General features: G+C 34.5%; 1 protein-coding gene across 1 annotated transcript; it reads right to left on the reverse strand.

Moving 5' to 3' along the window:
- Positions 1-547,072: 547,072 nt before the first annotated feature.
- Positions 547,073-554,257, reverse strand: LOC143864029 (uncharacterized). Its single transcript, XM_077374845.1, has one exon. The coding sequence runs from the start codon at positions 554,255-554,257 to the stop codon at positions 548,231-548,233; it is 6,027 nt and encodes a 2,008-aa protein (XP_077230960.1). The 3' UTR covers positions 547,073-548,230.
- Between the last annotated feature and the right edge of the window lie 22,459 nt (positions 554,258-576,716).

A 576,716-nucleotide genomic window follows, 5' to 3' on the forward strand; every position in this document is an offset into this window, starting at 1 on the left:
TTTGGGATGAGGAAGAGATAATATTGAATCTAATATTTAGTTGATTAAGGATGTAGATTGAAAATATGGAAAGTTTATTATTTTAGAAACTTTGTAAAACATTCATCTTTTAGACATAGGAAACCCTAGTGATGATGAAGTCAACGAGTTTTAAGCTAAGTTTTTGGATGAGAATAAGAGGTGTTAGCCCAAGGGTTCAACAAGCACTCCCATTGAATTATTTTGATGATTAACAAACTCAATTTGTTATAAAATAAAGGTTTTATACACTAATGATTTCCATTGGCAAAGTTATGGTGTTGATAGCGTAGGATCCTCAAGAGTACATGACAAATGACAAATCATTCAAGCTCAAAGTGATATCAAAGGCATGAAGAAGGCATCACCATCTCAAATGTATTCAAAGACAAGGTTGAACTCTAGCCTAACAAGAATGGTAATCAACTCAAAAGTTCAAACTTGGCTCAAGCATTAATGGAGCTGAGTGAAGACATGTCAAAGCCTCTACAAGGTGCCAACAAGATTGAAGACCAAGTAGAATTAAGATGTAAATGGTCCTTCATGTATAATCTAGGTCTATGGCACAAAGGAGAGTTAAAATCAACCTAGATAGAATTTAATTGGTTAGTGAATGTTCATGGTGGTGTCCCAACATATTTAGACCCACATAACATTCCATTTATCTTGTTTAGATTGAGTTCCAAAAGCCCAAATAAAATCAGCAATAAAAACAGCAAATTCTGCTGATTATAGGCTTCTCAGAGCTCCGAGAATTGTTCCAGGTTCAAAAAAATAAGGACTCGGAGCTCCGAGCCCGGAGTCCGAGAAGACCGTTGGGGAGCTTAAAAATTGTGTATTTTTCTCCCCTTTATATATATGAACCTTGGGACTCTTGGAACAACAACAAAGGAGTTCAAAAAATATTCTAAGAGCACTAAAAAGCTTGATTCTCTTTCTCCTCGAGATTTTCACTCTCCATCTCTCTCTTGTGCCTTTAGCTTAGATTATTCTTGAGAGACTTTTGGGTTTTTCATTTGTTGATCATTTTCTTATGAGAGTGAGTGAGCTTTACTTGTAATTAGCCTATCTAGAGCCAAGCAAGCTAAAACCTTTCATCTTCTTTGTATTTGGCACAAAGGGCGCCGTAGTAGACCCTTGGAGCTTGAAGCTCGATTTGTACAAGGCGGAAGGAACGCCGTATTTAAGTTCCTTTGAGAAGATAGTGGAATCCTCAAGGAGAGTAACTTGAGAAGAGTGGAGTAGGTCTTGAGCTAAGACCGAACCGCTTTAAATACTATTTTTGATTTCCTATTCAATCTAAAACTAGTGAAATCTAAGTTTTCAAAATCCTTAAAATTTAAAAAGAAACCCAATTCACCCCCTCTTGGGTTGCTAAGTGGAATTTCACTTGGTATCAGATTATAGGCTCTTACATAAGATTTCTCTTTGAGAACCTATAAGGGAAAGATCCAAATGGCAACCTTTTCTCATAGCAATGAGGGGCAATCTACTACTAGACCTCCCTTCTTCATTGGCTCAAACTATCCATATTGGGAAGCTAGAATGAAAGTGTTTTTGAAATCTTTAGATTTTGATGTTTGGAGAAGTTTCCAAAATGGATATAAAGAACCTAGTGTTGATATGGAACTATGGGATAAAAATGAAAGAAAAGAATCCACTATCAATGCAAAAGCAATGAATGCCTTGATTTGTGCCTTATCTCCCGAGGAGTTCAATCGAGTTTCTACTCTTGAAACCGCTATGGAGATTTGGGATATGTTAGAGATAGCTCATGAATGGACAAATCAAGTGAAAGAGTCCAAGATGAATCTTCTCTTTAGAGAGTATGAACTATTCATAATGGACCCTAATGAAACCATTGTTGAAATGCATACTAGGTTCACAAACATAACAAATGGGTTGAGATCATTAGGTAAACAATTGTCTAGCAAGGACTTAGTTACCAAAATACTTAGGTCATTACCTAAAGATTGGGATCCCAAGGTCACCGCCATTGAAGAAGCAAAAGAAGTATAAAAAATGGGCTTAGAAGACTTAATAGGTTCCTTAATAACTTTTGAAATGGTTTTAAAAGGAAGAGAAACCTTAAACAAACAAAATAAAGATACAAAAAGGAAAGGAATAGCTTTTAAAGCAAGAGTTGAGAGTAAAGAGGAAGAGAGTGAAGAAGACACACAAGATGATCTTGCTCTCTTCACCAAGAGATTCAAGAAATTTCTCAAGTTCAAGAGAGGAGGCAACTCTAGCCAAGGAAGAAATACGCCTTCAAGCAAAGAGGAGATGGGATGCTATAAGTGCAACAAGGTTGGTCATATAAGGCCAAATTACCCACTCATCAACAACAATGACAAGGATAAGAAGAATAGAAGAAATGGCAAAAAGGCTTTGTGTGCGGCGGCTTGGGATGAAGGGAGTGCTTCATCCGAAAATGAATCCAACGGAAAGGATGAAGATGACCTTTGCTTCATGGGACTCTGAAATCCAAGTAGTGACTTGGTTTGGCAACCTAGAGGGGGGGTGAATAGGATGTTTATAAAACCTTTACCTTTTAAAAACTTTTCCTAAGATTTCACCCAAGACTTATCCCTTGTTTAATTAAGTTTGAAATTCACCCAAGACTTATCCCTTGTTTAATTAAGTTTGAAATTCCACTTAGCAACCCAAGAGGGGGTAAATTGGGTATCTTTTCAAATTTTAAGGATTTTGAAAACTTAGATTGCACTAGTTTTGGGTTGAATAAGAAATCAAAAATAGTATTTAAAGCAATAGTAAAAAGCTTACCACAAGAGAAGAGGTGAAGAGACAAGGAAGCTTTGACACAAAGATTTTTATAGTGGTTCGGTCTTAGCTCAAGACCTACTCCACTCTTCTCAAGTTATTCTCCTTGAGGATTCCACTATCTTCTCCAAGGAACTTAAATACGGCGTTCCTTCCGCCTTGTAAAAATCGAGCTTCACACTCCAAGGGTCTTCTACGGCGCCCTTCATGCCAAATACAAAGAAGATGAAATGAAAAAGCTTGCTTACCTTAGGCTAATTTAAAGTAAAGCTCACTCACTCTCACAAGAACAAGATGAACAAATGAAGGTCCTAAAGTCTCTCAAGAATAATCTAAGGTAAATGGCACAAGAGAGAGATGGAGAGTGAAGATCTTCAAGAGAAGGAAAATAAATGCCTTTTAGTGCTCTTGAAATCTTTGTAAACTCTTTGGGTGATGTTCCAAGAGTCCCATGGTTCCTATTTATAGAGGAGCAAAAAATACACAATTTTTAAACTCCCCAACGGTCTTCTCGGACTCCGGGCTCGGAGCTCCGAGCGCTATTTTTTTTGAACCTGGAACAATTCTCGGAGCTCCGAGAAGCCTACGTTAGCAGATTTTTTCTTATATTTTGGCTGTTTTTGTTTGGGCTTTTGGAACTTTAATTTATCAAGATAATTAGAATGTCATGAGGGTCCAACAATGTTGGGACACCACTATGATCATTCACAAACCTATTAAGTTCTAATTAGATTGATTTTAAATCTCCTTTGTGCCATAGACCTAGATTAAACATGAAGGACCATTTACATTCTAAATTGACTTGGTCTTCAATCTTGTTGGCACCTTGTAGAGGCCTTGACATCTCCTCGCTCAACTCCACTGATGCTTGAGCCAAACTTGAACTTTTGAGATGATTACCATTTTTGTTAGGCTTTAGTTCAACCTTGTCTTTGACTATTTGACTACCTTTGAGATGGTGATGCCTTTGATATGACTTCGAGCTTGAATGAATTGCCATTTGTCATGCACTCTTGAAGATGCTATGCTGTGAACATTATAACTTTCCCAATGGAAATCATTAGTGTATAAAGCCTGTATTTTATAACAAATTGAGTTTGTTAATCATCAAAACATTTCAATGGGAGTACTTGTTGAACCCTTGGGCTAACAATCTCCCCCTTTTTGATGATGACAAACATAATTTGTTTTAGGGTAGGAGCTCCCCCTTTAAGGATGAATAAAACAATTTGGGCTCCCCATAAAACAATTTGGGCTCCCCCTAAGAGTTTGATTTAATTGAACATGTAAGGCATTACTTTTAATGATTGAAATTTGATTGCAAAATTATAAGCATAGAGCTTTGCTCCCCCTTAATATATGCATTGGGAGCTCAAATATTCTCCCTCTTTTGTCATCACCAAAAAGGTGGAACAAAAGGAAAGAGGGTAGGTGAGAGCCAATGAGACAAGTGAAGTGCAATGCAACAGAGAAAGCAGGCATAAGGCAAGGTATGTGAGCAAAAAATAGAACAGAGAAGCACACGGCACAGTAAAGCAAAGAGATATATATATATATATAGATGATGTGAAATGGCATACATAAAAGTGCATACAATCAGTCAAAGGACATAGCATCCACTACACATCATAACAGGACAGAATGTGATAAACTAAATACAGCTAGCTAAAGAGGATCCATACAACCAACTTATAATACAAGGACGAGGCAAATAGAAACATATAGAGAAGCTTAAAACAGAGCAAAATGGGATCCATCATCAGAGAACGAGAGACATCTACTGCTCCGGAGGAGGCGGTGACTGATGAGAAGAACTGCCCGGCGCCTGGCCCCACTGATCACTGGAGATGTAGCGATAGTAGGCGGCCCACTGGTCATCAACGTGGGTAGTCAGGGTCTGGAAGCGAGTCAAAATCGCAGAGTCGACATGGGTAGACAGCTGCGCAAACTGTGTGGCCATGGATCGCTCAATAGCCTCCTGCATGTGAGCCAAATCCTAGCGAGCAGACAAAGCTGGCGGCCCTCTAGGATGCTGTAGATAAGATAGGCCTCTAAGGGTCTGAGGGCTTCACGCATCCCAGCACGAGGGATGAAGATGTGGTACATGAAGTTATGAAGCATGCGCGCAACCGGAATGAGGTCGGCGGATTGGACGGGCATATTAGAGCGGTAGCGCCGCGTAATCCGACCAAAGATAGTGTCATGATCGATATCATTAAGTGAATGTGTCCCATCTTCCGGCCAAAAATAGTGTGAGAGGCCATCAGAGCTAATCCCAAGAAGTGTGGCAAAGGTGTGATAGTTGAGTTTGATGACTGTTTTCTTGATTTTGGATTCAATTTTGAAGAAGGAAGGGGAAATGGTGAGATTGGCATAGAAGAGACACACCAATCGAGGGTATACTGGTTCATTGAGGTGAAGGATGGGTGTCCAGTGAAGGGCATCAAATTTGGCCTGTAAATCAAAATGTTGAAGGATAGGGGGATCAATGTACCTGCCGGTGAGGATGCTCCTAGTGCCGACGTCGGCCCAGAGTTTCTTGGCCTTATCCCCAGTGAAAAATGAGTTGGGCATAACCTCGGCCGCCACAGCCTTCGCCTTCGCCTTCTTTCGAGAAGGCCCTTCTTCCTCGGGAACTTCTTCAGGAACGTATTCGGGGTCTGCAGCTTGGGAGGAGCCTCCAATGTTGAGATTTTTGGTTTTAGGAGGCATTGTGAGAGGAAATGTGAGGGGAGAGAAAATTAAAAAGGAGAAATAGCCCTAAAATGAAGGAAAATAGGAGAAATAGAGAGAAATAGAGAAGGATAATGGTGTAAAACAGAGAGAATAGCCCTAGAATGGAAGAAATTATGAGAAATGGAGAAAGGAAGAAGGAAAGAACGAAAAAGGGGGGAAATCCTAGGGTTTGAAGAAGAAAAAAAAAGTTTTTAGGAAGAAGAGAGGGATTTTGAAGGGAGAAGAGGGGTGTGGAGGGAGGTGTAGGGAGAAAAGGAAGAAAAACAATGAAAATGGAGGTAGGGCTTGAGGAGAAATGGAAGGACGAGGGAAAGAAGAGAGAAAAAAAAGAAAAAAAAGAATCGGGTCCAGGGATTTTAACGCTCCTGGCCCGATTCTCGGAGCTCCGAGAACACACGCATTTTTTTTATTTTCTATTGGACCTAATCTCTGAGCTCCGAGGACCACTTGGACGAACTGTCGGAGTTCCGAGAACCTTTCCAGGTGCCCTCTGTCCCTTTTCTCGGAGTTCCGAGAATTTTTTTTTTTTTTTTGAATGGATGGATGACATGATTACATGATCCAAGGCATGTAAGTTACACATATGACTTATCGATGATTTAGATGATGGCACATGGCCAAGGTGTTAGGTATCTTGATTAAGGGTGATGGTACCGACTCCCCCTTGGCATGAAGTGGGCTATGGGTACCAATTGAGTGAGTTTTATTGTTAAGGTTGGATCATCTAAAACAATGTAGTCACTAAAAATATATATATATATATATATAGATAAATACATGGAGAATTGTGTCTTCTATTCATGCTTCATGTGCAAACTCTTTGACTTGATTCAAGCTCCAATGTTGAGTCCACTCCTAAGGTCACAAAATCGATCCTCATTAAGGGGTTTTGTGAAGATATCCGCTAATTGTTCATTGGTGTGGATGTGCTTAATTTCAATATCCCCTTTTTGAGAATGATATCTTAAGAAATGATGCCTTACCTCTATGTGCTTAGTTCTATAATGTTGAATTGGATTTTTTGTCAAGTTGATGGCACTGGTATTATCACAATGGATTGGAACATTACAAAATGCAAGATTGTAGTCCATGAGAGTGTTCTTCATCCATAGGATTTGTGCACAACAAGCACCGGCCGCAATGTATTCTGCTTCAGTTGTAGACAAGGCTACCGAGTTTTGTTTTTTGCTAAACCAAGACACTAGAGACCTTCTTAGAAATTGACAAGTGCCACTTGTGCTTTTTCTATCAATTCTACAACCGGCAAAGTCGGCATCTGAAAATCCTACTAGTTTGAATTCATTCGATCGTTCATACCATAAACCTAAAGAAGGAGTTCCTTTGAGATATTTGAATATCCTCTTAACGGCACTCAAATGAGACTCTTTAGGAGCCGATTGAAACCTAGCGCAAATACATACGCAAAACATTATATCCGGCCAACTAGCGGTCAAATATAATAGACTACCTATCATTCCTCTAAACTTGTTCTCATCAACCGGTTTGCCAATTTCATCGTTTTCTAATTTGGTGAAAGTACTCATAGGAGTTGGCTTGATTTGTGAGTTATCCATGCCAAATTTCTTAAGGAGTTCCTTAGTATATTTCTCTTGGTTGATGAAAATTCTATTTTTACATTGTTTGATTTGAAGTCCTAGGAAATAGGTAAGCTCTCCCATCATACTCATCTCAAACTCTTTTTGCATGGATTGTGCGAATTCTTCACACATCTTATCATTGGTAGCACCAAATATTGTGTCATCTACTTAGACTTGAACAATAAGCATATCTTTTCCTTTTCTTTTAATGAACAAGGTTTTGTCAACCGTGCTCATTTGAAAGCCACTCTCTAATAGGAAGGAGCTAAGCCTCTCATACCAAGCTCTAAGAGCTTGCTTTCGACCATACAAGGCTTTGTCCAACCTATATACGTGATTAGGGTATTTGAAATCCTCAAAACCGGGAGGTTGTTCAACATAAACTTCCTTCATAATATACCCATTTAGGAATGCACTCTTCACATCAATTTGATACAACTTAAAGTTTTTATGGGATGCAAATGCAAGTAGCATCCTTATGACTTCCAATCTAGCAACCGGAGCTAAGGTCTCATCATAATCAATACCTTCCTCTTGGTTGTAACCTTGGGTGATCACTAGCTTTATTCCTTTAAATATCTCCATGCTCATCGAGTTTGTTTCTAAACACCCATTTAGTCCCAATAACTGGGTGATCACTAGGCCTAGGAACTAACCTCCATACTTGGTTTCTCTCAAATTGGTTTAGTTCCTCATTCATAGCAATCATCCAAAATTCATCCTTTTCAGCTTCTTTTATGGACTTGGGTTCTATTTGGGAGATAAAGGCCATGTTGGCACAAACATTCTTATAGTGAGATCTTGTCTTAACTCATTGTGAGGTTTCACCTATGATTTGAGTAGAAGGGTGACTATACATGATTCTACTATGTTTAGGAAGACCTACTTCAAGTTCTTCTATATGTTGACCTTCTAAATCAAGATTTTCTAAGGGTTGAACAATGGACTCTACTTGGCTATGAGGCTCTAGAAGATTGACACCGTCATCATCTTCATTAATGACTTTAGGAGGTTCAAATGACTCATCAAATTTGACATCCACGGATTCTTCCACAATTTGAATTCTTTTGTTATAGACTCTATAAGCTTTACTATGGGTTGAATAGCCTAAGAAGATACCTTCATCGGATTTTGAATCAAACTTGTGCAAGGTGTCTTTCATTTTTAATATAAAACATTTACAACCAAAATCTTTGAAATAGCTAACTTTGGGGGGTGTTCCACTCCATAGTTCATAAGGTGTTTTGTTAAGGTGAGGTCTAATGAGCACTTTATTTAAAATATAGCAAGCCGTGTAAACGGCTTCCGCCCAAAAGTTTCTTGGAACATTGTGCTCATTTAACATGGTTCTAGCCATTTCAATAAGTGATCTATTTTTCCTTTCAACTACCCCATTTTGTTGGGGAGTTCTTGGAGCCGAGAAATTGTGCTTGATTCCATTTTCATTACAAAAGGTATCAAACTCAATGTTCTCAAACTCGGTTCCATGATCACTTCTAATTTCATTTATGAAAACCCCTTGTTCATTTTGAATTCGCTTGCACAAGTTCAGAAATTTCTTTAAGGTTTCATCTTTACTAGTTAAAAACAACACCCAAGTGAACCTAAAGTAGTCATCAACAATCACATATACATATCTACTGCCTCCTCTACTACTAGTCTTCATGGGACCAAATAGGTCCATGTGAAGGAGTTGCAGTGGACAAGAGGTAGATAATACACTTATGGGTTTAAAAGAGTCGTTAGCATGTTTTCCATGAATGCAAGCATTACAAACTTTATCTCTAATGTATTTGATTTTAGGTAACTCTCTCACAAGATTCTTAGAAGATAATCTTGAAATCAAATCCATATGAGCATGACCAAGTCTCCTATGCCATAACCAAGGGTTATCATCCATGGCGGAGAGACATTGGACGTTTTGATTTTCAAGGTCTTCTAATGCTAATGAATACATATTGCCATCTCTATATGCAACAAATTCAATTTCATTATTCTTAGCATTCAAAATCTTACAACTATCTTTTTCAAAAAGAACTTTGTGACCAAGATCACATAGTTGACTAATGCTTATTAAATTAAATGAAAGACCGTCGACGAGCAAAACATGTTCAACCTTAATGTCCTTAATTTTAATGGTACCTTCACCGATGATTTTGCTTCTTGTATCATCTCCAAAGGTGACATTTCCTTGATGACTCATGGTGACAAAGGCGAACTTGGTTACATCTCCCGTCATGTGCCTTGAGCAACCGCTATCCAAGAACCACTTGTCCTTTGAGGGTTTTCCTTTCAAGCACACCTACAAGAATCAAAGCTCATGTTGAAGTTTTAAGTACCCACTTTTTTTTGGGTCCTTCAAGGTTAGCAACATCATAAAGCTCTTCCTTTTTAACCCACATAAATTTATATGCTTTTGATTTCTTAACATTGCATGCAAACCTTAAGTGTCCTATTCTACCACAATAGTGACAAGTAGGAATAAAGGCACTAGAGTTAGCATGGATGTGGGAGGAATTTATTATAAACTTATTTTTGAATGACGCTTTTCCTTTAGAAAAGGGTTGGTAACCAAGACCATTTTTTTTAAAAGAGACAAGCTTATTTTCAAGAATTTCATCTAGTTTTTTTGTGCCACATGAGAATTTTCTAAATGTTAAATCAAGTTCTTTGCATTTCAAAACAAGTGTCTCATTTTCTCTTTCAAGCTTTTGTTTTCAAGGATTAATTTGTCTATTTCTCCATTCAAAGCTTTGTTTTCCAAAATTAATTTTTCACTTGTATTGGTTTGCAAATCGAATTCCTTTTTCAAGAGCCCAAATTCCCTAGTGATATCTTGTAAGGATTTTTTCATTGTTTTGTTTTTGGCAAGTTGTAAATCCAAATTTTCATGAAGTTTTCCACAAGCAAATATTAGTTCATCATCAGAGAATTCATGAGACATATCATCAACATCATTTACCTTGGATACGGAGATCTCTTGTGTCACATCGGCGAGTCCCATGAAGCAAAGGTCATATCCTTTTCGTTGGATTCATTTCCGGATGAAGCATTCCCTTCATCCCAAGCCGCCGCACACAAAGCATTTTTGCCATTTCTTCTATTCTTCCTATCCTTGTCATTGTTGTTGATGAGTGGGCAATTTGGTCGTATATGACCAACCTTGTTGCATTTATAGCATCTCATCTCCTCTTTGCTTGAAGGCCTATTTCTTCCTTGGCTAGAGTTGCCTCCTTTCTTAAACTTGAGAAATTTCTTGAATCTCTTGGTGAAGAGAGCAAGATCATCTTGTGTGTCTTCTTCACTCTCTTCCTCTTCACATTCAACTCTTGCTTTGAAAGCTATTCCTTTCCTTTTTGTATCTTCCTTTGTTTGTTTAAGGTTTCTCTTCCTTTTAAAACCATTTCAAAAGTTATTAAGGAACCTATTAACTGTTCTAAGCCCATTTTTTATATGTCTTTTGCTTCTTCAATGACGGTGACTTTGGGATCCCAGTCTTTAGGTAATGACCTAAGTATTTTTGTAACTAAGTCCTTGTTAGACAATTGTTTACCTAATGATCTCAACCCATTTGTTATGTTTGTGAACCTAGTATGCATTTCGGCAATGGTTTCATTAGGGTCCATCATGAATAGTTCATACTCTCTAAAGAGAAGATTCATCTTGGACTCTTTCACATGATTTGTCCCTTCATGAGCTATCTCTAACATATCCCAAATCTCCTTAGCGGTTTCAAGAGTAGAAACTCGATTGAACTCCTCGGGAGATAAGGCACAAATCAGGGCATTCATTGCTTTTGCATTGATAGTGGATTCTTTTCTTTCATTTTCATCCCATAGTTCCATATCAATACTAGGTTCATTATATCCATTTTGGATACTTCTCCAAACATCAAAATCTAAGGATTTTAAAAACACTCTCATTCTAGCTTTCCAATATGGATAGTTTAAGCCATTGAAGAAGGGAGGTCTAGTAGTGGATTGCCCCTCATTGCTATGAGAAAAGGTTGCCATTTAGATCTTTCCCTTGTAGGTTTTCAAAGAGAAATCCTTTGTAAGAGCCTATGCTCTGATACCAAGTGAAATTCCACTTAGCAACCCAAGAGGGGGTGAATTGGGTATCTTTTCAAATTTTAAGGATTCTGAAAACTTAGATTGCACTAGTTTTAGATTGAATAGGAAATAAAAAATAGTATTTAAAGCAATAGTAAAAAGCTTACCACAAGAGAAGAGGTGAAGAGACAAGGAAGCTTTGACACAAAGATTTTTACAGTGGTTTGGTCTTAGCTCAAGACCTACTCCACTCTTCTCAAGTTACTCTCCTTGAGGATTCCACTATCTTCTCCAAGAAACTTAAATACGGCGTTCCTTCTGTGGGACCCGATCCCGCGAGAGGGGTGGCGCGCGAGCCGCCACGATCTCCCTTGGTCTCTCGTACCCACACGATTGGCGTGTGCATTTTTATTATTGATTTTAATTCATCTTTTATGTGAACTTGGGATCACTAAGGCAATCTGAATTCCATACAAAAGAGACTGACAGAGTCGCCACCTAGATGTGGGATCTAGGACCCATAATTAACCAGAAATCTAGACTCGCTACCTGGTTACAAGAATGGAAGGTATGGGGATTTATCCACCACATGCACCATTCCTGCCCGATAATCGGTCATCGATTCCAAAAGTTAACTCTTTTAAATTTATTTTAAATGCCTCATTCAACTCTTTGTTAATATGCGAACTATGTGACATGCATCCTATGATCTAATTTCAATGTGAATCCTAAATGTGTATCTTGATTTCTTAATTTGTCTGGATTCAATCTAAGTGAAAGTTCTCCTAAAATTCTAATTTTATGAAAAATCCTAAGGATTTGATTAAGCATTTACAAGAAAATTAATATACAAAACACCACAATTTGTTGTGGTGCCGACTCGCGGTTGGTATGCCATCAGACATCCAAGCTGCCTACGTACCCAAGCCTCACTGGGATCAGAGTCGACGTAGTTCGGTGCACCTAAGCTAAGCTACTTATGCCTAACTTAACTAAGACACCGACCTAGACGGAATTGACTGTTTCAACAGTTTTAAGAGAAGTTATTTAATTCAAGTTGAGGATTTTATTATCCTAGGATTTCATCTAAGATGCTATATGATTCTTATCTAAATGCAAGTTGTTCCTTAGACTAATGCAGATTAGCCTACATCCTAGTTTACTAGGCTTGTCCTAGGGAAAGATTGGGCGACTAGTGTAACTAGACCTAGGGCACGGTTGCTATACATAGCAAGCGTCCGTGATGAGGCTGGACTCCTAACTCTAGGACTCCCTAAAACCTAAGACTCCCTAAAACCTAGGACATGACCTGATACCAGTGTTCCTAAATTGGGCTCTAATGGTTCTTATGACGGAAACCGTGATCCAACGGTTCCGAAAGACACGAGATGAATCGATTTCAGTTCTTGAAGTGAATGAATTTCAGATTTTAAGGATTTTCAGTTTCTGGACATTTAAGGAATACCAATGGCTCTAGGGTTCACCAATTTCGGCCCAGAATAGCATCCAAGGAAGGGAATCGTGCGCTCTTTCCTCGTGCAATTTAATACTTAGGTTATAGCATCTTATTGCCTGACATATCTCAGGATTTCCGTGGACAGTAACCTCGGAGCCAACAACATGCTATAGCTTAAATATTCAAATTGTCAAAGATTGGTTGCAATTGGGATACGATTGTGGATGCGCTGGCCATTTTTCCAGGGAAATCTAAAGATCCTAAAATTTCTGTTTCAATGGATTTAGGAATTGATATGTGACAGATATTCAAGATTCCTTAGAAATTTTAAGATGATTTTCAATTAATTACAACTTTTTAATGGATTTTATCGATTTTAAACCATATGAGTGATTTTACAAGTGAAACTGTTGCAAACAAATTCAAAATGAGTTGAAACTTCTACACCAGCAAGATATGATGAGATGTAGCTTGCTGGAAGATTTCTACAGATTTTCACATTAAGCTCATATTTAATTTTGATTTAACAATTAATTGACCAGATTGCAAAAATAACACAGAAATTACTAGAAATAGAAATCTAAATTTAATGAAATTTCTACAGTAGTAAGATATAAGTAAAAATAGCATGCTGTGAGATTTTCATGAATTGTAGAACCTATTTACTATCAATTTCAGATTTTTCAATTTTTGGACCAGATTATGAATTAACACTACATCCCATATGAAACAAGATCTAAATCACTTGAAAATTTTACAGAAACTGCAAATATGGAATATAAGACTACTGTAAAAAGTTTGGGAATTTTATCTGTGATCTGATGTCTGTAAAAATTCTCCCAAAATCTGATAAGTTTCAAAGAAAGCATAAAATAATATACCAAATGAATTCTAAAAATTGTCAAAAATTCATGGTAGAATTTATCAGTAACATGTTATTTTCCCACAAAATTTCATTAATTTTGGAATCCATTTAGTATATAATTTATTTTTCTTCGTTAGAAAGATATTTTTGAAGAGTTTTCTATTTTTAAAACACGATTTTTGAGAAAATTACGACTCCGGAAAACGTCCTTTAATCTTGTTCTGATGTGATGAACACAAGAAAAATTTAAAATTCCAAAAAATAGATCATCCTGAGATGCCTATTTTTTCGAATTTCGTAATTACTCAGCGTTTTTTTAAAATAAAATCCTATTCTTCACTCAAATTTTTGAAATCCTTTGATCTAATGTCCGATCCGATCCGACAGTTATTTTACTCTATTTAGATATATCATTGTATTAAATTTCGAGATGAAACGGATTTGAAACACTCATGCAGATCATGATTTTAAGCACACACATATAATATTGAATTAAATTCAATTATTAAAAATCATGCAAAATTCATAAAAAATACCGAAAAATCCTGGAAAAATCTAAGAATAGTGTACTAACCTGTATTCGAGATCTCTGCCGAGTCCAAGAGCCGAAAAAATCCGAAAATTCCGCCGACGTGCGATCCGACCTCCTTTCTTTCTCTTTATTTCTTTGCTTTTTCCTTATTTTTCCTTTGCTGCCGAGAGGGAGATTGATGAAGAATGAGAGAGAGGCCGAGAGAGAGAGTGAGGGAGGTGACAGAGAGTGAGGCCGAGAGAGATGTTGACGGAGGGCGCGAGAGTGAGGCAGAGTGAGGCCGAGAGAGATGTTGACGGAGGGCGTGAGAGTGAGGCCGAGAGAGATGTAGTGAGGGAAAGAGTTGCAGATATAGAGTGAGAGAGAGATACAGACACAGAGAGATGAGGAGAGTGGTTGACAGAGAGAGAGAGAGAGAGAGAGAGAGAGAGAGAAGAAAAACAGAGTGTTGCACACTCTGTATTCTCACGTTTTTTTTTTCTTCCCTTTTTTTTTTTGAAACCGAGAAAAACAAAACAGAGAGAGAGCTTGATGGAGGTAGAGAAGGATATAGGGAGAATGAGAGACAGAGAGGAAGAGTATAAGAGAGAGAATGAACTAGCGAGAGAGTGGAGATAAGCAGAGAGGGGGAATGATGAAGAAAGTGAGGTTGAGAAAACAAAAAAACAGAGAGAAAGACTCGGCTGATGAGAGGGAGAAGATGACAAAACGATACTCTGTTTTTACGTTGTTTTTTTTTCTTTTTTTTTTATACAGAATCCTTATTTGGGAAGGTGCAGAGGGGATGGGGGCGATGAGCGAGAAACAGAGAGGGGGAGGATGGAGATAGAGAGAAAGAGAGAGAGAGAGAGTGGGATCGGAGGACAATGCTCTGTTGTTTTTCTTCTTTCGTTTTTTTTTTCTTTATGAAATAAACACTACTGAAAATAACCGATGGAGGGGTGAGAGAGAATCAATTACAGAGTGGTAGAGAGAGGATGGATTGATGAAAAACAGAGGGATCGAGAGAGAGAGCAAGGAGACAGAGGGATAGAGACAGAGTGGGATCGTGAGGGGAGAGGAAGGCTCTGTTGGGATATGGAAACAGAGGGAGGGAGAGTTGGGCGAGAAACAGAGAGGGAGAGGAAGGAGATAGAGAGAGAGAGAGAGAGAGAGAGAGGGGGGGGGGATCGTGAGAGGGAGAAGGAGGCTTTGTTGGGATATGGAAACAGAGGCTGAGATGGGGAGAGGGAAAAAAAGAAAGAAAACCTTGTAGACGAAAAGGCTGAGGATAATGGGGGCTCAAGAGTGCTGTGTGATCAGAGAGGGCACAGACAGAGAAGGTTCAAGGATAGTTGTGAGAAAAAAATTCTTTTTAGAAAGTTGAGAGACCGAGAGTAATATGCCCATCCTCCGTGAAATCATCCTCCACTTTCTCATCCTTCATTCCCTCCCCTCATGCCAATCAAATCCCAAAAAAAGAAAAAAAAATCTCCCTCTATGCTAATCCCTCAATTCCCATTATAACCTCTTTCTATATAGACAACCCAACTGCCGATTCTGCTCTTCTATTCTTAGAAAGAAACTACCAGTTTGGCTTTCCTTACCCCCATGCTTTCGTGAGAAAAAGTAGCAAGTGGCCGAATACCATACCTCCCTCTCGTAGTTCTTTCCACCTTTCATGAGAATTAATATGCCAAAATGAAAAAAAAGAAAATTTCTGCCGTGAGCTTAACTGAAAAATGGAAATTTTCCAAAATAATACAACATCTACACTCTCATTCATTGTAATGTCAATTTCCTCTCTTGGTATAATTGGTGGGCTCCACCTAATTTCTATAAAGGTCAGATTTCTAGAAAAACCCTTGCTGCCACCTTTCCATGCATGTAAATGTGCCTTTCTATCATCTTTTTGCATGGGAAACATTATTATACGTGGCCTTATAAGTTGCATGGGGTTTATCCTTGTAATATCCCATGCATGTATTCATACATATGACTCAACAGATGGTGTCATGCATGGGTATTATTTTCACAATATAGGGCATGAAATGATCCGATCCGTCCACCTGATAAGCTGCAAAATAAATGGGCCGTGCCCCTTAGTTCAATCTGTGAGTCGATCAAAATTGTTTATGTAGCGGGCCACGGCACAAGTTGGGCGTGCCCTCATCTGCACCGTTTCCAAAGTATGATCTTAACCATCCAATTAGATGCTCCCTGTAAAGCGATGGTTACCTCCTGATGATGATCTTATCTATTAGATTGGTGGGTCACAGCATGAGAATCCATGAGCTCAACATTCTCATTTAATAAAAACAATGTGGGGCACACTGACTTGATCCCATTCCAGTTAAAAATGTTCAATGCGGGCCCCCTGTTTGATCCAAATCTAAACAAATGCTTAATGGGGGCCCACCAAACGGGTCCAAATTTTCCCTTGCTCGGATTTTTGTGAATAACCCTCTCAACACTTAGCGAAAAGAAAAATGCAGAACATTGCAGAGAAGATCAGAAAAATTGAGAAAACACAAAAGGCAGACACGGGATTGGGAACCACTTAAAAACGGATAGCAAAACACTGACTTCTTTGCTGATTAAAGCGGAGCAAAATGAGGGTGTCTACACCTTCCGCCTTGTACAAATCGAGCTTCATGCTCCAAGGGTCTTCTACGGCTCCCTTCGTGCCAAATACAAAGAAGATGAAATGGAAAAAGCTTGCTTGCCTCTAGATAGGCTAATTTAAAGTAAAGCTCACTCACTCTCACAAGAACAAGATGAACAAATGAAGGTCCTAAAGTCTCTCAAGAATAATCTAAGGTAAATGGCACAAGAGAGAGATGGAGAGTGAAGATCTTCAAGAGAAGGAGAATAAATGCCTTTTAGTGCTCTTGAAATCTTTATAAACTCCTTAGGTGATGTTCCAAGAGTCCCATGGTTCCTATTTATAGAGGAGCAAAAAATACACAATTTTTAAGCTCTCCAACGGTCTTCTCGGACTCCGGGCTCGGAGCTCCGAGCGCTATTTTTTTTAACCTGGAACAATTCTCGGAGTTCCGAGAAGCCTCCGACATCAGATTTTTTCTTATATTTTGGCTGTTTTCGTTTGGGCTTTTGGAACTTTGATTTATCAAGATAATTAGAATGTCATGAGGGTCCAACAATGTTGAGACACCACTAGGATCATTCACAAACCTATTAAGTTCTAATTAGATTGATTTTAAATATTCTTTGTGCCATAGACCTAGATTAAACATGAAAGACCATTTACATTCTAAATTGACTTGGTCTTCAATCTTATTGGCACCTTGTAGAGGCCTTGACATCTCCTCACTCAACTCCACTGATGCTTGAGCCAAGCTTGAACTTTTGAGATGATTACCATTCTTGTTAGGCTTGAGTTCAACCTTGTCTTTGACTATTTGACTACCTTTGAGATGGTGATGCCTTTGATATCACTTCGAGCTTGAATGAATTGCCATTTGTCATGCACTCTGAAGATGCTATGCTGTGAACATTATAACTTTGCCAATGAAAATCATTAGTGTATAAAGCCTGTATTTTATAACAAATTGAGTTTGTTAATCATCAAAACATTTCAATGAGAGTACTTGTTGAACCCTTGGGCTAACAGTTTCCAATTAAAATCAAAGTATAATCCAAAGTATATTGGCATGATAAGAGCATATCAACATAGGAAACGAATCGACTAAGATAAATCAAGCCTATGTTAGAAAAACAAAGAGACATTCTAATTTTAGTACAAATTCTTATGGTATATCTTAGTATATATATAAATCTAATATAATTCTACCCTATGACCCGTAATATAATAATAGATTAGCAAGTTAAAGCTTATATTTTACTTATCATGAAAGAAAACAAGCAAGTTTAAAGTTTACATGATAAGTCCCCCCCCTTTTTTTTAATCTAATGATATGCAATTTTTAGCATAATTAGTGAGGAAATTTTTGAATGGATAGTGTTAGCATCTTACAATGATCCATATAAACATAAAGTTAGCAAAAATTAGCTCTCCCCCTTAGTATTTATCATTGGCCTTAGATAAACCTAAGATTTAAGGCATGACATGACATAATAGGCCAAAGATATGACAATGGAATACTTGGCCACCAAAACTTATTCTTAGAATAGATGATATCATATTTGATCATCCAAGATAAGTCAAAAAGCCTAGAAGAATATGTCACTAAGACCTAGGCTATGTGCTTCTTGTCTTAAACTCTAAAACACACATAAAAGCACAAGACAAGCCCGAACAACCCATGTGAAGCAATCATGCTCCAAATGAGTGTAGTTATCATATGTGAGATGATAACCACATTAAAAATCATATGATAAGTAACTAAGGACAAATTTACCTTTAAGCTCCTCCTTTGAAAATGAATCATGCAATGCATGAATCCAAAGGGATGTCCTTGCATAGACTCCAAAGGTTTTTGGATATATTTTCCAAAAGATACCAAGTTAAAGTCAACCCTTGGGGTACAATGACACTTACTCTCCAAGTGTTGGTTTATCATGATAAAATGATAGCCATAGTCTAGCTTATCATGATAAACAAGCATAGCACAAAAGATTTTCAATCTTTGGCTCATGCTCCCCTAAATGTGATATAATAATTTTTTAAATTCAAGCTATACTTCCCTAAGTATGTAACATACATAACTGCTAGGGAGATCACATATAAATGTATACCCATTCATGTTTGAGATGTTGGCACAAGGCCAATTTGTTAGATATTTTAATTAAGGTGAATGTACCATCTCCCTCTTAGAATCTAAGAAGGCTAAGGGCACCAATTGAGTGACTTTTAAGATTAAGGTTTAACATCTCATATGTGTAAATATAATCAAACAAGGGGTGATAACTATAGAATATGTACATACCAATTTGAGTTCAATTCTATAGGACTAAGACATAGTGAGAATGGTCAATAAAATACCATGTCTTAGAGAGACATCCATGATTCATGAAGGTGAGAGTATACCTTATGAGAAAGATATGATCATCAAGGTTTCCATGGATAATCTACCATGTTTGGATACAAAGGACATGACGCATAATGTGCATGGTCCAATCATTACATCTACATCCACAACCACATGTAAAATGACAAGGCATTAGGCACAAAGTGCATAAGCCCATTGAAAACCAAAAAAAATGTGTGGGAGGCACATGTTCCCATCACAATCTAATGCATACAACCACCGTAGTGAATTTTAATTTTACTCAAGTGAGTAAATGCCCAAATATGATTCTAGATTTCTATGATATTTTCATTTCAAGTCATACATTGAATCTAGATTCATGATTTAACTTTCCTATATAATATATATCCTTTTTATGAATTTAGGAAAAGATCCAAAGATTTTATAATATATTATATATATATGTATCAAATGATGCAAACTACCTTGGACACATGTATTCCATTTATGAACTTTCATGACTACTTGAACAAAATACATATAACATATCTATACATATTAAGGTTCATCTTAGTCATGAGATTATCCAATTAAAGCTCTTTGGAAATACACTAATTTTTAACCTATCTATGATTCTTATTAGATTTGATGAAAATCATTAAGCATGTAATAGAATGAGTTTTGATAGGACAACTAGGTGCAAAGTAATAAACATGTTTGTTCACCTAAGGCACAAAAAGATGTCTAAGAAGGAATTTGAGTTGTTTTCTTAGACATGACATTTAATACCTTAGTTTTGCTAGAAATGATATATTAGAACAATTCAAGTACATAATTATCTAGCAAGTGCCGTATTTGTCCAAAATAGAGTTTAAATAATGTTACTTTGGTATTTTCTCAAATTTTTGTAAGTATTATTTGATTGCCAAAAATTTTCATTTAAGTTCAAGTCTTTAAACCTATGGGTTTCTTCTCTTTTTGGTTTTGCAAGAAAGATGTGATAGATCGTACAATCTAGCTCCTAGCAACTACCAAAACTATCTTCATCATTTGTCAACTAAATATAAGATTCAATACCAACCCATCATCATCTCAAAACTTAGCTAAAAGCTGCCTCACACGATCTGTAGGATTTCATATGTCTAAAAGATTGATGTCTTATACAGTTTTTAAAATAAGAAATAATTTTTTTTCAATCTCACTCCTTAATCAAATAAATCTAAGATTCAATATCATCACATCCGCATCTCAAAACATACCTAAAACCACCTTCACACCATCTTTAAGGTTTCCTATGTCTAAAAGATTGATGTTTTCTAAAGTTTCTAAAATATGAAACATTCTATTTTTCAATATCCATCCTTCACCAACTAAACCTACGATTTAATATCATCTCATCCTCATCCCAAAACTTGGCTAAAAGCCACTTGATATCATCTCTAGGGTTTCATATGTCTAAAAGATGGATGTTTTATAAAGTTTCTAAAAAAAATCAACTTTCTATTTTTCAATCTCCTTCCTTCACCAAATAAATCAACGATTCAATACCATCTCATCCTCATCCCAAAACTTCGCTAAAAGCACCTTGACCCCATCTCTAGGTTTTTTATGTCTAAAAGATGGATGTTTTATGAAGTTTCTAAAATAAGAAACTTTCTATTTTTACAATCTTCATCGTTTATCAACTAAATCTAAGATTCAATACCATCCCATCCCCATCTCAAAACTGAGCTAAAAGCTCATTGACCGCATTTATAGGGATTCCTATGTCTAAAAGATTGATGTCTTATAAAGTTTCTAAAATAAGAAACTATCTATTTTTTCAATCATCATCCTTTATCACCAAAATCTAAGATTCAATACCATTTCATCCTTATCTCAAAACTTGGATAAAAGCTGCTTGTCACCATCTCTAGGATTTTCGATGTCTAAAAGATAGATTTTTATAAAGTTTCTAAAATAAGAAATTTTTTATTTTTTCAATCTCTATACCTAATCAACTAAATCTATGATTCAGTTCTCTATCATTCTTATTTCAAACCTTGGCTAAAAGCTCGTTGACATCATCTCTAGGGTTTCCTATGTCTAAAAGAATGATGTTTTATAAAGTTTATAAAACAAGAAACTTTCAATTTTTCAATCTCCATCTATCATCAACTAAATCTGAGATTCAATACTCTCTCATTATCATCCCAAAACTTGGCTAAAATCTCCTTGACACCATCTATATTTTTCATAAAAGATGAATGTTTTATAAGCTTCTAAAATAAGATACTGTCTATTTTTTCAATCTCCATCTTTCATCAACTAAATCAAAGATTCAATATCATCTCATCCTCATCTCAGAACTTAGCTAAAAGCACTTTCACACCATCTCTATGGTTTCCTTTGTCTAAAAGATGGATGTTTTATAAAGTTTTTAGGATAAGAAACTTTTTATTTTTCAATCTCCATCATTCACCAACTCAATCTATGATTCAGTATCATCTCATCCTCAACCCAAAACCTGGTTAAGAGCACCTTGACACCATCTCTAGGGTTTCGTATGTCTAAAAGATGAATGTTTTATAAGTTTCTAAAATAAAAAACTTTCTATTACTTCAATCTCCATCCTTCATCAACTTAATCAAAGATTTAATATCATCTCATCCTCATCACAAAACATAGCTAAAAGCTCCTTGACACCATCTCTAAGATTTAGTTGATATGGGATTTCCTATGTCTAAAAGATTGTTGTCTTATAAAGTTTCTAAAATAAAAAACATTCTATTTTCTCAATCGCTATCCTTGATCAACTAAATCTAAGATTCAAAACCATCTAATCCTCATCTCAAAACTTAGCTAAAAGCAACTTGACACCATCTATAGGGTTTTCTAGGTCTATAAGATAGATCTTTTATAAAGTTTCTAAAATAAGAAACTTCATATTTTTCAATCTTTATCCGTCGTCAACTAAATCTAAGATTCAATACCATCTCTTCCTCATCCCAAAACTTAGTTAAAAGCTCCTTCACACCATCTCTAGGATTTCCTATGTCTAAAAGTTGGATTTTTTATAAAATTTCTATAATAAGAAAGTTTCTATTTTTTTTAATCTCCATCATTCATCAACTAAATCTAAGATTCAATATCATATTATCCTCATCCCTAAAGATGGCTAAAAGCTCCTTGACACCATCTCTAGGGTCTCTTATGTCTAAAAGATGGATGTTTTATAAAGTTTTTAAAGTAAGAAACTTTTTTTTTCAATCTTTATCTTTAACCGACTAAATCTAAGCCCTCTCATTATCATCTCAAAACTTGGCTAAAAGCTCATTTACACCATCTCTATGGTTTCATATGTCTAAAATATGGATGTTTTATAAAGTTTATATAATAAGAAACTTTTTATTTTTTCAATCTCCTTCCTTCGTCAACTAAATCTAAGATTCAATATCTTCTTATCCTCTTCCCAAAACATGGTTAAAAGCTCCTTCACACCATATCTAAGGTGCCTTATGCTTAAAAGATGAATGTTTTCTAAAGTTTCTAAAATGAGAAATTTTCTTTTTTTACAATCTCCATCATTCATTAATTAAATCTAAGATTCAATACCATCGCATCCTCATATCAAAACTTGGCTAAAAGCTCATTGACACTATCTCTAGGATTTTATATGTCATAAAGATAGATATTCTATATAATTTCCAAAATAAGAAACTTTTTATTTTTTCAATCTCCATCCCTCATCAACTAAATCTAAGATTCAATACTATCTCATCCTCATCTTAAAACTTGGGTAAAAGCTCTTTCACACCATCTCTAAGGTTTACTAAGTCTAAAAGATTGATGTTTTATAATGTTTCTAAAATAAGAAACTTTATATGTTTTCAATATCCATCCTCCATCAAGTAAATCTATGATTCAATACCATCTCATCCTCTTCTCAAAACTTGGGTAAAAGCTCCTTCACACCATCTCTAGGATTTTTTATGTCTAAAATATGAATGTTTTATAAAGCTTATAAAAACAAAAAATTTCTATATTTTATATCTCTATCATTTATCAACTAAATCTAAGATTCAATACCATCTCCTCTTAGTCTCAAAACTTGGCTAAAAGTTCGTTGACATCATCTCTAGTATATCTTAAGTCTAAAACATTGATGTTTTATAAAGTTTCTAAAATAAGAAACTTTCTATTTTTTCAATCTCCATCCTTCATCAACTAAATCTAAGATTCAAAACCAACTCATCATCATCCAAAAACTTGCCTAAAAGCTCCATGACGACATCTCTAGGGTCTCCTATGTCAAAAAGATGGATGTTTTTATAAACTTTCTAAAATAAGAAACTTTCTATTTTTTCAATCTCCATCCTTCATCAACTAAACCTAAGATTGAAAACCATCTCATCGTCATCCCAAAACTTGGCTAAAAGCTCCTTGACACCATCTCTAGGGTCTTCTGTGTTTAAAAGATGGATATTTTTACAATCTCCATCCTTCATCAACTAAATCTAAGATTCAATATCATTGCATCATTATCTCAAAACTTGGCTAAAAGCTCCTTCGCACATTCTCTAAGGTTTCCTATGTCTAAAAGGTTGATATTTTATAAAGTTTATAAACTAAGAAACTTTATATTTTTTAAATCTCCATCCTTAATCAACTAAATCTAAGATTCAATTTCATCTCATCCTTATCCCAAAATTTGGCTAAAAGCTCCTAGACACCATCAATAGAATTTCTTATGTTTACAAGATGGATGTCTTTTTCTATTTTTTCCAATCTCTATCCTTAATCAACTAAATCTAGGAGTCAATATCATCTCAACGTCATCTCAAAACTTGTCTAAAAGCTCCTTAACATCATCTCTAGGGATTCTTATATCTAAATATGGAGGTTTTATAAAGTTTCTAAAATAAGAAACTTTCTATTTTTTCAATCTACATCCTTTATCATCTAAATCTAGGATTCATTACCCTCTCAATCTCATCTAAAAACTTGGGTAAAAGCGCCTTGACATCATCTCTATGGTTTCTTAAGTCTAAAATATGGGTGTCGTATAAAGAATCAATAGAAAGTTTTGGATGTTTTAGCCAAGTTTTGAGATGAGGATGACAGAGCTTTTCCTATGTCTAAAAGATGGATGCTTTATAAAGTTTCTAAAATAAGAAACTTTCTATTTTTTCAATCTCCGTCCTTTATCAACTAAATCTAAGATTCAATATCATCTCATCCTCATCTCAAAATTTGGTTGAAAGCTCCTTGACACCAGCTCAAGGGTTTCCTATGTCTAAAAGATTATTGTTTTATAAAGTTTCTAAAATAGGAAACTTTCTATTTTTTCAATCTCCATCCATTATCAACTGAATCTAAGATTCAATATCAACTTATCCTCTTCCCAAAAAATGGCTAAACGCACTATGACACATTATCTAGGGTCTCTTATGTCTAAAAGATGGATGTTTTATAAAGTTTCTAAAATCTAAAATAAGAAACTTTCTATTTTTTTAATTTTCATCCTTATTAACAAATTCTAAGATTCAATATCATCTCATCCTCATCTCAAAACATAGCTAAAACATCCTTGATACCATCACTAGGGTTCCCTATGTCTTAAAGATTGATGTTTTATAAAGTTTTTAAAATAAGAAACTTTCTATTTTTTAAATCTCCAAGTTTAATCAACTAAATCTAAGATACAATACCATCTCATCATCATCTCAAAACTTGGCTAAAAGCTCCTTCACACCGTCTCTAGGGTTTACTAAGTCTTAAAGATTGATGTTTTATAAATATTCTAAAATCAGAAACTTTCTATTTTTTCAATCTCTATCCTTAATCAACTAAATCTTAGATTCAATACAATCTAATCCTCATCTCAAAACATGGCTAAAAGCTAGTTGACATCATCTCAAGGTTTTCTATGTTTAAAAGATGGATGTTTTATATAGTTTCTAAATTCAGAAACTTTCTTTTTTTACAATCCCCATCCATCATTAACTAAATCTATGATTTAATACCATCACATCTTCATCTCAAAACTTAGCTAAAAGCTCCTTCACACTGTCTCTACAGTTTTTATTGTCTAAAAGATAGATATTTTAAAAAATTTCTATAAGAAGAAACTTTCTATTTTTTCAATCTCCATCATTCATACACTAAATCTAAGATTTAATACCATCTGATCATCATCTAAAAACTTGGCTAAAAGCTCCTTCACACCATCTCTTGGGTTTACTAAGTCTAAAAGATTGATAATTTATAAAGTTTTTAAATAAGAAACTTTCTATTCTTTCAACCTCCATCTTTCATCAACTAAATCTAAGATTAAATACCATCCCATCCTCATCGCAAAACTTGGCTAAAAGCTCCTTGACACCATCTCTAGGATTTCATGCGTTTAAAGGATGGATGTTTTATAAAGTTTGAAAAATAAGAAACTTTCTATTTTTTCAATCTCCATCCTTCATCAACTAAATCTAAGATTCAAAACCATCTCATCCTCAATTCAGAACCTGGCTAGCAACTTTATACCATATCTTGGGTTTACTAAGTCTAAAAAATTAAAGTTTTATAAAGTTTCTAAAATATCAAACTTTCTATTTTTTCAATCTCTATCCTTTATCAATTAATTCTAAGATTCAATACCCTCTTATTCTCATCCCTAAACTTGGTTAAAAGCTCCATTACACCATCTCTAGGGTTTCTTATGTCTAAAAGATGGATGTTTTAAAAAGTTTCTAAAATAAGAAACTTTCTATTTTTTCAATCTCCATCTTTTATGAACTGAATCTAAGATTCAATACGTTCTCATCCATTCCTCAAAACTTGGCTAAAAGCTCCTTAAAACCATCTCGAGGTTTTTCAATGTCTAAAAGATGGATGTCTTATGAAGTTTTTAACATAAGAAACTTTAAATTTTTTCAATTTTCAATTTTCATCCTCAATCCACTAAATCTAAGATTAAATATCATCTCATCTTCATCTCAAAACTTGGCTAAAAGCTCTTTCACACCATCTCTAAGGTTTCCGTTGTCTAAAATATGAATGTTTTATAAAGTTTCTAAAATAAGAAAGTTTTGATTTTTCAATCTCCACCCTTGATCAACTAAATCCAAGATTCAATACAATCTAATCCTCATTTCAAAACTTTGGTAAAAGATCCTTGACACCATCTATTGGGTTTTGTATGTCTAAAAGATTGATGTCTTATAAATTTTCTATAATAAGAAATTTTGTATTTTTTCAATCTCCATCCTTGATCAACTAAATTAAGCTTCAAAACCATCAAATTCTCATTTCAAAACATGGCTAAAAGCTCCATGATACCATCTATAGGGTTTCATATGTCTAAAAGATGGATGTTTTATAAAGTTTCTAAAATAAGAAACCAATCAACTAATTCTAAGATTCAATACCATTGCAACCTCATCACCAAACTTGGCTAAAAGCTCATTCACACCATCTATAGGGTTTCTTATGCCTAAAAGGTGGATGTTTTATAAAGTTTCTAAAATTCGAAGCTTTCTGTTTTTTCAATTTCTATCCGTGATCAACAAAATCTAAGATTCAATACCATTTAATCCTCATCTCAAAGCTTGGCTAAAATCTCCTTGACACCATCTCTAGGGTTTCTTATATTTAAAAGATAGACGTTTTGTAAAGTTTCTAAAATATGAAACTTTCTATTTTTTCAATATCAATCCTTCACCCACTAAATCTAAGAATAAATACCATCTCATCCTCGTCTCAAAACTTGGCTAAAATTTCCTTCAAAACATCTCTAGGGTTTCCTATGTCTAAAAGATGGATGTTTTACAAAGTTTCTTAAATAAAAAACTTTCTATTTTTTCAATCTCCATCATTTATCAAATAAATCTAATATTCAATACCATATAATCCTCATCTCAAAACTTGGCTAAAAGCTCATTGACACTATCAATGGGGTTTCATTAGTTTAATAGATGGATGTTTTATAAAGTTTTTAATATCAGAAAATTTCTATTTCTTCAATCTCCATCCTTTATCAACTAAATCTAAGACTCAATACCATCTCATCTTCATCTCAAAACTTAGCTAAAAGCTTCTTGACACCATCTCTAGGGTTTCATATGTTTAAAAGATGGTTATTTTATAAAGTTTCTAAAATAAAAAATATTTAATTTTTTCAACCTCTATCATTTATCAATTAAATCTAAAATTCAATACCATCTAATCCTCATCCCGAAACTTAGCTAAAAGCTCAATGACATCATCTCTAGAGTTTCCTACGTCTAAAAGACGGAAGTTTTTTAAAGTTTCTCAAATAAGAAACTTTCTATTTTTCCAATCGTCATGCTTAATTAACTAAATGTAAGATTCAATACCATCTAAACCTCTTATCAAACCTTGGCTAAAAGCTCATTTACACCATCTCTAGGGTTTCCTATGTCTAAAAGATTGATGTTTTATAAAGTTTCTAAAATAAGAAACTTTCTATTTTTTCAATCCTCATCCTTCATTAACTAGATCTAAGATTCAATACCATCTCCTCCTCATCTTAAAACTAGGCTAAAAGCTCATTGACCCCATCTCTAGGGTTTTCTAAGTGTAAAAGTTGTATGTTTTAAAAGTTTTCTACAACAAGAAACTTTCTATTTTTTAAATATTCATCCTTCATCAACTGAATCTAAGATTGAATACTCTCTAATTCTCATCCCAAAACTTGGCCAAAAGCTTGTTGACGTCATCTCTAGGGTTTCCTATATCTAAAAGATGGATGTCTTCTAAAGTTTCTAAAATAAGAAACTTTCTACTTTTTCAATCTCCATCCTTAATAAACTAAATCTAAGATTTTATACCATCTCATCATCATCCCAAAACTTGGCTAAAAGGTCATTGACACCATCTCTAGGGTCTCCTATGTCTAAAAGATGAATGCTTTATAAAGTTACTAATATATGAAACTTTCTATTTTTTCAATCTGCATACTTCGTCAACTAAATCTAAGATTCAATATCATCTTATCTTCATCCCAATACATGGCTAAAATCTCCTTCACACCATCTCTAGGGTCTCGTATGTTTAAAAGATGGATGTTTTATAAAGTTTAAAAATTAAGTAACTTACAATTTTTTCAATCTCCAGCCTTTATCAACTAAATGTAAGATTCAATACCATCACATCCTCATCTCAAAACGTGGTTAAAAGCTCCTTAACACCATCTCTAAGTTTTCCTATGTCTAAAAGATTGATGTCTTATATAGTTTCTAAAATAAAAAACTTTCTTTTTTTTCAATTTCCATCATTCATCAACTAAATCTAAGATTCAATATCATCTTATCCTCACCTCAAAACTTTGCTAAAACCTCCTTCACACTATCTCTAGGGTTTCCTTTGTTTAAAAGATTGATGTTTTATAAAGTTTCGGATCATCATCTCAAAACATGGCTAAGAGCTCCTTGACACCATCTCTAGGGTCTCTGATGCTTAAAAGATGGATGTTTTATTAAGTTTCTAAAGTAAGAAACTGTCTATTTTTTCAATATTCATCCTTTATCAACTGAATGTAAGGTTCAATACCTTCTCATCCTCCTCTCAAAACTTAGTTAAAAGCTCCTTCACACCATCTCTAGGGTCTCTTATGTCTAAAAGTTTATTGTTTTCTAAAGTTTCTACTATACGAAACTTTTAATTTTTTTTAAATCTCCATTCTTCGTCAACTAATTCTAAGATTCAATATCATCTTATCCTCAACCCAAAACATGACTAAAAGGTCCTTGACACCATCTCTAGGGTCACGTATATCTAAAGGATGGATCTTTTTTAAAGTTTTAAAAATAAGCAACTTACAAATTTTTTCAATCTTTACCCTTTATCAACTAAATCGAAGTTTCAGTACCATCTTATCCTCAAGTCAAAACTTTGATAGAAGCTCCTTGACATCATCTCTAGGTTTTCCTATTTCTAAAAGATGGATGCCTTATAAAGTTTCTAAAATAAGAAAGTTTCTATTTTTTCGATTTCCATCCTTCATCACCTAATTCTAAGATTCAATATCATCACATCCTCATCTCAAAACTTGGCTAAAAGCTCCTTCACACCATCTCTACGGTTTTCTCTTTCTACAAGATGAATGTTTTGTAAAGTTTCTCATCATCATCTCAAAACTTGGGTAAAAGCTCGTTGACACCATCTCTAGGGTCTCTTACGTCTAAAAGATTGATGTTTTATAAAGTTTATAAAATAAGAAACTTCCTATTTTTTCATTCTCCATCCTGGATCAACTAAATCTCATATTCAATTCCATCTAATCCTCATCTCAAAACTTGGCTAAAAGCTCCTTGACACCATCTATGAGATTTCCTAAGTCAAAAAGATTAATGTCTTATAAATTTTCTATAATCAGAAATTTTCTATTTTTTCAATTTCCATCCTTAATCAATTAAATCTAAGCTTCAATACCATCAAATCCTCATTTCAAAACACGGCTAAAACCTCCTTGACACCATCTACAAGGTTTCATATGTCTAAAAGATGAAAGTTTTATATAGTTTCTAAAATAAAAAACTTAATCAACTAATTCTAAGATTCAATACAATCGTAACCTCATCACCAAACTTGGCTAAAAGCTCCTTCACACCATCTTTAGAGTTTCTTACGTCTAAAAGATGGATGTTTTATAAAGTTTCTAAAATAAGAAACTTTCTATTTTTTTAATTTTCATATTTCTTCAACTAAATCTAAGATTCAATACCATCTCATCCTCATCTTAAAACTTGGCTAAAAGCTCCTTGACAGTATCTCTAGGATCTCTTATGTTCAAAAGATGGATGTTTTACAAAGTTTCTAAAATAATTAACTTTCTATTTTTTCAATCTCCATCTTTTATCAACTAAATCTAAGATTCAGTACCAACTAATTCTCATCTCAAGACTTGGCTAAAAGCTCCTTGACACCATCTGTAGGGTTTCCTAAGTCTAAAACATTAATGCTTTATAAAGTATCTAAAATAATAAACTTTCTATTTTTTCAATCTCCATCATTCATACTCTAAATCTATGATTAAAAACCATGTCATCCTCGTCTCAAAACTTGGCTAAAAGCTCATTCACACTATTTATAGGGTTTCTTATGTCTAAAAGGTGGATGTTTGATAAAGTTTCAAAAATCCAAAACTTTCTATTTTTTCAATTTCTATCCATGATCAACTAAATCTAAGATTCAATATCATCAAATCCTCATATCAAAACTTAGCTAAAAACTCAATGACACCATCTCTAGGGTTTCCTATGTTTAAAAGATGGATGTTTTAAAAAGTTTCTAAAATAATAAAATTTCTATTGTTTCAATCTCAATCATTCACCAACTAAATCAAAGATTAAATACCATATAATCCTCATCTCGAAACTTGACTAAAAGCTCCTTGACATCATCAATGGCGTTTCATATGTTTAATAGAAGAATGTTTTACAAAGTTTGTAAAATCAGAAAATTTCAATTTCTTCAATCTCTATCCTTTATCAACTAAATCTAATATTCAATGCCATCTCATCATCATCTCAAAACTTGGCTAAAAGCACCTTCACACCATTTCTAGGGTTTCTTATGTTTAAAAGATGATTGTTTTATAAGGTTTCTAAAATAAGAAAACTTTTAATTTTTTCAATCTCTATCCTTTAACAATTAAATCTAAGATTCAATACCATCTCATCATCATCCCAAAACTTAGCTAAAAGCTCATTGACACCATCTCTAGTGTTTCCTACGTCTAAAAGATGGAAATTTTCAAAGTTTCCAAATTAAGAAACTTTCAAGTTTTCCAATCACCATCCTTGATTAGCTAAATCTAAGATTCAATACCATCTAAACCTCTTCTCAAAACCTGGCTAAAAGCTCCTTTACACCATCTCTAGGGTTTCTTATGTCTAAAAGATTGATGTTTTATGAAGTTACTAAAATAAGAAACTTTCTGTTTTTTCAATTTCCATCCTTCATCAACTAAATCTAAGATTCAATACCATCTCCTCCTCATTTTAAAACTTGGCTAAACGCTCCTTTACACTATCTCTAGGGTTTCCTTTGTGTAAAAGATGGATGTTTAATAAGGTTTCTAAAATAAGAAACCTTCTATTTTTTCAATATTCGTCTTTCATCAACTAAATCTAAGATTCAATACCCTCTCATTCTCATCCCAAAACTTGGCTAAAAGCTCGTTGACGTCATCTCTAGGGTTTCTTATGTCTAAAAGATGGATGTTTTCTAAAGTTTCTAAAATAAGAAACTTTCTATTTTTTTAATCTCCATCCTTCATCAACTAAATTTAAGATTTTATAACATCTCATCATCATCCCAAAACTAGGCTAAAGGATGATGATTGACATCATCTCTAGGGTCTTCTATGTGTAAAAGATGAATGTTTTATAAAGTTTCTAATATATGAAACTTTTTATTTTTTCAATCTTCATACTTCGTCAACTAAATCTAAGATTCAATATCATCTTATCTTCATCCATAAACATGGCTAAAATCTCCTTCACACCATCTCTAGGGACTCGTATGTTTAAAAGATGAATGTTTTATAAAGTTTTAAAAATAACCAACTTACAATTTTTTCATTCTCCACCCTTTATCAATTAAATCTAAGATTCAATACCATCTCATCCTCGTCTCAAAACTTCGTTAAAAGCTCCATAACACCATGCATAGGTTTTCCTATGTCTAAAAGATGGATGTCTTATATAGTTTCTAAAATTTGAAACATTTTATTTTTTTCAATTTCCATCCTTCATCAACTAAATCTAAGATTCAATATCATATTATCCTCATCTCAAAACTTTGCTAAAAGCTCCTTCACACCATCTCTGGGTTTCCTATGTCTAAGAGATGGATGTCTTATAAAGTTTCTGATCGCCATCCCAAAACTTGGCTAAGAGCTCCTTGACACCATCTCTAGGGTCTCTTATGTCTAAAAGATGGATGTTTTATAAAGTTTATAAAATAAGAAACTTTCTGTTTTTTCAATATCCATCACTTATCAAGTAAATGTAAGGTTCAATACCAACTCATCATCATCTCAAAACTTGGCTAAAAGCTCCTTCACACCATCTCTATAGTCTCTTATGTCTAAAAGATTAATGTTTTATAAAGTTTCTACCTTAAGAAACATTCTATTTTTTCAATCTATATTCTTCGTCAACTAAATCTAAGATTAATTATCATCTTATCTTCATCCCAAAACATGGCTAATAGGTCCTTGACACCATCTCTATGGTAACGTATATCTAAAAGATGAATCTTTTATAAAGTTTCAAAAATAAGCAACTTACAATTTTTTCATTCTCCACCCTTTATCAACTAAATCCAAGTTTCAATACCATCTCATCCTCATCTCAAAACTTAGTTAAAAGCTCATTGGCACCATCTCTAGGTTTTCCTATGTCTAAAAGATGGATGTTTTATAAAGTTTATAAAATAAGAAGCTTTCTATTTTTTTAATTTCCACCCTTCATCACCTAAATCTAAGATTCAATATCATCTCATCCTCATCTCAAAACTTAGCTAAAAGCTCCTTCACTTCATCTCTAGGGTTTTCTCTTTCTAAAAGAGGGATGTTTTATAAAGTTTCTCATCATCATCCCAAAACTTGGCTAAAAGCTCGTTGACACCATCTCAAGGTTCTCTTATATCTAACAGATGGATGTTTTATAAAGTTTATAAAATAAGAAACTTTCTTTTTTTTCATTCTCCATCCTTGATAAACTAAATCTCAGATTCCATACCATCTAATCCTCATCTCATAACTTGGCTAAAAGCTCCTTGACACCATCTATGGGGTTTCCTATATCTAAATGATTGATGTTTTATAAAGTTTCTAAAATAAGAAACTTTCTATTTTCTCAATCTCCAACCTTTATCAACTAAATCTAAGATTCAATACCATCTCATCATCATCTCAAAACTTGGCTAAAAGCTCATTCACAGCATCTCTAGGGTTTCATATGTCTAAAAGATAGTCGTTTTATAAAGTTTATAATAAAGAAAACTTTTATTTTTTCAATCCCCATCCTTCATCAACTAATTCTCATCCCAAAACTTGCCCAAAAGCTCATTGACACCATCTCTAAGGTTTCCTATGTGTAAAAGATCTATGTTTTATAAAGTTTCTAGAATAAGAAACATTCTATTTCTTCAATCTTCATCCTTCATCAACAAACTCTAAGATTCAATACCCACTCATTCTCATCTCAAAACTTGGCTAAAAGCTATTTGTTATCATCTCTAAGGTTTCCTATATTAAAATATGGATGTTTTAAAAAGTTTTTAATATAAGAAACTTTCTATTTTTTAAATTTCCATCATTAATCAACTAAATCTAACATTCAATATAATCTCATCATCATCCCAAAACCTAGCTTAAAGCTCAATGACACAATCTCTAAGGTCTCTTATGCCTAAAAGATAGATATTTTATAAAGTTTTTAAAATAAGAAACTTTTTACTTTTTCAATCTCGATTCTTCATCAACTAAATCGAAGATTCAATGTCATCTTATCCTTATCCCAAAACATGGCTAAATGAACCTTTACATCATCTCTAGGGTCTTCAATGTCTAAAAGATGGATGTTTTATAAAGTTTCTAAAATAAGAAACTTCCTAATTTTTTAATCTCCATCATTTATTAACTAAATTTAAGACTCAATACCATCTCATCCTCATCTCAAAACTTGGCTAAAAGCTCCATAACACCATCTCTATGGTTTGCTAAGTCTAAAAGATTGATGTTTTATAAAGTTTCTTAAAGTTTCTAAATTAAGAAACTTTCTATTTTTTCAGTCTCTATCCCTGATCAATTAAATCTAAGATTCAATACCATCTAATCCTCATCTCAAAACTTGGCTAAAAGCCTCTTGACACCATTTATGGGGTTTCCTATTTCTAAAAGATTTATGTTTTATAAAGTTTCTAATATAAGAAAATTTATATTTTTTCAATCTCCATCCTTCATCAACTAAATCTAAGATTTAATATCATCTCATCTTCATCTCAAAACTCGGCTAAAAGCCCCTTGATACCATCTCTAGGGTTTCCTATGTCTAAAAGATCATTTTTTTTTATAAAATTTTTAAAATAAAAAACTTTCTATTTTTAAATCTACAACTTTAATCAAATAAATCTAAGATTCAATACCCTTTCATTCTCTTCTCAAAACTTGGCTAAAAGCACCTTGACACCATCTCTAGGGTTCCTATGTCTAAAAGATAGATGTTTTATAAAGTTTATAAAATATGAAACTTTATATTTTTTCAATCACTATCCTTTATCAACTAAATCTAATATCAATACCATCTCATCCTCATCCTAAAACCTCGCTAAATGCTCTTTGACACCATCTCTAGGGTTTACTAAGTCTAAAAAATTGATGTTTTATAAATATTCTAAAATTATAAACTTTTTATTTTCTCAATCTCCATCCTTAATAAACTAATTGATTCAATACCATCTAATCATCATCTCAAAACATGGCTAAGAGCTCGTTGACATCATCTCCAGGGTTTCTTATATTTAAAAGATGCATATTTTATGAAGTTTCTAAAATCAGAAACTTACTTTTTTTTTTAAATCTCCATCCTTCATCGACTAAATCTAAGACTCAATACCATCGCATTCTCATCTCAAAACTTAGGTAAAAGCTCCTTGACACTATCTTTAGGGTTTTATATGTCTAAAAGATAGATATTTTATAAAGTTTCTAAAATAAGAAACTTTCTATTTTTTCAATTCCCATCCTTCATCAACTAAATCTAAGATTCAATACTATCTCATCCCCATCTCAAAACTAGGAAAAAAGCTCATTGACACCATCTCAAGGGTTTACTACGTCTAAAAGGTTGATGTTTTATAAAGTTTCTAAAATAACAAACTTTCTATTTTTTCAATCTCCATCATTCTTCAACTAAATCCAAGATTCAATACCATCTCATCCCCATCTCAAAACTTCGCTAAAAGGCCCTCGACACAATCTCTAGGGTTTCTTATGTCTAAAAGATCGACGTTTATGCAGTTTCTAAAATAAGAAACTTTCTATATTTTGAATCTCCATCCTTTGTTAACTAAATCTAAGATTCAATACCATCTCATCCTTATCTCAAGACTTGGCTAACAGCTCATTAACATCATCTCTAGTGTTTCTTGTGTCTAAAAGATTAATGTTTTATAAAGTTTCTAAAATAAGAAACTTTCTATTTTTTTAATCTCCTTCCTTAATCAACTAAATCTAAGATTCAAAACCATCTCATTATCTTCCCAAAACTTGGCTAAAAGTTCTTTGGCACAATCTCTAGAGTCTCCAATTTCTAATAGATGGATGTTTTACAAAGTTTCTAAATTAAGAAACTTTTTATTTTTTCAATCTCTATCCCTTATCAACTAAATCTCAGATTTAATACCATCTCATCCTCATCTCAAAACTTGGCTAAAAGCTCGTTGACATCATCTATAGGGTTTCTTATGTGTAAAAGATGATGTTTTATAAAGCTTATAAAATAAGAAACTTTCTGTGTTTTCAATCTCCATCCTTCATCAACTAAATCTAAGATTCAATATCATCTCATCCTCATCTCACAAGTTGAGTAAATGCACCTTAACTCCATCTCTAGGGTTTTCTATATCTAAAAGATGTATGTTTTATAAAGTTTCTAAAATAATACAATTTTTATTTTTTCAATCTCCATCCTTAATCAACTAAATCTAAGATTCGATACCTTCTCTTTCTCATCTCAAAAATTGGCTGAAAGCTCGTTGGCATCATCTCTAGGGATTACTATGTCTAAAACAATGTTGTTTTACAAATTTTCAAAAATAAGAAACTTTATATTTTTTCAATCTCCATCATTCATCAACTAAATCTAAGATTCAAAACCATCTCATCCTCATCTCAAAACTTGGCTAAATGCTCATTGAGGATGAGGTGGTATTAAATCTTAGATTTAGTTGATGAAGGATGGGGATTGAAAAATAGAAAGTTTCTTATTTTATAAATTTTATAAAACATCCATCTTTGAGACATAGGAATCCTTAGATATGCTGTCAAGGAGTTTTTAGCTATGTATTGAGAAGATGATGAAATGGAATTGAATCTTAGATTTAGTTGATGAAGTTTGGAGATTGAAAAATAGAAAGTTTCTTATTTTAGAAACTTTATAAAACATCAATCTTTTAGACTTAGTAAACCTTAGAGATGGTGTCAAGGGGCTTTTAGTCAAGTTTTGAGGTTAGCATGAGATGGTATTGAACCTTAGATTCACTTGATTAAGGATGGAGATTGAAAAAATAAAAAGTTTTGTATTTTAGAAACTTTATAAACCATCAATCTTTTTGACATAGTAAACCATAGAGATGGTGTCACAGAGCTTTTAGCCAAGTTTTGAGATGAGGATGGCATTGTATTGAATCTTAGATTTTGTTGATGAAGGATAGAGATTGAAAAAATAAAAAGTTTCTTATTTTAGAAACTTTATAAAACATCAATCTTTTAGACATAGTAAACCTAGAGATGGTGTCAAAGGGCTTTTAGCCAAGTTTTGAGATGAGGATGAGAAGGTATTTAATCTTAGATTTAGTTGAAGAAGGATGGAGATTGAAAAAAGAGAAAGTTTCTTATTTTAGAAACTTTAGAAAACATCAATCTTTTAGACTTAGGAAACTGTAGAAATGGTGTTAATGAGCGTTTAGCTAAGTTTTGGGATGAGGATGAGGGGGTATTGAATCTTAGATTTACTTGATGAAGGATAGAGAATGAAAAAATAAAAAGTTTCCTATTTAAGAAACTTTATAAAACATCCATCTTTTGCACACAGGAGTTCCTAGAGATGGTGTAAATGTGCTTTTAGCAAATTTTTGGGATGAGGATGGAAGTGTATTGAATCTTAGATTTAGACCATCCATCTTTTAGACATAGGGAACCCTATAGATGGTGTCAAGAAGCTTTTAGCCAAGTTTTGAGATAAGGATTAGATGGTATTGAATCCTAGAATTAGTTGATCCAGAATGGAGATTGAAAAAATTGAAAGTTTCTTATTTTAGATACTTTAATAAACATCAATCTTTTAGATATAAGAGACCCTAGAGACGGTGTCAAGGACCTTTTAGCAATGTTTTGGTATGATGATGAGATGGTATTGATTCTTAGATTTAGTTGATGAATGATGAAAATTGAAAAAATAGAAAGTTTCTTATTTTAGGAACTTTATAAAACATCCAGTTTTTAGACATAAGAAACCCTATAGATAGTGTCAATAAGCTTTTTACCAAGTTTTGGGATGAAGATTAGATGGTACTGAAGCTTAGATTTAGTTGATCAAGGATGGACATTGAAAAAATAGAAAAATTCTTATTATAGAAAATTTATAAGACATCAATCTTTTAGACGTAGGAAACCCCATAGATGGTGTCAAAATGCTTTTAGCAAGGTTTTGAGATAAGGATGAGATGATATTGAACCTTAGATTTAGTTGATAAAGGGTGGAGATTGAAAAAATAGAACATTTTTTATTTTAGAAACTTAATAAAATATCCATCTTTTAGACATAGGAAACTCTAAAGATGATGTCACCAAGCTTTTACCCAAGTTTTGGGTTGAGAATAAGAGGGTATTGAATCTTAGATTTAGGTGATGAAGGATGGAGATTTTAAAAATAGAATGTTTCTTACTTTAGATACTTTATAAAACATCCATCTTTTAGACATAAGAAACTCTAGAGATGGTGTCGATGAGCTTTTAGCCAAGTTTTGGAATGACGATAAGATGGTATTTAATCTTAGATTTAGTTGATGAAGGATGGAGATTGAAAAAATAGAAAGTTTCTTATTTTAGAAACCTTGTAATACATCAACCTTTTACACATAGGAAACCGTAGAGATGGTGTTAAGGAGTTTTTAGCCAAGTTTTGAGATAAGGTGAGATGGTATTGAATCTTACATTTAGTTTATAAAGGTTGTGAAATGAAAAAATAGAAAGTTTCTTATTCTAAGAACTTTATAAAACATCAATCTTTTACACATAAGAGACCCTAGAGACGGTGTCAAGGAGCTTTTAGATATGTTTTGGGATAAGGATGAGATGATATTAAATCTTAGATTTAGTTGATGAAAGATGGAGATTGAAAAAATAGAAAGTTTCATATTTTATAAACTTTGTAAAACATCCATCTTCTAGACATTGGAAACCCTAGAGATGATGTCAATAAGCTTTTAGCTAAGTTTTGGGTCGAGAATGAGTGGGTATTGAATCTTAGATTTGGTTGATGAAGGATGGAGATTGAAAAAAAATAAAGTTTCTTATTTTTGAAGGTTTATAAAACATCAATCTTTTAAACTTTGTAAACCCTAGAGATAGTGTACAGTTGGTTTTAACCAAGTTTTGAGATGAGGATCAGATGGTATTTAATCTTAGATTTAGTTGATGAAGGATGGAGATTGAAAATATTGAAAGTTTCACATTTTACAAACTTTATAAAATATTCATCTTTTAGACATAGGAAACCCTATAGATGATGTCAAGGAGCTTTTAACCAAGTTTTGGGATGGTAATGAGAGGGTGTTGAATTTTATATTTAGGTGATTATGTATGGAGATTTGAAAAAATAGAAAGTTTCTTATTTTTGAAAGTTTATAAGACATCAACTTTTTAAACTTAGTAAACCCTAGTAATGGTGTAAAGGAGATTTTAGCCAAGTTTTGAGATGAGGATGAGATGATATTGAAAACTAGATTTCGTTGATAAAGGATGGAGATTGAAAAAATAAAATTTTTCTTATTTTAGGAACTTTATATAACATCCATCTTTTAGACATAGAACACCCTATAAATTGTGTCAAGGGGATTTTAGTCAAGTTTTGAGATGAAGATGAGATAGTATTGAATCTTAGATTTAGTTGATGAAGGATTGAGATTGAAAAAAAAGAAAGTTTCTTATTTTAGAAACTTTATAAAACAACCATATTTTAGACGTAAGAGACGCTAGAGATGGCGTCATGTAGCTTTTAACCTAGTTTTAGGATGATGAGGAGATGGTTTTGAATCTTAGATTTAGTTGATGAAGGATAGGGATTGAAAAAATAGAAAATTTCTAACCTTAGAAACTTTTTAAAACATCCATCTTTTAAACATAGGAAACCCTAGAGATGGTGTCAAGAGGCTTTTAGCCAAGTTTTGAGATGAGGATGAGATGGTATTGAATCGTAGATTTAGTTGGTGAAGGATGGACATTGAAAAATAGAAAATTTCTTATTTTAGAAACTTTATAAAATATACATCTTTTCGACATAGGAAACCCTAGAGATGGCGTTAATGGGCTTTTAGCCATATTTTGAGATGAGGATGAGATGTTATTGAATCTTAGATTTAGTTTATTAAGGATTCAGATTGAGAAAATAGAAAGTTTCTAATTTTAGAAAGTTTATAAAACATCCATCTGTTTGACATAAGAAACCTTAGATATGGTGTGAAAGAGCTTTTAGCTAAGTTTTGAGATGAGGATGAGATGGTATTGAACCTTAGACTTAGTTTATAAAGGATGGAGAATGAAAAAATAGAAAACTTCTTACAATAGAAACTTTATAAAACATCCATCTTTTATACATATGGAACCCTAGAGATGATGTCACCGAGCTTTTAGCCATGTTTTAGGATGAGTATGAGATGGTATTTCATCTGAGATTTCGTTGATAAAGGACGAAAATTAGAAAAATAGAAAGTTTCTTATTTTAAAAACCTTATGAAACATTCATGTTTTAGACATATGAGACCGTAGAGACAGTGTGAAGAGCTTTTAGCCGTGTTTTGGGATTAGGATGAGATGATTTTGAATCTTAGATTTAGTTGATGAAGGATGTAGATAGTAAAAATTGAAAGTTTCTTGTTTTTTAAACTGGTTTAGAGATGGTGTCAAAGAGCTTTAGGCAAGTTTTGAGATGCGGATGGGATGGTATTGAATCCTAGATTTAGTTGATGAAGGATGGAGGTTGATAAAATAGAAGGTTTCTTATTTTAAAAATATTATAAAATATCCATCTTTTAGACATAGGAAACCCTATAGATGATGTTAATGAGCTTTTAGCCGTGTTTTGGGATTAGAATGAGAGGGTATTGAATATTAAATTTAGCAGATGAATGATGGAGATTGAAAAAATAAAAGTTTCTTATTTTAAAAACTTTATACAACACCTATCTTTTAGACTTAGGAAACCATAGAGATGGTATCAAGGGGCTTTGAGCCAAGTTTTGAGACGAGGATGAGATGATATTGAATTGTAGATTTAGTTTATGAAGGATGTAGATTGAAAAAATAGAAAGTTTCATATTTTAGAAACTTTATAAAACATCCATCTTTTAGAGATAGGAGACCCTTGACACGGCGTGAAGGAACTTTTAGCCATGTTTTACGATGAGGATGAGGATGAGGTGATATTGAATCTTAGATTTAGTTGATAAAGGATGTAAATTGAAAAAATACAAAGTTTCTTTCTTTAAAAACTTTATAAAACATCCATCTTTTAGACATAGGAAGCCATAGAGATTATGTCAACGAACTTTTAGCCAAGTTTTGGGGTGGGAATCAGAGGGTTTTGAATCTTAGAATTAGTTGATTAAGGATGGAGATGGAAAAAATAAAAAGTTTCTTTTTTTAAAAACTTTATAAAATATCCATGTTTTAGGCTCAGTAACCCTAGTGATGGTGTAACGGAGCTTTTAGCTAAGTTTTGAGATAAGGATGAGATGCTATCCAATTTTAGATTTAGTTTATGAAGGATGGAGATTGAAAAAATAGAAAGTTCCTTATTTTAGACACTTTATAAAACATCCATCTTTTAGATATAAGATACCCTAAATATGCTGTCATGGGGCTTTTCGCCGAGTTTTGAGATGAGGATGAGATGGTATTGAATCTTAGATTTAGTTTATAAAAGATGGAGACTGAAAAAACAGAAAGTTTTTTATTTTAGACATTTTATAAAACATCCATCTTTCAGACATAGGAAACCCATGAGATGATGTCAACGAGCTTTTAGCCAAGTTTTGGGATGAGAATCAGAGCGTATTAAATATTAAATTTAGTTGATTAAGGATGGAGAATGGAAGAGTTTCTTATTTTAAAAACTTTATAAAACATCAATCTTTTAGACTTAGTAAAATCTAGACATGGTGTCAAAGAGCTTTTAGGCATGTTTTAGAATGAGGATGAGATGATATTAAATCTTATATTTAGTTGATGATGGATGGAGATTGAAAAAATAGAAAATTTCTTATAATAGAAACTTTATAAAACATCAATCTTTTAGACATAGAATTTCCTAGAGATGATGTCAAGGAGCTTTTAGCCAAGTTTTGGGATGAGAATGAGAGGGTATTTAATCTGAGATTTAGTTGATAAAGGATGGAGATTGAAAAAATAGAAAGTTTCTTATTTTATAAACTTTATAAAACAACCATCTTTTAGACAGAAGAGACGCTAGAGATGGCGTCATGTAGCTTTTAACCTAGTTTTAGGACGATGAGGTGATGGTTTTGAATCTTAGATTTAGTTGATAAATGATAGAGATTGAAAAAATAGAAAATTTCTAACCTTAGAAACTTTTTAAAACATCCATCTTTTAAATATAGGAAACCCTAGAGATGGTGTCAATGGGCTTTTGGCCAAGTTTTGAGATGAGGATGAGATGGTATTGAATCGTAGATTTAGTTGGTGAAGGATGGAGATTGAAAAATAAAAAATTTCTTATTTTAGAAACTTTGTAAAATATACATCTTTTCGACATAGGAAACCTTAGAGATGGGTTCAAGGAGCTAGATTTAGTTGATTAAGGATTGACATTGAGAAAATAGAAAGTTTCTAATTTTTGAAAGTTTATAAAACATCAATCTGTTAGACATAAGAAACCCTAGATATGGTGTGAAAGAGCTTTTAGCTAACTTTTGAGATGAGAATGGGATGGAATTGAACCTTAAACTTAGTTTATAAAGGATGGAGAATGAAAAAATAGAAAACTTCTTACAATAGAAACTTTATAAAACATTCATCTTTTATACATATGGAACCTTAGAGATGATGTCAACGAGCTTTTAGCAAAGTTTTGCGATGAGAATGAGAGGGTATTTCATCTGAGATTTAGTTGATAAAGGATGAAAATTGGAAAAATAGACAGTTTCTTACTTTAAAAACTTTATGAAACATTCATCTTTTAGACATATGAGACCCTAGAGACAGTGTGAAGGGGCTTTTAGCCGTATTTTGGGATGAGGATGAGATGATTTTCAATCTTAGATTTAGTTGATGAAGGATGTAGATCGTAAAAATTGAAAGTTTCTTATTTTTGAAACTGGTTTAGAGATGGTGTCAAAGTGCTTTTAGCAGAGTATTGAGATGCGGATGGGATGGTATTGAATCTTAGATTTAGTTGATGAAGGATGGTGGTTGATAAAATAGGAAGTTTCTTATTTTAAAAACATTATAAAACATCCATCTTTTCGACATAGGAAACCCTCCTATAGATGATGTCAAGGAGCTTTTAGCCATGTTTTGGGATCAGAATGAGAGGGTATTGAATATTAAATTTAGCAGATGAAGGATGGAGATTGAAAAAATGAAAGTTTCTTATTTTAAAAACTTTATAGAACACCTATCTTTTAGACTTAGGAAACCCTAAAGATGGTGTCAAGGGGCTTTGAGCCAAGTTTTGAGATGAGGATGAGAGGATATTATATTGTAGATTTAGTTTATGAAGGATGTAGATTGAAAAAATAGAAAGTTTCTTATTTTAGAAACTTTATAAAATATCCGTCTTTCAGAGATAAGAGACCCTTGACACGGCGTGAAGGAACTTTTAGCCATGTTTTGCGATGAAGATGAGGTGATATTGAATCTTAGATTTAGTTGATAAAGGATGTAAATTGAAAAAATACAAAGTTTCATAATTTAAAAACTTTATAAAACATCCATCTTTTAGACATAGGAAGCCATAGTGATTATGTCAACGAACTTTTAGCCAAGTTTTGGGGTGGGAATCAGAGGGTTTTGAATCTTAGAATTAGTTGATTAAGGATGGAGATTGACAAAATAAAAAGTTTCTTATTTTAGAAACTTTATAAAATATCCATCTGTTAGGCTTAGTAAACCCTAGTGATGGTGTAACAGGGCTTTTAGCTAAGTTTTGAGAAGGATGAGATGGTATTCAATTTTAGATTTAGTTTATGAACGATGGAGAGTGAAAAAATAGAAAGTTCCTTATTTTAGACACTTTATAAAACATCCATCTTTTAGACATAAGATACCCTAAATATGATGTCATTGTGCTTTTCGCCGAGTTTTGAGATGAGGATGAGATGGTATTGAATCTTAGATTTAGTTGATAAAAGACGGAGACTGAAGAAACATAAAGTTTTTTCTTTTAAACACTTTATAAAACATTCATCATTTAGTTATAGGAAACCCAAGAGATGATGTCAACGAGCTTTTAGCCAAGTTTTGGGATGAGAATCAGAGTCTATTGAATATTAAATTTAGTTGATTAAGGATGGAGATTGGAAAAAAGAAAGTTTCTTATTTTAAAAACTTTATAAAACATCAATCTTTTAGACTTAGTAAACTCTAGACATTGTGTCAAAGAGCTTTTAGGCATGTTTTGGAATGAGGATTAAATGATATTGAATCTTATATTTAGTTGATGATGGATGCAGATTGAAAAAATAGAAAATTTCTTATAAAAGAAACTTTATAAAACATCCATCTTTTAGACATAGGAAATCCTAGAGATGATGTCAACGAGCTTTTAACCAAGTTTTGGGATGAGAATGAGAGGTTATTTAATCTGAGATTTAGTTGATAAAGGATGGAGATTGAAAAAATAGAAAGTTTCTTAGTTTAGAAACTTTATAAAACATCCATCTTTTAGACACAAGAGACCCTAGAGACAGTGCCAAGGAGCTTTTAGCTGTGTTTTGAAATGAGGAAGAGATGATATTAAATCGTAGATTTAGTTGATCAAGGATGCAGATTGAAAAAATTAAAAGTTTCTTATTTTAGAAACTGGTTTAGAGATGGTGTTAAAGAGCTTTTAGCCAAGTATTGATATGAGAATGAGTTGATTTTGAATCTTAGAGTTAGTTGATGAAGGATTGAGGTTGAAAAAATAGAAAGTTTCTTATTTTAAAAACAATATAAAATATCCATATTTTAGACAAGAAACCCTAGATATAATGTCAACGAGCTTTTAGCAATGTTTTGGGATGCGAATGAGAGGGTATTGAATCTTAAATTTAGTTGATGAATGATGGAGAGTGAAAAAATAGAAAGTTTCCTATTTTAGAAACTTTATCAAATATCTATCTTTTTGACATACGAAACCTTAGAGATGGTATCAATGAACTTTGAGCAAAGTTTTGAGACGAGGATGAGAAGATATTGAACTGTAGATTTAGTATATGAAGGATGGAGATTGAAAAAATAAAAAAGTTTCTTATTTTAGAGACTTTGTAAAATATATTTCTTTTTGACTTAGTAAACTCTAGAGATGATGTGAATGAGCTTTTAGCCAAGTATTGATATGTTATTGAATCTTAGATTTAGTTGATAATAGATGGAGATTGAAAAAATATAAAGTTTCTTATTTTAGAAACTTTATAAAACATACATCTTTTAAAGATAGGAGACCCTAGACACGGCGTCAAGGAAGTTTTACCCATGTTTTGGGATAATGATGAGATGATATTTAATCTTGTATTTAGTTGATGAAGGATGGGGATTGAAAAAATAGAAAGATTCTTAATTTAGATACTTTTTAAAATATCCATCTTTTATACTTATTAACCCTAGAGATGGTGTAAAGGAGCTTTTAGCCAAGTTTTGAGATGAGGATGAGATGATATTCAATGTTAGATTTAGTTGATGAAGGATGTAGATTGAAAAAATAGAAAGTTTCTAATTTTAAAAACTTTATAACACATCCATCTTTTAGACATAGGATACCCTAGATATGTTGTGAAGCTGCTTTTAACCGAGTTTTGAGATTAGGATGAGATGGTATTGAATCTTAGATTTAGTTGATAAAGGATGGATATCGAAAAAAAAGAAAGTTTTTTAATTTAGAAACTTTAAAAAACATTCATCTTATAGACATAGGAAACCCAAGAGATGATGTCAATGAGCTTTTAGCCAAGTTTTGGGATGAGAATGAGAGGATATTGAATATTCAATTTAGTTGATTAAGGATAGAGATTGAAAAAAAGAAAGTTTCTTATTCTAGAAACTTTATCAAACATCAATCTCTTAGTCTCAGTAAACTCTAGACATGGTGTCAAAGAGCTTTTAGCCATGTTTTGGAATGAGAATGAGATGATATTGAATCTTAGTTTTAGTTGATTAAGGATGGAGATTGAAAAAATAGAAAGTTTCTTATTTTAGAATCTTTGCAAGACATCCATCTTTTAAACATAGGTAACCTTAGAGATGGTGTGCAAGAGCTCTTAGCCAAGTTTTCAGATGAGGATGAGGTGGTATTGAATCTTAGATTTAGTTGACAAAGGATGGATATTGAAAAAATAGAATGTTTCTTATTTTAGAAACTTTATAAAATATCAATATTTTAGACTTAGTAAACATTAGAGATGGTGTGAAGGAGCTTTTAGCCAATTTTTGAGATGAGATTGAGATTGTATTAAATCTTAGATTTAGTTGATGAAGGATGGAGATTGAAAAAATATATAGTTTCTTATTTTAGGAACTTTATAAAACATCCATCTTTTAGACATAGGAAACCCTAAAGTTGTTGTCAATGAACTTTTAACTAAGTTTTGCGATGAGGTTGAGATTGTATTGAATCTTAGATTTAGATGATAAAGGATGGAGATTGAAAAAACAGAAAGTTTCTTATCTTAGAAACTTTATAAAACATCCATCTTTTAGACATAAGAAATCGTAGGCATGATGTCAACGAGCTTGTAGCAAAGTTTTGGGATGAGAATGAGAGGGTATTGAATCTTAGATTTAGTCGATTAAGGATGGAGAATGAAAAAAAAGAAAGTTTCTTATTTTAGTAACTTTATAAAACATCAATCTTTTAGACATAGGAAACCCTAGAGATGGTGTTAAAGAGCTTTTAACCTAGTTTTGAAATGAAGATGAGATTGTAATGAATCTTAGATTTAGTTGATGAAAGATGGAGATTGAAAAAATAGAAAGTTTCTTATTTTAGAAACTTTATAAGACATCAATCTTTTAGACTTAGTAAGCTCTAGACATGTTGTCAAGGAGCTTCTAACTATATTTTCGAATGAAGATGAGATGATATTGAATCTTAGATGATATTGAATTTTAGAAAGTTTCTTATTTTAAAAACTTTGTAAGACAACCATCTTTTAGATATAGGAAACCATAGAGATGGTGTGAAGGAGCTTTTAGCCAAGTTTTGAGATTAGGTTGAGATGGTATTGAATCTTAGATTTAGTTGATAAAGGATGGATATTGAAAAAATAGAAAGTTTCTTATTTTAGAAACTTGATAAAATCTTAATCTTTTAGACTTAGTAAACCCTAGAGATGGTATCAGTGAGCTTTTAGCTAAGTTTTGAGATGCGGATGAGATGATATTGAATGTTAGATTTATTTGAGGAAGGACGGAGATCGAAAGATTATAAACTTTCTTATTTTTGAAACTTTATAAAACATCCATCTTTTAGACATAGGAAACTCTAGAGATATTGTCAAGGAGCTTATAACTAAGTTTTGAGATGAGAATGATAGGGTAATGAATCTTAGATTTAGTTGATAAATGATGGAAATTGAAAAAACAGAAAGTTTTTTATTTTAAAAACTTTGTAAGACATACATCTTTTAGACATAGAAAATCGTAGAGATGGTGTAAAGGAGATTTTAGCAAAGTTTTGAAATGAGGATGAGATTGTATTGAATCTTAGATTTGGTTGATGAATGATGGAGATTGAAAAAATATAAAGTTTCGTATTTTAGAAACTTTATAAAACATCAATCTTTTAGACTTAGTAAACCCTAAACATTGTGTCAAGGAACTTTTAGCCATGTTTTGGAATGAGGATGTGATGATATTGAATCCTAGATTTAGTTCATGAATTATGGAGATTGAAAAAATAAAATGTTTGTTATTTTAGAAACTATGTAAGACATCTATCTTTTAGATATAGGAAACCATAGAGATGGTGTAAAGGAGCTTTTAGCCAAATTTTGAGATGAGGATGAGATGCTATTGAATCTTAGATTTAGTTGATAAAGGATGGAGATTTAATAAACAGAAATTTTTTTATTTTAGAAACTTCGTAAGACATCCTTCTTTTTGACGTAGGAAACCCTAGAGATAGTGTCAAGAAGCTTTTAGCGAAGTTTTGAAATGAGGATGAGATTGTTTTGAATCTTAGATTTAGTTGATGTAGGATGGAGATTGAAAAAATAAAAAAGTTTCTTATTTTAGAAACATTATAAAACATAAATCTTTTAGACTTAGTAAACCCTAGACATGGTGTTAAGGAGCTTTTAGCCATGCTTTGGATTGAGGATGAGATGATATTGAATCTTAGATTTAGTTGTTAAAGGATGAAGATTGAAAAAATAGAAAGTTTCTTATTTTAGAGACTTTTTAAGACATCCATCTTTTAGACATATGAAACCCTAGAGACGATGTTAAGGAGCTTTTAGCCAAGTTTTGAAATGAGGATGAGATTCTATTGAATCTGAGATTTAGTTGAGGAATGATGGAGATTGAAAAAATATAAACTTCTTATTTTGCAAACTTTACAAAACATCAATCTTTTAGACATATGAAACCCTAGATATGATATCAACGAGGTTTTAGCCAAGTTTTGGGATGAGAATTAGATGGTATTGAATCTTAGATTTAGTTGATGAACGATGGAGATTTAAAAAATAGAAACTTTTTTATTTCTGAAACTTTATAAGACATCCTTCTTTTTTACGTTGGAAACCCTGGAGATGGTGGGAAGTTGTTATTAGCCAAGTTTTGAGATGAGGGTGAGATGGTATTGAATCTTAGATTTAGTTGATGACTTGGTTTTAAATTTCAACCGAAACCGAAATTTTCGGAAATCCCAATTTTCGCTAAATAAATACTCTTTTTAATTTCTTACCAAATTTTGACCGAAATTACGGTTTTCTTAGGGACCGAAACCGGTATTTTAAACCTTGGTTGATGAAGGATTGAGATTTAGAAAATAAAAAGTTTCTTATTTTATAAACTTTATAAAACTTCCATCTTTTAGACATATGAGACCCTAGAGACGGTGTGAATGAGCTTTTTGCCATGTTTTGGTATGAAGATGAAATGATACTGAATCTTAGATGTAGTTGACGAAGGATGGAGATTGAAAAAATAAAAGTTTCTTATTTTACAAACTTTTTAAAACATCAATCTTTTAGACATATGAAACCCTAGAGATGATGTCAACGAGCTTTTAGCCAAGTTTTATGATGAGAATGAGAAGAAATTTAATCTTAGATTTAGTTGATGAAGGATGGTGATTGAAAGAATAGAAAGTTTCTTATTTGTGAAACTTTGTAAGACATCCATCTTTTAGACATAGGAAACCCTAGAGATGGTGTTAAGGAGCTTTTAGCCAAGTTTTGAGATGACGATGAGATGGTATTAAATCTTAGATTTAGTTGATTAAGGATGGAGATTGAAAAAATAGAATGTGTCTTATCTTAGAAACTTTAAAAAATATCCATCTTTTTGACATAAGAGACCCTAGAGACGGTGTCAAGGAGCATTTAGCCAAGTTCTGGGTTGAGGATGAGATGATATTTAATCTTAGATTTAGTTGATGAAGGATAAAGATTGAAAAATTAGAAAGTTTCTTATTTTAGAAACTTTATAAAACATCAATCTTTTAGATAGGAAACCCTAGAGATGTTTTCAACGAGCTTTTAGCCAAATTTTGGGATGAGAATGAGAGGCTATTGAATTTTAGATTTTGTTGATGAAGGATAGAGATTGAAAAAATAAAGTTTCTTATTTTATAAACTTTATAAAACATAAATCTTTTAGACTTAATAAACTCTAGAGTTAGTGTAAAGGAGCTTTTAGCCAAGTTTTGAGATGAAGATGTGATGGTATTGAATTTTAGAATTAGTTGATGAAGGATGGATATTGAAAATATAGAAGGTTTCTTATTTTAAACTTTATAAAACGTCCATCTTTTACAGATCGGAAACCCTAAAGATCGTGTCAAACAACTTTTAGCCAAGTTTTGAGATGATGAGATGGAATTGAATCTTCGATTTAGTTGATAAAGGATGTATATTGAAAAAATAGAAAGTTTCTTATTTTAGAAACTTTATAAAACATCCATCTTTTAGACATAAGAGACCCTTCAGATGGTGTCAAGGGGCTTTTAGCAATGTTTGGGGTTGATGATGAGATGGTTTTGAATCTTAGATTGAGTCGATGAATGATAGAGATTGAAAATTTTTAAAGTTTCTTTATAAAACATCCATCTTTTAGACATAGAAAACCCTATATATGGTGTAAAGAAGCTTTTAGCCATGTTTTGAGAAGAGGATGAGATGATATTGAATCTTAGATTTAGTTGCTAGAGGATATTGAATAAAAAAATAGAAAGGTTCTTATTTTAGAAACTCTAAAACATTAATCTTTTAGACATACGAGACACTTGAGATGGTGTCAAAGTGCTTTTAGCCAAGTTTTGGGATGATGATGAGATGGTTTTAAATCTTAGATTTAGTTGATAAAAGATGGAGATTGAAAAAATAGAAAGTTTCTTTTTTTAGAAACTTTATAAAATATCCATCTTTTAGACATAGGAAATCGTAGAGATGGTGTTAAGGAGCTTTTAGTCAAGTTTTGAGATGAGTATGTGATGGTATTGGATCTTGGATTTTGTTGATAAAGGATGGGGATTGAAAAAATAGAAAGTTTCTTATTTTAAAAAGTTTATATAGCATACATCGTTTAGACATAGCTAACCCTAGAGATGGTGTCAATGAGCTTTTAGCCAAGTTTTGGATTGATGATGAGATGGTATTGAATCTTTGATTTAGCTGATGAAGGATGGAGATTGAAAAAATAGAAAGTTTCTTATTTTAGAAACTTTATAAAACATCCATCTTTTAGACATTGGAAACTCTAGAGATGGTGTCAATGAGCTTTTAACAAAGTTTTGAGATTAGAATGAGAGGGTACTGAATCTTAGATTTAGTTGCTGAATGATGGAGATTGAAAAAATAAAAAGTTTATTATTTTAGAAACTTTATAAAACATCAAACTTTTATACTTGGTAAACCCTAGAGATGGTGTAAAAGAGCTTTTAGCAAAATTTTGACATGAGGATTAGATGGTATTGAATATTAGATTTAGTTGATGAAGGATGGAGATTGAAGAAATAGAAAGTTTCTTATTTTATAAACTTTAAAAAACATTCATCTTTTAGACGTAGGAAATCCTCGAGATTGTGTTAATAAGCTTTTTGCCAAGTTTTGAGATCAGGACGAGATGGTATTGAATCTTAAATTTAGTTGATCAAGTAAGAAGATTGAAAAATAGAAAGTTTCTTATTTTAGAAACTTTACAAAACATCTATTTTTAGCCATAGGAGACCGTCGAGATGGTGTCAATGAGCTTTTAGCCATGTTTTAAGGTGATGATGAGTTGGTATTGAAACTTAGATTTAGTTGATGAAAGACCACCTTTTATGGTATTGAAACCCTAAAGATGATGTCAACCAACTTTTAGCCATGTTTTGGGTTCAGAATCAGAGGGTATTGAATCTTAGATTTAATTGATGAAGGATGGAGATTAAAAAAATAGAAAGCTTCGTATTTTAGAAACTTTATAAAACATCCATCTTTTGACATAAGAAACCCTAGAGATGGTGTTAAGGAGTTTTTTGCCAAGTTTTGAGATTAGAATGAGAGGGTATTAAATCTTAGATTTAGTTGCTGAATGATAGAGATTGAAGAAATAAAAAAGTTTCTTATTTTATAAAATTTATAAAATATCAATCTTTTACTTTTTATAAACCCTAGATATGGTGTCGAAGTGCTTTTAGCTAAGTTTTGAGATGAGGATTAGAAGGTATTGAATCTTAGATTTAGTTGATGAAGAATAGAGATTGAAAAAATAGAAAGTTTTTTATTTTAGAAAGTTTATAAAACTTCCATCTTTTAGAAATAGGAAATCCTCGAGATGATGTTAAGGAGCTTTTAGCCAAGTTTTGAGAAGATGATTAGATGTATTGAATCTTAGATTTTGTTGTTGAAGGATGGAGATTGAAAAAATAGATAGTTTCTTATTTTAGAAACTTTATAAAACATCAATCTTTTACCCTTAGTATACCCTAAAGTTGTTGTCAAGGAGCTTTTAGCGCAATTTTGAGATGCCGATTAGATGGTATTGTATCTTAGATTTAGTTGATGAAACATGTATATTGAAAAAATAGAAAGTTTCTTATTTTAGATAGTTTATAAAAATCCATCTTTTTGGACATAGGAAATCCTAGAGATGGTGTTAAAGAGCTTTTAGCCAAGTTTTTAGATGAGGATGAGATGGTATCGAATCTTAGATTTAGTTGATAAATGATAGAGATTTAAAAACTAGAAAGTTTCTTATTTTAGAAAGTTTATAAAACATCAATCTTTTAAACATATGAGACCCTAGAGATGGTGTTCTGGAGCTTTTAGCCAAGTTTTGGGATGAGGATTAGATGGTTTTTAATCAGATATTTAGTGTATGAATGACCATCTTTTACGGTATTGAAACCCTAGAGATGATGTCAACGAGCTTTTAACCAAGTTTTGGGATTAGAACGAGAGGGTATTGAATCTTAGATTTAGTTGATGAATGATGTATATTGAAAAAATAGAAAGTTTCGTATTGTAGAAACTTTATAAAACATCCATCTTTTAGACATAGGAAACCCTAGAGATCGTGTCAATGAGGTTTTAGCTAAGTTTTGAGATGAGAATAAGAGGGTAGTGAATCTTAGATTTAGTTGTTGAATGATGGAGATTGAAAAAATAAAAAGTTTCTTCTTTTACAAACTTTATAAAACATCAATCTTTTACACTTAGTAAACCCTATAGATTGTGTCAAAGGGCTTTTAGCTAAGTTTCGAGATTTGGATTAGATGGTATTAAATCTTAGATTTAGTTGATGAACAATGGAGATTGAAAAAATAGAAAGAAATAGAAAGTTTCTTATTTATGAAATTATATAAAACATCAATCTTTTAGCCAAATTTTTTTAGTTGGGGATGAGATGGGATTGAATCTTAGATATAGTTGATAAAAGATGAAGATTGAAAAAATAAAAAGCTTCTTAATTTAGAAACTTTATAAAACATAATTCTTTTAGACATAGGACACCCTAGAGATGAGTGAAGGAGCTTTTAGCCAAGTTTTGAGTTGAGAATGAGAGGGTATTAAAGCTTAGATTTTGTTGCTGAAGGATGGAGATTGAAAAAATAAAAAGTTTCTTATTTTAGAAACATTATAAAACATCAATCTTTTATACTTGGTAAACCCTAGAGATGTTGTCAAAGCGCTTTTTGCCAACTTTTGAGATGAGGATTAGATAGTATTGAATCTTAGATTTAGTTGATAAAGGATGGAGATTGAAAAAATAGAAAGTTTCTTATTTTAGAAACTTTACAAAACATTAATCTTTTAGACATAGGAGACCCTAGAGACAGGTGTCAAGGACATTTTAGTCATGTTTTGGGATGATGAAGAGATGATATTGCATCTTAGATTTAGTTGATGAAGGATGGAGACTGAAATAATATAAAGTTTCTTATTTTATAAACTTTATAAAACATCTATCTTTTAGACATAAGAAACCTCAGAGATGATGTCAACGAGCTTTTAGCCATGCTTTGAGATGAGAATGAGAGAGTATTGAATCATAGATTTAGTTGATGAAGGATGGAGATTGAAAAAACATAAAGTTTCTTATTTTAGGAACTTTATAAAACAAGAATCTTTTAGACTTAGTAAACCCTATAGTTGATGTAAAGGAGCTGTCTGCTATGTTTTGAAATGAGGATGAGATGGTATTTCATCTTAGATTTAGTTGATGAAGGATGGATATTGAAAAAATTGAAAGTTTCTTATTTTAGAAACTTTATAAAAAGTCCATCTTTTGCACATAGGATACCCTAAAGATGGTGTCAAAGGGCTTTTTGCTAAGGTTTAAGATGAGGATGAGATGGTATTGAATAATGGATTTAGTTTATAAAGGATGTAGATTGAAAAAATAGAAAGTTTCATAATTTAGAAATTTTATAAAACATTTATCTTTTATACATAGGAGACCCTTGAGATGGTGTCAAGGGGCTTTTAGCCAAGTTTTGGGTTGATGATGAGATGGTTTTGAATCTTAGATTGAGTTGATGAAGGATGGAGATTAAAAAAATATAAAGTTTCTGAAATAGTTTCTTATGTTAGAAACTTTGTACAACATCCATCTTTTAGACATAGGAAACTTTAGAGATGGTGTGAAGGAGCTTTTAGCCAAGTTTTAAGAAGAGAATGAGATGGTATTGAATCTTAGATTTAGTTGATAGAGGATGCAGAATGAAAAAGTACAATGTCTGTTATTTTAGAAACTTTATAAAATATCCATCTTTTAGACATAGGAGACCCTAGAGATGGTGTCAAGGAGCTTCTACCCAAGTTTTTGGATGCTGATGAGATGATTTAAATCTTAGATTAAGTTGATGAAGGATGGAGATTGAAAAAATAGAAAGTTTCTTATTTTAGAAACTTCATAAAACATCAATCTTTTAGACATAGAAAATCCTAGAGATGGGGTGAAGGGGCTTTTAGCCATGTTTTGAGATGAAGATTAGATGGTATTGGATCTTGATTTTGTTGATAAAAGATGGAGGTTGAAAAAATAAAAAGTTTTTTATTTTAGAAAATTTATAAAACATCAATCTTTTAGACATAAGAGACCCTCGAGATGGTGGTGTCAATGAGCTTTTAGCCATGTTTTGGAATGATGATGAGATGGTATTGAATCTTAGATTTCGTTGACGAAAGATGGAGATTGAAAAAATAGAAAGGTTTTTTTTTAGAAACTTTGTAAAACGTCCATTGTTTAGAAATAGGAAACCCTAGAGATTGTGTCAAGGAGGTTTTAACCAAGTTTTGAGATGAGGATAAGATGATATTGAATCTTAGATTTAGTTGGTGAAAGTTGGAGTTTTTAAAAATAGAAAGTTTCTTATTTTAAAAACTTTATAAAACATTAATCTTTTACCCTTAGTAAACCCTAGAGAAGGTGACAAGGAACTTGGTCATATTTTGGGATGAGGATGAGATGGATAAAAGCTCCTTGACACCATCTCTAGTGTTTTCTCTGTCTAAAAAAATGAATGTTTTATAATGTTTCTAAAATAAGAAACTTTCTGTCTTTTCAATCTCCATCCTTCATCCACTAAATTTAAGATTCCGTACCCTCTCATTCGCATCCCAAAACTTGGCTAAAAGCTCGTTGACTTCATTTCTAGGGTTTTAATACCATAAAAGATGGATGTTTTATAAAGTTTTTAAAATAAGAAACTTTCTATTTTGTGAATCTCCATCCTTCATCAACTAAATCTAAGATTCAATACCATCTCATCATCATCCCAAAACTTTGCTAAAAGCACATCAACTAAATCTAAGATTCAATGCCATCTATTCCTCTTCTCAAAACTTGGCAAAAAGCTCCTTCACACCATCTCTAGGGTTTCCTATGTATAAAAGATGGATGTTTTATAAAGTTTCTAAAATTAGAAGCTTTATATTTTTTCAATCTCCATCATTCATCAATTCAATCTAAGATTCAATAACATCTAAGCCTCATCTCAAAACTTGGCTAAAAGCTCCTTGACACCGTCTAAAGGGTTTCCTACGTAAAAAAGATGGATATTTTATAAAGTTTCTAAGATTAGAAACTTTCTGTTTTTCAATCTCAATCCTTCATCAACTAAATCTAAGATTCAAGACCATATCATCCTCGTTTCAAAACTTGGCGAAAAGCTCCTTGACACCATCTCCTAGGGTTTCAAATGTCTAAAAGTTAGATTTTCTATAAAGTTTCTAAAATAAGAAACTATTTATTTTTTCGCCATCCTTCATCAACTAACTTTAAGATTCAATACCATCGCTAATTCATCCCAAAACATGGCTCAAACCTCCTTGACACCATCTTTAAGGTTTCCTATGTCTAAAAGGTGGATGTTTTTTAAAGTTTCTAAAACTAGAAACTTTCTATTTTCTCAATATCAATTTTTCATCAACTAAATGAAAGAGTCAAAATCATCGTATCTTCATCCCATAACATGGCTAAAAGCTCCTTGACACCATCTATAGGGTCTCATATGTCTAAAAGATGGATGTTTTATAAAGTTTCTAAAATAAGAAATTTTCTATTTTTTCTATCTCCATCTTTTATCAACTAAATCTAAGATTCATTACCCTCTGATTCTCATCTCAAAACTTGGCTAAAAGCTCGTTCACATCATCTGTAGAGTTTCAATAGTATAGAAGATTAGTCTAAAAGCTCCTTGACAGCATCTGTAGGATTTACTAGGTGTAAAAGATTGATGTTTTATAAAGTTTCTAAAATACGAAAGTCTCTATTTTTTCAATCTCTATCTCTAGGGTTTACTAAGTGTACAAGATTGATATTTTATAAAGTTTCTAAAATAAGAAACTTTTTATTTTTTCAATCTCCGTCCTTCAGCAATTAAATCCAAGATTCAGTGCCCTCTCATTCTCCTCTCAAAACTTGGCTCAAAACTCCTTGACACCATCTTTAGGGTTTCCTATGTCTAAAAGATGAATGTTTTGTAAAGTTTTTAAAATAAAAAACTTTCTATTTCTTCAATCTCAATCCTTTATCAACTAATTCTAAAATTCAATACCCTCTCATGCCCATCCCAAAACTTGGCTAAAAGCTCCTTGACACTTGCTCTAAGGTTTCCTATGTCTAAAAGATTGATGTCTTATAAAGTTTCTAAATTAAGAAAGTTTCTACTTTTTCATTCTCCATCATGCGTCAACTAAATCTAAGATTCAATATCATCTCATCCTCATCTCAAAACTTGGCTAAAGGCTCTTTCACAGCTTCTCTATGGTTTTCTATGTCTAAAAGATGGATGTTTTATAAAGTTTCTAAAAGCAGAAACTTTCTGTTTTTTTATTCTCCATCCTTCATCAACTAAATTTAAGATTCATTACCATCGCATCCTCATCTCAAAAATTGGCTAATATTTCCATGACACAATTTCTAGGGTTTCATATGTCAAAAACATAGATGTTTTATACAGTTTCTAACATAAGAAACTTTTTATTTTCTTCCCATCCGTCATCAATTAAATCTAAGATTCAGTACCATCGCTAACTCATCCCAAAAATTGGCTCAAAGCTACTTGACACCATTTCTAGGGTTTACTAAGTGTAAGAGATTGATGTTTTACAAAGTTTCTAAAATAAGAAACTTTTTATTTTTTCAATCTCTATCATTCAACAAATAAATCTAAAATTCAGTACCGTCTCATTCTTATCCCAAAACTTGGCTAAAAGCTCCTTCACTTCATCTCATCCTCATCCCAAAACTTGGCTAAAAGCTCTTTGACACCATCTCTTGGGTTTCCTAAGTGTAAAAGATGGATGTTTTTTAAAGTTTCAAAAATAAGAAACTTTATTTTTTTCCAATCTCCATCCTTCATCATCTCAATCTAAGACTCAGTATCATCTAATCCTCATCTCAAAACTTGTCTAAAAGCTCATTGACACCATCTAGAAGGTTTCCTATGTCTAAAAGATGGATGTTTTATAAAGTTTCTAAGATCAGAAACTTTCTGTTTTTCAATCTTCATCCTTCATCAACTAAATCTAAGATTCAATACCATCACATCCTAATATCGAAACTTGGCTAAAAGCACATTAACACTATCTCCTATGGTTTCATATGTTTTAAAGATAGATGTTTTATAAAAAATCTAAAATAAGAAACTCTTTATTTTTTCGCCATCCTTAATCAACTAAATTTAAGATTCAATACCATCGCTAATTCATCCCAAAACTTGGCTCAAAGCTCCTTCACACCATCTCCAGGGTTTCCTATGTCTAAAAGATGAATGTTTTGTAAAGTTTCTAAAATAGGAAACTTTATATTTCTTCAATCTCTATCCTTCATCAACTAAATCTAAGATTCAACTTCATCTCTTCCTCATCCCAAAACTTGGCTAAAAGCTCCTTAACACTATCTTTAGGGTTTCTTATGTCTAAAAGATGGATTTCTTATAAAGTTTCTAAATTAAGAAACTTTCTATTTTTTCAATCTCCATCATGCGTCAACTAAATCTAATATTCAACATCATCTCATCCTAATCTCAAAACTTGGCTAAAAGAACCTTGATAGCATCTGTAGGGTTTTCTGTCTAAAAGATGTATGTTTTATTAAATTTCTAAAATCAGAAACTTTCTATTTTTTCAATTCTCGTCCTCAACCTAAAACTTAGCTAAAAGCTCATTGACACCATCAATAAGCTTTCATATATCTAAAAGATGAATGTTTTGTAAAGTTTCTAAAATAAGAAACTATATATTTCTTCAATCTCAATCATTCATCAACTAATTCTAAGATTCAATACCATCTCATCCCCATCCTAAAACTTGGCTAAAAGCTCATTGACATTTTCTTTAGGATTTCCTCTGTTTAAAAGATGGATGTCTTATAAAGTTTCTAAATTAAGAAACTTTCTATTTTTTCAATCTCCATCATGCGTCAACTAAATCTAAGATTCAATATCATCTCATCCTCATCTCAAAACTTCGCTAAAAGGTCATTGACAACATCTCTATGATTTTCTATGTCTAAAAGATGGAGGTTTTATAAAGTTTCTAAAACCAGAAACTTTCTATTTTTTTCATTCTTCATCCTTCATCAACTAAATTTAAGATTCATTACCATCGCATCCTCAGCAACTAAACCGGTAGACCGCGAGATGCTTACTGGAATGTCAACACATGACGAAATTTATCGGCCCGGTCGACCGCTAACCCCTCGGTCGACCGTGAAAAGTTTTTAGGAAAAATGGATTTTAGAAACAGTAAGTCCATGGCGGGCGACCGCGAAGGTCCGGTTGACCGCGTAACCTTTTTAAGCCAAAATATTTCTAAAACAGTAAGCTATCGGCGGGCGAGCGCGACCACCTCGGTCGACCGCAGCGATAAAGATTTTGAAAATTAAAAAGGGCGCCCGCTAAGGGCGGGCGACCGCGGTGGCTCGGTCGACCGCAGCGGACTCGCAAAAGAGTCGTTGCGGTGTATAGTGGGTAGGTGCAACCACCCAGTTTTATTACAGTTTTGCCCTTGTTCTCTCTCAAATGAACTAGGGCTATTTAAACCCCATCAAAGACCTTCTCTAAACACCCTTTTGAATATTTTTTGAATATCAAACTTAGAGCTTTCTCTTAAAAATCAAAAGGATTCTTCTTCAAATCTCTTGAGCATTTAAACTTGCATTTATTTCTTGTCAAGAGGTTCTGCCTAAGCTTTCAGTGTTAATCATTGGGAGTCTTGTGAGCTTTGAGAGTTGTATACGCATCTAAGAGGCTTGAGTATTCTTCATTTTCCTTTCTTCTTCCCTTTATGTGTATGTGAGATTGCAAAGAGGAGTTTCTTGCTTCAAGGTTGGAGTGCAACGAAGAAGAATATCTTTAGAGGTGGATTTGTAATACAAGGGTGTGTCCCCTTGTGGAGGTGGTGAATGTGTATACGCTTTGTGAGACGGCGGCAAGGAGTCTTACCATAGTGGAGAAAATCCCAAGGAAAGGCGAAGTACTTGGGTAGTGGAGTAGGTCAAGTTGTGAACGAACCACTATAAATCATTGTGTGGTCTCCTCACTCTTTCTCCTCTCTTTTGTGGTGTTGGTAATCTCTTTCCCTTTTATTTTTAATATAACTTAAACAAGGGTTAGAACTAATTAGGCCAAACTCACTTGCCCAAGCTTTTCAAATAGGAAATTTTGAAAACACCAATTCACCCCCTCTTGGTTGTTGCCCTTCAGGATTTCACTTGGCATCAAAGCTAAAGGTTCTTAATAGAGATTTTATATTCTAAAATCTACAAGAGAAAGATCCATGGCAACTGATTGTGTTAAAGAGCTTTTAGCCAAATTTTGAGATGGGGATAAGATGGTAGTAAATCATAGATTTAGTTGATAAATGATGAAGATTGAAGAAATAAAAAGTTTTCTATTTTAAAAACTTTATAAAACATCAATCTTTTAGACATAAGAGACCCGTAGAGAGGGTATGAAGGAGCTTTTAGCCAAGTTTTGAGATTAGAATGAGATGGTAATGAAATGTTGATTTAGTTGATGAAAGACTATCTTTTATGGTATTGAAACCCTAGAGATGATGTGAACCAGCTTTTTGCCAAGTTTTGAAATGAGAATGAGAGAGTATTGAATCTTAGATTTAGTTGAAGAATGATGGAAAATGAAAAAAATAGAAAGTGTCTTATTTTAGAAACTTTATAAAACATTTATCTTTTAGACATAGGAAACCCTATATATGGTATAAAGAAGCATTTAGCCAAGTTTTGAGTTGAAAATGAGAGGGTATTAAATCTTAGATTTAGTTGCTGAACGAAGGAGATTGAAAAAATAAAAAGTTTTTTATTTTAGAAACTTTATAAAATATCAATCTTTTACACTTAGTAAACCCTAGAGATGTTGTCAAAGAGCTTTTAGCCAAGTTTTGAGATGAGTATTAGATGGTAATGAATCTTAGGTTTTGTTGATTAAGGATGGAGATTGAAAAAATAGAAATTTCTAATTTTATAAACTTTATAAAACATCAATCTTTTCGACATAGGAAACTCTCGAGATGATGTTAAGGAGCTTTTAGCCAAGTTTTCAAGTAAAGATGAGATGGTATTGAATCTTACATTTAGTTGATAAAGGATGGAGATTAAAAAAATAGAAAATTTCTTATTTGAGAAACTTTATAAAACATCCATCTTTTAGACATAGGAAACCCTAGAGAAGGTGTCAATGAGCTTTTAACCATGTTTTGAGATGAGAATCAGATGGTATTGAATCTTAGATTTAGTTGATGAAGTATGGAGATTGAAAATATAGAAAGTTTCGTATTTTAGAAACTTTATAAAACATCCATCTTTTAGACATAGGAAACCCTAGAGATGGTGTCAATGAACTTCTAGCCAAGTTTTGAGATGAGAAAGAGAGAGTACTGAATCTTAGATTTAGTTGCTGAAGGATGGAGATTGAAAAAATAAAAAGTTTTTTATTTTAGTTACTTTATAAAACATTAATCTTTTACACTTAGTAAACCTTAAAGATGGTGTCAATGAGCTTTTAGCCAAGTTTTTAGATGAGGGTTAGATGGTATTGAATCTTAGATTTAGTTGATGAAGGATGGAGATTGAAAAAATAGAAAGTTTCTTATTTTTGAACTTTATAAAATATCTATCTATTAGATATAGGAAACGCTAGAGATTGTGTTAAGGAGCTTTTAGCCAAGTTTAGAGATGACGATGAAATGGTATTGAATCTTAGATTTAGTTGATGAAGGATCGAGATTGAAAAAATTGAAAGTTTCTTATTTTAGAACGTTCATAAATATCCATCTTTTAGAAATAAGAGACCCTTGAGATGGTGTCAATGAGCGTTTAGGCAAGTTTTGGGATGAGGATGAGATGGTATTTAATCATAGATTTAGTTGATGATGGACCATCTTTTATGGTTTTGAAACCTTAGAGATCATGTAATGGAGCTTTTAGCCAAGTTTTGGGATGAGAATGAGAGAGTATTGAATCTTAGATTTAGTTGATGAAGGATGGTGATTGAAAAAATAGAAAGTTTATTATTTTAGAAACTTTATAAAATATCAATGTTTTAGACAAAGGAAACCCTAGAGATGTTATCAATGAGCTTTTAGCCAAGTTTTGCGATGAGAATGAGAGGGTACTGAATCTTAGATGTAATTGCTGAAGGATAGAGATTGAAAAAATAAAAAGTTTCTTGTTTTAGAAACTTTATAAAACATAAATCTTGTACACTTACTAAACCCTATAAATGGTGTCAAAGACCTTTTAGCGAAGTTTTGAGATGAGGATTAGATGGTATTGAATCTTAGATTTAGTTGATAAAGAAAGGAGAATGAAAAAATATAAAGTTTCTTATTTTAGAAACTTTTTAAAACATCATTCTCTTAGACTTAGTAAACATAGAGATGGTGTCAATGAGCTTTTAGCCAAGTTTTGGATAAAAATGAGACAGTATTGAATCTTAGATTTACTTGTTCAATGATGAAGATTGGAAAAAGCAAGATAGTTTCTTATTTTAGAAACTTTGTAAAACATCAATCTATTACACTTTTGTAAACCCTAGAAATGGTGTCAAGGAGCTCTGAGCCATGTTTTGGGATGAGTTAGCGATGGTATTGAATCTTAGATTTAGTTGATGAAGGATGGGAAAAAATAAAAAGTTTCTTTATTTTAGAAACTGTATAGAACATCTATCTTTTTGACATATGAAACCCTAGAGAATGCGTCATGGAGCTATTAGCCAAGTTTTGAAATGAGGATGCGATGGTAATGAATCTTAAATTTAGTTGATGAAGGATGGAGAATGAAAAAAATAGAAAGTTTCTGATTTTAGAAACTTTATAAAACCACCATCTTTTAGACATAGAAAATCATGGAGATGTTGCCAAGGAGCTTTTAGCCAAATTTTGAGATGGGGATGTATTAAATTTTAGATTTAGTTGATAAAAGATGAAGATTGACGAAATAAAGAGTTTTCTATTTTTAAAACTATATAAAACATCAATCTTTTAGACATAAGTGACCCGTATAGAGGGTATGAAGGAGCTTTTAGCCAAGTTTTGAGATTAGAATGAGATGGTATTGAATTTTTGATTTAGTTGATGAAAGACCATCTTTTATGGTATTGAAACCCTAGAGACAATGTGAACATGCTTTTTGCCAAGTTATGAGATGAGAATGAGAGGGTATTGAATCTTAGATTTAGTTGAAGAAGCATGAAAAATGAAAAAATAGAAAGTTTCTTATTTTAGAAACTTTATAAAACATTCATCTTTTAGACATAGAAAACCCTAGATATGGTATAAAGAAGCATTTAACCAAGTTTTAAGTTGAAAATGAGAGGGTATTAAATCTTAGATTTAGATGCTGAACGAAGGAGATTGAAAAAATAAAAAGTTTTTTATTTTAGAAACTTTATAAAATATCAATCTTTTACACTTAGTAAACCCTAGAGATGTTGTCAAAGAGCTTTTTGCCAAGTGTTGAGATGAGTATTAGATGGTATTGAATCTTAAGTTTTGTTGATTAAGGATGGAGATTGAAAAAATAGAAATTTCTTATTTTAGAAACTTTATAAAACATCAATCTTTTATACATAGGAAACCATCGAGATGGTGTTAAGGAGCTTTTAGCCAAGTTTGAAATCAGGATGAGATGGTATTGAATCTTACATTTAGTTGATAAATGATGGAGATTAAAAAAATAGAAAGTTTCTTATTTTAGAAACTTTATAGAACATCCGACTTTTACACATAGGAAACTCTAGAGATGGTGTCAAGGAGCTTTTAGCGAAGTTTTGAGATGAGAATGAGATGGTATTGAATCTTACATTTAGTAGAAGAAGGATGGAGATTGAAAAATAGAAAGTTTCGTATTTTAGAAACTTTATAAAACATCCATCTTTTAGACATAGGAAACCTTAGAGATGGTGTCAATGAGCTTCTAGCCAAGCTTTGAGATGATAAAGAGAGAGTATTGAATCTTAGATTTAGTTGCTGTAGGATGGAGATTGAAAAAATAAAAAGTTTTTTATTTTAGTAACTTTATAAAACATCAATCTTTTACACTTAGTAAACCTTAGAGATGGTGTCAATGAGCTTTTAGCCAAGTTTTTAAATGAGGATTAGATGGTATTGAATCTTAGATTTAGTTGATGAAGGATGGAGATTGAAAAAAAACAGAAAGTGTCTGGTTTTAGAAACTTTAAAAAACCTCCATCTTTTAGACATAGAAAAGCATAGAAATGTTGTCAAGGAGCTTTTAGCGAAGTTTTGAGATGAGGATGAGATGATATTGAATCTTAGATTTAGTTGACGCATGATGGAGATTGAAAAAATAGAAAGTTTCTTATTTTTGAAACTTTATAAAACATCTATCTATTAGATATAGGAAATGCTAGAGAAAATGTCAATGAGCTTTTAGCCAAGTTTTAGGATAGGGATGAGATGGTATTGAAGCTTCGAATTAGTTAATGAATGATTGAGATTTAAGAAATAGATATTTTCTTATTTTATAAACTTTACAAAATATTTATCTTTTAGACATAGGAAAGCTTATAGATGGTGTCAATGACCTTTTAGCCAAGTTTTAGGTTGACGATGAGAATTAAAAAAATAGAAAGTTTCTGATTTTTGAAATTTTATAAAACGTATATCTTTTAGGCATAGAAAACCCTACAGATGTTGTTAAGGTGCTTTTAGCCAAGTTTTGAGATTATGATGAGATGATATTGAATATTAGATTTAGTTGACGCATGATGGAGATTGAAAAAATAGAAATTTTTTTAATTTAGAAACTTTATAAGACATCAATCTTTTAGACTTAAGAAACCCTTAAGATAGTGTTAATGAGCTTTTAGCCAAGTTTTGGGATGAGGAAGAGATGAAGTTGAATCTTAGATTTAGTTGATGAATGATGGAGATTGAAGAAATAGAAAGTTTCTTATTTTTGAAACTTTAGAAAACATTCATCTTTTAAACATAGGAAACCCTAGGGATGGTGTGAAGCAGCTTTGAGCCAAGTTTTGGGATGAGTTAGCGATGGTATTGAATCTTAAATTTAGTTGATTAGTGATGGCAAAAATATAAAGAGTTTCTTATTTTAGAATTTTTATAAAACATCTATCATTTAAACATATGAAACCATAGGAGATGCTGTCAATGTGCTTTTAGCCAAGTTTCGATATTAGGATGAGATAGTATTGAATCTTACATTTAGTTGATTAAGGATGAAGATTGAAAAATAGAAAATTTTTGATCTTAGAAACTTTATAAAATATCAATCCTTTAGACATAGGAAACCCTCTAGATGGTGTCAAGGAGCTTTGAGACAACTTTTGAGATGAGGATTGGATGATACTGAATCTTAGATTGAGATGATGAAGGATGGAGATTGGAAAAAAATAAAGTTTCTTATTTTTGAAACTTTAAAAAACATCCATCTTTTAGACATAGGAAACCCACGAGGTGGTGTCAAAGAGCTTTTAGCCAAGTTTTGGGATGAGGATGAGATGGAGTTAAGGAGCTTTTAGCCAAGTTTTGGAATAAGAATGAGAGAGTATTGAATCTTAGATTTATTTGTTGAATGATAGAGATTAAAAAAATAAAATGTTTCTTACTTTAGAAACTTTATAAAACACCAATTATTTATACTTAGTAAACCCTAGAAATGGTGTCAAGTAGCTCTGAGCCAAGTTTTGGGATGAGTTAGCGATGGTATTTATTCTTAGATTTTGTAGATGATGGGTGGGGAAAAAATAAAAAAGTTTCTTTTTTTAGAAACTCTATACAACTTCTATCTTTTAGACTTATAAAACCCTAGAGATTTTGTCAATGAGCTTTTAGCCAAGTTTTGAGATGAGGATGCAATGGTGATGAATCTTAAATTTAGTTGATGAAGGATGGAGAATGAAAAAACAAAAAGTTTCTGATTTTAGAAACTTTATAAAACGTCCATCTTTTAGACATAGAAAACCCTAGAGAAGCTGTGAATGAGCTTTTAGCCAAGTTTTGAGATGAGGAAGAGATGATATTGAATCTTAGATTTAGTTGACGCATGATAGAGATTGAAAAAGTAGAAAGTTTCTTAATTTAGAAACATTATAAGACATCATTCTTTTTGACATAGGAAACCTTTGAGAAAGTGTCAATGAGCTTTTAGCCAAGTTTTGGGATGGGGATGTGAGGGTATTGAATCTTAGAATTAGTTGATGAATGATTGAGATTGAAGAAATAGAAAGTTTCTTATTTTAAAAACTTTACAAAACATTCATCTTTTAGACATAGGAAACCCTAGAGATGGTGTCAAGGAGCTTTGAGCCAAGTTTTGAGAGGAGAATGAGAGGGCACTGAATCTTGGATTTAATTGCTGAAGGACGGAGATTGAAAAAATAAAAAGTTTCTTATTTTAGAAACTTTATAAAATATCAATCTTGTACACTTAGTAAACCCTAGAGATGGAGATTGAAAAAATAGAGAGTTTCGTATTTTAGAAACTTTATAAAACATCAATCTTTTACACCTAGTAAATCCTAGAGATGCTGTCAATGAGCTTTTAGACTGATCTTCTATACTAATGAAACTCTACAGATGATGTCAACGAGCTTTTAGCCAAATTTTGAGATGAGAATCAGTGGGTAATGAATCTTAAATTTAGTTGATAAAAGATGGAGATTGAAAAAATAGAAAATTTCTTATTTTAGAAACTTTATAAAACATCAATCTTTTAGACATATGAGACCCTATAGATGGTGTCAAGGAGCTTTTAGCCATGTTATGGGATGAAGATAAGATGATTTTGAATCTTTGATTTAGTTGATGAAAAATGGAGATTGAAAAAATAGAAAGTTTCTGATTTTAGAAACTTTAAAAAACATCCACCTTTTAGATATAGGAAACCCTAGAGATGGTGTCAAGGTGGTTTGAGCCATGTTTTCGGATGAATTAGCGATGGTATTGAATCGTTAAAGTTAGTTGATGAAGGATGGCAAAAAAATAAATAGTTTCTTATTTTAGAAACTTTATAGAAAATCTATCTTTTAAACATACGAATCCCTAGGAGATGTGGTCAAGGAGCTTTTCGCCAAGTTTTGATACGAGAATGATATGTTATTGAATCTTAGATTTAGTTGATGAATGATGGAGATTGAAAAACAGAAAGTTTCTAATCTTAGAAACTTTATAAAATGTCCATCTTTTTTACATAGGAAACCCTCTAGACGGTGTCCAGGAGCTTTTAGCCAGGTTTTGAGATGAGGATTAGATGTTATTGAATCTTAGATTGAGTTGATGAATGATGGAGATTGAAAAAATATAAAGTTTCTAATTTTAGAAACTTTATAAAACATCTATCTTTTATACATAGGAAACCCTAGAGATGGTGTGAAAGAGCTTTTGGCCAAGTTTTGAGAAAAGGATGAGATGGTATTGAATCTTAAATTTGCTTGATGTGCTTTTAGCAAAGTTTTGGGATGATGATGAGATGGTATTGAATCTTACATTTAGTTGATGAAGGACGGAGATTCACAAAATAGAAAATTTCTTATTTTAGAAACTTTATAAAACATCAATCTTTTATGGTATTGAAACCCTAGAGATGATGTCAACGAGCTTTTAGCCAAGTTTTGGGATGAGAATGAGAGGATACTGAATCTTAGATTTAGTGGATGAAGGATGGAGATTGAAAAGACAGAAAGTTTCTTGTCATAGGAAACACTAGAGATGGTGTTAAGGAGCTTTTATCCATCTCATCCTCATCCCAAAACATGGCCAAGTTCCTTGTCACCTTCTCGAGGGTTTACTAAGGGTAAAACATTGATGTTTTATAAAGTTTCTAAAATAAGAAACTTTTTATTTTTAAGATCTCAAACTTTCACCAACTAAATCTAAGATTCAATATCATCTTATCCTCATCTCAAAACTTGGCTTAAAGCTCCTTGACACAATCTCTAGGGTTTCCTATGTCTAAACAATGGACGTTTTACAAAGTTTTTAAAAAAATATCTTTCTATTTTTTCAATCTCCATCTTTCATCAACTAAATCTAAGATTCAATACCATCTCATTATCATCCCAAAACATTGCTAAAAGCTCATTGACACCATATCTAGAGTCTCGTATGTCTAAAAGATGGATGTTTTATAAACTTTCTAAAATAAGAATCTTTTTATTTTTTCAACCTCCTTCCTTTATCAACAAAATCTAAGATTCAATACCATCTCATCTTCATCTAAAAATATGGCTAAAAGCCCCTTCACACCATCTCTAGGATTTTCTATGTCTAAAAGATTGATGTTTTATGAAGTTTCAAAAATAAGAAACTTTCTATTTTTTCAATCTCCATCCGTCATCAACTTAATCTAAGATTTAAATCATCTCATCATCATCTCAAAACCTAGGTAGAAGCTCTTTGACACCATCTCTAGGGTCTCCTATGTCTAAAAGAAGGATGTTTTATAAAGTTTGTAAAATAAGAAACTTTCTACTTCTTCATTCTCCATCTTCTATCAACTAAATCTAAGATTCAATACCATCGCATTCTCTTCTTAAAACCTGGCTAAAAGCTCCTTCACACCATCTCTAGAGTTTCCTATGTCTAAAAGATGGATGTTTCACAAACTTTCTAAAATAAGAAACTTTATATTTTTTTAATCTCCATCCTTCATCAACTCAATCTAAAATTCAAAACTATCTCATCATCAACCCAAAACTTGGCTAAAAGCCCCTTGACACCATCTCAAGGGTCTCATATGTATAAAAGATGAACGTTTTATAAAATTATTAAAATAAGAAACTTTATATTTTTTCAATCAAATCTTTTAAAAACTAAATCTATTATTCAATACCATCTCATCCTCATCTCAAACTTTGGCAAAAAGCCCTTTGACACCATTTTTAGGGTATCATATGTGTAAAAGATGGACTTTTTATAAAGTTTATAAAATAAGAAACTTTCAATTTTTTCAATATCCATCCTTCATCAACTAAATCTAAGATTAAATACCATCTCATCCTCATTTAATAACATGGCTTAAAGCTCCTTTACACCAACTCTAGGGTTTACTAAGTCTAAAAGATTCTTGTTTTATAAAGTTTCTAAAATAATAACCTTTCTATTTTTTCAATCTCCATCCTTCATCAACTAAATCCATGACTCAATATCCTCTCATTCTCATCTCAAAACATGGTTAAAAGCTCGTTGACATCATCTCTAGGGTTTCTTATGTCTTAAAGATAGATGTTTTCTAAAGTTTATAAAATAAGAAACTTTCTATTTTTTCAGTCTCCATCCTTCATCAACTAAATCTAAGATGCAATATCATCTCATCCTCATCCCAAAACGAGACTAAAAGCTCATTGACACCTGTCTCTAGGGTCTCCTATGTCTAAAAGATTGATGTTTTGTAAAGTTTATAAACTAAGAAACTTTCTATTTTTTCAATCTCCATCCTTCATCAACTAAATTGAAGATTAAATACCATCTCATCCTCATCTCAAAACTTAGCTAAAAGCTCATTGACATCACCTTTAGGGTTTCATATGTCTAAAAGACGGATGTCTTATAAAGTTTCAGAAACAAGAAAGTTTCTATTTTTTCAATCTCTATCCTTCATCAACTAATCTAAGATTCAATTCCCTCTCATTCTCTTCACAAAACTTGGCTAAAAGTTCGTTGACATCAGCTCTAAGGCTTCCGACGTCTCAAAGAAGGATGTCTTTTAAAGTTTCTAAAATAAAAAATTTCTATTTTTTCAAACTCCATCCTTCATCAACGAAATCTAAGATTGAACATCGTCTCATCCTCATCCCAAAACGTCGCTAAAAGTTCCTCGACACCCTCTCTAGGGTCTCTTATGTCTAAAAGATGGATGTTTTATAAAGTTTCTAAAATAAGAAATTTTTTATTTTTTCAATCTCCATCCTTTATGAAGTGAATCTAAGATTCATTACCATCTTATCCTCATCTCCAAACTTGGCTAAAAGCCCCTTCACACCATCTCTAGGGTTTCTTACATCTAAAAGATGGATGTCTTACAAAGTTTCTAAAATAAGAAACTTTCTATTTTTTCAATCTCCATCCTTCATCAACTAAATCAAAGATTTAATATCATCTCATCCTCATTCCCAAACATGGCTAAAAGCTATTTGACACCATGAGTAGGGTTTACTAAGTCTAAAAAATTGATGTTTTGTAAAGTTTCTAAAATAAGAAACTTTCTTCTTTTCAATCTCCATCCTTCTTCAACTAATTCTAAGATTCAATACCCTCTCATTCTCAACCCAAAACTTAGCTAGAAGCACGTTGACATGATCTCTAGGGTTTCAATACCGTAAAACATGGTCCTTCATCAACCAAATCTAAGATTCATCACCATCTCAGGCTCATCTCAAAACTTTGTTAAAAGGTCCTTCACACCATCTATAGGATATCCTATGTCTAAAAGATGGATGTTTTATAAAGTTTCTTATTTTTCTAAAATAAGAAACTTTCTATTTTTTCAATCTCCATCGTTCATCAACTAAATCTATTACTCAATACCCTCTCATTCTCATCTCAAAGCATGGTTAAAAGCTCGTTGACATCAATCTAGGGTTTCTTATTATAAAAGATAGATGTTTTCTAAAGTTTATAAAATAAGAAACTTTCTATTATTTCAGTCTCCATCCTTCATCAACTAAATCTTAGATGCAATATCATCTCATCCTCATCCCAAAACATGACTAAAAGCTCCTTGACACCTGTCTCTAGGGTCTCCTATGTCTAAAAGATTGATGTTTTGCAAAGTTTCTACACTAAGAAACTTTCTATTTCTTCAATCTCCATCCTTCATCAACTAAATTGAAGATTAAATACCATCTCATCCTCATCTCAAAACTTGGCTAAAAGCTCATTGACATCACCTTTAGGGTTTCATATGTCTAAAAGACGGAGGTCTTATAAAGTTTCAGAAACAAGAAACTTTTTATTTTTTCAATCTCTATCCTTCATCAACTAAATCTAAGATTCAATTCCCTCTCATTCTCATCCCAAAACTTGGCTAAAAGTTCGTTGACATCATCTCTAAGGCTTCCGACGTCTCAAAGAATGATGTTTTTAAAAGTTTTGAAAATAAAAAATTTCTATTTTTTCAAACTCCATCCTTCATCAATGAAATCAAAGATTGAACATCGTCTCATCCTCATCCCGAAACATCGCTAAAAGTTCCTCGACACCGTCTCTAGGGTCTCTTACGTCTAAAAGATGAATGTTTTATAAAGTTTCTAAAATAAGAAACTTTTTATTTTTTCCATCTCCATCCTTTATCAACTAAATCTAAGATTCATTACCATCTCATCCTCATCTCAAAACTTGGCCAAAAGCCCCTTCACACCATCTCTAGGGTTTCTTACATCTAAAAGATGGATGTCTTACAAAGTTTCTAAAATAAGAAACTTTCTATTTTTTCAATCTCCATCCTTCATCAACTAAATCAAAGATTTAATATCATCTCATCCTCATTCCCAAACATGGCTAAAAGCTCTTTGACACCATGAGTAGGGTTTACTAAGTCTAAAAAATTGATGTTTTGTAAAGTTTCTAAAATAAGAAACTTTCTTCTTTTCAATCTCCATCCTTCTTCAACTAATTCTAAGATTCAATACCCTCTCATTCTCAACCCAAAACTTAGCTAGAAGCACGTTGACATGATCTCTAGGGTTTCAATAACGTAAAACATGGTCCTTCATCAACCAAATCTAAGATTCGTCACCATCTCATGCTCATCTCAAAACTTTGTTAAAAGGTCCTTCACACCATCTATAGGATCTCCTATGTCTAAAAGATGGATGTTTTATAAAGTTTCTTATTTTTCTAAAATAAGAAACTTTCTATTTTTTCAATCTCCATCGTTTATCAACTAAATCTATTACTCAATACCCTCTCATTCTCATCTCAAAGCATGGTTAAAAGCTCGTTGACATCAATCTAGGGTTTCTTATTATAAAAGATAGATGTTTTCTAAAGTTTATAAAATAAGAAACTTTCTATTATTTCAGTCTACATCCTTCATCAACTAAATCTAAGATGCAATATCATCTCATCCTCATCCCAAAACATAACTAAAAGCTCCTTGACACCTGTCTCTAGGGTCTCCTATGTCTAAAAGATTGATGTTTTGCAAAGTTTCTACACTAAGAAACTTTCTATTTCTTCAATCTCCATCCTTCATCAACTAAATTGAAGATTAAATACCATCTCATCCTCATCTCAAAACTTGGCTAAAAGCTCATTGACATCACCTTTAGGGTTTCATATGTCTAAAAGACGGAGGTCTTATAAAGTTTCAGAAACAAGAAACTTTTTATTTTTTCAATCTCTATCCTTCATCAACTAAATCTAAGATTCAATTCCCTCTCATTCTCATCCCAAAACTTGGCTAAAAGTTCGTTGACATCATCTCTAAGGCTTCCGACGTCTCAAAGAATGATGTTTTTAAAAGTTTTGAAAATAAAAAATTTCTATTTTTTCAAACTCCATCCTTCATCAATGAAATCTAAGATTGAACATCGTCTCATCCTCATCCCAAAACATCGCTAAAAGTTCCTCGACACCGTCTCTAGGGTCTCTTACGTCTAAAAGATGGATGTTTTATAAAGTTTCTAAAATAAGAAACTTTTTATTTTTTCCATCTCCATCCTTTATCAACTAAATCTAAGATTCATTACCATCTCATCCTCATCTCAAAACTTGGCTAAAAGCCCCTTCACACCATCTCTAGGGTTTCTTACATCTAAAAGATGGATGTCTTACAAAGTTTCTAAAATAAGAAACTTTCTATTTTTTCAATCTCCATCCTTCATCAACTAAATCAAAGATTTAATATCATCTCATCCTCATTCCCAAACATGGCTAAAAGCTCTTTGACACCATGAGTAGGGTTTACTAAGTCTAAAAAATTGATGTTTTGTAAAGTTTCTAAAATAAGAAACTTTCTTCTTTTCAATCTCCATCCTTCTTCAACTAATTCTAAGATTCAATACCCTCTCATTCTCAACCCAAAACTTAGCTAGAAGCACGTTGACATGATCTCTAGGGTTTCAATAACGTAAAACATGGTCCTTCATCAACCAAATCTAAGATTCGTCACCATCTCATGCTCATCTCAAAACTTTGTTGAAAGGTCCTTCACACCATCTATAGGATCTCCTATGTCTAAAAGATGGATGTTTTATAAAGTTTCTTATTTTTCTAAAATAAGAAACTTTCTATTTTTTCAATCTCCATCGTTTATCAACTAAATCTATTACTCAATACCCTCTCATTCTCATCTCAAAGCATGGTTAAAAGCTCGTTGACATCAATCTAGGGTTTCTTATGTATAAAAGATAGATGTTTTCTAACGTTTATAAAATAAGAAACTTTCTATTTTTTCAGTCTCCATCCTTCATCAACTAAATCTAAGATGCATTATCATCTCATCCTCATCCCAAAACATGACTAAAAGCTCATTGACACCTGTCTCTAGGGTCTCCTACGTCTAAAAATTTGATGTTTTGTAAAGTTTTTAAACTAAGAAACCTTCTATTTTTTCAATCTCCATCCTTCATCAACTAAATTGAAGATTAAATACCATCTCATCCTCATCTCAAAACTTGGCTAAAAGCTCATTGACATCACCTTTAGGGTTTCATATGTCTAAAAGACGGATGTCTTATAAAGTTTCAGAAACAAGAAAGTTTCTATTTTTTCAATCTCTATCCTTCATCGACTAATCTAAGATTCAATTCCCTCTCATTCTCTTCCCAAAACTTGACTAAAAGTTCGTCGACATCATCTCTAAGGCTTCCGACGTCTCAATGAAGGATGTCTTTTAAGGTTTCTAAAATAAAAAATTTCTATTTTTTCAAACTCCATCCTTCATTAACGAAATCTAAGATTGAACATCGTCTCATCCTCATCCCAAAACATCGGTAAAAGTTCCTCGACACCATCTCTAGGGTCTCTTATGTCTAAAAGATGGATGTTTTTTAAAGTTTCTAAAATAAGAAACTTTTTAATTTTTCAATCTCCATCCTTTATCAACTAAATCTAAGATTCATTACCATCTCATCCTCATCTCAAAACTTGGCTAAAAGCCCCTTCACACCATCTCTAGGGTTTCTTACATCTAAAAGATGGATGTCTTACAAAGTTTCTAAAATAAGAAACTTTCTATTTTTCAATCTCCATCCTTCTTCAACTAAATCAAAGAATTAATATCATCTCATCCTCATTCCCAAACATGGCTAAAAGCTCTTTGACACCATCTGTAGGGTTTACTAAGTCTAAAAAATTGTTGTTTTGTAAAGTTTCTAAAATAAGAAACTTTCTTCTTTTCAATCTCCATCCTTATTCGACTAATTCTAAGATTCAATACCCTCTCATTCTCAACCCAAAACTTAGCTAAAAGCACGTTGACATCATCTCTAGGGTTTCAATACCGTAAAACATGGTCCTTGATCAACCAAATCTAAGATTCATCACCATCTCATGCTCATCTCAAAACTTTGTTAAAAGCTCTTTTACACCATCTATAGGATCTCCAATGTCTAAAAGATGGATGTTTTATAAAGTTTCTTATTTTTCTAAAATAAGAAACTTTCTATTTTTTCTATCTCCATCGTTCATCAACTAAATCTATTACTCAATACTCTCTCATTCTCATCTCAAAGCATGGCTAAAAGCTCGTTGACATCATCTTTAGGGTTTCTTATGTCTAAAAGATAGATGTTTTCTAAAGTTTATAAAATAAGAAACTTTCTATTTTTTCAGTCTCCATCTTTCATCAACTAAATCTAAGATGCATTATCATCTCATCCTCATCCCAAAATGTAAGCCCAATGGTTTCCACCTTGGCATTCCCATCTTATTTTGATGATTCCAATACACAAGTGATTTATGATCACTAATGTGTTTGATTGTCTAAGTTGTTGATCACATTGGTGCTAAGACAACATTGCTTGGATTGAGGGAAAGAAGATCTCATTGGACCACATCATGAAGGCCAAAGACATCGAAGTCCAAGACAAATGAAGACTTGAAGAATCCATTAAAGACCAAGTCATATTTAGATTGTAAAAGATCCAATCTTAGTTTTAGATTTTTGAGGCATAATTAACCAAATAAACAAACAACCTAAATATATAAGTGATTGTCTTTGTGGTGTTCCAACTATGTGGAACCCTCATAACAATCCCAAGTTGGTGTAAAATTGGAAGCCCAAAAATAGAAGTGAAAATTTGCATGAAATAGGCTTCTCGGAACTCCGAGAACACTACAACGGTCGGATTTTTAGCCGTTGCGATTTTTCCTGAAATTACAACAATGCCATTGAACGGTCATATTTTGGTTTTCCTATATATATGGGCATTCCAAACATTCAAATGATCAATCCTAACACTCTAAAACTTCATTTGAACATCTAAAGAGTGAACCAAACTTGATTATGCCTCTCATCCTCTAAAGATTAGGATTCGGATCATAGGCTCAATTTGTACATCTTCTGCAATTCTTGTAAACCCTTGTGAGGGATTTTTTTGTTCTTTCTTTCTTAGTCAAGAACTTTGTATCAGGCGAGTGTTCGGAGAAGCGTAGCCCACTCTCCGTGGTGAAGTTTGCCACTAAGGTTAAAGGTAATCGGAATTTGTAATCGGCACCGATCTTCCCCGAAGCTAAGAAGATCACATAGTGAAGCCATCAACGGGTTTGGTTGGTGGAGTGGAGTAGGCCTCGCGTTTGGAGGATCGAACCACTTTAAATCTCGGGTGCAATCTCTCTTACTCTTCCTCTTTATTTGCATTTGCACTTTAGATTTAACTTGCGTGCTTGAATTTCTTTTTTATCAATTAATTTTCAAAATTGGGTTTGAGTTTTCAAAAGAGTTAAAACTTGTTAGAAACCTAATTCCTCCCTCCTCATAAGTTGCCGTACTCGGGACCACCCTTGGAATTTCACTACATGACTAAAAGCTGCTTGACACCTGTCTCTAGGGTCTCCTACGTCTATAAGATTGATGTTTTGCAAAGTTTCTAAACTAAGAAACCTTCTATTTTTTCAATCTCCATCCTTCATCAACTAAATTGAAGATTAAATACCATCTCATCCTCATCTCAAAACTTGGCTAAAAGCTCATTGACATCACCTTTAGGGTTTCATATGTCTAAAAGACGGATGTCTTATAAAGTTTGAGAAACAAGAAAGTTTCTATTTTTTCAATCTCTATCCTTCATCAACTAAATTTAAGATTCAATTCCCTCTCATTCTCTTCCCAAAAGTTGGATAAAAGTTCGTTGACATCATCTCTAAGGCTTCCGACGTCTCAAAGAACGATGTCTTTTAAAGTTTCTAAAATAAAAAATTTCTATTTTTTGAAACTCCATCTTTCATCAACGAAATCTAAGATTGAACATCGTCTCATCCTCATCCCAAAACATCGCTAAAAGTTCCTCGACACCGTCTCTAGGGTCTCTTATGTCTAAAAGATGGATGTTTTATAAAGTTTCTAAAATAAGAAACTTTTTATTTTTTCAATCTCCATCCTTTATCAACTAAATCTAAGATTCATTACCATCTCATCCTCATCTCAAAACTTGGCTAAAAGCCCCTTCACACCATCTCTATGGTTTCTTACATCTAAAAGATGGATGTCTTACAAAGTTTCTAAAATAAGAAACTTTTAATTTTTTCAATCTCCATCCTTCATCAACTAAATCTAAGATTTAATATAATCTCATCCTCATTCCCAAACATTGCTAAAAGCTTTTTGCCACCATGACTAGGGTTTACTAAGTCTAAAAAATTGATGCTTTGTAAAGTTTCTAAAATAAGAAACGTTCTTCTTTTCAATCTTCATCCTTAATCAACTAATTCTAAGATTCAATACCCTCTCATTCTAAACCCAAACCTTGGCTAAAAGCTCGTTGACATCATCTCTAGGGTTTCAATACCGTAAAACATGGTTCTTCATCAACCAAATCTAAGATTCATCACCATCTCATGATCATCTCAAAACTTTTTTAAAAGCTCCTTCACACCATCTATAGGATCTCCTACGTCTAAAAGATGGATGTTTTATAAAGTTTCTTATTTTTCTAAAATAATAAACTTTCTATTTTTTCAATCTCGATCCTTCATCAACTAAATCTATCACTCAATACCCTCTCATTCTCATCTCAAAGCATGGGTAAAAGCTCGTTCACATCATCTCTAGGGTTTCTTATGTCTAAAAGATAGATGTTTTCTAAAGTTTGTAAAATAAAAAAATTTATATTTTTTCACTCTCCATCATTCATCAACAAAATCTAAGATGCATTATCATATCATCCTCATCCCAAAACATGACTAAAAGCTCATTGACACCTGTCTCTAGGGTCTCCTACATCAAAAAGATTGATGTTTTGTAAAGTTTCTAAACTAAGAAACCTTCTATTTTTTCAATCTCCATCCTTCATCAACTAAATTGAAGATTAAATACCATCTCATCCTCATCTCAAAACTTGGCTAAAAGCTCATTGACATCACCTTTAGGGTTTCATATGTCTAAAAGACGGATGTCTTATAAAGTTTAAGAAACAAGAAAGTTTCTATTTTTTCAATCTCTATCCTTCATTAACTAAATCTAAGATTCAATTCCCTCTCATTCTCTTCCCAAAACTTGGCTAAAAGTTCGTTGACATCATTTCTAAGGCTTCCGACGTCTCAAAGAAGGATGTCTTTTAAAGTTTCTAAAATAAAAAATTTCTATTTTTTCAAACTCCATCCTTCATCAACGAAATCTAAGATTGAACATCGTCTCATCCTCATCCCAAAACATCGCTAAAAGTTCCTCGACACCGTCTCTAGGGTCTCTTATGTCTAAGAGATGGATGTTTTATAAAGTTTCTAAAATAAGAAACTTTTTATTTTTTCAATCTCCATCCCTTATCAACCAAATCTAAGATTCATTACCATCTCATCCTCATCTCAAAACTTGGCTAAAAGCCCCTTCACACCATCTCTAGGGTTTTTTACATCTAAAAGATGGATGTCTTACAAAGTTTCTAAAATAAGAAACTTTCTATTTTTTCAATCTCCATCATTCATCAACTAAATCTAAGATTTAATATAATCTCATCCTCATTCCCAAACATGGCTAAAAGCTTTATGACACCATGACTAGGGTTTACTAAGTCTAAAATTGATGTTTTGTAAAGTTTCTAAAATAAGAAACGTTCTTCTTTTCAATCTTCATCCTTAATCAACTAATTCTAAGATTCAATACCCTCTCATTCTAAACCCAAACCTTGGCTAAAAGCTCGTTGACATCATCTCTAGGGTTTCAATACCGTAAAACATGGTTCTTCATCAACCAAATCTAAGATTCATCACCATCTCATGCTCATCTCAAAAAAATTTTAAAAGCTCCTTCACACCATCTATAGGATCTCCTACGTCTAAAAGATGGATGTTTTATAAAGTTTTTTATTTTTCTAAAATAAGAAACTTTCTATTTTTTCAATCTCCATCCTTCATCAACTAAATCTATCACTCAGTACCCTCTCATTCTCATCTCAAAGCATGGCTAAAAGCTCGTTGACATCATCTCTAGGGTTTCTTATGTCTAAAAGATAGATGTTTTCTAAAGTTTGTAAAATAAGAAAATTTATATTTTTTCAGTCTCCATCATTCATGAACTAAATCTAAGATGCATTATCATCTCATCCTCATCACAAAACATGACTAAAAGCTCCTTGACACCTGTCTCTAGGGTCTCCTACATAAAAAAGATTGATGTTTTGTAAAGTTTCTAAACTAAGAAACCTTCTATTTTTTCAATCTCCATCCTTCATCAACTAAATTGAAGATTAAATACCATCTCATCCTCATCTCAAAACTTGGCTAAAAGCTCATTGACATCACCTTTAGGGTAACATATGTCTAAAAGACGGATGTCTTATAAAGTTTGAGAAACAAGAATGTTTCTATTTTTTCAATCTCTATCCTTCATCAACGAAATCTAAGATTCAATTCCCTCTCATTCTCTTCCCAAAACTTGGCTAAAAGTTCGTTGACATCATCACTAAGGCTTCCGACGTCTCAAAGAAGGATGTCTTTTAAAGTTTTTAAAATAAAAAATTTCTATTTTTTCAACCTCCATCCTTCATCAACGAAATCTAAGATTGAACATCGTCTCATCCTCATCCCAAAACATCGCTAAAAGTTCCTCGACACCGTCTCTAGGGTCTCTTATGTCTAAGAGATTGATGTTTTATAAAGTTTCTAAAATAAGAAACTTTTTATTTTTTCAATCTCCATCCTTTATCAACTAAATCTAAGATTCATTACCATCTCATCCTCATCTCAAAACTTGGCTAAAAGCCCCTTCACACCATCTCTAGGGTTTTTTACATCTAAAAGATGGATGTCTTACAAAGTTTCTAAAATAAGAAACTTTCTATTTTTTCAATCTCCATCATTCATCAACTAAATCTAAGATTTAATATAATCTCATCCTCATTCCCAAACATGGCTAAAAGCTTTTTGACACCATGACTAGGGTTTACTAAGTCTAAAATTGATGTTTTGTAAAGTTTCTAAAATAAGAAACGTTCTTCTTTTCAATCTTCATCCTTAATTAACTAATTCTAAGATTCAATACCCTCTCATTCTAAACCCAAACCTTGGCTAAAAGCTCGTTGACATCATCTCTAGGGTTTCAATACCGTAAAACATGGTTCTTCATCAACCAAATCTAAGATTCATCACCATCTCATGCTCATCTCAAAAAAATTTTAAAAGCTCCTTCACACCATCTATAGGATCGCCTACGTCTAAAAGATGGATGTTTTATAAAGTTTCTTATTTTTCTAAAATAAGAAACTTTCTATTTTTTCAATCTCCATCCTTCATCAACTAAATCTATCACTCAGTACCCTCTCATTCTCATCTCAAAGCATGGCTAAAAGCTCGTTGACATCATCTCTAGGGTTTCTTATGTCTAAAAGATAGATGTTTTCTAAAGTTTGTAAAATAAGAAAATTTATATTTTTTCAGTCTCCATCATTCATCAACTAAATCTAAGATGCATTATCATCTCATCCTCATCCCAAAACATGACTAAAAGCTCCTTGACACCTGTCTCTAGGGTCTCATACATCAAAAAGATTGATGTTTTGTAAAGTTTCTAAACTAAGAAACTTTCTATTTTTTCAATCTCCATCCTTCATCAACTAAATTGATGATTAAATACCATCTCATCCTCATCTCAAAACTTGGCTAAAAGCTCATTGACATCACCTTTAGGGTAACATATGTCTAAAAGACGGATGTCTTATAAAGTTTGAGAAACAAGAATGTTTCTATTTTTTCAATCTCTATCCTTAATCAACGAAATCTAAGATTCAATTCCCTGTCATTCTCTTCCCAAAACTTGGCTAAAAGTTCGTTGACATCATCACTAAGGCTTCCGACGTCTCAAAGAAGTATGTCTTTTAAAGTTTTTAAAATAAAAAATTTCTATTTTTTCAACCTCCATCCTTCATCAACGAAATCTAAGATTGAACATCGTCTCATCCTCATCCCAAAACATCGCTAAAAGTTCCTCGACACCGTCTCTAGGGTCTCTTATGTCTAAGAGATGGATGTTTTATAAAGTTTCTAAAATAAGAAACTTTTTATTTTTTCAATCTCCATCCTTTATCAACTAAATCTAAGATTCATTACCATCTCATCCTCATATCAAAACTTGGCTAAAAGCCCCTTCACACCATCTCTAGGGTTTCTTACATCTAAAAGATGGATGTCTTACAAAGTTTTTAAAATAAGAAACTTTCTATTTTTTCAATCTCCATCATTCATCAACTAAATCTAAGATTTCATATAATCTCATCCTCATTCCCAAACATGGCTAAAAGCTGTTTGACACCATGACCAGGGTTTACTAAGTCTAAAAAATTGATGTTTTGTAAAGTTTCTAAAATAAGAAACGTTCTTCTTTTCAATCTTCATCCTTAATCAACTAATTCTAAGATTCAATACCCTCTCATTCTAAACCCAAACCTTGGCTAAAAGCTCGTTGACATCATCTCTAGGGTTTCAATACCGTAAAACATGGTTCTTCATCAACCAAATCTAAGATTCATCACCATCTCATGCTCATCTCAAAAAAATTTTAAAAGCTCCTTCACACCATCTATAGGATCTCCTACGTCTAAAAGATGGATGTTTTATAAAGTTTTTTATTTTTCTAAAATAAGAAACTTTCTATTTTTTCAATCTCCATCCTTCATCAACTAAATCTATCACTCAGTACCCTCTCATTCTCATCTCAAAGCATGGCTAAAAGCTCGTTGACATCATCTCTAGGGTTTCTTATGTCTAAAAGATAGATGTTTTCTAAAGTTTGTAAAATAAGAAAATTTATATTTTTTCAGTCTCCATCATTCATGAACTAAATCTAAGATGCATTATCATCTCATCCTCATCCCAAAACATGACTAAAAGCTCCTTGACACCTGTCTCTAGGGTCTCCTACGTCTATAAGATTGATGTTTTGTAAAGTTTCTAAACTAAGAAACCTTCTATTTTTTCCATCTCCATCCTTCATCAACTAAATTGAAGATTAAATACCATCTCATCCTCATCTCAAAACTTGGCTAAAAGCTCATTGACATCACCTTTAGGGTTTCATATGTCTAAAAGACGGATGTCTTTTAAAGTTTGAGAAACAAGAAAGTTTCTATTTTTTCAATCTCTATCCTTTATCAACTAAATCTAAGATTCAATTCCCTCTCATTCTCTTCCCAAAAGTTGGATAAAAGTTCGTTGACATCATCTATAAGGCTTCCGACGTCTCAAAGAACGATGTCTTTTAAAGTTTCTAAAATAAAAAATTTCTATTTTTTCAAACTCCATCTTTCATCAACGAAATCTAAGATTGAACATCGTCTCATTCTCATCCCAAAACATCGCTAAAAGTTCCTCGACACCGTCTCTAGGGTCTCTTATGTCTAAGACATGGATGTTTTATAAAGTTTCTAAAATAAGAAACTTTTTATTTTTTCAATCTCCATCCTTTATCAACTAAATCTAAGATTCATTACCATCTCATCCTCATCTCAAAACTTGGCTAAAAGCCCCTTCACACCATCTCTAGGGTTTCTTACATCTAAAAGATGGATGTCTTACAAAGTTTCTAAAATAAGAAACTTTTAATTTTTTCAATCTCCATCCTTCATCAACTAAATCTAAGATTTAATATAATCTCATCCTCATTCCTAAACATTGCTAAAAGCTTTTTGCCACCATGACTAGGATTTACTAAGTCTAAAAAATTGATGTTTTGTAAAGTTTCTAAAATAAGAAACGTTCTTCTTTTCAATCTTCATCCTTAATCAACTAATTCTAAGATTCAATACCCTCTCATTCTAAACCCAAACCTTGGCTAAAAGCTCGTTGACATCATCTCTAGGGTTTCAATACCGTAAAACATGGTTCTTCATCAACCAAATCTAAGATTCATCACCATCTCATGCTCATCTCAAAACTTTTTTAAAAGCTCCTTCACACCATCTATAGGATCTCCTACGTCTAAAAGATGGATGTTTTATAAAGTTTCTTATTTTTCTAAAATAAGAAACTTTCTATTTTTTCAATCTCGATCCTTTATCAACTAAATCTATCACTCAATACCCTCTCATTCTCATCTCAAAGCATGGCTAAAAGCTCGTTCACATCATCTCTTGGGTTTCTTATGTCTAAAAGATAGATGTTTTCTAAAGTTTGTAAAATAAGAAAATTTATATTTTTTCAGCCTCCATCATTCATCAACAAAATCTAAGATGCATTATCATCTCATCCTCATCCCAAAACATGACTAAAAGCTCATTGACACCTGTCTCTAGGGTCTCCTACATCAAAAAGATTGATGTTTTGTAAAGTTTCTAAACTAAGAAACCTTCTATTTTTTCAATCTCCATCCTTCATCAACTAAATTGAAGATTAAATACTATCTCATCCTCATCTCAAAACTTGGGTAAAAGCTCATTGACATCACCTTTACGGTTTCATATGTCTAAAAGACGGATGTCTTATAAAGTTTGAGAAACAAGAAAGTTTCTATTTTTTCAATCTCTATCCTTCATCAACTAAATCTAAGATTCAATTCCCTCTCATTCTCTTCCCAAAACTTGGCTAAAAGTTCGTTGACATCATTTCTAAGGCTTCCGACGTCTCAAAGAAGGATGTCTTTTAAAGTTTCTAAAATAAAAAATTTCTATTTTTTCAACCTCCATCCTTCATCAACGAAATCTAAGATTGAACATCGTCTCATCCTCATCCCAAAACATCGCTAAAAGTTCCTCGACACCGTCTCTAGGGTCTCTTATGTCTAAGAGATGGATGTTTTATAAAGTTTCTAAAATAAGAAACTTTTTATTTTTTCAATCTCCATCCCTTATCAACAAAATCTAAGATTCATTACCATCTCATCCTCATCTCAAAACTTGGCTAAAAGCCCCTTCACTCCATCTCTAGGGTTTCTTACATCTAAAAGATGGATGTCTTACAAAGTTTCTAAAATAAGAAACTTTCTATTTTTTCAATCTCCATCCTTCATCAACTAAATCTAAGATTTAATATAATCTCATCCTCATTCCCAAATATGTCTAAAAGCTTTTTGACACCATGACTAGGGTTTACTAAGTCTAAAAAATTGATGTTTTGTAAAGTTTCTAAAATAAGAAACGTTCTTCTTTTCAATCTTCATCCTTAATCAACTAATTATAAGATTCAATACCCTCTCATTCTAAACCCAAACCTTGGCTAAAAGCTCGTTGACATCATCTCTAGGGTTTCAATACCGTAAAACATGGTTCTTCATCAACCAATTATAAGATTCATCACCATCTCATGCTCATCTCTAAACTTTTTTAAAAGCTCCTTCACACCATCTATAGGATCTCCTACGTCTAAAAGATGGATGTTTTATAAAGTTTCTTATTTTTCTAAAATAAGAAACTTTCTATATTTTCAATCTCCATCCTTCATCAACTAAATCTATCACTCAGTACCCTCTCATTCTCATCTCAAAGCATGGCTAAAAGCTCGTTGACATCATCTTTAGGGTTTCTTATGTCTAAAAGATAGATGTTTTCTAAAGTTTGTAAAATAAGAAAATTTATATTTTTTCAGTCTCCAACATTCATCAACTAAATCTAAGATGCATTATCATCTCATCCTCATCCCAAACCATGACTAAAAGCTCCTTGACATTTGTCTCTAGGGTTTCCTACATCAAAAAGATTGATGTTTTGTAAAGTTTCTAAACTAAGAAACCTTCTATTTTTTCAATCTCCATCCTTCATCAACTAAATTGAAGAATAAATACCATCTCATCCTCATATCAAAACTTGGCTAAAAGCTCATTGACATCACTTTTATGGTTTCATATGTCTAAAAGACGGATGTCTTATAAAGTTTGAAAAACAAGAAAGTGTCTATTTTTTCAATCTCTATCCTTCATCAACTAAATCTAAGATTCAATTCCCTCTCATTCTCTTCCCAAAACTTGGGTAAAAGTTCGGTGACATCATCTCTAAGGCTTCCGACGTCTCAAAGAAGGATGTCTTTTAAAGTTTCTAAAATAAAAAATTTCTATTTTTTCAACCTTCATCCTTCATCAACGAAATCTAAGATTGAACATCGTCTCATCCTCATCCCAAAACATCGCTAAAAGTTCTTCAACACCGTCTCTAGGGTGTCTTATGTCTAAGAGATGGATGTTTTATAAAGTTTATAAAATAAGAAACTTTTTATTTTTTCAATCTCCATCCTTTATCAACTAAATCTAAGATTCATTACCATCTCATCCTAATCTCAAAACTTGGCTAAAAGCCCCTTTACACCATCTCTAGGTTTTCTTACATCTAAAAGATGGATGTCTTACAAAGTTTCTAAAATAAGAAACTTTCTATTTTTTCAATCTCCATCATTCATCAACTAAATCAAAGATTTAATATAATCTCATCCTCATTCCCAAACATGGCTAAAAGCTTTTTGACACCATGACTAGGGTTTACTAAGTCTAAAAAATTGATGTTTTGTAAAGTTTCTAAAATAAGAAACGTTCTTCTTTTCAATCTTCATCCTTAATCAACTAATTCTAAGATTCAATACCCTCTCATTCTAAACCCAAACCTTGGCTAAAAACTCGTTGACATCATCTCTAGGGTTTCAATACCGTAAAACATGGTTCTTCATCAACCAAATCTAAGATTCATCACCATCTCATGCTCATCTCAAAAAAATTTTAAAAGCTCCTTCACACCATCTATAGGAACTCCTACGTCTAAAAGATGGATGTTTTATAAAGTTTCTTATTTTTCTAAAATAAGAAACTTTCTATTTTTTCAATCTCCATCCTTCATCAACTAAATCTATCACTCAGTACCCTCTCATTCTCATCTCAAAGCATGGCTAAAAGCTCGTTGACATCATCTCTAGGGTTTCTTATGTCTAAAAGAAAGATGTTTTCTAAAGTTTGTAAAATAAGAAAATTTATATTTTTTCAGTCTCCATCATTCATCAACTAAATCTAAGATGCATTATCATCTCATCCTCATCCCAAAACATGACTAAAAGCTCCTTGACACCTGTCTCTAGGGTCTCCTACATCTAAAAGATTGATGTTTTGTAAAGTTTCTAAACTAAGAAACCTTCTATTTTTTCAATCTCCATCCTTCATCAACTAAATTGAAGATTAAATACCATCTCATCCTCATCTCAAAACTTGGCTAAAAGCTCATTGACATCACCTTTAGGATTTCATATGTCTAAAAGACGGATGTCTTATAAAGTTTGAGAAACAAGAAAGTTTCTATTTTTTCAATCTCTATCCTTCTTCAAATAAATCTAAGATTCAATTCCCTCTCATTCTCTTCCCAAAACTTGGCTAAAAGTTCTTTGACATCATCTCTAAGGCTTCCGACGTCTCAAAGAAGGATGCCTTTTAAATTTTCTAAATTAAAAATTTTCTATTTTGTCAAACTCCATCCTTCATCAACGAAATCTAAGATTGAACATCGTCTCATCCTCATCACAAAACATCGCTAAAAGTTCCTCGACACCGTCTCTAGGGTCTCTTATGTCTAAGAGATGGATGTTTTATAAAGTTTATAAAATAAGAAACTTTTTATTTTTTCAATCTCCATCCTTTATCAACTAAATCTAAGATTCATTACCATCTCATCCTCATCTCAAAACTTGGCTAAAAGCCCCTTCACACCATCTCGAGGGTTTCTTACCTCTAAAAGATGGATGTCTTACAAAGTTTCTAAAATAAGAAACTTTCTATTTTTTCATTCTCCATCCTTCATCAACTAAATCTAAGATTTAATATAATCTCATCCTCATTCCCAAACATGGCTAAAAGCTTTTTGATACCATGACTAGGGTTTACTAAGTCTAAAAAATTGATGTTTTGTAAAGTTTCTAAAATAAGAAACGTTCTTCTTTTCAATCCTCATCCTTAATCAACTAATTCTAAGATTCAATTACCTCTCATTCTAAACCCAAACCTTGGCTAAAAGCTCGTTGACATCATCTCTAGGGTTTCAACACCGTAAAACATGGTTCTTCATCAACCAAATCTAAGATTCATCACCATCTCTTGCTCATCTCAAAACTTTTTTAAAAGCTCCTTCACACCATCTATAGAATCTCCTACCTCTAAAAGATGGATGTTTTATAAAGTTTCTTATTTTTCTAAAATAAGAAACTTTCTATTTTTTCAATCTCCGTCCTTAATCAACTAAATCTATCACTCAGTACCCTCTCATTCTCATCTCAAAGCATGGCTAAAAGCTCGTTGACATCATCTCTAGGGTTTCTTATGTCTAAAAGATAGATGTTTTCTAAAGTTTGTCAAATAAGAAAATTTATATTTTTTCAGTCTCCATCATTCATGAACTAAATCTAAGATGCATTATCATCTCATCCTCATCCCAAAACATGACTAAAAGCTCCTTGACACCTGTCTCTAGGGTCTCCTACATCAAAAAGATTGATGTTTTGTAAAGTTTCTAAACTAAGAAACCTTCTATTTTTTCAATCTCCAATCCTTCATCAACTAAATTGAAGATTAAATAACATCTCATCCTCTTCTCAAAACTTGGCTAAAAGCTCATTGACATCACCTTTAGGGTTTCATATGTCTAAAAGACGGATGTCTTATAAAGTTTGAGAAACAAGAAAGTTTCTATTTTTTCAATCTCTATCCTTCATCAACTAAATCTAAGATTCAATTCCCTCTCATTCTCTTCCCAAAACTTGGCTAAAAGTTCGTTGACATCATCTCTAAGGCTTCCGACGTCTCAAAGAAGGATGTCTTTTAAAGTTTTTAAAATAAAAAATTTCTATTTTTTCAATCCCCATCCTTCATCAACGAAATCTAAGATTGAACATCGTCTCATCCTCATCCCAAAACATCGCTAAAAGTTCCTCGACACCGTCTCTAGGGTCTCTTATGTCTAAGAGATGGATGTTTTATAAAGTTTCTAAAATAAGAAACTTTTTATTTTTTCAATCTCCATCCTTTATCAACTAAATCTAAGATTCATTACCATCTCATCCTCATCTCAAAACTTGGCTAAAAGCCCCTTCACTCCATCTCTAGGGTTTCTTACATCTAAAAGATGGATGTCTTACAAAGTTTCTAAAATAAGAAACTTTCTATTTTTTCAATCTCCATCCTTCATCAACTAAATCTAAGATTTAATATAATCTCATCCTCATTCCCAAATATGTCTAAAAGCTTTTTGACACCATGACTAGGGTTTACTAAGTCTAAAAAATTGATGTTTTGTAAAGTTTCTAAAATAAGAAACGTTCTTCTTTTCAATCTTCATCCTTAATCAACTAATTATAAGATTCAATACCCTCTCATTCTAAACCCAAACCTTGGCTAAAAGCTCGTTGACATCATCTCTAGGGTTTCAATACCGTAAAACATGGTTCTTCATCAACCAATTATAAGATTCATCACCATCTCATGCTCATCTCTAAACTTTTTTAAAAGCTCCTTCACACCATCTATAGGATCTCCTACGTCTAAAAGATGGATGTTTTATAAAGTTTCTTATTTTTCTAAAATAAGAAACTTTCTATATTTTCAATCTCCATCCTTCATCAACTAAATCTATCACTCAGTACCCTCTCATTCTCATCTCAAAGCATGGCTAAAAGCTCGTTGACATCATCTTTAGGGTTTCTTATGTCTAAAAGATAGATGTTTTCTAAAGTTTGTAAAATAAGAAAATTTATATTTTTTCAGTCTCCAACATTCATCAACTAAATCTAAGATGCATTATCATCTCATCCTCATCCCAAACCATGACTAAAAGCTCCTTGACATTTGTCTCTAGGGTTTCCTACATCAAAAAGATTGATGTTTTGTAAAGTTTCTAAACTAAGAAACCTTCAATTTTTTCAATCTCCATCCTTCATCAACTAAATTGAAGAATAAATACCATCTCATCCTCATATCAAAACTTGGCTAAAAGCTCATTGACATCACTTTTATGGTTTCATATGTCTAAAAGACGGATGTCTTATAAAGTTTGAAAAACAAGAAAGTGTCTATTTTTTCAATCTCTATCCTTCATCAACTAAATCTAAGATTCAATTCCCTCTCATTCTCTTCCCAAAACTTGGGTAAAAGTTCGGTGACATCATCTCTAAGGCTTCCGACGTCTCAAAGAAGGATGTCTTTTAAAGTTTCTAAAATAAAAAATTTCTATTTTTTCAACCTTCATCCTTCATCAACGAAATCTAAGATTGAACATCGTCTCATCCTCATCCCAAAACATCGCTAAAAGTTCTTCAACACCGTCTCTAGGGTGTCTTATGTCTAAGAGATGGATGTTTTATAAAGTTTATAAAATAAGAAACTTTTTATTTTTTCAATCTCCATCCTTTATCAACTAAATCTAAGATTCATTACCATCTCATCCTAATCTCAAAACTTGGCTAAAAGCCCCTTTACACCATCTCTAGGTTTTCTTACATCTAAAAGATGGATGTCTTACAAAGTTTCTAAAATAAGAAACTTTCTATTTTTTCAATCTCCATCATTCATCAACTAAATCAAAGATTTAATATAATCTCATCCTCATTCCCAAACATGGCTAAAAGCTTTTTGACACCATGACTAGGGTTTACTAAGTCTAAAAAATTGATGTTTTGTAAAGTTTCTAAAATAAGAAACGTTCTTCTTTTCAATCTTCATCCTTAATCAACTAATTCTAAGATTCAATACCCTCTCATTCTAAACCCAAACCTTGGCTAAAAACTCGTTGACATCATCTCTAGGGTTTCAATACCGTAAAACATGGTTCTTCATCAACCAAATCTAAGATTCATCACCATCTCATGCTCATCTCAAAAAAATTTTAAAAGCTCCTTCACACCATCTATAGGAACTCCTACGTCTAAAAGATGGATGTTTTATAAAGTTTCTTATTTTTCTAAAATAAGAAACTTTCTATTTTTTCAATCTCCATCCTTCATCAACTAAATCTATCACTCAGTACCCTCTCATTCTCATCTCAAAGCATGGCTAAAAGCTCGTTGACATCATCTCTAGGGTTTCTTATGTCTAAAAGAAAGATGTTTTCTAAAGTTTGTAAAATAAGAAAATTTATATTTTTTCAGTCTCCATCATTCATCAACTAAATCTAAGATGCATTATCATCTCATCCTCATCCCAAAACATGACTAAAAGCTCCTTGACACCTGTCTCTAGGGTCTCCTACATCTAAAAGATTGATGTTTTGTAAAGTTTCTAAACTAAGAAACCTTCTATTTTTTCAATCTCCATCCTTCATCAACTAAATTGAAGATTAAATACCATCTCATCCTCATCTCAAAACTTGGCTAAAAGCTCATTGACATCACCTTTAGGATTTCATATGTCTAAAAGACGGATGTCTTATAAAGTTTGAGAAACAAGAAAGTTTCTATTTTTTCAATCTCTATCCTTCTTCAAATAAATCTAAGATTCAATTCCCTCTCATTCTCTTCCCAAAACTTGGCTAAAAGTTCTTTGACATCATCTCTAAGGCTTCCGACGTCTCAAAGAAGGATGCCTTTTAAATTTTCTAAATTAAAAATTTTCTATTTTGTCAAACTCCATCCTTCATCAACGAAATCTAAGATTGAACATCGTCTCATCCTCATCCCAAAACATCGCTAAAAGTTCCTCGACACCGTCTCTAGGGTCTCTTATGTCTAAGAGATGGATGTTTTATAAAGTTTATAAAATAAGAAACTTTTTATTTTTTCAATCTCCATCCTTTATCAACTAAATCTAAGATTCATTACCATCTCATCCTCATCTCAAAACTTGGCTAAAAGCCCCTTCACACCATCTCGAGGGTTTCTTACCTCTAAAAGATGGATGTCTTACAAAGTTTCTAAAATAAGAAACTTTCTATTTTTTCATTCTCCATCCTTCATCAACTAAATCTAAGATTTAATATAATCTCATCCTCATTCCCAAACATGGCTAAAAGCTTTTTGATACCATGACTAGGGTTTACTAAGTCTAAAAAATTGATGTTTTGTAAAGTTTCTAAAATAAGAAACGTTCTTCTTTTCAATCCTCATCCTTAATCAACTAATTCTAAGATTCAATACCCTCTCATTCTAAACCCAAACCTTGGCTAAAAGCTCGTTGACATCATCTCTAGGGTTTCAACACCGTAAAACATGGTTCTTCATCAACCAAATCTAAGATTCATCACCATCTCTTGCTCATCTCAAAACTTTTTTAAAAGCTCCTTCACACCATCTATAGAATCTCCTACCTCTAAAAGATGGATGTTTTATAAAGTTTCTTATTTTTCTAAAATAAGAAACTTTCTATTTTTTCAATCTCCGTCCTTAATCAACTAAATCTATCACTCAGTACCCTCTCATTCTCATCTCAAAGCATGGCTAAAAGCTCGTTGACATCATCTCTAGGGTTTCTTATGTCTAAAAGATAGATGTTTTCTAAAGTTTGTCAAATAAGAAAATTTATATTTTTTCAGTCTCCATCATTCATGAACTAAATCTAAGATGCATTATCATCTCATCCTCATCCCAAAACATGACTAAAAGCTCCTTGACACCTGTCTCTAGGGTCTCCTACATCAAAAAGATTGATGTTTTGTAAAGTTTCTAAACTAAGAAACCTTCTATTTTTTCAATCTCCAATCCTTCATCAACTAAATTGAAGATTAAATAACATCTCATCCTCTTCTCAAAACTTGGCTAAAAGCTCATTGACATCACCTTTAGGGTTTCATATGTCTAAAAGACGGATGTCTTATAAAGTTTGAGAAACAAGAAAGTTTCTATTTTTTCAATCTCTATCCTTCATCAACTAAATCTAAGATTCAATTCCCTCTCATTCTCTTCCCAAAACTTGGCTAAAAGTTCGTTGACATCATCTCTAAGGCTTCCGACGTCTCAAAGAAGGATGTCTTTTAAAGTTTTTAAAATAAAAAATTTCTATTTTTTCAATCTCCATCCTTCATCAACGAAATCTAAGATTGAACATCGTCTCATCCTCATCCCAAAACATCGCTAAAAGTTCCTCGACACCGTCTCTAGGGTCTCTTATGTCTAAGAGATGGATGTTTTATAAAGTTTCTAAAATAAGAAACTTTTTATTTTTTCAATCTCCATCCTTTATCAACTAAATCTAATATTCATTACCATCTCATCCTCATCTCAAAACTTTGCTAAAAGCCCCTTCACACCATCTCTAGGGTTTCTTACATCTAAAAGATGGATGTCTTACAAAGTTTCTAAAATAAGAAACTTTCTATTTTTTCAATCTCCATCATTCATCAACTAAATCTAAGATTTAATATAATCTCATCCTCATTCCCAAACATGGCTAAAAGCTTTTTGACACTATGACTAGGGTTTACTAAGTCTAAAAAATTGATGTTTTGTAAAGTTTCTAAAATAAGAAACGTTATTCTTTTCAATCCTCATCCTTAATCAACTAATTCTAAGATTCAATACCCTCTCATTCTAAACCCAAACCTTGGCTAAAAGCTCGTTGACATCATCTCTAGGGTTTCAACACCGTAAAACATGGTTCTTCATCAACCAAATCTAAGATTCATCACCATCTCTTGCTCATCTCAAAACTTTTTTAAAAGCTCCTTCACACCATCTATAGAATCTCCTACCTCTAAAAGATGGATGTTTTATAAAGTTTCTTATTTTTCTAAAATAAGAAACTTTCTATTTTTTCAATCTCCGTCCTTAATCAACTAAATCTATCACTCAGTACCCTCTCATTCTCATCTCAAAGCATGGCTAAAAGCTCGTTGACATCATCTCTAGGGTTTCTTATGTCTAAAAGATAGATGTTTTCTAAAGTTTGTAAAATAAGAAAATTTATATTTTTTCTGTCTCCATCATTCATGAACTAAATCTAAGATGCATTATCATCTCATTCTCATCCCAAAACTTGACTAAAAGCTCCTTGACACCTGTCTCTAGGGTCTCCTACATCAAAAAGATTGATGTTTTGTAAAGTTTCTAAACTAAGAAACCTTCTATTTTTTCAATCTCCATCCTTCATCAACTAAATTGAAGATTAAATACCATCTCATTCTTATCTCAAAACTTGGCTAAAAGCTCATTGACATCACCTTTAGGGTTTCATATGTCTAAAAGACGGATGTCTTATAAAGTTTGAGAAACTAGAAAGTTTCTATTTTTTCAATCCCTATCCTTCATCAACTAAATCTAAGATTCAATTCCCTCTCATTCTCTTCCCAAAACTTGGCTAAAAGTTTGTTGACATCATCTCTAAGGCTTCCGACGTCTCAAAGAAGGATGTCTTTTAAAGTTTCTAAAATAAAAAATTTCTATTTTTTCAACCTCCATCCTTCATCAACGAAATTTAAGATTGAACATCGTCTCATCCTCATCCCAAAACATCGCTAAAAGTTCCTCGACACCGTCTCTAGGGTCTCTTATGTCTAAGAGATGGATGTTTTATAAAGTTTCTAAAATAAGAAACTTTTTATTTTTTGAATCTCCATCCTTTATCAACTAAATCTAAGATTCATTACCATCTCATCCTCATCTCAAAACTTGGCTAAAAGCCCCTTTACACCATCTCTAGGGTTTCTTACATCTAAAAGATGGATGTCTTACAAAGTTTCTAAAATAAGAAACTTTCTATTTTTTCAATCTCCATCATTCATCAACTAAATCTAAGATTTAATATAATCTCATCCTCATTCCCAAACATGGCTAAAAGCTTTTTGACACCATGACTAGGGTTTACTAAGTCTAAAAAATTGATGTTTTGTAAAGTTTCTAAAATAAGAAACGTTCTTCTTTTCAATCTTCATCCTTAATCAACTAATTCTAAGATTCAATACCCTCTCATTATAAACCCAAACCTTGGCTAAAAGCTCGTTGACATCATCTCTAGGGTTTCAATACCGTAAAACATGGTTCTTCATCAACCAAATCTAAGATTCATCACCATCTCATGCTCATCTCAAAAAAATTTTAAAAGCTCCTTCACACCATCTATAGGATCTCCTACGTCTAAAAGATGGATGTTTTATAAAGTTTTTTATTTTTGTAAAATAAGAAACTTTCTATTTTTTCAATCTCCATCCTTCATCAACTAAATCTATCACTCATTACCCTCTCATTCTCATCTCAAAGCATGGCTAAAAGCTCGTTGACATCATCTCTAGGGTTTCTTATGTCTAAAAGATAGATGTTTTCTAAAGTTTGTAAAATAAGAAAATTTATATTTTTTCAGTCTCCATCATTCATCAACTAAATCTAAGATGCATTATCATCTCATCCTCATCCCAAAACATGACTAAAAGCTCCTTGACACCTGTCTCTAGGGTCTCCTACATCAAAAAGATTGATGTTTTGTAAAGTTTCTAAACTAAGAAACCTTCTATTTTTTCAATCTCCATCCTTCATCAACTAAATTGAAGATTAAATAACATCTCATCATCATCTCAAAACTTGGCTAAAAGCTCATTGACATCACCTTTAGGGTTTCATATGTCTAAAAGACGGATGTCTTATAAAGTTTGAGAAACAAGAAAGTTTCTATTTTTTCAATCTCTATCCTTCATCAACTAAATCTAAGATTCAATTCCCTCTCATTCTCTTCCCAAAACTTGGCTAAAAGTTCGTTGACATCATCTCTAAGGCTTCCGACGTCTCAAAGAAGGATGTCTTTTAAAGTTTTTAAAATAAAAAATTTCTATTTTTTCAATCTCCATCCTTCATCAACGAAATCTAAGATTGAACATCGTCTCATCCTCATCCCAAAACATCGCTAAAAGTTCCTCGACACCGTCTCTAGGGTCTCTTATGTCTAAGAGATGGATGTTTTATAAAGTTTCTAAAATAAGAAACTTTTTATTTTTTCAATCTCCATCCTTTATCAACTAAATCTAAGATTCATTACCATCTCATCCTAATCTCAAAACTTGGCTAAAAGCCCCTTTACACCATCTCTAGGGTTTCTTACATCTAAAAGATGGATGTCTTACAAAGTTTCTAAAATAAGAAACTTTCTATTTTTCAATCTCCATCATTCATCAACTAAATCAAAGATTTAATATAATGTCATCCTCATTCCCAAACATGGCTAAAAGCTTTTTGACACCATGACTAGGGTTTACTAAGTCTAAAAAATTGATGTTTTGTAAAGTTTCTAAAATAAGAAACGTTCTTCTTTTCAATCTTCATCCTTAATCAACTAATTCTAAGATTCAATACCCTCTCATTCTAAACCCAAACCTTGGCTAAAAACTCGTTGACATCATCTCTAGGGTTTCAATACCGTAAAACATGGTTCTTCATCAACCAAATCTAAGATTCATCACCATCTCATGCTCATCTCAAAAAAATTTTAAAAGCTCCTTCACACCATCTATAGGAACTCCTACGTCTAAAAGATGGATGTTTTATAAAGTTTCTTATTTTTCTAAAATAAGAAACTTTCTATTTTTTCAATCTCCATCCTTCATCAACTAAATCTATCACTCAGTACCCTCTCATTCTCATCTCAAAGCATGGCTAAAAGCTCGTTGACATCATCTCTAGGGTTTCTTATGTCTAAAAGATAGATGTTTTCTTAAGTTTGTAAAATAAGAAAATTTATATTTTTTCTGTCTCCATCATTCATTAACTAAATCTAAGATGCATTATCATCTCATCCTCATCCCAAAACATGACTAAAAGCTCCTTGACACCTGTCTCTAGGGTCTCCTACATCTAAAAGATTGATGTTTTGTAAAGTTTCTAAACTAAGAAACCTTCTATTTTTTCAATCTCCATCCTTCATCAACTAAATTGAAGATTAAATATCATCTCATCCTAATCTCAAAACTTGGCTAAAAGCTCATTGACATCACCTTTACGATTTCATATGTCTAAAAGACGGATGTCTTATAAAGTTTGAGAAACAAGAAAGTTTCCATTTTTTCAATCTCTATCCTTCATCAACTAAATCTAAGATTCAATTCCCTCTCATTCTCTTCCCAAAACATGGCTAAAAGTTCGTTGACATCATCTCTAAGGCTTCCGACGTCTCAAAGAAATATGCCTTTTAAAGTTTCTAAAATAAAAAATTTCTATTTTTTCAAACTCCATCCTTCATCAACGAAATCTAAGATTGAAAATCGTCTCATCCTCATCCCAAAACATCGCTAAAAGTTCCTCGACACCGTCTCTAGGGTCTCTTATGTCTAAGAGATGGATGTTTTATAAAGTTTCTAAAATAAGAAACTTTTTATTTTTTCAATCTCCATCCGTTATCAACTAAATCTAAGATTCATTACCATCTCATCCTCATCTCAAAACTTGGCTAAAAGCCCCTTCACACCATCTCTCGGGTTTCTTACATCTAAAAGATGGATGTCTTACAAAGTTTCTAAAATAAGAAACTTTCTATTTTTTCAATCTCCATCCTTCATCAACTAAATCTAAGATTTAATATAATCTCATCCTCATTCCCAAACAATGCTAAAAGCTTTTTGACACCATGACTAGGGTTTACTAAGTCTAAAAAATTGATGTTTTGTAAAGTTTCTAAAATAAGAAACGTTCTTCTTTTCAATCTTCATCCTTAATCAACTAATTCTAAGATTCAATACCCTCTCATTCTAAACCCAAACTTTGGCTAAAAGCTCGTTGACATCATCTCTAGGGTTTCAATACCGTAAAACATTGTTCTTCATTAACCAAATCTAAGATTCATCACCATCTCATGCTCATCTCAAAAAAATTTTAAAAGCTCCTTCACACCATCTATAGGATCTCCTACGTCTAAAAGATGGATGTTTTATAAAGTTTCTTATTTTTCTAAAATAAGAAACTTTCTATTTTTTCAATCTCCATCCTTCATCAACTAAATCTATCACTCAGTACCCTCTCATTCTCATCTCAAAGCATGGCTAAAAGCTCGTTGACATCATCTCTAGGGTTTCTTATGTCTAAAAGATAGATGTTTTCTAAAGTTTGTAAAATAAGAAAATTTATATTTTTTCAGTCTCCATCATTCATCAACTAAATCTAAGATGCATTATCATCTCATCCTCATCCCAAAACATGACTAAAAGCTCCTTGACACCTGTCTCTAGGGTCTCCTACATCTAAAAGATTGATGTTTTGTAAAGTTTCTAAACTAAGAAACCTTCTATTTTTTCAATCTCCATCCTTCATCAACTAAATTGAAGATTAAATACCATCTCATCCTCATCTCAAAACTTGGCTAAAAGCTCATTGACATCACCTTTAGGATTTCATATGTCTAAAAGACGGATGTCTTATAAAGTTTGAGAAACAAGAAAGTTTCTATTTTTTCAATCTCTATCCTTCTTCAACTAAATCTAAGATTCAATTCCCTCTCATTCTCTTCCCAAAACTTGGCTAAAAGTTCTTTGACATCATCTCTAAGGCTTCCGACGTCTCAAAGAAGGATGCCTTTTAAAGTTTCTAAATTAAAAAATTTCTATTTTGTCAAACTCCATCCTTCATCAACGAAATCTAAGATTCAACATCGTCTCATCCTCATCCCAAAACATCGCTAAAAGTTCCTCGACACCGTCTCTAGGGTTTCTTATGTCTAAGAGATGGATGTTTTATAAAGTTTATAAAATAAGAAACTTTTTATTTTTTCAATCTCCATCCTTTATCAACTAAATCTAAGATTCATTACCATCTCATCCTCATCTCAAAACTTGGCTAAAAGCCCCTTCACACCATCTCGAGGGTTTCTTACCTCTAAAAGATGGATGTCTTACAAAGTTTCTAAAATAAGAAACTTTCTATTTTTTCAATCTCCATCCTTCATCAACTAAATCTAAGATTTAATATAATCTCATCCTCATTCCCAAACATGGCTAAAAGCTTTTTGACACCATGACTAGGGTTTACTAAGTCTAAAAAATTGATGTTTTGTAAAGTTTCTAAAATAAGAAACGTTCTTCTTTTCAATCTTCATCCTTAATCAACTAATTCTAAGATTCAATACCCTCTCATTCTAAACCCAAACCTTGGCTAAAAGCTCGTTGACATCATCTCTGGGGTCTCAATACCGTAAAACATGGTTCTTCATCAACCAAATCTAAGATTCATCACCATCTCATGCTCATCTCAAAACTTTTTTAAAAGCATCCCTCACACCATCTATATGATTTCCTACGTCTAAAAGATGGATGTTTTATAAAGTTTCTTATTTTTCTAAAATAAGAAACTTTCTATTTTTTCAATCTCCATCCTTCATCAACTAAATCTATCACTCAGTACCCTCTCATTCTCATCTCAAAGCATGGCTAAAAGCTCGTTGACATCATCTCTAGGGTTTCTTATGTCTAAAAGAAAGATGTTTTCTAAAGTTTGTAAAATAAGAAAATTTATATTTTTTCAGTCTCCATCATTCATCAACTAAATCTAAGATGCATTATCATCTCATCCTCATCCCAAAACATGACTAAAAGCTCCTTGACACCTGTCTCTAGGGTCTCCTACATCTAAAAGATTGATGTTTTGTAAAGTTTCTAAACTAAGAAACCTTCTATTTTTTCAATCTCCATCCTTCATCAACTAAATTGAAGATTAAATACCATCTCATCCTCATCTCAAAACTTGGCTAAAAGCTCATTGACATCACCTTTAGGATTTCATATGTCTAAAAGACGGATGTCTTATAAAGTTTGAGAAACAAGAAAGTTTCTATTTTTTCAATCTCTATCCTTCTTCAAATAAATCTAAGATTCAATTCCCTCTCATTCTCTTCCCAAAACTTGGCTAAAAGTTCTTTGACATCATCTCTAAGGCTTCCGACGTCTCAAAGAAGGATGCCTTTTAAATTTTCTAAATTAAAAATTTTCTATTTTGTCAAACTCCATCCTTCATCAACGAAATCTAAGATTGAACATCGTCTCATCCTCATCCCAAAACATCGCTAAAAGTTCCTCGACACCGTCTCTAGGGTCTCTTATGTCTAAGAGATGGATGTTTTATAAAGTTTATAAAATAAGAAACTTTTTATTTTTTCAATCTCCATCCTTTATCAACTAAATCTAAGATTCATTACCATCTCATCCTCATCTCAAAACTTGGCTAAAAGCCCCTTCACACCATCTCGAGGGTTTCTTACCTCTAAAAGATGGATGTCTTACAAAGTTTCTAAAATAAGAAACTTTCTATTTTTTCATTCTCCATCCTTCATCAACTAAATCTAAGATTTAATATAATCTCATCCTCATTCCCAAACATGGCTAAAAGCTTTTTGATACCATGACTAGGGTTTACTAAGTCTAAAAAATTGATGTTTTGTAAAGTTTCTAAAATAAGAAACGTTCTTCTTTTCAATCTTTATCCTTAATCAACTAATTCTAAGATTCAATACCCTCTCATTCTAAACCCAAACCTTGGCTAAAAGCTCGTTGACATCATCTCTGGGGTTTCAATACCGTAAAACATGGTTCTTCATCAACCAAATCTAAGATTCATCACCATCTCATGCTCATCTCAAAACTTTTTTAAAAGCATCCCTCACACCATCTATATGATTTCCTACGTCTAAAAGATGGATGTTTTATAAAGTTTCTTATTTTTCTAAAATAAGAAACTTTCTTTTTTTTCAATCTCCGTCCTTCATCAACTAAATCTATCACTCAGTACCCTCTCATTCTCATCTCAAAGCATGGCTAAAAGCTCGTTGACATCATCTCTAGGGTTTCTTATGTCTAAAAGATAGATGTTTTCTTAAGTTTGTAAAATAAGAAAATTTATATTTTTTCTGTCTCCATCATTCATTAACTAAATCTAAGATGCATTATCATCTCATCCTCATCCCAAAACATGACTAAAAGCTCCTTGACACCTGTCTCTAGGGTCTCCTACATCTAAAAGATTGATGTTTTGTAAAGTTTCTAAACTAAGAAACCTTCTATTTTTTCAATCTCCATCCTTCATCAACTAAATTGAAGATTAAATACCATCTCATCCTCATCTCAAAACTTGGCTAAAAGCTCATTGACATCACCTTTAGGATTTCATGTCTAAAAGACGGATGTCTTATAAAGTTTGAGAAACAAGAAAGTTTCTATTTTTTCAATCTCTATCCTTCATCAACTAAATCTAAGATTCAATTCCCTCTCATTCTCTTTCCAAAACTTGGCTAAAAGTTCGTTGACATCATCTCTAAGGCTTCCGACGTCTCAAAGAAAGATGCCTTTTAAAGTTTCTAAAATAAAAAATTTCTATTTTTTCAAACTCCATCCTTCATCAACGAAATCTAAGATTGAACATCGTCTCATCCTCATCCCAAAACATCGCTAAAAGTTCCTCGACACCGTCTCTAGGGTCTCTTATGTCTAAGAGATGGATGTTTTATAAAGTTTCTAAAATAAGAAACTTTTTATTTTTTCAATCTCCATCCGTTATCAACTAAATCTAAGATTCATTACCATCTCATCCTCATCTCAAAACTTGGCTAAAAGCCCCTTTCACACCATCTCTCGGGTTTCTTACATCTAAAAGATGGATGTCTTACAAAGTTTCTAAAATAAGAAACTTTCTATTTTTTCAATCTCCATCCTTCATCAACTAAATCTAAGATTTAATATAATCTCATCCTCATTCCCAAACAATGCTAAAAGCTTTTTGACACCATGACTAGGGTTTACTAAGTCTAAAAAATTGATGTTTTGTAAAGTTTCTAAAATAAGAAACGTTCTTCTTTTCAATCTTCATCCTTAATCAACTAATTCTAAGATTCAATACCCTCTCATTCTAAACCCAAACCTTGGCTAAAAGCTCGTTGACATCATCTCTAGGGTTTCAATACCGTAAAACATTGTTCTTCATCAACCAAATCTAAGATTCATCACCATCTCATGCTCATCTCAAAAAAATTTTAAAAGCTCCTTCACACCATCTATAGGATCTCCTACGTCTAAAAGATGGATGTTTTATAAAGTTTCTTATTTTTCTAAAATAAGAAACTTTCTATTTTTTCAATCTCCATCCTTCATCAACTAAATCTATCACTCAGTACCCTCTCATTCTCATCTAAAAGCATGGCTAAAAGCTCGTTGACATCATCTCTAGGGTTTCTTATGTCTAAAAGAAAGATGTTTTCTAAAGTTTGTAAAATAAGAAAATTTATATTTTTTCAGTCTCAATCATTCATCAACTAAATCTAAGATGCATTATCATCTCATCCTCATCCCAAAACATGACTAAAAGCTCCTTGACACCTGTCTCTAGGGTCTCCTACATCTAAAAGATTGATGTTTTGTAAAGTTTCTAAACTAAGAAACCTTCTATTTTTTCAATCTCCATCCTTCATCAACTAAATTGAAGATTAAATACCATCTCATCCTCATCTCAAAACTTGGCTAAAAGCTCATTGACATCACCTTTAGGATTTCATATGTCTAAAAGACGGATGTCTTATAAAGTTTGAGAAACAAGAAAGTTTCTATTTTTTCAATCTCTATCCTTCTTCAACTAAATCTAAGATTCAATTCCCTCTCATTCTCTTCCCAAAACTTGGCTAAAAGTTCTTTGACATCATCTCTAAGGCTTCCGACGTCTCAAAGAAGGATGCCTTTTAAACTTTCTAAATTAAAAATTTTCTATTTTGTCAAACTCCATCCTTCATCAACGAAATCTAAGATTGAACATCGTCTCATCCTCATCCCAAAACATCGCTAAAAGTTCCTCGACACCGTCTCTAGGTTCTCTTATGTCTAAGAGATGGATGTTTTATAAAGTTTATAAAATAAGAAACTTTTTATTTTTTCAATCTCCATCCTTTATCAACTAAATCTAAGATTCATTACCATCTCATCCTCATCTCAAAACTTGCCTAAAAGCCCCTTCACACCATCTCGAGGGTTTCTTACCTCTAAAAGATGGATGTCTTACAAAGTTTCTAAAATAAGAAACTTTCTATTTTTTCAATCTCCATCCTTCATCAACTAAATCTAAGATTTAATATAATCTCATCCTCATTCCCAAACATGGCTAAAAGCTTTTTGACACCATGACTAGGGTTTAGTAAGTCTAAAAAATTGATGTTTTGTAAAGTTTCTAAAATAAGAAACGTTCTTCTTTTCAATCTTCATCCTTAATCAACTAATTCTAAGATTCAATACCCTCTCATTCTAAACCCAAACCTTGGCTAAAAGCTCGTTGACATCATCTCTAGGGTTTCAATACCGTAAAACATGGTTCTTCATCAACCAAATCTAAGATTCATCACCATCTCATGCTCATCTCAAAAGTTTTTTAAAAGCTCCTTCACACCATCTATATGATTTCCTACGTCTAAAAGATGGATGTTTTATAAAGTTTCTAATTTTTCTAAAATAAGAAACTTTCTATTTTTTCAATCTCCGTCCTTCATCAACTAAATCAATTACTCAGTACCCTCTCATTCTCATCTCAAAGCATTGCTAAAAGCTCGTTGACATCATCTACAGGGTTTCTTATGTCTAAAAGATAGATGTTTTCTAAAGTTTATAAAATAAAAAACTTTCTATTTTTTCAGTCTCCATCCTTCATCAACTAAATCTAAGATGCATTATCATCTCATGCTCATCCCAAAACATGACTAAAAGCGCCTTGACACCTGTCTCTAGGGTCTCCTACGTCTTAAAGATTGATGTTTTGTAAAGTTTCTAAAGTAAGAAACCTTCTATTTTTTCAATCTCCATCCTTCATCAACTAAATTGAAGATTAAATACCATCTCATCCTCATCTCAAAACTTGGCTAAAAGCTCATTGACATCATCTTTAGGGTTTCATTTGTCTAAAAGACGGATGTCTTATAAAGTTTGAGAAACAAGAAAGTTTCTATTTTTTCAATCTCTATCCCTAATCAACTAAATCTAAGATTCAATTCCCTCTCATTCTCTTACCAAAACTTGGGTCAAAGTTCGTTGACATCATCTCTAAGGTTTCCGACGTCTCAAAGAAGGATATTTTTTATAGTTTCTAAAGTAAAAAATTTCTATTTTTTCAAACTCCATCCTTCATCAACGAAATCTAAGATTGAACATCGTCTCATCCTCATCCCAAAACATCCCTAAAAGTTCCTCGACACCGTCTCTAGGGTCTCTTATGTCTAAGAGATGGATGTTTTATAAAGTTTATAAAATAAGAAACTTTTTATTTCTTGAATCTCCGTCCTTTATCAACTAAATCTAAGATTCATTACCATCTCATCCTCATCTCAAAACTTGGCTAAAAGCCCCTTCACACCATCTCTAGGGTTTCTTACATCTAAAAGATGGATGTCTTACAAAGTTTCTAAAATAAAAAACTTTCTAGTTTTTCAATCTCCATCCTTCATCAACTAAATCTAAGATTTAATATAATCTCATCCTCATTCCCAAACATGGCTAAAAGCTTTTTGACACCATGACTAGGGTTTACTAAGTCTAAAAAATCGATGTTTTGTAAAGTTTCTAAAATAAGAAACGTTCTTCTTTTCAATCTTCATCCTTAATCAACTAATTCTAAGATTCAATACCCTCTCATTCTCAACCCAAAACTTGGCTAAAAGCTCGTTGACATCATCTCTACGGTTTCAATACCGTAAAACATGGTTCTTCATCAACCAAATCTAAGATTCATCACCATCGCAAGCTCATCTCAAAACTTTGTTAAAAGCTCCTTCACACCATTTATAGGATCTCCTACGTCTAAAAGATGGATGTTTCATAAAGTTTCTTATTTTTCTAAAATAAGAAAGTCTCTATTTTTTCAATCTCCATCCTTCATCAACTAAATCTATTACTCAATACCCTCTCATTCTCATCTCAAAGCATGGCTAAAACCTCGTTGACATCATCTATAGGGTTTCTTATGTGTAAAAGATAGATGTTTTCTAAAGTTTATAAAATAAGAAACTTTCTATTTTTTCAGTCTCCATCCTTCATCAACTAAATCTAAGATGCAATATCATCTTATCCTCATCCCAAAACATGATTAAAAGCTCCTTGACACCTGTCTCTAGGGTCTCCTATGTGTAAGAGATTGATGTTTTGTATAGTTTCTAAACTAAGAAACCTTCTATTTTTTCAATCTCCATCCTTCATCAACTAAATTGAAGATTAAATACCATCTCATCCTCATCTCAAAACTTGGCTAAAAGCTCATTGACATCACCTTTAGGGTTTCATATGTCTAAAAGACGGATGTCTTATAAAGTTTCAGAAACAAAAACTTTTCATTTTTTCAATCTCTATTCTTCATCAACTAAATCTAAGATTCAATTCGCTCTCATTCTCATCCCAAAACTTGGCTAAAAGTTCGTTGACATCATCTCTAAGGCTTCCGACGTCTCAAAGAAGGATGTTTTTTAAAGTTTCTAAAATAAAAAATTTCTATTTTTCAAACACAATCCTTCATCAACGAAATCTAAGATTGAACATTGTCTCATCCTCATCCCAAAACATCGCTAAAAGTTCCTCGACACCGTCTCTAGGGTCTCTTATGTCTAAAAGAATATTGTTTTATAAAGTTTCTAAAATAAGAAACTTTCTATTTTTCAATCTCCATCTTTCATCAACTAAATATATGATTTAATATCATCTCATCCTCATTCCAAAACATGGCTAAAAGCTCCTCGACATCATGACTAGGGTTTACTAAGTCTAAAAAATTGATGTTTTGTAAAGTTTCTAAAATAAGAAACTTTCTTCTTTTCAATCTCCATCCTTAATTAACAAATTCTAAGATTCAATACCCTCTCATTCTCAACCCAAAACTTGGCTAAAAGCTCGTTGACATCATCTCTAGGGTTTCAATACCGTAAAACATAGTCCTTCATCAACCAAATCTAAGATTCATCACCATCTCATGCTCATCTCAAAACTTTGTTAAAAGCTCCTTCACACCATCTATAGGATCTCCTATGTCTACAAGATGGATGTTGTATAAAGTTTCTTATTTTTCTAAAATAAGAAACTTTCTATATTTTCAATCTCCATCATTTACAACTAAATCTAAGATTCAATACTATCTAATCCTCATCTCAAAACTTGGCAAAAGCTCTTTGACAACATCTCTAGGGTTTACCAAGTGTAAAAGATTGATGTTTTATAATGTTTCTAAAATAAGAAACTTTTTATTTTTTCAATCTCCATCCTTCAGGAACAAAATCTAAGCTTTATTACCCTCTCATTCTCAACTCAAAACTTGGCTAAAAGTTCCTTTACACTATCTCTAGGGTTTCGTATGTCTTAAAGATGGATGTTTTATAAAGTTTCTAAAATAAGAAACTTTAAATTTTTTCAATCTCCATCCTTCATCAACTAAATTTAAGATTCAATACCCTCTCAATCTCTAGGGTTTCAATACCAAAAAAGATGGTCTTTCATCAACTAAATCTAAGATTCAATACAATCTCATCCCCAACTAAAAATTTGGCTAAAAGCTCCTTAACACAATGTCGAGGGTTTCCTTTGTCTAAAAGATTGAAGTTTTATATAGTTTCATAAATCAGAAACTTTCTATTTCTTTCTATTTCTTCAATCTCCATTGTTCTTCAACTAAATCTAAGATTCAATACCATCTAATCCAAATCTCAAAGCTTGGCTAAAAGCCCTTCGACACAATCTCTAGGTTTTACTAAGTGTAAAAGATTGATGTTTTATAAAGTTTCTAAAAGAAGAAACTTTTTATTTTTTCAGTCTCCATCCTTCAACAACTAAATCTAAGATTCAATACCCTCTCATTCTCATTTTAAAACTTAGCTAAAAGCTCATTGACACGATCTCTAGGGTTTCCTATATCTAAAGGATGGATGTTTTATAAAGTTTCTAAAATAAGAAACTTTATATTTTTTCAATCTCCATCCTTTATCAACTAAATTTAAGATTCATTACCATCTCATCCTAATCTCAAAACTTGGCTAAAAGCCCCTTTACACCATCTCTAGGGTTTCTTACATCTAAAAGATGGATGTCTTACAAAGTTTCTAAAATAAGAAACTTTCTATTTTTTCAATCTCCATCATTCATCAACTAAATCTAAGATTTAATATAATCTCATCCTCATTCCCAAACATGGCTAAAAGCTTTTTGACACCATGACTAGGGTTTACTAAGTCTAAAAAATTGATGTTTTGTAAAGTTTCTAAAATAAGAAACGTTCTTCTTTTCAATCTTCATCCTTAATCAACTAATTCTAAGATTCAATACCCTCTCATTATAAACCCAAACCTTGGCTAAAAGCTCGTTGACATCATCTCTAGGGTTTCAATACCGTAAAACATGGTTCTTCATCAACCAAATCTAAGATTCATCACCATCTCATGCTCATCTCAAAAAAATTTTAAAAGCTCCTTCACACCATCTATAGGATCTCCTACGTCTAAAAGATGGATGTTTTATAAAGTTTTTTATTTTTGTAAAATAAGAAACTTTCTATTTTTTCAATCTCCATCCTTCATCAACTAAATCTATCACTCATTACCCTCTCATTCTCATCTCAAAGCATGGCTAAAAGCTCGTTGACATCATCTCTAGGGTTTCTTATGTCTAAAAGATAGATGTTTTCTAAAGTTTGTAAAATAAGAAAATTTATATTTTTTCAGTCTCCATCATTCATCAACTAAATCTAAGATGCATTATCATCTCATCCTCATCCCAAAACATGACTAAAAGCTCCTTGACACCTGTCTCTAGGGTCTCCTACATCAAAAAGATTGATGTTTTGTAAAGTTTCTAAACTAAGAAACCTTCTATTTTTTCAATCTCCATCCTTCATCAACTAAATTGAAGATTAAATAACATCTCATCATCATCTCAAAACTTGGCTAAAAGCTCATTGACATCACCTTTAGGGTTTCATATGTCTAAAAGACGGATGTCTTATAAAGTTTGAGAAACAAGAAAGTTTCTATTTTTTCAATCTCTATCCTTCATCAACTAAATCTAAGATTCAATTCCCTCTCATTCTCTTCCCAAAACTTGGCTAAAAGTTCGTTGACATCATCTCTAAGGCTTCCGACGTCTCAAAGAAGGATGTCTTTTAAAGTTTTTAAAATAAAAAATTTCTATTTTTTCAATCTCCATCCTTCATCAACGAAATCTAAGATTGAACATCGTCTCATCCTCATCCCAAAACATCGCTAAAAGTTCCTCGACACCGTCTCTAGGGTCTCTTATGTCTAAGAGATGGATGTTTTATAAAGTTTCTAAAATAAGAAACTTTTTATTTTTTCAATCTCCATCCTTTATCAACTAAATCTAAGATTCATTACCATCTCATCCTAATCTCAAAACTTGGCTAAAAGCCCCTTTACACCATCTCTAGGGTTTCTTACATCTAAAAGATGGATGTCTTACAAAGTTTCTAAAATAAGAAACTTTCTATTTTTCAATCTCCATCATTCATCAACTAAATCAAAGATTTAATATAATGTCATCCTCATTCCCAAACATGGCTAAAAGCTTTTTGACACCATGACTAGGGTTTACTAAGTCTAAAAAATTGATGTTTTGTAAAGTTTCTAAAATAAGAAACGTTCTTCTTTTCAATCTTCATCCTTAATCAACTAATTCTAAGATTCAATACCCTCTCATTCTAAACCCAAACCTTGGCTAAAAACTCGTTGACATCATCTCTAGGGTTTCAATACCGTAAAACATGGTTCTTCATCAACCAAATCTAAGATTCATCACCATCTCATGCTCATCTCAAAAAAATTTTAAAAGCTCCTTCACACCATCTATAGGAACTCCTACGTCTAAAAGATGGATGTTTTATAAAGTTTCTTATTTTTCTAAAATAAGAAACTTTCTATTTTTTCAATCTCCATCCTTCATCAACTAAATCTATCACTCAGTACCCTCTCATTCTCATCTCAAAGCATGGCTAAAAGCTCGTTGACATCATCTCTAGGGTTTCTTATGTCTAAAAGATAGATGTTTTCTTAAGTTTGTAAAATAAGAAAATTTATATTTTTTCTGTCTCCATCATTCATTAACTAAATCTAAGATGCATTATCATCTCATCCTCATCCCCAAACATGACTAAAAGCTCCTTGACACCTGTCTCTAGGGTCTCCTACATCTAAAAGATTGATGTTTTGTAAAGTTTCTAAACTAAGAAACCTTCTATTTTTTCAATCTCCATCCTTCATCAACTAAATTGAAGATTAAATATCATCTCATCCTAATCTCAAAACTTGGCTAAAAGCTCATTGACATCACCTTTACGATTTCATATGTCTAAAAGACGGATGTCTTATAAAGTTTGAGAAACAAGAAAGTTTCCATTTTTTCAATCTCTATCCTTCATCAACTAAATCTAAGATTCAATTCCCTCTCATTCTCTTCCCAAAACATGGCTAAAAGTTCGTTGACATCATCTCTAAGGCTTCCGACGTCTCAAAGAAATATGCCTTTTAAAGTTTCTAAAATAAAAAATTTCTATTTTTTCAAACTCCATCCTTCATCAACGAAATCTAAGATTGAAAATCGTCTCATCCTCATCCCAAAACATCGCTAAAAGTTCCTCGACACCGTCTCTAGGGTCTCTTATGTCTAAGAGATGGATGTTTTATAAAGTTTCTAAAATAAGAAACTTTTTATTTTTTCAATCTCCATCCGTTATCAACTAAATCTAAGATTCATTACCATCTCATCCTCATCTCAAAACTTGGCTAAAAGCCCCTTCACACCATCTCTCGGGTTTCTTACATCTAAAAGATGGATGTCTTACAAAGTTTCTAAAATAAGAAACTTTCTATTTTTTCAATCTCCATCCTTCATCAACTAAATCTAAGATTTAATATAATCTCATCCTCATTCCCAAACAATGCTAAAAGCTTTTTGACACCATGACTAGGGTTTACTAAGTCTAAAAAATTGATGTTTTGTAAAGTTTCTAAAATAAGAAACGTTCTTCTTTTCAATCTTCATCCTTAATCAACTAATTCTAAGATTCAATACCCTCTCATTCTAAACCCAAACTTTGGCTAAAAGCTCGTTGACATCATCTCTAGGGTTTCAATACCGTAAAACATTGTTCTTCATCAACCAAATCTAAGATTCATCACCATCTCATGCTCATCTCAAAAAAATTTTAAAAGCTCCTTCACACCATCTATAGGATCTCCTACGTCTAAAAGATGGATGTTTTATAAAGTTTCTTATTTTTCTAAAATAAGAAACTTTCTATTTTTTCAATCTCCATCCTTCATCAACTAAATCTATCACTCAGTACCCTCTCATTCTCATCTCAAAGCATGGCTAAAAGCTCGTTGACATCATCTCTAGGGTTTCTTATGTCTAAAAGATAGATGTTTTCTAAAGTTTGTAAAATAAGAAAATTTATATTTTTTCAGTCTCCATCATTCATCAACTAAATCTAAGATGCATTATCATCTCATCCTCATCCCAAAACATGACTAAAAGCTCCTTGACACCTGTCTCTAGGGTCTCCTACATCTAAAAGATTGATGTTTTGTAAAGTTTCTAAACTAAGAAACCTTCTATTTTTTCAATCTCCATCCTTCATCAACTAAATTGAAGATTAAATACCATCTCATCCTCATCTCAAAACTTGGCTAAAAGCTCATTGACATCACCTTTAGGATTTCATATGTCTAAAAGACGGATGTCTTATAAAGTTTGAGAAACAAGAAAGTTTCTATTTTTTCAATCTCTATCCTTCTTCAACTAAATCTAAGATTCAATTCCCTCTCATTCTCTTCCCAAAACTTGGCTAAAAGTTCTTTGACATCATCTCTAAGGCTTCCGACGTCTCAAAGAAGGATGCCTTTTAAAGTTTCTAAAGTAAAAAATTTCTATTTTGTCAAACTCCATCCTTCATCAACGAAATCTAAGATTCAACATCGTCTCATCCTCATCCCAAAACATCGCTAAAAGTTCCTCGACACCGTCTCTAGGGTTTCTTATGTCTAAGAGATGGATGTTTTATAAAGTTTATAAAATAAGAAACTTTTTATTTTTTCAATCTCCATCCTTTATCAACTAAATCTAAGATTCATTACCATCTCATCCTCATCTCAAAACTTGGCTAAAAGCCCCTTCACACCATCTCGAGGGTTTCTTACCTCTAAAAGATGGATGTCTTACAAAGTTTCTAAAATAAGAAACTTTCTATTTTTTCAATCTCCATCCTTCATCAACTAAATCTAAGATTTAATATAATCTCATCCTCATTCCCAAACATGGCTAAAAGCTTTTTGACACCATGACTAGGGTTTACTAAGTCTAAAAAATTGATGTTTTGTAAAGTTTCTAAAATAAGAAACGTTCTTCTTTTCAATCTTCATCCTTAATCAACTAATTCTAAGATTCAATACCCTCTCATTCTAAACCCAAACCTTGGCTAAAAGCTCGTTGACATCATCTCTGGGGTCTCAATACCGTAAAACATGGTTCTTCATCAACCAAATCTAAGATTCATCACCATCTCATGCTCATCTCAAAACTTTTTTAAAAGCATCCCTCACACCATCTATATGATTTCCTACGTCTAAAAGATGGATGTTTTATAAAGTTTCTTATTTTTCTAAAATAAGAAACTTTCTATTTTTTCAATCTCCATCCTTCATCAACTAAATCTATCACTCAGTACCCTCTCATTCTCATCTCAAAGCATGGCTAAAAGCTCGTTGACATCATCTCTAGGGTTTCTTATGTCTAAAAGAAAGATGTTTTCTAAAGTTTGTAAAATAAGAAAATTTATATTTTTTCAGTCTCCATCATTCATCAACTAAATCTAAGATGCATTATCATCTCATCCTCATCCCAAAACATGACTAAAAGCTCCTTGACACCTGTCTCTAGGGTCTCCTACATCTAAAAGATTGATGTTTTGTAAAGTTTCTAAACTAAGAAACCTTCTATTTTTTCAATCTCCATCCTTCATCAACTAAATTGAAGATTAAATACCATCTCATCCTCATCTCAAAACTTGGCTAAAAGCTCATTGACATCACCTTTAGGATTTCATATGTCTAAAAGACGGATGTCTTATAAAGTTTGAGAAACAAGAAAGTTTCTATTTTTTCAATCTCTATCCTTCTTCAAATAAATCTAAGATTCAATTCCCTCTCATTCTCTTCCCAAAACTTGGCTAAAAGTTCTTTGACATCATCTCTAAGGCTTCCGACGTCTCAAAGAAGGATGCCTTTTAAATTTTCTAAATTAAAAATTTTCTATTTTGTCAAACTCCATCCTTCATCAACGAAATCTAAGATTGAACATCGTCTCATCCTCATCCCAAAACATCGCTAAAAGTTCCTCGACACCGTCTCTAGGGTCTCTTATGTCTAAGAGATGGATGTTTTATAAAGTTTATAAAATAAGAAACTTTTTATTTTTTCAATCTCCATCCTTTATCAACTAAATCTAAGATTCATTACCATCTCATCCTCATCTCAAAACTTGGCTAAAAGCCCCTTCACACCATCTCGAGGGTTTCTTACCTCTAAAAGATGGATGTCTTACAAAGTTTCTAAAATAAGAAACTTTCTATTTTTTCATTCTCCATCCTTCATCAACTAAATCTAAGATTTAATATAATCTCATCCTCATTCCCAAACATGGCTAAAAGCTTTTTGATACCATGACTAGGGTTTACTAAGTCTAAAAAATTGATGTTTTGTAAAGTTTCTAAAATAAGAAACGTTCTTCTTTTCAATCTTTATCCTTAATCAACTAATTCTAAGATTCAATACCCTCTCATTCTAAACCCAAACCTTGGCTAAAAGCTCGTTGACATCATCTCTGGGGTTTCAATACCGTAAAACATGGTTCTTCATCAACCAAATCTAAGATTCATCACCATCTCATGCTCATCTCAAAACTTTTTTAAAAGCATCCCTCACACCATCTATATGATTTCCTACGTCTAAAAGATGGATGTTTTATAAAGTTTCTTATTTTTCTAAAATAAGAAACTTTCTTTTTTTTCAATCTCCGTCCTTCATCAACTAAATCTATCACTCAGTACCCTCTCATTCTCATCTCAAAGCATGGCTAAAAGCTCGTTGACATCATCTCTAGGGTTTCTTATGTCTAAAAGATAGATGTTTTCTTAAGTTTGTAAAATAAGAAAATTTATATTTTTTCTGTCTCCATCATTCATTAACTAAATCTAAGATGCATTATCATCTCATCCTCATCCCAAAACATGACTAAAAGCTCCTTGACACCTGTCTCTAGGGTCTCCTACATCTAAAAGATTGATGTTTTGTAAAGTTTCTAAACTAAGAAACCTTCTATTTTTTCAATCTCCATCCTTCATCAACTAAATTGAAGATTAAATACCATCTCATCCTCATCTCAAAACTTGGCTAAAAGCTCATTGACATCACCTTTAGGATTTCATGTCTAAAAGACGGATGTCTTATAAAGTTTGAGAAACAAGAAAGTTTCTATTTTTTCAATCTCTATCCTTCATCAACTAAATCTAAGATTCAATTCCCTCTCATTCTCTTTCCAAAACTTGGCTAAAAGTTCGTTGACATCATCTCTAAGGCTTCCGACGTCTCAAAGAAAGATGCCTTTTAAAGTTTCTAAAATAAAAAATTTCTATTTTTTCAAACTCCATCCTTCATCAACGAAATCTAAGATTGAACATCGTCTCATCCTCATCCCAAAACATCGCTAAAAGTTCCTCGACACCGTCTCTAGGGTCTCTTATGTCTAAGAGATGGATGTTTTATAAAGTTTCTAAAATAAGAAACTTTTTATTTTTTCAATCTCCATCCGTTATCAACTAAATCTAAGATTCATTACCATCTCATCCTCATCTCAAAACTTGGCTAAAAGCCCCTTTCACACCATCTCTCGGGTTTCTTACATCTAAAAGATGGATGTCTTACAAAGTTTCTAAAATAAGAAACTTTCTATTTTTTCAATCTCCATCCTTCATCAACTAAATCTAAGATTTAATATAATCTCATCCTCATTCCCAAACAATGCTAAAAGCTTTTTGACACCATGACTAGGGTTTACTAAGTCTAAAAAATTGATGTTTTGTAAAGTTTCTAAAATAAGAAACGTTCTTCTTTTCAATCTTCATCCTTAATCAACTAATTCTAAGATTCAATACCCTCTCATTCTAAACCCAAACCTTGGCTAAAAGCTCGTTGACATCATCTCTAGGGTTTCAATACCGTAAAACATTGTTCTTCATCAACCAAATCTAAGATTCATCACCATCTCATGCTCATCTCAAAAAAATTTTAAAAGCTCCTTCACACCATCTATAGGATCTCCTACGTCTAAAAGATGGATGTTTTATAAAGTTTCTTATTTTTCTAAAATAAGAAACTTTCTATTTTTTCAATCTCCATCCTTCATCAACTAAATCTATCACTCAGTACCCTCTCATTCTCATCTAAAAGCATGGCTAAAAGCTCGTTGACATCATCTCTAGGGTTTCTTATGTCTAAAAGAAAGATGTTTTCTAAAGTTTGTAAAATAAGAAAATTTATATTTTTTCAGTCTCAATCATTCATCAACTAAATCTAAGATGCATTATCATCTCATCCTCATCCCAAAACATGACTAAAAGCTCCTTGACACCTGTCTCTAGGGTCTCTTACATCTAAAAGATTGATGTTTTGTAAAGTTTCTAAACTAAGAAACCTTCTATTTTTTCAATCTCCATCCTTCATCAACTAAATTGAAGATTAAATACCATCTCATCCTCATCTCAAAACTTGGCTAAAAGCTCATTGACATCACCTTTAGGATTTCATATGTCTAAAAGACGGATGTCTTATAAAGTTTGAGAAACAAGAAAGTTTCTATTTTTTCAATCTCTATCCTTCTTCAACTAAATCTAAGATTCAATTCCCTCTCATTCTCTTCCCAAAACTTGGCTAAAAGTTCTTTGACATCATCTCTAAGGCTTCCGACGTCTCAAAGAAGGATGCCTTTTAAACTTTCTAAATTAAAAATTTTCTATTTTGTCAAACTCCATCCTTCATCAACGAAATCTAAGATTGAACATCGTCTCATCCTCATCCCAAAACATCGCTAAAAGTTCCTCGACACCGTCTCTAGGTTCTCTTATGTCTAAGAGATGGATGTTTTATAAAGTTTATAAAATAAGAAACTTTTTATTTTTTCAATCTCCATCCTTTATCAACTAAATCTAAGATTCATTACCATCTCATCCTCATCTCAAAACTTGCCTAAAAGCCCCTTCACACCATCTCGAGGGTTTCTTACCTCTAAAAGATGGATGTCTTACAAAGTTTCTAAAATAAGAAACTTTCTATTTTTTCAATCTCCATACTTCATCAACTAAATCTAAGATTTAATATAATCTCATCCTCATTCCCAAACATGGCTAAAAGCTTTTTGACACCATGACTAGGGTTTAGTAAGTCTAAAAAATTGATGTTTTGTAAAGTTTCTAAAATAAGAAACGTTCTTCTTTTCAATCTTCATCCTTAATCAACTAATTCTAAGATTCAATACCCTCTCATTCTAAACCCAAACCTTGGCTAAAAGCTCGTTGACATCATCTCTAGGGTTTCAATACCGTAAAACATGGTTCTTCATCAACCAAATCTAAGATTCATCACCATCTCATGCTCATCTCAAAAGTTTTTTAAAAGCTCCTTCACACCATCTATATGATTTCCTACGTCTAAAAGATGGATGTTTTATAAAGTTTCTAATTTTTCTAAAATAAGAAACTTTCTATTTTTTCAATCTCCGTCCTTCATCAACTAAATCAATTACTCAGTACCCTCTCATTCTCATCTCAAAGCATTGCTAAAAGCTCGTTGACATCATCTACAGGGTTTCTTATGTCTAAAAGATAGATGTTTTCTAAAGTTTATAAAATAAAAAACTTTCTATTTTTTCAGTCTCCATCCTTCATCAACTAAATCTAAGATGCATTATCATCTCATGCTCATCCCAAAACATGACTAAAAGCGCCTTGACACCTGTCTCTAGGGTCTCCTACGTCTTAAAGATTGATGTTTTGTAAAGTTTCTAAAGTAAGAAACCTTCTATTTTTTCAATCTCCATCCTTCATCAACTAAATTGAAGATTAAATACCATCTCATCCTCATCTCAAAACTTGGCTAAAAGCTCATTGACATCATCTTTAGGGTTTCATTTGTCTAAAAGACGGATGTCTTATAAAGTTTGAGAAACAAGAAAGTTTCTATTTTTTCAATCTCTATCCCTAATCAACTAAATCTAAGATTCAATTCCCTCTCATTCTCTTACCAAAACTTGAGTCAAAGTTCGTTGACATCATCTCTAAGGTTTCCGACGTCTCAAAGAAGGATATTTTTTATAGTTTCTAAAGTAAAAAATTTCTATTTTTTCAAACTCCATCCTTCATCAACGAAATCTAAGATTGAACATCGTCTCATCCTCATCCCAAAACATCCCTAAAAGTTCCTCGACACCGTCTCTAGGGTCTCTTATGTCTAAGAGATGGATGTTTTATAAAGTTTATAAAATAAGAAACTTTTTATTTCTTGAATCTCCGTCCTTTATCAACTAAATCTAAGATTCATTACCATCTCATCCTCATCTCAAAACTTGGCTAAAAGCCCCTTCACACCATCTCTAGGGTTTCTTACATCTAAAAGATGGATGTCTTACAAAGTTTCTAAAATAAAAAACTTTCTAGTTTTTCAATCTCCATCCTTCATCAACTAAATCTAAGATTTAATATAATCTCATCCTCATTCCCAAACATGGCTAAAAGCTTTTTGACACCATGACTAGGGTTTACTAAGTCTAAAAAATCGATGTTTTGTAAAGTTTCTAAAATAAGAAACGTTCTTCTTTTCAATCTTCATCCTTAATCAACTAATTCTAAGATTCAATACCCTCTCATTCTCAACCCAAAACTTGGCTAAAAGCTCGTTGACATCATCTCTACGGTTTCAATACCGTAAAACATGGTTCTTCATCAACCAAATCTAAGATTCATCACCATCGCAAGCTCATCTCAAAACTTTGTTAAAAGCTCCTTCACACCATTTATAGGATCTCCTACGTCTAAAAGATGGATGTTTCATAAAGTTTCTTATTTTTCTAAAATAAGAAAGTTTCTATTTTTTCAATCTCCATCCTTCATCAACTAAATCTATTACTCAATACCCTCTCATTCTCATCTCAAAGCATGGCTAAAACCTCGTTGACATCATCTATAGGGTTTCTTATGTGTAAAAGATAGATGTTTTCTAAAGTTTATAAAATAAGAAACTTTCTATTTTTTCAGTCTCCATCCTTCATCAACTAAATCTAAGATGCAATATCATCTTATCCTCATCCCAAAACATGATTAAAAGCTCCTTGACACCTGTCTCTAGGGTCTCCTATGTGTAAGAGATTGATGTTTTGTATAGTTTCTAAACTAAGAAACCTTCTATTTTTTCAATCTCCATCCTTCATCAACTAAATTGAAGATTAAATACCATCTCATCCTCATCTCAAAACTTGGCTAAAAGCTCATTGACATCACCTTTAGGGTTTCATATGTCTAAAAGACGGATGTCTTATAAAGTTTCAGAAACAAAAACTTTTCATTTTTTCAATCTCTATTCTTCATCAACTAAATCTAAGATTCAATTCGCTCTCATTCTCATCCCAAAACTTGGCTAAAAGTTCGTTGACATCATCTCTAAGGCTTCCGACGTCTCAAAGAAGGATGTTTTTTAAAGTTTCTAAAATAAAAAATTTCTATTTTTCAAACACAATCCTTCATCAACGAAATCTAAGATTGAACATTGTCTCATCCTCATCCCAAAACATCGCTAAAAGTTCCTCGACACCGTCTCTAGGGTCTCTTATGTCTAAAAGAATATTGTTTTATAAAGTTTCTAAAATAAGAAACTTTCTATTTTTCAATCTCCATCTTTCATCAACTAAATATATGATTTAATATCATCTCATCCTCATTCCAAAACATGGCTAAAAGCTCCTCGACATCATGACTAGGGTTTACTAAGTCTAAAAAATTGATGTTTTGTAAAGTTTCTAAAATAAGAAACTTTCTTCTTTTCAATCTCCATCCTTAATTAACAAATTCTAAGATTCAATACCCTCTCATTCTCAACCCAAAACTTGGCTAAAAGCTCGTTGACATCATCTCTAGGGTTTCAATACCGTAAAACATAGTCCTTCATCAACCAAATCTAAGATTCATCACCATCTCATGCTCATCTCAAAACTTTGTTAAAAGCTCCTTCACACCATCTATAGGATCTCCTATGTCTACAAGATGGATGTTGTATAAAGTTTCTTATTTTTCTAAAATAAGAAACTTTCTATATTTTCAATCTCCATCATTTACAACTAAATCTAAGATTCAATACTATCTAATCCTCATCTCAAAACTTGGCAAAAGCTCTTTGACAACATCTCTAGGGTTTACCAAGTGTAAAAGATTGATGTTTTATAATGTTTCTAAAATAAGAAACTTTTTATTTTTTCAATCTCCATCCTTCAGGAACAAAATCTAAGCTTTATTACCCTCTCATTCTCAACTCAAAACTTGGCTAAAAGTTCCTTTACACTATCTCTAGGGTTTCGTATGTCTTAAAGATGGATGTTTTATAAAGTTTCTAAAATAAGAAACTTTAAATTTTTTCAATCTCCATCCTTCATCAACTAAATTTAAGATTCAATACCCTCTCAATCTCTAGGGTTTCAATACCAAAAAAGATGGTCTTTCATCAACTAAATCTAAGATTCAATACAATCTCATCCCCAACTAAAAATTTGGCTAAAAGCTCCTTAACACAATGTCGAGGGTTTCCTTTGTCTAAAAGATTGAAGTTTTATATAGTTTCATAAATCAGAAACTTTCTATTTCTTTCTATTTCTTCAATCTCCATTGTTCTTCAACTAAATCTAAGATTCAATACCATCTAATCCAAATCTCAAAGCTTGGCTAAAAGCCCTTCGACACAATCTCTAGGTTTTACTAAGTGTAAAAGATTGATGTTTTATAAAGTTTCTAAAAGAAGAAACTTTTTATTTTTTCAGTCTCCATCCTTCAACAACTAAATCTAAGATTCAATACCCTCTCATTCTCATTTTAAAACTTAGCTAAAAGCTCATTGACACGATCTCTAGGGTTTCCTATATCTAAAGGATGGATGTTTTATAAAGTTTCTAAAATAAGAAACTTTATATTTTTTCAATCTCCATCATTCATCAACTAAATCTAAGATTCAATACCCTCTCGTTCTAATCCCAAAACTTGGTTAAAAGCTCTTTGACATCATCTCTAGGGTTTCAATACCGTAAAAGATGGTCATTCATCCACTAAATATCTGATTAAATACCATATGATCCTCATCTCAAAACTTGGCTAAAACTTCCAGGACACCATCTCTAGGGTCTCTTATGTCTAAAAGATTAATATTTTATAAAGTTTCTAAAATAAGAAACTTTCTGATATTTAAATCACTATCATTTATCAACTAAATCTAAGATTCGATACCATCTCATCCTCATCTAAAAATATTGCTAAAAGCTCTTTAACACCATCTCTAGGGTTTCCTATGTCCAAAAAGATGGATTTTTATAAACTTTCTAAAATAAGAAACTTTTTATTTTTTCAATATACATGTTTCATCAACTAAAACTAAGATCCAATACTATCTAATCCGCATCTCGAAATTTGACCAAAAGCTCATTGACAACAACTTTAGGGTATACTAAAGGTAAAAGATTGATGTTTTATAAAGTTTCTAAAATAAGAAATTTTCTATTTTTTCAATCTCTATCCTTAATCAACTAAATCTAAGATTCAATATCATCTAATCCTCTTCTCAAAACTTGGCTAAAAGCTCCTTAACACCATATCGAGGATTACCTATTTCTAAAAGATGGAAGTTTTACAAAGTTTCTAAAATAAGAAACTTTCTATTTCTTCAATCTCCATCCTTCATCAATTAAATCTAAAATTCAATACCATCTAATCCTAATCTCAGAATTTTGTTAAACCCTCTTTGACACCATCTCTAGTGTTTACTAAGTATAAAAGTTTGATGTTTTATAAAGTTTCTAAAATAAGAAATTTTTTATTTTTTCAATTTCTATCAATCAGCAACTAAGTCTAAGATTCAGTACCCTCTCATTCTCATCTCAAAACTTTGCTAAAAGCTCATTGACACCATTTCTAGAGTTTTCAATGTCTAAAAGATGGATGTTTTATAAAGTTTCTAAAATAAAAAACTTTCTATTTTTTCAATCTCCATCCTTCATCAGCTAAAATCTAAGATTCGATACCATCTCTTCATCAATCCAAAACTTGGCTAAAAGCTCATTGATACCATCTCTAGGGTCAGCTATGTCTAAACGATGGATGTTATATAAACTTTCTAAAATAAGAAACTTTCTATTTTTTCAATCTCCATCCTTTATCAACAAAATCCAAGATTCAATACCATCACATCCTCATCTCAAAACTTGACTAAAAGCTCCTTAACACCATCTCTAGGATTTCCTATGTCTAAAAGATGGATATTTTATAAAGTTTCTAAAACAAGAAACTTTCTATTTTTCCAATCTCCATCTTTCATCAACTAAATCTAAGATTTAAAACCACCTCATCATCATCCCAAAACTTTACTAAAAGCTCTTTGACACCATCTCCAAGGTCTCCTATGTCTAAAAGATGGATGGTTTAGAGTTTCTAAAATAAGAAACTTTCTATTTTTTCATTCAATATCCTCTATCAACTAAATCTAAGATTCAATACCATCTCATCCTCTTCTCAAAACTTGCCTAAAAGCTTCTTTACACCATATCTAGGGTTTTCTATGTCTAAAAGATGGATGTTTTATAAAGTTTCTAAAATAAGAAACTTTGTAATTTTTCAATCTCCATCCTTCATCAACTCAATCTAAGATTCAAAACCATCTCATCATCAACCCCAAACATGGCTAAAAGCCCCTTGACACCATCCCAAGGGTCTCTTATGTCTAAAAGACGGATGTTTTATAAAGATTCTAAAATAAGAAACTTTCTATTTTTTCAATCAACATCCTTTATCAACTAAATCGAAGATTCAATTCCATCTCATCATCTCAAAACTTGGCTAAAAGCTGTTTGACACGATCTTTAGGGTTTCCGATGTGTAAAAGATGGACGTTTTATAAAGTTTATAAAATAATAAACCTTCTATATTTTCAATATCCATCCTTCATCAGCTAAATCTAAAATTCAATACCATCTAATGCTCATCTCAAAACGTGGCTAAAAGCTCCTTTACACCAACTCTAGGGTTTATTAAGTCTAAAGATTTATGTTTTATAAAGTTTCTAAAATAAGAAACTTTCTATTTTTCAATCTCTATCCTTTATCAACAAAATCTAAAATTCAATACCCTCTCATTCTCATCCCAAAACTTGGCTAAAAGCTTGTTGACATCATGTCTAGGGTTACTTATGTGTAAAAGATTGATATTTTATAAAGTTTCAAAAATCAGAAACTTTCTATTTTTTCAATCTTTACCCCTCATGAACTAAATCTAAGATTAAATATCGTCTCATCCTCAACCCAAAACTTGGCTAAATGCTCATTGACACCGTCTCTAGGGTCTCTTATGTCAAAAAGATTGATGTTTTTTAAAGTTTCTAAGATAAGAAACATTCTATTTTTTCAATATCCATCGTTAATCAACTAAATCTAAGATTCAATACCATCTCATCTTCATCTCAAAACTTGGCTAAAAGCTCCTTGACACCATCTCTAGAGTTTCCTATGTCTAAAAGATGGATCTCTTACAAAGTTTCACAAATAAGAAACTTTCTATTCTTTCAATCACCATCATTCATCAACTATATCTAAGATTAAATTTCCTCTCATTCTCATCATAAAACTTGGCTAAAAGCTCGTTGACATCATCTCTAGGGTTTCATATGTCTAAAAGATTGATGTTTTATAAAGTTTCTAAAATAAGAAACTTTTATTTTTTCAATCTCCATCATTCGTCAACTAAATCTAAGATTCAGTATCATCTCATCCTCATACCAAAACATGGCAAAAAGCTCATTCACACCGTCTCTAGGGTCTCCTATGTCTAAAATATGGAAGTTTTATAAAGTTTCTAAAATAAGAAACTTTTTATTTTCTCAATCTCAATCCCTCATCAACCATGGTTTAAAATACCGGTTTCGGTCCCTGAGAAAACTGTAATTTCGGTCAAAATTTCGTAAGAACATAAAATGAGTATTTATTTAATTTTCAAATTTCGGATAGAAATCCTGAAATTTCGGCCGAATTTTGTAACCAATATTTTTTTTAAAAGTCCCAAAAATAAAATTTCGAACCGAAATTCGAATATTCAGATTTCGGTCGAAATTTAAAACCATGTCATCAACTAAATCTAACTATCTCATCCTCATCTCAAAACTTGGGTAATTGCAACTTCACACCATCTCTAAGGTTTCAAATGTAAAAAAGAAGGATGTCTTATAAATTTTCAGAAATAAAAAACTTTCTATATTTTCATTCTTCATCGTTCATCAACTAAATCTGAGATTCAATTCCCTCTAATTCTCATCCCAAAACTTGGCTAAAACCTCGCTGACATCATCTCTAGGGTTTCATATCTCAAAAAGATTGATGTTTTATAAAGTTTGCAAAATAAAAAGTTTTCATTTTTTCAATCTCCATCATTCCTCAACTAAATCTCAGATTCAATACAATCTCATCCTCATTTCAAAACTTGGCTAAAAGCTCCATGACATCATCTCTAGGGTATTCTATGTCTAAAAGATGGATGTCTTAAAAACTCTCGAAAATAAGAAACTTTCTATTTTTTCAATCTCCATCCTTCAAGAACAAAATCTAAGATTCAATATCATCTCATCCTCATTCCAAAACATGGCTAAAATCTCCTTAACACCACGTCTAAGGTTTACTAAGTCTAAAAGATTTGTGTTTTATATAGTTTCTAAAATAATAAACTTTCTATTTTTTCAATCTCCCTCCTACATCAACTAAATCTATGATTCAAAACAATCTCATCCTCATTTCAAAACTTAGTTAAAAGCTTCTTGGCACTATCTCTAGGGTTTCCTACGTCTAAAAGATGGATGTCTTACAAAGTTTCTGAAATAATAAACTTTCTGTTTATTCAATCTCCATCTTTTATCAACTAAATCTAAGATTCAATACCATCTCATCCTCATCTCAAAATTTGGCTAAATGCTCCTTTACACCATCTCTAGGGTTTCCTATGTCTAAAAGACGGATGTCTTACATAGTTTCTAAAATAACAAACATTTTATTTTTTCAATCTCCATCATTAATCAACTAAATCTAAGATTCAATATCATCACATCTTCATTCCAAAACATGGCTAAAAGCTCCTTGACACCATGTCTATGGTTTACTAAGTCAAAAAGATTGATATTTTATAAAGTTTTTAAAATACGAAACTTTATATTTTTTCAATCTCCATCCTTCATCAACCAAATCTAAGATTCAATACAATCTCATCCTCATTTCAAATCTTGGCCAAAATCTCCTTCACACCATCTCTACGGTTTTCTATGTCTAAAAGATGTTTGTCTTACAAAGTTTCTAAAATAAAATACTTTCTGTTTTTTCAATTTCCATCCTTTATCAACTAAATCTAAGATTCATTACCCTATCATTCTCATCTCAAAACTTGGTTAAAAGCTCCTTGCTACATCTCTAGAGTTTCCTATGTCTAAAAGATAGATGTTTTATAGAGTTTCAAAAATAAGAAAGTTTATAATTTTTCAATCTCCGTCCTTCATCAAATAAATCTAAGATTCAATACCATCTCACCCTCATCTCAAAACTTAGCTAAAAGCTCATTGACACCATCTCTAGGGTTTACTAAATCTAAAAGATTAATATTTTATAAAGTTTCTAAAATAAGAAACTTTCTATTTTTTCAATCTCCATCCTTTATCAACTAAATCTAAGATTCAATACCATCTTATCCTAATCTCAAAACTTGGCTAAAAGCTCCTTCACACTATCTCTACGGTTTCTTATGTATAAAAGATGGATGTTTTATAAAGTTTCTGAAATTCCAAGGGTGGTCCCTAGTACGGCAACTTATGAGCAGGTAAAATTAGGTTGCTAACGAGTTTTAATCTTTTAAAAACTTCTAACCCAATTTTGAAGATTAAGAGATCAACAATGACAATAAAGCATACAAGTTAAATCCTAAGTGCAAATGCAAATTAAGAGCATGAGATAAGAGAGAGTGCACCCGAGATTTAAAGTGGTTCGGTCCTCAAACACACAAGGCCTACTCCACTCCACCAACCAAACTCGTTGATGGCTTAACTATTCGATCTTCTTAACTTCGGCGAAGATCAATGCCGATTACAATTCCGAATGCCTTTAACCTTGGTAGCAATCTTCACCCCGGAGAGTGGGCTCCGCTTCTCCGAACACTCGCCCGAATACAATCTTGATAAAGAAAGAAAGAACAAAAAATAATACCTCACAAGGGTTTACAAATTGTAGAAGATGTACAAATTTGAGCCTAATGATCCAAATCCTAAATTTAGAGGATGAAAGGCATAAACAAGCTTTGCTCACTCTTTGGATGTTCAAATGAAGTTTGTGAGTGTTAGGATTGATAATTGGGAGGATTAGAATACCCATATATATAGGAAAACCCAATATGACCGCTTGAGGGGCATTGTTGTAAATCTGGCAAAGTTCCCAACGGTCAAAAATCTTCCCGTTATAGTGGTCTTGGAGTTCCGAGAGAAATTCTCGAAGTTCCGAAAAATTCCTCGGAGTTCCGAGAATTTATTTCGGAGTTCCGGGAATGCAAACATAAGTTGGAAAAATTCTACTGGACCAAATCTCGGAGCTCCGAGGATTTCTCGGAGTTCCAAGCTCGGAGCTCCGAGAAGCCTAACAGCAGCAGATTTTCAATTCTGTTTCTTGGGCTTCCAACTTTACACCAAGTTGGGATTGTTATGAGGGTTCCAAAGTGTTGGAACACCACAAAGACAATCACATAAACATTTAGGGTGTGTGAGATTAACTTAATTTATGCCTTTCAAAAACCTAAACTAAGATTGGATCTTATACAATCTAATATGACTTTGATCTTCAATTGAGATTCAAGTCTTCATTCCAAGCCTTGGATCTCCGATGTCTTTGGCCTTCATAATGTGGTCCAATGACAGCTTCTTGGCCTCAATCCAAGCAATCTTGGCTTTAAGCAATTATGACCTGCAACTTAGACAATCAAACACATTAGTGATCTTAAATCACTTGTGTACTGGAATCATCAAAATAAGATGGGAATTACCAAGGTGGGAACCATTAGGCTTACAGTTTCTTAGATAAAAAACTTTCTGTTTTTCCAATCTCCATCCTTTATCAACTAAATCTAAGATTCAATACTATCTCAACCTCAACTCAAAACTTGGTTAAAAGTTCCTTGATAACATCTCTAGGGTTTCCTATGTCTAAGATATGGAAGCTTTATAAAGTTTCTAAAATAAGAAACTTTATATTTTTTCAATCTCCATCCTTCATCAACTAAATGTAAGATTCAATATCATCTTATCCTCATCTCAAAAATTGGCTAAAGGCTCCTTTACACCATCACTGGGGTTTACTAAGTCTAAAAGATTGATATTTTATAAAGTTTCTAAAATACGAAACTTGCTATTTTTTCTATATCCATCCTTTATCAACTAAATCTAATATTCAATACCATCCCATCCTCATCTCAAAACTTGGCTAAAAGCTCCTTCACACCATCTCTAGGGTTTCCTATGTTTAAAAGATGGATGTCTTACAAAAATTCTAAAATAAGAAACTTTCTATTTTTTCAATCTCCATCCTTAATGATCTAAAACTAAGATTCAATATCATCTCATCCTCATTCCAAAACATGGCTAAAAGCTCTTTGACACCATGTCTAGAGTTTACTAAGTCTAAGAGATTGATGTTTTATAAAATTTCTAAGATAAGAAACTTTCTTTTTTTCAATCTCTATCCTTAATCAACTAAATTTAATGTTCAATACCCCCTCATTCTCGTCCCAAAACGTGGCTAAAAGCTCGTTGCCATCATCTCTTGGGTTTCCTATGTCTAAAAGATGGATGTTTTTTAAAGTTTGTAAATTAAAAAACTTTTTTTTATATCTATCCTTTATCAACTAAATCTAAGATTCAATACCATCTCATCCAAATCTGAAAACCCGGATAAAAGCAGCTTTACAACATATCTAGGGTATCCTATGTCTAAAAGATGGATGTGTTATAAAGTTTCTAAAATTAGAAACTTTCTCTTTTTTCAATCTCCATCCTTCATCAACTAAATCTAACATTAAATACCATCTCATCGTCATCTCAAAACTTGGCTAAAATCCCCTTTACACCATCTCTAGGGTTTACTAAGTCTAAAAGATGGGTATTTTATAAAGTTTCTAAATTAAGAATCTTTCTATTTTTTCAATCCCCGTGTTTCATCAACTAAATCTAAGATTAAATATCATCTCATCATCATCCCAAAACATGGTTAAAAGTTCCTTGACGCCGTGTCTAGGGTCTCCTATCTTTGAAAGATGTATCTTTTATAAAGTTTCTAAAATATGAATCTTTCTAATTTTTCAATCTCCATCTATTATCAACTAAATCTAAGATTCAATAACATCTCATCCTCATCTCAATACTTGGCTAAAAGCTCCTTGACATCATCTCTAGGGTTACTAAGTCAAAAAGAAATATATTTTACAAAGTTTCTAAAATAAGAAACTTTCTATTTTTTGAATCTCCATCTTTCATAAACTAAATCTACAGTTCAATATCTTCTCATTCTCATCTCAAAACATGGGTCAAAGCTAATTGATATCATCTCTATGGTTTCGTATGTCAAAAAGATAGATGTTTGATAAATTTTCTACAATAAGAAACTATCTATTTTTTCACTCTCCATCATTCATCAACTAAATTTAAGATTCAATACCCTTTCATTCGCATCACAAAACATGGCTAAAAGCTCGTTGGCATCATATCTAGGGTTTCATATGTCTAAAATATGGATATTTTATATTTTTTTTTAAATAAGAAACTTTCTATTTTTTAAACCTCCATCCTTCATCAACTAAGTCTAAGATTCAAAATCAACACATTCTTATCTCAAAACTTGGCTAAAAGCTCTTTAACACGATCTCTAAACTAGTTTCTAAAATAAGAAACTTTCAATTTTTTCAATCTACATCCTTCATCAACTAAATCTAAGATTCAATATCATCTCTTCCTCATTTCAAAACACAGCTAAAAGCTCCTTAATATTGTCTATAGGGTCTCATATGGCTAAAAGATAGATGTTTTATAAAGTTTCTAAAATAAGAAACTTTCTATTTTTTCAATCGACATTCTTTACCAACTAAATCGAAGATTCAATTCCATCTCATCATCTCAAAACTTGGCTAAAAGCTGTTTGACATGATCTTTAGGGTTTCCGATGTGTAAAAGATGGACGTTTTATAAAGTTTATAAAATAAGAAACCTTCTATATTTTCAATATCCATCCTTCATCAGCTAATTCTAAAATTGAATACCATCTGATGCTCATCTCAAAACTTGGCTAAAAGCTCATTTACACCAACTCTAGGGTTTATTAAGTCTAAAGATTTATGTTTTATCAAGTTTCTAAAATAAGCAACTTTCTATTTTTTCAATCTCTATCATTTATCAATAAAATCTAAAATTCAATACCCTCTCATTCTCATCCCAAAACTTGGCTAAAAGCTCGTTGACATCATCTCTAGGGTTTCTTATGTGTAAAAGATTGATGTTTTATAAAGTTTCTAAAATCAGAAACTTTCTATTTTTTCAATCTTTAACCCTCATGAACTAAATCTAAGATTAAATATCGTCTCATCCTCAACCCAAAACTTGGCTAAATGCTCCTTGACACCGTCTCTAGGGTCTCTTATGTCAAAAAGATTGATGTTTTATAAAGTTTCTAAGATAAGAAACATTCTATTTTTTCAATCTCCATCGTTAATCAACTAAATCTAAGATTCAATACCATCTCATCTTCATCTCAAAACTTGGCTAAAAGCTCCTTGACACCATCTCTAGGGTTTCCTAGGTCTAAAAGATGGATCTCTTACAAAGTTTCACAAATAAGAAACTTTCTATTCTTTCAATCACCATCCTTCATCAACTATATCTAAGTTTAAATTTCCTCTCATTCTCATCATAAAACTTGGCTAAAAGCTTGTTGACATCATCTCTACGGTTTCATATGTCTAAAAGATTGATGTTTTATAAAGTTTCTAAAATAAGAAACTTTTATCTTTTCAATCTTCATCCTTCGTCAACTAAATCTAAGATTCAGTATCATCTTATCCTCATACCGAACCATGGCAAAAAGCTCATTCACATCGTCTCTAGGGTCTCCTATGTCTAAAAGATGGAAGTTTTATAAAGTTTCTAAAATAAGAAACTTTTTATTTTCTCAATCTCAATCCTTCATCAAACATGGTTTAACATACCGATTTCGGTCCCTGAGAAAACTGTAATTTCGGTCAAAATTTGGTAAGAACTTAAAAAGAGTATTTATTTAATTTCCAAATTTCGGATAGAAATCCTGAAATTTCGGCTGAATTTTGTAACAATTTTTTCTTAAAAAAAAGTCCCAAAAATAAAATTTCGAATTGAAATTTCAAAATTTGGTATTTATCGAAAAATGGGATTTTGGGAAATTTCGGTTTCGGTAGAAATTTAAAACCATGTCATCAACTAAATCTAACCATCTCATCCTCATCTCAAAACTTGGCTAATTGTAACTTCACACCATCTCTAAGGTTTCAAATGTAAAAAAGAAGGATGTCTTATAAATTTTCAGAAATAAAAAACTTTTTATCTTTTCATTCTTCATCGTTCATCAACTAAATCTAAGATTCAATTCCCTCTAATTCTCATCCCAAAGCTTGGCTAAAACCTCGTTGACATCATCTCTAGGGTTTCATATGTCAAAATGATTGATGTTTTATAAAGTTTGCAAAATAAGAAGTTTATGTTTTTTCTATCTCCATCATTCCCCAACTAAATCTTGAATCCTCATTTCAAAACTTGGCTAAAAGCTCGATGACATCATCTGTAGGGTTTCCTATGTCTAAAAGATGGATGTCTTAAAAAGTCTCGAAAATATGAAACTTTCTATTTTTTAAATCTCCATCCTTCAAGAACTAAATCTAAGATTCAATATCATCTCATCCTCATTCCAAAACATGACTAAAATCTCCTTAACACCATGTCTAAGGTTTACTAAGTCTAAGAGATTTATGTTTTATATAGTTTCTAAAATAAGAAACTTTCTATTTTTTCAATCTTCATCCTACATCAACTAAATCTATGATTCAAAACAATCTCATACTCATTTCAAAACTTAGTTAAAAGCTTCTTGACACTATCTCTAGGGTTTCCTACGTCTAAAAGATGGATGTCTTTGTGGACCCCGATCCGAAGAGGTAGTGAGGTGAGGGAAATTAGTCCCTACACCATCCTCTGGATCATCCACGTGAATGGAGAGCTCTACCAAGGAACTCTCGAAACGGATGCCACCCTCATAGCATAGCACGAGTGGCGATATAAAAAGAAAGAGATATGTCTCGATCCGGAGCCAAGACTCGAAACCAAGACATACCTGAAATAAACTCAGAGTCGCCATCCATGGATATACCATGGAACCCTAAAATCAAATCCTCTGTGCAATGGATAACCAAAAATATATATGGGTTCGTGCCTGGTTACGAATGGGGAAGGTCTGAGAGCACCCCCGATTCGTCCGAGTGCAAGCACTTGGTCTCTTATGCCATTTATTATTAACTCCAAAGAAGTTTGGGTAAAAATCATCTGAAATGGGAACAATCCTCAAGAATCGTCTACCTAAGCATGCATTTCCTGAGGATAAAGATAATAAACACATAAAATAAAATGAAAAATGTGCCACCTAAGCACAGCTAGGTTATGAGTGACAAACCTAAAGGGTGTCTAAGTTCTGATGTGCAAACACATGCAAGCCACAGCAAAAGGTATAGGATCAGTACGAGAAAGTAAGAAAACACATCAAAACATATAATAACGACATGATAAATCCTAAGACTCTAAATTATTAGCCCGAGTCCTCGGATGGTCTGGTATTCATCCAAAGAAGCCTACGTATCCCCGCCTCCATGAGAATCAAGGCAACGTAGTTCTTCGCGCCTATTCTAAACTATGATGCCTAAGACACCTAGCCCTCTATCCTAGACTCGATCTAAAAGACCGGACTAGTTATTAAAGTTTCTTGTACGATTATTTAAATTCCAGTGAATTGTGGATTTTTAGGACACCCTATATGCCCTAACTAAATGCATGTTAGCCCTAGGCTAGTGCAAGTGGTTCCTACAACCTATGTGTAACTAGGCTGTATTTCCTAAGGAAAACCAAGGGTGGACTAACGTATCCTACTCTAGTCATCAGTCGGCGATGTGAATCGCCAACTGACCAGACGGAGGCGCTCCTATAACTCTAGGACAAACCCCTAACTCTAAAACAAGCACACAACAAACAAACAATCAAGCAACCTAGCAAAAGAAAAACCTAACTCTAAAACTCTCTATCTAGGAGAAACACCTAACTCTAGAGGAAGATCTTTTGAAAACAAAATTAGAAAGGTTGCTTATTCAAAGAAAAAGATTTTAAAATGTTATTTACAAAAAGTTTGGCTGGACTTGGGATATAAATCCCGAGCTGCGCTACGTACCTCGTGGGAGAGGATCAAGCCAACGTAGTTCGAAACGAACTCTCAAAATAACAAATACTTACAGCAAATCAACTATTTTTTATGTTTTAAATTTCTAATGTTTTTTTGAATTTTTAAAATATTCAATGTTTTTGGATTTTAAAACTTTTTCCAATGCTTTTGAAGTTTTAAAGTGTTTTTTCACCCTTTTGGTCAAAGACCTAAGGGAAAATACAAAGAAAAACCCTAGGGCCAAACCCTAAAGCCAACAGGGGAAACCCCTAAACCAAGCAAACTAACGCCAAAGGCGAAGGAATGATCTAAGATCACAAGCGAGCACAACTCTCCGAAGAAGACAAATGAGTTAAAGACTCCCTAACCAGAACAAATGAGTCAAAGACTCCTTAACAAGAACAAACGAGTCAAAGACTCTCTAATAACACCAACTAAGAGATGAAAGCGTCAAAGACGAATGAGTCAAAGACTAGCCTGAAAGAGAATGAAACACGAGTCAAAGACTCCACTAATAACAACACAAAGGAAGCAACCGAGTCAAAGACTCTCTAATAAAAGCAACTAGAGGATAAAAGAGTCAAAAACTCTCTAAAGATACTGCAAAAGGAAAGGCGAGTCAAAGACTCTCTAATAAATCCAACTGAAAGAACAAATGAGTCGAAGACTCTCTAGAAAAACTGCGAAAGAGATAAATGAGTCAAAGACTCTCTAATAATAACACCAAAGGAATAAATGAACCAAAGATTCTCTAAAAGAAATGGAAACACGATTCAAAGACTCTCTAAGAGAGACGAAAACACGAGTCAAGGACTCCACTGACAACAACTAAAGGATATACGAGTCAAAGACTCTCCTAATAACACCATCTAAAAGGCGAATGAGTCAAAGACTCTCTAATCAAGGGCTGATTCCTATGCGAAAGGACTACCGAATAAGGAGAGACTCACAAGCAAAAGGAATAAGAGACCTTGTGCATATTTGGCAAAGGTAAAAACATCCAGCCGGGCCGGACAGCTACCTAGCCCTCAGGGTGCAACAAATGTGCAACCCAATACCCATAAGGGTAGGGGTATGAAGCCAAGCCGAGTAGGGTGTTCTTCCAAAGCCAAACGGCGCACTAAGAGGAGGTTTAGCAAGGGAATGAGACCGGGCGAGTCTAAAAGGAAATAAGAGACTTTGTGCATATTTGGCAAAGGTAAAACACTCAACCGGGCCGGACAGCTACCTAGCCCTCAGGGTGCAACAAATGTGCAACCCAATACCCATAAAGGTAGGGGTATGAAGCCAAGCCGAGTAGGGTGTTCTTCCAAAACCAAAAAAAACGCACAAAGAGGATTAACGAGAGAATGAGACCGGACGGGTCTCCTAAACACACAAAGATGGGCTCTAAGCAACCTTATCATTGCCCTTGCAAAGGGGGAAGCAAGGCTAAGACAACTAATTGACCAGATTGGTCTCTAATTAACAAAGGAACAAACTGAAGTACAACCTCAGAGAGGATTCTACAAATGAGGCTTGCCTCCAAAGGAGGATTGCCTAACGAGACAGAGTATGTCTCCTAGTACAGGTTATAGTATCTAAAGAAATCTAAGAGACTGTGCTAGTCTAATCAAAGAGAGAGGAAAATGCTACCAGATAATTGCAAATTTCAATCAATTATTATAAAAAACAAATCAAATATTAGCAAAATATGATCTACAACTAAATAGTGCACAATCTGTAATAATAGCAATCATACAATGATAAACAATATTAATTAGTCCAGACCAGCCGCTGGATAGCCTAATAAAGCAAGAAACAACATTAAACACTTCTATGCCCAACCACAAGTACCACTGCCCCGATATAGGGGTGAAATCAGATGATGCTAAAGTAATCATCTGATATCACAAATACACAGGATAATATTCCTACAAACCGCCTTGAAATCAGACAGTACTCATGTCGATAATATCGAATAGAGTAGTCATCTGATTTCCTCCTTCAATTAAACAATTTATTGAAATAAAATTAATTAGCCCAGACCAGCCGCTGGGTAGCCTAAGTAAAATAAGCTTTCAAAATAGTCTCACCTGGACAGTCCATTCATCTTCAGAACCTAACTCAAAGTTTAGTACAAGAGAAGAATATTAAAAAATTTAATAGATTATACAAATGCATGCAATGATATTTCTGATTTTTATAAATTTTGATGCATAACAGGGGGCATATCTGAAAGGTTGAGTACGCCTACTAAACAAAAGAGGGGAGCGCTACTTAGATTGAGCGAGTCCCCTAAAGATGGGCTTGGGCTATCGCCTTCATCGCCCTTATGATGATAAGAGAAAGGAAAAAAAAAAAAAAAAAAAATATTTTCAAAGAAATACAATTGTAAACAAACTAAGAGAAATAGAAGAGTAATTCAAGTATCTCACTCTAATGCTAAACATGATCTGCAAATGACTAACATCTAAAGAAGAACTGGCATTAACACGGGCACTACTACATCTTGATTACATTGAACCAATATTGCCATTTTTTTTTTTAGCATTTATCTCTGATTACAATGATTCCCCAAAAAGAACTTCACAGAACAAACAAGGGAAAAGGACCAGTTACCATAGTAGATGTAAATATCAAAGCTAGTGATGCCAATATCATTTAACGAACAATCCAAAGATATGACAGTAAATTTCGATTGCAGTAATATTAATAAGACCAGATTTTCTTTATCCTTTCTAGTACCTTGTCAATAATGAAGTAGTTATTAAAAAAAATGCGGCCACCAATACAAAGTAATAAGGATATGAGTTCCCAGATTTGGTTTAAGAAAGTGACATCATCACATTCATATCTTTATAAATGCATAGCCTCATTTTGTCTCTTTAGGTAATAGCTATCAAAGACTATTAAGACTCCCTAAAAGGGGCAACAAGAACCAAGAGACTTAGTATCAAGAAACACAAAATGCTTAAGTGAAATTATTAAACATGAATGTGCTGACATCACATTTATTTTTATTTTTATTTTTTATTTTTTTATTTTATTTTTACCGAACTCACAAGCTTCTCCTAAACAAAATGAAATCAGCCCCCCACCATATTTTTGAGAGTTATAGTACCTCTTGACAGAAATCAATTTTTTTCTTTTTTTAGGTAGTAAAAAAAAAACAAAGTAATTAGATGTAAAACTAAATCCATCAACTATTATATTCAGCATTAGTAAACCCATTCCCATTCAAACTTGCAGATTAGTCTTGGAATTGCCAAAATTCTATTATATATATTCACAGGAAACAAGGTTGACTGAGTGAACGAAAACAGATTGTGAACGATTTCAAAGGCTGAATGATACTTAAAAGAGAATAAAGAAAGAATGCTAATATGAAGACCAACACTCTCAACAATGCCCAAGAAATTTAAAAGGGTTCACACTGGAGTTTAAGAAAATTATGTTGGAAATTATGTTCGTGACTCTCACAGTCCTAAGAAGGAAGTTATAACAACATAATAACAAAACAGGATATGTTTGTTCAATTCTTGGAACCGGATAGTAACAAAATCAATGATTAGTAACACAACCTTAGCATTATTACATTTAATAACAGCACTACTGGCTTTGTCATACATTTAATCAAAAAATGACTATGCCCATAGCAATCTATGCATGTAATGCAACTGTTACATGCGAGGGACAAGAGAAACAGTAGTGTCATTATAAGGGTCAATTACTACAAACAGTTAACACAAATACCCTGTTTCTATTCTCAAAACTAGTATTTCACAACTTCATTCTAAAAATTGTACCAGTTCCTCCTAACTCCTTACTACCACAGCAACAGACAACATAATTATAGCTTTTCTCACAAGCTAAGAAAAATTAATACAATGGAAAACCAATAGAGCTTGTGAAGCTATCAAATATTGCTGTGCTGGTATCATTTTCAAGGGAAAAGAATTATTAATTAAATTTAGAATTAAACCTACAGCCAGCATCATTTCCAAGCACAAAGACACCACAAACTACTCAAACATCCGGACCATGAATATGAATTATAGTCTATACTTCAAGCATCAATTGAAATTGAAACGAAAATTTACCTCTAATTAGCTGCCTCTTCTATTTGAAAATAGAGGATGCACTTGATCTCCCACTCTCTTCAATTTCCAGCTTAAATCACCACGAAAATTCCAGATCCAAAGCTTACAAGGTAAGAGAAAAGCAGATCTTGGGTTTCAATTTGGGGGAAAAGAAGGATCTAAAGCAATAGTGGAGAGTAACGATGAAGAAAATCAAAACAAAAATTTCAGAGATGCCGGCCGGAAAAATTGACCGGAGATCTGCTCAGAGAAAAATCGAAAACGAAGAAATAATGGTTGGGGACGATAGAATTTGCCGGAGAAAGCTATGGTGGATGAAGAGTAGCAAAAGCAAAGAAAAAGAGAAGTTGAGGATTGAAATGAAGGAAAGCAATACAGATGGATGATTTCTCAGAATTTTGGTGGTCGGAGCTCCGGGAATTTGCCGGAGAAGAAAATCCACAAATAAAAACCTCTCTCTCTGCCTCTCTTTTCCTCTGCAATTTCTTTCTCCTCAGATCTGGGATTTCAGATCTTGGATCTGAGATTTCAGATCTTAGATCTGAGATTTCTAGATCTGAGATTTCAGATCTCAGATTCGAAAAGAGAGATGGCGGTGAAGGGATCGGATTCCGGCAAGTGATGAGAGACGGTAACGATGCTCCGGCAAGGAGATCGGAGAGGAAGAGTGTGGAGATGGAGGAGGTTGCCGGTGGGATTTGCAGAGGTTGCCAGAGGTGGAAGAAGAAGAGTTGATGGAGATCCGATCGGAAAATCCGATCGGAGAAGACGCTTGGCCGGAGGAGGAAGTTGCCGGTGGGATTTGCAGAGATTGCCGGAGGTGGAAGAAGAAGGAGAAGAAAAAAGGAGGATGAAATCGGAGTTTGACCGGAGGGTTGCCGGAGGAGGAAGTGGATCGGAGAGGAGGAAGACTACCTGAGGTGGAAGAAGGCCGGAGAAGAATCGGAGATCCGATCGGAAAACCAAATTTCCCTCTTTCCCTTTTCTCTACTCTCTCAGATTTTTTTCACGAGAAGAAAAATGAACAGTGCCCTCTTTCGTTTTGAATTTTTATTTTTATATTAAAACAACTGCGTTGATAATGGCACTCCAAAGATGGATAAAGCGCGCGGTTCGCTAAGCGCACTCACGCCGCTTTGTCTTATTATCAACAGACAAACCTCGGCCAATTTTTCAAAAACACACCCCCCTGTGCGGATAATTTGCCCCCCTTCCAGACTTGCACTACGCTCACTACTTCGATCCGTTCACTGATCAAACGTGCTCGGATCTCGATGAAATTTTACGGAGACCTGAGGGGGACCCTAACCTGGCTTAGGGTGCAATTTGGGACCCTAACTCACTGGTTTGATGAGATTGCGCACAACTAATTACGAACCTGGGTCTGGTCAAAATGGGGTGTCTACAGATGCCCCTCTTTGGCAGAGCGTGTGTAACACGCGAATGGCAAAGCTGAACAGACGATACATTTTGACTGACCCGAAAGCAAAGCAAATTTTTGGGTTTTCAGTTTTAAAACGATATTCACAAAGGTAAGACTCAACTAACAATAGGGAGATAGCCTCTCACTGACTCTTAACTCGGCAACTATGACATCTCAAAGAGATAGCTTCTCCCTAATACTCACGACTCAACTATCTAAACTAGTTAGCAAAGATGAATGAACAATTGTAAAACACAAACACACTATTTTTTTATTTTCTTTTTTTTTATCAGGTGAAACCAAAGTAAACATAACAATTGCTCACAGAGCACCAATCCAAACTAACAAACCAATCACTTCAAACACTCAAAGAGTTTTTATTTTTTCAATTTTTAGAAACCAACTTTGCGATTTGTCTAAGACAAATATAACTCCAAACACTCAAAGAGTTTCCATCTTTTTTTTTTTTATCAGGCTAAGCCAAAGTAAACATAACAATTGCTCAAAGAGCATCAACCAAACAAGCAAATGAATTATTTCAATCACTCAAAGAGTTTTCATTTTTTTTAATTTTTTATTCACACGGATCAGTCTAAACCTTGATCAATTAATAAGGTACCCGAATATTTGAGCTAAACTCAAATTTCTAATACCGAGGCGAGACTAAGTCTCAAGCCAGGCGATGGATATACAGATCATTGTTGAAAATAAATCTGTTTAACTATCCAAGTAACTCTGACTCCTCTCTTTCAAGGTAGCGAATCACTCCGGATTACGCGGTTCTGCTAAACAGTTCCACATAAACCCAAATTCGTATGTCCTGCTAAACAGTCTCATACAAACCTCTTCGCAGATACACATGACTCCTAACACGTTAGGAAGCTGCACATTGCGGAACGATGATCAGGCAAGTCGCTACGTGACATTGCAATACTAATCATCGGGGTACTAAATACCCGGGAGAAAGAAGAAAAGACCAATCCGTGCAACACAGGATCGGAAATATTTCCTTATTAAAATTTTTCAAAAAGACCAAACCGTGTAACACAGGTTCAGTGATTTCAAACTCTGTTAAAATCTTTCAAAAAGACCAAACCGCGTAACGCAAGTTCGGTAATTTCCATTTCTGTTAAAAATCTCTTTCAAAAAGACCAAACCGTGTAACACAGGTTCAATAACCTCCATTATCTAAAACCTCTCAAAAATGACCAAACCGTGTAACACAAGTTCGGTAATTTTTTTCTTTGTAAAATTTTTTTTTTTTTTAAAAACAGATGGAAGGAACAATCAGATAGTGCAACACTAAATCTGATAATTTCTTATTCTATTAAAACACTCTTCAAAACACTTGAAGAAAAGACCAGATCGTGTAACACATATTCTGGTAATTTCTATCTTTATAAAGAAAAACTTCAAGACAGCAAGAAGTTGAGAAACCCACAATGACTGAAAGAAAAGATCAACTCTTAATGATTTCATTGATAAACCAGGCATCTCTTCGCAAAGAGTAACTAAGATGCATGATTTTTATCAAAGACCGGACTCAAGTAACTTGACACAATTTTTGGAGGTCAAACCTTTTTCAAAGACGCAAAGCATTCTATTGAAGTTTAAAAATCGCTGGAGTAAATTCTAAACTCCTCTGAGACAAAGATTTTTCCAGGAATTTTAACTCCAAAGGAGAATAACTTGACTAAAAAGCTCAATACAAAGAGTGTTCGAACTTCTCTAGTCTCTATTTTATAAAGAAATTTATCTCAAGTATCAATGATTATTCGATATCTTTTATGACATAAGTCATAAAAGATGCCCCTAGTATGATTACTTCCACGACAAAATTCATTAGAGAGCAACAAAAAGGGAATGGGCCAAAGGCTTTTATTACTGAATATTTGAGATTACAACAAATTTTTCTGATAAACACCTGGGTTTACAAGGTTTTTCAATAGGTACAAGAAACTTGTTGCGCTCAAAATTTTCTCATCTCTGCCATCTGCTGATATCGAAACTGAGCTGAAAGCTTGTTGACATCTGAACACTGCTCAACTCTACATTATCCACAGGAACCACAAATTCTCTGCCTCTCTGAGCCTCTGAGTCTTTATCACCCCGGCTTTGGGAAGAATACTGACTAAACAGGACTCTGGAAATTGACTTTGACTTGACAACAGACTAACTTTGACAGATAATGACCAAAGACTCTGACGAGTTTTAAACAAGACTCCAAAAGAGACTGAATCTGCTTCTTAAACTGATAAACATTTTTAAAAGAGTCAAAGGTCCATCACTATTAGAGTCTTTTGAATACCATGTTTTAAGATGTTTCAACCTCTTTTCAAGATCTTAGTCATGGTTATATCCCTTCAGATTGTTTAGTTTCAATTTCCTAACTCAAAGAGTAGCAAAAGAAGCTCTGATGGTACTTACTCAGACATTAAAGAAGATCCAAAGAGAAAAATAGAAGCTCAACTGGCTTCCAAAAAGCTCTATCCTTCGTGAAGTCTTGCCATGACCAAATCGCCCTTTTGGGTTTTCGATTTAGCGGACCGCGTGCCTTAATTGTTGCCTGGACTGTCTGCCCTTGCAGATTTTCCATCCAGCAGGCCCAATGCCCTGATTTTTGCCTAAACTGCCCTTTCGGGTTTTCAGCTTAGCGGGTCTAAGACTCCATCAATTTTTTTTTTTATTTTTCTATTTCTCTACAAACCTGGGCCTAAATACACTAGAAGGACTTTCAGGTAGGCTTAGGTTCAAAAAGGCTAAACCCTAATGTATTTGCATGTTACTGGACCGAATCTGGACCCTCCAGACTTCCTACGTATCCCTGAAGAAATGGGAATCAGATCCGCGTAGTTCGCCCCATTTGGCTTTGTGAAAGACGCGACCGAACCCGAATTAATCAGGCTACCTACGTACCCTTAAAAAGGGATCAGGTCATAACGTAGTTCAAACTACTTTCTTTTCTTTCTTTTTTTTTTTATATATAAAAAAAAATGCCCCTAGTTTGGGTTCATCAAAGAAACAAATTGTTTTATAGGCCCAAAGGGTTTGCAAAACGGTTTAAAACATTTAGGCTGCTGACTCAAAGCTCAGGTCGATCAAAGACGGCCTCCTGGTGTATTTAAGCATAATACTTTTTTAACTGATCCAGGTTTGTAGGTTCATTTAATTTTTCTCCATTTTCATTGAGGAGTCTTACGGCTTTTCCAGGCAAGACTTCATCAACGATGTAAGGACCAGACCAGTTTGGCCTGAATTTACCTCTCGGGTCAAACACCGGTGCCCTGTAGGATTTTAAAACAAGATCTCCAGGCTTCAGATCTCGAACACGAACTTTCTTGTTGAAAGCTTTCTCGATTCGCCTCTGATATCCCTGGATATGGTACAAAGCTCTCAACCTCTTCTCGTCTATCATATGCAGCTCATCATGTCTGGCTCTAGCCCAATCAGACTCTGGTAAGTCAGCTTCCATCATCACTCTCAAAGAGGGAATCCTTACTTCAACGGGGAGGACTGCCTCCATTCCGTACACCAAAGAATATGGGGTTACACCGGTTGAAGATCTGATCGATGTCCGATAAGCCCACAAGGCATATGAAAGCTTATTCGACCAGTCTTTATAAGTCTCAGTCATCTTGCTAATAATGACTTTAACATTCTTATTTGCCGCCTCTACAGCTCCGTTTGTTTGAGGTCTGTAAGGAGATGACTTGTGATGTCTTATTTTAAATTCTTCACACAGGTGTAACACCTCTTTTTTGAAATGCGACCCATTATCTGAAATCAGCTCATGAGGCACTCCATATCTACAAATAATATTGGCACGGATGAACTTCGCAACTGTATTCGAAGTAATGGAAGCATACGAAGCGGCTTCAATCCATTTCGTAAAATAATCAATGGCGACCAGAATATACTCATGCCCGCTCGAAGATTTCGGATAAACCTTCCCAATTATATCAATTCCCCATACTGAAAACGGCCATGGAGAAGTCATAGAGTGTAACTCCGAAGGAGGAACATGAATAAGATTTGCATAGACTTGACATTTATGACATTTCTTCACAAATGCGAAGCAGTCTGCTTCCATTGTGGGCCAATAAAATCCAAGTCTCAAAATCTTTCTTGACAACATTTTTCCATTCATATGAGGACCACAAACTCCCTCATGGGTCTGCTCAATAAGCTCTGCGGCTTTGTCTTCATCAACACAGAGAAGCTGTATGCCATCAAATGACCTTCTGTACAGCTCTTCACCACAAATAACGAAGTTGGCAGCTAACTTCTGAAGAGTCTTCCTCTCTTTACTTGAAGCTTCTGGAGGATGCCCTTTACGAGCAATAAAATTCTTGATATCTATATACCATGGCTTCCCATCTGGACACCTGGCTAAAATCTCTATTGCATTCACATGCGAAGGGGCCCACTGAAGTCTGACAACTAGCGGCTGAACCTCCATTGATATAGAAATGTCTAACATCGAGGCCAAAGTAGCCAAAGCGTCAGCAAAATGATTTCTGGTCCTTGACAAGTGAGTGAACGTAATGTTCTTGAACTTTCTGACCAAAGATTCCAAATAAGTGTTATAAGGGATCAATTTATCTTCTCGAGTTTTCCATTGCCCATTAATCTGGCAAATGATCAAGATAGAATCCCCAAACACATCAATATCTTGAATTTCCAAAGCTAAGGCTGCCTCTAACCCGGCGATGCAAGCTTCATACTCGGCCATATTGTTCGTACATTCAAACTGTAGCTTGATAGAAACAGGAATATACTCTTTCCGAGGGGATATAAGCACAGCTCCTACTCCTTGTCCTCGACTGTTGACAGCTCCATCAAAATACATAAGCCACTTAGTACTTGAAGCTTCTTCTTCAATATCCATGATCTCTTCGTCCGGAAATTCTGCCTTCAGAAAAGCATTCTCTTCAACGGGTGCATCGGCCAACTGTTCAGCAACGACACGCCCTTTAATTGATTTCTGAGTGACATAGGTGATGTCAAACTCAGACAGTAATAACAACCACCTAGCGGTTCTTCCTGTAAGGGCCGGCTTCTCAAACAAATATTTTAACGGATCCATCCGCGAAAGCAAAAAGATCTTGCTCGAAAGCAAATAATGTCTAAGCCTCTGGGTAGCCCAAACTAATGCTAGACATGTCTTTTCCAACACCGTGTACTTTAACTCGTACTCCAGCATCTTCTTACTGATATAGTAAATGGGCTTCTCCCTTTTAGACTCTGAATCTTGCTGAGCAAGCATGCAACCCATGGCTGTATCTGTGATAGACAAGTATAACAATAACGGCTGACCCGGAATGACAGGTGATAGAACAGGGGGCAAGGATAGGCACTGCTTAACCTTTTCAAAAGCCTCCTGACACTCTTCATTCCATTTCTTCGACGAATTCTTCTTCAAAAGCTTGAAAATGGGTTCACACGTCATCGTCAAATGAGATATGAACCGTCTCAGATACTGAACTTTACCAAGGAAACCTCGGATCTGCCTTTCTGTCTTCGGTGGCTGCATTTCTTGAATTGCCTTAATCTTTTGCGGGTCTACTTCGATCCCTCTTTCGCTGACCATAAACCCTAAGAGCTTTCCTGATGTAACACCAAAGACGCACTTATTCGGATTTAGGCGGAGCTGATATTTCCTGATTCGCTCAAAGAACTTTCTCAGGGCGACAGTATGCTCAGGTCGAGTCTTGCCTTTCACAATCATGTCATCGACATATACTTCGACCTCTTTATGGATCATATCATGTAAAAGAGTTGTAGCAGCCCTCTGATATGTAGCACCCGCATTTTTCAGACCAAACGGCATCACCCTGTAGCAATAAGTACCCCACTGAGTAATGAACGCTGTCTTCATCATGTCCTCTGGCGCCATCTTAATCTGATTGTAGCCTGAGAATCCATCCATAAAGGATAGAAGAGCATGACCAGCTGTATTATCAACCAGGAGATCAATGTTTGGAAGAGGGAAGTCATCTTTAGGACTTGCCTTGTTCAAGTCTCGAAAATCGACACACATTCGAACTTTCCCGTCCTTTTTGGGCACCGGTACGATGTTCGCAAGCCATTCTGGGTATTCAACCACTTGAATGAATTTTACTTCTAACAGTTTCTTTACTTCTTCATAAACCTTCAACTCCCATTCAGTTTTGAGTTTTCGGAGTTTTTGCTTCTTTGGCTTAATACCAGGGATTAAGGGTAAGCGATGCTGAACAATTTCTTCACTTAATCCTGGCATGTCATCATATGACCAAGCAAAAACTTCCTTGAACTCTTTGAGCAAGGTGATTAATTCTTCACGTTCTTCAGGAGATAAAATTTTGCCAATTCGAATCTCCCGAATCAAGGTTTCATCACCTATATTCACAGTTTCAATTTCCTCTTCGAGTGGTTTTGCTCGGCGACTCTCATCCTGTTGAATCATGTATTTGATTTCAGGGGGAGTGTCGTCGGCATCCTCATCAGAGGGGGAGTCTTGATTATTATTATTAAGATTATCAGATTCTGAAGCAGAAACATTAGAAATAAAAGTAGAGACAGGAATGTACACAGAAGAATCTTTTATTTCATTGAATGTTGAATCAAGTACATCAAATGATGAATTACCCACATCGGGCTTTACAATAGATTCTTGAAACAAATTTACAGACTCAACGTATAGATCGACATTCGTGTCAATTGACTCTGAACTATGTACTGACAGAATATCTGATTCAGCATCTGACTCAATTCCATTGGAAGAAGGAGAATCACCATCGACCTCGGAAGACTCAACCTTTATAGTACCTGCATCAAAAGAATTGTTAGAATAAACAGACTCTGAATCAGACTCAAAGACTGACATGGACTTACGAACAACAGACTCTTTTGAAGGGACACGACTGTTTAGGTAAGTAACCTGAGGTATGACCTGAAAGGTCCAGTTAGTCAATGGTTCCTCTCCCGGGGTGATTAAGTGAGTAGGGTTCAGAATTGAGGTCCTCTGATCAATCACAGCGATAGTCTGTGAATCTTCAAGAAACAATGAACTCAGAAGGCTCGGCTCTACATGCTCTGCCCAATCAGCTTCTGACTCAGCTTCTGTCTGCACACCGATCTGCTGGTCCTCTAACTCCAGATTGAAGAAAATTTCAAAACCTGGCAACCTCTGTCCTGAATTCTCATCCAACCAAGTTTCGGCAAAACCACAGAAAGGGACATCAGCACCCTCTTGTCTAAACCGGCCATTCATTGTCAAATTAATTGGCGCCATTGGTAATTCTAACCCTCTTCGGCGACATTCAGCCCATTTTCGCATCAACTGCTTCATCTCTTTAACCTCTTTCTTTGAGGGCTTGTATCCCAGCCCAAATAGACCGTTGAAGGATTCAAACTCAGGGAGCTCAGTCAAACCCTGATGATATTTACCCAGCCCCGCACCTGGCATGTATCCCTGTCGGCGAATTATCCTGACGACATTCGAATTTGTACTGGTCAGAAAACAAATTTCCTCCTTTATAGCTTCCTTGAAGGTGATAGCAGTTACTTCTAGCGAGAACCCAGTTAAACTAATATCTTCAGCCTTCTCCACAGTCAGGTCCTGAGTAATCAGCCCTACTTCAAGATCTGGGTCTCCCTTTATAGTTACCACTCCGTTTTTGCGAAGAAACTTCAGCTTTTGATGAAGAGAAGATGGAACAACCCCAAACTTGTGCAGCCAAGGGCGGCCCAGCAATAACAGAAATGAAGCTTTGATGTCCAGAACTTGAAACTCTATTTCAAAGTCTTCTCCTCCGATCTGTATTTCGGTGACCAGAGTTCCGATCACATCTCGGCGAGTACCATCGTACGCCAGAATACCCTGTTCAGATGGGATGAAGTCTGCGGGACCAAATCCAAGAGCTGTAGCAGTACTCAGTGGGCAGACATTCAAAGCAGAGCCGTTGTCAACCAACACCTCTGGTACCCTCTTTTTATTGCAAACCACTGTGATTTTCAAAGATTTTGTGTGGTCTCGGCCTTCAGCAGGCAAATCATCATCAGTGAAAGACAAAGTCTTAGACACTCTTGTCATGGCAACCAAGCTCACCAATTCATCAGGAGTAGTGTCAACTGAAATCTGTGCTGAATTAAGCTCTTGAAGGACTAATTTTCTGTGCTTAGATGAGGCCATGAGTAAACCTCACACGGAAATATTGGCCTGAGTTTTTTTTAGCTGTTTCAGCAAGCTCTCCTCTTCTTCATCTACACTGATCTTGTTCTGCCTCGGATTCTCTGCATTCCTTGCAAATTCTGCAGGATTTTCAACACACAATTCCTGAGGCTTGAATACACGCCCACCGCGGGTCATATGACGCATCTCATCACAATGGTCATTTAACAATAATATCCCATCTTCTTCCATTTGGACAAAATACGACTCTCTACTGTCATTCCTCTCTTCAAAGTCCTCAGCTCTTAGTACATACGGAACTGTCCTTGTATTTCCAGCACTGTCAGTCTGAAATACACAAGACTGAGAAGAAGAAGACTCAGCAAATTCATCATCATTGAAGGAAATCACGTAACGCTCTTTCCTTTCTGCTGCTTCCAGCTCCCTTTCGTCAAACTTCATGACATAGGTTTTTTCTGTGGTAATGGCACAAATGAGGTTTGATGGATCAAGCAGAGGCTTACTAGCAAAAATTGCATTGATAGTAGGAGGAGGCATGGCATGATGGTTAGGAAGTGGGTTCTGAGTGACGTTTGGTCTCTCCACTGCCAATTCATTTTTGTCAATCATATTTTGAATGGCATGCTTCAAGGCCAAACAAGTCTCAGTCAAATGCCCTGGACCTCTATGATATTCACAATATTGGTCCATCTTCCAGAATGTAGGTAAGGGATTGGGTGGAGGTTTGATATCCGGGAGCCGGATCTTCCTGTCTTTCATAAGCCTTTTGAATATCATTATTATAGGATATGGAAGAGGATCAAACTTTCTGTCAAAGGTACCTCTCCTTGGCGCTCTGGCAGCTTCTGCAGCAACTCTGGCCACAGGCCTGGTGTAACTGACAGTGTGAACTTCCTTGGGTGGGACCATAGGTCTTTTCCCTTCTCGGATCTCTGTAGAAACTTTTGCTCTCAGGCCCTTTGCTATAGCATCTTCAGTCTGAGTACCAGTCTTGATTAGATGATCAAAACTTGGATAATGCTGAGGTGCCAGAAAATGGAAATACTGAGGAGACAAACTCTTCAGAACTAGCTTTATCTGCTCTGATTCAGTCATTCTCTGGCTTAGCTGAGCGGATTTGCGTCTCCAACGCCTGATAAAGAAAGTAAAGGTCTCCTGAGGACCTTGCTTCAACTGCTTTAGGTCTCTCTTCGTGACCTCAATACCTTCCTCCATCGAGAACTGCTCTATCAATTTCTCAGAAATGTCCTCCAGGGTTCTCACCTCTTCCGGTTTCAGCCTTAGGAACCATTTCTTTGCAATCCCAGTTAAAGAGATCGAAAACAACTGCGCCATCTGTTCACGGCTCAGACCGTACTGTTGGGACAAAATGATAAACCACCTCATGTGGTTACGCGGACACCCGGTTCCGTCATATTTGTCATAATCAGGAGCTTTGAAGTTGGGCGGCAGAGATACTGTCGAAGACAGTATCAGTTCAGAGACATCAAACTTCTTAGGCCCCTGGACTTTCATCTGCTCCATATCATGAGCCATCTTGCTAAATTTTTCAGACATTTCTTTTTCAAATTTTTCAAACTTTTCTTTTTCTCCCTCAACTTTTGGAGCGCAATACTCTGCAGCGTATTGGGCGTCATCTATATCAACCTCAAAGGGCGAGATATCAGGTCTACGCGCTTCCGGAGACGCAGCACGAGTATGCTGAAGTACAGGTCTAGAGGTGGAAGTCTTATCACTTATCTGAGTCTTCATGTTGGCCATTTCTTCTTTCATCCCGGCCATGTCCCGAGTGAGATTCTTCATCATCTCTTGCATACTGAGCAGAAGGTCAGTTGAGTCAGCCATTTGGTTCACTTCAAAGGAACCGGAAGACTCTGGTGAAGGAGGTAAATGTACTGCGGATGACACAGGAGAATCAAAGTGACGAACAAGTCTAGACACTGAAGTAGGTCTAGACCAGGCAGGTTTAGCTTGGGAGTCCTTTTTGGGAGCGATGGTTGCTATCTTTCAGAATCCTGATTGGAAGTTAACAAACTAGATTAAATGATTGACAAATGAAATAAGATAGTTTGCACCAATAGAGAGAAAAGAAAAACAAACATCCTTTGTATTGATTATATGGACAGGTTACAACGCCAACAATTGGTTACATGAAAAATGATGAAACCCTGAATTACCGACTGTCTATAACATGTATCAAGTAAAATTTCTTTCTTTAAATTTTCATCTATAATGAAATCAGATTTACAATTTTTGACTCTGATTATATTCAAGTAAAACAAATGAAAACAATAAAAGAAATGACAATCTCGATCCAAAGATCCTTATGGTTCACCAATTCGAGCTCTTCGGAATGCAGGCTCTCCAAATACTCCTCCCTTTCGGAGCTTAAACATGAAAGCGGATCTCCTCTCCGCGATTTTGTTTCTCCAAGCAGCTACTATGGATGCAATGAGGTCAGGAGTAAGGTCTTCACAACAAGGTGGTGTAATGACCTTAGGAGGACACAAAATTCCAATAATCTGGGAAGGAAAACACAAAGGTGCATAGAAAGATGATTTTTCTAAACCCATAAGATGGACAAATGAGTACGGGCAAGTACTGGTAATAATTTGTGGACATGATTGACTCACCCAACGAATTTGATTTTCTCCTATGGTCTGCAACCAATGGTGCCATTCATTAAGCTGAGGTTGCTTAATCTTTACCTTCCAGGAATGGAAACTCTTAAGGGTGTACTCAATGCGGTTTGATGGTTGAAGGATAGTGAGTTTTTCACATAACCACACGTATAACAGTTTGGCACATCCAAAAAAGTTATCCTGCACCTTTCTACTAGCGATAAAATCTAACCCATAAAAGGTTTCAGCCAGCATAGTAGGGACAGGATTTCTCCCCTCATTTATCTGATCTATTATTGTCAACAAAGTGAAAGGAGCGGCACTAGAGTCTCTGCGAAGGACATGACGTGCAAAGACAGCAAATACTAAGGCGCTACGTCGACACTGCTGAAAACGGGAGTCAGTAGGATCGACGTTTTTAGAAAACAGTTCGATGAGGGCTTGAAATTGCACATTTTTCTCAGTTAAGCATGGCAAAGTTTTCACGATCTTATTTTCAAAAAGTTTGCAAAAAAGATCATGAGGGGAGTCTGTGCTTGAAGGTCGGATCCAGAGTCCCTCGGGAGGAAGCTCTAACAAGGCACACCAATCCTCAAATATAGGACAGAGTTGAAAGGACCCGAATCGGAAGACATGGAAAACAGGATCCCAACATCTAGCAGCTGCTTGAAGAAACTTCCAATTTATACCGCGACTATTCAAATGAGCAAATGAACCGATGAAACGCTCAGCCACACTCCATTCTTCACACCTCAGCGGAAAAGATTTAATGGTCTCGGCTATCCACTTGTCTAACAGATTATTCGCCATGATCAGACCTGACACTCAGATAGAACAAGATGATAAGGGAGAGAAGATAACCTTTAAGTAAACAATAAGAATGAATTTGACAATCAAATATACGGGAAGGATACAATCTGGGACATGGAATTTTTCATCAAAGATGAGAGATCATCAAGAGATCAGACAATAGACCACGGCCATAAAATGACAAAAGTAGGTCGCAAACCGGATCTAAATCTGGCGATGAATATCATCAACTATGCGATCAAAAGGATCAGAATGATAGATCATGGTCATAGGGACAACGGACAAGCCATCAACCAGATCTAAGACATAACAGGTTGACAAATAAGGATTTAATCCTACTGAATGATGTATACATGGGAATCCAGATAAGGTAGACCGACTCCAAAGGATAGCAATCATGCTTAACATGTTTTTGGATAAAATCCAGCAGCATAACGGCTATATGAGGAGGTCAAGGTCCAAACTAAGTAAACTGACTCTAAAGAGTAGCAGTCATGCTCGAAATGTTCTGCGAAAAAATCGACAGCATAACGGCTAAACAAGAAAGTCAAGAGAAGGCAAACTCACGGTTTTCCTAACTCTAAGAAATAGCGATTATGCTCAAAATATTCTGCGAAAAATTCGGCAGCATAACGACGCTAGACAAGGAAGTCAAGAAAAGGCAAACTCACGGTTTTCCTAACTCTAAGAAATAGCGGTTATGCTCAAAATATTCTGCGAAAAATTCGGCAGCATAACGACGCTAGACAAGGGATCCCTATAACTCAATCAAAGGTATATGAATAAGGATTACCAGAGAAAGGTGATCAACTAATGGACTAACCAAAAGTGAGAATATACAACAACGGGTCAAACCCTATAATCTACAGATCAAGGACTAAACCTGGCCAAGGTAATGGCAAGCAAAAGGCCACTAACTAGATCTAGATCTGAATAAGGAAAAGATATAACCAACTAAAAGGAATAAGGAATCTCTGACTAAGAGGAGAACCCTAATATATATAATCAATATATATAGGTATATACACATATACACAAATCCTGACCAGGGGCACCAGCCCTAATTTTAATCTAGCTAAGTCAAGAAAATCTCGACTCAAGACAGACTGATAAGTGTACAAGGACTGACGTAGTCATATAAAATGAACTACCCTAGTCTACAAATGGGGCAAAGCTCCTAACTCTAGGCTCCACATGTGTAAGCAACACACGTTCAACCCTATATGAATGCAATACAGATGTATATAAACACATGTACTTCCTAGTTGGATTTCACTAGGCCAGTAAGTATATACATAATATATAAAACAAAGTAGGGCTCCGGACTCAATCTAATGGGTACTATGCGTATGAAACATACTTAACATGTATAACACAAGTACGCCCCGTGTCATACATAGTATGCTTCATTGCTCATCGGCTGCTGTAGACAAAAGTACGCCCAATGTCTACGACTGCAGCTCTAGCGCATAGCTTGGAAATAGATTCAACAGTACCGTCAGGGTGAAGACATCCCAGTCGGGTACGCATCGAATCTATCCCGTGGAGCCAAGAAGGAAAAACAATGAAATAAATAACAAAAATGATAATTCATGATGTGCAGTGTGTGAATCCCTCGTTTTAATTACGCACCTGTCTGGTGCCCCTGGATTCTAACGATAGAATTCCCATTTAAAATGATTTTAACTCAAATTTCTCCAAAGTTAGTAAAAATGGCATTTTTATAGAGTTAGGCAATGTTTCAAAAAAATCCCCAGCAGAGTCGCCAGCCTGTGGACTCCTATCCGAAGAGGTAGTGAGGTGAGGGAAATTAGTCCCTACACCATCCTCTGGATCATCCACGTGAATGGAGAGCTCTACCAAGGAACTCTCGAAACGGATGCCACCCTCATAGCATAGCACGAGTGGCGATATAAAAAGAAAGAGATATGTCTCGATCCGGAGCCAAGACTCGAAACCAAGACATACCTGAAATAAACTCAGAGTCGCCATCCATGGATATACCATGGAACCCTAAAATCAAATCCTCTGTGCAATGGATAACCAGAAATATATATGGGTTCGTGCCTGGTTACGAATGGGGAAGGTCTGAGAGCACCCCCGATTCGTCCGAGTGCAAGCACTTGGTCTCTTATGCCATTTATTATTAACTCCAAAGAAGTTTGGGTAAAAATCATCTGAAATGGGAACAATCCTCAAGAATCGTCTACCTAAGCATGCATTTCCTGAGGATAAAGATAATAAACACATAAAATAAAATGAAAAATGTGCCACCTAAGCACAGCTAGGTTATGAGTGACAAACCTAAAGGGTGTCTAAGTTCTGATGTGCAAACACATGCAAGCCACAGCAAAAGGTATAGGATCAGTACGAGAAAGTAAGAAAACACATCAAAACATATAATAACGACATGATAAATCCTAAGACTCTAAATTATTAGCCCGAGTCCTCGGATGGTCTGGTATTCATCCAAAGAAGCCTACGTATCCCCGCCTCCACGAGAATCAAGGCAACGTAGTTCTTCGAGCCTATTCTAAACTATGATGCCTAAGACACCTAGCCCTCTATCCTACACTCGATCTAAAAGACCGGACTAGTTATTAAAGTTTCTTGTACGATTATTTAAATTCCAGTGAATTGTGGATTTTTAGGACACCCTATATGCCCTAACTAAATGCATGTTAGCCCTAGGCTAGTGCAAGTGGTTCCTACAACCTATGTGTAACTAGGCTGTATTTCCTAAGGAAAACCAAGGGTGGACTAACGTATCCTACTCTAGTCATCAGTCGGCGATGTGAATCGCCAACTGACCAGACGGAGGCGCTCCTATAACTCTAGGACAAACCCCTAACTCTAAAACAAGCACACAACAAACAAACAATCAAGCAACCTAGCAAAAGAAAAACCTAACTCTAAAACTCTCTATCTAGGAGAAACACCTAACTCTAGAGGAAGATCTTTTGAAAACAAAATTAGAAAGGTTGCTTATTCAAAGAAAAAGATTTTAAAATGTTATTTACAAAAAGTTTGGCTGGACTTGGGATATAAATCCCGAGCTGCGCTACGTACCTCGTGGGAGAGGATCAAGCCAACGTAGTTCGAAACGAACTCTCAAAATAACAAATACTTACAGCAAATCAACTATTTTTTATGTTTTAAATTTCTAATGTTTTTTTGAATTTTTAAAATATTCAATGTTTTTGGATTTTAAAACTTTTTCCAATGCTTTTGAAGTTTTAAAGTGTTTTTTCACCCTTTTGGTCAAAGACCTAAGGGAAAATACAAAGAAAAACCCTAGGGCCAAACCCTAAAGCCAACAGGGGAAACCCCTAAACCAAGCAAACTAACGCCAAAGGCGAAGGAATGATCTAAGATCACAAGTGAGCACAGCTCTCCGAAGAAGACAAATGAGTTAAAGACTCCCTAACCAGAACAAATGAGTCAAAGACTCCTTAACAAGAACAAACGAGTCAAAGACTCTCTAATAACACCAACTAAGAGATGAAAGCGTCAAAGACGAATGAGTCAAAGACTAGCCTGAAAGAGAATAAAACACGAGTCAAAGACTCCACTAATAACAACACAAAGGAAGCAACCGAGTCAAAGACTCTCTAATAAAAGCAACTAGAGGATAAAAGAGTCAAAAACTCTCTAAAGATACTGCAAAAGGAAAGGCGAGTCAAAGACTCTCTAATAAATCCAACTGAAAGAACAAATGAGTCGAAGACTCTCTAGAAAAACTGCGAAAGAGATAAATGAGTCAAAGACTCTCTAATAATAACACCAAAGGAATAAATGAACCAAAGATTCTCTAAAAGAAATGGAAACACGATTCAAAGACTCTCTAAGAGAGACGAAAACACGAGTCAAGGACTCCACTGACAACAACTAAAGGATATACGAGTCAAAGACTCTCCTAATAACACCATCTAAAAGGCGAATGAGTCAAAGACTCTCTAATCAAGGGCTGATTCCTATGCGAAAGGACTACCGAATAAGGAGAGACTCACAAGCAAAAGGAATAAGAGACCTTGTGCATATTTGGCAAAGGTAAAAACATCCAGCCGGGCCGGACAGCTACCTAGCCCTCAGGGTGCAACAAATGTGCAACCCAATACCCATAAGGGTAGGGGTATGAAGCCAAGCCGAGTAGGGTGTTCTTCCAAAGCCAAACGGCGCACTAAGAGGAGGTTTAGCAAGGGAATGAGACCGGGCGAGTCTAAAAGGAAATAAGAGACTTTGTGCATATTTGGCAAAGGTAAAACACTCAACCGGGCCGGACAGCTACCTAGCCCTCAGGGTGCAACAAATGTGCAACCCAATACCCATAAAGGTAGGGGTATGAAGCCAAGCCGAGTAGGGTGTTCTTCCAAAACCAAAAAAAACGCACAAAGAGGATTAACGAGAGAATGAGACCGGACGGGTCTCCTAAACACACAAAGATGGGCTCTAAGCAACCTTATCATTGCCCTTGCAAAGGGGGAAGCAAGGCTAAGACAACTAATTGACCAGATTGGTCTCTAATTAACAAAGGAACAAACTGAAGTACAACCTCAGAGAGGATTCTACAAATGAGGCTTGCCTCCAAAGGAGGATTGCCTAACGAGACAGAGTATGTCTCCTAGTACAGGTTATAGTATCTAAAGAAATCTAAGAGACTGTGCTAGTCTAATCAAAGAGAGAGGAAAATGCTACCAGATAATTGCAAATTTCAATCAATTATTATAAAAAACAAATCAAATATTAGCAAAATATGATCTACAACTAAATAGTGCACAATCTGTAATAATAGCAATCATACAATGATAAACAATATTAATTAGTCCAGACCAGCCGCTGGATAGCCTAATAAAGCAAGAAACAACATTAAACACTTCTATGCCCAACCACAAGTACCACTGCCCCGATATAGGGGTGAAATCAGATGATGCTAAAGTAATCATCTGATATCACAAATACACAGGATAATATTCCTACAAACCGCCTTGAAATCAGACAGTACTCATGTCGATAATATCGAATAGAGTAGTCATCTGATTTCCTCCTTCAATTAAACAATTTATTGAAATAAAATTAATTAGCCCAGACCAGCCGCTGGGTAGCCTAAGTAAAATAAGCTTTCAAAATAGTCTCACCTGGACAGTCCATTCATCTTCAGAACCTAACTCAAAGTTTAGTACAAGAGAAGAATATTAAAAAATTTAATAGATTATACAAATGCATGCAATGATATTTCTGATTTTTATAAATTTTGATGCATAACAGGGGGCATATCTGAAAGGTTGAGTACGCCTACTAAACAAAAGAGGGGAGCGCTACTTAGATTGAGCGAGTCCCCTAAAGATGGGCTTGGGCTATCGCCTTCATCGCCCTTATGATGAAAAAAAAAAAAAAAAAAAAAAAAAAAAAAAAAAAATCAAAGAAATACAATTGTAAACAAACTAAGAGAAATAGAAGAGTAATTCAAGTATCTCACTCTAATGCTAAACATGATCTGCAAATGACTAACATCCAAAGAAGAACTGGCATTAACACGGGCACTACTACATCTTGATTACATTGAACCAATATTGCCATTTTTTTTTTTAGCATTTATCTCTGATTACAATGATTCCCCAAAAAGAACTTCACAGAACAAACAAGGGAAAAGGACCAGTTACCATAGTAGATGTAAATATCAAAGCTAGTGATGCCAATATCATTTAACGAACAATCCAAAGATATGACAGTAAATTTCGATTGCAGTAATATTAATAAGACCAGATTTTCTTTATCCTTTCTAGTACCTTGTCAATAATGAAGTAGTTATTAAAAAAAATGCGGCCACCAATACAAAGTAATAAGGATATGAGTTCCCAGATTTGGTTTAAGAAAGTGACATCATCACATTCATATCTTTATAAATGCATAGCCTCATTTTGTCTCTTTAGGTAATAGCTATCAAAGACTATTAAGACTCCCTAAAAGGGGCAACAAGAACCAAGAGACTTAGTATCAAGAAACACAAAATGCTTAAGTGAAATTATTAAACATGAATGTGCTGACATCACATTTATTTTTATTTTTATTTTTTATTTTTTTATTTTATTTTTACCGAACTCACAAGCTTCTCCTAAACAAAATGAAATCAGCCCCCCACCATATTTTTGAGAGTTATAGTACCTCTTGACAGAAATCAATTTTTTTCTTTTTTTAGGTAGTAAAAAAAAAACAAAGTAATTAGATGTAAAACTAAATCCATCAACTATTATATTCAGCATTAGTAAACCCATTCCCATTCAAACTTGCAGATTAGTCTTGGAATTGCCAAAATTCTATTATATATATTCACAGGAAACAAGGTTGACTGAGTGAACGAAAACAGATTGTGAACGATTTCAAAGGCTGAATGATACCTAAAAGAGAATAAAGAAAGAATGCTAATATGAAGACCAACACTCTCAACAATGCCCAAGAAATTTAAAAGGGTTCACACTGGAGTTTAAGAAAATTATGTTGGAAATTATGTTCGTGACTCTCACAGTCCTAAGAAGGAAGTTATAACAACATAATAACAAAACAGGATATGTTTGTTCAATTCTTGGAACCGGATAGTAACAAAATCAATGATTAGTAACACAACCTTAGCATTATTACATTTAATAACAGCACTACTGGCTTTGTCATACATTTAATCAAAAAATGACTATGCCCATAGCAATCTATGCATGTAATGCAACTGTTACATGCGAGGGACAAGAGAAACAGTAGTGTCATTATAAGGGTCAATTACTACAAACAGTTAACACAAATACCCTGTTTCTATTCTCAAAACTAGTATTTCACAACTTCATTCTAAAAATTGTACCAGTTCCTCCTAACTCCTTACTACCACAGCAACAGACAACATAATTATAGCTTTTCTCACAAGCTAAGAAAAATTAATACAATGGAAAACCAATAGAGCTTGTGAAGCTATCAAATATTGCTGTGCTGGTATCATTTTCAAGGGAAAAGAATTATTAATTAAATTTAGAATTAAACCTACAGCCAGCATCATTTCCAAGCACAAAGACACCACAAACTACTCAAACATCCGGACCATGAATATGAATTATAGTCTATACTTCAAGCATCAATTGAAATTGAAACGAAAATTTACCTCTAATTAGCTGCCTCTTCTATTTGAAAATAGAGGATGCACTTGATCTCCCACTCTCTTCAATTTCCAGCTTAAATCACCACGAAAATTCCAGATCCAAAGCTTACAAGGTAAGAGAAAAGCAGATCTTGGGTTTCAATTTGGGGGAAAAGAAGGATCTAAAGCAATAGTGGAGAGTAACGATGAAGAAAATCAAAACAAAAATTTCAGAGATGCCGGCCGGAAAAATTGATCGGAGATCTGCTCAGAGAAAAATCGAAAACGAAGAAATAATGGTTGGGGACGATAGGATTTGCCGGAGAAAGCTATGGTGGATGAAGAGTAGCAAAAGCAAAGAAAAAGAGAAGTTGAGGATTGAAATGAAGGAAAGCAATACAGATGGATGATTTCTCAGAATTTTGGTGGTCGGAGCTCCGGGAATTTGCCGGAGAAGAAAATCCACAAATAAAAACCTCTCTCTCTGCCTCTCTTTTCCTCTGCAATTTCTTTCTCCTCAGATCTGGGATTTCAGATCTTGGATCTGAGATTTCAGATCTTAGATCTGAGATTTCTAGATCTGAGATTTCAGATCTCAGATTCGAAAAGAGAGATGGCGGTGAAGGGATCGGATTCCGGCAAGTGATGAGAGACGGTGACGATGCTCCGGCAAGGAGATCGGAGAGGAAGAGTGTGGAGATGGAGGAGGTTGCCGGTGGGATTTGCAGAGGTTGCCAGAGGTGGAAGAAGAAGAGTTGATGGAGATCCGATCGGAAAATCCGATCGGAGAAGACGCTTGGCCGGAGGAGGAAGTTGCCGGTGGGATTTGCAGAGATTGCCGGAGGTGGAAGAAGAAGGAGAAGAAAAAAGGAGGATGAAATCGGAGTTTGACCGGAGGGTTGCCGGAGGAGGAAGTGGATCGGAGAGGAGGAAGACTACCTGAGGTGGAAGAAGGCCGGAGAAGAATCGGAGATCCGATCGGAAAACCAAATTTCCCTCTTTCCCTTTTCTCTACTCTCTCAGATTTTTTTCACGAGAAGAAAAATGAACAGTGCCCTCTTTCGTTTTGATTTTTTTTTTATATTAAAACAACTGCGTTGATAATGGCACTCCAAAGATGGATAAAGCGCGCGGTTCGCTAAGCGCACTCACGCCGCTTTGTCTTATTATCAACAGACAAACCTCGGCCAATTTTTCAAAAACACACCCCCCTGTGCGGATAATTTGCCCCCCTTCCAGACTTGCACTACGCTCACTACTTCGATCCGTTCACTGATCAAACGTGCTCGGATCTCGATGAAATTTTACGGAGACCTGAGGGGGACCCTAACCTGGCTTAGGGTGCAATTTGGGACCCTAACTCACTGGTTTGATGAGATTGCGCACAACTAATTGCGAACCTGGGTCTGGTCAAAATGGGGTGTCTACAGTCTTACAAAATTTCTAAAATAATAAACTTTCTGTTTATTCAATCTCCATCCTTTATCAACTAAATCTAAGATTCAATACCATCTTATCCTAATCTCAAAATTTGGCTAAAAGCTCCTTTAGACCATCTCTTGGGTTTCCTATGTTTTAAAGACGTATGTCTTACATAGTTTCTAAAACAACAAACATTTTATTTTTCAATCTCCATCATTCATCAACTAAATCTAAGATTCAATATCATCACATCTTCATTCCAAAACATGGCTAAAAGCTCCTTGACACCATGTCTACGGTTTACTAAGTCTAAAAGAATGATGTTTTATAAAGTTTCTAAAATACGAAACTTTATATTTTTTCAATCTTCATTTTTCATCAACCAAATCTAAGATTCAATACAATCTCATCATCATTTCAAATCTTGGCCAAAATCTCCTTCACACCATCTCTACGGTTTTCTATGTCGAAAAGATGTATGTCTTACAAAGTTTCTAAAATAAAATACTTTCTGTTTTTTCAATTTTCATCCTTTATCAACTAAATCTAAGATTCATTACCCTATCATTCTCATCTCAAAACTTGGTTAAAAGCTCCTTGACAACATCTCTAGAGTTTCCTATGTCTAAAAGATAGATGTTTTATAAAGTTTCAAAAATAAGGAAGTTTATAATTTTTCAATCTCCGTCCTTCATCAAATAAATCTAAGATTCAATACCATCTCATCCTCATCTCAAAACTTAGCTAAAAGCTCATTGACACCATCTCAAGGGTTTACTAAGTCTAAAAGATTAATATTTTATAAAGTTTCTAAAATAAGAAACTTTCTATTTTTTCAATCTCCATCTTTTATCATCTAAATCTAAGATTTAATACCATCTCATCCTGATCTGAAAACTTGGCTAAAAGCCCCTTCACACCATCTCTACGGTTTCCTATGTCTAAAAGGTGGATGTCTTACAAAGTTTCTAAAGTACCAAACTTTCTATTTTTCAATCTCAATCCTTCATCAACAAAATCTAAGATTCAATATCATCGCATCTTCATTCGAAAATATGGCTAGAAGCTCCTTGACAACAAGTCTAGAGCTTACTAAGTCTAAAAGATTAATGTCTTATAAAGTTTCTAAAAAGAGAAACTTTCTATTTTTTCAATCTCCATCCTTCATCAACTAAATCTAAGATTCAATACAATCTCATCCTCATTCAAAACTTGGCTAAAAGCTCATTGACACCATCTGTAGGGTTTTCTATGTATAAAAGATGGATGTCTTACAAAGTTTCTAAAATAAGAAACTTTCTATTTTTTTAATCTCTATCCTTTATTAACTAAGTCTAAGATTCAATATCATCTCATCTTCGTTCCAAAACATGGCTAAAAGCTCATTGACACCATGTCTAAGGTTTACTAAGTCTAAAAGATTGATGTTTTGTAAAGTTACTAAAATAAGAAACTTTCTTTTTTTCATTCTCCATCCTTAATCAACTAAATCTAAGATTCAATACCCTCTCATTCTCATCCCAAAACTTTGCCAAAAGCTTGTTGACAACATGTCTAGGATTTCCTATGTCTAAAAGATGGATGTTTTATTAAGTTTCTAAGATAAAAAAACATTCTGTTTTTTGAATCCCCATCCTTTATCAACTAAATCTAAGATTCAATACCATCTCAACCTCATCTCAAAACTTGGTTAAAAGTTCCTTGACAACATCTCTAGGGTTTCCTATGTCTAAAATATGGAAGTTTTATAAAGTTTCTAAAATAAGAAACATTATATTTTTTCAATCTCCATCCTTCATCAACTAAATGTAAGATTCAATACCATCTTATCCTCATCTCAAAAATTGGCTAAAAACTCCTTGACACCATCACTGGGGTTTACTAAGTCTAAAAGATTGATATTTTATAAAGTTTCTAAAATAAGAAACTTTCTATTTTTCTATATCCATCCTTTATGAACTAAATCTAAGATTCAATACCATCCCATCCTCACCTCAAAACTTGGCTAAAAGCTCATTTACACCATCTCTAGGGTTTCCTATGTTTAAAAAATGGATGTCTTACAAAAATTCTAAAATAAGAAACTTTCTATTTTTTCAATCTACATCCCTAATGAACTTTACTAAGATTCAATATCATCTCATCCTCATTCCAAAACATGGCTAAAAGCTCTTTGACACCATGTCTAGAGTTTACTAAGTCTAAGAGATTGATGTTTTATAAAGTTTCTAAAATAAGAAACTTTCTTTTTTTTAATTTCTATCCTTAACCAACTAAATTTAATATTCAATACCATCTCATTCTCAAACCAAAACTTGGCTAAAAGCTCGTTGACATCATCTCTTGGGTTTCCTATGTCTAAAAGATGGATGTTTTTTAAAGTTTGCAAATTAAAAAACTTTCTTTTTTTTCGATATCGATCCTTTATCAACTAAATCTAAGATTCAATACCATCTTATCCTAATCTCAAAATCCGGATAAAAGCAGCTTTACAACATATCTAGGGTATCCTATGTCTAAAAGATTGATGTGTTATAAAGTTTCTAAAATTAGAAACTTTCTCTTTTTTCAATCCCCATCCTTCATCAACTAAATCTAACATTGAATACCATCTCATCCTCATCTCAAAACTTGGCTAAAAGCCCATTTACACCATCTCTAGGGTTTACTAAGTCTAAAAGATGGATATTTTATAAAGTTTCTAAATTAAGAATCTTTCTATTTTTTCAATCCCCGTCTTTCATCAACTAAATCTAAGATTAAATATCATCTCATCATCATCCTAAAATATTGTTAAAAGTTCCTTGACGCCGTGTCTAGGGTCTCCTATCTTTGAAAGATGTATCTTTTATAAAGTTTCTAAAATAAGAAATTTTCTATTTTTTCAATCTCCATCTATTATCAACTAAATCTAAGATTCAATAACATCTCATCCTCATCTCAATACTTGGCTAAAAGCTCCTTGACATCATCTGTAGGGTTTACTAAGTCAAAAAGAATTATATTTTACAAAGTTTCTAAAATAAGAAACTTTCTATTTTTTGAATCTCCATCTTTCATAAACTAAATCTACAGTTCAATATCTTCTCATCCTCATCTCAAAACATGGCTCAAAGCTGATTGATATCCTCTCTAGGGTTTCGTATGTCAAAAAGATAGATGCTTGATAAAGTTCCTAAAGTAAGAAACTTTCTATTTTTTTACTCTCCATCATTCATCAACTAAATTTAAGATTCAATACCCTCTCATTCGCATCCCAAAACATGGCTAAAAGCTCGTTGACATCATATCTAGGGTTTCATGTGTCTAAGTCTAAGATTCAAAATCATCTCTTCCTTGACAACTAAGTCTAAGATTCAAAATCATCTCTTATTTTAAACCTCCATCCTTCATGAACTAAGTCTAAGATTCAAAATTAACACATTCTTATCTCAAAACTTGGCTAAAAGCTTTTTTAACACGATCTCTAAACCAATTTCGAAAATAAGAAACTTTCAATTCTTTCAATCTACATCCTTCATCAACTAAATCTAAGATTCAATATCATCTCTTCCTCATTTCAAAACATAGCTAAAAGCTCCTTGACATTGTCTCTAGGGTCTCATATGTCTAAAAGATAGATATTTTATAAAGTTTCTAAAAAAAGAAACTTTCTATTTTTTCAATCTCCATCATTTATCAACTAAATCTCAGATTAAATACCCTCTCATTCTCATTCCAAAACTTGGCAAAAAGCTCGTTGACATCATCTCTTGGGATTCCTATGTCTAAAAGATGTATGTTTTATTAAGTGTCTAAAATGAAAAACTTTCTATTTTTTCAATCTCCATCTTTTATCAACTAAATCTAAGATTCAATACCTTCTCATCCTCATTTCAAAACTCGGCAAAAAATACCATGACATCAGATTTAGGGTATCTTATGTCCAAAAGATGGATGTTTTATAAAGTGTCTAAAATAAGGAACTTTCTATTTGTTCAATCTCCATCCTTCATAAACTAAATCTAAAATTGAATACCATCTCATCCTCATCTCAAAACTTGGCTAAAAGCTCCGTCACACCATCACTAGGGTTTCCTAAGTCTAAAAGATGGCTATTTTATAAAGTTTCTAAAATAAGAAACTTTTTATTTTTTCAATCTCCATCCTTAATCAACTAATTGTAAGATTCAAAACCCTCTCATTCACATATCAAAACTTGGCTAAAAGTTCGTTAACATAATCTCTATGGCTTCCTATGTCTAAAATATGGATGTTTTATACAGTTTTTAAAGTAAGAAACTTTGTATTTTTTCAATCTACATCCTTTATCAACTAAATCTAAGATTCAATATCACTTCATCTTCATCGCAGAACATGGCTAAAAGTTCATTCACGCCGTGTCAAGGGTCTCCTATCTCTAAAAGATGGATGTTTTATAAAGTTTCTAAAATAAGAAACTTTCTATTTTTTCAATCTCCATCCTTCATAAACTAAATCTACAATTCAATATCATCTTATCCTCATTCCAAAACAAGCCTAAAAGCTCTTTGACACCATGTCTAGAGTTTACTAAGTCTAAAAGATTAATGTTTTATAAAGTTTCAAAATAAGAAACTTTCTTTTTTCCAATCTCCATCCATAATCAACTAAATTTAATATTCAATACCCTCTCATTCTCATCCCAAAACTTGGCTAAAAGCTCATTGACATCATCTACAGGGTTTCCTATGTCAAAAAGATGGATGTTTTATAATATTTTTAAATTAAGAAACTTTCTATTTTGTCAACCTCCATCCTTCATCAACTTAATCTAAGATTCAATACCATCCCATCCACATCTTAAAACTTGGCTAAAAGCACTTTGACACCATCTCTAAACCAGTTTCAAAAATAAGGAACTTTTAATTTTTACGATCTACATCCTTCATCAACTAAATCTAAGATTCAAAACCATCTCATCCTCATCCCAAAACACAGCTAAAAGCTCCTTGACACTGTCTCTAGGGTCTCATATGTCTAAAAGATGAATGTTTCATAAAGTTTCTAAAATAAGAAACTTTCCATTTTTCCAATTTTCATACTTTATCAACTAAATCTTAGATAAAATACCCTCCCATTCTCATCCCAAAACTTGGCTAAAAGCACGTTGACATCATCTCTAGGGTTCCATATGTATAAAAGATGGATGTTTTATAAAGTTTCTATAGTAAGAAGTTTTCTATTTTTTCATTGTACATCCTTTATAAACTAAGTCTAAGGTTCAATACCATCTCATCCTTATCTCAAAACTTGGCTAAAAGCTCTTTCACACCATATCTAAGGTTTCTTATGTCTAACATATGGATGTTTTATAAACTTTCTATTTTTTTCAATCTCAATCTTTAATCAACTAAATCTAAGATTCAATACCATTACATCCCCATCTCAAAATATGGCTAAAAGCCCCTTGACGCCATCTCTTCGGTTTCCTATGTCGAAAAGATGTATATTTTATAAAGTTTCTAAACTATGAAATTTTCTATTTTTCAATCTTCATCCTTCACCACCTAAAATCTACGATTCAATACCCTCTCATCCTCATCTCAAAACTTGGCTAAAAGCCCCTTGACACAATCTCTAAGGTTTCCTATGTTTAAAAGCTGGATGTTTTAAAAAGTTTATAAGGTCAGAAATTTTCTATTTTTTCAATCTGTATCCTTCATCAACTAAATCTAGGATTCAAAACCATCTCCTCATCATCCTAAAACTAGGTTAAAAGCTCATTGACACCATCTCCAGCGTCTCTTATGTCTAAAAGATGGTTGTTTTATCAAGTTTCTAAAATAAGAAACTTTTATTTTCTCAATCTCCATCCTTCATCTACTAAATTTAATATTCAATACCCTCTCATTCTGATCCCAAAACTTGGCTAAAACCTCGTTGACATCATCTATAGGGTTTCCTATGTCTAAAAGATGGATGTTTTATAATGTTTTTAAAATAAGAAATTTTCTATTTTATCAAGCTCCATCCTTCATCAACTAAATCTAAGATTCAATACCATCCCATCCGCATCTCAAAACTTGGCTAAAAGCTCTTTGACACCATCTCTAAACCAGTTTCAAAAATAAGAAACTTTCAATTTTTACGATCTACATCATTCATCAACTAAATCTAAGATTCAAAATCATCTCATCCTCATCCCAAAACACGGGTAAACGCTCCTTGACACTGTCTCTAGGGTCTCATATGTCTAAAAGATTAAATACCCTCTCATCCTTTATCAACTAAATCTCAGATGAAATACCCTCTCATTCTCATCCCAAAACTTGATTAAAAGCTCGTTAACATCATCTCTAGGGTTCCATATGTATAACAGATGAATGTTTTATAAAGTTTCTATCGTAAGAAGTTTTCTGTTTTTTCATTCTCCATCCTTTATAAACTAAGATGAATGTTCTACAGTTTCCTATGTCTAAAAGATGGATGTTTTCTAAAGTTTCTAAAATAAAAAACTTTCTCTTTTTTCAATCGCCATCCTTCTTCAACTAAATCTAAGATTAAATACCATTTCATCCTCATTTCAAAACTTGGCTAAAAGCTCTTTGACACCATCTCTAGGGTTTAGTAAGTCTAAAAGATTGATGTTTAATCTCCATCCTTCATCAACAAAATCTAAGATTCAATACAATGTCATCCTCATCTCAAAACTTGGCTAAAAGCTCTTTTACACCATCTCCAGGGTTTACTAAGTCAAAAAGATTGATGGTTTATAAAGTTTCTAAAATTCGAAACTTTTTATTTTTTCAATCTCCATCCTTAATCAAGTGAATCTAAGGTTTAATACCATCTCATGCTAACCTCAAAACTTGGCTAAAAGCCCCTTGAGACCATCTCTAAGGTTTACTAAGTATAAAAGATTGATGTTTTATAAAGTTTCTAAAATAAGAAACTTTCTATTTTTTTCAATCTCCAAACTTCATCAACTAAATCTAAGATTCAATACCATTTCATCCTCTTCTCAATACATAGCTAAAAACTCATTGACAGCATCTCTAAGGTTTCCTATGTCTCAAAGATGGATGTTTTATAAAATTTATAAAATAAGAAACTTTCTATTTTTTCAATCCCCATCTTTCATCAACAAATCTAAGATTTAATACCATCTCATCCTCAATGAGCATTTAGCCAAGTTTTGAGATGACGATGAGATGGTTTTGAATCTTAGATTAAGTTGATGAATGATGGAGATTGAAAAAATATAAAGTTTCTTATTTTTAAAAATTCGTAAAGCAACATTGTTTTAGACATAGTAAACCCTAGAGATGAGGTCAACGAGCTTCAGCCAATTTTTTAGATGAGAAAGAGAGGGTATCGAATCTTAGATTTAGTTGATGAAGGATGGAGATTTAAAAAATAAAAAGTATCTTATTTTAGAAACTTTATAAAACATCAATATTTTAGACTTAGTAAGCCCTAGATATGGGGTCAAGGAGCTATTAGCCATATTTTGAGAAGAATATGAGATGGTATTGAATCTTAAATTTAGTTGATGAAGGTTTGAAATTGAAAAAACAGAAAGTTTCTTATTTTAGAAACTTTATAAAATATCAATCTTTTAGACTTAGTAAACCCTAGAGTTACTGTCAAGGAGCTTTTAGCCAAGTTTTGATATGAGGATGAAATGGTATTAAATCTTAGATTTAGTTTATCAAGGATGGAGATTGAAAAAATAAAAACTTTTTTATTTTCGAAACTTTATAAAACATCCATCTTTTACATATAGAAAACCCTAGAGATGGAGTTAAGGTGCTTTTACCCAACTTTTGAGATGACGATGAGATGATATTGAATCTTAGATTTAGTTGATGAAGGATGGAGATTGAAAAAATAGAAAGTTTCTTATTTTATAAACTTTATAAAACATCCATCTTTTACACATATGAAACCCTATAGATGATGTCAACGAGCTCTTAGCCAAGTTTTGAGATGAGGATGAGATGGTATTAAATCTGAGATTTAGTTGATAAGGGATGGAGATTGAAAAAATAAAAAGTTTCTTAGTTTAGAAACTTTGTAAAACATCAATCTTTTAGAAATTGGCGACCCTAGAGATTGTGCCAAAGAGCTTTTAGCCAAGTTTTGGGAGGATGATGAGATGATTTTGAATCTTAGATTTAGTTGATGAAGGAAGGAGATTGAAAAAATAGAAAGTTTCTTATTTTAGAAACTTTATAAAACATTAATCTTTTGGACACAGGAAGCACTAGAGATGATGTTAACGAGTTTTAGCCAAGTTTTGAGATAAGGATGAGATGGTATTGAATCTTCGATTAAGTTGATAAAGGATGGAGATTGAAAAAATAAAAAGTTTCTTCTTTTAGAAACTGCATAAAATGTCTATCTTTTAGACATAAGAAACCGTAGAGATTGTGTGAAGGACCTTTTAGCCAAGTTTGGAGATGTGGATGAGATGGTATTGAATCATAGATTTAGTTGAAGAGGGATGGAGATTGAAAAAATAGAAAGTTTCTTATTTTATAAACTTTATAAAACATCAATCTTTTAGACGTAGTAAATCCTAGAGATGGTGTCAATGACCTTTTGGCCTAGTTTTGAGAAGGGGATGAGACATTGTTGAATCTTAGATTTAGTTGATGAAGGATGGGAATTGAAAAAATAGAAAGTTTCTTATTTTTGACACTTTATAAAATATCTATCTTTTAGACATATAAAACCCTAAAGATAGTGTCAAAAAGCTTTTACCTAAGTTTTGAGATGAGGATGCGATGGTATTGAGTCTTAGATTTAGTTTATGAATGATGGAGATTTAAAAAAAAAGTTCATGATTTGAGAAACTTCATAAAATATCCATCTTTTAAATATAAGAAACCCTAGAGATGATCTCAACCAGCTCTTAGCCATGTTTTGAGATGAGGATTAAATGGTATTGAATCTTAGATTTAGTTTATTAAGGATAGAGATTGAAAAAAAAGAAAGTTCATAATTTAAGAATATTTATAAAATATCAATCTTTTAGACTTAGTAAACCCTAGAGATGGTGTCAATGAGCATTTAGCGAGGTTTTAGGAAACGCTAGAGATGGTGTAAAGGTGCTTTCAGCCAAGTTTTGATATGAGGATTTGATGATATTGAATCTTAGATTTAGTTGATCATGGATAGAAGAAATTGAAAAAATAGAAACTTTTGGATTTTAGAAACTTTATCAAACATCCACCTTTTAGAGTTAAGAAACCCTATAAATAGTGTGAAGGAGGTTTTAGCTAAGTTTTGAGACGAGGATGACATGGTATTTAATCATAGATTTAGAGTATGAATAATGGAGATTGAAAAAATAGAAAGTTTATTATTTTAGATACTTTATAAAACATTAATCTTTTAGACTTAGGAAACCCTACAGATGGTGTCAAAGAGCTTTTAGCCAAGTCTAGAGATGATGATTAGTTGGTATTGAATCTTAGATTTAGTTGATAAAAGATGGAATTGAAAAAGTAGAAAGTTTATTATTTTAGAAACTTTTTAAAACATCCATCTTTTGGACATAGGAGATCCTAGAGATAGTGTCACTGAGCTTTTAGCCAAGTTTTAAGATGAGGATGAGACGGTATTGAATCTTAGATTTAGTTGAAGAAAGATGGAGATTGAAAAAATAGAAAGTTTCTTATTTTAGAAACTTTATAAAACATCCATCTTTTAGATGTAAGAAACCCTAGAGATGGTGGGAAGGAGCTTTTAGCCAAGTTTGGTGATGAGGTTGCGATGGTATTGAATCTTAGAATTAGTTGATTAAGTTTTTTATTTTAGAAACTTTATAAAATATTCATCTTTTAGACATATGAAACCTTATAGATGGTGTCAAGGAGGTTTTAGCCGTGTTTTGAAATGACGATTTGATGGTATTGTAGCTTCGATTTAGTTGATCAAGGATGGGATTGAAAAAATAGAAAATTTCTAATTATAAAAAATTTGTAAGACATCAATCTTTTTGACATAAGAAACCCCATAGATGGTGTTAAGGAGCTTTTAGCCAAGTTTTGAGATGAGGATTAGATGGTATTGAATCTGAGATTTAGTTGATCAAGGATGGAGAATGAAAAAATAGAAAGTTTCTTATTTTATAAACTTTATATGACATCCATCTTTCATACATAAGAGACCCTCGAGATGGTGTCAACGAGCTTTTAGCCAAGTTTTGAGATGATGTTGAGAAACTTTACAAAACATTCATCTTTTAGAAAGAGAAAACCCTAGAGATGGTGTGATGGAGCTTTTAGCCAAGTTTTGAGATAAGGATGAGATGATATTAAATCTTAGATTTAGGTGATGAAGGATGCAAATTGAAAAAATAGAAAGTTTCTTATTTTACAAACTTTATAAGACATCAATCTTTTAGACATAGAAAAATCTAGAGATGGTGTCAAGGAGGTTCTATCAAAGTTTTGACTTGGGAATGAGATGATACTGAAGCTTGGATTTATTTGATAAAGGGTGGAGATTGAAAAAAATTGTAAGTTGCTAATTTTTTAAGCTTTAAAAAAGATCCATCATTTAGGCATGTGTGACCCTAGAGATGGTATCAAGAACCTTTTAGCCATGTTTTGGGGTGAGGATAAGATGATATTGAATCTTAGAATTAGTTTACGAAGAATGGAGATTGAAAAAAATTGAAAGTTTCGTGTAGTAGAAACTTTGGAAAACATTAATCGTTTAGATATAAGAGACCCTAGAGATGGTGTGAATGAGCTTTTAGCTAAGTTTTGAGATGAGGATGAAAAGCTATTGAACCTTACATTCAGTTGATAAAGGATGGAGATTGAAAAAATAGAAAGTTTCTTATTTTAGAAACTTAATAAAACATCCATCTTTTAAGCATAAGAGATCCTAGAGATTGTGTCAAGGAGCTCTTAGCCAAGTTTTGAAATTATGATCCGAAACTTTATAAAACATCCATATTTTAGACAAAGGAAACCCTAGAGATGATGTGAAAGAGCTTTTAGCAAAGTTTTGAGGTGAGGATAAAACGATATTGAATCTTAGATTTAGTTGATGAATGATGGAAATTGAAAAAAAAAATTCTAATTTTAGAAACTATATAAAACATCCATCTTTTAGACATAGGAAAACCTAGAGATGGTGTTAAAGAGCTTTTAACCAAGTTTTGAGATGAGGATGAGATGGTATTGAATCTTAGATTTAGTTGATAAAGGGTGGATATTGAAAAAATTGTAAGTTGCTTATTTTTTAAACTTTATAAAATATCCATCTTTTAAACATACGAGAGCCTAGAGATGGTTTGAAGGAGATTTTAGCCATGTTTTGGGATGAAGATAAGATGATATTGAATCTTAGATTTAGTTGACGAAGTATGGAGATTGAAAAAATTTGAAGTTTCATTTATTAGAAACTTTATAAACATTCATCTTTTAGACATAAGAGACCCTAGAGATAGTGTCATTGACCTTTTAGCCAAGTTTTGGGATGATGATGAGATGGTATAACATTTTAGATTTAGTTTATTAAGGATTGAGATTTAAAAAGTAGAAAGTTTCGTATTTTAGAAACTTTAGAAAACATTCATCGTTTAGATATAGGAAACCCTAGAAATGACGTCAACGAGCTTTTGGCCAAGTTTTGGGATGAGAATGAGATGATATTGAATCTTAGATTTAGTTGATGAAGGATGAATATTGAAAAAATAAAAAGTTTCTTCTTTTAGAAAACTTATAAAACATCCAGATTTTACACATAAGAAGCCCTAGAGATGGTGTCAATGAGCTTTTAGCCAAGTTTTAAGATGAGGAGGAGATGGTATTGAATTTTAGATTTAGTTAATAAAGGATGATGATTGGAAAAATAGAAAGTTTCTTATTTGAGAAACTTTAAAAAACTTCTGTCTTTTAGACGTAGGAAACCCTAGGGATGATGTCAATGAGCTTTGGGATGAGGATGAGATGGTATTGAATCTTAGATTTAATTGATAAAGGATAGAGGTTGAGAAAATTAAATGTTTCTTATTTTAGAAACTTTATAGGAAACCCTAGAGATGGTGTCAAGGAGCTTTTAGCTAAGTTTTGAGATTAAGATGAGATGGTATTGAATCTTAGATTTAGTTGATAAAGGATGGAGATTGAAGAAATAGAAATTTTCTGATATTAAAAACTTTATAAAACATCCATTTATTAAACATATGAAACCCCATTATTGGTTTGAAGGAGCTTTTAGCTAAGCTTTGAGATGAGGATTATATTCTATTGAATATTAGATTTATTTGATAAAGGATGAAGATTGAAAAAATAGAAAGTTTTTTATTTAAGAAACTTTGTAAAACATTCGTCTTTTAGGCATAGGAAACCCTAGAGATGTTTTGAAGGAGATTTTAGCCAAGTTTTGAGACGAGGATGAGATGGTATTTAATCTTAGATTTAGTTGGTGAATGATTGAAATTGAAAAAATAGAAAGTTTCATATTTTAGAAACTTTAGGAAACAACTATCTTTTAAACATAAGAAAACCTAGAGATGGGGTTAATGGGCTTTTAGCCAACTTTTGATATGAGGATTAAATGATATTAAATCTTAGATTTTGTTGATCACAGATAGAAATTGAAAAAATAGAAAGCTTCGAATTTTAGAAACTTTATAAAACATCCACTTTTTAGACATAAGAAACCCTATAGATGGTGTGAAGGAGCTTTTGGCCATATTTTGGGATCAGGATGACATGGTATTGAATCATAGATTTAGAATATGAAGGCTGGAGATTGAAAAAATAGAAAATTTATTATTTTAGAAACATTAGAAAACATTAATCTTTTAGACTTAGAAAACCCTACAGATGGTGTCAAGGAGCTATTACCCAAGTTTTGAGATGAGGATTTGTTGGTATTGAATCTTAGATTTACTTGATAAAAGATGGAGAATGAAAAAATAGAAAATTTATTATTTTAGAAACTTTGTAAAACATCCATCTTTTGGACATAGGAGATCCTAGAGATAGTGTCAATGAGCTTTTAGCTAAGTTTTGAGATGACGATAAGATGGTATTGAATCTTAGATTTAGTTGAAAAATGATGGAGATTGGAAAAGTAGAAAGTTTCTTATTTTAGAAACTTTATAAAACATCCATCTTTTAGACGTAAGAAACCCTAGAGATGGTGTGAAGGAGCTTTTAGCCAAGTTTGGTGGTGAGGTTGCAATGGTATTGAATTTTAGAATTAGTTGATTGAGTTTCTTATTTTAGAAACTTTATAAAACATCCATCTTTTAGACATACGAAACCCTATAGATGGTGTGAAGGTGCTTTTAGCCATGTTTTGAAATGAGGATTTGATGGTATTGAAGCTTAGATTTAGTTGATCAAGGATGGAGATTGAAATAATAGAAAATTTCTTATTATAGAAAATTTATAAGACATCAATCTTTTAGACATAAGAAACCCAATAGATGGTGTCAATGAGCTTTTATCAAAGTTTTGAGATGAGGATTAGTTGGTATTGAATCTTGGATTTAGTGGATCAAGGGTGGCGATTGAAAAATTGAAACTTTCATATTTTAGAAACTTTATAAAACATACATATTTTAGACAACGGAAACCTTAGAGATGGTGTGAAAGAGCTTTTTGCCAAGTTTTGAGAAGAACATGAGATGATATTTAATCTTAGATTTAATTGATTGAGGATGGAAATTGAAAAAATTTAAAGTGTCTTATGTTAAAAACTTCATAAGACATCCATCTTTTAGACATAGGAAAACCTCGAGATGGTGTTAAGGAGCTTTTAGCCAAGTTTTGAGATAAGGATGAGAACATATTGAGTCTTAGATTTAGTTGATATAGGAAAACCTCGAGATGGTGGAGATTGAAAAATAAAAAATTTCTTATTTTAGAAACTTTTTAAAACATTCATCTTTTAGACAAAGGAAACCATAGAGATGGTATCATGGAGCTTTTAACCAAGTTTAGGGATGAGAATCAGAGGGTATTGAATATTAGAATTAATTGATGAAGGATAGAGATTGAAAAAAATAGAAAGTTTGTTATTTTAGAAACTTTATAAAACATCAATTTTTTAAACTTAGCCAGGTTATGAATTGAGGATGAAATGGATTTGAATCTTAGATTTAGTTGATGAAGGATGGAGATTGAAAAAATAGAAAGTTTCTTATTTTTCAAACTTTATAAGACATCCATCCTTTAGACGTATGAAACCCTAGAGATGGTGTCAAGGAGCCTTTAGCCAAGTTTTGAGATGAGGATGAAATGGTATTTAATCTTAGATTTAGTTGATGAAAGATGGAGGTTGAAACAATAGAAAGTTTTTTATTTTAAAAACTTTATAAATTATCAATCTTTTAGACTCAGTAAACCTAAGAGATGGTGTGAAGGAGCTTTTAGCCAAGGTTTAAGATGATGATGAGAGGGTATTGAAAGTTTCTTCTTGTAGTGTATGAAGGATGGAGATTGAAAAAATAGAAAGTTTCTTCTTGTAGAAATTTTTTAAAATATCTATCTTTTAGACAATAAAAACTGTAGAGATAGTGTGAAGGAGCTTTTAGCTAAGTTTTGGGATGAGGATGCGAAGGTATTAAATCATAGATTTAGTTGATGAAGGATGGGGATTGTAAAAAAAGAAAGTTTCTGAATTTAGAAAATATATAAAACTTCCACCTTTTAAACATAGAAAACCCTGGAGATGATGTCAACGAGCTTTTCGCCATGTTTTGAGAAGAGGATAAGATGGTATTGAATCTTAGATTTAGTTGATTAAGGATAGAGATTGAAGAAATAGAAAGTTTTTTATTTTAGAATATTTATAAAACATCAATCTTTTAGACTTAGTAAACCCTATGATGGTGTAAAGGAGTTTTTAGCCAAGTTTTGAGATGATGATGAGAGGGTATTGATTTAGTTGATTAAACTTGAAGATTTAAGAAATAGAACGTTTCTTATTTTACAAACTTTATAAAAACATCAATCTTTAAAACATAGGGAACCCTAGTGATGGTATCAAGAAGGTTTTAGCCATGTTTTGAGATGAGGATGACATGATATTGAATCTTAGAATTTTTGAAAAAGGATGAAATTTGAAAAATAGAAAGTTTCTTCTTTTAGATTTTAGAAACTTTATTAAACATCCATCTTTTAGACATAAGAGACCCTAGATGATGTGTCATGGTGCGTTTAGCCATGTTTTGGGAAGAGGATAAGTTGATATTGAATCTTAAATTTAGTTGATAAAGGATGAAGATTGAAAAAATAGAAAGTTTCCTGTTTAAGAAACTTTATAAAAGAATAATCTTTTAGACATAGGAAACCCTTGAGATGGTGTCAAGGAGCTTTCAGCCAAATTTTGAGATGAGGATGAGATGATATTGAATCTTAGTTTTAGTTGATAACAGATGGAGATTGAAAAAATAGAAAGTTTCTTATTTTAGAAACTTTATAAAACATCCATCTTTTAGACATAGAAAAAGCTCCATGTCATCCGCATCTCAAAACTTGGCTAAAACATCCAAAACTTTCTATTGATTATTTATACGACTCCTATCTTTCAGACTTAAGAAACCATAGAGATGATGTCAAGGCGCTTTTACCCAAGTTTTGAGATGAGATTGAGAGGGTAATGAATCCTAGATTTAGATGATGAAGGATGTAGATTGAAAAAATAGAAAGTTTCTTATTTTAGAAACTTTATAAAACATCCATATTTAGATCTAAAAATCCCTAGAGATAATGTCAAGGAGCTTTTAGACAAGTTTGAGATGATGATGAGATGATATTGAATCCTAGATTTAGTTGATCAAGGATAGAGATTGAAAAAAATAGAAATTTTCTTATTTTGGAAACTTTATAAGACATGCATCTTTTAGACATACGAAAGCTTATAGATGGTGTCTAGGAGCTTTTAGCCAAATTTTGGGCTAAGGATGAGATGAAATTGAATCTTAAATTTAGTTGATGAAGGATGGAGATTGAAAAATTATAAAGTTTCTTAGTTTATAAATTTTATAAAATATCAGCCTTTAAGACATAGGAAACCCTAGAGAATGTGCGAAGGAGCTTTTAGCCAAGTTTTGAGAAAATGATGAGATGGTATTGAATCTTAGATTTAGTTGATAAAGGAAGAAGATTAAAAAATAGAAAGTTTATCATTTTAGAAACTTTATAAAACATCCAGCTTTTAAACATAAGAGAACCTAGAGATAGTGTTAAGGAGCTTTTAACCATTTTTTGGGACTAGGATGAGATGATATTTAACCTTAGATTTAGTTTATGAAGGATGGAGATGGAAAGAATAGAAACTTTCTTATTTTAAAAAGTTTCTGAAACATCAATATTTTACACAAAGAAGACCCTAGAGATGGTGTCAATGAGCTTTTAGTCAAGTTTTTGGGGTGATGCTGAGAAGATAATGAATCTTATATTCAGTTGAGGAAGGTGGAGATTGAAAAAATAGAAAGTTTCTTATTTTAGAAACTTTATAAAACATACATCTTTCAGACATAGGAAACCCTAGAGATGGTGTCAAGGAGCTTTTAGCCATGTTTTGGGATGAGAATGAGAGGGTATTGAATCTTAGATTTAGTTGATGAAAGATAGAGATTGAAAAAGTAGAAAGTTTGTTATTTTAGAAACTTTATAAAACATCAATTTTTTAGACTTTAGAAACCCTAGATATGGTGTAAAGTTGTTATTAACCAGGTTTTAAAATGCGGATGAGATGGTATTGAATCTTAGATTTAGTTGATAAAGGATGGAGATTGAAAAAATAGAAAGTTTGTTATTTTACAAACTTTATAAAACATTCATCCTTTAGACATAAGAAACCTTAGAGATGGTGTCAAGAGCTTTTAGTTAAGTTTTGAGATGAGGATGTGAAGGTATTAAATCTTAGATTTAGTTGATGAAGGATGGAGATTGAAAAAATAGAAAATTTCTTATTTTAGAAATTTTATAAAATATCATTCTTATAGACTTATTAAACCCTAGAGAAGGTGTAAGGGAGCTTTTAGTGAAGTTTTGAGATGCGGATGAGATGATATTGCATCTTAGATTTATTTGATGAAGGAAGGAGATTGAAAAAATAGAAAGTTTCTTATTTTAAAAATTTTATAAAATATCTATCTTTAAGACATAAAAACCTAGTGATAGCGTCAAGGAGCTTTTAGCCAAGTTTTGAGATTATGATGCAATTGTAGTGAATCTTAGATTTAGTTGATTAAGGATGGAGATTGTAAAAACATCCATCTTATAAACACAGAAGACCCTAGAGATGGTGTAAAGGAGCTTTTAGCCAAGTTTTGGGATGACTATGAGATGATTTTGAATCTTAGGTTTGGTTGATGAATGATGGAGATTGAAAAAAATAGAAAGTTTATTATTTTAGAAAGTTTATAAAACATCCATCTTTTTTACATAGGAGACCCTAGAGATGGTGTCACGGAGCTTTTAGTCAAGTTTTGGGATGATGATGAGTTGGTTTTGAATCTTAGATTTAGTTGATGAAGAATGGAGATTCAAAAAATTGAAAGTTTTTTATTTTAGAAACTTTATAAAACATCAATCTTTTAGACATAAGATACCCTAGAGATGATGTCAACGAACTTTTAGCCAAGTTTTGAGATTAGGATGAGATGGTATTGAATCCTAGATTTAGATGATAAATGATGGATATATAAAAAATAGAAAGTTTCTGTTTTTAGAAGCTTTATAAAACATCCATCTTTTACACATAAAAAATCCTAGAGATGGTGTGAAGGTGCTTTTAGCCAAGTTTTGAGATAAGGATGAGATGGTATTGAATCTTAGATTTAGTTGATGGAGAAGGGAGATTGAAAACATAGAAAGTTTCTTATTTTAGAAATAATATAAAACATAAATCTTTTAGACTTAGTAAACCTTAGAGATGATGTGAAGGAGCTTTTATCCAAGTTCGAAGATGAGGATGAGATATTATTGAATCTTAGATTTAGTTGATGAAGGATGCAGATTGAAAAAATAAAAAGTTTCTTATTTTAGAAATTATATAGAATATCTATCTTTATGACATACAAAACCCTAGAGATAGTGTGGAGGAGCTTTTAGCGAAGTTTTGATATGAGGATGCGATTGTATTGAATCTTAGATTTAATTAATGAATGATGGAGATTGAAAAAATAAAAAGTTTCTTATTATATAAACTTTATAAAACATCCATCTTTTAGACATAGGAAACCATATAGATAGTGTAAAGGAGCTTTTAGCCAAGTTTTGAGATGATAATGAGAGGGCTTAGATTTAGTCGGATAAAGATGAAGATTGAAAAAAAAAGTTTCTTACTTTAAAAACTTTATAAAACATCCATCTTTTAGACATAAGAAACCATAGAGATGGAATTAGGGAGCTTTTAGCGACTTTTGAGATGAGGATGAAATGATATTAAATCTTAGATTTAGATGATGAAGGATGGAGAATAAAAAAATAGAAAGTTTCTTATTTTAGAAACTTTATAAAACATCAATATTTTAGACTTAGTAAACCGTAGAGATGGTGTGAAGGAGCTTTAAGCCATGTTTTAAGAAGAGGATGAGAGGGTATTGAATCTTAGATTTAGTTGATGAAGGATGGAGATCGAAAAATTAGAAAGTCTCTAATTTTAAAAACTTTATAAAACATCTATCTTTTAGACATAAGGGACCCTAGAGATGGTGTCAAGGGGCTTTTAGCTATGTTTTGGGATGAGGATAAGATGATACTGAATCTTAGATTTAGTTGATGAATGATGGAGATTGAAAAAATAGAAAGTTTCTTATTATAGAAACTTTATAAACAATCCAACTTTAGACATAAGATAACCTAGAGATGGTGTGAAGGTGCTTTTAACTAAGTTTTGAGATTAGGAAGAGATGGTATTGAATCTTAGATTTAGTTGACGACGGATGGAGATTGAAAAATATAAAGTTTCTTATTTTAGAAACTTTATAAAAGATCTATCTTATAGACCTAGAAAACCCTATAGATGGTGTCAAGTTGCTTTTAGCTAAGTGTTGAGATGACGATTAGATGGTTTTGAATCTTAGATTTAGTTGATCAAGGATGACGATTGAGAAAATAGAATGTTTCTTATTTTAGAAACTTTATAAAACAACAATCTTTTAGGCATAGGAAATCCCATATCAACAAATCTTAAAGATGGTGTCAAGGAGCTTTTAGCTATGTTTTGAGATGAGGATGAGATGATATTGAATCTTTGATTTAGTTGATGAGGGATGGAGATTGAAGTAATAGAAAGTTTTTTATTTTAGAAACTTATAAAACATTCATCTTTTAGACATACGAAACCCTAGAGATGGTGTGAAGGTGCTCTTAACCAAGTTTTGGGATGAGGATGAGATGGTACTGAATCGTAGATTTAGTTGGTGAAGGATGGAGATTGAAAAATAGAAAGTTTCTTATCTTAGAAACTTTATAAAACATCCATCTTTTAGACAAAGAAAACCGTAGAGATGGTGTAAAAGTGCTTTTACCTAAGTTTTGAGATGAGGATGAGATGATATTGAATCTTTGATTTAGTTTATGAAGGATGGAGATTGAAAAATAGAAATTTCTTATTTTAGAAGCTTATAAAACATTCATCTTTTAGAAAAAATATAGATGGTGTCAAGGAGATTTTAGCGAATTTTTGGGATGAGAATGAGAGAGAATCTCAGATTTAGTTGATGACGGATGGAGATTGAAAAATCAAAAGTTTGTTATTTTAGAAACTTTATAAAATATCATTCTTTTAGACATATGAAACCCTAGAGATGAAGTCAATGAGCTTTTAGCCAAGTTATGAGATAAGAATGACAGAGTACTGAATCATAGATTTAGTTGATTAGGTATAGAGATTGAAAAAATAAAAATTTTCTTATTTTAGAAACTTTATAAAAATCCATCTTTTAGACATAGAAAATCCTAGAGGTGGTGACAAGGAGCTTTTATCCAAGTTTTGAGAAAAGAATGAAATGGTATTGAATCTTAGATTTTGTTGATAAAGGATGATGATGGAAAAAATAGAAAGTTTCTTATTTTAGAAACATTATAAAACATCAGTCGTTTAGACTTAGTAAACCTTAGAGATGGTGTGAAGGTGCTTTTATTCAAGTTCTAAGATGAGGATAAGATAATATTGAATCTTAGATTTAGTTGATGAGGGATGGAGATTGAAAAAATAAAAAGTTTCTTATTTTGGAAATTATATAGAATATCTATCTTTATGACATATAAAACCCTAGAGATAGTGTCAAGGAGCTTTTAGCCAAGTTTTGATATGAGGATGCGATGGTATTGAATCTTAGATTTAATTAATGAATGACGGAGATTGTAAAAAAAAATTTCTCATTTTGCTAACTTTATAAAACATCCATCTTTTAAGCATAAGACACCTTAGATATGGTGTCAATGAGGTTTTAACCATGTTTTGGGATGAGGATAAAATGATATTGAATCTTAGATTTAGTTAACGAATGAAGGAGATTGAAAAAATAAAAAGTTTCTTACTATATAAACTTTATAAAACATCCATCTTTTAGACATAGGAAACCATAGAGATGGTGTAAAAGTGCTTTTAGCCAAGTTTTGAGATGATAATGAGAGGGCTTAGATTTAGTCGGTTAAAGATAAAGATTGAAACAAAAAATTTCTTACCTTAAAAACTTTATAAAACATCAATCTTTTAGACATAGGAAACCGTAGAGATGGAATTAAGGAGCTTTTAACGAGTTTTGAGATGAGGATGAAATGATATTAAATCTTTGATTTAGTTGATGAAGGATGGAGAATGGAAAAAATAGAAAGTTTCTTATTTTAGAAATTTTATAAAATATCAATTGTTTAGACTTAGTAAACCGTAGAGATAGTGTTAAGGAGCTTTTAGCTATGTTTTAAGATGAGGATGAAAGGGTATTGAATCTTAGGTTTAGTTGATGAAGGATGGAGATTGAAAAATTAGAAAGTCTCTGATTTTAAAAACTTTATAAAACATCGATCTTTTAGACATAAGAGACCCTAGAGATGGTTTCAAGGAGCTTTTAGCCATGTTTTGGGATGAGGATAAGATGATATTGAATCTTAGATTTAGTTGATGAATGATGGAGATTGAAAAAATAGAAAGTTTTTTATTATAGAAACTTTATAAAAAGTCTAACTTTTAGATATAGGAAACCCTATTGATGGTGAAGGAGTTTTCACCAAGTGTTGGGATGAGGAAGAGATGGTATTGAATCTTAGATATAGTTGACGGTGGGTGAGGATTGAAAAATATAAAGTTTCTTATTTTAGAAACTTTCTAAAAGATCTTTCTTATAGACGTAGAAAACCCTATAGATGGTCTGAAGGTACTTTTAGCTAAGTTTTGAGATGAGGATTAGATGGTTTTGAGTCTTAGATTTAGTTGATCAAGGATGGCGATTGAGAAAATAGAATGTTTCTTATTTTAAAAACTTTATAAAACAACACTCTTTCAGACATAAGAAATCGCATATCAACTAAATCTTAGAGAGGATGGAGATTGAAATAATAGAAAAATTTTTATTTCAGAAACTTATAAAACATCCATCTTTTAGACATTCGAAACCCTAGAGATGGTGTCAAGATGCTCTTAACCAAGTTTTGGGATGAGGATGAGATGGTACTGCATCGTAGATTTAGTTGGTGAATGATGGAGATTGAAAAATAGAAAGTTTCTCATCTTAGAAACTTTATAAAACATCCATCTTTTAGATAAAGGAAACCGTAGAGAGGGTGTGAAAGTGGTTTTAGCTAAGTTTTGAGATGAGGATGAGATGATATTGAATATTTGATTTAGTTGATGAATGATAGAGATTGAAAAAATAGAAAGTTTCTTATTTTAGAAGCTTATAAAACATCAATCTTTTAGAAAAATATATATGGTGTCAAGGAGATTTTAGCCAAGTTTTGGGATGAGATTGAGAGAGTATTGAATCTCAGATTTAGTTGATGACGGATATAGATTGAAAAATCGAAAGTTTCTTATTTTAGAAACTTTATAAAACATCATTCTTTTAGACATAGGAAACCCTAGAGATGATGGCAACGAGATTTTAGGCAAGTTTTGGGATAAGAATGACAGATTACTGAATCATAGATTTAGTTGATTAAGTATAGAGATTGAAAAAATAGAAAGTTTCTTCTTTTAGAAACTTTATAAAAATTTATCTTTTAGACATAGGAAATCCTAGAGAAGTTGACAATGATCTTTTACCCAAGTTTTGAGATAAGGATGAAATGATATTGAATCTTAGATTTAGTTGATAAAGGATGATGATGGAAAAAATAGAAAATTTCTTATTTTAGAAACTTTATAAGACATCCATCTTTTAAACGTAGGAAACCCTATAGAAAGGGTCAAGGAGCTTTTATCTCAGTTTTGAGATGATGATGAGATTGTATTGAATCTTAGATTTAGTTGATAAATGATGAAGATTGAAAAAATAGAAAGTTTCTTATTTTAGAAACTTCATAAAATATCCATCTTTTAGACGTAAAAAACCCTAGAGATGGAATCAAGGTGCTTTTAGCGAAGTTTTCGGATGAGGATGAGATGGTATTGAATCATTGGTTTAGTTGGTGAAGGATGGAGATTCAAAAATATAAAGTCTCTTATTTTAGAAACTTTATAAAACATCAGTCTTTTAGAGATAGGAAACTCGAGAAATAGTGTAAAGGAGCTTTTAGCTAAGTTTTGAGATGAAGATGAGATGATATTTAATCTTTGATTTAGTTAAACAACATATGATAAGATGAGAATGACATATATTACATATATAGTACCCCCTTTGTTAGAGACTCATACAAAGTATGAATCAAAAGGGCTGTCCAATAGATAGTTACCAAGGGTTTTTGGATATATTTTCCAAAACTTACCAAGTTAGACTCAACCCTTGGGCTACAGTGACACTTACTCTCTAAGTGTCGGTTTATCATGATCAAAGTGATAGTCATAGTCTAGCTCATCATGATAAACAAGCATAGTACAAAAGATTTGCAATTTTGGTTCATGCTCCCCCTAAGTGTGATATTATTTTCTACAATTTCAAATTTTCTTCCCTAAGTATATAGCATACAAACAAGTTAGGGAGATCACAAATACATATACCTATTCGTGATTGAGATGGTGGCACAAGGCCAATTGATTAAGTATTTTAATTATTGTGAAGGTACCGACTCCCCCTTTGGTCAAAGTGGGCTATGGGCTCCAATTGAGTAGCTTTTAAGGTTAAGATTTGACATCTCAATTATGTAGATATTACCAACCAGGGGTGATAACTATAGATTATTTAAATATACCAATTTGGATCAGTTCTATAGGATTTAGACATAAAAGAATGGACAATAAAGTACAATGTCTAAGAGAGACATCCATGGCTCATGAGTGAGAGTATACCACTATGGGTAATCATGAGGAAGATATAATTTATATCAAAATATCCATGGATAGTCTACCATGTTTGGACATAAAGGACATGACATATAAGGTGCATGGTCCAAATATTTGCATTTACATCCACAAACCACCAATATAAAGACAAGGCATTAGGCACAAAGTGCATAAGCCCATAGGAAAACCAAAATGCGTGGGAGACACATGTTTCCATCACAAGGTATAGGGTATCAACCACCAAGGTGAAATATGCTAAAATAAGATACTAAATTCACAAGATGTTTTCAATTTTACATAAATACATTGAATCTAGACCATTTTTAATTTTCCCTACAAAATATATTCTATAAGATTCTAGGGATGGATCCAAGAACTCTAAGGATAAATATAAAGTTAATACCTTGGACATATGCAATCCAAAAAGAATTTTCAAGACTATATGAATAATTTATATTACTTGTAAAGAGTAAGATTCACATTAGTTATGAAAAAATATCCAATTAAAACCTTTGGAAATACATATACTTACAACTCATCAAAGACTTTACATATAATGATAACCATTTAGGTATCATAGGAAAGTCTAGTGATAGTGTAAAGGATAACTAGGTGCACAGAGATTTTCAAATATATTTTCTCATCTAGGGCATAAAAAGTTGTCTAAGAAAGGATTTGAAATAATTTTCCTAGACATGACATTTAAGCACATAATTTTGCTAGAAGAAATAAATAAATCAATTCCAGTATATACTAATCTAGGAAACGCCATTTTTATCCAAATTAGAGTTCAAATATGAAAGATTTACTCTTATGAGTTTAACTTTAACTCATGGGAAATAAAGAGGTTGATATTCATATAAGATCAATCATGGTTTTCACATTAACTCCTGTGTTGTGGTTTACATGTGGATGACTACTAAGTGAAAAATGATCTAAGTCTTAGTGAGTGCACTTAGAGTAGTATATATGATACACAAGAATCAAACAATATAAGTCTAATGTATCTATAAGTTGTTTCTTTAAAAAAATGTGATCTTTAAAACACATATGAGGCTAGATGCAAGAAAATATTAATGTGACATCTAGTACCCAAATAAACTCAAGGGATATGGCATTTAAGCTCAAGATTAACTAGATACATGGGAATTAAGCATATTGTATCTAGAAGTATACATTCCATGGGATTTGACAATTTTAGCTCAACCATAAACTAGACATCAAGTGAGATATCTAGGGAACCTTTTCCAATAGATATAACAATTTAGTGCAATGTGTCAAAGTCTAATACAAATCAAGTTTTAAGCATATAGACTTTGGATTTTCAAAAAGATAAATATTTAAGCACAAAATATGGATACATGGCATTCATGCAAGATAGACATTTTTGTATCCAAACAACTATTTTCATATGATATAAACATTGAAGCGCATCCCTACATCTACTAAGTCATAAATAGATCAAGTAGGGAGTTTTGGAACCCAAACCATCTTGGGTCCATGCAAGTTTGTTCTATGAAATAGATCATCTTTTCTAATCTACACATACTTGCAAGATTTCATAAACCTAAGTCTACACATAGATTTGTGATGACCTAATCTACCACAATAATCACATGAATCATAAGAATAGGTAGATGAGGATCTAGATGAACAATTACAAGAATGCATAGGCACACAAACATGTTTAGCATTCATTTCTTGTAGGACTTTGTTTTCCAACTCAAGATTTTTATTTTTCAATCTCATTTCTTCAATTTCTATTTTCAAGTGATTTATTTCATGAGATGGGGATGTTTTTACTTCATCTTCTTTTTCCATCAAGATTTTGAGTTCCTCCATTAATTCAAAATTTCTCTTTTCAAAAATATTGTTATCTTTAATCAACTTCTTTTCTTCATTTAGCAAATTTTGATAATCATTTTCAAGGTTTTCAAATTTTTTAGAAATTGAGTTGAGAGAGTTTTTAAGTTTTTGATTCTTGGAGACTTCAAGATTTAAGGCGTTATTTAGTTTCTCACATCCATCAAGAAGTTCTTCAATTGTAAGAGGCTCATCCATATCAAAATCATTATTTTCTTCATTGTTGTTTTCTAATGGCATAAAACATTTAACATTAAAATTTTTTTCAAGTGAGGTCCATATTTCTTTGGCATTTTTACAATTAGCTATTTTCTCAAACATATGAGAAGATAAGGCACAACATATGGCATTCATAACTTTTGAGTTCAAGCAATATAATCTTTTATCATGTTCACTAATTCTCTTAGATTTGGAGTTTAAGATAAAATCATTTTCAATCACTTTCAATAATTCACTATCTAGACTCTTGAGATAAGACCTCATATGGATTGACCAAGATCCATAGTTGGTTCCATCAAAACAAGGAAGTCTAGAAGCCATTAGGTTACCAATATAAATCTTTTCTCTTGAAGAAATTTGAAAGTTCAAAAATCCATATAAGAGCCTTTAGCTCTGATACCAAGTGAAATCCCACTAGGCAGCCCAAGAGGGGGGTGAATTGGGTGTCTTTAAAAAAAATTATCCTCTTTAAAAACTTTTGTAAGATTAGTTTCAAAATCTTAAATGAATATCCTCTCATAGACCTTTTGTCAAACACTTGTTAGATGGCTTTTGAAAACCCTAGTTGATTATCTCTTTTTAATCTTTCTATGAAAATACTTGGTGGTTAATTAAAGAGTGTAAATCCCACAACATGGTAAAGGAATTAGATGAATGGTTTCTTTTAGGCCTTTTATCAAACACTTGGTGGAAGGCACATGCAAACTTAATTAACAAGATTAAATGGGCTAATTAGCAAGGTACTAGATAAGCAAGTTAATTACCATTGCTAAGTACTCACTCAATTCTAAGTGTATAAATGCAAGCACAAATAAGAGTGAGGGTGAGAGAGATAAATCCACACAAGAGACGCGAAGATTTATAGTGGTTCGGTCTTAACCCCAAGACCTACTCCACTCTTCTCAAGTTTTCTCTCCTTGAGGAATCCACTATCTTCCAAGGAACTTAAATACGGCGTTCCTTTCGCCTTGTACAATCCAAGCGTCCAAGCTCCAAGGGTCTTAAATACAGAGCCCTTTGTTGCCAAGTTTACAATGAAGAAGAAGATTGAAGCACACTCTTTAGCCTCTTGAAGGCTTGATACAATGTAAAGCTCACAAGAGTCTCTCAAAGATAATTACAAAGATAAACCTAGGTCTAATCCCTTTAGATATTCCCAAATTGAGGCACAAGGGTGCTTTCCACTCTCTAATATGTTTACAACAAGTTTAGGAATGAGAGAGATTAGGTCACATGCTTAGGGAACCCATACATATAGAGAAAACCCAAAACTAGCTGTTACAGGGGCATTTCTGTAATTCTGGGCAACTTCCCAACAGATCTATTTCAGGGCATTTTTGGCATTTTCCAGATTTCAGACTCGGTTTTGTAAAATTCATATCTCACTCGTTTCTCGTCAGATTTCGACGTTCGTATACTCGATTTGAACGGAAATGATGAGCTCTTTCTGTTAAAAATATTTTTAAAAATATTTAAAAATGTTTAGGATCAGCTTTGATAGGATTTATGACATGATCTCAAAATTCAAGTGCTAAGTGTGCCGATTTGAATCTTTTGCAATTCTAAGCTATTTATGGCACTAGGGCTTTGGTCCATGGGTCTTTTCCTTATATTCTAATATTGTTTGGGACCTTATTAGTGACTTGGTTCAAGCTCCTTGACAAGTTGTTGATCTCCAAGCTTTGGCCTTCATCGATCTTTCTTTGTTTGTTCAATGCTTTGAGATGACTAATGTTGAGCTTCTCCTTGGTTGATCCTCCAAGGTATGATTGATCATTTGTATGCTCTAGCTCCTTTGACACGTGTTTGGTTCATCTTCAAGCATAGGCCATCAATGGTGTGTGCTAGCATGGACTAACCTGTGAATTTCCTGTCCATAGCACAACACTCAAGGCAAACAATTAGTCCATAAAAGAGTAATTAATTTGCGTTTGTTAATCATCAAAATAAGGTGATTGAATGAGCCCATGGGGAACCCTTCGGCTAGATAATGTCAATGAGGTTTTAACAAAGTTTTGGGATGAGAATGTGAGGGTATTGAATCTTAGATTTAGTTGATGAAGGATGGAGATTGAAAAAATAGAAAGTTTATGATTTTAGAAACTTTATAAACTATTAATCTTTTAGACTTAGTAAATCCTAGAGATGGTGTAAATGAGCTTTTAGCCAAGTTTGATGATGAGGATGAGATGGTATTGAATCTTAGATTTAGTTGATAAGGGATGGGGATTGAAAAAATAGAAAGTTTTTTATTTTAGAAACTTTATAAAACATCTATCTTTTAGGCATAGGAAACCCTAGAGATGATGTTAACGAGCTTTTAGCCAACTTTTGAGATGAGAATGAGAGGGGATTGAATCTTAGATTTAGTTGATTAAGGATGGAGAATGAAAAAATAGAAAGTTTCTTATTTTAGGAACTTTGTAAGACATCCATATTTTCGACATACGAAACCCTAGAGATGTTGTCAAGTAGATTTTAGCCAAGTTTTGAGATGAGGATGAGATGGTATTGAATCTTAGATTTAGGTTATGAAGGAAGGAGATTGAAAAAATAGAAAGTTTCTTATTTTCAAAACTTTATAAAACATGTCTTTGAGACATAGGAAGCCCTAGAGATAATACCAACGAGCTTCTGGCCGAGTTTTGGGATGAGAATGAGAGGGTATTGAATCTTAGATTTAGTTGATGAAGGATGGAGATTGAAAAAGTAGAAGGTTTCCTATTTTAGAAACTTTACAAAATATCAATCTTTTAGACTTAATAAACCTTAGAGATGGTGTCAAGGAGCTTTTAGCCAAGTTTTGAGATTATGATGATATGGTTTTGAATCTTAGATTTAGTTTACGACGGATGAAGGGTGAAAAATTGAAAGTTTCATAGTTTAGAAACTACATAAAACATCAATCTTTAGACATATGAAACCCCATAGAGAGTTTCTTATTTTAGAAACTATATAAAATATCAATCTTTTAGACATATGAAACCCTAATGAGAGGGTTTTGAATCTTATATTTAGTTGACGAAGGATGGATATTTAAAAAATAGAAAGTTTTTTATTTTAGAAACTTTATAAAACATCCATCTTTTAGACATATGAAACCCTGAGATGATGTCAACGTGCTATTAGCCAACTTTTGAGATGAGAATGAGAGGGTATTGAATCTTATATTTAGTTGATTAAGGATGGAGATTGAAAAAATAGAAAGTTTTTTATTTTAGAAACTTTGTAAGACATCCATCTTTTAGACTAAGAAACCCTAGAGATGGTGTCATGGGGCTTTTAGCTAAGTTTTGAGATGTGGATGAGATGGTATTGAATCTTAGATTTAGTTGATAAATGATGGAGATTGGAAAAATAGAAAGTTTCTTATTTTAGAAACTTTATAAAACATCAATCTTTTAGACATAGGAAACCCTATATATGGTGTCAAGGAACATTTAGCCGAGTTTTGAGATGAGGATGATATGATATTGAATCTTAGATTTAATTGATGAAGAATAGAGATTTAAAAAATAAACGGTTTCTGATTTTAGAAACTTTGTAAGACATCTATCTATTAGCAAAGGAAACCTTAGGGATGATGTCAAGGAGCTTATAGCCAAGATTTGGGATGAGGATGAGATGGTATTGAATCTTAGATTTATCTGATAAAGGATAAAGATTGAAAAAATAGAAAGTTAGTTATTCTAGAAAGTTTAAAAAACATTCATCTTTTAGACATATGAAACCCTAGAGACGGTGTCAATGAGCTTTTAGTCATGTTTTGGGATGAGGATGAGAGGGTAATGAATCTTAGATTTAGTTGATTAATGATGAAGAATGTAAAAATAGAAAATTTTTTATTTTAGAAACTTTATCAAACATCCATCTTTTAGACATAAGAAGGTCTAGAGATGATATCAACAAGCATTTAGCCCTGTTTTGGGGTGAGAATGAGAGGGTATTGAATCGTAGATTTAGTTGATGAAGGATGGAGATTGAAAAAATAGAAAGTTTCTTATTTTAGAAACTTTATAAAATATCAATCTTTTAAACTTAGTAAACCGTAAAGATGATGTCAATGAGCTTTTAGCCAAGTTTTGAGATGAGGATGAGATGGTATTGAATCTTAGATTTAGTTGATGATGGATAGAGATTGAAAAAAGAGAAAGTTTCTTATTTTAGAAACTTTATAAAACAAACATCTTTTAGACATAAGAAACCCAAGATATGCTGTCAAGGTGCTTGTAGCTAAGTTTTGGGATGAGGTTGAGATGGTATTGAATCGTAGATTTAGTTGGAGAATGATAGAGATTGAAAAACAGAAAGTTTATTATTTTAGAAACTTTATAAAACATCCATCTTTTAGACATAGGAAACCCTATAGATGGTGTCCATGAGCTTTTACCTAAGTTTTGAGATTATGATTAGATGGTATTGAATATTAGATTTAGTTGAACGAGGATGGAGATTGTAAAATAGGAAGTTTCTTATTTTAAAAACTTTATAAAACATTAATCTTTTAGACATAGGAAACCCCATAGATGGTGTCAAGGAGCTTTTTGCAAAGTTTTGAGATGGGGATAAGATGATATTGAATCTTCGATTCACTTGATGAAGAATGGAGATTGAAAAAATAGAAAAATTCTTATTTTTAAAACTTTATAAGACATTAATCTTTTAGACATAGGAAACCCAAAAGATGGTGTCGAGGAGCTTTTAGCCAAGTTTTGAGATGTGGATGAGATGGTATTAAATCTTAGAATTAGTTTATAAAGGATGAAGATTGAAAAAATAGAAAGTTTCTTATTTTAGAAACTTTACAAAACATCAATCTTTTATATGTAGGAGACCCTAGACATGGTGTCAGTGAGCTCTTTGCCATATTTTGGGATGAGGATGAGCTGATATTGAATCATAGATTTAGTAGATTAAGGATGGAGATTGAAAAAATAGAAGGTTTCTTGTTTTATAAACTTTATAAAACATCCATCTTTTGAACATAGGAAGACCTAAAGATGATATCAACGAGCATTTAACCAAGTCTTAAGATGAGAATGAGAGGGTATTGATTCTTAGATTTAGTTGATGAAGAATGGAGATTGAAAAAATAGAAGGTTTCTTATTTTAGAAATTTTACAAAATATCAATCATTTAGACTTAATAAACCCGAGAGATGGTGTCAAGGAGGTTTTAGCCAAGTTTTGAGATGAGGATGATATGGTATTGAATTTTAGATTTAGTTTACGACGGATGGAGATTGAAAAATATAAAGTTTCTTATTTTAGAAACTTTTTAAAACATCCATCTTTTAAACATATGAAATCCTAGAGATGATGTCAACGAGCTTTTAGCCAATTTTGGGATCAGAATGAGAGGGTATTGAATCTAAGTTTTCGTTGATGAAGGATGGCGGTTGAAAAAATAGAAAGTTTCTTATTTTAGAAAATTTGTAAAACATCAATCTTTTAGACTTAGTAAATCATAGAGATGGTTTAAAAAATGTTTTAGCCATGTTTTGAGACAAAGGAAACCGTAGAGATGGGGTCAAGGAGCTTTTAGCTAAGTTTTGAGGTGAGTATGAGATGGTATTATATCTTAAATTTAGTTGATAAAGAATGAAGATTGAAAAAATAGAAAGTTTCATATTTTAAAAACTTTGGAAAACATGAATCTTTTAGACAAAGGTAACCCTAGAGATGGTATCAAGGAGCTTTTAGCTAAGTTTTGAGATGAGAATGAGATGAGATTGAATCTTACATTTAGTTGATGAAGGTTGGAGATTGAAAAAATGAAAGTTTCTTATTTTAGAAACTGTATAAGACATCCATCTTTAGATATAGGGGACCCTAGACACGGTGTCCAAGAGCTTTTAACTATGTTTAGGGATTACGATGAGATGATACTGAATTTTAGATTTAGTTGATGAAGGATTAAGATTGAAAAAAGACTCTATAAAATATCCATCTTTTACACATTGGAAGCCCTAGAGTGGATGTGAACGAGTTTTTAGCTATGTTTTGGGATGGGAATGAGAGGGTATAAAATCTTAGATTTAGTTGATGAAAGATAGAGATTGAAAAGATAGAAAGGTTTTTATTTTAGAAACTTTATCAAACATCAAACTTTTAGATTTAGGAAGCCCTAGAGATGATATCATCAAGCATTTAGCCAAGTTTTGGGATGAGAATGAGAGGGTATTGAATATTAGACTAGGTTGATGAAGGATGAAGATTGAAAAAATAGAAAGTTTCTTATTTTAGAAACTTTATAAAATATCAATCTTTTAGACTTAGTAAACCGTAAATATGGTGTCAATGAGCTTTTAGTTAAGTTTTGAGATGAGAATGAGATGGTATTGAATCTTAGATTTAGTTGATGAAGGATAGAGATGGAAAAAATAGAAAGTTTCTTATTGTAGAAACATTATAAAACTTACATCTTTTAGACATAAGAAACCCTAGAGATGGTGTCAATGTGCTTTTAGACAACTTTTGGGATGAGGATGAGATGGTATTGAATCGTAGATTTAGTTGGAGAAGGATAGAGATTGAAAAATAGAAAGTTTCTTATTTTAGAAACATTATAAAACATCCACCTTTTAGTCATAGGAAACCCTATAGATGGTGTCAACGAGCTTTTAGCCAAGTTTTGAGATTAGGATTATATGGTATTGAATCTTAGATTTAGTTGATCATTGATGACGATTGTAAATTAGAAAGATTCTTATTTTAGAAACTTTATAAAACATCTATCTTTTAGACATAAGAAACCCCATAGATGGTGTCAAGGAACTTTAGCCAAGATTTGAGATGAGGGTTAGATGGTATCGAATCTTTGATTAATTTGAACAAGGATTGTGATTGAAGAAATAGAAAGTTTCTTATTTTAGAAACTTTATAAAACATCTAACGTTTAGGCATTAGAAACCCTATAGATGGTGTGAAGGAGCTTTTAGCTAAGTTTTGAAAAGAGGATGAGATGATATTGAATCTTAAATTTAGTTAATGAAGGATGGAGATTGAAAAAATAGAAAGTTTCTTGTTATTGAAACTTTGTAAGAAATCAATCTGTTAGACATAGGAAACCCAAAAGTTGGTGTCGATGAAGTTTTAGACAAGTTTTGAGATGAGGATGAGATGGTATTGAATCTTAGATTTAGTTTATAAAGGATGAAAATTGAAAAAATAGAAAGTTTCTTATTTTAGAAACTTTACAAAACATCAATCTTTTAGAGGTAGGAGACCTTAGACACGGTGTTAAGGAGCTTTTAGCTATGTTTTTAGGTGAGGATGAAATGATATTGAATCTTAGATTTAATTGACGAAGGATAAAGATTGAAAAAAGAGAAAGTTTCTTATTTTAGAAACTTTGTAAAACATCTATCTTTTAGACATAGGAAGCCCTAGAGGTGATATCAACGAGCTTTTAGCCAAGTTTTGGGATGAAAATGAGAGGGTATTGAATTTGGATTTAGTTGATGGTGGATGGAGATTGAAAAAGTAGAAGGTTTCTTATTTTAGAAACTTTACAAAAACCAATCTTTTGGACTTAATAAACCCTAGAGATGGTGTCGTAGAGCTTTTAGCCAAGTTTTGTGATCAGGATGTTATGGTATTGAATCTTAGATTTAGTTTACGATGGATGGAGATTGAAAAATTAAAATTTTCTTATTTTAAAAACTTTATAAAACATCCATCTTTTAGACATATGAAACCCTAGAGATGATGTCAACGAGTTTTTAGCCAAGTTTTGGGATCAGAATGAGAGGGTATCGAATCTTAGATTTCGTTGATGAAGGATGGAGATTGAAAAAATAGAATGTTTCTTATTTTTGAAACTTTATAAAACATCAATATTTTCGACTTAGTAAACCCTAGAGATGGTGTAAAGAAGGTTTTTGCCAAGTTTTGAGATGAGGAAGAGTTTTGAGATGAGGAAGTATTTGTTTTCATTCTTAGATTTAGTTGATGATGGATGGAGATTTAAAAAATAGAAAGTTTCTTATTTTAGAATCTTTGTAAAGCATCCATCGTTTAGACATTGGAAACCATAGAGATGGTGTCTTGGAGTTTTTTGCCAAGTTTTTAGGTGAGGATGATATGGTATTGAATCTTAGATTTAGTTGATAGAGAATGGAGATTGAAAAAATAGAAAGTTTCTTATTTTAGAAACTTAAAAACACATTCATCTTTTAGACATAGGAGACCCTAGATATGATGTCAAGGGGCTTTTAGCTTAGTTTTGGGATGATGATGTGATGGTATTGAATCTTAGATTTGGTTGATGAAGGATAGAGATTGAAAAAATAGAAAGTTTCTTATTTTGAAAACTTTATAAAACATCAATATTTTAGACATAGGAAACCTTAGAGATGATGTCAACGAGCTTTTAGCCAAGTTTTGGGAAGAGAATGAGAGGGTATTAAATCTTAGATTTGGTTGATGAAGGATGGAGATTGAAAAAATAAAAAAGTTTCTTACTTTTGAAACTTTATAAAACATCAATCGTTTAGATTTAGTAAACCCTAGAGATGGTGTGACTGAGCTTTTAGCCAAGTTTTGAGATAATGATGAGATGATATTGAATCTTAGATTTCGTTGATGAAGGATGGAGATTGAAAAAACAGAAAGTTTTTTATTTTAGAAACTTTATAAAGCATCTTTGTTTTAGACATTCCTAGAGATGGTGTCCACACATCACATCTAACATCTATGCCTAAAAAGAGTTGGTATCAGTATCGTCTGTCATCAGAATGAGCACTTGAATCCACCGTCTATCAGGGAGGCGGAGAAGACTAGAGCCAATCCAATGCCAAATAACCCTGCTACCTGTCTCCACATATCACATCTAATCCTAACTCATCACATTTAAGAAAGCGGTAAACAAACGCATGCATAACTATAGCTAAAGAGACAAACCTGTACAATGAGTAAATGCTAGTTTGCAAAAGTAATAATCAGCAATAGTAAAGAGCTGCAGCTAAGCATGTGAGAGCTACAGCTAAACATGTGAGTAATCAAATAAGGAAATAATCCTAGTCTGAAAGAAGACATACTGTGGGACCCGATCCTGCGAGAGGGGAATGGGCCGCGAGCCGTCTTCCTCTCTCTTGGTCTCTCGTTCCCACGTGAATGGCGTGTGCTTTTTATTATTAATTTTAATTACCCAACCAAGCAGACAGCAACCAAGCCATAGGGTGCAAACAAACGTGCAACCTAGTACCCATAAGGGCAGGGGTAAGCCGCCGAGCCTAGCAAGGTGTGATTTAATTCATTTTTTTCGTGAACTTGGGATCACTAAGGTAATCCGAATTCCATGCAAAAGAGAGTGACAGAGTCGCCATCTAGATGAGGGATCTAAGACCCATAATTGACCAGAAATCTAGACTCGTTACCTGGTTACGAGAATGGAAGGTATGGGGAGTTACCACCACATGCACCATTCCTGCCCGATAATCGATCTTCAATGCCAAAAGTTAACTCTTTTGAATTTCTTTTAAATGGCTCATTTAACTCTTTATTAATGTGCGAACTATATGACATGCATCCTAGAGTCTAATTTCAATGTATTCCCTAATGTGTATCTTGATTTTCTTGATTTGTTTGGATTCAATCTAAGTGAATATTCTCCTAAAATTCTAATTTGGGGGAAATCCTATATATGTATTTAATTTAATTAAGAATTTAGAAAAAACTAATATACAAAACCCTATCATTTGTGTGTGAGGCCGACTCGTGATTGGTATGCCATCAAGCATCCAAGCTGCCTACCTACCCAAGCCTCACTGGGATCAGAGTTGATGTAGTTCGGTGGACTTAAACTAAGCTACTTATGCCTAACTCATCTAAGACACCGATCTAGACTGGATTGACTGTTTCAACAGTTTTAAGAAAAATTATTTAGTTCAAGTTGAAAATCTTATTATCTTAGCACTTCATCTAAGATGCTACATGGTCCTAGCTAAGTGCAAGACATCCCTTAGACTAATGCAGGTTAACCTACATCCTAGGTAACTAGGCTTGTCCTATGGGAAAAAGGGATAAGTAGTGTAACTAGATCTATGACTCAATTGCTAATAATAGCACTCGGTCGTGATGAGGCTGGACTCCTAACTCTAGGACTCCCTAAAACTTAGGACACAACGTGACGTAAGTGTTCCTAAGGGACCCTAAAGGTTCCTACGTTGGAAAGTCGTAATCCAACGGTTACAAAGACATGGAGTGAGCTAGTTCAATTTGTTGAACTTGATGATTTTTTATTTCAAGGATTTTCGATTCCTAAACATCTAAGGAATACCAAAGGCTCTATGGTTCACAAGTTTCGGCCTCGAATCGCAACCATGGAAGGGAATCGTGCTTCAACCCTTGTATAATTTAGCACGAAGTTATAGTATCTTATTGCCTGACATATTTCTCAGAATTTTCGTGGACAGTGGACCTTGGAGCCAATAACATACTATAAAATACGCACTCTAATTATGCTGGATCGATCGCAATTAGTATACGATTATGGTTACGATCTCGGCATCTAAACTATCCTAGCATGTTATTTTACAAAGGAAATCTATTAATCCTAAGATTTTTGTTTCAGATGGCTTAGTGATTGAATACATGATAAGAAGTTAGAGTTCTCTGAAAATTTTCAAGGTGCTTTGAATTAATTTGGATTTTTAAATGAATTTATCACAATTGGATCAGATTAATGATTTTATAAAGAAGCCTATAACTAATTGAGTTCTCTGTTCCAGAAACTTTAGGATATGATGTGTTCTTGAAAAATATATTCTGCTTGAATTTTTCATGATTTTAAAGATTGAAATTTGATTTTTAATTGATTTTTCCACTTTCGGGTCAGATTGATGACATTACACTAAAATATACAGCAAACGAATTCCAAATCCAACCAAATTTTTACTAAACCATTCCCGGATGAGTACAAAATTATGAGAAACTTGTCAGACATTATTTCGATAATTTGTTCTTTTTAACAGATATATTTATGTTCTGGTCATAGCAATTAAAAATCAATAAAAAATATTAAAATATGTCTACAATTCCCGATAAATTCACAATATGATTCTAACTGCTCAGTTGATCTTGCTACCAAATTTCAGCTTTTAAGGAGTTCGTTTAATAATATGTCCTTCATATACATGAGAATCAGTGATTCTATCAAATCAATTCCAGTAAAAAGAATAAATAAACTCCAAATCTTTTAAAATTTTTTTATGATATTTAAACATTAAAAATCTTCTAAGCATCAAATTTCAATCAGTTTTGAATGGTTTTGTTATATGAACGATTTTTAGAACCATCAAAATCCTATTTTCGGGTATTATTTAAACGAATTTTTGAGCCATCAAAACAAATGAAATCTACAGGAATTTTTAGTTTTTTGGTGCTATTTTAACCACATTAAGACTCAGAAAATATAGCTTCACAAAAAACCCTTGGTTTTAAAACACTCACTTTGTAAAAACGATTCAAAAGCCACTAAACATCCAAATCAGTTAAACACCCAATTTTCTCATATAATGGTTCCTTTTTTACCAAAATCGATAATCAAATAAACTGACCCACCAAAATCATATTAGATCATGCATGGTAGCTTTTACGAAAATCATGAAGAAAACAAAGAAACAATGGCCCTAAGCATGCTTTTCTACTTTTGATATTATAAAAAATTGAGGAACCTACCGTTGATCGCGCTCCTTGTCTCTAGGGTGCGTAAATCCGAGGTATACGCTTTGTCGCACCCTTTTTTACGCAATAGAAAAGAACCCCAGAATTGCCACGTGTAAGCCGCCTTGACGTATATCCGAGAGGCGATGAAAGAGGGCTTGCTTCACTAGAAGAGAGCTTGGCCGAATGAAAGAAGGATGGTCCAATGTAGATCTAACTAAAAACCACGTTGGTCGCCAAGATTTTAATCACCAAGTGCCTATATGGGTTTTTGATTATCAAGAGATTTCGCTCTCAAAGATTCTGCAGTACGATTTTTGTAGTGGGAATAATGACTCAACAAGAGAAATTTTGTCACACTTGGTAGTTCGAACACAAGACTTGAGAGGGATAAATTAGCTTTTATCAATAAAAATGTATGAAATATGGGTACCAACAAGCGATAGAGTGCTGTTCGGTTGGAATCCTGACGAAGGTGGTGCTACCAATACCAAGAGATCTCCCTCCGATGAAGGAGAAGGCCGTTCTTTATCTTTTCTAGTGAGAGGGCTGACTTGCCATTTTTAATAAAAAGAAAGAGTATTGGGTTTTCTTTTTTTTGATGCTTGCCTTCCTTTAAAAATCTAAAGTTGCCGAAATTTCTATCAGTGACAATTAGGTGAATCCACTTTTCAAAATTGTAGAATGCTAATTTTCCAAAAGATATCAATTTCCCAAAACAATCAAGGATAGAATGTTGCTAAAAAAAGTTCAAGAGAAAGTGTGAGGACGAGGGATGAAAGATCTATTGTTGCCACAACTCTCTTGGTTACCATGGATAGCAGCTTATTGTCATTTTATTTTGGGAGAGAAAAAGCATTGATTACCAAAAAGAAAGTCTCATATAAACTTCTTTCCTTCAAAGAGGGGAATCCTACGTGACATGCTTGCCTCAAAGAGACTGGGCCATGATCTGATTGTTTAGAAATAAATTATTCCCTCTCCCAAGTGGCATATTGACCATAGCAACTTTCCAATTTGAGTAGGCATCCTCCCCATTTTCAAAGCAAGCTTGAGATAGAGTATTAACAAAACACCATCCGTTGCTTATCTTTGTAAAGCCACATCTAGTAGATTGCAAGGACCAAAAAGACCTTAATATCCTTGTTTATAATAGAAAAGCAACACCACATCCAATTGTCACACATTCACCTATTTGCTGCCCCTGCAAGGATAAAAGAGAAATTGCACTATCCTACCATCCTTGGCAACTCTTATATTTAGAAGAGAAAAGTGTTCGATGATTTCATCGCCCTGAGAATAGCAACTCTCTCTCTTTTTTATATATTTGAGGACAACGACTAAAAAACAAGGACAACTTCGGATTCCAATACCTAATATATCCTGTTTAAGCATCATCTTGATCGTCCAAATGCCATTCCTCTTTTTCTCTTAACACCACTTCCAAAATCCCTTTCCAAATGAAATCAGTGAATTACCTATATTGGCCCTTCAAAAGCACTCTCTTGGGACTATCCAAACCACCAAATGATGGGTCACAATGCGATTTAGTAGCGCACTCCTAAATCAATTCTATATGGTGATCCGTACCGTTCAAATTTGAATGTGCCATGGTCCGAATTGGCCTTGCATTCCTAATTATTTCCTTCAGATGATCCAAGCCATCCAATAGGTAGGCCACATTGTAGATTCGTTGCGCTCTTTAGAACATTTCCATGGGCTGATTCGAGCTATCAAATTGATGGGGCCGCGGCACCACCAAATTGTACCTCTAAATCCCCTCCATTGGACTATCTTGAACCGTCCAAATGATGAGTCACTACTTGAATTTGGCATGCCTTGCACATTTCCTCTATAAAATGATCTGAACGATCCGCTTTATTAGCCACGGCATAAACGGGTTGTGGTGCCACAAATCATTTTTTCACGGAATAATCCAAACTGACACTCGCGAACCCCATTGCATATATGACCAAAACACATATAAGTCCTCCATAAAAAACGATCGTATTCATTGGATCAAAATAAATTAAAAAATCAACGATGCGGGGTATACTGACTTGATCCAAATTTAATCAAAATGTTTGATGCGGGCCCACCAAATAAGTTTAAATTCTCTCTTGTTTAGATTCTTGTGAATAACCCTTCTCAACACCAGACGAAAAAATGCAAAGCATGGTGGAAATAACCGAAAAGATCGAGAAAACGGAAGAGGCGGACACGGAAAGGGAAAACACTGAAAAACCGATAGGAAAACACTAACTTCTTTGTTGATTAAAGCGGAACAAAATGGGGGTGTCTACAGATGCCCCTCTTTGGTAGAGATGACATAGTTATTGAATACCAAAGCAAAAGTGACAACACCATTTTGTGCTGCATTTTGCCAACAAAGGACTCTCTAGACAACATGCAACCTAAATTCTAAATGCTTTCTAATGCATAACCTTAGATGAAGTCCTAGAATTAGAATGCTATCAACGATCATTTACTCTAAACACCACGAGGTGGTAGTTCAGAATAACGGAGAATCAGATTCACTCTGGGTGCAAAAATCGTGCAATCCAGAACAAAAGATGATTATGATGCGGCGCCGTTTTCGAACGGACAATGAAGGAATGGGATACCATTTTTGAATGGATTTCGGAGGGAAAGGAATACCATTTTTGAACGGTTTCAAAGGAAATGAGATGCCATTTTCAAATGGTTTCAGAGAGAATAATAGATGACTTTCGAAAGATTTTTTAAAAGAAAACGAAGCATCATTTCCGAACGGGCTCAGATAAAATGTGATACCATATTTGTAGGAGTTCAAAGGAAATGAGATACCACTTTCAAGTGGGCTCGGAAAGAATTAGAGACCATCTTCAAAATGGACTCGACAAGAATGAGATATCGTATTTATACGGGCTCAAGGGAGATCAGATACCATATTTGTATGGACTTGGAAAGAATGAGATACCGTATTTATACAAATTCCAAGGAAATAGGACATCATATTTGTATGATGCTCAAAGAGAATAAGAGATCATAGTTATATGGACTCAAAGAGAATGAAATACCATATTTTTACGGATTTCAAGGAAATGAGAGATCATATTTGTATGATGCTCAAAGAGAATAAGAGACCATAGTTGTATGGACTCGAAGAGAATGACACACCGTAGTTGTACAGGCGCAAAGGAAATGGAACACCGTAATCATACGGGCCCAAACGGAATGGGACACTGTAGTTGTCCAGACCCAAAGGAAATAAGAGACCATAGTCATATGGACTCGAAGGGAATGAGACACCGTAGTTGTACGGGCTCAAAGGAAATGGGATACCGTAGTCGTACGGGCCCAAAGAGAATGAGAGATAATTTTCAAATGGGTGAGATACCGTATTTATACAGGCTCAAAAGGGATGAGAGACCATAGTCGTATGGACTCGAAGAGAATAAGAGACCATTTTGGAATGGACTCAGAGAGAATGAAATATCGTATTTTTACGGATTCCAAGGAAATGAGACATCACATTTGTATGATGCTCAAAGAGAATAAGAGACCATTTTTTAATGGACTTAGAGAGAATGAAATACCATATTTATACGGATTCCAAGGAAATGAGACATCACCTTTGTATGATGCTCAAAGAGAACAGACCATTTTCAAATGGACTTAGAGAGATATGATAATTTGAGTTTTGACAGAGATTATCAGAAAAAAGGAAATCGAAATCTCCATTTAATAACTTTGGAAGCAAAGGATTTAATAACACCATGTAGTAAAGTACTTTCAAGGCTTGAATATGAGATGTCAATTCATTAGCAACCTACCCCAGCTTGAGACATTCTAACTTTCTTCTATTCATTGACCAGAGATCATTCTTCAAAGATTTTTCGTCATTCATGACAGTCTTGCCTTTTCCAAGTTTCTCAGAACCTGTTAATGAACCTGTCTTCAGAGTGATTGCATCCTACAACAATTCTTAAAATAGAATTCATAAAATATTCTTTTCTAAACAATTAAAAATCACAGGTACTTGCAATAAAATGACGAAGTAAGAAATATTACTCAAGTAATCCTGTGATGCTTCTGACTTATCAGTATTTTCTTTTGGGTTAGGGTTAGCCTCTTTTACAGAATGTTTCTCTATTGATAGACATCTTCACTTATTATTTAAAACAGTATGTATTTTCTATCAACCTTCTGATTGCTATAAATTAATGCCCCTAATTTCAGGAATCGTTGTTATTAGCTTTGCCTGACCTACTGTAATTTTAGAGATCAATGTAATTCTTCTGACGTGAACCCAATCTTACCACGACCAAGTCTCCCTTTTTGGATTTTTGGCTTGGCAGACCGCTTGGCCTTAACTTTTGCCGGAATCGCCTTTTCAGGTTTTCGACTCAGCAGGCTACCCCCTTAACTTTTGCCTAAGCCGCCCTTTCAAGTTTTCAACTTAGTAGGGGAATGATCCTAAATTTTGCCTAGATCGCCTTTTCAGGTTTTCAATCTAGCGGATCTTCAAGCTCCATTTCTTTCTTTTTTTTCATTTTTTTTCCTTTTTTACTTGAACACCAAAAGTACTTTATAGGTGATGTAGGGCTTTTCAAAGAATGGCATAAGGTTTTGCAAAAATTTCAACCGAACCTATTAACAGGTTGCCTACGTATCCCAGGGTAGGAATTAGGCCGTGCATAGTTCAGGGCGGATGCCCCTAGTTTGAAGGTATTTTAATTTTTCTTCTCTTTTCTTTTCACTCAATTTTGTTTCTTTTTCCTTTTTTTTTTCTTTTTTTTCGTCTTTTTCTTTTTTTTCTTTTCAACTTCTTTTTGAAATGATTGAATTTTTCTTTTGAAACAACCGAACTCGGTTTGACCGAGCTGCCTACGTACCCAGTGTAGGGATCAAGTCATGCGTAGTTCAGGGCGAATGCCCCTTGTTTGATGGGTTTTCGAAGGAAAATATTGCTTAGGTTCAAAAGGGTTCGTAAAAGGTTATATATATTTTTAGCTTCGGTTATGAATTTGGGATTTATTCGGCCAAAAGACGGCCTTCTGGTGTTCAAGCATAGAACCTCTTGAGTTGATCAAGGTTTGTTGGTTCTGGTAATATTTCTCCATTTAAATTACGGAGCTTGACGGCTTTTCCGGGTAAGATTTCGTCCACCATGTATGGTCCTGACCAATTAGGTTTGAACTTGCCCCTTGGGTCAAACACTGGTGCTCGGTTCTCTCTCAGAACAAGATTGCCTTCTTCTAGATCTCTAATCTTAACCATTTTATTAAAAGCCCGGGCTATTCTGCGCTGGTAACCTTGCACATGGTAAAGCGCCTTTAATCTCTTCTCATCTAGCATGTTCAACTCTTTATATCTGGCATCTGCCCATTCATTTTCTGGCAACTTAGCCTCAGTTAACACTCGGAGCGAAGGTACACGGATCTCAACAGGTAGCACTGCCTCCATCCCATAAACAAGAGAGTAAGGGGTTGCCCCAATTGAAGTTCTAATTGATGTTCTGTAAGCCCACAAGGCGTACGGTAACTTATTCGACCAATCCTTATAAGTTTCTGACATTTTGCTAATGATAGCTTTGACATTTTTGTTTGCAGCTTCTACTGCTCCATTTGTTTGTGGTCGATAAGGTGAGGATTTATGATGCTTAATCTTGAACTCTTGGCAAAGAGTGATTACTTCCTTCTTGAAATGAGATCCATTATCTGAGATAAGATGGGGAATTCCATATCTGCATATGATATTGGTGCGTATGAATTTAGCAACTGATGCGGATATAAGCTTTGCGTAAGAAGCGGCCTCAATCCACTTGGTGAAGTAGTCAATCGCAACGAGTATATACTCGTGACCATTGGACGACTTAGGAGAAATCTTACCAATAATATCAATTCCCCACACCGAAAACGGCCAAGGAGAGGTAAGAGAATGCAATTCGGCAGGTGGTACATGGATAAGATTCGCATGTATCTGACATTTATAGCACTTCTTGACAAATGCATGACAATCTGCCTCCAATGTCAGCCAATAATATCCCAACCGTAAAATCTTCTTTGCCAACATCTTTCCATTCATATGAGGCCCACACACCCCTTCATGCATATCTGCGAGAATTTCTTCTGCTTGATCTTCAGTGACACATAAAAGTTGAATTCCATCGAAAGACCGTTGATATAACTCCCCTCCACAAATGACAAAATTAGCTGCCAATCTCTGCAAAGTCCTTATTTCTTTATTCGAAGCCTCATCGGGATGCCCCTGGCCTGAGATGTAGTTCTTTATGTCCGTATACCATGGCTTACCATCTGGACATCTTGCAGCTATTTCTATAGCATCAACATATGCAGGAGCCCATTGCTCCTGAACCGTGATGGGTCTTTATATTGTGAGGTATGTCAATCATAGAAAGCTAACGTCGTTAAGGCATCGACGAATCTATTCTTCAACCTTGGTAAATAACTGAAAGTGATGCACCAGAATTGTTGAACAAGAACATCCAAGTATTCATGATATGGCTGTAGCTTTTCTTCTCTGGTTCTCCACTCTCCTTGAGTTTGGCAAATGATTAACTTCGAATCTCCATATACGTCAAGATCCTCTATGCCTAAGGCTAATGCGGCCTCAAGTCCAACAATGCATGCTTCATACTCTGCCATATTGTTGGTGCAATTAAATTGTAACTTAACGGCAAGGGGAACATGCTCATTTCAGGGTGACACAAGCAATGCCCCTACTCCTTACCCTGTTTAGTTTGCTGCATCATCAAAATAGAGGGTCCAACCAGTTTCCGAATATTCATCTTCTATCATCATGATCTCTTCATCTGGGAACATCGGCTTGAATGGCTGACTTTCTTCTCGAGGTGCTTCTGCCAATTGTTTAGCAATGGCTCGACCCTTTACTGATTTTTGGGTTACATGGGTGATGTCAAACTCAGACAACAATAATAACCATCTGGCAGTCCTGCCTGTCAGGGCTGGTTTTTCAAAGAGATACTTCAGAGGATCCATCCTTGACAAAAGCAGGACCTTATGTGATAAAAGGTAATGTCTGAGTCGCTGAGTAGCCCAAACCAAGGCTAAACAGGTTTTTTCTAGGACAGTGTACTTCTGTTCATACTCCAACATCTTCTTGCTAAGATAATATATAGCCTTTTCATGCTTGGTTTCTAGATCTTGCTGTGCTAACATACAACCCATGGTGGTTTCTGTGACTGACAAGTAAAGCAACAATGGGTGCCCCAGTATTACTGGTGCTAATATCGGTGGTTCAGACAAACTTTACTTTATCTTCTCAAATGCCTGTTGACATTCCTCTATCCATTCTTTGGAAGCATTTTCTTTAAGAGCTTAAAGATAGGTTCGCAAGTTGATGTAAGATGAGCAATGAATCGTCTTAGGAACTGTATTCTTCCTAGGAATCCTCGAATTTCCTTCTCGGTTTTAGGCTGCGGCATCTCCTGGATAGCCTTAATCTTCTGAGGATCTACCTCTATGCCCCTTTGGCTCACCATAAACCCCAGCAATTTACCGGATGTAACCCCGAATACACACTTGCTCGGATTCAGACGCAACTGATACTTGAGTATTCTTTCAAAGACCTTTTTGATATTCGGGATATGATCGCTCGTTTCTCTGGCTTTCACAATCATATCATCGACATAGACTTCAACTTCCCTGTGTATCATGTCATGGAGTAAGGTTGTAGCTGCTCTTTGGTATGTCTCACCGGCATTCTTAAGATCAAATGGCATTACCCGATAGCAATAGGTCCCCCATTGTGTAATGAACGAGGTCTTAGTCATGTCCTCGAGTGCCATCTTAATTTGATTGTAACCAAAAAAACCATCCATGAAAGATAATAACTTATGCCCGGCCGTATTGTCTACCAGGATATCGATATGTGGTAGAGGGAAATCATCTTTTGGACTTGCCTTGTTCAAATCCCTGAAATCTACACACATTCTCACCTTCCCATCTTTCTTTGGTACAGGCACTTTGTTTGTAAGCCATTCTGGATATTCCACTACTTGTAGAAACCCAGCAGTCAACTGTTTAGTAATTTCTTCCTCTATTTTCAAGATCCACTCGGGTTTCATTCGCCTTAGTTTCTGCTTTTAAGGTTTAATTCCTGGTAATAAAGGTAGCTTGTGTTGGACGATGTCTTCACTCAACCCAGGCATATCTTTGTAGGACCAGGCAAAGACTTCTTTATATTCCGTAAGTAGGTTTATTAATTCGTCGCGCTCTTCAGGAGATAGAGTATTTCCAATTTGTATTTCCTGTATTAAATCTTCTGTTCCGATGTTTATAATTTTGATTTCATCTTTAAGAGGCTGGGCTCGGTGCTCCTCCTCTTGTTTGAGCATATGCTGCAACTCAAGGGGAGTTTCGTCTATCCCTTCTTCCTCTTCTGAGGAGGGAGTGTTATCATTATTAAAGTCAGAAGCAAACACAGAGACATACTGAGAATCGGATTTCATTGACTTGAAAGAAATTACATCATCATCATTAGACTCATCCTAAACAGGCTCAGGATTCACATTATAAATAAAATCGAAAAATAACTTGCCTGGACTAGGCACTGACACAGACTTAACCGTCTTGACTCGACTTGACTTAGCAATAAGATAAGTAGGAAAAATATTAGAACTCCAGTTTGAAAGATTTTCTGTTGCAGGTGCAATCTGACTCTGAGGTTCAGTAAAAGTAGCATCGCTCTGAATAGCCGCTCCTAGCACATCTTCACAGTCTGTGTCTTCTTGTCCTTCAGAATGGTCTAAAACTGGCAACTCCTGCCAAGCAACATCAGGCTCATCCTCTTCAAATAAGGACTCCAACATATCTGGCTCAAGGTAGACTAATCAGTCCTAAACAGTTTTCTCAACACAATTCACTGGCGGTTCTATTTCTGGGAGAGCAAGGCCACTAAATATTTCAAAACCAGGTATCATGATTCCTGTCACCGAGTCATACCATGGTTCGGAAAACCCATAGTATGGTGAAGTCTCGCCTTCCCTAACAAAGTGTCCATTCATCGATAAGGAGTATGGAGCCATTGGGAGTACCCCTCCGGTGCGGCGAATTTCTTCCCTCAATTTCAACAATTCTTCCATGGCTTCTTCCTCTTCCTCAATAGGTATATATCCAAGACCAAAAGTTCCATGGTTTGCTTTGATTGGGCGCCAGTGAGACGCCTTGCTCGGATCACTGCCCAAACTCATGCCAGGAAAGTAATTCATTTTTCTCATTATCTTGGCAACCACAGGACTGATGGAAAAAAGGAAACACAACTCCTCATGAGAGGCCTCTTCGTCACCTCTGACAGTGATCAACTTTCCATCTTTGATGAACTTCAATTTTTGATGAAGGGTTGAAGCAACAGCACCTTCCTTATGCAACCAGGGACGTCCCAGAAGCATATTAAACGAGCCCTTGATGTCAATAACTTGAAACTTAACTTCAAATTCTTGACCACCTACAACAATCTTGGTGGTAAGGACCCCGACTACATTTTTGCGGGTGTTGTCATATGCGAGGATCCCGAGGGTTGATTCGGCAAAATCAGTGGGACCAAAACCTAAGGTAATGGCAGTTCTCAACGGACACACATTCAATGCAGATCCGTTATCTACTAACACTGATGATACCTTCTTGCCTTTACAGACAATGGTGACATGAAGAGCTCTAGCATGATTCCGACCTTGAGGAGGCAACTCTTGATTTGAGAAGCTAATGACTCTGGCAGCTTGTGTGAGAGCAACAACTTCTGCCAATTGTTCTGGTGATATTTCCGAAAACACCTGTGTAGTATTCAATTCTTTTAACACGGCTTCTCTGTGTTTCTTTGACGATATCAATAATCCCCAAACAGATATAACAGCCTGAGTTTTCTTCAACTGCTGTACAACCTCATCATCTGGGTCTTTCACATATTGCGGCTCTTCTCCTCGAGCCAATGCCCCTGGATTTTCGACTCTCAGTTCAGCAGGTTTGAAGATCCTTCCTCCCCTAGTAACATGTCTGACCTCATCTAGCTCTGGCTCGTCATAAGTAATAACTTGCGGAACTTGTGGCTCATAGGTGATCACCAAGGGAGATACAGACTCTCTTAGGTATGACTCATCACAGAAGATGATTTGAGGTTCATAAACGGGTTCTAAGGCACAGATGAGGGCGAGAAGGTCAAACTCAGAATCTCCTATGGTTATGGCATTAATGGCAGCAGGAGGATTGGCATGATCGGGTAACGGGTTTTGGTTAACATTGGGTCTTGGCTGGAATGCAATGCCTTTCTCATCAATCAGTTTCTGAATCCTAAATTTGAAGGCAATGCAGTTGTCAGTAAAATGACCAGGACCCCTGTGATACTCACAGTGTTGGTCAGCTCGCCAATTTGCAGGTAGAGGATTGGGGGGAGGCCGGATGGCGGGTAGGGTTATGTAACTTGAGGCAAGACACTGCTTAAGTACCTGTGAAGGTGGAATAGGAAGAGGGGTAAATTCTACCTGGGTTCGTTGTCGAGGTGCAGCTGCGGGTTGGGCATACTCCATCACTAGACGTTCCTGAGACCTAGATGACTGAGCATTGGAACGAGAAATATTACTAACTTGGGCTGGAGGGGACTTTTTGAAATCTCTGGTGTTTGGGTTGCTACGGTTGAATACACCTTGAGAAATAGCCTCTTCTATTTGGGTGCCTGCCATGATGAAATGTTAGAAATCTGGATAATACTGTAGAGACATGTGATACTGGAGTTGGGGGGAAATATTCTTCATAATTATTTGGACCTGTTCTTCCTCAGAAGGGCGCTCCATCATTTGGGCTGCTAGTCTCCTCCATCTTTTCACAAAGGTTAGAAAAGATTCCTTCGAGTCTTCCTTGGTTCTCTCTAAATCATTTCTAGTGATTTTTGTCCCATCATCATACTTGAATTGCTTGATGAATTGTTCGCCAATGTCCTTCCATGTCCTATAACGGGTTTTGTCTAGGACCATGAACCATCTCCTAGCTACTTTAGTGAGCGAAACGAGGAATAGTTGGGCCATTTGCTCAGGAGATAAGCCTTGAGGCTGACGCATAATGGTAAATATCTCCAAGTGAGTGACGAGACAACCAACGCCGTCATATTTATCGAAATCCGGCATTTGAAAATTGGCAGGGAGACGGATTTCGGGAAACAATGTAAGATCACTTGGGTTGAAACCACCCTGGTCCTGAATCTGGATGTCTTGAACTTTCCTGATAAGACTTTCTAATTTCTTCATAACTGTCTTATCAACCACTGACTAAGAAGGCTTACTATGACCTTCGCTGTACTGTTCTTTTTCTAACTCTTCTTCGATTTTATCCGGGATAGGGATGAACACTGGCTGGGCAGGTGTTGCTGAAGTAGCTGTATGGTGCATAGGCCCTTTATCTTTGGAAGACGATGGCGCCAACTTCTCGGAAAGCTGGGCCTTTATAACTCGGTTCTCCTCTTTGAGCTCTTGAAGTTGCTGGAGAATTAAGGCGAGAGTATCGGTAACAGCAATAGGTGGAAGATTATCTTGGTTTTCTGCCATTGGTGAGGATGAGGATGAGAAAGGAGGAGATGCTGGGGTTCTCAAAGAAGGTGGCGGAGAGACAGATTTCCTCTCCAATCATGAAGAAATCCGAACCCAAGGAGTAGTAGGCTTAGCTATGGTGTCACTTCCCTGAAATATTTGAAAGACATATTTTAAAATCACAGAGAAAAATAGACGATGATTCACGCATATACGAAGATAATGAAAGAGAAAGATGGACTTTATTGATCAATCATTAAAGCTTGAGTACATGGTTCACTCTTTCAAAGATAAACTGATAAGATTAAACATGAAACTAAACATTCTTTCTAGACTTCTTCTTCGGATGATAATCTTCCTCAACTGACTCCTTTAAAGGTTTGATGATTTTGAGATCCCAAGCAGATGAAACGGTTCTGACAATCTTGGGCTTGAGATCCTCAGGCGGATAAAAATGACGAAGAGGAGGCACAATAGATTGCTCCCTTCTATACTGACGTAGAATTCTGGCAGGAACATAGAAGGAAGTCTTTTTGAGACTAAGAAGGCGAATGTAATTGGCGTCTCCAGTGTTGAAGACAGCTTCTTGGATTCTAGGAATTTGCCAACAAATCTTATTTTGTGGGTGAGAACTTAACCAATCGGCCCAATCGCTTTTATGATCGAAGGAAACATCATGACGCTATTCCCTGAAGGTGTACAACGTATGATCGAAATGTACAGGAGCTGCGATTTTTAGCTTGTGGCATAACCACACCTGGAGTAATGCAGGACATCCTGAGAAGGACCCAACGAAAGAGTAAACGTAAGAGCCTGGACCTGAGCTGGCACGAAGACGAGCCATATCATCCAATCCATTGAAGGTTTCTGCAAGTATAGTAGGGATTGGATTGGCGCCACGATCCATTTGATCAACGAGATCTAAAAGAATAGCTGACGCGAAGCGAGAAGGCTGGACAGTGAGGAACATGGCAAAGGAGCAGAATCTCAAAGCGCGACGTCTGGCCTTTTGAATATCAACAGTGCCAATGTGTCCAATAGGAGGGTAAGTGTCGATCAACTGTTGCATGGACACTTCTTGGCCTTTTATGAAAGAGTCCATATATTCATCTGGATTATTCATTAAGCGAAGGAACAAAGGATGACAATCCAGCACACAGGATGGCTTTACCATAGGGCCATCCACAGGATATTCCAATAAGGCACACAATTCTTCAAAAGTGGGACACATTTCTTGGTTGCCAAAACGGAAGACATGATGATCGGGATCCCAACACTCTGATGCGGCATAGAGTAATCCCCAATCGAGCTTAATGGTTGCCATGTAGCCGAAGAGATTTTTCTCTTGCTCACTTATGGCATAGATGTGTGATTCCTTTAATGTACAACGGATCCAATCAAGAATTTTACGAGTAGACATGGTGCCTGTACGCCAAGTGAAGGGATACAAGAAGGATCAAGATTACATAAACATGAGATTGGGACAAGTTCCTGCCAGTTTAAAGAAAGTATGAAGACATGATCGAATCGTATGAATGAAAGACACCTGATCAAAAGATTAGATGAGATTACATAAGATTACTTTCAACGGGTAGATCAAGAATGACTAATCCTATGAGATCTTAGGAAATATGGGATTTATATCCTAACCCCAAAGGGAAAGTTTTTTAATCTTCGTACATTTTAATAGTGTTACCTGAAGGCATCAAACCCTAATCCTAATCTAGCGAAGTGGAGAGAGATCTCGACTCATGACTTTGTTTGTGTACCTAAGGACCGATCGTAGCCATTAGAAGATGGACTACGACCTAATCTAGACACAAATGGGTAGGATATCCTAAGCTAGGCTCACACACGTGATGCACGTGTGTTCGTATACTACATGCATGTGTGGGGGTAATCTAGGGGTAAGGCCAAGAGTTTCCTTAGCGCGAATCCGTGCTCAATATATTGTACCAGTGTCCGGCGTATCAGTACGTGAACAAGAGATCCGTTTACGCACCATAAAGGTACTATGCTAAGAGTGGAATGCTTCTCTAGCACAGAGGCACCAGGAGATGAAATCCCAGTCAACCATGCTAGATAACACTCAGGGTTCCTAAAATAGGACGTATGTGCATGTGAGATGCAAGGGTTTAGATGCAAGTGATGTAAGTCTGTGCAATAAGTTTGTGCAATCTATGATGCCTTCAGGTTTTGTTAGATTAAATTTGAGTAAAATGTGATAAGAAAATAAAACATACAAACTAATCTAACAAGTATAAGATATAAGATAGAGTGTTTTATGAGCCACTTAAATTAAATTCAAATGAGTTATCTTTTGAAGTTTTAATGAAGTTAGTGCAGACACCCCCATTCTGCTCCGCTCTAATCAACAAAGAAATTAATGTTTTGTTATTGGTCTTTTTCAGTGTTTTCCATTCCCGTGTCAGTCCCCTATGTTTTCTTGATCTTTTCGATCATTTCTGCCGTGTTTCGCATTTTTCCGATAAGTGGTGAGAAGGGTTATTCGCAAAAACCTAAGCAAGAGTGAATTGGGACCCGTTTGGGGCCCGCATCGAGCATCTGTTTAAATTTGGATCAACCAGGGGGCTTGCATCGTTTTAATGGAAAATGAGTTTTTAACCTACTTCGATCCCATGCATAGAGATATCCATCAAGGGAACAGTCAAGATCTCAGGGAGGTTATGTTAACAACCAATTTTTTTTGTGACCATCAAGTTGAACTATTCGGATAACCCTCGGAAGTGATTTTTGAGACACGATTTTATAAATTTAAGGGTTTGGATCATCCCATGGGGATGATATTTGGAGGATACGAGTTGTCCATGCCCTGGCCTGTCAAGGTGAACGGATCAAATCAGCCCATGGAGATGTTCTAGCAGGTGCAACCAATTTATGTCAAAGCCCATCAAGTGGATCGTTCGGATTATCTCATTTAAGAAGGGGAGCATCCCATTTATATCGTGGTCCACTAAATGAACTGTTTGGATCATTCCACGAATGTGATTTATAGGATATACCGATTTATATTATGGCCCAATCATTTGGATAGTCGGGATTACTTCTAAAAAAAAAGCCAATTTGAGGGATGCCTTGGTCGAATGTGCCATGAGGGGTAGTTTCGCCATTTAAGATAAAAAAAAGATTTTTTTTTTTAACCGCGGGAGTATGCTCTTGGTTCGGTTTCTTTCTATATCCAGATTGATCTCCATATCATGATTTAAATAACATAATAGAAAGAAGAAGAAGAGTATACATTAATATAAAGAAGGTTGCTGTGAAATTTTAGCAAGATTCCATAATAGAAAAATAGCAACGATCGGTTCTCGACTAAAAAAAAAAGAAAAGAAAAAGGCAATAGATGTTATATACAAAGAGAGTTGCTGTGGAGGGAGGAGGATTTTTCGATAATAAAAGAAAGATTCACAAGACAAGCGGGTTTTCTAAAAAAGAAAAAAAGAGGAAGAAGACTCAAAGAAAACTACAAGATAAATCCTCCATATCCCCTCCTTCAAATCTTGTCCTATTCAAAGGATACCCAAAATCTCCATCACAGGTAGGTGCACTATTCTCAGATTTTTCTAGGATTATTTGATATTTTTTAATGTATTTTTGCACGATTTTTAGCATTTAATTGAATTTAATTCAATATTATATGTGTGTGCTCAAAATCACGATCTACATGAGTGTTTCAATTCCGATTCGTCCCGAAATTTAATACACTGATCTATTTAAATAGAATAAAATAACCATCGGATTGGATGGGACATTGAATCAAAGGATTTCGAAAATTTGAGTGATGAGTGGAATTTTATTTAAAATAATGACTGAGAAATTACAAAATTCGAAAAAATAGCCATCTCAGGATGATCTATTTTTTGGAATTTTAAATTTTTCTTGTGTTCATCATATCAGAACAACATTAAAGGACGTTTTCCGGAGTCGTAATTTCCTCGAAAATCATGTTTTAAAAATGGAAAACTCTTCAAAAATATATTTTCGACGAAGAAAAATAAAACATATACTAAATGGATTCCAAAATTAATGAAATTTCATGGGAAAATAATATGGTACAGATACATTCTACCATGAATTTTTAAGAATGTTTGGATTCTGTTTGATATATTATTTAATGCTTTCTTTGAAACTTTTCAGATTTTGTGAGAATTTTTACTGACATCAGATCACCATTTAAATTCACAAAATTTTTACAGTAGTCTTATATTTTATTTTTCGTGCTCTGGTAAATGTTTCAATTTATTTGGATCTTGTTGCCTATGGGATGTAGTGTTAATTCATAATCTGGTCTGAAAATTGGAAAATCCGAAATGGATACTAAATAGTTTCTAAAATTCATGAAACTCTCACAGCATGCTATTTTTACTTATATCTTACTACTGTAGAAATTTCAATGAATTTAGATTTCTATTTCTAGTAGTTTGTGTGTTATTTTTGCAATCTGATCTTGTTATTGTTAAATCAAAATTAAATATGAGCTTAATGTAAAAATCTGCAAAACTCTTCCAGTAAGCTACATTCTATCACATCTTATTTCTGCAGAAATTTCAAATCATTTTGAATTCGTTTGCAACAATTTGACTTGTAAAATCATTCATATGGTTTAAAATTGATAAAATCCATTGAAAAACTGAAATTAATTAAAAATCATCATAAAGCTTGTAAAGCACCTTAAAATTCTGTCACATATTAAGTCCTTAATCCATTGAAACAAAAATTTTAGGATCTTTAGATTTCCCTGGAAAAATGGCCACTGCATCCATAATCGTATCCCAATTGCACTCGATCTTTGTATGTTGTTGGCTCCGAGGTTACTGTCCACGGAAATCTTGAGATATGCCAGGCAATAAGATGCTATAACCTAAGTATTAAATTGCGCAAGGAAAGAGCGCGATTCCCTTCCTTGGATGCCATTCTGGGCCAAAATTGGTGAACCCTAGAACCATTGGTATTCCTTAATTGTCCATAAACTGAAAATCCTTAAAATCTGAAATTCATTAACTTCAAGAACTGAAATCGATTCATCTCGTGTCTCTCGGAACCATTGGATTATGGTTTCCGTCGTAAGAACCATTAGAGCCCAATTTAGGAACACTGGTGTCGTGTCGTGTCTTAGGTTTTAGGGAGTCCTAGAGTTAGGAGTCCAGCTTCTTCACGTATGTTTCCTATAGATAGCAACCGTGCCATAGGACTAGTTACACTAGTCAGCCAATCTTTCCCTAGGACAAGCCTAGTAAACTAGGATGTAAGCTAACTTGCATTAGTCTAAGGAACAACTTGCATTTAGATAAGAATCATATAGCATCTTAGATTAAATCCTAGGATAATAAAATCCTCAACTTGAATTAAATAACTCCTCTTAAAACTGTTGAAACAGTCAAATCAGTCTAGATCGGTGTCTTAGTTGAGTTAGGCATAAGTAGCTTAGCTTAGGTGCACTGAACTACGTCGACTCTGATCCCAGTGAGGCTTGGGTACGTAGGCAGCTTGGATGTCTAATGGCATACCAACCGCGAGTCGGCACTACAACAAATTGTGGTGTTTTGTATATTAATTTTCTTGTAAATGCTTAATCAAATCACTTAGGATTTTCAATGAAATTAGAATTTTAGGAGAACTTTCACTTAGATTGAATTCAAACAAATAAAGTAATCAAGGTACACACTTAAGATCTACATTGAAATTAGATCATAGGATGCATGTCACATAGTTCGCACATTAACAGAGAGTTGAATGACCCATTTAAAATAAATTTAAAAGAGTTAGCTTTTGGAATCGAAGACCGATTATCGGGCAGGAATGGTGCATGTGGTGGATAACTCCCCATACCTTTCATTCTTGTAACCACGTAGCGAGTCTAGATTTCTACTTAATTTCGGGTCCTAGATCTCACATCTAGGTGGCGACTCTGTCAGTCTCTTTTGTGTGGAATTCGGATTGCCTTAGTGATCCCAAGTTCATATAAAAGATGAATTAAAATCGATAATAAAAATGCACACGCCAATCGCGTGGGTACGAGAGACCAAGAGAAGGCGTGGCGGCTCACGCCCTACACCTCTCGCGGGATCAGGTCCCATAGTTTGGCGACTCTGCTGGGGACCACCTAACTTCATTACAATTCCAAAGGCTAATTCATTTGAATTTAATTTAATTGGCTCATAAAAACTCTATACTTGTTAGATTAGTTTGTCTTGTTTTATCTTCTCATCACATTTTACTTGAACTTAATCTAACAAAACCTGAAGGCATCATAGATTGCGCGAACTTATTGCACACACTTACATCACTTGCATCTAAACCCTGCATCTCACATGCACACACGTCCTATTTTAGGAACCCGGAGTGTTATCTAGCATGGTTGACCGGGATTTCATCACCTGGTGCCTCTGTGCTAGAGAAGCATTCCACCCTTAGCCTAACACCTTATGGTGCGTAAACGGATCTCTTGTTCATGTACTGATACGCCGGACACTGGTACAGTATATCGAACATGGATTGGCGCTAAGGGAACTCTTGGCCTTACCCCTAGATTAACCCACACATGCATGTAGTATACGAACACATGTGCATCACGTGTGTGAGCCTAGTTTAGGATATCTTACCCATTTGTGTCTAGATTAGGCCGTAGTCCATCTTTCAATGGCTACGATCGGTCCTTAGATACACGAACAAAGTCATGAGTCGAGATTCTCTCTCCACTCCGATAGATTAGGATTAGGGTTGATGCCTTCAGGTAACACTGTTAAAATGTGCGAAGATTAAAAAACTTTCCCTTTGGGGTTAGGATATAAATCCCATCATTTCCAAAGATCTCATAGGATTAGTCATTCATGATCTATCCGTTGAAAGCAATCTTATGCTATCTCATCTCATCTCTTGATCGTACGTCTGTCAATCTTCCATCATGTGATTCGATCATGTATTCATACTTTCTTTTACTGGCAGGAACTTATCCCAATCTCGTGTTCATATAACCCTGATCATTCTTGTATTCTTTCTCTTGGATTACAGGCATCATGTCTACTCGTACAATTCTTGATTGGATCCGTAGTACATTAAGAGAATCCCATATCTATGCCATAAGTGAGCAAGAGAAAAATCTCTTCGGCTATGTGGCGACCATTAAGCTCGATTGGGGATTACTCTATGCCGCATCAGAGTGTTGGGATCCCGATCATCATGTCTTCCGTTTTGGCAACCAAGAGATGTGTCCCACCTTTGAAGAATGGTGTGCCTTATTGGAATATCCTGTTGATGGCCCTCTAGTGAAGCCATCCTGTGTTCCAGATTATCGTCCTTTGTTCCTTCGCTTGATGAATAATCCAGATGAATCCATGAACTCTTTCATGAGAGGCCAAGAAGTGTCCATGCAACAACTGATTGACATTTACCCTCCTATTGGACACATTGGTGCTGTTGATATTCAAAAAGCTCGACGGCGCGCTTTGAGATTCTGCTCCTTTGCTAGGTTCCTCACTGTCCAGCCTTCTCGCTTTGCGTCAGCTGTTCTTCTGGACCTCGTTGATCAAATGGATCGTGGCGCCAATCCAATTCCTACTATGCTTGCAGAAACCTTCAATGGATTGGATGATATGGCTCGTCTTCGTGCCAGCTCAGGTCCAGGCTCTTATGTTCGCTCCTTCGCTGGTTCTTTCTCAGGATGTCCTGCATTACTCCAGGTGTGGTTATGCCACAAGCTAAAAATTGCAGCTTCTGTCCATTTCGATCATACGTTATACACATTCAGTGAATGGCGTCATGATGTTTCTTTCGATCATAAAAGCGATTGGGTTGAATGGTTAAATTCTCGCCAACAAGATCAAATTTATTGGCAAATTTCTGGAATCCAAGAAGCTGTCTTCAATACTGGCGAAGCTAACTATGTTCGCCTTCTTGGCCTCGAAAAGACTTCCTTTTATGTTCCTGCCAGGATCCTGCGTCAGTATGGAAGGGAGCAATCTATTGTGCATCCCCTTCATCATTTTTATCCACCTGAGGATCTCAAGCCCAAGGTTGTCAAAGCCGTTTCATCTGCTTGGGATGTCAGAATCATCAAACCTTTAAAAGAGTCAGCTGAGGAAGATTGTCGTCCGAAGAAGAGTCTAAAAAGAATGCTTAGTTCCATGTTTAATCTTATCCGTTTATCTTTGAAAGAATGAACCCTGTACTCAAGCTTCATTGATTGATCAATAAAGTTCATCTTTCTCTCTCATTATCCTAGTCTATGCATGCGTCATTGTTTACTTCTTTCCGTGATTTTAAAATGTGTCTTTCAAATATTTCAGGGCAGTAAAACACCATAGCTAACCCCATTGCTCCTTGGGTTCGGGTCTCTTCATGATTGGAGAGGAAATCTGTATCCCCGCCACCTTCTCTAAGAACCCCAGCCTCTCCTTCTTTCCCGTCCTCATCCTCACCAATGGCAGACAGCCAAGATGGTCTTCCACCCGCTGCTATTACCGATACTCTTACCTTGATTCTCCAACAGCTTCAAGAACTGAAAGAAGAGAACCGAGTTATCAAGGCTCAGCTTTCTGAGAAGTTGGGACCGTCGTTGTCTAAAGATAAAGGGCCCATGCACCAAGCGTGGGCCCATGCACCAAGCAGCTACTTCAGCAGCACCTGCCCAGCCAGTGGTCATCACTATCCCTGATAAAGCCGAAGAAGATTTGGAAAAAGAGCAGTATAGCGAGGATCGAAGTAGGCCTTCTCAGTCCATGGTTGATAAAACTGTTATGGAGAAATTAGAAAGTCTTACCAGGAAGATCCAAGACATCCAGCTTCAAGACCAGGGTGGTTTCAATCCAAGTGACCTCACACTGTTTCCCGAAATCCGTCTCCCTGCCAATTTTCAAATGCCAGATTTCGACAAATATGATGGTGTGGGTTGTCCAATCGCACATTTGCAAATGTTCACCATCATGTGTCAGCCTCAAGGCTTATCTCCTGAGCAAATGGCTCAATTGTTCCCAGTTTCCCTAACCAAGGTTGGTAGGAGATGGTTCATGGTCCTAGACAAGACTCGTTATAGGACTTGGAAAGACATCGGTGAGCAATTCATCAGGCAGTTCAAATATGACGATGGGACAGAAATTACTAGAAAGGATTTGGAAAGAACCAAGCAAGACTCGAGGGAGTCCTTCCTAATTTTTGTGAAGAGATGGAGATGACTAGCAGCTCAGATGATGGAGCGCCCTTCTGAGGAAGAGCAGGTCCAGATAATCATGAAAAATATTTCACCCCAGCTCCAGTATCACATGTCGTTGCAGTATTATCCGGACTTCAAACACTTTATCGTGGCAGGCACCCAAATAGAGGAGGCTATGGCTCAAGGTGTATTCAACCGAAGTAACCCGAATACCAGAGAATTCAGGAAGTCTCCATCAGCTGAAATTAATAACCTTTCCCGCTCCAAGCCTCAGCCTTCAAAACCTCAGAACCCCATGGTGATGGATTATACCCAACCTGCTGTCGCACCTTGGCCACAGGCCCAGACAGAATTTACCCCTTGTAGACACCCCAATTTGACCGGACCCATGTTCGCAATTAGTTGTGCGCAATCTCATTAAACCAGTGAGTTAGGGTCCCAAATTGCCCCTAAGCCAGGTTAGGGTCCCCCTCAGGTCTCCGTAAAATTTCATCGAGATCCGAGCACGTTTGATCAGTGAACGGATCGAAGTAGTGAGCGTAGTGCAAATCTGTAAGGGGGGTGAATTATCTGCATAGGGGGTGCTCCTTTGAGGTGCAAAATTTCGATTTTTGTTTTCCCGATAATAGGACAAAGCGGCGGGAGTGCGCTTAGCGAACCGCGCGCTTTATCCATATTTGGAGTGCCATTATCAACACAGCTTTTTAATATATATAAAAATTCAGGGTTACTGTAGCAGAGGAAAAAAATCACAGAGAGAGAAAGAGAAAGAGAGAGGGTTTTCTACTGGGTTTTATCTTCTCCGGCATATCTCTTGCCGGAATCCTGTCATCACTTATCCTTTCCCATCGCCTCCGGTCTACCTCCTTCACCGGCAGATCTCTTGTCGGAATCCGTCCAAATTCACCTTCTCCGGTATCTCCACCACCTATCCTCCTCCTCTGCAGATCCACCGGTATCTCCACCACCGATCCTTCTCCTCTGCAAATCCACCGATCCTCCTCCTCTGCAGATCCACCGGCTCCACCATCCAATCCTTCTTCTCCGGCCAGATCCGTAAGATTCCGGCCAATCCTTCTTCTTCCGGCCGCATCCATTGCTCCGGTAATCTTCAACATCTCCGGCAAAACTCCGATCTCCTTCGTCTTCTTCTCGCCGATTAATCGAGCCGTCAACCTCCGATTGGATTCCTTTTTCTTCGGTCAAGATTCCGGCAATCTCTCCGATTCTTCTCCGGCAAGGATCCTTCTCCGGCAAGCTCTCCGATCATTGATCCACCTTCTTTGATCCTTTTCCGGCAACTTTTTCTGCTCCGATCACCTCTATTTTCCGATCATTTCTCCGGCTCAGGCTCCAACCGGTGGATTCTTCCATTTTCTTTCTTCTTTCATTTTCTTTTATTCATCATCACTTTTGTTTTCCTCTCTCTGTTATTACTAATCTTGAAGCCATAGATCTGATCTTTTGAAATCTTAGCTTTAGATCATTTTCCACCTCAAATCCTAGATCTAAACCTAAATCTGAGATCCTACCTAATTTTTTCTTCTCCGAGGGAATTCCGATCGATTCTCTGGTAGATCCGGATTCCGGCCATCATAGCTCAATTCTCAGAGAGAGTGAAAGCTAGATCTGGAGATAAGCAGAAGGAGATCTGAAAAAGAAATCAGATCTGTGAAAAGGGAGGTCTAAACTTCTCGAATTCGTGTAAAAAAAGTGTGGATCTACAATTTGGTTAATCTATCACATGGATCTGTCCTAGCTTCAAATAGTTTTGAAATCCTTTTCAAATTTAGATCATCAATTGTTCGTTTAAGTTCAGATCATTAGATTTTGAAGTAAAATCTTTTTATTAATTGTTTGCTTTTTATTTTTTTTATTTTTTTTATACTGAATAAGACTCTGGAACTTGTTAGTATAGATATTTTTGTATTTTTTTTTTATTATTATTGTTACTTCACTTCGGGGCATTGGCATTTATATTCACTTGATTATATTGCTTCCCCTGTATCCAGACCAATATTACTTAAATAAGAATATTCATTTGGTCATCTGTGGGTCGCTGTTAACTGGTAAAAAGAATTGGTTTAAATTTATTATGGTTAAGTGCATTTCATACATAGCCACTGTTGCTTAAATGTTTAATAGGTTTGTCCAATGTCATTGCTTTAGCTAATAAGATAGGCATTACCATGTTCAAAAATTGCTAAAGCCAAACAAGAAATGCTCCCAAATCTTTTAGAAAAGAGTCCAGTTGGAATTGTGTGGCCTAGAGCCTGAATTAACCTCGCAGTGCTAACCTTTACTTGCAGTTGTCTGAACTCTGTACATCTGTACATTTGCTTAGAGCTCAGCCCGGATTTAAAAAAAAGAAAAAAAAAAGAAAAAAAGAAAGTCAGGCTGGGAGTAGCAGGTAGTTTTCCTATGGTCCAACTACTTTCATTTCATCCCAGAGATTTCAAGGAGTTCATATTGTAGGTTATTAACATGGTTTAGTCAAAAGCAAATTTAACAAGGGCTAGAGGTATTTTATATCATTTATTGTCTTTGGCTAATACCATATGGAGATCTGAAGGATCTGGCTCTTGAAATTTTCTGGTGAAGCAAATCTAACAGCTGATATAGTGTTTGGTTTTAAAAATCTATGGAGGGTTTGACGTTACTCTCAGGGTCTTAATAGCAGTACACACACACACACACTGCGCTGTCCATAATTGCTTAGTTGCTATCCATAATTGTGTATCTGCTGTCCTATAGTTTTCTGCGCTTTATGGTCATGATTTTGGATGATGTCCCGAGATCATGCTTTTTCCTTTTGATTATCTCAACCCAAGCCCATCTTTAGGAGACTCGCTTAATCTAAGTAACGCTCCCCTCTTTTGTTTAGTAGGCCTACTCAACCTTTCATATATGCCCCCTGTTATGCATCAAAATTTATAAAAATCAGAAATATCATCGCATGCATTTGTATAATCTGTTAAAAATTTTAATATTCTTCTCTTGTACTAAGCTTTGAGTTAGGGTTTGAAGACGGTAATAAATGGTGTTCAGGTGAGACTCTCTTGAGGTTCATAAACTTGTCTTTTATTTAAATAAATTGTTTTAGGAAAGAAGGAGATCAGATGACTACTCTATTCGATATTATCGACATGAGTACTGTCTGATCTCAAGGCGGGCTTAGAAATATTATCCTGTGTATTTGTGATATCAGATGATTACTTTAGCATCATCTGATTTCACCCCCATATTGGGGCAGTGGTACTTGTGGTTGGGCATAGAAGTGTTTAATGTTGTTTTTTTTTTGCTTTATTAGGCTATCCAGCGGCTGGTCTGGACTAATTAATATTGTTTATCATTCTATGATTGGTATTATTACAGATTGTGTACTCTTTAGTTATAAGTCTTTCTTTGCTTAGTACTTGATTTGTTTGTATAAGAATTAAATGGAAATTTGAGATTGCCTAGTAGCTCTTTTCTGCTCTCTTGGTAGACTAGCGCAGTCTTTTAGACTTCTTTAGATGCTAGAACCTGTACTAGGAGACATACTCTGTCTCGTTAGGCAATCCTCCTTTGGAGGCAAGCCTCATTTGTAGAATCCTCTCTGAGATTGCACCTCAGTTTGTTCCTTTGTTAATTAGAGACCAATTTGGTCAATTAGTTGTCTTAGCCCTGCTTACCCTTTGAGGGCAATGATAAGGTTACTTGGAGCCCATCTTTGTGTGTGTTTGGGAGACCCGCCCGGTCTCATTCTCTCGTTAATCCTCTTTGTGTGCTTTTTGATTTTGGGAGAACACCCTACTCGGCTTGGCTTCATACCCCTACCCTTATGGGTATTGGGTTGCACATTTGTTGCACCCTGGGGCTAGGTAGCTGTCCGGCCCGGCTGGGTGTTTTTACCTTTGCCAAATATGCACAAGGTCTCTTATTCCTTTTAGACCCGCCCGGTCTCATTCTCTTGCTAAACCTCCTCTTTGTGCTCCTTTTGGTTTTGGAAGAACACCCTACTCGGCTTGGCTTCATACCCTTACCCTTATGGGTATTGGGTTGCACATTTGTTGCACCCTAGGGCTAGGTAGCTGTCCGGCCCGGCCGGGTGTTTTACCTTTGCCAAATATGCACAGGGTCTCTTATTTCTTTTTTACGTCATTTGTGTCTCGGAGACAAGCCTTGTCTCATGTAGAGAGTTTCCCCTTTAGGAGGCTTACCTAGCCTCATGTTAGAGTGGCCTCCTCTTTTAGAGTGAATCTTTTTATAGAGTCTCTGACTCATTTGTTCCCCCTCTTTAGTATCGTTAGTTCGGAGTTTCTCCTTTAAAGTTGTTGATTACTTCGCTTTGATTAGAGGCTAACTCAGTCTTATTAGAGCTTTGCTTGCTTGGGATCTTGGATCTTTTTCTCTCTTCTTGGGACGCTATCTTTCTTGTTGTGGTTCGTCTCTTTGAGACGCTAGTTGCTTATTCGGGGTTTCCCCTTTTGCTTTAGGGCTTTGCCCTAGTTTGTGGTTGTTCTTGCGTATTCCCTTTAAGATTGAAAACATTTAAAGGTTCAGAGCATTGGAAAAGCTTTAAAATCCAAAAAAAATTAGAAATTTGAAACTCTAAAATATTTGAAAAACTCTAAAAATATCAAAAACATTTAAAAAACATTAAAACCTTTAAATCATTTGGAGTGTTTAGTTTTATAGCATATTAGGAGAGTTCGATTTTTGAACTACGTTGGCTTGATCCTCTCTCACGAGGTACGTAGTGCAGCTTGGGATCCATATCCCAAGTCCAGCCAAACTTTTTTGTAAATAAACGTTTTAAACCTTCTTTAAAAAACCTTTAAAATCTTGTTTTCAAAAGATCTTCCTCTAGAGTTAGGAGTTTCTCCTAGATAAAGAGTTTTAGAGTTAGGGTTTTTCTTTTGATAGGTTGTTTGATTGTTTGTTTGCTGTGTGCTTGTTTTAGAGTTAGGGGTCGTAGGCTTCTTTGGATGAATACCAGACCATCCGAGGACTCGGGCTAATAATTTAGAGTCTTAGGATTTATTATGTTGTTATTATATGTTTTGATGTGTTTTCTTACTTTCTCGTACTAATCCTATACCTTTTGCTGTAGCTTGCATGTGTTTGCACATCAGAACTTAGACACCCATTAGGTTTGTCACTCATAACCTAGTTATACTTAGGTGGCACATCTTTCATTTTATTTTATATGTGTTTATTATCTTTATCCTCAGGAAATGCATGCTTAGGTAGACGATTCTTGAGGATTGTTCCCATTTCAGTTGATTTTTACCCAAACTTCTTTGGAGTTAATAATAAATGGCATAAGAGACCAAGTGCTTGCACTCGGACGAATCGGGGGTGCTCTCAGACCTTCCCCATTCGTAACCAGGCACGAACCCATATATATTTCTGGTTATCCATTGTACAGAGAATTTGATTTTAGGGTTCCATGGCATATCCATGGATGGCGACTCTGAGTTTATTTCAGGTATGTCTCGGTTTCGAACCTCGGTTCCGGATCGAGACATATCTCTTTCTTTTATATCGCCACTCGTGCTATGCTATGAGGGTGGCATCTGTTTTGAGAGTTCCTTGGTAGAGCTCTCCTTCACACGTGGATGATCCAGAGGATGGTGTGGGGACCCGTTCCTTCGCCGCCTATCTCGGGTCGGGGTCCACAGGCTGGCGACTCTGCTGGGGAGTTTTTTTGAAACATTGCCTAACTCTATAAAAATGCCATTTTTACTAACTTTGGAGAAATTTGAGCTAAAATCATTTTAAATGGGAATTCTATCGTTAGAATCCAGGGGCACCAGATAGGTGCGTAATTAAAACGAGGGATTCACACACTACACATCATGCATTATCATTTTTGTTATTTCTTTCATTGTTTTTCCTTCTTGGCTCCACGGGATAGATTCAATGCGTACCCGACTGGGATGTCTTCACCTTGATGGTACTGTTGAATCTATTTCCAAGCTATGCGCCAGCGCTGCAGCCGTAAACACTAGGTGTACTTGTGTTTACAGCAGCCGATGAGCAATGAAGCATACTATGTATAACACTAGGTGTACTTGTGTTATACATATTAGGTATGTTTCATACGCATAGTACCCGGTAGATTGAGTCCGGAGCTCTACTTTGTTTTATATATTATGTATATACTTACTGACCTAGTGAAATCCAACTAGGAAGTACCCGTGTTTATATAAATATATTACATTCATATAGGGTCGAACATGTGTTGCTCACACATGTGGAGACTAGAGTTAGGAGCTCTGCCCCATTTGTAGACTAGAGTAGTTCATTTTATATGACTACGACACGGTCCTAGTACATTTATCAGTCTGTCTTGAGTCGAGATTTTCTTGATTCAGCTAGATTAGAATTAGGGCTGGTGCCCCTGGTTAGGATTTGTGTGTATGTGCATATACCTATATATACTGATTATGTATATTAAGGTTCTCCTCTTAGTTAGAGTTCCTTATTTTTTTTTCATAATCAGTTATATCCCTTCGATATTCAAATCTAGATCTAGTCAGTGGCTTTTTACCGCCATTTACCTTGGCCAGGTTTGGTCCTTGATCTCTTGATTATAGGGTTTGACCTGTTGTTGTATATTCTCACCTTTGGTCAGTCTTTTAGTTGATCACCTTTCTCTGGTAATCATTGTTCATATATCTTTGATTGAGTTACGAGGATCCCTTGTCTAGCGTCGTTATGCTGCCGAATTTTTCGCAGAATATTTTGAGCATAACCGCTATTTCTTAGAGTTAGGAAAACCATGAGTTTGCCTTTTCTTGACTTCCTTGTCTAGCGTCGTTATGCTGCCGAATTTTTCGCAGAATATTTTGAGCATAATCGCTATTTCTTAGAGTTAGGAAAACCGTGAGTTTGCCTTTTCTTGACTTTCTTGTTTAGCCGTTATGCTGTCGAATTTTTCGCAGAACATTTTGAGCATGACTGCTACTCTTTAGAGTCAGTTTACTTAGTTTGGACCTTGACCTCCTCGTATAGCCGTTATGCTGCTGGATTTTATCCAAAAACATGTTAAGCATGATTGCTATCCTTTGGAGTCGGTCTACCTTATCTGGATTCCCATGTATACATCATTCAGTAGGATTAGATCCTTATTTGTCTGTCTACTTGTTATGTCTTAGATCTGGTTGATGGCTTGTCCGTTGTCTCTATGACCATGGTCTATCATTTTGATCCTCTTGATCGCACAGTTGATGATATTCATCGCCAGATTTGGATCCGGTTAGCGACCTACTTTGTCATTTTATGGCCGTGGTCTATTGTCTGATCTCTTGATTATCTCTCATCTTTGATGAAAAATTCAAATGTCTCAGACTGTATCCTTCTCCTGTAATTGATCATCAAATTTATCCCTTTCATTTGTTTATGGGTATCTCCTTTCTCTCATAATTTTGTCTTGTCTCGATGATTAGGTTTGATCATGGCCAATAATGTGTTGAAGAGTTGGATAAAGGAGACTCTTAAAACTCTTCCTCGTGAGCATTCAGAAAGGAGTATGGCCGAAAAGTTTATCAGTACCTTCAATCATCTGAGCATACTCGGTATAGACTGGAAATTTCTCCAAGCAGCTGCCAATCTTTGGGATCCTGATCTTCATGTCTTTAGATTCGGTTCCTTTGAATTTTGTCCCATCTTTGAGGATTGGTGTGTCCTATTAGAGCTCCCATTGGAGGGACTTTGGGTCCAACCTTTGAATCCAGACGACCCTCATTATCTTTTCTGCAAATTGTTTAAAAATTCCACGGTTGATGCTCTGTCATGCCTCACAGACACAAGCGTGCGAGTCCAGGACCTAATCAAACTTTTTTCTACAAATGTCAACCCTACCGACTCCCGCTTTCAGAATTGTCGGCGTAATGCCCTGATCTTTGGTGTCTTCGCACGTTACGTGCTTCGTAGTGATTCTTATAATGCTCCTTTGGCCCTGTTAGCTGTGGTGGATCAAATTAATGAAGGGAGGAATCCTGTTCCCACCATACTCGCAGAATCTTTCTCCGGACTGGATCTTATTGCTCGTCAGGAGGTTCATGACAATTTTTTTGGGTGTGTCAAACTCTTGTACGTATGGCTTTGTGAAAAACTCACTATCCTCCAGAGAAAAAGCCATAACAAGTACACCTTGAAAGATTTCTCATCCTGGCAACCAATGGCCAACCGACCACAATCCATCGATGAGTGGCGTAATTGGTTGCAGCATGTGGAGGAAATTCAATTTTGTTGTGTGAGTCATTCTTGCTTGCGAGTTATCATTAGCACTTACCCATATCCCTTTGTATATCTTATGGGGTTAGAAAAGTCAAGCTTTTATGCACCGATCCGTCTTCTTCATCAGATCACAGGGCGCCCTTGTCCCCCTGGAGCTGTAACACCTCCTTTGTGTGAAAAATTGTCTCCTGATCTCATTCAGTCCATCATAGCTGCTTGGAGAAATAAGGTCATGAAAGAGAGGTTTGCTTTAACATCTAAGGTCCGACGTGGAGAGTTACCCGGAAAGCTTGAGGCCAAGAGAGCTCGGATTACAGAATCTTGAGGATCTTCGGCTTGGGATTATCATTTCTTTATCATCTTGATTTGTTTTACTTGAATATAATCAGAGTCAAAAATTGTAAATCTGATGAAAATTTAAAGAAAAGAATTTTACTTGATACATGTTATAGACAGCTGGCAATTCAGGGTTTCATCATTTTTTTCATGTAACCAATCGCTGGTGTTGTAACCTGTCAATATAATCAATACAAAGGATGTTTGTTTTTCTTTTCTCTTTATTAGTGCAAACTATCTTATTTCATTTGCCAATCATTTAATCTAGTTTGTTAACTTCCAATCAGGATTCTGAAAGATAGCAACCATCGCTCCCAAAAAGGACTCCCAAGCTAAACCTACCTGGTCTAGACCTACTTCAGTGTCTAGACTTGTTCGTCACTTTGATTCTCCTGTGTCATCCACAGTGCATTTACCTCCTTCACCAGAGTCTTCCGGTTCCTTTGAAGTGAACCAAATGGCCGACTCAACTGACCTTCTGCTCAGTATGCAAGAGATGATGAAGAATCTCACCCGAGACATGGCGGGGATGAAAGAGGAGATGGCCAACATGAAGACCCAGATAAGTGATAAGACTTCCACCTCTAGACCTGTACTTCAGCATACTTGTGCTGCGTCTCCGGAAGCGCGTAGACCTGATATCTCACCCTTTGAGGTTGATATAGATGACGCCCAATACGCTGCAGAATATTGCGCTCCAAAGGCTGATGGAGAAAAAGAGAAATTTGAAAAATTTGAGAAAGAAATGTCCGAAAAATTTAGCAAGATGGCTCATGAGATGGAGCAGATGAAGGTACAGGGGCCAAAGAAATTTGATGTCTTTGAATTAATACTATCTTCAACAGTTTCTTTGCCTCCAAACTTCAAAGCTCCTGATTATGACAAATATGACGGAACCGGGTGCCCGCGTAACCACATGAGGTGGTTTATCATTTTATCCCAGCAGTACGGTCTGAGCCGTGAACAGATGGCGCAGTTGTTTCCGATCTCTTTAACAGGGATTGCGAAGAAATGGTTCTTAAGACTGAAGCCGGAGGAGGTGAGAACCCTAGAAGATATTTCGGAGAAACTGATAGAACAGTTCTCAATGGAAGAAGGTATTGAGGTTACGAAGAGAGACCTGAAACAGTTGAAGCAAGGTCCTCAAGAGACCTTTACTTTCTTTATTAGGCGCTGGAGACGCAAATCTGCCCAGCTAAGCCAGAGAATGACTGAATCAGAGCAGATAAAGCTGGTTCTGAAAAGTTTGTCTCCCCAATACTTTCATTTTCTCGCTCCTCAGCATTATCCGAGTTTTGACCATCTGATCAAGACTGGTACTCAGACGGAAGATGCCATAGCAAAGGGTCTGAGAGCAAAAGTTTCTACAGAGATCCGAGAAGGAAAAAGACCTATGGTCCCGCCCAAGGAAGTTCACGCTGTCAGTTACACCAAGCCTGTGGCCAGAGTTGCTGCAGAAGCTGCCAGAGCGCCAAGGAGAGGTACCTTTGACAGAAAATTTGATCCTCTTCCATATCCTATAATAATGATATTCAAGAGGCTCATGAAAGATAGAAAAATCCGGCTCCCGGATATCAAACCTCCACCCAATCCTTTGCCCGCATTCTGGAAGATGGACCAATATTGTGAATATCATAGAGGTCCAGGGCATTTGACTGAGAATTGTTTGGCCTTGAAGCATGCCATTCAAAATATGATTGACAAAAATGAATTGGCAGTGGAGAGACCAAACGTCACTCAAAACCCACTTCCCAACCATCATGCCATGCCTCCTTCTACTACCAATGCCATCTTTACTGATGAGCCTTCGCTTGATCCTTCAACTCTCATTTGTACCATTACCCCAAAAAAAACCTATGTCATGACGTTTGATGATGGGGAGCTGGAAGCATTAGAAAGGAGGAAGCCTTATGTAATTTCATTTGACGATGATGAATTGGCTGAATCGTCTTCATCTCAGATGGGTACATTTCAGATTGACGGTGCTAGAAATACAAGGACAGCTCCTTATGTCTTAAGGGCTGAAGACTTTGAAGAAGATGAGTTATTGTTGTTGGATAACCATTGTGACGAGATGCGTCACATGACCCGCGGCGGGCGTATATTCAAGCCTCAGGAATTGTGTGTTGAAAATCCTGCAGAATTTGCAAGGAATACAGAGAATCCGAGGCAGAACAAGGTCAGTATAGATGAAGAAGAAGAGAGCTTGCTGAAACAGCTGAAGAAGACTCAGGCTAATATCTCAGTATGGGGTTTACTCATGGCCTCGTCCAAGCACAGAAAATTAGTCCTTCAAGAGCTTAATTCAGCGCAGATTTCAGTTGACACTACTCCTGATGAATTGGTGAGCTTGGTTGCCATGACAAGGGTATCTAAGACCTTGTCTTTTACTGATGATGATCTGCCTTCTGAGGGCCGAGACCACACCAAATCTTTGAAAATCACAGTAGTTTGCAACAAGAAGAGAGTACCAGAGGTGTTGGTTGACAACGGCTCTGCTTTGAATGTTTGCCCGTTGAGTACTGCAACAACTCTTGGATTTGGTCCCGCAGACTTCATCCCATCTGAACAGGGTATTCTGGCGTACGATGGTACTCGCCGAGATGTGATCGGAACTCTGGTCACTGAAATACAGATCGGAGGAGAAGACTTCGAAATAGAGTTCCAGGTTTTGGACATCAAAGCCTCTTTTCTGCTATTGCTTGGCCGCCCTTGGTTACACAAGTTTGGGGTTGTTCCATCTTCTCTTCATCAAAAGCTGAAGTTTCTTCGCAAAAACGGAGTGGTAACTGTAAAGGGAGACCCAGACCTTGAAGTAGGACTGATTACTCAGGACCTGACTGTGGAGAAGGCTGAGGATATTAGTTTAACTGGATTTTCATTAGAGGTGACTGCCGTCACCTTTAAAGAAGCTATGAAGGAGGAAATTTGTTTTCTGACCAGTACAAATTCGAATGTCGTTAGGATAATTCGCCGACAGGGATATATGCCAGGTGCAGGGCTGGGTAAATACCATCAGGGTTTGACCGAGTTCCCTGAGTTCGAATCCTTCAACGGTCTATTTGGGCTGGGGTACAAGCCCTCAAAGAAAGAGGTTAAAGAGATGAAGCAGTTGATGCGGAAATGGGCTGAATGTTGCCGAAGAGGGTTAGAATTACCAATGGCGCCGATTAATTTGACAATGAACGACCGGTTCAGACAAGAGGGTGCAAATGTCCCTTTCTATGGCTTTGCCGAAACTTGGTTGGATAAGAGTTCAGGGCAAAGGTTGCCAGGCTTCGAAATTTTCTTCGATTTACAGTTAGAAGACAATCAGACTGGTATGCAGATTTCAGAAGATGAGTCAGAAGCTGATTGGGCAGAACATGTAGAGCCGAGCCTTCTGAGTTCATTGTTTCTTGAAGATTCACAGACTATCGCTGTGATTGATCAGAGGACCTCAATTCTGAACCCTACTCACTTAATCACCCCGGGAGAGGAACCATTGACTAACTGGACCTTTCAGGTCATACCTCAGGTTACTTACCTAAACAGTCGTGTCCCTTCAAAAGAGTCTGTTGTTCGTAAGTCCATGTCAGTCTTTGAGTCTGATTCAGAGTCTGTTTATTCTAACAATTCTTTTGATGCAGGTACTATAAAGGTCGAGTCTCCTGAGGTCGGTGGTGATTCCTCTTCTTCCAACGAGATCGAGTCAGATGCCGTTTCTATCATTGATTCAGATATTATTTCCGTACATAGTTCAGAGTCAATTGACACAAATGTCAATCTATACGTTGAGTCTGTAAATTTGTTTCAAGAATCTATTGTAAAGCCCGATGTGGGTAATTCATCATTTGATGTACTTGATTCAACATTCAATGAAATAAAAGATTCTTCTGTGTACATTCCTGTCTCTACTTTTATTTCTAATGTTTCTGCTTCAGAATCTGATAAACTTAATAATAACAATCAAGACTCCCCCTCTGATGAGGATGCCGACGACACTCCCTCTGAAATCAAATACATGATTCAACAGGATGAGAGTCGCCGAGCAAAACCACTCGAAGAGGAAATTGAAACTGTGAATATAGGTGATGAAACCTTGATTCGGGAGATTCGAATTGGCAAAATTTTATCTCCTGAAGAACGTGAGGAATTAATCACCTTGCTTAAAGAGTTCAAGGAAGTTTTTGCTTGGTCATATGATGACATGCCAGGATTAAGTGAAGAAATTGTTCAGCATCGCTTACCCTTAATCCCTGGTATTAAGCCAAAGAAGCAAAAACTCCGAAAACGCAAAACTGAATGGGAGTTGAAGGTTTATGAAGAAGTAAAGAAACTGTTAGAAGTAAAATTCATTCAAGTGGTTGAATACCAAGAATGGCTTGCGAACATCGTACCAGTGCCCAAAAAGGACGGAAAAGTTCGAATGTGTGTCGATTTTCGAGACCTAAACAAGGCAAGTCCTAAGGATGATTTTCCTCTTCCAAACATTGATCTCCTGGTTGATAATACAGCTGGTCATGCTCTTCTATCTTTTATGGATGGATTCTCAGGCTACAATCAAATTAAGATGGCGCCAGAGGACATGATGAAGACAGCATTCATTACTCAGTGGGGTACTTACTGCTACAGGGTAATGCCGTTTGGTTTGAAGAATGCTGGTGCTACATATCAGAGGGCTGCTACAACTCTTTTACATGATATGATCCATAAAGAGGTCGAAGTATATGTCGATGACATGATTGTGAAAGGCAAGACTCGACCTGAGCATACTGTCGCACTGAGAAAGTTCTTTGAGCGAATCAGGAAATATCAGCTTCGCCTAAATCCGAATAAGTGCGTCTTTGGTGTTACATCAGGAAAGCTCTTAGGGTTTATGGTCAGTGAAAGAGGGATCGAAGTAGACCCGCAAAAGATCAAGGCGATTCAAGAAATGCAGCCGCCAAAGACAGAAAGGCAGATCCGAGGTTTCCTTGGTAAAGTTCAGTATCTAAGACGGTTCATATCACATCTGACGATGACGTGTGAACCCATTTTCAAGCTTCTGAGGAAGAATTCCTCGAAGAAATGGAATGAAGAGTGTCAGGAGGCTTTTGAAAAGGTTAAGCAGTGTCTATCCTTGCCCCCTGTTCTATCACCTGTCATTCCGGGCCAACCGTTGTTGTTGTACTTGTCTATCACAGATACAGCCATGGGTTGCATGCTTGCTCAGCAAGATTCAGAGTCTAAAAGGGAGAAGCCCATTTACTATATCAGTAAGAAGATGCTGGAGTACGAGTTAAAGTACACGGTGTTGGAAAAGACATGTCTAGCATTAGTTTGGGCTACCCAGAGGCTTAGACATTATTTGCTTTCGAGGAAGATCTTTTTGCTTTCGCGGATGGATCCGTTAAAATATTTGTTTGAGAAGCCGGCCCCTACGGGAAGAACCCCTAGGTGGTTATTGTTATTGTCTGAGTTTGACATCATATATGTTACTCAGAAATCAATTAAAGGGCGTGTGATTGCTGAACAGTTGGCTGATGCACCTGTTGAAGAGAATGCTTTTCTGAAGGCAGAATTCCCTGACGAAGAAATCATGGATATTGAAGAAGAAGCTTCGAGTACAAAGTGGCTTATGTACTTTGATGGAGCTGTCAACAGTCGAGGACAAGGAGTAGGAGCTGTGCTTATATCCCCTCAGAAAGAATATATTCCTGTTTCTATCAAGCTACAATTTGAGTGCACAAACAATATGGCAGAATATGAAGCCTGCATTGCCGGGTTAGAGGCAGCCTTAGCTTTGGAAATTCAGGATATTGATGTGTTTGGGGATTATATCTTAATCATTTTCCAGATTAATGGACAATGGAAAACTCGAGAAGATAAATTGATCCCTTATAACACTTATTTGGAATCTTTGGTCAGAAAGTTCAAGAACATTACGTTCACTCACTTGTCAAGGACCAGAAATCATTTTGCTGACGCTTTGGCTACTTTGGCCTCGATGTTAGACATTTCTATATCCATGGAGGTTCAGCCGCTAGTTGTCAGACTTCAGTGGGCCCCTTCGCATGTGAATGCAATAGAGATTTTAGCCAGGTGTCCAGATGGGAAGCCATGGTATATAGATATCAAGAATTTTATTGCTGGTAAAGGGCATCCTTCAGAAGCTTCAAGTAAAGAGAGGAAGACTCTTCAGAAGTTGGCTGGCAACTTCGTTATTTGTGGTGAAGAGCTGTACAGAAGGTCATTTGATGGCATACAGCTTCTCTGTGTTGATGAAGACAAAGCCGCAGAGCTTATTGAGCAGACCCATGAGGGAGTTTGTGGTCCTCATATGAATGGAAAAATGTTGTCAAGAAAGATTTTGAGACTTGGATTTTATTGGCCCACAATGGAAGCAGACTGCTTCGCATTTGTGAAGAAATGCCATAAATGTCAAGTCTATGCAAATCTTATTCATGTTCCTCCTTCGGAGTTACACTCTATGACTTCTCCATGGCCGTTTTCAGTGTGGGGAATTGATATAATTGGAAAGGTTTATCCGAAGTCTTCAAGCGGGCATGAGTATATTTTGGTCGCCATTGATTATTTTACGAAATGGATTGAAGCCGCTTCGTATGCTTCCATAACTTCAAGCACAGTTGCGAAGTTCATCCGTGCCAACATTATTTGCAGATATGGAGTGCCTCACGAGCTGATTTCAGATAATGGGTAGCATTACAAGAAAGAGGTGTTACACCTATGTGAAGAATTTAAAATAAGACATCACAAGTCATCTCCTTACAGACCTCAAACAAACGGGGCTGTAGAGGCGGCAAATAAGAATGTTAAAGTCATTATTAGCAAGATGACTGAGACTTATAAGGACTGGTCGAATAAGCTTCCATATGCCTTATGGGCTTATCGGACATCGATCAGATCTTCAACAGGTGTAACTCCATATTCTTTGGTGTACGGAATGGAAGCAGTCCTCCCTGTTGAGGTAAGGATTCCCTCTTTGAGAGTGATGATGGAAGCTGACTTGCCAGAGTCTGATTGGGCTAGAGCCAGACATGATGAGCTGCATATGATAGACGAGAAGAGGTTGAGAGCCTTGTACCATATTCAGGGATATCAGAGGCGAATCGAGAGAGCTTTCAACAAGAAAGTTCGCGTCCGAGATTTGAAGCCTGGAGATCTTGTTTTGAAGTCCTACAGGGCACCGGTGTTTGATCCGAGAGGTAAATTCAGGCCAAACTGGTCTGCTCCTTATATCGTCGATGAAGTCCTGCCTGGAAAAGCCGTAAGACTCCTCAATGAAAATGGAGAAAAATTAAATGAACCTACAAACCTGGATCAGTTAAAAAAGTATTATGCTTAAATACATCAGGAGGCCATCTTTGATCGACCTGAGCTTTAAGTCAACAGCCTAAATGTTTTAAACCGTTTTGCAAACCCTTTGGGCCTATAAAACAATTTGTTTCTTTGATGAACCCAAACTAGGGGCATTTTTTTTTATATATATATATATATAAAAAAAAAAGAAGAAAAGAAAGTCGTTTGAACTACGTTATGACCTGATCCCTTTTTAAGGGTACGTAGGTAGCCTGATTAATTCGGGTTCGGTCACGTCTTTTGCAAAGCCAAATGGGGCGAACTACGCGGATCTGATTCCCATTTCTTCAGGGATACGTAGGAAGTCTGGAGGGTCCAGATTCGGTCCAGTAACATGCAAATACATTAGGGTTTAGCCTTTTTGAACCTAAGCCTACCTGAAAGTCCTTCTGGTGTATTTAGGCCCAGGTTTGTAGAGAAACAGAAAAAGAAAAAAAATGATGGAGTCTTAGACCCGCTAAGCTGAAAACCCGAAAGGGCAGTTTAGGCAAAAATCAAGGCATTGGGCCTGCTGGATGGAAAATCTGCAAGGGCAGACAGTCCAGGCAAAAATTAAGGCACGCGGTCCGCTAAATCGAAAACCCAAAAGGGCGATTTGGTCATGGCAAGACTTCACGAAGGATAGAGCTTTCTGAAAGCCGGTTGAACTTCTATTTTTCTCTTTGGCTCTTCTTTAATGTCTGAGTAAGTGCCATCAGAGCTTCTTTTGCTACTCTTTGAGTCAGGAAATTGAAACTAAACAATCTGAAGGGATAATAACCATGACGAAGATCTTGAAAAGAGGTTGAAACATCTTAAAACACGGTATTTAAAAGACTCTAAGAGTGATGGACCTTTGACCCTTTTAAAATGTTTATCAGTTTAAGAAGCAAATTCAGTCTCTTTTGGAGTCTTGTTTAAAACTCGTCAAAGTCTTTGGTCATTATCTGTCAAAGTCAGTCTGTTGTCAAGTCAAAGTCAATTTCCAGAGTCCTGTTTAGTCAGTATTCCTCCCAAAGCCGGGGTGATAAAGACTCAGAGGCTCAGAGAGGCAGAGAATTTGTGGTTCCTATGGACAATGTAAAGCGGAGCAGTGTTCGAATGTCGGCTAGCTTTTAGCTCAGTTCCGGTATCAGCAAACGACAAAGATGAGAAAATTTTGAGCATAACAAGTTTCTTGTACCTATGAAAAACCTTGTAAACCCAGGTGTTTATCAGAAAAATTTGTTGTAATCTCAAATTTTCAGTAATAAAAGCCTTTGGCCCATTCCCTTTTTGTTGCTCTCTAATGAATTTTGTCATGGAAGTAGTCATACTAGGGGCATCTTTTATAACTTACGTCATAAAAGATGTCAAGTAATCATTGATATTTGAGATAGATATTTTCATAAAGTAGAGACTAGAGAAGTTCGAATGTTCTTTATATTGAGCTTCTTAGTCAGGTTATTTTCCTTTGGAGTTGAATTTCTTTGAAAAATATTTATCCCAATGGAGTATAGAATTCACTCCAGAGATTTTCAAATTTCAGTAGAATGCTTTGCATTTTTTTTTTAAAAGGGGTTTGACCTTCAAAAGTTCTTTCAAGTTACTCGAGTTTTGAAGGATTTTTAATAAAGATAGAAATTAACAGATTCCGTGTTCCACGATCTGGTCTTTCTTCTTTTGTTCTGAGGAGCTCCTTAATAAAGATAGAGATTACCAGAATATGTGTTACACGGTCTGGTCTTTTCTTCAAAGTGTTTTGAAGAGTATTTTAACAGAGTTTGAAATTACCAAACTTGCGTTACGCGGTTTGGACTTTTTTAAAGATTTTAACAGAGTTTGAAATTACCGAACTTGCGTTACGCGATTTGGTCTTTTTGAAAGATTTTAATAGAGATGGAGGTTACCGAACCTGTGTTACACGGTTTGGTCGTCTTGAAAGAATTTAATAGAATTGGAAATTACCGAACCTGTGTTACACGGTTTGGTCTTTTTGAAAGATTTTAATAGAGATGGAAGTTACCGAACCTGTGTTACACGGTTTGGTCTTTTTGAAAAATTTTAATAGGGAAATATTTCTGATCCTGTGTTGCACGGATTGGTCTTTTCTTCCTTCTCCCGGGTATTTAGTACCCCGATGATTAGTATTGCAATGTCACGTAGTGACTTGCCTGATCATCGTTCCGCAATGTGCAGCTTCCTAGCGTGTTAGGAGTCATGTGTATCTGCGAGGAGGTTTGTATGGGACTGTTTAGCAGGACATATGAATTTGGGTTTACGTGGAACTGTTTAGCAGAACCGCGTGATCCGGAGTGATTCGCTACCTTGAAAGAGAGGAGTCAGAGTTACTCGGGTAGTTAAACAGATTTATTTTCAGCAATGATCTGTATATCTACCGCCGGGCTTGAGACTTAGTCTCGCCTCGGTATTAGATGTTTGAGTTTAGCTCAAATATTCGAATACCCTAATAATTGATCAAGTTTTAGACTGATCCGCATAAAAAAAAAAAAAATTTGAAAAATAAAAACTCTTTGAGTGTTTGGTTTTGAATTTGTTTTGAACGAATTTCATTACAGTGGTCTTTGGCCTATTTTGGCAGGTTTCTAAAAAGGAAAAACTCTTTGAGTGTTTGGAGTTATATTTGTCTTAGACAAATCGCAACGTTGGTTTCTAAAAATTAAAAAAATAAAAACTCTTTGAGTGTTTGAAGTGATTGGTTTGTTAGTTTGGATTGGTGCTCTTTGAGCAATTGTTATGTTTACTTTGGTTTCACCTGATAAAAAAAAAGAAAATGAAAAAATAGTGTGTTTGTGTTTTACAATTGTTCATTCATCTTTGCTAACTAGTTTAGATAGTTGAGTCGTGAGTATTAGGGAGAAGCTATCTCTTTGAGATGTCATAGTTGCCGAGTTAAGAGTCAGTGAGAGGCTATCTCCCTATTGTTAGTTGAGTCTTACCTTTGTGAATATCGTTTTAAAACTGAAAACCCAAAAATTTGCTTTGCTTCAGTCAAAATGTGTCGTCTGTTCAGCTTTGCCATTCGCGTGTTACATACGCTCTGCCAAAGAGGGGCATCTGTAGACACCCCATTTTGACCGGACCCATGTTCGCAATTAGTTGTGCGCAATCTCATCAAACCAGTGAGTTAGGGTCCCAAATTGTCCCCTAAGCCAGGTTAGGGTCCCCCTCAGGTCTCCGTAAAATTTCATCGAGATCCGAGCACGTTTGATCAGTGAACGGATCGAAGTAGTGAGCGTAGTGCAAATCTGTAAGGGGGGTGAATTATCTGCATAGGGGGTGCTCCTTTGAGGTGCAAAATTTCGATTTTTGTTTTCCCGATAATAGGACAAAGTGGCGGGAGTGCGCTTAGCGAACCGCGCGCTTTATCCATATTTGGAGTGCCATTATCAACACAGCTTTTTAATATATATAAAAATTCGGGGTTACTGTAGTAGAGGAAAAAAATCGCAGAGAGAGAAAGAGAAAGAGAGAGGGTTTTCTACTGGGTTTTATCTTCTCCGGCATATCTCTTGCCGGAATCCTGTCATCACTTCTCCTTTCCCATCGCCTCCGTCTACCTCCTTCACCGGCAGATCTCTTGTCGGAATCCGTCCAAATTCACCTTCTCCGGTATCTCCACCACCTATCCTCCTCCTCTGCAGATCCACCGGTATCTCCACCACCGATCCTCCTCCTCTGCAAATCCACCGATCCTCCTCCTCTGCAGATCCACCGGCTCCACCATCCAATCCTTCTTCTCCGGCCAGATCCGTAAGATTCCGACCAATCCTTCTTCTTCCGGCCGCATCCATTGCTCCGGTAATCTTCAACATCTCCGGCAAAACTCCGATCTCCTTCGTCTTCTTCTCGCCGATTAATCGAGCCGTCAACCTCCGATTGGATTCCTTTTTCTTCGGTCAAGATTCTGGCAATCTCTCCGATTCTTCTCCGGCAAGGATCCTTCTCCGGCAAGCTCTCCGATCATTGATCCACCTTCTTTGATCCTTTTCCGGCAACTTTTTCTGCTCCGATCACCTCTATTTTCCGATCATTTCTCCGGCTCAGGCTCCAACCGGTGGATTCTTCCATTTTCTTTCTTCTTTCATTTTCTTTTATTCATCATCACTTTTGTTTTCCTCTCTCTGTTATTACTAATCTTGAAGCCATAGATCTGATCTTTTGAAATCTTAGCTTTAGATCATTTTCCACCTCAAATCCTAGATCTAAACCTAAATCTGAGATCCTACCTAATTTTTTCTTCTCCGAGGGAATTCCGATCGATTCTCTGGTAGATCCGGATTCCGGCCATCATAGCTCAATTCTCAGAGAGAGTGAAAGCTAGATCTGGAGATAAGCAGAAGGAGATCTGAAAAAGAAATCAGATCTGTGAAAAGGGAGGTCTAAACTTCTCGAATTCGTGTAAAAAAGGTGTGGATCTCCAATTTGGTTAATCTATCACATGGATCTGTCCTAGCTTCAAATAGTTTTGAAATCCTTTTCAAATTTAGATCATCAATTGTTCATTTAAGTTCAGATCATTAGATTTTGAAGTAAAATCTTTTTATTAATTGTTTGCTTTTTATTATTTTTATTTTTTTTATACTGAATAAGACTCTGGAACTTGTTAGTATAGATATTTTTGTATTTTTTTTATTATTATTATTGTTACTTCACTTCGGGGCATTGGCATTTATATTCACTTGATTATATTGCTTCCCCTGTATCCAGACCAATATTACTTAAATAAGAATATTCATTTGGTCATCTGTGGGTCGCTGTTAACTGGTAAAAAGAATTGGTTTAAATTTATTATGGTTAAGTGCATTTCATACATAGCCACTGTTGCTTAAATGTTTAATAGGTTTGTCCAATGTCATTGCTTTAGCTAATAAGATAGGCATTACCATGTTCAAAAATTGCTAAAGCCAAACAAGAAATGCTCCCAAATCTTTTAGAAAAGAGTCCAGTTGGAATTGTGTGGCCTAGAGCCTGAATTAACCTCGCAGTGCTAACCTTTACTTGCAGTTTTCTGAACTCTGTACATCTGTACATTTGCTTAGAGCTCAGCCCGGATTTAAAAAAAAAGAAAAAAAAAAGAAAAAAAGAAAGTCAGGCTGGGAGTAGCAGGTAGTTTTCCTATGGTCCAACTACTTTCATTTCATCCCAGAGATTTCAAGGAGTTCATATTGTAGGTTATTAACATGGTTTAGTCAAAAGCAAATTTAACAAGGGCTAGAGGTATTTTATATCATTTATTGTCTTTGGCTAATACCATATGGAGATCTGAAGGATCTGGCTCTTGAAATTTTCTGGTGAAGCAAATCTAACAGCTGATATAGTGTTTGGTTTTAAAAATCTATGGAGGGTTTGACGTTACTCTCAGGGTCTTAATAGCAGTACACACACACACACACTGCGCTGTCCATAATTGCTTAGTTGCTATCCATAATTGTGTATCTGCTGTCCTATAGTTTTCTGCGCTTTATGGTCATGATTTTGGATGATGTCCCGAGATCATGCTTTTTCCTTTTGATTATCTCAACCCAAGCCCATCTTTAGGAGACTCGCTTAATCTAAGTAACGCTCCCCTCTTTTGTTTAGTAGGCCTACTCAACCTTTCATATATGCCCCCTGTTATGCATCAAAATTTATAAAAATCAGAAATATCATCGCATGCATTTGTATAATCTGTTAAAAATTTTAATATTCTTCTCTTGTACTAAGCTTTGAGTTAGGGTTTGAAGACGGTAATAAATGGTGTTCAGGTGAGACTCTCTTGAGGTTCATAAACTTGTCTTTTATTTAAATAAATTGTTTTAGGAAAGAAGGAGATCAGATGACTACTCTATTCGATATTATCGACATGAGTACTGTCTGATCTCAAGGCGGGCTTAGAAATATTATCCTGTGTATTTGTGATATCAGATGATTACTTTAGCATCATCTGATTTCACCCCCATATTGGGGCAGTGGTACTTGTGGTTGGGCATAGAAGTGTTTAATGTTGTTTTTTTTTTGCTTTATTAGGCTATCCAGCGGCTGGTCTGGACTAATTAATATTGTTTATCATTCTATGATTGGTATTATTACAGATTGTGTACTCTTTAGTTATAAGTCTTTCTTTGCTTAGTACTTGATTTGTTTGTATAAGAATTAAATGGAAATTTGAGATTGCCTAGTAGCTCTTTTCTGCTCTCTTGGTAGACTAGCGCAGTCTTTTAGACTTCTTTAGATGCTAGAACCTGTACTAGGAGACATACTCTGTCTCGTTAGGCAATCCTCCTTTGGAGGCAAGCCTCATTTGTAGAATCCTCTCTGAGATTGCACCTCAGTTTGTTCCTTTGTTAATTAGAGACCAATTTGGTCAATTAGTTGTCTTAGCCCTGCTTACCCTTTGAGGGCAATGATAAGGTTACTTGGAGCCCATCTTTGTGTGTGTTTGGGAGACCCGCCCGGTCTCATTCTCTCGTTAATCCTCTTTGTGTGCTTTTTGATTTTGGGAGAACACCCTACTCGGCTTGGCTTCATACCCCTACCCTTATGGGTATTGGGTTGCACATTTGTTGCACCCTGGGGCTAGGTAGCTATCCGGCCCGGCTGGGTGTTTTTACCTTTGCCAAATATGCACAAGGTCTCTTATTCCTTTTAGACCCGCCCGGTCTCATTCTCTTGCTAAACCTCCTCTTTGTGCTCCTTTTGGTTTTGGAAGAACACCCTACTCGGCTTGGCTTCATACCCTTACCCTTATGGGTATTGGGTTGCACATTTGTTGCACCCTAGGGCTAGGTAGCTGTCCGGCCCGGCCGGGTGTTTTACCTTTGCCAAATATGCACAGGGTCTCTTATTTCTTTTTTACGTCATTTGTGTCTCGGAGACAAGCCTTGTCTCATGTAGAGAGTTTCCCCTTTAGGAGGCTTACCTATCCTCATGTTAGAGTGGCCTCCTCTTTTAGAGTGAATCTTTTTAGAGAGTCTCTGACTCATTTGTTCCCCCTCTTTAGTATTGTTAGTTCGGAGTTTCTCCTTTAAAGTTGTTGATTACTTCGCTTTGATTAGAGGCTAACTCAGTCTTATTAGAGCTTTGCTTGCTTGGGATCTTGGATCTTTTTCTCTCTTCTTGGGACGCTATCTTTCTTGTTGTGGTTCGTCTCTTTGAGACGCTAGTTGCTTATTCGGGGTTTCCCCTTTTGCTTTAGGGCTTTGCCCTAGTTTGTGGTTGTTCTTGCGTATTCCCTTTAAGATTGAAAACATTTAAAGGTTCAGAGCATTGGAAAAGCTTTAAAATCCAAAAAAAATTAGAAATTTGAAACTCAAAAATATTTGAAAAACTCTAAAAATATCAAAAACATTTAAAAAACATTAAAACCTTTAAATCATTTGGAGTGTTTAGTTTTATAGCATATTAGGAGAGTTCGATTTTCGAACTACGTTGGCTTGCTCCTCTCTCACGAGGTACGTAGTGCAGCTTGGGATCCATATCCCAAGTCCAGCCAAACTTTTTTGTAAATAAACGTTTTAAACCTTCTTTAAAAAACCTTTAAAATCTTGTTTTCAAAAGATCTTCCTCTAGAGTTAGGAGTTTCTCCTAGATAGAGAGTTTTAGAGTTAGGGTTTTTCTTTTGATAGGTTGTTTGATTGTTTGTTTGCTGTGTGCTTGTTTTAGAGTTAGGGGTCTGTCCTAGAGTTATAGGAGCGCCTCCGTCCGGTCAGTCGGCGATCCACATCGCCGAGTGATGACTAGAGTAGGATACGCTAGTCTACCTTTGGTTTTCCTTAGGAAATACAGCCTAGTTACACATAGGTTGTAGGAACTACCTGCATTAGCCTAGGGCTAATCTGCATTTAGTTAGGGCATATAGGGTGTCCCAAAATTCACAATTCACTGGAATTTAAATAATCGTACAATAAACTTTAATAATTGGTCCGGTCTTTTAGATCAAGTTTAGGATAGAGGGCTAGGTGTCTTAGGCATCATAGCTTAGAATAGGCGCGAAGAACTACGTTGCCTTGATTCTCGTGGAGGCGGGGATACGTAGGCTTCTTTGGATGAATACCAGACCATCCGAGGACTCGGGCTAATAATTTAGAGTCTTAGGATTTATTATGTTGTTATTATATGTTTTGATGTGTTTTCTTAATTTCTCGTACTGATCCTATACCTTTTGCTGTAGCTTGCATGTGTTTGCACATCAGAACTTAGACACCCATTAGGTTTGTCACTCATAACCTAGTTATACTTAGGTGGCACATCTTTCATTTTATTTTATATGTGTTTATTATCTTTATCCTCAGGAAATGCATGCTTAGGTAGACGATTCTTGAGGATTGTTCCCATTTCAGATGATTTTTACCCAAACTTCTTTGGAGTTAATAATAAATGGCATAAGAGACCAAGTGCTTGCACTCGGACGAATCGGGGGTGCTCTCAGACCTTCCCCATTCGTAACCAGGCACGAACCCATATATATTTCTGGTTATCCATTGTACAGAGAATTTGATTTTAGGGTTCCATGGCATATCCATGGATGGCGACTCTGAGTTTATTTCAGGTATGTCTCGGTTTCGAACCTCGGTTCCGGATCGAGACATATCTCTTTCTTTTATATCGCCACTCGTGCTATGCTATGAGGGTGGCATCCGTTTTGAGAGTTCCTTGGTAGAGCTCTCCTTCACACGTGGATGATCCAGAGGATGGTGTGGGGACCCGTTCCTTCGCCGCCTATCTCGGGTCGGGGTCCACACCCCTCTCCCTCTTCCACCATCTGAGATACTCAAGGAGTGTCTAGCCTCAGGTCGCATAATCCTGCCCGACATTAGGGCTCTTCATAATCCTTTACCAGCAAATTGGCGAACAGATCAACACTGCGAATACCATAGAAATTCCGGCCATCTCACTGATAATTGCATTGCCTTAAAATTCAGAATCCAGAGGTTGCTTGACAATAAAGGCCTTGTGTTCGAGCCAAGACCCGATGCTACCAATAACCCATTACTTGGTCATGCAAACCCTGCTGCTGCTGTCAGTGCTATAACCATAGGTGACCCAAAATTTGATCCTCTCAATCTTATTTGTGCCTTAGAACCTACCTTTGAGACGTCTGGGTCAGAACCTTTTGAAGAATAAGAAGATGCAGACAGTGAAGATGTTCTAGTAGCTGCTATCATGATATGAACCAGCCTTCGCTGAGCCTCCGAAGCTAGACAGTTGCGGCAGTTAAAGTTTTAGTCGTTTACTATTTTATGTTGAAGTCAGTCATCATGGTCAGTACAATTGTTAAGTCTGGTTTTACAGGTCAAGGTTAATGCCTAGTCCAGGCAAGTTATCTTTTGCTTTTCTCTTTATTCAAAGTTGTGAATCCTGAGCATGTTCAGGATAGGTCGTCAGATGTAATAGCTTTTTCTTTAAATAAAAATTTCAGTTCCAATAGTTCACTTGTGTCTATTTCTTAAGTGTGATTCTGATCTTAAAATAAGACTCCCTCCTCAAATGAGGACAAAATTGACGAAACTCCACTTGAGTCACAGCAATTACTTGAACAAGAAGAGGAGCGCCAATCCCAGCCTTTCAAAGATGAAATTGAAGTGGTAAACACTGGCACTGAAACTTGGATTCAGTGAATGCTGATTAAAAATACATTACCCTCTGAAGAGTGTGAAGAATCGATAAAATTATTTCAAGAATAAGAAAATTGTCTAGAAAAGCTACAACCGGTACCAGGGGCAAGATATAGATAGAAAGCTCAAAGAAAATGAAGAAAATGAGAAGACATATGCTATACAAGGGGCATAGAGTGGGAACAACTTTCATATTTCCAATCAATGACCTTGGTTCTCAAATTCATAACATGAAGCCAACAAATTCAAGAAAAGAAGTCCACGAGCAAGCGCTGAAAAGTGATCGTCAAATATCAAGAGTTACAAATCCATAGATGGAGGATGTCAAAGAACAAGTTTTGCTCTATGAAAGTCGAAAGCACATATTAGAATCTTGAAAGAAGAAGAGCCATTATCTCTTACCGGGAAATGCCGTCAAACTCCGTGAAAAAAAAATAAAAATAAAATAAAAGAAAAAAAGAAATAAATAATCACTACCAAACAGACTCTAGTAACCTAGATCGATGCCCAATCTGAACATCGGAATGCCTCCTTTGGCCGATTAAATCCAAAAATCAGAACCCAATGTCAAAAGAATACCGGTTTGCAAACCCTTCGAGCCTGAATCAAATTTTCTTAAAAACCCATCAAACTCGGGGCATTCGCCCCGAACTACGCGAGACCTTATCCCTACACTGGGGTACGTAGGCAGCTCGGTTAAACTGAGTTCGGTCGATTCAAAAAAGAAAAGAAATTCAATCCTTTCAGAAAAAAGAGATGGACAAGTTCCAAAAGAAGAGAAGTTAATTATTCCAAAAAGAAAAGAAAAAAGGAAAAAATCAATTAACCTTCAAACAATTTATCTTCAAACTAGGGGCATTCGCCTTGAACTACACACGACCTGATTCCTACCTTGGGATATGTAGGCAACCTGTTCACAGGTTCGGTCGAAATCTTTGTTGAACCTTAAGCCATTCTTTGAAAAGCCCTATCCTACCTATAAAGTCCTTCCGGTGTTTAGAACTAATGAGCTAGGTCCCGAGACACAATAAGTAAAAAAAAAATGATGATGAAGAAGAAAAGAACGGAGTTTGAAGATCTGCTAGACTGAAAACCTGAAAGGGCGGTCTAGGCAAAAGTTAAGATCATTCCCCTGCTAAGTTGAAAACCCGAAAGGGCGGCTTAGGCAAAAGCTAAGGGGATAGCCTGCTGGATCAAAAACCTGGAAAGGTGGTTCAGGCAAAAGTTAAGGCTAGCACGGTCCGCCAAGTTAAAAATCCTGAAGAGGTGACTTGGTCACGGTAAGAGAACCATTATAAGAAGGCTACAGCCGGTATCAAGACTGAAGATCAACTGAAGTTCAAGCAAATTCAAGTGACATCCTCAAAACTGGGGGCATTGAAGCTAAGCAATCTTAGGGGTCGTAATTAAATCCTTGAGGCATTACTGTTTTAAGGAAGAAGTCCAGTGTTAACGAATTGAAAAAAAATTCCTCGAAAGGATAGACTTACAAAATAAAACGTTAACTAAGTCAGAAGCATTACTGTGTCTGTCAGTGTAGTTAGTCAATCTTTGTCATTCTATGTTCACTCCTTCAGAGCTGCTCAATCCTCTGAGTAGTGCCTTTTATCTAAGTTTTCTCTTTAGAAAGAGTCAATCGTCGTTCTTATGTCCAAGTGATGCAACTGTCTTGATGAAGGAGGCCCGGCCTCGGCAGCTCCCTGCGATCGTATGAAAGAGCTCGGTAATCTAGTCAAGCAGCTTCATTTCAAAGAAGATCAACTCAGAAAAATTCAGAAGGAGAAACATCAGAAAGCCCAGCTTCCGTAAAAAGATCATACCCCAGGAAGGCAGCTTAAGCTTGGAAGAGCCTCAGATGCAATGGTGGTTGAGCCAGTTTCTCAGAAAGATGAACCATTAAAATTCAGAATCTCCTTCCAATTAGTTGAATTCTATCCTGGTCAAGAGATGTTTATCTAAACACCTGTCAAGAGGCAGATCCCGCTTTTCCATGTTAATATCCAAGAGAGCTGTTGTTCTAAATTACCAATTTCAAGTATCTTGTTCAAGGTTTCAGTTGTCAAAATCCCCAGAAGACAAGACCAGCTGTCTCTTTGAGAAAAATCTTGTTGAAGTTTCATAAAAGTGTTCCTAATCCATTCTTGTTAGTAATGGTTCTTCGTTCCTAAGGTTTGCCGTTTCGTCATTCGTCAAAGTCCTAATTTCCAATATCTTTGTCGGGCACGATCTATAATGTCCCTGATTTCATTGAATTCAAAAAAAAATCTAAAATTCATCAAATCCAATCTTACATCAGATTCAAATTTATGTAAAATCTTTAAACTCTTCGTCGTTGAATTCATCAATCAAAGCTATCTCGTTTCTTCTACCCGCCCGTTTGTGAACGGTATCTCATTTTCCGAGTCCATTTGCGAATGGTCTCTTATCTTCTACCCGCCCGTTTGTGAACGGTATCTCATCTCCCGAGTCCATTTGTGAATGGTCTCTTATCTCCTTGAGCCCGTTTGTGGACGGTGCCTCATTTCCCAAAAATAAAAATTCATCAAATCCAATCCCCGATTCAAAAAAAACCAATCCTACGTCAAATTCAAGTTCATGAAAAATCTCTAAATTCTTCGAGCCCGTTGGTGAACAGTGCCTCTTTCCTCGAGTCTATTTGTGAATGGTCTCGTCTTCTCCTTGAACCTGTTTGTGAACAGTGCCTCATTTTCTGAGTTCATTTGTGAATGGTCTCTTATTTCCTTGAGCCCGTTTGTGGACGGTGCCTCATTTCTCAAAAATAAAAAATTCATCAAATCCAATCCCCGATTCCAAAAAAAATCCAATCCTACGTCAAATTCAAGTTCATGAAAAATCTATAAATTCTTCGTTGTTGAATTCATAAATCAAAGCTATCTTGTTTCTTTGAGCCCGTTTGTGAACGGTGCCTCATTTCTCGAGTCCATTTGTGAATGGTCTCGTCTTCTCCTTGAACCCGTTTGTGAACGGTGTCTCATTCTCTGAGTCCATTTGTGAATGGTCTCATGTCCTCCTTGAACCCGTTTGTGAACGGTGTCTCTTTCTCTGAGTCCATTTGTGAATGGTCTCATGTCCTCTTTGAGCCCTTTTGTGAAAGGTGCCTCATTTCTCGAGTCCATTTGTGAATGGTCTCGTCTTCTCCTTCATCCCGTTTGTGAACGGTGTCTCTTTTTCTAAGTCCATTTGTGAATGGTCTCAGGTCCTCCTTGCGCCAGTTTGTAAATAGTGCCTTATTTCTCGAGTCCATTTGTGAATGATCTCGTCTTCTCCTGGAACCCGTTTGTGAACGGTGAAAATCTCTCCCTTAGGCATGTCACTAATATTGTGTATATCAATTAGTATTGTTATATTACCAACTAGGATAGTTGCCAACCTTGTAATATTACCAGTTAGCATTTTTCCTTTTCTTGGCATATTACCTAAAAGCTGTATACACAGACACCTATAAATATATATCTCCCATGCTCAAGTTTTGCATCGAGGAGTTTTTCTTCTTGCAAAGTATCCTTTTGTGAGTCCATTTGTGAATGGTCTCAGGTCCTCCTTGCGCCCGTTTATGAATGGTGCCTCATTTCTCGAGTCCATTTGTGAATGGTCTCGTCTTCTCCTCGAACCCGTTTGTGAACGGTGTCTCATTCTCTGAGTCCATTTATGAATGGTCTCATGTTCTCCTTGAGCCCGTTTGTGAACGGTGCCTCATTTCTCGAGTCCATTTGTGAATGGTCTCGTCTTCTCCTTGAACCCGTTTGTGAACGGTGTCTCATTTTCTGAGTCCATTTGTGAATGGTCTCATGTCCTCCTTGAGCTCGTTTGTGAACGGTGCCTCATTTCTCGAGTCCATTTGTGAATGGTCTCCCATTCTCCTTGAGGCCGTTTGTGAACGGTGCCTCATTGTCTGAGTCCATTTGAAAATTGTCTTTTCTCTTGGAACATCATATAAATGTGATGTCTCATTCCTTGGAATCCGTATAAATATGGTATTTCATCTTCTTCAGAATCCATTCGAAAATGATATCTCTTTCTCTCGTTGCCCGTTTGTGAGCGGCACCGCAGCGGGATTTTTTATTGCATTCCAATTCTAGGACTTCGTTTAGGGTCTTGCATTAGGTAGTAAATGTTTGGGTCCAGGTTCCGTTTTGTGTAGAGTCTTTTGTCGATTAAAGCTACGCAAAATGGTTCTGTCATTTTGACTTTGGTATTCGATGACTACGTCATCTCTACTAAAGAGGGGCATCTGTAGACACCCCCATTTTGCTCCGCTCTAATCAACAAAGAAATTAATGTTTTGTTATTGGTCTTTTTCAGTGTTTTCCATTCCCGTGTCAGTCCCCTATGTTTTCTTGATCTTTTCAATCATTTCTACCGTGTTTCGTATTTTTCCGATAAGTGGTGAGAAGGGTTATTCGCAAAAACCTAAGCAAGAGTGAATTGGGACCCGTTTGGGGGGGGGGCGCATCGAGCATCTGTTTAAATTTGGATCAATCGGGGGGCTCGCATCGTTTTAATGGAAAATGAGTTTTTAACCTACTTCGATCCCATGCATAGAGATATCCATCAAGGGAACAGTCAAGATCTCAGGGAGGTTATGTTAACAACCAATTTTTTTTGTGACCATCAAGTTGAACTATTCGGATAACCCTCGGAAGTGATTTTTGAGACACGATTTTATAAATTTAAGGGTTTGGATCATCCCATGGGGATGATATTTGGAGGATACAAGTTGTCCATGCCCTGGCCTGTCAAGGTGAACGGATCAAATAAGCCCATGGAGATGTTCTAGCAGGTGCAACCAATTTATGTCAAAGCCCATCAAGTGGATCGTTCGGATTATCTCATTTAAGAAGGGGAGCATCCCATTTATATCGTGGTCCACTAAATGAACTGTTTGGATCATTCCACGAATGTGATTTATAGGATATACCGATTTATATTATGGCCCAATCATTTGGATAGTCGGGATTACTTCTAAAAAAAAAAAAGCCAATTTGAGGGATGCCTTGGTCGAATGTGCCATGAGGGGTAGTTTCGCCATTTGAGATAAAAAAAAGATTTTGTTTTTTTAACCGCGGGAGTATGCTCTTGGTTCAGTTTCTTTCTATATCCAGATTGATCTCCATATCATGATTTAAATAACATAATAGAAAGAAGAAGAAGAGTATACATTAATATAAAGAAGGTTGCTGTGAAATTTTAGCAAGATTCCATAATAGAAAAATAGCAACGATCGGTTCTCGACTAAAAAAAAAAAGAAAAGAAAAAGGCAATAGATGTTATATACAAAGAGAGTTGCTGTGGAGGGAGGAGGATTTTTCGATAATAAAAGAAAGATTCACAAGGCAAGCGGGTTTTCTAAAAAAGAAAAAAAGAGGAAGAAGACTCAAAGAAAACTACTAGAGAAATCCTCCATATCCCCCACCTTCAAATCTTGTCCTATTCAAAGGATACCCAAAATCTCCATCACAGGTAGGTGCACTATTCTCAGATTTTTCCAGGATTATTTGATTTTTTTTTATGTATTTTTGCACGATTTTTAGCATTTAATTGAATTTAATTCAATATTATATGTGTGTGCTCAAAATCACGATATACATGAGTGTTTCAATTCCGATTCGTCCCGAAATTTAATACACTGATCTATTTAAATAGACTAAAATAACCATCGGATTGGATCAGACATTGAATCAAAGGATTTTGAAAATTTGAGTGATGAGTGGAATTTTATTTAAAATAATGGCTGAGAAATTACAAAATTCGAAAAAATAGCCATCTCAGGATGATCTATTGTTTAGAATTTTAAATTTTTCTTGTGTTCATCATATCAGAACAAGATTAAAGGACATTTTCCGGAGTCGTAATTTCCTCGAAAATCGTGTTTTAAAAATGGAAAACTCTTCAAAAATATATTTTCGACGAAGAAAAATAACATATATACTAAATGAATTCCAAAATTAATGAAATTTGGTGGGAAAATAATATGGTACTTATACATTCTACCATGAATTTTTAAGAATTTTTGGATTCTGTTTAATATATTATTTAATGCTTTCTTTGAAATTTATCAGATTTTGTGAGACTTTTTACTGACATCAGATCACCATTAAAATTCACAAACTTTTTACACTAGTCTTATATTTCATATTTCGTGTTTCTGTCAAAGTTTCAATTTATTTGGATCTTTTTGCCTATGGGATGTAGTGTTAATTCATAATCTGGTCTGAAAATTGAAAAATCCGAAATTGATAGTAAATAGTTTCTAAAATTCATGAAACTCTCACAGCATGCTATGTTTACTTATATCTTACTACTGTAGAAATTTCAATGAATTTAGATTTCTATTTCTAGTAGTTTCTGTGTTATTTTTGCAACCTGGTCTCGTTATTGTTAAATCAAAATTAAATATGAGCTTATTGTAAAAATCTGCAAAACTCTTCCAGTAAGCTACATTCTATCACATATTATTGCTGCAGAAATTTCAAATCATTTCGAATCGTTTGCAACAATTTCACTTGTAAAATCATTCATATTGTTTAAAATTGATAAAATCCATTGAAAAAGTGAAATTAATTAAAAATCATCATAAAGCTTCTAAAGCACCTTAAAATTCTGTCACATATTAAGTCCTTAATCCATTGAAACAGAAATTTTAGGATCTTTAGATTTCCCCGGAAAAATGGCCAGTGCATCCATAATCGTATCCCAATTGCACTCGATCTTTGACAATTTGAATATTTAAGCTATAGCATGTTGTTGGCTCCGAGGTTACTGTCCACGGAAATCCTGAGATATGCCAGGCAATAAGATGCTATAACCTAAGTATTAAATTGCGCAAGGAAAGAGCGCACGATTCCCTTCCTTGGATGCCATTCTGGGCCGAAATTGTTGAACCCTAGAACCATTGGTATTCCTTAATTGTCCATAAACTGAAAATCCTTAAAATCTGAAATTCATTAACTTCAAGAACTGAAATCGATTCATCTCGTGTCTCTCGGAACCATTGGATTATGGTTTCCGTCGTAAGAACCATTAGAGCCCAATTTAGGAACACTGGTGTCGTGTCGTGTCTTAGGTTTTAGGGAGTCCTAGAGTTAGGAGTCCAGCCTCATCACGTATGTTTGCTATAGATAGCAACCGTGCCATAGGTCTAGTTACACTAGTCACCCAATCTTTCCCTAGGACAAGCCTAGTAAACTAGGATGTAGGCTAACTTGCATTAGTCTAAGGAACAACTTGCATTTAGATAAGAATCATATAGCATCTTAGATGAAATCCTAGGACAATAAAATCCTCAACTTGAATTAAATAACTCCTCTTAAAACTGTTGAAACAGTCAAATCAGTCTAGATCGGTGTCTTAGTTGAGTTAGGCATAAGTATCTTAGCTTAGGTGCACCGAACTACGTCGACTCTGATCCCAGTGAGGCTTGGGTACGTAGGCAGCTTGGATGTCTGATGGCATACCAACCGCGAGTCGGCAGTACAACAAATTGTGGTGTTTTGTATATTAATTTTCTTGTAAATGCTTAATCAAATCACTTAGGATTTTCAATGAAATTAGAATTTTAGGAGAACTTTCACTTAGATTGAATTCAAACAAATAAAGTAATCAAGGTACACACTTAGGATCTACATTGAAATTAGATCATAAGATGCATGTCACATAGTTCGCACATTAACATAGAGTTGAGTGAGCCATTTAAAATAAATTTAAAAGAGTTAGCTTTTGGAATTGAAGACCGATTATCGGGCAGGAATGGTGCATGTGGTGGATAACTCCCCATACCTTCCATTCCCGTAACCAGGTAGCGAGTCTAGATTTCTGGCTAATCATGGGTCCTAGATCTTACATCTAGGTGGCGACTCTGTCAGTCTCTTTTGTGTGGAATTCGGATTGCCTTAGTGATCCCAAGTTCACATGAAAGATGAATTAATATCAACAATAAAAATGCACACGCCAATCGCGTGGGTACGAGAGACCAAGAGAGAGCGTGGCGGTTCGCGCCCCACCCCTCTCGCGGGATCGGGTCCCACAGTTAGGTAGTCCCCAGCAGAGTCGCCAAACTGTGGGACCCGATCCCGAGAGAGGGGAATGGCCCGCGAGCCATCTTCCTCTCTCTTGGTCTCTCGTACCCACGCGAATGGCGTGTGCTTTTTATTATTGATTTTAATTACCCAACCAAGCAGGCAGCAACCAAGCCATACGGTGCAAACAAACGTGTAACCCAGTACCCATAAGGGCAGGGGTAAGCCACCGAGCCTAGCAAGGTGTGATTTAATTCATCTTTTCCTTGAACTTGGAATCACTGAGGTAATCCGAATTCCATGCAAAAGAGAGTAACAGAGTCGTCACCTAGATGAGGGATCTAGGACCCATAATTGACCAGAAATCTAGACTCGTTACCTGGTTATGAGAATGGAAGGTATGGTGAGTTACCACCACATGCACCATTCCTGCCCGATAATCGGTCTTCAATTCCAAAAGTTAAATCTTTTGAATTTCTTTTAAATGGCTCATTTAACTCGTTATTAATGTGCGAACTATATGACATGCATCCTGGAATCTAATTTCAATGTATTCCCTAATGTATATCTTGATTTTCTTGATTTATTTGGATTCAATCTAAGTGAATATTCTCCTAAAATTCTAATTTGGGGGAATTCCTATATATTTATTTAATTTAATTAAGAATTTAGAAAACACTAATATACAAAACCCCATCATTTGTGAGTGAGGCCGACTTGTGATTGGTATGCCATCAAGCATCCAAGCTGCCTACGTACCCAAGCCTTACTGGGATCAGAGTCGACGTAGTTCGGTGCACTTAAACTAAGCTACTTATACCTAACTCATCTAAGACACCGATCTAGACTGGATTGATTGTTTCAACAGTTTTAAGAGAAATTATTTAGGTTAAGTTGAAGATCTTATTATCCTATGACTTCATCTAACATGCTACAAGCAATAGAGTGCTGTTCGGCTGGAATCCTGACGAAGGTGGTGCTACCAATACCAAGAGATATCTCTCCAATGAAGGAGAAGGCTGTTCTTTATCTTTTCTAGCGAGAGGGCTGACTTGCCATTTTTAATAAAAAGAAAGAGTATTGGGTTTTCTTTTTTTTGATGCTTGCCTTCCTTTAAAAATCTAAAGTTGTCGAAATTTCTATCAGTGACAATTAGGTGAATCCACTTTTCAAAATTGTAGAATGCTAATTTTCCAAAAGATATCAATTTCCCAAAACAATCAAGGATAGAATGTTGCTAAAAAAAGTTCAAGAGAAATTGTGAGGACGAGGGATGAAAGATCTATTGTTGCCACAACTCTCTTGGTTACCATGGACAGCAGCTTATTGTCATTTTATTTTGGGAGAGAAAAAGCATTGATTACCAAAAAGAAAGTCTCATATAAACTTCTTTCCTTCAAAGAGGGGAATCCTACGTGACATGCTTGCCTCAAAGAGAGTGGGCCATGATCTGATTGTTTAGAAATAAATTATTCCCTCTCCCAAGTGGCATATTGACCATAGCAACTTTCCAATTTGAGTAGGCATCCTCTCCATTTTCAAAGCAAGCTTGACATAGAGTATTAACAAAATACCATTCGTTGCTTATCTTTGTAAAGCCACATCTAGTAGATTGCAAGGACCAAAAAGACCTTAATATCCTTGTTTATAATAGAAAAGCATCACCACATCCAATTGTCACACATTCACCTATTTGCTGCCCCTGCAAGGATAAAAGAGAAATTGCACTATCCTACCATCCTTGGCAACTCTTATATTTAGAAGAGAAATGTGTTCGATGATTTCATCGCCCTGAGAATAGCAACTCTCTCTCTTTTTTATATATTTGAGGACAGCGACTAAAAAAACAAAGACAACTTCGGATTCCAATACCTAATATATCCTGTTGAAGCATCATCTTGATCGTCCAAATGCCATTCCTCTTTTTCTCTTAACACCACTTACAAAATCCCTTTCCAAATGAAATCAGTGAATTACCTATATTGGCCCTTCAAAAGCATTCTCTTGGGACTATCCAAACCACCCAAATGATGGGTCACAATGCGATTTAGTAGCACACTCCTAAATCATTTCTATATGGTGATCCGTACTGTTCGAATTTGAATGTGCCATGGTTCGAATTGGCCGTGCCTTCCTAATTATTTCCTTCAGATGATCCAAGCCAACCAATAGGTAGGCCACATTGTAGATTCGTTGCGCTCTTTAGAACATTTCCAGGTGTCAATTTTGGCTCGGGCTCGGAAGCTCGCTCGAGCTCGGCTCGAAAAAAGTTCGGCTCGAGCTCGGCTCGAATCCTTAACGAGCCGAGCCCGATTTAGGCCAGGCTCGGCTCGGCTCATTAAGGCTCGTTAAGAATTTAATATATTTAAATATATATATTATATATTAATATATACACTAAAAGGGTTATCCAGGGAGTGAAAGAGGGAGGCAAAATATGTCACTTCATTTTTGGAACCCTATTTGTTACTTGGACCACCCCCCATAGTGTAAAAAAAGTAGTCAAATTACATTAGATAGGGCTGTCCAGGGAAGATGAGGGGTGTGAACTTAATATAACCCAAGCTTGGTAATGCAGGCTCGCGAGTGGCTCGCGAGCCTGGCCGAGCCTGACCGAGCCGAGCCGAGCCTGGTTCGAGCCCAAGCCGAGTTTTTGAGCTTAACGAGCCGAGCCGAGCCTGGCCAAGCTCGGCTCGGCTCGTTTACACCCCTATTTCCATGGGCTGATTTGAGCTATCAAATTGATGGGGCCGCGACACCACCAAATTGTACCTCTAAATCCCCTCTAATGGACTATCTTGAACCGTCCAAATGATGAGTCACTACTTGAATTTGGCATGCCTTGCACATTTCCTACATAAAATGATCTGAAGGATCCGCTTTATTAGCCACGGCATAAACGGGTTGTGCTCCCCCAAATCATTTTTTCACTAAATAATCCAAACCGACACTCGCGAAACCCATTGCATATATGACCAAAACACATATAAGTCCTCCATAAAAAACGATCGTATTCATTGGATCAAAATAAATTCAAAAATCAACGATGCGGGGTACACTGACTTGATCCAAATTTAATCAAAATGTTTGATGCGGGCCCACCAAATAAGTTCAAATTCTCTCTTATTTAGATTCTTGTGAATAACCCTTCTCAACACCAGACGAAAAATGCAAAGCATGGTGGAAATAACCGAAAACATCGAGAAAACGGAAGAGGCGGACACAGAAAGGAAAAACACTGAAAAACCGATAGGAAAACACTAACTTCTTTGTTGATTAAACCGGAACAAAATGGGGGTGTCTACACATACTGCAATGGTCTTATTGTTAGCCCAAGGGTTCCCCATGGGTTCATTCAATCACCTTATTTTGATGATTAACAAACTCAAATTGATTAGTCTTTTATGGACTAATTGTTTGCCTTGGGTGTTGTGTTATGGACAGGAAATTCACAGGTTAATCCATGCTACCACACACCATTGATGGCCTATGCTTGAAGATGAACCTAACACATGTCAAAGGAGCTAGAGCATACAAAGGATCAATCATACCTTGGAGAATCAACCAAGGAGAAGCTCAACATTAGTCATCTCAAAGCATTGAACAAACAAAGAAAGATCGATGAAGGCCAAAACTTGGAGATCAAAAACTTGTCAAGGAGCTTGAACCAACTTGAAGGAGTGATCCATGCAACAGACCAAGACTTGAAGATGAGCTTTAAAGTTGAAGATGTGAGTAATGAGTATTGTGTTAGATTGTATAATTTAATCCCACTTAGGTATCCCTTGTTGAGGCATAATCAAGTCACTAATAAGGTCCCAAACAATATTAGAATATAAGGAAAAGACCCGTGGACCAAAGCCCTAGTGCCATAGATAGCTTAGAATTGTAAAAGATTCAAATCGGCACACTTGCCACTTGAATTTTGAGATCAGGTCATAAATCCTATCATAACTGATCCTTAACATTTTTAAATATTTTTGAAAATATTTGTAACAGAAAGAGCTCATCATGTCCGTTCAAATCGAGTATAAGAATGTCGAAATCCGAAGAGAAACGAGTGAGATATGAATTTTACAAAACCGCGTCTGAAATCTGGAAATTGTCAAAAATGTCCTGAAATAGATCCGTTGGAAAGTTGCCCATAATTACAGAAATACCCTTGTAACGGCTAATTTTGGGTTTTCTCTATATATATGGGTTCCCTAAGCATGTGAACTAATCTCTCTCATTCCTAAACTTGTTGTAAACATATTAGAGAGTGAAAAACACCCTTGTGCCTCAATTTGGGAATATCTAAAGGGATTAGACCTAGGCTTATCTTTGTAATTATCTTTGAGAGACTCTTGTGAGCTTTACATTGTATCAAGCCTTCAAGAGGCTAAAGAGTGTGCTTCAATCTTCTTCTTCATTGTAAACTTGGCAACAAAGGGCGCCGTATTTAAGGCCCTTGGAGCTTGGACGCTCGGATTGTACAAGGCGAACGGAACGTCGTATTTAAGTTCCTTGGAAGATAGTGGATTCCTCAAGGAGACAAAACTTGAGAAGAGTGGAGTAGGACTTGGGGTGAAGACCGAACCACTATAAATCTTTACGTCTCTTGTGTGGTATTTATCTCTCTGACCCTCACTCTTATTTGTGCTTGCATTTATACACTTAGAATTGAGTGAGTAGTTAGCAATGGTAATTAAGTTGCTTATCTAGTACCTTGCTAATTAGCCCATTTAATCTTGTTAATTAAGTTTGCATGAGCCTTCCACCAAGTGTTTGATAAAAGGCCTAAAAGAAACCATTCATCTAATTCCTTTACCTTGTTGTGGGATTTACAATCTTTAATCAACCGCCAAGTATTTTCATAGAAAGATTAAAAAGGGAATAATCAACTAGGGTTTTCAAATGCCATTTAACAAGTGTTTGACAAAAGGTCTAAGAGAGAATATTCATTTAAGATTTTGCAACTAATCATACAAAAGTTTTTAAAGAGGTTAAATTTTTTTAAAGACACCCAATTCACCCCCCTCTTGGGTTGCCTAGTGGGATTTCACTTGGTATTAGAGCTAAAGGCTCTTATATAGATTTTTGAACTTTCAAATTTCTTCAAGAGAAAAGATCTATATTGGTAACCTAATGGCTTCTAGACTTCCTTGTTTTGATGGAACCAACTATGGAGCTTGGTCGATCCATATGAGGTCTTATCTCAAGAGTCTAGATAGTGAATTATTGAAAGTGATTGAAAATGGTGTTGTCTTAAACTCCAAATCTTAGAGAATTAGTGAACATGATAAAAGATTATATTGCTTGAACTCAAAAGCTATGAATGTCATATGTTGTGCCTTATCTTCTCATATGTTTGAGAAAATAGCTAATTGTAAAAATGCCACAGAAATATGGACCTCACTTGAAAATATTTTTAATGTTAACTGTTTTATGGCATTAGAAAACAACAATGAAGAAAATAATGATTTTAATATGGATGAGCCTCTTACAATTGAAGAACTTCTTGATGGATGTGAGAAACTAAATAACGTCTTAAGTCTTGAAGTCTTCAAGAATCAAAAACTTAAAAACTCTCTCAACTCAATTTCTAAGGAATTTGAAAACCTTGAAAATGACTCAAAATTTGCTAAATGAAGAAAAGAAGTTGATTAAAGATAACAATATTCTTGAAAAGAGAAATTTTGAATTAATGGAGGAACTCAAAATCTTGATGGAAAAAGAAGATGAAGTAAAAACATCCCCATCTCATGAAATAAATCACTTGAAAATGGAAATTGAAGAAATGAGATTGAAACATAATAATCTTGAGTTGAAAAACAAATTCCTACAAGAAATGAATGCTAAACATATTTGTGTGCCTATGCATTCTTGTAATTGTTCATCTAGATCCTCATCTACCTATTCTTATGATTCATGTGATTATTGTGGTAGATTAGGTCATCACAAATCTATGTGTAGACTTAGGTTTGTGAAATCTTGCAAGTATGTGTGGATAAGAAAAGATGATCTATTTCATAGAACAAACTTGCATGGACCGAAGATGGTTTGGGTTCCAAAACTCCCTACTTGATCTATTTATGACTTAGTAGATATAGGGATGTGCTTCATTGTTTATATCATATGAAAATGGTTGTTTGGATACAAAAATATCTATCTTGCATGAATGCCATGTATCCATATTTTGTGCTTAAATGTTTATCTTTTTAAAAATCTAAAGTCTAGATGCTTTAAACTTGATTTGTATTGGACTTTGACACATTGCACTAAATTGTTATATCTATTGAAAAAGGTTCCCTAGATATCTCACTTGATGTCTAGTTTATGTTTGAGCTAAAATTGTCAAATTCCATGGAATGTTTACTTCTAGATACAATATGCTTGATTCCCATGTATCTAGTTAATCATGAGCTTAAATGCCATATCCCTTGAGTTTATTTCGGTACTAGATGTCACATTAATATTTTCTTGCATCTAGCCTCATAGGTGTTTTAAAGATCACATTTTTTATTTAAAGAAACAACTTATAGATACATTAGACTTATATTGTTTGATTCTTGTGTATCTATATATACTACTCTAAGTGCACTCACTAAGACTTAGATCATTTTTCACTTAGTAGTCATCCACATGTAAAACCACAACAGAGCAGTTAATGTGAAAACCATGATTGATCTTATATGAATATCAACCTCTTCATTGCCCATGAGTTAAAGTTAAACTTATAAGAGTAAATCTTTCATATTTGAACTCTAATTTGGATAAAAATGGCATTTGCTAGATTAGTATATACTGGAATTGATTTATTTATTTCTTCTAGCAAAATTATGTGCTTAAATGTCATGTTTAGGAAAATTATTTCAAATCCTTTCTTAGACAACTTTTTATGCCCTAGGTGAGAAAGTATATTTGAAAATCTCTGTGCACCTAGTTATCCTTTACACTATCACTAGACTTTCTTATTATACCTAAATGGTTATCATTATATGTAAAGTCTTTGATGAGTTGTAAGTATATGTATTTCCAAAGGTTTTAATTGGATATTTTTTCATGACTAATGTGAATCTTGCTCTTTACAAGTAATATAAATTATTCATATAGTCTTGAAAATCCTTTTTGGAATGCATATGTCCAAGGTATTAACTTGATATTTATCCTTAGAGTCCTTGGATCCATCCCTAGAATCTTATAGAATGTATTTTGTAGGGAAAATTAAAAATGGTCTAGATTCAATATATTTAAGTAAAATTGAAAATATCTTGTGAATCTAGTATCTTATTTTGGCATATTTTACCTTGGTGGTTGATACCCTACTCTTTGTGATGGGAACATGTGTCTCCTACGCATTTTGGTTTTCCTAAGGGCTTATGCAGTTTGTGCCTAATGCCTTGTCTTTATATTTGGTGGTTTGTGGATGTAAATGCAAATATTTGGACCATGCACCTTATATGTCATGTTCTTTATGTCCAAAAATGGTAGACTATCCATGGATGTTTTGATATAAATTATACCTTTCTCATAATTACCCATAGTGGTATACTCTCACTCATGAGCCATGGATGTCTCTCTTAGACATTGTACTTTATTGTCCATTCTTCTATGTCTAAATCCTATAGAATTGATCCAAATTGGTATATTTAAATAATCTATAGTTATCACCCCTGGTTGGTAGTATCTACATAATTGAGATGTCAAACCTTAACCTTAAAAGCTACTCAATTGGAGCCCATAGCCCACTTTGACCAAAGGGGGAGTCGGTACCTTCACAATAATTAAAATACTTAATCAATTGGCCTTGTGCCACCATCTCAATCATGAATAGGTATATGTATTTGTGTGATCTTCCTAACTTGTTTGTATGCTATATACTTAGGGAAGAAAATTTGAAATTGTAGAAAATAATATCACACTTAGGGGGAGCATGAGCCAAAAATTACAAATCTTTTGTGCTATGTTTGTTTATCATGATGAGCTAGACTCTGGCTATAATTTTGATTCTGATAAACTGACACTTGAGAGTAAGTGTCATTGTAGCCCAAGGGTTGAGTCTAACTTGGTATCTTTTGGAAAATATATCCAAAACCCTTGGTAACTATGTATAAGACAGCCATTTGGATTCATACTTTGTATGAGTCTCTAACAAAGGGGGTACTATATATGTAATATATATCCTTCTCATCTTATCATATGTTGTTTAATATGTATACTTCATTACATATGATAAGTGCACTCATTTGGAGCATGGTTGCTCCATATGGGTTTGAAATTCCACTTAGCAACCCAAGAGGGGGTGAATTGGGTTTCTTTTCAAATTTTAAGGATTTTGAAAACTTAGATTGCACTAGTTTTAGATTGAATAGGAAATGAAAAATAGTATTTAAAGCAATAGTAAAAAGCTTACCACAAGAGAAGAGGTGAAGAGACAAGGAAGCTTTGACACAAGGATTTTTATAGTGGTTCGGTCTTAGCTCAAGACCTACTCTACTCTTCTCAAGTTACTCTCCTTGAGGATTCCACTATCTTCTCCAAGGAACTTAAATACGGCGTTCCTTCCGCCTTGTACAAATCGAGCTTCATGCTCCAAGGGTCTTCTACGGCGCCCTTTGTGCCAAATACAAAGAAGATGAAATGAAAAAGCTTGCTTGCCTCTAGATAGGCTAATTTAAAGTAAAGCTCACTCGCTCTCACAAGAACAAGATGAACAAATGAAGGTCCTAAAGTCTCTCAAGAATAATCTAAGGTAAATGGCACAAGAGAGAGATGGAGAGTGAAGATCTTCAAGAGAAGGAGAATGAATGTCTTTTAGTGCTTCTTGAAATCTTTGTAAACTCCTTAGGTCATGTTCCAAGAGTCCCATGGATCATATTTATAGAGGAGAAAGATCTATACACAATTTTTTAGCTCCCCAACAGTCTTCTCGGACTCCGGGCTCGGAGCTCCGAGCGCTATTTTTTTTGAACCTGGAACAATTCTCGGAGCTCCGAGAATATTCTCGGAGTTCCGAGAAGCCTACGCACAGCAGATTTTTCTTATATTTTTGCTGTTTTTGTTTGGGCTTTTAGAACTTTGATTTATCAAGTTAAATGGAATGTCATGAGGGTCCAACAATGTTGGGACACCACTATGAATATTCACAAACCCATTAAGTTCTACTTAGTTTGATTTTAACTCTCCTTGATGCCATAGACCTAGGCTATACATTAAAGACCATTTACATTATAAATTTAGTTGGTCTTCAATCTTGTTGGCACCTTGTAGAGGCTTTAACATGTCTTCACTCAACTCCATTGATGCTTGAGCCAAGCTTGAACTTTTGAGTTGATTTCCATTCTTGTGCTTGAGTTCAACCTTGTCTTTGAATACCTTTGAGATGGTGGTGCCTTCTTCATGCCTTTGATATAACTTTGAGCTTGAATGATTTGCCATTTGTTATACACTCTTGAGGATGCTAGCTGTGAACATCATAACTTTACCAATGGAAATCATTAGTGTATAGAACCTTTATTTTATAACAAATTGAGTTTGTTAATCATCAAAACATTTCAACAAGAGTACTTGTTGAACCCTTGGGCTAACAATCTCCCCCTTTTTGATGATGACAAACATAATTTGTTTTAGGTTAGGGATGAATAAAACAATTTGGGCTCTCCCTAAGAGTTTGATTTAATTGAACATTTAAGGCATTACTTTTAATGATGGAATTTTGATTGCAAAATTTTAAGCATAGAGCTTTGCTCCCCCTTAATATATGCATTGGGAGCTCAAATATTCTCCCCCTATGGTCATCACCAAAAAGGTGGAACAAAAGGAAAGAGGGTAGGTGTGAGCCAATGAAACAAGTGAATTGCAATGCAATAGAGAAAGCAGGCATAAGACAAGGCATGCGAGCAAAAAATTAGAACAGAGAAGCACACCGCACAGTAAACCAAAAAGATATATATATATATATATATATATATATATATATAGATGATGTGAAATGGCATACATAAAAGTGCATACAACCAGTCAAAGGACATAGCATCCATGACACATCATAACAGTGACATAATTTGTTAAACTGAATACATCCCAAAAAGATTCAACTGACTATAGAAGCATCTAGCTAAATAGGATCCATACAACCAACTTGTAATCCAAGACAACTGAGGCAAATAGAAAGATATAGATAAGCCTAATATCAAGAGAAATCTAAGCAAGACGGGATCCATCATCAGAGAGCGAGAGCCATCTACTGCTGCGGAGGAGGCGGTGGCTAATGAGAAGAACTGCACGGCGCCTGGCCCCACTGGTCACCGGAGAGGTAGCGATAATAGGCGGCCCACTAGTCATCAACATGGGTAGTCATGGTCTGGAAGCGAGTCGAAATCACAGAGTCGACATGGGTAGACAACCGCTCAAACTGTGAGGACATGGATCGCTAAATGGCCTCCTGCATGTGAGCCAAATCCTGGAGAGTGCAGAGCTGAGATGTATCCTGTGACGGCTGGGGTGCCGGTGCAGCCTGGCCCGCGGCTTCGTAGCCGCCTCCCTCGTCAGAATCAATGTCGACCGCTGCTTGATGAAGAGCCATGCGGTTAAAGGTCTGAACATCAAACGGTGCAGTAGGAGTCATGGTCATCTCTCCATCCAGGATGATGCCAAAGTGGCGGAAGACACAGGTGAGAATCATGCCATAGGGCAAGGAAGAGCGGTAGCGGCCAAGGGTCTGAAACATGTAGTGAAAAATGATATAAGGCAAACAAAGCTGGCGGCCCTCTAGGATGCTGTAGATAATGTATGCCTCTAAGGGTCTTAGGGCTTCACGCATCCCAGCACTAGGTATGAAGATGTGGTACATGAAGTTGTGGAGCATTCCACGCAACCGGAATGAGGTCGGCAGAGTGTACGGGCATATTAGGGTAGTAGCGCCGTGTGATCCTACCATAGACAGTGTCATGATCATGTGTCCCATCTTCCGGCCAAAAATAGTGTAAGAGGCCCTCATGGCTAATCCCAAGAAGTGTGGCAAAAGTGTGATAGGAGAGTTTGATGACAGTTTTCTTGACCTTAGATTCAATTTTGAAGAAGGAAGGGGAAATTGTGAGATTGGCATAGAAGAGACGCACCAATCGAGGGTAAACAGGTTCGTTGAGGTGAAGGATGGGTGTTCAATGAAGGGCATCAAATTTGGCCTTTAAATCAAAATTTTGAAGGACAGGGGGGTCAATGTACCTGCCAGTGAGGATGCCTCTAGTACCGACGTCGGCCCAGAGTTTCTTGGCCTTATCCCCAATGAAAAAGGAGTTGGACACAACCTCGGCCACCACAGCCTTGGCCTTCGCCTTCTTTCGTGAAGGCCCTTCTTCCTCGGAAAATTCTTCAGGAACGTATTCAGGGTCTGCAACTTGGGAGGAACCCCCAATGATGAGATTTTTGCTTTTAGGAGGCATGGTGAGAGGAAATGGGGGTGTAGAGAAGGATAATGTGTTAAAAAAAGAGAATAGTCCTAAAATGGAGGAAAATAGGAGAAATAGAGAAGGATAATGTGTTGAAAAAAAAGAGAATAGCCCTAAAATGGAGGAAAATAGGAGAAATAGAGAAAGGAAGAAAGGAGAAAACGAAAAATGGGTGAAATCCTAGGGTTTGAATGGAAAAAACTAGGGTTTTAGGAAGAAGAGAGTGATGTTGAAGGGAGAAGAGGGCTTTGGAGGTGGATGTATGGCGAAAATGAAGAAAAAATGAGGAATATGGAGTTAGGGTTTGAGGAGTAGTAGAAAGAAGAGGGAAAGAGGAGAGAAAAAATAAGAAAAAATGAACCGGGTCTAGGGCTTTTAACGCTCCTGGCCCGATTCTCGTAGCTCCGAGGACAACCTGGACGAGATCTTGGAGTTCCGAGAAATTGTCTCGGAGTTCCGAGAACCGTTCCAGGTTCCCTCTGTCCATTGTCTCGGAGTTCCGAGACAAAATCTCGGAGTTCCGAGAATTTTTATTTTTTATTTATTTTTATTTTTTTTGAATGTAAGGAGAACATAGTTACATATGATATTTCAAATTGCAAGTGAAACCATGATCCAATGCATGAATCACACATATGACTTACCGAAGGTTTAGATGATGGCACATGGCCAAAGTTTTAGGTATCTTAATTAAGGGTGATGGTACCGACTCCCCCTTGAAATGAAGTGGGCTATGGGTACCAATTGAGTGAGTTTTAGAGTTAGGGTTGGATCATCTAAAACCATGTAGTCACTATCAAAACAAGAGATATATATAGATATATATAAGGAGAATTGTGTCTTCTATTCATGCTTCATGTGCAAACTCTTTCACTTGATCCAAACTCCAAATGTTGAGTCCACTCCTAAGGTCACAAAATCGATCCTCATTAAGGGGTTTTGTGAAGATATCTGCCAATTGTTCATTGGTGTGGATGTACTTAATTTTAATATCCCCTTTTTGAGAATGATCTCTTAAGAAATGATGCCTTACCTCTATGTGCTTAGTTCTAGAATGTTGAATTGGATTTTTTGTCAAGTTGATGGCACTTGTATTATCACAATGGATTGGAATATTACTAAATGCAAGATTGTAGTCCATGAGAGTGTTCTTCATCCATAGGATTTGTGCACAACAAGCGCCGGCCGCAATGTATTCTGCTTCAGTAGTAGACAAGGCTACCGAGTTTTATTTTTTGCTAAACCAAGACACTAGAGACCTTCCAAGAAATTGACAAGTGCCACTTGTGCTTTTTCTATGAATTCTACAATCGGCAAAGTCGGCGTCCGAAAATCCTACTAGGTTGAATTCATTCGATCGCTCATACCATAAACCTAAAGAAGGAGTTCCTTTGAGATATTTGAATATCCTCTTAACGGCACTCAAATGAGACTCTTTAGGAGCCGATTGAAACTTAGCACAAATACATACGCTAAACATTATATCCGGCCGACTAGCGGTCAAATATAATAGACTACCTATCATTCCTCTAAACTTTTTCTCATCAACCGGTTTGCCAATTTCATCATTTTCTAATTTGGTGGAAGTACTCATAGGAGTTGGCTTGATTTGTGAGCTATCCATGCCAAATTTCTTAAGGAGTTCCTTAGTATACTTCTCTTAGTTGATGAAAATTCTATTTTTACATTGTTTGATTTGAAGCCTAGGAAATAGGTAAGCTCTCCCATCATACTCATCTCAAACTCTTGTTGCATGGATTGTGCGAATTCTTCACACATCTTTTCATTGGTAGCACCAAATATTGTATCATCTACATAGACTTGAACAATAAGCATATCTTTTCATTTTCTTTTAATGAACAAGGTTTTGTCAACCGTGCCCATTTGAAAGCCACTCTCTAATAGGAAGGAGCTAAGCCTCTCATACCAAGCTCTAGGAGCTTGCTTTAGACCATACAAGGCTTTGTCCAACCTATATACGTGATTAGGGTATTTGAAATCCTCAAAACCGGGAGGTTGTCAACATAAACTTCCTCCATAATATAGCCATTTAGGAAGGCACTCTTTACATCCATTTGATACAACTTAAAGTTTTTATGGGATGCAAATGCAAGTAGCATCCTTATGGCTTCCAATCTAGCAACCGGAGCAAAGGTCTCATCATAATCGATACCTTCCTCTTGGTTGTAACCTTGGGCTACCAATCTAGCTTTATTCCTTTGACCGGGTGATCACTAGGCCTAGGAACTAACCTCCATACTTGGTTTCTCTCGAATTGGTTTAGTTCATCTTGCATAGCAATCATCCAAAATTCATCATTTTCAGCTTCTTTTATGGACTTGGGTTCTATTTGAAAGATAAAGGCCATGTTGGCACAAACATTCCTATAGCGAGATCTTGTCTTAACTCCTTGTGAGGTTTCACCTATGATTTGAATAGAAGGGTGACTAGACATGATTCTACTATGTTTGGGAAGACCTTCAACTTGAAGTTCTTCTATAGGTTGACCTTCTAAATCAAGATTTTCTAAGGGTTGAACAATAGACTCTACTTGGCTATGAGGCTCTAGAGGATTGACACCGTCATCATCTTCATTAATGACTTTAAGAGGTTCAAATTACTCATCAAATTTGACATGCACGGATTCTTCCACAACTTGAGTTCTTTTGTTGTAGACTCTATAAGCTTTACTATGGGTTGAATAACCTAAGAAGATACCTTCATCGGATTTTGAATCAAACTTGTGCAAGGTGTCTTTCATGTTTAATATAAAATATTTACAACCGAAAACTTTGAAGTAGCTAACTTTGGGGGGTGTTCCACTCCATAATTCATAAGGTGTTTTGTTAAGGTGAGGTCTAATGAGCACTCTATTTAAAAGATAGCAACCCGTGTGAATGGCTTCCGCCCAAAAGTTTCTTGGAACATTGTGCTCATTTAACATGGTTCTAGCCATTTCAATAAGTGATCTATTTTTCCTTTCAACTACCCCATTTTGTTGGGGAGTTCTTGGAGCCGAGAAATTGTGCTTGATTCCATTTTCATTACAAAAGGTATCAAACTCAATGTTCTCAAACTCGGTTCCATGATCACTTCTAATTTTATTTATGAAAACCCCTTGTTCATTTTGAATTCCCTTGCACAAGCTGACAAATTTCTTGAAGGTTTCATCTTTACTAGTTAAAAACAATACCCAAGTGAACCTAGAGTAGTCATCAACAATCACATATACATATCTACTGCCTCCTCTACTACTAGTCTTCATGGGACCAAATAGGTCCATGTGAATGAGTTGTAGTGGACAAGAGGTAGATAATACACTTATAGGTTTAAAAGAGTCTTTAGCATGTTTTCCATTAATGCAAGCATTACAAACTTTATCTCTAATGTATTTGAGTTTAGGTAACTCTCTCACAAGATTCTTAGAAGATAATCTTGAAATCAAATCCATATGAGCATGACCAAGTCTCCTATGCCATAACCAAGGGTTATCATCCATGGCGGAGAGACATTGGATGTTTTGATTTCCAAGGTCTTCTAATGCTAATGAATACATATTGCCATCTCTATATGCAACAAATTCAATTTCATTATTCTTAGCATTCAAAATCTTACAACTATCTTTTTCAAAACGAACTTTGTGACCAAAATCACATAGTTGACTAATGCTTATTAAATTAAATGAAAGACCGTCAAAGAGCAAAACATGTTCAACCTTAATGTCCTTAATTTTAATGGTACCTTCAACGATGATTTTGCTTCTTGTATCATCTCCAAATGTGACATTTCCTTGATGACTCATAGTGACAAAGGCGAACTTGGTTTCATCTCCCGTCATGTGCCTTGAGCAACCGCTATCCAAGAACCACTTGTCCTTTGAGGGTTTTCCTTTCAAGCACACCTACAAGAATCAAAGCTCATGTTGAAGTTTTAGGTACCCACTTTTTCTTGGGTCCTTCAAGGTTAGCAACATCATAAAGCTCATCTTTTTTAACGCACATAAATTAGATGCTTTTGATTTCTTAACATTGCATGCAAACCTTAAGTGTCCTATTCTATCACAATAGTGACAAGTAGGAATAAAGGCACTAGTGTTAGCATGGATGTGGGAGGAATTCATTATAAACTTATTTTTGAATGAAGCTTTTCCTTTAGAAAAGGGTTGGTAACCAAGACCATTTTTTTCTAAAGAGACAAGCTTATTTTCAAGAATTTCATCTTGTTTATTTTTGCCACATGAGAATTTTCTAAACGTTAAATCAAGTTCTTTGCATTTCAAAACAAGTGTCTCATTTTCCTCTTTCAAGCTTTTGTTTTCAAGGATTAATTTGTCTATTTCTTCATTCAAAGCTTTGTTTTCCAAAATCAATTTTTCACTTCTATTGGTTTGCAAATCGAATTCCTTTTACAAGAGCCCAAATTCCTTAGTGATATCTTGTAAGGATTTTTTCATTGTTTTGTTTTTGGCAAGTTGTAAATCCAAATTTTCATGAAGTTTTTCACAAGCAAATATTAGTTCATCATTAGAGAATTCATGAGACATATCATCAACATCATTTACCTCGGATACGGAGATATCTTGTGTCACATCGGCGAGTCCCATGAAGCAAAGGTCATCTTCATCATTTCTGTTGGATTCATTTCCGGATGAAGCACTCCCTTCATCCCAAGCCGCCGCACACAAAGCCTTTTTGCCATTTCTTCTATTCTTCCTATCCTTGTCATTGTTGTTGATGAGTGGGCAATTTGGTCGTATATTACCAACCTTGTTGCACTTATAGCATCTCATCTCCTCTTTGCTTGAAGGCCTATTTCTTCCTTGGCTAGAGTTACCTCCTTTCTTGAACTTGAGAAATTTCTTGAATCTCTTGGTGAAGAGAGCAAGATCATCTTGTGTGTCTTCTTCACTCTCTTCCTCTTCACTCTCAACTCTTGCTTTGAAAGTTATTCCTTTCATTTTTGTATCTTTCTTTTGTTTGTTTAAGGTTTCTCTTCCTTTTAAAACCATTTCAAAAGTTATTAAGGAACCTATTAAGTCTTCTAAGCCCATTTTTTATACGTCTTTTGCTTCTTCAATGGCGGTGACCATGGGATCCCAGTCTTTAGGTAATGACCTAAGTATTTTGGTAACTAAGTCCTTGCTAGATAATTGTTTACCTAATGATCTCAACCCATTTGTTATGTTTGTGAACCTAGTATGCATTTCGGCAATAGTTTCATTAGGGTCCATCATGAATAGTTCATACTCTCTAAAGAGAAGATTCATCTTGGACTCTTTCATTTGATTTGTCCCTTCATGAGATATCTCTAACATATCCCAAATCTCTTTAGCGGTTTCAAGAGTAGAAACTCGATTGAACTCCTAGGGAGATAAGGCACAAATCAAGGCATTCATTGCTTTTGCATTGATAGTGGATTCTTTTCTTTCATTTTCATCCCATAGTTCCATATCAATACTTGGTTCATTATATCAATTTTGGATACTTCTCCAAACATCAAAATCTAAGGATTTTAAAAACACTCTCATTCTAGCTTTCCAATATGGATAGTTTAAGCCATTGAAGAAGGGAGGTCTAGTAGTGGATTGCCCCTCATTGCTATGAGAAAAGGTTGCCATTTGGATCTTTCCCTTGTAGGTTTTCAAAGAGAAATCCTATGTAAGAGCCTATCCTCTGATACCAAGTGAAATTATACTTAGCAACCCAAGAGGGGGTGAATTGGGTTTCTTTTCAAATTTTAAGGATTTTGAAAACTTAGATTGCACTAGTTTTAGATTGAATGGAAATCAAAAATAGTATTTAAAGCAATAGTAAAAAGCTTACCACAAGAGAAGAGGTGAAGAGACAAGGAAGCTTTGACACAAGGATTTTTATAGTGGTTCGGTCTTAGCTCAAGACCTACTCACTCTCCTTGAGGATTCCACTATCTTCTCCAAGGAACTTAAATACGGCTTTCCTTCCGCCTTGTACAAATTGAGCTTCACGCTCCAAGGGTCTTCTACGGCGCCCTTTGTGCCAAATACAAAGAAGATGAAATGAAAAGCTTGTTTGCCTCTAGATAGGCTAATTTAAAGTAAAGCTCACTCACTCTCACAAGAACAAGAAGAACAAATGAAGGTCCTAAAGTCTCTCAAGAATAATCTAAGGTAAATGGCACAAGAGAGAGATGGAGAGTGAAGATCTTCAAGAGAAGGAGAATGAATGCCTTTTAGTGCTTCTTGAAATCTTTGTAAACCCCTTAGGTCATGTTCCAAGAGTCCCATGGATCATATTTATAGAGGAGAAAGAAATACACAATTTTTTAGCTCCCCAACGGTCTTCTCGGACTCCGGGCTCGGAGCTCCGAGCGCTATTTTTTTTTAGCCTGGAACAATTCTCGGAGCTCCGAGAAGCCTACGCACAGCAGATTTTTCTTATATTTTTTCTGTTTTTGTTTGGGCTTTTAGAACTTTGATTTATCAAGTTAAATGGAATGTCATGAGGGTCCAACAATGTTGGGACACCACTATGAACATTCACAAACCCATTAAGTTCTACTTAGTTTGATTTTAACTCTCCTTGATGCCATAGACCTAGACTATACATTAAGGACCATTTAAATTCTAAATTTAGTTGGTCTTCAATCTTGTTGGCACCTTGTAGAGGCTTTGACATGTCTTCACTCAACTTCATTGATGCTTGAGCCAAGCTTGAACTTTTGAGTTGATTTCCATTCTTGTGCTTGAGTTCAACCTTGTCTTTGAATACCTTTGAGATGGTGATGCCTTCTTCATGCCTTTGATATAACTTTGAGCTTGAATGATTTGTCATTTCTTATACACTCTTGAGGATGCTAGCTGTGAACATCATAACTTTACCAATGGAAATCATTAGTGTATAAAACCTTTATTTTATAACAAATTGAGTTTGATAATCATCAAAACATTTCAGTAGGAGTACTTGTTGAACCCTTGGGCTAACAGGGTTGTTTTGGCATTGTCTTGTGCTTGTATATGTATTTTAAGTTTAAGAAAAGTAAGCCCATTGCCTAGATTTTAAGGTCATATCCTATTAGGCTTCATACTTATTGTAAATAATCAAATGTGCTATTATTTATTCCAATGATTAGTTTTGTTGGCAATGTACTCACTTTCATTCTGTTGGCCTATTGTGTCATATCATGCCTTGCCATATATGTTTCACCTAAGGCCAATGACATAGACCTAGGGGAGAGCTAATTTTTGCTATCTTCATGTTTATATGGGTCATTGTGAGATGCTCACATTGTCCATTCAAACATATCCCCTCTAATTGAGCTAAGAATTGCATATCATTTTAGATATTCATTCATAGGAGTGAACTGAAATTGCTAATCTTAGTTCCTATGGATTTGATTGCTTATCATGTGTCATTTCACTTCATGATAAGTTTGTTTGTCATACTATATTAGGATCAAATGCTCATTTGTATGCAAGTCAATTTCAGAGAACGTTTTTAACTTGAAAATATCTATTCTTGCTTATCATGATGGGTTCAACATTATTTCATCCATCTCTTCATGATAAGATTCTAATATGAATTCAAAAAATTTGGGGCTTATCATGCTAGATCTAAATCTTGCTATTTTTCTTTCATGATAAGTAAAATATAAGCCTTAACTTTCTAATCTAATATTGTATTATGGGTCATAGGGTAGATTTATATTGGATTTATATATATACCAAGATATACCCTAAAATTTGTGCTAAATTGGTATGTCTCTTTGTTTTTCTAACATAGGCTTGATTTGTATTAGTTTATTCATCTCTTATGTTGTTATGCTCTTATCATGCCATATGTACTTTGATTTTAATTAGTAAATCATGATAAGAAGCTAGGGAACCATCCAGTTTGATTAAAAATCTTTGATGCATTACTTTTGTACTTAATTGTGTATCCTTCCTTTTTGTTTATGCCAAAAGGGGGAGAAGTATGAAATTGATTAGATTGTCCATAATCCCTATGCATGTATGCTAAAACTTGTTAAATTTATCTTATGCATATGTTGAGGGGGAGTAGTCACACTCATCTTTCTTATTTAATCCTCATAAGAGGATCCTCCCACCTATCTAATCAATTTGGTTTGTCATCATCAAAAAGGGGGAGATTGTTAGCCTAAGAGTTTCCCATGGCTTCATTCAATCACCTTATTTTGATGATTAACAAACGCAAATTAATTAGTCTTTTATGGACTAATTGTTTGCCTTGAGTGTTGTGCTATGGACAGGGAATTCACAGGTTAATCCATGCTACCACACACCATTGATGGCATATGCTTGAAGATGAACCAAACATGTGTCGAAGGAGCTAGAGCATACAAAGGATCAATCATACCTTGGAGGATCAACCAAGGAGTAGCTCAATATTAGTAATCTCAAAGCATTGAACAAACAAAGAAAGATCGATGAAGGCCAAAGCTTGGAGATCAACAACTTGTCAAGGAGCTTGAACCAACTTGAAGGAGTGATCCATGCAAGAGACCAAGACTTGAAGATGAGCTTTAAAGTTGAAGATGTGAGTAATGAGTCTTGTGTTAGATTGTATAATTTAATCCCACTTAGGTATCCCTTGTTGAGGCATAATCAAGTCACTAATAAGGTCCCAAACAATATTAGAATATAAGGAAAAGACCCGTGGACCAAAGCCCTAGTGCCATAGATAGCTTAGAATTGCAAAAGATTTAAATCGGCATACTTGCCACTTGAATTTTGAGATCAGGTCATAAATCATATCATAACTGATCCTAAACATTTTTAAATATTTTTGAAAATATTTTTAACAGAAAGAGCTCATCATGTCCGTTCAAATCGAGTATAATAATGTCGAAATCCGAAGCGAAACGAGTGAGATATGAATTTTACAAAATCGAGTCTGAAATCTGGAAAATGTCAAAAATGTCCTGAAATAGATCCTTTAGGAAGTTGCCCATAATTATAGAAATGCCCTTGTAACGGCTACTTTTGGGTTTTCTCTATATATATGGGTTCCCTAAGCATGTGAACTAATATCTCTCATTCCTAAACTTGTTGTAAACATATTAGAGAGTGGAAAACACCCTTGTGCCTCAATTTAGAAATATCTAAAGGGATTAGACCTAGGCTTATCTTTGTAATTATCTTTTAAAGACTCTTGTGAGCTTTACAATGTATCGAGCCTTCAAGAGGCTAAAGAGTGTAGTTCAATCTTCTTCTTCATTGTAAACTTGGCAACAAAGGGCGCCGTATTTAAGGCCCTTGGAGCTTGGACGCTTGGATTGTATAAGGCGAAAGGAAAGTCGTATTTAAGTTCGACGTTCCTTGGAAGATAGTGGATTCCTCAAGGAGACAAAACTTGAGAAGAGTGGAGTAGGTCTTGGGGTTAAGGCCGAACCACTATAAATCTTCGCATCTCTTGTGTGGTATTTATCTCTCTAACCCTCACTCTTATTTGTGCTTGCATTTATACACTTAGAATTGAGTGAGTAGTTAGCAATGGTAATTAACTTGCTTATCTAGTATCTTGCTAATTAGCCCATTTAATGTTGTTAATTAAGTTTGCATGAGCCTTCTACCAAGTTGAAATCCAAGTAGTGACTTGGTTTGGCAACCTAGAGGGGGGGTGAATAGGATGTTTATAAAATCTTTACCGTTTAAAAACTTTTCCTAAGATTTCACCCAAGACTTATCCCTTGTTTAATTAAGTTTGAAATAGTTGAACTTAAACAATATTACAAATTAATATAAGTTCAAAACCCTTATTGATTAGCAAACTTAATTAGGTAATTTTAATAGCCTAGATAGCAAGGTTAAGATATTTAGGTTGATTATCAATGCTAACTACTCACTCAATTCTAAGCACAAATAATCAAATAAGAGAGTGAGAGGGAGTGAGAGAAATACCAATCACACAAGTGACACAAAGATTTATAGTGGTTCGGCAAACGGCCTACTCCACTCTTCTCAAGGTCGCACTTGAGGATTTCTACTATTGAGACCTCCACGACGCCCGGCTCCAGGGCTTTTACACTCCAAGGGAATTAAATAAGGATGCCCTTCCACCTTTACAATGACTCTCCTTCTCCGCCGAGTTCTAAGCGGTTCACCCAAGGGAATTAAAAACAACGGATGCCCTTGCCACCGATCGAATAAAGAAGAAGATAAAAGCTTTGCCTCTATGTAGGCTACAATGCAAATTGAAGCTCCAAGGATGCTCTCAAGAATAAACAACTTTAAGCCTAAACCAATCTCAAAAGATTTTCTCAAATCAAGGCAAAAGAGGTTGGAGAGAGAAATTACCCAAAAATAGTTCACAAATGATTTTATAGGGGTTTCTTGAAGTTGGACAATGTTCCTCTAGTGTTTTGGACCCTTGAATGGGTATATATAAAGTCCCAACTCCATGTGACCGTTTGAGGGGTAAAACAGTCAAAACTGGGTCAAAAAATCAACTAGCCGTTGTACCCAAACGGCTATATTTTTTTGAAGAAAAACGTTTCTCGGAGTTCCGAGCAGAATTCTCGGAGTTCTGAGAATTCAAATAGAGCTTTTAATTTTGGAACCTGGTGCATTTCTCGGAGCTCCGAGAATGTTCTCGGAGTTCCGAGATCGGAGCTCCGAGAATAATTCTCGGAGTTCCGAGACTGGTTTCCAGCAAACAGTGTCGAACTTGTAAAATTCATATCTCCCTCATTTCTAGTCGGATTTTGACATTCCTATACTCTACGGATATAAGAAAAATGAGAGCTATCTGTTAAAAATATTTTCAAAAATATTTAAAAATGTTTTAAATAAGTTTTGATAGGATTTAGTTGCTGGTCCAAGTTGTTGCTTCGGAACTCTGTTTTGTTCATTCTTGTGTTGAATGCCATATGGGTCCCAACATGTTGGTACACCACCATGGCCATTCACTTATCCATTTAAGTCCTTAAAGGGTGTGTTAGTCTCTTTGAAAAATATATTTTTAGGGGTTTAAACAATGTGCCTTGACAAGAGAATATGCAAGAGAGATAGGAATACATTCTACCATTTCTATCACTCTCTTGAACTCTTCTTTTGAGCTGGGATCTTCTATGGTTGAGCTTCCATGCTTGACATCTTCAAGTTGTGGTACAAGCTCCTTGGTCCTTTGCATTAGGTTCTTGATCCTCCACCTTTGGCCTTCATAAACTTCCTTTGTTTGTTCAATGCTTTGAGATGGTTGATGATGAGCTTCTCCTTGGTACTTCCAAGGTGTGATGGGTCCAAGTATGTTCCAAGCTGATTTGCCATTGTGTTTGGTTCATCTCCAAGCATAGGCCAACAAGGTGCGTGCTAGTACGATTTGACTTGTGTAGGACCTGTCTAAAGCATAACACTCAAGGGAAATGATCAGTCCATAAAGAACTAATCAATTTGCGTTTGTTAATCATCAAAACAAGATGATTGAATTTACCCATGGGGAACCCTTGGGCTTACAATCTCCCCCTTTTTGATGATGACAAACCAAATTGATTAGATAGGTGGGAGGAACCTCTTATGAGGATAAGATAGACAAATTAATCATTACTACTCTCCCTCAACATATGCATGAGTTATATTTAACAAGTTATAATACAAGAATGCATATGGTAATGGATCTAATCAATTATACAAATTCTCCCCATTTTGGCATTAGCAAAAATGAAGGATTAAGCATTTAAGCATAATTACATAAAGCATCAAAGATATTCAATGAAAATATGATGCTCCCCCTAACTTCTTATCATGAGTTAGCAATTAAAATCAAAGTATAATCCAAAGTATATATGGCATGATAAGAGACAATCAACATAGGAAATGAATAATCACAAAACAAATCAAGCCTATGTTGGCAAAACAAAGAGACATTTTAATTTTAGCACAAATTTTTAGGGTGTATCTTAGTATATATATATCCAATATAATTCTACCCTATGACCCGTAATATAATAATAGATTAGCAAGTTAAAGCTTATATTTTACTTATCATGAAAGAAAACAAGCAAGTTTAAAGTTTAGCATGATAAGCCCCCTTTTCTTTTCCTTTTTAAATTTAATGATATGCAATTTTTAGCATAATTAGTGGGAAAATACTTGAATGGATAGTGTAAGCATCTTACAATGATCCATATAAACATAAAGATAGCAATAATTAGCTCTCCCCCTTAGTATTTGTCATTGGTCTTAGATAAACCTAAGATTTAAGGCATGACATGACCTAATAGGCCAAAGATATGACAATGGAATACTTGACCACCAAAACTTATTCTTGGAATAGATGATATCATATTAGACCATCCAAGATAAGTCAAAAAGCCTAGAAGAATATGTCACTAAGAGCTAGGCTATGGGCTTCTTATCTTAAATTCTAAAACACAAATAAAAGCACAAGACAAGCCCGAACACCCCATATGGAGCAATCATGCTCCAAATGAGTGAACTTATGATATGTGAGGTGATAACCACATTAGGAATCATATGATAAGTAACTAAGGACAAATTTACCTTTAAGCTCCCCCTTTGAAAATGAATCATGCAATGCATGAATCCAAAGGGATGTCCTTGCATAGACTCCAAAGGTTTTTGGATATATTTTCCAAAAGATGACATGTTAGACTCAACCCTTGGGCTACAATGACACTTACTCTCCAAGTGTCGGTTTATCATGATAAAATGATAGCCATAGTTTAGCTCATCATGATAAACAAGAATAGCACAAAAGATTTTCAATCTTTGGCTCATGCTCCCCCTAAATGTGATATCATATTTTCAAATTCACGCTTTACTTCCTTAAGTATGTAACATACATAACTAGCTAGGGAGATCACATATATATGTATACCTATTCATGTTTGAGATGTTGGCACAAAGCCAATTTGTTAGATATTTTAATTAATGTGAATGTCCCATCTCCCTCTTAGAATCTAAGAAGGCTAAGGGCACCAATTGAGTGACTTTTAAGATTAAAGTTTAACATCTCATACGTGTAGATATTATCAAACAAGGGGTGATACTTATAGAATATATATAAACCAATTTGAGTTCAATTCTATAGGACTAAGACATAATGAGAATGGTCAATAAAGTACCATGTCTTAGAGAGACATCCATGAATCATGAAGGTGAGAGTATACCTTGCAAGAAGGATATGATCCATATCAAGGCCTTCATGGATAGTCTACTATGTTTGGACAAAGTGAACATGACAAATGAAGTACAAGGTCCAAACATTACATCTACATCCACAACCACATGTAAAATGACAAGGCATTAGGCACAAAAGTGCATAAGCCCATTGAAAACCAAAAATGTGTGGGAGGCACATGTTCCCATCACAATCTAATGTATACAACCACCTTAGTGAATTTTAATTTTACTTAAGTGAGTAAATGCCCAAATATGATTCTAGATTTCTATGATATTTTCATTTGAAGTCATACATTGAATCTAGATTCATGATTTAACTTTCCTATATAATATATATCCTTTTATGAACTTAGGGAAAGATCCAAGGATTTTATAATATATATGTATCAAATGATGCAAACTACCTTGGACACATGTATTCCATTTATGAACTTTCATAACTACTTGAACAAAATACATATAACATATCTATATATATTAAGGTTCATATTAGTCATGAGATTATCCAATTAAAGCTCTTTGGAAATACACTAATTTTTAACCCATCTATGATTCTTATTAGATTTGATGAAAATCATTAAGCATGTAATAGAATGGATTTTGATAGGACAATTAGGTGCAAAGTAATAAACATGTTTGTTCACCAAAGGCACAAAAAGATATCTAAGAAGGGATTTGAGTTGTTTTCTTAGACATAGCATCTAATACCTTAGTTTTGCTAGAAATGATATATTAAAACAATTAAATACTCAATTGTCTAGCAAGTGCCATGTTTGTCCAAAATAAAGTTAAAAGAATAGTACTTTGGCATTTTCTCAATTTTTGCTCAAATACTATTTGATTGCCAAAAATAATTTCATTTAAGTTCAAGCCTTAAAACCTATGGGTTTCTTTTCTTTTGGTTTTTCTAGAATGATGTGATCAATTAGCCTAACTCCTAGCAACTACCAAAACGGGTTCAAATTTTAAAGATGTACTTGAAGCTTTTAATTTGAACACATGGGCAAGAGATGTTGTTGTACACTCTATAAGGATCAAGTTATGGTTTTCACATTAAATGCTCTATTGTGGTTGTCATGTGGATGAATGACATATTTTAAGTGCATGATGATTCTTAAGTATATGTGGGCACTTAAACTAGGAAACTCAAAATGATATTCAATTAGGCTCATCATATCAAAGTCTCAAATTAATTACATTCAAGCATATAGACTTTGAATTTTAAGGTGATATATATAGATATATGTTAAGCAAATATGAGTATATGATATCTATATACACATGTTTTGAAAGGATTTTCAATTTTAGGCACAACATGTATTGATATAAAAAAATTAAACAAGAACAAGCACATTGTATCAACAAATATATTTTCAAATGATATTCAATTAAAGCACATCCCCTAATCTAAAATAAACACAATATAGATCATGTTAGGGGTTTTGGAACCCAAACCATCTTGGTTCCAAGCAAGTTTGTCCTAGGTGATAAGTCTTTTTTAACCCAAACAAACTTACTACTTTTTATAAATCTAAACATATATTTAGATTTGTAATGTCCAAATCTACCACAAAAATCACAAGACATATATGAGTCGGTAGATGGACGGGATGAACTAGATGATTTACAAGAGTGACTATGATGAAAACTATGTTTTGTACTTTCTTGTAAATAATGATTTTCCAACATTAATGTTTCATTCTTGATGTTTAAGTCATTGATTTTCATTTTAAAATTTATTAATTCAAGAGATGAAAGCATTTTAATTTTCTCTTCTTCTTCTTTAAGGAGTAGATTTTCCTCTCTTAGTGAAGCAATAGTATCACTTTGTTCAATAAAATCTTTTTTAAAAATTTCATTTTCTTCACTAAGATGTGCATGATCTATTTCTAGTGACCTAAACTCCTTGTGAATACTAGCTAAATTGTTTTTCAAGTTTGAATTCTTAGCTAGTTGATCTTCAAGTTTCTTTTGTAATTCTTGAACATTTTCAACAAGTTCTTCAAATGTGAATTCGGCATTATCCAATGGGTCTTCATTAGATAATCCCATTAAGCACATGTTTTGATTTTGAAGATTTTCAATAGAGTCCAAAACATTTTTAGCATTTTTACAAGAGGATACTTTTTCATAAATGTTAGGTGGTAATGCACAACATATTGTAATTAGAGCTTTTGTATTTAGTAAAGATAATTTTTTATCATAATCATTTGATCTTTTAGATTTAACATTTAAATCAAAACCATTTTCAATTATCTTTATCATATCTTTATCTAGACCTTTTAAGTATGTCTTCATATGTATCAACCATGATCCATAATCCGAACCATCCAAAATAGGTAGTCTAGATCCCATCTTTTAAGTTGCCAAAAAGTTTGATCTTTTAACTCTTAACCGGTTAGGGTCTTAATCAAGAGCCCAAGCTCTGATACCAATTGAAATCCAAGTAGTGACTTGGTTTGGCAACCTAGAGGGGGGGTGAATAGGATGTTTATAAAATCTTTACATTTTAAAAACTTTTCCTAAGATTTCACCCAAGACTTATCCCTTGTTTAATTAAGTTTGAAATAGTTGAACTTAAACAATATTACAAATTAATATAAGTTCAAAACCCTTGTTGATTAGCAAACTTAATTAGGTAATTTTAATAGCCTAGATAGCAAGGTTAAGATATTTAGGTTGATTATCAATGCTAACTACTCACTCAATTTTAAGCATAAATAATCAAATAAGAGAGTGAGAGGGAGTGAGAGAAATACCAATCACACAAGTGACACAAAGATTTATAGTGGTTCGGCAAACGGCCTACTCCACTCTTCTCAAGGTCGCACTTGAGGATTTCCACTATTGAAACCTCCACGACGCCCGGCTCCAAGGCTTTTACACTCCAAGGGAATTAAATAAGGATGCCCTTCCACCTTTACAATAACTCTCCTTCTCCGCCGAGTTCTAAGCGGTTCACCCAAGGGAATTAAAAACAACGGATGCCCTTGCCACCTATCGAATAAAGAAGAAGATAAAAGCTTTTGCCTCTATGTAGGCTACAATGCAAGTTGAAGCTCCAAGGATGCTCTCAAGAATAAACAAGTTTAAGCCTAAACCAATCTCAAAAGATTTTCTCTAATCAAGGCAAAAGAGGTTGGTGAGAGAAATTACCCAAAAATAGTTCACAAATGATTTTATAGGGGTTTCTTGAAGTTGGACAATATTCCTCTAGTGTTTTGGACCCTTGAATGGGTATATATAAAGTCCCAACTCCATGTGACCGTTTGAGGGGTAAAACAGTCAAAACTGGGTCAAAAAATCAACTAGCCGTTGCATCCCAACGGCTATATTTTTTTGAAGAAAAACATTTCTCGGAGTTCCGAGAAATTTCTCGGAGTTCCGAGAAATTTCTCGGAGTTCCGAGCAGAATTCTCGGAGTTCCAAGAATTCAAACAGAGCTTTTAATTTTGGAACCTGGTGCATTTCTCGGAGCTCCGAGAATGTTCTCGGAGTTCCGAGCTCGGAGCTCCGAGAATAATTCTCGGAGTTCCGAGACTGGTTTCCAGCAAACAGTGTCGAACTTGTAAAATTCATATCTCTCTCATTTCTTGTCGGATTTTGACGTTCCTATACTCTACGGATATTAGAAAAATGAGAGATATCTGTTAAAAATATTTTCAAAAATATTTAAAAATGTTTTAAATAAGTTTTGATAGGATTTAGTTGCTGGTCCAAGTTGTTGCTTCGGAACTCTGTTTTGTTCATTCTTGTGTTGAATGCCATATGGGTCCCAACATGTTGGTACACCACCATGGCCATTCACTTATCCATTTAAGTCCTTAAAGGGTGTGTTAGTCTCTTTGAAAAATATATTTTTAGGGGTTTAAACAATGTGCCTTGACAAGAGAATATGCAAGAGAGATAGGAATACATTCTACCCTTTCTATCACTCTCTTGAACTCTTCTTTTGAGCTGGGATCTTCTATGGTTGAGCTTCCATGCTTGACATCTTCAAGTTGTGGTACAAGCTCCTTGGTCCTTTGCATTAGGTTCTTGATCCTCCACCTTTGGCCTTCATGAACTTCCTTTGTTTGTTCAATGCTTTGAGATGGTTGATGATGAGCTTCTCCTTGGTACTTCCAAGGTGTGATTGGTCCAAGTATGTTCGAAGCTCATTTGCCATTGTGTTTGGTTCATCTTCAAGCATAGGCCAACAGGGTGCGTGCTGGTACGATTTGACTTGTGTAGGACCTGTCTAAAGCACAACACTCAAGGCAAATGATCAGTCCATAAAGAACTAATCAATTTGCGTTTGTTAATCATCAAAACAAGATGATTGAATGTACCCATGGGGAACCCTTGGGGTTACACAAGTGTTTGATAAAAGGCCTAAAAGAAACCATTCATCTAATTCCTTTACCTTGTTGTGGGATTTACAATCTTTAATCAACCACCAAGTATTTTCATAGAAAGATTAAAAAGGGAATAATCAACTAGGGTTTTCAAAAGCCATCTAACAAGTGTTTGACAAAAGGTCTAAGAGAGGATATTCATTTAAAATTTCGAAACTAATCTTACAAAAGTTTTTAAAGAGGATAAATTTTTTTAAAGACACCCAATTCACCCCCCTCTTGGGTTGCCTAGTGGGATTTCACTTATCCAAGAAACAATGACAACTACAAACACAAACCCTATAGCACTAACAACAAACCCTAAGACTCTAATTATTTTTTTGCCTAAATCTTGGATAGTTTGATATTGATCTGAAGCAGCCTACGCATCCTCGCCTCTAAGGGAATTAAGGCCACATAGTTCTCGCACCGATTCTAAACTGCAATGCCTAACAAATCTGAGACTGCTATCCTAGACTAAATCAACCTTTTGAAAGTGCATTTAATCAAAAAATCAAGAGGACTCCAAATACATTCTAAAAATAAGAACCTTGAGTCTTCTTCGAATGTCTTGGCTCCTTTGCACTTTCTTGGACTTCTTCAGCTTGGGTGAACATCTTGTCCTTGTCTTGGCTCTTGTGACTTGTCCTCCAATCTTCAATGCATGTTGAGGTACATGAGGTGTCACCATGGCATGTTCAACTCCAAGCTCCTTCTTGACACTTGCTTAGGGAACTTGTGGAATCTTCATGATGAGCTTCTTGTTTTGAACATATTCAATTGAGGATGTCTTCAATGTCGGTGCAAGCTCTTTGTTCCTTTCCTCCTTCATCCACAAGCCATGTGTTCTGAAGAGTTGTGTAATGGCGACTATGACATGAAAATCCTGTATACAACACAACACCTCAAAGCAACACATCAGTTCATAAATGCTAATCAATTTAGTTTGCTAGTATCGAAACAAGATGGTAAGGTGAATGATTAACACATAGAAACCCTTGGGCTTATAGTATTGAATCATAGATTTAGTTGATGAAGGATGGAGATTGAAAAATATAAAGTTTCTTATTTTACAAACTTTATAAAACATCCATCTTTTAGACATAGGAAACCCTAGAGATGGTGTCAAGGAGCTTTTAGCCAAGTTTTGAGTTGAGAATGAGAGGGTATTTGTAAGCCCAATGGTTCCATCCTTGGCATTACCTTCTTGTTTTGATGATTCCATACAGAAGTGATTTTATATCACTAATGTGCTTTTGATTGTCTAAGTTGTAGATCTCATTAGTGTGCAATCAAGGAAGCTTGGATCAAGGCATTGAAGCTAAATTGGAATGCATTTGGAGTGCCAAAGCTAGGATGATCCAAGAAGCTTGGTGGACTTGAAGCCTTAAAGACCAAGAGAAGATTGTAGTGCTTTTCAAGTCAATAGAGTTTGTACTCCTCTCTTTGTTTCTAGAGATGTGAAAGGCATTAAACATAGGATAAAATTTATTTGAAATTGTATTTGAAAATGTAGGATTAAATCCCAAAGTCCATGGCCCAAAAGTCCCAAAAGTTTTTAAAGTAAAAAAGGAATTTCATATAGGGCCGGTCGACTGGGCTATGTCGGGCGAGCGCGAGATAGAACCTTGAATTCCAGGCATCTCGAAACTTATCGGGGCCGGTCGACCGAGGTAGTCCCTGCCGACCGCGGATGTGTTGTTGTTTCATACAGAAACAATCCAGCATGGTTGGGGCGGACGACCGCCAAGGTTTTGAGCCGAATTTTTTGAGCGAACAGGTAGTCCTCGCCCGACGACCGCCATTGGGTCGGTCGACCGCGACGATAGAGAATTTGAAAATAAAAAAAGGCGCCCGATAAGGGCGGGCGACCGGTGTGGCCCGGTCGGCCGTAGTGGCCTGGCAAAAGTGGCGTTGGGGCTTTTTCTTGTTGACTTTTTCAACTCTGTTTTTTACACTTTTACCCTCAAACGATCATATTTTCAAATGGGCTTTATATACACCATCTAAACCTTTCTAAACCATCTTTGAACATTATTTTGAACATTCTAAAGATCAAACCAAAGTGTTCTTAGTGCCTCTCTCATCTCTAACCAAGGAAGTGGATTAGGCTTAAATTTGTACATCTACATCCATCCTTTGTAACCCTTGTAAAGGGATTTTTAGTTTTCATTCTTTGAAGAACATTGTATTTTTGGCGAGTGTGAAGAGACGTGTAGCCATCTCAAGAGCGAGTGTTGGAGACACAGAGCTTTCTTCGGTTCGTGGCGAGTCTTGCAAGGCGGAGCCGAACCATTGTAATTTGGTTGATTCCCCGCCATTAAGGGAATCCGTAGTGAAAGCACCAAGAGGTCTTGGTGGAGTGGAGTAGGTCCTTGAGTGACCGAACCACTATAAATCTCGGGTGTACTCTCTGTTTTTCTCTCACTCTCTTATTTTGTGATTGTGCATTTGTGGTTTATTTTCATTTGTGTTTAAAGTTTTAATTTGCCATTTAGTTTTTCATTTCGGGAATTTTTTTGGCAAAGTTTTTTAAAAAAAAAACCTAATTCACCCCCCCTCTTGGGTTGCCATCACCCCTGGGATTTCACTTGGTATCAAAGCACAAGGCTCTTATTTAGGTTTTTGAAAAAAATTTCAAAAATAGAAGACAAAAAGATAATGGCAACCCCATCCAGATATGTTAAAGGACAATCCGTTTATAGACCCACATACTTTAATGGTTCAAATTATGGGTATTGGAAAACCCGGATGGATTTCTTTTTACAATCCTTAGACTTTGAAATGTGGGAGTTAATTGAAGATGGATACATTCCTCCCACAAGTGATAGAAGTGAGTGGTCGGCCGCTCAAAAGCAGAGAGTCGCATTGAATGCTAAAGGAGTGACCACAATCTTTTGTTCTCTATCTCCCGATGAATTCAATCGGGTGTCTACTTGTAATACGGCTAAGGATTTATGGACAATCCTTGAAACCACTCATTAGGGGACTTCACAAGTCAAAAAGTCTAATGTTAGTCTTCTTGTTAGTGATTTAGAAGCTTTTAAAATGAACGAAAATGAATCCATTTCCGAAATGTATTCTCGTTTTACTAATATTGTTAATGACCATGAAGGTTTAGGTAAAACCTATGCAAATTTAGAATTGGTAACGAGGCTTCTCCGGTGTCTTCCATTTAGTTGGGACCCCAAGGTCACAGCGATCGACGAATCTAAAGATCTTGACAATGTGAAGTTAGATGAGTTAGTTGGATCCCACATTACACATGAAATGAAGATGAAGAGAAGGGAAAACCAACAAGCCAAGGCTTCAAAACTCAAGGAGAAAGACAAAGGAAAATCCATTGCCTTCACCGCCAAATCATCATATTTTTCCTCAAGTTCTGATAGCGATAAATTGGAAGCTATCAAGAAGTTTAAGAAGATGTAGAAGAAGGAAGGAAGAAAAGATAAGAAGAAAAATGAGGAAACGAAGGAGCAGGACCCAATAAAATGCTATGAATGTGGCAAACCCTGAGACATAAAAACGGAATGCCCTCTCCTCAAGAACAAGAAGAAGAAATATGGGAAGAAGTTTAGAGCATACGTGGCAAATTGGGATTGGCTTAGTGAATATGGGAAGAAGTTTAGAGCACACGTGGCAAATTGGGATTGGCTTAGTGATAGCACTAGTTCATCATCAAGTAAGAGCTCCAAGGAAGAAAAATCAAACTTCTGTATCTCGGCCCATGTTGAACCTACCTTATGTCCAATGGCCAACATCGAAGAAGATAAAAATGAGGTATGCTCCCATCCATCTTCCAGTTCAAGTTCTAATGATAATGAAATGACTTATAATGAAGTTTGTGAAACCTTGAATTTGCAAATGTAAAAAAAGAAAGCTTTAAAGAAAAATCTTTCTCATATTCAAAAATAACTTGAATCTTTAAATCAAAACTTTTCTTCAAAGTTTCAAGCCCAAGCCAAAATGGAAGGAGATTTAAAGTTTGAAAATGAGACCCTTAAGGGTCGCTTGAGTGAACTTGAGACTCATGTTTTGATCTTTCAAAACATGGCAAGTTCATCCAAGTCTTTTGAAGATGAAAGATTTGAGTTTTCAAACTATTTAAATCATCTTCAAAATGAATATGACAGGCTAAGGATGTGTCTATATGGTTTTATGAATGGAGACAAAATTATAGACATAATCCTTAGAAAGGCTAGTGTAAGATCTAGAACTGTATATCATAATGTAACTAGCCTAGCTAACCCCTCAATTCTATGCCATTATTGCGGCCTTCATGGGCATTATCAATTCCAATGTGCATCAAAATTGAGTAGGGATAGCATTGGGACCAAAATTTCTTGGGTTCCCAAAGCCCCAACTTAATTTCATTTTGAAATTGGTTTTGTATTAGGGGCTTGTGCTAAATCTTGAATATCCATTGTATTTAATGATATAAAGCCAAAGGTTCAAATATATTCTTGGTTATTTACTTACCTTGGCAGCTTTTGTTTTATAAAAATAAAAAAAATCCCTCTTTTTTGAGTGTTTGTCTTTGATAGGAAGAGTTATTTTCATAAAAGGGGAGAGATTTAAACTTAGTTTGTATATTTTTTTCCAATCCCTCATTTATTATATTTGTCAATTAAATAGGGGGAGTTATATGTGTGCATGTTTTCCTTGATTTAGGGGGAGTTTCTATATTGCATATCTTTTCCCTTGTTATTGTTTCTTGCCCCATCTTTTTGTTGATGCCATAGGGGGAGAGAAATGTATGTGCTTATTAACGAATCTCTTGTGAATGTCACCATAAAAAAGGGGTTGAATGTAAACCCAATGGTTCCATCCTTGGCATTACCTTCTTGTTTTGATGATTCCATACACAAGTGATTTTATATCACAAATGTGCTTTTCATTGTCTAAGTTGTAGATCTCATTACTGTGCAATCAAGGAAGCTTGGATCAAGGCATTGAAGCTAAATTGGAATGCATTTGGAGTGCCAAAGCTAGGATGATCGAAGAAGCTTGGTGGACTTGAAGCCTTGAAGACCAAGAGAAGATTGTAGTGCTTTTCAAGTCAATAGAGTTTGTACTCCTCTTCTTGTTTTTAGAGATGTCAAAGGCACTAAACATAGGATAAAATGTTTTTGAAATTCTATTTGAAAATGTAGGATTAAATCCCAAAGTCCATGGCCCAAAAGCCCCAAAAGTTTTTAAAGTAAAATAAGAATTTCATACAGGGCCGGTCGACCACGAGATGGAACCTGGAATTCCAAGCATCTCGAAACTTATCGGGCCGGTCGACCGAGGTAATCCTGGAGACCGCGGATGTGTTGCTGTTTCATACAGAAACAATCCAGCATGGTTGGGGCGGATGACCACAAATGGTCGGTCGACCGCGTAAAGGTTTGAGCTGAATTTTTTGAGCGAACAGGTAGTCCTCGTCAGACGATCGCCACTGGGTCGTTCGACCGCGACGATAGAGAATTTGGAAATAAAAAGAGGCGCCAGATAAGGGGGACCGACCGCTGTGGCCCAGCCAACCGCCGCGGCCTGGCAAAAGAGCCGTTGGGCCTTTTTCTCGTTGACTTTTCAACTCCATTTTTTTCAGTTTTACCCCCAAACGGTCATATTTTCAAATGAGCTATATATACACTATCTAAACCTTTCTAAACCATCTTTGAACATTATTTTGAACATTCTAAGGAACAAACCAAAGTGTTCTTAGTGCTTCTCTCATCTCTAACCAATGAAGTAGATTAGGCTTAAATTTGTACATCTACATCCATCGTTTGTAACCCTTGTAAAGGGATTTTTAGTTTTCTTTCTTTGAAGAACATTGCATTTTTGGCGAGTGTGAAGAGATGCGTAGCCATCTCAATAGTGAGTGTTGGAGACGCAGAGCTTTCTCCGGTTCATGCTGAGTCTTGCGAGGCGGAGCCGAACCATTGTAATTTGGTTGATTCCCCGCCATTAAGGGAATCCATAGTGAAAGCACCAAGAGGTCTCGGTGGAGTGGTGTAGGTCCTCGAGTGACCGAACCACTATAAATCTCGGGTGCACTCTCTCTATTTCTCTCACTCTCTTTATTTTGTGATTGTGCATTTGTGGTTTATTTTCATTTGTGGTTTATTTTCATTTGTGTTTAAAGATTTAAATTGCCATTTAGTTTTTTATTTCCACAATATTTTTGGCAAATTTTTTTTTTTAAAACCCAATTCACCCCCCCTCTTGGGTTGCCATCACCCCTGGAATATCAGTATTGAATCTTAGATTCAATTGCTGAAGGATGTAGATTGAAAAAATAAAAAGTTTCTTATTTTAGAAACTTTAAAAAACATCAATCTTTTACACTTAGGAAACCCCAGAGATGGTGACAAAGAGCTTTTAGCCAAGTATTGAGATTTGGATTAGATGGTAAAGAATCTTACATTTAGTTGATGAAGGATGGAGATTGAAGAAATAGAAAGTTTCTTATTTTAGAAACTTTATAAAACATCCATCTTTTAGACATAGGAAACCCTCGAGATTGTGTTAAGGAGCTTTTAGCCAAATTTTGAGATGGGGATGAGATAGTATTGAATCTTAGATTTAGTTAATAAAGGATGAAGATTGAAGAAATAAAATGTTTTCTATTTTAGAAACTTTATAAAACATCAATCTTTTAGACGAATGAGACCGTAGAGATGGTGTGATTGAGCTTTTAGCCATGTTTTGAGATTAGGATGAGATGGTATTGAATCTTTGATTTAGTTGATGAAAGACAATCTTTTATGGTATAGAAACCCTAGAGATGATGTCAACCAGCTTTTTGCCAAGTTTTGGGATGAGAATGAGAGGATATTGAATCTTAGATTTAGTTGATGAAAGATTGAGATTGAAAAAAATAGAAAGTTTCTTATTTTAGAAACTTTATAAAACATCCATCTTTTAGACATAGGAAACCCTAGAGATGGTATCAAGGAGCTTTCAGCTAAGTTTTGAGTTGAGAACGAGAGGGTATTAAATCTTAGATTTAGTCGCTGAAGGATGAATATTGAAAAAATAAAACATCTATCTTTTACACTAAGTAAACCCTAGAGATGTTGTGGAAGAGCATTTAGCCAAGTTTTGAGATGAGGATTAGATGGTATTGAACCTTAGATTTTCTTGATTAAGGATGGAGATTGAAAAAATAGAAAGTTTTTTATTTTAGAAATGTTATAAAACATCCATCTTTTAGACATAGGAAACCCTCGAGATGTTCTTAAGGAACTTTTAGCGAAGTTTTGAGATGATGATGAGTTTGTATTGAATCTTACATTTAGTTGATAAATGATGGAGATTAAAAAAATAGAAAGTTTCTTATTTTAGAAAATTTATTAAACATCAATCTTTTAGACATAGGAAACCCTCTAGATGGTGTCAATGAGCTTCTAACCAAGTTTTGTGATGAGAATGAGAGAGTACTGAATCTTCGATTTAGTTGCTGAATGATGGAGATTGAAAAAATAAAAAGTTTCTTATTTTAGAAACTTTATAAAACATAAATCTTTTACACTTAGTAAACCCTAGAGATGGTTTCAAGGAGCTTTTAGCCAAGTTTTGAGATGAGGATTAGATGGTATTGAATCTTGCATTTAATTGATGAAGGATGGAAATTCAAAAAATAAAAAAGTTTCTTATTTTTGAAACTTTATAAAATATCCATCTTTTAGATATAGGAAACGCTATAGATTGTGTTAGGAAGCTTTTAGCCAAGTTTTCAGATGAGGACGAGATGCGATTGATTCTTAGAATTAGTTGATGAAGGATGGAGATTGAAAAAATAGAAAATTTCTTATTTTAGAACCTTTATAAAACATCCATCTTTTAAGCAAAAGAGACCCTTGAGATAGTGTCAATGGATGGAGAATAAGAGGGTATTGAATCTTAGATTTAGTTGATAATGGATGGAGAGATTAAAAATTAGAAAGTTTATTATTTTAGAAACTTTATAAAACATCCATCTTTTAGACAAAAGAAACCCTAGAGATGTTGTCAATGAGCTTTTAGCGAAGTTTTGAGATGAGAGTGAGAGGGTATTGAATCTTAGATTTAGTTGATGAAGGACGGAGAATGAAAAAATAAAAAGTTTCTTATTTTAGAAAGTTTATAAAACATTAATATTTTAGACATAGCAAACCATAGAGATGGTGTCAAAGAGCTTTTAACCATGTTTTCGGATAAGAATGAGACGGTGTTGAATCTTAGATTTACTTGTTGGATGATGGAGATTGAAAAAATAGAAAGTTTCTTCTTTTAGAAACTTTGTAAAACATCAATCTTTTACACTAAGTAAACCCTAGAAATGGTGTCAAGGAGAACTGAGCCAAGTTCTGGGATGAGTTAGCGATGGTATTGAATCTTAGATTTAATTGATGACGGATGGGGAGAAAATCAAATGTTTCTTACTTTAGGAACTTAAAAAAAAACAACTATCTTTTATACATAAGAAACCCTGGAGCTTTTAGCCAAGTTTTGAGTTGAGGATGTGATGGTATTGAATCTTAAATTTAGTTGATGAAGGATGGAGAATGAAAAAATAGAAAGTTTCTGATTTTAGAAACTTTATAAAACATTATTCTTTTAGACATAGGAAACCCTATAGATGGTGTCAAGGAGCTTTTAGACAAGTTTTAGGTTGACGATGAGAATTGAAAAAATAGAAAGTTTTTTATTTTGGAAACTTTAAAAAATATAATTCTGTTAGACATAGAAAACCCTACAGATGCTATCAAGGAGCTTTTATCCAAGTTTTGAGATGAGGATAAGATGATGTTAAATCTTAGATTTAGTTGACGCCTGATGGAGATTGAAAAAATAGAAAGTTTCTTAATTTAAAAACTTCATAAGACATCCATCTTTTAGACATAGGAAACCGTAGAGATAGTGTGAAGGAGCTTTTAGGCAAGTTTTGGGATGTGGATGAGATGAAATTTAATCTTAGATTTAGTTGATGAAGGATGGAGATTGAAGAAATAGAAAGTTTGTTATTTTAGAAACTTTACAAAACATTCATCTTTTAGACATAAAAAATCCTACAGATGCTGTCAACGAGCTTTTAGCCAAGTTTTGAGATGAGTATGAGATGATATTGAATCTTAGATTTAGTTGACGCATGGTGGAGATTGAAAAAATAGAAAGTTTCTTAATTTAGAAACTTTATAAGACATTCATCTTTTAGACATAGGAAACCCTAGAGATAGTGTCAAGGAGCTTTTAGCCAAGTTTTGGGATGGGGATGAGATGAAATTGAATCTTAGATTTAGTTGATGAATGATGGAGATTGAAGAAATAAAAAGTTTCTTATTTTAGAAACTTTACAAAACATTCATCTTTTAGAAATAGGAAACCCTAGAGATGGTGTGAAGGAGCTTTGATCCAAGTTTTGTGATGACTTAGCGATGGTATTGAATTTAAAATTTAGTTGATAAAGGATGGCGAAAAAATAAAAGTTTCTTATTTTAGAATTTTTAAAAATCATCTATCGTTTTAACATATGAAACCCTAGGAGATGGTGTCATGGAGCTTTTAGCCAAGTTTTGATATGAGGATGATATGGTATTGAATTTTAGATTTAGTTGATGAAGGATGGATATTGAAAAACAGAAAGTTTCTAATCTTAGAACTTTTATAAAACATCCATCTTTTAGACATAGGAAACCTTCTAAATGGTGTCAATGAGCTTTTAAACAAATTTTGAGATGACGATTAAATGGTACTGAATCCTAGATTGAGTTGATGAAGGATGGAGATTGAAAATATATAAAGTATCTTATTTTAGAAACTTAATAAAACATCCATCATTTAGACATAAGAAACTGAAGAGATGGTGTGAAAGTGCTTTTAGCAAATTTTGGGATGAAAATGAGATGGTGTCAAGGAGCTTTTAGCCAAGTTTTAGGATAAGAATTAGACGGTATTGAATCTATGATTTATTTGTTGAATTATGGAGATTGAAAAAATAGAAAGTTTCTTATTTTAGAAACTTTGTAAAACATCAATCTTTTACACTTAGTAAACCCTAGAAATGGTGTTAAAGAATGCTGAGCAAAGTTTTGGGATGAATTAGCAATGGTATTGAGTCTTAAATTTAGTTGATGAAGGATGGGGAAAAAAAAAAGTTTCTTATTTTAAAAACTTTATAAAACATCTATCTTTTAGACATATGAAACCCTAGAGATTGTGTCAATGAGCTTTTAACCAAATTTTGAGATGAGGATGCCATAGTAATGAATCTTAATTTTAGTTGATGAATGCTAGAGAATGAAAAAGTAAAAGTTTCTGATTTTAGAAACTTTAAAAAACATCAATTTTTTAGACATAGGAAACCCTATAGATGGTGTTAAGGAGCTTTTAGCCAACTTTTTGGATGAGGATGAGAATTGAAAAAACAGAAAGTTTCTGATTTTAAAAACATTATAAAACCTACATCTTTTAGAAATAGAAAGCCCTAGAGATGCTGTCAAGGAGCTTTTAGCCAAATTTTGAGTTGATATTGAATCTTAGATTTAGTTGACGCATGATGGAGATTGAAAAAATATAAAGTTTCTTAATTTTGAAAGTTTATAAGATATCCATCGTTTAGACATAGGAAACCCTGGAGATAGTGTCAAGGAGCGTTTAGCCAAGTTTAGGGATGAGGATAAGATGAAATTTATTCTTAAATTTAGTTGATGAAAGATTGAGATTGAAGAAATAGAAAGTTTCTTATTTTAGAAACTTTACAAAACATTCATCTTTTAGACATAGGAAATCCTAGAGATGCTCTGAAGGTGCTTTTAACCAAGTTTTAAGATGAGAATGAGATGATATTGAATCTTAGATTTAGTTAACGGATGATGGAGATTGGAAAAATAGAAAGTTTCTTAATTTCGAAACTTTAGAAGACATCCATCTTTTAGACGAAAGAAACCCTATAGATGGTGTCAATGAGCTTTTAGCCAAGGTATGAGATGAGGATGAGATGTAATTGAATCTTACATTTAGTTGATTAATGACGAAGATTGAAAAAATAGAAAGGTTCATATTTTGAAACTTTACAAAACATCCATCTTTTAGACATAGGAAACCCAAGAGATGAAGTCAATGAGCTTTTAGCTAAGTTTTGAGTTGAGAATGAGAGGGTATTGAATCTTAGATTTAGTTGATGAAGAAAGAAGATTGAAAAATAGAAAGTTTCGTATCGTAGAAACTTTGTAAAACATCAATTTCGGGTGCTTTTGTTTTGAAAATCATCTCATGAGTGATCAAGGACCCTATTAATTCATCTAGGTTCAATGTGTTCATGTCCTTGGGTTCGGTGATTGCGGAGGTTTTGGATTCCCATGACAAAGGTAGGGACCTAAGAATCTTGGTCACTAAGTCTCTATTTGAAAATTGTTTTCCAAGTCCCCTTAGTCCATTTACAAGATTGGTGAACCTAGTGTACATGTCGGCAATTGTTTCATCGGGTGTCATTTGAAAGAGTTCATATTGCCGAAAGAGATGGTTCATTTTAGATTCTTTGACTTGATTGGTTCCCTCATGGGTGACTTCCAAAGTGTCCCAAATTTCCTTAGCCGAATTCAAATTTGATACTCTATTGAATTCTCCGGGAGATAGAGCACAAATAAGGGAATTCATGGCTTTGGCATTATAATTCGAAGCTTGTTGTTCGGCTTCGGTCCAATCATTTAGGTTTCTTGTGGGTGATATGTATTCATTATTAATGGCTCTCCACATTTGATAATCTTGAGTTAAAAAGATTTTCATTTTAGTTTTCCAAAAACCATAGTTTGTTCCATCAAAATAGGGTGGCCTAGTGTTTGAATAACCTTCATGGTGTTGAGGGTAGTTTGCCATTTTAGAATCTTTACTCTAGACCGGTTAGGATTTTCTAAAAATTAGAGACGAGGCTCTGATACCAATTGAAATAAACAAGAGGGGGGGTGAATTGAATTTTAACACTAAATTATCCCTTTTTAAAATTACTTGTGAACCTAATTGGAATTTTCTTCACTTAATTAAATATTTGGTTAGTGCAAATAATTAGAAACAAAATGAAATTCCAAACCAAGAATTAATAATGGAAATGCAAGACAAGAAAGAACACACCGATGTATAGTGGTTCGGGCAAAGCCCTACTCCACTCTTCTTAAGATCGTCCTTAAGGATTTCCACTATTGGAGACCTCCACGATACCCGGCTCCGAGGCGGTTACACTTCCAAGGGATATTAAATGAGGATGCCCTTACACCTTTACAAAGACTCTCCTTCTCCGCCGAGTTCTAAGCGGTTGCTCTCTAGGGAATTAAAATAAGGAATGCCCTAGCCACCTATACAAGAAGTGAAGATTGAATAGTTTGGCTTCTTCTTGAAAGCTTGATGCTCTTTGTAGATCCTTGATTGCTCTTCAATGATGGTAGTTGCAAGTGAAAGCTCTAAGAATCCCAACTCAATAAATTTGCAAGTGCAAGGCAAGTTTGGGAAGAATCAAATCTTAAGCACAAAATGGGTTGCAAGTTTTCTTCAATGCTTAAGGAGGTTTTCAAATCATCAAGAGAGGGGAAATGAATCCTCTAGATGTTGTATATATAGCCTCACCAAAGAATATGACCGTTTGGGGGTGTGGATATCAAAAATCACAAGTTAATTTAAATCCCAACGGCTAGTTTTTTGTCTGTCGCGAGGTTCTCGGAGCTCCGAGAACCATTCTCGGAGCTCCGAGAACCATTCTCGGAGCTCCGAGAAATATTCTCGGAGTTTCGAGAGAATGGCTAGAAGAACAAAATATTCTACTGGACCATTTCTCGGAGTTCCGAGAAAATGGTCAGAAGATACTGGACCATTTCTCGAAGTTCCGAGAGAACTCTCGGAGTTCCGAGGTCGGAGCTCCGAGAAAAATCTCGGAGTTCCGAGAAGCCTAAAAAATCAGCAGTTTGTGTATTTTTTGCTTATTTGATTTTTTAGCTTTTGGAACTCAACTCCTATGATAATTATGGAATGTTTATGAGGGTCCCAACATGTTGGTCCACCACATAATCATTCACTAAACCTTTAAAGTTCTTTAAGTGTTCTTTGAAAAACATTTTGAAAACACTTTGTCTTGACTTGAAAATCTAAAGAGACAGGATGTACAATGATACCTATGTAGCTTTCAACTTCTCTTTAGACTAGGTCTTCAATTGATCTTCCATCTTGTGTATGCTTGCTTGAGAGATAATGTGAGCTCCACTTAGCTCATTTGACGTTTGTGTTGGTACATCTTCAAGCATGACCATGTTGTGTGTTGGTTTCTTCAATGTTCAATCCTATCTTAAACACAACACTTCAAAGCAAATTGATTAGTATTCAAAAACACAATCAATTATGTTTAGAATCATCAAAACAAGATAGGAGAGTTGACCCTTGGACTTACATATACAATCTAAACGACTTCGATCTTCAATTGCGATGCTTCAAGTCTTCATGCGTCTTGGATCTCCGATGTCTTTGGCCTTCCGAATGCGGTCCAATGAGAGCTTCTTGGCCTCAATCGAAGCAATCTTGTCTTAACACAATCATGATCTACAATTTAGACAATCAAACACATTAGTGATATAAAATCACTTGTGTATTGGAATCATCAAAAGAAGATTGGAATGCCAAGGTGGGAACCATTGGGCTTACATTCTCCCCCTTTTTTATGATGACAAGCACACGAGATTTTCCAATAAAAGCATACTTATATTTTTCTCCCCCTTTGGCATCAATAAAAAAGATGGGGTAAAAGAAAATCAAAGGGATAAAATTTTTAATTTTAAGCTCCCCCTTTTTCAAGGAAAAATACAAACATAGAACTCCCCCTATTTAGAACACAAATTCAATATAAGAGGGGATTTTAAATTTTAAACAGAAAGATATACAAATATTAAGTGCAAGCCCCTAATCTAAAAAGACATATGAAGAGAATCATATGGGGCTTTAGGAACCCAAGCTTTCTTGGTTCCACCACAATCCCTAATCTTAGATGCACATTGGAATTGGTAGTGACCATATATTCCACAATAATGGCATCTAACATGAGGGTTAGATAGACTAGTCCTATTATAAAATACATGATTAGGTCTATGACTAGCCTTCTTCAAGATTATGTCAATAATTTTATCACCATTTAAGAATCCATGGAGACATAATCTTAATATTTCATTTTCATTATGAAGATGGGTTATTTGATTTAGAAAATCATTAGTGTCATCTTCAAAAGATTTGGAAGAGCTTGCCACATTATGAGAGATTTAGATATGGAAGAAGATGACTCATTTTTCAAAACATCAAGTTCATTTTCTAATTTTGAAATAGATTTTTTAAGAACTTTATTTTTTGAAATTTGAGAATGCAAAGTAATGCAGAATTCATCATAAGATATGTTTCCACTATCACTACTTGATGAATTACAAGAGGGGCTAGAATTTACCTCATCTTCATGGGTGAGTGCCATGAAACAAAGGTCATCCTTATTAGCTTCCCCTTCGCTTAAACTCTTGCCCGACATGCTTGACGCATCCCAAACGGCGACGAGACCCTTATTCTTCTTCCAATCTTTCTTCTTACACTTGAACTTTGAGGATGATGAGTTGAGAAGAGGGCACTCCGGCCTTTTGTGTCCCATCTTCTTACAATTATAGCATCTTATACCACCCTCTACTTCACTTTCTTCTTTCTTCTTCTTTTTATCCTTTTTATGCTTCTTTCTCCATAAGCTTTTGAATTTTCTCAAAGCTTCTTATTCATCACTATCTGCCTCACTTGAGGAAGATGAGTCCGCTTTTACCTTGAGTGCTGAGGATCTACTCTATTTTTCTTTTTCTTTTGGCTTCTTCTCCTCTTGTCGGCTCATAAGGAGCATCTCGTGAGTGTTAAGAGATCCTACAAGCTCCTCCATAGTTAGCATCTTGAGATCCTTTGATTCTTGTATGGCGGTGACCTTTGGATCCCAATGTGGAGGAAGTGACCTAAGAAACTTACCCACAAGCTCATCAGTAGGATAAGATTTACCAAGATTAGCTCATGCATTTGTTATTTTACAAAATTGGGTATACATTTCGGAAATACTTTCATTTTGACCCATTCTAAATATTTCATATTTGCTCGTTAACAAGTTTATTTTGGAATCCTTGACTTGTGACGTTCCCTCATAGGTAACGGTCAGAGTGTCCCAAATAACCTTGACGGAATAAAAAAACGCTACTCTATTAAACTCCTCCGTAGATAAGGCGCAAAATAAAGAATTTATAGCTTTATAATTTAAATTTGCTTGCCCTTTCTCTACAACATCCCATTCTTCAAATGGCTTGGAAGGCAAAGTGTATCCATTTTCAACAATATCCCAGAGCTCCACATCTATCGAAAGAAGATAGATGCGCATCCTTGTCTTCCAATGTCCATAGTTGGACCCATCAAAGAAAGGAGGTCTAGTTGTGGAATGGCCTTCCGGAATTCCGGTTCCATTCAAGTTTGCCATTTCACAAATAGAAAGTTGCCAATGATCTTACGATCTTTCCCTTGTTAAATTTAAAAAAATAAATTTACCAAAGATTTAAAACAAAGAAAAACTTTTAAGGGCCAAGGCTCTAATACCAAGTGAAATTCCAAGCGTAGGCCCAAGTACTATTCTAATGGCAACTTATGAGGAGGGAAAATTATGTTCCTAACAAGTTTTAAGCTTTTGAAAACTCTAACCCAATTTTGAAGATTTAAGAGATCAAAAAGGCAATTAAGCATACAAGTTAAATCCTAAGTGCAATGCAAATGTAAAACAAGAGATAAGAGAGAGTGCACCCGAGATTTAAAGTGGCTTGGTCCTCAGAACGCGAGGCCTACTCCACACCACCAACCAAACCCGTTGATGGCTTCACTATGTTGATCTTCTTAACTTCGGCGAAGATCGGTGCTAATTACAATTCCAATTGCCTTTAACCTTAGTGGCAATCCTCACCACGGAGAGAGGGCCTCGCTTCTCCGAACACTCGCCCGAATACAATCTTTTAGCAAAGAAAGAAAGAACAAAAAAATCCCTCACAAGGGTTTACAAAGTTTGAAGAAGATGTACAATTGAAGCCTAGGATCCAAATCCTAATTCTAGAGGATGAGAGGCATATACAAGCTTAATACACTCTTAGGATATTCCAATAGGTTTTTAGAGTGTTAGGATTGATAGTTGGAAAGTTTAGAACCCACATATATATAGAAAACCCAAATATGACCGTTTGAGGGGCATAGTGGTAATTCTAGCAAAATCCCCAACGGCTACAATTTTGTTTCCGACATAGTGGTCTCGGAGTTCCATGAATTTCTCACGGAGTTCTCTATCCTTCAGCAACTAAATCTAAGTTTCAATACCCTCTCATTCTCATCTCAAAACTTGACTAAAAGCTCCTCGACACCATCTCTAGGGTTTCTTATGTCTAAAAGATGGTTGTTTTTTTAAAGTTTCTTAAATAAGAAACTTTCTATTTTTTCAATCTCCATCATTCATCTACTAAATCTAGGATTCAATACCGTCTCATTCTCATCCCAAAACATGGCTAAAAGCTCATTGACATCATCTATAGGGTTTCAATACCGTAAAAGATAGTTCTTCATCAACTAAATTTATGGTTCAATACCATCTCATTCTCATCTCAAAACTTGGCTAAAAGCTCCTGGGCACCATCTCTAGGCTATGTCTAAAAGATGGATGTTTTAAAATAAAAAACTTTCTAGTTCTTCAATCTCTATCCTTTATCAACTAAATGTAAGATTCAATACCATCTCATCATCATCTCAAAACTTGGCTAAAAGCTCCTTAACACCATCTCTAGGGTTTCCTATGTCCAAAAGATAATTTTTTATAAAGTTTCTAAAATAAGAAACTTTCAATTTTTTCAATTTACATACTTCGTCAACAAAATCTAAAATTCAGTATCGTCTAATCCACATCTCAAAACTTCCCTAAAAGCTCCCTGACAGCATCTCTAGTGTATACTAAGTGTAAAAGATTGATGTTTTATAAAGTTTCTAAAATAAGAAACTTTCTAGTTTTTCAATCTCAATCCTTCATTAACTAAATCTATGATTCAATACCCTCTCATTCTCATCTCAAAACTTGGCTTAAAGCCCCTTAACACAATCTCGAGGTTTTCCTATTTCTAAAAGATGGATGTTTTAAAAAGTTTTAAAAATAAAAAACTTTCTATTTTTTCAATCTCCATACTTTATCAACAAAATCTAAGATTCAATTCCATCTAATCCTCATCTCAAAACTTAGCTAAAAGCTCTTTGAAACCATCTCTAAGGTTTACCAAAACAAAAAGATTGCTGTTTTATGAAGTTTCTAAAATAAGAAACGTTTTATTTTTTCAATCTCTATCCTTCAGCAACTAAATCTATGATCCAATACCCTTTCATTCTAATATTAAAACTTGGCTAAAAGCTCATTGACACCGTTTCTAGGGTTTCTTATGTCTAAAAGATGGATGTTTTAGAAGTTTCTAAAATAAGAAAGTTTCAATTTTTTCAATCTCCATCCCTAATCAACTAAATCTAAAATTTATAGCCACTGGTTCTCATACCAAAACCTGGCTAAAAGCTGGTTGACATCGTCTCTAGGGTTTCAATACTATAAAAGACAGTCCTTCATCAACTAAATCGAAGATTCAATACCATCTATGATTCAGTACCATCTCATCCTAATCTCAAAACTTAGCAAAAAGCTCATTAACACAATCTCGAGGGTTTCCTACGTCTCAAAGATTAATGTTTTACAAAGTTTCTAAAATAAGAAACTTTCCATTTCTTCAATCTCCATCCTTCAACAACTAAATCTAAGATTCAATACCATCTAATCTTCATCTCAAAACTTCGCTAAAAGCTCGTTGACACCATCTATAGGGTTTCCTATGTCTAAAAGATGGATCTTTTATAAAGTTTCTAAAATAAGAAACTTTCTATTTTTTCAATCTTCATCTTTCATAGACTAAATCTAAGATTCAATACCCTCTCATTCTCATTCCAAAACTTGGCTAAAAGCTCGTTGACATCATCTTGAGGGTTTTAATACCATAAAAGATGGTCATTCATCATCTAAATCTATAATTCAATACCATCTCATCTTCATCTCAAAACCTGGCTAAAAGCTCCTTGACACAATCTCTAGGGTTAATTAAGTGTAAAAGATTTATGTTTTATAAAGTTTTTAAAATAAGAAACCTTCTACTTTTTCAATCTTCATCCTTCATCAACTAAATTCAAGATTCAACACCCTCTTATTGTCATCTCAAAACTTGGGTAAAAGCTCCTTGGCACCGTCTCTAGGGTTTACTATGTCTAAAAGATGGAAGTTTTATAAAGTTTCAAAAATATGAAACTTTCTATTTTTTCAATCTCCATCCCTCATCAACTAAATCTAAATTTCAACAGTTTCTCATTCTCATCCCAAAACGTGGCTAAAAGCTCACTGACATCATCTTTAGGGTTTCAATACCATAAAAGATTGTCCTTCATCAACTAAATCTATGATTCAATATCATCTCATTCTTATCTCAAAACTTGGCTAAAAGCTCCTAGACACCATCTCTAATGTTTCCTATGTCTGAAAGATTGATGTTTTATAAAGTTTCTAAAATTAGAAAGTTTCTAAAATTAGATAGTTTCTACTTTTTCAGTCTCCATCCTTCATCAACTAAATCAAAGATTCAATACCCTCTGATTCTCATCTCAAAACTGGGCTAAAATCTCCTTAAAACCATCTCTAGGGTTTCCTATGTCTAAATGAATGATGTTTTATAAAGTTTCTAAAATAGAAAACTTTCTATTTTATCAATCTCCATCCTTCATCAACTAAATCTAAGATTTAATACCATTTAATCCTCATCTCAAAACTTGGCTAAAAGCTTAATGACACCTTCTCTAGGGTTTTCTAAGTGTAAAAGATTAATGTTTTATAAAGTTTTTATATTAAGAAACTTTCTATTTTTTTAATCTCCATCCTTTATCAACTAAATCTAAGATTCAATACCATCTCATCCTCATATCAAAATTTCGCTAAAAGCTCCTTAACACCATTTCTAGAGTTATCTATGTTAAAAGATGTATGTTTTTTTTTAAAGTTTCTACAATAAGAAACTTTTTATTTTTTCAATCTCCCTCGTTCAACAATAAAATCTAAGATTCAGAAACATCTAATCCTCATCCGAAAACTTGGCTAAAGGCTCCTTGACACCATCTGTAGGGTCTCCTATCTCTTATGTCTAAAAGATGGAAGTCTTATAAAGTTTTTAAAATAAGAGAGTTTTTATATTTTCAATCTTCATCCTTCATCAACTAAAATGTAAGGTTCAATATCATTTCATCCTCATCTCAAAACTTAGCAAAAAGCTCCTTCACCCTATCTTTAGGGTTTTACTATGTCTAAAAGATGGAGGTTTTAAAAAGTTTTTAAAATAAGAAACTTTCTATTTTTTCAATCCCCATCCTTGATCAAATAAATCTAAGATTCAATTCCATCTAATCCTTATCTCAAAACGTGGCTAAATGCTCTTTGACACCATCTATAGAGTTTCCTAGAAACTTTCTACTTTTTGAATCTTTTAGACATAGAAAACCCTAGAGATGCTGTCAAGGAGCTTTTAGCCAAGTTTTGATATGGGGATTAGATGATATTGAAGCATAGATTTGGTTGGCGCAGGATGGAGATTGAAAAAATAGAAAGTTTCTTAATTTAGAAACTTTATAAGACATCAATCTTTCTGACTATTGAAACCCTACAGATGATATCAACGAGCTTTTAACAAAGTTTTGAGATTAGAGAGGGTATTGAATCTTAGATTTAGTTGATAAATGATGGAGATTGAAAACATAGAAAGTTTTTTATTTTAGAAACTTTATAAAACATCCACCTTTTAGAGTTAGGAAACCCTGGAGATAATGTCAAGGAGCTTTGAGCCAAGTTTTGGGATGAGTCTGTGATCGTATTGAATCTTAAAATTAGTAGATGAAGGATGGTGAAAAAATAAAAAGTTTCTTATTTTAAAAACTTTATAAAACATCTACCCTTTAGACGAATGAAACCCTAGGAGAGGGTGTCAAGGAGCTTTTAGCCAAGTTTTAATATTATGATGAGAAGGTATTGAATCTTAGATTTAGTTGATGAAACATGGAGATTGAAAAACAGAAAGTTTGTAATGTTAGAAAGTTTATAAAACATCCATCTTTTCGATATAGGAAACCCTCTAGATGGTGTCAAGGAGCTTTTAGCCAAGTTTTGAGATGAGGATTAGATGGTATTGAATCTTAGATTTTGTTGATAAAGGATGGAGATTGAAAAATAGAAAGTTTCTGATTTTTGAAACTTTATAAAACATCCATCTTTTAGACATAGGAAACCCTAGAGATGGTGTGAAGGAGCTTTTAGCCAAGTTTTGAGATTAGGATGAGATGGTATTGAATCTTAAATTTAGTTGATGAAGGATTGAGATTGAAAAAACTGAAAGTTTCTAATTTTAGTAACTTTATAAAACATCCATCTTTTAGACATAGGAGACCCTCGAGATGGTGTCAATGAGCTTTTAGCCAAGTTTTAGGATGATGATGCGATGGTATTGAATCTTAGATTTAGTTGATGAAGGTGTCAATGAGCTTTTAGCCAAAATAAGAAACTTTATATTTTTCAATATCCATCATTCATCAACTAAATCTAAGATTCAATATCATCACATCCTCATTCCAAAAGCTCTATGACTTTCATCTCTAGGGTTTCCCACGTCTAAAAGAATGATGTTTTATACAGTTTCTAAAATAAGAAATTTCTATTTTGTCTCCATCATTTATCAACTAAATCTAACATTCAATATCATCTCATCATCATCCCAAAACTTGGCTAAAAGCTCATTGACATCGTCTTTAGGGTCTCCTATGTCTAAAAGATGGATGTTTTATAAAGTTTTTAAAATAAGAAACTTTCTAGTTTTTCAATCTCCATCCTTCTTCAACTAAATCAAGATTCAATACCATCTCATCCTCATCTTAAAACTTGGCGAAAAGCTCCTTGACACCATCTCTAGGGCTTCCTAAGTCTAAAAGACAGATGTTTTATAAAGTTACTAAAATAACAAACTTTCAATTTCTTCAATCTCCATTCTGTATCAACTAAATCAAAGATTCAATACCATCTGATCCTCATCTCAAAACTTGGCTAAAAGATCCTTCACACCATCTCTAGGGTTACCTATGTCTAAAAGATGGATGTCTTACAAAGTTTCTAAAATAAGAGACTTTCTATTTTTTCAATCTCCATCCTTCATCAACTAGATCTAAGATTCAATATCATCTCATCCTCATTCGAAACCTGGCTAAAAGCTCATTGACACAATGTCTAAGGTTTACTAAGTCTAAAAGTTTAATGTTTTATAAAGTTTCTAAAATAAGAAACTTTTTTTTTTCAATCTCTATCCTTAGTCAACTAAATTTAATATTCAATACCCTCGCATTCTCATCCCAAAACTTGGCTAAAAGCACGTTGAGATCATCTCTTGGGTTTCCTATGTCTAAATTATGGATGTTTTATAAAGTTTCTAAAATAAAAAACTTGTTGTTTTTTCAATCTCCATCTTTTATAAACAAAATCTAAGATTCAACACCATCTCATCCTCATCTCAAGACTTGGCTAAAAGCTCCTTGACAACATCTCAAGGGTATCTTATGTCTAAAAGATGGATGAGTTATAAAGTTTATATAATAAGAAACTTTTTATTTTTTCAATCTCCATCCTTCATCAACTATATCTAAGATTCAATACCATCTCATCCTAATCTCAAAACTTGGCTAAAAGCTCCTTTATACCATTTCTAGGGTTTATCAAATCTAAAAGATTGATATTTTATAAAGTTTCTAAAATAAGAAACTTTCTTTTTTCAATCTCCTTCCTTCATCAACTAAATTTAAGATTCAATATCATCTCATCCTCATCCCAAAACATGGATAAAAGCTCATTGACGTCGTGCTAGAGGCTCCTCTCTCTAAAAGATGGATGTTTTTATAAAGTTTCTAAAACAAGAAACCTTTTATTTTTTCAATCTTCACCCATTATCAACTAAATCTAAGATTCAATTCCTTTTCATCCTTATCTCAATACTTGGCTAAAAGCTCCTTGACACCATCTTTAGGGTTTCCCATGTCTAAAAGATGGATCCCTTAAAAAGTTTCTAAAATAAGAAACTTTCTATTCTTTCAATATCCATCTTTCACCAATCAAGTATAAGATTCAATACCATCTCATCCTTATATCAAAACTCGGCTAAGAGATCCTTTACACCACTTGTAGGGTGAACTAAGTCAAAAAAAATATATTTTATAAAGCTTTTAAAATAAGAAACATTCTGCTTTTTCAAACTCCATCCCTCATAAACTAAATCTACGATTCAAAATCATCTCATCCTCGTCTCTAAACTTGGCTAAAAGCACCTTGACACCATCTGTAAGGTTTCTTATGTCTAAAAGATTGATGTTTTATAAAGTTTTTAAAATAAGAAACTTTCTATTTTTTCAACCTCCATCCTTTATCAACTAAATCTAAGATTCAATACCATCTCATCCTCATCTCAAAACTTAGCTAAAAGCACCTTCATACTATCTCTAAACTAGTTTCAAAAATAAGAAATTTTCAATTTTCTCAATATCATCTCATCCTCATCCCAAAACACTGCAAAAAACTTCTTAACACCATCTTTAGGGTCTCCTAAGTCCAAAAGTTAGATATTTTATAAAGTTTCTAAAATAAGAAACTTTCTATTTTTATCAATCTCCATTCTTTATCAACTAAATTTCAGATTAAATACCCTCTCATTCTGCTCCCAAAACAGGGCTAAAAGCTCGTTGACATCTTCTCTAGGGTTTCCTATGTCTAAAAGATTGATGTTTTATAAAGTTTCTGTTATTAGAAACTTTCTATTTTTTTAATCTCCATCATTTATCAACTAAGTCTAAGATTCAATACCATCTCATCCTCATCTCAAAACTTGGCTAAAAGCTTCTTGACACCATCTCTAGGGTTTCCTATATCTAAAAGATAGTTGTTTTATAAACTATTTAAAATTAGAAATTTTCTATTTTTTCAATCTCCATCCTTCATCAACTAAATCTAAGATTCGATACCATCTCAACCTAATCTCAAAACTTGGCTAAAAGCTCCTTGACACACTCTCTAGGGTTTTCAATGTTGAAAAGATGGATATTTTATAAAGTTTCTAATAAGAAATTTTCTATTTTCCAATCTCCATCCTTCACCAACAAATTCTAAGGTTCAGTACCATCTCATCGTCATCCCAAAATTTGGCTAAAAGCACCTTGACACCATCTCTAAGGTTTCCTATGTCTAAAAGATTGATGATTTATAAAGTTTCTAAAATAAGAAACAATCTATTTTTTCAATCTCCATATATCATCAACTAAATATAATATTCAAAACCATCGCATCATCATCCTAAAACTAGGTTAAAACCCCCTGACACCATCTCTACTGTCTCCTATGTCTAAAAGAAGGTTGCTTTATAAAGTTTTTAAAATAAGAAACTTCCTATTTTTTCAATCTCCATACTTCATCAACTAAATCTAAGATTCAATACTCTCTCATTCTCATCCCAAAACTTGGCAAAAAGCTAGTTCACATCTTCTCTAGGGTTTCTATACCATAAAAGATGGTCTTTCATCAACTAAATCAAAGATTCAATACCAACTCATCATAATCTCAGAACATGGCAAAAAGCTCATTCACACCATCTGTAAGGTCTCCTTTGTTTAAAAGATTGATGTTTAATAAAGTTTCTAAAATAGAAAACATTTTATTTCTTCATCTCAAAATTTGGCTAAAAGCTCCTTAACACAATCTCGAGGGTTTCCTATGTCTAAAAGATGGATGTTTTATAAAGTTTCTAAAATAAGAAACTTTCTATTTCTTCAATCTCCATCCTTCATCAACTAAATCTAAGATTCTTTACCATCTAATCCGAATCTCAATACTTGGCTAAAGCCTCTTTGTCACCATCTCTAAGGTTTCCTAAGTGTAAAAGAATTATGTTTTTTAAAGTTTCTAAAATAAGAAACTTTTTATTTTTTCAATCTACATCCTTCAGCAATTGAATCTAAGATTTACTACTGATATTCCAGGGGTGATGGCAATCCAAGAGGGGGGGTGAATTGGGTTTTAAAAAAAAAAACTTCACCAAAAATATTGTGGAAATGAAAAACTAAATGGCAATTTAAAACTTTAAACACAAATGAAAATAAACCACAAATGCACAATCACAAAATAAAGAGAGTGAGAGAAATAGAGAGAGTGCACCCGAGATTTATAGTGGTTCGGTCACTTGAGGACCTACACCACTCCACCAAGACCTCTTGGTGCTTTCACTATGGATTCCCTTAATGGCGGGGAATCAACCAAATTACAATGGTTCGGCTCTTTCTCGCAAGAGTCAGCACGAACCGGAGAAAGCTCTGCGTCTCCAACACTCGCTCTTGAGATGGCTATGCATCTCTTCGCATTCGCCAAAAATACAATATTCTTCAAAGAAAGAAAACTAAAAATTCCTTTACAAGGGTTACAAAGGATTGATGTAGATGTACAAATTTAAGCCTAATCTACTTCCTTGGTTAGAGATGAGAGAGGCACTAAGAACACTTTGGTTTCTTCTTTAGAATGTTCAAAATAATGTTCAAAGATGGTTTAGAAAGGTTTAGATAGTGAATATATAGCCCATTTGAAAATATGACCGTTTGGGGGTAAAACTGAAAAAAACGGAGTTGAAAAAGTCAACGACAAAAAGCCCCAACTGCTCTTTTGCCAGGCCGCGGCGATTGACTGGGCCACAGCAGTCGCTTAGCCTTATCAGGCACGGTCGACCGACCCAGTGGCGGTCGTCTGGCGAGGACTACCTGTTCGCTCAAAAAATTCAGCACAAAACCTTTACGCGGTCGACCGACCCTTTGCGGTCGTCCGCCCCAACCATGCTGGATTGTTTCTGTATGAAACAGCAACACATCCTCGGTCGGCCAGGACTACCTCGGTCGGCCAGGGCTACCTTGGTCGACCAGCCCGATAAGTTTCGAGATGCCTGGAATTCCAGGTTCTATCTCGCGGTCGCCTGGTCGACCGGCCCATATGAAATTCTTATTTTACTTTAAAAACTTTTGGAACTTTTGGGTCATGGCCTTTGGGATTTAATCCTACATTTTCAAATACATTTTATCCTATGTTTAGTGCCTTTGACATCTCTAAAAACAAGGAGAGGAGTAGAAACTCTATCGACTTGAAAAGCACTAAAATCTTCTCTTGGTCTTCATGGCTTCAAGTCCACCAAGCTTCTTGGATCATCCTAGCTTTGGCACTCCAAATTTATTCCAATTTAGCTTCAATGCCTTGATCCGAGCTTCCTTGATTGGACAGTAATGAGATCTATAACTTAGACAATCAAAAGCACGTTAGTGATATAAAATCACTTGTGTATGGAATCATCAAAACAAGAAGATAATGCCAAGGATGGAACCATTGGGTTTACACCTTTTTTTATGGTGACATTCACAAGAGATTTGTTAATAAGCACATACATTTCTCTCCCCCTATGGCATCAACAAAAAGATGGGGCAAGAGACAATAACAAGGAAAACGATATGCAATATGGAAACTCCCCCTAAATCAAGGAAAACATGCACACATATAACTCCCCCTATTTAATTGACAAATATAATAAATGAGGGATTGGAAAAAAATATACAAACTAAATCTATCCCCTTTTATGAAAATAACTCTTCTTATCAAAGACAAACACTCAAAACAAGAGGAATTTTTTTATTTTTTATTTATAAAACAAAACCTGCAAAGGTAAGCAAATAACCAAGAATACATTTGAACCTTGGGCTTTATATCATTAAATGCAATGGATATTCAAGGTTTAGCACAAGCCCCTAATACTAAACCAATTTCAAAATAAAATTAAGTTGGGGCTTTGGGAACCCAAGAAATTTTGGTCCCAATGCTATCCCTACTCAATTTTGATGCACATTGGAATTGATAATGCCCATGAAGGCCGCAATAATGGCATCAAATTGAGGGGTTAGCTAGGCTAGTTACATTATGATATACACTTCTAGATCTTACACTAGCCTTTCTAAGGATTATGTCTATAATTTTGTCTCCATTCATAAAACCATATAGACACATCCTTAGCCTCTCATTTTCATTTTGAAGATGATTTAAATAGTTTGAAAACTCAAATCTTTCATCTTCAAAAGACTTGGATGAACTTGCGATGTTTTGAAAGATCAAAACATGAGTCTCAAGTTCACTCAAGCGACCCTCAAGGGTCTCATTTTCAAACTTTAAATCTCCTTCCATTTTGGCTTGGGCTTGAAACTTAGAAGAAACGTTTTGATTTAAAGATTCAAGTTCTTTTTTAATATGAGAAAGATTTTTCTTTAAAGGTTTATTTTTTGACATTTGCAAATCCAAGGTTTCACAAACGTCATTATAAGTCATTTCGTTATCATTAGAACTTGAACTAGAAGATGGATGGGAGCATACCTCATTTTTATCTTCTTCGATGTTGGCCATTAGACATACGGTAGGTTCAACATGGGCCGAGATACAGAAGTTTGATTTTTCTTCCGTGGAGCTCTTACTTGATGATGAACTAGTGCTATCACTAAGCCAATCCCAATTTGCCACGTGTGCTCTAAACTTCTTCCCATATTTCTTCTTCTTGTTCTTGAGGAGAGGGCATTCCGGCTTTATGTGTCCGAGTTTGCCACATTCATAGCATTTTATTGGGTCTTCCTCCTTCTTCTTTTCCTCCTTTTTCTTCTTATCTTTTCTTCCTTTCTTCTTCTACATCTTCTTAAACTTCTTGAAAGCGTCCAATTCATCGCTATCGGAACTTGAGGAAGAAGATGATGATTTGGCGATGGAGGCAATCGATTTCCTTTGTCTTTCTCCTTGCGTTTTGAGGCCTCGGCTTGTTGGTTTTCCCTTCTCTTCATCTTCATTTCACGTGTAATGAGGGATCCAACTAACTCATCTAACTTCACATTGTCAAGATCTTTAGATTCTTCGATCGCCGTGACCTTGGGATCCCAACTAAATGGAAGACACCGGAGAAGCCTCGTCACCAATTCCAAATTTGCATAGGTTTTACCTAAACCTTCAAGCTCATTAACAATATTAGGAAAACGAGAATACATTTCGGAAATGGATTCATTTTCGTTCATTTTAAAAGCTTCTAAATCACTAACAAGAAGACTAACATTAGACTTTTTGACTTGTGAAGTCCCCTAATGAGTGGTTTCAAGGATTTTCCATATATCCTTAGCCGTATTACAAGTAGACACCCGATTGAATTCGTCGGGAGATAGGGAACAAAAGATTGTGTTCACTCCTTTAGGATTCAATGCGGCTCTCTTCTTTTGTGCGGCCGACCACTCACTTCTATCACTTGTGGGAGGAATGTATCCATCTTCAATTAACTCCCACATTTCAAAGTCTAAGGATTGTAAAAAGAAATCCATCCAGATTTTCCAATACCCATAATTTGAACCATTAAAGTATGTGGGTCTATAAACGGGTTGTCCTTCAACATATCCACATGGGATTGCCATTATCTTTTTCTCTTATATTTTTGAAATTTTTTTCAGAAACGTAAATATGAGCCTTGTGCTTTGATACCAAGTGAAATCCCAGGGATGATGGCACCCAAGAGGGGGGGTCAATTAGGTTTTTAAATTAAAAAAAAAACTTTGCCAAAAAAATTACGGAAATGAAAAACTAAATGGCAAATTAAAACTTTAAACACAAATGAAAATAAACCACAAATGCACAATCACAAAATAAGAGAGTGAGAGAAATACAGAGAGTACACCCGAGATTTATAGTGGTTCGGTCACTCAAGGACCTACTCCACTCCACCAAGACCTCTTGGTGCTTTCACTACGGATTCCCTTAATGGCAGGGAATCAACCAAATTACAATGGTTCGGCTCCGCCTTGCAAGAGTCACCACGAACCGGAGAAAGCTCTACATCTCCAACACTCGCTCTTGAGATGGCTACACATCTCTTCACACTCGCCAAAAATACAATGTTCTTCAAAGAAAGAAAACTAAAAATCCCTTTACAATGGTTACAAATGATGGATGTAGATGTACAAATTTAAGCCTAATCCACTTCTTTGGTTAGAGATGAGAGAGGCACTAAGAACACTTTGGTTTGATCTTTAGAATGTTCAAAATAATTCAAAGATGGTTTAGAAAGGTTTAGATAGTGTATATAAAGCCCATTTGAAAATATGACCGTTTGGGGGTAAAACTATAAAAAGCGGAGTTGAAAAAGTCAACAAGAAAAAGCCCCAACGGCACTTTTGCCAGGCCACTACGGTCGACCGGGCCACAGCGGTCGCCCGCCCTTATTGGGCGCCTTTTTTTATTTTCAAATTCTCTATCGTCGCGGTCGACCGACCCAATGGCGGTCGTCTGGCGAGGACTACCTGTTCGGTCAAAAAATTCGGCTCAAACCTTTACACGGTCGACCGACTCTTGGCGGTCGTCCGCCCCAACCTTGCTGGAAAGTTTTTGTATGAAACAACAACACATCCGCGGTCGGCAGGGACTACCTCGGTCAACCGGCCCCCATAAGTTTCGAGATGCCTGGAATTCCAGGTTCCATCTCGCGCTCGCCCGGCATAGCCCAGTCGACCGGCCCTATATGAAATTCCTTTTTTACTTTAAAAACTTTTGGGACTTTTGGGCCATGGACTTTGGGATTTAATCTTACATTTTCAAAAATAGAATTTCAAATAAATTTTATCCTATGTTTAATGCCTTTGACATCTCTATAAACAAAGAGATGAGTACAAACTCTATTGACTTGAAAAGCACTACAATCTTCTCTTGGTCTTCAAGGCTTCAAGTCCACCAAGCTTCTTGGATCATCCTAGCATTGGCACTCCAAATGAATTCCAATTTAGCTTCAATGCCTTGATCCAAGCTTCCTTGATTGCACACTAATGAGATCTACAACTTAGACAATCAAAAGCACAATAGTGATATAAAATCACTTGTGTATGGAATCATCAAAACAAGAAGGTAATGCCAAGGATGGAACCATTGGCTTACAAATACCCTCTCATTCTCAACTCAAAACTTGGCTAAAAGATCCTTGACACCATCTCTAGGGTTTCCTATGTCTAAAAGATGGATGTTTTATAAAGTTTGTAAAATAAGAAACTTTCTATTTTTTCAATCTCCATCCTTCATCAACTAAATCTATGATTCAATACTATAAGCCGAAGGGTTTCCATGTGTTAATCATTCACCTTACCTTCTTGTTTTGATACTAGCAAACTAAATTGATTAGCATTTATGGACTGATGTGTTGCTTTGAGGTGTTGTGTTGTATACAGGATTTTCATGTCATAGTCACCATTACACAACTCTTCCCAACACATGGCTTGTGGATCAAGGAGCAAAGGATCCAAGAGCTTGCACCGACATTGAAGACATCCTCATTTGAAGATGTTCGAATCAAGAAGCTCATCATGAAGATTCCACAAGTTTCCTAAGCAAGTGTCAAGAAGGAGCTTGGAGTTGAACATGCCATGGTGACACCTCAAGTACCTCAACATGCATTGAAGATTGGAGGACAAGTCACAAGAGCCAAAGCAAGGACAAGATGTTCACCCAAGCTGAAGAAGTCCAAGAAAGTGCAAAGGAGCCAAGACATTCCAAGAAGACTCAAGGTTCTTATTTTTAGAATGTATTTGGGGTCCTCTTGATTCTATGATTAAATGCACTTTCAAAAGGTTTTCAAATGGTTTTTATACTTAACACTTTACATCTTTGAAAACCATCAACACACCCAAAAATGTGTTTGAAAACCTTGGACTTAAGCCCAAAGACCATAGCCCAAAAGCCCCTGATCTTTAAAGTTAAAATAAAATTTTTACCAGGGCCGGTCGACCGAGTTAGGTTGGGCGACCGCGGGATGGAACCTAGAAATCCAGGCCATCTCGAATTTTATTGGGCCGGTCGATCGGATTAAGCCGGGCGACCGCGGATATGCGTCTGTTTCAAAACAGAACAATCCTACATGGTTTGGACGGACGAACGTCGCGGGACAGTCAACCAGGATAGGTTTTTGAGCCAAATTTTTGAGTAAACAGTTAGCCTTTGCCGGGCGACCGCCGTGTGGCCAATCGACCGCGACGGTAAGAAATTTGAAAATAGAATAGGGCGCCCGATAGAGGTGGACGACCGCTGTGGCCCGGTCGACCGCCGCGGTCGAGCAAACTAGCCGTTGGGGCATTTTCTGCTTGACTTTTTCAAGCCGTTTATTTACAGTTTTATCCCAAATGGTCATATTTTCAAATACACTATATATACATCATTAAAACCTATCTCTATAAGCTTTTGAACATTTTGAGAAAGATCAAATCCCATTTCTCCTTGAGCTTAAACATTCTATTTCAAATGCTAAAAACCTCTTTGATCTTCCATTTCTACATGTTATCAAGAGGCACTCCACAGCGCTTTTATTTGTTTATTTCTTTGAGTGAATGTGTGCTTTCAAAGTTGTAATCCGCCTATTAGGAGGCAATGAGAGTTTTACATTTAATTGGTTCTTCATGAGAGGGTCTTCTCTTCGGCCCGTAAAGAAAGGTGAAGAAAAAGGTTTCTGATTCGGCCAGTGAAGAACGGTGAATCATGTGTGAGGGTTTGATTCCCTTGCCAAGGCTTCGTGCGAGGGGCTTCGCTTTGGCCCTCGATAATGAAAAAGAAAGGGATTGTTCCCTTTGGAGATTAAGGAGTCGGGTGTACGGCTTGATCATTTTAGTGGAGATCCCAAGGAGGTAAACTTGGAAGAGTGAAGTAGGTCAAGTTGTGACCAAACCAGTATAAATCTTGTGCCTTGTGGATGCTTGCTCTTTTCTCTCTTTCTCTCTTGCACGTGTGGTGATTGGTAATTTCTAACCTTACTTTTGTTATGCTTTAATTGAACATTGGTTAGTAAATGCACTTGCGTTAAATGTTATAAACCATAATTGCATTATGATATCCATTTGAACAAGGGTTAGTAAATGTGCATGATTAGAAAGTCTAAATCCTAGCTTTTATTGATATACATATTTGAACAAGGGTTAGTGATTAATTAGAAGATTAATTTTTAATCTTCCTTAATTAAGCCTAAAATTTCTAATTGACCAACTCACCCCCCTCTTGGATTGTCACACCTGTACTTCAAATACCCTCTCATTCTCATCCCAAAAGTTGGCGAAAAGCTGATTGACATCATCTCTAGGGTTTCAATACCATAAAAGATGGTCTTTCACCAACTAAATCTAAGATTCACTACCATCTCATCCTAATCTCAGTACAAGGCTTAAACTCCTTCACACCATCTCGAGGGTCTCTAATGTCGAAAAGATTAATGTTTTATGAATTTTCTAAAGTAGGAAACTTTTTTCTTTTTTCAATCTAAATCCTTTATCAACTAAATCTAAGACTCAATACCATCTCATCCTCATCCCAAAATTTGGTTAAAAACTCCTTAACACAATCTCGAGGGTTCCCTATGTCTAAAAGATGGATGTTCTAAAAGTTTCTAAAATAAGGAACTTTCTATTTCTTCAGTCTCCATCCTTCATCAACTAAATCTAAGATTCAATATCATCTAATCCAAATCTCATAACTTGGCTAAAAGCTCTTTGACACCATCTATAGGGTATACTAAGTGTAAAAGATTGATGTTTTATAAAGTTTCTAAAATAAGAAGCTTTTTATTTTTTCAATCTCCATCCTTCAGCAACTAAATCTAAGATTTAATACGCTCTCATTCTCAACTCAAAACATGGCTAAAAGGCCCATGACATCATCTCTATGGTTTCCTATATCTAAAAGATTGATGCTTTATAAAGTTTCTAAAAAAGAAACTTTCTATTTTTCAATCTCCATCCTTCATCAACTAAATCTAAGAGTCAATACCCTCTCATTCTCATCCCAAAACTTGGTAAAAAGCTGGTTGACATCATCTCTAGGGTTTAAATACGATAAAAGAAAGTCTTTCATCAACTAAATCTAAGATTCAATACCATCTCATCCTAATCTCAAAACTTGGCTAAAAGCTCGTACACACCATCTCTAGGGTCTCCTATGTCTAAAAAATTCATGTTTCATAAAGTTTCAAAAATAGGAAACTTTTTATTTTTTCAATCTTCATCCTTTATCAACTAAAGCTAATATTCAATACCATCTCATCCTCATCTCAAAATTTGGCTAAAAGCTCCTTAACACAATCTCGAGGGTTTCCTATCTCTTAAAGATTGATGTTTTATAAAGTTTTTAAAATAAGAAACTTTCTATTTTTCAATCTCCATCCTTCATCAACAAAATCTAAGACTCAATACCATCTAATCCAAATCTCAAAACTTTGGTAAAAGCTCCTAGACACCATATCTAGGGTTTACTAAGTGTAAAAGATTGATGTTTTAGAAAGTTTATAAAATAAGAAATTTTTTCTTTTTTCAATCTCCATCCTTCAACAATTAAATATAAGATTTAATATGCTCTCATTCTCAAGTCAAAACATCGCTAAAAGCTCCATGGCATCATCTCTAGGGTTTCCTATGTCTAAAAGATGGATGTTTTATAAAGTTTCTAAAATAAGAAACTTTTTATTTTCTTCAATCTCCATCTTTCATCAACTAAATCTAAGATTCAATACCCTCTCATTGTCATCCAAAACTTGGCAAAAAGCTGGTTGACATCATCTCTAGGGTTTCAATACCATAAAACATGGTGTTTTATCAACTAAATCTAAGATTCAATACCATCTTATCATAATCTCAAAACTTGGCTAAAAGCTCGTTCACACCATCTCTAAGGTCTCTTATGTGTAAGAGATTAATGTTTTATAAAGTTGATAGGCAACTTTTTATTTTTTCAATCTTCAATCTTTATCAACTGAAGCCAAGATTCAATACCATCTTATCCCCATCTCAAAATTTAGCCAAAATCTCCATAACACAATCACGAGGGTTTCTTATGTCTAAAAGATGGATGTTTAATAAAGTTTCTAAAATAAGAAACTTTATATTTCTTCAATCTCCATCCATCATCAATTAAATCTAAGATTCAATACCATCTAATCCAAATCTCAAAACATGGCTAAAAGCTCTTAGACACTATCTCTAGGGTTTACTAACTGTAAAAGATTTATGGTTTATAAAGTTTCTAAAATAAGAAACTTTTTATATTTTCAATCTCCATCCTTCACAACTAAATCTAAGATTCAATGCCCTCTCATTCTCATCTCAAAACTTGCCTAAAAGCTACTTCACACCATCTCTAGGGTGTCCTATGTCTAAAAGATGGATGTTTTATAAAGATTCTAAAATAGGAAAATTTCTATTTTTTCAATCTTCATCATTCATCAACTAAATCTAAGATTCAATATCCTCTCATTCTTATCCCAAAACTTGGATAAAAGCTCGTTGACATCATCTCCAGGCTTCCAATACCCTAAAAGATGGTCCTTCATCAACTAAATCTATGATTCAATACCATCTCATCCTCATCTCAAAATTCGGCTAAAAGCTCCTGAACACCATCTCTAGGGTTTCCTATGTCTAAAAGATGGAGGTTTTATAAAGTTTCTAAAATAAGAAACTATTTAGTTTTTCAATCTCCATCCTTTATCAACTAAATCTATGATTTAATACCATCTCATCCTCTTCTCAAAACCTGGCTAAAAGCTCCTTAACACCATCTCTACGGTTTCCTATGTCCAAAAGATGTATGTTTTATAAGGTTTCTAAAGTAAGAAACTTTCTATTTTTTCAATCTGCTAGCTTCATCAACTAAATATAAGATTCAATACCATCTAATCGTCATCTCAAAACATGGGAAAAAGTTCCTTGACAGCATCTCTAGGGTATACTTAGGGTAAAAGATTGATGTTTTATAAAGTTTCTAAAATAAGAAACTTTCTATTTTTAAAAACTCCATCCTTCATTAACCAAATCAAAGATTCAATAAAACCTCATTCTCAGCTCAAAACTTGGCTAAAAGCCCCTTAACACTTTCTCGAGGTTTTCCTATTTCTAAAATATGGATGTTTTACAAAGTTTCTAAAATAAAAAAAATTTCTATTTGTTCAGTCTCCATCGTTCATCAACTAACTCTAGGATTCAATATCATCTAGTCCTCATCTCAAACTTAGCTAAAAGCTCTTTGACCCCATCTCCAAGGTTTACTAAAAGTAAAAGATTGATGTTTTATAATGTTTCTAAAAGAAGAAATTTTTTATTTTTTCAATCTCAATCCTTCATCAACTAAATCTAAGATTCAATACCATCTCATTCTAATCTCAAAACATGGCTAAAAGGTCATTAACAACATCTCTAGGGTTTCCTATGTCTAAAACAAGGATGTTTTATAAAGTATTAAAATAAGAAACTTTCTGTTTTTTCAATCTCCATCATTTATCAACTAAATCTAAGATTCAATAGCCTCTCATTCTCATCCCAAACTTGGCCAAAAGCGGGTTGACATCATCACTAGGGTTTCAATACCATAAAAGATGGCTTTTGTTCAACTGAATCTAAGATTCAATACCATCTCATCCTCATCTTAAAAATTGGCCAAAAGCTCCTTTACACCATCTCTAGGGTCTCCTATGGCTAAAAGATGGATGTTTTATAAAGTTTCTGAAATAAGAAACTTTCTATTTTTTCAATCTTCAAACTTTATAACCTAAATCTAAGATTCAAAACCATCTCATACACATCTCAAACATTGGCAAAAAGCTCATTAACAAAACATCGAGGGTTTCTTATGTCTAAAAGATTGATTTTTTATAAAGTTTCTAAAATAAGAAACTTTCTATTTCTTCAATCTCCATCCATCATCAACTAAATCTAAGATTCAATACCACATAATCCTCATATAAGAACTTCGCTAAAAGCTCTTTGACACCATCTCTAGGGTTTACTAAGTGGAAAAGATTGATGTTTTATAAAGTTTAAAAAATAAGGCACTATTTATTTTTTCAATCCACATCCTTCAGCAACTAAATCTAAGATTTAGTACCCTCTCATTCCCAACTCAAAACTTGGCTAAAAGCTCCTTGACATCGTCTTTACGGTTTCCTATGTCTAAAAGATGGATGTTTTATAAAATTTTTAAAAGAAGAAACTTTCTATTTTTTCAATCTTCATCCTTCATCAACTAAATCTAAGATTCAATACCCTCTCATTCTTATGTGTCAAAGATGAATGTTTTACAAAGTTTCTAAAATAATAAACTTTCCATCTTTTCAATCTCCATCCTTAATCAACTAAATATTAGATTCAATATTATCACATCCTCATCCCAAAACACGGCTAAAAGCTCATTGACACCGTCTCTAGGTTCTCCTATGTCTAAAAGAAGGATGTTTTATAAAGTTTCTAAAATAAGAAACTTTCTCTTTCAATCACCATCCTTCGTCAACTAAAAATAAGATTTAATACCCTCTCATTCTCATCCCAAAACTTGGTTAAAAGCTCGTTGATATCATCTCTAGGATTTTCTATGTCTAAAAGATTGATGTTTTATGAAGTTTATATAATATCAAACTTTTTATTTTTTCAAATAAATCAAAGATTGAATACCATCTAATCCTCATCTCAAAACTTAGCTAAAAGTTCTTTCACACCATTTATGAGGTTTTCTATGTCTAAAAGATTGATGTTTTATAAAGTTTTTAAAATAAGAAACTTTCCATTTCACAATCTCCATCCTTAATCAACTAAATCTAAAATTCAAAACCATCTAATCTTCATCTCAAAACATAGCTAAAAGCTCGTTGACACCATCTATTGGGTTTCCTATGTCTAAAAGCTGGATGTTTTATAAAGTTTATAAAGTAAGAAATTTTCTATTTTTTAATCTCATTCCTTCACCAACAAAATCTACGATTCAATTCAATCTCATCCTCATCCCAAAACATGGCTAAAAGCACCTTGACATCATCTCTAGGGTCTCTTATGTGTAAAAGATGAATGTTTTATAAAGTATCTTGTAAGCCCAATGGTTCCCACCTTGGCATTCCCATCTTATTTTGATGATTCCAATAGACAAGTGATTTAAGATCACTAATGTGTTTGTATGTCTAAGTTGTACATCTTAATTGTGCTAAGACAAGATTGCTTGGATTGAGGCCAAGAAGCATTCATTTGACCACTTTCGGAAGGCCAAAGTCGTCGGAAATCCAAGACTCTAGAAGACTTGAAGCATTGCAAGTGAAGACCATTTTAAGTCTTTTTTAGATTGTATTGATCCAATCCTAGCTTTAGATTTTAAGAGGCATAAATTAAGTACATAAACACACACCCCTAAATGTTTAAGTGATTGTCATTGTGGTGTTCCAACACTTTGGAACCTTCATAACAATCCCAACTTAGTGTAAAGTTGGAAGCCCAAAAAAAACAAAGATTGAAAATCTGCTTGACATAGGCTTCTCGGAACTCCGAGAGAATTCTCGGAGCTCCGAGCTCGGAACTCCGAGATATTCCTCGGAGCTTTGAGAAATGTCCCGTAGCTTTTTTCCAACTTCTGTTTGTATTCCCGGAACTCCGAGATAAATTCTCAGAACTCCGAGGAATTTCTCAGAACTCCAGCAATTCTCTCGGAACTCCGAGAACACTATAACGGGAGGAAATTTGTGACCGTTGGGAACTTTGCCAGAATTACGACTATGCCCCTCAAACGGTCATATTTGGTTTTTCTATATATATGGGTATTCCCACCTTCCCAATGATCAATCCTAACACTCAAAAACTCTATTTGAAAATCCAAAGAGTGATTAAAGCTTGTTTATGCCTCTCATCCTCTAGAATTAGGATTTGGATTATTAGGCTCAAATTGTACATCTTCTACAAAGTTTGTAAATCCTTGTGAGGAATTTTTTGTTCTTTCTTTCTTATTCTCAAGATTGTATTTGGGCGAGTGTTCGGAGAAGCGGAGCCCACTCTCCGTGGTGAGGATTGCCACCAAGGTTAAAGCAATTGGAATTGTAATCGGCACCGATCTTCGCCGAAGTTAAGAATATCAAATAGTGAAGCCATCAACTGGTTTGGTTGGTGGAGTGGAGTAAGCCTCGTGTTTTGAGGACTGAACTACTTTAAATCTCGGGTGCACTCTCTCCTATCTCTTGCCTTTCTTTTAATTGCACTTAGGATTTAACTTGTGTGCTTAACTTTCATTTTGATCTCTTAATCTTCAAAATTGGGTTTGAGTTTTCAAAAGATTAAAACTTGTTACCAACCTAATTTTTTTTTCTCCTCATTAGTTGCCATTGGAGTAAGTACTCGGGACTACCCTTGGAATTTCACTTGGTAACAGAGCCTAGGTTCTTAAAAGATTTTCTTTTCTTAAAATCTTTGGTAAATTTTTTTAAAAAATTTTAACAAGGGAAAGATCATAAGATCTTTGGCAACTTTCTATTTGTGAAATGGCAAACATAAATGGAACCGGACTTCTGGAGGGCCATTCCACAACTAGACCTCCTTTCTTTGAAGGGTCTAACTATGGACATTGGAAGACAAGGATGCGCATCTATCTTCTTTCGATAGATGTGGAGCTTTGGCATATTGTAGAACATTGATACACTTTGCCTTCCAAGCCATTTGAAGAATGGAACGTTGTAGAGAAAAGGCATGCAAATTTAAATTACAAAGCTATAAACTCTTTGTTTTGCGCCTTATCTACGGAGGAGTTTAATAGAGTAGCTCTTTTTTATTCCGCCAAGGTTATTTGGGATACACTTGCCGTTACCCATGAGGGAACATCACAAGTCAAGGATTCTAAAATAAACTTGTTAAAGAGCAAATATGAAATGTTTAGAATGGGTCAAAACGAAAGTATTTCCGAAATGTATACTCGATTTTCTAAAATTTCAAATGAATTAGCTAATCTTGGTAAATCTTATCCTACTGATGAGCTTGTGAGTAAGTTGCTTAGGTCACTTCCTCCTTATTGGGATCCAAAGGTCACCGCCATCCAAGAATCAAAAGATCTCAAGACGCTAACTATGGAGGAGTTTGTAGGATCTCTTATCACTCATGAGATGCTCCTCACTAGCCGTCAAGAAGAGAAGTTGCCGAAAGAGAAAGAAAAAGAAAGTCGATCTCTAGCTCTAAAGGCCTCCAAGACGGACTCATCATCCTCAAGTGAAGCGGATAGTGATGAGGAAGAAGCGTTAAGAAAATTTAAAAGCTTATGGAGAAAGAAACACAAAAAGGATAAAAAGAAGAAGAAAGAAGAAAATGAAGTAGAAGGAGGATTAATGTGTTACAATTGCAAGAAGATGGGACACAAGAGACCGGAGTGTCCACTTCTCAAGTCATCGTCCTCGAAGTACAAGGGAAAGAAGGATTGGAAGAAGAACAAATGTCTTGTAGCCGCTTGGGATGCTTCTAGCACCTCGGGAAAGAGTTCAAGCGAAGGGGAAGGTAAAAAAGATGATCTTTACTTCATGGAACTCACCCATGAAGATGAGGTAAATTCTAACCCCTCATGTAATTCATTAAGTAGTGATAGTGGAAACATATCTTATGATGAATTGTGCATAACCTTGCATTCTCAAATTTCAAAAAATAAAGTTATTAAAAAATCTATTTCAAAATTAGAAAATGAACTTGATGTTTTGAGAAATGAATCTTCTTCTTCCAAATCTCAAGCTAAAGCACAAATTGAAAATTTTCAACTTGAGATTAAACCTTAAGGGTAGTTTGGATGAGAAAACTTGCCAAATTATTAAACTTCAAGATGTGGCAAGCTCTTCCAAATCTTATGAAGATGACACTAATGATTTTCTAAATCAAATAACCCATCTTCATAATGAAAATGAAAGGTTAAGATTATGTCTCCAAGGATTCTTAAATGGTGATAAAATGATTGACATAATTTTGAAAAAGGCTAGTCATAGACCTAATCATGCATTTTATGATAGGACTAGTCTATCAAACCCTCATGTTAGATGTCATTATTGTGGAATCAATGGTCATTACCAATTCCAATGTGCATCTAAAATTAGGGATTGTGGTGGACCCAAGAAATCTTGGGTTCCCAAAGCCCCGATATGGATTCTCTTCATATGTGCTTAGATTAGGGGCTTGCTCTTAAAATTGAATATCTTTTTATGGTTATTTAAATATCCCCTCTTATGTTGAATAAAAAATCTAAATAGGGGGAGTTCTATGTTTGTCTTTTTCCTTGAAAAAGGGGGAGCTTAAAAATTAAAAATTTTATCCCTTTGATTTTCTTTTACCCCATCTTTTTTATAGATGCCAAAGGGGGAGAGAAATCTAGTGTAAGGAAATATATGTATGCTTTTATTGGAGAATCTCTTGTGCTTATCATCATTAAAAAGGTGGAGATTGTAAGCCCAATGGTTCCCATCTTGGCATTCCCATCTTATTTTGATGACTCCAATACACAAGTGATTTAAGATCACTAATGTGTTTGCATGTCTAAGTTGTAGATCTTAATGTGCTAAGACATGATTGCTTGGATTGAGGCCAAGAAGCAGTCATTTGACCACTTTCGGAAGGCCAAAGTCGTCGGAAATCCAAGACTCTAGAAGACTTGAAGCATTGCAAGTGAAGACCATTTTAATTCTTTTTTAGATTGTATTGATCCAATCCTAGCTTTAGATTTTAAGAGGCATAAATTAAGTAAAATAAACACACACCCGTAAATGTTTAAGTGATTGTCCTTGTGGTGTTCCAACACTTTGGAACCCTCATAACAATCCCAACTTGGTGTAAAGTTGGAAGCCCAAAAAAAATAAAGATTGAAAATCTGCTTGACATAGGCTTCTCGGAACTCCGAGAGAATTCTCGGAGCTCCGAGCTCGGAACTCAGAGAGATTCCTCGGAGCTCCGAGAAATGGTCCAGTAGCTTTTTTCCAACTTCTGTTTGTATTCCAGGAACTCCGAGATAAATTCTCGGAACTCCGAGAACACTATAACGGGAAGAAATTTGTGACCGTTGGAAACTTTGCCATAATTACGACTATGCCTCTCAAATGGTCATATTTGGTTTTTCTATATATATGGGTATTCCCACCTTCCCAATGATCAATCCTAACACTCAAAAACTCTATTTGAAAATCCAAAGAGTGATTAAAGCTTGTTTATGCCTCTCATCCTCTAGAATTAGGATTTGGATTATTAGGCTCAAATTGTACATCTTCTACAAAGTTTGTAAATCCTTGTGAGGAATTTTTTGTTCTTTCTTTCTTATTCTCAAGATTGTATTTGGGCGAGTGTTCGGAGAAGCGGAGCCCACTCTCCGTGGTGAGGATTGCCACCAAGGTTAAAGCAATTGGAATCTTCGCCGAAGTTAAGAAGATCAAATAGTGAAGCCATCAACGGGTTTGGTTGGTGGAGTGGAGTAGGCCTCGCGTTTTGAGGACCGAACCACTTTAAATCTCGGGTGCACTCTCTCCTATCTCTTGCCTTTCTTTTAATTGCACTTAGGATTTAACTTGTGTGCTTAACTTTCATTTTGATCTCTTAATCTTCAAAATTGGGTTTGAGTTTTCAAAAGATTAAAACTTGTTAGCAACCTAATTTTGTTTTTCTCCTCATTAGTTGCCATTGGAGTAAGTACTCGGGACCACCCTTGGAATTTCATATCTAAAATATGAAACTTTCTATTTTTTCAATCACCATCATTTATCAGCAAAATCTAAGATCTAATACCCTCTCATCCTAATCTCAATACTTGGCTAAAAGCTCCTCGACCCATCACTAGAGGGTTCCTATGTCTAAAAGATGGATGTCTTACAAAGTTTCTAAAATAAGAAACATTTTATTTTTTAGTCTATATCCTTCATCAATTAAATCAAAGATTCAGTATCATCTCATCCTCATATAAAAAATATGATAAAACCTCCTAGACACCATCTCTAGGGTTTCTTATGTCTAAAAGATGGATGTTTTATAAAGTTTCTAAAATAAGAAAGTTTGTATTTTTTCAATCTTCATCATTTATCAACTAAATCTAAGATTCAATACAATCTCATCCTCATCTCAAAACTGAGCAAAAAGCTCCTTGACCCCATCTCTAAAGTTTCCTATGTCTAAAAGATGGATGTCTTATAAAGTTTCTAAAATAAGAAACTTTCAATTTTTTCAATCTCCATCCTTTCTCAACTAAATTAAATATTCAATATCATCTCATCATCATCTCAAAATTAGTTAAAAGCTTCTTCATACCATCTCTAGGATTTCCTATGTCTAAAATAAGAAACTTTCTATTTTCCAATCTCCATCGTTTACCAGCTAAATCTACAATTTAATACCATCTCATCCTCATCCTAAAACTTGGCTAAAAGTACCTTGACACCATCTCTAGGGGTTCTTATGTCTAAAAGATTTATATTTTAAAAAGTTTCTAAAAAAAAAAACTTTCTAATTTTTCAATCTCCATCCTTCATGAACTAAATCTATGATTCAGTACCCTCTACTTCTCATCCAAAAACTTGGCTTAAAGCTCGTTGACATTATCTCTAGGCTTTCCTATGTCTAAAAGATGTATGTTTTACAAAGTTTCTAAAATAAGAAACTTTATATTCTTTCAATATCCATCCTAAATCAACTAAATCTAAGATTCAATATATTCTCATCCTCATCCCAAAACATGACTAAAAGCTCCTTGACACCGTGTCTCGGTTCACCTATGTCTAAAAGAAGGATGCTTTATAATATTTGTAAAGTAAGAAACTTTTTATTTTTTCAATCTCCATCCTTTATCAACTAAATCTAAGATTTAATACCCTCTCTTTCTCATCCTAAAACTTGGCTAAAAGCTCGTTGACAACATTTCTAGGGTTTCCTATGTCTAAAAGATTGATGTTTTATAAAGTTTTCATAATAAGAAACTTTCTATTTTTTCCATCTCCATGCTTTATCAACTAAATCTAATATCCAATACTATCTCATCCTCATCTCAAAACATGGCTAAAAGCTGCTTGACACCATCTCTAGGGTTTTCTATGTCTAAAAGATGGATTTTTATAAAGTTTCAATCTCCTTACTTAATAAACTAAATCTATGATTCAGTACCCTCTCATTCTTATCCCAAAACTTGGCTAAAAACTCGTTGACATATTCTCTAGGGTTTTCTTTGTCTGAAAGATAGATGTTTTATAAAGTTTCTAAAATAAGAAACTTTCTATTTTTTGAATTCCCATCCTTCATCAACTAAATGTAAGATTCTGTATCATTTCATCGTTATCCCAAAACGTGGTTAAAAGCTCATTGACATCGTGTCAAGGGTCACTTATCTCTAAAAGTTGGATGTTTTATAAAGTTTCTAAAATAAGAAACTTTCTATTTTTTCAATCTTCATCCTTTATCAACTAAGCATAAGATTCAATACCATCTCATCCTCATCTTTAAACTTGGCTAAAAGCTCATTCACACCATCTGTAGGATTTCTTATGTCTAAAAGATTGCTGTCTTATGCAGTTTCTAAAATGCGAAACTTTTTTTTCAATCTCCATCCTTCATCAACTAAATTTAAGATTCAATATCATCTCATCCGCATCTCAAAACTTAGCTAAAAGCTCCTTGACACCATCTCCAGGGTTTCCTATGTATAAAAGGTTGATGTTTTAGAAACTTTTTATTTTTTCAATCTCCATTCTTGTTCATATAAATCAAATATTAAATACCATCTAATCCTCATCTCAAAACTTAGCTAAAAGCTACTTCACACCATTTATAGGGTTTCCTATGTCTTAAAAATTTATGTTTTATAAAGTTTCAAAAATAAGAAACTTTTAATATCACCATCTCCATCCTTGATCAACTAAATCTAAGATTCAACAAAAGTTTCCTATGTCTAAAAGGTGGGTGTTTTATAAAGATTCTAAAATAAGAAACTTGTTATTTTTTAATCTCTATCCATCACCATCTAAATCTACGATTCAATACCATCTCATCCTCATCCTAAAACTTGGCTCAAAGCACATTGACAACATCTTTAGGGTTTCCTATGTCGAAATGACGTATGTTTTTTAAAGTTTTAAAAATAAGAAACATTCTATTTTTTTAATCTCCATCCTTCATCAACTAAATCTATGATTTAGTACCCTCTCATTCTCATCCCAAAACTTGGCTAAAAGCTCGTTGCCATCTTCTCTATGGTTCCTATAACTAAAAGACAGATGTTTTATAAAATCTCTAAAATAATAAACTTTCTATTTTTTTAATCTCCATCCTTCATCAACTAAATCTAAGATTCAAGATCATTTCATCATCACCCCAAAACATAGTTAAAAGCTCTTTAACACCGTCTCTAGGGTCTCTTATGTGAAAAAGATGGATGTTTTATAAAGTATCTAAAGTAACAAACTTTCTATTTTTTCAATCGTCATCATTTATCAACTAAATTCAAGATTTAATACCCTCTCATCCTCATCTCAAAAGTTGGCGAAAAGCTCCTTGACACCATCTCTAGGGGTTCTTATGTATAAAAGATTGATTGGTCTTATAAAGTTTCTAAAAGAATAAACTTTCTATTTTAGTCTTTATCCTTCATCAAATAATTCTAAGATTTAATATCATCTCATACCCATCTCAAAACTTAGCTAAAAGCTCTTTGAAACCATCTCTAGGGTGTCCTATGTCTAAAAGATGGATGTTTTATAAAGTTTCTAAAATAAGAAACATTCTATTTTTCAATCTCTATCTTTCATCAAACAAATCTAAGATTGAATATCATCTCATCCTCATCTCAAAACTAGGCTAAAAGCTCCTTGACACCATCTTTAGGGTTTACTAACTCTAAAAGATTGATATCTTATAAAGTTTCTAGAATAAGAAGTTTTCTATTTTTTCAATCTCCATCCCTTATCAACTAAATCTAAGATTCAACACCCTCTCATTCTCATCCCAAATCTAGGTTAAAACATCGTTGACATCATCTTTAGGGTTTCCTTTGTCTAAAAGATAGATGTTTTATAAAGTTTCTAAAATAAGTGACTTTCTATTTTTTCAATCTCCATCCATGATAACCTAAACCTAAGATTCAAAACCATCTTATCATCATCCCAAAACTAGGCTAAAAGCTCATTCACACCATCTCTAGGGTCACCTATGTCTAAAAGATGGTTGTTTTATAAAGTATATAAAATAAGAAACTTTCTATTTTGTCAATCTCCATCCTTCAGCTAAATCTAAGATTCAGTACCATCTCATCCTCATCTCAAAACTTGGCTAAAAGCTCATTTACACCATTTGTATGATTTCGATAGTTTAAAAGATGGATATTTTAGAAAGTTTCTAAAATAAAACAATTTCTAGTTTTTTCAATCTCCATCCTTTATAACCTAAATCTAAGATTTAATACCATCTCATCCTAATCTCAAAACTTGGCTAAAAACTCTTTCACACCATCTCTAGGGTTTACTAAGTCTAAAAAATTAATATTTTATAAAGTTTCTAAAAAAAGAAACTTTCTAGTTTTTCAATCTCCATCCTTTATAACCTAAATCTAAGATTTAATACCATCTCACCCTAATCTCAAAACTTGGTTAAAAGCTCCTTGACACAATCTCTAGGGTTTAATAACTGTAAAAAATTACTAACTTTCTATTTTTTCAATCTCCATCCTTAATCAACTAAATCTAAGATTCAATATCACCTCATCCTCATCTCAAAACTTAGCTAAAAGGTCCTTCAACCCATCCCTAGGGTTTCATAAGTCTAAAAGTTGGATGTTTTATAAAATTTTTAAAATAAGAGACTTTATATTTTTGAATCGCCATCCTTCACCAACTAAATCTACGATTCAATACCATCTAATCCTCTTCCCAAAACTTGGCTAAAAGCTCCTTGCCACCATCTCTAGGGTTTTCTACGTCTAAAAGATGGATTTTTATAAAGTTTCAATATCCTTACTTAATCAACTAAATCTATGATTCAGTACCCTCTCACTTTTATCCCAAAACTTGGCTAAAAGCTCGTTGAAATATTCTCTATGGTTTCCTTTGTCAAAAAGATAGATGTTTTATAAAGTTTCTAAAATAAGTAACTTTCTATTTTTTCAATTCTCATCCTTCATCAACTAAATCTAAGTTTCAGTATCATCTCTTCGTTATCCCAAAACATGGTTTAAAGCTCCTTGACACCGTGTCTAGGGTCACTTATCTCTAAAAGTTGGACGATTTACAAAGTTTCTAAAATAAGAAACTTTCTATTTTTTCAATCTTCATCCTTTATGAACAAAATATAAGATTCAATACAATCTCATCCTCATCTCTAAACTTTGGTAAAAGCGCATTCACACTATCTGTAGCGTTTCCTATGTCTAAAAGATTGATGTCTTACACAGTTTCAAAAATAAGAAACTTTTTATTTTCAATCTCTAGCCTTCATCAACTAAATCTAAGATTCAATATCATCTCATCCTCATCTCAAAACTTACCTAAAATCTCCTTGACACCATCTCCAGGGTTTCCTATGTCCAAAAGATTGATGTTTTCTAAAGTTTCTAAAATTAGAAACTTTCTATTTTTTCAATCTCCATCCTTGTTCAAATAAATTAAAAATTAAATAACATCTAATCCTCATCTCAAAACTTAGCTAAAAGCTCCTTGGCACCATTTATAGGGTTTCCTATGTCTTAAATATTGATGTTTTATAAAGTTTCTAAAATAAGAAACTTTCAATTTTACCATCTCCATCCTTGATCAACTAAATCTAAGATTCAATAACATCTAATCTTCATCTCAAAACTTGGCTAAAAGCTCGTTGACACCATCTATAAAGTTTCCTATGTCTAAAAGGTGGATGTTTTACAAAGTTTCTAAACTAAAAAACTTTTTATTTTTCAATATCTATTCTTCACCATCTAAATCTACGATTCAATACCATCTCATCCCAAAACTTGGCTCAAAGCACCTTAACACCATCTCTAGGGTTTCCTTTGTCTAAATGACGTATATTTTTTAAAGTTTCAAAAATAAGAAACATTATATTTATTTAATCTCTATCCGTCATCAACTCAATCTATGATTCAGTGCCCTTTCATTCTCATCCCAAATTTTGGCTAAAAGGTTGTTGACATCATCTCTAGGGTTCCTTCATCAACTAAATCTAAGATTCGAGATCATCTCATCCTCACCCCAAAATATAGTTAAAATCTGCTTAACACCGTCTCTAGGGTCTCTTATCTGTAAAAGATGGATGTTTTATAAAGTATCGAAAATAAGCTCTTATGTGTAAAAGATGGATGTTTTATAAAGTATCTAAAATAAGCTCTTATGTGTAAAAGATGGATGTTTTATAAAGTATCTAAAATAAGAAACTCTCTATTTTTTCAATCTCCATCCTTTATCAACTAAATCTAAGATTCAATACCCTCTCATCCTCATCTAAAAACATGGCTAAAAGCTCCTTGACACCATCTATAGGGTTTACTAAGTCTAAAAGATTGATGTCTTATAAAGTTTCTATTTTTTCAATCTCCATCCTTCATTAACTAAATCTAAGATTCAATACCCTCTCATTCTCATCCCAAAACTCGGTTAAAACCTCGTTGACATCATCTTTAGGGTTTCCTTTGTCTAAAAAATAGATGTTCTATAAAATTTCTAATATAAAAAACTTTCTATTATTTCAATCTCCATCCATGATCAACTAAATCTAATATTCAAAACCATCTTATCATCATCCTAAAACTAGGCTAAATGGTCATTCACACCATATTTAGGGTCACCTGTGTCTAAAAGATGGTTGTTTTATAAATTTTATAAAATAATAAACTTTCTATTTTTTCAATCTCCATCCTTTATCATCTAAATCTAAAATTCAATAACATCTCATCGTCATCTCAAAACTTGGTTAAAAGCTCATTGACACCATTTCTAGGATTTTCTATGTTTAAAAGATGGATATTTTATAAAGTTTTTAAAATCAGAAACTTTCTAGTTTTTCAATCACCATCCTTTATAACCTAAATCTAAGATTTAATACCATCTCACCCTAATCTCAAAAGTTGGCTAAAATCTCCTTGACACCATTTCTAGGGTTTACTAAGTCTAAAAAATTAATGTTTTATAAAGTTTCTAAAATAAGAAACTTTCTATTTTTTCATTCTCCCTCCTTCATCAACTAAATCTAAGAGTCAATATCACCTCATCCTCATCTCAAAACATGGCTAAAAGCTCATTCACACCGTCTCTAGGGTCTCTTATGTCTAAAAGATTGATGTTTTGTAAAGTGTTTAGAATAAGAAACTTTCTATTTTTTAATTTTCATCATTTATCAACTAAATCTAAGATTCAATACCATCTCAACCTCATCTCAAAACTTAGTTAAAAGCTCCTTAACCCTATGTCTAGGGTCTCATATATCTAAAAGATGGATGTCTTATAAAGTTTCTAAAATAAGAAACTTTCTATTTTTTCATTCTCCATCCTTCATCAACTAAATCAAAAATTCAATATTATCTCATCTTCATCTCAAAACTTAGCTACAAGACCCTTCACATTATCTTTAGGGTTTCCTATGTCTAAAAGATGAATATTTTATAAAGTTTCTAAAATAAGAGATTTTATGTTTTTGAATCTCCATCCTTCACCAACTAAATCTACGATTCAATACAATCTCATCCTCATCCTGAAACTTGGCTAAAACTACCTAGACTCCATCTCTAGGGTTTCCTATGTATAAAAGATGGATGTCTTCTAAAGTTCCTAAAATAAGAAGCTTTCTAATTTTTCAATCTCCATCCTTCATCAACTAAATCTAAGATTCAATACCCTCATGTGCTCATTCCAAAACATGGCTTAAAGCTCGATGACATCATCACTAGGGTTTCTTATTTCTAATTGATGGATGTTTTAAAAAGTTTCTAAAATAAGAAACTTTCTATTTTTTCAATGTCGATCCTTTATCAACTAAATCAAAGAATAAATATAATCTCATCTTCATCTCAAAACTTAGCTAAAAGCTCCATCACACTATCTCTCGGGTTTCCTATGTCTAAAAGATTGATGTTTTATAAAGTTTCTAAAATAAGAGACTTTATATTTTTGAATCTCCATCCTTCACCAACTAAATCTACGATTCAATACCATTTCATCCCCATCCCAAAACATGGATAAAAGCACTTTGACTCCATCTCTAGGTTTTCTTATGTCTAAAAGATGGATGTCTTATAAAGTTCCTAAAATAAGAAGCTTTCTAATTTTTCAATCTCCATCCTTCATCAACTAAATCTAAGATTCAATACCCTCATGTGCTCATCCCAAAACATGGTTTAAAGCTCGTTAACATCATCACTTGGTTTCTTATTTCTGAATGATAGTGGTTTTACAAAGTTTTTAAAATAAGAAACTTTCTATTTTTCAAATCACCATCCTTTATCAACTAAATCTAAGATTCAATACCATCTCATCCTTATCCCAAAACTTGGCTAAAAGCACCTTGACTCCATCGGTAGGGTTTTCTACAGAGAAAAGATTGATGTTTTATAAGTTCCTAAAATAAGAAACTTTGTAATTTTTCAATCTCCATCCTTCATCAACTAAATCTAAGATTCAATACCCTCATATGCTTATCCCAAAACATGGCTTAAAGCTCGTTGACATCATCACTAGGATTTCTTATTTCTAAATGATGGATGTTTAACAATGTTTCTAAAATAAGAAACTTTATATTTTTTCAATCTCCATCCTTTATCAACTAAATCTAAGATTCAATACCATCTCAAAACTTTGCTAAAAGCTCCTTCACACCATCTCTAGGGTTTCTTATGTCTAAAAGATGGTTATTTTATATAGTTTCTAAAGTAAGAAACTTTCTTTCTTTTCAATCTCCATCCTTGTTCAAATAAATCAAAGATTCAATACCATCTAATCCTCATCTCAAGACTCAGCTAAAAGCTCTTTAACACCATTTATGAGGTTTCCTCTGTCTAAAAGAGTGATGTTTTAAAAAGTTACTAAAATAAGAAACTTTCCATTTTACAATCTACATCGTTGATCAACTAAATCTAAAATTCAATACCATCTAATCCTCATCTCAAAACTTGGCTAAAAGCACGTTGACACCATCTATTGGGTTTTCTATGTCTAAAAGCTGGATGTTTTATAAAGTTTATAAAATAGGAAAATTTTAATTTTTCAATCTCAATCCTTCACAGAAAAAATCTACGAGTCAATATCATCTCATCCTTATCTCAAAAATTGGCTAAAAGCACCTTGCACCATCTCTTAGGTTTACTAAGTCTAAAAGATTGACGTTTTCCAAAGTTTCTGAAATAAGAACCTTTGTACTTTTTCAATCTCCATCCTTCACCAACTAAATCTAAGATTCAATACTCTGTCATTCTCATTCAAAAACTTGGTTAAAATCTCGTTGACATCATCTTTAAGGTTTCCTATGACTAAAAGATAGATGTTTTATAAAGTTTCTAAAATAAGAAACTTTTTATTTTTTCAAACTTCATCATTTATCAACTAAATCTACGATTCAATAGCATCTTATCATCATCTCAGAACTGAGCTAAAAGCTCCTTGACCCCATCTCTAGAGTTTCCTATGTCTAAAAGATGGATGTCTTATAAAGTTTCTAAAATAAGAAACTTTCTATTTTTTCAATCTCCATCCTTCATCAACTAAATCAAAGATTAAATATCATCTCATCCAAATCTCAAAACTTTGCTAAAAGCTCCTTGACACCATATCTAGGGTTTCCTATGTCTAAAAGACGGATGTTTTATAAAGTTTCTAAAAAAAAAAACTTTCTATTTTTCAATCTCCATCTTTCACCAACTAAATCTACGATTCAATACCATCTCATCCTCATTCTAAAACTTGGCTAAAAGCACCTTCACACCATCTACAGGGTTTCCTATGTCTAAAAGATTGATATTTTAGAAAGTTTCTAAAATAAGAAACTTTCTAAATGTAAGATTCAACACCCTCTCATCCTCATCTCAAAACTTTGCTAAAAGCTCCTTAACACAATCTCTAGGGGTTCCTATGTCGAAAAGATTGATGTCTTATAAAGTTACTAAAATAAGAAACTTTCTATTTTTTTAGTCTCCATCCTTAATCAACTAAATCTAAGATTCAATATCATCTCATCCTCATCTCATAACTTTGCTAAAAGCTCCTTGACAACCATCTCTAGAATTTCCTATGTCTAAAAGACGGATGTTTTATAAAGTTTCTAAAATAAGAAACTTTCAATTTTTTCAATCTCCATCATTCATCTACAAAATCTGAGATTCAATTACCATCCCATCCTCATCTCAAAACTTGGCTTAAAGCTCCTTGACACCATCTCTAGGGTTAACTTTTTCTAGAAGACTGATGTTTTATAAAGTTTCTAGAGTAAGAAACTTTCTATTTTTTCAATCTCTATCTTTCATCAACTAAATCTAAGATTCAATTCCCTCTCATTCTCTTCCCAAAACTTGGTTAAAACCTTGTCGACAACATATTTAGGGTTTGCTATGTTAAAAGATAGAAGTTTTATAAAGTTTTTAAAATAAAAAACTTTCTATTTTTTCAAACTCCATCCATGATTAACTAAATCTAAGATTCAAAACCATCTTATTATCAACCCAAACTAGGCTAAAAGTGCATCCACACCATCTATAGGCTCTCCTATGTCTAAAATATGGTTGTTTCATGAAGTTCATAAAATAAGGAACTTTCTATTTTTTCAATCTCCATTCTTTATCTACTAAATCTAAGATTTAATACCATCTCATCCTCATCTCAAAACTTGGCTAAAACCTCAATGACACAATTTCTAGAAATTCTTATGTTTAAAAGATGGATATTTTATAAAGTTTCTAATGTAAGAGACTTTCTATTTTTTTTTAATCTCCATCCTTTATAACCTAAATCGAATATTTAATACAATCTCATCCTAATCATAAAACTTGGCTAAAAGCTCCTTTACACCATCTCTAGAGTTTACTAAGTCTAAAAAATTAATGTTTTATAATGACTATAAAATAAAAAACTTTCTATTTTTTCAATCTCCATCCTTTATCACCAAAATCTAAGATTCAATATCATCTCATCCTCATCCTCATCCCAAAACATTGCTAAAAGCTCCTTAACACCGTCTCTAGGGTCTCTTATGTCAAAAGGATAGATGTTTTATAAAGTTTTTTAAATAAAAAACTTTCTATTTTTCAATCTTCATCATTTATCAACTAAATCTAAGATTCAATAACATCTCATCCTAATCTCAAAACTTAGCTAAAACCTCCTTCACCCCCTCTATAGGGTTTCCTATGTCTAAAAGATGGATGTCTTATAAAGTTTATAAAATAAGAAACTTTCTATTTTTTCAATCTCCATCCTTCATCAACTAAATCAAAGATTCAATATCATCTCATCTTAATCTGAAAACTTATCTATTAGCACCTTCACACCTTCTCTAGGGTTTCCTATGTCTAAAAGTTGGATGTTTTATAAAGTTTCTAGAATAAGAAACTTTATATTTTTCAATCTCCACCCTTCATCAACTAAATCTACGATTCAAAACAATCTGATCCTCATCCCAATACTTGGCTAAAAGCAGCTTCACACCATCTCTTGGGTTTTCTATGTCAAAAAGATCGATGTTTTATAAATTTCCTAAAATAAGAAACTGTCTAAAAGATCAACTAAATCTAAGATTCAATACTCTCTTTTTCTCATCCCAAAAGATGGCTAAAAGCTCGTTGACATCATCACTAGGGTTTCTAATTTCTAAAAGATGAATGATTTACCAAGTTTCTAAAATAATAAAAGACCTATTTTTTCAATCTTCATCCTGTATCAACAAAATCTAAGATTCAATACCACCTCAGCCTCATCGCAAAACGTGGCTAAAAGTTTCTTGACACCATCTCTAGGGTTTTCTATGTCTAAAAGATTGGTGTCTTATAAAGTTTCTAAAATAAGAAATTTTTGTTTTCAATCTCCATCATTGTTCAAATCAATCAAAGATTCAATATCATCTAACCCTCATATCAAAACTAAGCTAAAAGCCCTTTCACATCATTTATGAGGTTTCCTATGTCTAAAAGATTGATGTTTTATAAAGTTTCTAACAGAAGAAATTTTCCATTTTACAATCTCCATCCTTGATCAACTAAATTTAAAATCAAATACCATCTAATCCTCATCTCAAAACTTGGCTAAAAGCTCGTTGCCACCATTTATTTGGTTTCCTATGTCTAAAAGGTGGATGTTTTATAAAGTTTATAAAATAAGAAACTTTCTATTTTTCAATCTCAATCCTTCACCAACAAAATCTACGATTTAATACCATCTCATCCTCATCCCAAAACTTGGCTAAAAGCACCTTGGCACTATCTTTAGGGTTTCTTATGTCTAAAAGATTGTTGTTTTATAAAGTCTCTAAAATAAGAAACTTTAAATTTTTCAATCTCCATCCGTCATCAACTAAATCTGAGATTCAATACTCTCTCATTCTCATCCCAAAACTTGGCTAAAAACACCTTCACACCATCTCTAAGGTCTCATATGTAAAAAAGTTGGTTGTTTTATAAGTTTCTAAAATAAAAAAGTTTCTATTTCTTCAATCTCCATCCTTCATCAACTAAATCAAAGATTCAATATCATCTCATCCTCATCTCAAAATTTTGCTAAAAGCTCATTGACACCATCTCTTAGGTTTCCTCGGTAAAAAAGATGGACGTTTTATAAAGTTTCTAAAATAAGAAACTTTATATTTTTCAATCTCCGTCCTTCACCAACTAAATCTACGATTCAATACCATCTCATCCTCATCACAAAACTTGGCTAAAAGCACATTGACACCATCTCTAGGGTTTCCTATGTCTAAAAGATGGATGTTTTATAAGTTTCTAAAATAAGAAACTTTCTATTTTTTCAATCTCCATCCTTCATCAACAAAATCAAATATTTAATACCATCTCATCCTTATCTGAAAACTTAGCTAAAAGCACATTGACACCATCTGTATGGTCTCTTATGTCTAAAAGATAAATATTTTATAAAGTTTCTAAAATAAGAAACTTTCTATTTTTTCAATCTTCAAAATTTCTCAACTAAATCTAAGATTCAATACCATCTCATCCTTATCTCAAAACTGGGCTAAAAGCTCCTTGACCCCATCTCTAGGGTTTCCTATGTCTAAAAATGTGTGTCTTATAAAGTTTCTAAAATAAGAAACTTTCTATTTTTTCAATCGTCATCCTTCATCAACAAAATCAAAGAATGAATATCTTCTCATCCTCATCTCAAAACGTAGCTAAAAGCTCTTTGACACCATCTCTAGGGTTTCCTATGTCTAAAAGATAGATGTTTAATTTTCATTCTCTGCCCTTAACCAACTAAATCGACGATTCAATACCATCTCATCCTCATCCAAAAATTTGGCTAAAAGCACCTTGACACCATCTCGATGATTTCCTATGTCTAAAAGTTTGATGTTTTTGAAAGTTTCTAAAATAAAAACCTTTCTAATTTTTCAATCTCCATCATTAATCAACTAAATCTAAGATTTAATATCATCTCATCCTCATCCCAAAACACGGCTTAAAGGTCCTTGACACCGTCTGTAGGTGTCTAAAAGAACGATGTTTTATAAAGTTTCTAAGATAAGAAACTTTCTATTTTTTCAATCTTCATCCTTTATCAATCTAAGATTTAAAACGCTCTCATTCTCATCCCAAAACTTGGCTAAAAGCTCGTTGACAACATCTCTAGGGTTTCCTATGTCTAAAAGATGGATATCTTATGATGTTTATATAATAAAAAAATTTCTATTTTTTCTATCTCCATCATTTATCAACGAAATCTAAGTTTCAATACCATCTCATCTTCATCTCAAAACTTGGCTAATAGCTCCTTAACACCATCTCTAGGATTTCCTATGTCTAAAAGATGGATTTTTATAAAGTTTCTAAAAGAATAAACTTTCTATTTTTTCAATTTCCATACTTAATCAACTAAATTTATGATTCAGTACCCGCTCATTCTTATCCCCAATCTAGGCCAAAAGTTCGTTAACATCATCTCTTAGGATTCCTATGTTTAAAAGATGGTTGTTTTATAAAGTTTCTAAAATAAGAAACTTTCTATTTTTCAATCTCGATCTGTCATCAACTAAATCTGAGATTCGTTAGTCTCTCATTCTCATCCGAAAACTTGGTTAAATGCTCCGTGACACCGTCTCTAAGGTCTCATAAGTCTAGAAGATGGATGTTTTTTAAGTTCCTAAAATAAGAAACTTTCTATTTTATCAATCTCTATCCTTCATCAACTAAATCAAAGACTAAATTTCATCTCATCCTCATCTCAAAACTCAGCTAAAAGCTCCTTGACACCATCTCTAGGATTTCTTATGTCTAAAAGATGGATATTTTATAAAGTTTCTAAAATAAGAAACTTTCTATTTTTCAATCTTCATCAACTATCAACTAAATCTAAGATGCAATTCCATCTCATTCTCATCTCAAAACTGAGCGAAAGCTCCTTGACCCCATCTCTAGGGTTTCCTATGTCTAAAAGATTGATGTCTTGTAAACTTTTTAAAATAAGAAATTTTCTATTTTTTCAATCTCCATCGTTTCTCAACTAAATAAAAGAATCAATATCTTTTAATCCTCATCTCAAAACTTAGGTAAAGCTCCTTGACACCATCTCTAGGGTTTGCTATGTCTCAAAGATGGATGTTTTATAAAGTTTCTAAAATAAGAAACTGTAAGCCCAATGGTACACATTGGTTCATTCATTCACCTTACCTTTTTGTTTTGATGCTAGCAAACACAAATTGATTAGCATTTTCAGACTAATGTGTTGCTTTGAGATGTTGTGCTCTACACAGGAATTTGATATGCTATATCGCCATTACACAACTTAACACAACACATGACTTGTGGATCAAGGATCAAAGGAACCAAGAGCTTGCACCTACTTTTGAGTCATCCTCATTTGAAGATGCTCAAGTAAAGAAGCTCATCATGAAGATCCCACAAGTTCCTACGCAAGTGTCAAGAAGAAGCTTGGAGTTGAACAACTCATTGGTGACACCGCATGCACCTCACATCATGCAGTGAAGATTGGAGGATGTCACAAGAGCCAAGACAAGGTCAAAATGTTCACTCAAGCCGATGAAGTCCAAGAAAGTGCAAAGGAGCCAAGGCATTCCAAGACGACTCAAGGTTCTTATTTTTAGAATGTATTTGGAGTCCTCTTGATTTTACATAAAATGCACTTTCAAAAGGTTTTCAAAATGGTTTTTATTCTTAACATTTTATATCTTTGAAAACCATCAACACACCCAAAAATGTGTTTGAAAACCATGGACTAAAGCCCAAAGACCATAGCCTAAAAGCCCCTGGATTTTAAAGTTACAATGAAATTTCACTCAGGGCCGGTCGACCGGGTCAAGCTAGGCGACCGCAGATACGTTTCTATTCAAAACAGAAACAATCAAGTATGGTGTGGTCGGTCGACTGCGATAGTGTTTTGAGCGAAAATTAAATTCCAACAGTAAGCCCTCGCCGGTCGACCGACCGCGCCATATGAATGTTGAATTTCAAATTAAGAGCCCGATAAGGGCGGGCGACCGCCGTGCCTCAGTCGACCGCCGCGACTGGGAAATAGATCCGTTGGGGCTCTCGCAGGTTGACATTTTCAACCCTATAAGTTACAGTTTTACGCCCAAACGGTCATATTTTCTTGTGGGCTATATATACACAATCCAAACCTTTCTACGTAACCTTTGTCAAGATAAAATCCCATCATCTCGAACCAAAACTTTTATATGAAAGGTTAAACCTCTTTGAATTTGCATTTTTACATTCTATCAAGAGGATCTCCAGAGGCTTTACTTTTGTATATATTCTTTGGAGAGTTTGTGAGCTTACAACTTTGTAATCCGCCTATCAAGAGGCATTGAGAGTTTCTTTCTTTTTATTTCTTCATTCTATGTTTCAGGGTCTCCGATTTGGCCCGGAAAGAAAGGTAAATCAAGTGTACGAGCAAGGTGTCCTCAGAAAAGCTTCGTGTAGAAAAGGGTGTGATCCCTTTGAAGAAGGAGTTGGTGTAAGGCTTTGAGATTTGCCCTTTGAAGAATCTTAGTGGTTAGTGAAGAATCCCAAGGAGGAAAACTTGGAAGAGTGGAGTAGGTTAAGTTGTGACCGAACCACTATAAATCTTGTGCCTCGTGGATGCTTTCTTCTTCTCCTTCTCATCTGCACACTGTGGTGATTGGTAATCTCTAACCCAACTTGTATCTATGTTTTAATCAAACAAGGGTTAGTGAATGCATGCTTAAAGTAACATCCAAACCCTAACTCTTAATATCTTTATTAATTGATCAAGGGTTAAACATGTTAAGGCTTAATTGGTAAATTAATTTGAGGAATCCAATTAATTAAGCCCCAAATTTTTAATTAGCCAATTCACCCCCCCTCTTGGGTTGTCACCTTGTATTTCACTTGGTATCAAAGCTTAGGCTCTTGAAGAGATTTTTAAAATTCAAAATCTACAAGCGATAAAGATCCGTGACAATCCGATGGATTATGAGCTAGGTCAATCCACTATAATTCCTCCATTTTTTGATGGAACAAATTTTAGAGGTTGGAAAATTAAAATGCTTGCCTATCTCAAATCCATAGACTTTGACATCTTAGATGTCATTGAAAGGGAATTTTCAATTCCAAGGGAATGCACTAAAAATGATGCAAAATTATTTTCATTAAATTCAAAAGCTATTATTATAATATGTTGTGGACTATGTCTCAATGCTTTTGAGAAAATTTTATCATGTTCCAATGCAAAAGATATTTGGACTAATCTTGAAAATTTTTATGAGAAAAATGATACTCTCTTTTTAAATGATAAAAATACTGTTGTTGAACAAAAAGAGAATCAACAAAAATCTCTTGCAAAGAAAAATTCTTTCAAACATTCATTCTCTGATGTAGAAAAACAAATTGAAAATTTGAAATTGAAAATTAATGATTGTTTGAAAAGAAATGAAAAATTAAGTCATTTAAGCAAAATCTTGATAAACAAAAATGATGACCTAATTAAAAAGTGCATCGATCTTGGAAAAGAAAAGGAAAGCCTTGATACCGCAAACAAGAATTTAAATGAAGAAAAATTAAAAGCTAATTTATCTCAACAAACAAATTGCTTTGAAAGTCAATTAATTGAGATTAAATTAGTTAATAAAGAACTCTCTATGAAGAACCAAAGAATACAAGAAGAAAAGGACAAATATCTTTGTCCTCATATGTATTCTTGTGGTTCTTGTTGCTCCACATCTACCCACACTTATTCATGTTCATATTGTGGAAGATTAGGGCATCACAAATCTAGGTGTAGGCTTAGATTTGTGAGATCAAGAAAGTTGGTGTGGATAAGAAAAGATACACTCCCACACACAAACTTGATTGGAACCAAATGGATTTGGGTTCCAAAATCCCCCACTCAACTCATTATTTAAAATTATTAATATATAGGGTTGTGCTTTCATTGTTGTATCATATGAATTCTTTCTAGATACTATTTCAATGTTGCATTCATTGTATCTTGATCATTCGTGCTTTAAAGATATATCATTTTATAATCAAGCATAGATGCATATTATTGGTCATGTATTTAATAGAATTCATCTTTACTTATTGAGCTTCGTGATCACATCATATTCATCTCATAGTCTATGTAGAAGATAAGAAAATACTTTTCTAGACTATGCTTGTACTTCATTGAAAATCTTTTAGAAAAATCCATCTAAGTGCAAAAACACACAAATATGCACTTAGCAACCACATTTAGATGAACTAACATGTCAAACATTGCTAGATATAGATCAACATATATCATATTGTGTATCTAGCAAGATTCATCTAGTGCATCCAAAAAAGGGACTTATTGAAAACATATGTCCTTTCATCCATTTGAGCTTAAATGATAGAAAAATAGAAATAAATTTTTAGGAGTCCTCACATAGCCTAGGGATCGAGTTTACATGTTCATTATAATCCCTTGAATCCAAGAAAAACCATCGCACAAAAGAATAAAAAGGCGCGAACCGAACCGAAAGAAGAGGTGTTCCCCAACAAACATTTCTTCAGCAAACAAGCCAAGGAACGTTACGAAGCCTTCATAGATCGAGTTGCCATCTCAGGACGAAAGGTTATTTTTTAAGATTTTAACAAATTTGATCTTCTATCACTTTTTGAATTCCAAGGTTGGTCCTTCTTTCTAGTCTATAGTGCTGTAGTCTATCTTGAGATAGTTAGGTATTTTTATGCCAATTTCAAAATTTCCCATGAAGGAGTAGTGATGAATACCCATCTTCAAGGAGACAAATTTGGGTTAAATTTGAAAAACTTTTGTTCTTGGCTTAACATACCTAATGCAGAAAAGAAGATATTCTTTTAGGGGAAAGACGAAATAGAAAATTATTTTTCAAGAGAAGAAGTATATGAGACATTAGGTGTTGCTCCTCCAAAGGATAAGTTAAACAACAAGGCTAGCACAATGAATGATGCAGCTAGAGTGGTTCATAAAGTTGTAGCATACAATATCACCCCTAGAGCAGGAAATTTTGATGCAGTGAAGCCCTTTGAAGCCCTCATAATCCATTGCATTATGAAAAAGATCCAATTATATTTAGGCTTCATCATGTTTGGGTATATGGATGAGGCAGTCAAAAGAGGACAGGATGGCCTACCGTATAGGATGCAAATTACTAAACTCCTAAGGCTTCATAAGATGAATCTAGAAAAGTCTTCTCAACAAACCCTGATCCTCCACTCAACCACTCCACCATTACCCTTATGAGAATTCCTATACCTGGAGCAGGTGGACCTAGTATGGTTGGGCAGGATGATATTGATGAGGCCGTGGATGAAGCTGAACGAGTGACCCTGATGCCGCGGCAGAGTAGACCACATGCGCAAGCACAGGCTCAGCAGCGCCATGCTCCCACCACTAGCTCATATGAAACTCTAGCCAGAGACATTGCATCCTTGAGGACCGGCAAGGACACTCTCACGACTGGTTTTGATACACTCTCCACTGCTTTTACGACTGCAGAGATCCAGAGAGCCTCTGATCATGAGAGTCTTATGCTGCTTATGGCGAGGTAGCATAGGGAGATGATGCAGGCGTATCAGAGGAGTCAGTCCACCAGATACTACACCTCCCGGTCTCCACCCCGTGAGCATCATCCTCCTCCTCCTCAGGATTGACTGATGACCAGCACCTTCTCGACAGCAGCTGCAGTTGATCACATCTTTTAGCTGCTTGATCATATTTCTTGATTCCTTCTTCTCGCTCAGTATGGGCTTTCAGACATTATGTTTATTTTCTTCATGGATAATGGTTATGCCCCATGTGGCCTTTTGTTTTGGTTTGCACATGCCCAGTATGGGCTTTATGATATGTGGATGGGTATGCCTTGTGAGGCATGATTATGGATGTATAGGATATCTGCCCAGTAAGGGGCTTTTTATGTTTTTATTTTGGTTTATGATGTGAAGAGGGTGTGTCTCTTCCATCATTCATTCATGTATATGGGATCTATTCCTGTATGTTCTTTATATATACATGAGTTCTTTTGGTTGCCATGGATATGTACTCATTTTATTGTTTACTCTTTTGGTATCCATGTTTTTATTAGACTGTAGTTGTTTCAACTTTATAATCCTATGTCTAATAATCACCCATTCTAATTCAAAGTGTATTTCTCATTTAAATGGAGCAAAAATTGAAATGGGTAAGGTGATTAAAAATCATGGGCTTATGTGCTAGAGACAATTACATTTAGATTAATCGCACATAATCAGGGGGAGCTTTTCACTTACAAATGTATAATCATTTAGGGTCAAACAAACTTAAACTCAAAAGTTATGTTATAGTTTTGAGCATGTTGATGCTCACGAAGAGACTTCTCTGCCCTTTGACAAGAAATCCCCATTAAAATACAACTTGTAAACTTAAATGATTAAGTCATAGATCTGAGCATATCTTTGCTCAGGTAGATACTTATCTACCTTCAAAAGTTGGAAATGAAGTCCAAGTGTTTAAATCATTCACCTTGCATCATTGTACCTTGTCATGCCCTCTAACACAGGTTTCACCTAGGGCCTATGACAAATTCATAGGGGAAGAACTCCATGGTTATATATTCATGATTATATAGACCAATGTGATGTGCTCACATGGTTTATTGCCCCTATTGTTGTGCTTAGCTTGCAAATCATTTGATCAAAAAAAAAAAAAGGCTTATCATGCATTTCACTTTTATTTTCTCTTTGATAACCATTCTTAGTGCTTCAATGATATATCATATACAAGGCATACTTAGAAAGCTATTATTCCTCTTGACACCCAACTTGTAATTTCACTTGTTTATTCCTACCTTTTTGCTGTTGCCAAAAGGGGGAGAATTTTGGGAATTGATTAGTTAGTCCAATTGTATATGCACCATATGTTTTAGAGTTATTAATTATATTTGTGCATATAGTGAGGCGGAGCTATGCTCCATTGTGTATATCATATTCATGTTTAATATACATGATCATGATATCTCCTACCTCCCTAATCAATTTGTTTGTCATCATAAAAAAGGGGGTGAATGTAAGCCCAAGGGTGCACATGGGTTTAATCATTCACCTTACCTTCTTGTTTTGATACTAGCAAACACAAATTGATTAGCATTGTCAGACTAATGTATTGCTTTCAGATGTTGTGCTCTACACAGGAATTTGATATGCGATATCGCCATTACACAACTCAACACAACACAACACATGACTTGTGGATCAAGGATCAAAGGAACCAAGAGCTTGCACCTACTTTGGAGTCATCCTCATTTGAAGATGCTCAAGTAAAGAAGCTCATCATGAAGATCCCACAAGTTTCTAAGCAAGTGTCAAGAAGAAGCTTGGAGTTGAACAAGTCATTGGTGACACCTCATGCACCTCACAACATGCAGTGGAGATTGGAGGATGTCACAAGAGCCAAGACAAGGTCAAAATGTTCACTCACGCCGAATAAGTCCAGGAAAGTGCAAAGGAGCCAAGACATTCCAAGAAGACTCAAGGTTCTTATTTTTAGAATGTATTTGGAGTCCTCTTGATTTTATATAAAATGCACTTTCAAAAGGTTTTCAAAATGGTTTTTATACTTAACATTTTACATCTTTGAAAACCATCAACACACTCAAAAATGTGTTTGAAAATCTTGGACTAAAGCCAAAAGACCATAGCCTAAAAGCCCATTGATTTTAAAGGTAAAATGGAATTTCACTCAAGGCCAGTCGACAGGGCTATGCCGGGCCACCGCGGGATGGAACCTGGAAATCCAGGTTACCTCAAAATTCATCGGGCTGGTCGACCGGGACAAGCCGGGCAACCGCGTATACATTTCTGTTCAAAACAAAAACAATCTAATATGGTGTGGGCGGTCGACCTCCATGGGTCCGGTCGACCGCAATAGTGTTTTGAGCGAAAATTAAATTCAAATAGTAAGCCCTCGCCGGGTGACCGCCATTGGGCCGGTTGACCGCGCCGGTATGAATTTTGAATTTCATATTAAGAGCCCGAGAAAGGCGGGCTACCGCCGTGCCTCGGTCGACTGCCGCGAGTGGGAAAGAGATCCGTTGGGGCTTTCGCAGGTTGACTTTTTCAACCCTGTAATTATAATTTTACCCCCAAACGGTCATATTTCCTAGTGGGCTATATATACACTATCCAAACCTTTCTACATAACCTCTGTCAAGATAAAATCCCATCTTCTTGAACCAAAATTTTTATATGAATGGTTAAACCTCTTTGAATTTGCATTTTCATATTCTATCAAGAGGATCTCCATAGGCTTTACATTTGTATATATTCTTTGGAGAGTTTGTGAGCTTACAACTTTGTAATCTGCCTATCAGGGGTATTGAGAATTTCTTTCTTTTTATTACTTCATTCTATGTTTGATGGTCTCCGATTTGGCCCGGAAAGAAAGGTAAATCAAGTGTACGAGGTAGGTGTCCTCGAAAAGGCTTCGTGTAGAAAATGGTGTAATCCCTTTGAAGAAAGAGTTGGTGTAAGGCTTTGAGATTCGCCCTTTGAAGAATCTTAGTGCTTAGTGAAGAATCCCAAGCAAGAAAACTTGGAAGAGTGGCTTAGGTCAAGTTGTGACTGAACCACTATAAATCTTGTACCTTGTGGATGCTTTATTCTTCTCCTTCTCATTTTCACATTGTGGTGATTGGTAATATCGAACTCAACTTGTATCTATGTTTTAATCAAACTAGGGTTAGTGAATGAATGCTTAAAGTAACACCCAAACCCTAACTCTTAATATCTCTATTAATTGATCAAGGGTTAAACATGTTAAGGCTTAATCGGTAAATTGATTTTAGGAATCCAATTAATTAAGCCCCAAATTTTTAATTAGCCAATTCGCCCCCCCTCTTGGATTGTTACCTTGTATTTCAGGAACTTTCTATTTTTCAATCTCCATCCCTCACCAACTTAATATAAGGTTCAATAACATCTCATCCTTATCCCGAAGCTTGGCTACAAGCACCTTAACACCATCTCTAGGGTTTCTTATGTCTAAAAGATTGAAGTTTTTTTAAGTTTCAAAAATAAGAAACTTTCTAATTTTTCAACCTCCATCCTTCATCAACTAAATCGAAGATTCAGTACCTCTACTTCTGATCCAAAAACATGGCTTAAAGCTCGTTGACATCATTTCTAGGGTTTCCTATGTCTAAAAGATGGATGTTTTACAAAGTTTCTATTATAAGAAACTTTCGATTCGTTCAATCTCCGTCCTTAATCAACTAAATCTAAGATTCAATATCATCTCATCCTCATCCCAAAATATGGCTAAAAGCTCCTTGACACCGTCTCTAGGTTCTCCTATGTCTAAAAGAAGGATGTTTATAAAGTTTCTAACATAAGGAACTTTCTATTTTTTCAATTTCCACCCTTTATCAACAAAATCTAAGATTTAATACCCTCACATTCTCATCCCAAAACTTGGCTAAAAGCTCGTTGACAACATCTCTAGGGTTTCATAAGTCTAAAAGATCGATGTTTTATAAAGTTTGTATCATAAGAAACTTTCTATTTTTTCCATCTCTATCCTTTATCAACTAAATCTAAAATTCCATACAATCTCATTCTCATATCAAAATATGGCTAAAAGCTCCTTGATACCATCTCTAGGGTTTCCTATGTCTTAAAGATGGATTTTTATAAATTTTCTTAAATAAGAAACTTTTTATTTTTTCAATCTCCATACTTAATCAACTAAATCTACGATTCAGTGTCTTCTCATTCTTATCCCAAAAGTTGGCTAAAAGCTCGTTGACATCATCTCTAGAGTTTCGTATGTCTAAAAGATTGATGTTTTATAAAGTGTCTAAAAGAAGAAACTTTCTATTTTTTCAATTCACATCCTTCATCACCTAAATCTAAGATTCAGTATCATCTCATCTTTATCTAAAACATGGTTAAAAGCTCCTTAACACCGTGTCTAGGGTCTCCTATCTCTAGAAAATGGATGTTTTATAAAGTTTCTAAAATAAGAAACTTTCTATTTTTTCAATCTTCATCATTAATCAACTAAATATAAGATTCAATACCATCTCATCCGCATCTCAAAACTTAGCTAAAACCTCCTTGACACCATCTCTAAGGTTTCCTAAGTCTAAAATATGGATGTTTTCTAAAGTTTCTAAAATATGAAACTTTCTATTTTTCAATATCCATCATTCACCAACGAAATCTACGATTCAATAGCATCTCATCCTCACCCCCAAAACTTGGCTAAAAGCTCCTCGACCCCATCTCTAGGGTTTCCTATGTCTAAAAGATGAATCCTTCGCACATTCTTTAGGGTTTTCTATGTCTAAAAGGTTGATATTTTATAAAGTTTATAAACTAAGAAACTTTATATTTTTTAATCTCTATCCTTCATCAACTAAATCTAAGATTCAATTTCATGTCATCCTTATCCCAAAATTTGGCTAAAAGCTCCTAGACACCATCTCTAGGGTTTCTTATGTCTAAAAGATGGATGTCTTATAAAGTTTCTAAAATAAGAAACTTTCTATGTTTTTCAATCTCTATCCTTAATCAACTAAATCTAGGATTCAATATCATCTCATCGTCATCTCAAAACTTGTCTAATAGCTCCTGGACATCATCTCTAGGGATTCTTATATCTAAATATGGATGTTTTTTTTGTTTCTAAAATAAGAAACTTTATATTTTTTCAATCTCCATCCGTCATCATCTAAATCTAGGATTCATTATACTCGCAATCTCATCTCAAAACTTGGGTGAAAGCGCCTTGACATCATCTCTATGGTTTCTTAAGTCTGAAAGATGGGTGTCGTATAAAGAATCAATATAAAGTTTTGGATGTTTTAGCCAAGTTTTGAGATGAGGATGACATTGAGCTTTTCTTATTTCTAAAAGATGGATGTTTTATAAAGTTTCTAAAATAAGAAACTTTCTATTTTTTCAATCTCGTTCCTTTATCAACTAAATCTAAGATTTAATATCATTTCATCCTCATCTCAAAATTTGGCTGAAAGCTCCTTGACAACATCTCAAGGGTTTCCTATGTCTAAACGATTATTGTTTTATAAAGTTTCTAAAATATGAAACTTTCAATTTTTTCAATCTCCATCTTTTATCAACTAAATCTAAGATTCAATATCAACTTATCCTCTTCCCAAAATATAGCTAAACGCACCATGACACATTATCTAGGGTTTCTTATGTCTAAAAGATGGATATTTTATAAAGTTTCTAAAAGCTAAAATAAGAAACTTTGTATTTCTCAATTTCCATCCTTTATCAACAAATTCTAAAATTCAATATCATCTTATCCTCATCTCAAAATATGGCTAAAACCTCCTTGATACCATCACTAGGGTTCCCTATGTCTTAAAGATTGATTGTTTATAAAGTTTCTAAAATAAAAAACTTTTTATTTTTTAAATGTCCAAGTTTAATCAACTAAATCTAAGATACAATACCCTCTCTTCATCACCTCAAAAATCAACTAAATCTAAGATATAATACCCTCTCCTCCTCATCTCAAAACTTGGCTAAAAGCTCCTTCACACCATATCTAGGGTTTACTAAGTGTAAAAGATTGATGTTTTACAAAGTTTCTAGAATAAGAAACTTTCTATTTTCAATATCCATCATTAAACAAGTAAATCTAAGATTCATTATTCTCTCATTCTCATCCCAAAACTTGGCTAAAAGCTCGTTGGCATCATCTCTAGGGTTTCCTATGTCTAAAAGATTGATATTTCATAAAGTTTCTAAAATCAGAAACTTTTTGTCTTTTCAATCTCCATCATTCCTCCACTAAATATATGATTCAATACACTATCATTCTCATCCCAAAACATGGCTAAAAGCACGTTGACATCATCTCTATGGTTTCCTATGTCTAAAAGATTGATGTTTTATAAAGTTTCTAAAATTTGAAACTTTTAATTTTTTCAATCTCCATCCTTAATCAACTAAATCTAAGATTCAGTTTCATCTCATCCCCATCCCAAAACTTGGCAAAAACCACCTAGACGCTATCTCTAGGATTTTCTATGTCTAAAAGATGGGTGTCTTATAAAGTTTCTAAATTAAGAAACTTTATATTTTCTCAATCTCCATCATGCGTCAACTAAATCTAAGATTCAATATCATCTCATCCTCATCTCAAAACTTGGTTAAAAGCTCCTTGACAGCATCTCTAGGGTTTTCTATGTTTAAAAGATGAATGTTCTGTAAAGTTTCTAAAGTAAGAAGCTTTCTATTTCTTCAATCTCCATCCTTCATCAACTAAATCTAAGATTAAATTTCATCTCATTCTCATCCCAAAACTTGCCCAAAAGCTCTTTGACACTATCCCTAGGGTATCCTATGTCTAAAAGATGGATGTCTTAACAAGTTTATAAATTAAGAAACTTTCTATTTTTTCAATCTCTATCATGCGTCAACTAAATCTAAGTTTCAAATTCATCTCATCCTCATCTCAAAACTTGGCTAAAAGCTCCTTGACAGCATGTGTAGGGTTTTCTATGTCTAATAGATGTATGTTTTATAAAGTTTCTAAAATCAGAAACTTTCTATTTTTTCAATTCTCATCCTCAACCTAAAACTTGGCTAAAAGCTCCTTGACGCCATCTACAAGGTTTCCTATATCTAAAAGATGATTGTTTTATAAGGTTTCTAAAATCAGAAACTTTCTGTTTTTTCTTTCTTCATCCTTCATCAACTAAATTTAAGATTCATTACGATCGCATCCTCATCTCAAAACATGCCTAAAAGCTTCTTCACACAATCTTTAGGGTTTCATATGTCTAAAAGATAGATGTTTTATAAACTTTCTAAGGTAAGAAACTTTTTATTTTGTCTCCATCCTTCATCAACTAAATCTAAGATTCAATACCATCACTAACTCAACCCAAAACTTGGCTCAGAGCACCTTGACACCATTTCTAGGGTTTACTAAGTGTAAAAGATTGATGTTTTACAAAGTTTCTAGAATAAGAAACTTTCTATTTTCAATATCCATCATTAAACAGGTAAATCTAAGACTCATTATTCTCTCATTCTCATCCCAAAACTTGGCTAAAAGCTCGTTGGCATCATCTCTAGGGTTTCCTATGTCTAAAAGATTGATATTTCATAAAGTTTCTAAAATCAGAAACTTTTTGTCTTTTCAATCTCCATCATTCCTCCACTAAATATATGATTCAATACACTATCATTCTCATCCCAAAACATTGCTAAAAGCACGTTGACATCATCTCTATGGTTTCCTATGTCTAAAAGATTGATGTTTTATAAAGTTTCTAAAATTTAAAACTTTTAATTTTTTCAATCTCCATCCTTAATCAACTAAATCTAAGATTCAGTTTCATCTCATCCCCATCCCAAAACTTGGCAAAAACCACCTAGACGCTATCTCTAGGATTTTCTATGTCTAAAAGATGGGTGTCTTATAAAGTTTCTAAATTAAGAAACTTTATATTTTCTCAATCTCCATCATGCGTCAACTAAATCTAAGATTCAATATCATCTCATCCTCATCTCAAAACTTGGTTAAAAGCTCCTTGACAGCATCTCTAGGGTTTTCTATGTTTAAAAGATGAATGTTCTATAAAGTTTCTAAAGTAAGAAGCTTTCTATTTCTTCAATCTCCATCCTTCATCAACTAAATCTAAGATTAAATTTCATCTCATTCTCATCCCAAAACTTGCCCAAAAGCTCTTTGACACTATCCCTAGGGTATCCTATGTCTAAAAGATGGATGTCTTAACAAGTTTATAAATTAAGAAACTTTCTATTTTTTCAATCTCTATCATGCGCCAACTAAATCTAAGTTTCAAATTCATCTCATCCTCATCTCAAAACTTGGCTAAAAGCTCCTTGACAGCATCTGTAGGGTTTTCTATGTCTAATAGATGTATGTTTTATAAAGTTTCTAAAATCAGAAACTTTCTATTTTTTCAATTCTCATCCTCAACCTAAAACTTGGCTAAAAGCTCATTGACGCCATCTACAAGGTTTCCTATATCTAAAAGATGATTGTTTTATAAGGTTTCTAAAATCAGAAACTTTCTGTTTTTTCTTTCTTCATCCTTCATCAATTAAATTTAAGATTCATTACGATCGCATCCTCATCTCAAAACATGCCTAAAAGCTTCTTCACACAATCTTTAGGGTTTCATATGTCTAAAAGATAGATGTTTTATAAACTTTCTAAGGTGAGAAACTTTTTATTTTGTCTCCATCCTTCATCAACTAAATCTAAGATTCAATACCATCGCTAACTCAACCCAAAACTTGGCTCAGAGCACCTTAACACCATTTCTAGGGTTTACTAAGTGTAAAAGATTGATGTTTTACAAAGTTTCTAGAATAAGAAACTTTCTATTTTCAATATCCATCATTAAACAAGTAAATCTAAGACTCATTATTCTCTCATTCTCATCCCAAAACTTGGCTAAAAGCTCGTTGGCATCATCTCTAGGGTTTCCTATGTCTAAAAGATTGATATTTCATAAAGTTTCTAAAATCAGAAACTTTTTGTCTTTTCAATCTCCATCATTCCTCCACTAAATATATGATTCAATACACTATCATTCTCATCCCAAAACATGGCTAAAAGCACGTTGACATCATCTCTATGGTTTCCTATGTCTAAAAGATTGATGTTTTATAAAGTTTCTAAAATTTAAAACTTTTAATTTTTTCAATCTCCATCCTTAATCAACTAAATCTAAGATTCAGTTTCATCTCATCCCCATCCCAAAACTTGGCAAAAACCACCTAGACACTATCTCTAGGATTTTCTATGTCTAAAAGATGGGTGTCTTATAAAGTTTCTAAATTAAGAAATTTTATATTTTCTCAATCTCCATCATGCGTCAACTAAATCTAAGATTCAATATCATCTCATCCTCATCTCAAAACTTGGTTAAAAGCTCCTTCACAGCATCTCTAGGGTTTTCTATGTTTAAAAGATGAATGTTCTGTAAAGTTTCTAAAGTAAGAAGCTTTCTATTTCTTCAATCTCCATCCTTCATCAACTAAATCTAAGGTAAGAAACTTTTTATTTTGTCTCCATCCTTCATCAACTAAATCTAAGATTCAATACCATCGCTAACTCAACCCAAAACTTGGCTCAGAGCACCTTGACACCATTTCTAGGGTTTACTAAGTGTAAAAGATTGATGTTTTACAAAGTTTCTAGAATAAGAAACTTTCTATTTTCAATATCCATCATTAAACAAGTAAATCTAATATTCATTATTCTCTCATTCTCATCCCAAAACTTGGCTAAAAGCTCGTTGGCATCATCTCTAGGGTTTCCTATGTCTAAAAGATTGATATTTCATAAAGTTTCTAAAATCAGAAACTTTTTGTCTTTTCAATCTCCATCATTCCTCCACTAAATATATGATTCAATACACTATCATTCTCATCCCAAAACATGGCTAAAAGCACGTTGACATCATCTCTATGGTTTCCTATGTCTAAAAGATTGATGTTTTATAAAGTTTCTAAAATTTGAAACTTTTAATTTTTTCAATCTCCATCCTTAATCAACTAAATCTAAGATTCAGTTTCATCTCATCCCCATCCCAAAACTTGGCAAAAACCACCTAGACGCTATCTCTAGGATTTTCTATGTCTAAAAGATGGGTGTCTTATAAAGTTTCTAAATTAAGAAACTTTATATTTTCTCAATCTCCATCATGCGTCAACTAAATCTAAGATTCAATATCATCTCATCCTCATCTCAAAACTTGGTTAAAAGCTCCTTGACAGCATCTCTAGGGTTTTCTATGTTTAAAAGATGAATGTTCTGTAAAGTTTCTAAAGTAAGAAGCTTTCTATTTCTTCAATCTCCATCCTTCATCAACTAAATCTAAGATTAAATTTCATCTCATTCTCATCCCAAAACTTGCCCAAAAGCTCTTTGACACTATCCCTAGGGTATCCTATGTCTAAAAGATGGATGTCTTAAGAAGTTTATAAATTAAGAAACTTTCTATTTTTTCAATCTCTATCATGCGTCAACTAAATCTAAGTTTCAAATTCATCTCATCCTCATCTCAAAACTTGGCTAAAAGCTCCTTGACAGCATGTGTAGGGTTTTCTATGTCTAATAGATGTATGTTTTATAAAGTTTCTAAAATCAGAAACTTTCTATTTTTTCAATTCTCATCCTCAACCTAAAACTTGGCTAAAAGCTCATTGACGCCATCTACAAGGTTTCCTATATCTAAAAGATGATTGTTTTATAAGGTTTCTAAAATCAGAAACTTTCTGTTTTTTCTTTCTTCATCCTTCATCAACTAAATTTAAGATTCATTACGATCGCATCCTCATCTCAAAACATGCCTAAAAGCTTCTTCACACAATCTTTAGGGTTTCATATGTCTAAAAGATAGATGTTTTATAAACTTTCTAAGGTAAGAAACTTTTTATTTTGTCTCCATCCTTCATCAACTAAATCTAAGATTCAATACCATCGCTAACTCAACCCAAAACTTGGCTCAGAGCACCTTGACACCATTTCTAGGGTTTACTAAGTGTAAAAGATTGATGTTTTACAAAGTTTCTAGAATAAGAAACTTTCTATTTTCAATATCCATCATTAAACAAGTAAATCTAATATTCATTATTCTCTCATTCTCATCCCAAAACTTGGCTAAAAGCTCGTTGGCATCATCTCTAGGGTTTCCTATGTCTAAAAGATTGATATTTCATAAAGTTTCTAAAATCAGAAACTTTTTATCTTTTCAATCTCCATCATTCCTCCACTAAATATATGATTCAATACACTATCATTCTCATCCCAAAACATGGCTAAAAGCACGTTGACATCATCTCTATGGTTTCCTATGTCTAAAAGATTGATGTTTTATAAAGTTTCTAAAATTTAAAACTTTTAATTTTTTCAATCTCCATCCTTAATCAACTAAATCTAAGATTCAGTTTCATCTCATCCCCATCCCAAAACTTGGCAAAAACCACCTAGACGCTATCTCTAGGATTTTCTATGTCTAAAAGATGGGTGTCTTATAAAGTTTCTAAATTAAGAAACTTTATATTTTCTCAATCTCCATCATGCGTCAACTAAATCTAAGATTCAATATCATCTCATCCTCATCTCAAAACTTGGTTAAAAGCTCCTTGACAGCATCTCTAGGGTTTTCTATGTTTAAAAGATGAATGTTCTATAAAGTTTCTAAAGTAAGAAGCTTTCTATTTCTTCAATCTCCATCCTTCATCAACTAAATCTAAGATTAAATTTCATCTCATTCTCATCCCAAAACTTGCCCAAAAGCTCTTTGACACTATCCCTAGGGTATCCTATGTCTAAAAGATGGATGTCTTAACAAGTTTATAAATTAAGAAACTTTCTATTTTTTCAATCTCTATCATGCGCCAACTAAATCTAAGTTTCAAATTCATCTCATCCTCATCTCAAAACTTGGCTAAAAGCTCCTTGACAGCATCTGTAGGGTTTTCTATGTCTAATAGATGTATGTTTTATAAAGTTTCTAAAATCAGAAACTTTCTATTTTTTCAATTCTCATCCTCAACCTAAAACTTGGCTAAAAGCTCATTGACGCCATCTACAAGGTTTCCTATATCTAAAAGATGATTGTTTTATAAGGTTTCTAAAATCAGAAACTTTCTGTTTTTTCTTTCTTCATCCTTCATCAACTAAATTTAAGATTCATTACGATCGCATCCTCATCTCAAAACATGCCTAAAAGCTTCTTCACACAATCTTTAGGGTTTCATATGTCTAAAAGATAGATGTTTTATAAACTTTCTAATGTAAGAAACTTTTTATTTTGTCTCCATCCTTCATCAACTAAATCTAAGATTCAATACCATCGCTAACTCAACCCAAAACTTGGCTCAGAGCACCTTGACACCATTTCTAGGGTTTACTAAGTGTAAAAGATTGATGTTTTACAAAGTTTCTAGAATAAGAAACTTTCTATTTTCAATATCCATCATTAAACAAGTAAATCTAAAATTCATTATTCTCTCATTCTCATCCCAAAACTTGGCTAAAAGCTCGTTGGCATCATCTCTAGGGTTTCCTATGTCTAAAAGATTGATATTTCATAAAGTTTCTAAAATCAGAAACTTTTTGTCTTTTCAATCTCCATCATTCCTCCACTAAATATATGATTCAATACACTATCATTCTCATCCCAAAACATGGCTAAAAGCACGTTGACATCATCTCTATGGTTTCCTATGTCTAAAAGATTGATGTTTTATAAAGTTTCTAAAATTTGAAACTTTTAATTTTTTCAATCTCCATCCTTAATCAACTAAATCTAAGATTCAGTTTCATCTCATCCCCATCCCAAAACTTGGCAAAAACCACCTAGACGCTATCTCTAGGATTTTCTATGTCTAAAAGATGGGTGTCTTATAAAGTTTCTAAATTAAGAAACTTTATATTTTCTCAATCTCCATCATGCGTCAACTAAATCTAAGATTCAATATCATCTCATCCTCATCTCAAAACTTGGTTAAAAGCTCCTTGAAAGCATCTCTAGGGTTTTCTATGTTTAAAAGATGAATGTTCTGTAAAGTTTCTAAAGTAAGAAGCTTTCTATTTCTTCAATCTCCATCCTTCATCAACTAAATCTAAGATTAAATTTCATCTCATTCTCATCCCAAAACTTGCCCAAAAGCTCTTTGACACTATCCCTAGGGTATCCTATGTCTAAAAGATGGATGTCTTAACAAGTTTATAAATTAAGAAACTTTCTATTTTTTCAATCTCTATCATGCGTCAACTAAATCTAAGTTTCAAATTCATCTCATCCTCATCTCAAAACTTGGCTAAAAGCTCCTTGACAGCATCTGTAGGGTTTTCTATGTCTAATAGATGTATGTTTTATAAAGTTTCTAAAATCAGAAACTTTCTATTTTTTTCAATTCTCATCCTCAACCTAAAACTTGGCTAAAAGCTCATTGACGCCATCTACAAGGTTTCCTATATCTAAAAGATGATTGTTTTATAAGGTTTCTAAAATCAGAAACTTTCTGTTTTTTCTTTCTTCATCCTTCATCAACTAAATTTAAGATTCATTACGATCGCATCCTCATCTCAAAACATGCCTAAAAGCTTCTTCACACAATCTTTAGGGTTTCATATGTCTAAAAGATAGATGTTTTATAAACTTTCTAAGGTCAGAAACTTTTTATTTTGTCTCCATCCTTCATCAACTAAATCTAAGATTCAATACCATCGCTAACTCAACCCAAAACTTGGCTCAGAGCACCTTGACACCATTTCTAGGGTTTACTAAGTGTAAAAGATTGATGTTTTACAAAGTTTCTAGAATAAGAAACTTTCTATTTTCAATATCCATCATTAAACAAGTAAATCTAATATTCATTATTCTCTCATTCTCATCCCAAAACTTGGCTAAAAGCTCGTTGGCATCATCTCTAGGGTTTCCTATGTCTAAAAGATTGATATTTCATAAAGTTTCTAAAATCAGAAACTTTTTGTCTTTTCAATCTCCATCATTCCTCCACTAAATATATGATTCAATACACTATCATTCTCATCCCAAAACATGGCTAAAAGCACGTTGACATCATCTCTATGGTTTCCTATGTCTAAAAGATTGATGTTTTATAAAGTTTCTAAAATTTAAAACTTTTAATTTTTTCAATCTCCATCCTTAATCAACTAAATCTAAGATTCAGTTTCATCTCATCCCCATCCCAAAACTTGGCAAAAACCACCTAGACACTATCTCTAGGATTTTCTATGTCTAAAAGATGGGTGTCTTATAAAGTTTCTAAATTAAGAAACTTTATATTTTCTCAATCTCCATCATGCGTCAACTAAATCTAAGATTCAATATCATCTCATCCTCATCTCAAAACTTGGTTAAAAGCTCCTTGACAGCATCTCTAGGGTTTTCTATGTTTAAAAGATGAATGTTCTGTAAAGTTTCTAAAGTAAGAAGCTATCTATTTCTTCAATCTCCATCCTTCATCAACTAAATCTAAGATTAAATTTCATCTCATTCTCATCCCAAAACTTGCCCAAAAGCTCTTTGACACTATCCCTAGGGTATCCTATGTCTAAAAGATGGATGTCTTAACAAGTTTATAAATTAAGAAACTTTCTATTTTTTCAATCTCTATCATGCGTCAACTAAATCTAAGTTTCAAATTCATCTCATCCTCATCTCAAAACTTGGCTAAAAGCTCCTTGACAGCATCTGTAGGATTTTTTATGTCTAATAGATGTATGTTTTATAAAGTTTCTAAAATCAGAAACTTTCTATTTTTTCAATTCTCATCCTCAACCTAAAACTTGGCTAAAAGCTCATTGACGCCATCTACAAGGTTTCCTATATCTAAAAGATGATTGTTTTATAAGGTTTCTAAAATCAGAAACTTTCTGTTTTTTCTTTCTTCATCCTTCATCAACTAAATTTAAGATTCATTACGATCGCATCCTCATCTCAAAACATGCCTAAAAGCTTCTTCACACAATCTTTAGGGTTTCATATGTCTAAAAGATAGATGTTTTATAAACTTTCTAATGTAAGAAACTTTTTATTTTGTCTCCATCCTTCATCAACTAAATCTAAGATTCAATACCATCGCTAACTCAACCCAAAACTTGGCTCAGAGCACCTTGACACCATTTCTAGGGTTTACCAAGTGTAAAAGATTGATGTTTTACAAAGTTTCTAGAATAAGAAACTTTCTATTTTCAATATCCATCATTAAACAAGTAAATCTAATATTCATTATTCTCTCATTCTCATCCCAAAACTTGGCTAAAAGCTCGTTGGCATCATCTCTAGGGTTTCCTATGTCTAAAAGATTGATATTTCATAAAGTTTCTAAAATCAGAAACTTTTTGTCTTTTCAATCTCCATCATTCCTCCACTAAATATATGATTCAATACACTATCATTCTCATCCCAAAACATGGCTAAAAGCAGGTTGACATCATCTCTATGGTTTCCTATGTCTAAAAGATTGATGTTTTATAAAGTTTCTAAAATTTAAAACTTTTAATTTTTTCAATCTCCATCCTTAATCAACTAAATCTAAGATTCAGTTTCATCTCATCCCAATCCCAAAACTTGGCAAAAACCACCTAGACGCTATCTCTAGGATTTTCTATGTCTAAAAGATGGGTGTCTTATAAAGTTTCTAAATTAAGAAACTTTATATTTTCTCAATCTCTATCATGCGTCAACTAAATCTAAGATTCAATATCATCTCATCCTCATCTCAAAACTTGGTTAAAAGCTCCTTGACAGCATCTCTAGGGTTTTCTATGTTTAAAAGATGAATGTTCTGTAAAGTTTCTAAAGTAAGAAGCTTTCTATTTCTTCAATCTCCATCCTTCATCAACTAAATCTAAGATTAAATTTCATCTCATTCTCATCCCAAAACTTGCCCAAAAGCTCTTTGACACTATCCCTAGGGTATCCTATGTCTAAAAGATGGATGTCTTAACAAGTTTATAAATTAAGAAACTTTCTATTTTTTCAATCTCTATCATGCGTCAACTAAATCTAAGTTTCAAATTCATCTCATCCTCATCTCAAAACTTGGCTAAAAGCTCCTTGACAGCATCTGTAGGGTTTTCTATGTCTAATAGATGTATGTTTTATAAAGTTTCTAAAATCAGAAACTTTCTATTTTTTCAATTCTCATCCTCAACCTAAAACTTGGCTAAAAGCTCATTGACGCCATCTACAAGGTTTCCTATATCTAAAAGATGATTGTTTTATAAGGTTTCTAAAATCAGAAACTTTCTGTTTTTTCTTTCTTCATCCTTCATCAACTAAATTTAAGATTCATTACGATCGCATCCTCATCTCAAAACATGCCTAAAAGCTTCTTCACACAATCTTTAGGGTTTCATATGTCGAAAAGATGTATGTTTTATAAACTTTCTAATGTAAGAAACTTTTTATTTTGTCTCCATCCTTCATCAACTAAATCTAAGATTCAATACCATCGCTAACTCAACCCAAAACTTGGCTCAGAGCACCTTGACACCATTTCTAGGGTTTACTAAGTGTAAAAGATTGATGTTTTACAAAGTTTCTAGAATAAGAAAACTTTCTATTTTCAATATCCATCATTAAACAAGTAAATCTAATATTCATTATTCTCTCATTCTCATCCCAAAACTTGGCTAAAAGCTCGTTAGCATCATCTCTAGGGTTTCCTATGTCTAAAAGATTGATATTTCATAAAGTTTCTAAAATCAGAAACTTTTTGTCTTTTCAATCTCCATCATTCCTCCACTAAATATATGATTCAATACACTAACATTCTCATCCCAAAACATGGCTAAAAGCACGTTGACATCATCTCTATGGTTTCCTATGTCTAAAAGATTGATATTTTATAAAGTTTCTAAAATTTGAAACTTTTAATTTTTTCAATCTCCATCCTTAATCAACTAAATCTAAGATTCAGTTTCATCTCATCCCCATCCCAAAACTTGGCAAAAACCACCTAGACGCTATCTCTAGGATTTTCTATGTCTAAAAGATGGGTGTCTTATAAAGTTTCTAAATTAAGAAACTTTATATTTTCTCAATCTCCATCATGCGTCAACTAAATCTAAGATTCAATATCATCTCATCCTCATCTCAAAACTTGGTTAAAAGCTCCTTGACAGCATCTCTAGGGTTTTCTATGTTTAAAAGATGAATGTTCTGTAAAGTTTCTAAAGTAAGAAGCTTTCTATTTCTTCAATCTCCATCCTTCATCAACTAAATCTAAGATTAAATTTCATCTCATTCTCATCCCAAAACTTGCCCAAAAGCTCTTTGACACTATCCCTAGGCTATCCTATGTCTAAAAGATGGATGTCTTAACAAGTTTATAAATTAAGAAACTTTCTATTTTTTCAATCTCTATCATGCGTCAACTAAATCTAAGTTTCAAATTCATCTCATCCTCATCTCAAAACTTGGCTAAAAGCTCCTTGACAGCATCAGTAGGGTTTTCTATGTCTAATAGATGTATGTTTTATAAAGTTTCTAAAATCAGAAACTTTCTATTTTTTCAATTCTCATCCTCAACCTAAAACTTGGCTAAAAGCTCATTGACGCCATCTACAAGGTTTCCTATATCTAAAAGATGATTGTTTTATAAGGTTTCTAAAATCAGAAACTTTCTGTTTTTTCTTTCTTCATCCTTCATCAACTAAATTTAAGATTCATTACGATCGCATCCTCATCTCAAAACATGCCTAAAAGCTTCTTCACACAATCTTTAGGGTTTCATATGTCTAAAAGATAGATGTTTTATAAACTTTCTAATGTAAGAAACTTTTTATTTTGTCTCCATCCTTCATCAACTAAATCTAAGATTCAATACCATCGCTAACTCAACCCAAAACTTGGCTCAGAGCACCTTGACACCATTTCTAGGGTTTACTAAGTGTAAAAGATTGATGTTTTACAAAGTTTCTAGAATAAGAAACTTTCTATTTTCAATATCCATCATTAAACAAGTAAATCTAATATTCATTATTCTCTCATTCTCATCCGAAAACTTGGCTAAAAGCTCGTTGGCATCATCTCTAGGGTTTCCTATGTCTAAAAGATTGATATTTCATAAAGTTTCTAAAATCAGAAACTTTTTGTCTTTTCAATCTCCATCATTCCTCCACTAAATATATGATTCGATACACTATCATTCTCATCCCAAAACATGGCTAAAAGCACGTTGACATCATCTCTATGGTTTCCTATGTCTAAAAGATTGATGTTTTATAAAGTTTCTAAAATTTGAAACTTTTAATTTTTTCAATCTCCATCCTTAATCAACTAAATCTAAGATTCAGTTTCATCTCATCCCCATCCCAAAACTTGGCAAAAACCACCTAGACGCTATCTCTAGGATTTTCTATGTCTAAAAGATGGGTGTCTTATAAAGTTTCTAAATTAAGAAACTTTATATTTTCTCAATCTCCATCATGCGTCAACTAAATCTAAGATTCAATATCATCTCATCCTCATCTCAAAACTTGGTTAAAAGCTCCTTGACAGCATCTCTAGGGTTTTCTATGTTTAAAAGATGAATGTTCTGTAAAGTTTCTAAAGTAAGAAGCTTTCTATTTCTTCAATCTCCATCCTTCATCAACTAAATCTAAGATTAAATTTCATCTCATTCTCATCCCAAAACTTGCCCAAAAGCTCTTTGACACTATCCCTAGGTTATCCTATGTCTAAAAGATGGATGTCTTAACAAGTTTATAAATTAAGAAACTTTCTATTTTTTCAATCTCTATCATGCGTCAACTAAATCTAAGTTTCAAATTCATCTCATCGTCATCTCAAAACTTGGCTAAAAGCTCCTTGACAGCATCTGTAGGGTTTTCTATGTCTAATAGATGTATGTTTTATAAAGTTTCTAAAATCAGAAACTTTCTATTTTTTCAATTCTCATCCTCAACCTAAAACTTGGCTAAAAGCTCATTGACGCCATCTACAAGGTTTCCTATATCTAAAAGATGATTGTTTTATAAGGTTTCTAAAATCAGAAACTTTCTGTTTTTTCTTTCTTCATCCTTCATCAACTAAATTTAAGATTCATTACGATCGCATCCTCATCTCAAAACATGCCTAAAAGCTTCTTCACATAATCTTTAGGGTTTCATATGTCTAAAAGATAGATGTTATATAAACTTTTTAAGGTAAGAAACTTTTTATTTTGTCTCCATCCTTCATCAACTAAATCTAAGATTAAATACCATCGCTAACGCAACCCAAAACTTGGCTCAGAGCACCTTGACACCATTTCTAGGGTTTACTAAGTATAAAAGATTGATGTTTTACAAAGTTTCTAGAATAAGAAACTTTCTATTTTCAATATCAATCATTAAACAAGTAAATCTAATATTCATTATTCTCTCATTCTCATCCCAAAACTTGGCTAAAAGCTCGTTGGCATCATCTCTAAGGTTTCCTATGTCTAAAAGATTGATATTTCATAAAGTTTCTAAAATCAGAAACTTTTTGTCTTTTCAATCTCCATCATTCCTCCACTAAATATATGATTCAATACACTATCATTCTCATCCCAAAACATGGCTAAAAGCACGTTGACATCATCTCTATGGTTTCCTATGTCTAAAAGATTGATGTTTTATAAAGTTTCTAAAATTTGAAACTTTTAATTTTTTCAATCTCCATCCTTAATCAACTAAATCTAAGATTCAGTTTCATCTCATCCCCATCCCCATCCCAAAACTTGGCAAAAACCACCTAGACGCTATCTCTAGGATTTTCTATGTCTAAAAGATGGGTGTCTTATAAAGTTTCTAAATTAAGAAACTTTATATTTTCTCAATCTCCATCATGCGTCAACTAAATCTAAGATTCAATATCATCTCATCCTCATCTCAAAACTTGGTTAAAAGCTCCTTGACAGCATCTCTAGGGTTTTCTATGTTTAAAAGATGAATGTTCTGTAAAGTTTCTAAAGTAAGAAGCTTTCTATTTCTTCAATCTCCATCCTTCATCAACTAAATCTAAGATTAAATTTCATCTCATTCTCATCCCAAAACTTGCCCAAAAGCTCTTTGACACTATCCCTAGGGTATCCTATGTCTAAAAGATGGATGTCTTAACAAGTTTATAAATTAAGAAACTTTCTATTTTTTCAATCTCTATCATGCGTCAACTAAATCTAAGTTTCAAATTCATCTCATCCTCATCTCAAAACTTGGCTAAAAGCTCCTTGACAGCATCTGTAGGGTTTTCTATGTCTAATAGATGTATGTTTTATAAAGTTTCTAAAATCAGAAACTTTCTATTTTTTCAATTCTCATCCTCAACCTAAAACTTGGCTAAAAGCTCATTGACGCCATCTACAAGGTTTCCTATATCTAAAAGATGATTGTTTTATAAGGTTTCTAAAATCAGAAACTTTCTGTTTTTTCTTTCTTCATCCTTCATCAACTAAATTTAAGATTCATTACGATCGCATCCTCATCTCAAAACATGCCTAAAAGCTTCTTCACACAATCTTTAGGGTTTCATATGTCTAAAAGATAGATGTTATATAAACTTTTTAAGGTAAGAAACTTTTTATTTTGTCTCCATCCTTCATCAACTAAATCTAAGATTAAATACCATCGCTAACGCAACCCAAAACTTGGCTCAGAGCACCTTGACACCATTTCTAGGGTTTACTAAGTGTAAAAGATTGATGTTTTACAAAGTTTCTAGAATAAGAAACTTTCTATTTCAATATCAATCATTAAACAAGTAAATCTAATATTCATTATTCTCTCATTCTCATCCCAAAACTTGGCTAAAAGCTCGTTGGCATCATCTCTAAGGTTTCCTATGTCTAAAAGATTGATATTTCATAAAGTTTCTAAAATCAGAAACTTTTTGTCTTTTCAATCTCCATCATTCCTCCACTAAATATATGATTCAATACACTATCATTCTCATCCCAAAACATGGCTAAAAGCAGGTTGACATCATCTCTATGGTTTCCTATGTCTAAAAGATTGATGTTTTATAAAGTTTCTAAAATTTAAAACTTTTAATTTTTTCAATCTCCATCCTTAATCAACTAAATCTAAGATTCAGTTTCATCTCATCCCAATCCCAAAACTTGGCAAAAACCACCTAGACGCTATCTCTAGGATTTTCTATGTCTAAAAGATGGGTGTCTTATAAAGTTTCTAAATTAAGAAACTTTATATTTTCTCAATCTCCATCATGCGTCAACTAAATCTAAGATTCAATATCATCTCATCCTCATCTCAAAACTTGGTTAAAAGCTCCTTGACAGCATCTCTAGGGTTTTCTATGTTTAAAAGATGAATGTTCTGTAAAGTTTCTAAAGTAAGAAGCTTTCTATTTCTTCAATCTCCATCCTTCATCAACTAAATCTAAGATTAAATTTCATCTCATTCTCATCCCAAAACTTGCCCAAAAGCTCTTTGACACTATCCCTAGGCTATCCTATGTCTAAAAGATGGATGTCTTAACAAGTTTATAAATTAAGAAACTTTCTATTTTTTCAATCTCTATCATGCGTCAACTAAATCTAAGTTTCAAATTCATCTCATCCTCATCTCAAAACTTGGCTAAAAGCTCCTTGACAGCATCAGTAGGGTTTTCTATGTCTAATAGATGTATGTTTTATAAAGTTTCTAAAATCAGAAACTTTCTATTTTTTCAATTCTCATCCTCAACCTAAAACTTGGCTAAAAGCTCATTGACGCCATCTACAAGGTTTCCTATATCTAAAAGATGATTGTTTTATAAGGTTTCTAAAATCAGAAACTTTCTGTTTTTTCTTTCTTCATCCTTCATCAACTAAATTTAAGATTCATTACGATCGCATCCTCATCTCAAAACATGCCTAAAAGCTTCTTCACACAATCTTTAGGGTTTCATATGTCGAAAAGATGTATGTTTTATAAACTTTCTAATGTAAGAAACTTTTTATTTTGTCTCCATCCTTCATCAACTAAATCTAAGATTCAATACCATCGCTAACTCAACCCAAAACTTGGCTCAGAGCACCTTGACACCATTTCTAGGGTTTACTAAGTGTAAAAGATTGATGTTTTACAAAGTTTCTAGTTCTAGAAATAGATATATTTTCAATATCTATCATTAAACAAGTAAATCTAATATTCATTATTCTCTCATTCTCATCCCAAAACTTGGCTAAAAGCTCGTTAGCATCATCTCTAGGGTTTCCTATGTCTAAAAGATTGATATTTCATAAAGTTTCTAAAATCAGAAACTTTTTGTCTTTTCAATCTCCATCATTCCTCCACTAAATATATGATTCAATACACTAACATTCTCATCCCAAAACATGGCTAAAAGCACGTTGACATCATCTCTATGGTTTCCTATGTCTAAAAGATTGATATTTTATAAAGTTTCTAAAATTTGAAACTTTTAATTTTTTCAATCTCCATCCTTAATCAACTAAATCTAAGATTCAGTTTCATCTCATCCCCATCCCAAAACTTGGCAAAAACCACCTAGACGCTATCTCTAGGATTTTCTATGTCTAAAAGATGGGTGTCTTATAAAGTTTCTAAATTAAGAAACTTTATATTTTCTCAATCTCCATCATGCGTCAACTAAATCTAAGATTCAATATCATCTCATCCTCATCTCAAAACTTGGTTAAAAGCTCCTTGACAGCATCTCTAGGGTTTTCTATGTTTAAAAGATGAATGTTCTGTAAAGTTTCTAAAGTAAGAAGCTTTCTATTTCTTCAATCTCCATCCTTCATCAACTAAATCTAAGATTAAATTTCATCTCATTCTCATCCCAAAACTTGCCCAAAAGCTCTTTGACACTATCCCTAGGCTATCCTATGTCTAAAAGATGGATGTCTTAACAAGTTTATAAATTAAGAAACTTTCTATTTTTTCAATCTCTATCATGCGTCAACTAAATCTAAGTTTCAAATTCATCTCATCCTCATCTCAAAACTTGGCTAAAAGCTCCTTGACAGCATCAGTAGGGTTTTCTATGTCTAATAGATGTATGTTTTATAAAGTTTCTAAAATCAGAAACTTTCTATTTTTTCAATTCTCATCCTCAACCTAAAACTTGGCTAAAAGCTCATTGACGCCATCTACAAGGTTTCCTATATCTAAAAGATGATTGTTTTATAAGGTTTCTAAAATCAGAAACTTTCTGTTTTTTCTTTCTTCATCCTTCATCAACTAAATTTAAGATTCATTACGATCGCATCCTCATCTCAAAACATGCCTAAAAGCTTCTTCACACAATCTTTAGGGTTTCATATGTCTAAAAGATAGATGTTTTATAAACTTTCTAATGTAAGAAACTTTTTATTTTGTCTCCATCCTTCATCAACTAAATCTAAGATTCAATACCATCGCTAACTCAACCCAAAACTTGGCTCAGAGCACCTTGACACCATTTCTAGGGTTTACTAAGTGTAAAAGATTGATGTTTTACAAAGTTTCTAGAATAAGAAACTTTCTATTTTCAATATCCATCATTAAACAAGTAAATCTAATATTCATTATTCTCTCATTCTCATCCCAAAACTTGGCTAAAAGCTCGTTGGCATCATCTCTAGGGTTTCCTATGTCTAAAAGATTGATATTTCATAAAGTTTCTAAAATCAGAAACTTTTTGTCTTTTCAATCTCCATCATTCCTCCACTAAATATATGATTCGATACACTATCATTCTCATCCCAAAACATGGCTAAAAGCACGTTGACATCATCTCTATGGTTTCCTATGTCTAAAAGATTGATGTTTTATAAAGTTTCTAAAATTTGAAACTTTTAATTTTTTCAATCTCCATCCTTAATCAACTAAATCTAAGATTCAGTTTCATCTCATCCCCATCCCAAAACTTGGCAAAAACCACCTAGACGCTATCTCTAGGATTTTCTATGTCTAAAAGATGGGTGTCTTATAAAGTTTCTAAATTAAGAAACTTTATATTTTCTCAATCTCCATCATGCGTCAACTAAATCTAAGATTCAATATCATCTCATCCTCATCTCAAAACTTGGTTAAAAGCTCCTTGACAGCATCTCTAGGGTTTTCTATGTTTAAAAGATGAATGTTCTGTAAAGTTTCTAAAGTAAGAAGCTTTCTATTTCTTCAATCTCCATCCTTCATCAACTAAATCTAAGATTAAATTTCATCTCATTCTCATCCCAAAACTTGCCCAAAAGCTCTTTGACACTATCCCTAGGTTATCCTATGTCTAAAAGATGGATGTCTTAACAAGTTTATAAATTAAGAAACTTTCTATTTTTTCAATCTCTATCATGCGTCAACTAAATCTAAGTTTCAAATTCATCTCATCGTCATCTCAAAACTTGGCTAAAAGCTCCTTGACAGCATCTGTAGGGTTTTCTATGTCTAATAGATGTATGTTTTATAAAGTTTCTAAAATCAGAAACTTTCTATTTTTTCAATTCTCATCCTCAACCTAAAACTTGGCTAAAAGCTCATTGACGCCATCTACAAGGTTTCCTATATCTAAAAGATGATTGTTTTATAAGGTTTCTAAAATCAGAAACTTTCTGTTTTTTCTTTCTTCATCCTTCATCAACTAAATTTAAGATTCATTACGATCGCATCCTCATCTCAAAACATGCCTAAAAGCTTCTTCACACAATCTTTAGGGTTTCATATGTCTAAAAGATAGATGTTATATAAACTTTTTAAGGTAAGAAACTTTTTATTTTGTCTCCATCCTTCATCAACTAAATCTAAGATTAAATACCATCGCTAACGCAACCCAAAACTTGGCTCAGAGCACCTTGACACCATTTCTAGGGTTTACTAAGTATAAAAGATTGATGTTTTACAAAGTTTCTAGAATAAGAAACTTTCTATTTTCAATATCAATCATTAAACAAGTAAATCTAATATTCATTATTCTCTCATTCTCATCCCAAAACTTGGCTAAAAGCTCGTTGGCATCATCTCTAAGGTTTCCTATGTCTAAAAGATTGATATTTCATAAAGTTTCTAAAATCAGAAACTTTTTGTCTTTTCAATCTCCATCATTCCTCCACTAAATATATGATTCAATACACTATCATTCTCATCCCAAAACATGGCTAAAAGCACGTTGACATCATCTCTATGGTTTCCTATGTCTAAAAGATTGATGTTTTATAAAGTTTCTAAAATTTGAAACTTTTAATTTTTTCAATCTCCATCCTTAATCAACTAAATCTAAGATTCAGTTTCATCTCATCCCCATCCCCATCCCAAAACTTGGCAAAAACCACCTAGACGCTATCTCTAGGATTTTCTATGTCTAAAAGATGGGTGTCTTATAAAGTTTCTAAATTAAGAAACTTTATATTTTCTCAATCTCCATCATGCGTCAACTAAATCTAAGATTCAATATCATCTCATCCTCATCTCAAAACTTGGTTAAAAGCTCCTTGACAGCATCTCTAGGGTTTTCTATGTTTAAAAGATGAATGTTCTGTAAAGTTTCTAAAGTAAGAAGCTTTCTATTTCTTCAATCTCCATCCTTCATCAACTAAATCTAAGATTAAATTTCATCTCATTCTCATCCCAAAACTTGCCCAAAAGCTCTTTGACACTATCCCTAGGGTATCCTATGTCTAAAAGATGGATGTCTTAACAAGTTTATAAATTAAGAAACTTTCTATTTTTTCAATCTCTATCATGCGTCAACTAAATCTAAGTTTCAAATTCATCTCATCCTCATCTCAAAACTTGGCTAAAAGCTCCTTGACAGCATCTGTAGGGTTTTCTATGTCTAATAGATGTATGTTTTATAAAGTTTCTAAAATCAGAAACTTTCTATTTTTTCAATTCTCATCCTCAACCTAAAACTTGGCTAAAAGCTCATTGACGCCATCTACAAGGTTTCCTATATCTAAAAGATGATTGTTTTATAAGGTTTCTAAAATCAGAAACTTTCTGTTTTTTCTTTCTTCATCCTTCATCAACTAAATTTAAGATTCATTACGATCGCATCCTCATCTCAAAACATGCCTAAAAGCTTCTTCACACAATCTTTAGGGTTTCATATGTCTAAAAGATAGATGTTATATAAACTTTTTAAGGTAAGAAACTTTTTATTTTGTCTCCATCCTTCATCAACTAAATCTAAGATTAAATACCATCGCTAACGCAACCCAAAACTTGGCTCAGAGCACCTTGACACCATTTCTAGGGTTTACTAAGTGTAAAAGATTGATGTTTTACAAAGTTTCTAGAATAAGAAACTTTCTATTTCAATATCAATCATTAAACAAGTAAATCTAATATTCATTATTCTCTCATTCTCATCCCAAAACTTGGCTAAAAGCTCGTTGGCATCATCTCTAAGGTTTCCTATGTCTAAAAGATTGATATTTCATAAAGTTTCTAAAATCAGAAACTTTTTGTCTTTTCAATCTCCATCATTCCTCCACTAAATATATGATTCAATACACTATCATTCTCATCCCAAAACATGGCTAAAAGCACGTTGACATCATCTCTATGGTTTCCTATGTCTAAAAGATTGATGTTTTATAAAGTTTCTAAAATTTGAAACTTTTAATTTTTTCAATCTCCATCCTTAATCAACTAAATCTAAGATTCAGTTTCATCTCATCCCCATCCCCATCCCAAAACTTGGCAAAAACCACCTAGACGCTATCTCTAGGATTTTCTATGTCTAAAAGATGGGTGTCTTATAAAGTTTCTAAATTAAGAAACTTTATATTTTCTCAATCTCCATCATGCGTCAACTAAATCTAAGATTCAATATCATCTCATCCTCATCTCAAAACTTGGTTAAAAGCTCCTTGACAGCATCTCTAGGGTTTTCTATGTTTAAAAGATGAATGTTCTGTAAAGTTTCTAAAGTAAGAAGCTTTCTATTTCTTCAATCTCCATCCTTCATCAACTAAATCTAAGATTAAATTTCATCTCATTCTCATCCCAAAACTTGCCCAAAAGCTCTTTGACACTATCCCTAGGGTATCCTATGTCTAAAAGATGGATGTCTTAACAAGTTTATAAATTAAGAAACTTTCTATTTTTTCAATCTCTATCATGCGTCAACTAAATCTAAGTTTCAAATTCATCTCATCCTCATCTCAAAACTTGGCTAAAAGCTCCTTGACAGCATCTGTAGGGTTTTCTATGTCTAATAGATGTATGTTTTATAAAGTTTCTAAAATCAGAAACTTTCTATTTTTTCAATTCTCATCCTCAACCTAAAACTTGGCTAAAAGCTCATTGACGCCATCTACAAGGTTTCCTATATCTAAAAGATGATTGTTTTATAAGGTTTCTAAAATCAGAAACTTTCTGTTTTTTCTTTCTTCATCCTTCATCAACTAAATTTAAGATTCATTACGATCGCATCCTCATCTCAAAACATGCCTAAAAGCTTCTTCACACACTCTTTAGGGTTTCATATGTCTAAAAGATAGATATTTTATAAACTTTCTAAGGTAAAAAACTTTTTATTTTGTCTCCATCCTTCATCAACTAAATCTAAGATTAAATACCATCGCTAACGCAACCCAAAACTTGGCTCAGAGCACCTTGACACCATTTCTAGGGTTTACTAAGTGTAAAAGATTGATGTTTTACAAAGTTTCTAGAATAAGAAACTTTCTATTTTCAATATCAATCATTAAACAAGTAAATCTAATATTCATTATTCTCTCATTCTCATCCCAAAACTTGGCTAAAAGCTCGTTGGCATCATCTCTAGGGTTTCCTATGTCTAAAAGATTGATATTTCATAAAGTTTCTAAAATCAGAAACTTTTTGTCTTTTCAATCTCCATCATTCCTCCACTAAATATATGATTCAATACACTATCATTCTCATCCCAAAACATGGCTAAAAGCACGTTGACATCATCTCTATGGTTTCCTATGTCTAAAAGATTGATGTTTTATAAAGTTTCTAAAATTTGAAACTTTTAATTTTTTCAATCTCCATCCTTAATCAACTAAATCTAAGATTCAGTTTCATCTCATCCCCATCCCAAAACTTGGCAAAAACCACCTAGACGCTATCTCTAGGATTTTCTATGTCTAAAAGATGGGTGTCTTATAAAGTTTCTAAATTAAGAAACTTTATATTTTCTCAATCTCCATCATGCGTCAACTAAATCTAAGATTCAATATCATCTCATCCTCATCTCAAAACTTGGTTAAAAGCTCCTTGACAGCATCTCTAGGGTTTTCTATGTTTAAAAGATGAATGTTCTGTAAAGTTTCTAAAGTAAGAAGCTTTCTATTTCTTCAATCTCCATCCTTCATCAACTAAATCTAAGATTAAATTTCATCTCATTCTCATCCCAAAACTTGCCCAAAAGCTCTTTGACACTATCCCTAGGGTATCCTATGTCTAAAAGATGGATGTCTTAACAAGTTTATAAATTAAGAAACTTTCTATTTTTTCAATCTCTATCATGCGTCAACTAAATCTAAGTTTCAAATTCATCTCATCCTCATCTCAAAACTTGGCTAAAAGCTCCTTGACAGCATCTGTAGGGTTTTCTATGTCTAATAGATGTATCTTTTATAAAGTTTCTAAAATCAGAAACTTTCTATTTTTTTCAATTCTCATCCTCAACCTAAAACTTGGCTAAAAGCTCATTGACGCCATCTACAAGGTTTCCTATATCTAAAAGATGATTGTTTTATAAGGTTTCTAAAATCAGAAACTTTCTGTTTTTTCTTTCTTCATCCTTCATCAACTAAATTTAAGATTCATTACGATCGCATCCTCATCTCAAAACATGCCTAAAAGCTTCTTCACACAATCTTTAGGGTTTCATATGTCTAAAAGATAGATGTTATATAAACTTTCTAAGGTAAGAAACTTTTTATTTTGTCTCCATCCTTCATCAACTAAATCTAAGATTCAATACCATCGTTAACTCAACCCAAAACTTGGCTCAGAGCACCTTGACACCATTTCTAGGGTTTACTAAGTGTAAAAGATTGATGTTTTACAAAGTTTCTAGAATAAGAAACTTTCTATTTTCAATATCCATCATTAAACAAGTAAATCTAATATTCATTATTCTCTCATTCTCATCCCAAAACTTGGCTAAAAGCTCGTTGGCATCATCTCTAAGGTTTCCTATGTCTAAAAGATTGATATTTCATAAAGTTTCTAAAATCAGAAACTTTTTGTCTTTTCAATCTCCATCATTCCTCCACTAAATATATGATTCAATACACTATCATTCTCATCCCAAAACATGGCTAAAAGCACGTTGACATCATCTCTATGGTTTCCTATGTCTAAAAGATTAATGTTTTATAAAGTTTCTAAAATTTGAAACTTTTAATTTTTTCAATCTCTATCCTTAATCAACTAAATCTAAGATTCAGTTTCATCACATCCCCATCCCCATCCCAAAACTTGGCAAAAACCACCTAGACGCTATCTCTAGGATTTTCTATGTCTAAAAGATGGGTGTCTTATAAAGTTTCTAAATTAAGAAACTTTATATTTTCTCAATCTCCATCATGCGTCAACTAAATCTAAGATTCAATATCATCTCATCCTCATCTCAAAACTTGGTTAAAAGCTCCTTGACAGCATCTCTAGGGTTTTCTATGTTTAAAAGATGAATGTTCTGTAAAGTTTCTAAAGTAAGAAGCTTTCTATTTCTTCAATCTCCATCCTTCATCAACTAAATCTAAGATTAAATTTCATCTCATTCTCATCCCAAAACTTGCCCAAAAGCTCTTTGACACTATCCCTAGGGTATCCTATGTCTAAAAGATGGATGTCTTAACAAGTTTATAAATTAAGAAACTTTCTATTTTTTCAATCTCTATCATGCGTCAACTAAATCTAAGTTTCAAATTCATCTCATCCTCATCTCAAAACTTGGCTAAAAGCTCCTTGACAGCATCTGTAGGGTTTTCTATGTCTAATAGATGTATGTTTTATAAAGTTTCTAAAATCAGAAACTTTCTATTTTTTCAATTCTCATCCTCAACCTAAAACTTGGCTAAAAGCTCATTGACGCCATCTACAAGGTTTCCTATATCTAAAAGATGATTGTTTTATAAGGTTTCTAAAATCAGAAACTTTCTGTTTTTTCTTTCTTCATCCTTCATCAACTAAATTTAAGATTCATTACGATCGCATCCTCATCTCAAAACATGCCTAAAAGCTTCTTCACACACTCTTTAGGGTTTCATATGTCTAAAAGATAGATATTTTATAAACTTTCTAAGGTAAAAAACTTTTTATTTTGTCTCCATCCTTCATCAACTAAATCTAAGATTCAATACCATCGCTAACTCAACCCAAAACTTGGCTCAGAGCACCTTGACACCATTTCTAGGGTTTACTAAGTGTAAAAGATTGATGTTTTACAAAGTTTCTAGAATAAGAAACTTTCTATTTTCAATATCCATCATTAAACAAGTAAATCTAAGATTCATTATTCTCTCATTCTCATCCCAAAACTTGGCTAAAAGCTCGTTGGCATCATCTCTAGGGTTTCCTATGTCTAAAAGATTGATATTTCATAAAGTTTCTAAAATCAGAAACTTTTTATCTTTTCAATCTCCATCATTCCTCCACTAAATATATGATTCAATACACTATCATTCTCATCCCAAAACATGGCTAAAAGCACGTTGACATCATCTCTATGGTTTCAATACCATACAAGATGGTTGTTTCAGAAAGTTTCCAAAATAAGAAACTTTCTATTTTGTCAATCTCCATCTTTTCATCAATTAAATCTAAAATTCAATACCATCTCATCATCATCCTAAAACTTAGCAAAAAGAACATCGACACCATCTCTAGGGTCTCTTATGTCTAAAAGATGAATGTTTCATAAAGGTTCTTAAAAAAGGAACTTTCTATTTTTCAACCTCCATCCTTCATCAATAAAATCTAAGATTCAATACCATCTCATCATCATCCCAAAAGTTGGCTAAAAGCTGATTGACACCATCTCCTAAGGTTTCATGTGTGTAAAAGATAGATTTTTTATAAAGTTTCTAAAATAAGAAACATTTTATTTTTTTGCCATCCTTCATCAACTAAATTTAAGATTTAATACCATCGCTAAGTCATCCCAAAACTTGGCTCAAAGCTCCTTGACACCATCTCTAGGGTTTCCTATGTCTAAAATAAGAAACTTCCTATGTTTTTAATCTCTATTTTTCATCAACTAAATCTAAGATTCAAAATCATCTTATCTTCATCCCAAAACATGGCTAAAAGCTCATTTACACCATCTTTAGGGTCTCATAAGTCTAAAAGATGTATGTTTTATAAAGTTTCTAAAATAAGAAACTTTTTCTTTTTTCAATTCTCATCCTTAACCTAAAACTTGGCTAAAAGCTCATTGACACGATCTATAGGGTTTCCCCTGTCTAAAAGATTAATATTTTATAAAGTTTTTAAAATAAAAAACTTTCTGTTTTTTCTTTCTTCGTCCTTCTTCAACTAAATTTAAGACTCATTACCATCGCATCCTCTTCTCAAAACATGGCTAAAAGCTCCTTGACACAATCTCTAGGGTTTCGTATGTCTAAAAGATAGATGTTTTATAAAGTAATTAAGATAAGAAACTTTTTTTATCTCCTCATTCTTCATCAACTAAATCTAAGATTCAAAACCATCGCTAACTCATCCCAAAACTTGGCCCAGAGCTCCTTGTCACCATTTCTAGGGTTTACTAAGTGTAAATGATTGATGTTTAACAATGTTTCTAAAATAAGAAACTTTCAATTTTTTCAATCTCCATCATTCATCAAGTAAATCGAAGATTCAATATCCTCTCATTCTCATCCCAAAACTTGGATAAAAGGTAGTTGACATCATCTCTAGGGTTTCCTATGTCTAAAAGATGGATGTTTTATAAAGTTTCAAAAATCAGAAACTTTCTGTCTTTTCAATCTCCATACTTCATCCACTAAATCTAAGATTCAATACCCTTTCATTCTCATACCAAAACATGGCTAAAAGCTCGTTGACATCGTCTCTAAGGTTTCACTACCATAAAAGATGGATGTTTCATAAAGTTTCAAATATAAGAAACTTTCTATTTTGCCAATCTCTATCCTTCATCAACTAAATCTAAGATTCAATTCCATTTCATCAACATCTAAAAACTTGGCCAAAAGCACATTAACACTATCTCTAGGGTCTCTTACGTCTAAAAGATGGATGTTTTATAAAGTTCCTAAAATTAGAAACTTTCTGTTTTTTCAATCTCAATCCTTCATCAACTAATTCTAAGATTCAATACCATCTCATCATAATCTCAAAACTTGGCTAAAAGCTCCTTAACACCATTTCTAGGCTTTCCTATATCTAAAAAATGGATGTTTTACAAAGTTTCTAAAATAAGTAACTTTCTATTTTTTCAATCTTCATCCTTAATAAACAAAATCTAAGATTTTAAACCATCTCATCATCATCCCAAAACCAGGCTAAAAGCTCTTTCACACCATCTCTAGGGTCTCATATGTCTAAAAGATGGATGTTTCATAAAGTTTCTAAAATAAGAAACTTCATATTTTTTCATTCTCCATCCTCCAACAACTAAACCTAAGATTCAATACCATCTCATCCTCTTCTCAAAACTTGGCAAAAAGCTACTTCACACCGTTTCTAGGGTTTCATATGTCTAAAAGATGGATGTTTTATAAAGTTTCTATGATTAGAAACTTTCTGTTTTTCAATCTACATCCTTCGTCAACAAAATCTAAGATTCAATACATTCTCATCCTAGGATTAAAACTTGGTTAAAAGCTCCTTGAAACCATCTCCTAAGGTTTCATATGTCTAAAAGATAGATTTTTTCTAAAGTTTCTAAAATAAGAAACTTTTTATTTTTTTGCCATCCTTCATTAACTAAACTTAAGATTCAATACCATCGCTAACTCATCCCAAAACTTGGATCAAAGCTCCTTGACACCATCTCTAGGGTTTCAAATGTCTAAAAGGTGGAAGTTTTATAAAGTTCCTAAAATAATAAACTTTCTATTTTTTCAATCTTCATTTTTCAATAACTAAATCTAAGATTCAAAATCATCTTATCTTCATCCTAAAACATGGCTAAAAGCTCATTGACACTATCCATAGGGTCTCATATGTCTAAAAGATTGATGTTTTATAAAGTTTCTAAAATAAGAAATTTTCTATTTTTACCATCTCATCCTTTATCAACTAAATCTAAGATTCTTTACCCTCTCATTCTCATCTCAAACCTTCGCTAAAAGCTCGTTGGCATCATCTGTAAGTTTCAATACTATAAAAGAAAATTCCAAAAGCTCCTTCACAACATCTCCAGGGTTTACTAGGTCTAAAAGATTGATGTTTTTAAAAGTGTCTAAAATACAAAACGTTTTTTTTTCAATCTCCATTCTTCATCAACTAAATCTAAGATTCAATACCCTCTTATTCTCAAGTCAAAACTTAGCTAAAATCTCCTTGACATCATCTCTAGGGTTGGTTATGTCTAAAAGATGGATGTTTATAAAGTTTCTAAAATAAGAAACTTTATATTTTTTTAATCTCCATCATTCATCAACTAAATCTAAGATTCAATTTCATCTCATCCTCATCCCTAAACTTGGTTAAAATCTCCTCTAGGGTTTCCTACGTCTAAAAGATGGATGTCTTATAATGTTTATAAATTAAGAAACTTTTTATTTTTTCAATCTCTATTATGCGTCAAAGAAATGTAAGATTGAATATCATCTCATCCTCATCTCAAAACTTGGATAGAAGCTCCTTCACAACATGTCTTGGATTTTCTATGTCAAAGAGATGTAAGTTTTATAATGTTTCTAAAATCAGAAACTTTCTGTTTTTTCAATTTCTCATCCTCATCCTAAAACTTGGCTAAAAGCTTCTTGACTCCATCTATAGAGTTTTTTATGTCTAAAATATGGAAGCTTTATAAAGTTTCTAAAATCAGAAACTTTCTGTTTTTTCATTCTCCATCATTCATCAACTAAATTGAAGATTCCTTACCATCGCATCCTTATCTCAAAACTTGGCTAAAAGCTCCTTCACACAATCTCTAGGGTTTCATATGTCTAAAAGATAGATATTTTATAAAGTTTCTAAAATAAGAAACCTTTTATTTTGTCCCCATCCTTCATCAACTAGATCTAAGATTCAATATCATCGCTAACACATCCCAAAACATGGCTCGGAGCTCCTTGACACCATTTCTAGGGTTTACTAACTGTAAAAGATTGATGTTTTACAAAGTTTCTAAAATATGAAACTTTCTATTTTTTCAATCTCCATCATTCAACAAATAAATCAGTGATTCAATAGCGTCTCATTTTGGCTAAAAGCTCCTTCACACCATCCCATTCTCATCTCAAAACTTGGCTAAAAGCACTTTGTCATCATCTCTTAGGTTTCCTATGGCTAAAATATGGATGTTTTATAAAGTTTCTAAAATAAGAAACTTTTTATTTTTTCAATCTACATCCTTCATCAACTCAATCTAAGATTCAGTACCATCTAACCCTCTTCTCAAAACTTGTCTGAAAGGTCCTTAACACCATCTAGAGGGTTTCTTATATCTAGAAGATGGATCTTTTATTAAACTTCTAAAATCAGAAACTTTTTATTTTTTCGCTATCCTTCATCTACTAAATTTAAGATTCAATACCATCCCTAACTCATCTCAAATCTTGGCTTAATGCTCCTTGACACCATCTCTACGGTTTCCTATGTCTAAAAGATGAATGTTTTGTAAAGTTTCTAAAATAAGAAATTTCTATTTCTTCAATCTCCATCCTTAATCAATTAAATCTAACATTCAATTTCATCTCATCCCCATCCCAAAACTTGGCTAAAAGATTCTTGGCACTATCTCTAGGGTTTCCTACGTCTAAAAGATGGATGTCGTATAAAGTTTCTAAATTTAGAAACTTTCTATTTTTTCAATCTCCCTCATGCGGCAACTAAATCTAAGATTCAATATCATCTCATCATAATCTGAAAACATGGCTAAAAGATCCTTGTCAGCATTTCTAGGGTTTTTTATGTCTAAAAGATGAATATTTTGTAAAGTTTCTAAAATAAGAAACTTTCTATTTCTTCATTCTCCATCCTTCATCAACAAATTCTAAGATTAAATTTCATCTCATCCTCATCCCAAAACTTGCCTAAAAGCTCATTCACACTATCTCTAGGGTTTCCTATGTCTAAAAAATGGATGTCTTATAAAGCTTTTAAATTAAGAAACTTTCTATTTTTTCAATCTCCATCATGCGTCAACTAAATCTTCTCAACATTAGCTTATCCTCATCTCAAAACTTGGCTAAAACCTCCTTGACAGCATCTGTAGGGTTTTCTATGTCTAATAGATGTATGTTTCATAAAGTTTCTAAAATAAAAAACTTTCTGTTTTTTCAATTTTCATCCTTAACCTAAAACTTGGCTAAAAGCACCTTGACACCATCTACAAGGTTTCCTATGTGCAAAAGATGAATGGTTTGTAAACTTTTTAAAATCAGAAACTTTCTGCTTTTTCATTCTCCATCCTTCATCAACTAAATTTAAGAGTCATTACCTTCGCATCCTCATCTCAAAACTTGGCTAAAAGCTCCTTGACACAATCTCTAGTGTTTCATATGTCTAAAACATAGATATTTTATAAAGTTCCTAAAATAAGAAACTTTTTATTTTCTACCCATCTGTCATCAACTATATCTAAGATTCAATACTATCGCTAAGTCATCCCAAAACTTAGCTAAGAGCTCCTTCACACCATTTATAGGGATTATTAAGTGTAAAAGATTGACGTTTTACAAAGTTTCTAAAATAAGAAATTTTCTATTTTTTCAATCTCCATCATTCAACAAGTAAATCTAAGATTCAATACCGTCTCATTCTTCTCCCAAAACTTGGCTAAAAGCTCCTTGACACCATCTCTATGGTTTACAAAGTCTAAAAGATTAATGTTTTATAAAGTTTCCAAAATAAGAAACTTTCTATTTTTTCATTCTCCATCCTTCATCAACTAAATCTAAGTTTCAATACCATCTAATCCTCATCTCAAAACTTGGCTAAAAGCTCTTTGACACCTTCTCTAGGGTTTACAATGTGTACAAGAAGGATGTCTTATAAAGTTTCAAAAATAAGAAACTTTCTATTTTTTCAATCTCCATCCTTAATCAAATAAATCTAAGATTCAATATCCTCTCATTCTCATCCCAAAACTTGGCTTAAAGCTTATTGCCATCATCTCTAGGGTTTCCTATTTCTAAAAGTTGGATAGTTTGTAAAGTTTCTAAAATAAGAATCTTTCTATTTTGTCAATCTTCATCCTTCATCAACTAAATCATAAAATCAATACCATCTCATCGTCATAAAAAAACTTAGCTAAAAGCACGCTGACACCACCATCTCTAGGGTCTCATATGTCTAAAAGATGGATATTTTATAAAGTTTCTAAAATTAGAAAGTTTCTGTTTTTTTCAATCTCAATCCTTCATCAACTAATTCTAAGATTCAATACCATCTCATCCTAATATCAAAACTTGGCTAAAAGCTTATTTACACCATTTATAGTGTTTTCTATGTCCAAAAATTAGATATTTTATAAAGTTTCTAAAATAAGAATCTTTTTTTTTTCAATTTTCATCTTTCGTCAACTAAATTTAAGATTTAAAACCATCTCATCATCATCCCAAAACTAGTCTAAAAGCCCTTTAACACCATCTCTAGGGTCTCCGATGTCTATTGATAGATATTTTCTAAAGTTTCTAAAATAAGAAACTTCTAATTTTTTCATTCTCCATCCTCAATCAACTAAATCTAAGATTCAATACCATTTCATCCTTATCTCAAAACTTGGCAAAAAGCTCTTTCACACCATCTCTTGGATTTCCTATGTCTAAAAGATGGATATATTTTATAAAATTTCTAAAATTAGAAACTTTATATTTTATAAATCTCCATCCTTCATTAACTCAATCTAAGATTGAATATTTACACCATTTATAGTGTTTCCTATGTCCAAAAATTAGATATTTTATAAAGTTTCTAAAATAAGAATCTTTTTTTTTTCAATTTTCATCTTTCGTCAACTAAATTTAAGATTTAAAACCATCTCATCATCATCCCAAAACTAGTCTAAAAGCCTTTTAACACCATCTCTAGGGTCTCTGATGTCTATTGATAGATATTTTCTAAAGTTTCTAAAATAAGAAACTTCTAATTTTTTCATTCTCCATCCTCAATCAACTAAATCTAAGATTCAATACCATTTCATCCTTCTCTCAAAACTTGGCAAAAAGCTCTTTCACACCATCTCTTGGATTTCCTATGTCTAAAAGATGGATCTATTTTATAAAATTTCTAAAATTAGAAACTTTATATTTTTTAAATCTCCATCCTTCATTAACTCAATCTAAGATTGAATACCATCTAATCCTCATCTCAAAACGTAGCTAAAAGCTCCATGACACCATCTAGAGGGTTTCCTATGTTTAAAAGATGGATGTTTTATAAACTTTCTAAGATTAGAAACTTTCTGTTTTTCAATCTCCATCCTTCATTAACTAAATCTAAGATTCAATACCATCTCATCCTCGTATCAAAACTTGGCAAAAAGCTCATTGACACCATCTCCTAGGGTTTCATATGTCTAAAAGATAGATTTTTTATACAATTTCTAAAATAAGTAACTTTTTCTTTTTTCGCCATCCTTCATCAACTAAATTTAAGATTCAATACCATCGCTAACTCATCCCAAAACTTGGCTCAAAGTTCTTTGACACCATCTCTAGGGTTTCCTATGTCTAAAAGGTGGACGTTTTATAAAGTTTCTAAAATAAGAAACTTTCTATTTGTTTAATCTCCATTTTTCATCTCCTAAATCTAAGAATCAAAATCTTCTTATCATCATCCCAAAACATGGCTAAAAGCTCATTGACACCATCTATAGGGTTTCATATGTTTAAAAGATGGATGTTTTATAAAGTTTCTAAAATAAGAAATTTTCTATTTTTTTAATATCCATCTTTTATCAACTAAAACTAAGATTCATTGCCCCCTCATTCTCATCTCAGAACGTGGCTAAAAGCTCGTTGACATCATCTGTAGAGTTTCAATACTATAAAAGATCAATCTAAAAGCTCCTTGACAGCATCTCTAGGGTTTAGTAAGTCTAAAAGATTGATGTTTTATAAAGTTTCTACAATACGAAACTTTCTATTTTTTCAATCTTCATTCTTCATCAACTAAATCTAAGATTCAATACCTTATCATTCTCAACTTAAAACTTAGCTAAAAGTTCCTTGACTTCAACTCTAGGGTTTCCTATGTCTAAAAGATGGATGTTTTGTAAAGTTTCAAAAATAAGAAACTTTCTATTTTTTCAATCTCCGTCATTAATCAACTAAATCTAAGATTCAATTTCATCTCATCCTCATCCTAAAACTTGGCTAAAAGCTCCTTGACACCATCTCTACGGTTACGTACGTCTAAAAGATGGATGTCTTCTATAGTTTCTAAATTAAGAAACTTTCTATTTTTTCAATCTCCATCCTCCGCTAACTAAATCTAAGATTCAATATCATCACATTGTCATCTCAAACCTTGGTTAAAAGCTCCTTGACACCATCTCTAAGGTTCCATATGTCTAAAAGATGAATATTTTGTAAAGTTTCTAAAATAAGAAACTTTCTATTTCTTCAATCTCAATATTTCATCTACTAAATCTAAGACTAAATTTGATCTTATCCTCATCCCAAAAATTGGCTAAACGCTCCTTCACACTATCTCCGGGGTTTCCTATGTCTAAACGATTGATATCTTATAAACTTTCAAAATTAAGAAAATTTCTATTTTTTCAATCTCCATCATGCGTCAACTAAATCTAAGATTCAATATCATCTCAAAACTTGGCTAAAAGCTCCTTAACACCATCTCTAGGGTTTTCTATTTCTAAAAGATGTATGTTTTATATTGTTTTTAAAATTAGAAACTTTTTATTTTTTCAATTCTCATCCTCATCCTAAAACTTAGCTAAAAGCTCTTTAACACCATCTATAGCGTTTCCTATGTCTAAAAAATCGATGTTTTTTAAAGTTTCTAAAATCAGAAACTTTTTATTTTTTCATTTTCTATCCTTCATCAACTAAAATTATGATTCATTACTACCGCATCCTCATCTCAAAACTTGGCTAAAAGCTCCTTGACACAATCTGTAGGGTTTCATATGTCTAAAAGATAGATGTTTTATAAATTTTCTAAAATAAGAAACTTTTTATTTCTTCCCCATCCTTCATCAACTAAATCTAAGACTCAATACCATCGCTAACTCATCCCAAAACTTGGCTCAGCGCTCCTTAACACCATTTCTAGGGTTTACTAAGTGTAAAAGATTGATGTTTTACAAAGTTTCTAAAATAAGAAACTTTCTATTTTTCAATCTCAATCATTCAACAAATAAATCTAAGATTCAATTCCGTCTCATTCTTATCCTAAAACTTGGCTAAAAGCTCATTGACACCATCTCATTCTCATCCCAAAACTTGGCTACAAGCACTTTGACACCATATCTTGAGTTTCTTATGTCTAAAAGATGGATGTTTTATAAAGTTTCTAGAATAAGAAAATTTATATATTTTCAAACTCCATCATTCATCATCTCAATCTAAGATTCAGTACCATGTAATCCTCATCTCAAAACTTGTCTAAAAGCTCATTGACACCATCTACGGGATTTCCTATGTCTAAAAGATGGATGTATTATAAAAGTTCTAAGATTAGAAACTTCTGTTTTTCAATATCCATCTTTCATCAACTAAATCTAAGATTCAATACCATCTCATTCTCATATCAAAACTTAGCTAAAAGCTCCATGACACCATCTCCTAGGGTTTCATATGTAAAAAAGATAGATGATTTTTAAAAATTCTAAAATAAGAAACTTTTATTTTTTCGCCATCCCTCATCAACTAAATTTAAGATTCAATACCATCGCTAAGTCATCCCAAAACTTGGATCAATGCTCCTTCACACCATCTCTAGGGTTCCTACGTCTAAAAGCTGAATGTTTTGTAAAGTTTCTAAAATAAGAAACTTTTTATTTCTTCAATCTCCATCCTTCATCAACTAAATCTAAGATTCAATTTCATCTCATCCCCATCCCAAAACTTGGTTAAAAGCTCATTGACACTATCTCTAGGGTTTCCTATGTCTAAAAGATGAATGTCTTATAAAGTTTCTAGATTAAGAAACTTTCTATTTTTTCAATCTCCACCATGCGTCAACTAAATCCAAGATTCAATATCATCTCATACTAATCTCAAAACTTGGCTAAAAGCTCGTTGACAGCATCTCTATGATTTTCTATGTCTAAAGATGAATGTTTTGTAAAGTTTCTAAAATAAAAAACTTTCTATTTCTTCAATCTCTATCCTTCATCAACTAAATCTAAGATTAAATTTCATCTCATCCTCATCTCAAAACTTGCCTAAAAGCTCCTTCAAACTATCTCTAGGGTTTCCTATGTCTAAAAGATGGATGTCTTATGAAGTTTCTAAATTAAGTAAGTTTCTAAATTTCATCTCATCCTCATCAGGCGTCAACTAAATCTAAGCTTCAACATCATCTTATCCTCATCTCAAAACTTGGATAAAAGCACATTGACAGCATCTGTAGGGTTTTCTATGTCTAATAGATGTATGCTTTTTAAAGTTTCCAAAATAAAAAACTTTCTGTTTTTTCAATTCTCATCATCAACCTAAAACTTGTCTAAAATCTCATTGACACCATCAATAGGGTTTCCTATGTCTAAAAGATGAATGTTTTATAAACTTTATAAAATCAGTAACTTTCTATTTTTTTCATTCTCCATCCTTCATCAACTAAATTTAAGATTCATTACCATCACATCCTCAACTCAAAACTTGGCTAAAAGCTCCTTCACTCAATTTCTAGGGTTTCATATGTATAAAAGATAGTTGTTTTTTTTAAGTTCCTAAAGTAAGAAACATTTGATTTTCTCCCCATCCGTCATCAATTAAATCTAAGATTCAATACCATCGCTAGCTCATCTCAAAACTTGGCTCAGTTCCCCTTGACACCATTTCTAGGGTTAACTAAGTGTAAAAGATTAAGGTTTACAAATTTTCTAAAATAAGAAACTTTCTACTTTTTCAATCTCGATCATTCAACAAGTAAATCTAAGAATCAATACCGTCTCATTCGTATCTCAAAACATGGCTAAAAGCTCTTTGACACCATCTCTATGGTTTACTATGTCTAAAATATTGATATTTTATAAACTTTCTAAAATAAGAAACTTTTTATTTTTTCATTCTCCATCCTTCATCAACTAAATCTAAGATTCAATACCCTCTCATTCTCTTCCCAAAACCTGGCTAAAAGCAACTTTACATCATCTGTAGGGTTTCAATACCATAAAAGATGGTCCTTCATCAACTAAATCTATGATTAAACACCATCTCATCCTCATCCCAAAACTTGCCTAAAAGCTCATTGACACTATCTCAAGGGTCTCTTTTGCCTAAGAAATTTTCTATTTTTTCAATCTCCATCCTTCATCAACTAATTCTAAGATTCAATCGCATCTCCTCCTCATCTGAAAACTTGGCTAAAAGCTCCCTAACACAATCTCTAGCGTTCCCTATGTCTAAAAGATAGATATTTTATAAAGTTTCAAAAATAAAAAACTATTTTATTTTTTGAATTTCCAACCTTCATCAACTAAATGAAAGATTCATTACCATCTAATCCTTATCTCAAAACTTGGGTAAAAGCTCCTTGACACCATCTACTAAGTGTGAAAGATTGATGTTTTATAAAGTTTCTAAAATAAGAAACTTTTTATTTTTTCAATCTCCATCCTTCAGCAACTAAATCTAAGATTCAGTACTCTCACATTCTCATCACAAAACTTGGTTAAAAGCTCCTTGACACCATCTATAGAGTTTCCTATGTCTAAAAGATGGATGTTTTATAAAGTTTCTAAAATAAGAAACTTTTAATTTTTTCAATCTCCATCATTAATCAACTAAATCTAAGATTCAATACCATCTAATCCTCATCTCAAAACTTGGCTAAAAGCTCATTGACACCATCTAGACAGTTTCCTATATTTAAAAGATTGAGCTTTTATAAAGTTTCTAAAATAAGAAACTTTCTATTTTTTTAATCTCCTTCCTTTATCAACTAAATGTAAGATTCAATACAAACTCATCCTCATCTCAAAACTTCGCTAAAAGTTCCTTAACAACATCTCGAGGGTTTCCTATGTCTAAAAGATGGATGTTTTATACAGTTTCTAAAATAAAAAACTTTCTATTTTTTCAATCTCCATCCTTAATCAACAAAATCTAAGATTCAATATCATCTAATCCTCATCTCAAAACTTGGCTAAAAGCTCTTCCACACCATCTCTAGGGTTTACTTAGTGTAAAAGATCGATGTTTTATAAAGTTTCTATAATAAGAAACTTATTATTTTTTAATCTTCATCCGTCAGCAACTAAATCAAAGATTTAATATTCTCTCATTCTCATCTGAAAACTTAGCTGAAAGCTCCTTGATACCATCTCTAGGATTTCCTATGTCTAAAATATGGATGTTTTATAAAGTTTCTAAAATAAGAAACTTTATATTTTTTTCAAGCTCCATCTTTCATCAACTAAATCTAAGATTCAATACCCTCTCATTCTCATCCAAAAACTTGGCAAAAAGCTGGTTGACATCATCTCTAGGGTTTATATACCATAAAAGATGAACTTTCATCAACTAAATCAAAGATTCAATACCATCTCATCGTAATCTCAAAACTTGGCTAAAAGCTAATTCAAACCGTCTCTACGGTCTCCTTTGTCTAAAAGATTGATGTTTTATAAAGTTTCTAAAATAGAAAACATTTTATTTCTTCAATCTTCATCCTTTATCAACTAAATCTAAGATTCAATACTATCTCATCCCCATCTCAAAATTTGGCTAAAAGTTCCTTAACACAATCTCGAGGGTTTCCTATGTCTAAAAGATGGCTGTTTTATAAAGTTTCTAAAATAAGAAACTTTCTATTTCTTCAATCTCCATCATTCATCAACTAAATCAAAGATTCATTACCATCTAATCAAAATCTCAATACTTGGCTAAAAGCTCTTTGTCACCATCTCTAGGGTTTCCTAAGTGTAAAAGATTGATGTTTTTTAAAGTTTCTAAAATAAGAAACTTTTTTTTAAATCTACATCCCTTAGCAACTGAATCTAAGATTAAATACAAAAGGGGGTGAATTGGGTTTTTAAAAAAAAACTTTGCCAAAAATATTGTGGAAATGAAAAACTAAATGGCAATTTAAAACATTAAATACAAAAGAAAATAAACCACAAATGCACAATACAAAATAAAGAGAGTGAGAAATAGAGAGAGTGCACCCGAGATTTATAGTGGTTCGGTAACTCGAGGACCTACACCACTCCACCAAGACCTCTTGGTCCTTTCACTATGGATTCCCTTAATGGCGGGGAAGCAACCAAATTACAATGGTTCGGCTCCACCTCGCAAGACTCAGCACGAACCGGAGAAAGCTCTGTGTCTTCAACACTCGCTCTTGAGATGGCTACGCATCTCTTCGCCCTTGCCAAAAAAACAATGTTCTTCAAAGAAGGAAAACTAAAAATCCCTTTACAAGGATTACAGAGGATGGATGTAGATGTACAAATTTAAGCCTAATCTACTTCCTTGGTTAGAGATAAGAGAGGCTCTTTGCCTCTTTTGCAAGGCCGCGGCGGTCGAACGGGCCGCAGCGGTCGCTCGCCCTTATCGAGCGCCTTTTTTTATTTTCAAATTCTCTATCGTCGCGGTCGACCGACCCAGTGGCTTCAAGTCCACCAAGCTTCTTGGATCATCCTAGCTTTAGCACTCCAAATGCATTCCAATTTAGCTTCAATGCCCTGATCCAAGCTTCCTTGATTGCACACTAATGAGATCTACAACTTAGACAATCAAAAGAACATTAGTGATATAAAATCACTTGTGTATGGAATCATCAAAACAAGAAGGTAATGCCAAGGATGGAACCATTAGGCTTACAAATACCGTCTCATTCTCAACTCAAAACTTGGCTAAAAGCTTCTTGACACCATCTATAGGGTTTCCTATGTCTAAAAGATGGATGTTTTATAAAGTTTCTAAAATAAGAAACTTTCTATTTTTTCAATCTCCATCCTTCATCAACTAAATCTATGATTCAATACTGTAAGCCCAAGGGTTTCCATGTGTTAATCATTCACCTTACCTTCTTGTTTTGATACTAGCGAACTAAATTGATTAGCATTTATGGATTGATGTGTTGCTTTGAGGTGTTGTGTTGTATATAGGATTTTCATGTCATAGTCGCCATTACACAACTCTTCACAACACATGGCTTGTGGATCAAGGAGCAAAGGAACCAAGAGCTTCCACCGACATTGAAGACATCCTCATTTGAAGATGTTCGAATCAAGAAGCTCACCATGAGGATTCCACAAGTTCCCTAAGCAAGTGTCTAGAAGGAGCTTGGAGTTGAACATGCCTTGGTGACACCTCATGTACCTCAACATGCATTGAAGATTGGAGGACAAATCACAAGAGCCAAGCCAAGGACAAGATGTTCACCCAAGGTGAAGAAGTCCAAGAAAGTGCAAATGAGCCAAGACATTCCAAGAAGACTCAAGGTTCTTATTTTTAGAATGTATTTGGAGTTCTCTTGATTTTATGATTAAATGCACTTTCAAAAGGTTTTCAAATGGTTTTTATACTTAACATTTTACATCTTTCAAAACCATTAACACAGCCAAAAATGTGTTTGAAAACCTTGGACTTAAGCCGAAAGACCATAGCCCAAAAGCCCCTGATCTTTAAAGTTAAAATGGAATTTTTACCAGGGCCGGTCGACCGGGCTAGGCTGGGCGACCGCAGGATGGAACCTAGAAATCCAGGCCATCTCGAATTTTATCAGGCCGGTTGACCGAGTTAAGCCGGGTGACCGCGGATATGTATCTGTTTCAAAAGAAAATAATCCTACATGGTTTGGACGGATGAACCCCGTGGGTTGGTCAACCGGGATAGGTTTTTTAGCCAAATTTTTTGAGCTAACAGTTAGCCTTCGCCTGACGACCGCGCGACCGCCGTGTGGCCATTCGACCGCGACGGTAAGAAATTTGAAAATAGAATAGCGCGCCCGATAGAGATGGACGACTGCCGTAGCCCGGTAGACCACCGCGGTCGAGCAAACTAGCCGTTGGGGCATTTTCTGCTTGACTTTTTCAAGCCGTTTATTTACAGTTTTAACCCAAATGGTCATATTTTCAAATACACTATATACATCATTAAAATATATCTCTATAAGCTTTTGAACATTTTGTGAAAGATCAAATCCCATTTCTCCTTGAGCTTCAACATTCTATTTCAAATGGTAAAAATCTCTTTGATCTTCCATTTCTACATATTATCAAGAGGCACTCCATAGCGCTTTTATTTGTATATTTCTTTGAGTGAATGTGCACTTACAAAGTTGTAATCCGCCTATTAAGAGGCATTGAGAGTTTTACATTTAATTTGTTCTTCATGAGAGGGTCTTCTCTTCGGCCCGTAAAGAAAGGGGAAGAAAAGGGTCTCTGATTCGGCCCGTGAAGAACGGTGAATCATGTGTGAGGGTTTGATTCCATTATCAAGGCTTCGTGCGACGGGCTTCGCTTTGGCCCTTGAGAATGGAAAAGAAAGGGTTTGTTCCTTTTGGAGATGAAGGAGTCGGGTGTACGGCTTGATCATTTTAGTGGAGATCCCAAGGAGGTAAACTTGGAAGAGTGGAGTAGGTCAAGTTGTGAACGAATCAGTATAAATCGTGTGCCTTGTGGATGCTTGCTCTTTTCTCTCTCTCTCTCTCTCTATCTCTTGCACGTGTAGTGATTGGTAATTTCTAACCTTACTTTTGTCATGCTTTAATTGAACATGGGTTAGTAAATGCACTTGTGTTAAATGTTATAAACCCTAATTGCATTATGATATCCATTTGAACAAGGGTTAGTAAATGTGCATAATTAGAAAGTCCAAATCCTAGCTTTTATTGATATACATACTTGAACAAGGGTTAGACTAATTAATGATTAATTAGAAGATTAATTTTTAATCTTCCTTAATTAAGCCTAAAATTTATAATTGACCAATTCACCCCCCTCTTGGATTGTCAGACCTCTACTTCAAATACCCTCTCATTCTCATCCCAAAAGTTGGCGAAAAGCTGGTTGACATCATCTCTAGGGTTTCAATACGATAAAAGATGGTCTTTCACCAATTAAATCTAAGATTCAATACCATCTCATCCTAATCTCAATACATGGCTAAAACTCCTTCACACCATCTCGAGGGTCTCTAATGTCGAAAAGATTGATTTTTTATGAAGTTTCTAAAGTAGAAAACTTTTTTCTTTTTTCAATCTTAATCCTTTATCAACTAAATCTAAGATTCAATAGCATCTCATCCTCACCCAAAATTTGGGTAAAAGCTCCTTAACACAATCTCGAGGGTTCCCTATGTCCAAAAGATGGATGTTTTACAAAGTTTCTAAAATACGAAACTTTCTATTTCTTCAATCTCCATCCTTCATCAACTAAATCTAAGATTCAATATCATATAATCCAAATCTCATAACTTGGCTAAAAGCTCTTTGACACCATCTATAGGGTTTACTAAGTGTAAAAGATTGATGTTTTATAAAGTTTCTAAAATAAGAAACTTTTTATTTTTTCAATCTCCATCCTTCAGATTTAATACGCTCTCATTCTCAACTCAAAACATGGCTAAAAGGCCCATGACATCATCTCTATGGTTTTCTATATCTAAAAGATTGATGTTTTATCAAATTTTTAAAAAAAGAAACTTTATATTTTTCAATCTCCATCCTTCATCAACTAAATCTACGATTCAATACCCTCTCATTCTTATCCCAAAACTTGGCAAAAAGCTGGTTGACATTATCTCTAGGGTTTCAATACGATAAAAGATGGTCTTTCATCAACTAAATCTAAGATTCAATACCATCTCATAATAATCTCAAAAGTTGGGTAAAAGCTCCTTCACACCATCTCTAGGGTCCCTTATGTCTAAAAGATTGATATTTCATAAAGTTTCTAAAATAGGAAACTTTTTATTTTTTCAATATTCATCCTTAATTACCTAAAGCTAAGATTCAATACCCTCTCATTCTCATCCCAAAACTTGGCAAAAAGCTGGTTGACATCATCCTTAGGGTTTCAATACCATAAAATATGGTCTTTCATCAACTAAATCTAAGATTCAATACCATCTCATCCTAATCTCAAAACTTGGCTAAAAGCTCATTCACACCATCTCTAGGGTCTCCTATGTCTAAGAGATTGATGTTTTATAAAGTTTCTAAAATAGGAAACTTTTTATTTTTTCAATCTTCATCCTTTATCAAACTAAAGCTAAGATTCAATACCATCTTATCCCCATCCCAAAATTTGCCTCAAAGCTCCTTACCAGAATCACGAGGGTTTCCTATGTCTAAAAGATGGATGTTTTATAAAGTTTCTAAAATAAGAAACTTTCTATTTTTTCAATCTCCATCCTTCATCAACAAAATCTAAGATTCAATACCATCTAATCCAAATCTCAAAACTTGGCTAAAAGCTCTTAGACACCATCTCTAGGGTTTACTAAATGTAAAAGATTGATGTTTTATAAAGTTTCTAAAATAAGAAATTTTTTATTTTTTCAATCTCCATCCTTCAGCAACTAAATATAAGATTTAATACGCTCTCATTCTCAACTCAAAACATCGCTAAAAGCTCCATGATATCATCTCTAGGGTTTCCTATGTCTAAAAGATGGATGTTTTATAAAGTTTCTAAAATAAGAAATTTTTAATTTTTCAATCTTCATCCTTCATCAACTAAATCTAAGATTCAATACCCTATCATTCTCATCCCAAAACTTGGCAAAAAGTTGGTTGACATCATCCTTAGGGTTTCAATACCATAAAATATGGTCTTTCATCAACTAAATCTAAGATTCAATAGCATCTCATCCTATCTTAAAACTTGGCTAAAAGCTCCTTCACAACATCTCTAGGGTCTCTTATGTCTAAGAGATTGATGTTTTATAAAGTTTCTAAAATAGGAAACTTTTTATTTTTTCAATCTTCATCATTTATCAACTAAAGCTAAGATTCAATACCATCTTATCCCCATCTCAAAATTTGGCTCAAAGCTCCTTACCACAATCACGAGGGTTTCCTATGTCTAAAAGATGGATGTTTTATAAAGTTTCTAAAATAAGAAACTTTCTATTTTTTCAATCTCGATCATTCATCAACAAAATCTAAGATTCAATACCATCTAATCCAAATCTCAAAACTTGGCTAAAAGCTCTTAGACACCATCTCTAGGGTTTACTAAGTGTAAAAGATTGATGTTTTATAAAGTTTCTAAAATAAGAAATTTTTTATTTTTTCAATCTCCATCCTTCAGCAACTAAATATAAGATTTAATACGCTCTCATTCTCAACTCAAAACATCGCTAAAAGCTCCATGACATCATCTCTAGGGTTTCCTATGTCTAAAAGATGGATGTTTTATAAAGTTTCTAAAATAAGAAATTTTTAATTTTTCAATCTTCATCCTTCATCAACTAAATCTAAGATTCAATACCCTATCATTCTCATCCCAAAACTTGGCAAAAAGCTGGTTGACATCATCCTTAGGGTTTCAATACCATAAAATATGGTCTTTCATCAACTAAATCTAAGATTCAATAGCATCTCATCCTATCTTAAAACTTGCCTAAAAGCTCCTTCACAACATCTCTAGGGTCTCTTATGTCTAAGAGATTGATGTTTTATAAAGTTTCTAAAATAGGAAACTTTTTATTTTTTCAATCTTCATCATTTATCAACTAAAGCTAAGATTCAATACCATCTTATCCCCATCTCAAAATTTGGCTCAAAGCTCCTTACCACAATCACGAGGGTTTCCTATGTCTAAAAGATGGATGTTTTATAAAGTTTCTAAAATAAGAAACTTTCTATTTTTTCAATCTCGATCCTTCATCAACAAAATCTAAGATTCAATACCATCTAATCCAAATCTCAAAACTTGGCTAAAAGCTCTTAGACACCATCTCTAGGGTTTACTAAGTGTAAAAGATTTATGTTTTATAAAGTTTCTAAAATAAGAAAATTTTTATTTTTTCAATCTACATCCTTGACAACTAAATCTATGATTCAATACCCTCTCATTCTCATCTCAAAACTTGGCTAAAAGCTTCTTAACACCATCTCTAGGGTGTCTTATGTCAAAAAGATGGATGTTTTATAAAGTTTCTAAAATAAGAAATTTTCTATTTTTTCAATCTCCATCATTCATTAACTAAATCTAAGATTCAATACCCTCTCATTCAATACCCTCTCGTTGACATCATCTCTAGGGTTTCAATACCATAAAAGATGGTCCTTAATCAACTAAATCTATGATTCAATACCATCTCATCCTAATCTCAGAACTCGGTTAAAAGCTTCTGGACACCATCTCTATGGTCTCCTATGTCTAAAAGATTGATGTTTTATAAGGTTTCTAAAATAAGAAATTATCTAGTTTTTCAATCTCCATCCTTTATCAACTAAATCTAAGATTTAATACCATCTCATTCACTTCTAAAAACTTGGCTAAAAGCTCCTTAACACCATCTCTAGGGTTTCCTATGTCCAAAAGATGTATGTTTTTTAAGTTCCTAAAATATGAAACTTTCTATTTTTTCAATTTCCAGGCTTCATCAAGTAAATCTAAGATTCAATACTATCTAATCCTCATCTCAAAACATGGTAAAAAGTTCATTGACAGTATCTCTAGGGTATTCTTAGTGTAAAAGATTGATGTTTTATAAAGTTTCAAAAATAAGAAACTTTCTATTTTTAAAACTCCATCCTTCATTAACCAAATCTAAGATTCAATACCATCTCATTCTCAGCTCAAAACTTGGCTAAAAGTCCCTTAACAACTTCTCGAGGTTTTCCTATTTCTAAAAGATGGATGTTTTATAAAGTTTCTAAAATAAAATAAAAAATTCTATTTTTTCAGTCTCCATCCTTCATCAACTAAATCTAGGATTCAATATCATCTAATCATCATCTCAAAACTTTGCTAAAAGCTCTTTGACCCCATCTCCAGGGTTTACTAAAAGTAAAAGATTGATGTTTAATAAAGTTTCTTAAAAAGAAATTTTTATTTTTTCAATCTCAATCCTTCAGCAACTAAGTCTAAGATTCAATACGATCACATTCTAATATCAAAACATGGCTAAAAGCTCCTTAACACCATCTCTAGGGTTTCCTATGTCTAAAAGAAGGATGTTTTTGTGGGACCCGATCCCGCGAGAGGGGTGAGGCTCTACACTCTCTCTTGGTCTCTCGTACCCACGCGAATGGCGTGTGCTTTTTATTATTGATTTTAATTACCCAAGAAAGCAGGCAGCAACCAAGCCATAGGGTGCAAAAAAACGTGCAACCCAGTACCCATAAGGGCAGGGGTAAGCCGTCGAGCCTAGCAAGGTGTGATTTAATTCATCTTTTTCGTGAACTTGGGATCACTAAGACAGTCCGAATTCCACGTAAAAGAGACTGACAGAGTCGCCACCTAGATGAGGGATCTAGGACCCATAATTGACCAGAAATCAAGACTCGTTACGTGGTTACGAGAATGGAAGGTATGGGGTGTTACCACCACATGCACCATTCCTGCCTGATAATCAGTCTTCAATTCCAAAAGTTAACTCTTTTGAATTTTTTTTAAATGGCTCATTTAACTCTATATTAATGTGCGAACTACATGACATGCATCCTAAGATCTAATTTCAGTGTAATTCCTAAATGCGTATCTTGATTTTCTTAATTTGTTTGAATTCAATCTAAGTGAAAGTTCTCCTAAAATTCTAATTTCATGGAAAGTCCTAAGTGATTTAATTACTTTTAATTTAAGGATTAATGTACAAAACCCCACCACTTATGTGTGGAGCCGACTCGGGCTTGGTATGCCACTCAATTATCCAAGTTGTCTACGTATCCCAGCCTCACTGGAATCAGAGTCGATCGTAGTTCAGTGCACCTACACTAAGCTATTTATGCCTAAGACATCTAGGACACCAATCTAGACTGGAAGGACTGTTTCAAGTGTTTAAGAGAGATTATTTAGTTCAGTTGAGTATATTTTATTATCCTAGGACTCCATCTAAGATGCTATATGGTCCTATCTAAGTACAAGACATCCCTTAGACTAATGCAGGTGAACCTACGTCCTAGGTAACTAGGCTTGTCCTATGAAAACAAAGGGTAACTAGTGTAACTAGATCTATGACTCGTTTGCTAATAATAGCAATTAGTCGTGATGAGGCTGAACTCCCTAACTCTAGGACACCCTAAGACCTAGGACACAACGTGACGTAAGTGTTCCTAAAGGGCTAAAACTTTATAGTTTACCATTTTCTGTGAATCTTTGATGTAGTGGTTCAAAATTGTTTTACAAAAAAGGGGATAGCAACATTAAACTGGAAATGCCTAAAGGTGTGCTGCAACCATTTTGGCCATAACTTTTTAACCGCTCATCCTCGGATCAAGCAACAATACTCATTGGAAACGGCACGAAAATATCTACGACTTTGTAGTTGACCATTTTCCATGATTCTACTGTTTAGAGGTTGAAAAATCTGTTTAGAGACAAGCAGCTAGCGCTATGACTAGAATGATATTGGCACTACCACGTTTTGTCTTATTACTTTTTGTCTTATAATGGTTAATGGGCTGTGTTTATTTCATTCTAATGAGCTGTTTAGGAATGGATTTTGGGTTCCAAGTGGGCTGTTTGGGACTGGATTTTACTTTCGAAACATGGTGTTTGGGACTGGATTTTACTTTCCAAACAGGGTGTTTGGGACTGGATTTTCCTATCCAAACAAGGTGTTTGAGATTGGATTTTGCTTTCCAAACAAGATGTTTGGGACTGGATTTTACTTTCCAAACAGGGTGTTTTCTGAGTAAATTCCAGGATTCATGTCTCTAAGGGTTAATTAATTATGATCCTTTAAATGGTTAAAAGCGTATCTTTTAAGTACTTAATTTCACATTTTTTAAGAAGTTTAAAATACTGATTTCATGAGTTTAAAGTGCATCTTTTAAATAGTTAAAACGCCGAGTTTATGAGATTAAAAGTGTAGTTTTTAATTATTTTAAAATGCAGTTTTTAGTGTATTAAAGTGCAATTTTAATATATTTAAAACACTGTTTTTAATGTATTAAAGTATAGTTTTTAAGTGTATAAAAGTGCAGTTTTTAAGGGGTCTAAAGAGTAGTTTTTAGGGGTTTAAAGAGCAGTTTTTAAGGGGTTTGAAGATCAGTTTTTAAGGGTTTCAAGAGCAGTTTTTAAGGGGTTTAAAGAGCAGTTTTTATATGCAAAAACCGATTGTGTTGATTGCTTTATGAAAATTCGATTTTATGATTATTCCATTAAAACTCGTTTGCCAAAGAATCCAAATACTCCTTTGATCTTAGGATTCGAAATCCCTTCTTAAACAGATTCAAAAATTATGAAAATCATCTCTCAAAGTATAATAAAAAGAACATAAACATACATCTATCAGCCTAGCATATATGGTTTAAAGACAAAATAAGCTAGAAATCTATATCTAAGACTCAAAACATATGTAGTCTTTAACAAGAATTTCCTACGCATACAATAGAAACATGGATTATGAGTACTTACTTGAAGAAATGTAGAGTTTCTGGCGAGAGAGCCAACCAAGAGGGCTGGAACGAGGTGAGCGAGACGAGCAAGCGAGACGCTGGAACGAGAGCGCGAGAAGAGAGATGGTTGTTGAGAGAATCCGAGATCGCAAGACGGAGAAAACTTGAGAGAAAGGACTAATTTTTCCAGAGAGGGAGAATAGGTTGGCCGAAAGTTGTAGAGTCCCCAGTTCGAGAGGCACAGAGAGAGCTGGACAATTTCTCCAAAAAAGAGAGCTACTCGATCTTTTTTTTTTATTGTAGTTGAGAAACCCGATCACTTGAAGGCGAGACTGGAAAGCGTTGCCGGAATTTTCTTCAAGTAAAACGATAAAGAACTGCTGTTGTGGGAAAAGGGATGTATGATGAGAGATGAGAGAGTTCGGTCCAGAGGAGTGAGAGATCGAGGAGACTAATGAGAGAGGGCTGTCCAGTGAAAATAGAAGAGAGTCGAGCCAAAAAAAAAAGAGAGAAGGAACAACCATATATATAAGAGTTTTGTTGTTGTTTTTTTCTTCCTCCCATTAATGGCCACGTTCCTATTTTATCCATCATTTCTTTCAATAAGCCTTGCTGTTTTTATATATGGGGAGAGAGAAAGAGAGTTGTTTCCTTATACCCTTCTATTTCTTATTTTAATGAAATTCACTTTCCAATTGCAGACATCACGATCATCTCTTCTATTTTGACAATTTAGCACTGAAAAATAGTGGATTTTTCTCATGGAAACTATGTATTCGAGAGATAAGAATTAGTAACCAAACCCCACCTTGCACAAACGTCCATATCTTTCAAAATTGGCAATAATGGGTCCACTCTCTACATTTAAGGGATGATTCAAATCATTCATTTCAATGGGCCATAAATAATCGTCCCCCCAATTATTTACATAAATTGAACCAGGCCATCCATTTTTATGAATCTACAGCACATAAATTGATTGCACCACATCCCTTAAACAGTTCCAATCAGATGATCTGGTCCATTCAAAGAGTGAGTCTTGACGGACTTGGCCCAAACCAATTTTTGTGGGTTGATCCGAACCGCTCAAAAGATGGGAAGCAATGTCAATTGGCCGTGCCCTCAAATGATTTCCCAAAGATGATCTTAATTGTTCATTTGGAGGATGACAACGTAAATTGGTTGAATACCCACTCCCCAAAATTTTTAAAGCACTAGTGAGCCCCATTATAGATCAATAGATATTCACGCTCTTTCTAATTCTCTACAGAAAACGAACCCTTAGACAATAAGACATGAGAGGAAAACTAGAGGGAAAGTGATGGCAAAACACAAGGACTAAACTCTAGAATGATGAAACTAATGAAGGCCTTTGTTCGCTAAAGTGGAGCAAGATGGGGTGTCTACAGTTTTATAAAGTATTAAGATAAGAAACTTTCCATTTTTTCAATCTCCATCCTTAATCAACTAAATCGAAGATTCAATACCCTCTCATTCTCATCCCAAACTTAGATAAAAGCTGGCTGACATCATCTCTAGGGTTTCAATGCCATGAAAGATGGCCCTTGATCAACTGAATCTAAGATTCAATACCATCTCATCCTCATCCCAAAAATTGGCTAAACGCTCCTTGACACCATCTCTAGGGTCTCCTATGGCTAAAAGATGGATGTTTTATAAAGTTTCTAAAATAAGAAACTTTCTATTTTTTCATTCTTCAAACTTTATAACCTAAATCTAAGATTCAATACCATCTCATCCTCATCTCAAACCTTGGCAAAAAGCTCATTAACACAACATCGAGGGTTTCTTATGTCTAAAAGAATGATTTTTTTATAAAGTTTCTAAAATGAGAAACTTTCTATTTCTTCAATCTCCATCCATCATCAACTAAATCTAGGATTCATTAACACATAATTCTCATCTCAGAATTTGGCTAAAAGATCTTTGACACCATCCCTAAGGTTTACTAAGTGGAAAAGATTGATGTTTTATAAAGTTTCAAAAATAAGAAACTTTTTATTTTTTCAATCCCCATCCTTCAGCAACTAAATCTAAGATTTAATACCCTCTCATTCCCAACTCAAAACTTGGCTAAAAGCTCCTTGACATCGTCTCTGATGTTTCATATGTCTAAAAGTTTGATGTTTTATAAAGTTTTTAAAAGAAGAAACTTTCTATTTTTTCAATCTTCATCCTTCATCAACTAAATCTAAGATTAAATACCCCCTCGTTCTCATCCCAAAACTTGGCAAAATGCTGGTTTACATCATATCTAGGGTTTCAATAGCATAAAAGATGGTCTTTCATCAACTAAATCAAATATTCAATACCATCTCATCCTAATCTCAACCTCCATCCTTAAGCAACTAAATCTAAGATTCAATACCCTCTAATTCTCATCTGAAAACTTTGCTAAAAGCACCTTGACACCATCTCTAGGGTTTCCTATGTCTAAAAGATTGGTGTTTTAAAAAGTTTTTAAAATAAGAAACTTTCTATTTTTACAATCTCCATCCTCAATCAACTAAATCTATAATTCAATACCCTCTATTCTCATCCTAAAACTTTGCTAGAAGCTCGTTGAGATCATCTCTAAGCATTCAATACCATAAAAGATAGTACTTCATCAACTAAATCTATGATTCAATACCATCTCATCTTTTCTCAAAACTTGCCTAAAAGCTCCTTGACACAATCTTTAGGGTTTACTAAGTGTAAAAGATTAATCTTTCATAAAGTTTTATAAATAAGAAACTTTCTAGTTTTTAAATCGCCATCCTTCAACAACTAAATCAAAGATTCAACACCCTCTCATTCTCATATCGAAACTTGGCTAAATGCACCTTCACAACATCTTCAGGGTTTACTATCTCTAAAAGATAGATGTTTTATACAGTTTCGAAATAAGAAAATTTCTATTTTTTCAATCTTCGTCCTTCATTAACTAAATCAAAGATTCAAAACACTCTCATTTTCATCCCAAAAATTAGCTAAAAGCTTGTTGACATCATCTTTAGGGTTTAAATATCATAAAAGATGGTCCTCCATCAACTAAATCTCTGTTTCAATACCATCTCATTCTCATCTCAAAACTTGGCTAAAAGCTCCTTCACATCATCTCTAGGGCTTCCTAAGTCTAAAAGATAGATGTTTTATAAAGTTTCTAAAGTAAGAAAATTTCTATTTTTTTTATTTTCAACCTTTATCAGCTAAATGTAAGATTCAATACCATCTCATCCTCATCTCAAAACATCGCTAAAAGCTCCTTAACACCATCTCAAGGGTTTCCTATGTCTAAAACATAAATATTTTATAAAGTTTCTAAAATAAGAAACTTTCTATTTTTTCAATCTCCATCCTTAATTAATAAAATCTAAGATTCAATACCATCTAATCGTCATCTCAAAACTTTGCTAAAACCACTTTGACAACATCTATAGGGTTTACTAAGTGTAAAAGATTGATGTTTTATAAAGTTTCTAAAATAAGTAACTTTTTTTTTTCAATCCCCATCCTTCAACAACAAAATCTAAGATTTAATACCCTCTCATTCCCAACTTAAAACTTGGCTAAAAGCTCCTTGACAGCGTCTTTAGGGTTTCCTATATCTAAAAGATGGATGTTTTATAAAGTTTTTAAAAGAAGAAACTTTCTATTTTTTCAATCTTCATTCTTCATCAACTAAATCTAAGATTCAATACCCTCTCATTCTCATCCCAAAATTTGGCAAAAGCTGGTTTACATCATCTCTAGGGTTTTAATGCCATAAAAGATGGTCTTTCATCAACTAAATCAAAGATTTAATACCATCTCAACCTAATCTCAAAACTGGGCTACAAGCTCCTTCACACAATTTCTACGGTCTCCTACGTTTAAAAGATTGATGTTTTGTAAAGTTTATACAGTAGAAAACTTTTTATTTTTTATTTTTTATCCTTTATCAACTAAATCTAAGATTCAATACCATCTCATCCTCATCTCAAAATTTGGCTAAAAGCTCCTTAACACAAGCTCGAGAGTTTCCTATGTCTAAAAGATTGATGTTTTATAAAGTTTCTAAAGTAAGAAACTTTCAATATATTCAATCTCCATCATTCATCTACTAAATCTAAGATTCAATACCATCTAATCCTCATCTCAAAACATGGATGAAAGCTCGTTGACATCAGCTCTAGGGTTTAGTGAGTCTAAAAGATGGATGTTTTATAAAGTTTCTAAAATAAGAAACTTTTTATTTTTTCAATCTCCTTTTATCAACTAAATCTACGATTCAATACCCTCTCATTCTTATCCCAAAACATGGCTAAAAGCTCGTTGACATCATCTCTAGGGTTTCCAATGTCTAAAAGTTGTATGTTTTATATTATTTGTAAAAAAAGAAACTTTCTATTTTTTCAATATCCATAATTCATCAACTAAATCTACGATTCAATATCATCTCATCATCATCTAAAAACTGGGCTAAAAGCTCATTGACACCATCTATAGGGTTTCCTATGTCTTAAAGATGGAGGTTTTTTAAACTTTCTAAAATAAGAAACTTTCAATTTTATCAATCTCCATCCTTGATCAACTAAATCCTAGATTCAATACCAACTTAGATTTCTTTGATGAAGGATGATGATTGAAAAAATAGAAAGTTTCTAATTTTAGAAGCTTTATAAAATATCCATCTTTTAGACATAGGAGACCCTTGAGATGGTGAGGAACTTTTAGCCATGTTTTGGGATGAGGATGAGATGATATTGAATCTTAGATTTAGTTGATGAAGGATGGAGTGTCAAAAAATATAAAGTTTCTTAGTTTAAGACTTGAAAAAGTAGAGATGGTGTCAATGAGCTTTTAGCCATGTTTTGAGACGACGATGCGGTGGTATTGAATCTTAGATTTAGTTGGTGGAGGATGGAGAATGAAAAAATAGAAAGCTTCTTATTTTAGAAATGTTAAAATATCCATCTTTTAGATTTACTAAACCTCGTAGATGGTGTCAATGAGCTTTTAGCCATGTTTTGAGATGAGGATGAGATGAAATTGAATCTTAGATTTAGTTGGTGAATGATGGAGATTGAGAAAATAGAAAGTTTTTTATTTTAGAAACTTTATAAAACATCAATCTTTTAAAATTAGTAAACTCTAGAGATGATGTCAACGAGCATGTTGCCAAGTTTTGGGATGAGAATGAGAGGGTATTGAATTTTAGAATTAGTTGATGAATGATGGAGATTGAAAAAACAAAAAGTTTCTGATTTTATAAACTTTATAAAACATCCATCTTTTAAACATAGGAAACCCTAGAGATGGTGTTAAGGAGCATTTAGCCAAGTTTTGGGATTAGGATGAGATGGTGTCAACGAGCTTTTAGCCAAGTTTTGGGATAAGAATGAGACGGTATTGAATCTTAGATTTACTTCATGAAGGATGGAGATTGAAAAAATATAAAATTTCTTATTTTTGAAACTTTAGAAAGCAACAATTTTTTACACTTAGTAAACCTTAGAGATGGTGTCAGGGAGCTTTGAGACAAATTTTGGGATGAGTTAGCGATGGTATTGAATCATAGATTTAGTTGATGAAAGATGAGGAAGAAATAAAAAATTCCTTAGTTTAGAAACTTTATAAAACATCTATCTTTTAAACATATGAAACCCTAGAAATGGTGTAAATGATCTTTTAGCCAAGTTTCGAGATGAGGATGTGATCGTAATAAATCTTACATTTAGTTGATGAAGTATGGAGACTGAAAAAATAGAAACTTTGTTATTTTAGAAAATTTCTAAAACATCAATCTTTTAGTCATATGAAACCCTATAAATGGTGTAAAGGAGCTTTTAGCTAATTTTTAGGATGAGGATGAGAATTGAAAAAACAGAAAGTTTCTAATTTTAGAAACTTTATAAAACAAACATCTTTTAGACATAGGAAACCCTACAGATGGTGTCATGGTGCTTTTAGCCATGTTTTGAGATAATGATGAAATGATATTGAATCTTAGATTTAGTTGATTAAGGATGGAGATTTAAAAAATAGAAAGTTTCTTATTTTAGAAACTTTACATAACATTCATCTTTTAGACATAAGAAATCCTAGAGATGATGTCAAGGAGCTTTTAGCCAAGTATCGAGGTGAGAATGTGAGGGTAATGAATCTTAGATCTAGTTGATGAAGAATGGAGATTGAAAAAAAAGAAAGTTTCTTATTTTAGAAACTTTATAAAACATCAATATTTTAGACTTAGAAAACTATAGAGATGGTGTCAAGGAGCTTCTAGATTAATCTTTTAGGTTATCTAAACCCTAGAGATCATGTCAATGAGTTTTTAGCAAAGTTTTGAGATGAGAATGAGCGGGCATTGAATCTTAGATTTAGTTGATAAAGGATGGAGATTGAAAAAATAAAAAAATTCTTATTTTAGAAACTTTATGAAGCATCCATCTTTTAGACATATGAGACCCTACATCCATCTTTTAGCCATGTTTTTTGAAGAGTTAGCGATTATATTGATTCTTAAATTTAGTTGATGGAGGATGGAGAAAAAATAAAAAGTTTCTTATTTTAAAAACTTTATAAAATATCTATCTTTTAGACATAAGAAACCCTAGGGATGGTGTCAGGGAGCTTTTAGCCAAGTTTTGATATGAGGATGAGATGGTATTGAATTTTAGATTTAGTTGAGGAAGGATGGAGATTGAAAAATAGGAAGTTTCTTATCTAAAGAAACTTTATAAAGCATCCATCTTTTAGACATAGGAAACCATCTATACGGTGTCAAGGAGCTTTTCGTTAAGTTTTGAGAAGAGGTTTATATGTAATTGAATCTTAGATTTAGTTGATCAAGGATGGAGATTGAAAAAATAGAAAGTTTCTGATTTTTGAAACTTTATACAACATCCATCTTTTAGACATAGGAAACCTTACAGATGGTGTCAATGGGTTTTAGCCAAATTTTGAGTTGAGGATGAGATAGCATTGAATCTTAGATTTAGTTGATGAAGGATTGAGATTGAAAAAACAGAATGTTTCTGATTGTAGAAACTTTGTAAAACATCCACCTTTTAAACATAGGAGACCTTAAAGAAGGTTTCAATGAGCTTTTAGCCAAGTTTTGGGATGGCGATGAAATGTTATTGAATCTTAGATTTAGTTGATGATAGATGGAGATTGACAAAATGTAATGTTTCTTTTTTTTTAAAATTTATAAAACATCTATTTTTTATGGTATTAAAGCCCTAGAGATGATGTCAATGAGCTTTTAGCTAAGTTTTGGGATGAGAATGAGAGGGTATTGAATCTTAGATTTAGTTGCTGAAGGATGAATTTTGAAAAAACAGAAAGTTTCAGATTTTATAAACTTTATAAAACAGCTATCTTTTAGACATTAGAAACCTTAAAGATCGTGTCAAGGAACTTTTATCCATTTGATCCTCATCCCAGAACTTGGCAAAGTTCCTTGACACCATCTCTAGGGTTTACTAAGTGTAAAACATTGATGTTTTATAAAGTGTCTAAAATAAGAAACTTTATATTTTTTCATTCTCCATCATTCATTAACTAAATCTAAGATTCAATATCATCTCATCCTCATCTCAAAACTTAGCCAAAAGCTCCTTCACACCATCTCTAGGGCTTCCTATGTCAAAAAGATTGATGTTTTATAAAGTTTCTAAAATAAGAAACTTTCTATTTTTTCAATCTCCAAACTTCATCACCTAAATCTACAATTTAATACCATCTTATCATCATCATAAAACTTAGGTAAAAGCTCATTCACACGATCTCTAGGGTCTCCTATGTCTAAAATATGGATGTTTTATAAGCTTTCTAAAAAAGTAAACTTTCTATTTTTTTCAATCTCTATCCTTTATCAACTAAATCTAAGATTCAATACCATCCCATCCTCATCTCAAAACTTGGTTAAAAGCTCTTTGACACCACCTCTAAGGTTTCCTAGGTCTAAAAGATGGAGGTTTTATAAAGTTTCTAGAATAAGAAACTTTCTATTTTTTCAATCTCCATACTTTATCAACTAAATCTATGATTCAATACCATATCATCTTCATCTTAAACCTTACCTAAGAGCTCCTTGACACCATCTGTAGGGTTTATTAAGTCTAAAAAATTGATGTTTTATAAAGTTTCTAAACTAAGAAACTTTCTATTTTTTCAATCTACATCCTTCATCAACTAAATCTAAACTTCAATACTTTCACATTCTCATCCAAAAACTTTGCTAAAAGCCCGTTGCCATCATCTCTAGGGTTTCCTATGTCAAAAAGATGGATGTTTTATAAAGTTTCTATAATAAGAAACTTTTTATTTTTTCAATCTCCATCCTTCATCAACTAAATCTAAGATTTAATATCATCTCATCTTCAGCCCAAAACATGGCTAAAAGCTCCTCGACACCTTCTCTAGGGTCTCCTATGTCTAAAAGATAGATGTTTTATGAAGTTTCTAAAATAAGAAACTTTCTATTTTTTCATTCTCCATCCTTTGTCAACTAAATCTAAGATTTAATACCATCCCATTCTCATCTTAAAACTTAGGTAAAAGCTCTTTGACACCATCTCTAGGGTTTTGTATGTGTAAAAGATGGATGTCTTATAAAGTTTCAAAAATTAGAAACTTCCTATTTTTCAGTCTCTAACCTTCATCAATTAAATCTAAGATTCAATACCCTTTCATTCTGATCCCAAAACCTGGCTAAAAGCTCGTTGACATCATCTCTAGGGTTTTCGATGCCTAAAAGATGGATGTTTTATAAAGTCTCTAAAATAAGAAACTTCCAATTTTTCAATCACTATCCATAATAAACTAAATCTAAGATTCACTACCGTCTCATCCTCATCCCAAAACTTGGCTAAAAGCTCTATAGCTCATTATCTTCTTTAGGATCATAACCTAGTGCACATAGGATGTAGGCCCCCCTGCATTAGTTTATGGCTAACTAGCATTAGTTAGGACATATAGGGAGTCTTAAAACTCACAAACAAGTAGAACCTAACTAATCATATGCAATAATCTATTAACAATTAGTCAAGTCTAGTTAATTGAGTATAGGATAGCAGTCTTAGATTTGTTAGGCATTGTAGTTTAGAATATGTGCGAGAACTATGTGAACTTAATTCCTGTAGAGGCGAGGATACGTAGGCTACTTCAGATCAACATCAGACTATCCAAGATTCAGGCAAAAAAATAATTAGAGTCTTAGGGTTTGTTGTTAGTGCTATAGGGTTTGTGTTTGTAGTTATCATTGTTTCTTGCATAAGACCATGACAGTATGTCTTCTTTCAGACTAGAATTATATCCTTATTTGATTACTCACGTGTTTAGCTGTAGCTCTCACTAGAGGTGTCAATTTTGGCTCGGGCTCGGAAGCTCGCTCGAGTTCGGCTCGGTTTGGGCTCGGCTCGAGCACGGCTAGAATCCTTAACGAGCCGAGCCAGCCGGCTCGTAAAGCTTAACGAGCCGAGCCCGAGCTAGGCCAGGCTCGGCTCGGCTCGTTAAGTCTCGATTTAACAAGAGGGGAGTGAATGTGCACAAAGAGGGTGGCCTGGGGAGAAAAATATAAGGAGTAATTTAGGGTTAAAGCCTTATGAGTTATGACCTTATCTCATTCTAAGTTTCTAACTTTTCTGTATAGAAAATCAGCCGCATCTTCATTTGGGCGAAAAAACCATCCCATCGGAGATCGACTTCTTCATCTTCTCCGACCATCCACCGGAGATCCGGCCACCTTCAAGGAATCCCCCTCTCCATCTCCACCTCTTCGTCTTTTCCTCTCCATCTAAACCCTAGATCTAACCCTCTCCATCTCTACCATCTTCTTCACATATCTAAACCCATTTTCTCCACTTCTCCACCATCTCTAACTCCGGCGAGCTCCCCATCCATACTCCAACATCTCTCTCTCTCTCTCTCTCTCTCTCTCTCTCTCTCTCTCTCTCTCTCTCTCTCTCTATCTCCTTTCTCTCTTTGATGGAACCCTAGAAGGAGAAAATCTCCGCCCCCCGTCGGTGTTCTCCAAATCTTCGCTCCCCGCCGGTGCTCTTCGTCACCTTCTTCTCCTGCTCGCCTCAGATTCGATCATTCAAAGCAAGGTTAGTTATATTGGTTCATAATTTTTTTTCATTTTGAGAATCTTTTTAGGGCTTTTTATGGGTTTTCTATGGGGGAAATATCAGTGCCCTTCTAGGTGGTTTTCTCTTCATTTTGAAGAGAAATTATATGGTGCAAGGACCTACGGTGGAAGTACCAACCTTGATATTTGATCCAACAGCAGCTGCTGTTGGATCAAATATCAAGGGTTAGATTGAGCTTTTGCCAAAAATTGAATTGAATCAACCCAAATTTTCAAAAATCAACCCAAGTTGTTGTTGGATCAAATATCATTATATCAAGGGTTTAGGTTCAGCTTCTTCTAAAACCTGAATTGGAATCAACCAGAAACAGAGGTTATAGAGCCCATTTTATGGTAAAAGCTCAACCCAAATTTTCATTTTCAAGAGAAATTATTTGGTGCAACTGTGCAAGGCCTTACGGTGGAAGTACCAACCTTGATATTTGATCCAACCACCCCCATTACCCCATAATTCCTTGATAAACTTGTACATGACAGGTAAAAAAAGAGCCCAATTCACCCCTGTTAACGAGCTTGGTAAGGCTCACGAGCCTGGCTGAACCAAGCCGAGCCCGAGCCCAGCTCGAGCCCGAGCCGAGCCGAGCCCCAGCCCAGTTTTGACATTAACGAGCCGAGCCGAGCCGAGCTAGGGCAAGCTCGGCTCGGCTGGGCTCGTTTCCACCCCTAGCTCTCACATGCTTAGCTGTAGCTCTTTACTATTGCTGATTATTACTTTTGCTATCATCTACTGGCATTTGCTCACTGTAAAGGTTTGTCTCTTTAGCTATAGCTCTACATGCGTTTGGTTACCGCTTTCTTAGATGTGATGAGTTAGGATTAGATGTGATATGTGGAAACAGGTAGCAGGGTTATTTGGCAATTGATTGGCTCTAGTCTTCTCCGCCTCCCTGAGAGACGGTGGATTATAGTGCTCATTCTGATGACAGATGATACTGATACCAACTCTTTTTAGGCATAGATAATAGATGTGATGTGTGGACATCATCTCTAGGAATGTCTAAAACATAGATGCTTTATAAAGTTTCTAAAATAAAAAGCTTTCTGTTTTTCATTCTCCATCCTTCATCAACTAAATCTAAGATTCAATACCATCTCATCATTATCTCAAAACTTGGCTAAAAGCTCATTCAAACCATCTCTAGGGTTTACTAAATATAAAAGATTGATGTTTTATAAAGTTTCAAAAGTAAGAAACTTTCTATTTTTTCAATCTCCATCCTTCATCAACGAAATCTAAGATTCAATACCCTCTCAATCTGATCCCAAAACTTGGTTTAAAACTCGTTCACATCATCTCTAAGGTTTCATATGTGTAAAAGATAGATGTTTTTATAAAGTTTCTAAAATAAGAAACTTTCAATTTTTCAATCTCCATCCGTCGTAAACTAAATCTAAGATTCAATACCATATCATCCTAATCTCAAAACTTGGCTAAAAGCACTATGACAACATCTCTAGGGTTTATTAAGTCTAAAAGATTGATATTTTGTAAAGTTTCTAAAATAAGAAACCTTCTATTTTGTCAATCTCCATCCTCAATCAACTAAGACTAAATTCAATACCCTCTCATTCTCATCCCAAAACTTGGCTAAAAGCTCGTTGATATCACCTCTAAGGCTTCCTATGTTTAAAAGATGGATGTTTTATAAAGTTTCTAAAATAAGAAACTTTCTATTTTTTCAATCTCCATCATTCATCAACTAAATCTAAGATTCAATATCATCTCATCCTCATCCCAAAACATGGCTAAAAGCTCCTTGACACCGTGTCTAAGGTCTCCTGCCTGTGAAAGATTGATGTTTTGTAAAGTTTCGAAAATAAGAAACTTTCTATTTTTTCAATTTTCCTCCTTTATAAACCAAATCTAAGATTCAATACGATCTCCTCATCTCAAACTTGTCTAAAACCTCCTCGACACAAACTTTCGGGTTTCCTATGTTTAAGAGATTGATTTCTTACAAAGTTTCAATAATAAGAAACTTTCTATTTTTTCAATCTACATCCTTCATCAACTAAATTTAAGATTCAATATCATCACATGCTCATCACAAAACTTAGCTAAAAGCTCCTCCACACCATCTCTGGGGTTTCTAATGTCTAAAAGTTAGATGTTTTATAAAGTTACTAAAATTAGAAACTTTCTATTTTTTCAATCTCCATCCTTGTTCAAATAAATCAGAGATTCGATACAATCTAATCCTCATCTCAAATCTTGGCTAAAAGTTCCTTGACACCATCTACGGGGTTTTCTATGTCTAAAAGATTGATGTTTTATAAAGTTTCTAAAATAAGAATCTTTCTAATTTACAATCTCCATCATTGATTAACTAAATCTGAGATTCAATACCATCTAATCCTAATCTCAAAACTTGCCTAAAAGCTCATTCACACCATCTATAGGGTTTCCTATGTCTAAAAGGTGCATGTTTTATAAGATTTCTAAAATAAGAAACATTTTATTTTTCAATCTCTATCCTTCTCCAACTAAATCTACGAGTGAATACCATCTCACCCTCATCCCAAAACTTGGTTAAAAGCACCTTGACACCATCTCTATGGTTTCTTATATCTAAAAGATGTAAGTTTTATAAAGTTTCTAAAATAAGAAACTTTCTATTTTTTCCATCTCTATCCTTCATCAACTAAATCTAAGATTCAATATCATCTCATTCTCATCTCAAAACTTAACTAAAAGCTCCTTTACACCATCATTACGGTTTACTAAGTCTAAAAGATTGATATTTTATAAAGTTTCTAAAATAAGAAATATTTTATTTTTTCAATCTTCATCCTTCATCAACGAAACCTAAGATTCAATACCCTCCCATTCTCATCCCAAAACTTGGCTAAATGCTCGATGATATCATCTCTAGGGCTTCCTAAGTCTAAAAGATGGATGTTTGATAAAGTTTCTAAAATAAGAAACTTTCTTTTTTTCAATCTCCATCTTTCATCAACTAAATCTAAGTTTTTATACCCTGTCATTCCCATCCCAAAACTTAGCTAAAAGCTTGTTCACATCCACTCTAGGGCTTCCAATGTCTAAAAGATGGATATTTTATAAAGTTTCTAAAAGAAGAAACTTTCGCTTTTCTCAATCTCAATCCGTCATGAACTAAATCTAAGATTCAGTATAATCTCATCGTAATCCCTAAACATGGTTAAAAGCTCTTTGACACCGTGTCTAGGGTCCCCTATACCTAAAGATGGATGTTTTATAAAGTTTCAAAAATAAGAAACTATCTATTTTTCAATCTTCATCCTTTATCAACTAAATATAAGATTTAATACCATCTCATCCTCATCCCAAAACTTGGCTAAAAGCTGCTTCACACCATCTGTAGGGTTTCCTATGTCTAAAAGAATGATGTCTTATACAGTTTCTAAAACAAGAAACTTTCTTTTTTTCAATCTCCATAGTTCGTCAACTAAATGTAAGATTCAATATCATCTCATCTTCATCTCAAAACTTAGCTAAAAGCTCCTTGACACCATGTCTAGGGTTACCTATGTCTAAAAGATGGATGTTTTCTAAAGTTTTTAAAATATGAAACTTTCTATTTTTTCAATCTCCATTCTTTATCAACTAAATTTAAGATTCAATACCATCTCATACTCACCTCAAACTTGGCTAAAAGCTCCTTGACCCCATCTCTAAGGTTTCCTATGTCTCAAAAGTTGGCTAAAACCTTCTTTAAACCATCTCTATGGTTTACCAAGTCTAAAAGATTGATGTTTTACAAATTTTCTAAAATAAGAAAGTTACTATTTTTTCAACCTCCATCCTTCATCAACGAAATCTTAGATTCAACACTCTCTCATTCTGATCCCACATCTTGGCTAAAAGCTTGTTGACATCATCTCTAGGGTTTCATATGTCTAAAAGATGGATGTTATAAAAAGTTTCTAAAATAAGAAACTTTATATTTTTCAATCTCCAGCCTTCGTAAACTAAATCTAAAATTCAATACCATATCATCCTCATCTCAAAACTTGGCTAAAAGCTCCTTAACACCATCTCTAGGGTTTATTAAGTCTAAAAGATTCAAAAATAAGAAACCTTCTATTTTTTCAATCTTCATCCTTAATCAACTAAATCTAAGATTCAATACCCTCTCATTCTCATCCTATTACTTGGCTAAATGCTCGTTCATATCATCTCTAGGGCTTCCTATGTTTAAAAGATGGATGTTTTATAAAGTTTCTAAAACAAGAAACCTTCTATTTTTTTCAATCTCCATCCTTAATCAACTAAATCTAAGATTCAATATCAGCTCATCCTCATCCCAAAATATGGCCAAAAGCTCCTTGACACCGTGTCTAGGGTCTCCTACATCTAAAAGATTGATGTTTTGTAAAGTTTATAAAATAAGAAACTTTCTATTTTTTCAATCTTCATCCTTTATAAACTAATTCTAAGATTCAATACCATCTCATCCACATCTCAAAACTTGGCTAAAAGCTCATCGACACCATCTTTTAGGTTTCCTATGTCTAAAAGATTCATGTCTTATAAAGTTTCAAAAATAAGAAACCTTCTATTTTTTCAATCTCCATCCTTCATCAACTAAATCTTAGATTCAATATCATATCATACCCACCTCAAAACTTAACTAAAAGCTCCTTTACACCATCATTACGGTTTACTAAGTCTAAAAGATTGATATTTTATAAAGTTTCTAAAATAAGAAATATTTTATTTTTTCAATCTTCATCCTTCATCAACGAAACCTAAGATTCAATACCCTTCCATTCTCATCCCAAAACTTGGCTAAATGCTCGATGATATCATCTCTAGGGCTTCCTAAGTCTAAAAGATGGATGTTTGATAAAGTTTCTAAAATAAGAAACTTTCTGTTTTTCAATCTCTATCCTTCTCCAACTTAATCTACGATTCAATACCATCTAAACCTCATCCCAAAACTTAGGTAAAAGCTCATTGACACCATCTTTACGGTTTACTAAGTTTAAAAGATTGATATTTTATAAAGTTTCCAAAATAAGAAACTTTCTCTTTTTTCAATATCCATCCTTCAATAACTAAATTCATGATTCAATACCCTCTCATTCTTATCCTAAAACTTGGCTAAATGCTCGTTGATATCATCTCTAGGGCTACTTATGTCTAAAAGATGGATGTTTGATAAAGTTTCTAAAATATGAAACCTCATATTTTTACAATCTCCATCATTAATTAACTAAAACTAAGATTCAATACCCTCTCATCCTCATCCCTAAACATGGCTAAAAGCTCCTTGACACCTTCCCTAAGGTTTCCTTTGCTAGAAGATAGATGTCTTACAAAGTTTCTAAAATAAGAAACCATCTATTTTTTAAATCTCTATTCTTCATCAACTAAATCTATGATTCAATATCATCTCATCCTCATCTCAAAACTCGGGTAAAAGTTCTTTGACACCATATATAGGGTTTCCTATGTCGAAAAGATGGATATTTTATAAAGTTTCTAAAATAAGAAACTTTCTATTTTTTCAATCTCGATCCTTTATCAACAAAATCTATGATTCAATACGATCTCATCCTCATGTCAAAACTTAGCCAAAAGCCCCATGACACCATCTCTAGGGTTTCTTATGTCTGAAAGATGGATGTCTTAGAAAGTTTCTAAAATAAAAAACTTTCTATTTTTTCAATCTCCATCCTTAATCAACTAAATGTAAGATTCAATACCCTCTCATTCCCATCTCAAAAGTTGACTAATACCTCGTTGACATCATCTCTAGGGTTTCATATGTCTAAAAGATGGATGTTATATAAAGTTTCTAAAATAAAAAACTTTCTGTTTTTTAAATATTCGTCCTTCATCAACTTAATATAAGATTCAATACCATCTCATTCTCATCCCAAAACTTGGCTAAAACATTGATATTTTATATAGTTTCTGAAACAAGAAACTCTCTATAGGGTTTCATATGTCTAAAAGATTGATATTTTATATAGCTTCTAAATTAGGAAACTTCCAATTTTTCAAACTCCATCTGTCGTAAACTAAATCTAAGATTCAAAACCATATCATCCTGATCTCCAAACTTGGCTAAAAGCTCCTTGACACCATCTCTAAGGTTTATTAAGTCTAAAAGATTGATATTTTGTAAAGTTTCTAAAATAAGAGTACTTTTTCAATCTCCATCCTTAATCAACTAAATCTAAGATTCAATACCCTCTCATTCTCATCCCAAAACTCGGCTAAAAGACAGATGTTTTATAAAGTTTCTAAAATAAGAAACTTTCTATTTTTTCAATCTCCATCCTTCATCAACTGAATCTAAGATTCAATACCATCTCATCCTCATCTAAAAACTTGGCTAAAATCTAATTGAGAACATCTTTTGGGTTTCGTATGTCTAAAAGATGGATGTCTTACAAAGTTTCTAAAATAAGAAACTTTCTATTTTTTCAATCTCCATATTTAATCAACTAAATCTAAGATTCAATCCCCTCTCATTCTCATCTCAAAAGTTGGCTAAAAGCTTGTTAACATCATCTCTAGGGTTTCTATGTCTAAAAGATAGATGTTTTATAAAGTTTCTAAAATAAAAAACTTTCTATTTTTTCAATCTCCATCCCTTATCAACTAAATCTAAGATTCAATATCATCTCATCCTCATCCCCGAACCTGCCTAAAAGCTCATTTACACCATCTCTTGGGTTTACTAAGTCTAAAAGATTAATAGTTAATGAAGTTTCTAAAATAAGAAACTTTCTATTTTTCAATCTCTATCCTTCATCAACTAAATCTAAGATTCAATACCCTCACATTCTGATCCCAAAACTTGGTTAAACCTCGTTGACATTATCTCTAGGGTTTCTTATGGCTAAAAGATAGATGCTTTATAATGTTTCTAAAATAAGAAACATTCTATTTTTTCAATCTCCATCCATTATCAACTAAATCTAAGATACAAAACCATCTTATCATCATCCCATAACTAAGCTAAAAGCTCCCTCACACCATCTCTAAGATCTCTTATGTCTAAAAGATGGTTATTTTATAAAGTCTATAAAATAAGAAACTTTCTATTTTTTCAATCTCCATCCTTTATCAACTAAATCTAAGAGTTTTAGAAAGTTTCTAAAATAAGAAACTTTCTATTTTTTCAACCTCTATCCAATATAAACTAAATCAAAGATTTAATACCATCTCACCATATTCTCAAAACTTTGCTAAAAGCTCCTTGACACCATATCTACGGGTTCTTATGCCTAAAAGATGGATGTCTTATAAAGTTTCTAAAATAAGAAACTTTTTATTGTTTTAGTCCACATCCTTCATAAACTAACTCTAAGATTTAATATCATCTAATCCTGATCTCAAAACTTAGCTAAAAGCTCATTAACACCATTTCTAGGGTTTCTTATGTCTAAAAGATGGATGTTTGATCTCCATCCTTCATCAACAAAATCTAAGATTTAATACGAACTCATCCTCATCTTGAAACTTGGGTAAAAGCCCCTTGACACCGTCTCTAGAGTTTACTAAGTCTAAAAGATAGATGTTTTATAAAGTTCTAAAATTAGAAACTTTCTATTTTTTCAATCTCCATCCTTCTTCAACTAAATCTAAGATTCATTACCCTCTCATTCTCATCTCAAAACTTGGTTAAAACCTCGTTGACATCATCTCTAGGGTTTCCTACGTCTAAAAGATAGATGCTTTATAAAGTTTCTAAAATAAGAACATTTCTATTTTTTGAATCTCCATCCATGATCAACTAAATCTAAGATTCAAAACCATCTTATCATAATCCCAAAACTAAGCGAGAAGCTCCTTCACACCATCTCTAGGGTCTCCTATGTCTAAAAGATTGTTGTTTTATAAAGTTTTTAAAATAAGAAACTTTCTATATTTTCAATCTCCATCATTTATCAACTGATTCTAAGATTCAATACTATCTCATCCTAATCTCAAAACTTGGCTAAAAGCTCAATGACACCATTTTTAGAATTTGTTATGTTTAAAATACTGATGTTTTATAAAGTTTCTAAAATAAGAAACTTTCTATTTTTTCAATATCCATCCTTTACAACCTAAATCTTAGATTTAATACCTTCTCACCCTAATCTCAAAACTTGGCTAAAAGCTCATTGACACATTCTCTAGGGTTTACTAAGTAAAAAATATTAATATTTTTTTAAGTTTCCAAAATAAGAAACTTTTTATTTTTTCAATCTCCGTTCTTCATCATCTAAATCTAAGATTTAATATCATCTCTTCTACATCTAAAAACTTGGCTAGAAGCTCCTTGACACCGTCTCTAGGGTCTCTTACGTCTAAAAGATAGATGTTTTATAAAGTTTCTAAAATAAGAAACTTTCTATTTTTTTAATTTTCATCATTTATAAAGTAGATCTAAGATTTAATACCATCTCATCCTTATCTCAAAAGTTATACTAACTCCTTCACCCCATCTCTATGGTTCCTATGTCTAAAAGATGGATGTCTTTTAAAGTTTCTAAAATAAGAAACTTTCGATTTTTTCAATCTCCATCCTTCATCAACTAAATCAAAGATTTAATATCATCTCAAAACTTAGCTAAAAGCTCTTTGACACCATCTCTAGGATTTCATATGTCTAAAAGATTGATGCTTTACAAGTTCCTAAAATAAGAAACTTTCTACTTTTCAATCTCCACCCTTCACCAATTAAATCTACGATTCAATACCAACTCATCCTGATCCCAAAACTTGGCTAAAAGCACCTTGACATCATCTCTAGGATTTCCTATGTCTAAAAGATGGATGTTTTATAAAGTTTCTAAAATATGCAACTTTCTAATTTTTCAATCTCCATCATTCATCAACTAAATCTAAGATTCAATACACTCTTATTCTCATCCAAAAACTTAGCTTAAAACTCATTGACATCATCACTAGGGTTTCTTATGTCTAAAAGATTGATGTTTTACAAAGTTTCTAAAATAATAAACTTTCCATATTTTCAATCTCCATCCTTACTCAACTAAATATTAGATTCATTATTATCTCTTCCTCATCCCAAAACACGGCTAAAAGCTCCTTGATAAGAAACTTTCTATTTCAATCACCATCCTTCATCAACTAAATATAAGATTTAATACCCTCTCATTCTCCTCCCAAAACTTGGCTAAAAGCTCGTTGATATCAACTCTAGGATTTCCTATGTCTAAAAGATTGATGTTTTATAAAGTTTATATAATATGAAACTTATTATTTTTTCAATCTCCATCCTCGTTCAAATAAATCAAAGTTTGAATACCATCTAATCCTCATCTCAATACATAGCTAAAAGTTCTTTCACACCATTTATGAGGTTTCCTGTGTCTAAAAGATTGATGTTTTATACGGTTATTACAATAAGAAACTTTCAATTTTGCAATCTCCATCCTTGATCAACTAAATCTAAAATTCAAAACCATCTAATCCTCATCTCAAAACATAGCAAAAAGCTCCTTAACCCCATCTCTAGAGTTTCCTATGTCTAAAAGATGGATGTCTTTTAAAGTTTCTAAAATAAAAAACTTTTGATTTTTTCAATCTCCATCCTTTTTCAACTAAATCAAAGATTCAATATCATCTCATCCTCATATCAAAAATTAGCTAAAAGCTCATTGACAACATCTCCAGGGTTTCTTATGTCTAAAAGATGGATGTTTTTTAAAGTTTCTAAAATAAGAAACTTTCTATTTTTTCAATCTTCATCATTAATCAACTAAATTTAAGATTCAATACAATCTCATCCTCATCTCAAAACTGAGCAAAATGCTCCTTAACTCCATCTCTAGAGTTTCCTATGTCTAAAAGATGGATGTCTTAGAAAGTTTCTAAAATAAGAAACTTTCTAATTTTTCAATCTCCATCCTCCATCAACTAAATCTATGATTCAGTACCCTCTACTTCTCATCCAAAAACATCGCTTAAAGCTCGTTGACATCATATCTAGAGTTTCCTATGTCTAAAAGATGTATGTTTTACAAAGTCTCTAAAATAAAAAACTTTCTATTCTTTCAATATCCATCCTAAATCAACTAAATCTAAGATTCAATATCTTCTCATCCTTATCACAAAACACGGCTAAAAGCTCCTTCACCCCGTCTCTCGGTTCTCCTATTTAAAAAAGAATGATGCTTTATAATGTTTGTAAAGTAAGAAACTTTCTATTTTTTCAATCTCCATCCTTTATCGACTAAATCTAAGATTTAATACCCTCTCATTCCCATCCCAAGACTTGGCTAAAAGCTCGTTGACAACATATCTAGGGTTTCCTATGTCTAAAAGATGGATGTTTTATAAAGTTTTCATAATAAGAGACTTTCTATTTTTCCATCTCCATCCTTTATCAACTAAATCTAAGATCCAATACCATCTCATCGTCATCTCAAAACTTGGCTAAAAGCTCCTTGACACCATCTCTAGGGTTTTCTATGTCTAAAAGATTAATGTCTTATAAGGTTTCTAAAATAAGAAACTTTCTAGCTTTTTAGTCTCCATCCTTCATCAACTAAATCTAACATTCAATATCATCTCATCCTCATCTCAAAACTTAGCTAAAAGCTCATTGACACCATCTCTAGGGTTTCATATGTCTAAAAGATTGATGTTTTATATGGTTTCTAAAATAAGAAACTTTCTATTTTTTCAATCTGCATCATTCATCAACCAAATCTAAGATTCAATACCATCTCATCCTCCTCTCAAAACTAGGCTAAAAGCTCCTTCACACCATCTATAGGGTTTACTAATTCTATAAGATTGATGTCTTATAAAGTTTCTAGAATAAGAAACTTTCTATTTTTTCAATCTCCATCCTTTATTAACTAAATCTAAGATTCAATACCCTGTCATTCTCATCCCAAAACTCGGTTAAAACCTCGTTGACATCATCTTTAGGGTTTCCTTTGTCTAAAAAATAGATGTTTTATAAAATTACTAATATAAGAAACTTTCTATTTTTTCAGTCTCCATCCATGATGAAATAAATCTAAGATTCAAAACTATCTTATCATCATCCCAAAACTAGGCTAAAAGCTCCTTCACACAATCTCTAGGGTCACCTATGTCGAAAAGATGGTTGTTTTATGAAGTTTATAAAATAAAAAACTTTCTATTTTTTCTACCTCGATCCTTTATCATCTAAATCTAAAATTCAATAACATCTAATCCTCATCTCAAAACTTGGCTAAAAGCTCATTGACACCATTTCTAGGATTTCATATGTTTAAAAGATTGATATTTTATAAAGTTTCTAAAATAAGAAACTTTCTAGTTTTTCATTCTCCATCCTTTATAACCTAAATCTAAGATTTAATACCATCTCACCCCAATCTCAAAACTTTGCTAAAGGCTCCTTTACACCATGTCTAGGGTTTACTAAGTCTAACAAATTAATATTTTATAAAGTTTTTAAAATAAAAAACTTTTCAGGTTTTTCAATCTCCATCCTTTATAACCTAAATCTAGGATTTAATACCATCTCACTCTAATCTCAAAAGTTGGCTAAAAGCTCATTGACACCATCTCTAGGGTTTACTAAGTCTAAAAAATTAATGTTTTATAAAGTTTCTACAATAAGAAACTTTCTATTTTTTCAATCTCCATCCTTCATCAACTAAATCTAAGAGTCAATATCACCTCATCGTCATCCCAAAACATGGCTAAAAGCTCATTCACACCGTCTCTAGGGTCTCTTATGTCTAAAAGATGGTTGTTTTATAAAGTTTTTAGAATAAGAAACTTTCTATTTTTCAATTTTAATCATTTATCAACTTAATCTAAGATTCAATACCGTCTCATCCTCATCTCAAAACTTAGTTAAAAGCTCCTCGACCCCATCTCTAGGGTCTCTGATGTCTAAAAGATGGATGTCTTATAAAGTTTCTCAAATAAGAAACTTTCTATTTTCGCAATCTCAATCATTCATCAACTAAATCAAAGATTCAATATCATGTCATATTCATCTCAAAACTTACCTAAAAGCCCCTTCACACTATCTTTAGGGTTTCATATGTCTAAAAGATGAATGTTTTATAAAGTTTCTAAAATAAGAGATTTTATGTTTTTGAATCTCCATCCTTCACCAACTAAATCTACGTTTCAATACCATCTCATCTTCATCCTAAAACTTGGCTAAAAGTACCTTGACTCCATCTCTAGGGTTTCCTATATCTAAAAGATGGATGTATTATAAAGTTCCTAAAGTAAGAAGCTTTCTAATTTTCAATCTCTATCCTTCATCAACTAAATCTAAGATTCATTACTCTTATATGCTCATTACAAAACATGGCTTAAAGCTCCTTAACATCAGCACTAGGGTTTCTTATTTCTAAATGATGGATGTTTTAAAAAGTTTCTAAAATATGAATTTTCCTATTTTTTCAATGTCCATCCTTTATCAACTAAATCAAAGATTAAATATCATCTCATCTTCATCTCAAAACTTAGCTAAAAGCTCCTTCACACTATCTCTCGGGTTTCCTATGTCTAAAAGATCGATGTTTTATAAAGTTTCTAAAATAAGAGACTTTATATTTTTGAATCTCCATCCTTCACCAACTAAATCTACAATTCAATACCATCTCATCCCCATCCCAAAACTCGGATAAAAGCACTTTGACTCCATCTCTAGGGTTTCTTATGTCTAAAAGATGGATGTCTTATAAAGTTCCTAAAATAAGAAGCTTTTTTATTTTTCAATCTCTATCCTTCAACAACTAAATCTAATATACAATACTCTCATGTGCTCATTCCAAAATATGCCTTAAAGCTCGTTGACATCATCACTTGGGTTTCTTATTTCTAAATGATAGAGGTTCTACAAAGTTCTTAAAATAAGAAACTTTCTATTTTTTTCAATCTCCATCATTTATCAACTAAATCTAAGGTTCAATAGCATCTCATCCTTATCCCAAAACTTGGCTAAAATCACCTTGACTCCATCTATAGGGTTTTCTATTGATAAAAGATTGATGTTTTATAAAGTTCAAAAAATAAGAACCTTTCTAATTTTTCAATCTTCATCCATCATCAACTAAATCTAAGATTCAATGCCCTCATATGCTAATCCCAAAATATGCCTTAAAGCTCGTTGACATCATCACTAGGGTTTCTTATTTCTAAAGATGGACGTTTTAGAAAGTTTATAAAATAAGAAACTTTCTATTTTTTCAGTCCTCATCCTTCATCAACTAAATCTAAGATTCATTACCATCTCATGCGCATCTCAAAACTTAGTTAAAAGCTCCTTTACACTATCTATAGGATCTCCTATGTTTAAAAGATGGATGTTTTATAAAGTTTCTAAAATAAGAAACTTTCTATTTTTTCAATCTCCATCATTTATCAACTAAATCTAAGATTCAATAACATCTCAGCCTAATCTAAAAACTTCGCTAAAAGCTCTTTGATACCATCTCTAGGGTTTCTTATGTCTTAAAGATGGTTGTTTTATATAGTTTCTAAAGTAAGAAACTTTTTTTTTTCAATCTCCATACTTGTTCAAATAAATCAAAGATTCAATACCATCTAATCCTCATCTTAAGACTCAGCTAAAAGCTCTTTCACACCATTTATGAGGTTTCCTATGTCTAAAAGATTGATGTTTCATAAAGTTACTAAAATAAGAAACTTTCCATTTTACAATCTCCATCCTTGATCAACTAAATCTACAATTCAATACCACCTCATCCTCATCTCAAAACTTGCCTAAAAGCACGTTGACACCATCTATTGGGTTTCCTATGTCCAAAAGGTGGATGTTTTATAATGTTCATAAAATAAAAAACTTTCTATTTTTCAATCTCATTCCTTCACCAACAAAATCTACGAGTCAATATCATCTCTTCCTCATCCAAAAAATTGGCTAAAAGCACCTTAACACCATCTCTAAGGTTTACTAAGTCTAAAAGATTGATGTTTTACAAAGTTTTTGGAATAAAAAACTTTCTATTTTTTCAATCTTAATCATTCATCAACTAAATCTAAGATTCAATACTCTCTCATTCTCATCCTAAAACTTGGTTAAAATCTCGTTCACATAATCTCTAGGGTTTCTTATGTCTAAAAGATAGATGTTTTATAAAGTTTCTAAAATAAGAAACTTTCTATTTTTTCAATCTTCACCATTTATCAACTAAATCTACGATTCAATAGCATCTCATCATCATCTCAAAATTGAGCTAAAAGCTCTTTCACCCCATCTCTAGAGTTTCCTATGTCTAAAAGATGGATGTCTTATAAAGTTTCTAACATAAGAAACTTTCTATTTTTTCAATCTCCATCCTACATCAACTAAATCAAAGATTCAATATCATCTCATCCAAATCTCAAAACTTAGTTAAAAGCTCTTATACACCATCTATAGGATCTCCTATGTCTAAAAGATTGATGTTTTATAAAGTTTCTAAAATAAGAAACTTTCTATTTTTTCAATATCCATCATTTATCAACTAAATCTAAGATTCAATACCATCTCAGCCTAATCTAAAAACTTTGCTAAAAGCTCCTTGACACCATCTCTAGGGTTTCTTATGTCTTAAAGATGGTTGTTTTATATAGTTTCTAAAGTAAGAAACTTTCTTTTTTTTTTCAATCTCCATACTTGTTCAAATAAATCAAAGATTCAATACCATCTAATCCTCATTTTAAGACTCAGCTAAAAGCGCTTTCACACAATTTATGAGGTTTCCTATGTCTAAAAGATTGATGTTTTATAAAGTTACTAAAATAAGAAACTTTCCATTTTACAATCTCCATCCTTGATCAACTAAATCTACAATTCAATACCATCTAATCCTCATCTCAAAACTTGCCTAAAAGCACGTTGACACCATCTATTGGGTTTCCTATGTCCAAAAGGTGGATGTTTTATAATGTTTATAAAATAAAAAACTTTCTATTTTTCAATCTCAATCCTTCACCAACAAAATCTACGAGTCAATATCATCTCTTCCAAACTCCCAAAAATTGGCTAAAAGCACCTTGACACCTTCTCTAAGGTTTACTAAGTCTAAAAGATTGATGTTTTACAAAGTTTTTGGAATATGAAACTTTCTATTTTTTCAATCTTAATCCTTCATCAACTAAATCTAAGATTCAATACTCTCTCATTCTCATCCTAAAACTTGGTTAAAATCTCGTTCACATAATCTCTAGGGTTTCTTATGTCTAAAAGATAGATGTTTTATAAAGTTTCTAAAATAAAAAACTTTCTATTTTTTCAATCTTCATCATTTATCAACTAAATCTACGATTCAATAGCATCTCAACATCATCTCAAAATTGAGCTAAAAGCTCCTTCACCCCATCTCTAGACTTTCCTATGTCTAAAAGATGGATGTCTTATAAAGTTTATAAAATAAGAAACTTTCTATTTTTTCAATTTCCATCCTTCATCAACTAAATCAAAGATTCAATCTTAGATTTAGGTTATAAAGCATGGAGATTGAAAAACTAGAAAGGTTATTTTAAATACTTTATAAAACATTAATTTCTTAGACTTAGTAAACCCTAGACATGTGTAGGTACCCCATTTTGACGAAGCCCTAAAAACAAAAATAAAAATTGGAAAATCCCCGAGCAGCTGGGCCCGAATAAGTCCTCCAGTGTAAATATATATATATATATATATATATATATATAAATAAAAATAAAAAATTAGCAACTCGAGGCTCTGGGGTTAAATCCTTGATAGTTCGAGACCGTAAGTGGGCTCAATGAAGTTTTGTCGAGATTCGACAGAATTTACCTAGGTAATGGGGTTTATTTCAAAAAATAGTGCAGAAGAGGGTCGAATTAGTCACGTCGGGGGGTACCCTGGGCAGAGAAAAGCCAGTGAAAATAATCCAAAAGGGGCTGTTCTGGGAAAGAAAGGGTTGTGAAAATTTGATTTCTTTTTGGTCAAGAAAACCTCACCCCATCTATAAAATGCCATTTAATTAGGGTTTTGAGGAGGCCTCATTTTCACAAGACAAATTGAGAGAGAGAAAGAGAGAGAGACGAGAGGAGAGAAAATAAAGATAGAAAAAAATCCTTCTCCGGCAACCTTGCCGGATTCCGGCCGAGCCTCCACCACCTCCCTCATCTCTTCTGCTCAACCCATCTACCACCACCTCCACCATGGCTATCATCTTCAACCAAACCCTCTGCTTCCATTCCTTTTCACCTAAAGCCCACCTCCATTGATTCCGGCAATCTTGCCGGAATCCGATCGTCTTCTTCACCTAACCTCCATTACATCCCTCACAATCCATTCCATTTCAACCACCACTTCCACCCCATCTCTGTAACTTCCTACCTCCGACCCCATCTCCAGCCAGTCGCCCACCAGAATCCGAGCCACCATCTCTCCATTCTATGCCCTCTATTTTCCACCTCCAAACCCCTCTCCACCCCCATCCGAACCCCATCTCTACCCAAAACCCGTTTCAAGACCCACATCTGTGGAACCCTTTTTCAAAACCTCCGGCCACTCCTCCTCCGGCCGGTCTTTGCCCTCCATTGCCGCTCGACCTAACCTTCATTCCACTCAAAACCACCACCATCAGCCACCGTAACCCATATTCACCTCGCCACCGTCGTCTCCAACCTCCTCTGCTGCTATCCCATTCAAACTCATCTCATCATCTCCCTACTTCATCCTTCCCAAAACCCACAAATCCACCCAATCAAACCCACTTCGAATCCTCATCATCAGACCCTCTCCATTTCTTTTCCTAGCTGCTGTTAGAACCCATCTCTTTCTACGGCAACTCCGATTACCGTCGGCCACCGCATTCTTCTTCACCGGATGAGTGACCCCCAAATCCACCACCTCCATTTCCACCATTTTCGCCCCAACCACCACTTCAGCCATCATCTCTGCCCCAAACCCCCCCCCTTCGTTTCTCTTTCTAGCCATCATCAAAGCCACCATCTCCAGACCAAACCCACTTTGGATAGAAACAGGGGGATTCCCATTTCGTGGAAAACACAGAGAGGGGGAGGGGGTCTTTTCCCATCTTGGAGAAAATTAGAGGGAGCTAAGAGAGGTGGAGGAGAAGAGCTTTGCATCCGCATCTCCAGCCTCCATTTTCCGCCGCCGCCCGATCTCGGAACATCGACTCCGGCAAAGAATATTCACTCAATTTGGGTATTCTCTATTCCTTCCTTTCTATGTTTGTTTAGTGGATGTGTTGGTTATTCCCTTTACCCCTTTTTGGGTAATGTTGGTCTAGCTTGCTCCTCTTGATATCTAGATCAAATTTCTATTGGTGAAGATTTTCCTTCGAGCACTACTCAATTTATATTGAACCATTGTAACATTCTGTTTCTTTTGATGCCCATTGTTTTCATCTGAACTTTGTTTAGACCTTGAATTTCATTTACGATTCTTTGAATAATTTTTAGCCATTAGGGACTTTCATTAGAATCTAGAGTTCCACTGATATTTGACTTACTCTTTGTTTCTCGAAATTCTCAGTCGGTTCGGGCTATGACGGAATGCTTCTTGAGCCAACCCGTTCCCTTCATGCCTTAGAGTTTTCGCAGGTTAAGAGATTTCTTCCTCTTTAGAGTCTGTCATAGAGAGTTTTTAGGAGTCTGTCCTACCACCCTAGAGTTTAGGAGTCTGTCCTACCCTTTTAAAATTCAGCAGTCTGTCCTACCCTTTTAAAATTCAGCAGTCTGTCCTACCTCTATAGAATATAGGATTCTGTCCAACCTTCATAGAGTTTAGGATTCCGTCCTTCCATCTTTGAGAGTCAATCTTTCAGGAGTCTGTCCTATCATCATAGGGGTTAGGATTCTGTCCATCATCTCATCAAGTCATGTGATTTTTATCCGCTCTTGCAAGGTATAGGATGCTGTCCAACCCTTGCAGAGTCGTGATTCTTTCCAATTCCCCCGCAAAGCATAGGATGCTGTCCAACCTTTGCGGGATATCAGGAGTCTATCCTACCCTTATGATGATAAGATTCTGTCCTTTTGTGTCAAAAATAACAAAAACCCTTCAAAACATCAAAAATCTCAAAAATCTTGAGTCATTACGAGTGTAGTTAGGAAAATCCAGTCCGAACTACGGATGACTTGATCCCTAGCTGAGGGGTACGTAGGCAGCTCGGGCTTGCAGCTGCCATCCCGAGTTCAGTCACAACTTCAAAAACTTCCATAAGATTCAAAACCTCTCAAACCTTCCCAAAATACAAAAATTCTTCAAAATAACCTTGCAAATAATTTTCAAAAGATCTTCCCATAGAGTTAGGAGTCTGACCTAGGCGTTTGGGGTGTCTTAGAGTTAGGAGTCTATCATGTTTGTGTTGATATGCCGAGTCTTGTCGTGTGAGTGTCCTCAGAGTTAGGAGGCCTCGAGTCGTGGTCGGTTAGACACTTAGTCGAGCCGATGGCTAGACTAGAACGCACTTAGATAGCCAATGATTTTTCTTAGGATGCACAGCCTAGTCACACATAGGGTGTAGGGTCCACTTGCAGTAGTTAGGGCATATAGGGAGTCCTAAAAATTACCATTCACTTGAACTTAAGTAATGGCAAGAAGCTTTAAAAACTAGTCGAGTCTAGTTGATCGAGTCTAGGATAGCGAACCTAGAGGGTTAGGCATTGTAGTTTAGCATAGGTCGCCGAACTACGTTGACTCTGATTCTTCCCGAGGCCAGGATACGTGGTACAGCCAGGATGGATGGCCATCTTGGTCCGAGTCAAGTATCGCATTAGAGTCTAGGGTTTGTCATATTGTATGTTTTGCTGTGTTTTCTTACTTTCATATACAGCCCTATGCCTTTAGCTTTAGCATGCATATGTGTGCCCATCAGAACTTAGACACCAATTAGGCATGACACTCCTAACCTAGCTATTCTTAGGTGCCATGTCTTTCATTTCTTTTGTTTGTGCTTCTTATTCATCTCCGAGACATGCATGATTAGCTAGACGTTATCTCGGGGATATTCGTTCCCATTTCGCATGATTTTTGCCCAAAACTCTTCAAAGTTAATAATAAACGGCATAAGAGACCAGGTGCTTGCACTTGGGCGAATTGGGGGCGCCTAACCCCTTCCCCATTCGTCATCAGGCACGGACCTTTTGTATCTCTGGTTATCTGTTGCGACAGAGCACAGCATGGGATACAGGGCCTACTTCCTTGGATGGCGACTCTTTCTTTGTTTAAGGTACGCCTCGAATCCGGGCTAGTCTCTGAATCGAGAGGTATCTCACTTTGCAACGCCACTCATGCTGTGAGGGGCACTCTTTCGAGAGTTCCTTGGTAGAGCTCTCCTTCACGTGGATGATCTAGAGATTTTCTGGGGGCTCGTCCCCCCGCCTCCCTCGGATCGGGGTCCACAACATGGTGTCAAGGAGCCTTTAGCCAAGTTTTGAGAATAGGGTGAGATGATATTAAATCTTAGATTTAGGTTATAAAGGATGGAGATTGAAAAACTAGAAAGTTTCTTATTTTAGAAACTTTATAAAATATCCATCTTTTAAACATATGAAATCCTAGAAATGGTGTTAATGAGCTTTTAGCCAAGTTTTGAGATGAGGATGAGATGTTATTGAATTTTAGATTTAGATAATAGATGATGGAGATTGAAAAAATAGAAAGTTTCTTATTTTATAAACTTTATAGAACAACCATCTTTTAGACATTGGTGACCCTAGAGATGGTGTGAATGAGCTTTTAGCCTAGTTTTGGGATGATGATATGATAGTTTTGAATCTTAGATTTAGTTGATCATGGATGGAGAAAGAAAAAATAGAGAATTTCTTATATTAATAATTTTATGGAACATCTATTTTTTAGACAAAGGAAACCCTAAAGATGATATCAACAAGGTTTTAACCGACTTTTGGGATGAGAATGACAGGGTATTGAATCTTAGATTTAGTTGATGAAGGATGGAGATTGAAAAAAAAGAAAGTTTCTTATTTTAGAAACTTTATACGACATCAATCTTTTAGACTTAGTAAACCCTATAGATGGTGTCAAGGAGCTTTTAGCCTAGTTTTGAGATGAGGATGCGATTTTATTGAATCTTAGATTTGGTTGATGAAGGATGCAGATTGAAATAATAGAAACAACAATCTTTTAAACATATGAAACCTTAGAGATGGTGTCAATGAGCTTTTAGCTAAGTTTTGAGATGAGGATGAGATGATATTGAATCTTAGATTTAGTTGATGAAGGATGGAGACTAAAAAACTAGAAAGTTTCTTATTTAAGAAACTTCATAAGACATCAATCTTTTACACATAAAAATCCCTAGAGATGGTGTGAAGGAGCTTTTAGCCAAGTTTTGAGATGACGATGAGATGGTATTGGATCTTAGATTTAGTTGATAAATGATGGAGATGGAAAAAATAGAAAGTTTCTTATTATGGAAACTTTATAAAATATCTATCTTTTAGACATAGGAAACCCTAGAGATGTTGTCAACGAGCTTTTAGCCAAGTTTTGAGATGAGAATGAGAGGGTATTAATCTTAGATTTAGTTGATCAAGGATGGAGATTGAAAAATATAAAGTTTCTTACTTTACAAACATTATAAAGCATCCTTCTTTTAGACATAGGAGAACCGAGAGACGGTGTGAAGGAGCTTTTAGCCGTGTTTTAGGATGAGGATGAGAAGATATTGAATCTTAGATTTAGTTGATGTAGGATGGATATTGAAAGAATAGAAAGTTTTTTATTTTAGAGACTTTGTAAAACATACATCTTTTAGACATAGGAAACTCTAGAGATGATGTCAACGAGCTTTAAGCCAAGTTTTTGGATGAGAAGTAGAGGGTACTGAATCATAGATTTAGTTGATGAAGGATGGAGATTGAAAAATTAGAAAGTTTCTTATTTTAGAAACTTTCTAAAACATCAATATTTTAGACATAAGAAACCCTAGAGATGGTGTCAAGGTGCTTTTAGCCAAGTTTTAGAATAAGGATGAGATGGTATTGAATCGTAGATTTAGGTGGTGAAGGATGGAGATTGAAAAATAGAAAGTGAAGGAGCTTTTAACTAAGTTTTGAGATGAGGATGAGATGATATTGAATCTTTGATTTAGTTGAGAAAGAATGGAGATTGAAAAACTCGAAAGTTTCTTATTTTAGAAACTTTATACGACATCCATCTTTTAGACATAGGAAACTCTAGAGATGGGGTTAAGTAGCTTTTTGCTCAGTTTTTAGATGAGAATGAGATTGTATTGAATCTTAGATTTAGTTGATAAATGATGAAGATTGAAAAAATAGAAAGTTTCTTATTTTAGAAACTTTATAAAACATCCATCTTTTAGATATAAGAAACCCTAAAGATGGTGTCAATGAGCTTTTAGCTAATTTTTGATATGAGGATGAGATGATATTGAATCTTTGATTTAGTTGATGAAGGATGTAGACTAAAAAATAGAAAGTTTCTTATTTTAGAAACTTTGTAAGACATCCACCTTTTAGACATAAGAACCCTCCAGTGATGGTGTCGAGGAGCTTTTAGCCAAGTGTTGAGATGAGGGTGAGAGCATATTGGATCTTAGATTTAGTTGATGAAGGATGGAGATTGAAAAAATAGAAAGTTTCTTATTTTAGATACTTTATAAAACATCCATCTTTTACACATAAGAGACCCTAAAGATGATGTCAAGGTGCTTTTAGCCTTGTTTTGGGATGATGATGAGATGGTATTGAATCGTAGATTTTGTTGGTGAAGGATAGAGATTAAAAAATAGAAAGTTTCTTACTTTATAAACTTTATAAAACATCCAGCTTTTAGACATAGGAAACCAAATAGATGGTGTCAATAAGCTTTTAGCTATGTTTTGAGATGAGGATTAGATGGTTTTGAATTTTAGACTTAATTGATCAGGGATGGAGATTGTAAAATTGAAAGTTTCTTATTGTAAAAACTTTATAAAACATCAATCTTTTAGACACAGGAAACCTCATAAATGGTGTGAAAGAACTTTTAGCTAAGTTTTTTTTACGAGGATTAGACAGTATTCAGTCTTTGATTTATTTGAACAAGGATGGAGATTGAAAAAATAAAATGTTTCATATTATATAAACTTTATAAAACATCAATCATTTAGAAATAGGAAATCCTAGAGATGATATCAACGAGCTTTTAGCCAAATTTTGGGATGAGAGTGAGAGGGTATTAAATCTTAAATTTAGTTGATGAAGGATGGTGATTGAAATAAAAGTTTCTTATTTTAGAAACTTTATAAAACATCATTCTTTTAGACATAGGAGAACCTAGAGATGGGGTCAAGGAGATTTTAGCCATGTTTTAGGATGAGGAAGAGATAATATTGAATCAAATATTTAGTTGATTAAGGATGGAGATTGAAAATATGGAATGTCTATTATTTTAGAAACTTTGTAAAACATCAATCTTTTAGACATAAGAAACCCTAGTGATGATGTCAAGGAGTTTTAAGCTAAGTTTTTGGATGAGAATAAGAGGGTATTGAATCTTAGATTTAGTTGATGAAGGATGGAGATTGAAAAATTAGGAAGTTTCATATTTTAGAAACTTTATAAAACATCAATCTTTTAGACATAGGAAACCCTAGAGATGATGTCAAGGAGCTTTTAGCTGAGTTTTGAGATTAGGATTAGATGATATTGAATCTTAGAGTTAGTTTATGAAGGATGTGGACTTAAAAAATACAAAGTTTCTTATTTTAGAAATTTTATAAGACATCCATCTTTTAGACATTGGAACCCGTAGAGATGGTGTCAAGGAGCTTTTAACAAAGTTTTGAGATTATGGTGCGATCGTATTAAATCTTATATTTAGTTTATAAAGGATCGAGGTTGAAAAAATAGAAAGTTTCTTATTTTAGAAACTTTATAAAACTCTTCGATTTAGTTGATAAAGGATGGAGATTTAAAAAATAAAAAGTTTCTTATTTTATAAACTTTATAAAATAACCATCTTTTAGACATAAGAGATCTTAGAGATGGTGTGAATGAGCTTTTAGCCTTGTTTTGGGATGATGATAAGATGGTTTTAAATCTTAGATTTAGTTGATCATGGATGGAGACTGAAAAAATAGAATGTTTCTTATTTTAGAAACGTTATAAAGCATCTATCTTTTTTATATAAGAAACCCTAGAGATAATGTCAACGAGGTTTTAACCAAGTTTTGGGATGAGAATGTGAGAGTATTGAATCTTAGATTTAGTTGATGAAGGATGGAGATTGAAAAATTAGAAAGTTTCTTAGTTTAAAAACTTTATTAACTATTAATCTTTTACATTTAGTAAATCCTAGAGATGGTGTAAATGAGCTTTTACCCAAGTTTGGAGATGAGGATGAGATGGTATTGAATCTTAGATTTAGTTGATAAGAGATGGAGATTGAAAAAATAGAAAGTTTTTTATTTTAGAAACTTTATAAAACATCTATCTTTTAGACATAGAAACCCTAGAGATGATGTTAACGAGCTTTTAGCCAACTTTTGAGATGAGAATGAGAGGGGATTGAATCTTAGATTTAGTTGATTAAGGATGGAGATTGAAAAAATAGAAAGTTTCTTATTTTAGAAACTTTGTAAGACATCCATGGTTTAGACATACGAAACCCTAGAGATGTTGTGAAGTAGATTTTAGCCAAGTTTTGAGATGATGATGAGATTGTATTGAATCTTAGATTTAGTTGATGAAGGATGGAGATTGAAAAAATAGAAATTTTTTTATTTTAGAAACTTTATAAAACATCTGTCTTTTAGACATAGGAAGCCCTAGAGATAATACCAACGAGCTTTTAGCCATGTTTTTGGGTGAGAATGAGAGGGTATTGAATTTTACATTTAGTTGATTAAGGATGGAGATTGAAAAAGTAGAAGGTTTCTTATTTTAGAAACTTTACAAAATATCAATCTTTTAGACTTAATAAACCTTAGAGATGGTGTCAAGGAGCTTTTAGCCAAGTTTTGAGATCAGGATGATATGGTTTTGAATCTTAGATTTAGTTTACGACAGATGGAGATTGAAAAATTAGAAGTTTCATAATTTAGAAACTATATAAAACATCAATCTTTTAGACATATGAAACCCTATAGAGAGTTTCTTGTTTTAGAAATTATATAAAATATCAATCTTTTAGCCAAGTTTTGATATGAGAATGAGATGGTACTGAATCTTATATTTAGTTGATGAAGGATGGATATTTAAAAAATAGGAAGTTTTTTATTTTAGAAACTTTATAAAACATTCATCTTTTAAACATATGAAACCCTAGAGATGATGTCGACGAGCTATTAGTCAAGTTTTCAGATGAGAATGAGAGCATAATGAATCTTATATTTTGTTGATTAAGGATGGACATTGAAAAAATAGAAAGTTTTTTATTTTAGAAACTTTCTAAGACATCCATCTTTTAGACATAAGAAACCCTAGAGATGGTGTCATGGGGCTTTTAGCTAAGTTTTAAGATGAAGATGAGATGGTATTGAATCTTAGATTTAGTTGATAAAGGATGGAGATTGAAAAAATAGATAGTTTCTTATTTTAGAAACTTTATAAAACATCCATCTTTTAGACATAGGAAATCCTATATATGGTGTCAAGGAACTTTTAGCCGAGTTTTGAGATGAGGATGAGATGATATTGAATCTTAGATTTAGTTGATGAATAATTGAGATTTAAAAAATAGATGGTTTCTTATTCTGGAAACTTTGTAAGACATCTATCTTTTAGCAAAGGAAACCTTAGGGATGGTGTCAAGGCACTTTTAGCCAAGTTTTGAGATGATGAGATGGTATTGAATCTTAGATTTAGTTGATAAAGGATAGAGATTTAAAAAAATTGAAAGTTTGTTATTGTAGAAGTTTAAAAAATATCTATCTTTTAGACATATGAGAGCCTAGAGACGGTGTCAATGTGCTTTTAGCCATGTTTTGGGATGATGATGAGAGAGTATTGAATCTTAGATTTAGTTGATTAATGATGCAGATTGTAAAAATAGAAAGTTTCTTATTTTAGAAACTTTATCAAATATCCATCTTTCAGACTTAGTAAACCGTAAAGATGGTGTCAATGAGCTTTTAGCCAAGTTTTAAGATGAGGATGAGATGGTATTGAATCTTAGATTTAGTTGATGATGGATAGATATTGAAAAAATAGAAAGTTTCTTATTTTAAAAACTTTGTAAAACATCCACCTTTTAGACATAGGAAACCCTATAGATGGTGTTCATGACCTTTCAGCCAAGTTTTGAGATTTTGATTAGATGGTATTGAATATTAGATTTAGTTGATCAAGGATGGAGATTGTAAAATATAAAGTTTCTTATTTTAGTAACTTTATAAAACATCAATCTTTTAGACATAGGAAACCCACCATAGAAGGTGTCAAGGAGCTTTTTGCAAAGTTTTGAGGTGGGGATGAGATGATATTGAATCTTAGATTTAGTTGATGAATGATGGAGATTGAAAAATAGAAAGTTTCTTATTTTTGAAACTTTATAAGACATCAATCTTTTAGACATAGGAAACCCAAACAAAGGTGTCGAGGAGCATTGTTGATGAGATGGTACTGAATCTTAGAATTAGTTTATAAAGGATGAAGAAATAGAAAGCTTCTTATTTTAGAAACTTTACAAAACATCAATCTTTTAGATGAAGGAGACCTTAGACACAGTGTCAAGGAGCTTTTTGCCAGAATTTGGGACGAGGATGAGCAGATATTGAATCTTAGATTTAGTTGATTAAGGATGGAGATTGAAAAAATAGAAGGTTTCTTATTTTAGAAACTTTATAAAACATCCATCTTTTAAACATAGGAAGCCCTAGAGATGATATCAACGAGCATTTAGCCAAGTCTTAGGATGAGAATGAGAGGGTATTGAATCTTTGATTTAGTTGATTAAGGATGGAGATTGAAAAAATAGAAGGTTTCTTATTTTAGAAACTTTACAAAATATCAATCTTTTAGACTTAATAAACCCTAGAGATGGTGTCAATGAGCTTTTACCCAAGTTTTGAGATGAGGATGATATGGCACTGGATTTTAGATTTAGTTTACGACGGATGGAGATTGAAAATATAAAGTTTCTTATTTTAGAAACTTTTTATAACACCCATCTTTTAGACATATAAAACCCTAGAGATGATGTCAACGAGCTTTTAGCCAAGTTTTGTGATCAAAATGAAAGGGTATTGAATCTAAGATTTCGTTGATGAAGGATGGAGGTTGAAAAAATAGTAAGTTTCTTATTTTAGAAAATTTGTAAAACATCAACCTTTTACACTTAGTAAACCATAGAGATGTTTTAAAGAAGGTTTTTGGCAAGTTTTGAGACATAGGAAACCCTAGAGATGGGGTCAAGGAGCTTTTAGCCAAGTTTTGAGGTGTGTATGAGATGGTATTGAATCTTAAATTTAGTTGATAAAGAATGAAGATTGAAAAAATAGAAAGTTTCATATTTTAAAAACTTTAGAAAACATCCATCTTTTAGACATAGGTAACTCTTGAGATGGTATGAAGGAGATTTTAGCTAAGTTTTGAGATGAAGATGAGATGATATTGAATCTTACATTTAGTTGATGAAGGTTGGAGATTGAAAGAAAGAAAGTTTCTTGTTTTAGAAACTGTATAAGACATCAATCTTTTAGACATAGGAAACGCTACAGATGATGTAAATGAGCTTTTAGCCAAGTTTTGGGTTGATGATGAGATGGTATAAAATCTTATATTTAGAAACTTTATAAAACATCCATCTTTAGATATAGGGGACCCTAAACACGGTGTCAAAGAGCTTTAAACCATGTTTAGGGATTACGATGAGATGACACTGAATCATAGATTTAGTTGATGAAGGATTGAGATTGAAAAAAGAGAAAGTTTCTTCTTTTAGAAATTTTATAAAATATCCATCTTTTAGACATTGGAAGCCCTAGAGTGGATGTGAACGAGCTTTTAGCTAAGTTTTGGGATGGGAATGAGAGGGTATAAAATCTTAGATTTAGTTGACGAAAGATGGAGATTGAAAAATAGAAAGTTTCTTATTTTAGAAACTTTATCAAACATCCATCTTTTAGACTTAGGAAGCCTTAGAGATGATATCATCGAGCATCTAGCCAAGTTTTGGGATGAGAATGAGAGGGTATTGAATCTTAGATTTAGTTGATGAAGGATGAAGATTGAAAAAATAGAAAGTTTCTTATTTTAGAAACTTTATAAAATATCAATCTTTTAGACTTAGTAAACCGTAAAGATGGTGTCAATGAGCTTTTAGTTAAGTTTTGAGATGAGAATGAGATGGTATTGAATCTTAGATTTAGTTGATGAATGATAGAGAAGGAAAAAATAGAAAGTTTCTTACTTTAGAAACTTTATAAAACTTACATATTTTAGGCATATGGAACCCTAGAGATGGTGTCAAGGTGCTTTTAGCCAAGTTTTGGGATGAGGATGAGATGGTATTGAATTGTAGATTTAGTTGGAGAATGATAGATATTGAAAAATAGAAAGTTTCTTATTTTAGAAACCTTATAAAATATCCATCTTTGAGACATAGGAAACCCTATATATGGTGTTAACAAGCTTTTAGCCAAGTTTTGAGATTAGGATTAGATAGTATTGAATCTCAGATTTAGTTGATCAATGATGGAAATTGTAAATTAGAAAGATTCTTATTTTAGAAACTTTATAACACATCAATCTTTTAGACATATGAAACCCCGTAGTTGGTGTCAAGGAACTTTTAGCGAAGATTTCAGATGAGGATTAGATGGTATCGAATCTTTGATTTATTTGAACAAGGATGGAGATTGAAAAAATAGAAAGTTTCTAATTTTAGTTACTTTATAAAACATCTAACTTTTAGACATTAGAAACCCTAGAGATGGTGTGAAGGAGCTTTTAGCTAAGTTTTGAGATGAGGATGAGATGATATTGAATCTTAAATTTATTTGATGAATGATGGAGATTGAAAAAATAGAAAGTTTCTTATTATTGAAACTTTGTAAGAAATCAATCTTTTAGACATAGGAAACCCAAAAGTTGGGGTCGAGGAGGGATTAGACAAGTTATGAGATGAGGATGAGATGGTATTGAATCTTATATTTAGTTTATAAAGGATGAAAATTGAAAAAATAGGAAGTTTTTTATTTTAGAAACTTTACAAAACATCAATCTTTTAGAGGTAAGAGACCTTAGACACGTTGTCAGGAGTTTTTAGCCATGTTTTGGGATGAGGATGAGATGATATTGAATCTTAGATTTAGTTGATGAATGATGGAGATTGAAAAAATAGAAACTTTCTTATTTTATAAACTTTATAAAACATCTATCTTTTAGACATAGGAAGCCCTAGAGGTGATATCAATGAGCTTTTAGCTAAGTTTTGGGATGAGAATGAGAGGGTATTGAATTTAGATTTAGTTGATGGAGGATGGAGATTGAAAAAATAGATGGTTTCTTATTTTAGAAACTTAACAAAATATCAATCTTTTAGACTTAATAAACCCTAAAGATGGTGTCATAGAGCTTTTAGCCAAGTTTTGAGATGAGGATGATATGGTATTGAATATTAGATTTAGTTTACGACGGATGGAGATTGAAAAATTAAAAGTTTCTTATTTTAGAAACTTTATAAAACATCCATCTTTTAGACATATGAAACCTTAAAGATGATGTCAACGAGTTTTTAACCAAGTTTTGGGATCATAATGAGAGGGTCTTAGATTTCGTTGATGAAGGATGGAGATTGAAAAAATAGAATGTTTCTTTTTTTCAAAACTTTATATAACATCAATATTTTAGACTTAATAAACCCTAGTGATGATGTAAAGAAGGTTTTTTCCAAGTTTTGAGATGAGGAAGTATTTGTGTTCATTCTTAGATTTAATTGATGATGGATGGAAATTTAAAAAATAAAAAGTTTCTTCTTTTAGAAACTTTATAAAGCATCCAGTTTTTAGACATTGGAAACCCTAGATTTGGTGTCATCGAGTTTTTCGCTAAGTTTTTAGGTGAGGATGATATGGTATTGAATCTTAGATTTAGTTGATAGAGAATGGAGATTAAAAAAATAGAAAGTTTCTTATTTTAGAAACTTAAAAAAATATCCATCTTTTAGACATAGGAGACCCTAGATATGGTGTCAATGGGCTTTCAGCCTAGTTTTGGGATGATGATGTGATAGTATTGAATCTTAGATTTGGTTGATGAAGGATGGAGATTGAAAAAATAGAAAGTTTCTTATTTTGAAAACTTTATAAAACATCAATCTTTGAGACATAGGAAACCCTAGAGATGATGTCAACGAGCCTTTAGCCAAGTTTTAGGATGAGAATGAGAGGGTATTGAATCTTAGATTTAGTTGATGAAGGATGGAGAATGAAAAAATAGAAAGTTTCTTACTTTGGAAACTTTATAAAACATCAATCTTTTAGATTTAGTAAACCCTAGAGATGGTGTGAATGAGCTTTTAGCCAAGTTTTGAGATTATGATGAGATGGTATTGAATCATAAATTTAGTTGATGAAGGGCGGAGATTGAAAAAACAGAAATTTTTTTATTTTAGAAACTTTATAAAGCATCTATGTTGTAAACATTCATAGAGATGGTGTCCACACACCACATCTAATATCTATGCCTAAAAAGAGTTGGTATCAGTATCATCTGTGATCAGAATGAGCACTAGAATCCACCGTCTCTTAGGGAGGCGGAGAAGACTAGAGCCAATCCAATGCCAAATAACCCTGCTACCTGTCTCCACATATCACATCTAATCCTAACTCATCACATCTAAGAAAGCGGTAAACAAACGCATGCATAGCTATAGCTAAAGAGACAAACCTGTACAGTGAGCAAATGCCATTAGATAGCAAAAGTAATAATCAGCAATAGTAAAGAGCTACAGCTAAGGATGTGAGAGCTACAACTAAACATGTGAGTAATCAAATAAGAAAATAATCCTAGTCTGAAAGAAGACATACTGTCATGGTCTTATGCAAGAATCAATGATAACTACAAACACAAACCCTATAGCACAAACAACAGACCCTAAGACTCTAATTTTTTTTTTTGCCAGAATCTTGGATAGTCTGATGTTGATCTGAAGCAGCCTACGCATCCTCGCCTCTACAGGAATTAAGGCCACATAGTTCTCGCACCTATTCTAAACTACAATGCCTAACAAATCTAAGACTGCTATCCTAGACTCAATCAAGTAGACTTGACTAATTGTTAATAGCTTATTGGTTATGATTAGTTAGGTTCCACTTGTTTGTGAGTTTTAAGACTCCCTATATGTCCTAACAAATGCTAGTTAGCCCTAAACTAATGCAGGTGGGCCATACATCCTATGTGCACTGGGCTGTGATCCTAAAGAAGATAATGAGCTATGGAGCTTTTAGCCAAGTTTTGGGATGAGGATGAGATGGCAGTGAATCTTAGATTTAGTTTATTACGGATGGCGATTGAAAAATTGGAAGTTTCTTATTTTAGAAACTTTATAAAACATCCATCTTTTAGACATCGAAAACCCTAAAGATGATGTCAACGAGCTTTTAGCTAGGTTTTGGGATCGAAAACCCTAAAATTAGAAAGTTTCTAATTTTTGAAACTTTATAAGACATCCATCTTTTAGACATATGAAACCCTAGAGATGGTGTCAAACAGCTTTTACCTAAGTTTTAAGATGAGGATGGGATGGTATTAAATCTTAGATTTAGTTGATAAATGATGGAGATTGAAAAAATAGAAAGTTTCTTTTTTTAGAAAGCTTATAAAACATCCTTATTTTAGACATATGAGACCCTAGAGATGGTGTGAATGAGCTTTTACCTAAGTTTTGGGATGATGATAAGATGGTATTATATCGTAGATTTAGGTGATGAAGTTTAGAGATTGAAAAAATAGAAAGTTTCTTATTTTAGAAACTTCATAAAACATCTATCTTTTAGACATAGGAGACCCTAGAGAAGGTGTCGAGGAGCTTTTAGCCATGTTTTGGGCTGATGATAAGATCGTATTATATCGTAGATTTACGTGATGAAGTTTGGAGATTGAAAAAAATAGAAAGTTACTTATTTTAGAAACTTTATAAAACATCAATCTTTTTGACATAGGAAACCCTAGAGATGGTGTGAAGGAGCTTTTAGCCATGTTTTGGGCTGAAGATGAGATGATATTAAATCTTAGATTTAGTTGATGAGGATAGAGATTGAAAATAAAACATCCATCTTTTAGACATAGGAAACGCTAGAGATGATGCGAACGAGCTTTTAGCAAAGTTTTTAGATGAGAATGAGAAAGTATTGAATTTTAGATTTATTTGATAAAGGATGTAGATTGAAAAAATAGAAAGTTTCTTATTTTAGAAACTTTATAAAACATCAATTTTTTAGAGTTAATAAACCCTAGAGATGGTGTGAAGGAGCTTTTAGGTAAGGTTTGAGATGAGGATGAGATGGTATTGAATCATAGATTTAGTTGATAAAGTATGGAGATTGAAAAAATAGAAAGTCTCTTATTCTATAAACTTTATAAAACATCCATCTTTTAGACGTAGGAAACCTTAGAGGTGGTGCCAAAGAGCTTTTAGCCAAGTTTTGAGATGAGGATGAGATGGTATTGAATCTTACATTTAGTTGATAAATGATGGAGATTGAAAAAATAGAAAGTTTCTTTTTTTAGAAAGCTTATAAAACATCCATATTTTAGACATATGAGACCCTAGAGATGTTGTGAATGAGCTTTTACCTAAGTTTTGGGATGATGATAAGATGGTATTATATCGTAGATTTACGTGATGAAGTTTGGAGATTGAAAAAATAGAAAGTTACTTATTTTAGAAACTTTAGTAAACATCAATCTTTTTGACATAGGAAACCCTAGAGATGGTGTGAAGGAGCTTTTGGCCAAGTTTTGAGATGAGGATGAGATGATATTGAATCTTAGATTTAGTTAATGAATGATGGAGAATGAAAAAACATGAAATTTTTTATTTTAGACACTATAAAATATCAATCTTTTACCCTTAGTAAACCCTAGAGATGGTGTCAAGGAACTTTGCCAAGTTCTGGGATGAGGATGAGATGGATAAAAGCTCCATGACACGATCTCTAGGGTTTCTAATGTCTAAAAGATAGATGTCTTATAAAGTTTATTAAATCTGAAACTTTGTATTTTTTGAAAATTCATTTTCATCAACTAAATCTAAGATTCAATACCGTCTCATTCTCATCCCAAAACTTAGTTAAAAGCTCGTTGACATCATCTCTAGGGTTTTAATAGCATAAAAAATTGATGTTATATAAAGTTTAAAAAATAAGAAACTTTATATTTTGTCAATCTCCATCCATCATCAACTAAATCTATGATTCAATAACATTTCATCGCCATCCCAAAACTTAGCTAAAAGCTCATTGACACCATCTTTAAGGTCTCCTATGTTTAAAAGGTTGATGTTTTACAAAGTTTCTACAATCAGAAACATTTTGTTTTTTAATCTCAATCCTTCATCAACTAAATCTAAGATTCAATGCTATCTCATCCTCATCTCAAAATTTGGCTAAAACTTCATTGACACCATCTGTAAGGTTTCCAATGTCTAAAAGATGGATGTTGTATAAAGTTTAAAAAATCAGAAACTTTCTATTTTTTCAATCACCATCCTTGATCAACTAAATCTAAGATTCAATACCATATAAACCTCTTCTCAAAACTTAACTAAAAGCTCCTTGACACCATATAGATGATTTCCCATGTCTAAAAGATGGATGATTTATAAAGTTTCTTTAGATCAGAAACTTCCTGTTTTTCAATCTCCATCCTTCTGTAACTAAATCTAAGATTCAATATCATCTCATCCTCATATCAAAACTTAGCTAAAAGCTCCTTGATACCATCCATAGGATTTCTTATGTCTAAAAGATTTATATTTTATAAAGTTTTTAAAATAAGAAAATTTTTATTTTTTCTCCATCTTTCATCAACTAAATTTAAGAATCAATACCATCGCTAACTAATCCAAAAACATTGCTAAAAGATGGATGTATGGTCTCATATGTCTAAAAGATAGATGCTTCATAAAGTTTCTAAAATAATAAATTTTCTATTTTTTCAATCTGTATCCTTTATCAACTAAATCCAAGATTCAATGCCCTCTTATTCTCATCTCAAAAGTTTGCTAAAATCTCATTGACATGATCTCTTGGGTTTAGATACCCTAAAAGATGAATCTAGAAGCTACTTGACACCATCTCTATGAATTACTAAGTCTAAAATATTGATGTTTTATAAAGTTTCTAAAATAAGAAACTTTCTATTTTTTCAATCTCCATTCTTCATCAACTAGATCTAAGATTCAATACCCTCAGATTCTCATCTCGAAACTTGGCTAAAAGCTCATTTACATCATCTTTAGGGTTTCTTATGTCTAAAAGATGAATGTTATGTTAAGTTTCTAAAATAAGAAACTTTCTATTTTTTCAATCTCTATACTTAATCAACTAAATCTAAGATTCAATATCATTTCATCATTATCTCAAAACTTGGCTAAAAGCTCCATGACACCATCTGTAGGGTTTCCTATATCTGAAAGATGTTTGTTTTATAAAGTTTCTAAAATCAGAAACTTTCTATTTTTCCAATTCTCATCCTCATCCTAAAAATTAGCTAAAAGCTCCTTCACACCATCTATAGGGTTTCCTATGACTAAAAGATTCATGTTTTAGAAATTTTCTAAAATCGCGAAGTTTCTATTTTTTCAGTCTCCATACTTCATCAACTAAATCTAAGATTCATTACCATCGCATCCTCATCTCAAAACTTGGCTAAAAGATCCTTTACACCATTTCTTGGGTTTCATATGTCTAAAAGATATATGTTTTAGAAAGTTTCTAAAATAAGAAATTTTTTATTTGTTCCTCATCTTTCATCAACTAAATCTATTATTTAATACCATCGCTAACTCATCCCAAAATTTGGCTCAAAGCTCCCTGACACTATCTCTATGGTTTACTAAGTGTAAAAGATTGTTGTTTTCTAAAGTTTCAAAAACAAGAAATTTTATATTTCTTCAATCTCCATCCTTCATGAAGTAAATCTAAGATTCAATACCATCTCATTCTTATCATAAAACTTGGCTAAAAGCTCGTTTACACTATCTCATCCTAATCCCAAAACTTGGCTAAATGCTCCTTAACACCATCTTTAGGATTTTCTATGTTTAAAAGATTGATGTTTTATAAAGTTTCTAAAATCATAAACTTTCTATTTTTTCAATCTCAATCCTTGATCAACTAATTCTAAGATTCAATACCCTCTCATTCTCATCCCAAAACTTGGCAAAATGCTCGTTGACATCATCTCTAGAGTTTACTAATTTTAAAAGATTGATGTTTTATAAAGTTTCTAAAATAAGAAACTTTATATTTTCTCAATCTCCATCATTCACCAAGTAAATCTAAGATTCAATATCATCTCATCCTCATCTCAAAACATGGCTAAAAGCTCATTGACACATTCTCTAAAGTTTAGTAAGTCCAGAAGATTGATATTTTAACGTTTCTAAAATAAGAAGCTTTCTATTTTTTCATTCTCCATCCTTCATCAACTAAATCTAAGTTTCAATACCACCTCATCGTCATCTCAAAACATGGCTAAAAGCTTCTTGACACTGAAAATCCGATGTAGGGGGGTCCCAAGTTATACTATAATGGCAACACAATGAGGAGGGAGAATATGGTTGTTTAAAGAAATAGAATCTACCAATTTAAAACCTTTAAACCGATTTTAAGATTAAGAGATCAAGAATCAATATTCAAGTTAAATCTAATGGTGCAATGCAAATAAAAGAGCAAAGAGATAGAAAGAGTGCACCCGAGATTTAAAGTGGTTCGGTCCTCAAATCCGAGGCCTACTCCACTCCCCCAACCAAACCCGTTGATGGCTTCACTATTTGATCTTCTTAACCTTGGCGAAGATCGAATGCCAATTACAATAGCTTTAACTTTGGTGGCTATCCTCACCCCAATAGCTTTAACCTTGGTGGCTATTGTAAGCCCAATAGTTTTTACCTTGGCATTCCCATCTTGTTTTGATGATTCCAATACACAAGTGATCATTTATCACTAATGTGTTTGTTTGTCTAAGTTGTAGATCTTGATAAAGTAAGATCAAGGATGCTTGGATTGAAGGCCAAGAAGCCCACATTGGACCACTAATTGGAAGGCCAAAGTCATCAAGCAAGAAGTCATGAAGACTTGAAGACATGAAGAAATTAATATTGAAGACCATTTTTTTAATGTAATTGATCCAAACCTAGATTAGGTTTTTAGAGGCATAATTTAAGTTAAATCTCACACACCCTAAATAGACAAGTGATTGTATTTGTGGAGTTCCAACACCTTAGAACCCTCATAGCAATCCCATCTTGGTTGAGAACTGGAAGCCCAAAAACAGAATTGAAAATCTGCTCTGCATAGGCTTCTCGGAACTCCGAGAGGTTTTCTCGGAACTCCGAGAATTATTCTCGGAACTCCGAGAAATGGTCCAGTAGATTTTTTCTCGGAACTCCGAGATTTTTTCTCGGAACTCCGAGAACACTCCAACGGTCTGAAAAAGAGCCGTTTGGAATTTTGTTGTAATTACCTCAATGCCATTGAACGGTCATATTTTGGTTTTCTTATAAATATGTGTGTTCTAAACATACAAACTATCAATCCTAACACTCTTAAACTTCATTTGAATACCCAAGAGTGAATCAAGCTTCAATTGTGCCTCTCATCACCAACTCTAGGATTTGGATCATAGGCTCTCAATTGTACATCTTTTGTAACCCTTGTCAAGGGATCTTTTAGTTCTTCCTTTCATCTTTCAAGATTTGTATTCGGGCGAGTATTCGGAGAAGCGGAGCCCTTTTTTCTCCGTGGTGAGGATTGCCACCAAGGTTAAAGCAATTGTAATTGGCACCGATCTTCGCCAAGGTTAAGAAGATCAAATAGTGAAGCCATCAACGGGTTTGGTTGGTGGAGTGGAGTAGGCCTCGAGTTTGAGGACCGAACCACTTTAAATCTCGGGTGCACTCTTTCTATCTCTTTGCTCTTTTATTTGCATTGCACCATTAGATTTAACTTGTATGCTTAAAATATTGTTTTTGATCTCTTAATCGGTTTAAGTTTTTCAAATTGGTAAATTCTAGTTTTCTTAAACAACCGTATTCTCCCTCCTCATAGTTGCCATTTCTATTATAACTTGGGACCCCCTATATCGGATTTTCACTTGGTATCAGAGCCTTGGCTCTTAAAAGATTTTAAAATTTTTGAAAAAGTTATTTCAAAATCTAACTAGGGAAAGATTTTATTTGGCAACTTCTAATTGTGAAATGGCACACCAAATTGGAACCGGACTTCCGGAAGGCCATTCCACAACTAGACCTCCTTTCTTCAATGGGTCAAACTATGGACATTGGAAAACAAGGATGCGCATCTATCTTGTTTCGATAGATGTGGAACTTTGGTACATTGTTGAAAATGGATACAATGTACCTTCCAATCCTTTTGAAGAATGGAATGTGGTAGAGAAAAGGCAAGCTAATTTGAACTACAAAGCAATAAATTCTTTGTTTTGTGCCTTAGCTACCGAGGAGTTTAATAGAGTTGCTCTTTTTGATTCCGCCAAGACTATTTGGGATACCCTTGCAACTACCCATGAGGGAACATCACAAGTCAAGGATTCCAAAATAAACTTATTAAAGAGCAAGTATGAAATGTTTAGAATGAGTCCAAACGAGAGTATTTCGGAAATGTATACTCGTTTTTCTATTATTTCTAACGAACTAGCTAATCTTGGTAAATCTTATCCTAACGATGAGCTTGTGAGTAAGTTACTTAGGTCTCTTCCTCCCCATTGGGATCCAAAGGTGACCGCGATTCAAGAGTCAAAAAATCTCAAGACTCTAACCATAGAGGAGCTTGTAGGATCTCTCATCACCCATGAGATGCTCCTTACTAGCCGACAAGAGGAAAAGAAGCCAAAGGAGAAGGAGAGGGAATTTAGATCCCTAGCACTCAAGGCTTCCAAGGAAGACTCATCAAGTGAAGCGGATAGTGACGAAGAAGAAGCTTTACGAAGATTCAAGAGCTTGTGGAGAAAGAAGCATAAGAAAGATAAGAAGAAGAAAGAGGAAAGTGATGTTGAAAGAGCTTTAAGATGCTTCAATTGCAAGAAGATTGGACACAAAAGACCGGATTGTCCACTTCTAAAATCTACTTCCTCTAAGTACAAGGGTAAGAAGGATTGGAAGAAGCATAAGGCTCTTGCCGCCGGTTGGGATGCGTTAAGCACATCGGGCAAAAGCTCAAGTGAAGGGGAAGAAAATAAAAAAGATGATCTTTGCTTCATGACAATCACCCATGAAGTTGAGGTAAACTCTAACCCCTCATATTCTTCATCTAGTAGTAAAAGTGATAGTATACCTTATGATGAATTATGTGAAACCTTGCATACCCAAATTTTCAAAAACAAAGTTCTTAAAAAATCCATTTTAAAATTAGAAAAAGAACTTGAATTTTTGAAAAATGATTTATCTTCTTCCATATCTCAAGAACAAGTTACACTTGAAAATCATAAACTTGAGATTAATACCCTTAAGGGTAGCTTGGATGAGAAAACTTGCCAACTTTTAAAATTTCAAAATATGGCAAGCTCCTCCAACTCTTATGAAGATGAAAGAAATGAGCTTTTAGTTCAAACATCCCATCTTCATAATGAAAATGAAAGACTTAGATTATGTTTACATGGATTTCTAAATGGAAATAAAATAATTGACATAATCCTAAGTAAAACTAGTCTTAGACCTCAACATGCTTATCATGATAGGACTAGTGTATCTAACCCTCTTGTTAGATGCCATTTTTGTGGAATGAATGGTCATTACCAATTCCAATGTGCATCCAAGAGTAGGGCTAGATGTGGGACCAAGAAATCTTGGGTTCCCAAAACCCCCATATGATGATATTCATATTGTGTAGATTAGGGGTTTTTGAACTTAAAATTGAATATATTTCATTTATATGTTTTGTTTGATAACCCCTCTTGTATTGTAAAATTATTTTAACTAGGGGGACTTAAAATTGAATTTTTCTTTGAAAAAGGGGGAGCTTTAAAATTGTAAATTTTAAACCCTTGTTTTTCTTACCCCTTCTTTTTGTTGATGACAAAGGGGGAGAAGAATCTAGAGTAAAGTCTCTAGTGTAAGAAAAATGTGAAAAGAATATATGCTTTGATTTGTAAATCTCTTGTGCTTGTCATCATCAAAAAGGGGGAGATTGTAAGCCCAATGGTTTTTACCTTGGCATTCCCATCTTGTTTTGATGATTCCAATACACAAGTGATCATTTATCACTAATGTGTTTGTTTGTCTAAGTTGTAGATCTTGATAAAGTAAGATCAAGGATGCTTGGATTGAAGGCCAAGAAGCCCACATTGGACCACTAATTGGAAGGCCAAAGTCATCAAGCAAGAAGTCATGAAGACTTGAAGACATGAAGAAATTAATATTGAAGACCATTTTTTTAATGTAATTGATCCAAACCTAGATTAGGTTTTTAGAGGCATAATTTAAGTTAAATCTCACACACCCTAAATAGACAAGTGATTGTATTTGTGGAGTTCCAACACCTTGGAACCCTCATAGCAATCCCATCTTGGTTGAGAACTGGAAGCCCAAAAACAGAATTGAAAATCTGCTCTGCATAGGCTTCTCGGAACTCCGAGAGGTTTTCTCGGAACTCCGAGAATTATTCTCGGAACTCCGAGAAATGGTCCAGTAGATTTTTTCCAATTTCTGTATGGCTTCTCGGAACTCCGAGATTTTTTCTCGGAACTCCGAGAATTCTCGGAACTCCGAGAATTATTCTCGGAACTCCGAGAACACTCCAACGGTCTGAAAAAGAGCCGTTTGGAATTTTGCTGTAATTACCTCAATGCCATTGAACGGTCATATTTTGGTTTTCCTATAAATATGTGTGTTCTAAACATACAAACTATCAATCCTAACACTCTTAAACTTCATTTGAATACCCAAGAGTGAATCAAGCTTCAATTGTGCCTCTCATCACCAACTCTAGGATTTGGATCATAGGCTCTCAATTGTACATCTTTTGTAACCCTTGTCAAGGGATCTTTTAGTTCTTCCTTTCATCTTTCAAGATTTGTATTCGGGCGAGTATTCGGAGAAGCGGAGCCCTTTTTTCTCCGTGGTGAGGATTGCCACCAAGGTTAAAGCAATTGTAATTGGCACCGATCTTCGCCAAGGTTAAGAAGATCAAATAGTGAAGCCATCAACGGGTTTGGTTGGTGGAGTGGAGTAGGCCTCGAGTTTGAGGACCGAACCACTTTAAATCTCGGGTGCACTCTTTCTATCTCTTTGCTCTTTCATTTGCATTGCACCATTAGATTTAACTTGTATGCTTAAAATATTGTTTTTGATCTCTTAATCGGTTTAAGTTTTTCAAATTGGTAAATTCTAGTTTTCTTAAACAACCGTATTCTCCCTCCTCATAGTTGCCATTTCTATTATAACTTGGGACCCCCTATATCGGATTTTCAGCTATCCTCACCACGGAGAATGGGCTCTGCTTCTCCGAATACTCGCCCGAATACAACACTCGAAGGTTGAAAGAAAGAAATGAAAAATCCCTCACAAGGGTTACAAAAGATGTACAAATTTGAGCCTATGATCCAAATCCTAAAGATGGTGATGAGAGGCACAATTGAGGTTTGATTCACTCTTGGATATTCAAATGAAGTTTTAGAGTGTTAGGATTGATGGTTTGTATGTTTAGAAAACCCATATTTATAGGAAAACCAAAATATGACCGTTCAATGGCATTGAGGTAATTCCAGCAAAATTCCAAACGGCTCTTTTTCAGACCGTTGGAGTGTTCTCGGAGTTCCGAGAATAATTCTCGGAGTTCCGAGAATAATTCTCGGAGTTCCGAGAATAAATCTCGGAGTTCCGAGAATACACATAGAAGTTGGAAAATGATCTACTAGACCATTTCTCGGAGTTCCGAGAATAATTCTCGGAGTTCCGAGAATTCTCGGAGTTCCGAGAAAAACTCTCGGAGTTCCGAGAAGCCTATGCAGAGCAGATTTTCAATTCTGTTTTGGGCTTCCAATTCTCAACCATGATGGGATTGCTATGAGGGTTCCAAGGTGTTGGAACTCCACAAATACAATCACTTGTTTATTTAGGGTGTGTGAGATTAACTTAATTTTGCCTCTAAAAGCCTAATCTAGGTTTGGATCAAATACATTCTAAAAGACAAAAAATGGTCTTCAATATGAATTTCTTCATGTCTTCAAGTCTTCATGACTTCTTGCTTGATGACTTTGGCCTTCCAATTGGTGGTCCAATGTGAGCTTCTTGGCCTTCAATCCAAGCATCCTTGATCTTACTTTATCATAATCTACAACTTAGACATTCAAACACATTAGTGATAAAAGATCACTTGTGTATTGGAATCAACAAAACAAGATGGGAATGCCAAGGTGAAAACCATTGGGCTTACAATCTCCCCCTTTTTGATGATGACAAGCACAAGAGATTTACAAATTAAGGCATATACTCTTTTCACATTTTTCTTATTCTAGAGTCTTTACTCTAGATTCTTCTCCCCCTTTGTCATCAACAAAAAGAAGGGGTAAGAAAAACAAAGGGTTTAAAATTTACAATTTTAAAGCTCCCCCTTTTTCAAAGAAAAATTCAATTTTAACTCCCCCTAGTTAAAATAATTTTACAATACAAGAGGGGTTATCAAAAAACCATACAAATGAAATATATTCAATTTTAAGTTAAAAAACCCCTAATCTACACAATATGAATAACATCATATGGGGGTTTTGGGAACCCAAGATTTCTTGGTCCCACATCTAGCCCTACTCTTGGATGCACATTGGAATTGGTAATGACCATTCATTCCACAAAAATGGCATCTAACAAGAGGGTTAGATACACTAGTCTTATCATGATAAGCATGTTGAGGTCTAAGACTAGTTTTACTTAGGATTATGTCAATAATTTTATTTACATTTAAAAATCCATGTAAACATAATCTAAGTCTCTCATTTTCATTATGAAGATGGGATGTTTGAACTAAAAGCTCATTTCTTTCATCTTCATAAGAATTGGAGGAGCTTGCCATATTTTGAAGTTTTAAAAGTTGGCAAGTTTTCTCATCCAAACTACCCTTAAGGGTATCAATCTCAAGTTTATGATTTGCAAGATTAACTTGTTCTTGAGATATGGAAGAAGATAAATCTCTTTTCAAAAAATCAAGTTCTTTTTCTAATTTTAAAATGGATTTTTTAAGAACCTTGTTTTTGGAAATTTGGGTATGCAAGGTTTCACATAATTCATCATAAGGTATGCTATCACTTTTACTACTAGATGAAGAATATGAGGGGTTAGAGTTTACCTCAACTTCATGGGTGAATGTCATGAAGCAAAGATCATCTTTTTTATTTTCTTCCCCTTCAGTTGAGCTTTTGCCCGATGTGCTTAACGCATCCCAACCGGCGGCAAGAGCCTTATGCTTCTTCCAATCCTTCTTACCCTTGTACTTAGAGGAAGTTGATTTTAGAAGTGGACAATCCGGTCTTTTGTGTCCAATCTTCTTGCAATTGAAGCATCTTAAGGCTCCATCAACATCACTTTCTTCTTTTTTTTTCTTATCTTTCTTATGCTTCTTTCTCCACAAGCTCTTGAATCTTCGTAAAGCTTCTTCTTCGTCACTATCCGCTTCACTTGATGAGTCTTACTTGGAAGCCTTGAGTGCTAGGGATCTAAATTCCCTCTCCTTGTCCTTTGGCTTCTTTTCCTCTTGTCGACTAGTAACGAGCATCTCATGGGTGATGAGAGATCCTACAAGCTCCTCTATGGTTAGCGTCTTAAGATTTTTTGACTCTTGAATCGCGGTCACCTTTGGATCCCAATGGGGAGGAAGAGACCTAAGTAACTTACTCACAAGCTCATCGTTAGGATAAGATTTACCAAGATTAGCTAGTTCGTTAGAAATAATAGAAAAACGAGTATACATTTCCGAAATACTCTCGTTTGGACTCATTCTAAACATTTCATACTTGCTCTTTAACAAGTTTATTTTGGAATCCTTGACTTGTGATGTTCCCTCATGGGTAGTCGCAAGGGTATCCCAAATAGTCTTGGCGGAATCAAAAAGAGCAACTCTATTAAACTCCTCAGTAGCTAAGGCACAAAACAAGGAATTTATTGCTTTGTAGTTCAAATTAGCTTGCCTTTTCTCTACCACATTCCATTCTTCAAATGGTTTGGAAGGTACATTGTATCCATTTTCAACAATGTACCAAAGTTCCACATCTATCGAAAAAAGATAGATGCGCATCCTTGTTTTCCAATGTCCATAGTTTGACCCATTGAAGAAAGGAGGTCTAGTTGTGGAATGGCCTTCCGGAAGTCCGGTTCCAATTTGGTGTGCCATTTCACAATTAGAAGTTGCCAAATAAAATCTTTCCCTAGTTAGATTTTGAAATAACTTTCACAAAAATTTTAAAATCTTTTAAGAGCCAAGGCTCTGATACCAAGTGAAAATCCGATGTAGGGGGGTCCCAAGTTATACTATAATGGCAACACAATGAGGAGGGAGAATATGGTTGTTTAAAGAAATAGAATCTACCAATTTAAAACCTTTAAACCGATTTTAAGATTAAGAGATCAAGAATCAATATTCAAGTTAAATCTAATGGTGTAATGCAAATAAAAGAGCAAAGAGATAGAAAGAGTGCACTCGAGATTTAAAGTGGTTCGGTCCTCAAATCCGAGGCCTACTCCACTCCACCAACCAAACCCGTTGATGGCTTCACTATTTGATCTTCTTAACCTTGGCGAAGATCGAATGCCAATTACAATAGCTTTAACTTTGGTGGCTATCCTCACCCCAATAGCTTTAACCTTGGTGGCTATCCTCACCACAGAGAATGGGCTCTGCTTCTCCGAATACTCGCCCGAATACAACACTCGAAGGTTGAAAGAAAGAAATGAAAAATCCCTCACAAGGGTTACAAAAGATGTACAAATTTGAGCCTATGATCCAAATCCTAAAGATGGTGATGAGAGGCACAATTGAGGTTTGATTCACTCTTGGATATTCAAATGAAGTTTTAGAGTGTTAGGATTGATGGTTTATATGTTTAGAAAACCCATATTTATAGGAAAACCAAAATATGACCGTTCAATGGCATTGAGGTAATTCCAGCAAAATTCCAAACGGCTCTTTTTCAGACCGTTGGAGTGTTCTCGGAGTTCCGAGAATAATTCTCGGAGTTCCGAGAATTCTCGGAGTTCCGAGAATAAATCTCGGAGTTCCGAGAATACACATAGAAGTTGGAAAATGATCTACTAGACCATTTCTCGGAGTTCCGAGAATAATTCTCGGAGTTCCGAGAATTCTCGGAGTTCCGAGAAAAACTCTCGGAGTTCCGAGAAGCCTATGCAGAGCAGATTTTCAATTCTGTTTTGGGCTTCCAATTCTCAACCATGATGGGATTGCTATGAGGGTTCCAAGGTGTTGGAACTCCACAAATACAATCACTTGTTTATTTAGGGTGTGTGAGATTAACTTAATTTTGCCTCTAAAAGCCTAATCTAGGTTTGGATCAAATACATTCTAAAAGACAAAAAATGGTCTTCAATATGAATTTCTTCATGTCTTCAAGTCTTCATGACTTCTTGCTTGATGACTTTGGCCTTCCAATTGGTGGTCCAATGTGAGCTTCTTGGCCTTCAATCCAAGCATCCTTGATCTTACTTTATCATAATCTACAACTTAGACATTCAAACACATTAGTGATAAAAGATCACTTGTGTATTGGAATCATCAAAACAAGATGGGAATGCCAAGGTGAAAACCATTGGGCTTACAGACACCATCTCTACGGTTTCATGTCTTAAACATAGATGTTTTATAAAGTTTCTAAAATAAGAAACTTTTTATTTTTTCTACATCCTTCATCAACTAAATCTAAGATTCAATACCATCGCTAACTCATCCCAAAACTTGGCTCAAAGCTCTATGACACGATCTCTAGGTTTACGAAGTGTAAAAGATTTATGCTTTATAAAGTTTCTAAAATTTGAAACTTTATATTTTCTCAATCGCCATCCTTCATCAACTAAATCTACGATTCAGTACCCTCTCATTCTCATCCTAAAACTTGGCTAAAAGCTCGTTGACACCATCTCATCCTCATCCCAAAACTTGGTTAAAAGCTCCTTAAATCCATTTCTAGGGTTTCCTATGTCTAAAAGATGGATATTTTTATCAAGTTTCTGAAATAAGAAACTTTTTTTTCAATTTCCATCATTCATCAACTAAATATAAGATTCAATACCATCTAAACCTCATCTCAAAACTTGACTAAAAGCACATTCACACCATATAGATTGTTTCTATGTATAAAAGATTGATGTTTTATAAAGTTTCTTTAGATCAGAAACTTCTTGTTTTTCAATCTCCATCCTTCCTCAAGTAAATCTAAAATTCAATATCATCCCATCCTCATCCCAAAACATGGCTAAAAGCACCTTGACAACATCTCTATGGTTTACTAAGTGTAAAAGATTGATGTTTAATAAAGTTTCTAATATAAGAAACTTTCTATTTTTTCAATCTGGATCCTTCATCAACTAAATCTAAGATTCTATACCCACTTATTCCCATCCCAAAACTTGGTGAAAAGCTCGTTGAGCTCATCTGTAGGGTTTCCTATGTCTAAAAGGTGGATGTTTCATAAAGTTTCTAAAATAAGAAACTTTCTATTTTTTGAAACTCCATTCTTCATCTACTAAATCCAAGATTCAATATCATCTCATCCTCATCCCAAAACATGGCTAGAAGTTCCTTGACACCGTCTCAAGGGTCTCATTTGTCTAAAAGATGGATGTTTTATAAAGCTTCTAAAATTAAAAACTTTCTATTTTTTCAATTATCATCCTTAATCAACAAAATCTAAGATGGTATTGAATCTTAGATTTAGTTGATTAAGGATGGAGATTGAAAAAATCGAAAGTTATTATTTTAGAAAGTTTTAAAAACCACCATATTTTAGACATAGGAAACCCTATATAGAGGGTGTCAAGGAGCTTTTAGCCCAGTGTTGAGATGATGATGAGATGATATTGAATCATAGATTTAGTTGATGAATTATGGATATTGAAAAAATAAAAAGTTTCTTATTTTACAAATAATATAAAACATACAACTTTTACACATAGGAAACCCTAGAGATGATGTCAATGAGCTTTTAGCCATGTTTTGAGATAAGAATGAGAGGGTATAGAATCTTAGATTTAGTTGATAAAAGATGGAGATTGAAAAAATAGAAAGTTCCTTATTTTAGAGACTTTATAAAACATCCATCTTTTAGACTTACTAAACCCTAGAGCTGATGTCAACGAGCTTTTATCCAAGTTTTGAGATGAGGATTAGATGGTATTGAATCTTAAATTTAGTTGATGAATGATGTAGATTGAATAAGTAGAAAGTTTCTAAAATTAGAAACTTTATAAAACATTAATCTTTTAGACATAGGAAACTCTCGAGATTGTGTTATGGAGCTTTTAGCCAAATTTTGAGATGAGGATGAGATGATATTCAATCTTAGATTTAGTTGATAAAGGATGAAGATTAAAAAATAAAAAGTTTTCTACTGTAGAAACTTTATAAAACATCAATCTTTTAGACGTAGGAGACCGTAGAAATGGTGTGAAGGAACTTTTAGCCCAGTTTTGAGATTAGGATGAGATGGTATTGAATCTTTGATTTAGTTCATGAAAGACCATCTTTTATGGTATTGAAACCCTAGAGATGATGTAAACCAGCTTTTTGCCAATTTTTGGGATGAGAATGAGAGGGTATTGAATCTTAGATTTAGTTGATGAAGGATGAAAATTTAAAAAATAGAAAGTTTCTTCTTTTAAAAACTTTATAAAACATCCGTCTTTTAGATATAGGAAACACTAAAGACGCTATCAAGGAGCTTTTAGCCAAGTTTTAAGTTGGGAATGAGAGGGTATTAAATCTTAGATTTTGTTGCTGAAGGATAGGGATTGAAAAAATAAAAAGTTTCTTAATTTAGAAACTTTATAAAACATCAATCTTTTACACTTAGTAAACCTTAGAGATGTTGTCAAAGTGCTTTTAGCCAAGTTTTGAGATGACGATTAGATGGTATTGAATCTTAGATTTTATTGATTAAGGATGGAGATTGAAAAAATAAAAAGTTTCATATTTTAGAAACTTTATAAAACATACATTTTTTAGACATAAGAAACCATTGAGATGGTGTTAAGGAGCTTTTAGCGAAGTTTTGAGATGAGGATGAGATGATATTGAAACTTACATTTAGCTGATAAAAGATAGAAATAAAAAAATAGAAAGTTTCTTACATTAGAAACTTTATAAAACATCCATCTTTTAGACATAGGAAGCCCTTATTTTAGAAACTTTATAAAACTTCCATCTTTTAGACATAGGAAACCCTAGAGATGATGTCATGGAGCTTTTAACGATGTTTTGAGTTGAGAATGAGAGTGTATTAAATCTTATATTTAGTTACTGAAGGATGGAGATTGAAAAAATAAAAAGTTTCTTATTTTAGAAACTTTATAAAACATCAATCTTTTACACTTAGTAAACCCTAGAGATGGTGTCTAAGAGCTTTTAGCCAAGTTTTGAGATTTGGATTAGAAGGTATTGAATCTTAGATTTTGTTGATGAAGGATGGAGATTGAAAAAATAGAAAGTTTCTTATTTTAAAAACTATATAAAACATCAATCTTTAAGACATAGGAAAGCCTCGAGATTGTGTTAAGGAGCTTTTAGCCAAATTTTGAGATGTGGATGAGATGATATTGAATGTTAGCTTTAGTTGATAAATGATGAAGATTGAAAAAATAAAAAGTTTTCTATTTTAGAAACTTTATTAAACATTACCGTAGAGATGGTGTGAAGGAGCTTTTAGCCAAGTTTTGAGATTATGATGAGATGGTATTGAATCTTTGATTTAGTTGATGAAAGACCATCTTTTATCGTATTGAAACCCTAGAGATGATGTCAACCAGCTTTTTGCCAAGCTTTGGGATGAGAATGAGAGGGTATTGAATCTTACATTTAGTTGATGAATGATGGATATTGAAAAATAGAAAGTTTCTTTTTTTAGAAACTTTATACAACATCCATCTTTTAGATATTGCAAACCATAGAGATGATCTAATGGGCCTTTTAGCCATGTTTTGAGTTGAGAATGAGAGCGTATTAATTCTTAGATTTAGTAGCTGAAGAATAGAGATTGATAAAATAAAAAGTTTTTTATTTTAGAAACTTTATAAAACATACATCTTTTGGAAATAGGAAACCCTAGAGATGGTGTTAAGGAGTTTTAGCCAAGTTTTGAGAAGAGGATGAGATGGAATTAAATCATAGATTTAGTTGATAAAGGATGGAGATTGAAAAACTAGATAGTTTCTTATTTTAGAAACTTTATAAAACATCCATCTTTTAGACATAGGAGACCTTAGAGATGGTGTCCATGAGCTTTTAGCCGAGTTTTGAGATATGAGATGGTATTGAATTATAGATTTAGTTGATGTAGGACCATCTTTTACGGTATTGAAACCCTAGAGATGATGTCAACGAGCTTTTATCCAAGTTTTGGGATGAGAATGAGAGGGTATTGAATCTTAGATTTAGTTGATGAAAGATGGAGATTGAAAAAATAGAAAGTTTCTTATTTTAGAAAGTTTATAAAACATCCATATTTTAGACATAGGAAACCCTCGTGATTGTGTTAAGGAGATTTTAGCCAAATTTTGAGATGGGGATAAGATGGTATTGAATCTTAGCTTTAGTTGATAAATGATGAAGATTGAAAAAATAAAAAGTTTCTTACTTTAGAAAGTTTATAAAACATCAATCTCTTAGACATAGGAGACCCTAGAGATGGTGTGAAGGAGCTTTTAGCCAAGTTTTGAGATTTGGATGAGATGGTATTGAATCTTAGATTTAGTTGATGAAAGATCATATTTTATGGTATTAAAACCCTAGAGATGATGTCAACCAGCTTTTCGCCAAGTTTTGGGATGAGAATGAGAGGGTATTGAATTGAGAATGAGAGGGTATTTGTAAGCCCAATGGTTCCATCCTTGGCATTACCTTCTTGTTTTGATGATTCCATACAGAAGTGATTTTATATCACTAATGTGCTTTTGATTGTCTAAGTTGTAGATCTCATTAGTGTGCAATCAAGGAAGCTTGGATCAAGGCATTGAAGCTAAATTGGAAAGCATTTGGAGTGCCAAAGCTAGGATGACCCAAGAAGCTTGGTGGACTTGAAGTCTTGAAGACCAAGAGAAGATTGTAGTGCTTTTCAAGTCAATAGAGTTTGTACTCCTCTCTTTGTTTTTAGAGATGTCAAAGGCATTCAACATAGGATAAAATTTATTTTAAATTGTATTTGAAAATGTAGGATTAAATCCCAAAGTCCATGGCCCAAAAGTCCCAAAAGTTTTTAAAGTAAAAAAGGAATTTCATATAGGGCCGGTCGACTGGGCTATGCCGGGCGAGCGCGAGATGGAACCTGAAATTCCAGGCATCTCGAAACTTATCGGGGCCGGTCGACTGAGGTAGTCCCTGCCAACCGCGGATGTGTTGTTATTTCATACAGAAACAATCCAGCATGGTTGAGGCGGACGACCGCCAAGAGTCGGTCGACCGCGTAAAGGTTTTGAGCCGAATTTTTTGAGCGAACAGGTAGTCCTCGCCAGACGACTGCTATTGGGTCAGTCGACCGCGACGATAGAGAATTTGAAAATAAAAAAGGCGCCAGATAAGGGCGGGCGACTGCTGTGGCCCGGTCGACCGTAGTGGCCTGGCAAAAGTGCCGTTGGGGCTTTTTCTTGTTGACTTTTTCAACTCCGTTTTTTACAGTTTTACCCCAAACGGTCATATTTTCAAATGGGCTTTATATACACTATCTAAACCTTTTTAAACCATCTTTGAACATTATTTTGAACATTCTAAAGATCAAACCAAAGTGTTCTTAGTGCCTCTCTCATCTCTAACCAAGGAAGTGGATTAGGCTTAAATTTGTACATCTACATCCATCCTTTGTAACCCTTGTAAAGGGATTTTTAGTTTTCTTTCTTTGAAGAACATTGTAGTTTTGGCAAGTGCGAAGAGACGTGTAGCCATCTCAAGAGTGAGTGTTGGAGACGCAGAGCTTTCTCCGGTTCGTGGCTAGTTTTTCAAGGCGGAGCCGAACCATTGTAATTTGGTTGATTCCCAGCCATTAAGGGAATCCGTAGTGACAGCACCAAGAGGTCTTGGTGGAGTGGAGTAGGTCCTTGAGTGACCGAACCACTATAAATCTTGGGTGTACTCTCTGTATTTCTCTTACTCTCTTATTTTGTGATTGCGCATTTGTGGTTTATTTTCATTTGTGTTTAAAGTTTTAATTTTCCATTATTTTTTCATTTCCGCAATTTTTTTGGCAAAGTTGTTTTTAAAAAAAACCTAATTCACCCCCCTCTTGGGTTGCCATCACCCCTAGGATTTCACTTGGTATCAAAGCACAAGGCTCTTATTTAGGTTTTTGAAAAAAATTTCAAAAATAGAAGAGAAAAAGATAATGGCAACCCCATCCGGATATGTTGAAGGACAATCCGTATATAGACCCACATACTTTAATGGTTAAAATTATGGGTATTGGAAAACCCGGATGGATTTCTTTTTACAATCCTTAGACTTTGAAATGTGGGAGTTAATTGAAGATGGATACATTCCTCCCACAAGTGATAGAAGTGAGTGGTCGGCCGCTTAAAAGAAGAGAGCCGCATTGAATGCTAAAGGAGCGAACACAATCTTTTGTTCTCTATCTCCCGACGAATTCAATCGGGTGTCTACTTGTAATACGGCTAAGGATATATGGACAATCCTTGAAACCACTCATTAAGGGACTTCACAAGTCAAAATGTCTAATGTTAGTCTTCTTGTTAGTGATTTAGAAGCTTTTAAAATGAACGAAAATGAATCCATTTCCCAAATGTATTCTCGTTTTACTAATATTGTTAATGAGCTTGAAGGTTTAGGTAAAACCTATGCAAATATAGAATTGGTGACGAGGCTTCTCCGGTGTCTTCCATTTAGTTGGGACCCCAAGGTTACGGCGATCGAAGAATCTAAAGATCTTGACAATGTGAAGTTAGAAGAGTTAGTTGGATCCCTCATTACACATGAAATAAAGATGAAGAGAAGGGAAAACCAACAAGCCGAGGCTACAAAACTCAAGGAGAAAGACAAAGGAAAATCCATTGCCTTCACCGCCAAATCATCATCTTCTTCCTCAAGTTCCGATAGCGATGAATTGGAAGCTTTCAAGAAGTTTCAGAAGATGTAGAAGAAGAAATGAAGAAAAGATAAGAAGAAAAAGGAGGAAAAGAGGAAGGAGGAGGACCCAATAAAATGCTATGAATGTGGCAAACCTGGACACATAAAGCCGGAATGCCCTCTCCTCAAGAACAAGAAGAAGAAATATGGGAAGAAGTTTAGAACACACGTGGCAAATTGGGATTGGCTTAGTGATAGCACTTTTCATCATCAAGTAAGAGCTCCAAGGAAGAAAAATCAAACTTCTGTATCTCGGCCCATGTTGAACCTACCGTATGTCTAATGGCGAATATCGAAGAAGATAAAAATGAGGTATGCTCCCATCCATCTTTTAGTTCAGGTTCTAATGATAATGAAATGACTTATAATGAAGTTTGTGAAACCTTGGATTTGCAAATGTCAAAAAATAAAGCTTTAAAGAAAAATCTTTCTCATATTCAAAAAGCACAAAGAACTTGAATCTTTAAATCAAAACTTTTCTTCTAAGTTTCAAGCCCAAGCCAAAATGGAAGGAGATTTAAATTTGAAAATGAGACCCTTAAGGGTCGCTTGAGTGAACTTGAGACTCATGTTTTGAGCTTTCAAAACATGGTAAGTTCATCCAAGTCTTTTGAAGATGAAAGATTTCAGTTTTCAAACTATTTAAATCATCTTCAAAATGAAAATGAGAGGCTAAGGATGTGTCTATATGGTTTTATGAATGGAGACAAAATTATAGACATAATCCTTAGAAAGGCTAGTGTAAGATCTAGAAGTGTATATCATAATGTAACTAGGCTAGCTAACCCCTCAATTCGATGCCATTATTGCGGCCTTCATGGGCATTATCAATTCCAACGTGCATCAACATTGAGTAGGGATATCATTGGGACCAAAATTTCTTGGGTTCCCAAAGCCCCAACTTAATTTCATTTTTAAATTGGTTTATTATTAGGGGCTTGTGCTAAATCTTGAATATCCATTGCATTTAATGATATAAAGCCCAAGGTTCAAATGAATTCTTGGTTATTTACTTACCTTGGCAGGTTTTGTTTTATATAAAAAAAAATCCCTCTTCTTTTGAGTGTTTGTCTTTGATAGGAAGAGTTATTTTCATAAAAGGGGAGAGATTTAAACTTAGTTTGTATATTTTTTTCCAATCCCTTATTTATTATATTTGTCAATTAAATAGGGGGAGTTATATGTGTGCATATTTTCCTTGATTTAGGGGGAGTTTCCATATTGCATATCTTTCCCTTGTTATTGTCTCTTGCCCCATCTTTTTGTTGATGCCATAGGGGGAGAGAAATGTATGTGCTTATTAATAAATCTCTTGTGAATGTCACCATAAAAAAGGGGTTGAATGTAAACCCAATGGTTCCATCCTTGGCATTACCTTCATGTTTTGATGATTCCATACACAAGTGATTTTATATCACTAATGTTCTTTTAATTGTCTAAGTTGTAGATCTCATTACTGTGCAATCAAGGAAGCTTGGATCAAGGCATTGAAGCTAAATTGGAATGCATTTGGAGTCCAAAGCTAGGATGATTCAAGAAGCTTGGTGGACTTGAAGCCTTGAAGACCAAGAGAAGATTGTAGTGCTTTTCAAGTCAACAGAGTTTGTACTCCTCCTTGCTTTTAGAGATGTCAAAGGCACTAAACATAGGATAAAATGTATTTGAAAATATAGGATTAAATCCTAAAGTCCATGGCCCAAAAGTCCCAAAAGTTTTTAAAGTAAAATAAGAATTTCAAACAGGGCCGGTCGACCGAGCGACCGCGAGATGGAACCTGGAATTCCAGGCATCTCGAAACTTATCGGGCCGGTCGACCGAGGTAGTCCTGGCCGACCGCGGATGTGTCGTTGTTTCATACAGAAACAATCCAGCATGGTTGGGGCAGACGACCGCAAAGGGTCGGTCGACCGCGTAAAGGTTTTGAGCTGAATTTTTTGAGTGAACAAGTAGTCCTCGCCGGGCGACCGCCACTGGGTCGGTCGACCGCGACGATAGAGAATTTGAAAATAAAAAAAGGCGCCCGATAAGGGCGAGCGACTGCTGTGGCCCGGTCAACCGCCGCGGCCTGGCAAAAGTTAGTTAAAAAAGAAACCCAATTCACCCCCCTCTTGGGTTGCCATCACCCCTGGAATATCAGTATTAAATCTTAGATTCAGTTGTTGAATGATGTAGATTGAAAAAATAAAAGTTTCTTATTTTAGAAACATTAAAAAACATCAATCTTTTACACTTAAGAAACCCTAGAGATGGTGACAAACAGCTTTTAGCCAAGTATTGAGATTTGGATTAGATGGTAATGAATCTTAGATTTAGTTGATGAAGGATGGAGATTGAAGAAATAGAAAGTTTCTTATTTTAGAAACTTTATAAAACATCCATCTTTTAGACATAGGAAACCCTCGAGATTGTGTTAGGGAGCTTTTAGCAGAATTTTGAGATGGGGAAGAGTTAGTATTGAATCTTAGGTTTAGTTGATAAACGATGAAGATTGAAGAAATAAAATATTTTCTATTTTAGAAACTTTATAAAACATCAATCTTTTAGACAAAGGAGACCGTAGAGATGGTGTGAACGAGCTTTTAGCCATGTTTTGAGATTACGATGAGATGGTATTGAATCTTTGATTTAGTTGATGAAAGACCATCTTTTATGGTATGGAAACCCTAGAGATGATGTCAACCAGCTTTTTGCCAAGTTTTGGGATGAGAATGAGAGGGTATTGAATCTTAAATTTAGTTGATGAAAGATGGAGATTGAAAAAAATAGAAACTTTCTTATTTTAGAAATTTTATAAAACATCCATCTTTTAGACATAGGAAACCCCAGAGATGGTGCCAAGGAGCTTTCAGCTAAGTTTTGAGTTGAGAATGAGAGGGTATTAAATCTTAGGTTTAGTTGCTGAAGGCTGAAGATTGAAAAAATAAACCCTAGAGATGTTGTGGAAGAGCTTTTTGCCAAGTTTTGAGATGAGGATTAAATAGTATTGAATCTTAGATTTTCTTGATTAAGGATGGAGATTGAAAAAATCGAAAGTTTTTTATTTTATAAACTTTATAAAACTTCCATCTTTTAAACATAAGAAACCCTCGAGATGTTGTTAAGGAAGTTTTAGCGAAGTTTTGAGATGAGGATGAGTTTGTATTGAATCTTACATTTAGTTGATAAATGATGAAGATTAAAAAAATACAAAGTTTCTGATTTTAGAAACTTTATAAAACATCCATCTTTTAGACATAGGAAACCCTCTAGGTGGTGTCAATGAGCTTTTAGCCAAGTTTTGAGAAGAGGATTAGATGGTATTAAATCTTAGATTTAGTTGATCAACGATGGAGATTGAAAAAATAGAAAGTTTCTGATTTTAGAAACTTTATAAAACATCGATCTTTTAGACATAAGAAACTCTAGGGATGGTGTCAAGGGGCTTTTAACCAAGTTTTGTGATGAGAATGAAAGAGTACTGAATCTTAGATTTAGTTGCTGAAGGATGGAGATTGAAAAAATAAAAACTTTCATATTTTAGAAACTTTATAAAACATAAATCTTTTACACTTAGTAAACCCTAGAGATGGTTTCAAGGGGCTTTTATCCATGTTATGAGATGAGGATTAGATGGAATTGAATCTTGAATTTAGTTGATGAAGGATGGAAATTCAAAACATAAATCTTGAAACGTTTTAAAATATCCATTTTTTAGATATAGGAAACGCTACAGATTGTGTTAGGGAGCTTTTAGCCAAGTTTTCAGATGAGGAGGAGATGCGATTGAATCTTAGAATCAGTTGATAAAGGATGGAGATTGAAAAAATAGAAAATTTCTTATATTAGAACCTTTGTAAAACATCCAACTTTTAGGCAAAAGAGACCCTTGAGATAGTGTCATGGAGCTTCTAGCCAAATTTTGGGAAGAGAATGAGAGGGTATTGAATCTTAGATTTAGTTGATAATGGATTGAGAGATTAAAAAATAGAAATTTTATTATTTTAGAAACTTTATAAAAGCATCCATCTTTTAGACAAAGGGAACTCTAGAGATGTTGTCAATGAGCCTTTAGCAAAGTTTTGAGATGAGAGTTTTGAGATGAGAGTGAGAGGGTAGTGAATCTTAGATTTAATTGCTGAATGATGGAGATTGAAAAAATAAAAAGTTTCTTATTTTAGAAACTTTATAAAACATCAATTTTGTACACTTAGTAAACCCTAGAGATGATGTCAAATGACTTTTAGCCAAGTTTTGAGATGAGGATTAGATGCTATTGAATCTTAGATTTAGTTGATGAAGGACGGAGAATGAAAAAATAAAAGTTTCTTATTTTAGAAAGTTTATAAAACATCAATATTTTAGACATAGTAAACCATAGAGATGGTGTCAAAGAGCTTTTAGACATGTGTTGGGATAAGAATGAGACGGTATTGAATCTTAGATTTACTTGTTGAATGATGGAGATTGAAAAAATAGAAAGTTTCTTATTTTAGAAACTTTGTAAAACATCAATCTTTTACACTTAGTAAAACCTAGAAAAATGGTGTCAAGGAGAACTGAGCCAAGTTTTGGGATGAGTTAGCGGTGGTATTCAATCTTAGATTTAATTGATGACGGATGAGGAGAAAATCGAATGTTTCTTACTTTAGGAACTTTAAACAAACAACTATTTTTTATACATAAGAAACCCTAGAGATTGAGGCAAGGAGCTTTGAGCGAAGATTTGAGTTGAGGATGTGATGGTAATGAATCTTAAATTTAGTTGATGAAGGATGGAGAATGAAAAAATAGAAAGTTTCTGATTTTAGAAACTTTATAAAACATTAATCTTTTAGACATATGAAACCCTATAGATAGTGTCAAGGAGCTTTTAAACAAGTTTTAGGTTGAGGATGAGATTTGAAAAAACAAAAAGTTTTTTATTTTGGAAACTTAAAAAAACATACATCTATTAGACATAGAAAACCCTACATATGCTATCAAGGAGCTTTTATCCAAGTTTTGAGATGAGGATAAGATGATGTTGAATCTTAGATTTAGTTGACGTGAAAATCCAAGGGTGGGCCCAATTGGCAACCTAAAAGGAGATTAGGTTGATAAAAATAAAATTTACCTTTTGAAATTTTTAACCTAAAATATTTAAACTCTCCAATGAAGGATTAAGAGATCAAAAAATAAAACAATTGAAGCAAGTGAGGTAAATCTAAAGTGCAATGCAAGAAAGGAGCAAGAGACAAGAGAGAGTGCACCCGAGATTTAAAGTGGTTCGGTCCTCAAAACGCGAGGCCAACTCCACTCCACCAACCAAATCCGTTGATGGCTTCACTATTTGTAAGCCCAAGGGTTCCCCATGGGTTCATTCAATCAACTTGTTTTGATGATTAACAAACGCAAATTGATTAGTTGTTTATGGACTGATCATTTGCCTTGAGTGTTGTCCTTTAGACAGGTCCTACACAAGTCAAATCATACTAGCACCCACCTTGTTGGCCTATGCTTGAAGATGAACCAAACACAATGGCAAAGGAGCTTGGAACATACTTGGACCAATCACACCTTGGAAGTACCAAGGAGAAGCTCATCATCAACCATCTCAAAGCATTGAACAAACAAAGAAAGTTCATGAAGGCCAAAGGTCGAGGATCAAGAACCTAATGCAAAGGACCAAGGAGCTTGTACCACAACTTGAAGATGTCAAGCATGGAAGCTCAACCATAAAAGATCACAGCTCAAAAGAAGAGTTCAAGAGAGTGATAGAAAGGGTAGAATGTATTCCTATCTCTCTTGCATTTCCTCTTGTCAAGGCACATTGTTTAAACCCCAAAAATATGTTTTTCAAAGAGACTAACACACCCTTTAAGGACTTAAATGGATAAGTGAATGGCCATGGTGGTGTACCAACATGTTGGGACCCATATGGCATTCAACACAAGAATGAACAAAACAGAGTTCCGAAGCAACAACCTGGACCAGCAACTAAATCCTATCAAAAATGATTTAAAACATTTTCAAATATTTTTGAAACTATTTTTAACAGATAGCTCTCATTTTTCTCATATCCGTAGAGTATAGGAACGTCAAAATCCGACGAGAAATGAGGGAGATATGAATTTTATAAGTTCGACACTGTTTGCTGGAAACCAGTCTCGGAACTCCGAGAATTATTCTCGGAGCTCCGAGCTCGGAACTCCGAGAACATTCTCGGAGCTCCGAGAAATGCACCAGATTCTAAACTTAAAGGCTCTGTTTGAATTCTCGGAACTCCGAGAATTTCGCTCGGAACTCCGAGAATTTTTCTCGGAACTCCGAGAAATGTTTTTCTTCAAAAAAATATAGCCGTTGGGGTGCAACAGCTAGTTGATTTTTTGACCCAGTTTTGACTGTTTTACCCCCCAAACGGTCACATGGAGTTGGGACTTTATATATACCCATTCAAGGGTCCAAAACACTAGAGGAACATTGTCCAACTTCAAGAAACCATAGAAAATCATTTGTGAACTATTTTTGGGTTAAATTCTCTCACCAACCAAACTCTTTGTGCCTTGATTTGAGAAAATCTTTTGAGATTGGTTTAGGCTTAAACTTGTTTATTCTTGAGAGCATCCTTGGAGCTTCAACTTGCATTGTAGCCTACATAGAGGCAAAGCTTTTATCTTCTTCTTTATTCGATCGGTGGCAAGGGCATCCGTTGTTTTTAATTCCCTTGGGTGAACCGCTTAGAACTCGGCGAAGAAGGAGAGTCATTGTAAAGGTGGAAGGGCATCCTTATTTAATTCCCTTGGAGTGAAAAAGCCTCGGAGCCGGGCGTCGTGGAGGTCTCAATAGTGGAAATCCTCAAGTGCGACCTTGAGAAGAGTGGAGTAGGCCGTTTGCCGAACCACTATAAATCTTTGTATCACTTGTGTGATTGGTATTTCTCTCACTCCCTCTCACTCTCTTATTTGATTATTTGTGCTTAGAATTCAGTGAGTAGTTAGCATTGATAATCAACCTAAATATCTTAACCTTGCTAACTAGGCTATATCAAAATTACCTAATTAAGTTTGCTAATCAACAAGGATTTTGAACTTATATTAATTTGTAATATTGTTTAAGTTCAACTATTTCAAACTTAATTAAACAAGGGATAAGTCTTTGGTGAAATCTTAGGAAAAGTTTTTAAAAGGTAAAGATTTTATAAACATCCTATTCACCCCCCCTCTAGGTTGCCAAACCAAGTCACTACTTGGATTTCAATTGGTATCAAAGCTTGGGCTCTTGATTAAGACCCTAACCGGTTAAGAGTTAAAAGATCAAACTTTTTGGCAACTTAAAAGATGGGATCTAGACTACCTATTTTGGATGGTTCGGATTATGGATCATGGTTGATCCATATGAAGACATACTTAAAAGGTCTAGATAAAGATATGATAAAGATAATTGAAAATGGATTTATGTTAAATGCTAGATCTAAAGGATTAAATGAATATAATAAAAAATTATCTTTACTAAATACAAAAGCCCTAATTGCAACATGTTGTGCATTACCACCACACATTTATGAGAAAGTATCCTCTTGTAAAAATGCTAAAAATGTTTTGGACTCTATTGAAAATCTTCAAAATCAAAACATGTGCTTAATGGGATTATCTAATGAAGACCCCTTGGATAATGCCGAATTCACACTTGAAGAACTTGTTGAAAATGTCCAAGAATTACATAAGAAACTTGAGGATCAACTAGCTAAGAATTCAAACTTGAAAAATAATTTAGCTAGTATTCACAAGGAGTTTAGGTCACTAGAAATAGATCATGCACATCTTAGTGAAGAAAATGAAATTTTTAAAAAAGATTTTATTGAACTAAGTAATACCATTGCTTCACTAAGAGAGGAAAATCAACTCCTTAAAGAAGAAGAAGAGAAAATCAAAATGCTTTCATCTCTTGAATTAATAAATTTTAAAACGGAAATCAATGACTTAAACATCAAGAATGAAATATTAAGGTTAGCAAATCATAAGTTACAAGAGAATGTAAAATTCAATTACCATCATGATCACTCTTGTAATTCATCATGTTCATCCCGTCCATCTACCTACTCTTATGCATCTTGTGACTATTGTGGTAGATTTGGACATTACAAGTTTAAATGTACTTTTAAACTTGTAAAAAGTAGTAAGTTTGTTTGGGTTAAAAAGGACTTATCACCTAGGACAAACTTGCTTGGAACCAAGATGGTTTGGGTTCCAAAACCCCTAACATGATCTATATTGTGTTTATTTTAGATTAGGGGATGTGCTTTAATTGAATATCATTTGAAAATATATTTGTTGATACAATGTGCTTGTTCTTGTTTAATTTTTTTTGTATCAATACATGTTGTGCCTAAAATTGAAATTCATTTCAAAAACATGTGTATATAGATATCATATGCTCATATTTGCTTAACATATATCTATATATATCACCTTAAAATTCAAACTCTATATGATTAAATATAATTAATTTGAGACTTTGATATGATGAGCCTAATTGAATATCATTTTGAGTTTCCTAGTTTAAGTGCCCACATATACTTAAAAATCATCATGCACTTAAAATATGTCATTCATTCACATGACAACCAAAATAGAGCATTCAATGTGAGAACCATAAATTGATCCTTATAGAATATATAACAACATCTCTTGCCCATGTGTTCAAATTAAAAGCTTCAAGTACATCTTTAAAATTTGAACCCGTTTTGGTAGTTGCTATGAGTTAGGCTAATTGATCACATCATTCTAGAAAAACCAAAAGAAAAGAAACCCATAGGTTTTAAGGCTTGAACTTAAATGAAATTATTTTTGGCAATCAAATAGTATTTGAGCAAAAATTGAGAAAATGCCAAAGTACTATTCTTTGAACTTTATTTTGGACAAACATGGCACTTGCTAGACAATTGAGTATTTAATTATTTTAATATATCATTTCTAGCAAAACTAAGGTATTAGATGCTATGTCTAAGAATTCACTTCAAATCCCTTCTTAGACAACTTTTTGTGCCCTAGGTGAACGAACATGCACCTAGTTGTCCTATCAAAATCCATTCTATTACATGCTTAATGATTTTCATCAAATCTAATAAGAATCATAGATGGGTTAAAAATTAGTGTATTTCCAAAGAGCTTTAATTGGATAATCTCATGATTAAGATGAACCTTAATATGTATAGATATGTTATATGTATTTTGTTCAAGTAGTCATGAAAGTTCATAAATGGAATACATGTGTCCAAGGTAGTTTGCATCAATTTGATACGTATATATTATAAAATCCTTGGATCTTTCCTTAAGTTCATAAAATGATATATATTATATAGGAAAGTTAAATCATAGAAATCTAGAATCATATTTGGGCATTTACTCACTTGAGTAAAATTAAAATTCACTAAGGTGGTTGTATGTATTAGATTGTGATGGGAACATGTGCCTCCCACACATTTTTTGGTTTTCAATAAGGCTTATGCACCTTGTGCCTAATGCCTTGTCATTTTACATGTGGTTGTGGATGTAGATGTAATGTTTGGACCATGCACATTATGTGTCATGTCCTTTGTGTCCAAACATTACATCTACATTCACCCCCCCTCTAGGTTGCCAAACCAAGTCACTACTTGGATTTCACTATTTGATCTTCTTAACCACGGCGAAGATTGGTGCCGATTATAATCGCTTTACCCTTGGTGGCAATCCTCACCACGGAGAGTGGGCTCCGCTTCTCCGAACACTCGCCCTTGGGATGGCTCAGCGTCCCTTCACACTCGCCCAAATACAATCAAAGAAAATAGAAAATACAACTTCCCTCTTCAAGAGTAGGTAGCTCTCAAGCTCATACAAAAATCCACTCTTTGAAATGATGTACAAATTCAAGCCTAGGTCTAATCCCTCTAGATATCCCAAATTGAGGCACAAGGGTGATTACCACTCTCTAATGTGTTTAGAACATGTTTTGTAATGAGAGAGATGTGTTTAAGGCATAGAGAAAACATATATATATATAGGGAAAACCCAAATATGACCGTTACAGGGGCATAGTCGTAATTCTAGCAAAATCCCAAACGGTCATAATTTTGTTCCCGACACAGTGGTCTCGCAGTTCCGAGAATTTCTCTTGGAGTTCCGGGAATACAAACACAATTTGGAAAATAGCTACTGGACCATTTCTCGGAGCTCCGAGGAATTTCTCGGAGTTCCGAGAAGCCTAAATCAGCCAATATTCCATATTTTTTATGCTGATCATTTTTGGGCTTCAAGGGCTTTCAAATTTGACATAGATGGGATTGTTATTCAATTAAGGTCAGTTGTTTGGTGACTCCATTATGCCTCTAGGTGGGGTACCTAATAGGGATTAGATTTACAATCTAACACAAGACTTAAGCCTTCAAATCTTCTTCTTTTGAAGCATATCTTCAAGTCTTGAATTCTTGCAAGATTCACCTCCATTTATTTGGGTCTTCAAGATCTCTCCTTGAATGCTCTAAGCCTTCATCATCCTTTGGCTTCTAATGGTGTTCAAGGATGTATAAGCCTCGATCCATGCCGTTTTCCTTGATCTAAGTGTTTGAAATGCTTGAATCTTCAATACATGCACTTTAAACATCAAACACGTTAGAAATACAACACAATTCAACTTGTGTTTAGAATCATCAAAACATAGAAGATTGCCAACGTGAGAACCATTGGGCTTACATGACGCCTGATGCAGATTGAAAAAATAGAAAGTTTCTTAATTTAGATACTTCAGAAGACATCAATCTTTTAGATATAGGAAACCCCCTAGAGATAGTGTGAAGGAACTTTAAGGCAAGTTTTGGGATGAGGATGAGATGAAATTTAATCTTAGATTTAGTTGATGAAGGATGGAGATTGAAGAAATAGAAAGTTTCTTATTTTAGAAACTTCACAAAACATTCATCTTTTAGACATAGAAAATCCTAGAGATGCTGTGAACGAGCTTTTAGCCAAGTTTTGAGATGAGTATGAGATGATATTGAATCTTAGATTTAGTTGGTGGAGATTGAAAAAATAGAAAGTTTCTAAGACATTCATCTTTTAGACATAGGAAATCCTAGAGATAGTGTCAATGAGCTTTTTGCCAAGTTTTGGGATGGGGATGAGATGAAATTGAATCTTAGATTTAGTTGATGAAGGATGGAGATTGAAGAAATAAAAAGTTTCTTATTTTAGAAACTTTACAAAACATTCATCTTTTAGACATAGGAAACCCTAGAGATGGTGTAAAGGAGCTTTGATCCAAGTTTTGGGATGAGTTAGCGATGGTATTGAATCTAAAATTTAGTTGATGAAGGATGGCGAAAAAATAAAAGTTTCTTATTTTAGAATTTTTAAAAATCATCTATCTTTTTACATATGAAACCCTAGGAGATGGTGTCATGGAGATTTTTGCCAAGTTTTGATATGGGGATGATAAGGTATTGAATCTAAGATTTAGTTGATGAAGGATGGATATTGAAAAACAGAAAGTTTCTAATCTTAGAACTTTTATAAAACATCCATCTTTTAGACATAAGAAACCCTCTAGATGGTATTAAGGAGCTTTTATACAAGTTTTGAGATGAGGATTACATGGTACTGAATCTTAGATTGAGTTGATGAAGGATGGAGATTGAAAATATATAAAGTTTCTTATTTTAGAAACTTTATAAAACATCCATCTTTTAGAAATAAGAAACTCAAGAGATGGTGTCAAAGTGCTTTTAGCCAAATTATGGGATGAGAATGAGATAGTGCGAAGGAGCTTTTAGCTAAGTTTTAGGATAAGAATGAGACGGTATTGAATCTTAGATTTATTTGTTGAATGATGGAGATTGAAAAAATAGAAAGTTTCTTACTTTAGAAACTTTGTAAAACATCAATCTTTTACACTTAGTAAACCCTGGAAATTGTGTTAAGGAGTGCTGAGCCAAGTTTTGGGATGAGTTGCGATGGTATTGAGTCTTAAATTTAGTTGATGAAGGATGGGGAAAAAATAAAAAGTTTCTTATTTTAAAAACTTTATAAAACATCTATCTTTTAGACATATGAAACCCTAGAGATTGTGTCAAGGAGCTTTTAGCCAAGTTTTGAGATGACGATGCGATAGTAATGAATCTTAATTTTAGTTGATGAAGGATAGAGAATGAAAAAATAAAAAGTTTCTGATTTTAGAAACTTTAAAAAACATCAATTTTTTAGACAAAAGAAACCCTATAGATGGTGTTAAGGAGCTTTTAGCCAAGTTTTGTGTTGATAGTGAATCTTAGACTGGGTTGACCCATGATGGATATTGAAAAAATAGAAAGTTTCTTAATTTTGAAAGTTTATAAGATATCCATCGTTTAGACATAGGAAACCTTGGAGATAGTGTCCAGGAGCGTTTAGCCAAGTTTTGGGATGAGGATAAGATGAAATTTAGTCTTAGATTTAGTTGATGAAAGATTGAGATTAAAGAAACAGAAAGTTTCTTATTTTAGAAACTTTACAAAACAATCATCTTTAGACATAGGAAACCCTAGAGATGGTGTCAATGAGCTTTTAACCAAGTTTTGAGATGAGAATTAGATGATATTGAATCTTAGATTTAGTTAACGGAGGATGAAGATTGAAAAAATAGAAAGTTTCTTAATTTAGAAACTTTACAAGACATCCATCTTTTAGACGTACGAAACCCTATAGATGGTGGCAAGGAGATTTTTGCCAAGTTTTGGGATGAGGATGAGATAAATTCAATCTTACATTTAGTTGATTAATGACGGAGATTGAAAAAATAGAAAGTTTCTTATTTTTGAAAGTTTAAAAAACATCCATCTTTTAGACATAGGAAATCCTAGAGATGAAGTCCAGGAGCTTTTAGCTAAGTTTTGAGTTGAGAATGAGGGTATTGAATCTTAGATTTAGTTGATCAAGAATGAAGATTGAAAAAATAGAAAGTTTCGTATTGTATAAACTTTATAAAACATCAATCTTTTAGACTTACTGAAACCTAGAGATGTTGTCAAGGAGCTTTTAGATTGATCTTTTATAGTATTGAAACTCTACAGATGATGTCAACGAGCTTTTAGCCACGTTCTGAGATGAGAAAGAGAGGGCAATGAATCTTAGATGAGAAAGATGGAGATTAAAAAAATAGAAAATTTCTTATTTTAGAAACTTTATAAAACATCCATCTTTTAAACATATGAAAGCCTATAGATGGTGTCAATGTGCTTTTAGCGATGTTTTGGGATGATGATAAGAAGATTTTGATTCTTAGATTTAGGTGATGAAAAATGGAGATTGAAAGAATAGAAAGTTTCTTATTTTAGACACTTTATAATAAGAAACTTTATAAAACATCCACCTTTTAGACATAGGAAACCTTAGAGATGGTGTGAAGGAACTTTGAGCCAAGTTTTGGGATGAGTTAGCGATGGTATTGAATCTTAAATTTAGTTGATGAAGGATGGCGAAAAAATAAAAAGTTGCTTATTTTAAAAACTTTTTAAAAAATCTGTCTTTTAGACATATGAAAACCTAGAAGATGGTGTAATGGAACTTTGAGCCAAGTTTTGATACGAGGATGAGATGGTATTGAATCTTAGATTTAGTTAATGAAGGATGGAGATTGAAAAACAGAAAGTTTCTAATCTTAGGAACTTTATAAAACATCCATCTTTTAGACATATGAAATCCTAGAGATTGAGTGAAGGAGCTTTTTGCCAAGTTTTGAAAAAAGGATGAGATGGTTGTGAATCTTAGATTTAGTTGATGGAGGATGGAGAATGAAAAAATATGAAGTTTCTTATTTTAGAAACTTTAAAAAATATCTATCTTTTAGACATAGGAGACCCTAGAGATGATATTAAAAAGCTTTTAGCCTCGTTTTGGGATGATGGTGAGATGGTTTTAAATCTTAAATTTAGTTGATGAAGGATGGAGATTGAAGAAAAAAAAGCTTCTTATTTTAGGTACTTTATAAAACATCTAATTTTTAGACATAGGAAACCCTATAGATGGTGTGAAGGAGCTTTTAGCCAAGTTTTGAGATTAGTTTTGAGATTAGGATGAGATGGTGCTGAATCTTAGGATTGGTTGATGAAGGATTGAGATTGAAAAAATAAAAAGTTTCTAATTTTAGAAACTTTATAAAACATGCATCTTTTAGACATAGGAGACCCTAGAGATGGGGTTAGTGTGCTTTTAGCTAAGTTTTTGGATGACGATGAGATGGTATTGATTCTAGGATTTAGTTGATGAAGGATAAAGATTGACAAAATAGAAAGTTTCTTATTTTAGAAACTTTATAAAACATCCATCTTTTAGAAATAGGAAACCCTAGAGATGATGGCAACAAGCTTTTAGGCAAGTTTTCGGATGAGAATGAGAGGATATTGAATCTTAGATTTTTTTGATTAAGGATGGAGATTGAAAAAATAGAAAGTTTCTTATTTTTGAAACTTTATAAGACATCCTTCTTGTACACTTTGTAAACCCTAGAGAAGGTGTCAAAGAGCTTTTAGCCAAATTTTGAGATGAGGATTAGATGGTATTCAAACTTAGATTTAGTTGATGAAGGATGGAGAATGAAAAAATAGAAAGTTTCTTAGTTTATAAACTTTATAAAATATTAATCTTTTAGACTTTGTAAACGATAGAGATGGTGTCAAGGAGCTTTTAGCCAAGTTTTGGGATAAGAATGAGACGGTATTGAATCTTAGATTTACTTGTTGAATGATGGAGATTGAAAAAATAGAAAGTTTCTTATTTTAGAAACTTTGTAAAACATCAATCTTTTACACTTAGTAATCCCTAGAAATGGTGTGAATGAGCTCTGAGCTAAGTTTTATGATGACTTAGCGATAGTATTGAATCTTAGATATAGTTGATGACGGATGGGTAGAAAATAAAAAGCTTCTTATTTTAGGAACTTTATAAAATATCTATCTTTTAGACATATGAAACACTAGAGATTGTGTCAAGGAGCTTTTAGCCAAGTTTTGAGATGAGGATGCGATGGTAATGAATCTTAAATTTAGTTGATGAAAGATGGAGAATGAAAAAGCAGAAAGTTTCTGATTTTAGAAACTTTACAAACATTTATCTTTTGTGCATAGGAAACCCTATAGATGGTGTCAAGGAGCTTTTAGCCAAGTTTTAGGTTAAGGATGAGAATTGAAAAAATAGAAAGTTTCTGATTTTAAAAACTTTATGAAACATACATCTATTAGACATAGAAAACCCTACAGATGCTGTCAAGGAGCTTTTAGCCAAGTTTTGAGATGAGGATAAGATAATGTTGAATCTTCGATTTAGTTGACGCATGATGGAGATTGAAAAAATAGATAGTTTCTTAATTTATAAACTTTATAAGACATCCATTTTTTAGACACAGGAAACCCTAGAGATAGTGTGAATGAGCTTTTATGCAAGGTTTGGGGTGAGGATGAGATGAAATTTAATCTTAGATTTTGTTGATGAAGGATGGAGAATGAAGCAAATAGAAAGTTTCATATTTTAGAAACTTTACAAAATATTCATCTTTTAGACATAGAAAACCCTAGAAATGCTGACAATGAGCTTTTAGCCATGTTTTGAGATTAGGATGAGATGATATTGAATCTTAGATTTATTTGATGCATGAGGGAGATTGAAAATATAGAAAGTTTCTAAATTTAGAAACTTTATACGACATCTAAGAAACCCTAGAGATAGTGCCAAGGAGCTTTTAGCCAAGTTTTGTGATGGGGATGGGGATGAGATGAAATTGAAACTTTGATTTAGTTGATGAAGGATGAAGATTGAAGAAATAGAAAGTTTCTTATTTTAGAAACTTTACAAAATATTCATCTTTTAGACATATGAAACCGTAGAGATGATGTTAAGGAGCTTTGAGCCAAGATTTGAGATGAGTTAAAGATGGTATTAAATCTTAAATTTAGTTGATGAAGGATAGCGAAAAAAATAAAAAGTTTCTTATTTTAGAAGTTTAATAATAGATCCATCTTCAAGATATAAGAAACCCTCTAGATGGTGTCAAGGAGCTTTCAGACAAGTTTTGAGAAGAGGGTTAGATGGTACTGAATCTTAGATTGAGTTGATGAAGGATGAAGATTGAAAAAATAAAAAATTTCTTATTTTAGAAACATTATAAAACATCCATCTTTTAGCCATAGGAAACCCAACAGATGATGACAAAGAGCTTTTGCCAAGTTTTGAGATTAGAATGGGATGGTGTCAAGGAGCTTTTAGCCAAGTTTTAGAATAAGAATGAGACGGTACTGAATCTTAGATTTATTTGTTGAATGATGGAGATTGAAAAAATAGAAAGTTTCATATTTTAGAAACTTTGTAAAACATCAATCTTTTACACTTAGTAAACCCTATAAATGGTGTCAAGGAACTCCGAGCCATGTTTTGGGATGTGTTAGCGATGGTATTGAATCTTAGATTTAGTTGATGAAGGATGGAGACAAAATAAAAAGTTACTTATTTTAAAAACTTTATAAAACATCTATCTTTTGACATATGAAACCCTAGAGATTGTGTGAAGGAGCTTTTAGCCAGGTTTTGAGATGAGGATGCGATGGTAATGAATCTTAAATTTAGTTGATGAAATTCCAAGGGTAGGCCCAAGTACTATTCTAATGGCAACTTATGAGGAGGGAAAATTAGGTTCCTAACAAGTTTTAAGTTTATGAAAACTCTAACCCAATTTTGAAGATTTAAAAGATAAAAAAGGCAATTAAGCATACAAGTTAAATCCTAAGTGCAATGCAAATGTAAAGCAAGAGATAAGAGAAAGTGCACCAGAGATTTAAAGTGGTTCGGTCCTCAAAACGCGAGGCCTACTTCACTCCACCAACCAAACCCGTTGATGACTTCACTATGTTGATCTTCTTAACTTCGGCGAAGATCAACTCTTAGGATATTCCAATAGGTTTTTAGAGTGTTAGGATTGATAGTTGGGAAGTTTAGAACCCACATATATATAGAAAACCCAAATATGACCGTTTGAGGGGCATAGTGGTAATTCTGGCAAAATCCCCAACGGCTACAATTTTGTTTCCGACATAGTGGTCACGGAGTTCCGAGAGATTTTCTCGGAGCTCCGAGAAATTCTCGGAGTTACGAGAATTTCTCTCAGAGTTCCGAGAATACAAACAGAAGATGAAAAAATGTTACTGGACCATTTCTCGGAGTTCCGAGAAGCCTAATTCCAGCTGGTTTTCAAATATGTTTTACTGTTTGTTTTGGACTTCAAGACTTCCACATTTTATACAAGATTGGGATTGTTATGAGTGTTCCAAAGGCTTGGAACACCACAAGGGCAATCCTTAAACATGTTAGTCCATTAGGGGTGTGTGATTACTTTATTTATGTCTCTTAAAATCTAAACTAGAATTGGATCTTATACAATCTAAACAACTTCGATCTTCAATTGCGATGCTTCAAGTCTTCATGCGTCTTGGATTTCCGATGTCTTTGGCCTTCCGAATGCGGTCCGATGAGAGCTTCTTGGCCGTAATCCAAGCAATATTGTCTTAACACAATCATGATCTACAACTTAGACAATCAAACACATTAGTGATATAAAATCACTTGTGTATTGGAATCATCAAAAGAAGATGGGAATGCCAAGGTGGGAACCATTGGGCTTACAGTTGATGAAGGATGGAGAATGAAAAAATAGAGAGTTTTTTATTTTAGAAACTTTATAAAACATCAATCTTTTAGACATAGGAAACCCTATAGATGGTGTCAAGAAGCTTTTACCAAGTTTTAGGATGAGGATGAGAAATGAAAAAACAGAAAGTTTCTGATTTTAGAAACATTATAAAACTTACATCTTTTTGACATAGAAAATCCTAGATATGCTGTCAAGGAGCTTCTAGCCAAGTTTTGAGATGAGGATGAGATGATATTGAATCTTAGATTTATTTGACGCATAATAGAGATTGAAAAAATAAAAAGTTTCTTAATTTAGAAGCTTTATAAAACATCTATCTTTTAGACGTAGGAAACCGTAGAGATGGTGTGAAGGAGCTTTTAGTCAAGTTTAGGGAAGAGGATGAGATGAAATTGAATCTTAGATTTAGTTGATGAATGATGGAGACTGAAAAAATAGAAAGTTTCTTATTTTAGAAACTTTATAAAACATCCATCTTTTAGATATAACAAATCAATACCATCCCTAACTCCTCCCAAAACTTGGCTCATAGCTCCTTCACATCATTTCTAGGGTTTGCTAAGTGTAAAAGATGAATGTTTTGTAAAGTTTCTAAAATAAGAAACATTATAGTTCTTCAATCTCCATCATTCATCAACTAAATCTAAGATTCAATTTCATCTCATCCCCATCCCAAAACTTGGCAAAAAGCATCTAGACACTATCTCTAGAGTTTTCTATGTCTAAATGATGTGTGTCTAATAAAGTTTCTAAATTAAGAAAGTTTCTATTTTCTCAATATCTATCATGTGTCAACTAAATCTAAGATTCAATATCATCTCATCATCATCTCAAAACTTGGTTAAAAGCTTATTGACAGCATCTCTAGGATTTTCTATGTTTAAAAGCTGAATGTTTTGAAAAGTTTCTAAAATAAGAAGCTTTCTAATTCTTCAATCTCCATCCTTCATCAACTAAATCTAAGATTAAATTTCATCTCATCCTCATCCCAAAATTGCCTAAAAGGTCTTTGACACTATATCTAGGGTATCCTATGTCTAAAAGATGGATGTCTTAAAAAGTTTATAAATGAAGAAACTTTCTATTTTTTCAATCTCCATCATTCGTCAACTAAATCTAAGTTTCAAATTCATCTTATTTTCATCTCAAAACTTGGCTAAAAGCTCATTGACAGCATCTGTAGGGTTTTCTATGTCTAATAGATGTATGTTTTATGAAGTTTCTAAAATCAAAAACTTTCTGTTTTTTCAATTCTCACCCTCAACCTAAAACTTGGCTAAAAGCTCATTGACACCATCTACAGGGTTTCCTATGTCTAAAAGATGAATGTTTTATAAAGTTTCTAAAATCAGAAACTTTCTATTTTTTCTTTCTCCATCCTTCATCAACTAAATTTAAGATTCATTATCATCCCATGCTCATTTCAAAACATGCCGAAAAGCTCCTTCACACAATCTTTTGGGTTTCAAATGTCTAAAAGATAGATGTTTTATAAAGTTCCTAAAATAAGAAACTTCTTATTTTCTCCCCATCCTTCATCAACTAAATCTAAGATTCAATACCATCGCTAACTCATCCCAAAATTTAGCTCAGAGCTCATTGTAACCATTTCTACGGTTTACTAAGTGTAAAAGATTGATATTTTACAAAGTTTCTAAAATAAGAAACTTCCTATTTTAAATATCTATCATTCAACAAGTAAATCTAAGATTCATTATTCTCTCATTCTCATCCCAAAACTTGGCTAAAAGCTCGTTGGCATCATCTCTAGAGTTTCCTATATCTAAAAGATTGATGTTTTATAAAGTTTCTAAAATCAAGAACTTTCTATCTTTTCAATCTCCATCCTCCATCCACTAAATATAAGATTCAATACCCTATCATTCTCATCCCAAAACATGGCTAAAAGCCCGTTGACATCATCTCTATGGTTTCAATACCATACAAGATGGTTGTTTTATAAAGTTTCTAAAATAAGAAACTTTCTATTTTGTCAATCTCCATCTTTCATCAACTAAATCTAAGATTCAATACCATCTCATCATCATCCCAAAACGTAGCTAAAAGAACATTGACACCATCTCTAGGGTCTCCTATGTCTAAAAGATTGATGTTTCCTAAAGTTGCTTAAAAAGAAACTTTCTATTTTTCAACCTCCATCCTTCATAAATAAAATCTAAGATTCAATACCATCTCATCATCGTCCCAAAAGTTGGCTAAAAGCTCCTTGACACCATCTCCTATGGTTTCATGTGTCTCAAAGATAGAGTTTTTATAAAGACCATCTCTAGGGCTTCCTATGTCTAAAAGATGGATGTCTTGTAATGTTTCGAAATTAAGAAACTTTATATTTTTTCAATCTCCATCCTATGTTAACTAAATCTAAGATTAAATATCAGCTCCTTCTCATCTCAAAACTTGGCTTAAAGCTCCTTGACACCATCTCTAGGGTTTTCTATGTCTAAAAGATGAATGTTTCTCAAAGTTTTTAAAATAAGAAACTTTCTATTTCTTCAATCTACATCCTTCATACTCTAAATCTAAGATTCAATTTCCTCTCATCCTCCCAAAACTTGCCTAAAAGCTCCTTAACACAATTTCTAGGGTTTCCTATGTCTCAAAGATGGATGTGTTATAAAGTTTCTAAATTAAGAAACTTTCTATTTTTTCAATCTCCATCATGTGTCAACTTAATCTAAGATTCAACATCATCGCATCCTAATTTCAAAACTTGGCTTAAAGCTCCTTGACACCATCTATAGGGTTTCCTATGTCTAAAAGATTAATGTTTTATAAAGTTTCTAAAATAAAAAACTTTCTGGTTTTTCTTTCACTATCCTTCTTCAACTAAATTTAAGATTCATTACCATCGCATCCTCATCTCAAAACATGGCAAAAAGCTCCTTGACACAATCTCTATGGTTTCATATGTCTAAAAGATAAATGTTTTATAAAATTCCTAAAATAAGAAATTTTTTTTCTCCCCATCCTTCATCAACTAAATCTAAGATTCAATACCCTCGCTAACTCATCCCAAAACATGGCTCAGAGCTCCTTGTCACCATTTCTAGGGTTTACTAAGTGTGAATGATTGATGTTTTACATAGTTTCTAAAATAAGAAACTTTCTATTTTTCAATCTCCATCTTTCATCAAGTAAATCTAAGATTCAATATCCTCTCATTCTCATCCCAAAACTTGGATTAACGCTAGTTGACATCATCTCTAGGGTTTCCTATGTCTAAAAGATGGATCTTTTATAAAGTTTCAAAAATAAAAAACTTTCTGTCTTTTCAATCTCTATCCTTCATCCACTAAATCTAAGATTCACTACCCTCTCATTCTCATCCCAAAGCATGGCTAAAAGCTCGTTGACATCGTCTCTAGGGTTCTAATACAATAAAAAATGGATGTTTCATAAAGTTTCAAAAATAAGAAACTTTCTATTTTATCAATCTCTTTCCTTCATCAACTAAATCGAAGATTCAATTCTATTTTATCATCATCCCAAAACTTGGCCAAAAGCACATTAACACCATCTCTAGGGTCTCATATGTCTAAAAGATGGATGTTTTATAAAGTTTCTAAAATTAGAAACTTTCTGGTTTTTCAATCTCAATCCATCATCAACTAATTCTAAGATTCAATACCATCTCTTCCTAATCTCAAAACTTGGCTAAAAGCTCCTTAACACCATTTCTAAGGTTTCATATGTCTAAAAAACGGATGTGTTACAAAGTGTATAAAATAAGTAACTTTCTAGGGTTCGGATGTTTTATAAAGTTTCTATGATTAGAAACTTTCTGTTTTTCAGTCTCCATCCTTCATCAACAAAATCTAAGATTCAATACATTCTCATCCTAGGATCAAAACTTGGCTAAAAGCTCCTTCAAACCATCTCCTCGGGTTTCATATGTCTAAAAGATAGATTTTTTATAAAGTTTCTAAAATAAGAAACTTTTTATTTTTTTGCCATCCTTCATCAACTAAATTTAAGATTCAATACCATCGCTAACTCATCCTAAAACTTGGCTCAAAGCTCCTTGACACCATCTCTAGGGTTTCCTCTGTCTAAAAGGTAGATGTTTTATGAAGTTTCTAAAATAATAAACTTTCTAGTTTTTCAATCTCCATTTTTCATTAACTAAAACTAAGATTCAAAATCATCTTATCTTCATCCTTAAACATGGCTAAAAGCTCATTGACACTATCTATAGGGTCTCATATGTCTAAAAGATGGATGTTTTACAAAGTTTCTAAAGTAAGAAATTTTTTAATTTTTCAATCTCCACCCTTTATACTCTAAATCTAAGATTATTTACCCTCACATTCTCATCCCAAAACTTGGCTAAAAGCTCGTTGACATCATCTGTAGAGTTTCAATAATATAAAAGATAATTCTAAAAGCTCCTTCACAACATCTCCAGGGTTTACTAAGTCTAAAAGATTGATGTTTTTAAAAGTCTCTAAAATACAAAACTTTCTTTTTTTTCAATCTCAATTCTTCATCAACTAAATCTAAGATTCAATACCCTCTTATTCATCAACTAAGTCAAAACTTTGATAAAAGCTACTTGACATCATCTCTACGGTTTGTTATGTCTAAAAGATGGATGTTTTATAAAGTTTCTAAAATAAGAAACTTTCTATTTTTTCAATCTCCATCATTCATCAACTAAATCTAAGATTCAATTTCATCTCATCATCTTCCCTAAGCTTGGCTAAAAGCTCCTTCACACCATCTCTAGGGTTTCCTATGTCTAAAAGATGGACGTCTTATAAAGTTTCTAAATTAAGAAACTTTTTATTTTTTCAATGTCTATTATGCGTCAAATAAATCTAAGATTCAATATCATCTCATCCTCATCTCAAAACTTGGCTAAAAACTCATTGACAGCATATCTAGGATTTTCTTTGTCAAAAAGATGTAAGTTTTATAATGTTTCTAAAATCAGAAACTTTCTGTTTTTTCAATTCTCATCCTCATCCTAAAACTTGGCTAAAAGCTTCTTGACACCATCTATAGGGTTCCCTATGTCTAAAAGATGGATGTTTTATAAAGTTTCTAAAATCAGAAACTTTCTGTTTTTTCATTTTCTATCCTTCATCAACTGTAAGCCCAATGGTTCCCACCTTGGCATTCCAATATTCTTTTGATGATTCCAATATACAAGTGATTTTATATCACTAATGTATTTGATTGTCTAAATTGTAGATCATGATTGTGTTAAGACAAGATTGCTTGGATTGAGGCCAAGAAGCTCTCATTGGACCGCATTCGGAAGGCCAAAGACATCGGAGATGCAAGACGCATGAAGACTTGAAGCATCGCAATTGAAGATCGAAGTCGTTTAGATTGTATAAGATCCAATTCTAGTTTAGATTTTAAGAGGCATAAATAAAGTAATCACACACCCCTAATGGACTAACATGTTTAAGTGATTGCCCTTGTGGTGTTCCAAGCCTTTGCAACCCTCATAACAATCCCAACCTTGTATAAAATGTGGAAGTCTTAAAGCCCAAAACAAACAGCAAAACATATTTGAAAACCTGCTGGAATTAGGATTCTCGGAGCTCCGAGAAATGGTCCCGTAACATTTTTTCATCTTGTGTTTGTATTCGCGAAACTCCGAGAGAATTTCTCAGAGCTCCGAAAGAATCTCTCGGAACTCCGAGACCACTGTTTCAGAAACAAAATTGTAGCCGTTGGGGATTTTGCCAGAATTACCACTATGCCCCTCAAACGGTCATATTTGGATTTTCTATATATATGTGGGTTTTAAACTTCCCAACTATCAATCCTAACACTCTAAAAACCTATTGGAATATCCTAAGAGTGTATTAAGCTTGTTTGTGCGTCTCATCCTCTAGAATTAGGATTTGGATCACAGGCTTCAATTTGTACATCTTCTTCAAACTTTGTAAACCCTTGTGAGGGATTTTTTTGTTCTTTCTTTCTGTGCTAAACGATTGTATTCGGGCGAGTGTTCGGAGAAGCGAAGCCCTCTCTCCGTGGTGAGGATTGCCACCAAGGTTAAAGGCAATTGGAATTGTAATTGGCACCAATCTTCGTCGAAGTTAAGAAGATCAACATAGTGAAGCCATCAACGGGTTTGGTTGGTGGAGTGGAGTAGGCCTCGCGTTTTGAGGACCGAACCACTTTAAATCTCGGGTGCACTCTCTCTTATCTCTTGCTTTACATTTGCATTGCACTTAGGATTTAACTTGTATGCTTAATTGCCTTTTTGATCTCTTAAATCTTCAAAATTGGGTTAGAGTTTTCAAAAGCCTAATACTTATTAGGAACCTAATTTTCCCTCGTCATAAATTGCCATTAGAATAGTATTTGGGCCTACCCTTGGAATTTCACTTGGTATCAGAGGCTTGGCTATTAAAAAATTTTCTTTTTTTTAAATCTTTGGTAAATTTTTTTTTTAAATTTTAACATGGGAATTATCGTAAGATCATTTGCAACTTTCTATTTGTGAAATGAAAAACATGATTGGAACCGGACTTCCGGAAGGCCATTCCACAACTATACCTCCTTTCTTTGATGGGTCCAACTATGGACATTTGGAAGACAAGGATGCGCATCTATCTTCTTTTCATAGATGTGGAGCTCTGGCATATTGTTGAAAATTGATATACTTTACCTTCCAAGCCATTTGAAGAATGGGATGTTGTAGAGAAAAGGCAAGCAAATTTAAATTACAAAGCTATAAATTCTTTGTTTTTGTAGACACCCCCATTTTGCTCCGCTTTAGTCAATAAAGAAGTTATTGTTTTTCTATCGGTTTTCTAGTTTCTCTCTTTTCCGCATCTGTCTCTTACATTTCTAAATCTTTTTAGTCATTTCCACCATCTTTCGCATTTTCCTTCTAAGTGTTGAGAAGGCTTGTTCGTGAGAATCAGAACAAGAGAGAATTTGGACCCATTTGGTGGGCCTGCATTGAGCATTTTGATTTGATTTGGATCAAGCAAGTGTGCCCCGCTTTGTTTTTTTATGAAAAACATGAGTTTTGAATCTAAAAAAATAACATCTATTTCCGTGGGTCGCCCATATATGTTTTCGGTCAATATGCAATGGGTTGACTAAGTTGAAAGAAGCAGGGCTTGCCAAAATTTTAAAATTGAATTTTTTTGTTCTGTAGAAGGTTTCGGTCAAAATGGGTGTGACCTACCAATCAAGTGATTCTGAATCATCGTATGGAGGCGATTTGAAGGGTGTGATTTATTTATGTTATCACCCATCTAAGGAACAATTAAGATCATCCTTCGGAAACAGTTTGAGGGGCGCAACCAAGTTATATTTTGGCCCATTAAATTGGATGGTTTGGATCATCTTACGGAAGCGATTTAGGGGGTACGATACATTTACATCATGGCCCGGCAATTGGATGGCTTGGATCATCATAGGGAAATAATTTGTGGGGCATGACCCGTGAATGGTTCGTTAAATGAACAATTCGGATCATCCTATGGACACAATTTAGGGGGCGTGTTTGATTTACGAATTGAAGCCCTCAAGATGAACGGTTTAGATCATCCTATGAAGTGGGGGCTACTATGGCGTTGTCCCAACCAATTTATGTTGGAGACTATATCATATGGACGGTTTAGATCATCCTATGAAGTGGGAGAGGAGATTGTGCACTGTAAGGAAATAGCCAACTGTTTTTTTAAGTTGAAGTGGAAGGGAATAAATATATGGGACCCACTTGGGTACATCTTTACTCAATGAGGATTGATTGCCCTTTTCACACGAGCAGCCACTTTGGGCAAAAGGGAAATTTGTAAGTTTCCTTTTAAACCTACCTTTTTGGATTCCATATGTACAATATTCTTTAAAGGTTCAATTGCCAAAGTGACACCAATTAATTTAGACACTTGTTATTAAATTTCATCTTCAAATCTTTCCAAAAGACGAAGTTACTAATTCCTGTATAGCATACGAGTATTTCTGTTTTCAAAAAGTTGTTGCAGAAAAATTAGAGAGCTGCCATAATAAGAAAGTAACTCATTATTTAGAAGTGCAGAAGTATAAAAAAAAAAGAAAAAAAAAGAAGAAAGATGGGAATGATATATGTTTGCAATTGGAAAGTGAATTATATTGGATAGGTTGAAGTGATGTATGCAAATGGAATTTTAGAACCGATCACCAACTTGATGATTTTGGAATGCATTGAAAAGGGCAAATTCTACATTGGAATTCTAACTTGCTACATATATCATTAAATAATGGCTATTATCTTAGTTGATGAGGATTTTCTTTGAAAGAGGAAAAAATCAACATCTTTAAAAAAGAAAGAATGGACGAGGAGGTTTTGGGAGGGAAGTGGCTGGAGAATATATAAAACAAAAAAGCGGGGCACGAAGGTGGATGATCCCTTTCCTTTGGTAGAACCTACTTCTCTCTCTACCTAGCCTCTACCTTCATCCATTAACATCCATATCCCATATATTCAAAGAAAATATCATCTCTTCATTGACATTCACTCGGCCTCACATAGAACCAAAATCTTTGACGCCTAAACTCTTTGGCTGCATATTATTTGTGGCTTATCTTTTTGTGGATGAGTTTTCTCTTAGTATCTCCGAGGACTAATTAAGCTTGGATTGGGCTCTCTCTCTCTCTCTCTCTCTCTCTCTCTCTCTCTCTCTCTCTCTCTCTCTCTCTCTCTCAGACCTTTGGCCATCACTCCATTCCCACCACCAAATTTGGCCTTCGTCAAAGGATCTAGCCACAGCGAATTTCACCAAAAGCAAGGAATTGGCAGCAAGCATCAAAAGAGGCCAAAACTTCATCTTTGTGTCGGCAAATTCTCTCGAACGCGGATCGGATCACTTCCAAAGCTAGATTTGCGCTTACATTATATATCGGCAAACACTCTTGGATTCGGCACGGATTGTTACCAAAGGTAGGTTCTCTCTTCTTAGATTTCTCCAGAATTATTCCGTATTTGTTTATGTATTTTTGCATGATTTTAGCATTTACGCTTATTTAATTCAATATTATATGGGTTGGCTCAAAATTGTGTTTTACATGAGTATTTCAAGTCCGATTCGTCTCAAAATTTAGTACAATGATCTATTTAATTGGACTAAAAGAACTATCGGATCGGATCAGACGTTAGATATAAGGATTTCTAGAATTTGAATAAAATTTGAAATTTAATTTGAATTAATGACTGAAATATTGGGAGATTGGAAAAATAGCTACCTTAGGATGATGTGTTTCTTGGAATATTATAATTTTCTTGTGTTCGTTATATCAGAAAAATGTTAGAGGACATCTTTTAATGTCATAATTTTCTCAAAAATCATGTTTAAAAAATAGAAAACTCTTAAAAGACATCTTTTTCGAGAAGAAAAATGAAAAATATACCAAATAAGTTCTAAAATTAATACAATTTTGCAGTAAAATAATTTGATACTAATATAATCTACCATCAAATCATAATTAAAATCCTTGAAAACTTTACAGTAGTTTTATATTACAAATATCATACGACTGTAAAGGTTTCAATTGATTTGGACTTTTTTTACTAGGGTATGCTGTGTAAGTCCATAATCTGATTTGAATCTTTAAAAATCTGAAATTGATAGTCAATCGTATTCAAAATTTATACAATTTTCACAGTAGACTATATTCATTCATATATGGTTACTGTAGAAATATTAATTTATGTGGAGTTCTATTGCTAAGGGTTTCTTTGTAACTTTAATAATCTGGTCTCAATATTGTTAAATCGGAACTTAATAGTAAATTACCATAAGAATTCATGAAATTTTCTCAGTAAGCTATATTCGTCCATATCATGTTACTGTAAAAATTTTAACTTGTTTGAAATTCATTTGCAAGGGGTTGCTTTCTAAAATCATCCACTTGGTTTGAAATTGATAAAATCTCTTAAAAACTGAAATTAATTACAAAGATTATGAAAACTTCCAGGGAACTCTAATTTTCTGTCATGTATTAATTCCTTAAGCTCCTGAAACAGAAATCTTAGGAGTCATAGATTTTCTTTGTAAAATGGCCATGCTGCGATAGTTTTATTGCCGAGATCGCATTCATAATCGTATACTAATTGTGATCGTTCCTGCATAATTTGAGCATGTAAATTATAGTATGTTGTTAGCTCCGAGGTCCACTGTCCACGGAAATCCTGAGAATCATGCCAGGCAATAATATACTATAATTTATGTATTAAATTATACAAGGATTGAGAGCACGATGCCCTTCTATGGATGCAACTCAAGGCTGAAATTTGCCAACCATAGAGCCTCTGGTATTCCTTAAATTTTAGGATTCAGAAACCTTTAAGGAACTGAAAATCATTAACTTCAACAAATTGAATCAATTTACCACATGTCTTTCGGAACCGTTGGATTGCGGTCTCCATCGTAAGAACCTTTAGAGCCTCCTTTAAGAACACTTATGTCATGTCGTGTTCTAGGTTTTAGGGTGTCCTAGAGTTAGAAGTCCAGGCTCATCACGGCCGTTTGCTATGGATAGCAATCTTGCCATAGATCTAGTTACACTAGTGACCTCACTTTTCTCATAGGACAAGCCTAGTTACCTAGGATGTAGGTTCACCTGCATTAGTCTAAGGGGTGTCTTGCACTTAGATAGGACCATATAGCATCTTAGATGATGTCCTAGGATAATAAAATCTTCAACTTGAACTCAATAATTTCTCTTAAACTGTTAAAACAGTAAATCCAGTCTAGATCGGTGTCCTAGATGAGTTAGGCATAAGTAGCTTAGTTCAGGTGCACCGAACTACGATCGACTCTGATTCCAGTGAGGCTGGGATACGTACGCAACTTGGATACTTGAATGGCATACCAAGCCCGAGTCGGCTCCACACATAAGTGGTGGGGTTTTGTACATTAATCCTTAAATTAAAAGTAATTAAATCACTTAGGACTTTTCATGAAATTAGAATTTTATGAGAACTTTCACTTAGATTGAATTCAAACAAATTAGGAAAATCAAGATACACATTTAGGAATTACACAGAAATTAGATCTTAGGATGCATGTCATGTAGTTCGCACATTAATATAGAGTTAAATGAGCCATTTAAAAGAACTTCAAAAGAGTTAACTTTTGGAATTGAAGACCGATTATCGGGCAGGAATGGTGCATGTGGTGGTAACTCTCCATACCTTCCATTCTCGTAACCAGGTAACGAGTCTAGATTTCTGGTCAACTATGGGTCCTAGATCCCTCATCTAAGTGGCGACTATGTCACTCTCTTTTGCGTGGAATTCGGATTGCCTCAGTGATCCCAAGTTCACGGAAAAGATGAATTAAATCACACCTTGCTAGGCTCGGCGGCTTACCCCTGCCCTTATGGGTACTGGGTTGCACGTTTGTTTGCACCCCATGGCTTGGTTGCTGCCTGCTTGGTTGGGTAATTAAAATCAATAATAAAAAGCACACGCCATTCGCGTGGGTATGAGAGACCAAGAGAGAGTGTAGCGCCTCGCGCGCTCGCGACCCTCTAGCGGATCGGGTCCCACAGTTTTGCGCCTTATCTACGAAGGAGTGTAATAGAGTAGCTCTTTTTTATTCCGCCAAGGTTATTTGAGACACTCTTGCCGTTACCCATGAGGAAACATCACAAGTCAAGGATTCCAAAATAAACTTGTTAAAGAGCAAATATGAAATATTTAGAATGGGTCAAAATGAAAGTATTTCCGAAATGTATACCCGATTTTCTAAAATAACAAATGAATTAGCTAATCTTGGTAAATCTTATCCTACTGATGAGCTTGTGGGTAAGTTGCTTAGGTCACTTCCTCCACATTGGGATCCAAATGTCGCCGCCATACAAGAATCAAAGGATCTCAAGATGCTAACTATGGATGAGCTTGTAGGATCTCTTATCACTCACGAGATGCTCCTTACGAGCCGACAAGAGGACAAGAAGCCAAAAGAGAAAGAAAAAGAGAGTAGATCCTTAGCACTCAGGGTGAAAGCGGACTCATCTTCCTCAAGTGAGGCGGATAGTGATGAAGAAGAAGCTTTGAGAAAATTCAAAAGCTTTTGGAGAAAGAAGCATAAAAAGGATAAAAAGAAGAAGAAAGAAGAAAGAAGAAAGTGACGTAGAGGGTGGTATAAGATGCTATAATTGTAAGAAGACGGGACACAAAAGACCGGAGTGCCCTCTTCTGAACTCATCATCCTCAAAGTTCAAAGGTAAGAAGAAAGATTGGAAGAAGAATAAGGGTCTCGTCGCCGCTTGGGATGAGTCAAGCACGTCGGGCAAGAGTTCAAGAGAAGGGAAAGCTAATAAGGATGATCTTTGTTTCATGGCACTCACACATGAAGATGAGATAAATTCTAACCCCTCTTGTAATTCATCAAGTAGTGATAGTGGAAACATATCTTATGATGAATTGTGCATTACTTTGCATTCTCAAATTTCAAAAAATAAAGTTCTTAAAAAATCTATTTCAAAATTAGAAAATGAACTTGATGTTTTGAAAAATGAGTCATCTTCTTCCATATCTAAATCTCAAGCACAAATTGAAAATTTTAAACTTGAGATTGAAACCTTTAAGGGTATTTTGGATGAGAAATCTTGCCAATTAGTACAATTTCATAATGTGGTAAGCCTCTTTTGAAGATGACACTAATGATTTTCTAAATAAAAAAACCAATCTTCATAATGAAAATGAAAGGTTAAGATTATGTCTCCATGGATTCTTAAATGGTGATAAAATTATTGACATAATCTTGAAGAAGGCTAGTGATAGACCTAATCATGTATTTTATGATAGGACTAGTTGAAAATCCGATGTAGGGGGGTCCGAGAATATGGTTGTTTAAGAAATAGAATCTACCAATTTTTAAAGATTAAGAGATCAAGAGTCAATATTCAAGCATACAAGTTAAATCTAATGGTGCAATGCAAATAAAAGAGCAAAGAGATAGAAAGAGTGCACCCGAGATTTAAAGTGGTTCGGTCCTCAAATCCGAGGCCTACTCCACTCCACCAACCAAACCCGTTGATGGCTTCACTATTTGATCTTCTTAACCTTGGCGAAGATCGAATGCCAATTACAATAGCTTTAACTTTGGTGGCTATCCTCACCCCAATAGCTTTAACCTCGATGGCTATCCTCACCACGGAGAATAGGCTACGCTTCTCCGAATACTCGCCCGAATACAACACTCGAAGGTTTGAAAGAAAGAAATGAAAAATCCCTCACAAGGGTTACAAAATGGATGTACAAATTTGAGCCTATGATCCAAATCCTAAAGATGGTGATGAGAGGCACAATTGAAGTTTGATTCACTCTTGGATATTCAAATGAAGTTTTAGAGTGTTAGGATTGATAGTTTGTATGTTTAGAAAACCCATATTTATAGGAAAACCAAAATATGACCGTTCAATGGCATTGAGGTAATTCCAGCAAAATTCCAAACGGCTCTTTTTCAGACCGTTGGAGTGTTCTCGGAGTTCCGAGAATAATTCTCGGAGTTCCGAGAATACACACAGAAGTTGGAAAATGATCTACTGGACCATTTCTCGGAGTTCCGAGAATAATTCTCGGAGTTCCGAGAAAAACTCTCGGAGTTCCGAGAAGCCTATGCAGAGCAGATTTTCAATTCTGTTTTGGGCTTCCAATTCTCAACCATGATGGGATTGCTATGAGGGTTCCAAGGTGTTGGAACTCCACAAATACAATCACTTGTTTATTTAGGGTGTGTGAGATTAACTTAATTATGCCTCTAAAAGCCTAATCTAGGTTTGGATCAAATACATTCTAAAAGACAAAAAATGGTCTTCAATATGAATTTCTTCATGTCTTCAAGTCTTCATGACTTCTTGCTTGATGACTTTGGCCTTCCAATTGGTGGTCCAATGTGAGCTTCTTGGCCTTCAATCCAAGCATCCTTGATCTTACTTTATCATAATCTACAACTTAGACATTCAAACACATTAGTGATAAAAGATCACTTGTGTATTGGAATCATCAAAACAAGATGGGAATGCCAAGTTGAAAACCATTGGGCTTACAATCTCCCCCTTTTTGATGATGACAAGCACAAGAGATTTACAAATTAAGGCATATACTCTTTTCACATTTTTCTTACTCTAGAGTCTTTACTCTAGATTCTTCTCCCCCTTTGTCATCAACAAAAAGAAGGGGTAAGAAAAACAAAGGGTTTAAAATTTACAATTTTAAAGCTCCCCCTTTTTCAAAGAAAAATTCAATTTTAACTCCCCCTAGTTAAAATAATTTTACAATACAAGAGGGGTTATAAAAAAACCATACAAATGAAATATATTCAATTTTAAGTTCAAAAACCCCTAATCTACACAATATGAATAACATCATATGGGGGTTTTGGGAACCCAAGATTTCTTGGTCCCACATCTAGCCCTACTCTTGGATGCACATTGGAATTGGTAATGACCATTCATTCCACAAAAATGGCATCTAACAAGATGGTTAGATACACTAGTCGTATCATGATAAGCATGTTGAGGTCTAAGACTAGTTTTACTTAGGATTATGTCAATACTTTTATTTTCATTTAAAAATCCATGTAAACATAATCTAAGTCTCTCATTTTCATTATGAAGATGGGATGTTTGAACTAAAAGCTCATTTCTTTCATCTTCATAAGAATTGGAGGAGCTTGCCATATTTTGAAGTTTTAAAAGTTGGCAAGTTTTCTCATCCAAACTACCCTTAAGGGTATCAATCTCAAGTTTATGATTTGCAAGATTAACTTGTTCTTGAGATATGGAAGAAGATACATCTCTTTTCAAAAAATCAAGTTCTTTTTCTAATTTTAAAATGGATTTTTTAAGAACCTTGTTTTTGGAAATTTGGGTATGCAAGGTTTCACATAATTCATCATAAGGTATGCTATCACTTTTACTACTAGATGAAGAATATGAGGGGTTAGAGTTTACCTCAACTTCATGGGTGAATGTCATGAAGCAAAGATCATCTTTTTTATTTTCTTCCCCTTCAGTTGAGCTTTTGCCCGATGTGCTTAACGCATCCCAACCGGCGGCAAGAGCCTTATGCTTCTTCCAATCCTTCTTACCCTTGTACTTAGAGGAAGTTGATTTTAGAAGTGGACAATCCGGTCTTTTGTGTCCAATCTTCTTGCAATTGAAGCATCTTAAGGCTCCATCAACATCACTTTCTTCTTTCTTTTTCTTATCTTTCTTATGCTTCTTTCTCCACAAGCTCTTGAATCTTCGTAAAGCTTCTTCTTCGTCACTATCCGCTTCACTTGATGAGTCTTCCTTGGAAGCCTTGAGTGCTAGGGATCTAAATTCCCTCTCCTTCTCCTTTGGCTTCTTTTCCTCTTGTCGGCTAGTAAGGAGCATCTCATGGGTGATGAGAGATCCTACAAGCTCCTCTATGGTTAGCGTCTTGAGATTTTTTGACTCTTGAATCGCGGTCACCTTTGGATCCCAATGGGGGGGAAGAGACCTAAGTAACTTACTCACAAGCTCATCGTTAGGATAAGATTTACCAAGATTAGCTAGTTCGTTAGAAATAATAGAAAAACGAGTATACATTTCCGAAATACTCTCGTTTGGACTCATTCTAAACATTTCATACTTGCTCTTTAACAAGTTTATTTTGGAATCCTTGACTTGTGATGTTCCCTCATGGGTAGTCACAAGGGTATCCCAAATAGTCTTGGCGGAATCAAAAAGAGCAACTCTATTAAACTCCTCGGTAGCTAAGGCACAAAACAAGGAATTTATTGCTTTGTAGTTCAAATTAGCTTGCATTTTCTCTACCACATTCCATTCTTCAAATGGTTTGGAAGGTACATTGTATCCATTTTCAACAATGTACCAAAGTTCCACATCTATCGAAAGAAGATAGATGCGCATCCTTGTTTTCCAATGTCCATAGTTTGACCCATTGAAGAAAGGAGGTCTAGTTGTGGAATGGCCTTCCGGAAGTCCGGTTCCAATTTGGTGTGTCATTTCACAATTAGAAGTTGCCAAATAAAATCTTTCCCTAGTTAGATTTTGAAATAACTTTCACAAAAATTTTAAAATCTTTTAAGAGCCAAGGCTTTGCCAAGGTGAAAACCATTGGGCTTACACTAGTCTATCTAACTCTCATGTTAGATGCCATTATTGTGGAATACATAGTCACTACCAATTCCAATGTGCATCTAAGATTAGGGATTGTGGTGGAACCAAGAAAGCTTGGGTTCCCAAAGCCCACATATGATTCTCGTCATATGTGTTTTTAGAATAGGGGCTTGCACTTAATATTTATGTATCTTTCTCTTTGAAATTTAAAATCCCCTCTTATATTGAATTTGTGTTCTAAATAGGGAGAGTTCTATGTTTGTGTTTTTCCTTGAAAAAGGGGGAGCTTAAAATTGAAAATTTTATCCCTTTGATTTTCTTTTACTCCGTCTTTTTGATTGATGCCAAAGGGGGAGAAAAATCTAATGTAAGGAAATATATGTATGCTTTTATTGGAAAATCTCTTGTGCTTGTCATCATAAAAAAGGGGGAGATTGTAAGCCCAATGGTTCTCACCTTGGCATTCCAATTTTCTTTTGATGATTCCAATACACAAGTGATTTTATATCACTAATGTGTTTGATTGTCTAAGTTGTAGATCATGATTGTGTTAAGACAAGATTGCTTGGATTGAGGCCAAGAAGCTCTCATTGGACCGCATTCGGAACGCCAAAGACATCGGAGATCCAAGACGCATGAAGACTTGAAGCATCACAATTGAAGATCGAAGTCGTTTAGATTGCATAAGATCCAATTCTTGTTTAGATTTTAAGAGGCATAAATAAAGTAACCACACACCCCTAATGGACTAACATGTTTAAGTGATTGCCCTTGTGGTGTTCCAAGCCTTTGGAACCCTCATAACAATCCCAACCTTGTATAAAATGTAGATGTCTTGAAGCCCAAAACAAACAGCAAAACATATTTGAAAACCTGCTGGAATTAAGCTTCTCGGAGCTCCGACCTCGGAACTGCGAGAAAGTTCTCGGAGTTCCGAGAAATGGTCCAGTAACATTTTTTTCATCTTCTGTTTGTATTCCCGGAACTCCGAGAGAAATTCTTGGAACTCCGAGACCACTATGTCGGAAACAAAATTGTAGCCGTTGGGGATTTTGCCAGAATTACCACTATACCCGTCAAAAGGTCATATTTGGGTTTTCTATATATATGTGGGTTCTAAACTTCCCAACTATCAATCCTAACACTCTAAAAATCTATTGTAATATCCTAAGAGTGTATTAAGCTTGTTTATACCTCTCATCCTCTAGAATTAGGATTTGGATCATAGGCTTCAATTTGTACATCTTCTTCAAACTTTGTAAACCCTTATGAAGGATTTTTTTGTTCTTTCTTTCTCTGCTAAACGATTGTATTCGGGCGAGTGTTCGGAGAAGCGAAGCCCTCTCTCCGTGGTGAGGATTGCCACCAAGGTTAAAGGCAATTGGAATTGTAATTGGCACCGATCTTCGCCGAAGTTAAGAAGATCAACATAGTGAAGCCATCAACGGGTTTGGTTGGTGGAGTGGAGTAGGCCTCGCGTTTTGAGGACCGAACCACTTTAAATCTCGGGTGCACTCTCTCTTATCTCTTGCTTTACATTTGCATTGCACTTAAGATTTAACTTTTATGCTTAATTGCCTTTTTGATCTCTTAAATCTTCAAAATTGGGTTAGAGTTTTCAAAAGCTTAAAACTTGTTACGAACCTAATTTTTCCTCCTCATAAGTTGCCATTAGAATAGTACTTGGGCGTACCATTGGAATTTCATCAACTAAATTTAAGAGTCATTCCCATCGCATCTCATCTCAAAACCTAGCTAAAAGCTCCTTCACACAATCTATAGGGTTTCATATGTCTAAAAGATAGATGTTTTATAAAGTTTCTAAAATAAGAAACTTTTTATTTTGTCCCCATCCTTCATCAACTAAATCTAAGATTCAATACCATTGCTAACACATCCCAAAACATGGCTCGGAGCTCCTTGACACCATTTCTAGGGTTTACTAAGTGTAAAAGATTGATGTTTTACAAAGTTTCTAAAATATGAAACTTTCTATTTTTTCAATCTCCATCATTCAACAAATAAATCTAAGATTCAATATAGTGTCATTCTTATTCTAAAACTTGGCTAAAAGCTCCTTGACAGCATCCCATTCTCATCTCAAAACTTGGCTAAAGCTCTTTGTCATCAACTCTTGGGTTTCCTTTGGCTAAAAGATAGATGTTTTATAAAGGTTCTAAAATAAGAAACTTTTTATTTTTTCAATCTTCATCCTTCATCAACTCAATCTAAGATTCAGTACCATCTAACCCTCTTCTCAAAACTTGTCTGAAAGCTCCTTGACACCATCTAGAGGGTTTCTTATATCTAGAAGATGGATCTTTTATTAAACTTCTAAAATAAGAAACTTTTTTTTCGCTATCCTTCATCAACTAAATTTAAGATTCAATACCATCGCTAACTCATCTCAAATCTTGGCTCAAAGCTCCTTGACACCATATCTACGGTTTCATATGTCTAAAAGATTAATGTTTTGTAACGTTTGTAAAATAAGAAACTTTCTATTTCTTCAATCTCCATCCTTCATCAACTAAATCTAAGTTTCAATTTTATCTCATCCCAAAACTTGGCTAAAAGCTCCTTGGTATCTTTAGGGTTTCTTAGATGTCATATAAAGTTTCTAAATTTAGGAACTTTCTATTTTTTCAATCTATCTCATGCGTCAACGAAATCTAAGATTCAATATCATCTCGTCATAATCTCAAAACATGGCTAAAAGCTCCTTGTCAGCATTTCTAGAGTTTTCTATGTCTTAAAGATGAATATTATGTAAAGTTTATAAAATATGAAACTTTCTATTTCTTCATTCTCCATCCTTCATCAACAAAATCTAAGATTAAATTTCATCTTATCCTCATCCCAAAACTTGCATAAAAGCTCATTCACACTATCTCTAGGGTTTCCTATGTCTAAAAAATGGATGTCTTATAAAGTTTTTAAATTAAGAAACTTTCTATTTTTTCAATCTCCATCATGCGTCAACCGAATCTAAGATTCAACATTATCTTATCCTCATCTCAAAACTTGGCTAAAAGCTCATTGACAGCATCTGTAGGGTTTTCTATGTCTAATAGATGTATGTTTCATAAAGTTTCTAAAATCAGAAACTTTCTGTTTTTTCAATTCTCATCCTTAACCTAAAACTTGGCTAAAAGCTCCTTGACACCATCTATAGGGTTTCCTATGCACAAAAGATGAATGTTCTGTAAAGTTTCTAAAATCAGAAACTTTCTGCTTTTTCATTCTCCATCCTTCATCAACTAAATTTAAGATTCATTACCATCGCATCCTCATCTCAAAACTTGGCTAAAAGCTCCTTGACACAATCTCTATTCTTTCATATGTCTAAAAGATGGATATTTTACAAAGTTCCTAAAATAAGAAACTTTTTTATTTTCTACCCAACTGTCCTCAACTATATCTAGGATTCAATACTATCGCTAAGTCATCCCAAAACATAGCTCAAAGCTCCTTCACACCATTTCTTGGGATTACTAAGAGTAAAAGATTGACGTTTTACAAACTTTCTAAAATAAGAAACTTTCTAAAATCTAAGATTCAATACCGTCTCATTCTTATCCCAAAACTTGGCTAAAAGCTCCTTGACACCATCTCAATGGTTTACAAAGTCTAAAAGATTAATGTTTTATAAAGTTTCTAAAATAAGAAACTTTGTATTTTCATTCTCCATCCTTCATCAACTAAATCTAAGTTTCAATACCATCTAATCCTCATCTCAAAATTTGGCTAAAAGCTCCTTGACACCTTCTCTATGGTTTACAAAGTGTACAAGAAGGAAGTCTTATAAAGTTTCAAAAATAAGAAACTTTCTATTTTTTCAATCTCCATCCTTAATCAACTAAATCTTAGAATCAAGACCATCTCATCGTCATCCATAAACTTAGGTAAAAGCACACTGACACCATCTCTAGGGTCTCTATGTCTAAAAGATGGATGTTTTATAAAGTTTCTAAAATTAGAAACTTTCTATTTTTTCAATCTATATATTTCATCAACTAATTCTAAGATTCAATACCATCTCATCCTAATCTCAAAACTTGGCTAAAAGCTCGTTGACACCATCTATAGGCTTTCCTATGTCTAAAAATTAGATGTTTTATAAAGTTTCTAAAATACGAAGCTTTTTTTTCAATCTATATCCTTCATCAACTAAATTTAAGATTTAAAACCATCTCATCATCATCCCAAAACTAGGCTAAAAGCCCTTTAACACCATCTCTTGGGTCTCCTATGTCTAAAAGATAGATATTTTTTAAGTTTCTAAAATAAGAAACTTCCTCTTTTCTCATTCTCCATCATCCATCAACTAAATCTAAGATTCAATACCATCTCATCCTTTTCTCAAAACTTCGCAAAAAGCTCCTTCAGACCATCTTTAGAATTTCCTATGTCTAAAAGATTGATGCTTTTTATAAAATTTCTAAAATTACAAACTTTATATTTTTTAAATCTCCATCCTTCATCAACTCAATCTACGATTAAATACCATCTAATCATCTTCTCAAAACTTAGCTAAAAGCTCTATGACACCATCTAGAGGGTTTCCTATGTCTAAAAGATGGATGTTTTATAAAGTTTATAAGATTAGAAACTTTCTATTTTTCAATCTCCATTCTTAATTAACTAAATCTAAGATTTAAATACCATCTCATCCTCGTATCAAAACTTGGCTAAAAGCTCCTTGACACCATCTCCTAGGGTTTCATATGTCTAAAAGATAGATGTTTTATAAAGTTTCTAAAATAAGCAACTTTTTATTTTTTCGTCATCCTTCATCAACTAAATTTTAGATTCAATACCATCGCTAACTCATCCCAAAACTTGGCTCAAAGTTCCTTGACACCATCTCCTATGTCTAAAAGGGGGATGTTTTATAAAGTTTCTAAAATAAGAAACTTTCAATTTTTTCAATCTCCATTTTTCATCACCTAAATCTAAGAATCAAAATCTTCTTATCATCATCCCAAAACATAACTAAAAGCTTATTGACACCATCTATAGGGTTTCATATGTTTAAAAGATGGATGTTTTATAAAGTTTCTAAAATAAGAAATTTTCTATTTTTTTAATCTCAATCTTTTATCAACTAAATCTAAGATTCATTGCCCTCTCATTCTCATCTCAGAACGTGGCTAAAAGCTCGTTCACATCATCTGTGGAGTTTTAATACTATAAAAGATCAATCTAAAAGCTCCCTGACAATATCTCTAGGGTTCAGTAAGTCTAAAGGATTGATGTTATATAAAGTTTCTACAATACGAAACTTTCTATTTTTTCAATCTTCATTCTTCATCAACTAAATCTAAGATTCAATACCCTCTCATTCTCAACTCAAAACTTAGCTAGAAGCTCATTGACTTCATCTCTAGGGTTTCCTATGTCTAAAAGATTGATGTTTTGTAAAGTTTCAAAAATAAGAAACTTTCTATTTTTTCAATCTCCGTGATTAATCAACTAAATGTAAGATTCAATTCATCTCATCCTCATCCCAAAACTTGGCTAAAAGCTCCTTGACACCGTCTATAGGGTTTCGTACGTCTAAAAGATGGATGTATTCTAAAGTTTCTAAATTCAGAAACTTTCTATTTTTTCAATCTCCATCATCCGTTAACTAAATCTAAGATTCAATATAATTCAGAAACTTTCTATTTTTTCAATCTCCATCATCCGTTAACTAAATCTAAGATTCAATATCATCTCATTCTCATCTCAAAACTTGGTTAAAAGCTCATTGACACCATCTCTAGGGTTTCCTATGTCTAAAAGATGAATGTTTTGTAAAGTTTCTAAAGTTTCTAAAATAAGAAACTTTGTATTTCTTCAATCTCAATCTTTCATAAACTAAATCTAAGACTAAATTTCATCTTATCCTCATCCCAAAACTTAGCTAAAGGCTACTTGACACTATCTCCAGGGTTTCCTCTGTCTAAATGATGGATATCTTATAAACTTTCAAAATTAAGAAACATTTTATTTTTTCATTCTCTATCCTTCATCAAATAAAATTAAGATTCACTACTATCGCATCCTCATCTCAAAACTTGGCTAAAAGCTCATTTACCCAATCTCTAGGATTTCATATGTCTAAAAGATGATGTTTTATAAAGTTTCTAAAATAAGAAACTTTTTATTTTAAGACTAAATTTAAGACTCAATACCATCGCTAACTCATCCCAAAACATGGCTCAGCGCTCCTTAACACCATTTCTAGGGTTTACTTAGTGTAAAATATTGATGTTTTACAAAGTTTCTAAAATAAGAAACTATCTATTTTTTCAATCTCCATCATTCAACAAATAAATCTAAGATTCAATACCGTCTCATTCTTATCCTAAAACTTGGCTAAAAGCTCCATGAAACCATCTCATTCTCATCCCAAAAACTTGGCTAAAAGCACTTTGACACCATCTCTTGAGTTTCTTATGTCTAAAATATGGATGTTTTATAAAGTTTATAAAATAAGAAACTTTATATATTTTCAATCTCCATCCTTCATCAACTCAATCAAAGATTCAGTACCATGTAATCCTCATCTCAAAACTTGTCTAAAAGCTCCTTGACACCATCTAGAGGATTTCCTATGTCTAAAAGATGGACTTTTTACAAAAGTTCTAAGATTAGAAACTTTCTATTTTTCAATATTCATCTTTCATCAACTAAATCTAAGATTCAATACCATATCATCCTCATATCAAAACTTCGCTAAAAGCTCCATGCCACCATCTACTAGGATTTCATATGTAAAAAAGATAGATGATTTTTAAAAATTCTAAAATAAGAAACTTTTATTTTTTCGCCATCCTTTACCAACTAAATTTTAGATTCAATACCATCGCTAAGTCATCCCAAAACTTGGATCAAAGCTCCTTCACACTATCTCTAGGGTTTCCTACGTCTAAAAGATGAATGTTTTGTAAAGTTTCTAAAATAAGAAAGTTTTTATTTCTTCAATCTCCATCCTTCATCAACTAAATCTAAGATTCAATTTCATCTCATCCCCATCCCAAAACTTGGCTAAAAGCTCCTTGACACTATCTCTAGGGTTTCCTATGTCTAAAAGATGAATGTATTTAGAAACTTTATATTTTTTCAATCTCCACCATGCGTCAAGTAAATCTAAGATTCAGTATCATCTCATACTATCTAAAAACATGGCTAAAAGCCGTTGACAGCTTCTCTAGGATTTTCTATCTCTAAAAGATGAATGTTTTGTAAAGTTTTTGAAATTTCAAGGGTGGTCCCGAATTGGCAACTAATGAGGAGGGAAAAAATTAGGTTGCTAACAAGTTTTAACCTTTTGAAAACTTCTAACCCAATTTTGAAGATTAAGAGATCAAGATGAAATTCAAGCGCACAAGTTAAATCTAAAGGTCCAAATGCAAATATAAAGCAATAAGATAAGAGAGAGTGCACCCGAGATTTAAAGTGGTTCGGTCCTCCAAACGCGAGGCCTACTCCACTCCACCAACCAAACCCGTTGATGGCTTCACTATGTGATCTTCTTAACTTCGGCGAAGATCAATGCCGATTACAATTCTGATCGCCTTTAACCTTGGTGGCAATCTTCACCACGGAGAGTGGGCTCTGCTTCTCCGAACACTCGCCCAATACAAGTTCTTGATAAGAAAGAAAGAACAAAAAACAATCCCTCACAAGGGTTTACAAATTGTAGAAGATGTACAAATTGAGCCTAATGATCCAAATCCTAATCTTAGAGGATGAGAGGCATAAACAAGCTTTGGTTCACTCTTTGGATGTTCAAGTAGAGATTTAGAGTGTTAGGATTGATAATTGGGAAGTTTGGAATGCCCATATATATAGAAAAACCAAATATGGCCGTTTGAGGGGCATAGTGGTAAATCTTGCAAAATTACCAACGGCTATTTTTCTTCCCGTTATAGTGGTCTCAGAGTTCCGAGAGATTTTCTCAGAGTTTCGAGAAATTCTCGGAGTTCCGGGAATACAAACAGAAAATGGAAAAATGCTACTGGACCATTTCTTGGAGCTCCGAGGAATGTCGCGGAGTTCCGAGCTCGGAGCTCCGAGAATTCTCTTGGAATTCCGAGAAGCCTATGTCAAGCAGATTTTCATTTCTGGGTTTTGGGCTTCCAACTTTACACCAAGTTGGGATTGTAAATGAGGGTTCCAAAGTGTTGGAACACCACAAGGACAATCACATAAATATTTAGGGTGTGTGATTATTTACTTAATTTATGCCTTTCAAAATCCTAAACTAGGATTGGATCTTATACAATCTAAAATGACTTTGATCTTCAATGGCGATTCTCCAAGTCTTCAATCGTCTTTGATCTTCGATGTCTTTGGCCATCCGAATGTGGTCCAATGAGAGCTTCTTGGCCTCAATCCAAGCAATCTTGTCTTTAAGCAATCATGATCTACAACTTAGACAATCAAACACATTAGTGATCTTAAATCACTTGTGTATTGGAATCATCAAAATAAGATGGGAATTGCCAAGGTGGGAACCATAAGTTGGGAATTGCCAAGGTGGGAACCATTGGGCTTACAATCTCCCCCTTTTTTATGATGACAAGCACAAAAGATTTTCCAATAAAAACATGCATAATTTCCTTACACTAGATTTCTCTTCCCCTTTGGCATCTATAAAAAAGACGGGGTAAAAGAAAAATTGAAGGGATAAAATTTACAATTTTAAGCTCCCCCTTTTTCAAGGAAAAAGACAAACAATGAACTCCCTATTTGGAAAACAAATTCAATACAAGAGGGGATTTTAAAATTCAAAGATAAAGATATACAAATAATTAATCAACAAGCCCCTAATCTAAGCACATATGAAGAGAATCATATCGGGGCTTTGGGAACCCAAGATTTCTTGGTGCCACCACAATCCCTAATTTTAGTTGCACATTGGAATTGGTAATGACCATTTATTCCATAATAATGGCATCTAACATGAGGGTTAGATAGACTAGTCCTATCATAAAAGGCATGATTAGGTCTATGACTAGTCTTTTTCATGATTATGTCAATGATTTTATTACCATTTAAAAATCCATGGAGACATAATCTTAACCTTTCATTTTTATTATGAAGATGAGTTATTTGATTTAGAAAATCATTAGTTTCATCTTCAAAAGATTTGGAAGAGCTTGCAACATTTTGTAATTACCAAGATTTCTCATCCAAAATACCCTTAAGGGTTTCAATCTCAAGTTTAAAATTTTCAATTTTTACTTTAGCTTGAGATATGGAAGAAGAAGATTCATTTCTCAAAACATCAAGTTCATTTTCTAATTTAGAAATAGATTTCTTTTGAACTTTATTTTTTGAAATTTGAGAATGCAAGGTTAAACATAATTCATCATAAGATATTTTTTCACTATCACTACTTGATGAACTACAAGAGGGGTTAGAATTTACCTCTTCTTCATGGGTGAATGCCATGAGGCAAAGATCATCTTTTTTATCTTCCCTTTTGCTTGAACTTTTGCCCGAGGTGCTAGTAGCATCCCAACCGGCGGCAAGAGCTTTGTTCTTCTTCCAATCCTTCTTTTCCTTGTACTTTGAGGAAGATGACTTGAGAAAAGGACAATCCGGTCTTTTGTGTCCAATCTTCTTGCAATTGAAGCGTCTTAAAGCTCCCTCAACTTCACTTTCTTCTTTCTTCTTCTTTTTATCCTTTTTATGCTTCTTTCTCCATAAACTTTTAAATTTTCTTAATACTTCTTCCTCATCGCTATCCGCATCACTTGATGATGAGTCCGTCTTGGAGGCCTTTAGAGCTAGAGAACGACTTTCTCTTTTTTTCTCTTTCGGCTTCTTCTCCTCTTGTCGGCTAGTGAGGAGCATCTCATGGGTGATGAGAGATCCTACAAGCTCCTCCATAGTTAGCGTCTTGAGATCTTTTGATTCTTGGATGGCGGTGACCTTCGGGTCCCAATAAGGAGGAAGTGACCTAAGCAACTTACTAACAAGCTCATCAGTAGGATAAGATTTACCAAGATTAGCTGATTCTTTAGAAATTTTAGAAAATCGAGTATACATTTCAGAAATACATTCATTTTGACCCATTCTAAACATTTCATACTTGCTCTTTAACAAGTTTATTTTGCATTCCTTAACTTGTGATGTTCCCTCACGGGTAACGGCAAGTGTATCCCAAATAAGCTTGGCGAAATAAAAAAGAGCTACTCTATTGAACTCCTCCGTTGATAAGGCGCAAAACAAAGATTTTAAAGCTTTGTAATTTAAATTTGCATGCCTTTTATCTTCAACATTCCATTCTTCAAATGGCTTGGAAGGCAAAATGTAACCATTTTCAAGAATATGCCAAAGTTCCACATCTATCGAAAGAAGATAGATGCGCATCCTTGTCTTCCAATGTCCATAGTTGGACCCATTAAAGAAATGAGGTCTAGTTGTGGAATGGCCTTCTGGAAGTCCGGTTCCATTTATATTTGCCATTTCACAAATATAAAGTTGCCAAAGAGCTTATGATCTTTCCCTTGCTTGAAATTTTAAAGAAAAATTTACCAAAGATTTTAAGAAAATAAAATCTTTTAAGAGCCTAGGCTCTGATACCAAGTGAAATTCCAAGGGTGGTCCCGAATTGGCAACTAATGAGGAGGGAAACAATTAAGTTGCTAACAAGTTTTAACCTTTTCAAAACTTCTAACCCAATTTTGAAGATTAAGAGATCAAGATGAAATTCAAGCACACAAGTTAAATCTAAAGGTGCAAATGCAAATATAAAGCAATAAGATAAGAGAAAGTGCACCCGAGATTTAAAGTGGTTCGGTCCTTCAAACGCGAGGCCTACTCCACTCCACCAACCAAACCCGTTGATGGCTTCACTATGTGATCTTCTTAACTTCGGCGAAGATCAATGCCGATTACAATTTCGATCGCCTTTAACCTTGGTGGCAATCTTCACCAGGGAGAGTGGGCTCCGTTTCTCCGAACACTCGCCCAATACAAGTTCTTGGTAAGAAAGAAAGAACAAAAAATAATCCCTCACAAGGGTTTACAAATTGTAGAAGATGTACAAATTGAGCCTAATGATCCAAATCCTAATCTTAGAGGATGAGAGGCATAAATAAGCTTTGATTCACTCTTTGGATGTTCATGTAGAGTTTTAGAGTGTTAGGATTGATAATTGGGAAGTTTGGAATGCCCATATATATAGAAAAACCAAATATGACCGTTTCAGGGGCATAGTGGTAAATCTGGCAAAATTACCAACGGCTATTTTTCTTCCCGTTATAGTGGTCTCGGAGTTCCGAGAGATTTTCTCGGAGTTCCGGGAATACAAACAGAAAATGGAAAAATGCTACTGGACCATTTCTCGGAGCTCCGAGGAATGTTGCTCCGAGAATCCTCTCGGAGTTCCGAGAAGCCTATGTCAAGCAGCTTTTCATTTTTGGTTTTTGGGCTTCCAACTTTACACCAAGTTGGGATTGTAAATGAGGGTTCGAAAGTGTTGGAACACCACAAGGACAATCACATAAATATTTAGGGTGTGTGATTATTTACTTAATTTATGCCTTTCAAAATCCTAAACTAGGATTGGATCTTATACAATCTAAAATGACTTTGATCTTCAATGGTGATTCTCCGAGTCTTCAATCGTCTTGGATCTTCGATGCCTTTGGCCTTCCGAATGTGGTCCAATGAGTGCTTCTTGGCCTCAATCCAAGCAATCTTGTCTTTAAGCAATCATGATCTACAACTTAGACAATCAAACACATTAGTGATCTTAAATCACTTGTGTATTGGAATCATCAAAATAAGATGAGAATTGCCAAGGTGGGAACCATAGGATGGGAATTGCCAAGGTGGGAACCATTGGGCTTACAATTTCAAAAACAAGAAACTTTTTATTTCTTCAATCTCCATCCTTCATCAAGTAAATCTAAGATTAAATTTCATAACATCGTCATCCCAAAACTTGCCTAAAAGCTCATTCACACTATCTCTAGGGTTTCCTATGTCTAAAAGATGGATGTCTTATGAAGTTCTAAATTAAGAAACTTTCTATTTTTCTATCTCCATCAGGTGTCAACTAAATCTAAGATTCAACATCATCTTATCCTCATCTCAAAACTTGGATAAAAGCTCCTTGATAGCATCTGTAGGGTTTTCTATGTCTAACAGAATTATATTTTTTAAAGTTTCCAAAATAAAAAACTTTCTATTTTTTCAATTCTCATCGTCAACCTAAAACTTGTCTAAAAGCTCATTGACACCATCTATAGGGTTTCCTATGTCTAAAAGAATAATGTTTTATAAAGTTTCTAAAATCAGAAACTTTCTATTTTTTCATTCTCCATCCTTCATTAACTAAATTTAAGATTCATTACCATGACATCCTCAACTCAAAACTTGGATAAAAGCTCCTTGACTCAATCTCTAAGGTTTCTTATGTATAAAAGATAGCTGTTTTTTTTAAGTTCTTAAAGTAAGAAACATTTGATTTTCTACCCATCTGTCATTAATTAAATCTAAGATTCAATACCATCGCTAACTCATCCCAAAACTTGGCTCAGTTCTCCTTGACACCATTTCTAGGGTTTACTAAGTGTAAAAGATTGATGTTTTACAAAGTTTCAGAAATAAGAAACTTTTTATTTTTTCAATCTCCATCATTCAACAAGTAAATCTAAGATTCAATACCGTCTCATTCCTATCCCAAAACATGGCTAAAAGCTCTTTGACACCATCTTTATGGTTTACTATGTCTAAAATATTGATGTTTTATAAACTTTCTAGAATAAGAAACTTTTTATTTCTTCATTCTCCGTCCTTCAACGACTAAATCTAAGATTCAATACCATCTAATCCTCATCTCAAAACTTGGCTAAAAGTCATTTGACATCATCTCTAGGGCTTACTAAGTGTACAAAATTAATGTTTTATAAAGTTTTTAAAATATGAAACTTTTTATTGTTTCAATGTCCATCCTTCAGCAATTAAATCTAAGATTCAATCGCATCTCCTCCTCATCTGAAAACATGGCTAAAAACTCCCGTGTTTCCTTTGTCTAAAAGATGGATGTTTTTATAAAGTTTCTAAAATAATAAAGTTTCTATTTTTTAATCTCTCCATCCACTATCAACTAAATCTAAGATTCAATACCCTCTCATTCTCTTCCCAAAACTTGGCTAAAAGCACATTAACACTATCTCAAGGGTCTCTTTCGCCTAAAAGATTGATGTTTTATAAAGGTTCTAAAATAAGAAATTTTCTATTTTTTCAATCTTCATCCTTCATCAACTAATTCTAAGATTCAATCGCATCTCCTCCTCATCTGAAAACATGGCTAAAAACTCCCTAACACAATCTGTAGCCTTTCCTATATCTAAAAGATGAATATTTTATAAAGTTTCTAAAATAAGAAACTTTTTTATTTTTTGAATTTCCAACCTTCATCAACTAAATGCAAGATTCAATATCATCTAATCCTCATCTCAAAACTTGGGTAAAAGCTCCTTGAAACCATCTCTAGGGTTTACTAAGTGTAAAAGATATATGTTTTATAAAGTTTCAAAAATAAGAAACTTATAATTTTATCAATCTCCATCCTTCAGCAACTAAATCTAAGATTCAGTACTCTCTCATTCTCATCACAAAACTTAGTTAAAAACTCTTTAACACCATCTCTACAGTTTCTCATCTCTAAAAGATGGATGTTTTATAAACTTTCTAAAATCAGAAACTTTCTATTTTTTCAATCTTCATCCTTGATCAACTAAATCTAAGATTCAATACCATCTAATCCTCATCTCAAAACTTGGCTAAAAGCTCATTGACACCATCTAGAGGGTTTCCTATGTCTAAAAGATGGATGTTTTATAAAGTTTCTAAAATACGAAACTTTCTATTTTTTTAATCTCCATCCTTTATCAACTACATGTAAGATTCAATACAAACTCATCCTCATCTAAAAACTTCGCTAAAAGTTCCTTAACAACATCTCGAGGGTTTCTTATGTCTAAAAGATGAATGTTTTATAAAGTTTCTAAAATAAAAAACTTTCTATTTTTTCAATCTCCATCCTTAATCAAGAAAATCTAAGATTCAATACCATCTAATCCTCATCTCAAAACTTGGCTAAAATCTCTTCCACAACATCACTAGGGTTTACTTAGCATAAAAGATTGATGTTTTAGAAACTTTTTATTTTTTCAATCTTCATCCTTCAGCAACTAAATCTAAGATTTAATACCCTCTCATTCTATACTTAAAACTTAGCTGAAAGCTCCTTGACACCATCTTTAGGATTTCATATGTCTAAAATATTGATGTTTTATAAAGTTTCTAAAATAAGAACTTTCTATTTTTTCAATCTCCATCTTTCATCAACAAAATCTAAGATTCAATACCCTCTCATTCTCATCCCAAAACTTGGCAAAAAGCTGGTTGACATCATCTTTAGGGTTTCTATACCACAAAAGATGGTCTTTCATCAACTAAATCAGAGATTCAATACCATCTAATCCTAATCTCAAAACATGGCTAAAAGCTCATTCACACCATCTCTACGGTCTCCTTTGTCTAAAAGATGGATGTTTTATAAAGTTATTAAAATAAAAAATATTTTATTTCTTCAATCTTCATCCTTTATCAACTAAATCTAAGATTCAATACTAGCTCATCCCCATCTCATAATTTGGCTAAAAGCTCCTTAATACAATCTCGAGGGTTACCTATGTCTAAAAGATGGATGTTTTATAAAGTTTAAAAAATAAGAAAATTTCTATTTCTTCAATCTCCATCCTTCATCAACTAAATCTAAGATTCATTACCATCTAATCCAAATCTCAATACTTGGCTAAAAGCTCTTTGTCACAATCTCTAGGGTTTCCTAAGTGTAAAAGATTGATGTTTTTTAAAGTTCCTCAATCTCCATCCTTCATCAACTAAATCTAAGATTCATTACCATCTAATCCAAATCTCAATACTTGGCTAAAAACACTTTGTCACCATCTCTAGGGTTTCCTAAGTGTAAAAGATTGATGTTTTTTAAGGTTTCTAAAATAAGAAACTTTTTTTTTTTTCAATCTACATCCTTCAGCAACTGAATCTAAGATTTAATACTGATAATCCAGGGGTGATGGCAACCCAAGAGGGGGATGAATTGTGTTTTTTAAAAACAAAACTTTGCCAAAAATATTGTGGAAATGAAAAACTAAATGGCAATTTAAAACCTTAAACACAAATGAAAATAAACCACAAATGCGTAATCACAAAATAAAGAGAGTGAGAGAAATAGAGAGAGTGCACCCGAGATTTATAGTGGTTCGGTCACTCGAGGACCTACACCACCCCACCAAGACCTCTTGGTGCTTTCACTATGGATTCCCTTAATGGCGGGGAATCAACCAAATTACAATGGTTCGGCTCCGCCTCGGAAGACGCAACAAAACCGGAGAAAGCTCTGCGTCTCCAACACTCGCTCTTGAGATGGCTACGCATCTCTTCGCACTCGCCAAAAATACAATGTTCTTCAAACAAAGAAAACTAAAAATCCCTTTACAAGGGTTACAAAGGATGGATGTAGATGTACAAATTTAAGCCTAATCGACTTCCTTGGTTAGAGATGAGACAGGAACTAAGAACACTTTTGTTTGTTCTTTAGAATGTTCAAAAGATGGTTTAGAAATGTTTAGATAGTGTATATATAGCCCATTTGAAAATATAAATGTTTGGGGGTAAAACTGAAAAAAAACGGAGTTGAAAAAGTAAACTAGAAAAAGCCCCAACGGCTCTTTTGCCAGGCCGCGGCAGTTGACCGGGCCATAGCAGTCGCTTGCCCTTATCGGGCGCCTTTTTTTATTTTCAAATTCTCTATCGTCGCGGTTGACAGATCCAGTGGCGGTCGTCCGGCAAGGACTACCTGTTCGCTCAAAAAATTCAGCTCAAAACCTTTACGCGGTCGACCGACCCTTTGTGGTCGTCCGCCCCAACCATGCTGGATTGTTTCTGTATGAAACAGCAACACATCCGCGGTCGGCTAGGACAACCTCGGTCAACCGGCCCGATAAGTTTTGAGATGCCTGGAATTCCAGGTTCCATCTCGCGGTCACCCGGTCGACCGGCCCTGTATGAAATTCTTATTTTACTTTAAAAACTTTTGGGACTTTTGGGATTTAATGCTACATTTTCAAATACAATTTCGAATACATTTTATCCTATGTTTAGTGCCTTTGACATCTCTAAAAACAAGGAGAGGAGTACAAACTCTATTGTCTTGAAAAGCACTACAATCTTCTCTTGGTCTTCAAGGCTTCAAGTTCACCAAGCTTCTTGGATCATCCTAGCTTTGGCACTCCAAGTGCATTCCAATTTAGCTTCAATGGCTTGATCCAAGCTTCCTTGATTGCACAGTAATGAGATCTACAACTTAGACAATCAAAAGCACATTAGTGATATAAAATCACTTGTGTATGGAAACGTCAAAACAAGAAGGTAATGCCAAGGATGGAACCATTGGGTTTAGATTTAACCCCTTTTTATGGTGACATTCACAAGAGATTTGTTAATAAGCACATACATTTCTCTCCCCCTATGGCATCAACAAAAAGATGGGGCAAGAGACAATAAGAAGGAAAAATATATGCAATGTGGAAACTCCCCCTAAATCAAGAAAAACATGCACACATATAACTCCCCCTATTTAATTGACAAATATAATAAATGTGGGATTGAAAAAAAATATACAAACTAAGTTTAAATCTCTCCCCTTTTATGAAAATAACTCTTCCTATCAAAGACAAACACTCAAAACAAGAGAGATTTTTTTTTTTATAAAACAAAACCTGCCAAGGTAAGCAAATAATCAAGAATATATTTGAACATTGGGCTTTATATCATTAAATGCAATGGATATTCAAGATTCAGCACAAGCCCTAATACTAAACCAATTTCAAAATGAAATTAAGTTGGGGCTTTGGGAACCCAAGAAATTTTGGTCCCAATGCTATCCCTACTCAATTTTGATGCACATTGGAATTGATAATGCCCATGAAGACTGCAATAATGGCATCGAATTGAGGGGTTAGCTAGGCTAGTTACATTATGATATACACTTCTAGATCTTACACTAGCTTTTCTAAGGATTATGTCTATAATTTTGTCTCCATTCATAAAACCATATAGACACATCATTAGCCTCTCATTTTCATTTTGAAGATGATTTAAATAGTTTGAAAACTCAAATCTTTCATCTTCAAAAGACTTGGATGAACTTGCCATGTTTTGAAAGATCAAAACATGAGTCTCAAGTTCACTCAAGCGACCCTTAAGGGTCTCATTTTCAAACTTTAAATCTCCTTCCATTTTGGCTTGGGTTTGAAACTTAGAAGAAAAGTTTTGATTTAAAGATTCAAGTTCTTTTTTAATATGAGAAAGATTTTTCTTTAAAGCTTTATGTTTTGACATTTGCAAATCCAAGGTTTCACAAACTTCATTATAAGTCATTTCATTATCATTAGAACTTGAACTAGACGATGGATGGGAGCATACCTCATTTTTATCTTCTTCGATGTTGGCCATTAGACATACGGTACGTTAAACATGGGCCGAGATACAGAAGTTTGATTTTTCTTCCTTGGAGCTCTTACTAGATGATGAACTAGTACTATCACTAAGCCCATCCCAATTTGCCACGTGTGCTCTAAACTTCTTCCCATATTTCTTCTTCTTGTTCTTGAGGAGAGGGCATTCCGGCTTTATGTGTCTGGGTTTGCCACATTCATAGCATTTTATTAGGTCCTCCTCCTTCTTCTTTTCCTCCTTTTTCTTCTTATCTTTTCTTCTTTTCTTCTTCTACATCTTCTTAAACTTCTTGAAAGCTTCCAATTCATCGCTATCAAAACTTGAGGAAGAAGATGATGATTTGGTAGTGAAGGCAATGGATTTTCCTTTGTCTTTCTCCTTAAGTTTTGAAGCCTCGGCTTGTTGGTTTTCCCTTCTCTTCATCTTCATTTCATGTGTAATGAGGGATCCAACTAACTCATCTAACTTCACATTGTCAAGAGCTTCAGATTCTTTGATCGCTGTGACCTTGGGGTCCCAACTAAATGGAAGACACCGGAGAAGCCTCGTCACCAATTCTAAATTTGCATAGGTTTTACCTAAACCTTCAAGCTCATTAACAATATTAGTAAAACGAGAATACATTTGGGAAATGGATTCATTTTCGTTCATTTTAAAAGCTTCTAAATCACTAACAAGAAGACTAACATTAGACTTTTTGACTTGTGAAATCCCCTAATGAATGGTTTCAAGGATTGTCCATATATCCTTAGCCGTATTACAAGTAGACACCCGATTGAATTCGTCGAGAGATAGAGAACAAAAGATTGTGTTCACTCCTTTAGCATTCAATGCAACTCTCTTCTTTTGAGCGGCCGACCACTCACTTCTATCACTTGTGGGAGGAATGTATCCATCTTCAATTAACTCCCACATTTCAAAGTCTAAGGATTGTAAAAAGAAATCCATCCGGATTTTCCAATACCCATAATTTGAACCATTAAAGTATGTGGGTCTATAAACGGATTGTCCTTCAACATATCTGGATGGGGTTGCCATTATCATTTTCTCTTCTATTTTTGAATTTTTTTTCAAAAACCTAAATAAGAGCCTTGTGCTTTGATACCAAGTGAAATCCCAGGGGTGATGGCAACCGAAGAGGGGGGTGAATTAGGTTTTAAAAAAAAAACACTTTGCTAAAAAAATTACAGAAATGAAAAACTAAATGGCAAATTAAAACTTTAAACACAAATGCAAATAAACCACAAATGCACAATCACAAAATAAGAGAGTGAAAAAAATACAGAGAGTACACTCGAAATTTATAGTGGTTCAGTCACTCAAGGACCTACTCCACTCCACCAAGACCTCTTGGTGCTTTTACTACGGATTCCCTTAATGGCGGGGAATCAACCAGATTACAATGGTTCGGCTCCGCCTTGCAAGACTCGCCACGAACCGGAGAAAGCTCTGTTTCTCCAACACTCGCTCTTGAGATGGCTACACGTTTCTTCGAACTCGCCAAAAATACCTTTACAAGGGTTACAAAGGATGGATGTAGATGTACAAATTTAAGCCTAATCCACTTCCTTGGTTAAAGATGAGAGAGGCACTAAGAACACTTAGGTTTGATCTTTAGAATGTTCAAATTAATGTTCAAAGATGGTTTAGAATGGTTTAGATAGTGTATATAAAGCCCATTTGAAAATATTACCGTTTGGGGGTAAAACTGTAAAAAACGGAGTTGAAAAAGTCAACAAGAAAAAGCCCCAATGGCACTTTTGCCAGGCCACTACGGTCGACCGGGCCACAGCGGTCGGCCGCCCTTATCGGGAGCCTTTTTTTATTTTCAAATTCTTTATCATCGCGGTCGACCGACCCAATGGCGGTCGTCTGGCGAGGACTACCTGTTCAGTCAAAAAATTTGGCTCAAAACCTTTACGCGGTCGACCGACTCTTGGCGGTCGTCTGCCCAACCATGCGGGATTGTTTCTGTATGAAACAACAACACATCCGCGGTCGGCAGAGACTACCTCGGTCGACCGGCCCCGATAAGTTTCGAGATGTCTGGAATTCCAAGTTCCATCTCGCGCTCGCCCGGCATAGCCTGGTCGACCGACCCTATATGAAATTCCTTTTTTACTCTAAAAACTTTTAGGACTTTTGGGCCATGGACTTTGGGATTTAATCCTACATTTTTAAATACAATTTCAAATAAATTTTATCCTATGTTTAATGCCTTTGACATCTCTAAAAACAAAGAGAGGAGTACAAACTCTATTGACTTGAAAAGCACTACAATCTTCTCTTGGTCTTCAAGGCTTCAAGTCCACCAAGCTTCTTGGACCATCCTAGCTTTGGAACTCCAAGTGCATTCCAATTTAGTTTCAATGCCGTGATCCAAGCTTCCTTGATTGCACACTAATGAGATCTACAACTTAGACAATGAAAAGCACATTAGTGATATAAAATCACTTGTGTATGGAATCATCAAAACAAGAAGGTAATGCCAAGGATGGAACCATTGGGCTTACAAATACCCTCTCATTCTCAACTCAAAACTTGGCTAAAAGCTCCTTGACACCATCTCTAGGGTTTCCTATGTCTAAAAGATGGATGTTTTATAAAGTTTGTAAAATAAGAAACTTTCTATTTTTTCAATCTCCATCCTTCATCAACTAAATCTATGATTCAATACTATAAGCCCAAGGGTTTCCATGTGTTAATCATTCACCTTACCTTCTTGTTTTGATACTAGTAAACTAAATTGATTAGCACTTATGGACTGATGTGTTGCTTTGAGGTGTTGTGTTGTATACGGGATTTTCATGTCATAGTTGCCATTACACAACTCTTCACAACACATGGCTTGTGGATCAAAGAGCAAAGGAACCAAGAGCTTCCACCGACATTGAAGACATCCTCATTTGAAGATGTTCGAATCAAGAAGCTCATCATGAAGATTCCACAAGTTTCCTAAGCAAGTGTCAAGAAGGAGCTTGGAGTTGAACATGCCATGGTGACACCTCATGTACCTCAACATGCATTGAAGATTGGAGGACAAGTCACAAGAGCCAAGACAAGGACAAGATGTTCACCCAAGCTGAAGAAGTCCAAGAAAGTGCAAAGGAGCCAAGACATTCCAAGAAGACTCAAGGTTCTTATTTTTAGAATATACTTGGAGTCCTCTTGATTTTATGATTAAATGCACTTTCAAAAGGTTTTCAAATGGTTTTTATACTTAACATTTTACATCTTTAAAAACCATCAACACACCCAAAAATGTGTTTGAAAACCTTGGACTTAAGCCCAAAGACCATAGCCCAAAAGCCCGTCATCTTTAAAGTTAAAATGGAATTTTTACCAGGGCCGGTCGACCGGGCTAGGCCGGGCGACCGCGGGATGGAACCTATAAATCCAGGCCATCTTGAATTTTATCGGGCCGGTCGACCGGGTTAAGCCGGGCGACCGCAGATATGTGTTTGTTTCAAAACAGAACAATCATACATGGTTTTGACGGACAAACGCCGCGGGTTGGTCAACCGGGATAAGTTTTTGAGCCAAATTTTTTGAGTAAACAGTTAGCCTTCGTCGGGCGACCGCCGTGTGGCCAGTCGATCGCGACGGTAAGAAATTTGAAAATAGAATAAGGCACCCGATAGAGGTGGACGACCGTCGTAGCCCGGTCGACCGCCGCGGTCAAGCAAACTAGCTGTTGGAGCGTTTTCTGCTTGACTTTTTCAAGCGGTTTATTTACAGTTTTACCCCAAATGGTCATATTTTCAAATACACTATATATACATCATTAAAATCTATCTCTATAATCTTTAGAACATTTTGAGAAAGATCAAATCCCATTTCTCCTTGAGCTTCAACATTCTATTTCAAATGCTAAAAACTTCTTTGATCTTCCATTTCTACATGTTATCAAGAGGCACTCCATAGCGCTTTTATTTGTTTATTTCTTTGAGTGAATGTGTGCTTACAAAGTTGTAATCCGCCTATTAAGAGGCATTGAGAGTCTTACATTTAATTTGTTCTTCATGAGAGGGTCTTCTCTTCGGCCCGTAAAGAAAGGTGAAGAAAATGGTCTCTTATTCGGCCCATGAAGAACGGTGAATCAAGTGTGAGGGTTTGATTCCCTTGCCAAGGCTTCGTGCGAGGGGCTTCGCTTTGGCCCTTGAGAATGGAAAAGAAAGGGTTTGTTCCCTTTGGAGATGAAGGAGTCTGGTGTACGGCTTGATCATTTTAGTGGAGATCCCAAGGAGGTAAACTTGGAAGAGTGGAGTAGGTCAAGTTGTGACCAAACCAGTATAAATCTTATGCCTTGTGGACGCTTGCTCTTTTCTCTCTCTCTCTCCCTTGCACGTGTGGTGATTGGTGATTTCTAACCTTACTTTTGTTATGCTTTAATTGAGCATGGGTTAGTAAATGCACTTGTGTTAAATGTTATAAACCCTATTTGCATTATGATATCCATTTGAATAAGGGTTAGTAAATGTGCATGATTAGAAAGTCTAAATCCTAGCTTTTATTGACATAAATATTTGAACAAGGGTTAGACTAATTAGTGATTAATTAGAAGATTAATATTTAATCTTCCTTAATTAAGCCTAAAATTTCCAACTGACCAATTCAGCCCCCTTTTGGATTGTCACACCTGTACTTTAAATACCCTCTCATTCTCATCCCAAAAGTTGGTAAAAAGCTGGTTGACATCATCTCTAGGGTTTCAATACCATAAAAGATAGTCTTTCACCAACTAAATCTAAGATTCAATACCATCTCATCCTAATCTCAATACAGCCATCTCGAGGGTCTCTAATGTCGAAAAGATTGATGTTTTATGAAGTTTCTAAAGTAGGAAACTTTTTTCTGTTTTCAATCTTCATCCTTTATCAACTAAATCTAAGATTCAATACCATCTCATCCTAAAACTCCTTCACACCATCTCGAGGGTTCCCTATGCCTAAAAGATGGATGTTTTAAAAGGTTTCTAAAATAAGAAACTTTATATTTCTTCAATATCCATCATTCATCAACTAAATCTAAGATTCAATATCATCTAATCCAAATCTCATAACTTGGCTAAAAGCACTTTGACACCATCTATAGGGTTTACTAAGTGTAAAAGATTGATGTTTTATAAAGTTTCTAAAATAAGAAACTTTTTATTTTTTCAATCTTCATCCTTCAGCAACTATCTAAGATTTAATACGCTCTCATTCTCAATCAAAACATGGCTAAAAGGCCCATGACATCATCTCTATGGTTTCCTATATCTAAAAGATGGATGTTTTATAAAGTTTCTAAAAAAAGAAACTTCCTATTTTTCAATCTCTATCCTTAATAAACTAAATCTAAGATTCAACACCCTCTCATTCTCATCCCAAAATTAGGCAAAAAGCTGGTTAACATCATCTCTAAGGTTTCGATACGATAAAAGATGGTCCTTCATCAACTAAATCTAAGATTCAATACCATCTCATCCTAATCTCAAAACTTGGCTAAAAGCTCCTTCACACCATCTCTAGGGTCTCCTATGTCTAAAAAATTAATATTTCATAAAGTTTCTAAAATAGGAAACTTTTTATTTTTTCAATCTTCATCATTTATCAACTAAAACTAAAATTCAATACCATCTCATCCCCATCTCAAAACTTGGCTAAAAGCTCCTTAACACAATCTCGAGGGTTTCCTATGTCTTAAAGATTGATGTTTTATAAAGTTTTTAAAATAAGAAACTTTCTATTTTTTCAATCTCTATCTTTCATCAACAAAATCTAAGATTCAATACCATATAATCCAAAACTCAAAACTTGGCTAAAAGCTCTTAGACACCATCTCTAGGGTTTACTAAGTGTAAAAGATTGATGTTTTATAAAGTTTCTAAAATATGAAATTTTTTATTTTTTCAATCTCCATCCTTCAGCAACTAAATATAAGATTTAATACGCTCTCATTCTCAACTCAAAACATCGCTAAAAGCTCCATGACATCATATCTAGGGTTTCATTTGTCTAAAAGATGGATGTTTACTTTTAATTTTTCAATCTTCATCCTTCGTCAACTAAATCTAAGTTTCAATACCCTCTCATTCTCATCCCAAAACATGGCAAAAAACTGGTTGACATCATCTCTAGGGTTTCAATATCATAAAATATGGTCATTCATCAACTAAATCTATGATTCAATACCATCTCAACCTCATCTCAAAATGCAGCTAAATGCTCTGAGACACCATCTCTAGGGTCTCCTATGTCTAAAAGATTGATGTTTTTATAAAGTTTCTAAAATAAGAAACTATCTAGTTTTTCAATCTCCATCCTTTATCAACTAAATCTACGATTTAATACCATTTGATCCTCTTCTCAAAACTTGGCTTAAAGCTCCTTAACATCATCTCTAGGGTTTCCTATGTCCAAAAGATGTATGTTTTATAAAGTTTCTAAAATTAGAAACTTTCTATTTTTTCAATCTCCAGGCTTCATCAACTAAATCTAAGATTCAATACCATCTAATCCTCATCTCAAAACATGGCAAAAAGTTCATTGACAACATCTCTAGGGTATTATTAGGGTAAAAGATTGATGTTTTATAAAGTTTCTAAAATAAGAAACTTTCTATTTTTAAAAACTCCACCCTTCATTAACCAAATCAAAGATTAAATACCATCTCATTCTCAGCTCAAAACTTGGCTAAAAGCCCCTTAACACCTTCTCAAGATTTTCTTGTTTCAAAAAGATGGATGTTTTACAAAGTTTCTACAGTAAAAAAAATTTCTATTTTTTCAGTCACCATCCTTCATCAACTAAATCTAGGATTCAATATCATCTAATCCTCATCTCAAAACATAGCTAAAAGCTCTTTCACCCCATCTCCAGGGTTTACTAAAAGTAAAAGATTGATGTTTTATAAAGTTTTTAAAAGAAAAATATTTTTATTTTTTCAATCTCAATCATTCAGCAACTAAATCTAAGATTCAATACCATCTCATTCTAATATCAAAACATGGCTAAGAGCTCCTTAACACCATCTCTAGGGTTTCCCATGTCTAAAAGAAGGATGTTTTATAAAGTATTAAAATAAGAAACTTTCTATTTTTTCAATCTGCATTTTTTATCAACTAAATCTAAGATTCAATACCCTCTCATTCTCATTCCAAACTTGGCTAAAAGCTGGTTGACATCATCTCTAGGGTTTCATTACCATAAAAGATGGCCCTTGATCAACTGAATCTAAGATTCAATACCATCTCATCATCATCTCAAAAATTGGCAAAAAGCTCCTTGACACCATCTCTAGGGTCTCCTATGGCTAAAAGATGGTTGTTTTATAAGTTTCTAAAATAAGAAACTTTCTATTTTTTCAATATTCAAACTTTATAACCTAAATCTAAGATTCAATACCATATCATCCTCATCTCAAACATTGGGAAAAAAGCTCATTAACACAACATCGAGGGTTTCTTATGTCGAAAAGATTGATTTCTTATAAAGTTTCTAAAATGAAAAACTTTCTATTTCTTCAATCTCCATCCATCATCAACTAGATCTAAGATTCAATACTACATAATACTCATCTCAGAACTTGGCTAAAAGCTCTTTCACACCATCTCTAGGGTTTACTAAGTGGAAAAGATTGATGTTTTATAAAGTTTCAAAAATAAGAAACTTTTTATTTTTTCAATTCAAAACTTTTTATTTTTTCAATCCCCATCCTTCAGCAACTAAATCTGAGATTTAATACCCTCTCATTCCCAACTCAAAACTTGGCTAAAAGCTCCTTGACATCGTCTTTCCTATGTCAAAAAGATAGATGTTTTATAAAGTTTTTAAAAGAAGAAACTTTCTATTTTTTCAATCTTCATCCTTCATCAACAAAATCTAAAATTCAATACCCTCTCATTCTCATCCCAAAACTTAGCATGAAAGATGGTCTTTCATCAACTAACTCAAAGATTTAATACCATCTCCTCCTAATCTGAACCTCCATCCTTAAGCAACTAAATCTAAGATTCAGTACCCTCTAATTCTCATCTCAAAACTTTGCTAAAAGCACCTTGACACCATCTCTAAGGTTTCTTATGTCTAAAAGATTGATGTTTTAAAAAGTTTCTAAAATAAGAAACTTTCTATTTTTACAATCTCCATCCTTAATCAACTAAATCTAAAATTCAATACCCTCTATTCTCTTCCTAAAACTTTGCTAGAAGCTCGTTGACATCATCTCTAGGGTTTCAATACCATAGAAGATCGTCCTTCATCAACTAAATCTATGATTCAATACCATCTCATCTTCTTCTCAAAACTTGGCTAAAAGCTCCTTGACACAATCTCTAGGGTTTATTAAGTGTAAAAGATTAATCTTTAATAAAGTTTCAAAAAGAAGAAACTTTCTAGTTTTTAAATCACCATCCTTCATCAACTAAATCAAAGATTCAACACCCTCTCATTCTCATCTCAAAAGTTGGCTAAATGCACCTTCAGAATATTTCCAGGGTTTACTATCTCTAAAAGATTGATGTTTTATACAATTTCTAAAATAAGAAACTTTCTATTTTTTCAATCTCCGTCCTTCATTAACTAAATCTAAGATTCGAAACCCTCTCATTCTCATCCCAAAACTTACCTAAAAGCTCGTTGACATCATCTTTAGGCCTTAAATATCTTAAAAGATACTCCTTCATCAACTAAATCTCTGTTTCAATACCATCTCATTCTCATCTCAAAACTCGGCTAAAAGCTCCTTCACACCATCTCTAGCGCTTCCTATGTCTAAAAAATGAATGTTTTATAAAGTTTCTATAATAAGAAACTTTCTATTTTTTCAATTTACATCCTTAATTAACAAAATCTAAGATTCAATACCATCTAATCTTCATCTCAAAACTTGGCTAAAAGCACTTTAACAACATCTCTAGTGTTTACTAAGTGTAAAAGATTGATGTTTCATAAAGTTTCTAAAATAAGAAACTTTTTATTTTTTCAATCCCCATCCTTCAGCAACAAAATCTAAGATTTAATACCCTCTCATTCCCAACAAAAAACTTCGCTAAAAGCTCATTGACAGCGTCTTTAGGGTTTCCTATAGCTAAAAGATTGATGTTTTATAAAGTTCTTCAAAGAAGAAACTTTCTATTTTTTCAATCTTCATCCTTCATCAACTAAATCTAAGATTCAATACCTTCTCATTCTCATCCCAAAACTTGGCAAAAAGCTTGTTTACATAATCTCTAAGGTTTCAATACCAAAAAAGATAGTCTTTCATCAACTAAATCAAAGATTTAATACCATCTCATCCTAATCTCAAAACTGGGCTAAAAGCTCATTCACACCATTTCTACGGTCTCCTACGTCTAAAAGATTGATGTTTTATAAAGTTTCTACAGTAGAAAACTTTTTATTTTTTCATCTTCATCCTTTATCAACTAAATCTAAGATTCAATACCATCTCATCCTCATCTCAAAATTTGGCTAAAAGGTCCTTAACACATTCTCGAGAGTTTCCAATGTCTAAAAGATGGATGTTTTATAAAGTTTCTAAAATAAGAAACTTTCTATTTATTCAATCTCTATCATTCATCAACTAAATCTAAGATTCAATACTATCTAATCCTTATCTCAAAACTTGGATAAAAGCTCGTTGACATCAGCTCTAGGGTTTAATAAGTCTAAAAGATGGATGTTTTATAAAGTTTCTAAAATAAGAAACTTTCTATTTTTTCAATCTTCATCTTTTATCAACTAATTCTAAAATTCAATACCCTCTCATTCTTATCCCAAACAGATGGCTAAAACCTCGTTGACATCATCTCTAGGGTTTCCTATGTCTAAAAGTTGTATGTTTTATATTGTTTATAAAGTAAGAAACTTTCTATTTTTTCAATATCCATAATTCATCAACTAAATCTACGATTTAATATCATCTCATCATCATCTCAAAACTGGGCTAAAAGCTCCTTGAGACCATCTATAGGGTTTCCTATGTCTAAAAGATGGAAGTTTTTTAAACTTTCTAAAGTAAGAAACTTTTGATTTTTTCAATCTCCATCCTTGATCAACTAAATCTAAGATTCAATACCTTCTTAGATTACGTTGATGAAGGATGATGATTGAAAAAATAGAAAGTTTCTAATTTTAGAAGCTTTATAAAACATCCATCTTTTAGACATAGTAGACCCTAGAGACGGCGTCAATGAGCTGTTAGCCATGTTTTGGGATGAGTATGAGATGATATTGAATCATAGATTTAGTTGATGAAAGATGGAGTTTGAAAAAATAAAAAGTTTCTTATTTTAAAAACTTTATGAAAAATTCACCTTTTAGACTTAGTAAACGTTAGAGATGGTGTCAAGGTGCTTTTAGCCATGTTTTGGGATGATGATGAGTTGATTTTGAATTTTAGATTTAGTTGAGGAAGGATGGAGATTGAAAAACAGGAAGTTTCTGATATAAAGAAACTTTATAAAACATCCATCTTTTAAACATAGGAAACCATCTATATAGTGTGAAGGAGCTTTTAGTCAAGTTTTGACATGAAGTTTAGATGGTATTGAATCTTAGATTTAGTTAATGAAGGATGGAGATTGAACAAAAGGAAAGTTCCTTATTTCAGAAACTTTGTAAAAAAATCAATCTTTTAGACATAGGAAACCCTAGAAATGGTGTTCAGGAGCTTTTAACCAAGTTTTGGGATGAGGATGAGATGATGTCAACGAGCTTTTAGCCAAGTTATGGAATGAGAATGAGAGGATATTGAATCATAGATTTAGTTGATGAAGGATTGAGATTGAGAAAATAGAAAGTTTCATATTTTAGAAACTTTATAAAACATAAATCTTTTACCCTTCGTAAACCTAGAGATGGTGTCATGGAGCTTTGAGCCAAGTTTTGGGATGAGTTAGCGATGGTAGTGAATCTTAGATTTAGTTGATGAAGGATGGAAAAAAAATAAAAAGTTTCTTATTTTAGAAACTTTATAAAACATCTATGCTTAAGACATGAAACCGTAGAGATGGTGTCAATGAGCTTTTAGCCATGTTTTGAGATGACGATGCGGTGGTATTGAATCTTAGATTTAGTTGATTATTGATTGATATTGAAAAAATAGAAAGCTTCTTATTTAAGAAACATTAAAATATCCATCTTTTCGACTTCCTAAACCTTAGAGATGGTGTCAATGAGCTTTTAGCCATGTTTTGAGATGAGCATAAGATGATACTGAATCTTAGATTTAGTTGGTGAATGATGGAGATTGAGAAAATAGAAAGTTTCTTATTTTAGAAACTTTATAAAACATCAATCTTTTAAAATTAGTAAACCCAAGAGATGATGTCAACGAGCATTTTGCCAAGCTTTGCGATGAGAATGAGAGGGTATTGAATCTTAGAATTAGTTGATGAATGATGGAGATTGAAAAAATAGAAAGTTTCTGATTTTAGAAACTTTGTAAAACATCCATCTTTCAAACATAGAAAACCCAAGAGATGGTGTTAAGGAGAATTTAGCCAAGTTTTGGGCTTAGGATGAGATGGTGTCAACGAGCTTTTAGCCAAGTTTTGGGATAAGAATGAGACGGTATTGAATCTTAGATTTACTTTATGAAGGATGGAGATTGAAGAAATATAAAATTTCTTATTTTTGAAACTTTAGAAAACAACAATCTTTTACACTTAGTAAACCTTAGAGATGGTGTCAGGGAGCTTTTAGCCAAATTTTGGGATGAGTTAGCGATCGTATTGAATCATAGATTTAGTTGATGAAAGATGAGGAAGAAATAAAAAAAATTTATTTTAGAAGCTTTATAAAAACATCTATCTTTTAGACATATGAAACCCTATAGATGGTGTAAAGGATCTTTTAGCCAACTTTTGAGATGAGGATGCGATGGTAATGAATCTTAGATTTAGTTGATGAAGTATGGAGACTGAAAAAATAGAAAGTTTGTGATTTTAGAAAATTTCTAAAGCATCAATCTTTTCGACATAGGAAATCCTATAGATGGTGTAAAGGTGTTTTTACCTAATTTTTAGGATGAGGATAAGAATTGACAAAACATAAAGTTTCTGTCTTTAGAAAATTTATAAAACAAACATCTTTAGACATAGGAAACCCTACAGATGGTGTCATGGAGCTTTTAACCAAGTTTTGAGATAATGATGAAATGATATTGAATCTTAGATTTAGTTGATTAAGGATGGAGATTGAAAAAATAGAAAGTTTCTTATTTTAGAAACTTTAGATAACATTCATCTTTTAGACATAAGCAACCTAGAGATGATGTCAATGAGCTTTTAGTTAAGTTTCGAGATGAGAATGTGACGGTATTGAATCTTAGATCTAGTTGATGAAGAATGGAGATTGAAAAAATAGAAAGTTTCTGATTTTAGAAACTTTATAAAACATCAAGATTATAGATTTAGTAAACCATAGAGATGGTGTCAAAGAGCTTCTAGATTCATCTTTTAGGGTATCTAAACCCTAGAGATCATGTAAACGAGTTTTTAGCTAAGTTTTGAGATGATAATGAGAGGGTATTGAATCTTAGATTTAGTTGATAAAGGATGGAGATTGAAAAAATAGAAAATTTCTTATTTTAGAAACTTTATGAAGCATCCATCTTTTAGACATATGAGACCCTACATCCATCTTTTAGCCATGTTTTTGGATGAGTTAGCGATGGTATTGATTCTAAAATTTAGTTGATGAATGATGGAGAAAAAATAAAAAGTTTCTTATTTCTAAAACTTTATAAAATATCTATCTTTTAGACATAAGAAACCCTAGGGATGGTGTCAAGGAGCTTTTAGCCAAGTTTTAATATGAGGATGAGATGGTATTGAATTTTAGATTTAGTTGAGGAAGGATGAAGATTGAAAAACAGGAAGCTTCTTATCTAAAGAAACTTTATAAAACATCCATCTTTTAGACATAGGAAACCATCTATATGGTGTCAATGAGCTTTTAGTTAAGTTTTGAGATGAGGTTTATATGGTATTGAATCTTAGATTTAGTTGAATAAGGATGGAGATTGAAAAAATAAAAAGTTTCTGATTTTTAAAACTTTATACAACATCCATCTCTTAGACATAGGAAACCTTACAGATGGTGTCAATGAGGTTTTAGCCAAATTTTGAGATGAGGATGAGATAGCATTGAATCACTTGATGAAGGATTGAGATTGAAAAAACAGAATATTTCTGATTGTAGAAACTTTGTAAAACATCTATCTTTTAAACATAAGAGACCTTAAAGATGGTGTCAATGAGCTTTTAGCCAAGTTTTGGGATGGCGATGAAATGTTATTGAATCTTAAATTTAGTTGATGATGGATGGAGATTGACAAAATATAAAGTTTCTTATTTTTTAAACTTTATATAACATGGCTAAAAGCTGGCTAGGGTTTCCTATGTCTAAAAGATGGATGTTTTATAAAGTTTCTATAATAAGCAACTTTTTATTTTTTTAATCTCCATCCTTCATCAACTAAATCTAAGATTCAATATCATCTCATCTTCAGCCCAAAACATGGCTAAATGCTCCTCGACACCTTCTCTAGGATCTCTTATGTCTAAAAGATAGATGTTCTATGAAGTTTCTAAAATAAGAAACTTTCTATTTTTTCATTCTCCATCATTTGTCAACTAAATCTAAGATTTAATACCATCCCATCCTCATCTCAAAACTTAGGTAAAAGCTCTTTGACACCATCTCTAGGCTTTCGTATGTCTAAAAGATGGATGTCTTATAAAGTTTCAAATATTAGAAACTTTCTATTTTTCAGTCTCTATCATTCATCAATTAAATCTAAGATTCAATACCCTTTCATTTTGATCCCAAAACCTGGCTAAAAGCTTGTTGACATCATCTCTAGGGTTTCCGATGTCTAAAAGATGGATGTTTTATAAAGTTTCTAAAATAAGAAACTTCCAAATTTTCAATTGCCATCCTTAATAAACTAAATCTAAGATTCACTACCATCTCATCCTCATCCCAAAACTTGGCTAAAAGCTCAATCGCTCATTATCTTGTTTAGGATCACAGCCCAGTGCACTTAGGATGTAGGGCCCACCTGCATTAGTTTAGGGCTAACTAGCATTAGTTAGGACATATTGGGAGTCTTAAAACTCGCAAAGAAGTGGAACCTAACTAATCATATGCAATAAGCTATTAACAATTAGTCAAGTATAGTTTATTGAATCTAGAATAACAGTCTCAGATTTGTTAGGCATTGTAGTTTAGAATAGGTGCGAGAACTATGTGGCCTTAATTCAGGCAAAAAAAAAATTAGAGTCTTAGGGTTTGTTGTTAGTGCTATAGGGTTTGTGTTTGTAGTTATCATTATTTCTTGCTTAAGACCACGACAGTATGTCTTCTTTCAGAATAGGATTATTTTCTTATTTGATTACTCACATGTTTAGCTGTAGCTCTCACATGCTTAGCTGTAGCTCTTTACTATTGCTGATTATTACTTTTGCATTCATCTACTGCATTTGCTCATTGTACAGGTTTATCTCTTTAGCTATAGTTATGCATGCGTTTGTTTACCATTTTCTTAGATGTGATGAGTTAAGATTAGAAGTGATATGTGGAGACAGGTAGTAGAGTTATTTGGCATTGGATTGGCTCTAGTATTCTCCGCCTCCCTGACAGACGGTGAATTCAAGTGCTCATTCTGATGATAGATGATAGTGATACCAACTCTTTTTAGGCATAGATGTTAGATGTGATGTGTGGACACGATCTCTAGGAATGTCTAAAACATAGATGCTTTATAAAGTTTCTAAAATAAAAAACTTTCTGTTTTTTCAATCTCCATCCTTCATCAACTAAATCTAAGATTCAATACCATCTCATCATTATCTCAAAACTTGGCTAAAAGCTCATTCACACCATCTCTAGGGTTTACTAAATCTAAAAGATTGATGTTTTATAGAGTTTCAAAAGTAAGAAACTTTCTATTTTTTCAATCTCCATCCTTCATCAACTAAATCTAAGATTCAATACCCTCTCATTCTGATCCCAAAACTTGGCTAAAAGCTCGTTGACATCATCTCTAAGGTTTCCTATGTCTAAAAGATTGATGTTTTATAAAGTTTTCAAAATAAGAAACTTTCTATTTTTTCAATCTCCATCCTTCATCAACCAAATCTAAGATTCAATACCACCACATCATCATCCCAAAACTAGGCTGACAGCCCCTTGACACCATATCTAAGGTATCCTATTACTAAAAGATGGATGTGTTTTTAAGTTTCTAAAATAAGAAACTTTCTATTTTTTCAATCTCCATTCTCTATCTTGGCAAAAACCTTCTTTAGACCATCTCTAAGGTTTACTAAGCCTAAAATATTGATGTTTTATAAAGTTTCAAAAATAAGAAACATTCTATTTTTTCAATCTCCATCCTCCATCAACTAAATCTAAATTCAATACCCTCTCATTCTCATCCCAAATCTTAGCTAAAAGCTCGTTGATTTCACCTCTAGGGCTTCCTATGTCTAAAAGATAGATGTTTTATAAAGTTTATAAAATAAGAAACTTTCTATTTTTCAATCTTCATCCTTCATCAACTAAATCTAAGATTCAATATCATCTCATCCTCATCTCAAAACATGGCTCCTTCACACCGTGTGTAAGGTCTCCTACCTCTAAAAGTTTGATGTTTCGTAAAGTTTCTAAAATAAGAATCTTTCTATTTTTTCAATTTTCATCATTTATAAACTAAATCTAAGATTCAATACCATCTCATCATCATCTCAAATCTTGTCCAAAACCTCATCGACACCAAGTTTTGGGTTTCCTATGTCTAAAAGATTGATTTCTTACAAAGTTTCAATAATAAGAAACTTTCTATTTTTTCAATCTCCATCCTTAATTAACTAAATTTAAGATTCAATATCATCTCATCCTCATCTCAAAACTTACCTAAAAGCTCCTTCACACCATCTCTAGGGTTTCTAATGGCTAAAAGTTAGATGTTTTATAAAGTTTCTAAAATAAGAAACTTTCTATTTTTTCAATCACAATCCTTGTTCAAATAAATCAAAGATTCGACACCATCTAATCCTCATCTCAATTCTTGGCTAAAAGTTCCTTGACACCATCTATGGGGTTTCCTGAAAATCCGATATAGGGGGTCCCAAGTTGAATTAGAAATGGCAACTATGAGGAGGGAGAATACGGTTGTTTAAGAAAACTAGAATTTACCAATTTGAAAAACTTAAACCGATTAAGAGATCAAAAACAATATTTTAAGTATACAAGTTAAATCTAATGGTGCAATGCAAATGAAAGAGCAAAGAGATAGAAAGAGTGCACCCGAGATTTAAAGTGGTTCGGTCCTCAAACCCGAGGCCTACTCCACTCCACCAACCAAACCCGTTGATGGCTTCACTATTTGATCTTCTTAACCTTGGCGAAGATCGGTGCCAATTACAATTGCTTTAACCTCGGTGGCAATCCTCACCACGGAGAAAAAGGGCTCCGCTTCTCCGAATACTCGCCCGAATACAAATCTTGAAAGATGAAAGAAAGAACTAAAAAATCCCTTCAGAAGGGTTACAAAAGATGTACAATTGAGAGCCTATGATCCAAATCCTAGAGTTGGTGATGAGAGGCACAATTGAAGCTTGATTCACTCTTGGGTATTCAAATGAGGTTTAAGAGTGTTAGGATTGATGGTTTGTATGTTTAGAACACCCATATTTATAGGAAAAACAAAATATGACCGTTCAGTGGCATTACGGTAATTCCAGCAAAATTCCAAACGGCTCTTTTTCAGACCGTTGGAGTGTTCTCGGAGTTCCGAGAATATTTCTCGGAGTTCCGAGAATTCTCGGAGTTCCGAGAAAAAATCTCGGAGTTCCGAGAAGCCACACAGAAATTGGAAAAAGTCTACTGGACCATTTCTCGGAGTTCCGAGAATAATTCTCGGAGTTCCGAGAAAACCTCTCGGAGTTCCGAGAAGCCTATGCAGAGCAGATTTTCAATTCTGTTTTTGGGCTTCCAGTTCTCAACCAAGATGAGATTGCTATGAGGGTTCCAAGGTGTTGGAACTCCACAAATACAATCACTTGTCTATTTAGGGTGTGTGAGATTACCTTAATTATGCCTCTAAAAACCTAATCTAGGTTTGGATCAATTACATTAAGAAATGGTCTTCAATATTAATTTCTTCATGTCTTCAAGTCTTCATGACTTCTTGCTTGATGACTTTGGCCTTCCAATTAGTGGTCCAATGTGGCCTTCTTGGCCTTCAATTCAAGCATCCTTGATCTTACTTTATCAAGATCTACAACTTAGACAAACAAACACATTAGTGATAAATTGATCACTTGTGTATTGGAATCATCAAAACAAGATGGGAATGCCAAGGTAAAAACCATTGGGCTTACATTTCCTATGCCTAAAATATTGATGTTTTATAAAGTTTCTAAAATAACAATCTTTCTAATTTACAATCTCTATCATTGATCAACTAAATCTAAGATTCAATACCATCTAATACTAATCTCAAAACTTGGCAAAAAGCTCGTTGACACCATTTATAGGGTTTCCTATGTCTAAAAGGTAGATGTTTTATAATATTTCTGAAATAAGAAACTTTCTATTTTTCAATCTCTATCATTCTCCAACTAAATCTACGATTAATTACCATCTCATCCTCGTCCCAAACCTTGTCTAAAAACACCTTGATACCATCTCTAGGTTTTCATATGTCTAAAAGATGTAAGTTTTATAAAGTTTCTAAAATAAGAAACCTTCTATTTTTTCCATCTCTATCATTCATCAACTAAATCTAAGATTCATTACCATCTCATTCTCATCTTAAAACTTAACTAAAAGCTCATTGACACCATCTTTACGGTTTACTAAGTCTAAAAGATTGATATTTTATAAAGTTTCTAAAATACGAAACTTTCTACTTTTTCAATCTTCATCCTTCATCAAACTAATCTAAGATTCAATACCCTCTCATTCTCATCCCAAAACTTGGCTAAATGCTCGATGATATCATCTCCAGGGCTTCCTAAGTCTAAAAGATGGATGTTTGATAAAGTTTCTAAAATAAGAAACTTTCTATTTTTTAAATATCCATCTTTTATCAACTAAATTTAAGATTTTATACCCTCTCATTCCCATCCCAAAACTTAGCTAAAAGCTCGTTCACATCCACTCTAGGGCTTCCAATGTCTAAAAGATAGATATTTTATAAAGTTTCTAAAAGAAGAAACTTTCTTTTTTTTTCAATCTCATTCCTTCATCAACTAAATCTAAGATTGAGTATCATCTCATCGTAATCCCTAAACAAGGTTAAAAGCTCTTTGGCACCGTGTCTAGGGTCCCCTAGATCTAAAGATGGATGTTTTACAAAGTTTCTAAAATAAGAAACGATCTAATTTTCAATCTTCATCCTTTATCAACTAAATATAAGATTTAATACCATCTCATCCTCATCCCAAAACTTGGCTAAAGGCTCATTCACACCATCTCTAGGGTTTCCTATGTCTAAAAGATTCATATCTTATACAGTTTCTAAAATAAGAAACTTTCATTTTTTCAATCTCCAACCTTCATAAACTAAATGTAAGATTCAATATCATCTCATCCTCATCAAAACTTAGCTAAAAGCACCGTCATCCCATCTCTAGGGTTACCTATGTGTAAAATATGGATGTTTTCCAAAGTTTTTAAAATATGAAACTTTCTATTTTTTCAATCTTCATTCTTTATCAACTAAATTTAAGATTCAATACCATCTCATACTCTCCTCAAAACTTGGCTAAAAGCTCCTTGACCCCATCTCTAAGGTTTCCTATGTCTCAAAACTTGCCTAAAACCTTTTCTAAACCATCTCTATGATTTACTAAGTCTAAAAGATTGATGTTTTATAAATTTTCTAAAATAAGAAATTTTCTATTTTTTCAACCTCCATCCTTCATCAACGAAATCTTATTTTCAATACCCTCTCATTCTGATCTCAAAACTTGGCTAAAAGTTCGTCGACATCATCTTAGGGTGTCATATTTCTAAAAGATGGATGTTTTAAAAAGTTTCTAAAATAAGAAACTTTATATTTTTCAATCTCCATCCGTTGTAAACTAAATCTAAAATTCATTACCATATTATCCTCATCTCAAAACTTGGCTAAAAGCTCCTTGACACCATCTCTAGGGTTTATTAAGTCTAAAAGATTGATATTTTGTAAAGTTTCTAAAATAAGAAACCTTATATTTTTTCAATCTCCATCCTTCATCAACTAAATCTAAGAATCAATACCCTCTCATTCTCATCCTATGACTTGGCTAAATGCTCATTTATATCAACTCTAGGGCTTCGTATGTTTAAAAGATGAATGTTTGATAAAGTTTCTAAAACAAGAAACCTCTATTTTTTCAATCTCCCTCCTCAATCTACTAAATCTAAGATTCAATATCAGCTCATCTTTATCCCAAAATATGGCAGAAAGCTCCTTGACACCGTGTCTAGGGCTCCTACATCTAAAATATTGTTGTTTTGTAAAGTTCCTAAAATAAGAAACTTTCTATTTTTTCAATCTTCATCCTTTATAAACTAATTCTAAGATTCAATATCATCTTATCCACATCTCAAAACTTGGCTAAAATCTCCTCGACACCATCTTTTGGGTTTCCTATGTCTAAAAAATGGATGTCTTATAAAGTTTCAAAAATAAGAAACTTTCTATTTTTTCATTCTCCATCTTTCATCAACTAAATCGAAGATTAATTATCAACTCATCCCCATCTCAAAACTTTGCAAAAATCTTCTTGACACTATCTGTGGGGTTTCGTATGTCTAAAAGATTGATTTTTTATAAAGTTTCTAAAATAAGAAACTTTTTATTTGACAATCTCCATCCTTGATCAACTAAATCTAATATTTAATACCATCTAATCGTAATCTCAAAACTTAGCTAAAAGCTCATGGACACCATCTATAGGGTTTCCTATGTCTAAAAGGTGGATGTTTTATAAAGTTTCTAAAATAATAAACTTTCTATTTTTCAATCTCTATCCTTCTCCAACTAAATCTACGATTCAATACCATCTCAACCTCATCCCAAAACTTAGCTAAAAGCACCTTGACAGCATCTTTACGGTTTACTAAGTTTAAAAGATTGATATTTTATAAAGTTTCTAAAAGAAGAAACTTTCTAATTTTTCAATCTCAATCCTTCATCAACTAAATCTAAGATTCAATACCCACTCATTCTCATCCCAAAACATGGCTATATGCTTGTTGATATCATTTGTAGGGCATCTTATGTCTAAAAGATGGATGTTCGATAAAGGTTCTAAAATAAGAAACTTTCTATTTTTACAATCTCCATCATTAATCAACTAAATCTTAGATTCAATACCCTCTCATCCTCATCCCAAAACATGCCTAAAAGCTCATTGACACCATCTTTAGGGTCTCATATGTCTAAAAGATGAATGTTTTTTAAACTTTCTACAATAACTAACTTACTATTTTTTCAATCTCTATCCTTTATCAACTAAATCTAAGATTCAATATCATCTCATCCTCATCTCAAAACTTGGCTAAAAGCTCATTGACTCCATCCCTAAGGTTTCCTTTGCTAAAAGATAGATGTCTTACAAAGTTTCTAAAATAAAAAACCATCTATTTTTTAAATTTCTATTCTTCATCAAATAAATCTAAGATTCAATATCATCTAATCCTCATCTCAAAACTCGGCTAGAAGTTCCTTGACACCATATATAGGGTTTCCTGTATCTAAAAGATGGATGTCTTATAAAGTTTCTAAAATAAGAAACTTTCTATTTTTTCAATCTCCATCCTTTGTCAACTAAATATAAGATTCAATACCCTCTCAGTCTCATCTGAAAAGTTGGCTAATAGCACGTTGACATTATCTCTAAGGTTTCATATGGCTAAAAGATGGATGCTTTATAAAGTTTCTAAATTAAAAAACTTTCTATTTTTTAAATATCCATCATTCATCAACTAAATATAAGATTCAATACCATCTCATTCTCATCATAAAACTTGGCTAAAAGATTGATATTTTATATAGTTTTTAAAACAAGAAACTCTCTATAGGGTTTCATATGTCTAAAAGATTGATGTTTTATATAGTTTCTAAACTATGAAACTTTCAAATTTTTCAATATCCATCCTTCATCAACTAAATCTAAGATTCAATACCCTCTCATTCTCATCCCAAAACATGGCTAAAAGCTCGTTGGTATTATCTCTAGGGCTTCCTATGTCTAAAAGACAGATGTTTTATAAAGTTTCTAAAATAAGAAACTTTCTAATTTCTCAATCACCATCCTTCATCAACTAAATCTAAGATTCAATACCATCTCATTATCATCTCAAAACTTAGCCAAAATCTACTTGAAAACATCTCTAGGGTTTCGTATGTCTAAAAGATGGATGTCTTACAAAGTTTCTAAAATAAGAAACTTTCTATTTTTCAATCTCTATCCTTAATAAACTAAATCTAAGATTCAATCCCCTCTCTATGGACCCCGATCTGAGGGAGGCGGCGAGGAAACGAGTTCCCCCGTCGGTCCTTTCGGTTCATCCACGTGAAGGAGAGCTCTACCAAGGATCTCTCGAAACAAACAAAACTCAGAGTCGCCATCCATGGTATACGGCCATAGATCCTAAAAAAAATATACTCTGTATACCATGGATAACCCGAAATGAATGGGTTCGTGCCTGATTACGAATGGAGAAGGTCCGAAGAGTGCCTCCAATTCGTTCGAGTGCAAGCACTTGGTCTCTTATGCCATTTATTATTAGATCCAAAGAATTTTAGGTAAAATCATATGAAATGGGAACAATCCTCAGGAGTCGTCTACCTAAGCATGCATTTCCTGAGAAATAGAAATAATAAGCATACAAAAGATAAATGAAGTGTCACCTAAAATAGCTAGATTATGAGTGACATTCCTAATGTGTGTCTAAGTTCCGGTGAACAAACACATGCACGCTACAGCTAAAAGTATAGGATCTATACATGAAAGTAAAAAAACACAACAAAACACACAACATAATTCAACTCTATACACAGCTCGATAAGACAAATCCTAAAACTCTAATGCAGGACTTGACTCGGACCAAGATGGCCGTCCATCCCAGCTGCTCCTCGTATCCCGGCCTCGGGAAGAATCGGAGTCAACGTAGTTCGATGACCTATTCTAACTACGATGCCTAACCATCTAGAACCGCTATCCTAGACTCGATCCACTAGACTCGACTGATTTTTAAAGTTTTTGCACAATTTACTTAAGTTCAAGTGAATTGTAATTTTTAGGACTCTATATATGCCCTAACTAATGCAAGTTGATTAGCCTTAAACTAATGCAGGTGGGCCCTACATCCTATGTGTAACTAGGCTATGCAACCTAATGAAAACCATGGGCTGACTATATGCTTGCCAGTCCAGTCATCGGTTCGACTAAATATCTAACTGATCAACTTGAGGCCTCCTAACTCTAGGGACACTCACACGACAGGACACACCATATCAATACAAATCAGGACAGCCTCCTAACTCTAAAACACCCTAAACAGCTAGGACACACTCCTAACTCTAGGGGAAGATCTTTTCGAAAAGGTTTTGAAGAGTTTTATATTTTTTGAAGGTTTAAAATGTTTATTTTTAAAAGGTTTGGCTGGACCTGAGATGTGGATCTCAAGCTGCACTACGTACCCTATGCAAAGGGATCAAGCCAACGTAGTTCGGAATAAACTCTCCTAACTAAAACCTAACACTTTAGATTTTATTATTATTATTTTTTTAAAGGTTTTTGATGTTTTCAAATGTTTTTTGAAGTACTTTTATATTTTTGACGATTAAAAGTATGTTAACACCCTTTCAGCTAAAGGGGATCCGATAGAAGAGCCTCTATACCCACCATATCATAGTAGGGTATTAAAGAGGAAAACGGGATCCCTAAAGCCTTGGGGGAAAGAAGATAAACGAGAGAACTAAAATTCTGATATGAGAAAAATAATCTCAAAGAGATGACCAAAAGCCGACGAGACTTAGCCAGTCTCCAAGATATAGGATATCTAACCTATGGAGTAAAACCCCTAAACAAATAATGGATGATAAGCTTCTAGCCCTAAGGGCAGACTTCTAACCAATAACGCTAAAAAAAAAAAAGGACCTGACAAGACAAACGGTGTCTAGCAATTCTATAAGAGGGGAAGAGCATGAGGCTAGGTAAGCCTCCTAAAGGGAGAACTCTCTAAATGAGACAAGGCTTGTCTCCAAATAGGGGCTCTGCAAATGAGGCAAGGCATGCCTTATAGACACAAAGATGGGCTCTAAATGAGGCTTGACTCCCAAATTGAACTACCTCACGAGATAAGGTATGTCTCCAAATGGGAGCTCTAGATGGCTCTTTCTTTGCCCTAGCAATGAGGGAGCTAACTATCTAAAAGGGCGTCTAAAAGACTAGGCAAGTCTACTATACAAAGGAGGGGAGTGCTACTATGACCGAGCAGGTCCCTAAAAGATGGGCTTAAGCTATCACCTTCATCGCCCATCCACAATATGATAAAATGCAAAGTTAACAAAACATAGATTATTTCACTATCTTCTAACAGTTATAATAGAAAAGAGATGCGAAATCTAAAATAAAGGAAACATGTTTTGGTTAATATAGTAAAGAAAGCATATGGGAATAGACTGAATTCTAACTTCAGTCACATCATTTTATTTTATTTTATTTTTATAGGAACAACAAAAACAAAAAAAAAATTACTACAAATTCTAATATGAATTCAAACATGGAACATGAGTAGGACCTAAAGAGATAGGTATAACTATAGTGTTACACTAATCATGCACTAACATATGTATTTCTTATTTAAAACATTACATCCTAAACATTTTATTTTCCTTGACAACATAACCATGTCAACAGAATGTAAACAAGTAACCATAGTAAAATAATCATCTATAAATTCTTACTCCTTTCATTGTATGACATAAAGAATCCTAACAAGCATAATCTGGTGAAACAATCTTAATAAGTATCCATCATAATCATCACGAATTAAATGATAAAACCGATATGATATCCCATAGAAAACATACAATTAAAGCACCATATGACTGATAAATTTTATAGATCCCATTATACAACACTAACCCTGGCAAGTATACCATGATTTAACAAATTAAATATCTCACCTGAATTTTGTATTGACTCAAATAGAACCATATAACTCAATCAAGTGTTACTCTTAAAGTTGAATAGTACATATACAAGTCAAAAGGTTGCATATGTTTCATGAAGTATCAACAAAGCATACCTTATATTATTTCATCAACACATAATGACATCAGTACGAATTACAATAACCTAGACAAGTTATCATGATGTTGCAAAATAAAGGTAAAAAAATTGCAAACACCCAAAATGAAATAGTGGCTACCAATGTCAAAAAGGTAAAAGGGCTATTAATATTAAAAAGAATGTGATGGCTATACATATAAAAGATATGAGGGTTGTCCATATCAAAGGGGTATGAGGGTTTCCATTATCATAATAAAGTGGGCTGCCATTATCAAAGTGAAGTAGTGAGGTGGGCTGTCATTATCATAATAAAGTGGACTGCCATTATCAAAGTGAAGTAGTGAAGTGGGCTGCCATTATCATAATAAAGTGGGCTGCCATTATCAAAGTGAAGTAGTGAAGTGGGCTGCCATTATCATAATAAAGTGGGCTGCCATTATCAAAGTGAAGTAGTGAAGTGGGCTGCCATTATCATAATAAGGAAGTGGCTGCCATTATCAAAGTGAAGTAGTGAAGTGGGCTGCCATTATCATAATAAGGAAGTGGCTGCCAAAACAACAGTGAAAAGGGAGCTGCTCATATCATGGCCAATTAAATTCCTCAAACCTCCCTTGTGCATAAAATAAATGCCGACTAAAATCAATATCAATTTCAAGCCTTGATCTGCTATTATCACACTAACTTAAATAGTTATCCCAAATCATTATAATATATAAAGACTAAAATATGGATTCATACAAACAAGTTCTAAACGTCTAACCTCATGATTCTCCAGTCCCAAACCTTACAATACACGGCCTACTTAAGAAACTATAACCTGATGACTACAACAATTAAAGTCATTTAAAAAAAAAAAAAAAGGTCAAACCATAGAGGTATTGTGATAACATTTGGTAAAATAAAAGCTATACATATTTGGCCTTAAAACTAACAAAATGCCCTACAATGACACAACGACCAGCAACCTTCCTTTCAATCAAAACTCTCCATAAACTGTTACTATTATTCCCTTGATGATATATAACAAAAGACATTATAATAATGGACAGGTTATAGTAATAATATGAACAAAGGATGAAGCTGCAACTATTTGAAGTGCATATGACCAAATGACTTGTGAAGATGTAGACTAGAATTAAAGTCTGTTGAAAATGAATTAAAGATTTGGAAAAAGAATTTATAGGAAATATAAAATCAAATCTAAACCGTGAATTGTTGTGAGAGTAATAATGAATTGGATTAAAACAATGATCGAGTTGGACAAAGGATGTGAAAATGAGGTCCTATTGATATACCAATATTGTTCTTAATATTCCAAACGATAGCATTAAGGTCATAAATCTTTTCATAAAACAGACATAAGCACTTATATACTTACACAAGTACATACACACGCTCACACAAGCACACATTTACACATCCTTAAACACATACACCCATATACGCACAACACACAGAGACACATACATCTCATTGCCCTGTTTAAAAAAAAATCTTTAGTTTCTGCCCTATTTCACACATGTTTTTGCAAAACATTGGAATGGAAATTTTAATTTGAAACATAGCAAGACAACACTTGTACACGAAGACAAACTCCTGAAGAAATGCAAACCATTCAGAAATTGCAGGCATTAACATCTCACCTTGATAACACCCTGACTATATGAAACTATCAATTTATTTCCAAAACGAGTTCTAATTAGCTAATTTCAACAAACAGGACTAGCTTATTTATTCATGAAAATTAGAAATACCTATGCCATTACAGACAATCATACAAGTACTCATCCTAAAGAAAGGTGATAACATTTTCTACTAGAAAAACAGAGACATCTAAAAACAAATCATGATTATGTGTTTTATAAAAACAATTCCAGCCTTTTACTAACCAAAGCTCATTTTCAGTTTATAACTGCTTAAAGAGGCTTTGCATCTTCATGCATAAAAAAAAACAAAAAACAAAAAAAACTACACCACTAGATAATAAAGATCACAAGTCAAATAGAACTTATGAAATATCCTGCTATTATGAAAATAAATTCCAGACACAATTTTGAAATAAAATTGCACTCGTTTCAATCAACTCCCATCGATCATCCAATTAATGAAAGATTCATCACTAAATCCATAAATAGTTCAGGTAGGTTCAAGATATCATAGTTAATCATTTAATTTATAAACATTGAACTCGCACTTTCACAAACGTCTGAAAAAAATCAAGGAAGAAATGAAATCAAAGAATTCTTCAAATCTAAAAAAAATAATCAATTTCATAACATTGTAACCAATTAATTTGTAATTTCAGAGCTAAAAAGATAAAAATTACTTCGCGCTCAGAACATCTCTAAATTAATTTGCTATTCCAAAAATTCGTAATTTTCAAATAATTAAAGTCAAAGACATCATTAATAAAACTAATCAAAACTATAACTTTGAAGAAACAATCAATAATGGCAGAAATTAGAGATAGAATTTAGATAAACTTACCTGTATTTCTCTTGCTTTTTACACTGATTTAAACCTCTTTCTTTTGCTTTTCTTTCACTCAATCACCGGAATAACGAAACAATAACCTGATCTTACAAATCTGAGAGATTCTAAGCTAACAGCCACAAATCTAAGAGTTTCGAAACTTGGATGTAGGATTTGTGAAGAAGAAAATACAGGTCTAGGTTTTAGGTGGAAAATGATTGGATCTACACTTAAAAAGTTTAGGTCTAGGCTTTAATAATAGAAATCTGGAAAATCATCTAACTCAAAGATTTTGAAATGGTAGATCTATGGCTCTAGGGTTTGAAAGAAGTAGAAAAGATGATAGAAGGAGAAGAAAGAAAAAGGGAAGGGCAAACTGAATTAGCCGGCCGGAGTTTGCCGGATCGAGTCGAGGAAGATGACCGGAGCTAGGGTTTGAGGGATGAGATCTAGTTTCTCTCTCTGGATTTTCTCTAACTCTCTCTCACTAAAAATGGTTTAGAAAAACTTAATTAGCCAAAATGAGGGCTCTTGCCCTCTTATTTATACCAAAATTCCATAATTTTTTCGCCCCTTAAACTGCTTTTAGACACCTTCTTTTGTTGCTTCACCAGGTAGAAATGGGTGGTCCACTGAAAAATATTAAATGAAAATTATGAGAACAAATTCGTGCTCTTTTACTTACCTGGGACAACCCCCCTGCTGCAAATCACAAGCGTTTTATTCCTTCCAAGCAACCCCCTGGCCGGGATAATACACTCCCCTTATTCCTACACTAACACATTATACTACCTACTACACTCGCTGACGAAGCAAAAACCGTCGGATTTCGATGAAATTTTAAAGGGATTTAATTAGGATCTTAACCTACACTAGGGTATGATCTGGGACATTAGATCATCCATTTGAAAGATTTTCTAATCAAACTAGGTTCTTAGGGGTCGGTCAAAATGGGGTGTCTACACTCTCATTCTCATCTCAAAAGTTGGATAAAAGCTCGTTAACATCATCTCTAGGGTTTTCTATGTCTAAAAGATAGATGTTTTATAAAGTTTCTAAAATAAAAAACATTCTATTTTTTCATTCTCCATCCCTCATAAACTAAATCTAAGATTCAATACCATCTTATCCTCATCTCCAAACTTGGCTAAAAGCTCATTTACACCATCTCTAGGGTTTACTAAGTCTAAAAGATTAATAGTTTATAAAGTTTCTAAAATAAGAAACTTTCTATTTTTTCAATCTTCATCCTTCATCAACTAAATCTAAGATTCAATACCCTCTTATTCTCATCCCAAAACTTGGCTAAAAGCTTGTTGTTATTATCTCTAGGGATTCCTATGTCAAAAAGACAGATGTTTTATAAAGTTTCAAGAAACTTTCTATTTTTTCAATCTCCATCCTTCATCAACTAAATCTAAGATTCAATACCATCTCATCGTCATCTAAAAACCTGGTTAAAATCTACTTGACAACATCTCTATGGTTTCGTATGTCTAAAAGATGGATGTCTTACAAAGTTTCTAAAATAAGAAACTTTCTATTTTTTCAATCTCCATCCTTAATCAACTAAATCTAAGATTCAATCCCCTCTCATTCTCATCTCAAAAGTTGGCTAAAAGCTCGTTCACATCATCTCTAGGGTTTCATATGCCTAAAAGATAGATGTTTTATAAAGTTTTTAAAATAAAAAACTTTCTATATTTTCAATCTCCATCCCTTATCAACTAAATCTAAGATTCAATACCATCTCATCCTCATCTCCAAACTTGGCTAAAAGCTCATTTGCACCATCTATAAGGTTTACTAAGTCTAAAAGATTAATAGTTTATAAAGTTTCTAAAATAAGAAACTTTTTATTTTTTCAATCTCCATCCTTCATCAACTAAATCTAAGATTCAATACCCTCACATTCTCATCACAAAACTAAGTTAAAATCTCGTTGACATTATCTCTAGGGTTTCTTATATCTAAAAGATAGATGCTTTATAATGTTTCTAAAATAAGAAACATTCTATTTTTTCAATCTCCACCTATGATCAACTAAATCTAAGATACAAAATCATCTTATCATCATCTCAAAACTAGGCTAAAAGCTCATTCACACCATCTCTAAGATCTCTTATGTCTAAAAGATGATTATTTTATTAAGTTTATAAAATAAGAAACTTTCTATTTTTTCAATCTCAATCCTTTATCAAATAAATCTAAGTGTTTTATAAAGTTTCTAAAATAAGTAAATCTAAGACTTAATACCATCTCACCATAATCTCAAAACTTTGCTAAAAGCTTCTTGACACCATCTCTACGGGTTCCTATGCCCAAAAGATGGATGTCTTATAAAGTTTATAAAATAAGAAACCTTTTATTTTTTTAGTCCACATCGTTCATAAACTAACTCTAAGATTCAATATCATCTAATCCTCATCTAAAAGCACCTTGACACAATCTCTAGGGTTTCTTATGTCTAAAAGATGGATGTTTTATAAAATTTCTAAAGTATGAAACTTTTCTATTTTTTCGATCTCCATCTTTCATCAACTAAATCTAAAATTTAATACCAACTCATCCTCATCTCGAAACTTGGCTAAAAGCCCCTTGACACCATCTCTAGGGTTTACTAAGTCTAAAAGATAGATGCTTAATAAAGTTCTAAAATTAGAAACTTTCTATTTTTTCAATCTCCATCCTTCTTCAACTAAATCTAAGATTCATTACCCTCTCATTCTCATCCCAAAACTTTGATAAAACCTCGTTAACATCATCTATAAGGTTTCCTATGTCTAAAAGATAGATGCTTTATAAACTTTCTAAAATAAGAAACTTTCTATTTTTTCAATCTCAATCCATGATCAACTAAATCTAAGATTCAAAACCATCTTATCATAATCCCAAAACTAAGCTAGAAGCTCCTTCACACCATCTCTAAGGTCTCCTATGTATAAAAGATTGTTGTTTTATAAAGTATGTAAAACAAGAAACTTTCTATATTTTTAATCTCCATCCTTTATCAACTAAATCTAAGATTCAATACCGTCTCATTCTCATCCCAAAACTTGGCTTAAAGCACCTACACTCCATCTTTAGGGTTTCCTATGTGTAAAACATTGATGTTTTATAAAGTTCCTAAAATAAGAAGCTTTCTAATTTTTCAATCTGCATCCTTCATCAACTAAATCTAAGATTCAATACCCTCATATGCTCATCCCAAGACATGGCTTAAAGCTCGTTGACATCATCACTAGGGTTTCTTATTTCTAAATGATGGATGTTTAACAATGTTTCTAAAATAAGAAACTTTCTATTTTATCAATCTCCATCCTTTATCAACTAAATCTAAGATTCAATACCATCTCAGCCTAATCTCAAAACTTGGCTAAAAGCTCCTTCACCCCATCTCTAAGGTTTCTTATGTCTAAAAGATGGTTGTTTTATATAGTTTCTAAACTAAGAAACTTTCTTTTTTTTCAATCTCCATCCTTGTTCAAATAAATCAAAGATTCAATACCATCTAATCCTAATCTCAAGACTCATCTAAAAGCTCTTTCACACCATTTATGAGGTTTCCTATGTCTAAAAGATTGATATTTTAAAAAGTTACTAAAATAAGAAACTTTCCATTTCACAATCTCCATCCTTGATCAACTAAATCTAAAATTTAATACCATCTAATCCTCATCTCAAAACTTGGCTAAAAGCACGTTGACACCATCTATTGGGTTTCCTATGTCTAAAAGGTGGATGGTTTATAAGGTTTATAAAATAAGAAACTTTCTATTTTTCAATCCCAATCCTTCACAATCAAAATCTACGAGTCAATATCATCTCATCCTCATCCCAAAAATTGGCTAAAAGCACATTGACACCATGTCCAAGGTTTACTAAGTCTAAAAGATTAATATTTTACAAAGTTTCTGAAATAAGAAACTTTCTATTTTTTCAATCTCCATCCTTCAACAACTAAATCTAAGATTCAATACCATCCCATTCCCATCTCAAAACTTGGCTTAAAGCACCTTGACACCATCTCTAGGGTTTACTTTGTCTAGAAGACTGATGTTTTATAAAGTTTCTAGGGTAAGAAACTTTCTATTTTTTCAATCTCCATCCTTTATCAACTAAATCTAAGATTCAATACTCTCTCATTCTCATCCTAAAACTAGGTTAAAATCTCATTGACATCATCTCTAGGGTTTCCTTTGTCTAACAGATAGATGTTTTATACAGTTCCTAAAATAAGAAACTTTCTATTTTTTCATTCTTCTTCATTTATCAACTAAATCTAAGATTCCAAACCATCTTATCATCATCCCAAACTAGGCTAAAAGCGCCTCCACACCTTCTCTAGAGTCTCCTATGTCTAAAAGATGGATGTCTTATAAAGTTTCTAAAATAAGAAAGTTTTTATTTTTTCAATCTCCATCCTTCATCAACTAAATCAAAGATTCAATATCATCTCATCGAAATCTCAAAACTTAGCTAAAAGCTCCTTGACACCATATCTAGGGTTTCTTATGTCTAAAAGACGGATGTTTTATAAAGTTTCTAAAAAAGATACTTTCTATTTTTCAATCTCCATCTTTCACCAACTAAATCTACGATTCAATACCATCTCATCCTCATTCTAAAACTTGGCTAAAAGCACCTTGACACCATCTTTAGGGTTTCCTATGTCTAAAAGATTGATATTTTAGAAAGTTTCTAAAATATCAAATAAGAAACTTTCTAGGTTTTTCAATCTCCATCCTTCATAAACTTGATCTAAGATTCAATATCATATCATCCTCATCTATCAACTAAATCTAAGATTCAACACCCTCTCATCCTCAGCTCAAAACTTGGCTAAAAGCTCCTTAACACCATCTCTAGGGGTTCTTATGTCTAAAAGATTGATGTCTTATAAAGTTACTAAAATAAGAAACTTTCTATTTTTTTAGTCTCCATCCTTAATCAACTAAATCTTAGATTCAATATCATCTTATCCTCATCTCAAAACTTTGTTGAAAGCTCCTTCACACCATCTCTAGTATTTCCTATGTCTAAAAGACGGATGGTTTCTAAAGTTTCTAAAATAAGAAACTTTCAATTTTTTCAATCTTCCTTCTTCATCAACGGAATCTAAGATTCAATACCATCCCATCCTGATCTCAAAACTTGGCTTAAAGCTCCTTGACACCATCTCTAGGGTTTCTTTGTCTAAAAGACTGATGGTTTATAAAGTTTCTAGGGTAAGAAACTTTCTATTTTTTCAATCTCCATCCTTCATTAACTAAATCTAAGATTCGATTCCCTCTCATTCTCATCCCAAAACTTGGTTAAAACCTCGTCGACATCATCTTTAGGGTTTCCTATGTCTAAAAGATAGAAGTTTTATAAAGTTTTTAAAGTAAGAAACTTTCTATTTTTTCAATCTCCATCCATGATCAACTAAATCTAAGATTCCAAACCATCTTATCATCATCCCAAACTAGGCTAAAAGCGCCTCCACACCTTCTCTAGGGTCTCCTATGTCTAAAATATGGTTGTTTTATGAAGTTTATAAAATAAGAAACTTTCTTTTTTTTCAATCTCCATTCTTTATCTACTAAATCTAAGATTTAATACCATCTCATCCTCATCTCAAAACTTGGCTAAAACCTCATTAACACAATTTTTAGGATTTCCTATGTTTAAAAGATGGATATTTTATAAAGTTTCTAATGTAAGAGACTTTCTATTTTATCAATCTCCATCATTTATAACCTAAATCTAAGATTTAATACCATCTCATCCTGATCACAAAACTTGGCTAAAAGCTCATTTACACCATCTCTAGAGTTTACGAAGTCTAAGAAATTAATGTTTTATAAAGTCTATAAAATAAAAAACTTTCTATTTTTTCAATCTCCATCCTTTATCACTTAAACCTAAGATTCAATATCATCTCATCCTCATCCCAAAACATGGCTAAAAGCTCTTTAACACCGTCTCTAGGGTCTCCTATGTCAAAAGGATAGATGTTTTATAAAGTTTTTTAAATAAGAAACTTTCTGTTTTTCAATCTTTATCATTTATCAACTAAATCTAAGATTCAATAACATCTCATCCAATTCTCAAAACTTAGCTAAAAGCTCCTTGACCCCATCTCTAAAGTTTCCTACGTCTAAAAGGTGGATCTCTTATAAAGTTTCTAAAATAAGAAACTTTCTATTTTTTCAATCTCCATCCTTCATCAACTAAATCAAAAATTCAATATCATCTTATCATAATCTAAAACTTAGCTATTAGCACCTTCACACCTTCTATAGGGTTTCCTATGTCTAAAAGTTGGATGTTTTATAAAGTTTCTAGAATAAGAAACTTTATATTTTTCAATCTCCATCATTCACCAACTAAATCTATGATTCAATTCAATCTGATCCTCATTCCAATACTTGGCTAAAAGCAGCTTGACACCATATCTAAGGTTTTATATGTCTAAAAGATGGATGTTTTATAAATTTTCTAAAATAAGAAACTTTCTAATTTTTCAATCTCCATCCTTCATCAACTAAATCTAAGATTCAATACCCTCTTATTCTCATCCCAAAAGATTGCTTAAAGCTCGTTGGCATCATCACTAGGGTTTCTAATTTCTAAAAGATGAATGTTTTACCAAGTTTCTAAAATAAAAAACATTCTATTTTTTCAACCGTCATCCTTTATCAACAAAATCTAAGATTCAATACCACCTCAACCTCATCTCAAAACTTAGCTAAAAGCTTCTTGACACCATCTCTAGGGTTTTCTAATTCTAAAAGATTGGTGTCTTATTTTTTTTTCAATCTCCATCCTTGTTCAAGTAAATCAAAGATTCAATACCATCTAATCCTCATATCAAAACTTAGCTAAAAGCTCCTTCACACCATTTATGAGGTTTTCTATGTCTAAAAGATTGATGTTTTATAAGCTTTCTAACTGAAGAAATTTTATATTTTACAATCTCTATCCTTGATCAACTAAATCTAAAATCTAATACCATCTAATCCTCATCTCAAAACTTGGCTAAAAGCTCGTTGCCACCATTTATTTGGTTTCCAATGTCTAAAAAGTGGATGTTTTATAAAGTTTATAAAATAAGAAACTTTCTATTTTTCAATCTCAATCCTTCACCAACAAAATCTACGATTCAATTCCATCTCATCCTCATCCCAAAACTTGGCTAAAAGCACCTTGGCACTATTTTTAGGGTTTCTTATGTCTAAAAGATTGTTGTTTTATAAAGTTTCTAAAATAAGAAACTTTCTATTTTTCAATCTCCATCCGTCATCAACTAAATCTAAGATTCAATAGTCTCTCATTGTCATCCCAAAACTTGGCTAAAAGCTCCTTCACACCGTCTCTAGGGTCTCATATGTAAAAAAGTTGGTTGTTTTATAAGTTTCTAAAATAAGAACCTTTCTATTTTTTCAATATCCATTCTTCATCAACTAAATCAAAGATTCAATATCATCTCATAATCATCTCAAAATTTTGCTAAAAGCTCCTTCACACCATCTCTAGGGTTTTCTTTATAAAAAAGATGGATGTTTTATAAAGTTTCTAAAATAAGAAACTTTTTATTTTTCAATCTCCGTCCTTCACCAACTAAATCTACGATTCAATATCATCTCATCCTCATCCCAAAAGTTGGTTAAAAGCACCTTGACAACATCTCTAGGGTTTCCTATGTCTAAAATACGGATGTTTTATAAGTTTCTAAAATAAGAAACTTTCTATTTTTTCAATCTCCATCCTTCATCAACAAAATCAAATATTCAATACCATCTCATCCTCATCTCAAAACTTAGCTAAATGCACATTGACACCATCTGTATGGTTTTTTATGTCTAAAAGATGGATGTTTTATAAAGTTTCTAAAATAAGAAACTTTCTGTTTTTTCAATATTCATAATTTCTCAACTAAATCTAAGATTCAATACCATCTCTTCCTCATCTCAAAACTGGGCTAAAAGGTCCTTGACCCCATCTCTAGGGTTTCCTACGTCTAAAATGGATGTCTTATAAAGTTTCTAAAATAAGGAACTTTCTATTTTTTCAATCTCCATCTTTCATCAACTAAATCAAAGAATCAATATTTTCTCATCCTCTTCTCAAAACTTAGCTAAAAGCTGCTTGACACCATCTCTAGGGTTTTCTATGTCTAAAAGATAGATGTTTTATAAAGTTTCTAAAATAAGAAACTTTCTATTTTTCAATCTCCGCCCTTAACCAACTAAATCGACGATTCAATACCATCTCATCCTCATCCGAAAATTTGGCTAAAAGCACCTTGACACCATCTCTATGATTTCCTACGTCTAAAATTTTGATGTTTTAGAAAGTTTCTAAACTAAGAAACTTTCTAATTTTTCAATCTCCATCATTAATCAACTGAATCTAAGATTCAATATCATCTCATCCTCATCCCAAAACACGGCTTAAAGGTCCTTGACACAGTCTGTAGGTTCTCCAATGTCTAAAAGAACGATGTTTTATAAAGTTTCCAAAATAAGAAACTTTCTAATTTTTCAATCTCCATCCTTTATCAATCTAAGATTTAAAACCCTCTCATTCTCATCCCAAAACTTGGCGAAAAGCTCATTGACAACATCTCTACGGTTTCCTATGTCTAAAAGATTGATGTTTTATGATGTTTCTATAATAAAAAAATTTCTATTTTTCCATCTCTATCATTTATCAACTAAATCTAAGTTGCAATACCATCTCATCCTCATCTCAAAACTTGGCTAAAAGCTCCTTGACACCATCTCTAGGATTTTCTATGTCCAAAAGATGGATTTTTATAAAGTTTCTAAAAGAAGAAACTTTCTATTTTCTCAATCTCCATACTTAATCAACTAAATTTATGATTCAGTACCCGTCCATTCTAATCCCCAATCTTGGCCAAAAGTTCATTGACATCATCTATTGGGTTTCCTATGTCTAAAAGATGGATGTTTTAAAAAGTTTCTAAAATAAGAAAATTTCTATTTTTCAATCTCCATCCGTCGTCAACTAAATCTGAGATTCGTTAGTCTCTCATTCTCATCCCAAAACTTGGTTAAATGCTCCTTAACACCGTCTCTAGGGTCTCATATGTTTAAAAGATGGATGTTTTCTAAGTTTCTAAAATAAGAAACTTTCTATTTTATCAATCTCCATCCTTAATCAACTAAATCAAAGATTAAATATCATCTCATCTTCATCTCAAAACTCAGCTAAAAGCTCCTTGACACCAACTCTAGGATTTCTTATGTCTAAATGATGGATGTTTTATAAAGTTTCTAAAATAAGAAACTTTATATTTTTTCAATCTTCATCAATTATCAACTAAATATAAGATTCAATTCCATCTCATTCTCATCTCAAAACTGAGCTAAAAGCTCCTTGACCCCATCTCTAGGGTTTCCTATGTCTAAAAGATGGATGTCTTGTAAACTTTCTAAAATAAGAAATTTTCTATTTTTTGAATCTCCATCCTTTCTCAACTAAATGAAAGTATCAATATCTTTTCATCCTCATCTCAAAACTTAGGTAAAGCTATTTTGACACCATCTCTAGGGTTTGTTATGTCTAAAAGATGGATATTTTATAAAGTTTCTAAAATAAGAAACTGTAAGCCCAAGGGTGCACATTGGTTCATTCATTCACCTTACCTTTTTGTATTGATGCTAGCAAACACAAATTGATTAGCATTGTCAGACTAATGTGTTGCTTTGAGATGTTGTGCTCTACACAGGAATTTGATATGCTATATCGCCATTACACAACTCCACACAACACATGACTTGTGGATCAAGGATGAAGGGAACCAAGAGCCTGTACCTACTTTTGAGTCATCCTCATTTGAAGATGCTCAAGTAAAGAAGCTCATCATGAAGATCCTACAAGTTCCTAAGCAAGTGTCAAGAAGAAGCTTGGAGTTGAACAAGTCATTGGTGACACCTCAAGCACCTCACATCATACAGTGAAGATTGGAGGATGTCACAAGAGCCAAGACAAGGTCAAAATGTTCACTCAAGCCGATGAAGTCCAAGAAAGTGCAAAGGAGCCAAGGCATTCCAAAAAGACTCAAGATTCTTATTTTTAGAATGTATTTGGAGTCCTCTTGATTTTATATAAAATGCACTTTCAAAAGGTTTTCAAAATGGTTTTTATACTTAACATTTTATATCTTTGAAAACTATCAACACACCCAAAAATGTGTTTGAAAACCTTGGACTAAAGCCCAAAGACCATAGCCCAAAAGCCCAAGGATTTTAAAGTTAAAATGAAATTTCACTCAGGGCCGGTCGACCGGGCTATGCCGGGTGACCGCAGGATGGAACCTGGAAATCCAGGTTATCTCAAAATTTATCGGGCCGTCGACCAGGTCAAGTTGGGCCACCGTAGATACATTTCCGTTCAAAACAGAAATAATCCAGCATGGTGTGGGCGGTCGAACTCCATGGGTCCGGTTGACCGCGATAGTGTTTTAAGCGAAAATTAAATTCAAACAGTAATCCCTTGCATGTCGACCGACCGCGCCGGTATGAATTTTGAATTTCAAATTAAGAGCCCGATAAGGGCGGGCGACTGCCGTGCCTCAGTCGACCGCCGCAACTGGGAAATAGATCCGTTGGGGCTCTCGCAGGTTGACTTTTTCAACCCTGTAAATTACAGTTTTACCCCCAAACGGTCATATTTTCTTGTGGGCTATATATACACTATCCAAACCTTTCTACATAACCTTTGTCAAGATAAAATCCCATCTTCTTGAACCAAAAATTTTATATGGAAGGTTAAACCTCTTTGAATTTGCATTTTTATATTCTATCAAGAGGATCTCCATAGGCTTTACATTTGTATATATTCTTTGGAGAGTTTGTGAGCTTACAACTTTGTAATCCGTCTATCAAGAGGCATTGAGAGTTTCTTTCTTTTTATTTCTTCATTCTATGTTTGAGGGTCTCCGATTTGGCTCGGAAAGAGAGGTAAATCAAGTGTACGAGGAAGGTGTCCTGGAAAAGCTTCGTTCAGAAAAGGGTGTGATCCCTTTGAAGAAGGAGTTGGTGTAAGGCTTTAAGATTTGCCCTTTGAAGAATCTTAGTGGTTAGAGAAAAATCCCAAGGAGGAAAACTTGGAAGAGTGGAGTAGGTCAAGTTGTGACCGAACCACTATAAATCTTGTGCCTTGTGAATGCTTTCTTCTTCTCCTTCTCATTTGCACATTGTGGTGATTGATAATCTCTAACCCAACTTGTATCTATGTTTTAATCAAACAAGGGTTAGTGAATGCATGGTTATAGTAACATCTAAACCCTAACTCTTAATATCTCTATTAATTGATCAAGGGTTAAACATGTTAAGGCTTAATTGGTAAATTGATTTTAGGAATCCAATTAATTAAGCGCCAAATTTTTAATTAGCCAATTCACCCACCCTCTTGGGTTGTCACCTTGTATTTCACTTGGTATCAAAGCTTAGGCTCTTAAAATAGATTTTTAAAATTCAAAATCTACAAGCGATAAAGATCCGTGACAATCCGATGGATTATGAGGTAGGTCAATCCACTATAATTCCTCCATTTTTTGATGGAACAAATTTTAGAGGTTGCAAATTAAAATGCTTGCCTATCTCAAACCATAGACTTTGACATCTTAGCTGTCATTGAAAGGGAATTTTCTATTCCAAGGGAATGCACTAAAAATGATACAAAATTATTTTCATTAAATTCAAAAGCTATTATTATACTATGTTGCGGACTATGTCCCAATGCTTTTGAGAAAATTTCATCGTGTTCCAATGCAAAAGATATTTGGACTAATCTTAAAAAAATTTATGAGAAAATGATACTCTCTTTTTAAATGATAAAAATACTGTTGTTGAACAAAAAGAGAATCAACAAAAATCTTTTGCAAAGGAAAATTCTTTCAAACATTCATTCTCGAATTTAGAAAAACAAATTGAAAATTTGAAATTTGAAATTAATGATTGTTTGAAAAGAAATGAAAAATTAAGTCATTTGAGCAAAATCTTGATAAACAAAAATGATGACCTAATTAAAAAGTGCATTGGTCTTGGAAAAGAAAATGAAAGCCTTGATACCACAAACAAGAATTTAAATGAAGAAAAATTAAAAGCTAATTTATCTCAACAAATAAATTGCTTTGAAAGTCAATTAATTCAGATTAAATTAGTTAATAAAGAACTCTGTATGAAGAACCAAAGAATACAAGAAGAAATGGACAAATATCTTTGTCATCATATGTATTCTTGTGGTTCTTGTTGCTCCTCATCTACCCATGCTTATTCATGTTCATATTGTGGTAGATTAGGGCATCACAAATCTAGGTGTAGGCTTAAATTTGTGAGATCAAGAAAGTTGGTGTGGATAAGAAAAGATAGACTCCCCCACACAAACTTGATTGGAACCAAATGGATTTGGGTTCCAAAATCCCCACTCAACTCATTATTTAAAATTATTAATATATGGGGTTGTGCTTTCATTGTTATATCATATGAATTCTTTCTAGATACTATTTCAATGTTGCATTCATTGTATCTTGATCATTCGTGCTTTAAAGATATATCACTTTATAATCAAGCATAGATGGATATCATTAGTCATGTATTTAATAGAATGCATCTTTGCTTATTGAGCTTCATGATCACATCATATTCATCTCATAGTCTACGTAAAAAATAAGAAAATACTTTTCTAGACTATGCTTGTACGTCATTGAAAATGTTTTAGAAAAAATCCATCTAAGTGCAAAAACACACAAATATGCACTTAGCATCCACATTTAGATGAACTAACATGTCAAACATTGGTAGATATAGATCGACATATATCATATTGTGTATCTAGCAAAATTCATCTAGTGCATCCAAAAAAGGGACTTATTGAAAACATGTGTCCATTCATCCATTTGAGCTTAAATGATAAAAAAATAGAAATGAATTTTTAGGAGTCCTCACATAGCCTAGGGATCGAGTTTACATGTTCATTAGAATCCCTTGAATGCGAGAAAAATAGGAGCAAATCGATTTTTTCACAAAATCACTTGAAAAATATCAAGAAATTGAAACAGGGGTGTGGCGGTCGACCGAGCCTCGGAGGGCGAGCGCGGAAGGCAATATGGACAAAATTGAAAAATGAGCAGTAGCGTCGCGGCGGACGACCGCGTAAACCCGGTCGACCGTGGATGGTCGCGAGTGAAAAATAAAAATGGACAGTAGCGTCACAGCGGACGACCGCGATAGCCCGGTCGACCGCGACGATCGAAAACTACTTTAAATATATTTTCGTTGTTTCATTTTTACTCCCGCCATTTCGTGTCTTCTCTTAGGGTTTTCTTCTTCCTTTGCTTCCAAGCCATTTTCAATTGAAGATCATCAAGTTTAAGGCATTTTAGTGAGGTTTGATCTGTTTCCCTTCTTCCATTTCTCATTCTCGTTTCTCTCCATTAAATCTTTTCATTGTTCTTGTTCGTTATTTTCCTTACCGTATCTCCTTTAGTCTCTCACCTTATTTTCATTGTTCATCATCCCTTTATTTGTCTCTCAATTTTTTTATCCCTCTCAAAACCCTAGCCTCTAAAATGTCGACACCAAGGACAACCATTGCACAAAAGAATAAAAAGGCGCGAACCGAACCGGAAGAAGAGGTGTTCCCCAACAAACATTTCTTCAGCAAACAAGCCAAGGAACGTTACGAAGCCTTCATAGATCGAGTTGTCATCTCAGGACGAAAGGTTATTTTTCAAGATTTTAACAAATTTGATCTTCTATCATTTTTTGAATTCCAAGGTTGGTCCTTCTTTCTAGTCTATAGCGCTGCAGTCTATCTTGAGATAGTTAGGTATTTTTATGCCAATTTGAAAATTTCCTATAAGGAGTAGTGATGAATACATATCTTCAAGGAGACAAATTTGGGTTAAATTTGAAAAACTTCTGTGCTTGGCTTGACATACCTAATGCAGGAAAGAAGATCTTCTTTTGGGGGAAAGACGAAATAGAAATTCATTTTTCAAGAGAAGAAGTATATGAGACATTAGGTGTTGCTCCTCCAAAGCTAAGTTAAACATCATGGCTAGCACAATGAATGATGCAGCTAGAGTGATTCATAAAGTTGTAGCATACAATATCACCCCTAGAGCAGGAAATTTTGATGCAGTGAAGCCCTTTGAAGCCCTCATAATCCATTGCATTATGAAAAAGATCCAATTACATTTAGGCTTCATCATGTTGGGGTATATGGATGAGGCAGTCAAAAGAGGACAGGGTGGCCTACCGTATAGGATGCAAATTACTAAACTCCTAAGGCTTCATAAGATGAATCTAGAAAAAGTCTTCTCAACAAACCCTGATCGTCCGCTCAACCACTCCACCATTACCCTTATGAGAATTCCTATACCTAGAGCAGGTGGACCTAGTATGGTTGGACATGATGATATTGATGAGGTCGTGGATGAAGCTGAACGAGTGACCCTGACGCCGCGGCAGAGTAGAACACATGCGCAAGCACAGGCTCAGCAGCACCAAGCACCCACCACTAGCTCATATGAAGCTCTAGCCAGAGACATTGCATCCTTGAGGACCGGCAAGGACACTCTCACGACTGGTTTTGATACACTCTCCACTGCTTTTACGATTGCAGAGAGCCAGAGAGCCTCTGATCATGAGAGTCTTATGCAGCTTGTGGCGAGGCAGCATAGGGAGATGATGCAGGTGTATCAGAGAGTCAGTCCACCAGATACTACACCTCCCGGTCTCCACCCCGTGAGCATCATCCTCCTCCTCCTCAGGATTGACAGATGACAAGCACTTTCTCGACAGCAGCTGCAGTTGATCACATCTTTTAGCTGCTTGATCATATTTCTTGATTCCTTCTTCTCGCTCAGTATATGCTTTCAGACATTATGTTTATTTTCTTCATCGATGATGGTTATGCCTGATGTGGCCTTTTGTTTTGGTTTGCACATGCCCAGTATGGGCTTTATGATATGTGGATGGGTATGCCTTGTGAGGCATGATTATGGATGTATAGGATATCTGCCTAGTAAGGGGCTTTTTGTGTTTTTATTTTGGTTCATGATATGAAGAGGGTGTGTCTCTTCCATCATTCATTCATGTATATGGGATCTATTCCTGTCTCATCTTTATATATACATGAGTTCTTTTGGTTGCCATGGATATGTACTCATTTTATTGTTTACTCTTTTGGTATCCATGTTTTTATTAGACTGTAGTTGTTTCAACTTTATAATCCTATGTTTAATAATCACCCATTCTAATTCAAAGTGTACTTCTCATTTAAATGGAGCAAAAATTGAAATGGGTAAGGTGATTAAAAATCATGGCCTTATGTGCTAGAGACAATTACATTTAGATTAATCGCACATAATCAGGAGGAGCTTTTCACTTACAAATGTATAATCATTTAGCGTCAAACAAGCTTAAACTCAAAAGTTATGTTATAGTTCTGAGCATGTTGATGCTCATGAAGAGACTTCTCTGCCCTTTGACAAGAAATCCCCATTAAAATACAACTTGTAAACTTAAATGATTAAGTCATAGATCTGAGCATATCTTTGCTTAGGTAGATACTTATCTGGCTTCAAAAGTTGGAAATGAAGTCCAAGTGTTTAAAATCATTCACCTTGCATCATTGTACCTTGTCATGCCCTCGAACACAGGTTTCACTTAGGGCATATGACAAATTCATAGAGGGAGAACTCCATGATTAATATTCATGATTATATAGACCAATGTGATGTGCTCACATGGTTTATTGCCCCTATTGTTGTGCTTAACTTGCAAATCATTTGATCACAAAAATAAAAAAAATGGCTTATCATGCATTTCACTTTTATTCTCTTTGATTATCATTCTTAGTGCTTCAATGATATATCATATATAAGGAACATAGCTTAGAAAGCTATTATTCCTCTTGACACCCCACTTATACTTTCACTTGTTTATTCCTACCTTTTTGCTATTGCCAAAAGGGGGAGAATTTTGGGAATTGATTAGTTTGTCCAATTGTATATGCACCATATGTTTTACAGTTATTAATTATATTTGTGCATATAGTGAGGGGGAGCTATGCTCCATTGTGTATATCATATTCATGTTTAATATCCATTATCATGATATCTCCTACCTCCCTAATCAATTTGTTTGTCATCATAAAAGATGGGGTGAATGTAAGCCCAAGGGTGCACATGGGTTCAATCATTCACCTTACCTTCTTATTTTGATACTAGCAAACACAAATTGATTATGTGGACCCCGATCCCGAGGACGAACGGGCGAGGGACACGAGGTCCCCCGTCGATCCTCTAAGATCTCCACAATGTGAAGGAGAGCTCTACCAAGGAACTCTTGAAATGGTGCCACTCACAGCATGGGTGGCGATATAAGCGAGATACCTCTCGATTCCAGGACCGGCCCGGAACCCAGATGTACCTATAACAAAGAAGAGTCGCCATCCAGGGAAGTAGGCCCTGGATCCCATGAAATGCTCTGTTGCAACGGATAACCAGAGATACAAAAGTCCGTGCCTGATGACGAATGGGGAAGGTATTAAGCGCCCCCAATTCGCCCAAGTGCAAGCACCTGGTCTCTTATGCCATTTTTAATTAATTTTGAAGAGTTTTGGGCTAAAATCATGTGAAATGGGAACGAGTATCCCCGAGAAAACATCTATCTAAGCATGCATGACCCGGGGATGGGCAAAAGAAGATAAACATCGAAATTCTAACTCATCGCATCTAGTCCTAACTCATCACATCTAGGAAAGCAGGAACATCCGCATGCACAGCTACAGCTAAGCAAGCAATATCAGATATGGTAAGCAGAAAAGCAGTAAACATCTACAGCTAAGCATGTGAAACTAAACGCACAAGGAATAAGCAAGCTGAAAGTAAACACACAAGGAATCAAAGACAAACACACGATAAGCTAAAAGATGCGACGAAATAAAGGAATCAGAAAATAGACGGTATGCGCAGGCCCCAAAATGCCAGGGAAAATAAAAGGGAACGTACGATAGGCTCAGGGAGCGACTCTAATGAATCAAGCTCAGCGATCCTGATCCGCTAAAGATCGGATAAGTCTCACGATCGTCATAGCCTATCGTTGGGCTCAGCGAGGACAGTCCCTGTGAAGGGGCCACGCTACGTCATCGCCCGTCCCAAAACCCGATGAAACGTCGGAAAACCGATAACACCGGCAAACCACGATCAAAATCGGAAATGAAAGGAAAAGAAGGCTCCGAGTGACCTGGCAATCACCATCCTTGCCGATTTTGGTTTTTTGTATTTTTGAGAAAAGCTTGAAAGATATTTTCAGATGCTGAAATGATTTTTTTTTTTGAAGGGTTTAAAAGATTTTATTGAAAAGTTTGAACGATTTTATTAAAAAGGTTTGACTGAACTTGGGATGACGATCCCAAGCTGCCTACGTACCCTGTGAAAAGGGATCAAGCCAACGTAGTTCGAAACAGCTTTTCGAAAAACGCTTTGAGTGCCTTTTGATATTTTTTGGATTTTTTGTTATTTGATTTTTATGTATTTTTATCCCTTTTGATTGAAAGGGGGTTTTGGCTCAGGAGGTTGTCGTCCGTCGTCGCCTAAAACCCGACGAGTGTTTCGAAAATCGATAGGGATCCTGAAATGCAAGGAAAATCCCTAAGGAACGTATGAAGAGAAGACCCGAAACTGAGGAAAGGAAAGACACCCCTAACCCTGTAAGAAGCAATTATCCTGAAGAAGACGGAATCCTAAACCCTCTGGAAAGTCCTAGGACAAGAAAGGGGATAAGAAGGGTAAGGGGCTGGCTCAGGAAACATCCCGTCATCGCCTCCTAAACCTAAGAAAACTCTGGAAATCGACAAAGAACCCTCAAAAAATAAAATTGATAAAATTCTGAACCAGAGAAGAGACCTCAACCAAAGCCAAAGTACATCTTGAAAAGGGAGAAGAAAGGGTATCTGCAAAGGAAGTCTTCTACTTTATTTTGTCTGTGAAAAAGATCCCTTAACTTTAACAACTTGCAATTTACAATCCAAGCTAAAAACCTGATGAAAGTATGGATTAAAATGAGCAGTATACATGAAGGCTGTGGTGGCTCAAAATTGGAAACAAAAATCAATTTCATGTAAATGGTTATGGTAAGACATTTGGAAATTTTAAACTTAGAAATTAAGATTCAGATTTCGATAAGCCATTTAAAATTGCAGGCATTAACATTCCATCATGATATAACTACAACCATTCTCTTTTCAATGCAACATCTCATCATGTCTTAGATCCATCAACACTCCATACGAGATTATCATTTTACCTCCAAGATGGATTCTGATGAACCAATTTCTATAGAAAAGACAAGTTCATTGGTGCTAAAATTGGTTAGTGCTAACACCACAAGTCCAGGGGCATGGATATGAGCACTATAATGCTTTGACACTAAATTCACCATGCCCTTTACGATTAGAGGCCATCAGGAGTCATTAAAACTACTTGGCACATTCGCATTAGAAACACCAGCTACCATGAAATTGGGAGATGACCAAAAAAAAGAAACTTCTTCAGTTGCTAGTATTGGGGTCTAGCTACTCGGATCACAGATGCGATCCATTCCTCTAAATTTAAAAATTAAACAAGATATTAACAGAGAGACCCCATACTGCTGATCATCACAAGGAATTTGCACGAACTAAATTTATCAATTCACCTTGATCTATCCTCTAAATGAAAGCTACAAATGGGGATAGATGTTACCTGAATCGCTGTCCGAGATGGAATCAAGATCCATTCTGCGAAATCCCCTCGCCGTTGCCGCAAGAAATGAATGAACAAATGACAAGAGTTTCAGCTACAGAGGGGTGGTTAGATCCAAGGTAATTGTCGGAGGAAACCAAGTGGCTGGATTGAATGGGGTCTTGAAATGGGTTTTAATGAAATGGATGGGCTCTAGGTTGGGCAGAACTGGGGTTTAGATCTGGGTGAGTCTGAAGTGGGTTTCGGTTTTTGGAGGTGGGGAAGATGGGTTTCGGCTTTGGGGGTTGAGGAAGGTGTAGGTGGAGGGCGATGGGGGATTTTCGAAGGGTTGGGTGGTGGTGGAGCTGGAGGTAGAGGACAGTGGTGGTTGTGCCGGATTTTCGAAATACCGAAATGGGTTTCGGTTTTTGGGGTTGGGGAAAATGGGTTTGGGCTTCGGTGGTTGGGGGAGGTGAAGGTGGAGGATGGTAGAGAATTTTCGAAGGGTTTTGGTGGCTGTTGGTGGTGTGGTGGTGGTGGTTGTCGGTTTTTTAGAAAATAGGTTTTGTGGTTGGGGATTGGTGGGGGTTGGCCGGTCGAAAGTGGGGTTGGCCGGTTGCAGAGATGGGTTTTTGGTGGGGTTTCGGTGGTGTAGGAGATGGGGATCGTGGCCGATGGGGATGGAGGAGGAAATGGGGGGTGGTGGCCGACGGTAGTGGTGAGTTTAGTGGAGGTAGCTGGCGGTGGAGGTTGCAGAGAAAAAGGAAGATGGAGGAGGAGGTGGCGGCTGGCAGTGGAGGTTGCTGGAAAACTATCGGCGGCTCCGGTGGGATGTGGGTTGGAAGAAGGGTGGCCGGTGGTGGTTGGCTCGATGGAGGTTGATGGTTGTGGACGGTGGTCGGAGGTGGCACGGCCGGAGGTGGTGGTGGCTAAGGCTTGCAGTTGTAGAGGGTTTGGGTTTGGGTTTCACAAGTCTGGGTGGCCGGAATCCATGGTGGTGGTGGAAGAAATGGGTTTCAAGGGCAGAGATGGGTTTGGAGGAGGTAGTGCAGATGGTGATAGAGGCGACGACCGATGGAGGGGTTGGAGGTGGCGATGGAATCCGAGACCAAGATCTCTTCTTCCCTCTCTCCCTCTCTGTGTATTCTCTCTTCTTCTTTTTTTAGAAAAAACTCCTCCCTTTGCCTCTCATGAGACTTGCTATTTTTATAGGTAGGGTTGCCACCCTCCTCTAATCTCAGCCGTCCATTTCCTTCCTTTCTTGATCCTATGGCCTTTGATTCCTTATCCCTCTTGCCCTAATTCTATCCTAGAAACCCTAGAAACCTAGAGTGTCTAGTTGATCTAAGCCCTACACCTCATCTCCTTAATCCAATGGCCCATGCTTGTGGCTTGTAGAGAAAGAAATGCAAGCTTCCAAAAATGCCCTCCTGAGAGGAGGATTTTACACTTTTATCAACATCCCTATTACCCCCTTTTTCTTTTTCTTCTTTTGCTTTAATGGGCACCCATGCTCGGCTATCCCACCCCTTTTTTATAAAGAGCAACATATATTTGCCCTCTCTTTCTTCCATGGACAACCTTTTTTAGCGTACTTTCTACGCTTAAAGGTGGGAAATGATATCGACAAAAGCATATTTTGATTTTTGCACAAACTCGACTTGTCTTTTCTTCATGATATCCTCTTACAGGGCACCTTGAGAACTGTGATGACCATTGACGAATTTTTTTGAACACCGAGACGAGAAACAAGATGGGCTAGCGAAAATGCTATTTGGAGCTTAGTGGAACAAATGGGAGAACGCTAATACCAAAACTCACGAGTATTTTGTAACTCTTTCAATTTTTTGCGAAAATGAGATAGAGGATCAGGGCAATTGAACAGAGGATGCCGATGGGGTTCAGAGATCACCCAGGCTTTCAAACGATTTCCAAAATATATGGAAATGGGCATTTTTAGGGTTTTCGGGTTCGATTTTTCGAAAATCTTGAGATTCGGTTCCGGGATCTCGACTCAACTTCGGGATTGGGATTTTATTCGATTTCGATAATTTATTCGATTTTGGGGAAAATGGTCCGGTCAAAATGGGGTGTCTACAGATGCCCCTCTTTGGCAGAGGGCGCTTGTCGCACGAATGCCAAAGCTGAAGAGACAACACATTTTGATCGGCCCAAAATTTCAAATGAAAAGATACAAAAGGGATTGGATTTTTTTATTGAATGGCAATTTGGACTTTGAACAATCAGGCGGAACCCACACGCACTGGAAATGAGGTTGGGATAATCAGGCGGAACCTTCACGCCTTGAAAATAGAATTTTTAGTTAGGCGGGACCTTCGCGCGCTAACAGGAGATTCGGTTAGGTGGAACCTTCACACGCTAACCACAGGGAAGCTTTGTTATGCGGAACCCTCACGCAGTAACAAGCAATGAAAATTAATATGTGGAACCCTCACACAGTAACAAAAGGTGGGATTTTAATTAGGCGGAACCCTCACGCACTAATCAAAGGGGAAAGCGTTGTTATGCGGACCCTCACGCAGTAACAAGCGACGGAAATTTGTTATGTGGAACCCTCACACAGTAACAAAAGGTGGAATTTTAATTAGGCGGAACCCTCACGCACTAATCAAAGGGGAAAGCGTTGTTATGCGGACCCTCACGCACTAACAAGCGACGGAAATTTGTTATGTGGAACCCTCACACAGTAACAAAAGGTGGAATTTTAATTAGGCGGAACCCTCACGCACTAATCAAAGGGGAAAGCGTTGTTATGCGGACCCTCACGCAGTAACAAGCGACGGAAAATTGTTATGTGGAACCCTCACACAGTAACAAAAGGTGGAATTTTAATTAGGCGGAACCCTCACGCACTAATCAAAGGGGAAAGCGTTGTTATGCGGACCCTCACACAGTAACAAGCGACGGAAATTTGTTATGTGGAACCCTCACACAGTAACAAAAGGGAAAGCGTTGTTATGCGGAACCCTCACGCAGTAACAAACAACGAAAATTTGGACGAGGAGTAAAACTCTTATGAAAAGATTGATACTCTCCTGCCTTTGATTGAGTGATTGATTTGAATTGATTGATTTGGATAAATGGATTTGGATTGATTTCTTTGGAGATTACTTTGTCTCTCCAATGAAGCGGGAACTTTTTTTTTTTTATATACTTGATTCAGATTGATCATTTTAAGAATTGCTTTGTCTCTTGCCGAGAAAACGGGAGTGCGAATTCCTTGCTGAGGACCGGACTCACATTATTTGCTGGGATTTTGGATATTGACTCTTTTTTAAAGAATTGGATTTTGCTGGGGATTGAATGCTTTGAGCAGTTGACAGCGAACTCTCTGGGAGGTAGATGCTAGACTCCATTGGGGACTAGCCTTGCTGATGAGCTGGCTATAGAGTAGGCTTAGCCGGGGAATTTGGAGGTTTGACTCGAGATGTGCTCGAGCTTCTCTCATCTCAACTTGCTGGAGACATTGGTTTATTCTGATTATCCATGTGAATTTGACAGCTTTTATGACTTGGCGTGATTTGCCAAGTCATAAAAGATGCCCCTAGTGCATTTCATACTTCCATTACTAGAGTCTTAATAAAGCAATACAAATGCAGGGAAACAAATATTTCATTTCATGAATATTGGATTTACAAAACTCTGTGTGTAGAGGAAACATGAAAACCATAAGATCAATTCTGCCTGAAAGGTCTCTTTCAAATCTGCCAGCTGACAAAATCTCAATAGGCCTGACAACTTGCTATTCTTCTGAACCTTGCTCTGATTTAATCTGTCTTCCGGAGAAGCAACTTCTTGCTTTGGTGCCTGCCACCCCAGCTCTGGGAAAGGTACAGACCATACAAGACCGGGGAGATTTTGACTTGACACGCGACAGACATCGACAAGTGACAAGTAAAAGACATTGACAAGCACAAGACTTGGATTTCAAGAAAGACTCAACTTGCTTCTTGACCTGACAAATATTTTAAATGGTGAAGGTTAACCACTCTTAGAGTGACTTGAATACCATGTTTAAAAGTGATTCATTCCCTGTTCGGTATTACCGTCATGGGCATTAAACCCCTTTGATTGCTTAGTCTTAAATGCCCCTAATTTAGAAAAATATCAAAGTAAGCCATGCTGACACTATTCAGACTTTGATGATGCCATTATCGGGTTACCAGTCTTGTCTGCCTCCAGTTGTTCAGCTCCTTGAGAAGTCACTGCCACTGACCAGATTGCCATTTTCAAGTTTTCAATCTGGCGGACCGCTTGCCTTAATTTTTGCCTTAATTGCTCTTGCGAGTTTTCAATCCAGCAGGCTCACACCTTGATTTTTGCCTAAGCCGCCCTTTCGGGTTTTCAACTTAGCAGGTGAATGACCCTAACTTTTGCTTAGATCGCCCTTGCGGGTTTTCAATCTAACGGGCCTTCAGACTCCATTTTTTTTTCTTTTACTTTTTTTTTTTAGCCACAAACCTTTGCCTATTGTACCGAAAGGACTTTTTAGGTAGGTTAGGGTTTGAAGGGACGAAATTTTGATAAGTTCTCCAAGGTTTCGACCGAATCCGGACTAGCCAGACTGCCTACATACCCCCAAAAGATGAGGATCAGGTCGCGCGTAGTTCAAGGCACAAATGCCCCTAGTTTATGGGTTATGAAGATAGAATGTTTTGATTTTGTGTAAGCTCAAAAGGGTTTTACAAAGGATTCTTTTGATATGTTAAGTAAGGATTTTTAGTTTGAAGCTCTGGTCGGCCAAGGAAGGCCTTCTGGTGCCTTAAGCATAGTATTTCTTGAGTTGGTCAAGGTTTGTTGGCTCTGTTAGTTTTTCTCTATTTTCATCGAGGAGTCTGACGGCTTTTCCAGGCAGGACTTCGTCAACAATGTATGGACCTGACCATTTTGGCTTGAATTTACCCCTGGGATCATATACCGGTGCCCGGAAGGATTTCAGAACAAGATCTCCTTTCTTGAGGTCTCGAACCCGAACTTTCTTGTTGAAGGCTCTCTCGACACGGCGCTGATACCCCTGAACATGGTACAATGCTTTCAGCCTCTTTTCGTCAATCATTTGTAACTCTTGATGTCTAGCTTGAGCCCAAACAGATTCTGGCAACCCCGCTTTCATCATCACTCTCAGGAAGGGAATTCGCAGTTCAACAGGCAAGATAGCTTCCATTCCGTACACCAGAGAATACGGAGTTGCACCTGTAGAGGATCTGATTGACGTTCTATAGGCCCACAAAGCATACGGGAGCTTGTTCGACCAATCTTTGTAAGTCTCAGTCATCTTGTTGATTATCACTTTGATGTTTTTATTAGCAGCTTCAACAGCTCCGTTTGTTTGGGGTCTATATGGCGAAGACTTATGATGCTTGATCTTAAACTCCTCACACAGGCGCGCTACCTCCTTCTTGAAATGGGACCCATTGTCTGAAATTAGTTCATGTGGTACTCCATATCTGCAAATGATATTCGTTCTGATGAACTTCGCAACAGAAGCCGAGGTCAATGATGCATACGAAGCAGCTTCTATCCACTTTGTGAAGTAATCAATGGCGACCAGGATATACTCATGGCCACTAGAAGACTTCGGACTTACCTTCTGGATGATATCTATTCCCCATACTGAGAACGGCCACGGTGAAGTAAGAGAATGTAACTGAGAAGGCGGTACATGGATGAGATTGGCATAGACCTGGCATTTGTGACATTTCTTCACATAGGCGTAGCAATCTGCTTCCATTGTCGGCCAGTAATAACCAAGTCTGAGAATCTTCCTTGACAGCATCTTTCCGTTCATATGCGGTCCACAGACCCCTTCGTGTGTCTGCTCTATGAGCTCAGCTGCTTGATCCTCATCTATACACAAAAGTTGGATTCCATCGAACGACCTTCTGTACAACTCTTCACCACAGATGACAAAGTTAGAGGCCATTTTCTGAAGAGACCTTCGCTCTTTTCCTGAAGCTTCCGGCGGATGTCCTTTGCCTGAGATGAAGTTTTTGATATCTGTGTACCAAGGCTTCCCATCTGAACACCTCGCTGCTATTTCAATAGCGTTAACATGTAACGGGGCCCATTGAAGTCGCACTTCTAATGGTTGAACCTCCATTGCTGTAGAAATATCGAGCATTGAAGCCAGAGTAGCTAATGCATCCGCAAAATGATTCTTTGTTCTGGACAAATGAGTGAATGTGATATTTCCGAATTTTCTGACCAGAGACTCTAGGTACGTATTATACGGGATTAACTTATCATCTCTTGTTTTCCAGTTTCCGTTAGTTTGACAGATAATCAAAATTGAGTCCCCGAATACATCTAGGTCCTGAACGCGCAAGGCTATGGCTGCTTCCAAACCTGCGATACACGCCTCGTATTCTGCCATATTGTTTGTGCACTTGAACTGAAGTTTGATGGATATAGGGATATACTCTTTTCTTGGTGACACCAACACCGCCCCTACACCTTGGCCTCGATTGTTGACTGCCCCATCAAAGTACATCAACCACTTTGTGTCTGGAACTTCATCTTCCGCAGTCATTATCTCCTCATCTGGAAACTCTGCTTTCAAAAATTCATTATTTTCTGCTGGTGAATCGGCTAATTGTTCAGCTATCACGCGCCCCTTAATTGACTTCTGAGTGACATAAGTGATATCGAACTCAGACAATAACAACAACCACCTGGCGGTTCTTCCGGTGAGGGCTGGCTTCTCGAACAAGTATTTCAATGGGTCCATCCGTGAGAGTAGAAGAACCCTATTCGATAACAAATAATGCCTCAGCTTCTGAGTAGCCCAAACCAGGGCTAGACAAGTCTTTTCGAGGATGGTATACTTCTGCTCGTACTCCAACATTTTCTTGCTGATGTAGTAAATGGCTCTTTCTCGTTTTGACTCCGGGTCTTGCTGCGCTAACATACACCCCATCGCTGTGTCAGTAACAGACAAGTACAGCAACATCGGTTGTCCTGGTATGATTGGTGACAAAACTGGTGGTAAAGCCAAACACTGCTTGATTTTCTCGAAAGCTTCTTGACATTCTTCATTCCATTTCTTTGAAGCATTCTTCTTTAAGAGCTTGAAAATCGGTTCACAAGTCGTTGTCAACTGTGCAATGAACCTTCTCAAGTACTGGACCTTGCCTAAGAACCCACGGATCTGTTTCTCGGTCTTTGGAGGCGCCATTTCTTGGATAGCCTTGATTTTCTGCGGATCTACTTCAATCCCTCTCTGGCTGACCAAGAATCCCAACAGTTTTCCTGACGTAACCCCAAATACACACTTATTCGGGTTGAGACGGAGCTTGAACTTTTGGATTCGCTGGAAGAACTTTCTCAATGCCCCTGCATGCTCTTCCCTGGTCTTCGCTTTAACGATCATGTCATCAACATATACTTCGACCTCTTTGTGTATCATGTCATGCAGTAAAGTGGTAGCAGCTCTCTGATACGTTGCCCCAGCATTTTTGAGTCCAAATGGCATAACTCTGTAACAATATGTCCCCCATTGAGTGATGAAAGCCGTCTTGATCATGTCCTCAGGAGCCATCTTGATCTGGTTGTATCCTGAGAATCCATCCATAAATGAAAGGAGAGCATGGCCCGCTGTGTTGTCCACCAAGATGTCTATGTGTGGCAAAGGAAAATCATCTTTCGGACTTGCTTTGTTCAGATCTCTGAAATCCACACACATTCTGACTTTTCCGTCCTTCTTGGGCACCGGTACTATGTTGGCTAGCCATTCAGGGTATTCAACAACTTGAATGAAGCCAACATCCAATTGCTTCTGAACTTCATCTCTGACTAGCAAGTCCCACTCTGGTTTCATTTTTCGGAGTTTTTGCTTTTTCGGTCTGGCACCCAGGATTAGGGGAAGTCTATGTTGAACAATGTCTTCACTTAATCCCGGCATGTCATCATAGGACCAAGCGAAAACTTCTTTGAATTCCTTTAACAGGGCAATTAATTCCGCACGCTCTTCGGGAGTTAATGTTTTGCCAATTCGAATTTCCCGAATTAGGGTTTCATCACCAATATTGATGGTCTCGATTTCCTCTTCGAATGGTTTTGCTCGACGCTGCTCCTCCTGCCTAATCATGTGTTTGATTTCAGGGGGAGTTTCGTCGGCATCCTCATTAGAGGGGGAGTCTTGATTATTATTATTATCAATTTGATCAGATAAAGAAGCAGAAATTGAAGTAGAGACAGGCGAATAAAAAGAAGAGTTTTTTATTTCATTCAAAGAAATCGAAGTTACATCTGTTGACGCGCCTTCAATGGGCTCAGTATTGAAATCTTTAGAAATCTTTACAGACTCATCATCAGACTGGACTATCGTATGAACAGAATCGACAGACTCGACAGACTCGATAGACTCAACGGAAGATGCAATGGACTCTGCATCGGACTGAACAACGGCATCGAAAGACTCCTCATCAACGGGCTCGATCACGACTGTACCTGCATCAAAAGAAACATCAGATAAAGCAAACTCTATTTTTGACTCGGAAATGGACATATAGCTAGAGACATCAGACTCTTTGATAGAAACAGGACTGTACTGGATGACGACTCGGGGTATGACCTGGGACCTCCAGTTCGTGAGAGGTCCCTCGGCTGGGGTGATAAGGCTTTTAGGATCAAGGATCAGCGCATCTCCTCCGATCATGGCTACAATCGGTAACTCAACCTGGAACAGGGAATTCAGAAGACACGGCTCAAGGATATCAGCCCAATCAACCTCTGGTTCGATCTCATGAATCTGCAAACTCGGGTATTCATCTGGCAGCTCCATATCAAAAAATATCTCAAACCCCGGCAGCTCCTGCCCTGTCAGTTCATCAACCCACGGCTCTGCGAACCCATAGAATGCAAAGTCATCACCCTCTCTGCGGTATTTACCATTTCTGATCAGACTGAATGATTTCATCGGCAGCTCTAGACTCCGGCGTCGGAGCTCGGACCATTTCCGCATGTAATTTCTCATTTCTCTAATCTCATCACGAGAAGGTTCATATCCGAGTCCGAACAACCCTTCATTCTTTCTCATTACAGGCCATTCGACTATCCCTTGATGATTGCGACCCAGACCTGCACCGGGAAGGTACCCCTGTTTACGCATCATCTTTACAACCCGGGGATTAGTGCTGGTGAGGAACAAAATCTCTTCATTCTTTGCTTTCTCAAATGATATGGCTGTGACTTCTACAGAGAACCCGGTCAGACTAACATCATCTTTCTTTTCTGAGGTACCCTCCTGCGAAATTTGGCCTACCTCTAAATCAGGATCACCTTTGACTGTTATCACCCTGTTGTTTCTGATGAACTTCAGTTTCTGGTGCAGTGAGGAAGGGATGACTCCAACCTTATGGAGCCAAGGTCGGCCAAGCAAGAGAAGGAAAGATGCTTTGATATCGAGCACTTGGAACTCTACTTCAAAGATTTCTCCTCCTATCAGAATTTTGGTTGCTAGCGTTCCAATAACATCGCGTCTGGTACCGTCATACGCCAAAATTCCTTGTTCAGAAGGGATGAAGTCATTCGGCCCAAATCCCAGGACAGCAGCAGTGGCTAACGGACATACGTTCAGTGCGGACCCGTTGTCAACTAATACATCTGGAACCTTCTTACCGTTACAGACAACAGTGATCTTCAGTGGACGCGTATGATTATGACCCTCAGATGTCAGATCTTCATCAGTGAAAGAAAGAGTCTTAGACACCCTAGCCATTGCTACTAAACCAACCAGCTCATCAGATGTAATATCCACAGATACCTGTGCAGCATTCAACTCTCTTAGAACAACTTGACGGTGCTTTGGGGAAGCCATAAGCAAACCCCAAATTGAAATATTAGCCTGGGTCTTTTTGAGTTGGCGTAAAAGACTCTCATCCTCTTCTTCGCAACTCAGCTTGCTCTGCTTCTGCGCTTCTGCGGCTCTTACAACTTCAGCTGGGTTCTCAGCTCTTAACTCGGTGGGTTTGAAAATTCGCCCACCTCGAGTAACATGGCGGACTTCGTCACATTGATCGTTCAAGAAATCAAAGTCATCGTCATCGAAGCTAAGAACATATGGAGCAACATCTTGGACTTCCTCTTCATCACATTGAAGAATGTAGGGACCAGTAGAAGACTCAGCATAATCATCTTCATCTCCACCAAGCACATAAGGCTTCTCTTCCTCTACTTCTTCAATTTCCTCGCCAAATGCCAAGACAGTCGGTGAATCGGAAGCGATAGCACAAATCAAGGAAGCAGGGTCAAGAATAGGCTCTTCAGTAAAAACCGCTCCAACTGTAGGTGGAGGGCGCGGAGCATGAGCTGGTAATGGATTCCGGGTAGTGTTTGGCATAAATACAGCAATTTTTTTCGCTTCTATCATATCCTGAATTTTATGCCTCAAGGCCATGCAGTTATCTGTTAGGTGCCCTGTTCCCTGATGATATGCACAATGCTGATCTTCACGCCAATATCTGGGGAGAATAGGCGGGGGAAGTTTCGGTTCTAAGAGAGTGATCTTTTTGTCTCTTAGTAACTTCTTGAGAGCGACAGATAAAGGGTAAGGTAGCGGATCAAAATGCCTTGGCGCTTTCCTCATGGGCTGCTCTGTTTCTGCTACAACTCTTCTCATAGGGTGCGCAGCAACCACATTGCTAACTTCAGGCTTTGAAACTACCATTGGCTTCTTTCCATTCCTCGGATCAAAAGATGACTTCGCCAGAGAACCCTTCAGCAACGCATCTTCAGTTATGGTTCCTGTCTTGATCAAGTGATTGAAATCAGAATAATACTGCGTCGCCATGAAGTGGTAATACTACGGAGACAGGTTCTTGACCACAATTTTGATCTGATCTTCTTCAGAAGGGCGGTTAGTCATCTGAGCCGCTTTTCTCCTCCATCTTCTTACAAAAGAGGTAAACGTTTCCTGAGGTCCTTGCTTGATCGCTTTCAGATCCCTCTTCGTAACTTCAATTCCTTCTTCCATTGAAAATTGCTCAACAAACTTGTTAGCAATTTCGTCTAAGGTTCCGAGCTCTTCGGGTTTCAGATGAAGGAACCACTTCTTGGCTACTCCTGTCAGAGACATCGGAAATACCTTAGCGATCTGCTCTGGAGACAGCCCATACCCTTCTAGATTTGAAATGAACGACCTCAGATGACTCCACGGGCACCCCGTCCCATCATATTTATCAAAATCCGGCATTCTGAATTTTGGAGGAAGAGTGACACCAGGGAAAAGGGAAAAGTCAGACATATTTATCTTCTTTGGGCCCTTAACTTGCATGCTTTCAACTTGCTGAGTCAACTTTTCAACTCTATCAACCAATTCCTTCTCTTTGCCTGGCTTGACTGATTGCGGGAGACAGTTCTCCTCTACATACTGCTCGTCATAGAAATCATTTTCAGGAGAGATGACAGACTGAACAAGGCCTGGAATCACATTGGGAGGATTCTGGACGACAGGTTGTTTCGAGGTAGCGGTCCTCTCACTTTTCAACTGAGTAACCTCTTCTTTTAGGGTAGAAACCTCTCTTGTAAGGTTCCTCATCATGTCCCTCATTTCAGCTAACATCTCATTTGACTCGGCCATTTGGTTAAGACAAGGGGAGACAAGTGGAAATACAGCTGGTGGGAGAGGTGAAGAAGATCTACGACTTAGCCTCGACGTAGAAGATTGCCGGGACCAAGTAGGCTGTGAAATGGTAACTTTTTTTGAAGCAATGGCTATTGCTTAACTCAGACTCCTGAAATGGAAGTAAGAACACTAATTTAAATTAAGATAATCAGAAAGAATGTTATGCACAAATTGAAACAAAGAATAATACAAACACATCTCTCCTCTGGGTAAGAACCAGCAGTACAACAATTGTAAGAAGGGTCATGACAGCCCATCAAACCTAAACGGATAACCATCACACTTAGGGTGTTTCAGATGAAAATCCGAGAGCCTAACGGCCTTACAAAAGGATCATGGCATGGTAAACTCCTGGTTTATCACTAACACTAGAGCATAAAGTCATTCTCAGAAGGTTTTAAATAAAATCGGGCAGCATAACAGCCCCGTAGAAGGATCATGGTAAGGTAAGCTCATAGTTCCTCAATAACCTTAAAGAATACCGGTCACACTCAATATATTCTGGGTAAAATCCGGCAGCATAACGACTGTACAAAGAGATGTGATAAGGTAAGTACATGGTTTAGCTACCAGCCTAAAAAGATGATGACCACACTCAGGACATTTAGAGAAAATCCGGCAGCATAACAGCTGTACTAGGAGATATGGTACGGTAAGTACATGGTTTATCAATAACCCTAATGCTCTGTTTGGATGCCGGGTTTTTTTTTTTACCTGGGATTTATGTGGGTAAAGGTAGGAGACAAAAGAGGGGACAAACATTAATTAGAGAAAGATATTATGATGAGTGGAGAGAGAGGGTAGAGAGAGAAAGAGAGAACATCATTTTCAAGAGAAGATTTTGCTGATGTCAGCAAGAAAAAGCTGATGTGACCACTAAAACTTTACCCACATAAATCCTGGGAACAAAAAAAACCTAGCATCCAAACAGAGCATAAAGGATAATGGTTACGCTTAAGGCTTTTTGGAGAAAATCTGGCAGCATAACGACTGTACAAGGAGGGTCTCGGCAACCAAGCATAAAGAATATGCCGATAAGGTCAAGATGAAACAGGGCTCTCAGCAAGAACGCACACTCTGGTAGTGATAATGGCAAAGTAGACTCATAATTGGCAAGCAGAGCGATCTGATCAAGATCGATCAAAGGATCAAGCTCAGGAAAGATAGATCATGGCTATAAAGATAATGATGTGAAACCAATGATCTGATCATAATCCAAAAGACGGATGGATAAGAAAAATGGATTAGATTAGGAAAGAAAACATAACTATGAAGCAAGCCCTAATCTAGTAATAAAAATATATATACATATATATATATATACATATATACATCCTAACCAGGGGCACCAACCCTAGTCTAATCTAGCGGAGTCAAGGAAGTCTCGACTCATGACAGACAAGTGAGTGTACTCGGACCGCATTTGTAGCCACACGAGGTGAACTACCCTAGTCTATAAATGGGTCAAGGCTCCTAACTCTAGGCTCCACATGTGTAAGCAACACATGTTCATCCCCATATGAATGCAATATATATATATAAACACGGGCACTTCCTAGTTGGATTTCACTAAGTCAGTATGTATATACATAATATATAAAGCAAAGTAGGGCTCCAGACTCAATCTATCGGGTACTATGCGTATGAACCATACTTAATATGTATAACAAAAGTACGCCCAATGTTATACATAGTATGCTTCATTACTCATCGGCTGCTGTAAACACAAGTACGCCTAGTGTTTACGGCTCCAGCACCGGCGCATAGCTTGGTAATAGATACAATAATCCCATCCAGGTAATGACTTACCCTCCGGCATGTACTGTATCTATCCCATGGAGCCAACAATAAAAAAAACAATGAAAGAAATAAAGAATATGATAATGCATGTTGTGCAGTGTGTGAATCCCTCGTTTTATTTACGCACCTACTTGGTGCCCCTGGATTCTAACGGAAAAGGTTCCCATTTAAAACGATTTTAATCCAAATTTCTTCAAAATTAGTAAAAATGACATTTTTACAGAGTTAGGCAATGTTCCAAGAACTCCCCAGCAGAGTCGCCAGCCTGTGGACCCCGATCCCGAGGACGAATGGGCGAGGGACACGAGGTCCCCCGTCGATCCTCTAAGATCTCCACAATGTGAAGGAGAGCTCTACCAAGGAACTCTCGAAATGGTGCCACTCACAGCATGGGTGGCGATATAAGTGAGATACCTCTCGATTCCAGGACCGGCCCGGAACCCAGATGTACCTATAACAAAGAAGAGTCGCCATCCAGGGAAGTAGGCCCTGGATCCCATGAAATGCTCTGTTGCAACGGATAACCAGAGATACAAAAGTCCGTGCCTGATGACGAATGGGGAAGGTATTAAGCGCCCCCAATTCGCCCAAGTGCAAGCACCTGGTCTCTTATGCCATTTTTAATTAATTTTGAAGAGTTTTAGGCTAAAATCATGTGAAATGGGAACGAGTATCCCCGAGAAAACGTCTATCTAAGCATGCATGACCCGGGGATGGGCAAAAGAAGATAAACATCGAAATTCTAACTCATCGCATCTAGTCCTAACTCATCACATCTAGGAAAGCAGGAACATCCGCATGCACAGCTACAGCTAAGCAAGCAATATCAGATATGGTAAGCAGAAAAGCAGTAAACATCTACAGCTAAGCATGTGAAACTAAACGCACAAGGAATAAGCAAGCTGAAAGTAAACACACAAGGAATCAAAGACAAACACACGATAAGCTAAAAGATGCGACGAAATAAAGGAATCAGAAAATAGACGGTATGCGCAGGCCCCAAAATGCCAGGGAAAATAAAAGGGAACGTACGATAGGCTCAGGGAGCGACTCTAATGAATCAAGCTCAGCGATCCTGATCCGCTAAAGATCGGATAAGTCTCACGATCGTCATAGCCTATCGTTGGGCTCAGCGAGGACAGTCCCTGTGAAGGGGCCACGCTACGTCATCGCCCGTCCCAAAACCCGATGAAACGTCGGAAAACCGATAACACCGGCAAACCACGATCAAAATCGGAAATGAAAGGAAAAGAAGGCTCCGAGTGACCTGGCAATCACCATCCTTGCCGATTTTGGTTTTTTGTATTTTTGAGAAAAGCTTGAAATATATTTTCAGATGCTGAAATGATTTTTTTTTTGAAGGGTTTAAAAGATTTTATTGAAAAGTTTGAACGATTTTATTGAAAAGGTTTGACTGAACTTGGGATGACGATCCCAAGCTGCCTACGTACCCTGTGAAAAGGGATCAAGCCAACATAGTTCGAAACAGCTTTTCGAAAAACGCTTTGAGTGCCTTTTGATATTTTTTGGATTTTTTGTTATTTGATTTTTATGTATTTTTATCCCTTTTGATTGAAAGGGGGTTTTGGCTCAGGAGGTTGTCGTCCGTCGTCGCCTAAAACCCGACGAGTGTTCCGAAAATCGATAGGGATCCCGAAATGCAAGGAAAATCCCTAAGGAACGTATGAAGAGAAGACCCGAAACTGAGGAAAGGAAAGAAACCCCTAACCCTGTAAGAAGCAATTATCCTGAAGAAGACGGAATCCTAAACCCTCTGGAAAGTCCTAGGACAAGAAAGGGGATAAGAAGGGTAAGGGGCTGGGTCAGGAAACATCCCGTCATCGCCTCCTAAACCTAAGAAAACTCTGGAAATCGACAAAGAACCCTCAAAAAATAAAATTGATAAAATTCTGAACCAGAGAAGAGACCTCAACCAAAGCCAAAGTACATCTTGAAAAGGGAGAAGAAAGGGTATCTGCAAAGGAAGTCTTCTACTTTATTTTGTCTGTGAAAAAGATCCCTTAACTTTAACAACTTGCAATTTACAATCCAAGCTAAAAACCTGATGAAAGTATGGATTAAAATGAGCAGTATACATGAAGGCTGTGGTGGCTCAAAATTGGAAACAAAAATCAATTTCATGTAAATGGTTATGGTAAGACATTTGGAAATTTTAAACTTAGAAATTAAGATTCAGATTTCGATAAGCCATTTAAAATTGCAGGCATTAACATTCCATCATGATATAACTACAACCATTCTCTTTTCAATGCAACATCTCATCATGTCTTAGATCCATCAACACTCCATACGAGATTATCATTTTACCTCCAAGATGGATTCTGATGAACCAATTTCTATAGAAAAGACAAGTTCATTGGTGCTAAAATTGGTTAGTGCTAACACCACAAGTCCAGGGGCATGGATATGAGCACTATAATGCTTTGACACTAAATTCACCATGCCCTTTACGATTAGAGGCCATCAGGAGTCATTAAAACTACTTGGCCCATTCGCATTAGAAACACCAGCTACCATGAAATTGGGAGATGACCAAAAAAAAGAAACTTCTTCAGTTGCTAGTATTGGGGTCTAGCTACTCGGATCACAGATGCAATCCATTCCTCTAAATTTAAAAATTAAACAAGATATTAATAGAGAGACCCCATACTGCTGATCATCACAAGGAATTTGCACGAACTAAATTTATCAATTCACCTTGATCTATCCTCTAAATGAAAGCTACAAATGGGGATAGATGTTACCTGAATCGCTGTCCGAGATGGAATCAAGATCCATTCTGCAAAATCCCCTCGCCGTTGCCGCAAGAAATGAATGAACAAATGACAAGAGTTTCAGCTACAGAGGGGTGGTTAGATCCAAGATAATTGTCGGAGGAAACCAAGTGGCTGGATTGAATGGGGTCTTGAAATGGGTTTTAATGAAATGGATGGGCTCTAGGTTGGGCAGAACTGGGGTTTAGATCTGGGTGAGTCTGAAGTGGGTTTCGGTTTTTGGAGGTGGGGAAGATGGGTTTCGGCTTTGGGGGTTGAGGAAGGTGTAGGTGGAGGGCGATGGGGGATTTTCGAAGGGTTGGGTGGTGGTGGAGCTGGAGGTAGAAGACGGTGGTGGTGGTGCCGGATTTTCGAAATACCGAAATGGGTTTCGGTTTTTGGGGTTGGGGAAAATGGGTTTGGGCTTCGGTGGTTGGGGGAGGTGAAGGTGGAGGATGGTAGAGAATTTTCGAAGGGTTTTGGTGGCTGTTGGTGGTGTGGTGGTGGTGGTTGTCGGTTTTTTAGAAAATGGGTTTTGTGGTTGGGGATTGGTGGGGGTTGGCCGGTTGCAGAGATGGGTTTTTGGTGGGGTTTCGGTGGTGTAGGAGATGGGGATCGTGGCCGATGGGGATGGAGGAGGAAATGGGGGGTGGTGGCCGACGGTGGTGGTGAGTTTAGTGGAGGTAGCGGCTGGCGGTGGAGGTTGCAGAGAAAAAGGAAGATGGAGGAGGAGGTGGCGGCTGGCAGTGGAGGTTGCTGGAAAACTATCGGCGGCTCCGGTGGGATGTGGGTTGGAAGAAGGGTGGCCGGTGGTGGTTGGCTCGATGGAGGTTGATGGTTGTGGACGGTGGTCGGAGGTGGCACGGCCGGAGGTGGTGGTGGCTAAGGCTTGCAGTTGCAGAGGGTTTGGGTTTGGGTTTCACAAGTCTGGGTGGCCGGAATCCATGGTGGTGGTGGAAGAAATGGGTTTCAAGGGCAGAGATGGGTTTGGAGGAGGTAGTGCAGATGGTGATAGAGGCGACGGCCGATGGAGGGGTTGGAGGTGGCGATGGAATCCGAGACCAAGATCTCTTCTTCCCTCTCTCCCTCTCTGTGTATTCTCTCTTCTTCTTTTTTTAGAAAAACTCCTCCCTTTGCCTCTCACGAGACTTGCTATTTTTATAGGTAGGGTTGCCACCCTCCTCTAATCTCAGCCGTCCATTTCCTTCCTTTCTTGATCCTATGGCCTTTGATTCCTTATCCCTCTTGCCCTAATTCTATCCTAGAAACCCTAGAAACCTAGAGTGTCTAGTTGATCTAAGCCCTACACCTCATCTCCTTAATCCAATGGCCCATGCTTGTGGCTTGTAGAGAAAGAAATGCAAGCTTCCAAAAATGCCCTCCTGAGAGGAGGATTTTACACTTTTATCAACATCCCTATTACCCCCTTTTTCTTTTTCTTCTTTTGCTTTAATGGGCACCCATGCTCGGCTATCCCACCCCTTTTTTATAAAGAGCAACATATATTTGCCCTCTCTTTCTTCCATGGACAACCTTTTTTAGCGTACTTTCTACGCTTAAAGGTGGGAAATGATATCGACAAAAGCATATTTTGATTTTTGCACAAACTCGACTTGTCTTTTCTTCATGATATCCTCTTACAGGGCACCTTGAGAACTGTGATGACCATTGACGAATTTTTTTGAACACCGAGACGAGAAACAAGATGGGCTAGCGAAAATGCTATTTGGAGCTTAGTGGAACAAATGGGAGAACGCTAATACCAAAACTCACGGGTATTTTGTAACTCTTTCAATTTTTTGCGAAAATGAGATAGAGGATCAGGGCAATTGAACAGAGGATGCCGATGGGGTTCAGAGATCACCCAGGCTTTCAAACGATTTCCAAAATATATGGAAATTGGCATTTTTAGGGTTTTCGGGTTCGATTTTTCGAAAATCTTGAGATTCGGTTCCGGGATCTCGACTCAACTTCGGGATTGGGATTTTATTCGATTTCGATAATTTATTCGATTTTGGGGAAAATGGTCCGGTCAAAATGGGGTGTCTACAGATTAGCATTGTCAGACTAATGTGTTGCTTTGAGATGTTGTGCTCTACACAGAAATTTGATATGCTATATCGCCATTACACAACTCAACACAACACATGACTAGTGGATCAAGGATCAAAGGAACCAAGAGCTTGCACCTACTTTTGAGTCATCCTCATTTGAAGATGCTCAACGAAAGAAGCTCATTATGAAGATCCCACAAGTTCTTAAGCAAGTGTCAAGAAGAAGCTTGGAGTTGAACAAGTCATTGGTGACACCTCATGCACCTCACAACATGCAGTGAAGATTGGAGGATGTCACAAGAGCCAAGACAAGGTCAAAATGTTCACTCAAGCCGAATAAGTCCAAGAAAGTGCAAAGGAGCCAAGACATTCCAATAAGACTCAAGGTTCTTATTTTTAGAATGTATTTGGAGTCCTCTTGATTTTATATAAAATGCACTTTCAAAAGATTTTCAAAATAATTTTTATACTTAACATTTTACATCTTTGAAAACCATCAACACACTCAAAAATGTGTTTGAAAATCTTAGACTAAAGCCAAAAGACCATAGCCCAAAAGCCCATGGATTTTAAAGTTAAAATGGAATTTCACCCCAGGTTATCTCGAAATTTATCGGGCCGGTTGACTGGGACAAGCCGGGCGACCACGGATACATTTCTGTTAAGAAAAAAAATACCTAATATGGTGTGGGCGGTCGACCTCCATGGGTCCGGTCGACCGCGATAGTGTTTTGAGCGAAAATTAAATTCAAACAGTAAGCCCTCGCCGGGCGACCGCCATTGGGCCGGTCGACCACGCCAATATGAATTTTGAATTTCAAATTAAGAGCCTGTTAAGGGCGGGCGACCGCCGTGCCTCGGTCGACCGCCGCGACTGGGAAATAGATCCGTTGGGGCTTTTGCAGGTTGACTTTTTTAACCCGGTAATTACAGTTTTACCCCCAAACGGTCATATTTCCTTGTGGGCTACATATACACTATCCAAACCTTTCTACATAACCTTTGTCAAGATAAAATCCCATCTTCTTGAACCAAAACTTTTATATGAAAGGTTAAACTTCTTTGAATTTGCATTTTCACATTCTATCAAGAGGATCTCCATAGGCTTTACATTTGTATATATTCTTTCGAGAGTTTGTGAGCTTACAACTTTGTAATCTGCCTATCAAGAGGCATTGAGAATTTCTTTCTTTTTATTTCTTCATTCTATGTTTGAGGGTCTCCGATTTGGCCCGGAAAGAAAGGTAAATCAAGTGTACGAGGAAGGTGTCCTCGGAAAGGCTTCGTGCAGAAAAGGGTGTAATCCCTTTGAAGAAAGAGTTGGTGTAAGGCTTTGAGATTCGCCCTTTGAAGAATCTTAGTGGTTAGTGAAGAATCCCAAGGAAGAAAACTTGGAAGAGTGGCTTAGGTCAAGATGTGACCGAACCACTATAAATCTTGTACCTTGTGGATGCTTTCTTCTTCTCCTTCTCATTTGCACATTGTGGTGATTGGTAATCTCTAACCCAACTTGTATCTATGTTTTAATAAAGCAAGGGTTAGTAAATGCATGCTTAAAGTGACACCCAAACCCTAACTCTTATTATCTCTATTAATTGATCAAAGGTTAAACATGTTAAGGCTTAGTTGGTAAATTGATTTTCGTAATCCAATTAATTAAGCCCCAAATTTTTAATTAGCCAATTCACCCCGCCTCTTGGGTTGTCACCTTGTATTTCAGGAACTTTCTATTTTTCAATATCCATCCCCACCAACTTATCTACGATTCAAGACCATCTCATCCTTATCCCAAAACATGGCTAAAAGCACCTTAAAGTTTCAAAAATAAGAAACTTTCTAATTTTTCAATCTCCATCCTTCATCAACCAAATCTAAGATTCAGTACCTTTACTTCTCATCCAAAAACTTGGCTTAAAGCTCATTGACATCATTTCTAAAGTTTCCAATGTCTAAAAGATGGATGTTTTACAAAGTTTCTAAAATAAGAAACTTTCTATTCTTTCAATCTCCGTCCTTAATCAACTAAATCTAAGATTCAATATCATCTCTTCCTCATCCCAAAACACGGCTAAAAGCTCCTTGACACCGTCTCTAGGTTCTCCTATGTCTAAAAGAAGGATGTTTACAAAGTTTCTAAAATAAGAAACATCTATTTTTTTAATTTTCATCCTTTATCAACTAAATCTAAGATTTAATACCCTCTCATTCTCATCCCAAAACTTGGCCAAAAGCTCGTTGACAACATCTCTAGGGTTTCATAAGTCTAAAATATGGATGTTTTATAAAGTTTCTATAATAAGAAACTTTTTATTTTTTCCATCTCTATCCTTTATCAACTAAATCTAAAATCCCATACAATCTCATCATCATCTCAAAATATGGTTAAAAGCTCCTTGACACCATCTCTAGGGTTTCCTATGTCTAAAAGATGGATTTTTATAAATTTTCTAAAATAAGAAACTTTCTATTTTTTCAATCTCCCTACTTAATCAACTAAATCTACGATTCAGTGTCTACTCATTCTTATCCCAAAACTTGGCTAAAAGCTCGTTAACATCATCTCTAGAGTTTCCTATGTCTAAAAGATTGATGTTTTATAAAGTGTCTAAAAGAAGAAACTTTCTATTTTTTCAATTCACATCCTTCATCAACTAAATCTAAGATTCAGTATCATCTCATCGCTATCCAAAACATGGTTAAAAGCTCCTTGATACCGTGTCTAGAGTCTCCTATCTCTAAAAGATGGATGTTTTATAAAGTTTCTAAAATAAGAAACTTTCTATTTTTTCAATCTTCATCATTAATCAACTAAATATAAGATTCAATACCATCGCATCCTCATCTCAAAACTTAGCTAAAAGCTCCTTCACACCATCTGTAGGGTTTCCTCTGTCTAAAAGGTTGATGTCTTATATAGCTTCTAAAATAAAAAACTTTTTTTTCAATCTCACCCCTTAATCAATTAAATATAAGATTCAATATCATCTCATCCGCATCTCAAAACTTAGCTAAAACCTCCTTGACACCATCTCTAGGATTTCCTAAGTCTAAAATATGGATTTTTTCAAAAGTTTCTAAAATAAGAAACTTTCTATTTTTCAATATTCATCATTCACCAACTAAATCTACGATTCAATACCATCTCATCCTCACCCCAAAACTTGGCTAAAAACTCCTCGACCCCATCTCTAGGGTTTCCTATGTCTAAAAGATGAATGTCTTATGAAGTTTCTAAAATAAGAAACTTTCTATTTTTTCCATCTCTAAACGTTATCAACTAAATCTAAGATTCAATGCCATCTCATCCTCACCATCTTTAGGATTTTCTACGTCTAAAAGATGGATTTTTAGAAAGTTTCTAAAATAAGAAACTTTCTATTTTTTCATTCTCTATACTTAATCAACTAAATTTATGATTCAGTACCGTCTCATTCTTAACCCAAAACTTGGATAAAAGCTCGTTGACATCATCTCAAGAGTTTCTTATGTCTAAATGACGGATGTTTTATAAAGTTTCTAAAATAAGAAACTTTCTATTTCCCAATTTCCATCCGTCATCAACTAAATCTGAGATTCAATACTTTCCCATTCTCATCCCAAAACTTGGGTAAAATCCCCTTGAGACCGTCTCTAGGATCACATATGTCTAAAAGATGGATGTTTTATAAGGTTCTAAAGTAAAAACTTTCTATTTTTTCAATCTCTATCCTTCATCAACTAAATCAAAGATTCATCCTCATCTCATCCTCATCTCAAAACTTAGCTAAAAGCTCCTTGACCCCATCTTTAGGGTTTCCAATGTCGAAAAGATGGATGTTTTACAAAGTTTCTAAAATAAGAAACTTTTTATTTTTACCTCTCAATCCTTCACCAACTAAATCTACGATTCAATACCATCTCATCATCATCCGAAAACTTGGCTAAGCACCCTGACACCATCTCTAGGGTTTCGTATGTCTAAAAGATGGATGTTTTATAAGTTTATAAAATAAGATACTTTCTATTATTTCAATCTCCATCCTTCATCAACTAAATCAAAGATTCAATATCATCTCATCCTCATCTCAAAACATAGCTAAAAGCTCCTTGACACCATCTCTAAGATTTAGTTGATATGGGGTTTTCTATATCTAAAAGATTGTTGTTTTATAAAGTTTCTAAAATAAGAAAGTTTCTATTTTTTCAATCTCCATCCATCGTCAACTAAATCTAAGATTCATTGCCATCTCATCGTCATCCCAAAACTTGGTTAAAAGCTCCTTGACACGATCTCTAGGGTTTCCTATGTCTAAAAGATGGATTTTTATAAATTTTCTTAAATAAGAAACTTTCTATTTTTTCAATCTCCAAACTTAATCAACTAAATCTATGATTCAGTATCTTCTCATTCTTATCCCAAAACTCGGCTAAAAGCTCGTTCACATCATCTCTAGGGTTTCATATATCTAAAAGCTGATGTTTTATAAAGTTTCTACGAAAATAAACTTTATATTTTTTCAATCTTCATCATTTATCAACTAAATCTAAGATTCAATACCATCTCATTGTAATCTCAAAACTGAGTTAAAAGCTCCTTGACCCCATCTATAGGGTTTCCTATGTCTAAAAGATGGATGTCTTATAAAGTTTCTAAAATAAAAAACTTTCTATTTTTCAATCATCATTCTTTATAAACTAAATCTAAGATTCAATACCATTTCATCCTTATCTCAAAACTTGGGTAAAAGCTCCTTGTCACCATCTCTAGGATTTCTTACGTCTAAAAGAGTGTTGTTTTATAAAGTTTCTAAAATAAGAAATATTCTATTTTCTCAATCGCCATCCTTGATCAACTAAATCTAAGATTCAAAACCATCTAATCCTCATCTCAAAACTTAGCTAAAAGTACCTTGACACCATCAATAGGATTTTCTAGGTCTATAAGATAGATCTTTTAGAAAGGTTCTAAAATAAGAAACTTTATATTTTTCAATCTCCATCCGTCGTCAACTAAATCTAAGATACAATACCATCTCTTCCTCATCCCAAAACTTGGTTAAAAGCTCCTTCACACCATCTTTAGGGTTTCCTATATCTAAAAGTTGGATTTTTAATAAAGTTTCTATAATAAGAAACTTTCTATTTTTTTAATCTCCATCATTCATCAACTAAATCTAAGGTTCAATATCATCTTATCCTCATCCCAAAACATGGCTAAAAGCTCCTTGACACCATCTCTAGGGTCTCTTATGTCTAAAAGATGGATGTTTTATAAAGTTTTTAAAATCAGAGACTTTCTAATTTTTCAATCTCCATCTTTCATCAACTAAATCTAAGATTCGATACCCTCTCATCCTCATCTTAAAACATAGCTAAAAGCTCCTTAACAAATATCTACGGTTTACTAAGTCTAAAAGATTGATGTTTTATAAAATTTCTAAAATAAGAAACTTTCTATTTTTTCATTCTCCATCCTTCATCAACTAAATCTAAGATTTAATATCATTTCATCCTCTTCTCAAAACCTAGCTAAAAGCTCCTTGACACCATCTCTAGGATTTTTTATGTCTAAAAGATGGATGTTTTATAAAGCTTCTAAAAATAGAAACTATCTAATTTTTATATCTCCATCCTTCATCAACTAAATCTAAGATTCAAAACCAACTCATCATCATCCCAAAACTTGCCTAAGAGCTCCATGACACCATCTCTACTGTCTCTTATGTAAAAAAGATGGATGTTTTATAAACTTTCTAAAATAAGAAACTTTCTATTTTTTCAATCTCCATCCTTCATCAACTAAACCTAAGATTCAAAACTATCTCATTGTCATCCCAAAACTTGGCTAAAAGATCCTTGACACCATCTCTAGGGTCTCCGGTGTTTAAAAGATTGATGTTTTTACAATCTTTATCATTCATCAACTTAATCTAAGATTCAATACCATTGCATCCTCATCTCAAAACTTGGCTATCACTAGGTTTTTTTATGTCTAAAAGATAGATATTTTATAAAAAAATTTAAATAAGAAACTCTCCATCCTTCATCAACTAAATCTAAGATGCAATATCATCTCATCCTTATCTTAAAACTTGGCTAAAAGCTCCCTTACACCTTCTCTAGGGATTAATAAGTCTGAAAGAATGATATTTTCTAAAATTTCTAAAATAAGAAACTCTTTATTTTTTCAATCTCAATCATTCATCAACTAAATCTAAGATTTAATACCATGTCATCCTCATCTCAAAACTTAACTAAAAGCTCCTTGATCCCATCTCTAGGGTTTCCTATGTCTAAAGGATGGATGTTTTATAAAGTTTGTAAAATAACAAACTTTCTATTTTTTCAATCTTCATCCTTTATCAACTAAATCTAAGTTTTAATACCATCTCATCCGTATTTCAAAACCTAGCTAATAACAACTTTACACCACATCTAGGGTTTATAAAGTCTAAAAAATTGATGTTTTATAAAATTTCTAAAATAACAAACTTTCTATTTTGTCAATCTCTATCCTTCATCGACTAAATCTAAGATTCAATACCATCTCATCCTCATCCGAAAACATGGCTAAAAGCACCTTGACACCATCACTAGGGTTTCCTATGTCTGAAAAATGTATGTTTTATAAAGTTTCTAAAATAAGACACTTTCTATTTTTTCAATCTCCACCTTCCTCAACTGAATATAAGATTCATTACCTTCTCATCCTCACCCCAAAACTTGACTACAAGCTCAGTGACACCATCTCTAGGGTCTCCTTTGTCTAAAAGATTGATGTTTCATAAACTTTTTGAAATAAGAAACTTCTATTCTTTCCATCTCCATCCTTCATGAACTAAATCTAAGATTAAATATCATCTCATCCTAATCCCAAAACATGGTTAAAAGCTCCTTAACACCATCTCTAGGTTCTCCTATGTTTAAAAGATGGATGTTTTATAAAGTTTCTAAAATAAGAAACTTTCTATTTTTTCAATCTTCATCCTTTATCAACTAATTCTAAGATTCAATACCATCTCATCATTTTCTCAAAACTTGGCTAAAAGCTCATTCGCACATTCTCTAGGGTTTCCTATGTTTAAAAGGTTGATATTTTATAAAGTTTTATAAAGTTTATAAACAAAAAAACTTTATATTTTTTCAATCTCCATCCTTCATCAACTAAATCTCTTTAAACAATTAGGCATTGCAATGAGGGTTCCAAAGTTTTGGAACACCACAAGGACAATCTCTTTATACAATTAGGGTGTGTGAGATTAACTAATTTATGCCTCTTAAAATCTAAAATAAGATTGGATCTTATACATTCTAACATGACTTCGATCTTCAATGTGATTCTTCAAGTCTTCATTCGTCTTGGATCTTCGATGTCTTTGGCCTTCATAATGTGGTTCGATGAGACCTTCTTTGGCCTTAATCCAAGCAATGTTGTCTTAGCACCAATGTGATCTACAACTTAGACAATCAAACACATTAGTGATCATAAATCACTTGTGTATTGGAGTCATCAAAATAAGATGGGAATGCCAAGGTGGAAACCATTGGGCTTACAATCTCCCCCTTTTTGATGATGACAAGCACAAGAGATTTTCCAATAAAAAGTACATATATTTTTCCTTACACTAGAATTCTCTCCCCCTTTGGCATCAATCAAAAAGATTGGGGAAAAAGAGAAACAAAGGGATGAAATATTCAATTTAAAGCTCCCAATTTTTCAAGGAAAAAGACAAACATAGAACTCACCATATTTGGTAAACAAATTCAATACAAGGGGGTCTATTTAACCATAAAAAGATATTCAATTTTAAGCATACTAAGCCCCTAGTCTAAGCACATATGATGAAAATCATATGGGGGCTTTGGGAACCTAAGATTTCATGGTTCCACCACATTCCCTAATTTTAGATGCACATTGGAATTGGTAATGACCATTTATTTCACAATAATGGCATCTAACATGAGGGTTAGATAAGCTAGTCCTATCCTAAAAAGCATGATTAGGTTTATGACTTGCTTTCTTTAAGATTATGTCAATTATTTTATCTCCATTTAGGAATCCATGGAGATATAATCTTAATCTTTCATTTTCATTATGAAGATGTGTTATTTGATTTAAAGAATCATTAAATTCATCTTCATAAGATTTGGAAGAGCTTGCCATATTTTGAAATTGTGCTAATTGGCAAGTTTTCTCATCCAAAATACCCTTAAGAGTTTCAATCTCAAGTTTAAAATTTTCAAGTTGAGCTTGAGATTTGGAAGAAGATTCATTCCTCAAAAAATTAAGTTCACTTTCTAATTTTGAAATAGATTTCTTTTAAACTTTATTTTTAGAAATTTGAGAATGCAAAGTTGAGCACAATTCATCATAGGATATTTTTTCACTATCACTACTTGATGAATTATAAGAGGGGTTTGAATTTACCTCATCTTCATGGGTGAGTGCCATGAAGCAAAGATCATCTTTTTTATCTTCCCCTTCGCTTGAACTCTTGCCCGACGTGCTTAATGCATCCCAACCGGCGGCAAGAGCCTTATGCTTCTTCCAATCCTTCTTCTTTCCCTTGTACTTCGAGGAGGATGAGTTGAGAAGGGGGCAATCCGGTCTTTTGTGTCCGGTCTTCTTGCAATTATAACACCTTATAGCTCCATCAACATCACTTTCTTCTTTCTTCTTCTTTTTGTCCTTTTTATGCTTTTTTCTTCATAAGCTTTTAAATTTTCTTAAAGCTTCTTCTTCATCACTATCCGCCTCACTTGAGGATGATGAATCCACTTTTATCTTAGAGACTTTTAAAGCTAGAGATCGGCTTTCTTTTTCCTTCTCTTTTGGCTTCTTCTCTTCTTGTCGGCTAGTGATGAGCATCTCATGGGTGATGAGAGATCCTACAAGCTCTTCCACGGTTAGCGCCTTGAGATCCTTTGATTCTTGAATGGCGGTGACTTTTGGATCCCAATGTGGAGGAAGTGACCTAAGCAACTTACTCACAAGCTCATCAGTAGGATAAGATTTACCAAGATTAGCTAGTTCATTATAAATTTTAGAAAATCGGGTATACAATTCGGAAATGCTTTCATTTTGACCCATTCTAAACATTTCATATTTGCTCTTTAACAAGTTTATTTTGGAATCCTTAACTTGAGATGTTCCCTCATGGGTAACGGCAAGTGTATCCCAAAAAACCTTGGCGGAATAAAAAAGAGCTACTCTATTAAACTCCTCCGTAGATAGGGCGCAAAACAAAGAGTTTATGGCTTTGTAATTTAAATTTGCATGCCTTTTCTCTACGACATTCCATTCTTCAAATGGTTTGGAAGGCAACATGTATCCATTTTCAACAATGTGCCAAAGCTTCACATCTATCGAAAGAAGATAGATGCGCATCCTTGTCAATGTCCATAGTTGGACCCATTAAAGAAAGGAGGTCTAGTTGTGGAATGGCCCTCCGGAAGTCCGGTTCCATTTGTATTTGCCATTTCACAATTAGAAAAGTTGCCAAAGATCTTATGATCTTTCCCTTGTTGAAATTTAAGAAAAATTTACCAAAGATTTTTAACATAAGAAAATCTTTTAAGAGCCAAGGCTCTGATACCAATTGAAAATCCAAGGGTGGTTCCGAAATGGCAACTATGAGGAGTGAAAATTATTAGGTTACTAGCAAGTTTAGCCTTTTAAAAAACTTAAACCTAATTTGGAAATTAAGAGATCAACAATGAAATTTAAGCACACAAGTTAAATCTAAAGGTGCAATGCAAATAAAGAGCAAGAGTTTAAGAGAGAGTGCACCCGAGATTTAAATTGGTTCGGTCCTCAAAACTCGAGGCCTACTTCACTCCACCAACCAAACCCGTTGATGGCTTCACTATGTGATCTTCTTAACTTCGGCGAAGATCAATGCCGATTACAATTCTGGCCGCCTTTAACCTTGGTGGCAATCTTCACCACGGAGAGTGGGCTACGCTTCTCCGAACACTCGCCCAATTACACATTTCTTGAATAAGAAAGAAAGAAACAAAAATCCCTCACAAGGGTTTACAACTTTGTAGAAGATGTACAAATAGAGCCTAATGATCTAAATCCTAATCTTAGATGATGGGAGGCAAAAACAAGTATTGATCACTCTTAGGATGTTCAAGTATGTTTTTAGAGTGTTAGGATTCCTTTCCTTGAAGTTTAGAATGCCCATATATATAGGAAAACCAAAATATGATCGTTCAATGGCATTGTGGTAATTCCAGCAAAAATTCCCAACGGCTATAATTCTGGCCGTTATAGAGTTCTCGGAGTTCCGGGAATACAAACAGAACATGAAAAATTCCTACTGGACCAAATCTCGGAGCTCCGAGGATTTCTCGGAGCTCCGAGAATTCTCTCAGAGTTCCGAGAAGCCTAACAGCAGCAGATTTTCAACTCTGTGTTTTTTATTATTTGGGCTTCCAACTCTACACCAAGTTGGGATTGCAATGAGGGTTCCAAAGTGTTGGAACACCACAAGGAAAATCTCTTTAAACAATTAGGGTGTGTGAGATTAACTAATTTATGCCTCTTAAAATCTAAAATAAGATTGGATCTTATACATTCTAACATGACTTCGATCTTCAATGTGATTCTTCAAGTCTTCATTCGTCTTGGATCTTCGATGTCTTTAGCCTTCATAATGTGGTTCAATGAGATCTTCTTTGGCCTTAATCCAAGCAATGTTGTCTTAGCACCAATGTGATCTACAACTTAGACAATCAAACACATTAGTGATCATAAATCACTTGTGTATTGGAATCATTAAAATAAGATGAGAATGCCAAGGTGGAAACCATTGGGATTACACTATCTCTAGGGTTTTCTATGTCTAAAAGATGGGTGTCTTATAAAGTTTCTAAATTAAGAAACTTTCTATTTTCTCAATTTTCATCATGCGTCAACTAAATCTAAGATTCAATATCATCTCATCCTCACCTCAAAACTTGGTTAAAAGCTCATTGACAGCATTTCTAGGGTTTTCTATGTTTAAAAGATGAAGGTTTTGTAAAGTTTCTAAAATAAGAAGCTTTCTATTTCTTCAATCTCCGTCCTTCATCAACTAAATCTTAGATTAAATTTCATCTCATCCTCATCCCAAAACTTGCCTAAAACCTATTCGACACTATCTCTAGGGTATCCTATGTCTAAAAGATGGATGTCTTAAAAAGTTTATAAATTAAGAAACTTTCTAGTTTTTCAATATCCATCATGCGTCAACTAAATCTAAGTTGCAAATTCATCTTATCCTCATCTCAAAGCTTGGTTAAAAGCTCATTGATAGAATCTGTAGGGTTTTCTATGTATAATAGATGTATGTTTTATAAAGTTTCTAAAATCAGAAACTTTCTATTTTTTCAATTCTCATCCTCAACCTAAAACTTGGCTAAAAGCTCATTGACACCATCTACAGGATTTCTTATGTCTAAAAGATGAATGTTTTATAAAGTTTCTAAAATCAGAAACTTTCTGTTTTTTCTTTCTCCATATTTCATCAACTAAATTTAAGATTTATTACCATCGCATCCTCATCTCAAAACATGCCTAAAAGCTCATTCACACAATCTTTAGGGTTTCATATGTCTAAACGATAGATGTTTTATAAAGTTTCTAAAATAATAAAATTTTTATTTTGTCCCCATCCTTCATCAACTAAATCTAAGATTCAATACCATCGCTAAGTCATCCCAAAACTTGGCTCAGAGCACCTTCTCACCATTTCTAGGGTTTACTAACTGTAAAAGATTGATGTTTTACAAAGTTTCTAAAATAAGAAACTTTCTATTTCTAATCTTCATCATTCAACAACTAAATCTAAGATTCACTACTCTCTCATTCTCATCCCAAAACTTGGCTAAAAGCTCGTTGGCATCATCTCTAGGGTTTCATATGTCTAAAAGATTGATGTTTTATAAAGTTTCTAAAATCAAAAACTTTTTGTCTTTTCAATATCCATCCTTCATCCACTAAATATAAGATTCAATAACCTATCATTCTCATCCCAAAACATGGCTAAAAGCTCGTTGACATCATCACTATGGTTTCAATACCATACAAGATAGTTGTTTAATAAAGTTTCTAAAATAAGAAACTTTCTATTTTGTCAATCTCCATCTTTCATCAATTAAATCTAAGATTCAATACCACCTCATCATCATCCCAAAACTTAGCAAAAAGAACATTGACACCATCTGTAGGGTCTCCTATGTCTAAAAGATGAATGTTTCATAAAGTTTCTTAAAAAGAAACTTTCTATTTTTCAACCTCCATCCTTCATCAATAAAATCTAAGATTCAACACCATCTCATCTTCATCCTAAAAGTTGGCTAAAAGCACCTTGACACCATCTCCTAAGGTTTCATGTGTCTAAAAGATAGATTTTTTATAAAGTTTCTAAAATAAGAAACATTTTATTTTTTTGCCATCCGTAATCAACTAAACTTAAGATTCAATACAATCGCAAATTAATCCCAAAACTTCGCTCAAAACTCCTTCACACCATCTCTAGGGTTTCCTATGTCTAAAAAAAAAAACTTTCTATTTTTTCGATCTTTATTTTTCATCAACTAAATCTAGGTTTCAAAATCATCTTATCTTCATCCCAAAATATGGCTAAAAGCTCCTTGACACCATCTTTAGGGTCTCATATGTCTAAAAGATGTATGTTTTATAAAGTTTCTAAAATAAGAAACTTTCTATTTTTTCAATTCTCATCCTTAACCTAAAACTTGGCTAAAAGCTCAATGACACCATTTATAGGGTTTCCTATGTCTAAAAGATTAATATTTTATAAAGTATCTAAAATAAAAAACTTTATGTTTTTTCTTTCTCCATCCTTCTTCAACTAAATTTAAGATTCATTACCATCGCATCATCTTCTCAAAACATTGCTAGAAGCTCCTTGACACAATCTCTAGGGTTTCATATGTGTAAAAGATAGATGTTTTATAAAGTTCCTAAAATAAGAAACTTTCTATTTTTTCAATCTTCATCCTTTATCAACTAATTCTAAGATTCAATACCATCTCATCATTTTCTCAAAACTTGGCTAAAAGCTCATTCGCACATTCTCTAGGGTTTCCTATGTTTAAAAGGTTGATATTTTATAAAGTTTTATAAAGTTTATAAACAAAAAAACTTTATATTTTTTCAATCTCCATCCTTCATCAACTAAATCTCTTTAAACAATTAGGCATTGCAATGAGGGTTCCAAAGTTTTGGAACACCACAAGGACAATCTCTTTAAACAATTAGGGTGTGTGAGATTAACTAATTTATGCCTCTTAAAATCTAAAATAAGATTGGATCTTATACATTCTAACATGACTTCGATCTTCAATGTGATTCTTCAAGTCTTCATTCGTCTTGGATCTTCGATGTCTTTAGCCTTCATAATGTGGTTCAATGAGATCTTCTTTGGCCTTAATCCAAGCAATGTTGTCTTAGCACCAATGTGATCTACAACTTAGACAATCAAACACATTAGTGATCATAAATCACTTGTGTATTGGAATCATCAAAATAAGATGGGAATGCCAAGGTGGAAACCATTGGGCTTACACTATCTCTAGGGTTTTCTATGTCTAAAAGATGGGTGTCTTATAAAGTTTCTAAATTAAGAAACTTTCTATTTTCTCAATTTTCATCATGCGTCAACTAAATCTAAGATTCAATATCATCTCATCCTCACCTCAAAACTTGGTTAAAAGCTCATTGACAGCATTTCTAGGGTTTTCTATGTTTAAAAGATGAAGGTTTTGTAAAGTTTCTAAAATAAGAAGCTTTCTATTTCTTCAATCTCCGTCCTTCATCAACTAAATCTTAGATTAAATTTCATCTCATCCTCATCCCAAAACTTGCCTAAAACCTATTCGACACTATCTCTAGGGTATCCTATGTCTAAAAGATGGATGTCTTAAAAAGTTTATAAATTAAGAAACTTTCTAGTTTTTCAATATCCATCATGCGTCAACTAAATCTAAGTTGCAAATTCATCTTATCCTCATCTCAAAGCTTGGCTAAAAGCTCATTGATAGAATCTGTAGGGTTTTCTATGTATAATAGATGTATGTTTTATAAAGTTTCTAAAATCAGAAACTTTCTATTTTTTCAATTCTCATCCTCAACCTAAAACTTGGCTAAAAGCTCATTGACACCATCTACAGGAGTTCTTATGTCTAAAAGATGAATGTTTTATAAAGTTTCTAAAATCAGAAACTTTCTGTTTTTTCTTTCTCCATATTTCATCAACTAAATTTAAGATTTATTACCATCGCATCCTCATCTCAAAACATGCCTAAAAGCTCATTCACACAATCTTTAGGGTTTCATATGTCTAAACGATAGATGTTTTATAAAGTTTCTAAAATAATAAAATTTTTATTTTGTCCCCATCCTTCATCAACTAAATCTAAGATTCAATACCATCGCTAACTCATACTAAAACTTGGCTCAGAGCACCTTCTTTTGCATTGGATGATGATGAAATTTTCTCAAAAGCATTGGGACATAGTCCATAACATATTATTATAATAGCTTTTTAATTTAATGAAAATAATTTTGCTTCATTTTTAGTGCATTCCCTTGGAATAGAAAATTCCCTTTCAATGACATCTAAGATGCAAAGTCTATGGATTTAAGATAGGCAAGCATTTGAATTTTCCAACCTCTAAAATTTGTTCCATTAAAAAATGGAGGAATTATAGTGGATTGACCTAGCTCATAATCCATTGGATTGTCACGGATCTTTATCGCTTGTAGATTTTGAATTTTAAAAATCTCTTTAAGAGCCTAAGCTTTGATACCAAGTGAAATACAAAGTGACAACCCAAGACGGGGGGTGAATTGGTTAATTAAAAATTTGGGGCTTAATTAATTGGATTCCTAAAATCAATTTACCAATCAAGCCTTAACATGTTTAACCCTTGATCAATTAATAGAGATATTAAGAGTAAGGGTTTGGATGTTACTTTAAGCATGCATTCACTAACCCTTGTTTG

Source organism: Tasmannia lanceolata, unplaced genomic scaffold, assembly GCF_043159265.1.
Source record: "Tasmannia lanceolata isolate RefF3 unplaced genomic scaffold, GAP_Taslan_0.1 ptg000044l, whole genome shotgun sequence".
NCBI lineage: Eukaryota > Viridiplantae > Streptophyta > Magnoliopsida > Canellales > Winteraceae > Tasmannia > Tasmannia lanceolata.

What these genes read in the sequence shown, in the direction of transcription:
- LOC143864029 (XM_077374845.1), bottom strand. Translation starts at nt 554,257, where the DNA reads ATGGCGACGCAGTATTATTCTGATTTCAATCACTTGATCAAGACAGGA.